Source organism: Eretmochelys imbricata, chromosome 8 (assembly GCF_965152235.1).
Source record: "Eretmochelys imbricata isolate rEreImb1 chromosome 8, rEreImb1.hap1, whole genome shotgun sequence".
NCBI classification, from domain to species: domain Eukaryota; kingdom Metazoa; phylum Chordata; order Testudines; family Cheloniidae; genus Eretmochelys; species Eretmochelys imbricata.
In genome coordinates, this window is record NC_135579.1 from 41349096 (window position 1) to 41925811 (window position 576716).

Sequence of the window (576716 nt, forward strand, 5' to 3'; positions counted from 1 at the left end):
ACTTGGTTCCTGTGTGGTTTTCTGAAGCCCATTACACAACAGAGGAAGCATGTGCCCTGTAGGCTCTAGCCTCTGCCCTGCTGGCTGCATGCCCTAGCCAGCTTCAATCAGCCAGCACTCCAGGGAGAGCCACACAGGTGGCTCTAGCTGCTCCCACTGAGGACAGTAACTGCCAGAGAGAGGTAAACAGAGCATGCTTATGTGCCCCCTTCCCAACACTGCTACCACTGAGTAGTGGCTCAGGGGTACTAGTGGGGTGGCCTGTGCTTCCTCTTTCTCCCCGGACAGCACCTGTGTGGCTCTCCCTGGAGTGCTGGCTGATTGAAGCTGGCTAGGGCATGCAGCCAGCAGGGCAGAGGCTAGAGCCTACAGGGCACATGCTTCCTCTGTTGTGTAATGGGCTTCAGAAAACCACACAGGAACCAAGTCACCCTGACAGTCACTCTTTTGGCACAAGGCCACAGAAGACAAGCCGGGGCAGCCTTTCCCTGAGCCCTTTGTTCTCCCATCACTTTTGCCCTTTGGGGACGAGCTGAAACTCATTGATGTTGGAATAATCTAACTCCCTCCGTTCCTCAGTGCAATGCACAGAACTGGCCACCATGTGTTGGGAAGGTCACTCTGGCGACAGCTGCACTCCAGATTTTCAGCTGGGCAAGGTGTGGGGCCACAACACCCTGCCCAGGGCAGTAAGAAGGAACTGCAGGAATCCTGTGGCCGATGCGGTAATGTCCTGTGGATTGTACCTTGCTGCACTTACTAGCCCCTTGCGAGTGCTTGTTGCTGTCTGCAGCTTAGGTGCTAACAGCTGGGGCAGGACTCCACCTCTGCACTGCACACCAAGGCCACTGGGAGCACGGTGCAGGACAGGCTGTTCCCTGGTGCAGCACGTCCTTCAGTGCTATGGAGCCAAAGGGCTCTGCCCTTTTCCAGGGTCATTCTTCACCCTCCCTGGCTTGTGCAGCTCAGGTCAGACACATGTTGTGGGAGGGATCTCAAACGCAAATGCTGACATCTGACATCAGCATGCACGAGTAATAATGGCTTGCAGGTCTGTGCCTCCCTCCCGTCAGCACTGCCCGCGGAGGTAGGGGAGCATCGCCCACATTCTATGGGCAGGGAAATGGAGGTGAAGTGACTTCCACAAGATCACACAGCAGGTTAGGGGCAGACCCAGGAGCAGAACCCAGCATGCATCTATCCAGATGTGAGTGTGCTGCAATATGACAGCAGGGGCGGTGTGCCAGCTCAGAGCAGAGCTGAATTAGGCCCTGTGTCCATAACTGCACAGATGTCGGCCTTCTTCTGGTTGGCTGACTGCATGTGTGTGTGAGCTCCGGTAATGATCATTCAGGCCAGTACTAAAGAATGACCCCCTACATTTCAATAGCCCTAAACTTGGCCTTACAATCCTTGAGCCTGTGTGTACATAGTTCTCTGAATGGCCAGTGAAATGAAACGGTCAGATCTATATCGGATCGCTTCAGCACGGATAGCCTCTGTTTATCAACTACCTGAAGGGGGTTCCAAAGAGGATGGAGCTAGGTTGTTCTCAGTGGTGGCAGATGACAGAACAAGGAGCAATGGTCTCAGGTTGCAGTGGGGGAGGTCCAGGTTGGATATTAGGAAAAACTATTTCACTAGGAGGGTGGTGAAGCACTGTATTGGGTTACCGAGGTGGTGGAATCTCCATCCTTAGCGGTTTTTAAGGCCCCGCTTGACAAAGCCCTGGCTGGGGTTGGGGTTGATCCTGCTCTGAGCAGGGAGTTGGACTAGACGACCTCCTGAAGTCTCTTCCAACCCTAATCTTCTGTGATTCTTGTTAGAATGAGCAGGAGGACCCAGAGGCAGATTGGGTAAACAGGCTTCTTTATCGCGGTACTTGTTCCCCTCAACCCAATTGTCGAGTAAGCCCTGAGTTAATCACATCACACTCTTTTATCTAAGTTAATGTGGAAATACCCACATTTACTACAACACCCTCAAAACCCTTATTTGATAATATGAACACCCACATAATTAATATGAATAGCTATATACTGAATATAATGTAACTAATTTCCCCCTACTGTTACTCACACCTTCTTGTCAACTGTTTGAAATGGGCCACCCTCGTTACCACCACAAAAGTGATTTTTCCACCCTTGGTATTCTACTGTTAATTGCATTGTCTCATTAGATTGACCTCCCATTTGGTAAGGCAACTCCCATCTTTTCATGTACTATGTATATAGATACCTGCTACTGTATTTTCCATTCCATGCATCTGGTGAAGTGGGGTCTAGCCCACAAAATAAATTTGTTAGTCTCTACGGTGCCACAAGGACTTCTCGTTGTTTTAGCTGTAGAACTGTCACTCTGCTGACCTCTGCAGCTATAGCAGCATCTCCCAGTAAAATGGGCTGAGCAGCGGAGCTGAAGGAAGGGATTTGACAGTCGACTAATGACAGCTCCGCTCCACCCATTCATCCGGCAAAGAAGCATATCCCAGTTCCTGTCTTCAGCCAGGTGCCAGTCATCTCCCACTGTCCCCACTCCACCCCACTGCTGTTCACTAAGAGTACACTGCCCGGCACCCGGGCAGATCAAGCAGAGTGCAGTGGGAAGTGCCCCTTTGAACCTGTGCAGGAAGGTGAAGGCTGCAGTGGCAAAGCCATTTCCAGTTGAGCAAGTCACATGAGTTATTGCCTCCCGGTGGATTGCTCAATCCTGCCAGCTCCACCCTCCTTTCACTAGAAGACACATGTTGTGCTTTTCTGAGGCCCTTTCCTCCTCAGAGCTGCCCCTGAAACCCAGCTCCCAGGGCTCTTTATGTTCAGGTCAGCATGCCTCAGGGAGGGAGACTTTGCCAGCCACAGCCACGGAGCCAGACTCTTTGGCTAACCAGTAGCAGCACATGGAGGTCCCTGGTTTAACCCCAGGAGCTGGCCAAGATGGTAGCAGCTGGCCCGTTTTCCCGGCACTGGAGTGTCTCCAGCGTGCTGCTTGCTCAGCTCTGGGCACCTTGATGGTGCTAACGGCTGGGCTGCTCTCTGGCTGTTCTCCAGCCTGGGGGCAGGGAAGGGCTGGGATTTCCCAAGGGCGTTGGGCAGTTGGCTCCTGTGAAGATTTGCTGGGTTTGGGCACCTTGCTGGGCTGCTGGGGGATCCCCAGCCCTGCTGCGTTTGATGTTTTACTAGGCTGGATTGAAAAAGCACTGTGGCTAAAGTCAGGGGAGCCTGTCCCTGCCCAGCTCAGAGACTGACACCAGCCCCTCTGCAAGGAGCACCCAAATCGGACAACGGGACACACGTTCTTGCGGTGAAATGGGGATGGATGGTCTGCTCTACTGCAGCCATTTTACCACTATGTGGCACAAGTGGGCTTCCAGCTGTCCAAAACAGGCAGAGGCCTCCCCTGTGCAGAGCTGGCATAGCACCCCCTATGCCAGATCCCCCCGCCCTACCTAGTATAGGGGGAGGAGAGGAACTGGGGGCATCCCAAGCGGGGAGTGGAGTTTAGAGTGGTGCATGAGTGTTGGCAGTGTCCCAGAAGAGACTTATGCTTGACTCTCCTCTGGCACTGGATCCAATGCCAGCGGCACAGGTGAAACTGGTTTTCTTGCAACGCTAACTTGTGCCAAGACTAGGTAGCTCAGGATCCTGGAGCTTTCTGACCGGTCCTCCCTCCCTCACTGCATCTTCAGATGCAGTCAAGAGTCTGGCCCTGGGAGCCAGATATTTGCAGATCAGGCTTCCAGCTTAATTTCAAATGCTGGTTCTTGGTAGATTCAAAGATCCCAAGGCCAGAAGGGACCATTGTAATCATTTAGTCTGACCTCCAGTAGCACACAGGCCAGAGACTGCCCCACTATAATTCCTACAGCAGATCTGTTAGGAAAACATCCAATCTTGATTTTAAAATTGTCAGTGATGGAGAATCCACCACGACTTTTGGTAGATTGGTCCCAAGATTAATTACCCTCTTGTAAAAAATGTACTGTTAAAAATGTACACCTTATTTCCAAGTCTGAATTTGTCTAGCTTCAGCTGGCAGCCATTGGATCATGTTCTACCTTCCTCTGCTAGTCTGCAGAGCCCATTATTAAATATTTGTTCCCCAGGTAGTTATAGACTGTGATCAAGTCACCTCTTAATCTTTTTGTCCAGCTAAACAGATTGAGCTCCTGGAGTCTCTCCTTATGAGACAGGTTTTCCAATCATTGGATCATTCTGGTGGTTCTGAACCCTCTCCAATTTATCAGCATCCTTCTGGGCACCAGAACTGGACACAGGATTCCAGCAGCGGTTGCACCAGCGGTTGCACCATATACAGAGGCAAAATCACCTGTTGAGAACATGCCTCCGGTAGCCCTCAGAACATCAGTGCTGATGGCTGCTCACCGTGCGGTTCTGGAATGGACAGGCGCGTTGCTGAAGCCAGAAGCCTAAGGATACTACGGTTCCAGCACCAGCCATGCCTCAGCTGTCTCGCTGCACTCCCTACCTTTTGCTCTCAGGGAAGTGGTAGCCAGTCCTGGAAGGCAGACTGTCACACTGATTGTCCTGTTAAGGACTGCACCTTCAAGGGCTGAGCTTCCCAGTCTGGGCGGAGCCATGTGCAGCTCTTGTTCTTAGGCACAGACAGTTGGAACCGGACACAGAATAGAGCAGAGCTCTTGCAAAGTCCTTAAGCACTGAGTGATCACCAAAAATCTGATGGCCTCTGTGAAGGTGGAACCCCTTTTGGAAAGCTGCTCTTGGGACAGGACACCAATGAGATAAGTCCCTCCCTTCACTGGACAAAGGGATGCAGGCCTGGTACATGGTCAAGCAGCACCTTCAGGGCTCCTCTCCCGCTCTGGTTCCCAGGGTAGCCCTTATTCCAGAAGCCCTCTCAGCAGGAACATCCAGAACAGGACTCAATAGACAAGCTCCCTCCAAAACCCGTTCACTGCTCGTCTGTCCAAGGACACGGGGGCGAGACTGATCCGCTTCCTGACCCCAGGGGTCATTGCTACTTTGGACAGATGGATAATGGCAGCTGTGGGCCAAACCATTCCTGAAATTCCCTCACAAAGATTTCTACCTTCCCTGTCCACAACCAGCATCTTCCAGATGGCCTATTCCTTGCCTAAACCAAACAGCCTGGGCCTAGGACTATTGCTGGGGATGTTGTAGACACAGGTTTGAATTGTTGCTCTGGATCTGGATCAGGGCCAGGGCCCAGGGCCTGGGCTAGTGGCTATTCTGGGATGAGTAGCTCTCCTGCTGCGACTGTTCACTTGGCATAAAATGCTTGAATAGTGACTGGGTAAAGGGAGCAATAATGACTCTACAGCCCATTTCTTAGGGCACTCACCTGGGACGCGGAAGACCCCACTTCTACACCTTATTCCAGAGTTGCAATTTGAACCCGGGTCTCTCATATCAGAGAGCAGTAGTCCTAAACAGAGGGCTAAAGGTTACAAGGGAGGCGCCGCCTCCTCTGCCAGTCTGTGACTTTAGCTCTTCAAAAATGCTCAAAAATTAAATGATTTGGGTCAAAATGGAGGTTTTTGATTTGCCAAAAATTCTGAAAAATTTTGGATTCGTTCTACCGAAACTTCCCTGCCCCCCTCCCAAAATGGCTGCCAAACTGAAAAGTCAGTTATTCACCCAGCTCCACCTATGACACCGGACAGGCGGCACTTAAAGGCAAGTCTCCTCTATGCTGCCTACTGACAGCATTGTTAGGGGGCTTATTCCTTCACCCGCTTACTTCCCTGGTCCTTCTCGCATGAACAGAGAGCAACAATACCCGAAGTCAAAGGTGCAAACAATTCGATGTTTATTAGGGTGAACTTCCAGCAAGCATGATTTCAGTTTCCTTCCGTAGTGTCCCCTTTCCCAGCTCTGACACCACAGAACCTTACACCTGTGTCCCTGTTCCCATTCCCCCCCCTTAGCAAAACATGATTCCAATTTCCCCACCCCCATTCCGTTCCCATTCCCTCCCTTAGCAAAACATGATTCCAATTCCCCACCCCCATTCCCTGTTTCCATTTCCCCCTTACTTCCTGACTGACTGCAGACTATATAGTAAAACTTGAGTTCTGCTTAGCTATACAGTGACACTTCTAGCAGCACAACCGACTTGTGCCCAGTCACTCTCTCCTTTGACTGCCCTGAGCCAGGCACTATTTACACTATTTACTATTTGCCTCATTTATTGGGAAGTCAGAGAGTCTGATGTGTGGAAACTTCCTTCAAGTATAGCCCTGACTGTGTGATCGTCAGCTTTGTTTTCTTTGACTCACAGAATCATAGAAGAATCATAGAAGATTAGGGTTGGAAGAGACCTCAGGAGATCATCTAGTCAAAGCAGGACCAACACCAACTAAATCATGCCAGCCAGGGCTTTCACAAGTTGGGCCTTAAAAACCTCGAAGGATGGAGATTCCACCACCTCCGAATCCACCACGACATTACCCTTGTAGCTCACACTTCTAAACTTAATCCAGAGATTCTCAGGTTTTTCTGCAGTTTCATACCGGAGCTCTGTCCAAATTTCCACTTCTTGTAAGCTTCCTTTTTGAGTTTAAGATCACTGAAGATTTCACTGTTAAATCAAGCTGGTTACCTGCCATATTTGCTATTCTTTCTGCACACAGAAAACTACCTGAACAACTGCCAAGTTGGCTTTGTGGACTGCCAAACAATACTTGCATTTCTTTCCTTCTTTTAATCCCACACTCCCTATGCATTTGATGCCACCAAATTACTGGGAATTAACACAGCCTCTCAGGCCGGCCCCATTGGTGTATATTTACTCCACTAAAATATACAATTCTACCTAAAACATTTTGCAAAGGGAAGATAACCATCTGGCACGCAACTCTAGGTTTGATTTACATTGGCCAAGTGCCTCTTAGTTTTTACTGGACTGCACTGCAGGTTCCTCCTTTTGTCTGGTATTCATTCTTCTGGAGCCAAGGGCAATTCTTTGGAATCAGAAATGTGTGTAGCTAAGGGTGTTCTTATTTTGCTTTTGGTTGGAAGTGGGCAGAGTAATTCCTGGCAAAAAAAAAAATCCCTCCAGGGCTATTTCACCTGGAAGCAGGACAGAACAAAAGACTCCAACAGAGTACAGAGCAATCCTAGATGAGACAGAGACAATGGGACCTAGTTTTGAAGGTTTAATGAGAGATAAAAGAGGAAATTGGAAAACTTGAGGAAATGTATTCACTGTCCTACCATGAACCCTTCATTCTAATGGCTGTGGGAAGGGGGAGAAAAGGACACCCACATATCCCATTCCTCTCAAGTACAAGACAATAGTTATCTAACCCATCCTAAAAATGAACACCCTGTAATTAGCACAATATCAGACAATGCTTTCCATTCTGGGAGACTGCTCTGTTAAGTCAGCATCTGATTAGGCTCCAGTCTCCTAGAGTAATAACACCTGGCTCTTATACAGTGTTTTCCACCAGATAATCTCCAGGAGCTGTGCAAAGGAGCTCAGTGTCCTTATTCCTATTTTACAGATTCAGCAGCTGAAGCACTGGGAGAGGAAGGGACTGTTAGAGCACTTTCCCTTCACCCGTTTTCCGAGTTCTTGTCACACAGACAGAAAGCAGAAGACCAGAAGTCCGAAGTGCAGGCAATGTGATGTTTATTGGGGTTAGTTCCAAGCAAACATATCCATAGCTCTATACACCAACAGAGTCTCTTCCCCAGTGTTCAGTTCCCAGCTCTGATGCCGCAGAGCATTTACCCCAGGTCCCCTTTCCCAGCTCTGATGCTGCAGAATGTTTACCCCATGTCCCCCTTCCCAGCTCTGATGCTGGAGAAGCTTGCCTGTATCCCCATTCCCTATTCCCATTTCCCATCCCCCACCTCTTCCTCATTAGCAGGCCCAAATATACCTGCAATGCATGCCCTCGGCCCCACCCCTTATTACTTATGGTCATGTTCCGTTTCGGAGAGTTGTGAGTCTAGGGTCTTCGTCCCACCTCTTTTGTATCCCATGGGAGGGGGGAGGAGTGAGGTTGTGCTCTGGCCAAGGCTAGGCATTTCTTTGGCCTTTTAGTGTTTCTTATGCCTCCCACCCCCATCCCTCCTTGCCCCTCCTAACTGGTTGCTTGACCTTGGCTTGAGAAAGGAGCCAGGCAGCCTTTCAGTGTATGTTCATATATTACACTCCCACTATGCCCCATAACACTTTAGCTCCATCATTTATCTTTTCTCATTGTACTAAAAGCCCCATCTGGTTGTGGGAAATGCAATACACAGTGTCTTTGTTCATTGTTCTTCACACATATTAGATATAAGAGTATCAAAAAGTCAAACCCAAACTTCTATCTCAGGCTGACAAACAAACCTATATACTAACAGGGACTTGCCCAAGATCCCTCTGCAGCCTAGCCCAGGTCTCCTGAGTCCAGTCCTATGCTCTGTCCACTAGACCAGCTCAGACATATTTCATTTTGTCCATTCAATTTAACGTATCGCAGCCAGTGTGCCAGGGATAGCTGTTGTGGGTCTGCTTAAGCATTTCTAGTCTTGCCCCACTGTGCTCTGGCTTGGTGCTTTCTCTCACTCCCACCTTCTGGGACGATGTTTTTAGCCTGTCAACAAGACTGAGGAAGCTGGGTCCCAATGCCAAAAGTGACTGACACACTGGGAGCCTGGGTCTGCTCTGGGTCCCCATGGACATCAGTGACTAAGGTGCTAAGTCACTCAGGTGAGCCGGGCACAGTCCTTCATCTGGTAGGGTTCTGGGAGAACGGGGCTGGATGACTGTGATCCTGGCATGGATGGGTGGGCCCATGATGGACTGGAAGGGGCAGCCTGTATTCTGAAGGGACTTGAGAGACTCTATTTCTGGGGCCAAGAGGCTACTTCACCCCATCTCAAGGTGTCACTTAGTCTAGGCAGGTTCTTATACTGCACTCATCTCGGAAGCATCCATGCAGCATCCAGTTGGGAATTAAGGACTGGGACTGACATCTGTCATGTGGTGTTTGTTCTCTCATGCTCTCCATGTGGCAAAAGCGTGTGGAGGGCGTGTCTTGTTTTGGTAAGGTTTTATACGTAGATAGTTACACGCACTGCTCTGTGTTTCCAGTAGAGAAAGCAAGTCCAACCCAGGCTCCTGGTCCTTGCACCGGGAATGGGGACATTTGGGATGGGTCTGAGTTTTGTGGGGAGCTCGTTCCACTGTCTGGGGCCAGCCGCTGAGTAAATTCTGTCTCTTGCACAGCTGATGAGCTTTACCCTGGTGACAGAGAGAGTCCACTGGGCCAGAGCAGCAGAGCTGTCACCCACGGTCTCATCCCTGGGCCCAGGCCATGGAGCGCCTTGAAGATAAGGGCTGAGTTTCCACCCAGCCTGTCCTACTGGCTGGCACTTGGGGTCCTAGCCATAGATCCTCCCACTCCCTGCCCCATTGCACGTAGAGAGGGAGAATCAGAAATGCAGCCCCTCTTCTCCACTTGTGCCGGGACCTGCACACTCTAGATGGCTGTGCAGGGGCTGGCCTTCCCCCCCCACCCCACCCCGCTCCCACATCCCACTGTATAGAGGCCTTGGGACTAGGGACTCACAAAGGTAATTAGATGCTGTGACACTCAGGCCTCTTGGCAAAGGGGCCCTTGTTCTTTGCAAACAACTTTCATCTCAGACCTGACAAACTCACTATACCAATCATGTATTGCAGAGTATTTATCCATAAGGGGTAACATGTAAGGTATCTACAGAAAGCTCGTAACTTGTCAAGGCTCAGAATCATTGTGAGATGTGGGTAAGGTAATATTTAAGGAATAATGTAACTATATTGACAGTTTGCTTGGCCTCAGAGTAAAAGTTAGTCCCCAAGGGGGTAATGTGCCTTAGTGATGGCTGTCACCTCTCCCTGGTTAGCTGGTGATGTAATGCCAGGCTAAGTTGTATAGTCTTGCTCCATCCCAAGACTTTCAATGGCAAACCCTCAGAGACAACTGCAAACAATCAAAACCACTTGGAAGTAAAAAAGGAACATTACAACAGACAAGGGATTGCCCTGCCTGGGAATAGAGACAAAAGACTTTTCAGTATAACATTGAAGGGGAGAGGTCCCCTGAATCCATTCATTGAGGAGACATCTTGCTGAATGGGGGTGTTTCATGAACGTTTGGATCCTGGTTCCTGTGACACTAGCCAATTCTGCAACAGACTGCACTGTTGCGGGGGGGGGGTGGTATTTTGCCAGCTAGGAAAGAGAACTATTGATAAGTGTGGCCCTAGCTTGCATTTTATGGTTTGGTTTTGTATTGTAACCACTGGTTTCAACTGCTCTCTTGTTTCTAGTGGAATTCCCTCTTAAATAAACCTTCTCTTGTTTCACTACAAGTGCTGTGTGGTTTACAGGAGCAATGATTTAAGGTGAAACTGGTAAAGTGGGATATGTTGTTCCTTTGGAGACAGAGGATCTGGGCTTTCTGGGAGTAGCCAGAATCAGGGGCTGGATATCACAGGGGAATGATTCAAAGGGACTGGGGGGTACCTGTGAGGCAGACAGGGCTGGCCTAACCCATAGGAGAGTGCTTGAGTGGCTGATGGGCTGGTGGGATTAGGGAGCTGACCCCAGCCACCACAGCAAGGCTTCCTCTGGCTAGAGGGTGACTCACAGTCCTGGGTACCCCAAGAATATCACAGGCACCTAAACCCCAGACTTCGGCGCCTAGGTCTGGGGTTTAGGTGCCTAAGTCTCACTTTAAGGCTTCACTGAGATCCACAAAACTCCCACTGGCCCATATAGGCACCTAAACTCATTTGGCACGTATGTTTTCAGGGAAAAGTTCCCTCCACACCTAAGTTTGTGCCTCGAGGCATGTGCCCTGCTGCCTCCCTCTAGGCACCTGGGTACTTAGCTCCTGCCTAAACCCCAGTGCGATCTGTGAATCAGGAGAAGACAGGCCCCATCTGACTTGCATGCAGGGCGCGATCCAGTATGCATGCTCAAAGGCCACCTACTGGAGCAGGTCCCATCAGAGTCTGGCTGCCAGAGAAGGAGGTGACGGTGTCCACCACATGGCTTCTAGCCCACGGGTTAGCACACTCAGCTGGCCTGTGGGAACCCCAGGTTAATTCCCCCATTTGCTTGCAGTGGAGAAAGGATTTGCACAGGGGTCTCCCACCTCTCAGGAGAGGTTTCCTAACCACTGGGCTAAGGGCTATTCTGATGGAGGATCCCTCAGTTTCAGCTGTTGTATTCTGGATCAATACCAAATCATTGGAGCAGGGGGACTGGGCCCTGGATTTCCCACCTCCCAGGTCAGTCCCTACCCACCAGGCTTCACAGTCACTCTCTTTCTGGCCCAATGACTCTTGAAGCTGTGACTCAATGTGGGGGGAGGAATAGGAAAGGGATGAGGTTCTGCACACGTGAAAGGAAGTGCTGCAACACACAGCTAAGCAGAGGGACGGCTTAAGTCGTCTCCGGTCCAAGGATTGAGCGAGAGGGGAGGAGAGTGGAGGCTGGCAGGTCGGCACTGGAGATGGTAGGTCTAGCACTTTCTTCTACCTGGGGACATGGTTGGCTTCACCTGTGCAGTGTTTAGGAAAGAGTGAGGCAGGCAGAGGAGCTGCTGCTCACAAGGGAGAGCTACAAGCTGGCTCCTTAGCAACAGCCCTCACCCTCTGCCCCAGACACCTCTGAGTGTGGGTACAGGGGACAGTGCCAGGAACAGAGACCCCAAATGGCCCCCAGAGCAAGACCCTGCATGGGCAACAGGGACGATGCCCTGACAGTGCCTCACAGACCTGTGCAGAAGGAAACTCCAGGTGGTGAGGAGGGTTGAGTTATCTCCTATGCTCAACTTTCCAATATTAATTTAAATGAGACCACCCAGCTTCAACCAGCAGAGCCCCGCTGCCCAGCCCTGAGCTGTCGGAGAGTCCCCCATCGCTGCCCAGCCCTGACATACCCAGAGGAGCGCCCCCTCCAGCTCTGAGTGAGCAGAGGATCCCCGGCCCCCACTGCCCAGCCCTGAGCTGCCAAGGAGAGCCCCCCCACACCCCCACCCAGCCCTGGTCTGCCAGGGGAGCCCCCAACACCCAGCCCTGAGTAGCCAGAGAGAGCCCCCCCCCAGCCCTGCTGCCCGGCCCTGAGCAGCCATGGGAGCTCCCCCGCCCCAGCTCTGAGCTGCCAGGGGAGCCCCCGCTCCATTGCCCAGCCCTAAGCTGACAAGGAGAGCCCCACCCCCACCCACCCACACTGAGCCCTGAGCTGCCAGGGGAGCCCCCACCATCCAGCACTGAATGGCCAGGGAGAGAACCTCCCCTGCACTGCCCAGCCCTGAGTGGCCAGGGAGAGGCCCCCACAGCCCAGTCCTGAGCTGATAAGGAGAGCCCCCATCCCCATTGCTGTGCAACTGGGATTTCACTCAGTCACCTGAGCTGGGCTGCTCTCTCTCCCCCAGCAAATCCATGAATATCCCCTGCACATCAGCTGGAGATCCCAACCTTGGAAGCAGAGCTAAAGGTTAAAAACCGCATGGGGGGCACTCTTCCCCTGCTTTTCCCTTCCCTTCCTTTCTGCCGTCCCTCTAGAACTCCTACATTAATGACTTCACTGAATGCTAGCCAATGGCTCCCTGTGCCCCCCAATTCCAGCCAGGTGGCTGGTACAGCCGGGCTTTGTGGGCATCACTGGGAAGAGCTGGTACACAGACGGTGGAATAGCAGCAACCCCAGCATGAGGATTGGTTGGGAAAGTGGTGATGGGCTACCATAGACGGCCTCATTCAAAGGCTCCTTGCCAGCCAAAAGACAACATGGAGCCTCTCAGGCCTGGGAGGCTGCTTGGGGAGCCAGCCAGCCAACCCCGGGAAGCTGAGACCTGGATCAGAGGAGCAGCCAACACTACAACCCTTGCCACACCACCACCCTAACTTAACTGGCTCAGACCACACCCCTCCTTTCCCCCAGATCTCTGGGCAAGGCTGGGTTCAGCCCCTGTTGGTAAGATGCCAGAGGGTACATCTGCACTGTGTTTTAAATACACAGCAGTGCGTTTCACAGCCCAGGTCTACAGACTCAGGTTCGCAGAGCTCACACTATGGCCCTACACACAGCTGTGTAGACATTCGGGCTGATGCTGGATCCCATCCTCTGAAGCCCAGGGAGAGGAGGGTCATGATGATGCAGCTTGCAGCATTTCAGGTTTAGACCCATGGGTGGTTACCATTTTTTCTAATTCTAATATAACTCTATTACACCTGAATATTGCTCTGATTGACTGAGATGCTCAGCTGTTTATCTAATTTATGGACAAAAACTGCCTCCATCCTCTGAGCTGAACTCATGACTCTGACCAACAACATCTCACACTCATAGTCACGTTCTCCAGGACGTACATTAACAACCTGTTGTGGAGATGATGTTGCTGAATCAAATCACTTGCCTAAAATTCCAGCTGTTCCTTCTTCCCCTGTGGAGGCTGGCAGCTCTTGCCCTTTGACATTTTGCATTTTATCTGCATTGTGAATATGATCTAATCAGAGATTGTGTCTGTGTCAGCCAGGTGTGTCCAACAGTATCTGTTTCAGCTCAGTGTGTCAAATATGCCTGGACCTGCCTGCTGTGAAGTACTGAGGGGTTTATGGACATGTTTTTCTGACCCCCAGGGCAGCGCTGTAGGACTCTGCTCCAGTCCAAGGGCTTGGGGATGTGACTGGAATATCGCCCGACTCCTGTGCTTTGCTGCCATTAGCTGGGGTAAGCCTTCCTGCAGCTCTCTGATGGCCTGCCGCTGACCTTGCCAGGGGAGAATTCACAGACGTATCCCTGGGAAAGCCCTGGGAGGGAAGTGGTATTGTTTTGGCACCAACAGTCACACCTGCTCTGCACAGGGACATTTCACTGGCAGGCACATTGAAACAATTTCATTTGGGCCAGAATTCCCATCCTGAAGTGATTATTTAGGGACCTAAATCCTATTCCTCTTAATCCCTTCTTTTGGCCCCTCCTGTATCCCAGAAACCAGTAGAGTCCCTAGAAATTATCTGAGAAACACAGCCCCCTGAGTCTGAGGGAGCCAGGCACTTCCACCCTAGTTACGTTGGAGAGGCCTTCTCGGCCTCCCAAGGCAGCTCACAGTTCCCCAGCCAGGCAAGGTGCCGATGAACTCCTCTGCAGAGGCATGGTCCAGGCCAGCTCTCTCCTCTGACTGCATTTAGAATGTCTGGACCCCATTTCCGGCACCGGCACCAGCAGCAGTGCGAGTGTTGGGGCAGACAGAGTGCAAGGGGTTGGCACCTGTCGTGAATTAGAGGGTCTGGTCCAGGGGGGTAACCCCTTTAGTGTGCCAGACTTCCAAGGACACGCCACGTGACTATTACTGCAGGCCTGGGCCTTCAGATTCCAGCACCCCTATTTCTCACTGTGGCTATCTGCAGCAAATCCAGCTGAGTTTAGACACCTGAGAGAGCTTGTCCCATTTTAGGGAGCAATGCACCCATCAGATTATTTGGCAGCCTTTTCAAAACTAGGTAGCTTTGATTAATTACCTGGAATGCAGCATCAGTGAGTCCTCAGTCAGCATGAGACAGCCAAGCTTCAGAGTCCATATCAGGAGGAGCAATTGTTTTGCCATGCCCTGATTCTCCAGGGTCCTTCTTCACTCTCTCTGACCCTGTCTGTGTGAGTCCATCTGCTCATCGCAGCAACCTCTACAGACAGCCACTTGCCACCTCATCCATTTGTCTCCACATATAGCCTTTTCACTCTGATTCCCTGCAGAAGTTTGGAGGAAGTTAAGAATTAATGGCCCAATACTTGGCTCTTCCATTATCAATTCAGGGTCTCCAATTCCTGTGTGTAGATTCCAGCCAGTTCTTGCTAAGATGTCTGGTTCCAAGGAGAAAAACCCTTTCTGCCCAGTGGGTAACAATACAAAGTGGAGACACCCCGAGGTTTATAACAATTGTACAAAAAGTCCCCACATTTCTCATAGCACGTCTCAGAAAAACTGCTTGACACTGTGACTGTATACAATTGTCTCCTTCCAAGTAGCCCCTCCAGTCATGCCATCTCCGGCTGGCACCCAGAACCCAGTTCAGGCAGCAGCTCCCTGGTGCACAAGATGATTGCTCCACACCTGGCCAGCTTGTGCTTGGAAAGCCCAGCTATCACATCTCCTCCAAGAACAGGCTGCTACTCGCCTCTCCTGTATGGATCCTTCCCTACCTGTTGCAGAGAGAGGAGAGCCCTTCCACTCTCAGCTCTGCTCTCAGGTACACAGGCGCAATCCGCATCAACTGAGTTGCACCTGTGAATTGGAGGCTAGACCTCAGCCCACAGCTCTCCTAGTGGCATTTCCAATGAGGAGATTAGCTGTGAAACATGGCACATGCTGTTGAAACATGGATGTGCTGTGTACATATCCGGGGCCAGTGGCATTAATTTCAATGGAGCAGTGCTGGTTTACACCAGGCACGGAGCTGTCCCAGAGTGGTATCTACAACGCAAGAAACAGGGCAAGGAAGAGAACATTGTTCTTGGGTGAGTTCCTTGGCGCAGGCTGGTCTGTGCTGGGTATCACTTTTGTCTTCTGCCTACTGCCTTGTCATCATTCAGACTGAAAAGTCTTTGATGTCTTTGATGTCTGTTCAGACCTGAGCATAGGGCCTGAGGAACTACTCTGCCTGGACCTCTGCACAAAGCTGACCCCGATCCCAGGCCATTCAGCAGATTTGAAAATGTTCTGTTCACTTTTTAAATAACTGTTCATTCTTGCACTGCCAGGCTTGAGATCAGCACCAGTGCTATCATATCATGAGCAGGGCTAGGGGAAGCTGTGCCCCAGGGGAATCCGTCCCCTGGGGCACAGCTTCCCCTAGCCCTGTGCATTATTTCCAGGGGTGTCAGAGGAAGATCAGAGTGTCACATTGCTGGTTGCTTATCTGAGCCCTTTGTTAGCTCCAAAATAGAAATGGGCACCCACTGCAGAATGGGGGGCCAGGTGTCCTGTGCCCCAGTGCTCCATGGAAATGGGAGTCTTGAGCTCTGGTTCACCCTATTATAGAGAAGAGAGAGGGGGAGGAGTTTGATTTTGGAGGGTTGTTTGGGCTTATCTTTACTGTAAAGCATTTGAGGTGCATCCTTCATAACATGGGTGTAATGTTCACCATGCACAACGGGAGTGAAAAGCAGAGCTTGGTGGGTTGGGGAGGCCTCAAACGGCATGAAGATTTTCATCAGATAAACACCAGATCCCAAACCGAATCCTCAGGACATCTTGTGTCAGCAACACTGTGCTTTAAATCTCCAGGGAGGAGTTCCCTTGTGAGATTTTGAGTCCTTCTTATTCCAACCAGGCCAGAAATACCACAAGAACAGCGCTGAGTACCATGATCTTTGGCACTTCCACTTTCAGGCCCATCACTAGCAGATATGCAGAGGGACTCAAGCACCACATGAAAAGTAATAGGAGGGGACAGCTTGCCAAGCTTCCTGAACTCCCAAAGGGCCCTGGCTTTGGCTCTTGTGCAAATAAACCAATCCATCATGTCAGCACTCCCATGGATTCTTATAAAACTTTAATCACAAGTCTGGCTCTTTTTGGCTCATCTAAATGGATGCCAAAGTGCTGGTGGTTTCTGGGAAATCTTTACGCCGCATGAGGCAATGTTAAAAGTGGAGCTAGTTGGGAAGTTTCCATCAAAATGTTTTGTTAAAGGAAAATGCAGATTCAGCAAAATCAAAATTTTCTACAGGAAAATTTTGATTTTGCTGAATTTTTTTGATTTTCCATTGGGGAAAATCTAAATCAAATCTTTTTGTTTCAGGTCAATTCAACACATATCAAAATATTTCAGTTTGTTGAACTGAACTGTAACATTTCTTTTCAAAAAAAGAAAAGGAGTACTTGTGGCACCTTAGAGACTAACAAATTTATTTGAGCATAAGCTTTTGTGAGCTACAGCTCACATGCAAGTCAGTTTGCTATTAACCTGCATCTATCTTTGGTGACACGCTGTCTCATGGGAGTTGTAGTTTGGGTGTTTCATGTGCCCATTTTATCCAAAAGTCCAGGCTCCTTGGCCAGACTATATCCCCCATGATCCACTGTTGTCTTCCCTCTGATGGGACACATGGCTGCAGTTGTATCCTGGGAGATACAGACTAGCCAGGGATCCTGAGCCAGAACTGCAGAGAAGAGAGGCTGTCTCTCCTAGGCTCTCAATGACCATCCTCTGAGCTCAAGCAGCGCGGAGCAGGAAGCTGCCTTATTTGAAGGCAGAGAGGCAAGAGCCAGACCTGCAGTGAGTGGGGATGGCAGGGAGTGTAGATTGGGAAAAGGAGTCCAGGGGGAAGACTGGGACTGGAGGTTTGCATCAGAGAGAAAAAAACTGGGATTGGGAATTGAGGAGAGGAAAGACTGGAACTGGCTGGGCAAGGAGACTGGGACTGGGATCCAGGGGAGACTGAGATTGCCTCTTCCCCAGAGCAAGTCACTTAAACCAAACATTTCCCAGGTGGCCACTGAATGTGTGTTCCTCACTTTCTTGGTGCTCAAATTGAGACCCTATGGTCTGATTTGCAGAAGTGCTGAGCACTCACTGCTGTAACTGAAGTCAATGGGAACAGTGGTCTGAACATAGAAAGTGCTTTATAATGCTAAATACTCCAGAAAATCAGGTCCTAGGGGTCTCAAATGTAGAGCCCAGCGTGGATACACAATTTATATCTGCAGATGTGAATATCTGTCCATTTAAAGCGAATAGCCACAGATTTGCAGGACTCTAGTCACAACAAGTGAGACCAGCAGGGCCATAGCCAATGACAGGGCAAGGAACCGCAGCAACGAAAGAAGCAGCATGTTGGACTGCCACTTGCAGGAGCCAGCACCCGGCCCTGGCAGCTCCTCCGGCATGGCTGTACCTCCTCCAGCACCCGCCCCCACTGGGGCAGGCACTAGACTCACTGGCAGCTGTCTCTGGTCACACTAGTGTGTGCAAGCAGCATCTCCTGACCCGGAACATGTGAGCCTGTCTCACTCGTTGTCACTAGAGCCCTGCAAGTCTGCGGATATCTGCTTTATATCCATGGATATCCGTATCTGTGAATATAAATTGTGTATCTGCGCAGGGCTCTACTCAAATGGGACACCCAAAATTACTTTCTGCCTTGATCTCTCTGGTCCAGCTCCTCAAAGATATTTAGGCACCTAACTTGCCATAAAATCAATGGCAGTTAGGTGCGTAAATTCCTTTGAGAACCAGTGCCTATATGCCTTTGTTCCCATCTGTGAAATGGGAATAATACCACACTCTCATCTCCCAGGACTGTTGTGAGTATAAACTCATTGATGTTTGTGAAGCACTCAGATACTGCAATGATGAACGCTATAGAAAAGCCTTTGGGGAAATGAATAATTCTGTCTTCAGAGCAGGGTTTGTACAGTAAATAAGGCTGGGGCGGTGGGGCAGCCACACATTGACCAGCGAGGAGAAAACAAACTATGGAATAGCTGCTCATTCAGTGAGCACCATCCATCCTCTGCACGGAGTGAGGCAGAGGACCTATGGAAAAATAGTATGTTATCATGCCATTAAAGACTATACCATCATGTATACGCACAAGGGGGCTGAACTCAGTTACATGGGCAACCTTAATTGTGGCATTTCCTAACATTTGAGCGCTTGACTTTGCAACCTAAATAATGTTCTTTTAATGGAGTTCTTTTGTGTGTGATATAAGATATAGTCTGGTGTCACCCATAGATAATCAACCCATAGCTCTGTCACTGACTGTAACACAAGTTTGCCTGTTTTTACCCTTTCCAACAGTGCTCATGACTCAGATGGAGGTGGGAGCCTGGACCTACCATTATGGTGACAAATCTGATTACTCATGGGAGGTGGCCAGAAACTTTTGCAGGTCATTCTACACTGACCTCGTAGCAATCCAGAACCAGAGGGAAATTGCTTATCTCAACAGTGTCTTACCTCACCATAGCACATACTACTGGATTGGGATACGAAAGATAAACAAGGTCTGGACCTGGGTTGGTACCAGCAAGGCCTTGACGAAGGAAGCTGAGAACTGGGCGAGCAGGGAACCCAACAATAAAGGGAGGAACCAAGACTGTGTGGAGATGTACATAAAGCGGAAAGAGGATGCTGGAAAATGGAACGATGAGCGCTGCCAAAAGAAAAAGAGGGCGCTGTGTTACCAAGGTAATCACCCCACCGCTGTCATTCTCTGTGTAAGTGTGTGTGTCTGTCTAACATGTGTAGGACTGGGGAGAGTTGCTGGATTGACAGCTCTGGAGAATTACGTCCCTAATTGTTCACAGAAGAGTGTCAATGGGCTGGCCACCTCCCATGCCCCTCGTGGTCTGAGCTTGCTCCGCAAGCCACTCTTGCCTCGCTTGGCTGGAGTCTTTCCTTACTTCTTGGAGTCTGTTCTCCCTGGCTCTCAGCCTTCTTCAGCCCTTTGGCTCGGGCTTCCTTCCAAGCCCAAACCCTGCCCCCAGTGAAGGGTTTCCTACAGAAGCCTCCTGGCTTGTCTCTCCCTGAGCATCCCCCTTCTCTGAAGGTTCCTGCCACTTGTCCAGGGACATCAGCTGACCCCCGCTCAGCTGTGCCTACCTAGTAACTAGGGTTGGCTGGCCCCAGGCCTCTAGCCCTTAAAAGGCCAGACACACTGTTACAAAGAGGCACTGTCTGGGCAGAGGAACTTAACCCACCCACCCAGCTAGAGTGCCTCAATCCTGATCTGCAGGGTCAGTCGATCTCCATAGCCCACTGAGTTCTGACTTCTCTATGGAGACAGCTACCAAGGGCCTGGTTAGTGCTAGCTGGTGTTAGGCATTAGTGATATTGTCCCATGGCCAGCAGCACAGGCCTGCACCCGCTTTGCATGTTAGCTGCTGTGAGCAACACCTGTGCCTGGGAGCACTCACTGCTGTGGTGCTCTCTGTGTCTCGCTGGTTCCTTTGGTTAGGAAGTTAAAGTCCTGCCTTCCAAGTTCTCCCCCACAAATGGTCCACACAGACGGGAGCCGAACCTGTGTTCTGAATGAGTCTTGCTTTGATCCCTACATTCTTCTCATCACAAAGTCCCATTGTAAATTGACATGCCAGACACTTAGCCCCATGAGCACCTCTTCTGAGCTTTTGGGAGATGCAGTGCAGCCTCCTTGCCAAAGAGTTACTACCCTCTTCAGAGTGCAATCAGTGTGGGGGGAGGCAGGGAGGTTAAAGCACTGCCTGATAGCTAAACATGGCATATGCTGGCCTCTGATCAATGCATGAGTGTTTCCCCTGCAGGACCAGCATGCAACACTCCATCTCAATCCAGAGGGCAGCCTACCCATCCAGGTCAGCGCTGTCCACAGGCAGCACCTCTAGGTCCAAAAGCAGTGTGACAATCTGTGCAAAGCAGCCACTGCCTCCAAGCTTCTGGCAAGGTGCCAATGCCACCTGGCTGGGCAAAGCTTGGGTGTCTTGGATGTTATCTAGGCCCCACGTGCTCTTGCAGGTCCTGAGCCAAGGCCTTTGAAGACAGGGGTTTTTTTCCATGGCTTTAACAGGCTCTGAAAGAATCCCGCAATGAAGAAATGCAGCAGGGATGGAGTGCAGGATCCAGGCAGTGGGGTGGGTTATTTGTCTCTAAGGAGTTGTTAGGGTAGAGTCTAACCCAGCTGTATCTCTGCAGCGTCTTGCCAGAGTTCCTCCTGCAGCCAGCGTGGTGATTGCGTAGAGACCATCGGGGACTATACCTGTGATTGCTACCCTGGTTTCTACGGGCCTGAGTGTGAACACGGTGAGGACAGTCGAACAGGGACATTAGGGGAGGGAGCTCTGCTGCAGGGACTGCTACTGTCACTGCATTTACTTTCTGGAGGGTCTCCCCAGAGACGTCCTCTGGGATGATGGGCTGGACACCCATCAGTGCTGCTCCTAGATTCACCAAAGAGGGGAGCTAGCCCAGCCGGAGGAAAGGCCTTTGCTATTGCTCCAGAGTGGGGTGGGGTTGTAGCCTCCCAAGGGCCTGACTGCTTGAAATCCCACCCCCCCTGCCTCCCAGTTGCTCATGCTGCTGTATGTCCTTTTAGTTGTGAGGTGCAAAAACCTTGACCCTGGGCCTGACTGCAGTCATCCCCTGGGGGAATATAGCTACAACTCCACATGCAAGTTCCAGTGCCAGGAGGGGTTTGAACTGCAAGGGCTGGACATGCTGCAGTGCTTGGAGTCGGGGACCTGGACAGCAGAGGCTCCGGAGTGTGCAGGTGGGTGCCAGCAGCTGCTCCTGCCTCCTCCCCACTGATTGTACAAGGGGTTCTCAGAGCCTATGTGGGGAGCAACCCAGATCCACTGATGCTGATTGGAAGTTGGGCACCTCGCCCCTTTGAACAGCCCCAGCCTTAGCATTTAATACCTTTGGCTTCTCATGCGGTGTTTGCAACCAGTGGTTGGCCTGGAGCCCTCACTAATCTTTCTGTCTCTCTGGGGTCTATACCACACTCATCTCCATGTTATCTGTGCCTTTACCAGCTCTACATGTACAAGTATCATCTCTGGCTGGTTTCCCCATCTTTCCATGGTGGTTTGTTTTTAACTGTAAAATGTAGTCGAGCTCCAGCTGAATGTAACTGGTTTGATGTATTCAGCTTGGGAAGCTCAACAACAATCACAGGGACCACCTGAGTTTGCAGGCTGGATGAGGGTTGTCCACCGCCACACCTGTCAAACTTCAACAGTGTTTCCAAAGAGTCCCATACAGATATTGTAGGGCAGGGTGCATGGACTGGCCATTGGAGGGGGATCTCATACTCGAGTGATGTGGAGGAGAAATCCACTCTTCGTTGCATTATACCATGTTAGGGATACTCAACATGCATGAAGTCACAGGGCTTAGAGATGGGGGGAGACCAGCCAGCCCATCACGCTCATCCCCTGGCTGGAGGCATTGCAGCAGGAGTGAAGGAGTGACACAGGCTTCCATTAGTGGTGTCACCTGTGCTGTGTTTAGAGGCAAAATCCTTCTCTGCTTGCACTTGATATTCCCCTGTATCTGCTCAGATCAATTCTGGGCAGGGGCAGCAGGTCTGTATAATTTTTGGTGGTGCCCAGAGCAGGTCCAAGTCCTGCACCCCCACACCTGCCTTGTAAGCTGATATATATTTTTTAAAATAATGTAAAAATGCGAGGGCTCTTGGGTGGCGCTGGGGATGAGGGGTGTGGGGTGTGGGAGGGGCTCAGGCAGAGGGTTGGGGTGCAGGGGTGAGGGCTGTGGGGTGGGGCTGGGAATGAGGGGTTCATGAGGCAGGAGGGGGCTCAAGTCTAGGACAGAAGGTTAGGGTGCAGGGGGATGAGGGCTCTGGCTGGGGCTGGGGATGACAGGTTTGAGGTGTGGGAGGGGCTCAGGGCTAGGGCAGAGGGTTGGGGTGCAGGGGGGGTGAGGGCTCTGGCTGGGAGTGCGGGCTCTGAGGTGGGGCGGGGCTGGGGAGTTTGGGGTGCAGGCAGGCTGCCCTGGGGCTGGGGCCAGAGAGGAGGACTCCCCCCCAGCCCTCTCCCTGCCAGCAGCAGTGAGCTCCAGGGCAGGGGCCCCCTGGCAGCACACTTACCTTGCACCACTGTCACTGCACGTGCTCCTAGGGCCCCTCTCAGGTCCAGGAAGCCCCCTTGGCTCCCCTGTGGTGTGTGCCAGAGGGGAGCTGCCATCACATGTGTACCTCCTCCCCTTCTGCCCTTCACTGTAGCCTCACTGGGGGTGGGGGATGGGACTGCCCTTTGCCCAGCATGGGGCAGGAGTGGTGACTGCGGATGGGGGGGCCCCCTAAGCTGGTGGAGAGGCCTCCCAGAAAAGGGAAGGGTCCGAGGCAGAAGGGCAGGGTCGGGGTCAGTCTGCCCTGGCACTAGTGGATGGGGGCACTAGGACCCTGCAGCAGCAGCTGATGCCAGGAGCCAGCAGAGCAGAGCACAGCATGGAGCTGCAGGGGGCAGCCACTGGCTTGAGGCAGGGATGTTCTGGGGCCAGACCCAGCCCCAAACATTGGTGGATCCAGGCCCCCAGGCCCTGAATATCACTGGAGTCAGGGCACCATGGGCTCATATAACTGGCCGCCCCTGGTTCTGGGAGGGCATTCTACGCAAAGGGGTGATTCAGAAGAAAGCATGAAGATGCTTGTGGGAGCCAGCTAACCAGAGGCAGAGGCTGGCAGCGTGGGTAGAGCAGAGGGCCTGAGGGTGGAAACATGATAAAAACCAAGATCAGATAAGTAGGGAGAGGCAGAGTTGTGCAGGAACAGATATGTTTGGGGTGTAACCAGCTAACCCTCCCTCACATCCTCAGCTAGCCCTGTGCATAGCAGTTTGAGCATGGTAAACAACAGTCCCTTACAACTGGGGCTAGCAAAAATTGTTTTGCAGGGCTACTCAAATGCTAAGGCTGGCTTTGAAGTGCAGCTGTCAAAGAAATACTAGCAGATGCCACACATAGCCAGTCTGACTTAGAGGACTAGGAACTGACCGAGGAGTGACTACAGACCTCAGCCTTGACAAGCTTAATTCTAGTAGTGAATGGTCTGCAGCAGATATCCCCACACACTGGAACTGCACTGTGCATTTCCTAGACCGTGCCCATGACTGTGGCCTCTGAAGCATGTTCTAACTGCTTGAAACCTCCCCTGCTCTAGAGTGAGTCCAGCAAGAGTCATGGGCTTTGTGAAGGTATCAGTAAGAACAGGAGCGGTCCAAAGCCTTAAGCCAAAGAGTCTGATGGATGATTTGCAACCAGAAAGGCCCCTCTGAACCCCTGTGTTTCCTGGGTTTCTGCTGCTGCAGACATTCACAATAGTCATAGTGTTTGGATTTAAAAGTACAAGCCATCATTGATGGGGCAGCCAGCTTTTCCAGGGGAGAAAGCAGCACCCTTGAGCTGGTAGGAGGGTTCCTACTGGCAGGCGGGGAACCTAGTGGGACATGGGCAGGTAATGGAGGATTTGGTAACCGTGAGGTTATGGATGTGTATCTTATCCCACCCACCTCATTCGTGGAACTGAATGAGCTGCCCCTGCTGGCTACCTGGAACGCTACAATAGTTTGTCATGTTCCTTGGTGCTGTCATTAAGTAGCCCTTTCTATGCACTTTGTTTCTTTAATGTGACAGTAGAGTAATTCCTACCTCTGAAAGACTGGCAGGGTAACAGACAGACTATTGCTAGGTCCAGAACATTTCATCAGACCAAAACAAGTCATGCTAGGAAAGGAGCAGGTCTCTGACACAGGAGTGGGATGTCTATAAACAGAGCCCTAATAGGAAAGAGTAAATAATTTTATTGACTAAATAATCACATTTGATAAGACACATTTTGGCCCCGATCATGAAGAGCTCTCAACTGTGGGCAATTGGAATAAGTGAGCCCTGAATGTGTCTTGTTCAACCTGATCATTTAAATGATAATAAACACCTACTTCTGGTCTTCCCATCAGTAGCTCTCAAAGCTCTTTACAAAGCAGGTCAGTATCAATATCCCCATTCTACAGATGGGGGAAACAGAAAGAGAGTGGAAATGGCTCACCTAAGGTCACCCTCTGGGCCAGCAGCAGAACCCAAGTCTCTCCTGCAGAAGTAGGCCACACTGTCCCTTTTCTAAGGGGGATCTTGAATATTTTATAGCTACATCTGTCCACAGCTGAATTCTTCTTTTTCTCTAGCTTGGCTTAAATGTTATATTTTGCATGGATTAAATTTATTCATTAATTGCACCCCTTGAAGTTTCTAACGATGCAGCTCCTTTAGGTGTTGCAGTTCAGTACTTTTACTCCAAGAATGCAATAAAAGATCATATCAAATGATTGCAAGTTACAGGGTGCATTGTGTAAGATGCACAGTGACTGACACCTGGGCTCAGCGGCAGGACACTATGCATTACTTTCTGCAGGATTGGATGGCGGGTAGTCAGCATGGCAAGGGCACTGCAGGAACACATCTTTCACCCTGCATCTTACATTGAAATTATGTTCATGGACTCCATATACAGAGCAATACATGATGCTAAAAGATGCTCTGAGTGTCTAGCTAAGACCGTGATATTATTATTGTTTTATAAGAAAAGCAGTATGTGATCACATAACTGAAAACTGTACTGCAATATACAATCAAAAAGGAGCCGACTTGTCTAAGTTGTGCTTGCAGGTGTAACATCAGCATTTCTTGACTTCTGAGCACCCAGTGGTGCAAATTCAGTGTCCCGATAGCATCATTTTGGGGATGGAATTTCCCAAGTTGTTGTTTTAAAGAACAAAGTAATTGCACAGTCTGGAACTCTTTGGCTGGTACCTACAGGAAGCCCTGCACTGTGCACCATTCATGCTCAGTGAGACGACACCTCCTGAGGAGTCTTGCATTGCCGAATGAGCACTCAACTCGATGAGACAAGAACCTGCCTTGCTGAGTGTGCCCTTTGATGAAGTGGGGATTTTCCCTTGTTATGTTGTATGTGAGCCTATGTGAGTCTTACTGTTGAGCCTATGTGAGTTTTACTGTTTTGCATGAATACGGTGTGTGCCTCAGTTTCCCTGTGTGCTGCACCAATACCTCAGTGGTGGGAATAGGAGTGTGTGACTTTGGCTGAGATCCTCTGGGGCAGTTGAGGCTCCTCCAGCTGTCTGCACGTATGCTATGTCCGGTCCCCTTTGTAACCTTAGACCCAGGAGGGGGATGCGACCAGGTGATGACCAGGTGACTCTTTGCCTTGGAAGCGAGACAAAGACGGGGAAGAGAAGCAAAGGGGGTGTCTGAGGTCAGGTCACTGGAAGCTGGCAGTCTGCTTGGAGGGATTGGAAGAAGGGAAATCCAGGGCATCTGGCCTAGGACTCCCCAAGTTGGACTTGGCTGAAAGTCACTGTTTTCTGTCCTAACAAGTTCTGTTCCATGCTGTGTTCCTGTCAATTAATAAACCTTCTGTTTTAATGGCTGACTGAGAGTGGACTTGGGGTGCAGGGCCCTTTGGCTTCCCCAGGAGCCCTGCCAAGGTGGACTCGCTGCAGGAAGCATGCGGTAAGGAAGGGGATGCTGAATGTTCCGAGGTCAGACCCAGGAAGGTCAAAGCTGTGTAAGCTTCTTGCCCTGGTGACAGTATGTCAGAGAGAGGAGGCATGCTCCCCCAGACTTCTGACCGGCCTCATATGGAGTAGTTCCAGAGCATGGCCCAGTGACTCTGTGACATGCCCCGACCCCTGTTAGAGCTCCTCATTCAACATGGCACTGAATTTTTGTTTTATACTGGGAAAAATGTATTTCTTCACATGTCTCATAATCAAAACTTAGTTTTGGCTTAATCTTTCCCAAAAATTTCACCTTTGCACAGATAAGCAATAACCCAGTAAGCAAAAATGTTGGAAAAGTTGAGCAACTGAAAAACCAGGGGTTAGAATGGAAACATTTAGGCATCGTTAATTGTAGGTATCCCTGTTATGACTATTATCAGTTTGCCTCCCAGTCAGGCCTAAAGGCTCCAGTTGGGACTCTGTCACGTTGGACACTTGTAGAATAGAAGATGGCCCCTCCCCTGAAAAGCTGACAATCAGAAAGACACAGTGATACAGGCAAACTAGAAATAAGCACATATCAAAAGAGCAGAGGGGGTGAGGAGTAGGAACTTCCTGTGCATGAAGCAGGTACTACAGCTGAGTGACTGAGTGCAGCTCCCAGCAGTGTTGGGACTGTGAGGCCGTTGCCCTGGGTGTGGGTGACATCATTGTCCATGCGGCTGCTGATGCATCAGGATTAGCTCAGGGTTCATGGCAACTGTGACAAGCATGGGGCTAACCCAGAATGCTTCAGGCTCCACGCATAGAACTGGGCGCAAGCTCCTGGGGTGGGATTGAAAGAATGAAGGCAGTGAGTTTATCCCTGTGACCCCCGTTGCCAATGCTTGGAAGCCAGGAGCCAGCACTTATCCAATCAGAGGGAACGGTTGGTTACCATGGTCCAAGTGGGTGGCAATGGAAGCCAGGCCTGCAAAGGGGTTGGTGGCAGGCCACTCTACTGGTAATTTAGGGAAACATTATTATAACTGCTCCCCACTATCGTGGCTTTACCTAGTGGTTGCCCTCACAGGTAACTGAGCCTCTCCGATTGTCTGTGACAGGTGACATTGGGGAGGAGGGCTGGAGCGCTGGACTCTTGCAATTCCAGAGAGTTACACAGCTCTGCAAAAGCAACTCAATCCTGATCCACATCCTGCCTCACTCCCTGCTATTCTGCTCTTGGGTATCTCCCAATTCCAGCTCTGCTAACACATCTCAGTCCAACTTGTGCATCATCTCCCACTAGTCAAGCTGTGTGGCCATACAGTGTTCTGTAGCAACTACTGGTATTCAAGGCTCAGGCCTTGACATAGAATCACAGAATTTACATCAACCACTGGTATTCCTGTCCTCCCCCCCACCCCCCCGAACTGTGCCAATACGGCTCCCACAAAACAAACAGCTCTCATGAAGTTGGCTCAATTACGGTCCCTCTTTTGACCCCCACCATGACACCATCCCTGAACCTGGCTCTTCCACTTCCATGGGGGTGGGGGGAGGAAAGAGAAGGGGCTGCTGCGAGGGCTGAGAACTGGGTGCAGAGGACCCCACCAAGAGCGAGAGGGGGTGCTTACACTGATTGTCCTTACTTTGCTTGTATTCTGACTGTCTGCAGCTGTCAAGTGCCCAGCGCTGGCCACGCCAGGCAGGGGCAGATTAAACTGCACTCACTGGCATGGAGACTTCACATATAACTCCACCTGTGCCTTCTCCTGTGAGATGGGGTTTGTGCGGAATGGATCGGAGACGCTGGAGTGCACGGCCCTGGGACAATGGACAGGGCGTCCCCCGCACTGTGAAGGTAGAGACACACTGTTAACTGTGGGGTGTCCAGAGAATACACGCTGGAGCTGCTGTGATACAAGATGTCCTTTCCATCTTGTATCACAGGAGCCCAGATCTCTGCCCATTCTGGGGAGGAGAGCTATTGTGTATGATGGCTTGGGAGCCAGGGGACTAGATCCTTTGATATGGGGCACACATGCAATGCAACGCTGTACAGAGAGAAAGTTATGTAACAGGGAAAAAATGGACCTTGGTCGCCATTGCCCTGCCCCTTGGGCAGCCATTTACACCTGTGCCAAGTGGATGCCCCACAACCCCTGGCACTACTGTCCCATGGCTCCTCTTCTTGTCACCTTCCCCCAAACACAACCAGACACCTGCCTCCTGGCACCCACCAACCTGGCTATTCAGTAACTATCAGTCCCTGCCGCTGGCACCCCCCATCCAGACAGCTTGCCCCTCTAGCACTACGCCCCCGGCATCTAGCCATTCAACTCATGATGACACCTCATCCCCCTGGGGCATTAACACTCCAGCAACCTCATTCCGAACAGCATTGTTCCACCCAGTGACAAGACACGCCATCCCCAGGATCTGAAACCCGCAGCAATGCATCACTTAACACAAAGCAACGTAGGGCTGGAAGGGACCTCAAAAGGTCTTCAAGTCCAGCCCCCTACACTGAGCCAGGACCTAGTAAACCTAGACCACGCCAACAGGTGTTTGTCCAACCTATTCTTTAAAACCTCCAGTGACGGGGATTCCACAAACTCCCTTGGTAACCTGTTTCAGAGTTTAACTATCCTTATTGTTACAAATTTTTTCCTAATATCTGACCTAAATTGCTATTGCTGCAGATTAAGCCCATTACTTCTTTTCCTATCTTCAGTGGACATGGAGAACAATTGATCACCGTCTTCTTTATAACAACCCTTAAACACACTTGAAGACCATTATCAGATACCCCCTCTTCTTTTCTCAAGACTAAATATGCACAGGTTTTTTTTAATCCTTTCTCAGAGGCCAGATTTTCTAAACATTTGATCATTTTTATTGCTTTTCTCTGGACTCTCTCCAGCTGGTCCACATCTTTCTTAAAGTGTGGCACCCAGAAATGGACACAGTACTCCTGCTGAGGCCCCACCAGTGCAGAGTAGAGCGGGACAATTACCTCCCATGTCTTATATAAAACACACCTGTTAGTACACCCCAGAATGATATTAGCCTTTTTTGCAACTGTATCACATTGTTGGTTCATATTCAATTTGTGATCCACTAAAACCCCTATTCAGCAGTGCTACCACCTGGCCAGTTATTCCCCATTTTGTAGTTATGCATTTCAGTTTTCTTTCCTAAGTGAAGTACTTTGCTCTTGTCTTTATTGAATTTCATCTTGTTGATTTCAGACCAGTTCTCCAATTTGACAAGGTAGTTTTGAATGCTCATTCTGTCCTCCAAAGTGCTTACACCCCCTCCCAGCTTGGTGTCATCTGCAAATTTTATAAGCATCGTCTCCACGCTATTCTCTGTCATTAATGAAAATACTGAATAGTACTGGACCCAGGACTGACCCCTGCGACACTCCACTAGATACGCCCTCCCAGTTTGACACAAACCATTGTAACTATGCTCTGAGGATGGTTTTTCAAGAAGTTGTGCACCCACCTTCTAGAAATTCAATCTAGACTACATTTCCCTGGTTTGCTTATGGGAACGTCATGTGGAGCATGATGCCTCTGGCATCACATCCCCCAGCACCCTCTGCCCCCAATACCTAACCTCATGTACCCATGCTCCCATGGCACTTCACACATACACCCATTAGCTAATTCTCCTGGCACTTCACCCCACAGCAACAAAGGACCACCCCCTGCCACCTCCAGATTTTTTCTTATACAGTGCTGCTCTGCTATTCCAGCCATCAAGTGCCCCGTGCTGGAGTCCCTGAGCAGAGGCCAATTAAACTGCTCTCACTGGCATGGAGACTTCATGTATAACTCCACCTGCGCCTTCTCCTGCGAGACGGGGTTTGTGCGGATTGGATCGGAGACACTGGAGTGTACGGCCTTGGGACAATGGACAGGGAGTCCCCCACTCTGTGAAGGTACAGTACAGGCTACATACTGCAGGACTGGCTTGGGAAGCTGCTTCTGCTCACATGGTAGGAAGCACTACAGCCTTCGAATGTCTGAACTTACAGAACTGAAAAACAAATCAAGGAAATGTTAAACCCAGGATTTAGAGCCTCTCTGAACACTGACAGGAAACTATGTAGCTGCTGTGATAATGTAATCTAAGGCCAAGATTTCCAGTGCTGTGGGCTGTTCAGACCTTGTGGAGCAATCAGTACAGACTAATGGAGGTCTTCAACATACCTCTACCAACCCATCTCTAGCAAGTACAGTAGCAACGTTAATATCTTATCAGCCATAGTAGCTACTGAGACAAGACCCTACAAAAATAGGAAACAGTGTCTTGCCTACTAGGTCGGGAACTGAGACTGCACACCATTTTAGCCTAAAGGCCAAAAGCAAATTTGCTTTAGTGTCTCAATGAGTCAAAAAGGGGGATATTTGTCGTGGCTAACTGCCATTTGGGAGAATAAATTCATTAGGAGTTCATTAGTTTGGTGGAGACGCCTTTTGTTTGCTGATTTTAACATGTAACCTCAGTAAATAAACCTGAGTCATGTTATTGTAACCCAAGGATGTGAAATGGGATTACATGTTATATTGGATTCTTCTGGAATTATTTCCTTACTGTCCTTATCATTTAAACTGATCAATTTATTCCTGGGTATAATGTCCATTAATATTCCAACTGTCAAGTGCCCAGTGCTGGCTGTGAGTGGGTGTGGGGGAAGGGGCTGCTGTGAGGGCTGAGAGCTGGGTGCAAAGGGCCCCACCAAGAGCAAGAGGGGGTCCTTACATTGACTGTCCTTACTTTGCTTGTATTCTGACTGTCTGCAGCTGTCAAGTGCCCAGTACTGGCCACCCCGAGCAGGGGCCAATTAAACTGCACTCATTGGCATGGAGACTTCACATATAACTCCACCTGTGCCTTTTCCTGTGAGACGGGATTTGTGCGGAATGGATCTGAGATGCTGGAGTGCACGGCTCTGGGACAATGGACAGGGCATCCCCCGCACTGTGAAGGTAGAGGAACAGCGTTAACTGTGGGGGGGTGTGGAATGTACATTGCTGAGCTGGTGTGATCCCAGGTGACTTTCCATAGGAGCCCATTTCTTTGCCAGGTCTAGGGAATACAGCTATTGTATGTGGAGGTTTGGGAGCCAGGATTGGACTTTTTGATCTGGGGCAGCTGTGCAATATAAAGCTTCATTGAGAGAAAGTTGTGTAAAAGAGAGACAATGGGCCTGATTTGCTACTGTCCTGCTCCTTGAGCAGCCTTTTACACCAGTGCCAAGTGAATGCCCCCCCACCCCTAGCACTACTGTCCCCTGGCTCCTCTTCCTGTCACCTACCCCCAGACACAACCAACCACTTGCCTCCTGGCACCTCACTAACCTGGCAATTCAATAACCATCAGTCCCTGTCCCTGGTACCCACACTCCAGACAGCTCACCCCTCGGGCACCACACCTCTGGCATCTAGCCATTGAATTCATGATGGCATCTCATCCACCGAAGGTCTTACACCCCAGCTCCTCCTTCCACATAGCATTTCACCACCCAGTTCCCTTGGCACACCACACCAAGGGTCTGAAATCCCCAGCATTGCCCCACCCAGCACATGATGCCTCTGACAGCACATCGCCCAAAACGCAGCACTCACCCTCATACATGGACACGCCCATGGCACTTTCACCCCCTCATTGGCTGATTCCGTTGGCACTTCACCCTCCGGCACCAATGGACCTATCCCCTTATGCAGTTCTGCTTTGCAATTCCAGCTGTCAAGTGCCCAGTGCTGGATTCCCCAGACAGGGGCCAATTAAACTGCACTCATCGGCATGGAGACTTCACATATAACTCTACCTGTGCCTTTTCCTGTGAGACGGGGTTTGTACGGAATGGATCTGAGACGCTGGAGTGCACGGCCCTGGGACAATGGACAGGGCGTCCCCCGCGCTGTGAAGGTAGAGGAACAGTGTTAACTGTGGGGGTGTGTGGAATGTACATTGCTGAGCTGGCGTGATCCCAGGTGACTTTCCATAGGAGCCCATTTCTTTGCCAGGTCTAGGGAATACAGCTATAGTATGTGGAGGTTTGGGAGCCAGGACTGGACTTTTTGATCTGGGGCAGCTGTGCAATATAAAGCTTCATTGAGAGAAAGTTGTGTAAAAGAGAGACAATGGGCCTGATTTGCTACTGTCCTGCTCCTTGAGCAGCCTTTTACACCAGTGCCAAGTGAATGCCCCCCCACTCCTAGCACTACTGTCCCCTGGCTCCTCTTCCTGTCACCTACCCCCAGACACAACCAACCACTTGCCTCCTGGCACCCCACTAACCTGGCAATTCAATAACCATCAGTCCCTGTCCCTGGTACCCACCCTCCAGACAGCTCACCCCTCGGGCACCACACCTCTGGCATCTAGCCATTGAACTCATGATGGCATCTCATCCACCGAAGGTCTTACACCCCAGCTCCTCCTTCCACATAGCATTTCACCACCCAGTTCCCTTGGCACACCACACCAAGGGTCTGAAATCCCCAGCATTGCCCCACCCAGCACATGATGCCTCTGACAGCACATCGCCCAAAACGCAGCACTCACCCTCATACATGGACACGCCCATGGCACTTTCACCCCCTCATTGGCTGATTCCGTTGGCACTTCACCCTCCGGCACCAATGGACCTATCCCCTTATGCAGTTCTGCTTTGCAATTCCAGCTGTCAAGTGCCCAGTGCTGGATTCCCCAGACAGGGGCCAATTAAACTGCACTCATCGGCATGGAGACTTCACATATAACTCTACCTGTGCCTTTTCCTGTGAGACGGGGTTTGTACGGAATGGATCTGAGACGCTGGAGTGCACGGCCCTGGGACAATGGACAGGGCGTCCCCCGCGCTGTGAAGGTAGAGGAACAGCGTTAACTGTGGGGGTGTGTGGAATGTACATTGCTGAGCTGGCGTGATCCCAGGTGACTTTCCATAGGAGCCCATTTCTTTGCCAGATCTAGGGAATACAGCTATTGTATACCGTGGTTTGGGAGCCGGGACTGGACCTTTTGATCTGGGGCAGCTGTGCAATATAAAGCTTCATTGAGAGAAAGTTGTGTAAAAGAGAGACAATGGGCCTGATTTGCTATTGTCCTTCTCCTTTGGCAGCCTTTTACACCAGTGCCAAGTGAATGCCCCCCAACCCCTAGCACTACTGTCCCCTGGCTCCTCTTCCTGTCACCTACCCCCAGATACAACCAGCCACCTGCCTCCTGGCACCCCACTAACCTGGCAATTCAATAACCATCAGTCCCTGTCCCTGGTTCCTCGCCTCCAGACATCTCACCCCTCTGGCACTTAGGCATTGAACTCGTGATTGTATCTAATCCCTCAGAGGTGCTAACATGCCAGCACCTCATTCCACATAGCATTTCACCCCCAGCACCCAGTTCCCTTGGCACGCTGCGCCAATTGTCTGAAATCCCCAGCACTACACCACCCAGTACATGATGCCTCTGGCACCACATCACCCAGAACTCCATACTCCCAGCACTCACCCTCATCCACTGACACACCCATGGCACTTTCACGCCCTCACTGGCTGATTCTCTTGGCACTTCACCCTCCAGCACCAATGGACTTAACCCCTTATACAGTTCTGCTTTGCTATTCCATAGAGCAGGTCCTCAAGGAATCAATTCTGAAGCACTTAGAGGCGAGGAAAGTGATCAGGAACAGTCAGCATGGATTCACCAAGGGCAAGTCTTGCCTGACTAATCTAATTGCCTTCTATGACAAGATAACTGGCTCTGTGGATGAGGGGAAAGCAGTCAACGTGTTATCCTTGACTTTAGGAAAGCTTTTGATATGGTCTCCCACGGTATTCTTGTCAGCAAGTTAAAGAAGTATGGGATGGATGAGTGGACTATAAGGTGGATAGAAAGCTGGCTAGATCGTTGGGTTCAGTGGGTAGTGATCAATGGCTCCAAGTCTAGTTGGCAGCCGGTATCAAACGGAGTGTCCCAAGGGTCGGTCCTGGGGCCAGTTTTGTTCAATATCTTCATTAATGATCTGGAGGATGGCGTGAATTGTACCCTCAGCAAGTTTGCAGATGACACTAAACTTGGAGGAGTGGTATATAGCTCAGTGGTTTGAGCATTGGCCTGCTAAACCCAGGGTTCTAAGATCAATCCTTGAGGGGGCCATTTAGAGATCTGGGGCAAAAATTGGGGATTGGTCCTGCTTTGAACAGGGGGTTGGACTAGATGACCTCCTGAGGTCCCTTCCAACCCTGATAGTGTATGAAATGATATGCTGGAGGGTAGGGATAGGATACAGAGGGATCTAGACAAATTAGAGGATTGGGCCAAAAGAAATCTGATGAGGTTCAACAAGGACAAGTGCAGAGTCCTGCACTTAGGATGGAAGAATCCCATGCACCGCTACAGACTAGGGACCGAATGGCTAGGCAGCTGTTCTGCAGAAAAGGACCTAGGGGTTACAGTGGACGAGAAGCTGGATATGAGTCAACAGCGTGCCCTTATTGCCAAGAAGGCTAACAGCATTTTGGGCTGTATAAGTAGGGGCATTGCCAGCAGATCGAGGGACGTGATCATTCCCCTCTATTCGACATTGGTGAGGCCTCATCTGGAGTACTGTGTCCAGTTTTGGGTACCACACGACAAGAAGGATGTGGAAAAATTGGAAAGAGTCCAGCAGAGGGCAACAAAAATTATTAGGGGACTGAAGCACATGAGTTATGAGGAGAGGCTGAGGGAACTGGGATTGTTTAGTCTGCAGAAGAGAAGAATGAGGGGGGATTTGATAGCTGCTTTCAACTATCTGAAAGGGGGTTCCAAAGAGGATGACTCTAGACTGTTCTCAGTGGTAGCAGATGACAGAACAAGGAGTAATGGTCTCAAGTTACAGTGCAGGAGGTTTAGGTTGGATATTAGGAAAGACTTTTTCACTAGGAGAGTGGTGAAGCACTGGAATGCGTTACCTAGGGAGGTGGTGGAATCTCCTTCCTTTGAAGTTTTTAAGGTCAGGCTTGACAAAGCCCTGGCTGGGATGATTTAGTTGGGGTTGGTCCTGCTTTTAGCAGGGGGTTGGACTAGATGACCTCCTGAGGTTCCTTCCAACCCTGATATTCTATGATTCCAGCCGTCAAGTGCCCAGTGCTGGATTCTCCGGGCAGGGGCCAATTAAACTGCACTCATTGGCATGGAGACTTCACATATAACTCCACCTGTACCTTCTCCTGTGAGACGGGGTTTGTGCGGAATGGATCGGAGCTGCTGGAATGCACAGCCCTGGGACAATGGTCAGATCGTCCCCCGCGCTGTGGAGGTAAGGTACAGGCTATATGCTTCAGGACGGTCTTGGGAAGCTGCTTCTGCTCACCTGGTAGGAAGCTCTGGGGCAAATTATACTGAGTTGACCTTAGAAAGTCTGAACTTACAGAACTGGAAAGCAAATTAAGGAAATCTTAAACCCAGGATTTAGAGCCTGTCAGGGTTCCCTCCCCACTCTGAACTCTAGGGTACATATGTGGGGACCCGCATGAAAGACCTCCAAAGCTTATTTCTACCAACTTAGGCTAAAACTTCCCCACGGCACAAATTCTTTGCCCTTGGAGGGTACGCTGCCACCAGCAAGTGATTTAACAAAGAATCAGGGAAAGGACCACTTGGAGTTCCTATTCCCCCAAAATATCTCCCTCTAGCCCTCACACCCCCTTTCCTGGGGAGGCTTGAGAATAATATCCTAACCAATTGGTTACAAAGTGATCACAGACCCAAACCCCTGGGTCTTAGGACAATAGAGAATTCAGTCAGGTTCTTAAAAGAAGGATTTTATTTTAAAAAAGGTAAAAATCACCTCTGTAAAATCAGGATGGAAAATAACTTTACAGGGTAACAAAAGATTCAAAAACACAGCAGAACTTCTCTAGGCTTGGTTTCAAAGTTACAAAGAATAGGAATAAACCTCCCTCCAGCAAAGGAAAAATTCACAAGCAGAACAACAGATAATCTAACATGCCTTGCCTGGCTTTTACTTACAATTTTTGTAATATGAGAGACTTTTAGGATGGTTTATAGGAGAAGGAGTTTGCTGACCTGATGCTTCTCTGCTTCCCAAGAGAACACACACAACAAAGCCCCCCCCCCAAGATTTGAAAGTATCTTTTTTCCCCATTGGTCCTTTGGGTCAGGTGCCAACCAGGTTATTTGAGCTTCTTAACCCCTTACAGGTAAGGAGGAATTCTAGGCTATCTTTAGCTGTATGGTTAGGACAGAGCCTCTTTGAACACTAACAGGAAACTCTGTAACTGCTGTGATTATGTAAGCTAAGGCCAGGATTTCCAGTGCTGTGGGCTGCTGCAGATCTCGTGGAGCAATCAGTACTATTCTGCTTTGCTATTTCAGCTGTCATGTGCCCAGGTTTGGCCGCCCCTGGCAGAGGCCGATTAAACTGCACTCACTGGCATGGAGACTTTGCATATAACTCTACCTGCGCCTTCTCCTGTGAAACGGGGTTTGTGCAGAATGGATCGGAGACAGTGGAGTGCACAGCCCTGGGACAATGGACAGGGAGTCCCCCACTCTGTGAAGGTAGAGGCCCAGCGATAACTGTGTGGTGTGTGTGGAATATACATTGCTGAGCTGGTGTGATCCCAGGTGACTTTCCATAGGAGCCCATTTCTTTGCCAGGTCTAGGGAAGAGAGCTATTGTGTACAATAGTTTGGGAGCCAGGGGACTGGACCTTTTGATCTGGGGCAGCTGTGCCATGTAAAGCTTCATTGGGAGAAAGTTGTAATAGGGAGACAATGGTTCTGGGTCACCATTGCCCCGCGCCTTGTTCAGCCATTTAAAGCAGTGCAAAGTTAGAAGATGGATGTTACACTCCCTAGCAAACACCTCTCCTAACTTATCCCCGTAGCACCTTACTTTTTAGCACACGCATGGCACCTTCCTCCTGACACTGCACAACTCATCAGCCCATATTCCTGGCATCCCACCTACCAGCACCATCTCTCCTATAGACCGCACTACTCCAGCTCAACTGCCATGGAGTGGGGCAAAAGGGGCAGTTTTCCCCAGGCCCTCCATTTGAAAGGGCCCCCAAACCAAATGGTCTTGCAACCTGGTGGATGGGGTAGCAGTGCCACTCAACTCTGGTGCTGCAACCCTGTGTGGTCACAATACCGAGAGCAGGAAGCCAGGCCCAGCTCTGGGAGAAAAGCCACCGCTGGGTGTGAGCTTGCTTGATCTTCACTGCTGTCAGCCTCCCTCCATCCCCACCCCATTGGCCTCCAGTCAGTCAGTGTTTTTCACCCTTGGATTTTTTGGAAGGGGTGGTCTCAGTTGCAGATTTTTCCCTTGGCCCCCAAAAACCTCTCTGTGACCCTGCCCTCTGGCACCATAACACTTAACCAGTCCACGCACAGTATCACTCACTCCCATGTCACCCACTCCCCACAAGCCCCCAGCAACCCAGCCCTGCAGCAACACCCCAGTAACCATTCCCTGGTTCCCACCCTCCAGCACCCCCCGTCCTGCTGTGCCACTTCACCTGGCACCCCATCACCCTCTCATTTCACCACTCAGTACTTTACTCCTGACTCCACTTCTCCTGGAATTCCATATTTGAAGCACCCCCACAACCCTCCCTGCACCCACACACCCTTGACACTTCCCTACCCATCAGCCCATTCCCCTGGATCTTCACCCACCAGCACCTACCCCTCACGCATCTAGGCTTCTGCCTTAAGACTTGTGTTTTGTTATTCCAGCTGTCAAGTGCCCAGCACTGGACACCCCGGGCAGGGGCCAATTAAACTGTTCTAACTGGCATGGAAATTTTGCATATAATTCTACCTGTACCTTCTCCTGCGAGACAGGGTTTGTGCAAATTGCACGGCCCTGGGAGAATGGACAAGGTGCCCCCCACACTGTGAAGGTAGAGGCACAACATTAACTTTGGTTGTTTAGTGAGGATGTGGTGGAGCTGGTGTGATATGAGATGTCCTTTCCATAGAAGCCCAGATCTCAATAGGAGAGCTATTGTGTAGAATGGTTTGGGAGCCAGGGGAGAGGATCCTTTGATATGGGGCAGCCATGAAATTAAAACCTTTACAAAGAGAAAGTTGTGTAATAGGGAGACAAAGGCCTGGATCATCATAGCTCTGCCCCTTGTTCAGCCTTTTACACCAGTGCCAAGTGAATGCCCTACAATCCCTGGCACTACTGTCCCCTGGCTCTTCTTTCCATCACCTTCCCCCAGACACAATCAGCCACCTGCCTCCTGGCACCCCACTAACCTGGCAATTCAATAACCATCTGTCCCTGTTCCTGATACCCCCCCCTCCAGACAGCTTGCCCCTCTGGCACCACACCTCTGGCACCTAGCCATGGAACTCATGATGGCATCTCATCCCCCAGAGGTGCTAACACATCAGCACTTCATTCCACATAGCATTTCACCCCCAGCACCCAGTTCCCTCGTCATGCCGCGCCAATGGTCTGAAATCCCCAGCATTGCATCACCCAGTACATGATGCTTCTGGCATCACATCACCCAGAACTCCATACCTACAGCACTCACCCTCATACACTGACACACCCATGGCACTTTCACCCCCTCATTGGCTGATTCCCTTGGCACTTCACTCTCCAGCACCAATGGACCTATCCGCTCATGCAGTTCTGCTTTGCTATTCCAGCAATCAAGTGCCCAGTGCTGGATTCCCCAGACAGGGGCCAATTAAACTGCACTCATTGGCATGGAGACTTCACGTATAACTCCACCTGTGCCTTCTCCTGTGAGACGGGGTTTGTGCGGAATGGATCGGAGATTCTGGAATGCACGGCCCTGGGACAATGGACAGGGCGTCCCCCACGCTGTGAAGGTACGGTACAAGCTATATGTTTCAGGACTGTCTTGGGAAGCTGCTTCTGCTCACCTGGTGGGAAGCTCTGGGGCGAATTACTCTGAGTTGACCTTAGAAAGTCTGAACTTACAGAACTGAAAAGCAAATCAAGGAAATCTTAAACCCAGGATTTAGAGCCTCTGTGAACACTAACAGGAAACTCTGTAGCCGCTGTGATTATGTAAGCCAGGATTTCCAGTGCTGTGGGTTGCTGCAGACCTCCTGGAGCAATCAGTACCGTTCTGCTTTGCTATTTCAGCTGTCCCGTGCCCAGGTTTGGCCACCCCTGGCAGAGGCCAATTAAACTGAACTCAGCCTTTGTCTCCAGGCCTGGACTAAATGAGGCCCACTAGCTCTTTCCCATCTCCCAGGCATGCATGCATTTATGTATTCACTCATTGTCTGGTATTATGTACAGCTTGGTGTTTTACCCAACATTGGGGGTCCTTGGCAGAGGTCTCTTTGCTGTCAGTTTTCCTTCTCATTTTTAAGTGAATATCTGTGAATTCCATGTTTTTCCTAGCTATTGGGTGTCAACTTCACATGTCTATTACCTGACTAAAAGTCCTATTTCTGGTTGAAACACAGATTGAAAGCTTTCAGAGAGGGAGCAAGTTCTTTCTTTTTTCCCTTCAAACTGAAAATAAAATCAAGCTTATTATTTTTAAGGCACTAGAACTATCCAAAATCCTGGCCCATTTTGGTGTCAGATGCTGCTCAGAACCTGCACCATGGTGTTCCTGAGCAATCTTATAGATGCATAGATTCCAAGGCTAGAGGGGACCACTGCAATCATCTAGTCTGACCTCCTGTATAGCACAGGCCAGAGAACTGCCCCAAATAATTCCTACAGCAGATCTTTTAGAAAAATATCCAGTCTTGATTTAAAAATTTTCAGTGTTGGACAATCCACCACAACCCTTGGTAAATTGTTCCAGTGGTTAATTACTTTCATTATTAAAAATGTATGCCTTATTTCCCATCAGAATTTGTCTAGCTTCAACTTTCAGCCATTGGATTGTATTAGACCTTTCTCTGCTAGATTGAAGATCACACTATCAAACAGCTGTTGCTGTCATCGGGGGCAGAGGGGTCATGCAGGGCCTCCTGCCTAATGGCTACTTTTCAGATATGGCGGCAGTCCCGCCTAAGGGCTAAAGTTCAAGTATGGTGGGAGTCTTGCCCAATAGCAATAGTTCAAATGTGGCAGTAGTCCAACCAAGTGGCAACAGTCAATGGCAATGGCGCAGATGTGGCAGAAGTCCTGCCTACTGGTCACTGCTCGAGTGGGAGTAGGGGAACCCAGGCCCACTGTACTCCACTGGGTTCCAACCCAGGACCTTGAGAGACTGGTTCAGCTGCTCACCTTTCTCCCTTTGGTGTCAGCCTCCAGTCAGCTTCCCTGGCCACTTCCTACTCCAATCTACATCCCATCCAGTTGCCGCCCGTCTCTGGTAGACTTCTCCTTCCGGGCTTCCAGCCCTCATCATGGCCACTGGGTGCTATGGCTCCCCTGCTCGATGCTGGGTCAGCTCCGGTCCTGCCTGGGAGCTCCCAGGGCACAGCCCCAGACTGAGTTGCCTGGCTGGCTTTTAAACCATGCCTCCAGGCTGAACATGCTCGGCAACGGCATGGGGCAAGGCTTCCTTAGCCCTTAACTCTTACTTAACCCCCTCCTGGCCAGTGAGGGGTTTATACCTCCCATCAGAGTTGCCCATATGGGTACTTATAGACTGTGATCAAACCACTTCTTAACCTTCTCCCTGTTAAGATAAATAGATTGAGCTCTTTGAATCTGTCACTATAAGGCAGGTTTTCTAATCCTTTAATCATTCTCATGGCTCTTCTCTGAACCTTCTCCAATTTATCAACATCCTTCTTGAATTATGGACTCTAGAACTTGACACAGGATTCCAGCAATGGTCACACTAGTGCCAAAACCCGAGGTAAAATAACCTCTCTGCTCCTCCTCAGGATTCCCCTTTTTGTGCATCCAAGGATCACACTAGCTCTTCTGGCCACAGTGTTACACTGGGTGCTCATATTCAGCTGATTATCCCCATGACCCCCCAATCCTTGTCAGAGTCACTGCTTCCCAGGATAGAGTCCCCCATCCTGTAAGTATGATTTGTTTCTGGATGTATTAGATTAGTTTAAATCTCAGGAAAAACTTCCTAACCGTCAGAACAGTCGGACACTGGAATAGACTGCCTTGGGAAGTTGTGGAAGCTTCTTCACTGGAGGTTTTCAAAAGGAGGCCAGATAGCCATCCATCTTGGATGGTTTAGCCACAACAAATCCTGCATCTTGGCAGGAGGTTAGACTGGATGACCCTTGTGGTCCCTTCTAACCCTGTGATTCTATGGTTCTATGATTCTCCATTTAGTTGTTTTCAATTACACATTGTTTTCTTGCACCCAACTGACCAACAGATCCAGATCGCTCTGTGTCAATGACCTGTCCTCATCATTATTTACCACTCCCCCCATTGTTGTGTCATCTGAAAAATTTATCAGTGATGATTTTATGTTGGGCCAAAAACGAATCCCTGAAGGACCCCACTAGAAACACCCACTCAATGAGGAATCCTATTTACAATTACATTTTGAGACCTATCAATTGGCCATCTTTTAATCTGTTTAATGTGTGCCATAATTTTATATTGTTCTAGTTTTTTAACCAAAATGTCGTGCGGTACCAAGACAAACATCTTACAGTGTATTACAGAGTATGTGTATTACAGTGTATATGTATTACATCAACACTATTGCCTTTGTCAACCAAACCTTTAATCTCATCAAACAAAGATATTGTTAGTTTGATCTATTTTCCATAAACCCATGTTAATTAGCATTAATTATATTACCTTCTTTTAATTCTTTATTAATCGAGCCCTGTATCAGCTGCTCCATTATGTTTCCTAGTATCAGTGTCAGATTGACAGGTCTATAATTTTCCAGGTCATCTTGTAACACAGCTCTGAACAGGCCTCAGGCATGGCTGTTAATGTGTGCCTGCAAAGCAGCTGTCAGTGCCAAATGGAGCTATCATAGGAAAAATGGGGTTGGTATGAATTGTATTAAAAGGTTCCAAATTCTGTGTCGTAATCCACAGACTTCCATACCACAGGCTCTTCAGTCTCACCTATTGAACTAGAGGCTCAAGGCAAGGCTCCCCTTTCCCCATTATTATGATTTAGGCTCTCTAGGCCCCATGACAGTTGCACTTGCTTTCTGTAACGAGGGCTAGCACAGCTGTCCGAGCTGCTCCCTGGAGAGGAAGCACACTGCTCGTGTAGCTGCAGGCTGGTGTTCAACACCAGCGATGTTCCACACAAAGAGTATGTTTGCATTGCAGTCAGAGGTGGGATTGCAACATGTGTAGACATACCTGAGCTGGGAATGTTTACACAGCAACTAGATACCTGCACCTGGCCTGTGTCATCAACTTGGGCTCGCAGAGCTCAGGCTACAGGGTTATTTGATTGCTGTGTAGATTTCCAGGCTTGGGCTGGAGCCTGATCTACGTATGCTCCAGTCACGCTTCTGATTCTGGTGCAGACAGACCTTAAGAGGTGCTTAGCCAATGTCTCTAGTTACAGTTTCCTAGCAGGAGGTATACACTGCATGCTCCCAGTTACATTGTGAGAGCTATCAGTGACCCACTTCCTCTGAGCTCTTTATCCATCCATCCCTGCTGCATTCCATGCTCCACTGGGGTGTACTGAGGTCAGGGTGTCTTCCCAGGTTGGCAATGGCTGCATTGTGTACTGTAATATTTAAGGCTGAACTTTGCAAGATGGGTCTGAACTAGGGCTGTCAAGCGATTAAAAAAAATAATCACTATTAATCACGATTAAAAAATTCATTGCAATTAATAGCTTGATTAATCGCGCTGTTAAACAATAATAGAATATTATTTAAATATTTTTGGATGTTTTGCACATTTTCAAATACATTGATTTCAATTTCAACACAGAATACAAAGTGCACAGTACTCGCTTTATATTTATTTTTTATTATAAATAGTTGCACTGTAAAAATAAAAGAAATAGTATTTTTCAGTTCACTTAATACAAGTACTGGAGTGCAATCTCTTAATCATGAAAGTTGAACTTACAAATGTAGAATTATGCACAAAAAATAATTGCATTCAAAAATAAAAGAATGTCAAACTTTAGAGCCTAAAGTCCACTCAGTCCTACTTCTCGTTCAGCCAATCACTCAGACAAACAAGTTTGTGTACATATGCAGGAGATAATGCTGCCCGTTTCTTGTTTACAATGTCATCTGAAAGTGAGAACAGGCATTTGCATGACATTGTTGTAGCCGGTGTTCCAAAATATTTACATGCCAAATGCGCTAAGGATTTATATGTCATATGTCCCTTCATGCATCCATGCTGATGATGGGTTCTGCTTGATAACGATCTGAAGCAGTGCAGACCGACGCACGTTCATTTTCATCATCTGAGTCAGGTGCCACCAGGAGAAGGTTGGTTTTCTTTTTTGGCGGTTCAGGTTCTATAGTTTCTGAATCAGCGTGTTGCTCTTTTAAGACTTCTGAAAGCATGCTCCACACATCGTCCCTCTCAGATTTTGGAAGGCACTTCATATTCTAAAACCTTGGGTCAAATGCTGTACCTATCTTTAGAAATCTCACATTGGTACCTTCTTTGCGTTTTTTTAAATCTGCTGTGAAAGTGTTCTTAAAACAAACAACATGTGCTGGGACACCATCCAAGATGGCTATAACATGAAATATATGGCAGAATGCGGGTAAAACACAGAGCAGGAGGCATACAACTCTCCCCCAAGGAGTTCAGTCACAAATTTAATTAATGCATTGTTTTTTAATGAGTGTCATCAGCATGGAAGCATGTCCTCTGGAACGGTGGCTGAAGCATGAAGGGGCATACGAATGTTCAGCATATCTGGAATGTAAATACGTTGCAAAGCCTGCTACAAAAGTGCCATGGGAACGCCTGTTCTCACCTTCAGGTCACATTGTAAATAAGAAGCGGGCAGCTTTATCTCCCTTAAATGTAAACAAACATCTGATGAAGTGGGCTGTAGCCCATGAAAGCTTATGCTCAAATAAATTTGTTAGTTTCTAAGGTGCCACAAGTACTCCTGTTTTTTTTGTTTGTCTGAGTGATTGGCTGAACAAGAAATAGGACTGAGTGGACTTGTAAGCTCTAAAGTTTTACATTGTTTTGTTTTTGAATGCAGTTATATAACAAACAAAAATCTACACTTATAAGTTACACTTTCACAACAAAGAGATTGCATTATGGTACTTGTATGAGGTGAACTGAAAAATATTATTTCTTTTGTTTATCATTTTTACTGTGCAAATATCTGTAATAAAAAAATCATAATATAAAGTGAGCACTGTACACTCTATATTCTGTGTTGTAATTGAAATCAATATATTTGAAAATGTAGAAAAACACCCAAAATATTTAATAAATTTCAATTGGTATTCTATTGTTTAACAGAGCAATTAAGATTGCGATTAATCACAATTAATTTTTTTTAGTTAATCACTTGAGTTAACTACAATTAATCAACAGCCCTAGTCTGAACATTTCATCATTTGTTTTCTTTATTCCAGTCATGAGATGCCCCAAGCTGAGGGGCCTAGAGCCAATTCTTATGAATTGCTCCCACCCTCTGGGATCCTTCAGCTATGGGTCAGTGTGTCGCTTCCACTGCACTCAGGGCTACTTCCTCAATGGGACGAGCAGGGTGCGGTGCCAGCCTGATGCGCACTGGTCAGACAAGATGCCTACCTGCCAAGGTACGTTGTTTTGCCATGTTCTAACTTCCACGTGGAGCAGTGCTTTTCCCTTGCAAGCTCTTTGCCAGAGAGAGACAAGAGGGTGAACGTGGAGATGCTCAGGTGGGGACTGAGCATTCCCAAGGTGGGGAAGGAGATGTAGGGGCTGCCAAATGAGGCTGGGCTCGGTGACAGGAAGAGCAGGGCCCTTTGAGGTATATACTAATAATTACATCCCTTTGCAAAGCTTCATACTTGGGTGAAACCAGCAAGCACTAGAGAGTGGAACACAAGGGTGGCCAGTGGGCAGCAGACATTATGTCCATGTAGCTCAGCCCAGTATCCTGTCTCTGGCAGGAGCCAGCACCAGATGCTGCTGGGGAAGGTGCAAGAAGCCCCACAGCAGGCAGATGTGGGATGATTTGCTCCACTAGTTAGCGGTTGACTCAAGCAAGAGGGTGTCTGTCCCTCCAAGACTCTGTATTTAGTGTTTTCTGTTACAACTCCAGATCCTCTTGTGATCTGTATAAACAGCAAATGCCTTGCTGGGCCTTGAGAAGCTCCTGCCCTGGTATCTGTGAGAGTACCACCAGCACATTGGTGCACTATGTGATCATGTATCGGATTTGAATTTGCCACCTTTCGTTTTCACTGAATGTCCCATTATGCTATGAGACTGGGAGAACACTCTCCAGTACCTTCTCCAGGTCACTTTTATCAGGTCCTCATTTATCCATCCCCTCTCTATGGCAACAATCCCAGTCTCTCTCCTTGTCTCTCTAAAAGAAAAGGAGTACTTGTGGCACCTTAGAGACTAACCAATTTATTTGAGCATGAGCTTTCGTGAGCTACAGCTCACTTCATCGGATGTAGTGAGCTGTAGCTCACGAAAGCTCATGCTCAAATAAATTGGTTAGTCTCTAAGGTGCCACAAGTACTCCTTTTCTTTTTGCGAATACAGACTAACACGGCTGTTACTCTGAAACTTGTCTCTCTAGCCACCCTGCTCTGATCCTGCGATGTCACTTTTGAGGGGGGTGAGCAGCACTTCACATAGCATCCCATGCAAGGGCATCCCATTCCTTTCTATAATGCTGCTCTATATTTTCCATATTATGCTCCATCCAGTTTCATTTGCACCCTAACAATTTGTTTGGTTTGTTGACCGCCACTGCACATAAAGCAGAACAGCACTCTCCATTGAATTGTCCCTAGTGATGCCCAAGTCTATTTCCTTAGGTCACACAGCTTATTTATAACTCAGTATGATGGATGGGGTAGATGGATGGATGGATGGATGGATTTATTCCCTCCAGCCAAGGGTGCCAGAACCGGCTATATCCACCCACTTTTTACATGGACGTAGTTGTGGGGGCAGGGGGCCACGTTGTATCCCCAAACTGCAAGCCCAGGCAGGCACAGAGTGGCGGAGGTAGGGGCTGCGTTTCACAGTGAGCAGCTGATGATCAGTTCCCCAACTGCAAAGCTCAGCCCCTGCCCACAGCACCAGCCTCTTCCCAGTGGGGGACTGAGGTGGGCCTTAGCTCCCCCTCACCACTAGTCCTGGCCACTCTCCATGGCCCCGCCCCCTGCTCCTCCTTTTCCCCCCAAGGCCCTGCTAGAAGCCTGAGCTGGGCCGTGGTAAGTAGGGTGACCAGATAGCAAGTGTGAAAAATCAGGACAGGGTTTGGGGGGTAATACGCGCTAATATAAGAAAAAGCCCCGAATATCAGGACTGTCCCTATAAAATCAGGACAACTGGTCACGTAGTGATAAGAGCCATCCAAGGAGCACGCCCACTGTGGAGAGCCCCGGACCCTCCACCACAGGGGAGGCGGGGCCGTGGGGGAAGAGGAAGGCAGGGGTGAGGCCATGGAGGAAGCAAGGCCTTGCAGGCCCCCCACTTCTACCTAGGTTCCAGCACTCCTCCGTCCAGAATGTATTACTTTGCATTTATCAACTCTTAATTTCATCTGATTTAGGAGCAGGGGTCCCAGTAACTTTCAATGGGATTCAAGAGTCTAAAGCTCAGTTTTTTAAAGGTATTTACGTGTTGCTTCATTCAGCATTGCAAGGTCTAAGTGACTTAGACAGCTAAGTCCTATTAAGTGCCTACGTCACTTTTGAAAAGTGACCTAGCTATCCAAGTCACTTAGGGCCAGATTTTTAAAAGTATCGAGGCACCTAAAGACACAGACAAGGTCCTAGTGGGAATGTCAGAGGCATACAACTCCCAGAGTTCAGCACCTCACCTTCTTAGGTGCTTTTGTCAATCCCACTAGGTCCTGTTTGTCTCACTAGGGACCTAAATACCTTTGAAAATCTGGCCCTAAGACGCTTAGGTTCTTTTGAAAATTTTACACCCAGTGATCTGAATCCTAACACGTTGGCCTGGGAATTTATTTCAGAAGAGGCAGCTCCCTATTTCAAGCAAGTCCTGCTTTACATGGGTGGTGGAGCTGTGGCCCTTGTGGCCCTATTGCTGACAGGAATGCTCATAGCTCTGCTAATCAAGCGTCTCAGTGACAAAGGTAAGAAATACATGGCTTTTTTTGTGCCTTTGGTCATTACTGCTGTGGGCATTTGCCTGGAAACAGGTGATTTATCCCTTGAAGAAGTGCAGTTAAGGTCAGAAAAATGATTCAAGATGGCCCCTTATTAGTCCATGTGGTTCATCCCTGCGTGCCTATTTATGGACAAAAGTACACCCTCTCCTCAGCTCTGCAGACCCAGCATAGCTGAGGTAGGAGCTGGATTCTATTCTGCCTCACATGGCTGAGGGCAGCAGCATCTTTGTCCCTGATGAGGCTTGGTGAGATGAAGGGGCTGAGCCAACCCCCACCGAAGTCAACAGAACCAGTGTGGCTGCTGCCACTATTTTCAGGGAGGTCCAAAGGTCTGAAATACAGAAGGCTGGCATGCTGGAACCCTTTCTGAGGGTAACCAATGCCGTTCCTTTTCCTCAGGAGGTAAACAAAGCCCCAACAGAGAGATAGGAGCCCTGTCAGCTGCACCTTGCTCTGCTGGGCCCGCCTAATAATAATCTCACCTGTCCCAGAGGCCTTGTATCCATGCCCCTTAGCTCAGATCGCATCATTAAGGTGGTCCCAGTTCTCTTCCCTCTGCTCAGGCATGGAGTCTAGCCATGTGGGGTGTGACTTCCCTTGGTGTTATCTGGACCGGTGATCTGCTAGGTCACTCCAATCCTTACCCTGCTCTGCTGTGGGAACCCCACACCCTGGTTGTTCCCGCACAGCCTCTGGCACTTAAGCTGCTCCCAGCTATGTGAGTGAGTACTTTTGGCCAGCCGCTGCTTTGATTGTGCAACCGAATGACGCTAGCCAATATCTAGGCGGTGAGTCAGTTATGCCCCTGGATGCTGCAAGTTTATATGAGTTCATCAATTTAACAAAGAAATTGATACGTACCAGGCTTATCCCAAGGGGAGTCTCTGACACGCTTCAAACTAAATGCACTACTTCAGGTAGAATAAACAAAGAAATGCATTAACTACTGTAACGATGAGGCCTCTGGCGCGACACAACTGAGAGTGTCAATTCAGGACAAATTGCTTAGAGCAGGGCAGTTACAGCCTAAGACTGGGTTTTCTCCACTTCTAAGGCACATCAAACCAACCAAGCAGAGAAGACTTTGGTCTCACCCCACTGGCTAACCAAAAGTCATACAAGCAATTCCCTTAGACACTCCAGTTTCCCAATATCACCACCAGCAGCCACTCCTTATGGGGATAAAGGGTTATGAAAACCAATACCCCAGTAAAAGAAAAAAGGTTCTCCTGATCCCAAAAGACCAAGCCCCAGACCCAGGTCAATACACAGGTCAGATCTTACCCACAAATCACGCTGTTGCCAGTCCTTTAGAATCTAAAATCTAAAGGCTTATTCGTAAAAGAAAGAAATATAGATGAGAGTTAAAATTGGTTAAACGGAATCAATTACATACAGTAATGGCAAAGTTCTTGGTTCAGGTTTATAGCAGTGCTGGAATAAACTGCAAGTTCAAATGAAATCTCTGGAGTACATCCACAGCTGGGATGGGTCATTCAGTCCTTTGTTCAGAGCTTCAGTTTGTAGCAAGATTCCTCCAGAAGTAAGAAGCAGGATTGAAGACAAAATGGAGGGGTATCCAGGGCCTTTTCCGTTCTTTCCCTTATGGGTGGAAACTCGTTTGTTCTCCAGTGCAAAATCACAGCAACAAGATGGAGTTTGTAGCCACCTGGGCAAGTCACATGTTCATGCATGACTCAGTTTGCAGGCAGCAGCCATTGCTCACATGCTATCTTGAATGTCCCAGAAGACTTCTCATTTATTGATTGCTGTTTCCCAAGTTCCATTGTCAGTTAAGTATTTTTTGACTGGGCACTTAATCTGCAAATTCTTCTCAAGAAGCTGACCAAATGCTTTACTAATGTTACTTAGAATCAAACACATTGAGATACAAGTACATAGCCAATATTCATAACTTCAACTCGACATGACAAACTTTGGATACCACGCAATCATATTATAAGGATGAACATGGGGGTATAGGGTGTTCCCCCGAGATATATAACGTTACATGGGGGGCATATGTACCTGAGCACAGTTTATCTCCACTAACCATCTCAGAATTTGCTCTCGGAAGCCAAGGTGAGAAGTTAGTCTGTCAGAGACTGCTTTATCCCACATGCTTACCATACCCTTCACTGATGAGATCTGTTTTGTTGTTGTTGTTTCTGCACCATCCCATGGATGTTTCAACTCCATCATCAGAGGAAGAAAAAACACTGCTGAATCCCACCAGGTAAGACAATGTGCTTTGTGTGCTGATCACTCTAACTTGTACCATGGCTTTCATGAGCATTGCAGCTACCATGGAGCTTGCCAGTCCCCTGTTTTTCCTCACCAAGCCCTTCCAAAAATTTTAGGCTTTTGGAGTGAAACATTCGTGCCCAACCCCAAAAGTGAATTTTTTTGAAAGTCTGAACAGGAATGGTTTATGGTATCAAGCACGAGGTGCGTAGGGCACTTTCCCTCATCATAAAACGTCATATAGTCCTTACATCAATAACTGTAGTGCTGAACCAGCTGAGGCTAGAAAGCTGAAGTCTAGCAGGGACATAGACACCTTCTCAACATGGGCTTTGAGATTTACAATGAAAACTGGTTTTGATTAGACCAAATGATGAGCCTTTGGCATGATAGGTGCATTTTTAACAATGATTTGCCAGTGTTCCAAACAAAGGCAGGGTGCACTGTTTTGCATGTGTTGCTAATGGGACTGCATACACGGTATTACATGCATTCCACGGTATGCATCCGATGAAGTGAGCTGTAGCTCACGAAAGCTCATGCTCAAATAAATTGGTTAGTCTCTAAGGTGCGACAAGTACTCCTTTTCTTTTTGCATACACATTGTAAACAACTAGTCAGTAAATGCCAACAGAATGAGCTAGGGCTCTATAGGAGTCCTGTCCTGGTCAATGGGATTGTCTTGCCTGTTACATATACCATGATTTTTTATTACTAAATTCCAGTATTTAAAATAATAACACAGAGAGCCATTTCTTTCATTGGGTCCTTTAAAAATTGCAGTTTTAACAGGGGTCTCTGTTATAATCCACGCTGTGAGAATTTAAAGTGTGTTCCACCATGAAGCCAAAAACATCGTGGCATGGAGTCCCTGAGGATGACCCACGTATTGTGTTGTTTTGTTAGACCCTGTCTTTCTGTGAAGTGCAGGCTTAGGCCTGGAAGGGCAGTAAAGGTTTTGTAAACAATAGACATGAGAATGGCTCACAAGATGGGGGCATTAAGTTCATTGCTGTTTACTTGTAATATGGATCCATATGAACACAGGTACAAAATTTATGTGCAATCATGACTGGTTACAGCACCACATTCAGGGGATAAAGAGACTCTGATAACACATCCTCCCAGACACAGATGGAGTGGCTCATTCAGGAAAATGTGTGAGTCTTCAGGAGCTGCCACATCTGTGCCCCAATTCTTACTTTGCCTAGGGTGAAAGAACTAGCTCCTTAAGAGAGAAAAGGGCTTTTTTGACCTATGGTGGAGTTCTCTCATTTCCTATCACTCCAGGTTTATACCAGTGTGTTTCTGTTGTTGTCTAGTGACCTGGGAGTAACTGGTGTCTTTACAAATGCAACGTTTGACTCCAACTTGTAAGGTAAACTGTCAGAGAAATCAATCTCGAAATGCTTATTTATTTCTATGAGACAGAGTGGGTAAGGTAATATCTTTTATTGGACCAACTTCTGTTGGTGAGAGAGACAAGATTTCGAGCACACAGAGCTCTTCTTCAGGTCTGGGAAATATACTCCAAGCCTCTAAATGCAAGATGGAACAGATTGTTTAGCATAAGTAGTTAGCACATATTCTAAGGGACCATTCAAGGTAAAGTGGCCCATTAACACATATGCAGTCATAGGACAAAAAGAGGGGGTTAGTGGGTAGTAGATTGTTGTAATGAGCCATAAATCTAGTGTCTCTGTTCAGTCCATGATTTTTAGTGTCTAGCAGAGTTATGAATTTAAGCTGCCAGGCTCATCTTTTGAAAGTGTTGTGTAGGTTTCTTTTGAGGATGAGGACTGATAGGTCAGATATAGCGATCACTTTGTGAAAAGTGTTCACCCACACATGATGTGATATTTTTGTCTTTCATCATTTTACTGTGTGACTCATTCAAGAGCTTAGTGACTGTCTGGTTTCACCCCATAGTTTTTATTGGGGCATTTAGTACACTGGATGAGGTATACCACCTATTATGATAGGCATGAGTAGGATCCATGGATCTTGAAAGGTGTGTTGTGAGGGCGTTGATCATTTTAGCTGTGGATTTATGTCTACAAGTTTTGTATCTGTTGTTCTGGCAGGGGCTGGTGCCATTTTCAGTTGGTGTCTCTTGTCTGCGGGGAGCTTGCTTCCAATGATGCACTTGGAGAGGTTGGGCCTTGACTGAAGGCCAGAAGAGGGAGTTCAGAAAAAGTTTATTTCAGGATGGGGACCCCATCAATTATGGGTTGTATTTGTTTGATGATACCCCATATGGGTTCCAGTGTGGGGTAGTAGGTGACAACCAGGCATGTGCAGTCGGAGGGGGTTATATTTCTGTATTGATGCAGGTTTTCTTCGGGTATTTGGGTGGTGCATGATGCAATCTATTTCTCTGGTGGAGCTCCTTGTTTGATGAAGTCACTTTTGAATGTGTTAAGTTGTATATCCCAGTCTTTCTCCTCGGAGCATATTCTGTGGTATCTGAATGTGTAGGGGTAGATAACAGATTTTTGGGTGTGTTTGGGGGGGGTTACTGGATCTGTGAAGGTAGGAGTGGTGATTAATGGATTTCTTATATTTAGCTCTGGTCTACACTGAAGGCGGGGCGGGGAGGCGGTATATACAACTTCAGCTATGCAAATAGTGTAGCTGAAGTCGGCGTATCTTAGGTTGACTTACCTGGCCGTGAAGATGGCGGCGAATCTATCGCTGCCACTCCCCTGTTGACTCTGCTTCCGCCTCTCGCGAGCTGGAGTTCCGGAGTTGACGGGGAGCACGTTCAAGGATCGAGTTATCTGCAGGTAGTGAAGACCTGCCCACAGTTGTCTGTAGGGTTCCACTGTTAAAGCTGATTGTGGTGTCCACCAAGTTGATATTAGTGTGGGAGTGTTCCAGAGAGAGTTTAATGGAAGGTGTTTTTAGGTCACTCCAACTTGAATGGTCCCTTAAAATACGTGCTAACTATTTATGCTAAACAGTCTGTTCCATCTTGCATTTAGTTGTGAGTCTTCAACTACCTTTTCCAGACCTGAAGAGCTCTGTGTGGCTCAAAATCTTGTCTCTCTCACCAACAGAAGTTGGTCCAATAAAAGATATTACCTCACCCTACTTGTCTCTCTAATATCCTGGGACTGCCACAGCTGCAACACTGCATATATGTATTTCTGTGGTATATACAAAGCCCTGCTCCTGCCTCTGTTAAAACAATCTCACATTGGAATGAAATTTATGTGACTGGAATACACTAGCCAAGTGGGTTTTTGTCTTCTCTTGTGGCTGGGGTTCATGTTTGTGAATATGAGTCTGTGACTGCTAGAGAAGTTAGTCCTTTAGCTCAGATGGGAGAAGCTCATGCTTTTGGTGCTGGTTTTAATCCCCAGGGACAACTCAAGGTGAGGGAACATGGGCTAAAGGAGTCCAGTTAGCTGGTGGCAGCAGCTTACCTTCTGTTACAGCCCTGGCTAAGTTTCCACTCTGGATAGTCATTAGTCTGCTGTATGGGACTCAGCCTTTGGTTTCCTTCGTGGGCACTACAGTTTTTAATTTAGCTCTTTAGGGACCACATGACAATTAAATCAAGGAACACAGAGTCTTTGCAAAGGAACTTTATAAATACACACACTTTACTTTTAGACAGCACAAGAGTTACAGATCTAAGCCAAAACAAGAAACATTTGCATGCAATTCTCTCCCTCCAAGTCCTCATCACTCCTTTGAGTCCTCTGGTGTTTTCATCAGGGTCCTGGTGGGAAGACAAGCCCCTCCTGCGCACTCCTCCAGCATGTCTTCTTTTTCTGGCAGTGGTCTGGAGCCCTTGTGCAGCCAGTATGTCTCTGTCAGGTGGTCAGCTGGAGGAAAATAGCAGTTCAACCAGGGAGGGAATTCCAGCATCTCCCCTCCCCACACAGGTTTCTGTGGCCTGGTCTATACCTAAAAGTTGATCTAAGCCCTGGTGTAGACACCAATATGTCAATAGAAGAATTCTTCAATTGGCCAAGTTACCGCCTTTCAAGGGGGTGGATTAATCACAGTGATAGAAAAACCCACGTGTCTACACTAGCAAGTGTCTACACTACAGAGCAATAAGCAGCACAGCTGCCATGCCATACCTATGCCCCCATCACACCTTTCCAGACACAATCTGTTCACTAAATGCCAGGATTCTGTTAGCAAACAGCTGAGCTCATTCACAGTGACTGTTATAATTACATATGATATTGCACATAGCAAAATGGAATTTTTAAATTAACCCAGACATAGTTGCCAAATGGTCATATGTGAACTGGCCACTAGAGGCAGACAAAGACACTCTTCTACAGCTTGTTACATGAAAATCCAACATGGTTCAATGTGTGTTTGTTTTACTGTCTAAACAACATGCACTACTGCAAAGGTTCTCAACCTGTGCATCATGGCCACCCCCCTTTCTCTTAGGGTAGATGGGAGGAGTATCATGAAACACTTTTCTATTGTGACATGGGGTCATGACATGGAAAAGGGTGAGCACCCCTGTGCTAGAGGAGCTGTTTTGGATACATGCACAAGCTCTACAAGTTGGTACACCATGCAAAATGTAGTAGAAAGTCCTAGCCTAGTCCTAAAAAGGTGTCTGGAAACTCTTCAGTAAATGAGAACAACTCCCCTCCCCATCCCCCATTCACCCCACCAGCATGTCAATAACTCAGAAATGAATAAAATGAACTTTACCAAACTCTGAAAGAAATTTTCCTTTGGGTGATTTCTTATTTATATTCATTATAGCTAAAGCAGAAGATGCCCCCAGGAGAGAAGATCACTGGAAGTGAAAGGACCTGAAGATGGTACTCATGCCTCAATCCTTTTAGAAGCTGTTTTTATACCTTACTCCTCAGCTCAGCTCTGCCATCATCCAGCCCAAGAACTCACAGTCAGGGATTAAACTAACTCTGGTGCACACATCCCGGCCTGATCTGAAATCCTGGCTTGTTTTTTCTCTGACACTGGGCTTTGGTTCACAATCCAGTTATATCATGTAAAGGTCCCCAAGCATGGGTGGCAGGTGAATCATTGGCTCGGGGAGGTTAGCCCACCTGTCCCGACCCTTCTACCTGAAACCCTGCACCTTCCACGCCCGCCAGAGCCCAGAGACCCCCCACAGTGGCCGCTGGCCCCTGCCCCAGGCTAGCACCCCCAGCTGCCACCCCTCAGCCCCAGAGCACAGGGAGGCCAGGCAGCGTGGCAACCGCCCCACCCCGCATCAGCCCCAGAGTGCTGGGAGGCCAAGCAATGTGGCCCCAGCCCCAGCCCCACCCCCGGCACACCAGAAGGCCCAGCAGCATGACCCCAGCTCCCCACCCCCAGGCCCAGAATGCCGGAAGCCAGGCAGCACAGTCCCCCCACCCCCCAGCCCTGGATCACCAGGAGGCCCTGCAGCGTGGCCCCAGCCTCCCCGGCCTTGGCGTGTCAGGTGGCCCAGCAGTGTGGCCCCAGCTTCCCTAGCCCCCAGAGCACCAGAAGGGTGGGCAGCACGACCCCAGCACCAACCCCAGCTGGGGCCATGATGGCACAGGGGAAGAGTCGCTCACAGAGTGGGAAGCAGGAGGGGACTGGGGACAGAGTGTGGTTGGGGCCACACCTGGCTGTTTGGGGAGGCTCAGCCTCCCCCAGCCTATCATACCTGCTGCCCATGTCCCCAAGCCACTTGTTCCTTCATCCATCTGCCTATTGGATGCTTGAAAAGGTCCTCCAGACCTGGGCCCTAGTGTCTACACCCTCAATCACTTTCTAGTCCAGGGGTGGGCAAACTTTTTGGCCTGGGGGCCACATCTGGGAATAGAAATTGTATGGTGGGCCATGAATGCTCACAAAATTGGGGTTGGGGTGCGGGAGGGGTTGAGGGCTCTGGTTGGGGGTGTGGGCTCTGGGGTGGGGCTGGGGATAAGGAGTTTGGGGTGTAGGAGGGTGCTCTGGTCAGGCAAGATTTTTTCTTTTTAAAAATGAAAGGGTTTTTTTTGGGCAGGTGAAGTATTTCACTTCTGGGTTTTCACCCTGTAGGGTTTATCCTCCTCCACCCCGCTCCCCCAGTAACCCCCCCACACCCCCCCAAAAGCCCGGTCTACCTTCTGATTTCTCTCAATGTGTTGTGCAACAAATAATAAAGAACGGTTTTTAAACAATTGTGACTTTATTTCCTTTCATATATATAGGGGGCGGGTAACTTCAAGAGAAATAAAACACAACTGTCACACCATACCCTGGCCAGTCATAAAACTGCTTTCAAAGCTTCTCTGATGCGCAGCGCACCCTGCTGCGCTCCTCTACTGTTTTCTGGCTGTGCGAAATTGGCCTCCAGGCGAGTTGCCTCAACCTCCCACTCATAGGCGTCCGTATGGGGTGTGTCGGGTGTGCCCAAGCACACCCCAGTGAAGGAGTGGGCAAGCTCGTCCTGCCCGGCCCACCTGAGCTCCCAGCCAGGGAGGCTCCCCCCCACCCCCCCGCAGCCCCGTCCCCGCCTTCCCCCAGTCCCCGGCGTCTCAGAGCGCCGCGTCCAGGACTGGTCCTGCCAGAGCCACACCGCTGCAGCGCTGTCCAGGGCCGCTCCTGGACGTGGCATGCTGAGGCTCTGGAGGAGGGGGAGGCCGGGGTAAACAGCATGGTAAGGGGGCTGGGGCCAGGTGTGGGGGTTGGATAAGGGGCAGGGAGTCCTGGGGACAGTCAGGGGACAGGGAGGGGGGGGTTGGATGGGGCAGAGGTTCGGGGGGGGGTCAGGGGACAGAGAACGGGGGGTTGGATCGTGGGAGTTCCAGGGATCTGTCAGGAGGTGGGGGTGTGTGTGTGGATAGGGGTTGGGGCACTCAGGGGACAGGGAGCAGGTGGGGTTGGTGAGGGGTGGGGTCCCGGGGTGGTGGTTGAGGGGGGGTCTTTGGGGGGGTGTCTGGGGACAAGGAGCAGGATGGGTCGGGGATTCTGAGGTGGGCAGTCAGGGGGCAGGAAGTGGGTGGGGGTTGGATAGAGGGCAGGGCCAGGCTGTTTGGGGAGGCACAGCCTTCCCTACCTGGCCCTTCATACAATTTTGGAACTTTGATGTGGCCCTCAGGCCAAAAAGTTTGCCCATGCCTGCCCTAATGTCTCAAAAAAAAAAAAAAGTGGCTTTGCGTTTTAATTTAATCGCATGATACACTCTATATAGAAAGCCTGCATTTGCTCGCAGCATGCATCCCCACTACTGCGGCGCTGCGTTACCATTGGTCCTCCCCTCCCCTCCAACTACTATTCTAGAAAATTCTTTTATCTATGTAAGCGGCAGCATCAGGCATGCCCAGCGCAGTGTCTGCAATGTTTGTAATCTTTGTTGCGTGTACGCTACTGAAATAGCATAACAAGCCCGTGGCTTTACGTTTTAATTCAATCGCATGATACCCCCTTTTAATTTTAAAATATGGATCAGCTCATTGTTAAGATAAGAAAAGGAGCAGACAAGCTGTTCATGTGAAAGAGCCTTTTCGAAACTAGCACATGTAAAAAACAAACTAAGAAGGACAATGTCCCAACAGCGCGTCGACTCACTCATGATTTTGTACACTGAACGAGAATTGGCTTCGTCAGTTAATTACAATGATGTGATTGAGGAATTTAAGTCCACAACACCTGGTGAGCGATATCTCATTCTCTAGGACAGAAAGATGAAGAAAGCTTAATCTGTTTTGGTCAATTTGGGTTAGCTCATTATCTGGTTAAAGATAAAGATCATGAAAATTGACTGTATCTTTGTATACGCCTGGTTATCACTTTCAGCAAAAATTTGGTATTTTGTGTCTCATTTTTTAAGTAAAGTTTAGTTGTTAATTTTAAAAAAAATAAGTTTAGTTAAGTTTTAGTTTCTTTAGTTAGTTTGATGAATAAAAATGTCCTTTATGATTGAGTATTCAATAAATGTTTGCCTTTAAAAAAAAAATTCCCTGGGTGCACACCCTAATGAAATGTGCTGCACACGCCTATGCTCCCACCCCACCATAAACGTCTCCCCCTTACTCTCACACATATTGTGGAGCACACAACAAGCAGCAATTACAATTGGAATATTGGTTGTGCTGAGATCTAACCTAGTCAGCAAACAGAGCCAGAGAGCTTTTAAAAGTCCAAAAGCACATTCTACCACCATTCTGCACTTGCTCAGCCTATAGTTGAACTGCTCCTTACTATTGTCCAGGGTGCCTGTGTCTGGCTTCATGAGCCATGGCATTAAGGGGTAGGCTGGGTCCCCGAGGATAACTATAGGCATTTCAACATCCCCAACAGTAATTTTCTGGTCTGGGAATAAAGTCCCTTCCTGCAGCTTTTGAAACAGACCAGAGTTCCTGAAGATGCGAGCGTCATGTACCCTTCCCGGCCATCCCACGTTGATGTCGGTGAAATGTCCCTTGTGATCCACCAATGCTTGCAGCACCATGGAAAAGTACCCCTTGCAGTTTACGCCCTGCAGTTTACACCAGAACGCCCTGGTGTTCCGGGGCCAAGTTAGGGATATGCGTTCCGTCTATCGCCCCGCCGCAGTTAGGGAACCCCAGCGCATTAAAGCCATCCACAATGGTCTGCACATATCCCAAAGTCACTACCCTTGATAGCAGCTGGTCAATGATTGCGTTGGCTACTTGCAGCACAGCAGCCCCCACAGTAGATTTGCCCACTCCAAACTGATTCCTGACTGACCAGTAGCTGTCAGGTGTTGCAAGCTTCCACAGGGCTATGACCACTCACTTCTCAACTGTGAGGGCTGCTCTCATTTTGGTGTCTTTGTGCTTCAGGGCAGGGGACAGCAAGTCACAAAGTTCCATGAAAGTGGCCCTACACATATGAAAGTTTTGCAGCCACTGGGAATCATCCCACACTGGCAACACTATGCGGTCCCACCAGTCTGTACTTGTTTCCCAGGCCCAGAATCGGCATTCCACGGCATGAACCTGGCCCAATGCCACCATGATCTCCCAAACGCCACATGCCATGCTTCTAGGGAACGTCTGTGTCCATGTCCTCATCAGTATAATAATCGCACTGTCGTGGCTTCCTCGCCCGGTTTTGCAGGTATTGCACATACTGCTGGATAATGTGTGAGATATTTACAATGGTCAAAACTGCAGTGGAGATCTGAGCAGGCTCCATGCTTGCTGCGCTATGGTGCCTGCATGGGTAATCCTGGAAAAAGGGTGTGAAACGTAGGAGAGCAGAGTGGCAGCGGAAGAGGCGCTGTTTGGTTCACGACAGCTGAAAAAAGGTGGGAAATGGTTGTCTTCTGTAGCTTTCACGGAAGCGGGAGCCCAGGACAGACAACATGGAGAAGCTCAGTAGCGTGGCAAGAGTGGGAGAGCAGAGTTGGTGTTGGAAGTGGTCGATGAGGAAGAGAAAGAGTAGATACTTACAGAGATTACATAGAAAGACAAGAGGAAATGCGAGGTGGATTCATAGTACCAGGAGAGAAGCGGAGCACCATACTGCACCATCTGCTGAAAGCAGTATGGCATCTACACACCAAAAAGGTGTAAAACGATTGTCTGCCGTAGCTTTCATGGCGGGAGGAGCAACTGACGACACACACCCAGAAACACCTGCGAGAATGTTTTTGCCCCATCATGCACTGGGAGCTTAACCCAGAATTCCAATGGGCGGCGGGGACCGTGGGAACTGTGGGATAGCTACCCACAGTGCACCTCTCCGAGATTCGATGCTAGCCTCAGTACTGTGGATGCACTCCGCCGAATTCACGCACTTTTGTGGGGACACACAAGACCGAATGTATAAAATAGCTTCTGAAAATTCGAATAGAATAATTTCGAAATAATTTCGTACTGTAGATGTACACAGTGTTTGATGACTTCTCCATATTTGCCTTTCTCCTCCAAAGTTTCCTGGCAAGACTGTCCCAACTCCCGCCTCCTCCCCCAAACCTCCACTTTTTTGCACAAAATATTTGGAGGAGAACTGAACCCAATTTACAACAGTCTATGAATGTTGAATAATAACTTTGTAGAATGCCAGGCTTGCTGCCCACCCTTGCTCCTTCTGAAGCTACTATGCAGACATGGTGAGGAATCTCTTGTATTGCCAATGCCACCCTAGTACTTCCTCAATAATCAGTAAGGGAGACGGAAAAATATAAATATGGACATGGAGCATTAGTACTTTATTGGCTATCTTGTAATTTACTTTTTTTTGTCTTTCAGAAGTGGGTCCAATAAAGTAGAATTCAATAACAAAAGTGTGAATGTGAAACCTGGTTTTTGCTCATCTTACTTTTGAGCACTATGGAAGAAGCAAGGCAAAATCAATACCTTGAATTAAATAGCAGATAAAACAGGCCTTCAAATGGGATTCAAATGATCATCTACTCTGAGATATTTGCATAAAAAAAGCCAAAGAATACACCAACTGATTCCTGCCTATTTCTAGCCATTAACTAGTTGAACAAGAGTATATCTTTAAGAAACGTAACCAGTCCTGATTTAAAGATTTAAAATGGAGAATTTATCACATTCCTTTGTAATCTGTTGCAATGCTTAATTACCCTCAGTGTGAATTTAGCTGACTTCAATTTCATGGTACAAGGGACCATTAGAACATATTGCAAGCCATGTTAGATGGTTGAAATCTTGATTATTTTACATATGCTACAGCTCATTTCCACATTAGTGCTGAAGCTCTTGAACTCTAGTGATGTATTTAGCAAATAATATTGTGCACTGAATCACAAAGCACCTACTTAGGGTGACCAGATGTCCCGATTTTATAGGGACAGTCCCGATATTTGGGGCTTTGTTTTATATGGGGGCCTATTAGACCCAACCCCCATCCCGATTTTTCACAGTTGCTATCCGGTCACCCTACACCTACTTCACTTTCCTTAACAAAACAAATAACCTTTATTAGACATAAAGAGAAAAGATTCCAAAGCGCATTAGACATAACAACACCCCTAATTATTGCCAGTGTTATCTGTGATTATATGTTCGGCTGCATGTGTTCTCCCTGTGTGCTGCCCCAGCTGTACGCAGACAGCTGACACAGCAGACCTCGAGTGAACTGCCCAATGACCACAAGATCTGTTAACGTACAAAGGTGTCAGGACAGGTTTATTGTTGACAAAGCACGGTAATAGCACCTGGCAGACTCTACGAGGATACTATGACATGTATGCCAGTGACAATGGACAAGCTCAGTGAATGGCAGGACTTTCCCATTCACCTCTCGGCTGGACAAAGATACTCTCTCTTAGATACATCTTTATACCCTGATATAAACAAGTTACTTTACCTGTGAAAAAAAACACAGAAATTGGGCTTGTTTTTGTCTTAATTGGCTTGTGAGTTGCTTGATGGCTAGTTTTTGGCTTGTAGCTTGTTGCTTCTTTTTTTTTTTTATCAGCTCCTATCAAGCAGGGGCAAGAAGGGGGGAAGAGTCAAGGGTACACAGCAGGCCCACCACAGTCCTAGACTGCACACCAGGGGGATCTAGTCACATAGAGTGTTGGGGTTCTTGGGGATTGGCTTGTTTTGGCCTTGTTTTGAAATGGGATTAGCTTGATTTTTGGCTTATTGTGAAAGTCGGGGTGCTTATTTACTGTGTGAAAGTTGGCAACTGTGCCCTAGAGCCCAAGGCAGGTGCAGTATAAACTCAAGGGGCCTTGCCCTAATAGGATGTTTCCAAAAGTTAAATGATCTAGTCCAAGGTTGATGAACTGCAAAAAAGTGATAGAAAGTAATCCAGATTTTTCTACAATTGTTTCAATTTTTGTATTCAAGAGTTAGTAACAAAGTAAGAATATACATTAAACTTTTAAACTTAACCAGTGTCTCTTAAGTGAATTGACACAAGATGGCAGAACATGTTAGCAATTCAGACCCATCTCGCAAAGCTCAGCCTTAAATATTACAGTACACAATGCAGCCATTACCAACCTGGGAAGACACCCTGTCCTCAGTATGCCCCTGTGGGGCATGAAATGCAGCAGGGATGGATGGATGAAGAGCTCAGAGGAAGTGGGTCACTGATAGCTCTCAACATAACTGGGGAATCATCACTGGGAGCATGCAGTGTATACCTCCCACTAGGAAACAGTAACTAAGGTCTGTCTGCACTGCAATCAGAAGTGTGACTGGAGCATGCATAGATTGGGCTCCAGCCCAAGCCTGGACGTCTACACAGCAATCAAACAATCCTGCAGCCTGAGCTCCAGGAGCCCAAGTTGACTGACATGGGCCAGGTGCAGGTATCTAGTTGCTGTGTAAACATTCCCATTGAGCTCAATCAATGCCAGCTGAGGTATGTCTGTCTACACATGTTGCAATCCCACCTCTAACTGATGTGTAGATATATTCTTTGTGTGGAACATTGCTGGTTTTGAACACAAGCCTGCAGCTACAGGAGCAGTGTGCTTCCTCTCTGGGGAGCAGCTCAGACAGCTGTGCTACCCCTGGTTACAGAAAGCAAGTGCAATTGTCACGAGGCCTAGAAAGCCCTAGACTAAATCATAATAATGGGGAAAAGGGAGCCTTGCCTTGAGCCTCTAGCTCAATAGGTGAGACTGAAGAGCCTGTGGTATGGAAGTCTGTGGATTATGACACAGAGTTTGGAACCTTTTAATACAATTCCATACCAACCCCATTTTTCCTATGATAACTCCAGCCAAAAATATTTATATAAATGGTATTCTCTTATTGTTTAATAGCGCAATTAAGTTTTTTATAGCTTGACAGTCCTAGTTAGTATTAGAGCTTGTAACTTTTTCCTTGTTTGAGGAAGCATGACATGTAAGAGGCATAGACTTGACTTGGCAGTGGTGAGAGATATAGCAGTAGTGTTATGGTAGTAGTATGTTCCAGAGTGTGAATGCATTGAAAGTTGTGAATGTGCTCAAGCTTCTCCTGGTGGTGCTACTGCTGAGTGGAGACTCTTACAGTGGAGGGGTCTACCAGGTGATCACCAATTGCTGGTGGGATTGTTAAGATTTTTAGTAGCAGTCTGTCATAGGCATGAATTGCAGCATTTACTTTCACACCAGGATAATGAACCCAAACAAATATAGCATTTGATTGGTTAATTTCAGTTCTTGACGTTTGGAAATTTTTGTGTTTGCCAGTGTTCTAACACATATGTCCCTCAAGGAAAGCTGCTTCAGATTGCTTTTGGTCCGCTTGGTTGATCTGGCTGCTGTGGAATAGTGTTATCGGTGGTGGTGTTGGATCTGTGCTGTAAGGTGTTACCTTGTTATCTGACCCTGCACAGGATTGTGCATGTAGGGGAGAATATTTGCCAATTGGTGTTAAGATGTTTAATTGCTAATTGGCCAAACAGTGAGGCCCAACACTCAACTTACTGGCATTTTCTTGCCTACAAGTCAGGAATGAGGTGCTTTGTCAGAGTTGGAGGTCTGGGGGTTCAGGACTGGAATAGAGGGAGCTGCTTCAAACCATGACTATACAGCCTGAGCTGCCATGAGGCTGAAGAGTCTCCCTGTGCCTCCCTCTGGTGAAATCATTATCTTTGCCCAGTGAAAAATGTAGTTGTGGTGCTGCAGGCAGAGAGGCCTCCTGTATCAAATGGGCACTGTCAAAGGGGGAGTGACCAAGGCAGGGAGCCGGGTTAGGGTTAGTGGAGGGAATGAATGACTGCTGGCTGAGTTCAGGGCTAAACTGCATTGCTGCCCCTCCCACTGCCTGCCACTTGGCCTGCAAAAGCAATGAAGAGTGTGACCCTCTGTTAACTGGCTAATTGGGGGGCAGATGGTATCTGACATGCGGAACTGAGGCACTGAGAAATATGATCATAAATGCTCTTCCCCAGTATGAACCTGCAATGAGTGTGAGTATGATCAATTTTCTATATCTAAGGGCAACAAAAATGATTAGAGGTATGGAAAAGCTTCAATATGAGAAGAGATTAAGAAGACTAGGACTTTTCAGCTTGGAAAAGAGATGACTAAGGAGGGAGATATGATCGAGGTCTATAAAATCATGACTGGTGTGGAGAAAGTAAACAAGGAAATCTTATTCAAAAAAGAACTAGATAAGTTCATGGAGGATAGGTCCATCAGTGGCTATTAGCCAGGATGGGCAGGGGTGGTGTCCCTAGCTTCTGTCTGCCAGAAGCTAGGAATGGGCGACAGGTGATGGATCACTCTATGCTTACCTGTTCTGTTCATTCCCTCTGGGGCACCTGCCACTGGCCACTGTCAGAAAATAGAAAAGGAGTACTTGTGGCACCTTAGAGACTAACCAATTTATTTGAGCATGAGCTTTCGTGAGCTACAGCTCACTTCATCGGATGCATACCGTGGAAACTGCAGTAGACATTATATACACACAGAGACCATGAAACAATACCCCCTCCCACCCCGCTGTCCTGCTGGTAATAGCTTATCTAAAGTGATCATCAAGTTGGGCCATTTCCAGCACAAATCCAGGTTTTCTCACCCTCCGCGCCCCCCCCCCCAACTCACTCTCCTGCTGGTAATAGCCCGTCCAAAGTGACCACTCTCTTCACAATGTGTATGATAATCAAGGTGGGTCATTTCCAGCACAAATCCAGGTTCTCTCACTCCCTCACCCCCCTCCAAAAACCACACACACAAACTCACTCTCCTGCTGGTAATAGCTTATCAAAAGTCACCACTCTCCCTACAATGTGCATGATAATCAAGGTGGGCCATTTCCAGCACAGACAGACTAACAGGGCTGTTACTCTGAAACCTGTCAGAAAATAGGATACTGGGCTAGATGGACCTTTGGTCTGACCAGTAGGGCCATTTGTAGCTTTTAAGATGAGTGGGTTTAATATTTATTCAATTTTCTTTCTTTATGTAGGAATTAGAAATTATTAGCTGACAGGAGCACTGTATCTAAGTTATCTGCAAAAAGATAAAAATTTTTAGGTGCCCAAGTAGCCTTTGGAATCAGGGTTAAAATTGCCCCCCCCCGCCCCCTCGAAATGGCACTCCTGCTGAACCCGGACCCCGTGCGAGCTCCCACCCCATTGGGGAGCTGAACCCGGACCCACGAGAGCCCCCGCCTCGTTGGGCACATGCAGAGTTGCCCGCCCTCGGGGTGTTTGTCCCCAGCCACCTGAGGCGCGCCGGTCTCTGAGCGCTCCTGCGGGTGACTCTGTCCCAGCCGGCTCAGAGACAAGGCGCTGGCCCCACGCCGCCCGGCCCCCTGTCCTCTCCCGGCCACCGTAGCACGGCGGCGCGTTGCGCTGAGCTGGGAGACGTGTGTTTAAGGGGACCCGGAAGGGAGATGGCAGCCGGGGAGGTTGATCGGGGCGCCGCAGAGCCGGGGCTGCGGCCAGCCGGGGTCGGACCCGACTGGGGTGAGCCGGGCCCGGAGGCGCGGAGCGTGTTCCTGGGCGGGTGGGGCGGGAGATGTGAGGGGCATTGGCGGGGAGGGGCAAAAGCCCAGCGGTGTCCCCGCTGCCGGGTCTGGCTGCTCCAGCCCAGGGGCGTGGGGCAGGCAGCGCGGACTCCTGGCGAGAGGCCTGGCTGGCTCTTGTTCCCGGCGCGGCCGCTGGGCCTCTCGGGCCAGTCTCCGAGCCTGGGCTAGCTGGGCGCTGACAGGGCCGCGTGGCTAGTCGTGCGGCCTGGGGTTGGGATCCGGTTGGATTGGTGTGGACCTGTGGGGTGTTTTAGACATGTGGACTCCTTGTGAGATCCTATGAACTCCTGTCCCAGTCCTGCAAACACTCCTGCGTGTGATACTGATGGAGCTGCCTGGGCGAGTAAGCTTACTCACTGACGTGTTTGCTGAATTGGGGCCTTAATATCCACAGAGCCTGCATGAGTGAGGTTTACAACATGAACATCTGATCTGCCACTCTCCTGTGGCTGGTACAGTACTGTAGTACAAATACTGTCTTAGACTGGAATTTTCAGCTTAAAACTTTAGGATAACCTTGACTGCCATTGAATTTCCCCCTTCAGCTTCTTTGAAACTCCCATCTTTAACTTTTAGGATATGTTGATGTACAACTTCGTTTGCTTTGCCTTTAGAGTCTGCCCTCTTTGATGAGCTCAGTGACTTGGTTGACACAGGTGAAGTACAGCTGGATGTGGATAATGAGATTTATGTGAGTAGCTTTTAGTATGTGCATTTGGTTGTCTAATAATTTGTTGCCTAAACAGATTCCTGCTCTGCTCCTGGGGCTAACAGCCCCTTTTAGGTACAGAACAGTACATTAAGTTTGCAAAGTGAAGCACTCAAAAGTTAGAAGATGCCAAAGTGAATGGCACCTGTGTCCCTTTGTGTGAATGCACTGCTATGCAGTTTTTAATTGCGTGGTAGACTATTCTTATTTTCACAGGCCCCTTGTTTCACTCAGTGTGCAGACTGGATGATAGAAAACAAAAGAGGCACTTGTTTAATGTTTATTTTTATCCTCAATATTCTGTGTGTATTATAATGTTAACATTCTTTTAACATAGTTTTTTGTATAGAATGTGCTAAGGTATCTTTTTAACAAGAAAAAAAGACATATGAAATAGAACAATTTGATAAACAGCAGTAGAAAATGGCTCATATATATAAAAATTGTTAAAATATTTATTTTAAAGGTCCAGTAGCAAGTACAGAGGTACAGAATATATGGATAGTGGAAAATAATAGCACAAATTATATTTGATTTAATAAATCTTGGAATACTGGGAAAGTTCCAGATGACTGGAAGAAAGCTAGTGTTTCATTAATAGTCAAAATCTGTAAAGAAGATGGTAATTGTATGCCTGCTAGCCTGACACTGGTCCTGGATGAATTTATGAAATGACGGATGCTTGACTTTTTCTCTACAGAACCTGAAGGATGGTAGTATAGTTCATGCCAGCCAGCATGGTTATATGGAAAATAATTCCTGTCAAATGAACTTGACACTATTTTCTGAGATTACAAGTCCGGTCAGCAAGGGTAACTGTGACCTAATATGATGTGACCTCTGTAAATCATTTGACTTAAGTACTTTGAAGAGGAAATTAGTATCATACAAGATCAATAAACCACATATTAAAAGGATTAAAAAGTGTCTAAATGAGATCTCAAAACATAATTGTTTAATAAGGAATCATCATCAAATGCATGTGTTTCTACAGAGTCCCACAGAGATTGGTTCCTGACACAATGCAATTTAATGTTTTATGTCAGTGACTTGGAAGATATTAAATCATTGCTGATAGTCTGAAGATTTTAAAGATAGGAAGGGTGGTTGGTAATGACACCAGGTCACTCATCCTGAGCCATCTGAATTACCCGATAAGTCTTTAGTAGGATTCCCATCCTGTCTTAAAGAGACAGAGTTAGTTTCCACAAGTACATCAAGAACAGCATTTTGCAAAAGTGGGGCCTGGATTGGGGTAGCCTCTGTCACCCCTCTCTCTGTCTGCAAGAGGTCAGTTGTATCACTGCTCCCTTCCTGGAGGTCAGTTACACAGTTCCCTCTTAAAACCGGAGCCGCAGGTTGGGTGCCTGGGAGCATAGACACCAACCCAGCAAATCTGTCCTGGGCAAACCCTCCCCTGTAATCAATGAGGAGACATTCCTGTGCTTCCCCAAATTCCTTCTCAGCTTCCTTCTCTGGGCGCCCTTCTTAGGCTTTGTCTATACTACGAAGTTTTGTTGACAGAAACTGCCTTTTGTCAACCAAATAGTGAATGCGTACACACTGTGATGTGACTTTTGTTGGAAAAAATGCCCAGTTTTGGTGACAAAATACAGCCACCCCAACGAGAGATGTACGTCTTTTCTCTCTAAATTTTTCTTGACAAAGTGCCAGTGCAGACACCACGCTTGATTTCGTCACTTTAATTGGCTTCCAGGAGGTGTCTCACTATGCCCATCGCTGCTGGTCTGCTCTGGTCTGCAGTTTGAATTCCGCTACTCTGCAGCCATGTAAACAACCATCCGCCCTCCCCCTTAGAAGCCCCAGGAATTTTTGAAATTCAGTTTCCTGCTGGCTCGGCATGGAGAGGTCTCATCGCATTTTCCCAGGTGACCATGGTGGGTTATTGCACCAAACACTCTCCCACTTGGACCACTGTGGAGCTGTTGGATCTGATCAGTATATGTGGAGAGGAGGCTGTGCAGTCACTGCTTCGCTTGAGCTGTAGGAATTGGGATACCTACGGGCATATTTCTCAAGGCTTGTGCAAAAAGGGCTATGATCGGGACATGCTGCAGTGCAGAATGAAGATAAAGGAGTTGAGTTAGGCGTACCATAAGGCGAGGGAGGCAAACTGTCACTCTGGTGCTTCACCTAAGACCTGCCGGTTCTATAAGGAGCTGGACACCATCCTCAGTGATGACCCCACCTCTACCATCAAGAGCCCCATGGATACTTCGGCGGGTCTGGAGGCGATGGAAAGAGGGCCTGACCTGGAGGATGAAGATATTGATGAAGAGGTGGAGTTAGACGATGATGTGCAACTCCCAGTGGGGTCTCCCGGTGGGGCAGGCAGCCAGGAACTGTTCTCCACTCCAGAGGTGTCTAGTCAGTCTCAGCAGTTGCTCTCCGGCGAGCAAGAAGCAGGAGAGGAGACGCCTGTTAAATGGTTGTGGTTTGTGTAGTGCGGAGGTGGGTTTGGCGTATAGAAATGTGGAAGGCTGGCTGTTTCTGTGAACTGGACATTTTCCTGTGTAGCTAATTGGTACAGCGGAACAGGGTGTTGATGCATGCAAAGATCTCATGGGAATCCTCCAGAGAGATCTCCAGGAAAGTTTCCTAGAGGTACTCTGTAGTCCTCTGCCAAAGATTCAGTGGCAGAGCAACTTTGTTCCTTCCCACATTGTAGGAAACTTTCCCACACCATTTGGCAATCAGTTGTGCAGGGACCAAAGTGTCACATAGGTGAGCAGCATAGGGAGCAGGGTGGAAGCCACAAGCATGGAGCAGATGTGCCCTTGTTTCCCTGCTTACCCTTAGCAGTGAGATATCTGCCAGAATGACCCTCGCCTATGGAAAAGTATGGGAGAATTTTAGAATTTTTTCTCTAGCATGCTGCACCACGAACCTTGCAGAGTGTGTGCTCTTTTCCCCATGTGAAGCACCCCCACCCACCAACGCTCACCATGCTTTGGGTGTTTGAAGAGAGATATGTGCCTGCCAAGAGTCAGTGAGAAAGTGATTGTTATGTTTCAAAAGTTGTATTTAACTAAAATGTTTCAATACTGTGAGTGAATTTAAAAATCCCGCATCTGTGCATTGTCCTTTGTGCTTCGGAAGATGTGCTCTTCAAGAATACTCCACATGCCCCAGCCGAGTGTCTCCGCCAGATAAGAAAGCGCCCAAGATGCAGCAAAGAAGACATGTTCCAGGAGGTACCGCACTGCTCCCATGCAGAGAAAAGGGAATGCAAGGAGTTCTGGGAAGCCGAACGGCAGGACAGAAAAAAGAATCAGGAGTTTGTTAAGGGTGCAGCTAAGCAGATGATTAAAGTAATAGACGGGTTTCAGAGTAACAGCCGTGTTAGTCTGTATTCGCAAAAAGAAAAGGAGTACTTGTGGCACCTTAGAGACTAACCAATTTATTTGAGCATGAGCTTTCGTGAGCTACAGCTCACTTCATCGGATGCATACTGTGGAAAGTGTAGAAGATCTTTTATACACACAAAGCATGAAACAATACCTCCCCCCACCCCACTCTCCTGCTGGTAATAGCTTATCTAAAGTGACCACTCTCCTTACAATGTGTATGATAATCAAGTTGGGCCATTTCCAGCACAAATCCAGGTTTTCTCACCCTCCCCCCCCCCACCCCCAACACACACACAAACCCACTCTCCTGCTGGTAATAGCTTATCTAAAGTGACCACTCTCCTTACAATGTGTATGATAATCAAGTTGGGCCATTTCCAGCACAAATCCAGGTTTTCTCACCCTCCCCCCCCCCACCCCCAACACACACACAAACCCGCTCTCCTGCTGGTAATAGCTTATCTAAAGTGACCACTCTCCTTACAATGTGTATGATAATCAAGTTGGGCCATTTCCAGCACAAATCCAGGTTTTCTCACCCTCCCCCCCCGCGCCCAACACACACACAAACCCGCTCTCCTGCTGGTAATAGCTTATCTAAAGTGACCACTTTCCTTACAATGTGTATGATAATCAAGGTGGGCCATTTCCAGCACAAATCCAGGGTTTAACAAGAACGTCTGGGGGCGGGGGGGTGTTAGGAAAAAAACAAGAGGAAATAGGTTACCTTGCATAATGACTTAGCCACTCCCAGTCTGTATTCAAGCCTAAGTTAATTGTATCCAATTTGCAAATGAATTCCAATTCAGCAGTTTCTCGCTGGAGTCTGGATTTGAAGTTTTTTTGTTGAAGAATTGTAACTTTCATGTCTGTAATCGCGTGACCAGAGAGATTGAAGTGTTCTCCGACTGGTTTATGAATGTTATAATTCTTGATATCTGATTTGTGTCCATTTATTCTTTTACGTAGAGACTGTCCAGTTTGACCAATGTACATGGCAAAGGGGCATTGCTGGCACATGATGGCATATATCACATTGGTGGATGTGCAGGTGAACGAGCCTCTGATAGTGTGGCTGATGTTATTAGGCCCTGTGATGGTGTCCCCTGAATAGATATGTGGGCACGGTTGGCAGCGGGCTTTGTTGCAAGAATTGGTTCCGGGGTTAGTGGTTCTGTTGTGTGGTATGTGGTTGCTGGTGAGTATTTGCTTCAGGTTGGGGGGCTGTCTGTAGGCAAGGACTGGCCTGTCTCCCAGGATTTGTGAGAGTGTTGGGTCATCCTTCAGGATAGGTTGTAGATCCTTAATAATGCGTTGGAGGGGTTTTAGTTGGGGGCTGAAGGTGACGGCTAGTGGCGTTCTGTTATTTTCTTTGTTAGGCCTGTCCTGTAGTAGGTGACTTCTGGGAACTCTTCTGGCTCTATCAATCTGTTTCTTCACTTCCGCAGGTGGGTATTGTAGTTGTAAGAATGCTTGATAGAGATCTTGTAGGTGTTTGTCTCTGTCTGAGGGGTTGGAGCAAATGCGGTTGTATCGCAGAGCTTGGCTGTAGACGATGGATCGTGTGGTGTGGTCAGGGTGAAAACTGGAGGCATGTAGGTAGGAATAGTGGTCAGTAGGTTTCCGGTATAGGGTGGTGTTTATGTTACCATCGTTTATTAGCACTGTAGTGTCCAGGAAGTGGATCTCTTGTGTGGACTGGACCAGGCTGAGGTTGATGGTGGGATGGAAATTGTTGAAATCATGGTGGAATTCCTCAAGGGCTTCTTTTCCATGGGTCCAGATGATGAAGATGTCATCAGTGTAGTGCAAGTAGAGTAGGGGCGTTAGGGGACGAGAGCTGAGGAAGCGTTGTTCTAAGTCAGCCATAAAAATGTTGGCATACTGTGGGGCCATGTGGGTACCCATAGCAGTGCCGCTGATCTGAAGGTATACATTGTCCCCAAATGTGAAATAATTATGGGTAAGGACAAAGTCACAAAGTTCAGCCACCAGGTTAGCCGTGACATTATCGGGGATAGTGTTCTTGAGGGCTTGTAGTCCATCTTTGTGTGGAATGTTGGTGTAGAGGGCTTCTACATCCGTAGTGGCCAGGATGGTGTTATCAGGAAGATCACCGATGGATTGTAGTTTCCTCAGGAAGTCAGTGGTGTCTCGAAGGTAGCTGAGAGTGCTGGTAGCGTAGGGCCTGAGGAGGGAGTCTATATAGCCAGACAATCCTGCTGTCAGGGTGCCAATGCCTGAGATGATGGGGTGCCCAGGATTTCCAGGTTTATGGATCTTGGGTAGTAGATAGAATATCCCAAGTCGGGGTTCCAGGGGTGTGTCTGTGCGGATTTGATCTTGTGCTTTTTCAGGGAGTTTCCAACTGTGCCCACATATCTATTCAGGGGACACCATCACAGGGCCTATTAACATCAACCACACTATCAGGGGCTCGTTTACCTGCACATCCACCAATGTGATATATGCCATCATGTGCCAGCAATGCCCCTTTGCCATGTACATTGGTCAAACTGGACAGTCTCTACGTAAAAGAATAAATGGACACAAATCAGATATCAAGAATTATAACATTCATAAACCAGTCGGAGAACACTTCAATCTCTCTGGTCACGCGATTACAGACATGAAAGTTGCAATTCTTCAACAAAAAAACTTCAAATCCAGACTCTAGCGAGAAACTGCTGAATTGGAATTCATTTGCAAATTGGATACAATTAACTTAGGCTTGAATACAGACTGGGAGTGGCTAAGTCATTATGCAAGGTAACCTATTTCCCCTTGTTTTTTCCTAACCACCCCCCTCCCCCCCAAGACGTTCTTGTTAAACCCTGGATTTGTGCTGGAAATGGCCCACCTTGATTATCATACACATTGTAAGGAGAAAAGGAGTACTTGTGGCACCTTAGAGACAATTTATTTGAGCATAAGCTTTCGTGAGCTACAGCTCACTTCATCCGATGAAGTGAGCTGTAGCTCACGAAAGCTCATGCTCAAATAAATTGGTTAGTCTCTAAAGTTCCACAAGTACTCCTTTTCTTTTTGCGAATACAGACTAACACGGCCGTGTCAAGGTTCCTCCCCCACTCTGAACTCTAGGGTACAGATGTGGGGACCTGCATGAAAAACCTCCTAAGCTTATCTTTACCAGCTTAGGTCAAAAACTTCCCCAAGGTACAAAATATTCCCCCCCGTTGTCCTTGGACTGGCCGCTACCACCACCAAACTAATACTGGTTACTGGGGAAGAGCTGTTTGGACGCGTCTTTCCCCCCAAAATACTTCCCAAAACCCTGCACCCCACTTCCTGGACAAGGTTTGGTAAAAAGCCTCACCAATTTGCCTAGGTGACTACAGACCCAGACCCTTGGATCTTAAGAACAATGAACAATCCTCCCAACACTTGCACCCCCCCTTTCCTGGGAAATGTTGGATAAAAAGCCTCACCAATTTGCATAGGTGACCACAGACCCAAACCCTTGGATCTGAGAACAATGAAAAAGCATTCAGTTTTTTACAAGAAGACTTTTAATAGAAAATAGAAGTAAATAGAAATAAAGAAATCCCCCCTGTAAAATCAGGATGGTAGATATCTTACAGGGTAATTAGATAAAAAAACATAGAGAACCCCTCTAGGCAAAACCTTAAGTTACAAAAAAGATACACAGACAGAAATAGTTATTCTATTCAGCACAATTCTTTTCTCAGCCATTTAAAGAAATCATAATCTAACACATACCTAGCTAGATTACTTACTAAAAGTTCTAAGACTCCATTCCTGGTCTATCCCTGGCAAAGACCCAGCATACAGACAGACACAGACCCTTTGTTTCTCTCCCTCCTCCCAGGTTTTGAAAGTATCTTGTCTCCTCATTGGTCATTTTGGTCAGGTGCCAGCGAGGTTACCTTTAGCTTCTTAACCCTTTACAGGTGAGAGGAGCTTTCCCCTGGCCAGGAGGGATTTCAAAGGGGTTTACCCTTCCCTTCATATTTATGACAGGCCGTTACTCTGAAACCTGTCATTGTAAGGAGAGTGGTCACTTTAGATAAGCTATTACCAGCAGCAGAGTGGGTTTGTGTGTGTGTTGGGGGCGGGGGGTGAGAAAACCTGGATTTATGCTGGAAATGGCCCAACTTGATTATCATACACATTGTAAGGAGAGTGATCACTTTTAGATAAGCTATTGCCAGCAGGAGAGTGGGGTGGGGGGAGGTATTTTTTCATGCTTTGTGTGTATAAAAGATCTTCTACACTTTCCACAGTATGCATCCGATGAAGTGAGCAGTAGCTCACGAAAGCTTATCCTCAGATAAATTGATTAGTCTCTAAGGTGCCACAAGTCCTCCTTTTCTTTTTTTTTAAAGTAATGGAGGAGCAAATGCAGATGCTGAAGTCCTTAATAATGCTGCAGACTGAGCAGATGTATGCCTGCCCTCCCCTGCAGCACATTCAGAACTCTTTTCCATGACCCCCCCAAACTCCACCCACACATTCCTTTCCACTTTCTGGGACTTCTAGGTTTCCACTTCACTACCCCCCCTCGGACAACTTTCACAATGATAGCAGAACCTGTACACAGCTGTTAAAGTCTGCCCTTCCCTGGTTCCTCCTTTCCCACCAAGCATCTTCGTGTGTGTTGTTGCTTTTTGAAGGATAACTCATCTTTATTTGTTTTCTACAGATTGAGATTGCAGGCACTACCAATACGTACACAGGCATTTAAACCATTTGCTTACTGGAATATAAGGCTCCAAATGTCACCATTGCTTCCTAGGAAAGCTACGTGTAATGTAACACTGAAGCACCAATTACAGAGATGTACATTAATGGTTCTCATTTTCAAAGTGTTGCCTCAAAGCCTCCCTGATTCGAATTGTCTGCTCTGTGCTCCTCTGATACCTTGGTATTTGGCTACTCAAAATCGGTAGTCCACTTAGCTTCACAAAGGTGATGCAACATACAGCATGCGGCTATGACCATGGGAATATTATCCTCATTAAGGGCTAACCTGCCATAAAAGCATCCCCAGCATGCCTTTAATATTCCAAAGGTACGTTCAGCTGTCACCTAGCACCTACTCAACCTCTTGTTGAACCACTCCTTACTGTTGTTAAGGTGTCCTGTGTAAGGTTTCATGAGCCATGGCTGTAAGGGGTATGCCAGGTCTCCCAGGATCGCTATGGGCATTTCAACAACCCCCACTGTAATCTGGTTTGGAAAGAAAGTCTCTGCTTGTAGCTTTCTGTACAGGCTGGTGTTCCTGAAGATGTGTGCATCATGCATGTTCTCAGACCACCCCGCGTTGATGTTCGTGAAATGCCCACGGTGATCCACAAGCGTCTGCAACACTGTGGAGAAGTACCCCTTCCTATTGACTTACTCTGTTGCAAGGTGGTCTGGTGCCAAAATTGCTTCTCCACAGTTAGGGAAACCCATTTCTGCAAAGCTGTCCACTATTTCACGCACATTTCCCAGAGTCACGGTCCTTCGTAACAGGATGTGATTTATTGCCCTGCACAGTTGCATTAACGCAGCCCCACCGGTCGACTTCCCGACTCAAAATTGATTAGTGACCGACCAGTAGCAGTTTGGAGTCACCAGCTTCCACACAGAGATTGCCACATGTTTCTCTACCGATAGGGCAGCTCTCATTCTGGTGTTCTTGTGCCACAGTGCTGATGTGAGCTCCACACACAGTTCCAGGAAGGTGACTTTCAACATGTGAAAGTTCTGGGCAGCCACTGCTCTTCATCCCACACCTGTATGACGATACGATCCCACCATTCTGTGCTTGTTTCCCAAGCTCAAAAGCGATGATCTACGCTATGCAGCTGTTCTGTGAATGCCAAAAGCAATCTAAACTTGCTCCTATCCATATCACGCAGCATGTCAGGTGCCTGTGAGTCTTCTTCATTTAGGAAGCTCACAATTAACTGCACTGCTGTCCGCAATGTCTTCATGACAGTTAACAGCATAGGAGAGCAGTGTGGGATCCATCCTTTCTCTCACAGGTGGACAGCAAAGAAGGGCTGTTGCAAAAATGCCATGAAAGAAAGCCAGAAGCCCATGGAGTGCTGGGACAGAAAGCAATGCATCATGGGACATTGGGCTCAGTCCCAAGATGCACCACGATCCGATCCGCCTTCCCTCAACACCTAATGACAGAAGGCGTCGAGCTGGACTGCATTGCTCACAGTGTTGATGATAGTGCCCCCGCTGTGGACATGCTCTGCCAACAGAGGGAACGAGTGTGAACATGACATTCCAATTGTTGTTATGTTGATTTTTGAGTGTCGACATCAGTTTTGTCGACAAAACTTTGTCGTATAGACAAGGCCTAAGACACACCTCTGTGCTCTCTAGAGTGGGATCTATCCCCTCTTCAGATGTGAAGGGCTCACAGCTAACAGTTAGAACAGTCCTTTCTCTGGCAAGCACTACATTCTCCTCCCTCTTTGAATTGGGTTTGCCTCCAGCTACAGAGTCCATGGAACTCTCACCCACTTCAGTGGTCTCTAGGATTCCATCACCCTTCTCTGGGCTTCCCTCTAGGACTCATCTTCCTATGCACCCGAGAGTGAGGTCTTCCCCTTGCCTAGCTGCATCCTGCTGGCAGCCAGCAACCTGGACAGTTTTCTCACTGACAGGCAATATGCTTCCCTCACATTGAGAGAAGGAGCGAATGTCCTGAGTTTATGCTGTACAGTTCCTTGTACAGCTCAAGACCGTATAATTTTGGGTTTACACTCCGGGGGGGGGGGGGGGGGGGAGGTGTGCCTGAGTAGCTGGCGCCTTCCAATGCAGTAGCTGGTCAAAGCGTCTGTATGTATCTGCTGCTAGGTGTGTCCCTACCTGTATGTGTGCTGGTGAAAGTGTAGGCTGGAGCCTGGAGAGAGCTTAGCAGCTTGTCACAGAAGTACAGTGTAAACAGGAGCCCAGGCTGGTGGGACAGGGGGGCTCAGTGGTACCCCAGTTCCAGATGGCATCCCAGGGGGAACCCATCACAGTGGTGCAGCGAGCAGGGTCATATGCACAGCTTGTTACTCTGAGTGAGATTGGCATTTGGTACACTGGTGGTGATTTTAAATGAGATTTAAGTGTCTTGGCTAGAGATCAGTCAAAGAGGTTACCAGTTTGTTATTTTCTCTTTCCTTATTCTGGGCAAGGGAAGTAAGGACAGGAAAGCAGGAAAATGAGTGAAAGTAAAACTAGTAAAAAGCTGGACCTATGCAGATTGCAGGCAGACAAGAAGGAGAAAGAACACAAAAGACAGATGAAATTAAAACAAATGGAGATTAACGCGCAAGAAGCTGAACACCAAAGAACCATAGAAGCAGACAATGCCAGGCAAGAAGCTGCACACTGAAGGGCTCTGGAACTGGAAGCCAAAGAAATGGAGATTCTTGTGATTGCAGAGCCATTGGCCATTATTTTTGACAACTCATGGCGATCGGGGAGAGGAAGCATCAATTGAATTTGATAGAGAAGCAGAACCAGAACCCCCAGGCACCAACGAGCCTCACCTCTTCAAAATCCACAAATGGGAATGGTTGTGTCCTGCATGCAGCAAAACAGGGGACATTGTTGAATATTTCATCACCTTTGGGAAGCTGTGTGTACTCCATGAAATTTCTGAAGACCAAAAGATGCCCACTTTGGTTGCAAAGTTGTCTGGGAGAGCTCTGGATATATTCAATAAGATGCCAATTAAAGATGCCACTGGGCAGCAGGAGATGGTCTAAACCACACCCACCCCTGGTAGCATACTGTTTTCCACTGCTGCAGAGAAATTAAAAAGACCCTCCCCCATTCCTTTAGCAGTTTCTGGGATTTTATCTTTCTTCTCTGGGGTTTCAGCACAGTATTCCTCCTTGCTGCAGACAGCCCGAGCTACATTGAAAAAGTCATTCCCCAGTAACAATTGTGATGGGTTAGTAGGTGTTGCTGCCACAGTCAATTCAGCTTTCAAATCCTCAGTTTCTATGTGCACTTTAGCCAAAGGCACAAGGATTTTGTGACCTCCTATTACCAAAAGCTTTGCCATCTGTCCTGGCAGTATGTCTTTCCTGAACAATGCTTCTCCTGACCACAGACATTTCTGCACCTATGTCCCTCCACCAAAGGTGTTCCTTGCCATTAATTTTGACAGCCTTTATGTGGTTACTGCCTGGCTGGGCAGAGGCCATTTTTACAAACCTTGTATGGTAAGTGACATTTGGGACAAGGACTAGAGGAATGGATTTCATAGAATATCAGGGTTGGAAGGGACCGCAGACTAAACAATCCCAGTTTCCTCAGCCTCTCCTCATGAGTCATGTGCTCCAGTCCCCTAATCATTTTTGTTGCCCTCCACTGGACGGTTTCCATTTTTTTCACATCCTTCTTGTAGTGTGGGGCCCAAAACTGGACACAGTACTCCAGATGAGTCCTCACTAATGTAGAATAGAGGGGAACGGTCACATCCGTCAATCTGCTGGCAGTGCCTCTACTTATACATCCCAAAATGCCATTGGCCTTCTTGGCAACAAGGGCACACTGTTGACTCATAACCAGCTTCTCGTCCACTGTAACCCCTAGGTCCTTTTCCGCAGAACTGCTGCCTAGCCATTCAGTCCCTAGTCTGTAGCGGTGCATGGGATTCTTCCGTCCTAAGTGCAGGACTCTGCACTTGTCCTTGTTGAACCTCATCAGATTTCTTTTGGCCCAATCCTCTAATTTGTCTAGGTCCTTCTGTATCCTATCGCTACCCTCCAGTGTATCTACGTCTCCTCCCAGTTTAGTGTCATCTGCAAACTTGCTGAGGGTGCAATCCACGCCATCCTCCAGATCGTTTATGAAGATATTGAACAAAACCGGCCCCAGGACCGACCCTTGGGGCACTCAGCTTGATACCGGCTGCCAACTAGACGTGGAGCCATTGATCACTACCCATTGAGCCCGACAACCTAGCCAGCTTTCTATCCACCTTATCATCTGTTCATCCAGCCCATACTTCTTTAACTTACTGGCAAGAATACTGTGGGAGACAGTGTCAAAAGCTTTGCTAAAGTCAAGGAATAACACTCCCACTGCTTTCCCCTCATGCATAGAGCAAGTTATCTCTTCATAGAAGGCAATTAGATTAGTCAGGCAAGACTTGCCCTTGGTGAATCCGTGCTGACTGTTCCTGATCTCTTTCCTCTCCTCTAAGTGCTTCAGAATTGATTCCTTGAGGACCTGTTCCATGATTTTTCCAGGGACTGAGGTGAGGCTGTCTGTAGTTCCCCGGATCCTCCTTTTTCCCTTTAAAGATGGGCACTACATTAGCCTTTTTCCAGTCGTCTGGGACCTCCCCCGATCGCCATGAGTTTTCAAAAATAATGGCCAATGGCTCTGCAATCACATCCACCAACTCCGTTAGCACTCGCGGATACAGCGCATCCGGCCCCATGGACTTGTGCTTGTCCAGTTTTTCTAAATAGTCCCGAACCACTTCTTTCTCCACAGAGGGCTGGTCACCTCCTCCCCATGCTGTGCTGCCCAGTGCAGTAGTCTGGGAGCTGACCTTGTTCGTCAAAACAGAGGCAAAAAAAGCATTGAGTCCATTAGCTTTTTCCACATCCTCTGTCACTAGGTTGCCTCCCTCATTCAGTAAGGGGCCCACACTTTCCTTGACTTTCTTCTTGTTGGTAACATACCTGAAGAAACCCTTCTTGTTACTCTTAACATCTCTTGCTAGCTGCAACTCCAGGTGTGATTTGGCCTTCCTGATTTCACTCCTGCATGCCTGAGCAATGTTTTTATACTCCTCCCTGGTCATTTGTCCAGTCTTCCACTTCTTGTAAGCTTCTGTTTTGTGTTTAAGATCAGCAAGGATTTCACTGTTAAGCCAAGCTGGTTGTCTGCCATATTTACTATTCTTTCTACACATCGGGATGGTTTGTCCCTGTAACCTCAATAAGGATTCTTTAAAATACAGCCAGCTCTCCTGGACTCCTTTCCCCTTCATGTTATTCTGCCAGGGGATCCTGCCCATCAAAAGTTCCCTGAGGGAGTCAAAGTCTGCTTTTCTTAAGTCCAGGGTCCGTATTCTGCTGCTCTCCTTTCTTCCTTGTGTCAGGATGCTGAACTCGGCCATCTCATGGTTACTGCCTCCCAGGTTCCCATCCACTTTCGCTTCCCCTACTAATTCTACCCGGTTTGTGAGCAGCAGGTCAAGAAGAGCTCTGGGGAGGTGAGCGTCCAGCCACCCATCCACCCTCCTTCTTCCCAGGGGTAACCTTCCCCCCCAGGTTTTAACCTCTCTGCCTGTGATTTATTTCTAATAGACGCCTGTGTCTGCTCAAATTCATCAGCCAGAGTAGCAAGTTCATCAACAATTTTCATCCTTTTTATCCTATAAACACTGTTTTACATCATCACTTCATATACTCAGGAAATGTTCCTGAGCAAGAAGATCACACATTTCTTCAGAGCTTATCTTTTCCCCTTGTCATTAGATATTTGGCTACATGTCTGTGTTCTCTCTGCGTGCTGTACTGACTCTGGCCAGATAGCCCATACATCAGGCTCCGATCGAACTGCCCAATAAATCCACAGACTCAGTTCGTAGCGAAGGCACTTGGTCAGGTTTATTGTCAATGAAGCACGGTCCTAATGTCTCGGCTCAATGGTTATAGGTACACTAACACATGTATGTCCGTTGCAATCGACTAGCTCAGTTAGTGGTAGGACTTTCCACTATCCCCTAGGCCAGACAGAGAGACTCCCTCTGAGATACATCTTTATACACAGATACAAACAAGTTATGCGTTATCCCTGAAGTATCTAGGTGCCACCCTCTGATGTATTTGTGTGCCACCCATTACCTTGTACATGTTGGTTCGATTAAAACATCTTTATCCATCATGCTGTCATCCTGACCTCATCTTTAGGATGGGTCAGTGTGTCTCTGTTATCTTTGGGGAATATGTTTGGTAGCGAGGTGTTCTGGTACCACCTTAAACCCTAAAATGTTTTTGTGTATATATTCTTTTGCCTAGCACTACTTAGGAATGTGTGTTTCTGCAATATCAGTCCTGTTTTTGCCAGATTCTGTGAGCAGGCCCTGCCTCTTGCTCACAACTTAACTTTGCTTTATATCAGCAAAGTTTTGACTACCTTAGCTCAGGCTTCAGGCCTCATACCAAGCCTCTGATACATGGGCTTATGTTTCAGGCCCTCTTCCTACTACATCCTGACCCACTTATCCATCAAATCTTTCATCTGGTTTACATATGCCACATTACTCATCTCAGCCCCCCTGCTAAGGCTTCTAAATTTTATTCTATATGTTTCGGGTATAATCTGAAACTGTTTTAAAACCATATCTTCGAATTTACTATAATCTGAAACATCTCTAATTGGCATCTTATTGAATATATCCAGAGCTCTCCCAGACAACTTTGCAACCAAAGTGGGCATCTTTTGGTCTTCAGAAATTTCATGGAGTACACACAGCTTCCCAAAGGTGATGAAATATTCAACAATGTCCCCTGTTTTGCTGCATGCAGGACACAACCATTCCCATTTGTGGATTTTGAAGAGGTGAGGCTCGTTGGTGCCTGGGGGTTCTGGTTCTGCTTCTCTATCAAATTCAATTGATGCTTCCTCTCCCCGATCGCCATGAGTTGTCAAAAATAATGGCCAATGGCTCTGCAATCACAAGAATCTCCATTTCTTTGGCTTCCAGTTCCAGAGCCCTTCAGTGTGCAGCTTCTTGCCTGGCATTGTCTGCTTCTATGGTTCTTTGGTGTTCAGCTTCTTGCGCGTTAATCTCCATTTGTTTTAATTCCATGTCTTTTGTGTTCTTTCTCCTTCTTGTCTGCCTGCAATCTGCATAGGTCCAGCTTTTTACTAGTTTTACTTTCACTCATTTTCCTGCTTTCCTGTCCTTACTCCCCTTGCCCAGAATAAGGAAAGAGAAAATAACAAACTGGTAACCTCTTTGACTGATCTCTAGCCAAGACACTTAAATCTCATTTAAAATCACCACCAGTGTACCAAGTGCCAATCTCACTCAGAGTAACAAGCTGTGCATATGACCCTGCTCGCTGCACCACTGTGATGGGTTCCCCCTGGGATGCCATCTGGAACTGGGGTACCACTGAGCCCCCCTGTCCCACCAGCCTGGGCTCCTGTTTACACTGTACTTCTGTGACAAGCTGCTAAGCTCTCTCCAGGCTCCAGCCTACACTTTCACCAGCACACATACAGGTAGGGACACACCCAGCAGCAGATACATACAGACGCTTTGACCAGCTACTGCACTGGAAGGCGCCAGCTACTCAGGCACACCTCCTCCCCCCCCCCCCCCCCCCCGGAGTGTAAACCCAAAATTATACGGTCTTGCGCTGTACAGGGAACTATACAGCATAAACTCAGGACATTCGCTCCTTCTCTCAATGTGGAGAGGAATATACAACAGCTTTCTGCCCCGAGTTATGACTCCCACACATGGCAAAAACAAGTTTATTAACTACAAAAGATAGATTTTAAGTGATTGTAAGGGATAGCAAACATATCCAAGCAGATTACCTAGCAAATAAACAGGAAACGCAAACTGAATATATTACATAGATCAGCTATCAATAGAAAATTGTCACCCAAAGAGATGATACAAGCTGGCTGCAGATTCTTAAGGGGCAAACTGTATTTGCTTACAGCTTAGAATCTCCAGGTGTTCCATTCACTGGGTAAAAATCCCTTTAGCCTGGGTTCAGCACTTCCCGCAGTTCAGTCTTTGTTCCTCAGGTGTTTTCAAGAGTCTCTTTGGGTGGGGAGTCAGTGAAGAACCAAGATGATGTCACTCCCCTGCCTTATATAGCTTTTGCATATGGCGGGAACCCTTTGTTTCAAAGCTTGGTTCCCATGCCAGTCAGTGGAAAAATACTGATATCCCAAGATGGAGTCCAGCACCAGGTGACCTGGTCACATGATCCTGTAGTATCACAGCAGCCATTTGTAGGAGGCTGTTTGTAGCATCCTCAGGAAGGCCCCCATGTGGGAAATAAGCTTCTTTTAAGGCCTGTTGTTTTTCTAATGGCCCTTCCCCACCCATCTACTCAGAATGAAAGCATCTTGTTTAGTTAAATGTGCCAGCAGAAACTTTTCAACAAAAGACGCTCACAATGTATTGCACAGCCTCAGAGCAGCTGAACTGAATTAATCTTCCTTTGTTTGGAAGGGGAGATGGAGACTCTTTCTTAGAATTGAAGAGATCAATTTACTGTAAAGATGAAATAAAATGCAACCCCTCCATAGTGACAGCTTACAAAAAATAATTAAAAAGGAGTTATTTGTTACATGTTTGTACAGCACTGAGTGCAGTGCCTAGGCCCTCTAGACACTACTGCAATACAAATAATTACTAATAAGGCATTACTGGAGTACAAATAATTGTAGTAATGATAATTACTCTCACTTCCCTATACTCAGGTCAGGTTTTAGGTTTGAACTAAAGCCACAAATAACTCCCCAGCTCAAGTCTGTTTAGTTGGAAACCCTGTCTTGTGAAATCTGAGAGCTCTCTTCTTTCAAGGCTTCTCATGTGTATTTGTGGCCTTGCTATGCCACCTGAAACATGCAAATTGAGGTGACTAAATCCTTTTGCCTCCTTAAGAGCTGTAGTGCTTGGTGGCTGCGATATTTAGTACTTTCTGTTTTGCATCTCTAACTTATTTTTGCTAAATTTATCATCTACAGGAAAACAGTCTTTATAACCTTGGCTTTGATTTGGACTTGATGTCTTGGGATTCAGGCCCTTGGGATGTGACAAGCCATACTTATATAGGTAATTACATGCAAATGTTTCAGCTATGATTATCTTAGAAGAGTGACTACTAGGGATATTGACTTCAGTGGTACTGCTTGCTGGAGTAGGCTTTTTTGTGTACTTCATTGATTTTCCTGGGATGGGACATGGCTACTGTTTTGGTCTCCCCTACAAGTCTCAGACTGATTAGTTGCTGTAGTCTTACTACAATCACTTGTGTGGTTTACTCCAGAAATTAATGTTTGGAATACAACAGCATGTTTCTTGCATGAGCTAAACTCCTACTGTTAGAAGATTTTACAGTGTGAAAGCCTACTTACCACTCTCTCGCAGATGAAAACTTGAAGGAAGACCCTCAGTCGCCAGCTACTTCAATTTGTTCTGTCCCTTCACCATTATCAGACTCTTCAGTGCAGCATGTGCCTGTAAGTAGTAAAGTCTTGGTGCCTCACGTGTGTGCAGTTATGTTGCATGAACTGACTTATGGTTCATATAGAAAATACAAATGAAAGGAGCAATCTCATCTTAAATTCTGTTCAATTTCACAGTATAAATGAAAGAGAAAATTTGTTATACCTACATCTGAAACACTGACTTTTCTTCTGACATTCTCCTGTATAAAGTGTTTTCTTTCCTTGCCACTGTGGGTGACCCAAATAAACAGGGGCATATATGTACACAGCATGGGGTATGGAAGCATGTACAAGCGTCCTATTGTTGCGCACATTCTAGGGCATCCACCTTTATCCAGTTCCTAGGGCTCAAGGGGTAACCCAGTTTATTTAGGCACCCCCACCCTTTCTCAGTTCCTAAGGCTCTGGGCGAAAGGCACATACTCTTACCCAGTTTCTAGGGCTCCGGGCCATCCTTACCCAGTTCGTAGGGCTCAAGGCATAATCTTCTGCAGGTTTGCAGGACCTTTTACCAGTGAAAGGGCCTTACATGGTAATATCCTTATCCTCTATTTATTAACAATTACCAAGCAGAATACACTCACTAAGCATACAATGCTGTGCTCACCGATCCTGATCATGCAGGTGAACTTTCCCTGTTGGCCAGGCAAGGTCGGTCTCGTCTGGGTTGTGGTTGCTGCACGTCACGGTCGTGCAGAGGATTCTTAGCAGCTCTGATCTTAGGCTTTGTCTTAGAGGTGAGTTCTTCTTCCAGGTCTTTCCTTATTCTTATTCTTTTCCCAGCTGGACTCTTTCTTGGACCTGTGTTTATAGTGAAACTTGAGTCCTGCTTAGCTATACCATAACCAATCATTTTACTAAAATATTACAAAATAACTCTTTGACTAATCCTAACATATTGTGAAACAATTCTTTAACCAATCATACCCCAGCACCTTAGCTGATATAAATCTTACAAAATTAGTTATGCAAGAGACAGAAACAATCAAAGAACCAGATGGAGACCATACACATAAACAATAGAGAAGTAGGGACCATAAAGACAAAACAGTAGAAATATAGATTTTACAATCACAACTGTTGATAAGTGATTCCTTGTCAGACAGAATGCCATCAAGCAAAGTTTTCTTTAAACATCTCAAGAGATACCTTGCTTATTTGGTGATTGTGGGTACTATTGGGAGGGGTGCCTTCTTAACAGTCCGATATTACATTGTTTTGATATCATGTAGAAGAAATGCGAGGCTGTCACTTTCTGTTTCTTGGCTCATTGCTGCTGCTCTCCTAATATGACTGCAGCAAAAGGCCTCAGATCTTACACTATGCTGTGCACATGTACAGCTGCCTGTTTTGAAATCGACAGCACTCACTATAGGCCTGCCCCTCCAACAGCTGCTGCCTCCTTTCTCCCCAGTCCGACAGATGGAAGGACAGGTGCTCTCGTTTCTAAACAGCATTTAGTACCACTTTATTTAAGTGCAACACAAAAAGGACTGAACAGCATCACCACTGAGGTCAGTGTGCAGACTTTCCGGGCCCCAAGAGTGTTGTCTGTGTCTGATAATCTGGGTCTATCCAGTAGCATCATGCTAATGTGAATAGTTACTGAAGGACATTGTTTTTTGTTTGTTTGTGTTTTAAATCATTCAAACTCATGCCCTGCGTGTCCTTGCAACAACTATAATTTATTTTAAAATTAAAAAAATCCATATAAATGTCACAGCAGACTGCTTTTCCCTCTGTGTACAAACATCCTGAGTCCACATAAAACTTCCCAGCCCATAAATCACCTTCTGGGCATTTGGGAAGGAGGGAGATGAGCCTTCACATTAAAGGCAAGGTTAAATCCAGGGCCTGACAAACTGAAGGGAGTTGAGAGACCTTTATGCAGTACTCCTGCCAACTGCTTCCTTTCACTTAATGATGGAGCTGCAGCTTGGGTGGCTCTGCTGATTGCAACTGTACCAGCATGACATGAGGAGAAGGGCAGTCTCTCAAGTAATTAGACCTCAGATCATTTAGGGCTTTCAAGATTACAAGCAACTGTCTGAACTCCATCCAGGAACTTGCAGGCAGTCAGTGCAACACAGGGGTAATGTAGTGGATAAAGTGGTCTTTGAGGTAGCTAGGTCCTAATCCTTTAAACAAGTGTGTACCATAAGGACAGGACGATGAGCTATGTTCTGAAGTGTTGGGCGCCTGTGGCATCTGAAGAGCATCAGTGTGAATTATTTGCTTTGCTTCCAATGAGTAAGGCTGCAAATATGCCATGGAAGTCACAAATTCTGTGACCTCCATGACTTCTGCAGTGGCCGGTGTGGCTGACCCTGGAGCCGCCCCCCAAGGCCAGCCACACTGTCTGCTTCTGGGGCAGCCCTGGGCCAACCCCCTGCTTGGTCCCCCCGAGCTACAGTAACTGTGGTCCTGGGCCATCCCCCTCCCCCCTACCTGTAGTAGCATCATCCCAGAGGCCCCCCTCCAGAGCAGCGGTGCCTCCGGAGCCCTCCAGAACAACAAGATTTAGTCCGAGGTATTTATAGTAGAAGTCATGGACAGGTCAGGAGCTGCAAATTTTTGTTTACTGTCTGTGACCTATCCATGACTTGTACTAAAAACACCCATGACTAAATCTTAGCCTTACCAATGAGGCATGCTGGCTGCATGCTGTGCCAGTATGTGCCTCATTTGAGAGGTTGTGTTCAGCCCCAGAGGATGTTAGGAGCATAGTGTTTTGTTTGGTCTTTTTTTAAAGCAGCTATGCATTGTGATTTGGTTTCTTCGGTAATGAGAAACAGCTTTTCAGATCAACTTAGTTCAGGCCCAGCTTGAATGACTCTTTGTTTCAATTATCAGTTGAATATTATTCATCATCTGTAGGGAGACTAAATGCTGTCTTAACAAGGAGAGGGACTCACTGATCTTTTGATCTCTAGATTCTATCATTCTGACTCCTGTGTTCTGCTCTCTCTACATGGGAGCTCTGTACTTTGGAGTGCTGTATTGGGCCTGCACCCATTGAAGTCACAGGGGCCCGCAGGGAAATCTGTACTTGGGAGTACTACATATGGTCTAGTGGCCTTGGACTGGGACTCAGGAGACCTGGATTCTGTTCCTGATCACTGAGATGCTGGGTGACTTGGGCAAGTCTCTTCACCGCTCTCTATTTCATCCATCATCTGTCTTAGCCTTCAGAATCCACAGGAATATCTCATGTATATATAGAACCCCTAGCACAGGGATGGGCAAACTATCATCCGCGGGCCACATCCAGCCTGCAGGACCGTCCTGCCCAGCCCCTGAGCTCCCGGCTGGGGAGGCTAGCCCCCGGCCGTTCCCCCACTGTCCCCCCTCCCCTGCAGCAACGCTCACCTCCCAGGCTTTCAGATAAGCCTGTCCTGCCACTCTGAGCGGCATGGTAAAGGTAAGGGGTGGGGGTGTGTGTGGTGGGATAAGGGGCAGGGGGCAGTCAGGGGACAGGGGGCAGTTTGATGGGGCAGAGGTTTGGGGGTTGGAGGCGGTCAGGAGACAGGGAACAGTGGGGGTTGGATAGGGGGTGGGGTCCTTGGGGGTCGGGGGGACGGAGCAGGAGGGGTTTGATATAGGGGTGGAGTCCAGGGGAGGTTGGATAGGGGGTGGGGTCCTGGGGGGCAGTTAGGGATGGAGGTACCGGGGGGCAGTCAGGGGACAGGGAGCAGGGGGGGCTGGATAGCGGTTGGGTCCTGGGGGGGTAGTTAGGGGCGGGGGGGGGGCAGTCAGGGAGTGGGAAGTGGGAGGGGGCGGATAGGGGGCGGGGGCCAGGCTGTTTGGGGAGGCACAGCCTTCCCTACCCGGCCCTCCATACCGTTTCGCAACCCCGATGTGGCCCTTGGGCCAAAAAGTTTGCCCACCCCTGCCCGAGCATAATGGGGCTAGATCTTGATTGGGGCCTTTGCACACTACTGGAGTACAAATAATTAATAGAGGAACAGTGGAATACTAGGTTTGTGGTCAGTAGCACAGATCTGAAAGTAGAATCCGGACAGCATTTGAATGCTTTTATAAGCACATTCTTCTGTTCTAAGAAGGATTTGTCATTTGTTTTATATATTCTTTGTCAATAGGAAGACTTAGACTTCAGCACCTGCTCCCAGATGTTTCCTCTCTCTCTGTACAGCAAGAGATCTGGAAGTCAGAAAGATAAAAAGCTCACTTCCAGTGCTGCACATCAGTCTGGTAAGAGTGATCTGCTTACTTTGACCACACAGTTGGCACATATATCATTACCTGTTGTATTAATTTAGATGGAATATACGAGGTAAAGGTGTTAACATAACCAAGTCACTGTCCAGTATTAAACAGTGTTAAACAAGGTTCAGGATTCAGAGTAATTCTGGATAGTTTTCTGAAGACATCTGGTCAGTGTTCCACAACCATAAAAAAACGCGAACAATGTTAGGAAAGGGATAGATAATAAGACAGAAAATATCGTAATACACTATATAAATCCCTGTTACATCCACACCTTGAATACTGCATGCAGTTCTGGTCACCCCATCTCAAAAAGGATATATGTGAATTCAAAAAAGTACAGAGGAAGGCAGCAAAAATGAATAGGAGTATGGAACAGCATCCATCTGAGGAGAGACTAAAAAGAGTGGGACTGTTCAGCTTAGAAAAGAGATGTCCGAGGGTCTATAAAATCATGAATGGTGTGGTGAAAGTGAATAAGGAAGTGCTATTTATCCCTTCACATAACACAAGAACCAGGGGATACCTGATGAAATTAATAGGCAGCAGGTTTAAAACGTAGTGAACTACTTCTTCACACAAGCATAGTCAACCTGTGGAACTAGTTGCCAGGGGATGTTGTGAAGACCAAAAGTATGGGTTCAAAAAAGAATGAGAGAAGTTCATGGAGGATACATCCATTAGTGGCTATTACCCAAGATGATCAGGGACATGTTCTGGGTGTCCCTAAATCTTTGACTGCCAGATGCTGGAACTGGACGGCAGGGGATGGATCACTTAATAAATTGTGTTCTGTTTGCTCCCTCTGAAGCATCTGGCACTGTCTATTGTCCGAAGACAGGCTATTGGACTAGATGGACTATTGTTTTGTCCCAGTGTGGCCATGCTTATGTATACAGAGAGCTCAGCATGCTTAGTAGTGTGGCAAACATACCACTTAAAGTCCTTTTGACCTTTAATTAAAGATAAAAGAAGAAAAAACAATTAAAGCGTTTGAAATGTAAAAGTATTAAGTAAGGCTTTTGTTTTAATATCTCTTGCTCCTTTTTCCTTTGGCTGGAGAGAGCTTTAGAAGGAAAAAAATCCCTTGTTGGACAGTCTCTTACGCGGGATCAAAGTCTAGGAACTGTCCTTTTGGGGAAAAGAGACGTTAGTTGAGATTGGCTAGAGCTGTTGTTACAGTCTGATCCTGTTTCATCTTAGGTGGTGGTTGGGATTAAGCTGGAGCTGATAGAGGAGGTGATGTCATCTGGGTCCCCCTCTCTGGCCTGGTCTGGTCAGGACATCTCTCAGGATTAGGATTAAGTCCTGGGATCCCAGGAGATGGTGAGGCTGGCAGCCATGATGATGCAGCTCGTGCAAGTAGCCGATTTTTCTCCCCAAAAGTCTCTCTTTTTAGGGACCACAAAGGGGAATTATCAGTGGAACAGTCCATCCCCTCATTGGTGGACAAACTAATTAGGCCTATTATCCAACACACCAGTTTTGTTTTTTTAATTTCCAGTCCCACACTTGTTGTGTACCAAGCATGGTATTAACACAGTCCTTGAGTTCATTTTATGAACTTTCACATACTCTTTACAGTTGAGCTCACAATTAGGGTAAATTTGCAGGCCCAATTATCACATGCTTTGTACGAGAAAATGTTGACTGAAAGGTGTCAGCAGTCCAGTTCTAGCAGGCAGCCCTTTTATTTCTGATAGATTAATCCATTTGTGTATAAGAGGCATCTTTTAATAAATAGATGGACAAAGAAAGACTTCAGTAACCCTCACGCAGTGCTGTATAGAATTTTTATTTTTAGATCTCGTGGTTCAACTCAGATTTTTTCTTTCCCCAGCAAACAGCTCTGTGAAGACACCAAAAAGGTCTAGTCAGACAACATCCAAACCGTCAATTCAACCCAAGCCTCTCTTGCTGCCTGCAGTACCTGAAGTTCAGGCCAGCCTTGGCATTCAGGCTAAAGCCATCATTATTCGGGCTTTTCCAACGCTTTTGCCACTGACAAAGCAGCAGCCAGTTGTTAGTATCCAGCCAGCCCCTCCTAAAGGTACGTGACTAGTTGTGGTTGAGCAGGGCTTGAGATGGATTCTTTTTTTCTTTCAAGGTACACAGGAAAATGCCATATTCTGAGGCAAGTAAAGCGAGTGAAGTTTGCTTTGACATCTGAAACAGAGGACCCAGAAAGGGGGGGGGAGGGTAAGAGCTTTACTGACATGCAAAGATATAAACAGGTTTCAGAGTAGCAGCCGTGTTAGTCTGTATTCGCAAAAAGAAAAGGAGTACTTGTGGCACCTTAGAGACTAACAAATTTATTTGAGCATAAGCTTTCGTGAGCTACAGCTCACTTCATCGGATGCATTCAGCCACGAAAGCTTATGCTCAAATAAATTTGTTAGTCTCTAAGGTGCCACAAGTACTCCTTTTCTTTTTGCAAGATATAAATACTCTCCAAAATGCTATCAAGACTACCGCATACTGACAAAGAAGCAGGAGAGGAGTTGGGACACTCAGAGTTTCCTAAGATCTATTAAAAATAAAAATCGTAGGATTATGTGAAGAGGTGGGTTTTGAGGAGAGGGTGGCTGCATGGCAAACAGGTTTAGAGAGGCAGTTTCACGCGAGGAAGCAGTACATGAGAAGGGAGGAAAGAGCATGTGGAGGGAATCAGAGTTGATGGGTCTGCCAGCTTTGCTTGTGATAACAAATGGTCTAGGCAAGGTTAACAGAGTGCTTTTGTTTATCCTTTCTCATAATAAAAGACCAAGAGGACATTCCACAGAATTGATTGAAGTGATTAAATGACACTTAAAAGAGAAAAAAGAAAATGCTGTTCTACCCACTGCATAATGACCACATGTCAAGGTTGAATCCCCACTCTGTCACTCAGAGTGCAGAAGTGGGGGCCTGCAAGGATGTTAAAAATTAATACTTGCCACTTCAGGCTTGTATTAAACTCCCAAGCTTCTCTCTGACCTTGACTTGGTAAACACTGCCACCACCCAAATGCAAAAAACCCCCTTTGAACTCAAGAAGGAGCACTTGGGAATTTCTCCCTGTGGGATACCCTCAACCCTTTCACCCCACCCTCCGGGGAAGAGCTGAGAAAAGAAACAAAGGAAATTAGCTGTGACTATCAGCTAATCAAACAACATGCACAAACCTCTTAGGACACCAAAAATCCAATCCTGTTATTAAAAGTAAATTTTATTAAAAACAAAAAGGAAAACAATACATCTGGAATTTAGGCTTTTGGCTAGATCTTAAAAGGAACAATTACAAAAATTAAGCACCCAAAATAGCTTTCTTGGGGGTTCAGCTTAAAGGTTACAAGCAAACAAAAGCATCTGGAATTAGCACAGAGGAGATCCACAAGCCTTAAAAAATAAACAGAAATAAAGCTGATCGCATCTAGCTAAACAGTCTGATCTACTTACACATTTGGAGTTCAGATAAGTATTTCTAGGTATGACCTGATGATTTATGATCATACCTGGCTTAAAGCTGCTTACAGCATTGCTGCCCTGTCCCTCCAGCCCAAAGAACAACAGACAAAAGGGAAACTCTCTTTCCCAAATTTAAAAGTTCTAGCCTTCCCACTGGTTCTTTTGGTCAGGTGCCCACTCCTTTTCTTTTACCTGTGGGCTTGTTAACGCTTTACAGGTAAAGCAAACAGAGAACAGACCAAGAGGGATTTTATAGCGAACTGGCTGGCTGGGTGTCCATAAAAGGGAGCTCCCCCCACTTTATTTATCACACCATGTGTAACTCATTACCCCAGAAATCAGAGCCCAAGAATTTAGTAGCATCCAGAAAATAAGAGACATTTGTATGAATAATGAAAATATCCACAGTTAGGTTAGGGTTACAAACCTCCTTCAAAAACAGTGAGGAGTCCTTGTGGCACCTTAGAGACTAACAAATTTTTTGGGCATAAGCTTTCATGGTCTATAATCCACTTCATCAGATGCATGGAGTGAAAAAAAAGTAGGCAGTTATAAATATACAGCACATGAAAAGATGGGAGTTGCCTTATCAAGTGGGCAGGTCAGTGTTAACGAGGCCAATTCAATTAGGGTGGATGTGGCCCATTCCCAACAGTTGGCAAGAAGGGGTGAATATCAACAGAGGGATAACACACTACAAAAGACATTTTCCCTCAAGAATTCATAACGTGAAACTATTATTAATTTTAATTTTGGTGCATGTTTTGATAATGAAAGCTTCTTACTAGCAAAAGAACTGGTACTATTATTTCAGTTCAGATAGGCCACCAAAGAGGTATCAGAGGTTGCTGACTGGTCACACCCAGCCCTGTGCCAGCTTTGAACTAGGGAACTAGAGAGGAAAGGTTCCTTATCTCATTAACAGTCCCCTAAGCTCTGTATTCTTGGGTTTGGCTGCCATACTTGCTCTGTTATTTGCTGAAGTGGGCTCAGTCTTCATTGACAATCTCAGAGCTGTATTTTATCCTCTTGCAAATTCAGAACAGACATTGTATGGAATGGCCACTGATTCTCTGAAACTGTCTCATGTAGTTGCATATTTTGACCAGCAGATGGCGAAAAATACTTGCAGTTCAGCAGCTGTTTGAACTAAAAATGCTTTGAATGCAAGTACCGGGAAATGTGAAAACTTGTTTTGTGTGTGTGTGTGTAAATGCTTTGGTAGAGATCTAAGGAAATATGTCTTCACTATTGATTGCTTTTCCACTAGGAGTTAGGCTAAAGCCAGAGAGACTGGCAGAAAGTTTTTGTCAGGTGTGATTTGCCTAATTTATCAGGCTGCCTGAACTACAATTTCTCTTTCTAGTTGGGGTAATACAGCCCTTAATCCTTTCGAAGTACTTGTCCAATGAGATGCAATGCATTTCAGTAGTATCTGGAATAAAATGGTGAAAAGATCCCTTTCTGTAAGAGTGGAAATATGACAGTGGTGAGAAGGGGTACTACTTGGCCCTTGTGAACAAGTTTTAACATAAGATCAGCTTCCCCCTTCCCTGGCATAGGTGGTATGAATGTGGCTTGGGGAGGGCATGTGGGGAGGGAATATCATTTGGGAGGTCAGGATCCACACCCAGGGCTCCTGCCGAAATTTTCTGTTTTGCTTTCTGATTGTAAACTTTGTCATAAACTCTTGAGGAAGAAAACTCTTCTGTGGAGCAGTTCCCCCAGCTTACAGGGTGTCCTTAGCCAAAATTCCACCTAAGTGGTTTTAAGTGGGCAATTGTTGGTTGGTGTTCTCCATCTCTGGGGTGGCTGAATTTCAGTACTGCAAAGCACTAGGATCTTGAGATTAAAGGTGCTAAAGAAATCAGGAAGCAACCGGAAGAACTGACTAGTTAGATCAGATTTGCTAACTTATGGTAAGCAGCCTGTGTTTGTAAATTAGAGTTGTTTAGACCCTGGGCTGCTTCTTGAGTCACAAATAGGAGCTCAGGTGAAGAGAGGTTTTTCCTTCTGCATTTGGTGTAGTGAGTATGACCTTTTGATTTTGGTTACAGATCTTCTTAATCTAATTAGTATTACAGCAGTGCTTAGAGGCTAGGGCCCATTTTGCCAGGCACTGTACAAATATATAATGTGTGGACCTTTATATTGTCATTTGTTTTACCATAGTGCCTAGTCACCTTTGTCATGGCCTGGGACCCCATTGTGCTAGGTGCTGTACAAGGCACAACAGACAGACAGACGGAGTGATTACAGTGAGATTGGTCAGCATTATGGGCAGTGGTCTGAGGACACCAGTGGCTTAACTGTTGTCAAGATGTTTGTAGATATCACAGCAAAGTAGTTTTAGGGAGAGATTTGAAGGAGGATAGTGAGGTGGCTTTATGGACATTTACGGGGAGCTCCTCCCAAGCATGAGCAGCAGCGTAGTAGAAAGCACGGGGATGCTTACTTGAAAATTTAACAAGAGGGCAATGGAAGATGGGATCATGGGCCAATTGGAGGTATGAGTCAACATCTTAATAGTGAGTGACACAATAAATGTGGGGAGGGAAGAGAGGATATGACATTCTGGAGTGCATTCCAGGCCAGTGAGAAGCTGTGTCACTCTTGCCCTGCAACCTGCGGTTCCTCATCATGCTTTGCTGCTGTAGCTTCCAACCTGGTGTCTGTGCATAGCTGCAGCTTTCCAGCATATTCCAGTCACACTGTAGTTTGCACCAGCCTTGATTACCACTTGCAGGGTAACTCCACTGCTGTGTTTAAACTGAATTGTGTGGGTAACTCCATTTAAAGTAGCAAACTGTTGATATTGATCCTCTTAGAGGGGAAATGGACTTAAAATACCGTATCTGAACTATCCAGGAGAGGGCTGGACTGTGCAGAAACAAGTTTTGCAGACTAGGAGTGAAGGAGGCTGCTGTCTGTACGAGCCCTCCCCCATTAGTTGCAGGAGTTGGAAGGTGTGTAGCGAATGAGACAGCGGGTTGCAGAAAGAGAAGGGATGGTCTCAGGGTTAAGGCAGTTGAATGCAGCCCTGGAGAATTGGATTCTATTCCTGCCTCTGCCCCAGAGTTCCTGTGTAATAATATCAGTCAAGTCACTTAAACCAAATTTTTCCCAGGTGGTCACTAATTTGGGCAGCCAGAAAGTGCGGCACCCACTAGTTCAGGGTCTGATTTGCAGACATGCTGAGAACTCACACTTGCAACTGAGTTCAGTAGGAGCTTGAACATATGAAGTGCTGTATGTGCTAAGTTCTCTGAAAAACCAGTCTTAGGTGTCTCAAATGGGGCACCTGAAGTTAGTGGATACTTTTTACATTAACGAATTCATGAATTTCCTTATCTGTATTTCCTTAATGCCTCAGTTCCCCATCTGTACAATGGGGATAATACTCCCTTCTCTCATAGGGGCGTATTAATATTTGTGAAGCACTTGGATACTGTAATAATCACCATAGAAAACCCCATGAGGAAATGAATAGTTCTGTCTTCAGAGCAGTGGCTGGCCGTACATTAAAACAAAATATTGAACAGCTGATCATTATTTCAGCAGTGTTCGTCCCATGCACTGAATGACATAGGGGTCCTCTTTACTACTGACCAGATTTCACACACCACAGTACATTTATTTAGGAAAAAAGCAATACAGTGAAAACATATCCTAAAACAGTAAGTCTTCACACATGCTAAGTGCATCAGGTGTGACCTATCTTCCACATCTAAACCTGGGCAGTTCCAGTCCTTCCAATCCTTCTAGTGGGGTTTTGCCCACTTGGTTACAATCTCATGTCACTTTTTGGATCAGAATGAGGGACTCTGAGGCAGTTCAGGCTGTTCCTCTATGCCCTTTCTTTGCCTCCTGGGTGGGAGGGATAGCTCAGTGGTTTGAGCATTGGCCTGCTAAACCCAGGATTGTGAGTTCAATCCTTGAGGTTGCCATTTAGGTATCTAGGGCAAAAACTGGGGATTGGTCCTGCTTTGAGCAGGGGGTTGGACTAGATGACCTGCTGAGGTCCCTTCCAACCCTGATATTCTATGATTCTGAACCTGTATGTTCAATTTCCCCCAAGGGATGGTACTTCTTTGGAATTGTCTTGGGATCTGCAGTAAATACCAATCTTCCCCCTTCCTTTTCCTCCCCCTGCACCAATTTTAGTTCCTGGAGGAAGCTTAGTAACCTCCCCCATCAAAGCTGAACATTGTATTCTAGCTCCAAAGATGCATAAACTTTAGTTATCTATAAATGTTATACACCTCTACCCCGATATAACGCGACCCGATATAACGCAGGTTCGCGTACAACGCGGTAAAGCTCTGACATTCTGCTCTGAGCAGCACGTTAAAGGTGGTGGGCCAGGGCCGAAGGGTTGGATAAGGGGCAGAGGGTCTCGGGGGTGGTCAGGGGCTCCCTCACCAGGGTTTGGGAGGCAGGAGCTGAGGGGGGGGGCACTTTTTTGGGGGCCCGCAGTCCCAGAGTGGCCCAGGGGATTAGCGGGGGGCCAGGAGCAGCCTGCTTCGGTGCCCCAGCCGTGTCACTTAGAGGAGGGGGCTTGTGGGAAGGGATCCCCCCCGCACTCACCGGCAGCGGTGGAAGTGGAGCGGCCTGGCCCCAGCCCGCTCCACTCCGCCAGCTCCCAGCCGTGGCGCTTCGCTTCCCGCTGCTGGTGAGTGCGGGACCTTTCCCCAATCCCCCCCCAGTGACACGGCTGGGGCCGGGCAAGGAAAGCAGAGCGGGCTGGGGCTGCGTCAATCTGCTTCCCGCCGCCAGGGAGTGCGGAGGGTGTCCTTTCCTCAACCTCCCCGCACTCACCGGCGTTGGGAAGCGGAGTAGCCCAGCCCCAGCCTGCTCCACTCCGCCAGTTCCCAGGTGCAGCGCTCCGCTTCCTGCCGCAGGAGAGTGTGGGGGGCGTCTTTTCCCCAACCTCCCCGCACTCACCGGCGGTGGGAAGCAGAGTGCCGCAGCTGGGAGGTGGTGAAGTGAAGTGGATTGGGGCTGTGTTGCTCCTCTTCCTGCCGCTGCTGGTGAGTGCCTGTTAGGGGGCGGGGTGTGTGGATGGGGGTCGGGGCAGCCGGGACAAGAAGCAGGGGAGTTGGGTAGGGGGTGGGGTCCTGGGGGTGATTAGGGACGGGGGTCACTGGAGGGGGCGGTCAGGGAACAAGGAGCAGGGGGGCCCAAGGCAAGTTTGATATAACGCGGTCTTACCTATAATGCGGTGAGATTTTTTTGTCTCCCGAGGACCGCGTTATATTGGGGTAGAGGTGTATCAATATTCCTTAGCCAATAGCATTGGGCAATCTCAGCAGTCTTCTGAAGTTTCCACACTTCTAAGGTTTCAAGTGGTGCAGTGACTGATTTGAATTAAATCAGTTTTTCTACCGATTTAAATTGGTTGAAAAACTGCTTGCAAACTGTCCTTTATGCTATTTTAATGGAGGCCTAGATTTTGGAGAGCAAGACGATAGCATGAAGCAGTGTTGCTTGATCATGTGTTAATTTGCATTCTGTGGTTTGGCAGGGTTCTGTCTTGTGACCAGTCCCAGAAATATTAACAGTTATTACGGGGCTTCCAGTGCGCACAAAGGAGAAAGCTACGTTTAGGAATGGTGTTCTGTCCCTGTAATGTTTTTTTAGTGCAGTTGGCAAAATCACAAACACTCCAGCCCAGCAAAATAGATGAATAATATAAGATGGTCAGAATGTCTCATGTCTGAGCATCCATATACTTTCACCATCTCTTGCAGAAAAAGCCCATCATCACCCCCAGCATCATCACCTGGGGTTGTCATTCTGCCATCTCCCAGGGCACACAGGCTGGGATGCAGCTTTTATATTGTGTTATGCTGACTCCCACTATGCATATTCAGTAGAGGTTTCAGCCCCTTTTCCTTATTTGTATTTCCTTACCGTACGAATGTTGGGGTGCCCTTCTCCCGTAGGTTACTAGTCCTTTTACCTCAAGCTTATTAGCTTGTATGTCAATTAGTTACCATGGCATTCTTATGGTCTGACATCTCCTGCTGCTCCAAACTTCGCATAGCTCAATCTGATATTAACTGGCATCTTGTGGTTACCTGTCTGCACTTCAGTCATACTTGTTTATTACAGCATTCCATCTTGTGTTACACCTCTACCCCATATAACGCGGTCCTCGGCAGACAAAAAATCTCACCATGTTATAGGTGAGACTGCATTATATTGAACTTGCTTTGGCCCCCCTTGTTCCCTGACTGCCCCCTCCAGAGACCCCCGTCCCTATTCATCCCCAGGACCCCACCCCCTACCCCTGCTCTCTGTCCCCTGACTGCCCCGACCCTGATCCACACCCCGTGTCCCCTGACAGGCACTCACCGGCAGCAGTGGGAAGTGGAGCATTGCGGCCCCAGCCTGCTCCACTCTGCCACCTCCCAGCTGCGGCGTTGCGCTTCCCACCACCGGTGAGTGTGGGGAGGTTGGGGAAAGGACGCCTCCCCATAGTCACCTGTGGCGGGAAGCGGAGCGCTGCAGCTGGGAGCTCGCAGAGCGGAGTGGGCTGGGGCCGGGCTGCTCCACTTCCCGCCGCCGGTGAGTGCGGGGAGGTTGAGGAAAGGACACCCTTTGCACTCACCGGAGGCGGGAAGCGGAGCGACGCCTCTCCAGCCTGCTCCGCTTTCCTTTCCTCAGCCCCAGCTGTGTCGCTGTGGGGGGATTGGGGAAAGGTCCCACACTCACCGGCTGCGGAGTGCCGCGGCTGGGAGCTGGCAGAGTGGAGCGGGCTGGGGCCAGGCTACTCCACTTCCGCCGCTGCTGGTGAATGCAGGGGGGATCCCTTCCCCCAAGCTCCCTCCCCCGAGTGACACGACTGGGGCTGGGGAAGTGAAGCGGGCTGCTCCTGGCCCCCCGCTAATCCCCCGGGCCACTCTGGGACTGCGGGCCCCCAAAAAAATGCCCCCCCCCCAGCTCCTGCCTCCCAGACTCTGGTGGGGGAGCCCCTGACCACCCCCGAGACCCTTTGCTCCTTATCCAACCCCTTGGTCCTGGCCCGGCACCCTTAACACGCTGCTCAGAGCAGCGTGTTGGAGCATTACCGTGTTGTATGCAAACTCGCATTATATCGGGTCACGTTATATCGGAGTAGAGGTTTATCTTGTGATCTAGGATTACTCCTGGTTATCTGTTTATGCTTTTTGGGCCTTATGCTTTGATTAGTTTAGCTAAGCTATTGTACAGTAACTCCTCTCTTAAAGTTGTAGTTATGTTCCTGAAAAATGCGACTTTATGCAAAATGATGTTAAGTGAATCCAATTTCCCCATAAGAATTAATGTTAATAGTGGGGGTTAGGTTCCAGGGACATTTTTTTCACCAGACAAAAGACATTATGTACATATACAGTATAAGTTTTAAACAGTTTTAAACAAAACAGTTTAATATTGTACACAGCAATGAATGATTATAAAGCTTGGTTGAGGTGGTGGAGTAAGAGGGTGGAATATTTTCCAGGGAATGCCTTTCTGCTAAATGATGAGCTAGCACTCGGCTGAGCCTGCAAGGGTTAATACACTGTTGTTAATGTAGCGTCACACTCTACAAGGCAGCACTTTAGCTGTATGTCCCCCCACTGCCGTGCTTCTCCTGGCCTGCCCTCAGGAGGGAGGAAACTCAATAGATGCAGGGCAGTAGCTGCAAACACTTCCCTGCAAAAACTGAACATGATGATGAACCCACGCTATCCAGCTGGAGCACACCACTCCCTCCTCCTGACAGCACATGCATGGCTGCACAGGTGCTGACTTTCCAAAGTGCTGGGGAGTGCATGCATGAGTGAGAGAGAGAGAGAGAGACGTGCATTGCCCCTTTAAGTATGCTGACCCCACTTCAAGTACGTTGCCCTTTTAAACAGATCAGCCTGTTCAGACAGGAAGCAACAGCTTCCTGCAAGCTCCCCCCCATTCTGTCCCCAGCCATGTGACTGTCCCCTCCTATGCTTTGTGGAGAGGAGGTACGGAGCGGGGATGGGGGGAGCAGGAACAGGGTAAGCTAAACTGCTGCAGCTGCCGAGCTGGGAATTTTGTGGAGCTGATGCGGGGGGGCTACCCCCCCCCCCCAGTTCTAATCCCAACGAGGAGGGGCTGCTCTTCCAGAGAATCCTGCAAGCAGTAGACAAAGCAGGCAGCTGCCAAACAAGTTATAAGGGAGCATTGCGCAACTTTAAACGAGCATGTTCCCTAGTTGATCAGCAATGTAACAACGAAACATTGTTAACCAGGATGACTTTAAGTGAGGAGTTACTGTAGTACAGGCCTTGAGGTTTGTAGGCTGTATGCATTCCCGCCTTAACTTATACCAGTGCCTGTATCTATAGGCTGCAGCCTGTGCCAATGTGCTGTGCCACTGAGTACCGGCTCAGTTTGAGCCATGTCCTTGAGGAGGCAAGGATTTACCCTGTTCTCAGACACAATGGCATTGACTTTATGTGGATGCATAACCAGAACTAGTAAAAGGGACCATTAAGTGGCCCTTGGAGAAGAAACACCTAACTCTAACAATAATGCACTACAGAATCCCCAGTGCTTACATAACTGAGTATTCTTAACTTAATCACCCAACTCTTCCCCCCGCACCCCGCTGTTTGTAGTAGCTGATGCTTCGGTGCAATGCAAGCTCAGGGTGGTGAATGCTGGTCCTTGCTGTGTCTCCAGCTGTCTGTTTCTGAGATTGCTGTGCTAGTAGGATTTCCTTCACAGGTCTGAGCTGCTCGTACAACCACAGCCAGGCTGAAAACCTCTCTTGCTCCCTGGGCCATCTCCTTACTCGGGGTTCAGGCTTCATTTGGCCCTGTTCCCTTCAGCAGCAGTAATATGTGCTCCTTGTTCAAACTTGTACAACCTTCTACCAGCACTGCCCTGTGCCAGTCAGTTGGCCCACCGCTGTCCCCACATAGGCAGGGTTTTGGACACCACTAAAACCCTGTGGCAGATGCCGGCATCCTTGCCACCTACTGCCAAACGCAACGAATGGTGGTATTTTGTGCTCTCCAGAGGGTTCAAGCATCCTTACTCCCACCTGCCTCCTGACTCCCTGGTGGTTGATGCAGCTAACCAGTGGGAGAGACAGGGCTTCCAGGGTTCCTCCCCAAAGAATAGGGATGCTAAATGCCTTGATCTTGTGGGTAGAAAGGTCTACTCAACCAGTGGTTTGCAATTCTATATTGCTAACTAACAGGCCATTGTGAGCAGGTACTCTTATAACACCTGTGCAGCAATGGCTAAGTTCAGGGAGCTTGTCCCTTCGGATTCCTGGTTGGAGTTCACTGCCTTGGTGGAAGAAGGGAAACTGGTCTCCTGGACCTCCTTGCAGGCACTATTAGACGCTGCAGACTCCACCACCAGAGTGATAGTGACGGGGGTGGCTATGTGACATGGGGCTTGGCTACAAGTTTCGGGGTTACCCTATGAGGTCCAGCAAATGATTCAGGACCTCCCGTTTGAGGGTGAGTCTCTGTTTTCAGAGAAGACAGACAAACGGCTCCACAGCCTAAAAGACTCCTGGGTCACCCTCAGATCCTTGGGCCTGCACACCCCCACAATGCAGCAGAGACACTTCCACCCACAACCTCCTCAAAGGTTCTAGGAACAGAACCGCCAGGACGGTTCTTGGAGGAGGAACAGGAGCGGCAGGAGGAGGCAACACCCCTCCGCTTGTCAAAGCTCAGGCCAGCCCAAACCGCCCCCTGGCCCTAAGCCAGCCTTTTGAAGGTGCGATCGAGGATTGCGTTCCGGATCAGAGACTGGATCTACCCCGCCTTACCTTTTCCTCCTGACTATCCCACTTCTACCATGCATGGTCCCATATCTCTTCGGACTGCTGGGTGCTCCGCATGGTAGAGAGGGGATACTCCATCCAGTTCTGTGCCCTCCCGCTCTTCCACCCCCCTTCCCCATCCCTCTTCAGGGACCTTTCTCACGAGCAGCTTCTCATTCAGGAGGTGCAGTCGCTTCTAGCGCTAGGGGCGTTGGAGGAGGTTTCTCTGGAACACAGGGAAGAGGGATTCTGTTCCCACTATTTCCTAATACCGAAAGCCAATGGCGGCCTTAGGCCTATCCTGAACCTGCACGACCTCACAGAGTTCGTGAGGAAACTCGGGTTCCGCATGGTCTCCCTGGCCTCCATCCCTTCACTGGATCCAGTAGACTGGTATGCTACCCTTGTTTTGAAGGATGCATATTTTCACATTGCAATCACACACAACCACAGAAACTTCCTCCGGTTTGTGGTCAATGGGTCCCATTACCAATTTACTGTCCTCCTGTTCAGCCTGTGAACAGCACCTTGCGTATTCACGAAGTGCATGGCAATCGTCGCTGCCTTTCTGTGGAGACATCAGGTACAGCTGTTTCTGTACCTTGACGACTGGCTGATCAAAGGCCACTCCAGGGCACACGTGGAAGCTCAGGTTGTGTTTATCAGAGCCACCTTCAAGAACCTGGGTCTGCTCCTGAACGAAGCAAAATTGACTCTGTCCCCAGTCCAGAGGATAGAGTTCATAGGGATGGTACTGGACGCAACCCAAGCTAGGGCATTCCTCCTGCAGGCGAGATTTCAGGCCCTCAACAGCATGATTGAGGGACTTGTTCAGTTCCCCACCACCGTGAGAAATTGCCTGAAACTTCTTGGGCATATGGCAACCTGTACATATGTGGTACGACATGCCAGGCTCAGGCTTCAGCTGCTTCAGTCGTGGCTTGCGTCAGTATGCCGACCTGCCCGAGACAACTTGGACAGGACCATGACCCTGCCTTGCCCTATCCTCGACTCGCTCCAGTGGTGGACAGATGTTCAGCAGGTGTGCTCAGGAGTTCCCTTCGCTGCCCCACAGCCATCCCTGGTGATGGACGCATCAGTTTTGGGATGGGCCTCTGGTCACAAGCAGATCTCCGACTCCATATCAATGTCAGAGAGTTCAGAGGGGTGCGCCTAGTGTGCCAGACATTCCACCCCTATCTAACCGGACAATGCGTATCGGTCATGATGGACAATACGACTGCGATGTTCTATATCAACAAATGGGGTTGCATGCTCCTCTTCCCTGTTCCAGGAAGCCCTCATGCTATGTGACTTCTGTGTAGAACATTCAGTCGACCTGCAGGCATCGTACCTCCCTGGGGTTCAGAATGAGCTGTTGGACCACCTCAGCAGATCGTTCCGCAGTCACGAGTGGTCCCTTCGCCTGGATGTCGCATGTTCAGTCTTCCAGAGGTGGGGATGTCCCCTGATCGATCTCTTTGCCACGTGACGCAACAGGAAGTGTCAGCAGTTCTGCTCCTTCCAGAATCACAGCCCGGGTTCCACAGTGGACATGTTCCTCCTCCATTGGGGGGGCCTTCTATACGCCTTCTATACGTGCTCGGGTCATTCTCATAGCACCGGCCTGGCCCCGTCAGCACTGGTGCACGTCTCTCCTAGACATGTTCGTGGGAGCCCCGATTACCTTACCGCTCTTCCTGGACCTTCTCACACAGGACCACGGATGTCTCCAACACCTGAATCTGCAGTCGCTCCATCTCACAGCATGGAAGCTCCATGGTTGACCCTTTGGAACTTTCCTGTTCAGACCAGGTCAGACAAGTCTTCCTTGGCAGTAGGAAGCCCTCGACGAGGGCCACGTACTTTACCAAGTGGAAGAGATTTTCAGTCTGATTGGCCCAGCGCGACTCGCCCCTGATGCGAGCCTCAGTGCCCCACATTTTGGGCTATCTTTTACACCTGAAGCAGGAGGGCCTCTCATTGCCTTCTATAAGAGTGCACTTGGCTGCCATCTCGGCTTTCCATCTAGGGGCACAGGGCAGCTCAGTTTTTGCTAACCCTATGGTCAGCCGCTTCCTGAAGGGGCTTGACAGATTGTACCTGCACGTCCCCCGACCGGTTCCTGCCTGGGACCTCAACTTGGTCCTCTCTCGACACATGGGGCATCCCTTTGAGCCTCTAGCGACATGCTCCCTGCTCTACCTCTCTTACAAGGTCGTGTTCCTGGTGGCAGTAACCTCAGCCCGGATGGTGTCTGAGCTCAGGGCTGTTAGAGGGCTTATTCCTTCAGCCGCTCACTTCCCTGGTCTTTTTTGCATGAACAGAGAGCAACAATACCTGAAATCCAAAGGTGCAAACAATTCGATGTTTATTGGGATGAACTTCCAGCAAGCAATGATTCCAATTTCCTTCCTTAGTGCCCCCTTCCCAGCTCTGACACCACAGAGCCTTACCTGTGTCCCTGTTCCCATTCCCTGTTTCTATTCCCCCCCTTAGCGAAACATAATTCCAATTCCCCCACTCCCATTCCCTGTTCCCATTCCCCCCCTTAATTCCTGTTTGACCACAGACTATATAGTAAAACTTGAGTTCTGCTTAGCTATACCTTAACCAATCATTTTCCTGAAATTTAACTAACCAATCCTAACATATTGTAACATGATTATCTAACCAATTATATCCCATCACCTTAATTAGGTTTACACCCAGCAAAATTAATTATACAGCAGACAGAAAAATCACAGAACCAGACAGAGATTATACAGAAAACAACAGGGAAGTGAGGAGTACTTGTGGCACCTTACAGACTAACAAATTTATTTGGGCACGAAAGCTTATGCCCAAATAAATTTGTTAGTCTCTAAGGTGCCACAAATACTCGTCATTCTTTTTGCTGATACAGACTAACATGGCTACCACTCTGAAATAGGAAAATGGGGACTACAGAGACAACAAAGAAATGAGGATTTCACATCCCAGCTATTGATAAATGAGTTCTTCCCAGACAGGATGCAATCAAACTAAGTTTCCTTTTACATTTTCTAGGCTCTTCCCTTTCTCTGGAGGTGATAGGAATACAATCCTGTCCTGATAATGCCTAACAGCCCAGTAGCACCTTATGTCAGTGTGACTGGTGAGGAAGTGACCATTTGCTTCCCAGCTTCCCAGCTGCTTAGCCAAAGGCCTTAGCCTAAGAACAGGGCCTCAGACTGTCACAGTAAGAGAATGCTCTTACACTGGCAGACAGTGATGTTGATTCTTTCTTTTATACCTCTATAACTAGCTAAGTGATAAAAATACACCTAAATTCCTAAAGTATAGGCTTTTGCAGACAGGCCTGAATATCTATACCATAGAGTCATAGAATATCAGAGTTGGAAGGGACCTCAGGAGGTCACCTAGTCCAACCCCCGCTTAAAGCAGGACCAGTCCCCAACTAAATCATCCCAGCCACGGCTTTGTCATTTGCCTGACCTTGAAAACTCCTAAGAAAGGAGATTCGACCACCTCCCGAGGTAACCCATTCCACTGCTTCAACACCCTCCTAGTGAAAAGGTTTTTCCTAACATGCAACCTCAACCTCCCCCACTGTAACTTGAGACCATTACTCCTTGTTCTGTCATCTGCTATCACCGAGAACAGTCTAGATCCATCCTCTTTGGAACCCCGCTTCAGGTAGTTGAAAGCAGCTATCAAATCCCCCCTCATTCTTCTCTTCTGCAGACTAAACAATCCCAGTTCCCTCAGCCTATCCTCATAAGTCATGTGCTCCAGCCCCCTAATAATTTTTGTTGCCCTCTGCTGGACGCTTTCCAATTTTTCCACATCCTTCTTGTCGTGTGGGGCCCAAAATTGGACACAGTATTCCAGATGAGGCCTCACCAATGTCGAATAGAGGGGAACGATCAAGTCCCTCGATCTGCTGGCAATGCCCCTACTTATACATCCCAAAATGCCATTAGCCTTCTTGGCAACAAGGCACACTGTTGACTCATATCCAGCTTCTCGTCCGCTGTAACCACTAGATCCTTTTCTGCAGAACTGCTGCCTAGCCATTCGGTCCCTAGTCTGTAGCGGTGCATGAGATTCTTCCATCCTAAGTGCAGGACTCTGCACTTGTCCTTGTTGAACCTCATCAGATTTCTTTTGGCCCAATCCTCTAATTTGTCTAGGTTCCTCTGTATCCTATCCCTACCCTCCAGCGTATCTACCTCTCCTCCCAGTTTAGTGTCATCTGCAAACTTGCTGAGGGTGCAGTCCACGCCATCCTCCAGATCATTTATGAAGATATTGAGCAAAACCGGCCCCAGAACCGACCCTTGGGGCACTCTGCTTGATACTGGCTGCCAACTAGACATGGAGCCATTGATTACTACCCGTTGAGCCCGACGATCTAGCCAGTTTTCTATCCACCTTATATTCCATTCATCCAGCCCATACTTCTTTAACTTGCTGGCAAGAATACTGTGGGAGACCGTATCAAAAGCTTTGCTAAAGTCAAGGAATAACATGTCCACTGCTTTCCCCTCATCCACAGAGCCAGTTTTGTCGTCATAGAAGGCAATTAGGTTAGTCAGGCAAGACTTGCCCTTGGTGAATCCATGCTGACTGTTCCTGATCACTTTCCTCTCCTCCAAGTGCTTCAGAATGGATTCCTTGAGGACCTGCTCCATGATTTTGCCGGGGACTGAAGTGAGGCTAACCAGTCTGTAGTTCCCCGGATCCTCCTCCTTCCCTTTTTTAAAGATGGGCACTACATTAGCCTTTTTCCAGTCTTCCAGGACCTCCCCCGATCACCATGAATCATAGAATATCAGGTTTGGAAGGGACCTCAGGAAGTCATCTAGTCCAACCCTCTGCTCAAAGCAGGACCAATCCCCGATTTTTGCCCCAGATCCCTAAATGGTCCCCGCAAGGATTGAACTCACAGCGTTGGGTTTAGCAGACCAATGCTCAAACCACTGAGCTATCCCTCCCGCCATTGGCTCTATAATAATGGACAATGACTCTGCAATCACATCCGCCAGCTCCTTTAGCACCCTCGGATGCAGTGCATCCGGCCCCATGGACTGGTGCTCGTCTAGCTTTTTAAAATAGTCCCGAACCACTTCTTTCCCTACAGAGGGATGGTCACCTCCTTCTCATGCTGTGCTGCCCAGTGCAGTAGTTTGGGAGCTGACCTTGTTCGTGAAGACAGAGGCAAAAAAAGCATTGTGTACATTAGCTTTTTCCACATCCTCTGTCACTCGGTTGCCTCCCTCATTCAGTAAAGGGCCCACACTTTCCTTGACTTTCTTCTTGTTGCTAACATACCTGTAGAAACCCTTCTTGTTACTCTTAACATCTCTTGCTAGCTGCAACTCCAAGTCTGATTTGACCTTCCTTATTTCACTCCTGCATGCCTGAGCGATATTTTATTCTCCTCCCTGGTCATTTGTCCTATCTTCCACTTCCTGTAAGCTTCTTTTTTGTGTTTAAGATCAGCAAGGATTTCACTGTTTAGCCAAGCTGTTCACCTGCCATATTTACTATTCTTTCTACACATCGGGATGGTTTGTTCCTGCAACCTCAATAAGGATTCTTTAAAATACAGCCAGCTCTCCTGGACTGCTTTCCCCCTCATGTTATTCTCCCAGGAGATCCTGCCCATCAGTTCCCGGAGGAAGTCAAAGTCTGCTTTTCTGAAGTCCAGGGTCCGTATTCTGCTCCTCTCCTTTCTTCCTTGTGTCAGGGTGCTGAACTTGACCATCTCATGGTCACTGCCTCCCAGGTTCCCATCCACTTTTGCTTCCCCTACTAATTCTTCCCGGTTTGTGAGCAGCAGATCAAGAAGAGCTCTGCCCCTAGTTGGTTCCTCCAGCACTTGCACCAGGAAATTGTTCCCTCGCTTTCCAAAAACTTCCTGGATTGTCTGTGCACTGCTGTATTGCTCTTCCAGCAAATATCAGGGTGATTGAAGTCTCCCATGAGAACCAGGTCCTGCCATCTAGTAACTTCTGTTAGTTGCCGGAAGAAAGCCCCTTCCACCTCATCCCCCTGGTCTGGTGGTCTGTAGCAGATTCCCACCACGACATCACCCTTGTTGCTCACACTTCTAAACTTAATCTGGAGACTCTCAGGTTTTTCTCAAAAAGAACAGGAGTACTTGTGGCACCTTAGAGACTAACAAATTTTTTTGAGAATAAGCTTTCATGGGCTACATGCGTGCAGTGGAAAATAGAATAGGATGATTTTATATACACAGAGAACATGAAACAATGGGTGTTACCATGCAGACTATATAGAGAGTGATCAGTTAAGATGAGCTGTTACCAGCAGGAGAAAAAAAAACCGTTTTGCAGTGATAATCAAGATGGGCCATTTCCAGCAGTTGACAAGAACGTGTGAGGAACAGTAGGGGGGAAACATAAACTTGTGTAAATAGTTTATTTTGGCCTCTATACCAACATTCCACACAAAGATGGACTACAAGTCATCAGGAACAGTATCCCGATAAGTCACGGCAAACCTGGTGGCTGAACTTTGTGACTTTGTCCTCACCCATAACTATTTCACATTTGGGGATAATGTATACCTTCAAATCAGTGGCACTGCTATGGGTACCTGCATGGCCCCACAGTATGCCAACATTTTTGTGGGTGACTTAGAACAACGCTTCCTCAGCTCTCATCCCCTAATGCACCTACTCTACTTGCGCTACACTGATGACATCTTCATCATCTGGACCCATGGAAAAGAAGCCCTTGTTGAATTCCACCATGATTTCAACAATTTCCATCCCACCATCAACCTCAGCCTGGACCAGTCTACACAAGAGATCCACTTCCTGGACACTACGGTGCTAATAAGCGATGGTCACATAAACACCACCCTATACCAGAAACTTACTGACTGCTATACTTACCTACATGCCTCCAGCTTTCATCCAGACCACACCACATGATCCATTGTCTACAGCCAAGCTGTACGATACAACCACATTTGCTCCAACGCCTCAGACAGAGACAAATACCAACAAGATCTCTATCAAGCATTCTTACAACTACACCTGCTGAAGTGAAGAAACATATTGACAGAACCAGAAGAGTACGCAGAAGTCACCTACTACAGGACAGGCCAAACAGAGAAAGTAACAGAATTCCACTAGCTGTCACCTTCAGCCCCCAACTAAAACCTCTCCAACGCATCATCAAGCATCTACAACCTATCCTGAAGGATGACCCATCACTCTCACAGATCTTGGGAGACAGGCCAGTCCTTGCTTACAGACAGCCCCCCAACCTGAATCAAATACTCACCAGCAACCACACAACAAAACCACTAACCCAGGAACCTATCCTTGCAACAAAGCCCGTTGCCAACTGTGTCCACATATCTGTTCAGGGGACACCATCATAGGGCCTAATCACATTAGCCACACTGTCAGAGGCTCGTTCACCTGCACATCTACCAATGTGATATATGTCATCATGTGCCAGCAATGCCCCTCTGCCATGTACATTGGCCAGACTGTACAGTCTCTACGTAAAAGAATAAATGGACACAAATCAGACGTCAAGAATTATAACATTCAAAAACCAGTTGGAGAACACTTCCATCTCTCTGGTCACTCGATTACAGACCTAAAAGTGGCAATACTTCAACAAAAGCTTCAAAAACAGACTCCAACGAGAGACTGCTGAATTGGAATTAATTTGGAAACTGGACACCATTAATTTAGGCTTGAATAAAGACTGGGAGTGGATGTGTCATTACACAAAGTAGAACTATTTCCCCATGTTTACTTTTCCCCCCTACTGTTCCTCACATGTTCTTGTCAACTGCTGGAAATGGCCCACCTTGATTATCACTATAAAAGGTTTTTTTTCTCTCCTGCTAGTAATAGGTCACCTTAACTGATCACTCTCGTTATAGTGTGCATGGTAACACCCACTGTTTCATGTTCTCTTTGTATATAAAATCGTCTTACTGTATTTGCCACTGTATGCATCCGATGAAGTGGGCTGTAGCCCACGAAAGCTTATGCTCAAATAAATTTGTTAGTCTTTAAGGTGCACAAGTACTCCTGTTCTTTTTGCGGATACAGACTAACACGGCTGCTACTCTGAAACCTTCGGTTTTTCTGCAGTTTCATACCGGAGCTCTGAGCGGTCATACTGCTCTCTTACATACAATGCAACTCCCCCACCTTTTCTGCCCTGCCTGTCCTTCCTGAACAGTTTGTCCATCCATGACAGTACTCCAGTCATGTGAGTTATCCCACCAAGTCTCTGTTATTCCAATCACATCATAATTCCTTGACTGTGCCAGGGGTTCCAGTTCTCCCTGCTTGTTTCCCAGGCTTCTTACATTTGTGTATAGGCACTTAAGATAACTCGCTGATCGTCCCGCTTTCTCAGTATGAGGTAGGAGTCCTCCCTTCTTGCGCTCTCCTGCTCGTGCTTCCTCCCGATATCCCAGTTCCCCACTTACCTCAGGGCTTTGGTCTCCTTCCCCAGTGAATCTAGTTTAAAGCCCTCCTCATTAGGTTTGTGAGCCTGCTTGTGAAGCCAGCCTGCTTCCCTCTCTTCGTTAGGTGGAGCCCGTGTCTGCCTAGCACTCCTCCTTCTTGGAACACCATCCCATGGTCAAAGAATTCAAAGCCTTCTCTCCGATACTCCACCCCTTATCCTTACACTCCACCCCTTTTTTTTCTTTTGGGATCCTCCTGCCCAGGTATCCCTGGAAAAGCATAGGACGTATGGCGACACATTTCCTGACAGGGCCAGGGATCAAGGTGGAAGGTGTCAATATTCCATTTTTACACCGTATTTTTTAAGGACAAGGTTCAGCTCAGACCCCATCTGGCTTTCCTCCTGAAGGTTGTGTCGCAGTTCCACATCAACCAGAATATTTTCCTTCCAGTTTTCTACCCTAAACCTTATTCAAGCAGCCAGGGAGCAGAGGCTCCACAGTCTGGACATCCTCAGAGTGCTGGCTTTTTACATCGAGAGGATGAAACCATTCACGAAGTCAGTCCAGCTCTTCTTTGCAGTGGCAGACAGGATGAAGGGTCAGCCAGTTGCAGCCCAGCGAATTTCACCATGGATTGTGGCCTGTATTAGTGAATGCTACAGTCTAGCAGGGGTTCCCATGCCGCAGATAACAGCACATTCTACCAGGGTGCAGGCTTCATCGATGGCGTTCCTGGCTCAAGTTCCCACCCAGGAAATCTGCAGAGCGGCAGCGTGGTCATCCATACACACTTTCGCCATGCAGCATGCAATCACTTGTCAGGCCAGAGACGATGCTGCCTTTGGAAGAGTGGTACTCCAATCAGTGGACAGCTTTGACCCCACCTTCTAAATTTGGCTTAGGAGTCATCTGATTGGAATGGACATAAACAAGCACTCGAAGAAGAAAAAACAGTTACTCACTTCTCGTAACTGTTGTTCTTCAAGATGTGTTGTTCATGTCCATTCCAATACCCACCCTCCTACCTCTCTGCCCAGGCCGACCCGACGGATGCTGCTAAGGGAAAAATCTTCCAGCCAACGTGCACGTGCGTGCGTACACACCTGATTGGATTTTTTCTTTTTTGAACCATGTTATGGTCTTGGCCTTCACAACATCCTCTGGCAAGGAGTTCCACAGGTTGATTGTGCATTGTGTGAAGAAATACTTCCTTTTATTTGTTTTAAACCTGCTGCCTATTAATTTCATTTGCTGACCCCTAGTTCTTGTGTTATGAGAAGTAGTAAACAACACTTCCTTATCTACTTTTTCTACGCCTGTCATGATTTTATAGACCTCAATCATATCTCCCCTTAGCCGACTCTTTTCCAAGCTGAAAAGTCCCAGTCTTATTAATCTCTCCTCATATGGAAGCCGTGTGATACCCCTAATAATTTTTGTTGCCATTTTCTGATCCTTTTCCAATTCCAATATATCTTTTTTGAGATGGGGCGACCACATCTGCACACAGTATTCAAGATGTAGGCGAACCATGGATTTATATAGAGGCAACATGATATTTTCTGTCTTATTATCTATCCCTTTCTTAATTATTCTCAGGTTTCAGAGTAGCAGCTGTGTTAGTCTGTATCCACAAAAAAGAAAAGGAGTATTGTGGCACCTTAGAGACTAACAAATTTATTTGAGCATAAGCTTTCATGAGCTACAGCTCACTTCATCAGATGCACCCGATGAGGTGAGTTGTAGCTCACGAAAGCTTATGCTCAAATAAATTTGTTAGTCTCTAAGGTGCCACAAGTACTCCTTTCTTTTTAATTATTCTCAGCATTCTGTTCGCTTTTTTCACTGCCGCTGCACATTGAGTGGATGTTTTCAGAGAAATATCCAGAATGATTCCAAGATCTCTTTCTTGAGTGGTAACAGCTAATTTAGACCCCATCGTTTTATATGTATAGTTGGGATTATGTTTTTCAGTGTGCTTTACTTTGCATTTATCAAGTTTTATTTTCATCTTCCATTTTGTTGCCCAGTCACCCAGTTTTGAGAGATCCTTTTGTAGGTCTTCGCAGTCTTCCTGGGTCTTAACTATCTTTAGTAATTTTGTATCGTCTGCAAATTTTGCCACCTCACTGTTTACCCATTTTTGTAGAACGTTTATGAACATGTTGAATAGGACTCGTCCCAGAACAGACCCCTGGGGAACACCACTATTTACCTCTCTCCATTCTGAAAACTGACTATTTATACCTACCCTTTGTTTCCTATCTTTTAACCAGTTACCAATCCATAAGAGCACCTTCCCTCTTATCCCGGGGCAGCTTACTGTGCATAAGAGCCTTTGGTGAGGGACCTTGTCAAAGGCTTTCTGAAAATCTAAGTACACTATATCCACTGGATCCCCTTGGTCCATATGCTTGTTGACCCCTTCAAAGAATACTAGTAGATTGGTAAGGCATGATTTCCCTTTACTAACACCATGCTGACCTCTTCCTCAACAAATTATGTTCATCTCTATGTCTGACAATTCTGTTCTTTATTACAGTTTCAATCAATTTGCCCGGTACTGAAGTCAAGCTTACAGGCCTGTAATTGCCAGGATCGCCTCTGGAGCCCTTTTTAAAAATTGGTGTCACATTAGCTATCCTCCAGTCATCTGGTACAGAAGCTGATTTAAACGATAGGTTACAGACTACAGTTAGTAGTACTGCAATTTCACATTTGAGTTCCTTCAGAACTCTTGGGTGAATACCATCTGGTCCCGGTGACTTATTGCTGTTTAATGTATCAGTTTGTTCCAAAACCTCGTATAATGATACCTCAATCTGGGACAGTTCCTCAGATTTGTCACCTAAAAAGAATGGCTCAGGTTTGGGAATCTCCCTCACATCCTCAGCAGTGAAAACCGATGCAAAGAATTAACTTAGTTTCTCCGCAGTGGCCTTATCGTCCTTGAGTGTTCCTTTAGCACCTCGATCGTTCAATGGCCCCACTAGTTGTTTAGTGGGTTTTCTGCTTCTGTTGTACTTAAAAAAAAATTTGCTATTACTTTTTGAGTCTTTGGCTAACTGTTCCTCAAATTTTTTTTGACTTTCCTAATTGTATTTTTACACTTCATTTGCCAGTATTTATACTCCTTTCTATTTTCCTCACTAGGATTTAACTTCCACTTTTTAAAGGATGCCTTTTTGCCTCTCACTGCTTCTTTTACTTTGTTGTTTAGCTACGGAGGCTCTTTTTTGGTTCTCTTACTATGTTTTTTAATTTGGGGTATATATTTAAGTTGACCCTCTATTATGGTGTCTTTAAAAAGTTTCCACGCTGCTTGCAGAGATTTCACTTTCACTGTACCCTTTAATTTCTGTTTAAGTAACCACCTCATTTTTGTGTAGTTCCCCTTTCTGAAATTAAATGCTACAGTGTTGGGCTTCTGTGGTGTTTTTCCTGCCACAGGGATATTAAATTTAATTATATTATGGTCACTATTACCAAGCAGTCCAGCTATATTCACCTCTTGGAGCAGATCCTGTGCTGCACTTGAGACTAAATCAGGAATTGCCTCTCCTCTGGTGGGTTCCAGGACCAGCTGCTCCAAGAAGCAGTTATTTAAGGTGTCAAGAAACTGTATCTCTGCATCCCATCCTGAAGTGACATGTACCCAGTCAATATGAAATCCCCCATTGTTATTATTGAGTTTTTTATTTTAATAGCTTCTCTAATCTGCCTGACCATTTCACAGTTACTATCCCCATCCTGGTCAGGTGGTCAGTAATATATCCCTACTGCTATATTCTTCTTATTAGAGCATGGAATTTCTATCCATAGAGATTCTAGGGTACAGTTTGATTCATTTGCGATTTTTACTTCATTTGATTCTAGGCCTTCTTTCACATATAATGCCACTCCCCCACCAGCATGACCTGTTCTGTCCTTCCGATATATTTTGTACCTTGGTATTATTGTATCCCATTGATTAGCCTCATTCCACCAAGTTTCTGTGATGACTTTTATATCACTATCCTCATTTAATACAAGGCACTCTAGTTCACCCATTTTATTATGTAGACTTCTAGCATTGGTGTATAAGCACTTTAAAAATGTGTCTCCTTTTAGCTGTCTGCAATTACATGGTGTAACTGAATGGGACTCTTTTTTTATTTGACTGTTTCTGATCAGACCCTGCCTGTATTTTATCATTTTCCATCCTCTCGTCCTCACTAGGACATAGAGATTCTCTATTAATAGATCCACCCCTAAGGGATGTCCAAACCATGTGCTCCTCCATACCCGTTGGCATTCCCCCAGCCCTTAGTTTAAAAACTGCTCTACAACCTTTTTAATGTTAAGTGCCAGCTATCTGGTTCCATTTTGGTTTGGGTGGAGCCCATCCTTCCTGTATAGGCTCCCCCTTTCCCAAAAGTTTCCCCAGTTCCTAATAAATCTAAACCCCTCCTCCCTACACCATTGTCTCATCCACGCATTGAGACTCTGCAATTTTGCCTGTCTAACTGGCCCTGTGCATGGAACTGGGAGCATCTCAGAGAATGCTATCATGGAGGTCCTGGACTTCAGTCTCTTACCTAGCAGCCTAAATTTGGCCTCCAGGACCTCTCTCCTATCCTTCCCTATGTCGTTGGTACCTACATGTACACGACCACCCGCTGCTCTCCAGCATTACACATAAGTCTATCTAGATGTCTTGAGAGATCCGCAACCTTCGCACCAGGCAGGCAAGTTACCATGCGGTTCTCCCGGTCATTGCAAACCCAGCTATCTATGTTTCCAATGATCGAATCGCCCATTACTAATACCTGTCTCTTTCTAATAGCTGGAGTTCCCTCTTCTGGAGAGGTATCCTCAGTGCAAGAGGATACCACAACATCATCTTGAAGGAGGGTCCCAACTATGGGATTGTTTCCCTCTGCTCCAGTTAGATGTTCTCCTTCCCTGGGACTTTCATCCTCCTCAACAGCATAGGGGCTGTCAGAGGTGGGACCGTTCTACTGTGTCCTGGAAAGTCTCATCAACATACCTCTCTGTCTCCCTCAGCTCCTCCAGTTCAGTCACTCTGGTGTCCAAAGCTTGTACATGGTCTCTGAAGGCCAGGAGCTCCTTGCTCCGAATGCACACATACACCAACTGCCCATAGGGCAGGTAATCATACATGCTGCATTGGGTGCAATAAACTGGGTAGCCCCCACTCTGTTGCTGGACTTCTGCCTGTATTCTCTTTTTCCTCCTGCAGCTGGTTTCTTTGTTGTTGTTTTGTTTATATCAAGGGTGTGTTTTGGGCTTTTAAGTTTAAAGAAAGTTGAGTTCTAGCCCCTGCTCACACTACCCCTGTAAACTCCCTCGCGAAACTCCCGTTAGCCGCTCCTCTGGTGACTTAGGAGCAGGCTTTTTAAAGCCTTGGTCTCCCTGAGGAGCCCTGAGGAGCCCCGCCCCCTGGTTAAGGGTTGATGGGTGCTAAAAGGCTTAGGGATCACAGCCTTGTTAAGGCTGTTACACTTGTCGTAGTGACACCAACAGGTGTTTACTCTTGTGAGCCCGGAGGAGCCAGCACAATTCTGAGAGGGTGATCTGAACTCTATTCTGCTTTGTGTATTATTAGCAAAAGTGCCAGCTAAATTCTCAGTGCAAAATCTGATTACCAGTTATAGTGTAAGAAGCAGAAAAAGTCTAGATGAATTATCTGATCCCAGATTAAATTTGTGGTGTGGCAGATGGAAGAGCTGTGTTTTGGTTTATCAACTGATATGCAATTGGGGGAATAAATACAGAACCCTGCAGACTTGTTTTGTTTAACTGAGTTTTATTTGAGAGTATATTGATGCTTAAGAACTGAATCCAAAGGGAGCAGTGCCAGGTGCTTTTGGGAGTGAAGCCTCCCTACCCATCAAAACCACCCCCCACAAATTGATAGTATAAAAACATATTCCCCATTCCCCACTGAACACTCAGTGACCATTGTCTTTCTGTCTCCATTCTAGGTCAGCCACTGGTGCTTTCTCAGTCCACTGTGGTACAGCTCCAGAGTCCTGCAGTTCACCCTGCATCACAGCCGGTCATTGCTGTCACTGGAGGGGTCACGCAGCTGCCCAGTCACACTGTGAACGTAGCACCAGCTACAGGAAGCAGTTCAGTGAGTGGTAAAATAGCACTGGCTAAACCCCTCCTCCAAGCCACCACGCAAACAGTCATAGAATCATAGAATATCAGAGTTGGAAGAGACCTCAGGAGGTCATCTAGTCCAACCCCCTGCTCAAAGCAGGACCAATCCCCAACTAAATCATCCCAGCCAGGGCTCTGTCAAGCCTGACCTTGAAAACCTCAAAGGAAGGAGATTCCACCACCTCCCTAGGTAATGCATTCCAGTGCTTCACCATCTTCCTAGTGAAAAAGTTTTTCCTAATATCCAACCTAAACCTCCCCCACTGCAACTTGAGACCAATACTCCTTGTTCTGTCATCTGCTACCACTGAGAACAGTCTAGATCCATCCTCTTTGGAACCCCCTATCAGGTAGTTGAAAGCAGCTATCAAATCCCCCCTCATTCTTCTCTTCTGCAGACGAAAGAATCCCAGTTCCCTCAGCCTCTCCTCATAAGTCATGTGCTTCAGTCCCCTAATAATTTTTGTTGCCCTCTGCTGGACACTTTCCAATTTTTCCACATCCTTCTTGTCGTGTGGTACCCAAAACTGGACACAGTACTCCAGATGAGGCCTCACCAATGTCGAATAGAGGGGAATGATCAAGTCCCTCGATCTGCTGGCAATGCCCCTACTTATACATCCCAAAATGCCATTGGCCTTCTTGGCAACAAGGGCACACTGTTGACTCATATCCAGCTTCTCGTCCACTGTAACCCCTAGGTCCTTTTCTGCAGAACTGCTGCCTAGCCATTTGGTCCCTAGTCTGTAGCGGTGCATGGGATTCTTCCATCCTAAGTGCAGGACTCTGCACTTGTCCTTGTTGAACCTCATCAGATTTTTTTTGGCCCAATCCTCTAATTTGTCTAGATCCCTCTGTATCCTATCCCTACCCTCCAGCGTATCTACCTCTCCTCCCAGCTTAGTGTCATCTGCAAACTTGCTGAGGGTGCAGTCCACGCCATCCTGCAGATCATTTATGAAGATATTGAACAAAACCGGCCCCAAGACCGACCCTTGGGGCACTCCGCTTGATACTGGCTGCCAACTAGACATGGAGACATTGGTCACTACCAGTTGAGCTCGACAATCTAGCCAGCTTTCTATCCACCTTATAGTCCATTCATCTAGGCCATACTTCTTTAACATGCTGGCAAGAATACTGTGGGAGACCGTATCAAAAGCTTTGCTAAAGTTAAGGAATAACATGACCACTGCTTTTCCCTCATCCACAGAGCTTGTTATCTTGTCATAGAAGGCAATTAGATTAGTCAGGCATGACTTGCCCTTGGTAAATGCATGCTGACTGTTCCTGATCACTTTCCTCTCCTCTAAGTGCTTCAGAATTGATTCCTTGAGGACCTGCTCCATGATTTTTCCAGGGACTGAGGTGAGGCTGACTGGCCTGTAGTTCCCAGGATCCTCCTTCTTCCCTTTTTTAAAGATGGGCACTACATTAGCCTTTTTCCAGTTGTCCGGGACCTCCCACGATCACCATGAGTTTTCAAAGATAATGGCCAATGTCTCTGCAATCACAACTGCCAACTCCTTTAGAAAAAAAGAAAAGGAGTACTTGTGGCACCTTAGAGACTAACAAATTTATTTTAGCATAAGCTTTCGTGAGCTACAGCTCACTTCATTGGATGTAGCTCACAAAAGCTTATGCTCAAATAAATTTGTTAGTCTCTAAGGCAGTGGTCTCCAAACTGGGGTGTGTGAGATGATCCCAGGGGGTGCGCGGCACCAGGAGCACTGCCGGACGGCACTCTGCCGTTTTTTTCTTTGTTGGCAGCTCTACAGGTCCACAGCTGGTGTTCCCCTTCGGTGGCCCACCTGCAGTAAGTCTTCCGTTCTTCTTCCATTGGCAGCGCACCTGCGGCTGGTCTTCTGGTCGTCTTCCTTTGGTGATGCATCTGTGGCAGGTCTTCCGGTCTTCAGCATGCGGGTACGTGAGCCAAAAAGTTTGGAGACCACTACTTTAAGGTGCCACAAGTATTCCTTTTCTTTTTGCGGATACAGACTAACACAGCTGCTACTCTGAAACAACTCCTTTAGCACTCTCGGATGTAGCGCATCTGACCCCATGGACTTGTGCTCGTCCAGCTTTTCTAAATAGTCCCGAACCACTTCTTTCTCCACAGAGGGCTGGTCACCTCCTCCCCATGCTGTGCTGCCCAGTGCAGTAGTCTGGGAGCTGACCTTGTTCGTCAAGACAGAGGCAAAAAAAGCATTGAGTACATTAAGCTTTTTCCACATTCTCTGTCACTAGGTTGCCTCCCCCATTCAGTAAGGGGCCCACACTTTTCTTGACTTCCTTCTTGTTGCTAACATACCTGAAGAAACCCTTCTCGTTACTCTTAACATCTATTGCTAGCTGCAACTCCAAGTATGATTTGGCCTTCCTGATTTCACTCCTGCATGCGTGAGCAATATTTTTATACTCCTCCCTGGTCATTTGTCCAATCTTCCACTTCTTGTAAGCTTCTTTTTTGTGTTTAAGATCAGCAAGGATTTCACTGTGAAGCCAAGCTGGTTGTCTGCCATATTTACTATTCTTTCTACACATCGGGATGGTTGTAAGGCATGGATGTAAGTTCCAGCTCTTTTATGGTAGTTATTTTTGGGTTGAAACCACCTGTCCCCCTCAGCTGCTGGAACACAGCCCACAGCTTGTGGGCTGTGCATCCTTAGGAAGAAGGTGTCTTGGTTCTGCTGGATGGAGCTCTGAAATGATAGGTGCTTTCACACCACTGGTGTCTGGGGCTCAGAAGCCTCACTTGGCAAACAGTTCCATTGTCTAACTATCCAGGACGAAATATTTTCCTAATGTCTAACCAGGAAAGAGGGTGTGTCATTTTGCTGGATACCTTTTATTTTTTTTAAGACAGTCCAGTGGTTCTCAAACTGTGGGTCGGAACCCCAGAGTGGGTCACGACCGCATTTTAATGGGGTCACCAGGGCTGGCGTTAGATTTCTGGGGCTCAGGGCCAAAGTCAAAGCCGGAGCCCCACCGCCTGGGGCCGAAGCTGAAGCCCAAGGGCTTCAGCCTTGAGTAGCGAGGCTCAGGTTACAGGCCCCCTTCCTCGGGCTGAAGCCCTTGGGCTTTGGCTTTGGCCCCTCTACCCAGGACCGTGGGGTTCAGGCTTCTGTCCCCTCTCCTGGAGTCGTGTAGTAATTTTTGTTGTCAGAAGGGGGTCGCGGTGCAATGAAGTTTGAGAACCTTTGCGTGTGTGTGTCTGTCTGTCTGTCTGTCATTGGTAAATCATTGAATGGGTAAATCATTGAATTTGACACCCCAGCCCCACATTTGTGGGCCTTCGCCCATCTCTAGGACCAAACCCATGCTATTTTAGAAAGTTCTGAAGTGTTTGGATGAAGATTTTACTGATGGTCTTTATTTCTGTGTACTCTGGGCCTGAAACTGGAAGTGCCCACATATCCCAGATGAGGAGGGCTGGCCCTGAAGTTAGGGCACTGGACTGGGATTTGGGAGATTTGAGCTCTGCTACAGATTAATTGGGTAACCCTGGGCAAGACACTTAACCTCTTTGTTCCTCATTCCTCCAGTTGTAAAATAGGAAAGTATATTATCCTCTTCTTCCACCTTTTACTGTTACTAAATATTTGTATTATAATAGCACTAGTTGGGCTGGGTGATGTACAAACACAGCAGAGACGTGATCCCTTCGGACAAACAGACAAAGGGTAGAGGATGGGGATACAACATACAGGCAAATGAGGGGGTGAAGAATTGGCCCAGTGTTATGTGGACGTTGGTATTTTTATTTCATTGTGGTTAGAGGATAGGAAGAAGAGAGTAGGGAAAGGAAAGGAGAAAGAATAGGCACAGCTTGTCACCTCTCTAGCCTTTATCAGCAGGCTGGATGTCATGACAGAGGTGAGTCTTGGGTTTTTGCCTTTGTCTGTCTTGTCTACTTAGACTGTTAGCTCTCCAGGGGCTCTCACTGTGTGTACATAGGGAGTAGTGCAGCAGGGTCTTGCCATGGTTTGGGGTCTCTAGGCAGTACTATAATTCACAGAATAAAAATGCTCTCATGGAAGCAAAAGATTCAAGCTGTTAGGATAGTATTTAATCCCAACCTTTAGAAGTTCACCCTTGGGTTTAAAAAGCTGTCAGGTAGCAATCTATCCTTTTCCACAAGAGGGTCATGTGAGAACAGGAAATATAGTTTTGCTGGCAGAATTCTGTTTTTATTTTTTGCAGTTTTGTTGATTAACTTATGTGTTTATTTTTTAATTTTTAACAATTTTTATTTTTATAGCTGCGGGAAATTAAAAAAGGAAGATGGGAAGGGTTGAGGTTAGGGTTAGCTGTGGCACTGGTAACGAGACTTCAGGGGCTCCCTTTATGGCTGAGGCGCCCAAGACACTGGGGCACAAGGTTCAGGGGAATCCTGCGGTCCTGGTCTGGTGGAGCACACCGCCACAACCAGGGCTGCAAGGACAAGCCCCCGGCCGCAGGTGAGGCCACCCTGCTACTGAACAGCTCCGGCCTGAGGATGGCTACTTTACTCCTGGCTGGTGAGTGAGGCTGTGGCAGCAGGGCTTCAGGGGTGTGTGGGGGAGGCTGCACTTCCACCCACTCCCCAGTGGATATGTTTTTTGTCGATTTCAGTGTGTCAGCTGAAATTAACATTTACTGACATCAGTGCATTTAAATCGAATCCTGCCAAGCTTAAATATAGTGCAGGACCTGCATCGTTTTTAGAATTAGCTACAAATGAGCCTTAGCAAGAGGCAAATTTATCCAGGTACTTTTGTGAGGTGGCTTCTGTTGTTCAGCAGATACTGTTCCTGGGAAGACACTGGAAGTGGCAGCAATGATCTGGCTGTTACATCTTTGGAAATGATACAGATGGTCTTCTGAAGGTTAAAACATTTTTAGCAAGGAAATAACTTGGAATCTGCTTTTAAATTAACAAAGATCAGAAAGACAGGTTTAGAAAAGTAGTGACCTGCTTGAATTGGATTGCTTTGCTGGATGATTAATGGCACATAGCAACACAAAGTTATTTTGTTTAAGTTATGTTAAGCATTGCTGACTTTTTTAGAGCATGCAGTGATGAATGAAAGTGCGAGGAGTGCATGCTTTCATGCACAAAATAAACATTTACAAAGTACACTAGAAACAGTATATGGGAAAATGTTTTCTTAGAGTGAATTTTGTTGGACAGACTGGCCTCTGTGTATTTATGTTGCACAGAACATACAATTTCGGATGTGTAATGTATCTTTCGAAAGATGTCAGGGTAAGCTCCCTGGCTTCAGCTCCTTTCAGCCAAGGATTTCAAGGCATTTTGCAAACCCTTACTGATTCTTGCAGTATGTCTGGGAGGTTGTGTTGACCCTTATCAGTTTTGGGAGGTTGATTGGGAACTCACCCCCTCATACCGGAGATGTTTTGTCGAGCATCACCCACAAGTATGTGATCCCAACCTGATGGGTTTTGCCCACATGCTCAGGGTCTAACTGATCACCAAATGTGGGTTCGGGAAGGAATTTTCCCCTAAGTCAGATTGGCAGAGGCCTGGGGGGTTTTTGCCTTCCTCTGCAGCATGGGGCATGGGTCACTTGCAGGTTTAAACTCCTGTAAATGGCAGATTCTTTGTAACTTGAAGCCTTTAAACCATGATTTGAGGACTTCAGTAACTAAGCCAGAGGTTAGGGGTCTATTACAGGAGTGGGTGGTTAAGGTTCTGTGGCCTGCGATATGCAGGAGGTCAGACTAGATGATCATGATGGTCCCCTCTTGGCCTTAAAGTCTATGAGACTAAGTCTTGTTATTTCCTTGGCTATTTTGGCTTATTGAGAGACTGAGGGGCTGACAAACCTACTTAGGCTGTTCTGGGGACCCCAAAAAGGCTTGGGTAGTGGCTATTAGGATGCCAACTAGCCTTTCCTAGGGCCAACTGGCGCCTGGGCCTGGAGTCTCGTAGGACTTGCCCTGGAGCTTCCTAATGAGAGGGATATTAGGGTCCTCAATGAGCTTCCCAAGGGACTTTGATTGTCAGGTGACTGAAGAACCTTCCAAGGTTGTGTGGGAGGGAATTTTCACTTTCTGGACCCCCTCAACAGAGACTGGGGGCAGGAGGAAGCAACCCAGTGGAGCAGGGAAAGGGTTCATCTTTCACTGTACTTCCCTCAGTGTGGTGGAGGCAGCTTCTCCCACCCCCCACTTCTGCTGACTCCCAAGCCTCTTGCCAGCTGACCTTTCCAGTTGAGCCTCAGTCCTGCAGACAGTATGAAGCCAATAGAAGGGGAGCTGCACTACTGTGCAACTCAGGGTCTGTGTGATAGGACCTATAGAAGTTCACAAGAGTGGGCCCCTATTTGTGGGCCATTGGAGGTCTGCAGCATGAGGGCTCTTCTCCATGGAATGATGGGTAGGAGACACAGTTAGCAGGAGACTTGGTAGCTAACAGACCAAGGGAGCATTTCCATTCATTGCTGTGGAACACTTAAAGTCTGCTGAATTGGTGCTTCCCTCTTGTGGGCATCTCAGGGTCTGCAGGAACAGAGCTCCTCTCTAGCAAACCTTTAGATCTCTTAAGAAAATAAAGACAGGTTTCAGAGTAACAGCCGTGTTAGTCTGTATTCGCAAAAAGAAAAGGAGTCCTTGTGGCACCTTAGAGACTAACCAATTTATTTGAGCATGAGCTTTCGTGAGCTACAGCTCACTTCATCAGATGCATACCGTGGAAACTGCAGCAGACTTTATATATACACAGAGAATATGAAACAATACCTCCTCCCACCCCACTGTCCTGCTGGTAATAACTTATCTAAAGTGAGCAACAGGTTAGGCCATTTCCAGCACAAATCCAGGTTTTAAAACCTGGATTTGTGCTGGAAATGGCCTAACCTGTTGCTCACTTTAGATAAGCTATTACCAGCAGGACAGTGGGGTGGGAGGAGGTATTGTTTCATATTCTCTGTGTATATATAAAGTCTGCTGCAGTTTCCACGGTATGCATCTGATGAAGTGAGCTGTAGCTCACGAAAGCTCATGCTCAAATAAATTGGTTAGTCTCTAAGGTGCCACAAGGACTCCTTTTCTTTTTAAGAAAATAAAGTAATTCCTTAAACAAAAAATTGACAAACATCAGTACTATGAGGGAACATTACCTCAAGAGCATTAGGGTTTAGAGAAAAGCTTGAAGCCTAGGAAACCCACAGGTAAGGTTACAATTCCATAACAAGTCATAGTCAAAGAGCACCATGTCTTTATTGGGGCAAAATTAAGGTTAACAGTGTGGAAAAACATACTTGGGTCTGGGGTGAGAGGACAGCATTCTGTTACATTAACAGTCCACCTGGAAGCATGCGTAAAAGGTCTGTGGTTCTACAGTAGAAGCTGGACTCCATGCAGAGAAGCCCTAATTAATGGACTTCACAAAGCATTCCGTCAGAGATTCACTTTTCATATGCACATCCCAAATGCTAGGTTTCTATGTTCAATTGTTTTATGCAACTGAAAAGTTTTCTGCTCCTTTTTTTGAGAGAAGTTCAAAGGTGAATACTGTTCCTTCTTAATGAACAAATTCTATACAATTGCCTGCAGAAGAAACTGCTAAAGGAATGTTTGAGATTGCAAAAATCAAGGATTCAGAAGATAGGTAATCTTAATTCTGGCATTACCTATGCAACCTTGTTCATGTATGTTTTTGATAGCCTTTCATGACATGATCACATACTATTTTTTCCTTAGGTCATCTTGTGCATGAGTCAGGGGAATGGCGCACTGAATGAGCAGCTCTTCCCCCCCCCCCCAATTTTCATCGAGTGTACATCCCCAGACCTTATTTAGTTGGGTGCTTGGCATTTTGGTTTCTGTCTGCCTGCTCTGCTGGGATCTGCCTGCAGCTGCCTCTTGCTCTGTTGCTTTCCTCACAAGGGGCAGTGAGTTGGGTAAGAGTGCATGCTTCGTGCACTGTCTTGTGAGTCTGGCAGCAGGGAGCCAGAGCTGGAGTCCATGGAGCCGGGAGGAGGAAAAGGTCTCTGGAAAACATCCGCTCAATGTGCAGTGGCAGTCAAAAGCTAACAGACTGTTAGGAACCATTAGGAAACAGGTAGATAATAACACAGAAAATATGCCACTGTTTAAATCCCTGGTACACCCGCACCTTGAATGCTGCATGCAGTTTTGAATACCCAATCTCAGAAGAGATGTATTAGAACTGGAAAGAGTATAGAGAAGGGCAAAAAAATCTGAGTATGGAACAGCATTCATCCTGAGGAGAGGGGAGGAAAAAAAAAAAAAAGAGAGCAGGACTGTTCTGCTTAAGAAAGAGATGACTAAAGCCATGGTGGGATATGATAGAGGTCTATAAAATCATGACTAGTGTGGAGAAAGTGAATAAGTGTTATTTACCCCTTTACATAAACACAAGAACCAGGGGACACCTGATGAAATTTATAGGCAGTAGGTTTAAAACTTAAGGAAGTACTTCTTCACACAATGCACATAGGGTCATCCCTAGCTATTTTGGGGCCCTACACAGCCCCCCTGCAGGGGGTGTGTGTGTGTGGGGCCTGGGCCTCCGGTTGGGTTGCTGCACTTCCCACCACCAGTGAGTGCAGGCCCAGCCCTGCTGCAGTCCTTAGGGGAGTGGGGGCAGGGCTGGCAAGAGGCTTTGGAGAAGGGGTGGAGTGGGGGCAGAGCAGGGGCGGGGGTCATGGGGAAGAGGCGGGGCAGGGGCTGGAGCAGCATGCAGCTGCGCAGGGCACCAGGAAAATGTGATGCTCCAAATTTCCTGATGCCCTACGCAGCTGCGTACTTTGCTCATGGGTAGGAATGACCCTGAATGCCCAGCCAACCTGTGGAACTCATTGCTGGGGATGTTGTGAAGGCGAAAAGTATAAGGATTCAAGAAAGAATGAGAAGTTGATGGAGGATAGGTCCATCAATGGCTATTAGCCAAGATGGTCAGGGATTCAATGCCATGCTCTCAGTCATATTCCCTAAATATTTGACTGGCAGATGCTGGAACTGGACAGCAGGGGATGAATCACTTAATAAATTGTTCTGTCCTGTTCACTCCCTTTGAAGTATCTGGCACTGTCCATTGTCCAAAGAGAATATTGTTCTAGATGGACCATTGGTCTGACCCAGTTACTGAAACTGGATACAGTCTCCTCTTTGCCTTTCTCACTTGCTGCCTGGATAACATTGCAGGATCTGAGGCATGGGGAGTGAATCTGGGCGGGCTACAGAACAGAATAAAAAAACCTATTCTTAGAAATAATCATGGTTGAAAATAATCATTGACTAATCCTAATCATGAGCCATAGCTGTGTGATTTTTGTAGTTGTAGGAGGATGGGAATGAAGGGTTTCATCTTTCTAGAGATGGTGTCAATAGGTATGCACACCCTGTCCCCCTTTTGGGGTGGGGTTGTGATACCACTGCTGTTACAGTCTCCCCGACAGCCTCTAGGCCAGTGGTCTTCAACCTTTTTACACCTCGCTCCTTCCCCGAGGCCCTGCCCCACTCACTCCATCCTCCCCTCTCTCTATCGCTCACTCTCCCACACCCTAACTCACTTTCACTGGGCTGGGGTAGGGGGTTGGGTGTGGTGCGGGCTCTGGGTTGGGGCTGAGGGGTTCACAGTGTGGGAGGGGGCTCTGGGCTGAGCCCGAAGCAGGGCGTAGGGATGCAGGAGTGGGCGAGGGGTGCAAGCTCTAGGAGGGAGTTTGGGTGCAAGAGGCAGACTGTCGAGTCTCTGTGCTGGGGCAGACTGTTGAGTGCAAGGTGTGGGCACGAAGTGCTGGCTCTGGGATGAGGGTCAGGGCTGGGGCAGAGTGTTGGGTTGCAGGAGGTGGTATGAAGTGCTGGCTCCAGGAGGGAGCTTGGGGTGCAGGAGGAGGCTTGGGGTGCTGGCTCCCACCAGGCAGCACTTACCTCTGGCAGCTCCTGGTCAGTGGCAGACGCAGCGAGGCAAGACAGGCTCCCCACACCACCCCCAGAAGGTGGCAAAGCGCCCCTGTAGGCTGCGGGGAACACGTGGCTCTGGCCCTCTCTGCAAGCACCGCTCCCGCGGTTCTCCTGGCCAATGGGAGCTGTGCAGGCAGGAGCAGCACGCAGAGGGAGACCGCTGTCTCCCTACCCTCAGGGCCGCACTGCCCACTTCCAGGAGTGGCGCAGGGCCAGGGAGTCTGCTTTAGCAGTGCACCGCCAGAGATCGCTATCAACTGGGAGATCATGATCAACTGGTTGGTGACTACTGCTCTAGGCAGAAAGTGGCTAGAGTCAGTTCTGTCAGCCCTTGCGTTCGGGGCAAGAGTCAATATAACCGCCTTCAGGCACAGGACAATGGCCAGTATCTAAGGAAAAGGAAAAAGCCGCCACCAGGGGGGTGGTGGCCCAGGTAGGGAAGCCCAGGCCCATCCAACTCTACCAGGCCTCGACCCAGGGCCCTGACAGTGGCAGAATGGTCTGCCACTGGGTCAGCAGGGACTCCCACTGAAACACACTGACCTTACTTGGGTGGGAGGTACCACTCACACACCCTGCCTAGGTCACTTCCTACTGCGTTTCCAGGCACTGTAAGTCCATTGAGCACTGGGGTTCCCAGGCTCCTCAGCACAGGTGAGTCCCTGCAGCTCCATTGGCCGCAGCCCTCCAATCTGGCTCTCAGGCTCTCCAGTTTCTACAATCAAAGGCTGTGATGGTGCTTCAGCTGGAGCCTCCACTGAAGGTCCTTCCTCTTCAGCAGTCAGCCTAGAATAAGCTGGGCTACTTCCTTTTATACTGAGCCAGTAGTTGGAGCATGCCCAGCACGGTCTGAGGGGCAGGACTTCTGCCACCCATAGCGTGGGGTTAACCCCCCCTTGTCCAGAGCAGGGTATGCACACCCTGTCACAGATGGAATACAGTGATATTGCTGCACAACTATAAGGGTGCTTGCTGCAGAATTTTTCCCATTCTGCTGTGGAGTACCTGGCTCCTTGATGATAGCTTTATCTCTACCCTGAAGGTGTGTTAACACATGTTCTAATACAATGTAATTTTGCAGTATAGACAAGACCTTTGTAACTGTTGTCATGTGGAACCTTGAATCTGAGTGTCCTGGCGTTCTTTTTGTATATTATGTATATGAATGAAAGGTGATGTACACTCCGTACACTATAATGTGCTATGTGTTGTGCTTATAGTCAGTTGATTCGAAGCAGAAATTGGCAGTGGACCCAGACACAGGTGTTGTACCTTGAAACTACTTTTAGGGTTTTTTAAGTGGCTAGACTTCAAATTGTTAGTGTCTCTTTAACAAGCAATTTTAGTGCAGAAATGAAGGCCATCATATGGCTTTCTCTACTGTAGCTGTTCACAGAATTTCCCTTCCTTTATGGCATTGCTCGCCACCCTGCTCAAGCTTCCCTGTCGCCTTTCACATCCATTTAAAAGGGTACAAAAGAGAGAAAGGCAGAGGAAGTGATGTGGGGCTGGGGGGTGATGAACAGTACTATAAATTTAGGCCTAGTAAAACTAATTTAGTTAAATTGTTGCAACTCTCCAGTATGGACACAGTTGTACCGGTATTCATGTAGCTAAAGTTCAGTGGTTCCCAAACTGTGGGGCATACCTCCATGGGGGGGTGTGGAGAAATGTTTGGGGGGGGGCATGTGGCATAGCCTAAGCCAGTCCTCATGGGGGATGGGGAGGAAGCGCCACCTAGCCCTGCTCTGGCCCCAGCCATAGGTCCATTCCAGCCACAGCTCAACTCCACCCCCTGCTCCGCTCCGCTCCCAACCCAGCTCTGCCTTCATTCCCTCTCCACTTCCAGGCCAGCTCTACCTCTATCCCCAGCTCCTCCTCCACCCCCAGTTCAGCCCCCAGCCCAAGCTTCTCTGCTGAGCAACTGTGTAGTAATGGAGGTGAGGGGTGGACAGATTCCATTGGGGGGGTGGGGGTGGGCGCAACAGAAAGAGTTTGGGCATCACTGCTATAGTTTATTTCTATAAATAGTGGATGGTAAATACTTTTATACTGGTGTGGCTGTATCCTTACAGGGAGGCTAAATTGGGGTTTGTACCAATGTCAGAGCCGGATTAATCTTTTGTGGGCCCCGGCACTGGTACCATGGCCCCTGCTCTGCCTGTGCTCTGCCCTGAGGCCCCATCCCCACTCGACCTCTTCCTCCCCCAGGCCCCACCAGATGATCACACGGGGTGGAGGCTGCGGAGAGGAGCAAGTGGGATCTCAGGGAGAAGAGACTGAGTGGGGACGGGGCCTCTGGGTGGAGTGGGGGAGAGGGACAATGGTTCGGGTGCTGGGGCCTCTTCTGAGTGTGGGCCTGGCACCATTGTAAACCTGGTATTGACCAATGTAACTAAATGGGTAGGAAAAAGTGATGTAGGTCTTGTAGTGTGGGTGCTGTTAGCTCTCCATTTAGTGGAGAAACCCTTAGAACCACTGTGAAGAGCTGTAGTGGAAAAAGCCATGTGATGGGATCAGTCCCTCTGTGATTATGGCTGATTAGACCAGAATGCTATGCTTTGTGGAGATATGATTTCCCAGACTCTAAAATTAAAAAAAATTTCAATATCTTTATTGGTCAAATGAAAGCAACTTTTTGCTGAGATTAAGACATTGTCCTACAATATTTGGCTCAAAATGTTATTGTTGTGCTAATGCATGAACGCTGGAAAATTGAGCTGATTAGAAACTGCCTTGTGTGTTTGAGTGTTGCATGGTGAATGAAGTGAAAGAGCAATCAGAATGTATTAAGCAAATATATTAGACTTCAAAAATTCACTCAGTATTTTGAGGTGGTAATAAGAAATAGGTTAAAAAGAATTGTATTTCAAATGATTTTTAGCCAAACACCATTTAGTTCCCTTATGCTCCATGATGAAGAAAAATTACACAATTAGGGAAAGGCATAGTGCTGCAATTTCTGGTTATATTTTTGAGTGTGTGGGTGGGGGAAAGGGAAATACTGTATTGAAAAGCAGATTCCACTATTTCATCTCCAGTGCAAACAGTGTTAAACTGGGGGCTCTGTGAGGAATCTGACTGTATAAGCAGACAGCTCTGGTATCACTTTCAGATGGATTTTGCAGTGAGGTCCTTCTGCCAAGTTAGCTGGGCATCAGGCATTTAACTACACAGCACTGTTGGCAACATTTTAGCTTTGAGTTCTGGCTGCGTGTTTCTGTAGTGCTCTTAGATGAAGGTAAGGTGATTAAATAACTTTCTTTCTCATTAGCTGACCTGGCTGTTGCTTTCTGAAAGAAACAACTGTGTTTAAAAAAAAAAAGTTAAAACAAATCAGTTCAAGCCTCCTAGAAGAAACATTTCAAGCCTCCTAGAAGAAACCCGGGAATGGGAGGCTTGATAAAACATTGTTCTCCAAGAAATGGCCAACGGACAAATAATGGTGAAAAAGGGCTGTAGAGAAAATGCAGTGACTGAACTTTTAACAGGATGTGATGTGAAATAAGCATCTAAGCTACATCCTTCATTGATGCAAATGGGCATAGTGCCACTGATTTCAGTGAAGCAGCACTGGTTGACACCTGCTGAAGACCTGACTTTTTATGTTGAACAGGAAAAAGATGTTAGTGAATGGCTGTGTAGGTGCTGGGTGACTTTCTGGTATGCTGATCTCCCTTCAGTAGTGCTGAGACCTTCCCCATCACCTCTTCTTTTTTGTATGGATATTTTCCATCCTTATTGGCTGGGTTCAGTTTTTCTGGCACGTAGAGAGAGACAAACCGCTCCTAGTGTTCATTCCAGTTTCTATTATGAAGCCATCTTCCTATTTTAAACAAATTATTTTCCCATTCTTCCTGTCTGTTGATGGTAAAGCCATTTTGGTTTAACTTCTTTAAAAACCTCACATAATATTTTAAAAGCCATAAGACTATATATTGGCTCCAGACCTGCTGGAAAAAGTGAATGCAGCCTTTCTCCTGTTGTGGAATTTCTCTTTGGGGGTTTCTTAGGGAACGAGTGAACCTTCTACTACAAAGCATTCTTGCTGCAAAGCACGCCCATCTCAGAATGAAATGATACTATGTATTAACAGACACATCAGCCCTGTGAGTTGAGCCAAAGCACAATTAAAGACAGCACACATTTAAGAAATAAGCCTCAGAATTTTCAAAGTGCCCTAAGAGCTTAATTTAAACTCCCAAAAGGAAGAGAGTTCAGAGCCAATGTTGAGTCTCTTCTCTTGGCACTGCGCCGTGGGGTTAAAACTCTCTTCTCACTGATGAAAGAGATGAGACAGTGAAAGGGGTGTGGGGTTTCTCTCCTCCCTCCATTCCCTTCCTGATTACTGTTTAACTCCACAAGCGTCCACATCACCCAGTTTTCTACAAATTTGGCGTCACTTTTGACTCTGCTCTCTTTCTTCGTATCCCCTCCCATGCCCACATCCAGGCTGCTGCCAGCCTTTATTAGCTCCTCCATTCTGCTGTCTCTAAAGCCTGCTCTGTACTTTCTGTTCTGACTGCCAGAATTTTGGTCCGTACCTTGATACTGTCCTGCCTTGGGTCCTGATTCATAGATTACAAGGTCAGGAGGGACGAGCTGACCTCCTGCGTAACAGAGGCCATAGGACTGCCCTGAATCAATTCCTCTTTGAACTAGAGCAGATCTTATAGAAAAACATCCAGTCTTAATTTAAAAATTGGCAGTGATGGAGACTCCATCACAACCTGTTCCAATGCTTAATTACCCACATTGTTTAAAAAAAATTGCCTTTCCAGCTTGTCTAGCTTCAGATTCCAGCCTCTGGATCTTGCTTAGACTGAAGAGCCCAAAGGACTTAAGCATGTGTTTAACCAGAGTCAGTGGGAGTTAAGTCTATATTTAACTTTAAGTGCTATCCTGGATCAGAGTGCATTTTAAACACGTTTATATGTTTTGCTGTACTGGAGCCTTAATTACTGCAAATTCATCCCTTTTTCTTCCCCTCTCCCTGTTTGCAGTTTATCCAGAATGCCATTGCTAAAACAACCTTCCTTTCCTGCCACTTGACTCCTGCTCTCTCTGAACCCTTTAATTGTATTGTACTTACTTTCTACATCAAATTGTACTCACGTTGTAGATGTGTGCAGCTCTGCGCCAGCTTACATTACTCTTCTCTTCCTATACTTTCCCTTCCCCTCACTATCTGTGCTCCCCTCAAACTTCCCGATTAGTTACTCCCCTTGTTTCCTTGCCCCACTCTCCTTCCTTGCATTTTTCCATACCATTCCTTTCTGCTTGGAATAGGCAAAGCTTAATGAATTTCTTGAACATTTGAGGAGCATTCCAACTGCTTATAGAAATGTAATTCGTAACCGTTACATAACATTTGAGAATCATTAGCGTCTAGTTTGATATTAGCATTTGCTAACCACTTCTAAGCATGTGTATGAACCAAATTATTTAAATGAAGACTTGCTTTAGAACAGTTCAGTCACTGCTTAATGAGGAATTGAGCCTTCCTTTGCTTGCCTATACATCCAGGCCTCTCAGCTGAAGGACCAACTGGTTGTTTGGTGTTATCTTAGAAAAAAACCCACCTGCTTTAATATCAGTGATTTCAGAAACATGTAATAAAAAGCTAGTTCTTTGGAGCAATAGATAAATTTGCAACTCCCTCTTCTCAGAGTCCTGTGCTCCTGTTAGAATATGAACACTGTGTAATATGTCCTGTTGTTAGTGTTGCTGATGTTGCAGCATTATTCATGCTGCTAGTGTTGCTCTTCTTGGAGCTCCGGTGTCAACTGCACTAGCAGAAGTGCACAGTGTGGGTTCAGCAGACCTCAGTGTTGTTCATAAGAAAGACCATGGGCTTGGTTCCGTGGCGAAGGCACTCGGTCAGGTTTATTGTCGGCAAAGCACGGTCCTAGTGCACCATAGGAGCTCCAGATACACTAACCCATGTATGCCCGCAACAAGGTATCAACTCAATCAACATAACATGATGCTGTTCCTTAGGCTTGCACAAAGATGTGCCTCCTATGACTTCTCCTTTTATACATTGATACAGACAAGTTCCACATTACACTCTAGATGTTGTATGCAATGTTGTTGTAGCTTTGTTGGCCCCAGAATGGTCCATTGAAATGTGTTAACTACTTACGCTAAGCCATCTGTTCAAACCTCGTATTTAACAGTGACACTTTGAGTTAGTTTCCCAGATCTGAAGAAGAATTTGGTGTAAGCTTGAAAGCTTGTCTCTCTTACCAACAGAAGTTGGTCCAATAACAGATAATTACCTCACCCATCTTGTCGCTCCAGATGTTGTTAGTTACCTCCCTTATACCTTGTACCTGCTAGTTAAGAGAAAACATGTATAAGTAGGGGCATAGCGAGCAGATCGAGGGACGTGATCGTCCCCCTCTATTCGACATTGGTGAGGCCTCATCTGGAGTACTGTGTCCAGTTTTGGGCCCCACACTAAAAGAAGGATGTGGATAAATTGGAGAGAGTCCAGCGAAGGGGAACAAAAATGATTAGGGGTCTGGAACACATGAGTTATGAGGAGAGGCTGAGGGAACTGGGATTGTTTAGTCTGCAGAAGAGAAGAATGAGGGGGGATTTGATAGCTGCTTTCAACTACCTGAGAGGTGGTTCCAGAGAGGATGGTTCTAGACTATTCTCAGTGGTAGAAGAGGATAGGACAAAGAGTAATGGTCTCAAGTTGCAGTGAGGGAGGTTTAGGTTGGATATTAGGAAACATTTTTTCACTAGTAGGGTGGTGAAACACTGGAATGCGTTACCTAGGGAGGTGGTAGAATCTCCTTCCTTAGAAGTTTTTAAGGTCAGGCTTGACAAAGCCCTGTCTGGGATGATTTAATTGGGGATTGGTCCTGCTTTGAGCAGGGGGTTGGAGTAGATGACCTCCTGAGGTCCCTTCCAACCCTGATATTCTATGATTCTATGATCCTCATCCATTATCTGGTAATCTCCTCCTTATTGTTTTGAGGAGTTGGTGTGTTTTTGTACCATCTCTTAGGCGTGTGTTTATGTAGTTACTGGAGAGATCTGTGTGTTTTTGTACCATTCTTTCCAGTCTGGAATGTGCTTACTTGGTTAGCAGATACCTGGTGTATTAATATTCTAACCTACTCTTGTTCATACTTTTAGTTATGTCTGTGGCTCTAGCAAGGCCTACAGTCCTAACAGTACATTATATGTCTAGCAGTGCAGCTTCTCACTGCTAAAGTATATGCTTCTGAGCCCTTTATCAAGGATGTTTTGCTAAAATATATGTTATAGAATTGGGGAAGGGGGAAGTTCTATGGCCTGTATTATACAGGAGGTCACACTAGATCAGGTGTCCCCAACGCGCTGCCTGTGGGCACAATAGCGCCCACTGGGGCAGTTGTGTATGCCCGCAGGACACCGGGCCGCCGAAATGCCGCCGGAGAACCACGGCTGCCAGAGAACCGCCCACCAAAATGTCGCCGGGAAGCATTGCCGTTTCTCGGCGGCATTTCAGCAGCGACGCTTCTTGCCACTGCCGCTTCTAGGCAGCGTGGTGTCTGGCGCCCACCACACTCTTCTGGGGATAGGAATATGCTATTCCCACAAAAAGGTTGGGGACCACTGGACTAGATGATCACAAGGGTCCCTTCTGGCCTTGGATGCTGTGAATCTATATAGTTATTCCTAACTTTATCCAGCATACCCTAGTCCATCTGTGTATACAAAACTGTTGCAGATTTGGAACCAAATTAATGACTGGCTCAGCAGATGACAGTCCATTTTAGGTGGGTTTTTTTGCCTGTTTCCACCAGGAAAAAATCTGCAATTCTTGGTGTTGAAGTAGAGTGAGGTGCTAATCTGATAGGTAGCAATCTGAAGAAATGGTATGAGAGGTCAGACCCACGACACTTGTGTGTGTTTAATGAGGAAATGGACCTTTACTGGTACATAAATGTTAAATAGTATTATTTTCTTATTGCTAATGTTTCAGGAGTTTTGCCCTGGGGGAACGCTACCAGTACCAATAAATCGGCACTAAAAGGGTTACATGTTTTTTGTGACTGTAGCATGGACCAGATGTGATGGTTACAGCTGCACAGATGTAGCTCTCGTAAGAACATTCTAACAGATTTCTTTGTTTGCTCGTCTAAGCAGATGTCACAGGATGAGGAAAGCATTGCAGGACTTCTTCTTTTATACTCTAGCACAGTGTTGCCCAAACTTGGGACGTCACTTGTTTAGGGAAAGCCCTTGGCGGGCTGGGCCGGTTTGTTTACCTGCCGCGTCTGCAGGTTTGGCTGATCGCGGCTCCCACTGGCCACGGTTCGCCACTGCAGGCCAATGGCGGCTGCGGGAAGCGGTGCGGGCCAAGGGACATACTGGCTGCCACTTCCCGCAGCCCCCATTGGCCTGCAGCGGCTAACCGTCGCCAGGGGGAGCCACGATTGGCCAAACCTGCGGACGCGGCAGATAAACAAACTGGCCCGGCCCGCCAGGGGCTTTCCCTGAACAAACGGTGTCCCAAATTTGGGAAACACTACTGTAGCAACATAAACTGTTAACAAATTAATACTCAGCTTTTCGGATGAATTGGATTGGAATAAGATCAGCAGGTAGTAAGGTGAATGTGAGAAGGCAGAATAATGTGCTTCTCATCTCCCAGGCTTTAGTAATAAAGCTCACCAACAGTAAGAAAGTGGCAGCCTTTGAGTGCAATCAAACAAGAAGAGTCAATCTTTCGGACAACAACATATTTAATTCCAGCAGAGAAATGGGGAAGAGGTTTGAAAAACAGCCATACCTATTGCATTTAGATGTTATAATGATCTAACCAAACAGTCGGTACATGAGGGAATACAACATTCATGTGTTCCCACAGGGCCTTGTGGTTAGTATTCTGAACTGCCATGTGAAAGACAGGGCCTCAGTTCTACCGCCCAGCCTTTAGTCTTTAAAAAATGCAAGCAATTGTCCATCACCTAAAACAGGTACAACAGAGGTCTCTTATTACAGAATCTTAGGCTCTGGGCTATGTTCATACATTTCAGTGAAAAATAAAATTCCTCTTGGGGAAGCTATACATTACTGCTGAGTTACATAGATAAGTAGATGAGAGAGTATGTTTGACTTGGGTGGAAAAAGCAATGTTTATACAGCTTTGTACTTATCCAGCTTAGAGGCAACTCCAAAAGTGTCAGATTCTTCATAAACCAGCACCGAAAGCCAGCGCACGTAAAGTTGGATGGTCTTGTCTTTTAATGTGCGCATTATCTTTTCCATTATGAGGGCCTAAAACTGTGCGTGGGGGTTTCTTTCTCTTCTGTTATGTGACTAGTACATGTCTTGCTAATGCTTACAAATGAGTAATTGTTGTCTCATTTTTTCATGGGATAACTCCCATCAGATGGTAAACCCAGCATTATCCAAAGTAATTCCATAGGTAGCTTAGTTCCAGTTATGTGAAAAGTTAGTTCTTCTTTGAGTGCTTGCTCATGTCGATTCCATTCTAGGTGTGTGTGCACCCACATGTGTGGTCATCTGAGATTTTTGCTTTAGCGGTGTCTGTAGGGCTGGCTGTGGCACCCCCTTAAGTGTCACGCTCATGCGCTGGTATATCAGGTGCCACCGGTTTTACGTCCTCTCAGTTCCTTTTTACCGCCCCTGATGGTTAGTCGGAGTGCCTTTCTTGCTTTGCAAGGGCTAACCATTTTTCGTCTTTGGACTTCGTGCCGTAGGGCCTTGTATATAGTTGATTCTTCAGTATTTAGCGTTAAGTACCTGTTAAGTGATCTTAGTAGTTAGAGTCGCATTGGGGACTTTGCCCGAGTCTCTGGGGTTCAAGCCCTGCACCGATTGTAACAGGCCTATACCTGTTAGTGACCCCCACAGGAGCTGTCTCAAGTGCTTGGAGGAGACATAGGTAAAAGACAAGTGCCGTATCTGTAAAAACTTTTGGCTCCGCATACAGAAAGAGTGGGATATTTGACTTCCGGCTCTCCTCACGGAGTCCGCCCTCTGTTCGACCTCCAAACCATCTCGACAGGATTTGCCGAGCATCTTGGCATCAGTGCGAAGTGCACGCCTGGCACTGAGCTCTGCCCAGCACATTCCCCATCGCGCCATCTCCACTGTCTCCACCTCTGTGATGCCGATCACCGGAGCCACTGCCGAGATAGTCTGGGACTCACCATTGATTGCTGGCACCAAGATCGCGGTCCCCGTCATCTTAATGTGGATTGCCTAGAGGGAGGTGCCAGTCCCCTTACTACTGGTACTGATCACCTTCCCGCTGGTCGCCATCTCGATGTTGATCCAGGTCGCCTACCCCATGGGAGCATTCTCTGTCCCACCTCCAGTCCCCCTGACACTGGTCTCCTAGTCACCGGTCCCCTCGTACCGGGCACCATTATCTGTGGTCTCTAGGCAGATCCAGGTATCCATGGCCCCTCTGTGGTCTCCGGAAGGCGGTTCCTCTGGCACTGAAGGACAGTTTAGCCTCTTGCCTAGACCTCAACGGCGTGACTGGATGACCAAGACCACAGTGCCAGGTCAGTGGCAGCCAGGTCAGTGACCCATGCACTGGCCTTGTTGGAATGCAGGGGGAATTCCGGTCATGGCATGGGATGCAGCGGACTCAGCTGCCAGGTTGGTAGTGTCCATCCAAGACCTCCCATTCTATGGGAATGGTCTATTCTCTGATCAAACAGATGTGAGGCTGCATGGGGTGAAAGAAACCAGAGCCACCCTTTCTTGCTGAGCATGCACACACCGTAGTCAATGCTTAAGCAGTTCTGGCTGCCTCCGCCACTGAGGCCATGGCAGCCTCGTCTGGGGTCTCCTAGAAGAAGGGACACAGATACTGGATTTAGTCGTCACCACCGTTCTATCTTTGAAAACTCGTGGCGAACCGGGGAAGTCCCGGATGACTGGAAAAAGGCTAATGTAGTGCCAATCTTTAAAAAAGGGAAGAAGGAGGACCTTGGAACTACAGGCCAGTCAGCCTCACCTCAGTCCCTGGAAAAATCATGGAGCAGGTCCTCAAAGAATCAATCCTGAAGCACTTGCATGAGAGGAAAGTGATCAGGAACAGCCAGCATGGATTCACCAAGGGAAGGTCATGCCTGACTAATCTAATCGCCTTTTATGATGAGATTACTGGTTCTGTGGATGAAGGGAAAGCAGTGGATGTATTGTTTCTTGACTTTAGCAAAGCTTTTGACACGGTCTCCCACAGTATTCTCGTCAGTAAGTTAAGGAAGTATGGGCTGGATTAATGCAGTATAAGGTGGGTAGAAAGCTGGCTAGATTGTCGGGCTCAACGGGTAGTGATCAATGGCTCCACGTCTAGTTGGCAGCCAGTGTCAAGTGGAGTGCCCCAGGGGTCGGTCCTGGGGCCGGTTTTGTTCAATATCTTCATAAATGATCTGGAGGATGGTGTGGATTGCACTCTCAGCAAATTTGCGGATGATACTAAACTGGGAGGAGTGGTAGATACGCTGGAGGGGAGGAATAGGATACAGAAGGACCTAGACAAATTGGAGGATTGGGCCAAAAGAAATCTGATGAGGTTCAATAAGGATAAGTGCAGGGTCCTGCACTTAGGATGGAAGAATCCAATGCACCGCTACAGACTAGGGACCGAATGGCTAGGCAGCAGTTCTGCAGAAAAGGACCTAGGGGTTACAGTGGACGAGAAGCTGGATATGAGTCAGCAGTGTGCCCTTGTTGCCAAGAAGGCCAATGGCATTTTGGGATGTATAAGTAGGGGCATAGCGAGCAGATCGAGGGATGTGATCGTTCCCCTCTATTCGACATTGGTGAGGCCTCATCTGGAGTACTGTGTCCAGTTTTGGGCCCCACACTACAAGAAGGATGTGGATAAATTGGAGAGAGTCCAGCGAAGGGCAACAAAAATGGTTAGGGGTCTAGAACACATGACTTATGAGGAGAGGCTGAGGGAGCTGGGATTGTTTAGCCTGCAGAAGAGAAGAATGAGGGGAGATTTGATAGCTGCTTTCAACTACCTGAAAGAGGGTTCCAAAGAGGATGGCTCTAGACTGTTCTCAATGGTAGCAGATGACAGAACGAGGAGTAATGGTCTCAAGTTGCAGTGGGGGAGGTTTAGATTGGATATTAGGAAAAACTTTTTCACTAAGAGGGTGGTGAAACACTGCAATGCGTTACCTAGGGAGGTGGTAGAATCTCCTTCCTTAGAGGTTTTTAAGGTCAGGCTTGACAAAGCCCTGGCTGGGATGATTTAACTGGGAATTGGTCCTGCTTCGAGCAGGGGGTTGGACTAGATGACCTTCAGGGGTCCCTTCCAACCCTGATATTCTATGATTCTACCTCCCGCTCACCTGTGCAGCCTGGCCTGGCAAAACAATCAGGAGGCCAGAAGCACTCATTATGATGGCACGCTTGAGAGTGATGCCCCAGCCAAATCCCTGGATCTGCAGATCCTTTTCCTCAACCGCTTTCACCCCTACTGTTCGGACTGGTTGCAGGTCACCTCAGACCGCTGGGTACTGTACATAGTACCTTGGGGCTATACCCTGCAATTTTCAGCCACCCCTCCTTCTCACCCCCCCCCCCTTTCCCTCTTCAGGGACCCTTCTTGTGAGCAATTCCTTGTTCAGGAAGTTTGAAAACCTTTTGCACCTGGGGGCAGTAGAAGAGGTCCCTTGGGATATGAATGGAAAGGGGTTCTACTCCTGGTACTTCCTAATTCTGAAAGCAAAAGGAGGCCTCAGACCCATCCTAGAACTGCATCGCATCAACCAGTCTCTCAAGAAGTTGAAGTTTTGCATGATTTCCCTGGCTTCCATCATCCCCTCCCTGGATCCATGAGACTGGTACGCCGCTCTCGATTTACGGGATGCTTATTTCTACATTTCCGTATTCCTGGGTCACAGGTGTTTCCTCTGCTTCATAGTGGGCAGGCGCCATTTTTAATTCATGGCACTGCCCTTTGGCCTGTTTTCGTCCCCAAGGGTGTTCACAAAATGCATGGTGCTAGTGGCGGCTTACTTGAGACATTGAGGGGTCCAGATTTTCTGGTATTTCAACCACTGGCTCATCAAGGGCAGGTCTCGGGAGCAGGTGCAGAGGATCCTCCATCTGGTGTGTTCCACCTGCCAGGATCCAGGCCTGTTAATAAACATAAAAAAGTCCACATTGATGCCAAACCAGCACATAGAATTCATCGGGGCGGTCCCTGACTCCACGCGAGCCAGAGCCTTCCTTCTGGAAGCGTATTTTCAGGCCATGTCAGACTTGATCTCCCCTTTAAAGAAGCACCTGCTCACTACGGCCCACACCTGCGTACGTCTGATGGGCCATGTGGTAATGTGCATATATGTGGTCACCCATGCTCGACTCCATCTATGGCCTCTGCAAGCATGGCTGGCCTTGGTCTATATTCCCAGCAGACATGGGCTGGACCGGGTGGTCAGGGTGCTGAACCACATCCTATGATCCCTGCATTGGTGGTTGGACCCCAAGTCGGTGCTGCAGGGAGTTCACTTCGTGACCCCATCCCCGTCGTTGACCCTGGTTTCCGAAGATTCAGATCTGGGCTGGGGAGCTGACCTGGGTGAGGTGAGCACCCTGGGCCGCTGCCTGCGGGATGATCTCGCCCTCCATATCAACATCAGCAAGCTAAGGGTGGTTCACTTGGCCTGCTGGGAATTCTTGCCTCACCTGGAAGGCAAGGGGGTGCAGGTCCTAACGGACAATACCGCTGCAATGTATTACATCAATGGACAAGGTGGTGCCAGGTCCTCGGCCCTTTGTCAGGAGGTGCTCAGTGTTCGGGACTTTTGTGTCCAGCATGCCATTCATCTGGTCGCAGATCACCTCAGCAGGTCCTTCTTGTCTTGCCATGAATGGTTGTTCCATCTGGAGGTGGTCAACATAATCTTCCAGAGGTGGGGGACTCTTCAGGTGGACCTATTTGCGTCCAGGCAGAACAGAAAGCGTCATGTATTCTGTTCTATTCAGTGTCTGGACAGAGGTTCCCTTGCGGACACCTTCCTCATTCCATGGTCAGGAGTGCTGATGTATGCCTTCCTGCCAGTGCTGTTAATTCACATGGTCCTCATGAAAGTCAAGCAGGACAGAGCGATGATTATCCTAGTAGCTCCCGCATGGCCCTGTCCTGTCAGCACTGGTTCAGCATGTTGCTGAGCCTTTCGGCAGCCACCCCTCTTCTACTGCCTCTTTGGTCGGATCTGCTGTCCCAGAACCACGGCAATCTCCAGCACCCGAACCTGGCAGCGCTGCACTTGACGGCTTGGCTACTGCATGGCTAAGCGCAGATGAGCGGGCATGCTCGACCCATGTTCAGCAGGTCTTGCTGTGGCAGGAACCCCTCTACCAGGGCAACCTACCTGGCTAAATGGAAGAGTTTTGTGTGCTGGGTCTTGGAGCAGCCTCTTTGGGCCGAGTAGGCCTCGCTGCAGGATATATTGGATTATCTGCTGCACCTCAAACTTGAAGGGTTGTCCCTCTCTTTGATCAAAGTCCATCTGGCCACCATTTCAGCATTGCATTCTCCATTCCAAGGCAGGTCTCTCTTCGCAGATCCTATGACAGTGTGGTTTTTGAAGGGTCTGGAGCTCCTCTATTTACACATCTGGGGCCCGGTTCCCCCCGGGACCTGAATCTTGTGCTGTCAAAGCTATGAGGTCTCCCTTTGAGTCTCTGGCTTCCTGCTCCCTCCTGCTTCTCTCCTGAAAGGTTTTGTTCCTGGTTGCAACAACACTGGCCCGCAGGATGTCTGAGATCAGGGCGCTCACCTCGGAGCCACCCTATACAGTCTTCTACAAGGACAATGTCCAGCTGCACCTGCATCCAGCATTTCTGCCCAAGTTTGTTTCTCAGTTTCATACTTGTCAGTCTTCTGTCCAAATCCCCATGCGTTGGATGAGGAACGCAGGCTTCACACCCTGGACATCAGGAGGGTGCTGGCATTCTACATAAATAGAACGAAGCCATTCCATAAGTCAATGCAGTTGTTCTTTGCTGTGGCAGACAGGATGAAATGTCGCCCAGTGTCTGCTCAGAGGATTTCACCCTGGATCACAGCCTGCATCTTCTACTGTTATAAGCTGGCGAAGGTGCCTCAGCTGGTGATTGTGACGGCACACTCAACTAGGGCACAGGCATCAATCGGCAGCCTTCCTGGAACAGGTACTGATCCAAGAGATCTGTTGGGCCGCTACCTGGTCGTCATCCACACGTTTGCATCGCATTACACGCTGACCCAGCAGGCTTGAGACGACGCTGACTTTGGCAGAGCAGTGCTGCAAGACTGTGAACTCCGAGTCCACCTCCATTGATGCTGCTTGTGAGTCACCTAGAATGGAATTGACATGAGCAAGCACTTGAAGAAGAAAAAATGGTAACCCACCTTTCGTAACTATTGTTCTTCGAGATGTGTTGCTCATGTCCATTCCATTACCCACCCTCCTGCTCCTCTGTCGGAGCTGTTGGCAAGAAGGAACTGAGACAGCATAGGGCCGGCGGCGCCTGAAATACCAGCACGTGAGTGCGGCACTCAAGGTGGCACCTTCCCGGCCCTATGCCTGTTGCTAAGGCAAAAATCTCCAATGACCGCACACATGGGCGTGCACACACCAAGAATGGAATGGACATGAGCAATACATCTTGAAGAACAACAGTGACAAAAGGTGGCCAACCATTTTTTCCATAACTTGTTAGCAGAATAATTGTCCTGTGGGACATTCCTACCACATTATGTGGAGTGTTAGTGAGCACATGGTTAAGGCAGTGCCAGATGTCACGTGTTAGGGGCTTAAAGTTTGCTCAGAACAGTATTATTTGTAGGACTAATTTGAAATGGCAACTTCAGTTTGTAAAGTGCTTGAATTTTGTAGGTAACTTTGAAGATGAGAGGACAATATGAGCCTAGTTATTAGTGTTGTAAAAAAACACTATTTAGGGGGAAAACTTTCCCATACTTATTTTGGATTTCTTTTTAAAAGAAAATATACAAGACATATGACATTATATGTAGCTCTTTAATATGTGGTTGAGCAGTTAATTCTAGTGTTTAAGTTTTGGCATGTTCTGAATGTCTGCTATGAGTCAAAAAATTACTGTATAGTTCAGCATATTCATAAACGATCTGGAATGTGGGCTGTTGTGAGTTAACAAAATTTGCAGACTATGTAAAATTAATTAAGATAGTTAAGTCCAAAGCCGACTGAGAAGAGTTACCAAGGTGGTGGGGAGATAGCTCAGTGGTTTGAGCATTGGCCTGCTAAACCCACGGTTGTGAGTTCAATCGTTGAGGGGGCCATTTAGGGATCTGGGACAAAAATTGGGGATTGGTCCTGCTTTGAGCAGGGGGTTGGACTAGATGACCTCTTGAGGTCCCTTCCAATCCTGATATTCTATGATTCTATGAATTGGGTGACTGGGCAACAAAATGGCAGATGAAATTCAGTGTTGATAAATGCAAACATTGGAAAAAATAGTGCCAGTTATACGTACAAAAAGAATGGCTATACTGGGTCAGACCATTGCTCCATCCAGCACAGTATTCTCTCTTTTGACAGTGAATGGTGCCATGTGCTTCCAAGGGAATGAATAGAACACACCAACTTATTGAGTGATCCATACCCTGTCATCCAGTCCCAGCTTCTGGCAGTCAGAGATTTAGGGAAACCCAGAGCATGAGGTTGCATCCCTAACCATCTTGGCTGATTACCATTGATGGATCTATCGTTCATCAACTACTGTGTGAATGTGGAATATGTTGATGATCTTACATTTCCAATATAATACTGATTATCTGGACTCTGGGTAGTTGAAGCGCTCTCAGCCTCCAGACTATATCATATCCAAATGCCTTGCTTATCTAAAACCCTGTTTTCTTAAAAGGCTTTATGTGCTTGTAAGATCTAATGTGTTTTGCAGTTTCTGAAAAGAGTCAGCAGTGACCAGAAAAGTGTTTGTGCACAAAGCTCAATGCTTACAGAGAACATTAAAAAAATACCCCCCCCCAAGAAGTTGGAATAAGTACACACAGCTTAATTTTCACAGGATTGTGTCAGTGGCAGCAGACTATCCATATTATAAATGATCTTTACAGAACGCAATTAGATCAGCAGGGAGAGAAGCCAAAACCTTAGTGCATTGTAGCTTGTTTTCTTGGTCTCTGTAACCCTGCTGTAATATCATGAAGAAGAATAGTGAAATGTGAGCCACGTGGCTTCTTCAGAATGATAGAATGACTGTCAGTGTCTGCAAGGAAAATTAGCTGCAAATGCTGCACAGTAAAATACTGTAGTTATGAGACAGTTATCTGCAAGAAGGAAACTTAAAGTGGCCACAAATAACCTTAACTTTGTCTCTTGTATTTGCCTCAACCAAAGCTTTCTGGCTTGCAGAGTTTACGGACTCTGCTATTCTTTTATCATTCTACTGATTTTCACAAACCCCTACTCCCAAAATTATTCAAATTCTGTTCCTTTTTAATAAATTATGTGCCTTTTTAATACTCTAACAGTTGTAAGCCACTAGTGTGTCCATTATTAGGCTATTGGAGTACTCTTCAGGTGGATGAAAACAATTAGCTTTCAGTCTTGTGTGTCTCCACTGCACTCCAGGCCGATACAAATGTAACAACAATACAGACCCTGTTGTGGTTTATTGGAAGTTGTTCCTTATCTTTAACTATGCGTCTCCATGATAAAGCAAGAACACAGTTCCCATTCCTAGCCTATGCAGAAAAGAAACTCAGTGGAAGATTTGTTAAGGCAAACTAACTCCAGATAATGCTAGTGTGGACCATGACCGTTCTTGTCTTTAACAGGGTGCTTTCAGGTCAGCTTAGGTGTCAAATTTATATTTTTATTAAATTGATCAATGGAAATGTTTCTGTGCTTGGTTTTATTCCAGTTGAAGCAGTGTCTAGTGTCAGGTTGGGATGTTGAGAGAGAAGGTGCTGGAACAAACTGCTAAATTAAAGAGCAGCAAGGCCTCCATTCTCATCCTCCTTGACCTTTGACATGGTCAACCACTCTGTACTTTTTAAAATCCTGTCCTCTGTTGGCTTTTCCTGCTTCTCTTCCTGCCTGTTCAGTCCCTCCGTTGGCAACTCATTTAGTTCAGTAAATGGGACTTAGTGTAAATGAGAATCAGGCCCAGAGTTTGGAAGGATAAATTCTTAGGCTTTAGGTTATAAACGAAAATTTAAGGCAATAGAAAGAAACTTCCCCTGCAATGCAGTGCAGGGTTGTTGCCTGCAAACGCAAGAGTTTATTTACCAGTGCCTTGTTCAGTCCAGTTTTAAATAGCCCCTGAAATAGTATCCCAAGGGGACTGGTAGAAATCTCATAATTTGAGTTAAAGTCACTATTTAAAAATTTCCTGACATTGAGGCTACATTTTCTTTAATTTCATTCTGTTGCTCTTCATCCTCCCAATACCACCGTGCGCAATCCTGTCTGTTTGATGCTCATACCTGTTGGTTACAGTATGCTGTAAGGCATATAATCACTATAGTTTTTGACTGTGTCCCCTCTTAGTCAAGATTTTTACAAGCTGTGCATGTTAAGTTCTTTACCTTTCCTCATAAATTGGTCCCTAAAAATCATTTGCTGCACAAGCACAGCAGTTGTTCTGCACTCCTGTATATGGTGGGAACCAGTTTGTGCCAAGGAAATATGAAAGTACAGGTCAGAGAAGAGAAGAAATTGGGACATAATCCTTTCATTCCCTTTGTGAGCTAATTCTTGGGGGTGTAACCTGATAAGAAACTAGATGCTGCAATGATGAACACATTAGGAACTTTTGGAGAGAGGTGCTCAGTTGGCTGAAAAAGTGGCAGAGCAGAAATTGTGTATGAGATGACCAATGTGCATGTAGGTTAGGGTTCCCCATTTTAACCGGACTGCTTGGTCCCCATCTAGAGTAACCTCCTGAGAAGACAGCAGCGCATGATCAAAAACCGGGAGTCAGCCTGCCAGTCACGCAGGAAGAAGAAGGAATACATGTTGGGGCTGGAGGCCAGGCTGAAGGCTGCCTTGCTGGAGAATGAGCAGCTCAAGAGAGAGAATGGTTCACTGAAGAGGCAGCTGGATGAATTGGTGTTAGAGGTAAGAAGTGTTTGTGGAAGGACGAAATCCATGCGGTGATTTGTTTAGAACAGCATGGTAATGAACTTGTGTTGTTACAGGCATCATAATGGCATGTGCCAACAACTGGGGGCAATAGGGATGGCTGTTACGGACCTCTGTCTGCTATTAGTTTAAAATAATGCACATGTTCGTCATTTTCCCCCTTCCTTTTCCCTCACCCGCTGGTCTGGAGCCAGAGTCCCCATGTCAGCATGCTGTCTAGATGCACTGCTAGATGCATCATTTCTGAATTACGTTTGTTTACTTACACAGCTAATTACCATTGTTAATTAAATTGGTATTTGAATGAAACTCCACACTAAATTAAGTGATGTGCTTCTCACATGCAGTTATGCTCCCTCCATGCCCTCATTCAGAATTGTTGGCATAGAAGCCTAGAGTGATGCTAGAAGGGGCCACTGTGACCATCTGGTCTATCCTATAGGACTTAGGCCATAGGACTTAGTCCTAGAGCATATCTTTTTAGAAAAACACCCAATCTTGATTTAAAAATTGTCACTCCATCCCTATGCTGCTCTTTGTTCTTCTTTCCCCACATGATTGGGAGGGTGTTTCTGCTTCTCAAGCAATAACTGCAGCAGAAGGAAACCAAGTGACAGTCCTAGTCAGTTTCCCTTTATTCTCCTGCTTGGACATGCTGTGTGCAGGAGCAGCACTGGTAGGAGCCTCTGCTTTCGCTGGTATGGAAGAAGGGAGAAACGATCTGCAGGACAATTTCAGGATTGCAGATTTCTGTGCGATAGCTTCCAAATGTTAACCCTGTTACATAATTCCCATTATAATTCACTTCAGTTTCCTTTAGCAACTGTCTGCGGAAAAGAGATTATTCTGGAGACTTCCTTAAACACCTCATGCTCCAGCAAGGTGTCTTTATTTCAGATCAAACCCATTAAAGGTGACTGAAAGAGGGGCTGAAAAAGCAAGTGTTAGACTGGCCTTTGTAGTATCTAAATGTGTGAAGAAGGCCTGGAAAGGTCTCCCTTTCCTCAATTTTGTCTACACTACACAGCTTTTAGTGACATGGCTGTTTCGCTACAGCCATGCCGCTAGAAGTCATGCAGCGTAGCCGCTGTTTGTTGGCTCTCCTGCTGACATAAAACTTCCACCCCCAACAAGTGGCATTCATGCTGTTCACTCTGGTGCTCATCATGGAAAAATTGTGGGGGTTTTTTTTGGCAGTGGGTGGGGGAGGTTAACACCTCTGAAAGACAAAAGGTTTGTCGTTCAACTGCCAATGTAGACATACCTTAGGAGAAATGGGTTCATTCCCGTCTCTGCCACAGACTCCCTGATGGCTTTGGGGAAGTCACTCTGGACCTCATCTTTCCATCTGTACAATGGGGATAATAGGACTGCCCTGTTTCAAGGGGGTGGGGAGGGGGAAAGGATTAATATATTACAGACTGTGAGGTGTTGATACTATGGTGATAGGAGGCAGATAGCCTTAGTTTTAATTCCTTGTTGTAAATCTGTTGGTTCTTCAGTTGTCCATAGAAAATTTGGTAGATGGGACTTGAATGGAATGTAAAAAAGGACTAGATATATTTTTAAATAGGTCTGACTGCACTCATACATCTTTATGAAAAAGGGGAAGCTCATTTTTACCTCTGAAGTTTTACGCTTTGCAAGTCATCCTTAATATAAAAGGCAACAACAGGAGTTAGAATGTCTGAAATGCATTTGTGTTTTTAAACCCTCACTTACACTGTATGTGCGCTCTGTCTCCCTGTTTAGAACCAGAATCTTAAAATCCCTTCTCCAAAGAGAAGAGCTGTGTGTGTGATGGTGATATTGGCCTTTGTAATGTTGAACTATGGCCCACTTAGGTAAGTTGCCTTCCTCCATCCTCTCCCCACAACAATAGAATTAATTATTGATTTAACTCCATCGTCTTGATTATCTCCTCCCCACCACCAGTTAATTTCTACCTGGATCTTTAATACTGTCTGTCTGGTGGTGGGAGGCCATGGACTCACAGCATAGTTTTTTGCTATCTTTCACGCTAAGAGAGCTTCTCAGTAGTTGACTTGTTACCACGTAATGTAACAGTGAATGATACTGGGGTGGGGTGGGGGTGTATTCCAATTCCCCCCCCCCCTTTTCTTTCTCCACTCTCAATTTTTGAAAGTTGGAGAAGCTTTGAAAAGTAATAGTTGAAAAAGGGATGGGGAGGATCTCTTGATATAATTTACTCTCTTGCATTCAGTGATAAAAAGGAGAGAAAATAAATCCCAAGTTTCAAAATGATTTTGGTTTTCAAAAACAAGTGAAAATCTCAATTCAAAACAATTTAAAAAAAAATCAAATGATAAGTTCTCACACACAAAAAAAACCCCCTTAGTTTTTGTGAAACCCCATTTCCCCCTCTTTTTTGGGGGGAAAAAAATCCCGTTGTCTCTTGCTCCTTGACTTTGATACAGTCAGTCTTAAAATTTGGCTCTTGTGTCAGCATCCCTTTCAGCTGAGCAGCTGGAGTTAGTTTAGAAACAAAATAATTACTCCTGAGGACATTCTGTGCCAAAAAAATTAAAAATTCTGCACACAATATTTTAAAATTCTGCAAATTTTATTTGTCAAATAAATGTGGAGGTTCCAGTATGACACTGGGGAGCACAGGCCACTGGCTGCACAGAAGTGGGAGATCACTGTGCAGGTCCCACCCCTCTTTCCCCCAGTACACGGACTCAGCAGTGAGGCTGCACACAACCCTGACACAGGGCAAGGACTGTGCCTGCCCCAGAAACACGCCAGGGTTCTTCCCCTCTTTGCCAGGTGCACCAGCTGTGGGCAGACAGACTGAGCAAGGCAGGATCCGAGTGTGGAGGTGCTTAGTGTGGGGTATCCAGATGTGGGTTGAGAGGGTTCTGTGCGGAGCAATCTGTGTGGGCAGCTCAGTGGGGGATCTGGATGCACAGGGGCTTGTTGAGGGGTTCTTGGTGCAATAGTAATGGGACTCTGCAGGGGGGTCCAGGTGAAGGTGGTTGGGGCTAAGCAAGAGGGGGGGGGTTGGGGGGGATAGAGCTTGGCAGGGGGTCTGGATGTTGGGGCTTAGTGGGGGGTCCAGATGCTGGGGGAGTGGGACTCCGCATGCAGCTGGTTGGGGCTTGGTGGGGTGGGGTCTGTGTGTGGGTGGCTTGTTGGGGTGGTCCAGGTGAAGTGGGGCTCATCAGGGGGTTCTGAGTGCGGGGGAGGTAAGGCTCGGCAGGAGGGTCTGGGTATGAGGGGGTCTGCATGCATAGGGGAGCAGCTCCCTGTACAGCTGAAGAGCAATGGGTGCAGGAAGCAGGGCGGGGGAGGAGAGAGAGAAGAGGCAGTTTGCAGAGTTTCCTGCAGCTGGGAGAAGAAACCTAGGGGTGGGTCTGACCCGGCTCTGGATGCCATGCCGGGAGAGAGGAAGTCCCGTCCTCCCCAGCCCAGCCAGGACTAGCAGCTGAGCCCACAGGGTAGGAGCCACCAGCTGGGTCTTCCCCAGCCCCCTGCCCCAGAGGCCCCTACCTCTCTGCCACCTGCCCTGGGCACCCAAAACATACTGCTGGGGAGGAGCACATGACCGCTCTTGTGGCTTCCCTTTGCTTCCCCATGAGGAAGTCATTTTTCTGCAGGGAAGCAAAGAAATCTTCAGGGGATATACATTCTGTGCATGCACAGTAGCGCAGAATCCTCCCATGAGCATATACTAATGTATTTGTTCTATTATCATGGAACTTTTGTCTGGCTCTTGGGTGCTTCCCCATAAAGAGTCACAGTAGGCATGGCTTAAACTTGTGAGTTCCTCTTGTTTTCCTTCTCCGTCATGGGCACATTCCTCATTACAGGAGGGCCAGGCTTCTGGATGTGTAAGTTATAGTCCAAACTGTTTAGTCTTTTCTGATAATCTAATGTACAAAATTCCCATCATAACAAGAAAGCAATGCTGCAGAGAGAATGTTGTGAATTCCCTTTGATTCACTAGTTGCCTGTGGACCAAACAATGTCCAGTTGAACATAAAGCATATGCGCTATTGCTTTTTAAGCTGGGAATTTAAATTAATGTAGATAGCCAAGGGAGCAAGTGAAGGTCTTTTGGTAGAACACCCAGTGGTCACAGAGTGAGGGATCGGGAAAGAACTCCACTCCCTCCCAGGTCTGTTATAAATAAGTCTTTAGCATAATGGAGAAAAAAACAAAGCTGGTTTTTGGGGGGAGAGGGGGACGGATTCTGGTACTTACATCCCTGTTCACTAAACCTGGCTTTGGAAAGTAGGGCTCTGTCCTTTGTGGAACTCCTTCCTGCTCCCCAGATGGAGCATTACAGTAGACCTCCAGTTGCTGTATACTGTGTATGTTCCTGTTCAGTACATGAAAAATCCCTCTTAATGTAAGAGAGATAGATTAGAAAAATCTGGATTTTCTTAAAAGGATACTGCCAAGATGATCCTATATTTGAAAACAAAATGTTTACTGACACCAGCAAGATTGTTAAAACTGAAAGGGCTTTAAACTCTAAATGACTTGCCAGTATTGATGCTATCTGTCTTCGCCTTCACTTCCCTCAGTGTCGGCAGTGAAACTGGACAGGACAGTTTTGCTTATTTCTGATATTAAGCCCAGTTTGCTGCACATCAGTTATATTTGTGATTCAGACACTGCAGAGAAAGGTTTAAAACCTGTATTGATCTTCAAACCACCTCATTTACACTGATTTTTAAAACTCTGAAAATACACATTTTCCACTGGTACATAAAATTTGGACCTACACTACTTGTTTTTGTGCCTTGAATGTTTGACCAAATGAAGGTAGTTCTTTTGTGACTGTGAGTGTGAGTATATGCCATGGAAATGCTCATGGGCTTTATTTTATAAACACAGAACAATTGGTGGATTTTCTGGCTTTTGTGGAACTTTATAGATGTCTTACATAGAGCCCACTATGTGGATTTCTGCAATTTTGTATTAATTTAAACTACACTTTTCACCCAGCAACTGAAAATACAATGAATGGATTTATTATAACCTAGTCTACATAAAACCCAGGCGGGTTATAGAGAAGTAAAACAAGTCCTTTAAAATTCTTAAGTCCTGCCTCTTCAGACAGTGATTCTTTCAGATATTACAAGATAAGCACTGGGGCTAATGAGTGCAGGAATGGGAGATATCCAAAGAAAGTATAGGTACTTTGGGAAGCAATGGGTTGTGATATAGGAGATCACACCATTACTGCATAAAGCTGAGCTCCTGACCACTTGTGATTGAAGAGCCCATGGCATTGTCTATAGCAGTAGGGAAGCTAATTCAGGTGCCCTGACAACACTTCCAGTTTGGCTAATTACTTTCTGCCTCCTTAAATCTCAGTGTAGTTTCAGTTGCACAGGGTTTTCTACTTCCTCTCCTAAATTGGCATGTGGAGTTGCTATGTGCCGTTTAGCATGGAACACAGCAGCTGTTAGCCATGAATTAGGTAATGGTTGCATAGTTTATAAATTGCTTTTGGATCTTTCAGGGTGAAATGCGCTATAGAACTGGAAAAATAATGGTTACAAGACAAGGTACTGCTCTCTTCTGAGAGTTTAAAAGTTCTAAGAACAAATGTTTTTGTGGGACTGAAGTAATTGCTGCCTTTGTGCTATGAGGGTTTGGGAATAATTCTGGCTGTGTCTCTAAGTTTGAATGTCAGTTTGGGGTGTTTGGATGGCTTTTTTTGGTGGGTTTGTTTTTTAATTACCCCAAAAATCTCCACCCTGGAGAGAGAATGCACATAAAAATATTCTTCTGCTTGGAAGGTGTAACAGGGTTGCACTCATCTCTCACAAGTGTCCCCTGGCCAAGTGCGTGTGCCTGCACTCTCTCTCTGTTTGTAGTGGGTCTTTGGTGACTCAGCCCTCTGGGAAACTCATACACAGCCTGTGCGATAAAAGCAACACAAACCCCTTTCAGGATACAAGTCCCACAGGGGCCTCTCTCAGTGCCTTCTGTGATGTCTCTCAGTTTGTCCCTGCTCTGCAACAGAGCAGTACCTCAGGGCTCCTTCGCTGCAGGCAGTGTCTTCGCCCTCCCGGGGCCTTTCTGGCCCCAGCTCTTAAGCTAGGCCACTACAGTTCAGTTCTCCTTCTGGGGTGCCTCAAAATCTAGGCCATTTTACCAGTGGCTGGGTACCCAGGCCCACCCTCTACTCCAGGTCCTTGCCCTGGGACCCTATACATAGCGGCCATCCACAATGTCCTTTTAAATTGCACCCTCAAATTAAATTAATGGCACCCTCAGCAAGTTTGCAGATGACACTAAGCTGCGGGGAGAGGTAGATACGCTGGAGGGTAGTGATAGGGTCCAGAGTGACCTAGACAAATTGGAGGATTGGGCCAAAAGAAATCTGATGAGGTTCAACAAGGACAAGTGCAGAGTCCTGCACTTAGGAAGGAGGAATCCCATGCACCACTACAGGCTGGGGACCAACTGGTTAAGCAGCAGTTCTGCAGAAAAGGACCTGAGGATTACAGTGGACGAGAAGCTGGATATGAGTCAGCAGTGTGCCCATCTTGCCAAGAAGGCCAATGGCATATTGGGCTGTATTAGTAGGAGCATTGTCAGCAGATCGAGGGAAGTGATTATTCCTCTCTATTCGGCACTGTGAGGCCACACCTGTAGTATTGTGTCCAGTTTTGCGCCCCCCCTCCCCCCCCACTACAGAAGGGATGTGGGCAAATTGGAGAGAGTCCAGCAGAGGGCAGCAACAATGATTAGGGGGCTGTGGCACATGACTTACGAGGAGAGGCTGAGGGAACTGGGCTTATTTAGTCTGCAGAAGAGAAGTGAAGGGGGGGATCTGATAGCCTTCAACTACCTGAAGCGGGGTTCCAGAGAGGATGGAGCTAGGCTGTTCTCAGTGGTGGTAGATGACAGAACAAGAAGCAATGGTCTCAAGTTGCAGTGGGGGAGGTTTAGGTTGGATATTAGGCTTGGTCTACAGTACGCGGTTATTTTTGAATTAGCCGAGTTACCTCGAAATAAAACTGGTTCCGTCCACACGACCAAACTATTTTTTTCGATTTAAAGGGCTCTTTACTCCGATTTCTGTACTCCATCTCGGAAGTGGAGTCGCGCTAAAATCGAGATCGCAGTTCTGAGTTACAGGTACTGTGGATGCAATTCGACGATATTGGCCTCCGGGAGCTATCCCAGAATGTTCCCTTGTGACCGCTCTGGACAACACTCTGAACTCTGATGCACTTGCCAGGTAGGCAGTAAAAGCCCCGGGAACTTTTGAATTTCCTGTTTGGTCACCATCAGCACAGGTAACCCTCAGCGCAGTCCACCATCACAGGCGACCGTGCAGAGTCCACCATTTCAAGAGACCACGCAGTCCCGGATTCGTAGACGAGCTCCAGCATGGTCCGAACAGGAGGTACTGAATCTCATTGCATGTTGGGGAGACGAATCTGTTATGGCAGAACTACGTTCCAAAAAAAGGAACGCAAATACATATGCTGAAGTCTCCAGGGCTATGACAGAAAGCAGCTACTCCAGGGACACAGAACAGTGTCGTACATAAATCAAGGAGCTCAGGCAAGCGTACCAAAATGCCAGGGAGGCGAATGGGCGCTCTGGGTCACAGCCCCATACATGCCGCTTCTACCGTGAGCTGCATGCAATTATGGGGGATGACGCCACCACTACCCCACCACTGTCTGTGGACACCTGCAAGGGGGGAGTAGCAAGGAGCGAGGAGGATGAGTTTTTGGAGGACGAAGAGGAGGAGGAGGAGGACAGTGCACAGGTGGCAAGTGGGGAATCCGTTTTCCCTCCTAGCCAGGAACTATTCTTAATGCTGGAGCCAATAGCTTCCTCCTACTTCCAAAGCATGCTCCCAGACCATGACCCTGGAGAAAGCACTTCTGGTGAGTGAGAGCTTGATCGGAGCCATGCAGTGAGGGGTGGGGGGAAACCCAGCCGTGCTGGGCTGTTCGTGTTTAGTTTCAAGGGCTCATCCCTGCTCAGAGCCTCATCGGAGCCCCGCGGTGTGTGTGTGTGTGTGTGGAGGGGGTGGGGGGGGCGTTGTGTGAAGCGATCATCCCAGAGAGCCCTCAGGCTGCCTGCAAGCTGAATTCTGTTGCCTGGGCGCATGTGATGGCTTACTCACACCAAAGTGGCAGGCATTTCAGTATCGGAGGCAAAATGCGACCTTGTACAGAAAGAGCATGTGCTGTGTACTATGAATTACCTGTTTCGCTGAGAAAGAGTGTCCCCTTTATTCTCTAAAATGTATCTTTTAAAATACTACCCTCCCTTTTTCTCCTCCCTCAGCAGGTGCAAATGTTTCAATGCAGCCCCTATCTACTCTGTCCCAGAGGCTGGTCCAGATTAGAAGGCGGAAAAAACGAACTCGGGATGAGATGTTTGCCGAGCTCATGCAGTCCTTCCGCACTGATAGGGCCCAGTTGAATGTGTGGAGGCAAACAATTGCGGAGTCGCATAAAGCGTTACATGAATACGAAGAGGGAGGGACACACACAATGAGAGCAGGCAGGATGCTATGGTCAAGCTCATGGGGGAGCAAACTGACATGCTCCACTGTATGGTGGATCTAATGCGGGAAAGGCAGCAAGACCACAGGCTGCCGCTGCAGCCCCTGTAGAACCGCCGTCCCTCCTCCCCAAGTTCCATAGCCTCCTCACCCAGACACCCAAGAACACGGGGGCGGAGGCTACGGGGACCCACACACTCAACCCCAGAGGATTGCACAAGCAGCAGAAAGCTGGCATATCCTAAATTTTGATTTGGTTTCTGGCTTTGTCCTTCCCTCCTCCTCCTCCATCCCCCTAACCCAATACTTCCCTTCCCCCATCTAGCTTCTGATTTCTCTTAATGTTTTGTGCAACAAGTAGTAAAGAACGGTTTTTAAACAATTGTGACTTTATTTCCTTATATATATAACTTTAAGAGAAACAAACACAACTCTCACACTGTACCCTGGCCAGTCATGAAACTGGCTTTCAAAGCTTCTCTGATGTGCAGCGCGCCCTGCTGCGCTCTTCTAATCGCCCTGTTGTCTGGCTGTGTGAAACTGGCCACCAGGCGAGTTGCCTCAACCTCCCATCCCACCATAAACATCTCCCCTTTACTCTCACAGATAATTTGGAGCGCACAACAAGCAGCAATTACAATTGGAATATTGGTTGTGCTGAGATCTAACCGAGTTAGTAAACTGCGTCAGCGCGTTTTCAAACATCCCAACGCACATTCTACTACCATTCTGCACTTGCTCAGCCTGTAGTTGAACTGCTCCTTACTACTGTCCAGGGTGCCTGTGTACAGCTTCATGAGCCATGGCATTAAGGGTTAGGCTGGGTCCCCGAGGATAACTATAGGCATTTCAACATCCCCAACAGTAATTTTCTGGTCTGGGAAGTAAATTCCTTCCTTCAGCTGTTCAAACAGACCAGAGTTCCTGAAGATGCGAGCGTCATGCACCTTTCCCAGCCATCCCACTTTGATGTCGGTGAAACGTCCCTTGGGATCCACCAGTGCTTGCAGCACCATGGAAAAGTACCCCTTGCGGTTTACGTACTGGCAGCCCCGGTGTTCTGGGGCCAAGATAGGGATATGCGTTCCGTCTATCGCCCCACCGCAGTTAGGGAACCCCAGCGCATTAAAGCCATCCACAATGGTCTACACGTTTCCCAAAGTCACTACCCTTGATAGCAGCTGGTCAATGATTGCGTTGGCTACTTGCAGCACAGCAGCCCCCACAGTAGATTTGCCCACTCCAAACTGATTCCTGACTGACCGGTAGCTGTCGGGCATTGCAAGCTTCCACAGGGCTATGACCACTCGCTTCTCAACTGTGAGGGCTGCTCTCATCTTGGTATCTTTGTGCTTCTGGGCAGGGGACAGCAAGTCACAAAGTTCCATGAAAGTGGCCCTACGAATGTGAAAGTTTCGCAGCCCCTGGGAATCATCCCATACTGGCAACACTATGCGGTCCCACCAGTCTGTGCTTGTTTCCGGGGCCCAGCATTCCACGGCATGAACCTGGCCCAAAGCCACCATGATCTCCCAATCGCCACATGCCGTGCCGTCTGTGTGCATGTCCTCATCAATATAGTAATCGCACTGTTGTCGCTTCCTCGCCCGGTTTTGCCGTTTTGCACATACTGCTGGGTAATGCGCGAGGTATTTACAATGGTCAAAACTGCAGCGGAGATCTGATCGGGCTCCATGGTATGGCACCTGCATGGGTAATCCTAGAAATAGGGTGCGAAATGTAGGAGAGCAGAGTTGGCGGCGGAAGCTGTGCCGTTCGGTTCACGGTAGCCGAACAACGGCGGAAAACGGTTGTCTTCTGTGGCTTTCACGGAGGTGGGAGCCCAGGACAGAGAACATGGAGAAGCTCGGAAGCATGGCAATGGCAGGAGAGCAGAGTTGGTGGCGGAAGCTGTGCTTCTCGGTTCACAATGGCTGAGCAGAGTGGAGTTGGAGAGGTGGATTCATAGTAGCAGGAGATCAGTGTTGCACCGTCTGCTGAAAGCAGTGTGGCATTTGCACGCCAAAAAGGCGCGAAACGATTTTCTGCTGTAACTTTCTGATGACACACACCCAGAAAGACCCGCGAGAATGTTTTTGCCCCATCATGCACTGGGAGCTTAACCCAGTGGGCGGCGGGGACTGCGGGAACTGAGGGATAGCAACCCACAGTGCACCACTCTGACATTCGATGCTAGCCTTGGTACTGTGGATGCAGTCTGCCGAATTCACGTGCTTTAGTGGGGGGACACAAGACCGAATGTATAAAATAGCTTCTGAAAATTCGAATAGAATAATTTTGAAATAATTTCGTACTGCAGACGTACCCTTAGGAAACACTATTTCATTAGGAGGGTGGTGAAGCACTGGAATGGGTTACCTAGGTAGATGGTGAAATCTCCATCCTTAAAGGTTTTTAAGGTCCAGCTTGACAAAGCCTTGGCTGCGATAATTTAGTTGGTGTTGGTTGTGCTTTGAGCAGGGGATTGGACTAGATGACCTCCTGAGGTCTCTTCCAACCCTAATATTCTATGATTCTGTGAAATAAAGTGCATTGCTGCTATAATTCCCTGGGCCACTTCCATGTGGCTCCTGCACATTCTTCATCCTTACCTCAGAGCCTTGTTCTTGTGGAGTCCCAGCAGCAAGCCTGGAGCACCATCCACTCTACTTCAGCTCTAGGAAGGAACTGAACTTATTCACGTGCTGCAGCTTATCTTATACTGACCTGCTGGGCCCCGATTGGCTGCTTGCTACACAGCTGCTCTCGGCAACTTGGAGGACCTCTCTACTGCCCTTTTCTGAGGTGGGGTGTGGCAGGGCCACAAAGCCTCCAGCTGGGGCCTCAGGGCCTTGTCCACCAGGATTCTACAGGATTGAGAGAGAGCCCCTTTACTTAAAATGAGGAATGCTGGCAGAACCAGTAATATCTCTCAGTCTGGTAGAAATTTTTCAAGTGCATCCACTTTTGGTAGAAAGACATTAAAAAGAAAATATGAAGGACCAGGAAGAGGGAATGCATAAGACCTGCTCCTGTTCGAGGAGCAAAAAACAGAATGGAAGGGTTGTCCCTACCCCCGTGCTTCCTCTCCCCCACCCCCATCACTGCAAATGATCTCTCACCCTAGGGACTGTGCTGAATTTGACAGTAAAAGTTGCTGTCAATGTAGTGTCTGTGGTCTGTGTGTGTTCGAATAACAATAAAAATTGACAACTACACAAACATAACTTATTTTTTTAACCTGTTTGATGTTCAGTAGAAAGATAAAGTGGAAGGGAATTCCTGGGTGTCTAGCCATTCCTGGCACTCATTGTAATAGGTCAGCCTGCACTGGGTGGCCTGCATCAATATTGATTTTAGACAGTGGGAGCCGAAGCTAGTGCCTTGGTTGGGGATGGGGATGTGGCCAGAGCAGATTGGGGGCAGAGCGGGGCTGGGTGGTGCTCCCTCCCGCCCCGTGTGGAGGCCGGCCCAGATTCTGTCGTCCCACCCAACGTTCCTCTGCGCCTCCTAAGGAGGCGCACCCCACAGTTCAGAGACCACTGCAGTAGTGAATAGTATATCTGCTACCGTGAATTAGCAGGAAATTGTTTTTTCTTCTTCGAGTGATGGTCCCACTGTGTATTCCACACGTGTATGCATGCGCACCAAGCACCTGAGTCTGGAGATTTTTAGTAAGCAGTGTGTATTGGATCACGCATGGGCAGTTGCTCTCGTGCTCTGACCGACACCTCTCCAATTCCTTCTTACCACTGCATGGTCTGAGTCGGAATCTTTTGTGACCATGGATGCTGGTTGAACTACATCATTCTGTAAATATATTGTCAATAGCTTTTCAGTATTTGTATCTTTTAGACTTATTATGAAGTAGTATTAGTTGTTTTTCCCCCACCCCAGGGAGATCCCCCTAGGAAAGCTGGAATTATGCCCAGAGTCCTGGGGTTCAAGAACTTTGTTTCCTGACCCCACTCATTTTCTATGAGTGAGGAACACCAGTGCTGTCTCTACTGCCTAGGCAGGGCTCACATCTCAGCCAAGTGCAGCATTTAGGCTATGTCTATGCTACCACTTATATTGGCAAAACTTATGTCTCTCTGGGGTGTGAATATTCCACTCCCCTGAGCGACAAAAGTTACACTGACATAAGCGCTGGTAACATATTGGAGGGAGAGCTGCTCCCAATGACATCGCTTATGCCGCTTGTGAAGGTGTTTTTTTTTTATGCTGACGGGAGAGCTGTGTCCTGTCAGCAGAGAGTGTCTTCACCACACACACGGCAAGCAGCGCAGCTGTATCAATACAGCTGTCATGCTGCAGTGCTGTTTGTGTAGACATGGCCTAAGACTCAGAGAGTTTAAGATCAGAAGGGACCATCATGATCATCTAGTCTGACCTACTGCACATCACAGGCCACACAACCTCAACTGCCCACTCCCATAATATGCCCGTAACCTCTGGCTGAATTCCTGAAGTACTCAAATCTTGATTTAAAGACTTCAAGTTACAGAGAATCCACCATTTACTCTAGTTCAAACTGGCAAGAGACCCATTCACCGTGCTGCAGAGGAACGTGAAAAACTCTCAGAGTCTCTGCCAATCTGACTGGAGGGAAAATTCCTTCTTGACTCAAAATATGGCAGTCAGTTAGACCCTGAGCATGTGGGCAACACCCACCAGCCAGATACTTTGGAAAGAATTCTCTGAAGTAATTTAGAGCCCTCCCCTTCTAGTGTCCCATCTCTTGCTGTTGGAGATATGTGCTAAAAGCAGTCATGGATGGGCCATATGCCATTTTGAGCACTCTCATCATGCTATCTCCTCCATAAACTTATTAACCTCAGTCTTGAAACAAGCTAGGATTTTTTGCCCCGACTACTCCCTTTCAAAAGCTGTTCCAGAACTTCACTCCTCTGATGGTTAGAAACTTTTGTCTAATTTCAAGCCTAAACTTATTGATTGCCAGCTTATATCTATTTGTTCTTGTGACAACATTGGCCTTTAAATAAAGGAGAGGTTATTTAAGTTACCACACTCCCACTCCCAGAGTTGTGAGGGTCAGGAGCTAAGACTTAAAAAGACCCTAGTCAGATCTAGGCTGTGGGGAAAAACTCCTCTGTACATCAGCCTCATCTAGCAGGCAGCACCCCTCTGAGCACGCATTTAGGAATGGAAGGTAAGACTTGCAAATCTCAGGATAAAGCTTCTCAGAAGAGCAGGGAACACTCTCATAAACATAGAAGCAAACTACCTTTGTTCATGCCTGCCCTGAAGAGAAAAGTTCCCTCTCTGACCCCTTCAAAGTGCCCTCACAAACAAGTCCTAAAGATTTAGGTCCAAGTAAAGCTCCTTGGCAAGAGAAAATGTTGTGAAGGGTCACAGATCTGTCAGTTCTGATATCAGTTCCAACATCTAAAACACAGGACAAACTTCCACTGAAGCTCCCTTTGACATCCAGACTTGGTGCTAATAGTGTTGCGGTCCCGGAGGGATCCAGCTTCCACTGTGATTAGGAAAGCACCAGATTTGATGGCTCCGCCAGTGGACTCACTGCATCCCAGGGCGATCAGAGACCTGCTTCCCCTAGAGAACATTATTATTCTCCTGTAGGTTCACTCACCCCACCTCTTGGGTCCATCCTTATTCAGAGACATAGTTACTTTTGAAGAGGAAGCTGGTTTGAGGATGCAGAGCTGCTCTGCTCTCCTGTCTGCAGGCCTGAGTACTGTCGGTTCTACTGGTGGTTTGGGACCCAGCTTTTTCTCCTGAGTTTCCAACAACGCAGGAGTCTCTGTCTTACCAAACAAAGATGGCTTGGGATAGGAGCCCTAGGAGATCAAGGTTCTGTCCTTGGACCAGACATGACTTGTCAAGAGACAGGTGATACCCAGTGCCCTGGGGTCCTCCCCTACCAATTGATCCCTTGTACTGGTACTACTGGGGCACTTGGGATCCCTACCCTAAGCACGTGGGATCGGTGCATGTGCCTCATTTACCATCTCCTGGCCAACTGCAACCGGTCGTGTCAGAATATTCAGTGGATGAAGGTAAACCAGATCCAACAGTTCTGGAAGCAATTTCATCATCTTCTCTGGATGAGAAGGCAATATCAGGAACTGCTGCACAGGGTGGCATCCAAGCTGCAGATACAGCTTGTCATGGAGTCACCAGGCGATGGTCTGGAACTACTCCCTACGAAGCCAGTCAGGACTCTGCGGGAGCATGCCTCCTCTCTCTGAGCATACTGTCTCCAGGGCAAGAAGCTTACACAGCTTCGACCTTCCTTGGTCTGACCTTGGAGCATTCAGCATCCTCTTCCACACTGTGCGCTTCCCGCAGTGAGTCTGCCCGGGCAGGTCTCCTGGGGAAGCCAGAGGGCCCTGCACCCCAACTCCACAGTCAGACGTGACTCTCAGCCAGCCATTAAAACAGAACAATAAAACATTTATTAGACAACAGGAACACAGTCTTAACCAGAGCTTGTAGGTACAGAAAACAGGACCCCTCAGTAGGTCCATCTTGGGGGTGGGGAGCCCAGACCTAGGTTCTGGGCCTCCCTCGGTCTCCCCAGCCAGTTCCAAACTGAAACTCCCTCCAGCCCCTCCTCTGGCCTTTGTCTCTTTCCCGGGCCAGGAGGCCACCTGATCTTTTTGTTCTCTAACACCTTCAGTTGTCACCTTGCAGGGGAGGGGCCTAGGCCATCAGTTGCCAGGAGACAGGGTGTTGGCCATTCTCTGTGCAGACAGCCTCACACTGGGCCTCTAGGGCTCTGCAGCAATCATACACCCTTATCCCACCACCTAGATATTTAAGAAATGCATAGGGGAAACTGAGGCACTCACACAGTAGTCAATATTCAGAGAAAACATTAAGAACAGTCCTACTTCGTCACCCAGCTTGAAGAAGTTCAGGCGCCTCAGCACAGATTGCTGGACATTTTGCAGCCCTCTGGTCCCAGTTGAGAGGCCCTCCCAATCAATGAGGCCATCATGAATCCAATACAAATAGTGTGGCGCACTGCTGCTTCTTGTGCTCCCACCACAGAGAGCGCCGAGAAGCACTGCTTTGTTCCATCCAGGGGGGGAAGAGTTTCTAGTCTTGCACCCCGTGCCTAACTCCTTGGTGGTACAAGTGGTTATTGAGAGATCCAGGCTGCAACATCCAACAACTACTCCCTCAGACAAGGGTGCCAAATGGCTCAATCCCCAAGGAGCAAAGGACTTCTCCTCCACCTCTCTCCAATTCAGGATTTCAAATTACCAGGCTTTTTGAGCTAAATATGATTTCACCATTTATACAAAGTTTTTAGAATTCAAAGACAAGCTATCTCAGGAAAATGGAGCCCACTTCCAGTCCTTAATTGATGAGGGCAAACTAGTGGCTAAGAATTCCTTCCAAGCTGCAGAAGATGTTGCAGACACTGCATCCAGAGGGATGGCTACAGTCATTCTTATGAGGAGAGATTCCTGGTTACAGTCCTCGGGTTTCTCTAGGGAGGTGCAGAATACCATGCGGGGTCTGCCCTTCAGTACAGTTAATCTGTTCCATAAGAAGACGGCTGAGTCTGTCCACCGCCTCAAATACTTGAGTACAACTCTTTGCTCACTATACATGTATACTCCTGCCCCTAAGAGAAAGCATCACAGGCAGGGATACAGAGCAAGACCACCTCCTCAGCCTTTTTACCACCAATGTCTCTGTAAATAACAGAGGGTGCACAAGCCCAGACACACAGCACCTGTGACATCCATTTCCACACCTCACTGTAACCCTCAATCAAAGAATTTCTTTTGATGGGCTGTTCAGAATTGTGTCCCTTTACTGATGCCACATCATTCCTTCCCTGCCCACACACACACACTCTTCAGTTTTTTGGAGGCTGCCTTACCCAGTTTGCCTGGAACTGGAGGGCCCTAACAGTTGACAAATGGGGACTGGAAATTATTCATTGCGGCTATCTGATCAAGTTTCTGTCAACTCCTACCCACAAACCCCCTTCTTGGTTCCTTTTAGGTGACCAATCTCACAAGGAAATTGTCTGTCAAGAAGTGGACTCCATCTCCCCATCAGGGAAAAGGATTCTACTCCCCATAATTCTTAATTCCCAGACAGAATGGGGTATGGAGGCCCATTCTGGACCTACAGCAACTAAATATGTTCATCCAAAAATTAAAATTCCACATGATTATATTTGCATCAATAATTCCCTCCCTACAGGAGGGCACATGGTTTGCAGCTCTCCACATGAAAGACATATACTTTCACATAAACATTTACCCATACCACAAGTAGATGCTTATGGGCAGACGAGCTGAGAGCTTCAGTAGATCCGTGAATCAGAACCGGCTTGGCCAGCTGGGCATAATAAGGATGACTCAAGCTCTGTCATGATAGATTTTCCATAGAACCTGTGGTATTAATGGGATTGGAGAGAAGGCGTATCAGTTCCTCAGGTTCCTCTTCGGTCAAGACCATTGCCAATTCAGGGTCCTTCCATTAAGGCTAGCTACAGCACCCAGAATGTTTACAAAAGCTTTTTTCAGTGGTGGCAGCTTGGATGAGAAGAAATGGGTTCACCGTCTTCCCATACCTCGACAACAGGCTCCTAACGGGCGTATCATACGAGCAAGTCCATTTGGCAACCTGTTTCCTTCTTTGCTTGCTTCCTTCTCTAGGAATTTGTTTCAATCACGAGAAGTCCTTGTTGATCCCCACAAGGTCCACATTCTTCATATGAGTGACCTTGGACTTGACCACAGCACACAGCTTATCTATCTCTCGAGAGATTCCATGCTATGCGTGGTCTCATAAACCAGGTCACCCTCAGGCCCCAGACTTCAGTCAGATCATGCCTGCCTCCCCTCAGCCATGTGGCCTCATACACACATCTGATGCCATTTGCCAGGCTCCATCTCCATTGTCAGGAAACTTGGCTTGTCTATCTATTCACCAGAAAGGGCAACATCAGTGCCAAAGTGACAATTCCATCCAAGGGTCTGGACTCTTATCTGGTGGACAAAACTGGAGAACTTTTGCATGGGGATCCCTCCCGAGGCAACCATCATTACCAATGCTTTTCTCTCAGGTTGGGGTGCTCATATGGATGATCATGCTGCACAAGGCATCTGGACCCCTTAAGAGTCCAGGATGCATATTTACTAGAACTGAGAGCATTCCTTCGGCCCTGCAAAGCCTTCCTCCCGCTCATCCGTATCCAAATAGTGTTGGACCAGTGGATAACTGTCTTCTATATGGTGATAGTGACTGTGAAATGCTCAGGGAGATTAGAGAGGCTATAAAAATTAAAAAACTTAAGTATAATGGGAGATTTCAACTATCCCCACATTGACTGGGTACATGTCACCTCAGGATGGGATGCAGAGATAAAGTTTCTTGACACCTTAAATGACTGCTTCTTGGAGCAGTTAGTCCTGGAACCCACAAGGGGAGAGACAATTCTTGATTTAGTCCTAAGTGGAGCACAGGATCTGGTCCAAGAGGTGAATATAGTTGGACCACGTGGTAATAGTGACCATAATATAATTAAATTTAACATCCCTGTAGTGGGGAAAACACCACAGAAGCCCAATACTGTAGCATTTAATTTCAGAAAGGGGGACTACACAAAAATGAGGAAGTTAGTTAAATAGAAATCAAAAGGTACAGTGCAAAAAATGAAATCCTTGCAAGCTGCATGGAAAATTTTTAAAGACACCTGTGACAGGGTCGGGCCGGATGGCTATAGGAGAGTAATAGAAGGCAGATATATTAGCCCCAGGTTAAGTAGGTCCCTTTTCCATGGGTAAGGTAACAGGGAAGGTTCCAGAACAATCAGGAACCTTCTGGAGACAAGACAGACAGGCTGATTAGAACACCTGCAACCAATCAAGAAGCTGCTAGAAGCAATTAAGGCAGGCTAATCAGGGCACCTGGGTTTAAAAAGGAGCTCACTTCAGTTTGTGGTGTGCGTGTAAGGAGCTGGGAGCAAGAGGTGCTGGGAGCTGAGAGTGAGAATGCATACTGTTAGAGGACTGAGGAGTACAAGCATTATCAGACACCAGGAGGAAGGTCCTATGGTGAGGATAAAGAAAGTGTTGGGAGGAGGCCATGAGGAGTTGTAGCTGTCGCACAGCTGTTCCAGGAGACACTCTAGACAGCTGCTTTCCACAGGGCCCTGGGCTGGAACCCGGAGTAGAGGGCGGGCCCGGGTTCCCGCCAAACCTCCCAACTCCTGGTCAGACACAGGAGGAGTTGACCTGGACTGTGGGTTCACGAAAACGGCCAAACTGAGGGCTGCCGTGAAGCTCTAAGGCGAGCAAATCCGCCAATAAGCGCAAGACCCACCAAGGTAGAGGAGGAACTTTGTCACACACCATAATAGAAGCTCAACTTAAATGTATACCCCAAATTAAAAAACATAGAGAATAAAAAAAGTGCCACCGTGGCTAAACAACAAAGTAGAAGCACTGAGAGACAAAAAGGCATCCTTTAAAAAGTGGAAGTTAAATCCTAGTGAGGAAAATAGAAAGGAGCATAAACTTTGGCAAGTGTAATGTAAAAATATAATTAGGGAGGCCAAAAAAGAATTTGAAGAACAGCTACCCAAAGACTCAAAAGTAATAGCAGATTTTTTTTTAAGTACATCAGAAGCAGGAAGCCTGCTAAATAACTAGTGGGGCCACTGGATGATTGAGATGCTAAAGGAACACTCAAGGACGTTAAGGCCATTGTGGAGAAACTAAATTAATTCTTTGCATCAGTCTTCATGGTTGTGGATGTGAGGGAAATTCCCAACTTGAGCCATTCTTTTTAGGTGACAAATCTGAGGAACTGTCCCAGATTGAGGTATCATTATATGAGGTTGTGGAACAAACTGATAAATTAAACAGCAATAAGTCACCAGGACCAGATGGTATTCATGCAACAGTTCTGAAGGAACTCAAATGTGAAATTGCAGTACTACTAACTGTAGTCTGTAACCTATCATTTAAATCAGCTTCTGTACCAGATGACTGGAGGATAGCTAATGTGACACCAATTTTTAAAAAGGGCTCCAGAGGCGATCCTGGCAATTACAGGCCTGTAAGCTTGACTTCAGTACCGGGCAAATTGATTGAAACTATAATAAAGAACAGAATTGTCAGACATAGAGATGAACATAATTTGTTGAGGAAGAGTCAGCATGGTGTTAGTAAAGGGAAATCATGCCTCACCAATCTACTAGTATTCTTTGAAGGGGTCAACAAGCATATGGACCAAGGGGATCCAGTGGATATAGTGTACTTAGATTTTCAGAAAGCCTTTGACAAGGTCCCTCACCAAAGGCTCTTGAGCAAAGTAAGCGGTCATAGGATAAGAGTGAAGATGCTCTTATGGATTGGTAACTGGTTAAAAGATAGGAAACAAAGGGTAGGAATAAATGGTCCGTTTTCAGAATAGAGAGAGGTAAATAGTGGTGTCCTCCAGGGGTCTGTACTGGGACCAGTCCTATTCAATGTATTCATAAATGATCTGGAAAAGGGGGTAAACAGTGAGGTGGCAAAATTTGCAGATGACACAAAACTACTCAAGATAGTTAAGTCCCAAGCAGAAAGCAAAAAGTTACAGAAGGATCTCACAACACTGGGTGACTGGGCGACAAAAGGACAGATGAAATTCAATGTTGATAAATGCAGAGTAAAGCACACTGGAAAACATAATCCCAACTATACATTTAAAATGATGGGATCTAAATTAGCTGTTACCACTCAAGAAAGAGATCTTGGAGTCATTATGGCTAGTTCTCTGAAAACATCCACTCAATGTGCAGTGACAGTCAAAAAATCAAACAATGTAAAAGGTTCAGAAAAGTGCAACAAAAATGATAAGGGGTATGGAACAGCTTCCATACGAGGAGAGATTAATAAGACTGGGACTTTTCAGCTTGGAAAAGAGACAGCGAAGGGGGGAGTATGATAGAGGTCTATAAAATCATGGCTGGTGTGGAGAAAGTAAATAAGGAAGTGTTATTTACTCCTCATACCACAAGAACTAGGGATCACCAAATGAAATTAATAGGCAGCAGGTTTAAAACAAACAAAGGGGAGTATATTTTCACACAGTGCACAGTCAACCTGTGGAACTCCTTGCCAGAGGATTTTGTGAAGGCCAAGACTATAACAGGGATAAAAAAAAAAAAAGAACTAGGTAACTTCACTGAGGATAGGTCCATGATGGGCAGGGATGGTGTCCATACCCTCTGTTTGCCAGAAGCTGGAATGGGCGACGGGATGGATCACTTGACGATTACCTGTTCTGTTCAGTCCCTCTGGAGCACCTGGCATTGGCCACTGTTGGAAGACAGGATATTTGGCTAGATGGACCTTTGGTCTGACCCCGTATGGCCGTTCTTATGTTCTTATATAAACATGTGGGGGATGGGGGAGGTGGGGATGACATCGCTCCCTCTTTGTGTAGTCATTCAACCTTTGGAATTGGTGTGTCAGCTATCACATAACCCTTTCAGCAACATATTTACCAGGTGTGCAGACCTCACTAGCTGATAGTCTCAGCAGGCATTTTTCTGTGGACCATGAATGGGAGATTCACAATTCAGTGATTCAGAATGCTGTCTTTGGACCTTTTCACCTCAGAGGTGAACAGGAAACTTCCTTGTACTGCTCCAGAGTAGCTGTAGACAAGGGTTCAAAGGGAGCCTATCTGTATTCCTGTATCCCTATCTATATTCCACTGCCTGCCCTCCTTTCCCTCTGCTTCAGATTCTCTGTGGATTTGCGGTAAGAGAAGGAACTGGAGAGGTGTTGATCTACACTGCTCTTTATACGCTTGGATCAGAGCACATGGCAAGCCACTGTGCATGCTAAAAATCTCTGAACTCGGTGCGCATGCATACTCATGGGTGGAATACAGATAGGGACCAAACATCTTGAAGAACCTCCAGTGAAAGATAAGTAAACCTCTGCTTTGCTACAGCAGAGTGAGTGTTTAGGTTGTAGATGAAAGTAAACGCCACTGTGCAAATACTCCATAGTGGTTGGGAGTCTCCATATGTGGGCTCCACGTCATTTTGTATTGCACAAAGCACTGCTTCATATATAATTCATGTCGTCACTTATGCATTTTGTCCCTATTACGGAGGTGTAAGTTGCAGCTCCAGTGTTAAGTCTGTACAAGTAATAGACTCCGTTATATGTGTTTTCCACTCCCTCTAGCTTTTGATTGGAGTAGGCAGTTTCTCTGAAAACTTCAGTGCTCACTGTAGTTCGGCAGAAGAATTATGTTAGAAAGAGAAGGTGGGTGAGGAAAAAGAAAATATCTTTTAATATTTTCTGAAATGTTCACAGTTGTAGGATACCTCTTTCTCAGTGTGAGTCAGTTTGAGGTCACTCCTGATTTGAAATTTCACAGCAGTGTTTTTCTCAACGCAGCCAATAGCTTTATTGTTCAGAATTCACACGCATACAGCTGTGTGGTGACATTCAAGCACAGGATAATGTTTTGAACTATGTGCATTGTACTAAAGTTTAAAAGTGAATGCAGATTCACTGAATAATGATCATTAGGTACCCAGCATGCAAAGATGCTGAAAAGATGCTGTCATCTGAAAGAAGGTATACAGTAGGACTTATGCTCTTGAAAAATCTTATCCCTTACCTCTACTGAGGTATCAGCCTTTAGAAATATGAGCACTGGTGCTCTTTGCATACTTGGGGAAATTCAGAGGAAAGGGTAAGGAAAGAGTATATGAGTCTACCTTCACTCTTCCCTCCGCAGCCTTGGAGAGGCTACTAGGCAGCTGGAGTGGTAGGCAGCAGAGCTGGTAGTCCTGGGAGCCCATTGCCGTGCTGTCTCACTGCCTCTGTGCCCCTGTTGTGGACCCTTTGCAGCCTACAGGAGCGGATTCCCATTCCTGAGGTTCATGTGAGTGGGGACCATTCCTGCATACCTTCAGAGAACTGCAAGAGTAGTCTTGTGAAAGGAAGAATGGAGGGGTTGGTGGCATTGGGGAAGCCAAGAGACAGTGTGGGGTGAGGGGCTGGCTGGGGGCAGTATGTTCTTCCAGTGACCAGACCTGAGAGTTGGTAGAAGAGAGCCCATTGAGCCTTGAGGCGCATGAGAGTGGGTTTCTCTTGCAGAACACTGAAGTACTGCAGGTGGTGGTGGAAAGAATATGGGCTGGAGGAAAGAGGGGTCAGGGAGCTGCACCATGTAGAGGCATGAGAGGCAACCTGGCTGAGTGTGAACCGTGTGTTCTGGAGGAGCCTGAGAACACTATTCTCTGTTCCAGATGTGTCTTTTGAAAATGAATGCCCATAAAACATTAAACGTATGAAACTGGGCCTAGGTGTGGGATTCAGGGGGTGGAAGTGCAGGATAGGAAGGGTCCCATAAGAAATGGAGGAAGGGGAAGTGGTGACATGGTGCCCTTTATGTCCCCTCAATCCCTCTGTCCCAAATGCCCCCATGTTCTGCCCCATCCTCTTTATGCCTCTCTAACGTGGTGTGCAGTGGTTTGTAAACGGACATGAAGAAGTGAGAGGTTTGTCATGTATAAAATGTTAAGGGTGAACCAGGCATTTAAGATGGTGTATCTGTTTTACTGTCCTTTTTAATCATATAAAACTCTTGGTAATTTCTGAGGTATTAGTAAACGATATGAATCGTTATTTGACCATCTATAGGCCTCTTTGTCAACAAGATCTTATTAAAGAAAAAGAAAAAATTCTTTAACTGATAGTTGAGGTTGCTAAGTGCAATTCATTCCAAACAAGACACCATTATACACACAATTAAAGCCTATTGAAATCACAAACTGCACTAAGGCATCATCAGTTCTGACACCAAGCTCAACAGTTTACTGAAAACCCTTGAAACTTCTGTCTGAACAACATTCATGAACCATACCTCTTCCCTTCTCCCTGTTACATGCTTTATTGAGTAGTGAGTGTAGTGTATAATGTTTTGAGGTGAAGTAACAAAGAAATTTACAGACAATTGGGGGTTGTATTAATAAAGTGTGTTGCATCAAGGCTCAATTTTTACACAAGGAAGGTTGTTTTCTGATCTTGAGTCAAAGTTATTAATGGGATATGTCAGTGAGAGTTGTTTTAAATTTTAATAGGCTTGCAAGAAAATTCTCATCCTTAGCCTGTGATAAACTCGATGTCCTAGGAATAGGTGTGTTGCATGCAGAAAGGGGCAGATGAGGGAGTTTGTTTTGTTTTTCCCATTTAGACATGTTCTTGTAAGCCCGCCTGCTAGGGTGACCAGTTGTCCGGTTTTCGACTGGAAAGCCCGGTCAAAAAGGGACCCTGGTGGCTCCGATCAGCACTGCCAACCAGGCCGTTAACAGTCCAGTCAGCGGTTCTGCGGAGCTAAGGTAGGTTAGTCCCTACCTGTCCTGGCTCCGTGCTGTGCCCGGGAAGCAGCCAGCAGGTCTGGCTCCTAGGCGGGGGTAGGGGTGGGGTGTGCCACGGGGCTCTGCGCGTTGCCCCCGCCCCAAGAACTGGCTCCGCACTCCCATTGGCTGGGAACCGTGGCCAATGGGAGCTGTGGCGGTGGTGTCTGCAGGCGAGAGCAACGCGTAGAGCCACCTGCTGCACCTTCTCCTAGGAGGTGGACCTGCATACAGCATGGAGTCAGGACCGGCAGGAAGCCTGCCTTCCCTTCCCCCCCCCGCCCCGCTGTGGCGCTGACTGGGAGCCGCCAACCCCGAGCCCCAAACCCCTGTTCCAGCACTGAGCCTCCCCCAAACCTGGAGCCTCCTCCTGCACCCCAAACCCCTCATCCCTGGGCCTACCCCAGAGACCGCACCCCCAGCCCAGAGCCCATACCCCCTCCCACACCACACATCCCTGCCCCAGCCCAGAGCCCCCTCCTACACCCTGAACCCCTCATTCCTGGCCCCACCCCAGAGCCCTCACCCTCAGCCGGAGCTCTCACCACCCCTGCACTCCAACCCCCTGCCCCACCCTAGAGCCCCCTCCCACACGCTGAACCCCTCTGCCCCACCCCCCAGCCTGGAGCCCCCTCCTGCAACCCAAACCTCTCATCCCTGGCCCCACCCCAGAGCCCACACCCCCAGCCAGAGCCCTCACCCTCCCCGCACTCCAACCCCCAGCCCAGAGCCCCCTCCTGCACCCTTAACCCCTCATTTCTGGCCCCACCCCGGAGTCCGCAACCCCAGTGAGAGCCCTCACCTCCTCGCGCACCCCATCCCAGTGAAAATGAGTAAGGGTGCGGGAGAGCGAGCCACTGAGGGAGGGGGAATGTAGTGAACAGGGGACAGGGCCACGGGGAAGGGGTGGGGCAGGGTGCGTGGCCTTGGGAAAGGGGAAGGGTTAGGGTGTTCAGTTTTGTGCGATTAGAAATTTGGCAACCCTACCACCAACCCAGCGAGGTGGCTCCCCTGGACAAACAAATTGAGCAGGAAATGTTTTTCTGCTGGAAGTTATTAATCTCTCTGAGCATACAAACAGCGCAGCACAATGTTGAGCGTGTAAAATCTGAAGTGAGTGGCAGGGCTGCAGCCTTGTCGGGCAATCTCAGCATATCGTCCCCAGGAATTTGTATAAAATACTTATGTGCTAGTCCAGTCTCATCCATTTCAGTGACAAGGATGTTGCTCTTCAGAACCTCCCTTATTGGCATGGAAATTACACGAGCCTCTCTTTGTTTGGTAAGAGAATGTGAACAGAGAGCCCTTTCCATCACCTCAGTGGGATATATTAATAATGTTCGTTGGTCTCTACTATGATTTGTAGAATTGGGGTGAATGGAACTGTTCGTCACTTTATGTGTTAATATAGTACTGTACTGCTAAATGATATTGGTAGTGGATATCTGTGCAGAAAACAGGAGTTTTCAGATGTACTGGATGCACAAATAAATAAATTCACCTAGGAGAGGGAATTGTGAGGAATATCTATTAGCGTCCATTTCTAATTGGTAGACTGTATTGCTAGTCTCATTTAATTGTTTTTGAGTATTGTGTAGAAATTTCTTGTGTGGCTCTGTGAATTAACTGTGTATTAATTTTGGTATATTATTACAGGTTGGACTTAGCAACCTTATCTGTAAGCTTAATGAAGTCTTTTATATTTGGGAATTATCAGTGAGGTTCAGAGGCGGGATAAGGATCTCCTTTGAAATACTTCTGAATCAGACACTCCCTAATGTATTAGCAACCCTCCAATAATCTGTGTGCACCTGCTGCACAGTTACAAGTAACCTGTTGTGAAGATCAGATAATCTTTAGCATGTTATCATTTTAAGTTATCCTACATGTAGGGCCCTACAAAATTAACGGCCATGAAAAATGTGTCACAGACCGTGAAATCTGATCTCCCCTGTGAAATCTGGCTATTGTAGGGGAGGAGCAGGGCTGGGGGTCGGAGCAGCACTGTGCATCGGGCTCCAGCTGCTAGTCCTGGCCCGGGCTGGGGAGGGATGTGTGACAGGTTGGATCACAGGAACCCCCTGGGGGCTGGCACTTGATGTGCCAAGTCTACTTCTGCTCCTGCTTTCCTGCCCGGTCAGCTTAGGACTTCAGTGCCCTGCCTGGTTTGAGCCAGACCCGCTAGCCTGCTGCAAACCCAGACCCAGGTCTGAATCACATCCCCTAACCGCTGTGGGCTTAACTAAAAGCAGCTTACAGAAGTATTCCTGTCTTGAACACTCAGATGCCCAACTCCCAATGGGGTCCAAACCCTAAATAAATCTGTTTTACCCTGTGTAAAGCTTATACAGGGTAAACTTATAAATTGTTTGCCCTCTATAACACTGATAGAGAGATATGCACAGCTGTTTGCCCCCCCCCGCCAAAGTATTAATACATACTCTGGGTTAATTAATAAGTAAAAGGTGATTTTATTAAATACAGAAAGTAGGATTTAAGTGGTTCCAAGTAGTAACAGACAGAACAAAGTGAATTACCAAGCAAAACAAAATAAAACCTGCAAATCTATGCTAATATAGTAAGAAGCTGAATACAGATAAAATCTCACCCTCAGAGGTGTTCCACTAAGCCTCTTTTACAGACTAGCCTCCTTCTAGTCTGGGTCCAGCAAGCATTCAAACTCCCTGTAGTTACTGTCCTAAGTTCCAGTTTCTTTCAGGTATCTTTGGGGGGTGAAGAGGCTATTTCCTTAGCCAGCTGAAGACCAAATGGAGGGGTCTCCCAGGGGTTTAAATAGACTCTCTCTTGTGGGTGGAGACCCCCTCCTCACTCCTATGCACAGTCCAGCTGCAAAATGGAGTTTTGGAGTCACCTGGGCAAGTCATATGTCCATGCATGACTGAGTTCCCTACCAGCCAAGCCACATTCCTGGGAAAGCCCAGATGTGGATTGGCATCTCCAAATTCATTGTTGGTTTAAGGGCTCATTGATTGGGCACTTATTGAGAATAGTCTTTTCTCAGGAAGCTGACCAACTGCTTCACTAAAACCTACTCAGAATCAAACAAGTATGCAGCCAATATTCATAAATTCAAATACAAAAATGATATACATGCATACAACTAGGATTAATAGATTCAGTAGATCATAACCTTTACAGAGATACGTTACATGGCATATGTAGCATAAACCACCTTCTAGTTATGTCATATATATATTCCTAAGTATATTTCCATAAAGCCTTATGGGGGGCACCGTCACAGGATGGGACTTCCAATTCCCGTGCTGGGGCAACTCCCAGAGCCGGGTCAGACCCACCTCCAGGAATCTCCCTGGGCTGCAGGAAGCTCCGCAGCTACTGGCTGGGAGCCCAGCTCTGAAGGCAGCACAGAAGTGAGGGTAGCTGTCAGCCCCCTAACCAGGTGAGAGGCTGCGGCTCCAGCTGTCACTCACTCCTCCCATGCGGGGAGGCTGTGGCCCCAGCTGTCAGCTCCCGACCTGGTCGGGGAGGCTGCAGCCACAGCTTGTTTAGTCTGATGCTTGGGAACCATATATTCTTCGAGTGATTGTTCACATCAGTTCCAATTAGATGTGCGCGCTCTGCGTGCACAGTCATAGGAAACTTTTCCCCTTAGCAGCTCCCGTTGGGTCAGCCAGGGAGCCCCCAGGAGTGGCGCCCTCATGGCGCTCCATATATGACTCTGCCCACCCAACCCCCCTTCAGTTCCTTCTTACCGTCCATGGCGGCACTGGAACTGCATTAGCTTGCTTGCCTGCAGACATTTTTAGCATAGCTTGGCCCAGCTGTCAGCCCCTGATCTGGGTGGGGAGGCTGCGGCCTCAGCTTGTTCAGCCTGATGCTTGGGAACCATATAATCTGCTGAGAGCTCAGACCAGCCAGGCATAAGGGACTCTAGCCCAAGTAGCTGGGAGGAGTGATTTGTCTTTGCTTCACACTGTTTCTCTTTTAGAATTGTTGCTGTGTAAAATCTTATAAAGAAGCAGTGGGTCTAGGCCTTGAGATAGAGATCCATGGCGGGTCTTATGCTTTTGTTTGGTTTCTTGTGCTGCCATCCTAAAATAAACATGCTGCTCCAGGGGTGGGGGGAAAGGGAGGATTGGGAAGGGGAGGGGAGGATTTTTCTTTGTTACTAATGAGAGTCTGGCATATCTGTTACTTGGGGGGAGTCTCAACTCCTTTACAGCTGCCCAGTGGTCTTCAGAAACAGGATGTCCAAAAGGCGTGGCAATCTTACTCCATCAAAACTGCCCACTCAGACAGCTCATACATGGATTGTTCCTTTAATCATAATGTTCTGTTTTGATGCACAAACAACCATGTAACCATTGCACCAGCAGCTCACCTAATCAACAGTTCTTTTAGTTCAGACAAACTTTTGATAGAATATAAATAAATAATATAAATTTTGTAAACAAAATGTTGCATTGCCTTTTGGTAGGTTAAATGACCTTCCTATGAGCTTTCACCTATTTTGAACAATCCGTGAGTCTCCAGTGTCTGCCTTAGATTCTGCCAGTGTTTGACAGAAACAGCAAAATATGCCACACCTGTGTTCTGTTGTGTATTGTACCATAAGCAACAGTTCCTAATGTTTTGAAAGTAAACCCTTTTTGGAGTCTTTAACCAATTAATGATGCACGGAGATTTGGTTAGAGATTGCAGATTTTTTTCTACACAGGTGTATAGTCATACTCTGTTGTAATCTGTTGCTTATGGCATAACATGCAGCAAAACACAGGTTTTCCCCTTTTTAGCCATGTGTGGCTCTGGTAGGAGGGCCCTGCCTAGTCTACTGAGAGGCTTAGCAGGTGCTAACCTCCTGCTGCAGAGGTGCAGCAGAGCATAAAGCCCAAACTGGCTGGGGTGCAGGATGTACTGCACAGTGTGGTGCAGCGAAGAGGGCTGGAGCATGCTAAGAGCTCGAGTGCATGTAGGGTTTAGTGTAACAACCATCATTAACAAACCTGAGTGCATAGACCTAGTGCTTGCAAGCAACTCTGCAATAACTTTTTAATTTTGAATCAGATAACCATTGAACTGAATTAGCTGATTAAACTAAAATGAAGAAAATATCCTTTCTGCACATGCAAAAGAAGCTACTGCTGTCAAAAGCTGGTTTAGCACTTCAACAAATTCTGCTTCCAGGTGCTTAGCCAGTGACTTTCACCAGCTCAATTGACTTTCTTTTAAACTTCAGCAGCAAATATGTAAAGCTTAATATTATTCAATTTAATTTAAATCATTTAAATAATTATAGTAAGTTTAGGCCTTAATATAGGTTGTCATAATTTCAAATTTAGTTTTAAATGGGTTTATTTAAAAAACCCTACAGTTAATTTAGGGTTAAATACAAAATCAGTTTTTAAAATCACTAATTTAGCATTTGGAACCTCTCCTTCCAGCTCACTGGTCTGCTGCGCCATGACCAGAAGTCACTTCCATCTGATGCCCATGTGAAATGGATTGTAATTTCAGGGTAGTTCCTAGGAAGAAAGTACACACATCATAAAGCCACTGCCTCAGCTGGCCACCTCAGCAGACAGTCCAAGAGTTTAGTGGACAAATTGTGAGTGGAGCTCCCATCACTGTCCCATCAGGACAGGGATGAAGCATACTGTTGGGACAGTGGTGATTGAAGCTTGGTCTGGCATGCCATTGTATCAGGTACCTTCTCTGATTTCTAGAGGTGGGCACCCAGAAACCCAACCAAGCAGGTTAACCAAGATAATGCAAACCATGGCTTCTGAGACAGAAAAGACTGCAAATTAGTTCAGTCCTAGGCATGATTAACCACTGCCCTTGTTACAGTGTTTCTACACACACATACACCAGTTTACTGGCAAACTTGGTGTCAGAGGTGCTTAGTCCATGGCATAGGCATCTTTTTGTATGCATAAATTGAAATAAATAAGTTAACCAATGAAATGTTAGATTTAGGCAGCTCTGAAGAGGTAGTATGTGTTTGGTCTAGTCCCCCTCCATGTATCGTCCTCTAATGTGTCAGACTAGTGTTTCCAGGGGGAATTTTTTTAGGTTCATGGGATAATTATTTGAAGAGACTAATGTTTGCCATGAAAACTCAGAGAAAAGATGGATAGTAAATTAAATCACTTAACTATTCAGGTCTCAACCCTGCAAACAAAGGAATAACTTTGCTCATACAAGTTAGTCCCATTGACTTCAAGTTACTCAACTGTTTGTTTACAAGATCTGATCTGAAATTTAAAACTATGGATAATGCTGTCAAACTATTGCAAAGAATGTAAATACAGAATTTGAAAGTGTATTCAAGCTGCCTGGAGTGGCTCATGACCATGAGTGCCAAACTTAGGGCAGACTGTCAAGAAGCGGGGCACAAACCCCCAAGTGGTTGTGTGTTCTATAATTAGATTTCACCAGCCAAGTATCAAGTATGAACTCCTCAAGCCTTATAACAGCCTTAACATGGACTCATGGGGGACCTCGGGCACTCCTCTATCTTGCCACTCAGGCAAGCCTACCATTGTGATAGATCATCCCTTGCACCAAAAATCCCACTCCCAAAGGACTCATCACTTACCCCAGGTCAATTGTACCTTCCATCTCTCACCAAAGACAGCGCTTGTAGCCAATCCTAACTAAAGGCTTATTAACTAGGAAAAAGAAACGAGAGTTCTTTGAATAGGTCTGTGGGCGCTGTAGAGGTGTGGCACTCATGCCTCATGGCTGTTACCCCTCCCCTGGCTATATGAGGCAGCGCTGCCCTAACCTCCCTCAGTTCCTTCTCACCACCCGTGGCTGGAGTCAGAGCTCTGTGTGGTTGTAGCCTCACAACCTTGCCTTTCATCTTAGCCTAGTTTATTGAATATAGTTAGATAGTGTTAGTTGATAGTTAAGTTTTCCCTCGTGATGCCCTAACTGGGATTTAAATACTGTCCTTCGTGTGGAGGGGTGATTGCCAACAACAGTCCCCACCCTCGGTGAGGCTCACCTTAAAGAGCACTGTTTGATTTGTAAATTGTTCAAGAAGCGGACTCAGGTTGCATGGGACCTTCACCTCAAGCAGCACCTGTTTCAACAGGCCATGCAGCCTGATTCAGTACCAAGGCCAGGCTCGGTCTGAAGATCGCCCTTGGAGAGTGCTGCTGCCTCTTGTTCTGGAGCAGGTGCCTCACTGAAGATGTGGAGAAGCCATTCTCTGTCATCAGCGCCAAGGAAGAGGTCTCGTAGGACCAATTGGGACCGCTCCAAGTCGCAGGGCAACTCCTCTTCCTCCCCTAGGAAAACAAGTACTGTGAGGACAAGCACAGTGCTGGTTCTGGTGCATGAGTTGGTGCAGGTACCTCTGACCCTTCCCTGGTACTGAGTGGGAAGGGAAGAAACCCCATACCATTGATTCCAGTTCTGGTCTCTGGCATCCACTGACTCCGGTGGTGACGAGGGAGATGCTGGTACTGACTGTCCCTATGTCATCTGTGTACCATGCTGCCACAGACCTGCTCTTCCTTTTGGTCCTGACCTCATCGTTGGCCCAGGACTTTCCCAGGGCTGCACCACCTATGGCTCCTCTGATGGAGTGAGCTGATGAGCCGCCATGTCTGTCGGCACTGCACTCAGATGCTTCCCTTTCCATGGTGGGGATAGGGCAAGTGCTGGAATTAGTGCAGGGGACCTTGACCTTGGAATCCTCTTTGGCACTGCCGCATTCAATGCTGCAAGTGCTCCCATGGTAGCTCTCACCACCTTTGATGGTGCATTCAGGCATTCCGGTACCGCTCTTTCCATCAGAACCGACGCTGCTTATGGCACCAGCAGTACCACCGTCATCGGGGGGCACTGATTCATGTTTCGTATTGGGAGACGAATGAATCAGATGGCCTGTTGGCTCTCTTGGGCGTCGCTCCGCCCATGTCACTGAGGTCCCAGGTCAAAGTCAGAGTCATTATCCTCCTGCTCTGCATCACCCAATGAACTCAGGACTGCCAATGGACCAGTATGGCTCCCAGAGTTGGCATATGCCCCAAGGCTGCAGCAGAGGTCCCTGGCCTAGCCCCTACTGGCTACCAATGCCCTACCTGTATCAGTGGCTTTGTACTCTTTGGGATGCTCCTCGTTCACAGAGATCCCGCTCTTCATCGAGCTAAAAGCCAAAGTCACCTGCATGGTCAATGGTTGTGGCTTTGGATCAGCCTCAGGCCCAGGCACCGGTGGTCTTCCTCCCCACAGAACCGCTGGAGTGCTCCCTTCCAGGAAGGTGTACCAGTTCTAGCTCAGACCAGACCTATGTCCTTGTTGCTGGATGATGCTGTACTGCCTGGGTCATCCACCCTTCTCTCCCGGAGGATTTTAAGGAATACCAGGACCTTTTACACCACATAGCCACATCTGTGGGCATCCAGGCAGAGTTCCTTCAATAGAACAAGCGTAAACGGATGGGTATTTTACAGCCCGCCATCCCCAGGACAATTGGTCTCCTGATCAATTATGTGTTCCTCAAGATGGCGAGAGCTCTGCGGGGTACACCAACCTCAATATCGCTGGTGTTGAAATGCATGGAAAAGCACTACTTTTGTTTCCATAAAGGGATTTGAGGGGTTTTAGTCCCACCTGGCCCCAAACTCCCTGGTAGTAACGGTGGTAAATGACTGGGCCAGCAGAGTAGGTTCAGGTCTGTCCCCAAGGACAGAGACTTCAAATGTTTGGATTTTCTGGGTAGGAAGATCTATACCTCATTATCCCTACAGATGAGGATCTCTAATCAACAAGCTTTTCTGACCAAGTATGATTTCCTCAGTTGGTCAGCCATGGCTAAATTCCAGTAGCAGTTGCCCGAGGCCTCGCATGAAGAATTCTGGCCATTTGTTGCAGAAGGCTGTGTCAGGGTTCCCTCCCCACTCTGAACTCTGGGGTACAGATGTGGAGACCTGCAAGAAAGCTTATTTCTACCAGCTTAGGTTAAAAACTTCCCCAAGGCACAAATCCTTTTCTTGTCCTTGGACGGTATTGCTGCCACCAGACAAAGATTCAGGAAAAGTACCACTTGGAGTTCCTATTTCCCCAAAATATCCCCCCAAACCCTTTCACCCCCTTTCCTGGGGAGGCTTGAGAATAATATATCAACCAATAGGTAAACCAAGTGAGCACAGACCAGACCCTTGGGTTTTTAGGACACTAAAAACCAATCAGGTTCTTAAAAGAAGAACTTTATTATAAAGTAAAAGAAGCACCTCTGTAAAATCAGGATGGAAGGTAATTTTACAGGGTAATAAGATTTAAAACACAGAGGATTCCCCTCTAGGCTCAACTTCAAAGTTACAGAAGACAGGAATAAACCCCCCTCTTAGCATAGGAAAAATTCACAAGCTAAAACAAAAGATAATCTAACACATTTCCTTGCTATAACTTACAATTTTTGTAATCTTAGATGGTTATTTCAGGTAGGGTTTTAGGAGATTTTTTTTCCTGCCCTGGTCCCTCTCTGTCCAAGAGAGAACAACAAAGAGAGCACAAACAAAAACCTCCCCCCACAGATTTGAAAGGATCTTCTTCCTTTATTGGTCCTTTTGGTCAGGTGCCAACCCGGTTATTTGAGTTTCTTAACCCCTTACAGGTGAAGGAGGGATTTTATGCTACCCGTAGCTGTATGTTTATGACAGGCTGCTTGGTGGCTAAAATGATATTGTGGACACTGTGGCCAGGGTAATGGCCTTGGCAGTAACTCTTAGGAGGGCTTCCTGGTTGAAAAACTCTGGGATCACTCTAAACATCCAGCAAGCCATCAAGGACTTGCCCTTTAATGGCAGAGTCTTGTTCTTGGACAAGATGGATGATACCTTGCACTCCTTCAAGGATTCCAGGGCTACTTTGAGGTCCTTGGGAGTGTACATGCCCTTTGCACAAAGACGCCACTATGGGGTTCAGCAGCAGCAACAATAATGCTCACAACATTCCTTTGTATAACCTTTCCCCCCCAAAACAGCAAGACTACCCTAGAAAGAGGGATAGATCCCACCAGAGACAGTGGTTGGGCTCAGGCTTTGGACAGTCTGCACGCCCTACCTTGGTGCAGGCCAACACCCATTTAACTGCTTTGTTCATAGCACTGGTCCAGTCATTCCTCTGCCCCCCCCCGTCCCTCCCTCATCCCTTTGGGGACAGGCTGGCCTGCTTTTACAGTACTTGAGACTCGATAACCTCTGACAGCTGGGTCCTAGAAACTGTCAGATCGGGCTAAGCCATTCAGTTCCTTTCCACCCCCCCATTTCCCTGTCCCTCTTCAGGGACTCATCTCATGAGACACTGCTCACCCCACCACCACCGCTGCCCCCTCCACTACCCCCACTGGCTGTTTACCATCTGCCTCAGCTCCTTCCTCTGGACTCAGCTGCTTGCTTGGCTTGCCACTCCCTATTTCCACCATTTGGGCCTGAAGTAGCAGCCAGCCCACAATGACTTTGTGCAAGCGCACATGGGTGCATGTGCCCCCCCCCCCCCCCCGGACTGCCCACCCCACAGCTTTTCCCCTTGCTAACTGCCCATTTTCCCCTTGTAACGTTTTGCCCCTCCCCTTTGCCCCAGCCCCCTTACTAACTCCAGTCTGTTTGCCTGCCCTCCCCATTTCCCTCTGCAGCCTTGTTTGATTGGCCCGCCCCAGCCTCCGAGGCTAGCCCCTTGGTTTCCCTGTCATACCTCCAGCCCGCTTAGCCCCTTGCTCCATGCGCCCATGCCACCTCCCATGTGCTTGTGCCACTCCCCATTTTAGTTTGAACCCCCTTCACTGCACCCCCCAATGCTGTTGTATCCCCCCCTCCCCTAGTGCAGCTAGAGGAGCCAGAATCCCACCTTGTGTCAGTGATTGACCCCCTAGCCGCTGATTTGCCCCCCTGGTCCAGCCCACCCCTTTTGGCGCTCTCCTCCCCTGCCTGCAGCCTAGCGGAGAGGAGTGGTCAACCTGCTTCCCCTTTCCCCTCCTCTTCGGTGTTTTTTTCCCCTTTCCTCCCTGTTCGTGATGACGGGGGATAAGGTGGGTGGGACCTCTCCAGAAGACCCTGCCGCCCCTCCCCCACCTGCTGCCCCATTGCCCCCCTGAGCGTCTACCTCTGCTGCTGCAGTTGAACCACCTGCTACTGCCCCTGCTGGGGCACCGGCAGTGGTGGACACCGGGATGACCTCCACTGTTGCCACGTCTCCCCCGCACACCACCTCTGCTAGCATCTATAGCGGCGGGCACCCCTTCCCGACTTTGACCAGGAGGCATGGCATCCGTTGACTCCTGGTGCCCGCCTCGCCCCATGTAGAGACCTACATGCGGGCGTTGGCGAGGGTGGTGGTGCCCATGGCCATTGTGGTGGCCTCCAAAATGTATTGCAGGGTCGTCTTCTTCCTAGTATCGGAGGCCACCGCCCAGGGGCGGAGAAGAAGGGCCTAGCAGTTTGGGGGGGGTGTTCGTCCCCCTAGAGCCGCTTGAGGACCTGGGAGTCCACCTGGTCCTGACCTCCGTCCCTCCCTTCCTGCCCAATGCCACCCTGTTAGCTGCTCTCTCCACCTTGGGGAAGCCCATTTCTGTTGTCAGCCCTCTTTCGTTGGGCTGCAAAGACCCTGCCCTCCGTCATGTCCTTTCGTTCCGCCGGAGAGGTGCTCGAGGGGTCATTCCTGGTCCCATACTGGGGGGCCCGGTACTGGGTGCATTATTCAACGGGGGAGGCCTGGTGCTACCTCTGCCGGGCAATTGGCCCGGCAAGGAGGAGCATCAGGGACCCCTGAGTCCCGGCAGGGCGCCAGCCCCGTCATTGCCGGCGCCCGAAGCCACCCCTCCTCCTTCCCAGCCCACCGCTGCTCCCTCTCGGGCTCAAGGGGCACCTCCCCCACTATGTCCAGATGAGCGGGAGAGCCCCACCTCCACTGCTTGCATCTGGCGGGGCCTGTGGAGGAGGGTGTGGCGGGATACCACCGGGGATGGGAGAGGGCCCGTCCCAGGGGCAATCTTCCCTCCCTCGTGTTGCCCTACCGTTACCCCCCCAAGTCCCTGAACCATCGCCTCTGCCCCCTGACCAGAAAGGGGTCACCGATGCCGAGCCTTCCGCTTTGCCCATGGGTGTATTCCATCCACCGGTGCCAGCTGGGGAAGACGTGGCAGCACCGGAGGAGCATATCACCCCTCCACGGAAGTCCCTCCCCTCTGAGCCCCCAATGGAGCCCCTCCTGCCCCGGTATCATCTGAAGCCCCTGTGAGCCCCGAGGCGACCGTCACTTCGGGTGGCGGCAGGGAGAACTCCGAGGTGGTGGAAGGCAATCTCCCCTCCATATATGAGGAGATGGAGGCCCTGGGTCTGACCCCAGTCACCCAGTGGGAGGACGACCCTTTGCCAGTGGGCCTCAATCTGGGCGACCTCACTCCACCCCCCATTTCCCCATGCTCCCTCCCTCCTTCCCGCCTCCAAGGAGCCCCTGGACTCCTCCATCAAACCAGCCGCAGAAGGCACCCCGCTGACAGCCGCCGAGCCTGTTGAGGCGATGGCCAGTGCCACACGGCCAGGACCCGAGCCACCAGGGGCACCCCTCTTTGGTGTGGAGCAATCTACCTCCCTCCCGGGCAGGGGCCCTACAGAAGATAGTCCACCTCCTGATGCCATGGCTGCCAAACCTACCATAGAGCCCGGCATTGGTGAGAACCCCCTCCCCACCTCACGAACCCTTGAGCCTGACCAGGAAGTGCCACCGCCCAGTTGCTTGGCTTCTGGAGCCCAGAATCTCACCTCTGCCCCTGCCCCTGATGCCGACCCTGTCCCTCTCTCCTCCACCTCCCGTGATGTTATTGCCGCCCCTGGGGCTGTCTCCTTCCCCTTTCCAGTAGATAACCCCCAGGGAGCGGCCTTTCTGTTTCCCTGTCCCGCTTCTACGACCTGGAGAAAAGGAGGGGGGCCAAGAAGCATGTCACCTGCCTTCTGGCAGAGGATGGCAGCCCCCTCACAGATCCGGTGGAGATGTGCGGGAGGGCAAGAACCTTCTATGCAAACCTTTTCTCCCCAGATCCGACCGATCCTAACGCTTGCAGAGTGCTCTGGGAAGAGCTTCCTACAGTCAGCGCGGGCGACCGAGACCGGCTAGAGCTGCCTGTCACTCTGGCCAAGTTCTCAGAAGCTCTCTGTCGTATGCCCACCAATAAATCTCCGGGCATGGACAGGCTGACCGTGGAGTTCTACCGCATGTTCTGGGACGTCCTTGGCCAAGACCTAGTCACCGTCTGGGCCGAGTTTGCAGAGTGGGGTCCTCCCTCTTTCGTGCAGGTGAGCTGTGCTCGCCTTATTGCCGAAGAAAGGGGTCCTCCGCAATTTACAAAATAGGCGTCCCGTCTCGCTCCTCAGCATGGACTACAAATTCGTAGCAAAAGCCATCTCGCTGTGACTAGGGTCCCTGCTGGCGGACGTGGTCCACCCAGACCAGACCTACACCATCCCGGGCCGCAGCATCCTTGACAAGCTGTGTCTGGTCCGGGAACTCTTGGGACTCAGGAGTAGGGATGGTCTATCGTTCATCCTCCTGTCCTTGGCGTTCAACAGGGTGGACCATGGGTATCTCCTGAGCACTGCGAGCGTTTGGCTTCAGACCCCAGTTTGTGGGTTTTCTACAGGTGCTGTACGCCTCTGCAGAGTGTCTGGTGAGGCTCAATTGGATCCTGACCCTGAATGAACCGGTCAGCTTCGGGCGAGGAGTACGGCAGGGGAGCCCCCTCTCGGGCCAGCTGTATGCTCTGGAGATTGAGCCCTTCCTCTGTCTCCTCCGTAGGAGGTTGACGGGGTTGGTGCTGCAGGAGCCGGAGCTGCGGCTGGTCCTGTCGGTGTATGCCGACGACGTGCTCCTCGTGGTCCAGGACCCGGGCGACTTGGCGCTGGTGGAGGCTTGCCAGGCCATCTATTCATCAGCCTCCTCCTCCCGGGTCAACTGGATCAAGAGCTCTGGCCTGGTGGTCGGGGATGGCTGGCAGGCGAGCTCCCTCCCACCTGCGCTTCAGGCCATCTGGTGGAGCGCGGGTCTGCTGCTCTATCTTGGCGTTTACCTTTCTGCCATGCATCCCTCTCTGCTGGAGAACTGGCACGATTTAGAGGGCAGGGTGGTAGAGCGGCTCCAGAAATGGACAGGACTACTCCGGTGCCTCTTCCTTCGAGGGAGAGCACTGGTGCTTAATCAGCTAGTCCTGTCCATGCTCTGGTACCGGCTCAACTGCCTGGTCCCAGCCCCAGGTTTCCTGGCCAACCTCCGGACCTCGATTCTGGAGTTCTTTTGGTCAGGACTGAACTGGATCTCTGCAGGGATTCTCCATCTACTCCTGGAGCAGGGAGGGAAGGGCCTGAAGTGTCTGCACACTCAGGTCCATGTCTTCCGCCTCCAGGCCCTGCAAAGGCTCCTTTATGGTTCAGGTAGTCCGGCGTGGAGTATACTGGCGCACGCCTTCCTGCGCCACTTCCGAGGGCTCCAATATGACCAGCAGCTCCTTTATCTCCATCTGAGAGGTCTTCCACGAGACCTCTCCGGGCTGCCAGTCTTCTACCAGGACCTCCTCCGGACCTGAAAACTGCTTTCAATGACCAGGTCCATGGCGGCCACCGAGGGGGCAGATCTCCTCGTGGAGCCCCTGCTACACAACTCCCAGCTCCGTGTGCAGGTGGCGGAGTCCCCCCCCCGGTGTGCCAGAGGTTGGTCCTGGCAGAAGTCAAAAGAGTCCGAGACCTCCTGGACTACGACCAGAGAGACTGGCTGGATCCTCTGATGCTCGCTCAGCGCATGGGGCTCTTCAGACCTTGTACTCCCCGGCACATACTTCAGGAGGTGAGGGCCACTTTGCCGCCCGCTGCTTGGGTTTACCTCGACCGGGTCCTGCACCCGCCTACCCTCCACCCCAGGCCCTCCGGACCTTTTCATCGAGCTCCTTCCCCGTGGACCCAACCGACTCCGCTGCCCCTTCACCACAAGCCGGCTGCACAAACTGCAGCCTGTCTGCTTCCAGACCACGCCAAGGAAACTTCTATACACGCTGGTGCTCCACAACCTCCTCCTGGCTAAAGTGGCCATCTATAAAACCAGGGAGATGAGGTTGGCAGATGGCCACTGTGACTGTGGGGCCTATTTTCGATCCTCCGTCTGTTCATGCCTCGGGGCAGAGTTCCTCTGGGCTGCGTCCACTTACTCCCTTGACGCCTTTGAGGAGCAGTGGGCGCTGTCCGTGGTTCTCTGCTTGGCATCCCCATCTGGTTCCCTTCGTTTGACCCGTTGACCACACTCCTGTCCCTGTTATTTCATTAGTTGTCCCCCGTAATTATTTGGATTTCCAGGTCTTGTGGACCCCCCTCTTCCTGGATCCCAATAAGGGCTACTTTGCTGTATCCAACTGGCCTGGGTCTATCACAATTTGTTTAACTGTTTATCTTAACCAGCCAGTTTGCCCAAAGTGTTTGGTAATGGTGCTTGCTCAGATTTGCAAAGGCTGGTGTATATCCACTTTCCATTGATTAAGTGATGAACCAATTAATATATTCCCTGAGGTTCAGTGCTGGGAGCTGGGTGGATTTGGCTGGTGCCTTTTTCTGTGTAATTCTTTAGTGACTCTGGGAGCTATCATACAATCTAGCTGGGTGTGGGGCTCCACATGCAGTTGTGCTGAGTGATCACAGCACCTGGAGGGGTTTGCTGCTGGTCACTAGCAAGGCATTGTGAGAGACAGCCCAGGCTGGAGAGAGATAAGGGAGCACAATGGTTCCGCAGTCCCAGGCTGCACCCCCTGGGATCCCGTCATAGTGGCATGTTTTTTCAAACCGCGACCGACAAAAGTTTTGCTGACAAAAGTGGTAGTGTAGTCATAGCCTTAGTACCTTTCCCAGACCTGAGGAAGCTTATAAGCTTGTATAACTTGAAAGCTTCTCTCTCTCTCCAACAGAAGTTATAAAATATACAACCTCACCCACTTTGTCTCTCTCATATCCTGGGATCTATAAGGCTACAATTTTTATTTAGCATGTGCATAGTCGTCTAGCCAAGTGATGGCATCTTCAGTGGTGTGATGCAGTTCTTCTAGGCCACCGCTGAACCTAGTCACCAGGCATTAATCGACAGTGTGCGTCATCGTCTGTGTTGCGCTGCAGCTGCACAAAGGGCTGTCAGAAAGGCCACAGTGATACTGGTTGACTGCACAGAGACCTTGCCGGTTCGGAACCTGTTCAACAGGGACCACTGGCGACGGGGCAGGTCAAAACTAGGCAGGCAAATTATGGGGTCGGCAACGAGGGACTGGTTGGGAATTTATAAAAAATATCCATTCCTCTCGCCAGAGTGTTTCCACCCTCACATCCTGGCATGGCGGATGAGACCATAATGCGTGACGTGATGGCAGATGTGCAGCTGGTGGTTTAAAAAGGTCGTTGTGCAGTGGCTGGCTTGGGTTGGCGCGTACTTTCTCCAGTAACTTGCCAGTGGCAACCTCTTGTCTGATTGAGGAAGAGGAATATTGCTCAGAACTGGAAGCCATGGGAGTGGAGTCAGACGCAGGGTGCCAGAGATGATACGCATGGCAGCATGTAACTGTGTATCCACCAGTTTGATGTGTGATGATCGACTCCAAACTGGTGCACAGTACTCCACCACTGAATACAAAGTGGCAAGAGCTGATGTCCGCAAAGTTGAAGCACGAGCACCCCATGACGAACCTGCCAGTTTGCTAACAAGATTTTTGCATGTCTTAACTTTAGCTGTTGTCTTCTTTAGGTGGGCATGGTAACTCAGTGTGCGGTCTAAGGTCACACCTAGATAGACCGGTTCTACTTCATGCTTCACCTTCTGACCATTCAGATAAACCTTAAGTTCTTGGGTTGTGCTTGCATGATGAAGATGGAACAAACTGGAGACTGTTTTTATGATGCTTGGCTGGAGGCACCAAGTCTTTCAGTAATCAGCTAACTTTATCATGTCCCGGTTTAAGGTGGCATCAAGCTTGTCGAAGGCTACAATAACACTGCATAAGATAACAATGGGTAGGATAAGCCTGACATTTAAGATAAAGTAATGAGTAAGTTGTGCATGCACAGTGTGTGAACCTTGCATGCTGTACAGGGACTGGTTCCTACCAAAGTGACCAAGCTATCCCCAAGACGTGAAATGCAATGTATAGTGAATGCAATGTAACATGTAAGTGTATATAAAAGAAGTTTGCTGTGTAACTTTGGACAACTGATATGTCCTGTACCCACCCCCTACTCTTCAGCCTGAACAACTGAAGTGTAGTTTGATTGTATGCCAATAAAGAAATCTCAGTGATGAGTTTGGAGTTGAGCTGAGTTCTTGGGAACTGTGTGAATAAGGTCTCAGAGGCTACGGAGTGATTAAGGTCTGAGAAGCCACTCCAGTAATGGGAAGGCAATTAAATACCCCAGACTCCTCCTCTGACATTTAAACTGAAGCTGATACTGCTCACAGTAAGGTTACCCAAACTTGACGCTAAGGGTCATATATAGTTTGCAAATAATCACACCTGATTTTTAAAAGCAAAAATTAATGCACAATACTTGCATCTTCCTTGACTGACTTAATAGAAACTTCTTGTGGTTTGAGTTCACTAGCAAATAACTCCTGCAGTTGACATTTTTTTTTTCTCACCCTGCAGTTGTAGGGGAGAGAAGCTGGACTCCACTGACCACTTTGGATAGTATTTTGGGCGCTTCTTCTAGGAGAGGGTCTGAATCTCTGCTGATGTTGCTCTGAAGTGGCCCAGCAGATGGTGCCCTCATCAGGATAGTAATAAGGAGGAGGTGGGTAGAGAGAGCTCTTGGCATTGAGGAAGATTTGTCCGGAATTTGTTGGGAAGGAAACAACTTTGTTCTGGTATTTCCAGGCATTGTCAACTGGTCATTTATCCTGTTAGGAAAAAAACCCCAGCTCATATTCAGAGATTATCCCATCCCCAAAAAGCTTTTATAACTGAACACGTTTGTTGGTATGATATCACTGTTGGCTTGAGTGTACAAGTTACTGTACAACTTAAATGTCAGTGTTCAAAAATCTAAGTGCACAGGATTTGTTGAGCCAGATTTACAAATCAAATCCAGTTAAAGTTCTTGGCAAGAATGGCTTTCCACATTTATCAAACTGACATACAAACCGGAGAAATAAAATATTGCTAAATACCAGGTGCTGTAGAATGCCTGGAGAACTAGAATCTTTTCAGAGACAAGGGCACTGCTGTACATGCCCCCCCCCCCCCCCCCCGTTGTCTAATTTATCCATGTTTCTAAACAAATGTCTGTACAAGGTAATTGGTTCTCCTTTCTTTGTTCCTTTGGATTTATTTCCATATTTTAAATGATGGCCCATAGATCAGCCAGCTCAGTGCCCAAATGCAGCCTATGGTTGCTCTCCCCATGTAACTGCAGAGGGAGGACAGAGATGATCAGCTACTGTCTTTCTTGTTGGTGTACTCAGCCAGTAATCCGTTTCTAGATCATCTCTTCCTGCAAATATTGGAAGCCACTCAGGCCTTGTCTACACTACAGAGTTAGGTCGACCTACGTATGGCAGCTCCAGCGGTCAGCCTGGGGTGGCAGGGATACGGTGGTCAGCCCCGTATGCAGCTGACAGCAACGGCAGTCAGCCCAGGATAGCGGGACTCTGGCGATCTGCCCAGGGCAATGAGGCTCCGCCACTCAACCGCAGAGTTCAGCCCCGGGTTTGCAGTGGGGCTCGGGGCGTTGTGCTCGTGGTGTCAGCCCTGGTACAGCGCTAGTCAGCCCCAGCCGTCAGCCCCGGGGCGGTGGGGCTTGGAGTCCCACCCATCAGCTCAGGGGCAATAAGATATTCTCCATCTTATTCTCTATCCCCTTTTTAATGATTCCTAACATCCTGTTTGCTTTTTTGACTGCTGCTCCACACTGTGTGAACATCTTCAGAGAACCACGATGACTCCAAGATCTGTTTCCTGATTAGTTGTAGCTAAATTAGCCCCCATCATATTGTATGCACAGTTGGGGTTATTTTTTCCAATGTTCATTACTTTACATTTATCCACATTAAATTTCATTTGCCATTTTGTTACCCGATCACTTAGTTTTGTGAGATCTTTGTGAAGTTCTTCACAGTCTGCTTTGATCTTAACTATTTTGAGCAGATTAGTATCATTGCAAACTTTGCCACCTCACTGTTTACCCCTTTCTCCAGATCATTTGTGAATAAGTTGAATAGGATTGGTTCTAGGACTGACCCTTGGGGAACACCACTAGTTACCCCTCTCCATTCTGAAAATTTACCATTTATTCCCACCCTTTCTTTCCTGTCTTTTAACCAGTTCTCAGTCCATGAAAGGATCTTCCCTCTTATCCCATGACAACTTAATTTATGTAAGAGCCTTTGGTGAGGGACCTTGTAAACGTCTTTCTGGAAATCTAAGTACACTATGTCCACTGGATCCCTCTTGTCCACATGTTTGTTGACCCCCTCAAAGAACTCTAATAGATTAGTAAGACATGATCTCCCTTTACAGAAGCCATGCTGACTTTTGTGCAACAATTTATGTTCTTCTATGTGTCTGACAATTTTATTCTTTACTATTGTTTAAATTAATTTGCCTGGTACTGATGTTAGACTTACTGGTCTGCAATTGCCAGGATCACGTCTAGAGCCCTTTTTAAATATTGGCATTACATTATCTATCTTTCAGTCGTTGGGTACAGAAGCTGATTTAAAGGACAGGTTACAAATCATAATTAATAGTTCCGCAATTTCACATTTGAGTTCTTTCAGAACTCTTGGGTGAATGCCGTCTGGTCCCGGTGACTTGTTACTGTTAAGTTTATCAATTAATTCCAGTTGATACCAAACTTGGAGGGGTTTCATGCTCTTTAGAGGGCAGGATTAGAATTCAGAATGATCTTGACAAACTGGAGAAGTGGTCTGACTTAAATAGGATTAAATTCAATTAAGACAAATGCAAAGAACTCCACTTGGGAAGGAATAATCCGTTGCGCAAATACAAAATGGGAAATAACTGCCTAGGAAGGTTTCAGAGTAACAGCCGTGTTAGTCTGTATTCGCAAAAAGAAAAGGAGTACTTGTGACACCTAGGAGACTAACCAATTTATTTGAGCATAAGCTTTCGTGAGCTATAGCTCACTTCATCGGATGCGATGAAGTGAGCTGTAGCTCATGAAAGCTTATGCTCAAATAAATTGGTTAGTCTCTAAGGTGCCACAAGTACTCCTTTTCTTTTTGCCTAGGAAGGAGAACTGCAGAAAAGGATCTGGGCTTTATAGTGGATCACAAATGAAATATGAGTCAACGATGTAATACTGTTAGAAAAAAGGGAACTTCATTCTGTGGTGTATTAGCAGGAGTGTTGTAAACAAGATACAAGATGTAATTCTTCCACTGTACTCAGCGCTGATAAGGCCTCGACTGAAGTACTGTGTGCAGTTCTGGGTCCCTCACTTGGGAGAAGATGTGGACAAATGGGAGAAAGTCCAGAGGAGAGCAACAAAAATGATTAAAGGTGTAGAAAACATGACCTATGAGGAAAGATTGAAAAAACTGGGTTTGTTTAGTTTGGAAAAGAGAAGACAGAGAGGCGCATAACAGTTTTCAAGTACGTAAAAGATTGTTATAATGAAGAGGGTGATACATTGTTCTCCTTAACCACTGAGGACAAGATAAGTAGTAAAGCAGATTTAGGTTATACATTAGGAAAAACTTCCTAACTGTCGGGTCGTTAAGCACTGGAATAAATTACCTAGGGAGGCTGTGCAATCTCTATCATTGGAGGCTTTTAAGAACAGGTTAGTCAAACACCTGTAAGGGATGTTTTAGATAATACTTAGTCCTGCATCAGTGCATGGGACTGGATTAGATGACCTATTGAGGTCCCTTCCAATCCTACATTTTATGGTTCTATTATAAAAGTTTCAGTGAAAAGATTTAGTGAGAGGAGAATAAAGAGAGACATATTTCCTTTATTAAAGCAATTGTTAACTGTTTTTAAAGCTGCTGGAGAGCCAAAACAACTGACATATGAAAATTGAAACAGGCCTGGAAATAGCCTCATTGTGGAGCACTGCACACCCTTCTGAATCTGAATCCTTCCTGAACTGTCAAAAGTTGCATAGTGCATGAAACAAGACTTTCACCATCTTCGCCTATCCCAGGATGCTCTCTGCATATCTTCTTTGGTCAGTCTGTTTTGACAGAGGCATTCTCTTGGTCAGCCCTTTTCGCATGTTCCTCTGGCTGCCCAGTGGCACAACTGCCATAGCAGATGCCCTGACTTAATTTTTAACACCTGTCCCAGATATTTCTGTCTTCTTTTCTGAGTCACTTTAGAGATATGAAGTTGTTGAACTCTCTGACAAATGTCTGCATTTGTTATAAACTCATTCCATTCACACCCTTATTCTAGAAGAAATTGGTTTGGATTTGACTGAGTTATAGTTTTATTGTTTTGGGGAAGCATAAAGGTGAGAAAACAGTGTGCTGCACATGGATGCTTCACTTAGCTACACACACATTCAGTGCCTTAATTGTCATTAGAGTTTTAAACTAACTGTGCTATGAAATTAGCTGAGCCAGCGTTAGCTTTTATAGCCTCCAGCTTCAGCCATCTTGCTTGCTTCCCCTACACCTTTGGACCTTGGGACTACTAGAGATGGGGAGCATGATTCTGCAGTGTGGAGCTCCTATGGCACGTGAGGGGTTCTTTCCTGTGTCCCTCCAAACTTGTGTGAGAGCTGATAGTGTCTACCAAATATTTCCAGGTTATGGAGTTTACACACATTGTTTTGTACAATAACTGCCTCTCAGGTCTTTTAGTAAAATGTTTTCGCATCCTCTTATGAAAGGAATGCAGAGTGCTGCCGTATTTTATTATGAAAAGGGTGTATTGGGGGCGTATTTTAATATGTACTCTGTTCCCAGTTACTCTGGCCCCTTTGATAGTAAATTAGAAGATCTCATAGAAGCTGGACTGGAACACTTTAATTGTTTCTCAATCCTGTGGAGTACTTATAAATACAACAGTGACCTGTCTGCAAGCAAGTCTGTAGCATTGATGTCCAGTCTTCCACTGATTTACAGCCTCTCTTCCTGGAGGATCCAGTTGGAGGCCAGGTGCTATCGGCTGCAGTAATGCTTTAGTTCTGGTGTCAGGTGCTGATTTGTTTCATCACAAGTGCGGTTTTTTTGCCTTCTAATCTTCGCTAGCCTCTGGGAAGGAGAAGCATATCCAGCTGTTGGAGGGAAAAGAAAGGGAGAGTGGAAGTTAAAAAGACACATTTTATAGAAAAATGGGTACACCCTTTCATGGTAAACCTTGCTGTTAACATTACATAGCACATGTGCTTTTATTACAAGGTCGCATTTTGCCTGTCATTGGGGGTATGCCGGTTTGGTGTGAGAGATTACTCACGCAGGGCCGGGCAGCAGAATTTGGCTTGCAGGCAGCCATGGTAAGCCACAGTCTTTTGGCTTCTTTAACCTTCATAACATGTGGGAATGGCTTCAAACAGCAACGCCCTCATTTCCCATACGAAGTAGCTGTTGGGTTGCCCATTAAAAATGGATTGGCAGTTTAAAAGGAGGGGCTGCTTTTTCCAGGTTCATGTGCAGCAGAAACCCAACTAATACCCCCCCCTCCATACACATACACACACCCAATTCTCTGGGATGATTGCTTCACCCCTCCCCCCACCGCGTGGCTAAAAGCGGGGAAGATTTCTGTGCAGCCACAGGCAAACAGCCCAGCAGGAACGGGCAACTCTGAATGTCCAGTTACTAAAACTACCCTATTTCAACGAAGTGACCATGAATGATATCACTCTCCTGAGGGTAACACAGAAAGATAAAGAACGGGACCATAAGCTGCAATACTTTTTTCCGCAATGATTCCCGACTACGTGCTACTGGCCTGGCATGGTAAAGTGTCCTACCATGGAGGGCGGAATAAGGCTGCCCTCCCCAGAAACCTTTTGCAAAGGCTTTGGGAGTACATCCAGGAGAGCTTAATGGAGATGTCCCTGGAGGATTTCCGCTCCATCCCCAGACACGTTAACAGACTTTTCCAGTAGCTGTACTGGCCGCGAATGCCAGGGCAAATTAATCATTAAACACGCTTGCTGGAAGTTCATCCCAATAAACATTGAATTGTTTGCATCTTTGGACTTCGGGTATTGTTGCTCTCTGTTCATGCGAGAAGGACCAGGGAAGTAAGCGGGTGAAGGAATAAGCCCCCTAACAGTGACTATTAAAATTACCTGCATAGATGCATGGAATAGGAGGAGTGCTAGGTAGCGCTGGTTTTGGCCATCTTGTTCTAGGGACTTTATAGAGTTTGGTAATGTGGAGCTCCCCTACTTTGACAGCTGTGGTAAATGTGGTCTCCTATTTGGTTGATGGAATAGTATTAAAATCTGTGTTAGTGTCCTTTATGTATATTGCCAAGCCATATTTAGAATGATAATGGCTAATTGTTAGGGTGTATCCATAGATACGGTATCGCCTAGCCTGTTGTTCGTTGCCAACATAGGTCTCTTGCAACATGAGGCTATTGATGTTGTAAGTCTTCAGCAAGTTTCCAAGGTACTCACATTTTGACCGTGAGAGTCCTTCAACATTAAGTTGCAGGATTCTTATTCCAGGGCCTATTTGGCACATTGTATGGCCCTGAGGAGGAACTTTAGGATTTGTTGAGCTGCTGTTCTGATGACCAGGAGATCATTGAGTGATGTTCAGTCGCTGAGTTGATGGCATTCATTGTGAATTCTCATTTAACAGAGTGGGCCCCGTGAAGGCTTCCATCTTCCATTCTTCCTTTAGTGCTACTGTGAAGCGATGGCAATTAAATATATAAGTGAACAATTTCTGTCCATGGGCATGGGATTTGGTGATACATATCTTACCATGTGGGACAACAAATATGAAAAGCCATTAGTTATCCAGTTAGAGTATTTAGTACCATGTGGCAGTGAGTTCCACATCGTATATATCTGTTCTGTTCCTCTTGTTATAGTTATGGGTATGTATTTTTTAATTTCAGTGTATTTGAAAGGGATCCCAATGGAGCTGAACTCAGCGGGAGCCTTGCCCACCGCAGCAGAAATCTGCTGGAGTTCTCAGCCAGCCAGAAGCTCAACACTGCTCAACAAATGCCTAACATCATCTCCCAGAATAAGGAGAGGTGAGGTGAATATATTTAAAATTTAAAAGTACTCGTTATCCATAATGCTTTTATGCTTTGCCCTGTTGCCTTCCATTTCCCTGTGCATCATGAAGCATAGTTATTAAGTGAGCATTGTTAGGGCAGCTAAGCCTAAAAATTGAGTGCCATGAAAGCTGATTCCTCTTGTACTGTAGTTACAGGATCTTCCTGACAAGATTCCTCTTTAAGGCCCAACCTTGATGCACTGAAATATAAAAACTAACCAACCCCTGAATCAGACAAACCAGTGCATGCATTCCATGGTGAGAGAGCAAGCTGTGTGAGCACTCTTGCCTCAGCAAAGCAGGAGCAAGCAGGTATGGTGTCATGCTTTTGATGTGCAGTTCCATCAGGCCATGCCTGGCCTCGTTCTGGTGCTGAGCAAGTCCTGTGACAGTCCCTGACACTGCACTTGCATACAACTCAAAGAGCAGCTCCCTGTCTCTTCCAGCATAGTAGGCAAGAAGTTGCTGCCAGCTTTCCATGTGTGGGGCTCTGATGGGGTGTGCAACACCCACACTGCAGAGCAAGGGGTTAAGGAGGAGCTCTGGGCCCAGGTGGCCCCACCCAGTCGCACTTGCAGGGCCTGCACAAGCTGGAGGCAGGGCTTTAAGAAGGGGAACAGAGCAGCTCAGAGCAGGCAGGCAGTGGAAGGGCGCAGGCAGCGGCTGTGAAAGGAGAGCAGTGTCCTGGAGCTCCTTGCTTGAGGTCTGACCACACAGACCAGTGGAAATGTACAAAGGAGAGTTAAGTGGCTGAGCATGCAGGCAAGAGGCTTGGTGGAACTGACTCACTTCATGAAGCTAACGGGGATAGAGAGGTGGCCCAGGGGGTGGGGGGCAGAATCTTAGCACCCCAAGGTGTCGAAGGTAGCTGCCTACCACTAGGCTCTGGAGCATAGCCCAATGTAGAGCGTAGGCCCGGGCTCCCCTCTCAACCCCCAGAGGACATTACAACAACAGGGGCCTTCACCAAAGGTGAGAGTCGCACAGGAATAGACCTTGACTGGCCAAGAGCCTAGCCCTCAAATTACCTGGGCTGAAGGAGACGACAGGTAACCCTTGGGGCAGGATGGTGATCTGTCAATCCTGCCTGACCTCCAGGCAGCACTGTGGGCGGTTGTGCACCTCCTACAGAGCCAAATGTTACTATCATAGACTTGCATCAGCACAGGTATAACAATACGGCCTCTGGAGGGACACAACTGAGAGTATTAATTCAGGACGAATTGCTTAGAGCAGGGCAGTTACAGTCCAAGGCACACCAAACCAGCCAAACAGAGAAGACTTCGGTTTTACCCCACTGTCTATCCAGAAGTTATACAAGCAATTCCCTTAGACACTCCAGTTTCCCAGTATCACCACCAGCAGCCACTTTTTATGGGGATGAATGGGTATGAAAACCAATACCCAGTAAAAGAAAAAGGGTTCTCCCGATCCCAAAGGACCAAGCCCCAGACCCAGGTCAATATACAAATCAGATCTTACCCACAAATCATGCTGTTGCCAATCCTTTAGAATCTAAAAGTTTATTCGTAAAAAGAAAGAAATATAGATGAAAGTTAAAATTGTTTAAATGGAATCAAATACATACAGTAATGGCAAAGTTCTTGGTTCAGGCTTGTACCAGTGATGGAATAAACTGCAGGTTCAAATCAAATATCTGGAGTACATTCACAGCTTGGATGGGTCATTCGGTCCTTTGTTTAGAATTTCAGTTTGTAGCAAAGTTCCTCTAGAGCAGTGGTTCTTAACCTGGGGTGCACGCACCCCCTGGGGGTGCAAGATGCCCTTTCTGAGGGTGCAAGACATGCCAGATTTTTTTAGAAGGTAAATCATCAAAAACACAAATTAAACACAGGCATGTAAGTACAGCTACTTTGTTTCATCAAACCTATGTATTTATTAATATTATACATTTTTTAACAATTACTCTAATATACAAACAAAAAAATATATCTAGGTTTAAAGAACTGACCTACTTCAACGATTTTTGAGAAGGGGTGCAAGAAAATATTTTGAGAACCAAAGGGGTGCAGGCTGCAGTAAAGGTTAAGAACCATTGCTCTAAAGGTAAGAAGCAGGATTGAAGACAAAATGGAGGGGTTTCCAGGGCCTTTTATATTCTTTCTCCTGTGGGCAGGAACCCCTTTGTTCTCCTATGAAAAGTCACAGCAACAAGATGGAGTTTGTAGCCACCTGGTCAAGTCACATGTCCATACATGACTGAGTTCACTTCTGCTGAAAAGGACCTAGGGGTGACAGTGGACGAGAAGCTGGATATGAGTCAGCAGTGTACCCTTGTTGCCAAGAAGGCCAATGGCATTTTGGGCTGTATAAGTAGGGGCATAGCGAGCAGATCGAGGGACGTGATCGTCCCCCTCTATTCGACATTAGTGAGGCCTCATCTGGAGTACTGTGTCCAGTTTTGGGCCCCGTACTACAAGAAGGATGTGGATAAATTGAAGAAAGTCCAGCGAAGGGCAACAAAAATGATTAGGGGTCTGGAACACATGACTTATGAGGAGAGGCTGAGGGAACTGGAATTGTTTATTCTGCAGAAGAGAAGAATGGAGGGGGGGGGGTTTGATAGCTGCTTTCAACTACCTGAGCGGTGGTTCCAGAGAGGATGGTTCTAGACTATTCTCAGTGGTAGAAGAGGACAGGACAAGGAGTAATGGTCTCAAGTTGCAGTGGGGGAGGTTTAGGTTAGATGTTAGGAAAACTTTTTCACTAGGAAGGTGGTGAAACATTGGAATGCGTTACCTAGGGAGGTGGTAGAATCTCCTTCTTTAGAAGTTTTTAAGGTCAGGCTTGACAAAGCCCTGTCTGGGATGATTTAATTGGGGATTGGTCCTGCTTTGAGCAGGGGGTTGGACTAGATGACCTCCTGAGGTACCTTCCAACCCTGATATTCTATGATTCTATGATTCAGTTTGCAGGCAGCGGCCATTGCTCACATGCTACCTTGAACGTCCCAGGAAGACTTCTCATATGTGGATTGGAGTCTCCCAAGGTCCATTGTCAGTTAACTGTTTCTTGATTGGGCACTTAATCTGCAAATTCCTTTCTCAAGAAGCTGAACAAATGCTTCACTAATGTGACTTAGACTCAAACACATTGAGATACAAGTACATAGCCAATATTCGTAATTTCAAGTACAAAAATGATACACACATACAGATATCATAATCGTAACCAGCAAATCATAACCTTTTCATAGACACCTAACACGATAACCTTTGTACAATATTTGCTGCAAATATATAAGTGGTTGCAACAATGATCTATATGGTCACAGTTTATGTTAATAATGTCACAACAGGCAACAATTGCACAGATCTCTGCAATTCCTTCAGAAGGGCTTAGAAAGATCAAGCACTTGATTTGGCTCAGGGAACTTAATGTTGAGACACTACCATGTCCTCTATAGCTGTGCTGAAGGATCCTTCACAGTGTCAGACCCATATACCTACGGATTGTTGCCAACTCTTGGGATTTTGCCACAGGTCTTGAAATAGTGTTTTTCTTGAAGACCCAGCTGGTAGTGTCAAGAGATCAGAAGAGAATCACAATTTTTATTTGAAAAAAAAAAAATTAGTTTGTAGCTCTCATGGTTGCAGAGAAAAGCTTGAAAACATGAAGCAGGTGTACCCTACAGGCTCAGAAACCAGCAGGCAAAGAAAAAACTCAACATTTATGATTAAAACTAATGTTTAAGACAATCTCATGATTTGGGGGCCTGATTCACAATTTTTGAACACTTGAGGTTGGCCATACAATCTATGCACCTTAAAGGAGTTTTGACTCAAGACTTTGGGAATCCGACCCAGGCCCTTCCTGGCTTGTGAAAGAGAGTCATTGGCGATTAGTGCCACTTCTGACCGAAATAACCAACACCTCATTCAGAGAAGGAATCTTTTCTTCCTCCTTGAAAAATACAGTAGTGTTGTGTTGCCCTGCATGGCTATGAATGTTAATATTTGTCATGTTACTCAGCCTTTCTTAAAATTCAAGCTATGATATTTGTTTTCTTAATCACTCAAAATGTGTTCAGCAAAGTTCAAGATACTTACAGAGGAAAGGACTGGATCCTAAACTCTGTGAGCAGTCTGCTTTGTTAGAAACCTCATGAATGCTTGTGTAAGCCATTATTCCTGGAGATCTACAGAAATGCACCTCACGAGTGTATGGTTACAGTCGGCTCCAGAGGCTGCCTACCAAGTATTCCCAAAGAATAATTTTTATTTTATCCATTAATATCTTTATTCGTCATTTACAGGGGTGTATTCAATTGACATAAAGTCTAGATCTCCAGCAGGCAGTGGATGCGTATGTTCTGGATTGTGTCCAGATTGAAGGTTGGCTTATTCAGACTGTGTTTTTCCCCTTCACAGAGTTTGTCCTATCAGATCTGTCTTTTCCAATAAAATATTTTTTGGCTAGCTGAATAGAGACAGCCGCAAATGTGCTGAAAGCACTAATAGATTTTTGCCATGTGGAAAGAAGGCAATCAATCAGGAATACTCTAATGACTTGGTATATGTGGCTATGATGAAGGGCCTGTGTCCTATGTGGCACATTTTAAACTATGAATTATGTGATGAGGTAGCAGAGATGCTCACTCAGGAAGGTATGTCAGAGCCAACACCTCCTCTTTCCCTCCAGTCTCTTTCACCTTGTTGCTTGGTAAGTGTGGAACCCTCTTCTTTTTCTCCTCTCTAGCTGTGCTAGAAGCAGAGACCAGAAGAGGGACAAGGCAGGAAGGTGGAAAGAAGGATAAAGGAAAAAAAAATGAGTATCATTTTCAAAAGGAATCTGGGCATTTAAGTGCCTGAGTCTCACTGAAAGTCGCTGGGACTTCAGCTCCTAAGTCATTTAAGTGCTTTAACATTTTTTACCCAAGGATTATCATAAAGAATGTGGAGCTAACTGCCTGAATTTAAGAGCCAAGCCAAGACTTCTGCCTTGCTTCTGGCCTCCTCCCCAATTCTCCTCTGGGCAGGCCCAAGGATTTCCCAGACTGCCAGCAGCTTCTCAGGCAAGGACTCCTTCACGGACAAACTTTTCCTCTGCTACTCCACATATGAAAAAGATGGTCTGGCTTTTCGTATGCCTTCCCCTCTCAAAACTGGAACAAGGGGAGTCCCTGTGGTTCTTTAGGGACTCTGGGAAAGGGAGGGCTAGTTCCTTCCTGTCCTCACTGTTATGGCTGAGATCCCAGCTGGGATTGAGATTGGGATTTCTCTTCTGTCTTTCTCCAAGTCCCTGCTGCCCTGTGAGCCTCTGTGCCTCAGGCTCTTCTTTCCCCAGACTTCTCCCATTTGGAAGAGCTGTTGATCTACTAGCAGCTACTGTGTAGCAGGCTCAGCTGCAACCCCTCTCCCAGGCCCTCTCAGGCTGCAAAATGGCTATGCCTATGTCTGTGAGAAGTCAGAAAGGCAATTCTGAGTGCTATCCTGTGGCTACTGCCAGAACAACCCCTTACCATGGACATATAGGCAGCTCTTTGCTGCCTGTTCTGCCACTTTTAGTCCCTGCTGGCTCTGTTGGCCTCTCCAGCTGCCCTCAATTCTGGATCCCCTCCCCGCAAGCAGCTGGCAGTGTTGTCTTGCTCTTTTGGCTTGCCCCCCTACTGCCCACCTTAGCTCCCCTCACAAAAAATATAAATTGAAGGACGAGCACATAGGGTGGCTCCTTTCTTGGAGAAGGACCAGCTGTATCCAAAGTGGACCCTTGGGGAGTAATTGCCTTCACCTCCGTACCTGATCAGGCAGAAGCCCATACAGTCAGAACTCTGTCCATCCTGGGGTGGAAATGCAATCTGCTGTTACTGTGAAGGATGTTTCTAGCCACCTCAGCTTGGGAAATGCTGCTCAGGGGATTTCCTGTTCTAGAATGGTGCAGCAAGCATACAGGATTGTGCTACATCAGCAGGGCACTGGGAGCTCCATCTTACTGTTAAACTGAGCCTTTTTCAGTGGGAGGAAACTACTCTGGCTTTATTTCCAGGATGAACACAATGTCCTGGTGGATTGGCTCATCAAGGCATACATTTTTTAACAGTGAGGGTCATTAACCACTGGAACAATTTACCAAGGGTCATGGTGGAGTCTCCATCACTTACGATTTTTAATTCAAGATTGGATGTTTGTCTAGGACAGTGTTTCCCAAACTTGGGACGCTGCTTGTTCAGAGAAAGCCCCTGATGGGCTGGGCTGGTTTGTTTACCTGCCGCGTCAGCAGGTGAGGCTGATCGTGGCTCCCACTGGCCGCGGTTCGCTGCTGCAGGCCAATGGGGGCTGCAGGAAACGGCGCGGGCTGAGGGACGTACTGGCCGCCACTTCCCGCAGCCCCCATTGGCCTGCAGCAGCGAACCGTGGCCAGTGGGAGCCGTGATCGGCCGAACCTGCAGATGCGGCAGGTAAACAAACCGGCCCGGCCCACCAGGGGTTTTCCCTGAACAAGCGGCGTCCCAAGTTTGGGAAACACTGGTCTAAAAGATTTGGTCTGGGAATTGTTTTGGGGAAATCTTATAGCCTGTATTGTACAGGGGGTCAGACTAGATGATCACAATGATCCCTTCTGGCCTTGGAATCTACAAATCAAGAAGGAACTGATCCCAGGGGAATGGAGCTTGAACTTGGAAGCTTTCCAGTCCATTTGTCAATATTGAGGCTGTCCGGCTGACCACTAGTTTGCCAACAAAAATGCTGCAAGTCTATCCAGGTTTTGCTCTCAGCTGTTTGACCAGTTGACCATGGTGTCAGATGCTGTTTTGATTAATTGGGGTGCAGAGATGGCTGCATCTTTCCATCTTTTCTTCTGTTTCTCCAAATCCTCTGCAAGATCAAACCAGTCAAAGTGGAAGTAATTTTTCTCTGCCTTGGTGGCCAGACAGTTGGGTACTGTTAGAATGTATCAGTGAGAAGAACCAATTTTCTCCTCCAAGAGCCAGCTCACTTTGTGCATCCAGGAAGTTGGAGAGTGAATGCATACCAGTGGCTTCTGGGATGGGGTATGTACCAGATGCTGGGCGATTGTCAAAGTGTTACAAGGATTCCTAAACCAGGACGTAGAAATGAAGCTGGTGTGGTGTTTAACTAACGGCTTCTCCTGTGATGATTGCACCACCCACCAGGTCATTACAGGTTTAGAGTAGCAGCCGTGTTAGTCTGTATCCACAGAAAGAAAAGGAGTACTTGTGGCACCTTAGGGACTAACAAATTTATTAGACCATAAGCTTTCGTGGGCTACAGTCTACTTCATCGGATGCATAGAATGGAATATATAGTAAGAAGATATATATATATATATATATATATTCCCGCGTTTCCTGGTGGATTTCGCTAGCCTCAGAGGCTCACTGTGACCCTCCACGTAACCTTTCTCTCTCTAGAAACAAGGGTCATAGTCTACTGAGCCATTTTCATCCTAAGCCAGCGAGGGAGATGCGGAGAAGTTATCCTTCCTTGCACAGTCTCTGTTGTCTCCCAGTCTCAGTGATTAATCAGGGGGCAAGCGGGGGAGCCCGGGCCCACCCTCTACTCTGGGCTCCAGCCCAGGGACCCTAATAGTATCAGCTATGGTAGCTGTCCTTTTAGAAACATGACATGTCCAATTCCCTGGGCTACTTCCCCCACAGCAGCCCTCACTTCCTCAAGCTCCACTTCACCCTTACCTCAGGGCCTCCTTCCTTGTGCCTGATATGGTGTGAACTGCTCAGTCTCTCCAACAGTGCAACTTCCTCCCACAGCTCCTGACATGCACACCCACCTGACTGACTGGGAGGCTTTTAACTAGTTTCAGCCAGCCCCTGATTGGCTTCAGGTGTCCCAATCAACCTAGCATTCTCCCTACCTTCTGGAAAGTTGTTAATTGGCCCCAGGTGTCTTAATTGACCTGGAGCAGCTGCCATTTCACTTATCCTGGTACCAGGGATTTGTTTAGCCTGGAGCTAATATATCCATCTCCCACTACTTTTCTATAGCCATGCGGCCTTGCCCCGTCACAATACATACAGAGAAGGTGGAAGTTGCCATACAAACTGTAAGAGGTTAATTAATTAAGATGAGCTATTAGCCTCTTACAGTTTATATGGCAACTTCCACCTTCTCTGTATGTGTGTGTGTATATATATATATATATAATCTTCTTACTATATGTTCCATTCTATGCATCCGATGAAGTGGGCTGTAGCCCACGAAAGCTTATGGTCTAATAAATTTGTTAGTCTCTAAGGTGCCACAAGTACTCCTGTTCTTTTTGCAGGTTACTACAGTTTGTTCCTCAGGGTTTTAAAAGTGGAAGATTAAGACCAAAGAAGTCCATACATCTGCTACTTCCACGGCCAGGGGCTGGCCTGCGCTCTCCATTTGTTAGATTCCTAACAGTTCAGTGTGAAGCTTTCAAACCCACTTCCCCCAGTGCAATGTATTAGTCTTCAGGTGTACGTGCTACAGCCGTTTGAACCAGATGGGAAAATGTCCCTCTGCCAATTTTGGATGAAAGCGACTACTTTGGTTGTCATCACTTCTGCCAGGAAGACTGATGAGAATAGCTTTGATTATTGATTCACTCCATTCTTGTGTTCCTGAGGTTAACCTGAGGTTTCATATTAACCAGCCAATTGTATTGCCATTTTTTTAAGTCTGCACTTTTCACAGAGGCAGAAGAGGCTTTGGATGCTGTAGAATTATTGGGTTAAATTTGGATCTCCTTAAAAGTTTCAGAGCTGACACATAGCTGTTGGTGTGTTCCAAGGGCCCTAAAAAGGAAAGAGGCTTCCAAGACTACAGTGGGTAGGTGGCTTCAGGTTTGTATCTGCCTAGAGTATGAGTTGGCAGGTCCTATCTCACCAGAGCAAAGAGCAGGCCAGAGGAGGCTCTGTCTTTGGGTAGGAAATCTATAGAGCTGCTGTTTGGTCCGTGTCCCTTACATTTGTGTCACTTTATAAAACTTTAAATCAATTAAAAGTATGGTTACAATATGCATGCAAATGAGATGATGTCTTTGAGCTCCTGCCAATTGGCCAGAATGGCCTGTGGTGCAGATTTAGGTTACCCCTGCTTCAGTATTTTCCACTTCTTCATGGCTAGGGCTCTTTCTCCCCCAGCCATGCAGAGCGTCACCTTGTGGAGCCTGTACAGTGGAGTCAAGGTTCACCCAGGTTCACTAGTCCACGTACAAGCGCAGTGCTGTAGGAGCAAAACAATTGCTGTGGGCAGAAGGCTTGTTTTGAACTGTTGATCTAGAGATGAACTTATTACAAGTGATTAGTGACATCTGCAAATCTAATCTGAACGAGTATCATTTTAGTTGTATCAACTTAGCAGTTCGGAACCCTAGTCATGGACCATGACCCCATTGTCCTGGGCACAGAACAAAAACAACAGTCCCTGCTCCATGGAACTAACAGTCTAAATAAAATTTACAATGAAACTGCTAACTTCTTTGGCTCGTTTGTGTGAGCACTAAGATTTTTGGCGTAAGAGGCAAATTTTGTTTCCAGCTCCCATACTGCTGTTGTGTTTCTCTGCATTGGGTTCTACAAAAATCCTGAGGGAAGAGAGAGCAAAATGCTGGGTTACTAGGCACAAATTGTCATCTCTTCTAGAAGAAGAATCTGTTGGAGCAACAGTAATCTGTTCATTGGCTCTCTCATTGGCTCTTGGTGATTCATGTTCTTTGGGGGAGGCTGAAGGAACTTTGAAAGAAATTTGAAGGGATTTTTTGGTGTCTTTATTTCTAGGTATGAACATTCTGTTTCTGATAACAAAGCCTTAATGGTAGTAACAGAAGATCCACTATTGTATATTTCTCCACCACCGTGTCAGCCACTGATCAACCGGACTGAGTCTCTCAGGTTAGCAAACTGATTTCCAAGTGTATTTCCAAGTTTGTAATTATTGTGTGAATTCTCTGTAGGGTGCCTGGCATTTCTTTGTTTATATCCATACTAGATACGTTGTCGTCAGTGGCAACACAAGCTTCCCCTCTGTTCTACAGGTGTGTTTGAATTTTGGTTTAGCTGGCATCTGTAAGTTACAGATGTGGGAAACCCAGTATAAACTGGGTTGCTTTAAATGGATCTTAGTGTGTTAAACCAGTGTAACTTTGTGTGCGGACACTCTAATATCCATTTACACCAACCTGACCTATATCAGGTTACAGATACCTGTAACTTATAAGTGCAAGCCAAACCAATAGAAGCCATGTTTAAACCAATGTTAGAGTGGCCACACACAATGGTGCACTGGTTTAATTAACTTGGTTTAACTTTTCACCTTTAGTTAAACCAGTGCACTGTTTTGTACCAGGATGTAGACAGTCTGACCTAGTGGTCAGAGCAGGAGTCAGGTTTAGTGGACGGGACTGGCATCCAGATAGGGGAACCAAGCCAAGGGGTCAGCACCAGAGTCAATTGCCAGTTATCAGAGCCAGGAGTTAAGCTAGAGTCAGATCCAGGAAAGAAAGCTGTGGGTCAGAACCAAGGTCAGATACAAAATGCCAGAGCCAAGGGTCAAGCTGGAATCAGGGTCGAAGTCAGAGGCTGGGGTCGGAGCCAGGACTGGTCACTGATGATTGAAGGTGAGGTGTAAGGGCAGGAACTGCAGGAGAGGCACAGAGCAGGAGCATGGTGGGAACAGGGGCGAGGCAGGAGCATAGCAGGAATCAGGAACAGGGTTGGGTGCGGGGGCAGGCACCAGCAGGGTCCAATGCAGCCACAATAGGAGAACACCTTGTGGCTCGAATAAATTTCCTGTGCCACCTTCTGGCTTAAATAGCATGGATGGGCCAATTGGTGGAGCTGGGCAATCCTCCAGTCAGGGCTCCCTTGGCAGCAATAGCATTTAGCAGAAGACTCCAATACCCCAGCCAGCACTAGTAGAAGCATTCAGGTGACTGCCATCCTACCTTGCTATACTGCCCAAGAGATCCCAGAGTGCTACATACACACACTTTCCTCAGGGGCCCCTGCCAACAGCTCCCTGGGGTTTTAGAGAGACGTCTAGGGAAATAGAATCCTGGGATTGTTTCCAACAGAAAGCAGCTACTTCTCCTTCCTGGCAATTCAGCAGTCCCCACTCTTAGTAGGAGCACTGGGCTTGAGGTTTCATCCTCCACTGAATTGAGAACAGCTGAGAGATAGCTGCATGGAGAGGATGTAGAGCCATGTGCTAGGAAAGTGGAGCAGCCAGCAGGGAGCTGGGAATGGACTACTGAGCACTGGAGACTATTGGCCTTCATAGAATCATAGAATATCAGGGTTGGAAGGGACCTCAGGAGGTCATCTAGTCCAACCCCCTGCTCAAAGCAGGATCAATCCCCAGTTTTTGTCCCAGATCCCTAAATGGCCCCCTCAAGGATTGAGTCAACAGTGTGCCCTTGTTGCCAAGAAGGCCAATGGCATTTTGGGATGTATAAGTAGGGGCATTGCCAGCAGATCGAGGGACATGATCGTTCCCCTCTATTCGACACTGGTGAGGCCTCATCTGGAGTACTGTGTCCAGTTTTGGGCCCCACACTACAAGAAGGACGTGGAAAAATTGGAAAATGTCCAGCGGAGGGCAATAAAATTGATTAGGGGACTGGAACACATGAGTTATGAGGAGAAGCTGAGGGAACTGGGATTGTTTAGTCTGCGGAAGAGAAGAATGAGGGGGGATTTGATAGCTGCTTTCAGCTACCTGAAAGGGGCTTCCAAGGAGGATGGCTCTAGACTGTTCTCAGTGGTAGCAGATGACAGAACAAGGAGTAGTGGTCTCAAGTTGCAGTGAGGGAGATTTAGGTTGGATATTAGGAAAAACTTTTTCACTAGGAGGGTGGTGAAAGACTGGACTGCGTTACCTAGGGAGGTGGTGGAATCTTCTTCCTTAGATATTTTTAAGGTCAGGCTTGACAAAGCCCTGGCTGGGATGATTTAATTGGGGATCGGTCCTGCTTTGAGCAGAGGGTTGGACTAGATGATCTCCTGAGGTTCCTTCCAACTCTGATATTCTATGATTCACAACCCTGGGTTTAGCAGGCCAGTGCTCAAACCACTGAGTTATCCCTCCCTCCTTCACGCATACACATTCCTGGTGCGGGAGGGAGAGGGGATTATCTGTGGAGTTTAGGGTAGGAAAGGTGGGGAAAGCATTCATGTGGAGCAAGAAGAGCCATTGGGAGTAAAGAGAGAGGGGTGGCAAAGAGAAGAGGGAGCAATGGGAAGAAGGAGCAATTTTTCCAATTGCCCAGAAAGTCCAGTGTATTTCTCTGCAGGATGGGGAACTCTAGGAGACCTATTTTTCTTTTTTCTCTGTTATATAAGAAAAGCAGTTCCCCCCTGTCGTAAGATAATCAGAGACTCCCAATTCCCCTGGAGGTACTGGACCCTCCATTCTGATGCTGTCGGGTGGGGTAATGACTTTCACTCACTGTCAGCCTTCGCTCACTTGGAACCAGCAGCCTAGCCCGCTCACTGCTAGAGACTAGTAACAATCATAAAATATCATAACAATTCTCTGAGCCATCCAGTCCATCACAAATCTGCCTGTGTGCAAGTGTCCAAAGCTTTTTCATTAATCAAATTATGTAGTTGGAAAAATGATTATAAAATGGATTTAGAAGCCAGTTAAAGACAGAGATACACAGGTCATGACTTTTTCCCTTCAGCATCATAAAGTAAACAAAGATATATTTGAAGTAGTGAATACTTTCTTTGCCTTGATGGAAGAACTGGAATTGTGTGGTTTCTAAAGACATGAGTTCATCACTGCATGTTTTTTCTTTTCTTCTTTTTTTCCCCTTTACTCTGTTAAATTTAATTTTTGAGGAATTCACCAAATTTTATTCTTGAGTTGGTAGCCTTATGATTTAAATTCTTAATATTCCCCATTTACTTTCAGGATTTGTGTTGTTTAATTATATATAGGAACCACTGTAGGTGGAAAAATCCAGTCCAATATTAACACATGGCAGATATTTAGCTATGAATTCTCTTTGAACTTGTGACTAACATTCATGCCCCAGTGTTAAAAGGAACACAATATAAAATGTTAAGATGAATAAAACCCTAATGTTAAATCACAATAATTTTCAAGTGGATTGTTAAAATGCTGCTCAAAACCCAAGACTTTTTGACTCCTTTTTTAAAGACATGCCTAATTTAATGTTACATTTTACAGATTAAATCATGAACTTCGAGGGTGGGTTCATAGGCATGAAGTGGAAAGGACAAGATCTAGAAGGATGTCAGATAACCAACAGCAGAAAACAAGAGTTGTCCAGGTAGGTTTGTACTGTTGAATCATTAGCAACACAAATTAACTGCTGGCAACATGACCAGCTTTCCTGAGATACGGCTCATTCCACAAGGCTTTTGTGTGTAGTGAAACTGATCGAAGATTAAACATGAAAGAAAGCTGCAGTTTGGTAGAGCAAAGGGTTAACGCATTAGTTATTTCTGGAGTCCCTGGTTCATAGAATCATAGAAGATTAAGGTTGAAAGAGACCTCAGGAGGTCATCTAGTCCAACCCCCTGCTCAAAGTGGGACCAACCTCAACTAAATCATCCCAGCCAGGGCTTTGTCAGACTGGGCCTTAAAAACCGCTAAGGATGGAGATTCCACCATCTCCTTTAGTAACCCAGTGCTTCACTACCCTCCTAGTGAAATAGTTTTTCCTAATATCCAACCTAGACCTCCCCCACTACTACTTGAGACCATTGCTTCTTGTCCTGTCATCTGTCACCACTGAAAACAGCCTAGCTCCATCTTCTTTGGAACCCCCCCTGAGGTAGTTGAAGGCTGCTATCAAATCCCCCTTCACTCCTCTCTTCTGCAGACTAAATAAGCCCAGGTCCCTTGGCCTCTCCTCATAAATCATGTGCCCCACCCCCTAATAATTTTCATTGCCCTCCGCTGGATTCTCTCCAATTTGTCCACATCCTTTCTGTAGTAGAGGGCCCAAAACTGGACACAGTACTCCAGATGTGGGCTCATGAGTGCCGAATAGAGGGGAATAATCACGTTCCTCGATCTGCTGACAATGCTCTTACTGATGCAGCCCAATATGCCGTTAGTCTTCTTGGCAACAAGGGCACATTGTTGACTCATATCCAGCTTCTCGTCCACTGTAATCCCCAGGTCCTTTTCTGCAGAACTGCTGCTTAGCCAGTCAGTCCCCAGCCTGTAGCGGTGCATGGGATTCTTTCTTCCTAAGTGGAGGACTCTGCACTTGTCCTTGTTGAACCTCATCAGATTTCTTTTGGCCCAATCCTCCAATTTGTCTAGGTCACTCCGGACCCTATCCCTATCCTCCAGCATATCTACCTCTCCCCCCATCTTATTGTCATCCGCGAACTTGCTGAGGGTGCAGTCCATCCCATCCTCCAGATCATTAATGAAGATGTTGAACAAAACCGGCCCCAGGACTGACCCCTGGGGCACTCCGCTTGATCATCTCAAAAAATGGTCTCACCTTAAATTCGTGGCAGATATTCGTCCACATCACAGAACTGCCACAGAGTTTGGCATGGTTGTAAGCCTCTGTTCAAGGAATGTTAGGACTGGCATAGCAGTGGATTTGGCAGATAAGGATTGAGTGGTGTTACAAGAGCTGTGAAGGAAAGCTGTAGATACCTCCTCTACTCTATGCCTTGCTTGAGTCTTGTCTTTTGTGAATAGTAAAATCAATATAAATAAAGTTTCAAGAAAGAGACCCAAAAGAGAGTGTTGAGACTGTAAATCTTTTTTTTACTTAACCTAATACATGTGGTTATCTCTGTATCTGCAATGATTCCTTTTATTTCTCTATGCTTGGTGTTATAGGCTGAGCTGGCAGCAATGTCTATAGTTAAGATTGCCTGACTCTTTCCAGCATAAGTCACTGTTTTCAGATGATTTTTACTTTGCCAGATTTTAAGTATTCAAGCTGAATTTTTCCATGCTTGAACTCTGCTTCAGGCTGAATTTAAAAAAAAAAAATATCAAAATTGGTTCAGCCATTTGAAAGAACAAGATTATGCAAAACAACCTTTTCCCCTGTTTTAAGAAAATATTTCCTGCCATTTAACTGAAAAGTTTTAGCATCTGTATACTTTGGAGCAGGAATTTGAAATTTGGTGAGGAGAATGGTCCAAGGGCCAGGGAGGTGCTTTTGGCTGATTTCATGAAAATCCATCCAGCATTGGCAGAGTTATAGGCTTCTGAAAATTGTCATATGCCCAGGCCCAATAAAGCTTTTTAGAGGCCTGCTGCAAAAATCTCTCAAGAGTCCATCTGCACTAAACATATTTCCAGCTCTGCTGACCTTGATCTGCACCAAGGGTGCTGCCAGGGCCCACTCAGCTTCCTACATGGTAGGCCCAGGCCCAGAGCTAGAGCTCCAGAGAGGATGAATGTGCAGCAGCAGCAATGTGCCCCTCGTTCACGCTTGGTGTAGGAGCCAGGGGGAAACCTTCCACTAATGGGTAGTGTGAATTCTGTGCACTGAACAGTCCTTATTATCAATGTACTTTACCGTAGGAGGCAGGGTGAACATCATTCTCACCAGTTTACAGATTTTGCACAGAAATAGAATCATAGAATATCAGGGTTGGAAGGGACCTCAGAAGGTCATCTACTCCAACCTCCTGCTCAAAGCAGGACCGATCCCCAATTAAATCATCCCAGCCAGGGCTTTGTCAAGCCTGACCTTAAAAACTTGTAAGGAAGGAGATTCCACTACCTCTCTAAGTAACGCATTCCAGTGTTTCACAACCCTCCTAGTGAAAAAGTTTTTCCTAATATCCAACCTAAATCTCCCCCACTGCTACTTGAGACCACTACTCCTTGTTCTGTCATCTGCTACCACTGAGAACAGTCTAGAGCCAACCTCTTTGGAACCCCCTTTCAGGTAGTTGAAAGCAGCTATCAAATCCCCCCTCATTCTTCTCTTCCGCAGACTAAACAATCCCAGTTCCCTCAGCCTCTCCTCATAAGTCATGTGTTCCAGTCCCCTAATCATTTTTGTTGCCCGCCGCTGGACATTTTCCAATTTTTCCACGTACTTTTTGTAGTGTGGGGCCCAAAACTGGACACAGTACTCCAGATGAGGCCTCACCAATGTCGAATAGAGGGGAATGATCATGTCCCTCGATCTGCTGGCAATGCCCCTACTTATACATCCCAAAATGCCATTGGCCTTCTTGGCAACAAGGGCACACTGTTGACTCAGATCCAGCTTCTCGTCCACTGTAACCCCTAGGTCCTTTTCTGCAGAACTGCTGCCTAGCCATTCGGTCCCTAATCTGTAGTGGTGCATTGGATTCTTCCATCCTAAGTGCAGGACTCTGCACTTGTCCTTGTTGAACCTCATCAGATTTCTTTTGGCCCAATCCTCCAATTTCTCTAGGGCCCTCTGTATCCTATCCCTACCCTCCAACGTATTTACCTCTCCTCCCAGTTTAGTGTCATCTGCAAACTTGCTGAGGGTGCAATCCACACCATCCTCCAGCTCATTAATGAAGATATTGAACAAAACTGGCTGCAGGACTGACCCTTGGAGCACTCCACTTGGTACCGGCTGCCAACTAGACATGGAGCCATTGATCACTACCCGTTGAGCTCGACAATCTAGCCAGCTTTTTATCCACCTTATAGTCCATTCATCCAGCCCATACTTCTTTAACTTGCTAGCAAGAATACTGTGGGAGACCGTGTCAAAAGCTTTGCTAAAGTCAAGAAACAACACATCCACTGCTTTCCCTTCATCCACAGAACCAGTTATTTCATCATAGAAGGCAATTAGATTAGTCAGGCATGACTTGCCCTTGGTGAATCCATGCTGACTGTTCCTGATCACTTTCCTCTCCTCTAAGTGCTTCAGAATTGATTCCTTGAAGACCTGCTCCATGATTTTTCTAGGGACTGAGGTGAGGCTGACTGGCCTGTAGTTCCCAGGATCCTTCTTCTTCCCTTTTTAAATAGTGCAGAGTCACTTCTGGGAGAGCTGGGAATGGACTCCTGTCTCTAATATCACAGATCCAAGTCTCATCCAAAGGCTCACTGTGCCAAACCTATGTGCTTGGCTGTGCTATTTATAACCCTAGACCACACTCCTCTTCAGAGCCAGAAGTTTCATAGATTCGTGGATTCCCAGGCCAGAAGAGACCACAATGATTATCTAGTCTGATCTCTTGCATAACACAGGCCACAGAACTTCCCTGAAATAATTTGTGTTGGAACTAGAGCAGATCTCTTAGAAAAATATCCAATCTTAATTTAAAAATTGCCAGTGATGGTAAATCCTTGGTAAATTGTTCCAGTGATTAATTACCTTCAGGGCTAAAGCCTTATTTCCAGTCTGAAATAGAAGCTAGGAATTCTGACTGAATCCCAACAGTCCTCTGCTGTTTAGCAAATAATTGTGCAAGTCACTGAATTCTCTCTTGCTAGTGGCTTGTCCATGCAGAGAATAGCAGCCTGCTACTGTAACTAGTTACTCCTTTAGTTCAAGCAGTAGAGGTTTGTGCTGTGCTCTGGAGATTAGGAGGTTCAAATCCTGTTGATGATCCATGAAGGTCGTGATGTTTCCATTTGATAGAATTTCTGTGGTTTTCAGTTTCCTTGTTTTAACAAAATACCTACGAAATTACATTTTAAAACTATGTTTGCAAAGCCAAGTACTCAAAAGTTAAAAGAATTAATGTAGCCTGTAAAAGCTAATTCATCCCTTTATGCATATGCATTATGATACAGCCTAATTATATGATCATTTACTGTTTTTTGTGCTGCAATACTCTGACTCATTCAGTGCACAAGTTGGACAGAGAATGAGGCAGAGGGTTGAAAACAGTGAGATGGCATTGAGGATGCATGTGTGACACTCTGTATCTCAGGGGAACACCCTACACCCCCACGTTCATCTTTATAAAATATGTGGTATCCAGTGTAAAGTTTGCCATGTTGGGTGTCTTTGGAAGGCTCATAATGCACTGAGCATGGTTGTTATAGTGATGTTATAGTAACTGCATCCAATGAAGTGAGCTGTAGCTCACGAAAGCTTATGCTCAAATAAATGTGTTTAGTCTCTAAGGTGCCACAAGTCCTCCTTTTCTTGTTACAGTAAGGTTATAGTAAGGTTATAGGCTATAATTTCATGTATATAGTTATGAGACTGAAAATGTATCCTCATGGCGTAAAGCAAGCCTATGCAAAAATTCTCCAAGAACAGAGAGGCAGTTCACACTTTGTCAGGGCATGGATGGGACAAACCCAGCTCAGCCTCACAGGAACAATGGACACTGGCTTCGGCAGCAACAAAAGAATCTGTTAGACCCTCAAGGGAGTCACCCCCTTCCTTTGGGCAGTTTGGGACTGCGATGAGGTAATGCTCACCTGACTCTGAAGGGGAGGAGGGGCAAAGCCAGGAGGAAAGAAAGGACATAATAAAAGGGAGAGACATTTTGCCATGCTCTCTCTCTTCCACCTACATCTACTGACACCACCACCATCAAGTGACTGAAACGCTGATCAAAGGAGAGAGCCTGACTGAAAAGTAACCAGCCAGCCTGTGGTGAGAAGCATCTAAGTTTGTAAGGACATTGCAAGTGTTAAGATCAGCTTAGAGTGCGTTTTGCTTTTATTTAATTTGACCAAACCTGACTTGTTATGCTTTGACTTATAATCAATTAAAATCTATCTTTATAGCTAATAAATCTGTTTATTCTATCTAAAGCAGTACGTTTGGTTTGAAGTGTGTCAGAGGCTCCCCTTGGGATAACAAGCCTGGCACATATCAATTTCTTTGTTAAATTGACGAACTTATATAAGCTTGCAGCGTCCAGTGGACACTGCAAGACGGAGGTTCCTAGGGTTGTGTATGGGACTGGAGCTATTGGTTAGTGTCATTTGCTTGCAAGTAGCTGGGAGCAGCTTACATGCCAGAGGCTGTGCATGAACAGCCCAGGAGTGCGGGTTCTCACAGCAGAGCAGGGTAAGGCTGGCTCCCAGAGTCAAGGATTGGAGAGGCCTAGCAGATCACCAGTCCAGACAACACCAGAGGGGAACGTCACAGCATGAGGGGTCCAAATTATAGCTGCATGGGCAACCTTAATTCAGGCATTTCCTAACTGAGTGTTTGATTTTGCATGCTGAATGTTTTTTTTAGTGACGTTTTTACATGCAGTAGGAAATACTTTGAATACTACAAATATTGAGATTTAGTAAATAGCAAATCTTATATAATTTTAAGAACAAGATTTCTAAAAAAAGTTTCCGTGTTCAATAAGAATTTCCAGCTGTTAAATTTCAATAAGTTAAAACACATTAAATGGTTTACTTTTAATATGTGTGTAGTTTCCACAGGGATGTTATGGGATCATGAATGGGATGGGAGGTAGTTCACAAGGTACACTTATGTTCAAATAAGATGCACACATTGAGCTCTCAAAGCTGGAGACTCATAAAAAACAACCTTCCACGCAAACTTCCTCATGGCTGGACTTTACAAAAACTAGACAAGCCATTTACAACGCACATTTTGCTTCTCTACAGAGGAAAAAGGACACTAAACTATCTAAACTCCTCCATGCCACAAGGGGCCACAACAGTGGTTCCCTTAACTCACCCAACAATATTGTTAATCTATCCAGCTATACCCTTAGCCTGGCAGAAGAGTCTATCCTATCTCGGGGCCTCTCCTTCTGCCCCACCACCCCGACGAACACGATACAGTTGTGCGGTGACCTAGAATCCTACTCTTGATGTCTCTGATTCAAGGAATATTTCCAACACACCACTGAACAGCACGCTAACCCACAGAAACCTCCCTACGAACACAACCAAAAGAAGGATTCTGGGTGGACTCCTCCTGAAGGTCGAAACAACCGACTGGACTTCTATATAGAGTGCTTCCGCTGACGTGCACGGGCTGAAATTGTGGAGAAGCAGCATCACTTGCCCCATAACCTTAGCCATGCAGAACATACCATCCACAGCCTCAGAAACAACTCTGACATCATAAGCAAAAAGGCTGATAAAGGAGGTGCTGTTGTCATCATGAACAGATCGGAACATGAACGAGAGGCTGCTAGACAACTCTCTGACACCACATTCTACAGTCCATTACCCTCTGATCCCACTGAGGATTACCAAAAGAAACAACACCATCTGCTCAAGAAACTCCCTGAAGAAGGACAGGAATGCCCCCGGTAGGGGCTATTCTATCTGCTTCCCAAGATCCATAAACCTGGGAATCCTGGATGCCCCATCATCTCAGGCATTGGCACCCTGACAGCAGGATTGTGGCTATGTAGACTCCCTCCTCAGTGCTACCAGCGCTCCCAGCTATCTTTGAGACACCACTGGCTTCCTGAGGAAACTACAATCCTTTGATGATCTTCCAGAAAACACCATCCTAGCCACTATGGATGTAGACGCTCTCTACACCAACATTCCACACAAAGATGGACTACAAGCCATCAGGAACAGTATCCCCGATAATGTCACGGCAAACCTGGCAGCTGAACTTTGTGACTTTGTCCTCACCCACAACTATTTCAGATTTGGGGACAATTTATACCTTCAAGTCAGCGGGACTGCTATGGGTACCCGCATGGCCCCACAGTATGCCAGCATTTTTATGGCTGAGGTAGGACAATGCTTCCTCAGCTCTCTTCCCCTAATGCCCCTCCTCTACTTGTGCTACATTGTTGACGTCTTCATCATCTGGAGCCCTGGGAAGGAGGCCCATGAGGAATTCCACCAAGATTTCAACAATTTCCACCCCATCATCAATCTCAGCCTGGACAAGTCCACACAAGAGATCCACTTCCTAGACGTTACAGTGCTAATAAACAATGGTCACATAAACACCACCCTAAAGCGGAAAGCTACTGGCCGCTGTACTTACCTACATGCCTCCAGCTTTCATCCAGACCACATCTCACGATCCATTGTGTACAGCCAAGCTCTACAATACAACCGCATTTGCTCCAATCCCTCAGACAGAGAGAAACACTTACAGGATCTCTATCAACCATTCTTAAAACTACAATACCCACCTGGTGAAGTGAAGAAATAAATTGGCAGAGCCATAAGGGTACCCAGAAGTCATCTGCTACAAGACAGGCCCAACAAAGAAAGTAACAGAACACCACTAGCCGTCACCTACAGCCCCCAACTAAAACCTCTCCTGCGCATCATCGAGGATCTATAACCTATCCTGAAGGACGATCCCTCACTTTCACAAACCTTGGAAGACAGGCCAGTCCTCACTTACAGACAGCCCCCCAATCTGAAACAAATACTCACCAGCAACTGCACACTATGCAACGAAAACACTAACCCAGGATCCAAACCCTACAACAAACCCTGGTGCCAACTGTGTCCACATATCTATTCAAGGGTCACCGTCATAGTACCTAACCACATCAGCCACACCATCAGGAGCTCGTTCACCTGCACATCTACCAATGTGATATATGCCATCATGTGCTAGAAATGCCTCTCTGCCATGTACATTGGCCAAACCAGACAGTCTCTACGCAAAAGAATAAATGGACACAAATCTGACATCAGGAATTATAACATTCAAAAACCAGTAGGATAACACCAGTAGGAGAAAAACCTGGTCACTCAATAACAGATTTAAAAGTGGCAGTTCTTCAACAAAAAAAACTTCAAAAACAGACTCCAACGAGAAACTGCAGAACTGGCATTAATTTGCAAACTGGTCACCATCAAATTAGGCCTGAATAGAGACTGGGAGTGGATGGTCACTACAGAAACTAAATCAATTTGTTAGTCTCTAAGGTGCCACAAGTACTCCTCATTGTTTTTACAAAAACTAATTTCACCTTGCTAAATACTCACACCTTCTTGTCGACTGTTTGAAATGGGCCACGTCATTTACATTGGCCTTATTAACACTACAAAAGTGATTTCCACTCCTTCTTGTCAACTGTTAAGAATTGCCTGCTTCCAATTTAAATCGAATTGGCTCGTTAGCACTGACCCCCCACTTGGTAAGGCAACTCCTATCTTTTCATATGCTGTGTATTTATACCTCCCTGCTGTATGTTCCACTCCATGCATCTGATGAAGTGGGTTTTAGCCCATAAAAGCTTATGCCCAGATACATTTGTTAGTCTCTAAAGTGCCACGAGGACTCCTTGTTTTTTTAAAAGAATTAATCTCACTTATAACAATAGAATACCAATTGAAATTTATTAAATATTTTTGGATGTTTTCCTACATTTTCAAAATTGATTTCAATTACAACACAGAACACAATGTGCACAGTGCTCATTTTATATTATTATTTTTATTACAAATAAATGCACTACAAAAATGATAAAAGAAATAGTATTTTTCAGTTCACCTCAGACAAGTACTGAAGTGCAATCTCTTTATCGTGAAAGTGTAACTTACAAGTGCAGATTTTTTTGAGCTAACAACCCTGGGTTTAGCAGGCCAATGCTCAAACCACTGAGCTATCCCTCCCCCCCATAACTGCACTCAAAAACAAAACAGTGTAAAACTTTAGAGCCTACAAGTCCACTTAGTCCTACTTCTTATTCTGCCAGTTGCTAAGACAAACAAGTTTGTTTACATTGACGGGAAGTACTGCTGCCTCCTTGTTATTTACATCACCTGAAAGTGAGAACAGGCGTTTGCATGGCATTTTTGTAGCCAGTGTTGCAAGGTATTTATGTGCCAGATATGCTAGACATTCGCATGCCCCTTCATGCTTCAGCCACCATTCCAGAGGACAAATATAGATTTTTTTTGTTACTGTGATAGACCCAGGCCAGTTGGATACAGCAGAGTAGTAGAAGGCAGTAGAAGGCCACTGGATAAGCAGTTTTCTGTTCCCTGACTGACCAGAGCAGGGGCTGCTCCAGGCTAGGGTGGACACATGACTCCAATTAGCATGCAAAGAATCAGTTGAAGCCATTAGGCTAATGAGAACACCTGACTCCAGTTAACCTGCAAAGAGTCAGGTGAGGCCGTTAAGCTAATGTGAACACCTGACTCTAATTAAGGCCCCTCTGATTCTATAAAAGGGCTCACTCCGGTCAGGCCGAAGAGAGCCGGGGAACCAGAGGAGAGGAAGTGTGGCTGAAGGGCTGGGTAATGAAGAGACCCTCAAGCCACTGGAAGGGGAGCCCTAAGGTAAGGGTGAAGAAGAGAGAAGCAGGAGAGCTGTGGGGAAGTGGCCCAGGGAAATGTAGCAACTCTGGCAGTGAAAGTTCGGCTGCCAACAGCTGCTGCCATTAGGGTCCCTGGGCCGGAACCTGGAGTAGAGAGCGGGCCTTGGGTTCCCCCCAACCCGCCACTATAGAAACAGCTCCTGGGAAGGGAATACAGACCCCTGTCAGGACGGGAGGCTAAACTGTTCTGGAATAAGCCCATAGGGACAACAGAGACTGTGGGAGTTCTGTCACCAACCTCCTTGCTGGCTTATGATGAAAAGGGCTCAGTAGATTGTAACCCTGGCCCTAGAGAGAGAAGGGCTACATGGAGGGTTGCAGTGAGCCCCTGAGGCTAGCATAAACTGCCTGGAAGCATGGGACCCACGGGGAGAAGGTCGGAGCTCTGCCACATTACATAACTGCATTCAAAAACAAAACAATGTAAAACTTCAGAGCCTACAAGTCCACTCAGTCCTACTTTTTGTTCAGCCAATCGCTAAGACAAACAAGATTGTTACATTTACAGGAGATAATGCTGCCCTCTTCTTATTTACAATGTCACCAGAAAGTGAAAACAGGCGTTCTAATGGCACTGTTGAGGCCGGCGTCACAAGATATTTAGTGCCAGATGCGCTAAAGATTCATAGGTGCCTTCATGCTTCAACCACCATTCCAGAGGACATGCGTCCATGCTGATGACGGGTTCTGCTTGATAACAATCCAAAGCAGTTCGGATCAATGCATGTTCATTTTCATCATCTGAGTCAGATGCCTCCAGCAGACGGCTGATTTTCTTTTTTTGTGGTTTGGGTTCTGTAGTTTCTGCACCGGAGTGTTGCTCTTTTAAGACTTCTGAAAGCATGCTCCACACATAATTTGTAAGTACAACTTTCATTATAAAGAGATTGCACTACAGCACTTTTATTAGGTGAGTTGAAAAATACTATTTATTTTGTCTTTTTACAGTGCAAACATTTGTAATTAAAAAAATTAGAAAGTGAGCACTGTACACTTTGTATTCTGTGTTGTAATTGAAATAAATATATTTGAAAATGTAGAAAACATCCAAAAATATTTAAATAAATGGTGTCCTATTTTTGTTTAACTGTGCTATTAATCGTGATTAATTTTTTTAATCACGCGATTAATCGCAATTGATTTTTTTAATCACTTGGCAGCCCTAGTTGAAATCTACTGATTGGAATTTTCCCCTCTTGTACTTATGAAAGTACAAGAGAAATTGAAAATTTCCATTTTTATAAACTCTATTGGATAGCTAGTTCTGTAGACTATGCAAATGCATACAATTGGTTTGCGCAGCTAAACATATACTACAGCAAACCTTTTAGGTTTAGTGTTATGAGTCACAACTTAACATTTTTGTACAGGGATTGCTGTTCATGTTTTAAAACACTGCCAAATGGATAAGTTGTTGGCAATAATGCAGGCTCAGAATTAATGAGGTCTGTGTTTATGGTTCAGATTTTTAACATCATCTTCATTGTCAGTAGGCTGAGTTTCTGTGAACTTTCCAAACATCTCATTTAATAAAGAGATCTTAATGCAGCATTTAAAAGGACTGAACTGAAGCATCCTGGGCAATGGGACATACACTGTGGGAAATATTTATTAAGTATTAAATCTCAGTTTCCTCTTGTTGTTTTCCCCTGGGAAGTGGTACAACCCCATGGCTCAGAACCTTTGGCAAGCACTAGAAATGTCGTGAAGGGAACAATCTGACATTGGAAGGTAGATGGAGTGGATGTGATCTAATAGGATTTTTCTATTACTGACTTCTGTGATTCCAAGAGATTGTGCCCCATATTGTCCAGCTGTGCCCATCACGTGTGATACTGGGTAGAATGTCTGTAGTGAATTTGGGGATGTGAAGATTTTCCAAGAGGCAGAAGCCCTCAGGGAAAGCATATGAACTGAAGCAGGGTTGATTTTCATCTTGGGTCTCTTGGAAACATGACTTTTCTTTAGAGTCTGTTCAGTTTAATTCTGAACCCTTTGCTGTAACTAAAGCAGGTGAGCTGAAATTCAATTACTATTTATAGATTCCAAGGCCAGAAGGGACCATTGTGATCATGTAGTCTGACCTCCTGTATGACACAGGCCAGAGAACTGCCCCACAATAATTCCTAGAGCAGATCTTTTAGAAAATCATCCAGTCTTAATTTAAAAATTGTTAGTGATAGAGAATCCACCACAACCCCTGATTAGTTATTCCAATGATTAATTACTCTCACTGTTAAAAATGTATGCCTTATTCCCAGTCTGAATTTGTCTAGCTTCAACTTCCAAATGTATTATACTTTCCTCTGCTAGATTGAAGATCCCATCATTAAATATTTGTTCTCCATACAGGTACTTAAAGACTGTGATCCAGACACTCCTTAACCTTCTCTTTCTTAAGCTAAATAGTTTGAGTTGCTTGAATCTATCACTATAAGGGGCAGGTTTCTTCTTTGAGTGATTGCTTATGTGCATTCCACAATAGGTGTGCGTGCTCACGACATGCACCAGTGCCGGATGTTTTTCCCTTAGCAGTACCCATAGGGGAGTGCCGCCATAGCACGGTATAAGGATCCCTGCACCCTCAGTTCCTTCTTGCTGCCAGTGAAGGTGCCTTGGAACTGCTCTGCTCCAGCTCTGCTGTAGCTTTCCCTCTTTGGACTTCTTTGTTCATAGTTAGTTAGTACCTGTAGTTACCAAAACAAAAAAGAAGAAGAAGAAGAAGAAGAAAGAAGTTAGAATAGTTCAGCGCCTGGGTTGGGGCATGCTCCGTGCCCCAGGCTTTAAGTCATGCAAAACTTGTAAAAGACCTATGCCCATGAGTGATCTGCACACAGACTGTTTATGCTGTCTGGGGGAAACCCATAGAATCATAGAATATCAGGGTTGGAAGGGACCTCAGGAGGTCATCTAGTACAACCCCCTGCTCAAAGCAGGACCAATCCCCAACTAAATCATCCCAGACAGGACTTTGTCAAGCCTGACCTTAAAAATATATAAGGAAGGAGATTCCACCACCTCCCTAGGTAACGCATTCCAGTCTTTCACCACCCTCCTAGTGAAAAAGTTTTTTCTAATATCCAACCTAAACCTCCCCCACTGCAACTTGAGACCATTACTCCTTGTTCTGTCATCAGCTACCACTGAGAACAGTCTAGATCCATCCTCTTTGGAACCCCCTTTCAGGTAGTTGAAAGCAGCTATCAAATCCACCCCCCCCATTCTTCTCTTCCACAGACTAAACAATCCCAGTTCCCTCAGCCTCTCCTCATAAGTCATGTGTTCCAGTCCCCTAATCATTTTTGTTGCCCGCCGCTGGATGTTTTCCAATTTTTCCACGTACTTTTGTAGTGTGGGGCCCAAAACTGGACACAGTACTCCAGATGAGGCCTCACCAATGTTGAATAGAGGGGAATGATCACGTCCCTCGATCTACTGGCAATGCCCCTACTTATACATCCCAAAATGCCATTGGCCTTCTTGGCAACAAGGGCACACTGTTGACTCAGATCCAGCTTCTCGTCCACTGTAACCCCTAGGTCCTTTTCTGCAGAACTGCTGCCTAGCCATTCGGTCCCTAGTCTGTAGCAGTGCATTGGATTCTTCCATCCTAAGTGCAGGACTCTGCACTTGTCCTTGTTGAACCTCATCAGATTTCTTTTGGCCCAATCCTCTAATTTGTCTAGGTCCCTCTGTATCCTATCCCTACCCTCCAGCGTATTTACCTCTCCTCCCAGTTTAGTGTCATCTGCAAACTTGCTGAGGGTGCAATCCACACCATCCTCCAGATCGTTAATGAAGATATTGAACAGAACCGGCCCCAGGACCGACCCTTGGGGCACTCCACTTGGTACCGGCTGCCAACTAGACATGGAGCCATTGATCACTACCCACTGAGCCCAACAATCTAGCCAACTTTCTATCCACCTTATAGTCCATTCATCCAGCCCATACTTCTTTAACTTGCTAGCAAGAATACTGTGGGAGACCGTGTCAAAAGCTTTGCTAAAGTCAAGGAACAACACATCCACCACTTTCCCCTCATCCACAGAGCCAGTTATCTCGTCATAGAAGGCAATTAGATTAGCCAGGCATGACTTGCCCTTGGTGAATCCATGCTGACTGTTCCTGATCACTTTTCTCTCCTCTAAGTGCTTCAGAATTGATTCCTTGAGGACCTTCTCCATGACTTTTCCAGGGACTGAGGTGAGGCTGACTGGCCTGTAGTTCCCAGGATACTACTTCTTCCCTTCTTCTCAGCGACCGCTGCAAAATTTGCAGATCCTTTAAGCCTTGGACCTAGAAGAAGCAGGACATACAGCTCCGAGCCATTTTGATGGAGTTGGCCCTGACCCCGACACCGCTGCATCGGTCCAAGTTGGCACCGAGCACCGCAGCATCGGTGCACAGCGACCCAACGGTGCCTTTCACTAGTCGACACTCTAAAAAGGCGAAGAAGAGGGCAAGGCTGCCAGAGAGACTAGACCTGCGTTGGGCAGCTCTCGATCCCCATCGACCTCGCGACCTACTCAAGTCGAGCGGAGTAGACCGGCCACCTCCGAGCTGACCTCCCCGGGCACCAGTGGCCACATTCGGGTGTCCTCCACACTGGAGGCCCTGCAGGGGGCTCGAGACGTTATGTCTCTAACAGTACTGGTTGCACTGACGCCAGTGACTCCCCGGTCCAGAGGTAAGCCAGCACTCGACCTCCACAGTTGCCGCCTGGATGGTACCGCTCACGGTCGAGAGAAGGTTTCCGATGCCGTTCTCCATACAGTGACCGTTCTGCGTGCAGCCTGCACCAGTCCCTATCGACCCCCACCAGGTTGCCTGGCTGGGTGCTGAGCAGCAGGGGTTCCAGGCATCGCTCTGCCTCGAGGGAACGTAGACCCCACGATCAGAGCATGCCCCGCCGGGACTGGGACAGATGGCACCGGAGATCGCTGACTCCGAGAAGCTATCGTAGTGCCTCGTGATATGGACATCGATGCTGCTCCTGCTTTTCGTCCCGCTCGAGGTCCCTGCCATGAAACCGCTCTCGCAGGCCCAGGCGTAGATCACCGGCATCCGGCTGCCACTGATCCACCCGTCGGAGTCATTCACGGAGCCGTTTGTGGAGCAGCCACTACAGACAGTACTCCCGCTCCTCCATGCCGGGATCACGGTCTCCAGCTTGGCACTACTCGTGACACCGTCACTCATCCCCATCCCGGGATAGCGGTAGATCGTATGCCAGCCTGGTCTCCCTTCGAAGTCGACTGTTGGTGAGCCAGGCGAGTCAGGCAGGACAGTCCGCTCCGTCGGTGCTAGAGCAGGTGCAGTGGCACTGGGCTCCCTGGCCACAGCCATGGTTCCAGTGGGCCCTGTGGGCCCCGATGCAGCCCCCGGTGGTGACTTGCTCGGTGGCCGGAGCCTTGGAAAGGTCGTTGGCATCCATCTCTCAGCCCCTCAGAAAGGGGTCAGTGGAGCGCTCCTCCCCAGTTCCACGCTCAGAAGGGGACCAAGTGGTGGGACCTGCAGCACTGGTGGGGACGCAGAGCCACCCACATCCTCATCCTCCCCTGATGAGGCAATCACGGCCCCTCCTCCTCCTGTCCCGCAGGAGGACACAAAAGCCCACCAGGAACTTTTGAAAAAGGTGGTATCAAGCCTCAACTTACAACCTGAGGAGTTGGAGGAGCCCTCGGACTCCCTCTTCGATGTCGTCTCAGCTACAGCGCCGGCCAGGGTGGCTCTCCCACTCCATGAAGGGGTTGCAAAGATCTCAAATGCCCTGTGGCAAACCTCAGCTTCCTTGCCCCCCATCTCTAAGAGGGCAGAGTGAAAGTATTTCATGCCCACCAAAGGGCACGAGTACCTGTATACCCACCCCTCTCCCAACTCTCTAGTGGTCGAGGTCGTCAACCATAAGGAGCGCCAGGGTCAACCCGCTCTTATCCCTAAGAATAAGGACTCAAGGAGACTAGATTTATTCGGTAGAAAGATTTATTCGTTCTGAAGTTTCCAGCCGAGGGTGGCAAACCACCAAGCCCTGCTGGACAGATATGACTTCAACTTGTGGGGCTCAATGCCCAAGTTTGTGGACTCCCTCCAGGAGCATGCTAAGAAGGAGTTTAAGGCTCTGGTCAGGGAAGGCACAGATGCTGCCAGGGCGGCCCTTCAGGCAGCCTCGGACGCTGCAGTTACGGCTGCAAGATCTATGGCCTCCGCGGTGTCCATGAGGAGAGTGTCATGGCTCCTGTTGTCGGGGTTGTCCAGCAAGACACAGAACTCCTTGCAGGACCTCCCTTTTGACGGCAAGGCCCTGTTTGTGGAACAAACAGACATGAAGTTGCACAGTCTTAAGGACTCCCGCGTGACACTAAAGACTCTTGGGCTCTGTGTCCCAGCCCCGGCCAGGACCAAATTCAAACCGCAGTAGGCCCCCAGTCAGGCCACCCACTCCAGATATGAGCCCCCCTACAAAAAAATCAAGGGACTATAAAAAGCACCCACAACCGCAATCTCGACCTGTGCCCCAGCCTGGGCCCTCCAAGGGCAAGTAGGTGGGTAAGCGCCAGTTTTGATGGGATGCCCGGGAACGACTTAGCAGTTTGTACCGGGGATCCACTCGATCTCTTCTCCAACCGCCTATGTACTTTCCTCCCAGAGTGGTCGTGACTGACCTCAGACCGATGGGTCCTCAACACCATCTCCCAGGTCTATACCCTCCGGTTTCTTCCTACCCCACCCACCCACCCTCCCTCCCCGTCCCTCTTCAGGGACCCCTCTCATGAGAGCTTACTCAAGCAAGAGGTGAGGCAGCTTCTTCACTTAGGAGCGGTGGAGGTGGTGCCGGCAGAGTTCAGATACAAGTGGTACTACTCCCACTATTTCCTTATCCCGAAGGTGAAAGGGGGGCTCAGGCTCATCCTGGACCTGCGAGGCCTGAACCAGTACATGGTAAAGCTCAAGTTTTGCATGGTCTCTCTGGCCTCCATCATCCCCTCCCTGGATCACGGAGACTGATATGCTGCCCTCAATCCACAGGATGCGTACTTCCGCATTCACATATTCGAGGGCCACAGGCGTTTTCTCCATTTCACAGTAGGGCAGGAACACTACTAGTTCACTGTCCTTCTGTTTGGCCTATCAATGTCTCCCAGTCTTCACAAAGTGTATCTGTGGTAGCAGCCTACCTCAGGTGTCGGGGGTCCAGATTTTTCCCTACCTTGACGACTGGCTGGTCAAAGGCAGTTCCAGATAATAAGTACAGGATCACGTAACACTCCTCCTGTCCACGTGTACCACACTGGGGCTTCTGGTAAACAGCACCAAATCCACATTGGTACCGGTGCAATGGATAGAGTTCATTGGCACGATTCTGGATGCGACATCGGCCAGAGCCTCCCTCCCACCAGACAGATTAGAAACCCTGAGGGACCTCATCAGGATGGTCACGAGGTTTGCCATGACGACCGCCAGAGTGTATCTCCAGCTCCTTGGTCATATGTCGGCATGCACATACGTGGTTCATCACACCAGACTCAGGATGCAGCCCCTTCAGCTATGGCTGGCCTCGGCATTCTCCCAGTCCAGAGACAGGACAGAAAACATCCTCACTGTGCCCAAACCTGTGCTAGCCTCCCTCCGCTGGTGATCCACCCCGGGAAACATGCTCCAAGGGGTCCCGTTCACGGGCCAGCCCCCAACTGTGGAGTTGGTGTCCAATGCGTTGGACTTGGGGTGGGGAGCCCATGTGGGAAACCTCCAGACCCAAGGTCTGTGGTCCGCGCAGGAACTAGCCCTGCACATAAATGTCAAGGAGCTCAGGGTGGTCCGTCTAGCCTGTGTGGCCTTTCATTCATGCCTAGCAGGTAGAGTGTTCAGAGTTCTCACGGACAACATGGCCTCGATGTTCTATATCAACAAGCAGGGTGGTGCCCGCTCTTCAGCCCTCTGCCTGGAAGCCCTCAGGCTGTGGGACTTCTGTATAGCCCATGATATCAACTTGGCAGCCCACCACTTACCAGACATCTGAAACTCTCGGGTGGATCAGCTGAGCCGGGACTTCTCCTCTCAGCACGAATGGTCACTGCACCTGGAGATGGTGCACAGGATTTTCCGAACGTGGGGCACTCCCCAAGTGGACATCTGTGTGACGAGACAGATCCACCGGTATCCCCGTTTCTGCTCGGGGGGGAAGGATGGAGGGTGGGCATGGGTGCGATCTCCGAAGCCTTCCTTCTGTCCTGGTCAGGTCAGCTTTTGTATGCCTTCCCCCCGATTCCACTGGTCGGCAAGGTCTTGGAAAAGATCAAGATGGACAGGGCTCACGTCTTTCTGATCGCCCCGGCATGGTCCAGACAGCACTGGTACAGGACTCTCACGAGCTTGGCAGTTGCCCTGCCGTGGCCGTTGCCAACCCGCCTGGACCTTCTCTCCCAGGACCAAGGTCGCCTCCTCCACCCCAACCTAGCAGCCCTCCACCTCACGCTGTGGTTGCTCAGTGGTTAGGCCAGGAGGAGAGGACTTGCTCGGAAGGAGTCCAGCGCGTCCTCCTGGAGAGCAGGAGGCCCTCCATGCATCAGACCTACCTGGCAAAATGGTCTTGGTTTTCCCAGTGGACTCGCCAGGGGCTGCCCCCGTCCAGCTCATAGTGGATTACCTCCTTCATCTCAGGGCCCAGGGCCTAAAACGCTCATCTGTCAAGGTGCATCTGGTAGCCATATTGGTTTTTCACTCGCCAGTACAGGGCCACATGATATTCTCTCATGCCATGACCAGTAGATTCCTTAAGGGCTTGGATCACCTCTTTCCCTATGTTAGACCCCCGCTCCTTCAGTGAGACCTGAACTTGGTGCTGGCCAGTCTAACAGGACCTCCATTTGAGCCATTTGCTACATGCTCCTGGTCCCACCTGTCATGGAAAGTAGCCTTTCTTGTGGCGATCATGTCTACTAGGCGGGTCTCCGAGCTCTAGGCCCTGACTTCCAAACCCCACGCATCCAGTGGGGAGCACCACCTTCACATAGAATCATGCTCGGTCCTTAGTCTGTCCAAATGCTGGATGTGGGACGGGCTCTGGCTTTTTACCTAGAGCATACAAACCAGTTCAGGAAGTCTTTGCAGCTGTTCATCGCCACGGCCAAGTGCATGAAAGGGTCAGCCAATCTCCACTCAGCAGCTCTCCAATTGGATCACTTCATGTATCTGTACTTGTTAGGACTTGGCAGGAGTTCCCCCACCGCTGATTGTGAGGGTGCACTTGACTAGGGCGCAAGCCTCTTCGGCTGCCTTTCTGGCTCACGTCCCTATTCAGGAAATTTGTAGGGCTGCCACAAGGTCATCAGTCCACAAGTTCACCTCGCATTATGCGATCGTCTCCCAGACTAGGGAGGACTCTGGGTTTGGCAGGGCAGTGCTCCGTCCCGTGCCTGTGAACTTCTACCCACCTCCAACAGATATAGCTTGGAATCACCTGTTGTGGAATGCACATGAGCAGTCACTCACAGAAGAAAAGACAGTTACCTTTTCTGTAACTGGTGTTCTTTGAAATGTGTTGCTCACGTCTATTCCACATCCTGCCCTGCTTCCTGTCTGTTGGAGTTGTCTAGCAAGAAGGAACTGAGGGTGGGAGGAGCGTGCAGCGTCCCTTATACTGTGCCATGGCGATGCCTCTCCAGGGGTCGCTGGGGCGCTCCTCTACGGGTACTGCTAAGGGAAAAAGTTCCAGCACCGATGTACGTGGCGAGCATGCACACCTATTGTGGAATGGACATGAGCAACACATCTCGAAGAACACCAGTTACGGAAAAGGTAACTGTCTTTTTCTAACCTTTTAGTCATTCTTGAGGCTTTTCTCTAAACCCTCTCCAACTTATGAACAACCTTCTTGAATTGTGGGCACCAGAATTATTCCACATGTTCCTTCACACATTATTCCAGCAGCAGTTGCACCAGTCCCAAGTATAGAGGTAAAATAACCTCTCTACTCCTACTGCGATTCCCTCATTTATACATTAGCCCTTTTAGCCACAGAGTGACTCTGGGAACTCATGTTCAGCTGAATATCCACCCCCACCCTCCCAGTCTATTTCAGAGTTACTTCTTCCCTGGATAGAGTCCCCCATCTTGTAAGTGTGGTTTACATTGTGTGTTCCTAGATGTATACATTTACATTTAGCCTTATTAAAATCACAGCTGCCAAGGTCTGTGCTGTATCATGAGTGACGTTTCTTCGTGGAGAGCAAAAGTCCCAGGTCTCCCCTCACGTGCCCTCATCCCTACTAAACAGTGGGAGGAGGACAAACCACTAGCTTGTAGCCAGACAGCCAGTAGTGGCAAGGCTTGGGGGAGTTCTGGGTTTCTCAAAATGTAAAGAAGGTTGTGGGACCTCATCTGGAAGGAGCAGTGGTGGCTACAAGAGGCGAGGAAGCGCCAGAACTCCTCTTACCAGCCAGAAGAAGAAACAGAGGGTGTTAGGGTCGCTGAGCTCTTCCTCTCACCTCTGTCCACTTGTTAGGGTTTCTTCCCCACTCTGAAATTTAGGGTACAGATGTGGGGACCTGCATGAAAGACCCCCTAAGCTTATTTCTACCAGCTTAGGTTAAAAACTTCCCCAAGGCACAAATCCTTCCTTGTCCTTGGATGGGTACTGCTGCCACCACCAAGTGAGTTAGACAAAGATTTAGGAAAAGGACCACTTGGAGTTCCTGTTCCCTAAAATATCGCCCCAAGCCCCTTGACCCCCTTTCCTGGGGAGGCTTGAGAATAATATACCAACCAATAGGTAAACCAGATTCTTAAAAAACAGAACTTCATAATAAAGAAAAAAAAGTAAAAGAAGCACCTTTGTAAAATTAGGATGGAAGGTAACTTTACAGGGTAATTAGATTTAAAACACAGAGGATTCCCCTCTAGGTAAAACTTTAAAGTTACAAAAAACAGGGATAAACCTCACTCTTAGCACAGGGAAAATTCACAAGCTAAAAACAGAAAGATAATTTAACGTGCCTTGCCTTATTTACTTACTCTTTTTGCAATATTGAGACTTATTTTAGAATGATTTTAGAAGAAGGAGTTTTCTGAGCTGATGCTTCTCTGCTTTCCAAGAGAACACAAAAACAAAGAGCACAAACAAAGGCCCCCCCACATTTGAAAGTTTTTTTTTTTCCCATTTTTTTTCTGGTCAGGTGCCAACTGGGTTATTTGAGCTTCTTAACCCCTTACAGGTAAGGAGGAATTTTAGGCTACCCTTAGCTGTATGGTTATGACACGCCCCCCCAAATCACAGATGATGCTGGACAGCCTGTACCACGCTGACTGTGATTTCTTCCTGGAGCTCTAGGAGAAAACAGAGTTAATAAGACACATGCACCTCTAGATATACTACTGATTATATAAAAACTAACAATATATTTCACATTTTAAGGACGATTTTAACCAGTTGATTTTGGGAAACTTTCACAGGAGAGTGCATCAGCCACTTTGTTAGAAGTTCCTGGAATGCTTTGTATTTTAAAATTAAAATCTTGGAGAGTTAAACTCCACCGAAGAAGTTTGTTGTTGTTTTTCTTGATGGTATGAAGCCACTTCAGTGCAGCATGGTTGGTTTGCAGGTGGAAACGCCCTCCCCAAACGTATGGGTATAGCTTTTTTAGAGCGTACACAATGGCGAAACATTTCTTTTTGGGGATTGACAAGTGGCTTTCCCTCTTAGAGAGTTTTTTGCTTAGTTTTTTGCTACACAACAGGATGCAATTTTTGATTTGGACCTTTTTGCATTAAAACTGCTTTCACACCACACTTGGATGCATTTGTGGTTACTAGGAAAGGTTTGTTAAAGTTTGGGGCCCTGAGCACAGGGTTAGACATGAGTGTCGCTTTAAGCTGGTTAAAGGCCTTTTGACACTCATCAGTTCACTGAACTGTATTTGGCTGGGTTTTTTTGGTTAGGTTGGTCAGTGGGGAGGCAATTTGGCTGTAGTGCGGTACAAATCGCCTGTAATATTTGGCCAAGCCTAAGAACGACTGGACCTGTTTTTTTGACTTTGGGATAGGTCACCTTTGGATAGCATTTACTTTGGCGTCTAGGGGATTGATAGTTTTTTGACCCACCTGGTGTTTAAGGTAAGTTACTTTGTGTAGGCCTATTTGACACTTTTTAGCCTTAACAGTTACTTTTGACTTTTGTATGCGCTTGAAGAGCTTTCGGAGATGCTTTAGGTGTTTTGCCCATGAGTTAGAAAATATGGCCACATTGTCAAGATAGGCAACTGCAGATTTTTTAAATTTTGCTAGGAGACTATTTACAAGTTTTTGGAAGGTGGCAGGTGCATTTTGCAGCCCAAAAGGGAGCACATAAAATTTATACAGCCCTACATAGGTTTTTTGGCGGATTTTTTTTTTGGCGGATTTATTTAGCGGTACTTGCCAGTACCCCTTGGTTAAGTTTAAGGTAGAGATGAACTGGACACGTTTCAGTTTTTTTAATAGCTTATTTGTGCGAGGCATTGGATAGTTGTTTGGGCAAGTTACAGCATTTAGCTTATGGTAGTTCACGCAAAAGCGTATTTTTTTTATTTGGTTTGGGAACTAGAACCACTGGAGATGCCCACACACTGTTAGAGGGGGATTACATCCGTTTGTAGCATGTTTTGGATTTTTTGTTTTATAGCAGTTTTGGCTTCAGGAGCCACCCGGTAGGGTTGGGCTTTAATTGAGCGAGCATTACCTGTGTTAATGGAGTGGTATGCCCGTTTGGTTAGTTTTGGGGCGGCTGAGAGCATCGGTGGGAATTTAGTGCACAGCTCCTTGATCTGCTGGCGCTGCATATGTTTGAGGGTTATTGAGAGATTCACCTCTTTGACGCCACCATTACTTTTTTTTTGTAGTAGACACCTTTAGGCCACTCAGCGTTATTTTCTTCATGGGCTATATACTGACAAACCTTTAATTTTTTGGAATAAAAGGGCTTTAGAAAATTACCATGGTACAACTTAGGCTTTAGGTTTGAGGTGGGGAATGCTATGAGATAGTTAACAGCTCCCAGGCACTCTTTGACCGTAAATGGCCCTTTTTATGATGCTTTTATTTTATGGGCCTGAAGCGCCTTTAAGACCATGACCTGGTCCCTTACTTTGAAGGAACACCCTCTGGCATGTTTATTATACCAGGCCTTGCTCTTTTTGAGCATTTTCTAGTTTTTTTTTAGCAAGGGCTAAAGAGGTTTGGAGGGTGTTTTGCAGGTTGTTTACAAAGTCCAGAATGTTAGTTCCTGGAGAAGGCGTAAACCCCTCCCATTGCTGCTTTCCAGCTGCAGTGGCCCCTTAACCTTGCGGCCATACAGAAGTTTAAATGGTGAAAATCCTAAACTGGGATGTGGTACAGCCCTGTAGGCAAAGAGGAACTGCTGTAACACTAGGTTGCAATTGTTGGAGTGCTTATTTACGAATTTACATATTATGGTCCCCAAAGTTTTATTAAACTTTTTCACCAGACCATTTGTTTGACGGTGGTAAGGGGTAGCAAGCAAGTGGTTTACCCCATGAGCTTTATACAGGCTCTTTATGGTTCCTGCCAGGAAATTAGTTTCTGAATCCGTAAGGATGTCAGAGGGCGAACCTACCCTGGCAAAAATGTTTAAGGTCAGGCACACACTTTTAGCCCTGGTGTTGCTTAGAGCTACTGCTTTTGGTCATTGGGTGGCAAAATCCATGAAAGTCAGTATGTACTGCTTTCTTTTGGGTGTTTTTTTGGGGAAAGGACCCAGAATACTTACAGCTACTTGCTGAAAGGGAACCTTACTTATGGGGAGTGTCTGGAGAGGGGCTTTGACCTGGTCTGGGTTTTTTTTTACTTTTTAGCACACCTTACAAGACCAGACATAAGTAGAAACATTTTTGCCCATTTTCTTCCAGTGGAAGGACTTCCCCAAACGGTTTTTGGTCCTGTTTACCCCAGCATGACTACTAGGATGATTGTGGGCTAAGCTTAAAAGTTGTACCCGGTACTTAGTTGGAACTACCAACTGTTTTTGCGGATGCCAGTTTTTCTGGTGCCCACCAGAAAGAGGTTTTTTTGTATAAAAGGGTTTTTTTTTACAGCAAACTGGGATTGATTAGAAGAGCTGAGCGGTGATGGGTTTTTTGTGTCACCGTCCAAGCTCCCTGGAAGCTTTCATTTGCTTTTTGCTTGGCCTGGAACTGTTTTTTTGATGCTGGAGACATTTGTTTGTTATTGGATTGTGGCCTTGGGCTTGGTTCCTTTGTAAGCGATGTAGTGGATGGGGCTGTTTTTGTTGACTGTGAACCGCTTTTTTCTGGTGCACTATGTTGGGGTTTAGGCTTCAGCTGAGCCTCTTGCGTAGGTTTATTTGCTGCTGCCAGGGCGGGCTCGCTGGTGCCCTTTGGCGCTGGGGTTGCAGATGGGGTTGCAAGCGCTGGATTCAGTGCTGGCAGTGGTTTTGGTACTGGTTGCTTTCCCAGTTCCAGTTTTGGACCTGGCTTTGGCTGGGTTTTTGCGACTGGATTTACTATTGCTGTTGCAGACATTGGCATGGGGTTTGGTTTTACCACCTTAGTCTGGGTTTTTGGTAACACAGAGTGGGCCCTTGTAGAAGGCTTAGGGACAGAGCTAGGTGTGAAGGCTTGCTTAGCCTGGCTGCAGGTGACCATTCCCACCCTTTTGGCTAGCTTTACATGGTTGGCCAAGTTTTTTCCCAGCACCATGGGAATGGGATAATTATTATAGACTGCAAAAGTTAACATTTCTGACCAGCCATTGTACTGGACAGGCAACTTGGCTGTAGGCAAGTCAAAAGAGTTTGAATTGAAGGGTTGAATTGTTACTTGGACCTTTGGGTTGATTAAATTGGGGTTTACTAAGGATTGGTGGATAGCTGAGACTTGTGCTTCAGTGTCCCTTTACGCGATAACCCTTTTTTTGCCCACACTTACAAGGGTTTTTTTGCTTTGAGGGTATTTGGGAGGCATTTGGGCCTGAGGACCTTTGGTGTGACCCTGGTGCAATGAACTGTAATTTATTGGGGTTTTGGGGGCAGTTGGCCTTTACACGCTCCAGCTTGTTACATTTAAAACATCGCCCAGCTGACTAGTCACTTGGGCGGGGTGGGTTGCTGGAGAATGGTGTGGTGGGACGACAAGGTGTTTGGGGGTTTTGGGGGGGTATAGTTGGGGCCTTGGGTTGCCCCCAGTGGTAGGGTGTGGTTTTGGGGTGTTCCTTTTGGTATTCGCCCAAACTGCGACCAGAGTTGGGTTTTTTTGCTACCTTTACCCGTTTTGTTTTGATTTGCCCTGCCTTTTTGATGGTCTGGGACTGCTTGTATTGATTAGCATAAGAAGCAAGACTTTTTTCTGAGTTTATTTTTTTTATTTTATAAACAATGTTTTGCATTATTATTGGTTATAGTTAGGAACTGCATTTGGACAACCAAATTACACATTTTTTTAAAGCTAGTTACATTTCTGCCTTTGACCCATTTATTTAACAGATTTTTTATTTGGTTTACATAAGCCACATTACTTAGTTCAGCCCCTATTTAAGGGCTTTAAATTTTACTTTGTAAATTTTAGGTGTAATCTGAAATTGTTTTAAAACCGAAATTTTAAATTTACCATAGTTAGAAGCATTTTAATAGGCATTTTGTTAAATACCTTTAGAGCTTTTTTAGTTAATTTTGCTACCAATGTGGTTATTTTATGATCGTCAGGAATTGCATCCTGTTGTGTTTCTGAGCAAAAAACTGTCTAAGAGGGAAAGCCACTGGTCAATCCCCGAAAAGTAATGTTTCGCCATTGTGTATGCTCTGAAAAAGCTAACACGCATACATTTGGGGATGGCGTTTCCACCTGCAAACCGACCATGCTGCGCTGAAGTGGCTTTATACCGTCAAGAAAAATAACAAAAAACTTCTTCGGTGGAGTTTAGCTCTCCTTTTAAATCGGGGGGGGGGGGAGGGGGGGCAGGGGGAAGGCTTTGTTTGTGCTTTTGGTTCAAAATGATCCCACCTGTACCACCATGTCAGGGTTCCCTCCCCACTCTGAACTCTAGGGTACAGATACGGGGATCTGCATGAAAGACTCCCTAAGCTTATTTCTACCAGCTTAGGTTAAAAACTTCCCCAAGGCACAAATCCTTCCTTGTCCTTGGATGGGTACTGCAGCCATCACAAAGTGAGTTAGACAAAGATTTAGGAAAAGGACCACTTGGAGTTCCTGTTCCCTAAAATATCGCCCCAAGCCCCTTGACCCCCTTTCCTGGGGAGGCTTGAGAATAATATACCAACCAAATAGGTAAACCAGATTCTTAAAAAACAGAACTTTATAATAAAGAAAAAAAAAAGTAAAAGAAGCACCTATGTAAAATCAGGATGGAAGGTAACTTTACAGGGTAATCAGATTCAAAACACAGAGGATTCCCCTCTAGGTAAAACTTTAAAGTTACATAAAACAGGGATAAACCTCCCTCTTAGCACAGGGAAAATTCACAAGCTAAAAACAAAAGATAATTTAACGCGCCTTGCCTTATTTACTTACTCTTTTTGCAATATTGAGACTCATTTTAGGATGATTTTAGAAGGAGTTTTCTGAGCTGATGCTTCTCTGCTTCCCAAGAGAACACAAAAACAAAGAGCACAAACAAAGCCTCCTCCCCTCCAACCTGATTTGAAAGTATCTTCTTTGCCCATTGGTTCTTTTGGTCACGTGCCAACTGGGTTATTTGAGCTTCTTAACCCCTTACAGGTAAGGAGGAATTTTAGGCTACCCTTAGCTGTATGGTTATAACACCACTTTCTTAGGAGGAGCCACAGAAGAAGGAGGAGGACGTCTAGGGAGGCACTAGGCATTGGTGCTGCAGGACAAGGAGCAGATTAGCAGAGTCTCAAGGCAGCACTTCTTTGAGCAGCCATCGGGAGGGAGAGCAATGAGCAGCCTTTGCAAAGGCACGGCTTCCCACTGCTCGTGGCCAGTGGACAGAGAGGTACTCAGCATCTCCTCCCTCCCAAGCCAGAGGTGTGGGGAGGGCTCAGACCTTCTAAGGCTGTGGGCAGAGTTGGTATGGGGGAAGGGGCTCAGGATTCAGTTGGTTGCCATCAGACTTCATAACCCTTCCCAGAATCACTGCTTTCTAGGACAGAGTCCCCCATTCTGTGGGTGTGACCTCTGTTCTTCTTTGGGTGCTTGCTCATGTCCATTCCATTGTAGGTGTGTGTGTGTGCTCACCACGTGTGCCAATGCCGGAAGTTTTTCTCTCAGTGGTATCCATAGGGGACTGGCTCGGCACCCTCTGGAGTGGTGCATGTATGCACCGGTATAAGGGGCGCTGCTAGGGCCCCCCCTGCCCCTTCAGTTCCTTTTTACCACCAACGATGGTGCTGAAATGTTCCCTTGCCTTGGCAAGCTTTACCTTTTTCCAGTGTTCACTATTTTGATTCTACTGCCCCTAAGAATTTCCAGCGAATTGGCATCTGGAAAAAGACCCATCGGATGCCCAAAATTGCGTTTCAAGAATGTGTTCAAGTGAGACCTCAAAGAAATGGACATGGATATGGACAACTGGGAAGATCACACTGAAGACCGCAGCCTTTGGAAACAAGAGCTTAACAAAGGTCTCCGGAGTTATGAGAGCAATGCAGTCCAGCTTAGCAGAGGAGAAAAGAGCTCACAGAAAGCAGAACCCAAAGGGTCGAAACATTACCTTTAAATGTGACAGTTGCGGCAGAGATTGTCTCTCTTGAGTGGGTCTCTTCCGCCACAGCCGCAGCTGCCATAAAATCAACTGAGTAAATTCTTTACTCTTCTAATAGGAAGAGAGCCTGAGACATAGAGGCCTCGTATGAGGCAGGACCTGCTAACAGAATCTGGCAAGAACAGGGCTGATATTGCAGAAATACGCATTCCTAAGAAGCGCAAGGCACAAAGTACTCACACAAACACATCCCGATATCAAGTGGTACCAGAACATCCCGATATCAAGAATGGTACAAAAACATTCCCCAAGGATAACAAGAACACACTGACCCCTCCTAAAAGATACGGTCAGAATGACAGTACATAATAAAGTTGTTTTGATCAAACAAACATGTACAAAGTGATGGGTGATAACTAGCCATGTCAGGGAGCAGTAACTAACTATGTCAGAGGTAGTACATAACTTTTTTGTATCGGGGTATAAAGATGCATCTCAGGGGGAGTATCTTTGTCCAGCCAAGGGGGGAATGGAAAGCCCTGCCATTCACTGAGCTGCATCCATTGTCACAGGCATACATGTCTTAGTATCCTCATAGAGTCTTCCAGGTGCTATTACCATGCTTTGTCAACAATAAACCTGGCCTGGTGCCTTCGTACCTTAACAGATCTTGTGGTCGTTGGGCAGTCCGCTCAAGGTCTGCTGTGCCGGCTGTCTGTGCAGACCTGGGGCAGCACAGACGGAGAACACACACATGCGGCCAAACATCTAACCACACCTCTCAGGGGCGCATACCCATGGTCTCTCGAGACTGAAGGATGCCTACTACTGTATATAGTTGTAGAGTGTTTTTCTATATAGTTTAACAGTTCCCTTAGTGTTTAGTGTGGAAGTAGTTTGTTAGTCCCCTACGGGACTTAGCCCAGGCTTTAAGCCTTGTGATTGCTGCAAAAAAACTATGCCTGTCAGTGATCCCCACCAAATCTGTCTGTGGTGCTTGGGGAAAACCCACATGAGCGACAAGTGTCGCATCTGTAAAATTTTCAAGCTGAACATCAAAAAGGTGAGGGATATTTGGTTTCGAGAGGTCCTTATGGAGTTGGCCCTTGCAGCGGCCTCAAGACAGCCAGATCAGACTCTGCCCTGAGCACTGCCGCTTTGGTGCGGAGCGCACTGCTGGCACCAGCCTTGGACTGGTGCCAATCCTGGTCCCTAGTGCTCGCTAAGAAGCAAAAAAAGCCTGGGAGAGGGTGGTCTTCTACATCATGTAAGGGGAAGGAGAGAGTCGGAGGTGGGAAAAGATCCATGCAGGGCAGCTCATCTCCTCCGGACCACAGCCAGGCTCCAGCATCCAAGGAGCTGTCGAGCCCCCTCCGAGACCCGCCTGCCACCCCAGGAAGTGGCAGAAGCATCTAGCAGTGCCTTCCACACCGGAGGCATACCAGGCCACTAAGGGCATATTGTCCCTTCCACACTGGCCAATGAGACTGTTCATTTTAGGGGCAAACCCGCCTACGGACTCTTTCAGGTGTCCCCGTCTTTACAACACCACTCCCCACTGCAGGCTGCATCCTGCCAATGCTCTCCAGAGCAGCACCATCGGCCCTCCGATAGGAGTTGGCTTACCTGCCAGAGTTCCGGCTCTGCTCCCTGGACTTTAGGTATTGCTCTCCAGGATCCCCACATTGATCACCAACTGTCTAGCGCAGACCCACAGAGGTGCATCGCCAGTCCCCAAAGGCCTGGCACCGGTACGTTGAGCGTTTGTGTTGCTCTCTGGACTTGCGGCACTGATCCCTTGAGTCACAGCGTTGGTCTCTGGAGTCTCATCACCAATCTGCGGATCATCGATACAGGTCTCCAGAGGCCCATCGCCAGTCTCCGGAGTCAAGACTCATGTCTCCCTGCTCCTGTTCCCATTCCAGGTCAACGGAGTGGCACTGCTGTCAGAGCGTGAGGCGTCAATCGCCAGGTTATCGTCGCTGTCGCTGAAGACACGGCACTGAGCGCCGACATCCTGGCACCAGTCCCCAAAAGAGGAACATGGGGACAGCCAGCATGGAACAGGCAGGCTGGCGGCAGCTGTACTGCTCGGGTCCCTGAAACAAGTTTCTTCCTCAAGCTCGGACAGCGAGGAAGGCGCATTTCCTGCGGGCCAAGGTCACCCACCAGGAGCATCGGGATTACGACTGGCACTGCCAGTGAGTGCAAGGCCTCAGAGCCAGTGGCTGGCTCTGTGGCACCTCTCTGGGGGTTTTCTCAGATGTTGGAGCATGTGCACCCATCAGTCTCAGGGACATCTCAGCAGCAGTCGGCAACAGTCTCTTGCTCGCCCCCTGACTCAGAGGAGGAATCAGAGTAGGGTCCCCAAGAGCAGCCAGCCTCAGCCGAGGCTCCCCTGGCGAGGGAAACGGAGTTGACTGACTTGCCTGAGCCTGCCTTCTCATCCTCTACACCTGATGAGGCGGCAGCGGGGCCTTCCTTCACTGTTCCCCAGGATGATATAAAAGCTCACCAAGAGCTACTTAAAAGGGTTGCCGCGAACCTGGGACTAGAGGCTGAAGAATTGTTGGAACCCTCTGACACCATGTTTCACATGTTGAGTGCGGCCGCCCATGTGCCTCCCCATACAGCCAGGAGTGGCCCCACCCATGCACTGCCCCCAGACTCCCCCTCTGTGGCTCCCCTTGTGTGGTGCTTTGGCTTGGGCTGGGGCCACGCAGCCTGCCCTCCCACCGCTCCGAGGCTGAGGCCACGCCGCCCACCCTCCTGGTGCTCTGGGGCTAGGGGCGGGGAGAGAGGAGGGGCTGGGGCTATACAGCCCACCCTCCTGGCGCTCTGGGGTTGTGGGGGAGGGCAAGCCTGGGGCAGGGGCTGGCAGCCATGGTGGGAGACCCAGGTTTGAAATCCTCATTCAGAATCAGAGAGAGAGACAAGGTGGGTGAGGTAATATCTTTTACTGGATCAATTTCTATTGGTGAAAGAGACAAGCTTTCAAGCTCAACACAGCTCTTCTTCAGCTCACCTTGTCCTCGCACCAATGGAAGTTGGTTCAGTAAGAGATATTATCTTACTCACCTTGCCTCTCTCATGTCCTATGACCAACATGGCTACAACAACACTGCAAATAATTCAGAATCAGAAACTTGAACACTGGGTCCCCCACATCCTAGATGAGCGCTCTAACCACTGGACTACACTGAGGCTCTGGGCTCTGGCAGGGAGCGGAAGAAGCAGGGCCTCATGCGGAAGGGGTGGGGCTGGGGGCTAGCCTCCCCCAGCTGGTGGTTCACATGCTGCCCATGCGGCCGCCCCATCTAAGGCAGCCTTGCCCATCCATGAGGGAGTGGTGAAACTGATCAAGGCCTTGTGGCAAACTCCCTTCTCCAAGCAGGTGGAGAAGAAGTGTTATGTCCTGGCCACAGGCTTTGAATATCTTAAGACCCACCCTTCCCCGAGCTCGCTGGTCATATTCGCGGCCAATGAGCACGACAGACAGGGGCAGATGGGCTTGACCCCCTAAGAACAAAGAGGTGAAGAGGCTTGATCTCTTTGGCAGAAAAATTTATTCAACTGCCAGCCTCCAACTGAGAGTGGCCAATCACCAGGCCATACTTGGCTGCTATGACTTATAACATCTCGCAGTCTAAGGCCAGATTTGTGGATTTGCTGCCTGGCTTTTCTTGTTCCTGGCTCTTCTTGAAGAGGGCAAGACAGTGGCGAGGGCAGCCCTCCAAGTAGCCTTGGATACGGTGGACTCCACAGTCAGGACCATGGCTTTGGCCATTTCCATGAGGAGAGAGTCTTGGCTGCAATCATCTGGGCTGTTGGTGGAGTTTCAGCAGTTGATCCAGGACCTCCCCTTTGACGGCCTGGCACTATTTTCAGAGTAAACAGACAACAGATTACCTGTCCTGAAAGATTCTTGGGATACTTTGCGCTCCCTGAACCTTTACATGCCAGCGCCCACAAGGAAGCGGTTCAAACCGCAGCAGACCCAGATTCATGAGCCAATCCCAATCAGAGCCCTTCCGCAAAAAGGGCAAGGGCTATAAGCTCCGAAAGGGCCAACTGCCGGCCTCCTCGGCTCACTTGAGCTCTACCCGCCACCAGCCGGGTAACAAACAGGCATTTTGAAGGGTGCACTCGAAGGTGACCTCCCAGTCTGTATCCTGGATCCAACACCCCTTTTGTTTTCCAACAGTTTTGTCAAGGTTCCTTCCCCACTCTGAACTCTAGGGTACAGATGTGGGGACCTGCATGAAAACCTCCTAGGCTTACTTTTACCAGCTTAGGTTAAAACTTCCCCAAGGTACAAATTATTTTACCCTTTGCCCTTGGATTTCCACTGCCACCACCAAACTTTATCTGGGTTCCTGAAAAAACAGAGTTTGGACATGTCTTTCCCCCCAAAATCCTCCCAACCCTTGCACCCCACTTCCTGGGGAAGGTTTGGTAAAAATCCTCACCAATTTGCATAGGTGACCACAGACCCAAACCCTTGGATCTTAGAACAATGAAAAAGCATTCAGTTTCCTTACAAGAAGACTTTTAATAGAAGTAAAAAGAAAGGAATCATCTCTGTAAAATCAGGATGGTGAATACCTTACAGGGTAATTAGATTCAAAACATAGAGAATCCCTCTAGGCAAAACCTTAAGTTACAAAAAAGACACACAGACAGGAATATTCATTCTATTCAGCACAGCTATTTTCTCAGCCATTTAAAGAAATCATAATCTAACACATACCTAGCTAGATTACTTACTAAATTCTAATTCCTCCATTCCTATTCTGTCCCCAGCAAAAGCATCATACAGACAGACCCAGACCCTTTGTTTTTCTGCCTCCTCCCAGCTTTTGAAAGTATCTTGTCTCCTCATTGGTCATTTTGGTCAGGTGCCAGTGAGGTTACCTTTAGCTTCTTAACCCTTTACAGGTGAGAGGATTTTTCCTCTGTCCAGGAGGGATTTTAAAAGGGTTTACCCTTCCCTTCATATTTATGACAGGTTTATTGCCCCACCTCACTGCTTGGGCTTCTTTAACATCAGACCAATGGGTGGTCAGCACTGTGGCAGGGGGGGTATACCCTGCATTTCCTTTTTATACCTTGTCAAGGTTCCTCCCCCACTCTGAACTCTAGGGTACAGATGTGGGGACCTGCATGAAAAACCTCCTAAGCTTATCTTTACCAGCTTAGGTCAAAACTTCCCCAAGGTACAAAATATTCCACCCTTTGTCCTTGGATTGGCCGCTACCACCACCAAACTAATACTGGTTACTGGGGAAGAGCTGTTTGGACGCGTCTTTCCACCCAAAATACTTCCCAAAACCTTGCACCCCACTTCCTGGACAAGGTTTGGTAAAAAGCCTCACCAATTTGCCTAGGTGACTACAGACCCAGACCCTTGGATCTTAAGAACAATGAATAATCCTCCCAACACTTGCACCCCCCCCCTTTCCTGGGAAATGTTGGATGAAAAGCCTCACCAATTTGCATAAGTGACCACAGACCCAAACCCTTGGATCTGAGAACAATGAAAAAGCATTCAGTTTTCTTACAAGAAGACTTTTAATAAAAACAGAAGTAAATAGAAATAAAGAAATCCCCCCCTGTAAAATCAGGATGGTGGATACCTTACAGGGTAATTAGATTCAAAACATAGAGAACCCCTCTAGGCAAAACCTTAAGTTACAAAAAAGATGCACAGACAGAAATAGTTATTCTATTCAGCACAGTTCTTTTCTCAGCCATTTAAAGAAATCATAATCTAACACGTACCTAGCTAGATTACTTACTAAAAGTTCTAAGACTCCATTCCTGGTCTATCCCCGGCAAAGACAGAATATAGACAGACACACAGACCCTTTTTTTCTCTCCCTCCTCCCAGCTTTTGAAAGTATCTTGTCTCCTCATTGGTCATTTTGGTCAGGTGCCAGCGAGGTTACCTTTAGCTTCTTAACCCTTTACAGGTGAGAGGAGCTTTCCCCTGGCCAGGAGGGATTTCAAAGGGGTTTACCCTTCCCTTTATATTTATGACATACCTCCCTCCCACCTCCCCTCCCCATCCCTCTTCAGGGACCCTTCTCATGAGCATCTGCTTGCTCAGGAGGTGCAAGGTCTTCTGTGGGTGGGAACCGTGGAGGAAGTTCCACAGCATTTGTGACTAGTTCTGCTCTCTGCAAGGTCTCGACAATGGTTCACTGTCGAATGTCTTCCTCCTATCATGGTCAGGCAACTTGATGTATGCCTTCCCTCTAGTCCCACTGATCCCACTATTTTTTTATTCGAAAGGCCAAGTGGGGGCCTACGCCCCATCCTTCATCTGTGAAACCTCAACAAGTATCTCAAGAAATTGAAGTTCCACGTGGTCTCCCTGGTCTCCATCATTCTCTCCCTGGATCTGGGAAAGTGCTTCGCCGTCCTCGATCTGAAAGTTGCTTACTTTCATATTTCAATATTTCACTGCCACAGAAGGTTCTGACGATTCGTAGTTGGGAACACCCACTACCAATTCACATTGCTCCTATTTGGCCTAGCTATGGCACCAAGGGTATTTACGAAGTGCATGGTGGTAGTCGCAGCCTACCTCAGATGTCGGGGTATCCAGATCTACCTGTTCCTCAACAACTGGCTCATCAAGGGTTGCTCAAGGGACCATGTCCAACGCCGAGTCACAATGCTGCGAGCCACCTGTCAAGCACTGGGCCTGTTGATAAACGAACAGAAATCAACATTGGTACCAATGCAGAGGACAGAATTTATCGGAACAGTACTCGACTCTAGCTGAGCCAGAGCATTCCTGCCAGAGGCCTGGTTCAGGGCAATGTCAGATCTGATAACCCAGGTCACTGCCCACCCACTTACCACAGCCCGAGACTGCCTCAGGCTACTAGGGCACATGGTTGCATACACTTACATTGTCCAGCACGTGAGACTTCACCTCCGACCTCTCCAGATGTGGCTGGCATCGGTCTACTCCCCGGCCAGACATCACCTGGACAAACTTCTCATGATCCCGCCACAGGTACTCATCTCCCTGTGGTGGTGGTCCAACCCGAATCCGGTGTTGGAAGGTGTGCTGTTTGTGAATCCATGGCCCACAATGTCCCTGATTTTGGATACCTCTGACCTTGGTTGAGGAGTGCACCTTGGTACACTCAAAACTCAGGGGCTATGGTCTCGAGAGGAGCTGTCACTGCGCATAAACGTCAGAGAGCTCAGGCCCATCCGCCTGGCTTGTGAAGTGTTCCTTCCCCATCTGTCCAGTTGTGTGGTGCAGGTGTTGACAGACAACACAGCCTCCATGTTCTATGTCAGCAGACAGGGAAGAGCTCAATCATTGGCCCTTTGTCTGGAAGCCCATCGGCTGTGGGACTTCTATCCCACATGCTATCCGCCTGGAAGTCTCACACCTCCCCGGCATCAGGAACATGCTGGCGGATTGCCTCAGCAGGTCCTTTTTCTCTCACCATGAGTGGTCCCTCCACTCGGAGGTTGTTAGGATGCTCTTCCAGAAGTGGGGAACTCCCGCAGTGGACCTGTTCGCCACCAGACAAAACAGAAAATGTCACCAGTTATGCTCTCTGCAAGGTCTTGACAATGGCTTACTATCCAATGCCTTCGTCCTGTTGTGGTCAGGCAACCTGATGTATGCCTTCCCACTAGTCCCACTGAAGATCAAGAGGGACAAGGCACAAGTCATTATGATCGCAGTTTGGCTGCACCAGCATTGGTTCAGCATGCTCATGGATTTAGCAGTGGGAGCCCTGTAGACACTTCCCAGCTGCCTGGACCTGCTCTCTCAGGATCACGGACAATTACCCAAACCTCGCCTCTCTCTACCTCACAGTGTGGTTGCTGAGTGGCTGACGCCCGAGGAACAAGCCTGCTCTAGTCAGGTGCAGCAGGTCCTCTTGGAGAGCTGAAAGCCCTCTACCAGGGCGATGTACCTGGCAAAGTGGAAGCGCTTCTCCTGATGGGCATTGGAGCGGAATATCTCCGATCCAGTCGTCTCTACAATCCATCCTAGATTACCTGCTTCACTTAAAGCACCAGGGCCTTTTATGTTCATTGATCAAGGCCATATCAGCCTTAGCAGCCATATCAGCCTTCCACCCTCATGTCCCGGGATAGAGCTATATTCTCACACAAGGTAATGTTCAGTTCCTGAAAGGCCTTGAAAGACTTTTTCCGCTGATTTGGGACCCAGTTCCCCAGTGGGATCTCAACCTAGTCCTCTCCAGACTCACTGGCCCTCCCTTCAAACTTCTCGCTTCTGCTCCCTTTCACACCTGTCATGGAAAGTTGCATTCCTTCTAGCTACTACCATGGTGAGGTGAGTCTCTGAGATTAAAGCCCTCATGTCAGAGCCCCTGTACACGGTGTTCTATAAGGATAAGGTCCAACTGCATCCCCATCCGGCCTTCCTGCCGCAAGTGGTGTTGCAATTCCATGTCAACCAGGATATCTTCCTCTCTGTGTTCTGTCCAAAGCCTCACACATCCAACGAGGAGAGGCGTCTGTACACCCTAGACGTCAGGCATGCCATGGCTTTCTACCTGGAGCGCACCAAGCCCTTCCACAGATCTACTCAACTCTTCATTGCAGCGGCTGACAGGATGAAGGACCTCCCAGTGTCTTCTTAGAGGATTTTGGCTTGGATCACCATCTTCATCCGTACTTGTTACAAGATAGTGAAGGCTCATTCCCCAAGGGCTATCCAGGACATCTGTAGAGCCATGACGTGGTCACTGGTACACACGTTCACGACGCACTATGCCAGGGGTGGCCAACCTGTGGATCCGGAGCCCCATGCGGCTCTTCAGAAGTTAATATGCAGCTCCTTGTTTAGGCACTGACTCCAGAGCTGGAGCTACAGGTGCCAACTTTCCAATATGCCGGGAGGTGCTCACTGCTCAACTCCTGGCTCTACCATGGGCCCTGCCCCCACTCCACCCCTTCCCATGCCCTCCCCTGAGCCTGCCGTGCCATTGCTCCTCCCCCTCCCCCCCAGAACCTCCTGCATGCCACGAAACAGTTGACTGGGAGGTGTGGGGATGGAGCGGGAGGTGCTGATCACCAGGGCTGCTGGTGGGTGGGAGGTACTGGCAGTGGGGGGGAGTGGGGAAGCTGATAGGGGTCTGCTGACATATTACTGTGGCTCTTTGGCAATGTACATTGGTAAATTCTGGCTCCTTTTCAGGCTCAGGTTGGCCACCCCTGCACTATGCCATCACCCAGCAGGCCCAAGATGATGCTGGCTTTGGCAGAGCCGTGTCCATGAACTCCTACCTGCCTCCGTAGGTACTGCTTGGGAGTCACCTACAATGGAATGGACATGAGCAAGCACTTGAAGAAGAAAAGTCGGCTACCTTTCATAACTGTTGTTCTTCGAGATGTGTTGCTCATGTCCACTCCATGACCCACCCTCCTTCCCCTCTGTCAGAGTTCCGTCAAGAAGGAACTGAAGAGGAGGGGGCTGGCAGTGCCCCTTATACCAGCACATATGTGCGCCACTCCAGAGGGTGCCAGAGCTGGTCCCCTATGGATACCACTGAGGGAAAAACTTCTGGTTCTGGTGCATGTGGCGAGCACACACGCCTACAATGGAACGTAGATGAGCAACACATCTTGAACAACAGTTACGAAAGGTTACCGTCTTTTCCTCGTTCCTACGTGTGTGACCTTGCATTTGGCTGTGGCAAAACATGTTTTGTTTGATTGGGCCTGGCTTACCAAGCAATCAAGGTCACACTCTCTCAGTGACCTGTTGCTGTCATTATTTATCACCTCACCAAGCTTTGTGTCATCTGCGAACTTTATCAGCAATAAGTTTATTCTTTATTCCAGAGTATTGATAAGAATATTGAGCAGCATAGGGTTGAGAACCAATTCAAACAGGACCCCTCTGGAAACACCCCAACTCACTGATGTTTCCATAGTAATAATGAAGGGCCAGATCCTAAGGTGGTGATAATTGGCATAGCTCCGTTTAAGACAATGTGTCCACATCAGTTTACACCAGCTTGTAGTGGCTTAGCGGCGGGGTTCCTCCCTCTCCGGGTCCATGGGAGGCCACGCTGCCTCACTATGTCTCAGTGTGTCACCTACCATGGGGAATTAGTGGGGCAACAAGAATCTATAGCTTCGGTCTATGTTCAGGGGGGTGAGCAACAGACACAGTCAGGGTAGCCCAGGCCCTTAGTCAGGACAGGGAAATGAGTCTATAGCTTCGGCCTGTGGTCAGGGCTGAGCAACTGCAGTTAGGTAGCCCTGCGCCCTCAGTCAGGGTGGGGCAATGCAGGTCTATGACTCAGGCCTGTGTTCAGGGCCGAGCAGCTATGGGTTCAGGCAGTCTGTCTCTTGTGGATGGCCGACAAGCTCTGGCCTCTTGCCCGAGAGAGGGGGAGACTACCACCCCAGAGTTAGGGGTGGCAGGGGGGACGCAGGCACACCCACTCCACTGCGTCCTTGCCCAGGGCCCTGATATTGGAAGAGTGGCCTGCCACGGGGTCAGCGGGGATTCTGACCACAACATGCTGACATAAGCTCAGGTGGTGCTGCAGCCAGACTAGGGTCGGCTGTCCCTGGGCCACTTCCCAACTCCCCCTCGGGTTGTACCTGGGTCTGTAAAGGGCTCTCCCCAAGTTGTCAGGGTAGAAGGCCTGGCAACTTTTCTGTGGGCTGGGCAGCATATGGCTCCGGCGGCCCTGAGCTCTATCAGTTAGTAGTATTTGATCCATTTAATAGGGACCATATTGACTTTTGTATAGTGTTATTTTCAATTAGAATGTTGTGTTGGCTATTTTTGCAGCAGTTAAACCATTCTGCAGTGGAAACGTTTTTGGCTCCTATACAGGGTCTTTCATTCTTGAGGCATCTAATTAGATACTGCTAATGGAGTAGCTGCTAGGGAACACTGCAGCGATCATGTGTTCACAGTAGCTTGCACACAGACCTTCAACATTAGTATCTGTTTTATGAGGCGAGGGAACGTTAGTCAGGGTGTCATGCTTTATTCACTATATTTGTTAAAATTCCTTTGAGCTTTACATTTTACCGTGGATAGCCACCTGCGACTGACAGAAAGCAGTGGGCTTACCAACTGTTCTTCCCAAAATGGCTCTTAAATTGAAACAGCCATTTTCCTCCCCTTCCTCCTAAGTAATTTATAGCCTTATTGTCAGACTTGGACATAAACCCTGCTGTTGGACTTGAATCTGTGATCACCTGTCTCAGATTTATGCTGCAAGGTAATCTATACTCACCATTTGTTGGTGACCTGGTTTCATGTACAGTGTAGTTTTGAATTCAGTGAGCCTGTTTGTTGATTTCCCTTTTGTGTGATATGATTTATTTTTCCCTTTTCAGAGCTCTACAGGGGAGAAAGCAGATTCTCAGCTGATGGCCATGCCAAACACAGACCCAAGCATCAGGTAAGGTGGGACAAATCCTGTCCATCTGGATTAGTGGTGTTTAGATATTCTGTTTGGTTATTACCTTACACTTACCTGTTCTCTCACCCACCTCTGAATACCCCATCTGGCTCTCATAATTTGCCTCAGACTCTCTCTACATCTATTGGCAAAACTACTGACCCTTATTAAACTAGTGTATTTGAATCTTTCTGTTCACTCTCTGGGGCGTTTAAGTTGGAGAGACCCTCATGTTATGGCTCTACTTTCTCCTTTTCCTCTAGAGTTTCTATCAATGACTCTGAGTTCTCCTCTTGCTCCACTGAGTCCCCTCCTAAGAATAGAGAACCTTCAGAAAAAAGCATAGGGCCGGTCTCGGTGAGAAGTCCATTCATCAATCCAGGCCCTAAGCTAGGAAGATGCCTGGAGGGCTCTCCGAGAATATTCAAGTGCTCAAGAAGGCTACAAAGTGTAGTAGCTCCAGTAAGGGAAGAGTTTCTTCTCCTTGAGAGCATTCAAGGGACTCTCAACACAAGAGAGAAGGCTTCTATGCTAGGGCCAAAAAAACCTAAAACAGACAAATAGCTCTGTTATCTCCTATTGATCTTCCCTGCCCACTCGCCTTTGGAAGAAGGGGAGTTTTCAATGTCTTCTCCTTTACAGGATCCAAACAGTGAGACCAAAACCAAACTGACAAAAAGAAAACGTGTTTTATTGGACCAAAAAGATAGTATCTCACCCACCTTGTCTCTCTAATATCCTGGGACCAATACGGCTACAACACTGCAAAAAAAAAAAAAGAAAATGTGTCCTTTTTAACAGGTTTCAGAGTAACAGCTGTGTTAGTCTGTATTCGCAAAAAGAAAAGGAGTACTTGTGTCACCTTAGAGACTAACCAATTTATTTGAGCATGAGCTTTCGTGAGCTACCGATGAAGTGAGCTGTAGCTCACGAAAGCTCGTGCTCAAATAAATTGGTTAGTCTCTAAGGTGACACAAGTACTCCTTTTCTTTTTGTCCTTTTTAAGAAGGCCTCCAAACCAAATCCAGCCAGCGGAGTTTCTGATTGTAGGAAGCAGGCAGGCTTTCTCCCTTTTCCTTAGGTCAGGGAAGGAGCAGCTTCACCCAATTAATAAGGCCCTTATCTCAGAGCCTTGAGTCTGAGCAGGCAAAGTCTCTAGAACTCATATCAGGCTTATTGATTAAAAGTATAGCCAATTGACCGACTACACCTGTGTTTTGTTATGAAAAATGTTCAAGAGGCCAAATAAGCAAACTTAGCCAATTTTGTTGCTAAAAGCAAACAACAGTGCACTATAGGAAAGAAAGGGTTACTATATTACCGATCCTTCTGGGCAGGTGTTTCTCACAGTTCACCTTACACAGAAGGTGTGGTCCCTAAATAGGCCCCCAAACTACCTATGTTTACAATAGACCTGATTACAAGTTAAAAGCACCCAAGTCTAATCTTCACCAATCAGCTTGTTAGCTTCTTTTTCTGGTACCATGGCACATGGAAAGTGTAGGGGACAATTTCCTGGTGCAAGTGCTGGAGGAACCAACTGGGGGCAGAGCTCTTCTTGACCTGCTGCTCACAAACCGGGAAGAATTAGTAGGGGAAGCAAAAGTGGACAGGAACCTGGGAGGCAGTGATCATGAGATGGTCGAGTTCAGAATCCTGACACAGAGAAGAAAGGAGAGCAGCAGAATACAGACCCTGGACTTCAGAAAAGCAGACTTTGACAACCTCAGGGAACTGATGGGCAGGATCCCCTGGAAGAATAACATGAGAGGGAAAGGAGTCCAGGAGAGCTGGCTGTATTTTAAAGAATCCTTATTGAGGTTACAGGGACAAACCATCCCGATGTGTAGAAAGAATAGTAAATATGGCAGGCTTGGCTTAACAGTGAAATTCTTGCTGATCCTAAACACAAAAAAGAAGCTTACAAGAAGTGGAAGATTGGACAAATGACCAGGGAAGAGTATAAAAATATTGCTCTGGCCTGCAGGAGTGAAATCAGGAAGGCCAAATCCCACCTGGAGGTGCAGCTAGCAAGAGATGTTAAGAGTAACAAGAAGGGTTTCTTCAGGTATGTTAGCAACAAGAAGAAAGTCAAGGAAAGTGTGGGCCCCTTGCTGAATGAGGGAGGCAACCTAGTGACAGAGGATGTGGGAAAAGCTAATGTACTCAATGGTTTTTTTGCCTCTGTCTTCACGAACAAGGTCAGCTCCCAGACTGCTGCACTGGGCAGCGCAGCATGGGGAGGAGGTGACCAGCCATCTGTGCAGAAAGAAGTGGTTCAGGACTATTTAGAAAAGCTGGACGAGCACAAGTCCATGGGGCCGGATGCGCTGCATCCGAGAGTGCTAAAGTAGCTGGCGGATGTGATTGCAGAGCCATTGGCCATTATCTTTGAAAACTCCTGGCGATCAGGGGAGGTCCCGGATGACTGGAAAAAGGCTAATGTCGTGCCCATCTTTTAAAAAGGGAAGAAGGAGGATCCGGCGAACTACAGTCCAGTCAGCCTCACCGCAGTGCCTGGAAAAATCATGGAGCAGGTCCTCAAGGAATCAATTCTGAAGCACTTAGAGGAGAGGAAAGTGATCAGGAACAGTCAGCCTGGATTCACCAAGGGCAAGTCATGCCTGACTAATCTAATTGCCTTCTATGACGAGATAACTGGCTCTGTGGATGAGGGGAAAGCAGTGAACGTGTTGTTCCTTGACTTTAGCAAAGCTTTTGACACGGTCTCCCACAGTATTCTTGCCAGCAAGTTAAAGAAGTATGTGCTGGATGAACGGACGATAAGGTGGATAGAAAGCTGGCTAGATTGTCAGGCTCAATGGCTCCATGTCTAGTTGGCAGCCAGTATCAAGCGGAGTGCCCCACGGGTAAGTCCTGAGGCCAGTTTTGTTCAATATCTTCATTAATGATCTGGAGGATGGTGTGAATTGCACCGTCAGCAAGTTTGCAGATGACACTAAACTGGGAGGAGAGGTAGATACGCTGGAGGGTAGGGATAGGATACAGAGGGCCCTAAACAAATTAGAGGATTGAGCCAAAAGAGATCTGATGAGGTTCAAGAAGGACAAGTGCAGAGTCCTGCACTTAGGACGGAAGAATCCCATGCACCGCTACAGACTAGGGACCGAATGGCTAGGCAGCAGTTCTGCAGAAAAGGACCTAGGAGTTACAGTGGACGAGAAGCTGGATATGAGTCAACGGTGTGCCGTTGTTGCCAAGAAGGCCAGTGGCATTTTGGGCTGTATAAGTAGGGGCATTGCCAGCAGATCGAGGGATGTGATCGTTCCCCTCTATTGGACATTGGTGAGGCCTCATCTGGAGTACTGTGTCCAGTTTTTGGCCCCACACTACAAAACAGAAGTGGAAAAATTGGAAAGAGTCCAGTGGAGGGCAACGAAAATGATTAGGGGACTGGAACACATGAGTTATGAGGAGAGGCTGAGGGAACTGGGGATGTTTAGTCTGCAGAAGAGAAGAATGAGGGGGTTTTTGATAGCTGCTTTCAACTACCTGAAAGGGGGTCACAAAGAGGATGGTTCTAGACTGTTGTCAGTGGTAGCAGATGATAGAACGAGGAGTAATGGTCTCAAGTTGCAGTGGGGGAGATTTAGGTTGGATATTAGGAAAAACGTTTTCACTAGAAAGGTGGTGAAACACTGGAATGTGTTACCTAGGGAGGTGGTGGAATCTCCTTCCTTAGAAGTTTTTAAGGTCAGGCTTGACAAAGCCCTGTCTGGGATGATTTAGTTGAGGGATTGGTCCTGCTTTGAGCAGGGGGTTGGACTAGATGGCCTACTGAGGTCCCTTCCAACCCTAATATTCTATGATTCTATGATACCCCTTTTCTCTTGTTTTTGAATACAGCATTCCAAACCAGTTGGGCCATGAAGGCATTCCTTACCAGTACCAGGTAGAACATAAGAACTGCCAGTACGAGGTCAGACCAATGGTACATTTAGCCCAGTCTCCTGTCTTCCAACGGTGGCCCATACCAGGTGCTTCATAGGAGCTGAACGGAACAGGCAATCATCGAGTGATTCATCCTCTTGTTGTCCACCCCCAGCTTCTTGAAGTCAGAAGCTAGGGAAACCCAGGAATGAGGTTGCATCCCTGACCATCTTGGCTAATAGCCTTCATGAGCTTATCTAATTTTTTTTTTAAACCCGTTGTGCTTTTGGCTTTCACAACATCCCCAGGCAATGAGTACCACAGATTGTTGTGTGAAGAAGTACTTCCTTATGTTTGTTTAAAATCTGCTGGCTACTAAATTCATTGGGTGACCCCTGGTTCTTGTTATGTGACAGAGTAAATAAAACTTCCTTATTCAGTTTTTTTCCAAAGTCTCAATCTGAGAGAGTTCCTCAGATGTGTCTGTCACCTAAAAAGAATGGCTCAGGTGTGGGAATCTCCCTCACATCCTCTGCAGTAAAGACCGATGCAAAGAATTCATTTAGCTTCTCTGCAATGGCCTTCTTTTCCTTGAGTGCTCCTTTAGCACCTCGATCATCCAGTGACCCACTGATTGTTTGGCAGGCTTCCTGCTTCTTACATACTTAAATTTCTTTGCTATTAGTTTTTGAGTCTTTGGCTAGCTGCTCTTCAAATTCTTTCTTGGCCTGCCTTCTATTTTCTATTTTAAGTGGGATTTAACTTCCAATTTTTAAAGGTGCCTTTTTGCCTCTACCGTCTTCTTTTTGCCTCTACCCGCTAACTTTTTAACTAACTTTCTCATTTTTGTGTAGTTCCCATTTCTGAAGGAAATACTCATGTATCTTGATTTTGACAGGGTTTATATTTGCTACTGCCAAATGCTGTGTTTAGCTTTGGAAGATATTATGGGAAGTATCACTGTAGATATAAGTGGGCAAGAGTGAACTTAACTTTGTGATAACTTTAATATATAATAATATGAGTGTAATACTGTGATGAAGTGGGATTTTTCTGTAATATATTTGACACCCTATGTGTGCCTCAGTTTCACAAATATACAATATAAATATATTTTGTATTGCTACCCAGTGCGGGAAAGAGAACTAAGTTTAAAACTGCCTGAAGTCATTTGCATAGGAAGAAGGAGGTGGCATTTCCACCTCATCAGGCAAGAAGGAAGATATATTAATTGGTATTACTTCCTCATCTACTCACCTTTCTCAAATGATGCTGCCCCAAAGCTGGGGGTGTAGTCCTCATGCTGTGAATCTATGACAGTTGATGGGAGAAGTGAGATGCTGAATCAACCCATAGTATTTTTCAATAAGTGACTTGCAGCAGTAGAAACAAGGTTAGTCAAAGGAAACATCAAGAAAATGGTGTATAATAACCACTGTGAGAAGGTCATCAGAAACCCGTGCAAGGAGGGAGGGTTAAGTGTTGGGAAGTTCAACAAGGCGCAGCTTATTGCACAGCTGGAGAAGGATCAGACCAAGAAGAAGTTTCCAGGCACAGGCAGGGTTCCCAGAGAATCGGAGAGTGACACAGGCAGCAGCAGGGCATCCTCAAGACCCGATTCCCCAACTAGTATGGTATCATCACAACGCAGTTGCCTTTGAATAGATTAGAAGTAGTGGGAGTTGGAGCTAAGAGCAAACGAACTAGCAGATTGTGAGAGGCAGCAAAAACATGAAGAATGGTGAAAACATCAGGCAAAGTAATGAAAGCATGACCTGGAGGTGGAGAAGCTGAGGAGCAAGGGGTCCCATAGAGGGGTAAGTGGTGAAAGACCCCAGGATGCCAGTTCTTCAGGGAGTCTAGACACCAAATTGTTGCCGCAGTTTGAGGAGGCAGGCGGAGATATAGATAAGAACACAAGAATGGCCATACTGGGTCAGACCAAAGGTCCATCCAGCCCAGTATCCTGTCTACCGACAGTGGCCAATGCCAGGTGCCCCAGAGGGAGAGAACCTAACAGGTAATGATCAAATAATCTCTTTCCTGCCAGCCATCTCCACTCTCTGACAAACAGAGGCTAAAGACACCATTCCTTACCCATCCTGGCTAATAGCCATTAATAGGTTAAAACTTAACCTCCAGGAATTTATCCAGTTCTCTTTTAAAGCCTGTTATAGTCCTAGCCTTCACAACCTCCTCAGGCAAGGAGTTCCACAGGTTGACTGTGCGCTGAGTGAAGAAGAACTTCCTTTTATTTGTTTTAAACCTGCTACCCATTAATTGCATTTGGTAGCCCCTAGTTCTTATATTATAGGAACAAGTGAATTACTTTTCCTTATTCACTTTCTCCACACCACTCATGATTTTATATACCTCTATCATATCCCCCCTTAGTCTCCTCTTTTCCAAGCTGAAAAGTCCAAGCCTCTTTAATCTCTCCTCATATGGGACCCGTTCCAACCCCCTAATCATTTTAGTTGCCCTTTTCTGAACCTTTTCTAATGCCAGTATATCTTTTTTGAGATGAGGGGACCACATCTGTACTCAGTATTCAAGATGCGAGCGTACGATGGATTTATATAAGGATTTATATATTCTCTGTCTTATTCTCTATCCCTTTTTTAATGATTCCTAACATCCCGTTTGCTTTTTTGACTGCCGCTGCACACTTTGAGAAGGCTTACAACCTGGTTGACTCCCTTACTTAGTCCCAAAGCTATAGAGGCATACAGCCAGATAGGCAGAGTTGATGGAGACTATGAACAGTTCAAAAAGGTGTTACTGCTTAAGTTTGCATTAACACCTGATGGTTATAAGAAAGTGTTTCAGGGTGTGCAAAGGACTTACTGTGTGACATATATGGAAACCACCATGCTGATGGGAGTATATCTTCACAAATGGGATAAGGGTGCAGGTGGAGGATTTGTATAAATCCTTGACAAAACCCTGGCTAGGATTATTTAGTTGGAGTTGGTCCTGCTTTGAGCAGGTGGTTGGACTAGATGACCTCCTGAGGTCTCTTCTATGATTTTATGATTCAATGCTGGTGAGGTTGGAAAACTCTCAGATGTGTTCCCATGAGCTTAAAATGTAGTTAGTGGACAGGAAGCCTAAGGAGCTATGTAATACAAGCTGGTTGGCAGATGGACAGTTGGTCTGAGTATGAAAAGAGACCCAATGGGGACTGGTCTAAGCATCTGTCCTGGGATAGGGAACCAGTAGAGGTACCTGAGAAGTAGGATTCAGGTACACCCACAGTGGGGGGAGCAGCTGACCCCAGTAGCCACTGCTAAGGGATTGTAAAGACCTGAGATGCAACATTTGTCGAAAACAGGGCATAATGCCTAAGAATTGATGAAGTAAGGTTTGGCCGGGATAGAGAGACAGACACATACTCTGTGCAGCCAAGAAAGCAGCCAGCAGTTCAGGCTCAGAGAGCGAATTATGTGACAGAATTTTTGAAAGGGAAGATATGAAACTGCTCTGAACGATGTATTGGAAACAGTAAGTTTGACTGATTAGAAACTTGCTGTAAGAATCATGAAAGTGCCTGGTAGAACAGCTACCAAGGTGATGAGAAATATGCTGGGTCATCTGTGGATAACAATTGTGGGTTTGAACTTCCTCAGGTCACTGGGTAAAGTGACCCTCCTCGGTTTGCTGTCGAAGGAGCAAAAGATATGACAAAGTGGGAATTTTCTGTAATATTTTTATGAAGTCTGTGTGTGCCTCGGTTTCGCTGATATTTTGCATGACTACCCAGTGGGGAAAAAGGAATAAGCTTGCTCTCAGGGCAGGCTGAGAGATATACATGCATGTGTGTCACCTTGGTGTCTGAGCCAAAATGGGTCATTAAAAAGGACCGACCGAGGCCATTCTGAGAAGACAGTGGAAAACCCAATCACCAGGACATTGACACCTAGCAACCGGTGACCCAGTGAGGAAGGGATTTTTCCCACCTCTCAGCAGGGAAGCTGAGCATAGACCCCAGCTTGAGAACAAAGGACTGGAAGGTGTGAGGTGGGGGATAAGTGTTGGATTCTGGAGGAAGCTGGAGGGGCTCCCACTTGGGAACTAAGACGATGATATGAAGAGAAACACACACAAAGCCTGAACATGAGTTCACTACAGTGTGGCTGGGCTCTGAGCTGACCAGAATGGACTATGCTTTAGCCTTCATTTCTCTGTGCTAACCAATGGGCATCCTGTGCTGTGTTCTAGTGGACTAATACAGGCTACTGTTTGACAGTGTTGTTTGAGTCACTGCGAATACTTGCTGAGGTGCATTAATTCCTGAAGAGTGGACAAGTCTCAAGAAGGAGTCTGTCTTAGTGGACTTGCTGAACAGAGCTCATGGGTGAAGCAGGAGGGCTGAAGCTCAGAGGTTCAGTCAAGGAGGCGGTGAGGCCACTGTTGTGTTAACAGGCTAGCGATCTGGAGTCCAAGGTGTTCTGCAACCCATAGCAGCCAGCATGACTTCAGGTCCCTTTTCTCCCTCACTCAGCTTCCATGTTCTGTTCATATAGCCTAGCCCCAGAGAGGGCTCCTTGATTGCACCCAACCTATTTTGGCTGTAAGCACCAGACTGTCCCTTAAAGGGGCACCCCACCATAACTCCCAAGGAAGAGATGGAGGAATGAGACCCAGTAGACTAGTCCCTCTTGAATTCTTGGAGGTGATGTTTAAAAGGGTCTCTGTTACACAGGGACTCCAAGCCCAGCAGACGAAGGAGAACAAGAAAGGTCAGAATGGAGGATGGACCTTTTGGGGGGGGAGGCTCAAAATGAGACTAAGAAAGCTATGTTCTTTCCTTTGCATTCCTTGTTTGAAATCAGGATCAATCTGAATGGGAAGAACCAGCTACAGACAGATATTCTGAAAAACAGGCTCCCAAGTTCTGTCGTTTCCCTGAAGATAAATAAGACTCTCCAAATTCCTTACACAGTAGACACAGGCCTACTATTTTCCTGAACACCAAACCAATAGGCGTATTTAGGCATCCCTCAAAAAATGTATGAAGCTTTAACTATCGTCCTTCAAGTATACATCTTTTCCGAGACCCTCAGAAGGCGTCTGGCTTAGACAAATGATGAGAATGAACCTAATAATGAGTCAAGTCTGTACTGCATAAGATCACCCTGGCAGCCTCTTATATATTGGAGCTTCCTTGGATGCTCTAAGATCCTCATCCAGGAGTGTTGTTCAGGAGGCAGCTCTGCCTTTGTGCGTGGTAGTGAGTGGACCAAAGAAATCCATGCCTTTTCTGTGGAGACCTTGACTAGGTGTAGACACTGCCAAGCTGCCCTTTACCTTGGTCCTAACCCCTCCAGGAGATGTCCGGGGAAGGAGAAGTGTCTGTGTCCTGGAATTGATAAGATCCCAAAGAGCAGGTTTCTTTTCTCTCCCAAGCCTCCAACAACTGGATGCACTAAGTCATAGTGAAATAAAGCATGTGTTCCAGACAGGACAATAAGAGAGAAGATGAGAGATTTCCCTTGCTCTGCTCTATTGTATTTGTATTGCCCAGGAGGCACAGCCTGTGGGGAACTGTAGTATATCTAAAATCTCTCTACAGATGCATGGAAAATCCTGGGTACTCCTGGCATGGAACCATGGAAGCCTTGTATGTGGGATGGCCATATGGCTTCCCTGCCTATCCAGATCAGGAACTTTCATTGCAGGTTCCTTCGTGTCTGCTATCAGGGGTAATGCTGGTCTCTGTCACTCTCAGTCATGGGAATGGCTGCCCTCTACTCCAAAGGAATTCATATGGAAAGCAGTGACTGAAAAGGACCGTACAGTCTGGGAACTATGTGAATGTGAGCTCTCCCTGTGATGCTGTGGCTGAAATGACTAACATGATCAAAGGATGCATGGCCGAGGGAATATCAAGCAGGAGAAAGCAATGATTTATACTTCTGTATAGAACACTGGTGAGATGAGTAGTGGCATACTCTGTTCCCACTTTAAAAAGGAAGTTGCCAAATTGGAAGGGATTCAGAGAAGAGCCACAATGATGATTCCAAGTCTGGAAAACTTGTCTTACAGTGAGAGACTGAAAAAACTCAGTCTTTTCAGCTTGTTCAAGAGAAGGTTAAGAGGTGACTTGATGAGGATCTATAAGCACATACACAGGGGAAAGGATATCAGATAATAAAGGGCTTTATGGATTTTCCCCCTCTTCCTCTACTACATGCTAGTAAAAGGTGTATTTGTGCAGTCAGTACATACACCAATGTATCAGAGTCCTCATCCCTTCATGGCATGGATTTATCATAAATATAATCACCTTCTATAGTGGTGGTGGCCTGTGATAACTGAGCACATTTTAGACATTAAAAAGAAATGCTGCTTTCCTTTCAATGTAAGGCCTGATTCAGTAAAAGTAATGTGCAGGTTCTGAAAATTCCAAGGTGCTTGGCATTTGGATATACAATGTAATAAGGTGCTTTTCAGTAATATGGTAATCTATTACTATAGCAATGGGTAGTGTTGCCTCAGTCTCCAGACTTCTTTTGACTTTCCTTTGCTCTTGTTCAGCAGCCCTCACTGTGCACACTTAAATGCTGAAAGGCAGGGGGTTAATCCACTGGGGTTACTTAGAATCTGACATCTGTACTAGCATGGTTCCATGGAAAACCTCTACCAGCAGAGCATTGGAAAGGTCCCACGGATTCTACTGGGTTTTGGATCAGAGGCTAATGAAGAGCTTGGTCCAGAGTCTGAAGAGTGTTTATTCTATTTCTGATCTAGATATAGTATGTTTTGTGAGGAACTGCTGAACCTGTTTCTTTTGAGGAATATATTTTCTCTTTTCAATATGTTTTATTGTATAATATGTTTGTGATGTCTTTTATATGGTAAGACTGATACTATGTCTCAGTGTTAGTGTCATGGTCCTATTGTGCCTGCTGCTCATTGCTATTTGATATTAATTATTATTATTTGCTTACACCTTCATTCCGATTGAAAGGGGGGACCACCCACTTTATACTTTAAAATGCTGCCACTTCTTGCTCCTAGCTCCTGTGCCAGCCCATCGTTCCCCCACTATCAAAAATAATATTTCTAGAGGTTTGTTTAAAAAAACCAACATACCCTGCCTGGGAAATGAACCTCCACACCATGGATTTAATATGTTAAGGCCACAGCACTTTCTTATCTCCGAATCTTCAGCCAGCCCTCTGACAGGCTGGGATCCTGCTGGGCTAGCAGTTGTAGTGCTGCCACCGCAGCAACAGTACTAGCCCTTGCTAGCAGCAGGAGGTGGTGCCACATAGTATCGCAGCAGAGAGGTGACTTTGTCATGTGGCTGTGCCCTGAGCTGCATAAGTAGTACCCTTCAGAAATATAAAACCAGACTAACCCATTGCTTCCACTGCATTTTAAACTGGGTCAGTAAAAGCAAGGCCATCATCTGAAAATCCAAGACAATGGTATCTGCTGATAGAGTGCAGTACTGCTTTGTGCCAATATGCTATGGTATTACCACAGCAAATACTGCAAGCAGATGGTATGCCACTAAAGTAGAACTTCTTGAAAGTTAAATTACGCTGAAATCCAATGAATTGTATAAATCAGTCCCTCAAATTAGAGAACATATTTACTTCTTAAAATACCTATTAGGGAAAAATTTTGGTAGCAACATGTCATGGGAATTTCTCACTGTCCTACGAGAGCAGTGAGGCAATTCTGTGAGAGTCAGGCAAGCAGGTATTTTTGCCCAGAATATTTTAAACATGCTGAAGAGAACTCTTATCCCCAGACCCGTGATAATATGTATATCTAGACTTGCAGAAGAGTAGTAGCTAGGATTCCTAAATTCTGTTCTTATTCCTGCCTCTGGTTTACTCTTACCTAATGTTCATATAAATGTTCTTAATGCCAGATTTTCAAAAGAGATTGGCATCCAGCAGCCCTTATTATATGCCCATGTGTTCATAATCTGTATCACACAAGAACCAGAAGACAATTGGAGCTGCTGCATGCTGAGCTCTTTGAAAATCTGGCCCTTAAAGATGGTATCTCACTTAAGGTTCTTAACTCCCCTCTCTATTTCAGCAGGAACTCAGGGAATGAGTTGCAGGTGTATTATGCCTCTCCGAGAAATTACCAAGACTTCTTTGAAGCTATTCACAGAAGGAGGGATACATTCTACGTGGTATCTTTTCGTAGGGTAAGTGCAACACACATTCATTATTGAACTGGTAAATGGGGTGGTGGTAAAGGTCATGATGGTTCAGCGTTTGGTCCTTGAGTTAGGGGAGGAGTGCTAGTCCACAGTTGAAGTTGAAGCTAGTTTACCTTTTTAAGTCTGATTTTTTTCAAAAATCCCTTGTTTTACTGGGAAAAAAACCAATCTACCAGAAATTGTATATGCCACAATTCATTCCAGGGTAGAAGTTGTCTGGAAAGTCTGGGATGAATCACACAAGGAGTTTCAAAGATACAAAGCTTGTTTTTTTTCCTGGTTACTCCCTTCTTTACAGATGTTTTCTAAACTGTTTTGGTTACTCTAGCTCCTAATTCATGTGGAAGCTTCACTTAATCTCCAAGTGTCATTACTGAATGGAAGTGTCTTTCATGGGATTTGAGGCGATGTGTGTAGCAATTATGGAGTGGTCACTAATGAGATGAACCTATGTGATGGATGGATATGGTTGTTTCACAGCTTCTAGTTGTTCTCAAGGTGTCATACTCGGGGTACAGCTAGTCTTGCGTGGCTGAAATGATGGTGTATTTCCATAGTTTAGACCTTTTCAGGAAGGTTGTAGGGTGGCACACTCATTTGGAACCCCAAGCTTTCTATGGGTCTTGTGAAAACTGCAGCATTGTTTTAGTGGTTTTTGGATAAAGCAAATGATGGATTTTTTTTTCTGTCTTAAATATTGGCTACAATTTTTTTTTTTGTCTATGACTATTACTGAATAAATCTTGGTTGCAAACTTAGCCCAAAGGATAAGGTTTTCTCTCTTTTGATGACTACCAGTAAACCCATGGAATGTAGTTTAAATCCGGAGTGCACTAGAACAGGATTGCACCATGGCTAAACGTTGATCCAGCCCCTGACTCACGCTGGGATCAGTTTACTTAAGCATCAGTCTTTCTTAAAAAGCCATACATTTGTGAGCAGACTGATTGCTCTGTATTCCAGCTGGTGATGGACGTTATCAGGTGGTAGGGGAATAACTACTCTTGTAAGTAAACTCAAAAGATACCATTTCTGAGTTTCTAATGGGGCTATTGTTACTGAAAGGCCAGTAACTGATCAGTGTTGTTAAAAATCAGATTGCAGATTCATTTATAGTAACCACTAGTTCAAGGCTTCCCAGCTAGAGATCCATATCCCTCAAGGAGTAGGTAAAGCAACAATGGCAGTCCTTAGTATTTACTCAGGTTTCGGTAAAAGCTTTTCACACAGTTCTCATCGGGCTGAATATGACCTTTGCTACTTCACAGGCTTTCTGGGGGACAGCTGTGCTCTTCTGTGGATATGGGGAAACTGGTGGATGTGATATATCTTGACTTTAGCAAAGCTTTTAATATGGTCTCCCACAGTATTCTTGACCGCAAGTTAAAAAAGTATGGATTGGATGAATGGACTATAAGGTGGATAGAAAACTGGCTAGATTGTCGGGCTCAACAGGTAGTGATCAACGGTTCGATGTCTAGTTGGCAGCCAGTATCAAGTAGAGTGCCCCAGGGATCGGTCCTGGGGCCGGTTTTGTTTAACATCTTTATTCAAGCCCTCGGATCGCTACCCCTTCCTGCTTCTCCACGTGGGCACCAATGATACTGCCAAGAATGACCTTGAGTGGATCACTGCAGACTACGAGGCTCTGGGAAGAAGGATAAAGGAGTTTGAGGCACAAGTGGTGTTCTTGTGCATCCTCCCCGTGGAAGGAAAAGGCCTGGGTAGAGACCATCGAATCGTGGAAGTCAACGAATGGCTACGTAGGTGGTGTCAGAGAGAAGGCTTTAGATTCTTTGACCATGGGATGGTGTTCCAAGAAGGAGGAGTGCTAGGCAGAGACGGGCTCCACCTAACAAAGGAGGGAAGAGTATCTTCACAAGCAGGCTGGCTAACCTAGTGAGGAGGGCTTTAAACTAGGTTCACCGGGGGAAGGAGGCCAAAGCCCTGAGGTAAGTGGGGACGTGGGATACCGGGAGGAAGCACGAGGAGAACACAAAAAGGGAGGGCTCCTGCCTCATACTAAGAAAGCAGGACAAAAAACATGCTATCTCAAGTACCTGTACACAAATGCAAGAAGCCTGGGAAACAAGCAGGGAGAACTGGAAGTCTTGGCACAGTCAAGGAATTATGATGTGATTGGAATAACAGAGACTTGGTGGGATAACTCACATCACTGGAGCACTGTCATGGGTGGATATAAACTGTTCAGGAAGAACAGGCAGGGCAGAAAAGGTGGGGGAGTTGCATTGTATGTAAGAGAGCAGTATGACTGCTCAGAGCTCCACTATGAAACTGCAGAAAAACCTGAGTGTCTCTGGATTAAGTTTAGAAGCGTGAGCAACAAGGGTGATGTCGTGGTGGGAATCTGCTCCAGATCACCGGACCAGGGGGGTGAGGTGGATGAGGCTTTTTTCCAGCAACTAATGTAAGTTACTAGATCACGGGCCCTGGTTCTCATGGAAGACTTCAATCACCCTGATATCTGCTGGGAGAGCAATACAGCGGTGCACAGACAATCCAGGAAGTTTTTGGAAAGTGTAGGGGACAATTTCCTGGTGCAAGTACTGGAGGAACCAACTAGGGGCAGAGCTCTTCTTGACCTGCTGGTCACAATCCGGGAAGAATTAGTAGGGGAAACAAAAGTGGATGGGAACCTGGGAGGCAGTGAACATGAGGTGGTAGAGTTCAGGATCCTGACACAGGGTAGAAAGGAGAGCAGCAGAATACGGACCCTGGACTTCAGAAAAGCAGACTTTGACAACCTCAGGGAACTGATGGGCAGGATCCCCTGGGAGAATAACATGAGAGGGAAAGGAGTCCAGAAGAGCTGGCTGTATTTTAAAGAATCCTTATTGAGGTTACAGGGACAAACCATCCCGATGTGTAGAAAGAATAGTAAATATGGCAGGCGACCAGCTTGGCTTAACAGTGAAATTCTTGCTGATCCTAAACACAAAAAAGAAGCTTACAAGAAGTGGAATATTGGACAAATGACCAATAAGAAGTGTATAAAAATATTGCTCTGGCCTGCAGGAGTGAAATCAGGAAGGCCAAATCACACCTGGAGGTGCAGCTAGCAAGAGATGTTAAGAGTAACAAGAAGGGTTTCTTCAGGTATGTTAGCAACAAGAAGAAAGTCAAGGAAAGTGAGGGCCCCTTACTGAATGAGGGAGGCAACCTAGTGACAGAGGATGTGGAAAAAGCTAATGTACTCAATGGTTTTTTTGCCTCTGTCTTCACGAACAAGGTCAGCTCCCAGACTGCTGCACTGGGCAGCGCAGCATGGGGAGGAGGTGACCAGCCATCTGTGAAGAAAGAAGTGGTTCGGGACTATTTAGAAAATCTGGATGAGCACAAGTCCATGGGGTCGGATGCACTGCATCTGAGAGTGCTAAAGGAGTTGGCAGATGTGATTGCAGAGCCATTGGCCATTATCTTGAAATCTCATGGCGATCGGGGGAGGTCCCGGATGACTGGAAAAAGGCTAATGTAGTGCCCATCTTTAAAAAAGCGAAGGAGGAGGATCTGGGGAACTACAGTCCAGTCAGCCTCACCTTAGTCCCTGGAAAAATCATGGAGTAGGTCCTCAAGGAATCAATTCTGAAGCACTTAGAGGAGAGGAAAGTGATCAGGAACAGTCAGCCTGGATTCACCAAGGGCAAGTCATGCCTGACTAATCTAATTGCCTTCTATGACGAGATAACTGGCTCTGTGGATGAGGGGAAAGCAGTGGATGTGTTATTCCTTCACTTTAGCAAAGCTTTTGACACGGTCTCCCACAGTATTCTTGCCAGCAAGTTAAAGAAGTATGGGCTGGATGAATGGACTATAAGGTGGATAGAAAGCTGGCTAGATTGTCGGGCTCAACGGGTAGTGATCAATGGCTTCATGTCTAGTTGGCAGCCGGTATTAAGTGGAGTGTCCCAAGGGTGGGTCCTGGGGCAGGTTTTGTTCAATATCTTCATTAATGATCTGGAAGATGGCGTGGATTGCGCCCTCAGCAAGTTTGCAGATGACACTAAACTGGGAGGAGACGTAGATACGCTGGAGGGTAGGGATAGGATACAGAGGGCCCTAAACAAATTAGAGGATTGGGCCAAAAGAAATCTGATGAGGTTCAACAAGGACAAGTGCAGAGTCCTGCACTTAGGACAGGAGAATCCCATGCACTGCTACAGACTAGGGACAGAGTGGCGAAACAGCAGTTCTGCAGAAAAGAACCTTGAGGTTACAGTGGATGAGAAGCTGGATATGAGTCAACAGTGTGCCCTTGTTGCCAAGAAGGCTAATGGCATATTGGGCTGTATAAGTAGGAGCACTGCCAGCAGATTGAGTGACGTGATCATTCCCCTCTTTGGCATTGATGAGGCCTCATCTGGAGTACTGTGTCCTGTTTTGGGCCCCACACTGTAAGAAGGATGTGGAAAAATTGGAAAGAGTCCAGCGGAGGGCAATAAAATGATTAGGGGGCTGGAGCACATGACTTATGAGGAGAGGCTGAGGGAACTAGGATTATTTAGTCTGCAGAAGAGAAGAATGAGGGGGGATTTGATAGCTGCTTTCAACTACCTAAAAGGGGGTTCCAAAGAGGATGGATCTAGACTGTTCTCAGTGGTGGCAGATGACAGAACAAGGAGCAATGGTCTCAAGTTTCAGTGGGGGAGGTCTAGGTTGGATATTAGGAAACACTATTTCACTAGGAGGGTGGTGAAACACTGCAATGCGTTACCTAGGGAGGTGGTGGAATCTCCTTCCTTAGAAGTTTTTAAGGTCAGGCTTGACAAAGCCCTGTCTGGGATGATTTAGTTGGGGATTGGTCCTGCTTTGAGCAGGGGGTTGGACTAGATGACCTCCTGAGGTCCCTTCCAACCCTGATATTCTGTGTTTCTATGATAGCCAAACACATGTAACATTAAATTAGAAGACGTGTGCTAAAAGTATGTAGAAAGCATATGTAGCACACATCTATACCGAGGCTATTATTAAGGGCATCCAGGAGTGTCTATATTGTTCGTGCACCTCATTGCACTAAACCTTACAAGTGCTTTGGATGCTCTCCTGAAGTCCCTTCCAACCCTGATATTCTATGATAGCCAAACACAGGTAACATTAAACATGAAGACGTGAGCTAAAAGTATGTAGAAAGCATATGTAGCACACATCTGTACCGAGGCTATTATTAAAGGCACCCAGGAGTGTCTATATTGTCCATGCACCTCATTGCACTAAACCCTACAAGTGCTTTGGAATGGTGTGAACAAGCAACTGGTTTGTTTACCTGCCGCGTCTGGAGGTGCAGCCAATCATGGCTCCCACTGGCGCGGTTCGCCGCTCTGGGCCAATGGGGGCTGCGGGAAGCAGTGCGGGCCAAGGGACATGCTGGCCACCCTTCCCGCAGCCCCCATTGGCCTGGAGCAGTGAACCACGGCCAGTGGGAGCCGCGATCGGCCGAACCTGCGGACGTGGCAGGTAAACAAACCGGTCCGGCACGCCAGGGGCTTTCCCTGAACAAGCGGCAGACCGGCATTGAGAACCACTGGATTAGAGGATCCATAAGGACTCGCTACTGCAAATCATTGAGCACTTGGTCCTGACACCAAATATTCAGCCTTTCCTAAAAAGGCTCTTTAAAGAGATACATTATCAAAAGACATGTTGGGTAACTGATTATTTTTAAAACCTTATTTTTCCCAGCCTCAAAAATTCCTCTTCACTGTATGTCCATGAGAATGTGTGATTGATCTCTGAATACATCCCTTACTTCACTGGGCCTCTCTACAGTACTTTCGGTTAACGTGTGAAGTGTTGTGTCTGTAAAAATCTCAGGCACAATCAAATAGTGACACTCTTACTGGAATTGAGGGGTTTATGTTGAATAATGCTTAGTTTCTAGGCTTGTGTCACAAGGTTGGAATTTTGTTATTAAATGCTTGGCAAATGAGTCTGTTCTTTCAGCAGTCCCTAATACCACAAATATAGTTAGAATGAGACTTGAAATAGCTTTGTGTGGGGTGGTTAATTATGAAACTTTCCCAAGCAACTTCATAACAAAGAGCAAAATTGTATTTGTCAGGCTCTTCATCTTCTGCAGTTGCTTGTCATGGGCCTACCTGAATACACTAGCCAGTTCATGTATTCTGTTTAGATTGTACAGACTGGCAGATAATGATTAGAAAGAATCACTGACTTCCATTCTGACAGCACTATGTCGGCGGGAGTTGCTCTCCCACCAATATAGCTATCACCTCGTTGAAGTTGGTTTAATTATGTTGACGGGAGAGCTCTCTCCTGTCACTATAGAGTGGCTACATGAGCAACCTTATAGTAGTGCATCTGCATTGGTACAGCTGTGCCGCTGTAAGCTTGCTAATGTAGCTGTTTTGTGCATCTCCCATTTATTGCTTTTTTAGGGTAAACCTGAACTGGTGAAATTATTTCCCCAGAGGCAAACTCTTTGCCACTTAGATGAACTACACAGATCCCTTTGTAAATGAAAAGGAAAAATTCCTACACATGCCCTGGGGTGTAGTTACCAGGAACTCAGCCTGGGAAGTGTCCTTTCCCTTCTTCATTAGGGATCACTGTCCCACACTCCTTCTCAGCGAGGTTTCACATTTCATTGTGTATTAGGTATTGGAAAAATATTTTTTTCTGAAACTATTCCCTCTGGAGGATCAGTACACTTCTCTTCATTAAGTCATCAGTAAGGGATATGATTTTGTCATAGAAGTCACAGATTCCGTGACTTTCAGAGACCTCATTGACATTTTCCCTTCCCTGGGGTGGCAGGGCTGGAGCTGTCAGTCAGTGGGAGGCCCCGGAGCTCCAAGCCACCAGGCAATGGGGCTCTAAGCTTGTCACATTGTCTTTGGTTGAGAGTAGCTTGGACGCTTGTCTCTGAGGAGGCCAGTTGAATCACAAAGGGCAGAGTCAGGATAAGGCAGGGCAGGAGCACTAGCCAAACCTTGTTTCAAGGTGGCCAGGGCAGTCTGTTGGTCTGGTCCCCATTCCCAAATCCTGTTTTTCTTTAATAATTGGTACAGAGGCTTGGCTTTGTCAGAGAACATTTCAATGAACTCTGTGGAGAAATTAAAATTATAACTCATGGGGAGTGTGTGTCGGTGGGAAAAATAGATGCTGAAGTTTTGATTGAGGGAAAAGATCCCCCTCCTCAAAGGTAATATAAATTGCAGCAGAGGAAAGCATTAAAAATACTATAGATTGTCTCTTGGAACAAGGGGTGCTTGTGCCTATGCAAAGTATCAGCAAATTCACCTGTATGGCCAGTCCTTAAGGCGGACAGGGTCACTTACAGAATGACAATAGATTTCCATGCATTAAATGCGGCCAGATTCTGAGGGATGCCATACCATACTGTCAATAGGGATCAACTGACAAAGATGGTGCACTTCATTCCCTGTGCACATCTTCCTGCTACCAAGGATAGTTCTTGTCTCTTCATCACACACATTTTCTGCCTCCATGGCCTCCCAGACCACATCACCTTACAGCGGGGTTCCCAGTTCATGTCTTGGTTTTGACATGTGGTGTTCTGCCTACTATAGATGTGTCTCCATGCATCAGCTACATCCCATCCACAAACTGACATCCAATCATAAAGTGTAAACCAAGTATTAGAACAATACTTGTGATGCTTCACAAACTATCACCAAAATGACTGGGCCTCACTGATTCCACGTGTGGAATTCACTTACAACAAGACCATGCCTCTACCAACATAAGCCTGTTTTTCTTTGCAAATTCTGGTTTCCATGGCTATTTCCACCCCAAACTGCCTACAGTTCCCACAGTCTCAGATCTGCTTCATCAAATCTATCAAACACAGGAAGAGTTCAAACAAAACCTAGATGGGGCTAAGATGGCATACAAACATCATGTTGACCATCACCAGCAGGAGGGCCCTACATTGGTGTAGGACAAAAGATGGCTGTTGGCCAAAAATCTCAAGACAGGCAGACCCATACGTAACCTGGACCACCTATTCCTAAGACCGTATGAGATTCACAGGCAAATCATCCCAGTAACTTTCAAACTTCAACTTCCCCCCTCCTTTAAGATGAGCCCTGTGTTCCATGTCTCCTCCCTTAAACTCTTCTCTGACAATCCCTTTTCCAAATGAAACCAACCTCCTGTCTTGATCCTAGACAGGAAGAGGAAGATATGGTACCTCATCAACTGGGAAGGGTACAGGCCAGAGGAGCTGTCCTGGGAACGAGCCCAGTATGTGCACACTCCTGAAAAAGTCAGGACCTTCCACAGGGCCTGCCCAGATAAGCTCAGTCCCAAGGGAGGAGGTACTGTCAGGACTCCAATATTGAACCCAACCCTTCTGGGTCCCTAGATGGCATCCTTAGTCTCCATGCCACACTGAATCACCCCCTAACCAACAGAAGTAGTGCTAAAGGCCTATAGCCACACCGCAGTCATGCCACAGACCCGTAATTGGCTGGACAGCATTCTCATTGAGTACCTGGACTCTATAAAGACCCCAACAGGAAGAGGAAGTTGTCTGAGCAACAGGCCATTGCCTACTGCCCTACCTGACCATGTCCCTCTGCCCCACGATGGCCTATGTGGCCCCGCCCGACACTGCCTCATCTGCCCCTGCCCCGCTACCCCACCCAGCATGCCTGACCCCGCTTCGCCACTCCACCCCACCACACCCTGCCCCATCTGACCCTGCTTCTCCCAACCCTGCCCCATTGCCCTGCCTCACCCTACCTTGCCAACCTTGTCTCCCTAATCCGCTGACCTGGCCCCATTGAATCATCCAGCTACTGACCCCTGCAAGAGCTCAGACCATTGTCCTGGAGGCCTCTGATATCAATTGAAACCCCCAGCTACCTGACCACACATGCACATGTGGACTCTAGCCTGCCTCTTAGTCGGCATCAGCCACAGCATTACAATGTGCCAGGGCCCTGAGAAGTGTTTGCTTCAATCTAGGCGGTTTCGTAGTGACAGTGGCTAATGGGAAAAAGCACTATTAGTATAATACAGTATTAGTAGAGTATTACAGAACAACCTAGGGTATGTCTAACCAGCAATTAAACACCCACAGCAGGCCGGAGTCAGCTGACTCAGGCTCGTGGGGCTGTTTAATTGCAGTGTAGACTTTGCAGTCCAAAATTGCAGTTTGGGCTCAGGCTGCAGCCCAAGCTCTGGTACCCTCCCACCTCAGGATCCAGCCCGAGCCCAAACATCTACACCACAGTTGTACAGCCTGAGCCGCACAAGCCAGTCAGCTCACCTCGGCCAGCCACAGGTGTTCAATAGCCAATGTAGACAAACCGCTAGAGGCCCCAACTGAGATCCAAGCCCCATTGTTCCAAGCAGTGCACAGACAGAGTATAAGACTGTCCCTATGCCAAGGAGCTTACAGTTGAAATAGACAAGGCAGACAAAGCATGGAAGGGGAAACAAAGGAATCAAGAGACAATGTAATGTGCCCAAGCCAGTGATATAGCTGGGAATAGACCCCAGAAGCCCTGACTCCCACACAGTCTTGCTCATATTTTTTATTGGTGCTCATACACGTTCGGTTCAAATGTCACTGCTGTCTGGGGTACATCATGGTTAGTATTTGGAGCCTGGCTTGCAAAGAACTCCTTTGAATATGTAATAAATAGGAATCAGTGCAGTGCTGCTTATTTCTGCATCTACAAGTGCCCTGAAATGATGGCTGTTAGAGGTTTGAACTGTGAAGCCCAACAATGCTGATGTCAATATCATTGCTGATTGTTTCTTAAGAAATACTCCATTAACTCATTCATTTTATTCTATTTTGAATTTTTGAGACTCCTATCCTCAGCTGTAGGTATCTCATATAATAATAATCCTGATGAGAATAACCATCCAGCAGCATAACAAAGCCTACACACAGTGGCCTTTTCCCAGTGCCCTTTACACCAGTGCCCTTCACATACTCACCCCGGTGCCCTTCACACCCAAACCCATGCTGTCATCTCCCCAGATGCTGACATAGAGTCTAGGTCTTTGCAGCATGCCTGAAAGCTCAGAAGAGTTCAGCTACTGTGGACCAAGTTAGGGAGCAAGTTCAGAAACAAGGGTTCCTTGCAGAGTGCTTTGCCAACAGCTGCCATGTTTCTCTGCCAAGGGAGAGCCAGCCTGAGGTGTGCTGCTGGCTGTGGCCATAACAGGCTGGTATGGGGAGAGTGGCCTTGCTTGGGTAATCTGGTTCTAAGCAACACCTTAAAATACTTACAGTTGGATGCAGTAGCAGAAAGCCAGTTCCTGGGGTAGAGAAGTAGGAATTCTTCGAGTGATTCCAATTGGGTGTGCGCATGCCGCGTGCACAGTCATCAGAAAGTTTTTCCCCTAGCAGCACCCATCAGGTCAGCTGTGGAGCCCCCTGCCTGGAGTGGCGCCTTCATGGCGCTCAATATATGACCATGCCGACCCAGCGCCTCCTCAGTTCCTTCTTACCAGCAGTGACAGTCGTTGGAACTGTGGCGTCTTGCTCAGCAAGTTCTGCCACGTTTCCCTAGCTTCGTTTGTTTGTTGTTCTCTGTACTTATTAGTTAGTTAGCAGTTGGGCTGGGGGGTTTACCCTCTATCCCAACCGCTTTTCCTTGGGAGGGCTTACATGCCCAAGTCGCACGGGTTCAAGCCCTGCAAGTCCTGCAGCAAGCCCATGCCAATGGGTGACCCCCACGACACTTGTCTAAAGTGTCTGGGGGAGGCTCACCAAGCCAACAGGTACAGGATTTGTAAGGGGTTTCGCCCCAGCACTAAAAAGGAGCGAGACTTTCACCTCAAGCAGCTCCTTATGGAGGTGGCACTAAGATCACAGCCTCCAGCAGCACGGCAAGACCTGGCGCCGGTGACAGTGGTGGAAGCGGCACAGCGGAAGGACTCTGGCAGAAACTCACGGCGCCGCAACTCCCCAGCACCGAAACCGTCAGGATCGACCTGGCTGTGCTCCCGCTCCACAGTGCAGAAGCAGCATCGGAAGCAAGGGAGGAGCAGCTCTCCATCCCAGAGGCCCACCCCTCTGGAGCTAGCCATGACAGTGCCAAGGTCACCCACTCTTCGCAGCAAGCCTCTGGTACCACACCAAGTGGGACTGTCTCGAAGCAAACCGGCGATGCTCCATCCCTCTGCACCGCTGATAGAATCACGACCCCTCTCACGCAATCACAGCACCGGTCCGACTTGCGGCACTGCTCCAGGTCACACCAGAGCTCCCGCTCGTGACGCCGATCTGTGTGTCGATCCCTGTCATGCAGCAGGTCCCAGTCCTGGCACCGGTCCCGGTGCTGCTCAGTGACCCCACGCAGCTCCAGATAGTGGCCCCGATCCAGGTCATGGCACCACTCTCCAGCCTCGCGGCACCACTCTCCAACATCGCGACACTGCTCCTCAGTGGCACCGCTCTCACCATTGCAGTCCCGATCCCGATCTTCGGACTCAGAGACAGGATCGAGATACTCCGAGTGGGGTCGGCACCAGTCGGGCCGTGGACGCTCTGCGGTGGGGGCAGGTTCTGCCTTCGCAGTGACAGCCATTCTGGACCCCCTGGGCATACCACCGAGCACAGGGCACCCAGTCTAAAGGCTCCCGATCGGCCACCTCTAAACTGCGAGTGCTGGAGGCTTCCGCCAGTTTTCCCACTCCAGGGGTGCTGAGGAGGTGCCATGCCCACGCCCCTCCATGGAACCAACTCCAACTCCAGTTCTTGAGCAGGACACTGGTCTACCTGGTCCACCCAGCGAGACAGGACAGGAGGTCCCTGAAGTGCAGGAGGGACAGGAGGACCCTGTCCCCCTATTAGCCTCCTCATCCTCCTCCCCAGATGACGCCATTGCAGGCACTTCTGTCTCCGGACTGCCCCCCATAGACAGCCACGCCCACCAGGATCTCCTTCGCAGGGTGGCGCACAACGTGGTTCTGCAGGCCAAGGAGGTGGTGGAATCGGAGGACCTGATGGTCAACATCTTGGCCCCGGAAGGTCCTTCGAGGGTGGCTCTGCCCCTCATCAATACCATATAGGCCAATGCCAAGACTATCTGGCAGACCCCAGCCTCCATCCCTCCCACCGCCAAGGGCGTTGAGAGGAAATACTTCATCCCATCGAAGGGGTACGAATACCTCTTCACGCACCCCTGCCTTGTTCATTGGTGGTTGTGGCAGTGAACGAGAAGGAGAGGCAGAGGCAACAAGCCCCAGCGCCAAGTGCCTGGACTTGTTTCGGCACAAGGTGTACTCGGCGGGGGGGCTGCAACTCAGGATTGCCAATCAGCAGGCAATTCTGAGCCGGTATAGCTTCAACTGTTGGAACTCAATGCTCAAGTTCAAGGAGCTGGTGCCAACGGAGTCCAGGGAGGACTTTGTAGCGATAGTGGAGGAGGGCAAGGCGGTGGCACGGACCTCTTTACAGGCCTCACTGGATACTGTGGACTCGGCAGCACACACTTTGTCCTCTGGTATCGCCATGAGGCATAGCTCATGGTTGCAGGCCTCAGGCCTTCTGCCCGAGGTTCAACAGATGATGCAGGACCTGCCTTTTGATGGGGCAGGCCTGTTCATGGGGCAGACTGACTCATAGCTGCATAGCCTAAAGGCTCAAGGGCTACTATGAAATCCTTGGATATGAACACCCTGGCAACCCAACAGAAACATTTCAAGCCCCAGCAGCAGCAGCAGCAGAGCTCCTACCCTCCTTGGCCAAGGCAGGACTTCTATAGGAGAAGGAGAAGGAAGCCTTCCAACTCCCCTTCTGGGCAGGGCCAGGGCCCGACTAAACCCTCATAGGGTTCCAAGCAGGCCTTTTGAAGGGGCACCCTAGTACGGTGCACCAGCCTTGCTTCTGGATCCTTCCCCATCTTTTTTTAATCGTCTGTCCCACTTCTAGCATGCTTGGTCCCAAATAACTTCGGACTGCTGGGTCCTCCATACGGTGGAAGTGGGATATCCTCTCCAGTTCTGCTCCCACCCTCCCCCCAACCCCCCTTCCCCGTCCCTCTTCAGGGACCCCTCTCACGAGCAACTCCTCATGCAGGAGGTGCACGCACTCCTTGCCATGTGATCGGTGGAGGAGGCTCCTCAGGAGCTATGGGGCAAGGGATTCTACTCCCGATACCTCCTAATCCCCAAGGCCAAGGGGGGTCTCAGACCCATTCTAGATCTGTGTGGACTCAACAAATTCATGGTAAAGTTGAAGTTCCGCATGGTCTCCCTGGGCACCATTATTCCCTCCCTGGATCCCAGAAACCCTCAAGCAGTGTACTAAGGAGTCCCCTTCCACAAACCTCAGCCTTCCTTGTCCCTGGTTACAGACGCATCAGCGGTGAAGTACATAGCGACCTGTAATATCACTATAACTTGCATGTTTAGGATTTGATCTGCTTGTGCTGTTGATTCCTCATTGGAAGTCATTTATAAGTCTCTCTTTGACATCACTGAGCTGTTGTGAAGATGATAGTGAAGTAAGGCTAATTATGATATCTCTCTCTTGCACACATAGAGCTATTGCTAATTAGGAACCTAAGGTAAAAAATACAGAAAACAGAATCTAGGTGCAGAATGGTTTCTAAAGAGACTCTCCTACGTTTTCCAAGAGGAGTCAGCTGCTCTTTAAACCGTGGATAACTGACTTGCTTTGAAAGGTAGTTAAAGTAAACTATTTGAGAAAAAAAAGGAGTACTTGTGACACCTTAGAGACTAACAAATGTATTTGAACATAAGCTTTCGTGAGCTACAGCTCACTTCATCGATGAAGTAGCTCACAAAAGCTTATGCTCAAATAAATTTGTTAGTCTCTAAGGTGCCACAAGTACTCCTTTTCTTTTTGTGAATACAGACTAACACAGCTGCTACTCTGAAACCTGTATTTGAGAAAGCAAATTCATTCAAATTCATTTTCACCTCCCTTTTCCCCTCCCCCCTCATATATGTGGTTAGAAGAAAAAAAATTGATCTATTCCACTCTAATTCCGATATTCAAGCAGCATCCTACTCCTATAAGATTTTGTTAAAGACCATTGACGACTTCACAAAAGGCTATTAATTATGATGACATCTCTTCAGGGTGAGAAACAATTGCTGTAATTAGGGAAAGCAGATGATTTAAAGTCTGATTCATTTAAGGAGTTTAAAAAGACAGTAGCATACCAAGTCACCACTTTTTCCATTCCTTTTCAAAGCTCAGATGCTTCCCAATATCACAATTTAGGATTTCGACAACTAACTGCATTTAATACTATGATCTGTGCAATGTCTTAGAATGTATTTTAGGGTCAGTATAAAATATATATTGATTAAACCTATGCAAGTTTGGCTCTGGTTACTCTCCATCTTGACAATGGATGAAATCCTAGGCCCACTGAAGTCAGGCCAAGCTACCATTGATTTCAGTGTAGCCAGGGTTTCATCCAGTCTCTGCAGACCCTCTGTGGTGCCATGTAATGAGCCATTGGAACACGTTACAGTAGTGAATCATTAGGGGTTTGCATTTTTATCCCTAGGATCCAGCATTCTGCAACAGGAGGCTGAGGGGTTTTCCATGGTCTAGACACAAACTTGTGTTGAAACGGACCATTTGTGACCCAGTAACTGGGCAGAGATTACCGGTACCAGTGAGAATTCGGAAACCAATGTATTTAATGCACAGTCATTTATTTGAGAGAAAATTACACAAGCAGTTAAGGTTACATGGGACACATCTTTTCCTATAAGCCTTAGTTCCCCAAGCATAAGGCCTTAGTAACTATGTTAGCTCTATACTGTATCCTGATTGGCAAACAAAGCAGGCATATCTACCAATTCTGGATGAATACTTCTTTTCTTCTCTTCTTTCCGCTATCAGGTATTTGAACTGTCAGTGTTCCCCCGAAGCAGAGTCTTGATAACTCTGAGCCCTCTGGTTCGAGGATCCCGCAAAGGTCCCTCGGTGTGGAGCCTAGGTCACTCCGAGCCCTCTGTCTCACAGCATCACGATCCTCTTCAGATGTTAACTGAGGAAATTAGTCTGACTAATTTACTTTGCTTAGCATTTATACCTTTTGTTCTCAAAGGAGTCACATGTCCCAGAAATATGCCTTGTGGGCATTTATTACTGGTATACTCTAATTAATACTTTGGAAGGGATTGCAAAGTGAACACAAACAGGCCAAAGCTCAATCATCGTTTACCCTCTCATAAATCATTCACATAAGCTCTCAGCGTGCTGCCATCTGAACTGGTCATTTTGATCCAGGTCAGCTTGTGCCAAGCCCACCAATCACATGATACTACATTTTCTTTACTTCGTGAGCTGGTCCCTGCTGATATTCCAAAGTTCGGAATTGAAACATACATGCCCATCGAGCCGTTATTAACCATTCCAGTGCAGTTTCAGCACCTCCAGTAATTTTCCACTTCATTTATCTAATGCTAAGAGAATCCTGCTCCCAGAATCCTCTAGCAAGTTCAGACATACCAAGCCATACCAACTTCAGGCTTGCCATATTTATTCATATCAATCACAGCAATTCAGAATAATTTGGCACCGTCTCAACAACTTGTACTGAAATAACTAAACCAGATTTAATTCACACTCTTTTTCAGTGGAAGTCTGGTGTGGACACTTGTACTTGGGAATGAAAGTGTCCTATTTCAGTTTTGTTTAGAATCATAGAAGAATTGGTAATTGAATTTACCAATAGAAGAATTTAAATTGGTAAAAACCTATCAGTTGTATCAGCAGTCACATCTCTGGGATGATGCAGTGCCTGTTAGCAGCACTGGGCTAAAGCTCCTTTCCCATGTAAAGACTTTAGGATGACTCTTGGGAAGAGATGTCCTATGCTCCCTGTGGCAGGGGCTCTTTAATAGTAACCCCTAGCTCTTCTCAGCAGATCTTACAGCCCTTTACAATGGAGGTACCGTATCATTAGCCCCATTTTACTGAAAAGGAAACTGAGGTGCCCAAGGTCACCTAGTAGCACAGCTGGGAATAGATCCCAGGTCCCAGTCTAGTGCTTTGGCTATTAGACCACACTGCCTCTCCCTCTCTACATGACCTTCCTCTACCTGCTTCTGCTTGTGATCTAGTCTTTAAGCCTGGCACCAGCAGAGGGAAATCAATGACAGTGGGAGTTCAAGTCTGAGATCAAAAGGCACTGACAGCAGTGGAGCAGCAGAGCAGGTTGGTAAGGAGAAGCTGTTGGCCCACATGGATGGGGTGTTCCAGGGATTGCTGCTGGGGAGTAAGGCGAGGCTTTGTCTTGTACAAGGAGAGGGAAGAAACTGAATGTATGCATTTGTGTTTAGAGGAGTCACACCTTTGTTTTTAAATGTAAATATAAATATTTCCAATAGATTATTTGTGTTGCTTTTGATGGCCAAAGGAAGTGCCTCTGGAGTTCAGCGGCTATGGATAGATGCCACTTGCTGTGCCCAGTTAGAAAACATTTCTAAACTATCCACGTGGAAGTCAGTGGGAAGGGCCATGGTCAAACAGTGGCTGCCCCAGGCAGTTGCAGGAAACAGATCTTATATATGGACACAAATCTAACATCAGGAATCATAACATTCAAAAACCAGTAGGAGAACACTTCAACCTCTCTGGTCACTCAGTAACAGATTTAAAGGTGACAATTTTGCAACAGAAAAGCTTTAAAAACAGAGTCCAGTGAGGAACTGCTAAGCTTGAATTAATACGCAAACTAGATAACATTAACTTGGGTTTGAATAGAGACTGGGAGTGGCTGGGTCATTACACATATTGAATCTGTATAAGTATCCTCACACCTTCTTGTCAACTGTCTAAATGATCCATCTTGATTATCACTACAAAAGTTTTTTTTCTCCTGCTCATAATAGCTCACCTTAATTATTTAGCCTCTTACTTCACCTTTTCCTGTTCTCTGTATGTATGTGTATATATATATATATCTTCTTACTATATGTTCCATTCTATGCATTCGATGAAGTGGGCTGTAGCCCACGAAAGCTTATGCTCAAATAAATTTGTTAGTCTCTAAGGTGCCACAAGTACTCCTATTCTTTTTACCTAACCCCAGTTCTCCACTATTCCCACTTGCTGGTTCCTTTGCTGTTTTGGGACATGTGCGACCTTTCATTTGCTGAAAGGTGTTACTTGGCTGGTAGCTTCAGACTTGTTGCATTTAATGTCACTCATGTGGTGGCAACAATTACTCATGAGTTTATTTTGGAAGAGAGTGAATGGTTCTGATACAGGTGATTAGCTTTGTCATTGCATTGAACCCTCTGTGCCTTGTATATCATGTAACCCAAACTGCTCTGTGAAAGTTGCTTCAAATGTTCCATAGCAGGAAAGTCAACCCCCAAACATATACTTTTCTCTCATTTTGCTATGCTTTACACTGGGTATTTCATTATTAAACTTGGCATTTCCTTCCATGGACTTTGCCCTTGGTTTCTGTGGGCTGGGACATATAATTTGACCACTCACTCAGATATAGCACAATGTTGCTGGCTGGTGTTGTATTAATGTGAAAGACATGGTAGCTAACTGTGTATATGGCTATGATAGATTATATGGTTTTCCAGTTACTGGTAGTTAAACTGTAGATTTTCAAAGGCTTCTATGAACACCCCTTGTCCTCAATGAAACTGGTCCATGCATGGGGGAGGAGAGCATGCCTTTATCTTGGGATCCCTACGTACTAGAGTTATATACAGCTTCTGGATGCAATGTATGCTGAAGGGATTGGATGCAAGGTGGCTGAGTTAAGAGGATTTGCTCATGAGCTGCCCAGATGATGCCAGGATGAAGCTTGCAGTGGTCGGGCAGTGTCAAGATCCCTGGTAAGGAAAGAAATAATCACAGTCTACTCAAGATGGATTGAGTTAAAACCAAGCATGGCCCACATTATCATTTCCAAAAAAATGTTCTTCCCGTGATACCGCTTTCATAGTGAAATTCATCTTCAAAATTTTGGCTGTTTATTTTGTTTTGAAAGTTGCTATCCAAGACACTAGGAGCTTGTACCAAGACTAAACTAGTCATAGAACCAGAAGCTTAGAAGGGACTGCAAGTGGCCAGTCCAGAGTCTGTTTATCCACAATAAAAAGATGTACCAGCTCTCATCAAGACCAGTAAAAGCTTACAAAACAGAGGTCACCCTTTCACCTATCTATCCTCCCTCCACCTGCTACTTCAGGAAAAACCTGAGAATGTGGGCTCTTTCAGACCAAGCCAGGGATTGAGTTCCAAGGTCAAGGACCCTTCATGGAAAATCCCTTGCCACCATCCCCCAACACTCCTCTCCCGCCCTTCCCCGCACGCCCTCTGTCAATAAAAGAACTCCATGCTGCTGCAGTGCTTATGACAATTTTCCTTTTCACAGTGCAGACTGTCTCCTCCCTCCACAAAAAAAAGAAATCCCCCTCCCCAGTCTCACTCTGCACCATGACACAACATAACACAATTTAGTTCTAGCCCTCATACCACATTCAAAAGCGACAGTCCCCACTACTGGCTGCAGAGTGTCTCTCGTGAAGCGGAGCAGGGGAGGAAATCTTAACTCCTTGGTTCTTCTCCACAAAGCTCATAAAGCAGGAGGAAGTAACTGGTGTCCAGATGGGAGACTCTTCACTTCCTGAGTCTCCTGCCTTTGAACTCTCTTCTGGAGCAATGTCTGCAGGAGCAGGACTCCTTGCTCAAGGGCCTTAGGGCCATTAAAACAAAAATCCAGAAATCTCCAGAGAATCATTGTTAACCTGGAGTTAAGACGAAAAGAACCTATTGGGGACTGGTGCACTCATGGCATGGGAGTTATCAGAATACAAGGGAACTAAGACATTCAAATATTAGGTTACAACAAACCCAAAAAATCTTGGCTGTTTTGCAAAATAAAAAACAATTTCAGAAAGAAGAGGGCAGTGTATGCGCTGTGGCACTTTCCAGTTGAATCGCAAGTTCTCCCTTCTTCCTCTGCTTTTGGTGCAATGTTTGGAAGCTGTGTCCCAGCGGAGCATATGCCTTCTCCTCAGCAGTAAAGAAGGGAAGAGACATCGCTGATCCTTATGCACTAAAAGTGATAGAGGAACAGCTGCCAGCTGCACAATGCCCACTTCGGGGCTTCAACTGCTTGGCTCAGCCAGACTTAAAGGGCAGTTAGCAGGGACTGTAGTCTCATCCATGAAATGGTCCTGGGAAAGAAACTACTTTGTTTTTGTGCCTGTTGTAGTTGTATCACATCCAGTGTTAATTGTCATATTTGTATAAACTCTAGAGTCCAATAGGTGGCTCCAGGAAGATGTTTGAAAATACAAAGTGTGGATAATTCAAATGAAGAAAACTCTCTAAGACTTAGCTCCTTGGAAACAGAACTGCTGTTTAAAAAAGTCCCTGAATAAAACCAGGAATGAAGTACTGCACTGAAGCTTGCTGTGTCTGTTTCAAGTGTATACGTGTAAAGTAAGAAGAGCAGAAGTTACTTGAAGGCCGTAGTGTGGGAGACAGATTGCAGTCCATTTTCTTTATTACTTGCTCCTGATTCTATTGTCTTCTGTACAGTTTACTGGAACTTCATGAGTCAGAAATTAATCCTATGACTGAGCTTCCTTCAGCATCAAATGTCCCAGTTCTCAGATCTAACCAATACTGCATTATTTTTTAACTAGCATTTGGAAGGACAACATACACTGTAGATAATTATGATGAATATAGAACAGCTTGCAAAAGATGTCGCCAGAACAAAAAAACAGTGTGGTTGCAGACAGATGTGACCAGTAATATATATGTATATAAAATGTGTGCTGCAGATTTGGCAGACAAAGAATTGTGGACAAGAAATAGATTGAGACAGTATGGTTTTGCAGAGTTTTCATGAAAGACCTACTCTTCATGATAATGGCCGGGAAAAATAACCAGGAAGTGAGAGCGGGAGAAAGCGTTTGGATGTGATCAGAAGGCAAATGAGGCCTCAGCAGAGAGAATAAAAACTGGATTTCATAACTAGAGAAGTGTCATTTACCAAACAATGTGTGCTGTTTTGCACAATAGAAAGATAGTTGTACTCAGACAAGCAGACACATTTATTTATCCTTAAGCAAATAATAAGCCAAAGTACTTCAAGTGCAAGGAGATAATGGAAATATGACTGCGAAAGAACTCCTTTTTCTCCTACCCATGAAAGTGATAACCCAAGCCTTAACTCATTAGCGGGATGCTAGATATGGTACCTTTTTGAGATAGCATTCATCAAACTTAGGATGGCTCCTTGCACCTCTCTTTTCTGGAGAATGGGGGAAAGAATCTCATCTTTTACAAGTGGGGTCTAACAGATGTGTGTGTTTGGGCCCCGGAGACCATCCGTTCGGCTTATACTACCCAATCTAATCCATAAATGGTACACGGTGAGAATGTGATCATAGGGCAACTTTCACCATACCCATGTATGCTAGGCACAGCAGGAGCAAATAGCAGCACAAAATTGTCTTCAGTCACTCTGCCCAAGTAGGTCCTAGACAGGGATGATGAACTCTTGCTCTTGCTCATCATCCTCAAGAGCACTCCAGTGTGGAGTCATGCCAGGGTCACTTCTGTACACTAGAAGGTTGCATACTTTGTAATCTGTACTTCAAAGGTGAACTCTTTGCACCCTTCCACTCCATCCTATAAGCTCTCTGAGTGCCAATCTTCCATCCCTTTCTATTTCAGGGACTTCCTGCAGCTCCTCCAATCTCCTTCCTGCCGGAGGCTCTGTGGGCTCCCCGCTCCCTCATTCTGTGTCCCTCATTCTTCCCTCCACCCATACCAGGGCCCCCCATTTATCTAGGGATAAATTGCCCTAGGGAGGTGGTGGAATCTCCTTCCTTGGAAGTTTTTAAGGTCAGGCTTGACAAAGCCCTGGCTGGGATGATTTAACTGGGAATTGGTCCTGCTTCGAGCAGGGGGTTGGACTAGATGACCTTCAGGGGTCCCTTCCAACCCTGATATTCTATGATTCTATGATTCTATGATCTTCCCCATGCCAGTGGCTCTGTTTTCACCCTCTGTCCCACTTTCCCTTTCAGGGGCTCTGTGTGCCCCTCCTCCCCACAGAAGGGTCCTCCATTTTCACCCCTCTTTCCTTCATGCCAGGGGCTCTGTTTGCCCCATTCCCACCTTCCCCTCCATGCTAGAGGCTCTGTGTGCCCCCCATACCAGGGTCCCCTGGTTTCCCACCACCACCAGGGATTTCATGTGGCTGTCTTCTCCCATACCAAAATCTCCCATTTTCTCCCTGCCATGTTAGAATTGTGTGCACTCCCCAATTCTCCCTGTCCCCCAGTACCATTATTTGTTTGGGAGGTAAGTCATTTAGAGTGTCAGAATGTCAACATGTTAAACTCTGTAGAGAGGATGAGCAGAAATGTGTTGGGGGTGGTGTTATGCTTGAAGGTGTTAATGGGTGCAATGAACCAGTTGTTTTCTGTAGACAGTTGCAAAGATGCTTGAACTGTGGCTGTGCAAACAGATATCAGAGACTCGAAGTGTCCCATATTTTCCCCCTTTTGGTTTTCTGATTTTCCCCAAGATCAGTAGAGTTCTGCCCATTGTTGTCGACAACATCTCCTGGAATTTTGGAATTGCTCAGATGTGGAGTTCAAAAGTTACCGCTTTACAGACAGACAGACAAAGTTGAGTGAATGGCATAACAGCCACCTGAGGCAAGTCCTGCAATGAAGCAGACTCAGGGCATGTCTAAACTGGCAAAGTTACAGCGCCTCTCAGAGTGCAGAAGGAAAACCGCTATTGTATGTTCATACTGACAGCTGCCTGAGCAATAGCCTGTTCACACTTGCGATGTTATTTGGAACGGTGCACTCTGGGCAGCTATCCCACAGAGCACATCTTTCTCTTTTGCTGCTAAGACTTGTGGGAAGGCGGAAGGGGTCGCGGGGCATCTCAGCAATCCCTGTGCTTCCATCTGCATTTGGCGCCATCTTTCAATGTTTTGTGTACTTTGCGCCCTGCCTCTTTCAAGCTGCAGGAATGTATCCCAAACTACTGACCAGTATGCTGCTCACTCTGACCAACACATCACGAGTGGCAGTGGAGTTATTCCTTAAACTACAAAGGCAAGAGGAGTGTGACATTTATCTCGCCATGCAAAGTAGCTACAACATGAGATTGCTTGTGGAATGCCACTTTTGGGCTCAGGAAACAAGCACTGAGTGGTGGGATCACATTGTGATGCACGCCTGGGATGACGAGCAGTGGCTTCAGAACTTTTGCATGAGGAAACCCACATTCATGGGACTGTGTGATGAGCTCACCCCAGCCCTGTGGTGCAAGGACACGAGAATGAGAGAACAATTATTTTATTAAAAGACAACACACGGAGGAGAGAGTCAAATGAAAAAATTCATCAGCGGCGAGAGGGAGGAGGGATGGGGGAAGGGAAGGTCTCAAGAGGAGGAGGGGTTCCGGGACGACTACAGATTTGTGTATGTCCAGGGATCATACCCAACCTTCTCTTTTGGAGTACAATGCAGTGGGTGCTGTACTTCAGCAGTGCCAAACTGCAGACAGGAAGGGAATTTTAAAATTTGCAAAGGAATGTACGGGGTGGGGATGATGGTTGGTCACCTGAGGGCAGGGCAGTAGAGTTCAAACCAATGACCTCTCTGGCATTGTGGGACACCTCCCGGAGGCCAATCACAGCTGTAATCACCATGGTGTCTACACTGGCACCGCAGCACTATATCGCTGGCGCAGAAAGCTGTACGCCTCTCGTCAGAGTGGTTTTTTTAGAGTGCTACAACTGCGCCGTTTCTGCACATTGTGTGGCTTGGCAGTGTATACCTCTTGGGAGTTACAGTGCAGAAAGCTGCTTTACTGCACAGAAACTTGCCAGTGTAGACAAGGCCTCAGATACTGCCCATGTGCAGACAATACCCAGCTGTACAATTCCTCCTTCGCTGAGTTGACCATTGCCTATAAGAGAACTGCCCCTGCATGAAAAAGGAACATTTTGAGTATACTTGTATTGGACAATAGTCAGCATTCTCCTAGAGCATGTTGGAGGGCACACACTGACACCCTTAGGGCATGTCTATACTTACCAGTAGATCAGCACTGCTGCAATCGATGCAGCGAGTGTCGATTTAGTGGGTCTGGTGAAGACACGTTAAATCGATGAGAGAGCACTCTCCCATCGATTTGTGTACTCCACCTCCCCAAGAAGCATAAGGGAAGTCGACAGGAGACGCTCTCCCGTTGACACAGCGCGGTATAGCCACCACAGTAAGTGGATCTAACTACATCGACTTCAGTCACATTATTCACGTAACTGAAGTTACGTAAATTAGATCGATTTACTGCAGTAGTGTAGACTAGTGTACATTAACTTTCTGCTTTCACTGCTTCCAGGCACAGTTTTCTCTTTGGCTGTTTCCAACTGCGTTATATCTGGCAGCCCTGCATGTGGTTTGTGATTATATAACTAAAAGATTCATTGTAAGTAGCCTAGGCGCTCTTGGCTGTTTTAAGTAGAGTTTGGTACGGGAGATTTGTCATATACAATAGAAATTCCACCAGCTACCAAATTGGTCATTATTCTTGGTTATAAAGTTAACATTTTTAAATGTGCAGGAAAAATGAATTTGGCTTTTAATAGATTAAACCCATTTTAACAGTTAATTCTGGTCAGATGAAGCCATCTGATTTCTGTGTGAATTCACTCTTTTGCCAGGTTTTTAATTGCTAAAATGTAAAGCCTAATATTTTATAAATAAGAGTCCAGGTGCTGTTATGAGCAGATAACTGTGTGCAGGCTTCATCACTGCCCAGTGGACAGAAGAGAACTAGGCAGCCCAAACATTTATATTTAAGGCTTTCAGTCTTTATATTTAAACCAGAGAATTCCCAGGAAAAGAAATACGCTGAAATTAATATAGAGACTTGTTAAATATGGGTTTAAGCTGAGAAATTACAAACTGTTTCCATTTTCTGCCATTGTTTTAGGCTGTTTCTAGGCAGTCTAATGCTAGGGTGATTAACATGGGACCATGGAGCACAAAAAAATATAAATGGCCAATATGTAGGGCTTTAAAACAAAATATTTATCAGCTCAGATATATGTTTTAATGAATTTACTTAATTTAAATACTAAAAAGCAGAAGATCCAGTTCTCCATACTGCAGTCTCTTTTCTCCTTTGCATTTTGTCAATGGGTCTAAATGGTTTTAAATTCAAAAGTCATATGGTATGAATAAAAATTCTCGTAGGGATTTCTGTATAAATACCCCTCTGTCTTTTATTGTCAGCAGTGTTTTTTCATTAAGTAGAACTCTCTAGGAAACTACACGCTACCGCCATAGGAGTTGCTATGTAGGAGAAACTTCTGAACACGAAGTTATTTCAAGAAGATAGACCTATTTCATGACAGTTTCTCTCCCAAGTACAGTAATTCTTCGCTTAACTTTGTAGTTATGTTCCTGAAAAATGCGACTTTATGCGAAACAATCTTAAGCAAATCCAATTTCCCCATACGAATTAATGTAAATCGGGGGGTTAAGTTCCAGGGAATTTTTTTTCGCCAGACAAAAGACATTATGTACATATACAGTATAAGTTTTAAACAATTTTAAACAAACAGTTTAATATTGTACACAGCAATGAATGATTGTAAAGCTTGGTTGAGGTGGTGGAGTAAGAGGGTGGAATATTTCCCAGGAATGCCTTTCCACTAAATGATGAACTAGCACTCGGCTGAGCCCGCAAGGGTTAATATGCTGTTGTTAATGAAGCCTCACACTCTACAAGGCAGCATGGACTGAGGCAGGAGGGAGGAAACACAATAGATGCAGGGCAGTAGCTGCAAACACTTCCCTGCGAAAACTGAACATGATGATAAACCCATGCTATTCAGCTGAAGAGCACCATTCCCTCCTCCTGACAGCACATGCACAGCTGCATAGGTGCTGACTTTCCAGAGTGCTGGGGGGTGCATGCATGAGTGAGAGAGAGAGATGTGCAATGCCCCTTTAAGTACTCTGATGCCACTTCAGGTATGTTGCCCTTTTAAGCAGATCAGCCAGGAAGCAGCAGCTTCCTGCAAGCTCCCCCCGATTCTGTCTCCAGCCCTGTGACTGTCCCCTCCTCCGCTTTGTGGAGAGGGGGTACTGAGCGGGGGGGTGGGGGCAGGAACAGGGGGACATCCTGATATCAGCACCCCTCTCCCCCACTTCCTCAGCAAGCAGAAACTCCCGAGAGCAGCTGCAAGATAGAGGGCAGGTCAGGAGCAGCATGGCAATGCGGGGAGAGCCACCTGAACTGAGGCTGGGCAGTTGCCGAGCCACATACCTTACAGGAAATTTTGTGGAGCTGATGGGGGGGTGGCTGCCGGCCCCCCCTGGTTCTAATCCCCACGAGGAGGGGCTGCTCTTCCAGAGAATCCTGCAAGCAGTGGCCAAAGCAGGCAGCTGCCAAACAACGTTATAAGGGAGCATTGCGCAACTTTAACGAGCATGTTCCCTAATTGATCAGTAATGTAACAACGAAACAATGTTAACCGGGACGACGTTAAGTGAGGAGTTACTGTATTATGTATGGTTTGCTCTTCGCCATCATGCCTGGGCAGTATGATCCAAGCAGCTTAGGAAGATTTTGTCAGAGTGATGATGAAATTTAGGCAATGTCACCACAGCCAAAAGAAAATGTGCACTTTTGCCCACTGCTTGTAGCAACTGCTCTTCAGCAAAGCCTCTTGGTTCACTGGTCCTATGGCAAGCAGCAGAATGTGCCTATAAATTTTCGTAACAGAAAACACTTCACAGCAACAGAAGACAGAACTAAGCAAGAGGGACATGTAAACAATTTCAATAGCATATGTACTGCACCAGGAAAATGATTCTGTAAGAGAAATAAACCCTGCCAGCCCTACACTAAAAATGTCTCATCACATCACATATCGGATCACCTGGCCAGTGCATTAGGAGAGCATTTAGCAAAGGCTCCAAGAAATAGCCCATGTGTTCAAAAATAAAAGTTGCCCTTGGGTTCCTGTGTGGGCTGAAGCAACCTCTGAGCTAGGGTTCAAGTGTAAAATATTTCAACAGAGGGAGGTGATTAGTGATGTAGGGAGTGTAGGTACACAGAATATATATGGAATGGAAACATCGCAGACTTCTCTCCTAGATGTCTTGATGCCATCTGTTTAGTGCTTCCTTTGTAAGAGGCTAACTGTAAAAGTTTAATAGGTTGTCTCCCATTGGTACAGTCTCCCTGGCCTATCCTTAAGTAACCTGTTTTTCCAGGTTGGGGGGCTGTGATTCAAACCGACTCCTATATGATCTGATGAGGACTCTTTTGAGTAATATATCTCTGGGGATTCCCAATTGTGTGTTGCCCTTAGGTACAATGCATTTTTTAAATCTACTTATAAGGCCAATAACATACAACACAGGAAAGATGAGATAAAAGTTAGAAAGAAATGGCATGACAAATATCCAGTATGTGATATTAGAGAGCTGCTCAAATATGGAGTCCGGGCACATTAAAATTGCTCTTGTGTACAATGTTTATTGGCAGGGAGTTTTAAGGCTCCAGGACTGAGGTAAAAAGGACAAATACGCATGCATACAGATTTCTCTGAGGCCTGAGCTGAACACAGAGGTTGTACCAGTTTAACTAAAGGTGCAGTGTTAAACCATTTCAGTTAAATTGCTGTAGCTTTGTGCATGAATGCTCTGATCTCAGTTTAAAGCTGGCTTGTACGTGTTTCGTTTGTTCCTAGAAGGTACACGCAGTGTTGCAATGGTTTTACTCAGACTATGTCTACACTGTACGCCTTACAACAGCGCGGCTGTGCCGCTGCAGCCACACCATTGTAAGATGTGCTGTCTAGCCACTCTTTGTCACCATGTTAGAGCTCTTCTGGAGACAAAATAAAACCTCCTCCAATGAGGGGCAGTAGCTTCATTGCTGGGAGTGCAGTTCCCACCGCCAAAGTGCTATCCACACTGGCACTTTTCGTCATTAAAACTTTTGTCGTTCGGAGGAGTGTTTCTTCACACACCGAGAGACAAAAGTTTTAACGTCGAAAGTGCCAGAGTAGACAAAGCCTCAATCTGTTTAACCAGTGTAACTTTGTCTGTCAGCCAGGGGAGCCAGACTATGCATTTTGGAGATGAAAGAAGGATCACATGGGAATCTCTACATTCTTTTGTGTTCATGAGGAGCTGTCATTTAATCAAGCAAGTCATGTTTCCTCCTTTGTTCCCAGAGCAGTTGCAATTATCACCTCCCATTATCCCAAAATAGATACAGGCCTGTGAAACTCAGGACCTCTTCATACAGTTTGAAGTTGGCAGCTCTTAGGAGTCTTTTTTAATTAGAGTTTACCCCTGCTCTAGAAGGAAAAAGGGAAATATCATCTCTTGACAACCAACATTTGTCCCATTCCACAGCAAAATCACTGTAGCTGACAAGAGCATCCTTGGTGTAATGGCATTGGCTTCAGTGGAGTTACACCAGGGATGAATTTGATCCATTAGTCTTGAAATGAACCATTTTGTTGTACATTTTTCATGCTTATCTCCTAAAAACATGGGGGGGGGGTAGGATGAAGTGAGCTGTAGCTCACGAAAGCTTATGCTCAAATAAATTGGTTAGCCTCTAAGGTGCCACAAGTACTCCTTTTCTCTTTACACTAGAAAAAGTGGTCTAAGATTTGTTTTCTAGTATTCTCTATTTGGACATTCTGATCAGTTGGACGCAAACTCTTCTGAGGCTGTTAGGAGGTGAAAGTCATGCTCCATGTCACTGGAAAGATAACTTCCTTTAGATGTCATTAATGTCTTGGATTTGGCCTGTGAATACATTGCCATTAGACACAGCAAATTCTGCATCTTGTCAGGGGGTTAGACTAGATTAGATAATTCCTGAGGTCCTTTCTAATCCTGTGCTGCTATGATTCTCTGATCTTCATGGAGCTTCAGCATGCACATATTTGGTTAATTCAGAAAGATAAAGTCATTTGCAGAACGTACTCATTTTTACATTCATGTTTATACTGACTCTCCACTGTTCTCCTACTTATATTAGTTTTTTGCCTTTATGTGTCATTATACAAATCTAAAACAAAATTATTTTTCCAGTAATCTTTAAACTCCCTAGGAAGTCTAGGAAGAGTTAAAGTCTGGCTGACCACATGATCCAAATAGCTGTCCAAACAGCGGACTCTAGAAAAAAGCTCTGTTATTCCTTCTCTCCAATATGCTATATAGAAATTGGAGGATTGGGCCAAAAGAAATCTGATGAGGTTTGTCACAAATATAAAGGGAAGGGTAAACCCCTTTAAAAATCCCTCCTGGCCAGAGGAAAAATCCTCTCATCTGTAAAGGGTTAAGAAGCTAAAGGTAACCTCGCTGGCACCTGACCAAAATGACCAATGAGGAGACAAGATACTTTCAAAAGCTGGGAGGAGGGAGAGAAACAAAGGGTCTCTGTCTATCTATATGTTTGTTTTGTTTTTTGTTTTTTTTGCCGGGGGTAGACCAGGAATGGAGTCTTAGAACTTTAGTAAGTAATCTAGCTAGGTATGTGTTAGATTATGATTTCTTTAAATGGCTGAGAAAAGAATTGTGCTGAATAGAATGACTATTTCTGTCTGTGTGCCTTTTTTGTAACTTAAGGTTTTGCCTAGAGGGATTCTCTATGTTTTGAATCTAATTACCCTGTAAGGTATCTACCATCCTGATTTTACAGAGGTGAATTCTTTACTTTATTAAAAGTCTTCTTGTAAGAAAACTGAATGCTTTTTCATTGTTCTCAGATCCAAGGGTTTGGGTCTGTGGTCACCTATGCAAATTGGTGAGGACTTTTACCAAACCTTTCCCAGGAAGTGGGGTGCAAGGGTTGGGAGGATTTTTGGGGGAAAGACGTGTCCAAACTACGTTTCCCAGTACACCCAGTTAGAGTTTGGTGGTGGCAGTGGATATTCCAAGGACAAAGGATAAAATTAATTTGTACCTTGGGGAAGTTTTAAGCTAAGCTGGTAAAAGTAAGTTGAGGAGGTTTTCATGCAGGTCCCCACATCTGTACCCTAGAGTTCAGAGTGGGGGAGGAACCTTGACAAGGTTCTACAAGGACAAGTGCAGAGTCCTGCACTTAGGACGGAAGAATCCCAAGCACTGCTACAGGCTGGGGACCAACTGGCTAAGCGGCAGTTGTGCAAAAAAGGACCTGGGGATTACAATGGACAAGAAGCTGGATATGAGTCAACAATGTGCCCTTGTTGCCAAGAAGGCTAACAGCATATCGGGCTGCATTAGTAGGAGCATTGCCAGCAGATCAAGGGAAGTGATTATTCCCCTCTATTCGGCACTGGTGAGGCCACATCTGGAGTATTGTGACCAGTTTTGGGCCCCCCACTACAGTGAGGACATGGACAAATTGGAAAGAGTCCAGCGGAGGGCAACGAAAATGATTAGGGGGCTGGGGCACATGACTTATGAGGATAGGTTGAGGGAACTGGGCTTATTTAGTCTGCAGAAGAGAAGAATGAGGTGGGGATTTGATAGCAGCCTTCAACTACCTGAAGGGGGGTTCCAAAGAGGATGGAGCTAGGCTGTTCTCAGTGGTGGCAGATGACAGAACAAGGAGCAATGGTCTCAAGTTGCAGTGGGGGAGGTCTAGGTTTGATATTAGGAAAACCTATTTCACTAGGAGGGTGGTGAAGCACTGGAATGGGTTACCTAGGGAGGTGGTAGAATCTCCATCCTTAGAGGTTTTTAAGGCCTGGCTTGACAAAGCCCTGGCTAGGATGATTTAGTTGGTGTTGGTCCTGCTTTGAGCAGGGGGTTGGACTAGATGACCTTCTGAGGTCTCTTCCAACCCTAATGATTCTATGCTCGGCCCTCTTGTACTGATCATCCTAGACTCTCATTGGAATCAGTGTGAGCCAAAGGTGCTTATCGTCTGCCAGATGAGGTTTTATATGCTAGAATGTCACAAATGGTGTCATGGAGAAGTATGATCCAGATAATAAATAAAACAAATGGATCTGTCACCTTGGAAATGTCTTCGCTAGTACCCCTTACCTACCTACCGAATCTATCAGTTTGCTGTATCTAGCATACATCGTCACAGCATCTTAAGTGCTTCCCAGGTAAATTAAATCCACATAGAAAGGTCCCTAATAAACTTCATGGAGTTGTCTTCCCTTCTCCCATTTCTGATTAGAACCAAAGTAGGGCTGTGATAGTATCTTGTGTTTTTAAGCATTATTGAAAGTTGGAAATCCCAGCAAATTTTCAAAGTGCTATGAATACATTATTTTATTTTTTGTAAACCACATCTTTGTAAATGGTTTCTGTGGCTGCTTGACATGATTGCATCACATTCTGCTGGAAGTTTACAGAAGTAGTTCAGATTGGTTTAATACTTTTGAATCCATGATAATGTGTGCATAACTGGCCTTGAAAATTCATAATGGAAAACATGAGGCAGATTTATAGATTTTAAGTCCAGAAGGGGCCATAGTCTCGGTGTGACCTGATGCATAACACAAGCTAAAGAATTCCAGTGAATGATTTCAGTAACATGTCCCTGGCACCAGGTCCCTTATTTATTTAAAAAAAAAAAAATTCATAAGAGATGCTGAAACTCTGGTATTCTCTTTCCTTGGGATGTAAAAGGAATCCCGTCAAATCCATTGGGCTAGATTGTGGCTTTTAAGACATAGGGGGCAGTGTGGAGTTGCTCTACCCCAGAAAAACTCTGGACACGTCATACCTCAGAGAGTTTCATTCTCTCCTGAGGAGGTCCTTTGTGCGTAAGAGAAACGTAATCTGTTCCATCCAGCCTGGGCCAGCACAAAGGGGAATGCTTAGGTACCACAGTGATGTGTGCAGTATGAGAACACAAACAGACCAGAGACGTGGCATTCTAAGTGCTCTCCAGCTGTGCCTGACTGGATATGAGGCGATAAAAGGCTTCTCTTCATATGAACCTTTGTTTTTAAAACATGTGCCTAAAAACTGGCCTGGGAAGGTGGAACAAATGTACAGCTTTTCAGTAGGAACAATAACAATGAGAGCTGTGGGCCTAGCTTGAAAAGCTGTGGACTGATGTTTCTGTCAATGACAAGGACGGGAGCTTGTCTCTGTGTACTTATGCCTTTCAAGAGCTTCCTTCTTGCTTTTTTCAATGTAATTTGGTGTTTATGATCTGGGAGAGTATTGAGCCTGCTGCTTAGATTCACGGAATTGGCAGGCAACTGGCCATGCATGCACATGTGATGGACAAATTATGGAAGGCTCCAAAGCCCCATTATGGACCCAGTTATCAGGGGCCACCTTCTTATCATTGTAGAATGAACTGTTCTCCATAGACCGTGTCCATCAACCTTTACCTGTTCTTTTTTCCCCTGTCACGCTGCAAACTGGGGTCCAGATAAATTGTTGCTGGCACCTGGGAATGCCTTTTGCAAAGGAAACATCCAGCATTAGTGATGAAACATGTACAATGCTCATTTATTTGCCTCCCTCTCTGACACTATAGTTAGAGTCGAATCAGTGCTAGCTGATTACTGACAGCTCAGTGCATTGTCCTGTGCTAGAATATGCGTACTGCATAATGTTATGCCTGCATCAATGATTTTCCTCACTCCTTACCCAAAAAATTACCCTCTGACTTGTTTCTCCTCCCTGGTTAGTGTGAGCTGTTTTCAAATTCTAAGTCTTCTAGAGAGGACCACGTGCCAGTGTATTGGAGTATTGCATTCATTGTTACCCCTGAAGATAAAGGGACATATACAGGTAGTTTAAACTAAACAATTAGGGGAAGAAATCTCAGAGGCAGCTAGGCATCCAGCTCCCAGTGCCACTCAATGGAGTTAGGCACCTAGCTGATACTTGTGCCTGTGAAAATCTCCCTTATCTGTTTTATTGGTGAAACAACCGATGAATTGCAATCTGTTTCTTGGAGTGATTTATCCCTTCCTCTGCAGCATTGGAAATCCAGCAGGAACAAACCTTTTGTTAAAAAAACTGCACAGAAGTGAGACTTAGCTAGAAACAGTATGGTCTGGGAGAAATGCAGAAAAGGAAGCAAACATCACAAATGATTAAATGAAACCTGCTTCTCAAAATTTTAATCATGAAAGCTGTTACTGTTAACACAGGTAAAGATTTGTTTTACCATGATTCCTTTGGCTACTTTTTTAATGAGAAGAGACAGTAATCAATTTTTTAGCTTTTTGAATATCCTCCAGGACCTTCATTCTCCCAATGAGCACTTGTAATGCAGCGCACATTACACAGTTCAAAGCACGTCCATCAGGGATGGATTTGGTCTACTGTAACTTTAACTAAAGCTTTGGGGTTTTTTTAACTAACATTTTGGGAAGAAGAAAAAAAAGGGTGGGGGCGTGAATGTTCGCCCCACTCATGCTGCCAGACCACCACGTAGACATTAGGCTGCCTAGGAGCTTTGTCTGGCCTTGCTGCCAAGATGTACAGAGACCCACCCAGCCCTGAATTAAAATCACTGGTTAGATCTGGGGGTTTAATGCTAAAACCCAGTCTGGCTGCTGATTGGGAACAGCATTTGTTTCCTGTTGTTCTGTTACATGGGTATGGGGGCTTTTTTGCAGCACTCATTTTGTCACATTTTTGCAGTCCTGTCGGTGGGGTTTACACTGATTGGGAGGTAGAGTGCATGCAGATATTTGAGTTAAAATATATAAATAAAGAAATGTATTGAATAGCAAATATGGCTGGCGACCAGCTTGGCTTAACAGTGAAATCTTCGGTGAGCTTAAATTCAAAAAGGAAGCTTACAAGAAGTTAAAATTTGGACAGATGACTAGGGAGGAGTATAAAAATATTGCTAGAGCATTCAGGGGTGTAATCAGGAAGGCCAAGGCACGATTGGAGTTGCAGCTAGCAAGGGATGTGAAGGGTAACAAGAAGGGTTTCTACAGGTATGTTAGCAGCAAGAAGAAGGTCAGGGAAAGTGTGGGCCCCTTACTGAATGGGGGAGGCAACATAGTGATAGATGATGTGGAAAAAGCTGAAGTACTCAATCCTTTTTTTGCTTCAGCCTTCACAAACAAGGTCAGCTCCCAGACTGTGCACCAGGCAACAGAACATGGGAAGGAGGTGAGCAGCCCTCAGTGGTGAAAAACAGGTTAAGGACTATTTAGAAAAGCTGGACATACACAAGTCCATGGATCCAAATCTAATGCATCCAAGGGTGCTGAGGGAGTTGCCTGGTGTGATTGCAGAGCCATTGGCCATTATCTTTGAAAATTTATGGCGCTCGGGGGAGGTTCTGGATAATTGGAAAAAGGCAAAGATGGTGCCCATATTTCAAAAAGGGAAAAAAGAGAACCTGGGGAAGTGCAGACCAGTCAGCATCACTTCAGTCCCCGGCAAAATCATGGAGCAGGTCCTCAAGGAATCCATTTCGAAGCACTTGAAGGAGAGGAAGGTGATCAGGAACAGTCAACATGGATTCACCAAGGGCAAGTCATGCCTGACCAAACTGACTGCCTTCTATGATGAGATAACTGGCTCTGTGGATATGGGGAAAGCAGTGGATGTGATATATCTTGACTTTAGCAAAGCTTTTGATACGGTCTCCCACAGTATTCTTGCCAGCAAGTTAAAAAAGTATGGATTGGATGAATGGACTATAAGGTGGATAGAAAGCTGGCTAGATTGTCGGGCTCAACAGGTAGTGATCAATGGCTCGATGTCTAGTTGGCAGCCGGTATCAAGCGGAGTGCCCCAGGGGTCGGTCCTGGGGCCGGTTTTGTTCAATATCTTATTAATGATCTGGATGATGAGATTAATTGCACCCTCAGCAAGTTCGCAGATGTTACTAAACTGGGGGGAGAGGTAGATACGCTGGAGGGTAGGGATAGGATCCAGAGTGAGCTAGACAAATTGGAGGATTGGGCCAAAAGAAATCTGATGAGGTTCAACAAGGTCAAGAGCAGAGTCCTGCACTAAGGAAGGAAGAATCCCATGCACCGCTACAGGCTGGGAACCGACTGGCTAAGCAGCAGTTGCGCAGAAAAGGACCTGGGGATTACATTGGATAAGAAGATGGATATGAGTCAGCAGTGTGCCCCTGTTGCCAGGAAGGCCAATGGCATATTGAGCTGTATTAGTAGGAACATTGCCAGCAGATAGAGGGAAGTGATTATTCGCCTCTATTTGGCACTGGTGAGGCCACACCTGGAGTATTGTGTCCAGTTTTGGTTCCCCCACTACAGAAGGGATGTGGACAAATTGGATTGAGTCCAGCGGAGGGCAACGAAAATGATTAGGGGGCTGTGGCACATGAGGAGAGGCTGAGGGAACTGGGGTTATTTAGTATGCAGAAGAGAAGAGCAAAGGGGGATTTGATAGCAGCCTTCAATTACCTGAAGGAGGGTTCCAAAGAGGATGGATCTAGACTGTTCTCAGTGGTGGCAGATGACAGAACAAGAAGCAATGGTCTCAAGTTGTAGTGAAGGAGGTCTAGGTTGGATATTAGGAAACACTATTTCACTGGAGGGTGGTGAAGCACTGGAATGGGTTACCTAGGGAGGTGGTGGAATCTCCATCCTTAGAGGTTTTTAAGGCCCAGCTTGACAAAGCCTTGGCTGGGATGATTTAGTTGGTGTTGGTCCTGCTTTGAGCAGGGGGTTGGACTAGATGACTTCCTGAGATCTCTTCCAATCCTAATATTCTATGATTCTGTGAACTCTGGTCAGAGCACTGGGCAGAATTGACAGAGCATCTCCTTTCCCTGTGTCTGCTCACACCCTTCCCCTCCCACAGTGTGGAACGCAGAGCACCCCTTCCATAAGATAAATATTTAGGCTCTAATTCTCCTTGACACTAAGGCCCCTTTGCACTCTGGCAATGTACAAGGGCCTTACAGCAGGCATAAATTACCAGTCCCAGAGTGCGGGAAAGGGGATCAGTGTCAATGAAAACAAGACCTTTAATACTCAAACCCAGTTCAAAAGGCTTTTTGCTCAAAGTTGTAACTGTGTATATGTGTATAACTACCCTTTTCCTCTAAGGACCTCAAAGCATTTCCCAAGCATTACTGCCCTGACCCCTGCAAGGAAGTAATATCCCCATTCTACAGAAGTGGAAATGGAGGCATAAAGAGATGAAGGGACATAGTGAAACATTGGCAAGGTCACGAATAGTGTTCTTAACTCCCAAGTCCATCATTTTCACCAAAACTTTTCACAGTAAGAAATACTTCTTACCTAGATAAGTTCAAATCTCTGCAATATTTGTATGGCTGAATTATCTTCTGCAATTGGGTGAAGTCATTGCCGTTAGTTTTCTCATTTCCCTGTGCCACTAGCTTAGCAGGAATATTTCTCTGTAAACAGATTAAAACACACACACACAAAAGAGTCTCCTCCAGGACTTTCCCAGCAAGGAGAGTCGAGTGCATTTCTGGGGTTTGGGATTCATTATAGGCTGGCACCTCCACAGAATACAAGTGTAGTGTGCAGAAATGAAGTGCTTACTGGTGATCTCTACAGTGCACCCAAATAACAATGATGTGGGCCAAGAGATGGCCTGTTCCTGTATTCCTTTCATTCACTCTTCTTCCACCCCCGCCCCCATTCTCCCTTCTCAGATCCTTTGTTTTAGCTCCTTCTCTTTTCCTCATTACCACCTTGCTGCTTTTGTCACTACCACCTGCTTTCTTCCACTCTTCCTCTTCCCTCCCCCATTTCTCCACATACATGTGCTAACCTATCCTTATCTGTATTTTGCTAGCCAATTGGTAGGAGTCCAAAACCTGCCATCAAATGAGGTTGTTAAAGGAAGAGAGGAGAAGGGACTTTAAACAGCTGGGTGTGAGCGTTGAGCTAATGCTTTGAGCGTATTTCTCAAAAATCAGATTCAGAACCAATTCTGGCTCTCCTATACTGTTCACAAACGAGCTGCAAAGGATATGCTCGGTCTGCTGCATAGACTGTATCCTAAGACAGGTTCCATGTTAGGTAGATGGTGCAAGAGATGTGATGCTGCCAGTGGGTATTTGTTGGGTTGAATCATTTTGCTGGCCTCTTTGTACAATATGAGGGGATTAGTATATGTGCTTTAGAATAATTTGTAGCTGTGGCTGGATGAAACGTTGCAGTGGAATCACTGGAGTTCTGTTTTTACTTTAGAAAAACAAAGTCTTTTATACCATTTTGAATAAACTACAGGGAAAACTCTTGAATTCTCTCCAAGCAAAGACAGGCTAGTTTAATTAGCCATTGTTCAGCTTTCACTTGGATGTATAGTACCCATTCACCAGAACGTGGACCCTCATGCACATGTCCTTGTCAGCAGGCATGTCTCTGCCTCCTTTGCTTTAATAAGTCACAGATCGTAGCCAAAAGAGGAAAAACACTTTCCTTTTTCCTTGTGTGGCATTCCAGTTTTGCTCTTGTTAGCTGAGAAAAATTCCAGCGGTGGGAACAGTCTAGATCCATCCTCATTCTACCGCTGAGAACAGTCTAGATCCATCCTCTTTGGAACCCCCTTTCAGGCAGTTGAAAGCAGCTATCAAATCCTCCCTCATTCTTCTCTTCCGCAGACTAAATCCCAGTTCCCTCAGCCTCTCCTCATAAGTCATGTGTTCCAGTCCCCTAATCATTTTTGTTGCCCTCCGCTGGACTCTTTCCAATTTTTCCACATCCTTCTTGGAGTGTGGGGCCCAAAACTGGACACAGTACTCCAGATGAGGCCTCACCAATGTCGAATAGAGGGGAGCGATCACGTTCCTGTTGGAAGCCACTATTTGCATTAAGGAAAGCTTCTTTCCTGTTTGGTGAGTTACAATGTTTGGTGAGTTATAATGGTTTGCAATGAAAATATTTGCTATTGTTTTGTAACTTGGGGTACAGATCAGTGACACTAATACATGCAGCATCCTCCAAGCTATTCATAGGGTCTGAACACCAAACACATTCTTACTACTCTAATATCTATCTGAACAATACTGACACACAGGTGAGTGTCACCGTTCTTCAGTGGGTTATAGCTGAGGATACCAGATTCAGGACAAACTGCTGAGAAATAGGGCAGACTGACTCCAGACTGATGGTGATTCTATCATTGGCTATACCAAGCCAGTAACAAAAGTAAACTTCTGTCTCACCACACTCGTTAACAAGAAGTCAGAAATGCAGTGTCCTTAGGCATGCAAGCCCTTATTTCACCACCCAGACACTTGACTTTATGATGAGTGGTTACTGAAAACCAGTTTCATCAAACAAGGGTTCTTCTGATCTCAAGAGATCAGCCACATCACCTGATCAATATATAACTCAGATCTTACCCAGTAATTACACTGTTTCTAATTCTTTAGTAGCTAAAATCTAAAGGTTTATTTATAAGAGAAAAGAAGAAGAGAGTTAAAATGGTTAATTTCAGGTTTCAGAGTAACAGCCGTGTTAGTCTGTATTCGCAAAAAGAAAAGGAGTACTTGTGACACCTTAGAGACTAACCAATTTATTTGAGCATGAGCTTTCGTGAGCTACAGCTCACTTCATCGGATGCATACTGTGGAAACTACAGAAGACATTATATACACAGAGACCATGAAACAATACCTCCTCCCACCCCACTCTCCTGCTGGTAATAGCTTATCTAAAGTGATCATCAAGTTTGGCCATTTGCAGCACAAATCCAGGTTTTTAAATGGTTAATAGGTCATATACATACAATCATTGCAAAGTTCTTATATCAGGTTTGTAGCAGTGATGTTACACATTGCTGGCTTGTAAAGTCTCTGGTAACTTCCAAAAAATTGGAAGGTCCACAGTCCATAGTCAATATGCTCTTTTCAGTTGTAAATCCACAAGTCCAGAGTGTCAGGGCAGGAAAGAGGCAACATGGAGATGATTCAAGGGAGTCCAGGGTCACATGAGCATGTCACATGCCCTTACATGGGTTGCTAACTCACAGGGACAGCCATTGGCCACTTGGAGGCTAAGACATCCACAGGAAGACTTGCTGGACAGTATGAGTTTCTTGTATGGCGCATTGTGAGAGTTAATTGTCTTTAAGGGGACATCAACACAAAGCTGTTTGGCTTCAATGTAGATTTTACCTGATGGGTGTTACCCCAGGAACAAACACTTCTTCGAGTGCTGTCCCTGTGTGTGCTCCACTTTAGGTGTTTGTGCACCCCTGCACTCGTAATCGGAGATTTTTGGTAGTAGTACCCGGTTGGGTCGCACATGCGCGGTCCCTGTCTCGCTCCCCCTTGGGTGGTTACCTGGCACTGTGCGACCCACCTCTCCCTCCCTCCCCCTCCCCACAGTTCCTTCTCTACCTCCCTTGGCTCCAAGTCAGAGCACTTAGCAGTGCCTTTCTACTTAGTTCTTTTAGCCTATTTACTACCGTTATTAGTTTAGATAGGTGATTTGTTTTTTCTTTGTCCCTGTCACCTCTTCTAAAATATATATATATTTATTATAGTTTAAAGTTAGGTTTCAGTTTGCCCTTTAGGATAGTCAGTCTCTCTGAGGGCAAACGCCTCCACGGACAGGAATGCCTCGTTCCCCGGGTTTTAAATGTTGCCTCACCTGCAGGCTTTCAGAACCTGTTTCAGACGGGCATGCTCAGAGTGTTCGCTGCCTAGGCAAAACTCATATAACACGGAAGTGTCCTCATTGCCGCAAATTAACTGTGGGAGCAAAAAAGGCTAGTGACTTGCAACTCAAACTCTCTCATGGAGAAGTCTCTTAGATCTGCATCAGAGCCTGAAGCCCAGACCCCACTTGGACAAGCCTCGTCAACCACAGTTTCTGACAAGGGTCCCTCCTCCACCCAAACTTCTGATCAACCCACTAAAAAAGTGTCTAAAAAGTGGGTAACTACATCCCCAACGTAGGAATCGTCCAAGAAGTGCTGTTCCGCAAACAGGCAAACAGCATCAGCACCAATCGCACTGTCAGTGCCTGGAGCTGAGATAGCGGGACCGTCCGGCTAAGGACTCTAAAAGAGCCAGCTCGGACAAAGGCGCTAAGGGGAAATCAAACCCCATGCCTAGGCACCGACTCAGCCAAAGCCGCAATCAACACACGGCAGCACAGCACCGGTGCAGACTGTGGCTCGCTCCTGGAACCCCAATGCATGCTCGATGCGCACACCAGCACAGCCTACAGTGCCGGCAAATACGCTGCGGATCACATAGCCCACGGTGCAGATCATGCAAACACCACAACAATTCCTACAGCACAAAGGTCTCTTAGTCAGATCTATGCCTGACTCTCCCGTCCTTGGCACCGAGATGACCGTATCACATTCGGTACTTGCGACTCCACCATGCTCTACCCCACCCTTTTTGAGCGATGATGAGGACAGCGAGGAAGGGCAAAGAGGTTCTCCTCCACAATCTTCTGCCCACCATGAGCCGCCCAAATCAGGACCCCCTCAGGGGGCATATTATATTGCTCCCAGACATCTACAGTGATATGGCCAACCCTGGGGTCCACCTATGCCTCTCCCACCCCAGTGGGCATACTGGAACCCGTGGGCAACTTACCCTGCACAACAGGGACTGCCCACCACTTCTAGACTCAGCACGCAGCAATCGCCTGCACCTTCAGTACCTGGATCTTCAGAACTGGAAGGGGAAGGAGAGGAAGAGGAGGAAGAACCCACAGACCAGAAAGGGTCACCACCTACCCACCTGTCATAAAATCATAGAATATCAGGGTTGGAAGGGACCTCAAGAGGTCATCTAGTCCAACCCCCTGCTCAAAGTAGGACCAATCCCCAACTAAATCATACCAGACAGGGCTTTGTCAAGCCTGACCTTAAAAACTTCTAAGGAAGGAGATTCCACCACCTCCCTAGGTAACGCATTCCAGTGTTTCACCAACCTCCTAGTGAAAAAGTTTTTCCTAATATCCAGCCTAAACCTCCCCCACTGCAACTTGAGACCATTAGTCCTCATTCTGTCATCCTCTACCACTGAGAACAGTCTAGATCCATCCTCTTTGGAACCCCCTTTTCAGGCAGTTGAAAGCAGCTATCAAATCCCCCCTCATTCTTCTCTTCTGCAGACTAAACAATCCCAGTTCCCTCAGCCTCTCCTCATAAGTTATGTGTTCCAGTCCCCTAATCAATTTTGTTGCCCTCCGCTGGACATTTTCCAATTTTTCCACGTGCTTCTTGTAGTGTGGGGCCCAAAACTGGACACAGTACTCCAGATGAGGCCTCACCAATGTCGAATAGTGGGGAATGATCACGTTCCCTCAATCTGCTGGCAATGCCCCTACTTATACATCTGAAAATGCCATTGGCCTTCTTGGCAACAACGGCACACTGTTGACTCATATCCAGCTTCTCGTCCACCGTAACCCCTAGGTCCTTTTCTGCAGAACTGCTGCCTAGCCATTCAGTCCCTAGTCTGTAGCGGTGCATGGGATTCTTCCGTCCTAAGTGCAGGACTCTGTTGAACCTCATCAGATTTCTTTTGGCCCAATCCTCTCATTTGTCTAGGTCCCTCTGTATCCTATCCCTATCCTCCAGCATATCTACCTCTCACCCCAGTTTAATGTCATCTGCAAACTTGCTGAGGGTGCAGTCCACACCATCCACCGACCCTTGGGGCACTCCGCTTGATACCGGCTGCCAACTAGGCATGGAGCCATTGATCACTACCTGTTGAGCCCGACAATCAAGCCAGCTTTCTATCCACTTTATCATCCATTCATCCAGCCCATACTTCTTTAACTTGCTGGCAAGAATACTGTGGGAGACCATGTCAAAAGCTTTGCTAAAGTCAAGGAACAACACGTCCACTGCTTTCCCCTCATCCACAGAGCCAGTTATCTCATCATAGAAAGCAATTAGATTAGTCAGGCATGACTTGCCCTTGGTGAATCAATGCTGACTGTTCCTGATCACTTTCCTCTCCTCTAAGTGCTTCAGAATTGATTCCTTGAGGACCTGCTCCATGATTTTTCCAGGGACTTTGGTGAGGCTGACTGGCCTGTAGTCACACTAGGCACCATAATCCCAGCATTAGAAGGAGAGCTGACTGGCCTGTAGTTCCCAGGATCCTCCTCCTTCCCTTTTTTAAAGATGGGCACTACATTAGCTAGCTCTCAACCTCCAGGATGCATATTTTCATATAACAATCCATCCTTCCCATTGGAGGTTTCTCCGATTTACTGTTGGCCAGGAACATTTCCAATAAAGGTTCTTCCTTTCAGTCTATCCATTGCCCCTCAGGTTTTTTCAAAGGTACTAGCAGTGGTTGCGGCCTACCTCCACAGAAACGGAACCATGATATTCCCGTACTTGGACGACTGCCTGCTGAAAGCACCAACACGACAAGCAGTGTTACAAGCCACCGAACAGATGGTGACCCTCTTCAAGAGAGTAGGTCTCCAAATAAATGCATAAAAGTCCACTCTAATGCCAGTGCAAGAGTTGGAGTTCATTGGGTCCCATCTCAATTCTCCCGAGGCCATCGCCCCTCTACGAAGGCAGTGCTTTCTCACTCTAACCAACCTCATATCCACGACACGAAGAGGTCCCCAGGTGTCTGTTAGGACTTGCCTACAACTTCTTGGTCACATGGCTGCCATGACTTTCAGCATCAGACACCCAAGATTACACATGTGTTGCCTGCCAGGGTGGCTCCATATAAATTATGTCCCACACAAACACAGCATAAACAAATGCCTCACAATGCCGGACAAAATAAAAGACTCTCTACTCTGGTGGACACAACTAGACAACATCTGCACGGGGGTGCCCTTCCTTCCACCAACACTAACTGTCGCCACTGATGCTTTGCTCTTGGGATGAGAGGCACACCTGCATCCTCATTCTGTCCAAGGCCACTGGTCCCCTGCAGAATCCCTTCTCCGTATAAATCTGTTAGAACTACAAGCCATCCGCAATGCTTGCTCCCACTTCCTAGCACTCATCAAAGGCAAGGCCATTCAGATCCTTATGGACAACATAGCTTGTATGTTTTACATAAACAGACAAGGGGAAGCACAATCACACTCCGTATGCGTGGAAGCCATGAGACTCTAGCAATGGTGCATCAGACACAATATCCACATCTTGGCTTCATACTTACCTTGATGCCAGAACACCATGGCAGCTGCGCTAAGCAGGCACTTTTCTCAGGACCATGAGTGGGAGCTTCACAACCGCTTACTCCAACACATATTCCAACAGTGGGGGTTGCCAATGATAGACCTCTTTGCAACCGCACAAAATACCAAATGCCCCCGTTTTTGCTCCAGGGTAGGTCTTGGCATACATTCCTTAGGCGACGTCTTTCTCATCAAGTGGAACACTCTCCTCCTATATGCCTTCTCTTCCATCCCCCTCCTGACCCAAGTGATCCACGAGATCAGGCAGAACAGGGCCACAGTAATCCTAATAACCCCTGCATGGTCCCAACAAATCTGGTATCCTTACCTTCTCAGGATGGTGGTGTGTCCACCACTCACCCTCCCGCTTCTGCCTCACCTGCCTTTGGATCCACAAATACTCCCATCTCAGAGCGTGGCTCCTTGATGGCTCAAGGGATCTGAGATGACCTGCTCGGAAGATGTACAAAACATATTATTGAATAGTCGCAGAGCAAGTACCCGCCACGGGTATATACTCAAGTGGCAGAGATTTGATGCCTAGTGCCAGCAAAAACAGATGGCATCCATTTCAGCCTTCTTACCCTCAATATTAGATTACCTCTTAGAACTTAAAAGGTCAGGCCTCTCCATGAGTTCAATAAGAGTTCACCTCTCCGCTGTCACAACTTTTCACCACAGAGTGGATCAACATTCTGTCTTTGCTCACCCACTCACCAAATGTTTCCTCAAAGGCCTCACCAATGTCTACCCAGAACTATGCAATCCTACTACACCATGGGACCTCAACCTAGTCCTTCAGGCCCTCACTGGTTCCCCATTTGAATCCATGGCTACATGCTCATTCCTACACCTTTCCATGATGGTGGCATTTCTAGTGTCCATTTCATCTGCCAGACATTTAGGAGAGGTGGGTGCTCTCATGGCAGACCCCCCCATACCCTATCTTTTTTAAAGATAAAGTATCCCTGAGACCACACCCCAAGTTTTTACCTAAAGTCATCTTAGCCTTCCACTTAATCAACCCATTTACTTACCGACATTCAGCCCCAAGCCCCACAAGGATAGAAGGCAAACCACACTTCATACTCTCAATGTATGGAGGGCATTGGCCTTTTATATAGTGTGACAAGATGGCCGATGTTCGTATGGTGGCCCAGGAAGGTGATAGAGGAGGGAAGTGGGGGAGGGGTCTGGGTTTGCTCCTTGCTCTGAGTCTCAGCCCCTCTTATCCCCTGCAGGTTTCTTACCCTCATCCCATTTAGGAGGGGTTACCTTGGTCCTTAGACGCTAGGGGGAGGGAGTCTCGCTGTCCTGCTGGGGCAGAGTCTCCCTTACTTACTTCTCTTCTCTTCTCTTCTCTTCTCTTCTCTTCTCTTCCAAATCTCACAACACACCTCCAAGCTCCAGTCCTCTCTTCTTCCTCCTCCTCCTACCATGACTGTCTGAAGCAGGGGGTTTTACTAGGTTCCTGACAGGGCCTTAATTGACAACAGGTGCTCCAATTAACCTGCAGCAACCCTCCCTAGTCTACAGGGAACCACGCCTTAATTAGCCTAGGGCTTATATATTTCCCCTCTAACACTCTACCACTGCTCCCTGGCCCTCCTGTATCACAATAGGCAGAACAAGAACATTTCATTAATTACCCAGACTATTCGTCTCCATCACTGAACGCTCCAAAGGGAGTGCCATAGCCAAACATAGGATCTCTGATTGCATAAAACTATGCTACCATCAGTTGACCGCCACCCCCCTATGGGAAGTTTAGACTTGAAATTAGATGAAGGTTTCTAACCATCAGAGGAGTGAAGTTTTGGAATAGCCTTCCAAGGGAAGCAGTGGGGGCAAAAGACCTATCTGGCTTTAAGATTAGACTGGATAAGTTTATGGAGGAGATGGTATGATGGGATAACATGATTTTGGTAATTAATTGATCTTTAAATATTCATGGTAAATAGGCCCAATGGCCTGTGATGGGATGTTAGATGGGGTGGGATCTGAGTTACTACAGAAAATTCTTTCCTGGGTATCTGGCTGGTGAATCTTGCCCATATGCTCAGGGTTTAGCTGATCGCCATATTTGGGATCGGGAAGGAATTTTCCTCTAGGGCAGATTGGAAGAGGCCCTGGAGGTTTTTCGCCTTCCTCTGTAGCATGGGGCCTGGGTCACTTGCTGGAGGATTCTCTGCTCCTTGAAGTCTTTAAACCACAATTTGAGGACTTCAATAGCTCAGATATAAGTGAGAGTTTTTTCGCAGGAGTGGATGGGTGTGATTCTGTGGCCTGCATTGTGCAGGAAGTTGGACTAGATGATCATAATGGTCCCTTCTGACCTTTTTTCAGAGTAACAGCCGTGTTAGTCTGTATTCGCAAAAAGAAAAGGAGTACTTGTGGCACCTTAGAGACTAACCAATTTATTTGAGCATGAGCTTTCGTGAGCTACAGCTCACTTCATCGGATGCATACCGTGGAAACTGCAGCAGACTTTATATATACACAGAGAATATGAAACAATACCTCCTCCCACCCCACTGTCCTGCTGGTAATAGCTTATCTAAAGTGATCATCAGGTTAGGCCATTTCCAGCACAAATCCAGGTTTTCTCACCCTCCACCCCCCCACACAAATTCACTCTCCTGCTGGTGATAGCCCATCCAAAGTGACAACTCTTTACACAATGTGCATGATAATCAAGTTAGGCCATTTCCTGCACAAATCCAGGTTCTCTCACTCCCTCACCCCCCTCCAAAAACCCACCCCCATACACACACAAACTCACTCTCCTGCTGGTAATAGCTCATCCAAACTGACCACTCTCCAAGTTTAAATCCAAGTTAAACCAGAACATCTGGGGGGGGGGGGTAGGAAAAAACAAGAGGAAATAGGCTACCTTGCATAATGACTTAGCCACTCCCAGTCTCTATTTAAGCCTAAATTAATAGTATCCAATTTGCAAATGAATTCCAATTCAGCAGTTTCTCGCTGGAGTCTGGATTTGAAGTTTTTTTGTTTTAAGATAGCGACCTTCATGTCTGTGATTGCGTGACCAGAGAGATTGAAGTGTTCTCCGACTGGTTTATGAATGTTATAATTCTTGACATCTGATTTGTGTCCATTTATTCTTTTACGTAGAGACTGTCCAGTTTGACCAATGTACATGACCTTGATATCTATGAATCTATGGGGATTCACACACATTCCACCAGAGACCTATCAACCTCTGTTGCTTTACTTAACAACGTGCCCATCACGGATATCTGTAGGGCTGTAACCTGGGGCTCAGTCCAGACCTTTACACAGCATTATGCATTACAACAGCAGGCACGTCCAATGTCTCTTTTGGACTCACTGTACTGTCTTCTCTTACAACTTCAACTCTGAAGCCCTCTCTTCCAGCGGAGGGCATTGCTCTGAAGTCACCTAAAGTGGAGCACCCACAGGGACAGTACTCGAAGAAGAGAAAGTTACTCACCCTGTGCAGTAACGTAGGTTCTTCGAGATGTGTGTTCCTGATGGGTGCTCCACTACCCTCCCACCTCCCCTCTACTTTGGAGTTTAATACTTGGTCTCTGCAGTAGAGAAGGAACAGAGGGGGGGTTGGTTGCACTGCACCAGTTAACCGCCTGAGGCAGCGAAAGACGGGGACTGCGCGGGTGCAACCTAACCGGGCACAACTACCAAAAATCTCCAATTACAAGCACAAGGGCGCATGAATACCTAAAGTGGAGCACCCACAGGGACACACATCTCAAAGAACCTACGTTACTGCACAGAGTGAGTAACCTTCTCATTTGGGATACAGATCTATATAGCCAATATTCATAACTTCAGATACAGTGATGATACATGAATTTAAAATGGATAATCATCTTTAGAGAATCATAACTTTTCCATTGACACTTTACATGATATACTTTGTACATGTTTTGTCACAGTTGTCTAACAGTGGCAATATCAATGATATACATGGTCATATTTCAATCATGCAGCATCATAGTGAGCCAGACTGGTTTCCAGCTATGCATTTGTCACTGTTTAGTGAGGCCTGGGGCTTTGACATGAGTTGACACCGAATCTGCCAGTGTTGCATTCCCAACACAAAACTCAACAGGGTGACCGACGTCCCGACAATAAGGGCTTTGTCTCATGTATGCAACTAACCCCACCCCCACACCCCCGAAAAAGAAAGTGTCCTGATTTTTCACACTTGCTACCTGGTCACCCTATGTAGGAAGGGGCATCGCTAATGCTCCTGAACATGCTGGAGGGTCCCCCTCTTTGTGTTAAGGCATCTGCCAGTACAATTTCTTTCCCCTTGTTATGGGTTATATCCATGTCATACTCCTGCAGAGCTAGGCTCCAGTGTAATCGTCTGGAATTTGTCCCTTTATCTCAATGCAACCATATTAGCGGAGAGTGGTCTGTTAAATGGATTATTACACAAAGAAGGCTTAAGTTGCTTACCAACACCAATAGCATAGCTTAGCATAGCATTCCCTCTCAAGGACAGCATAGTTCTGTTCAGTGGGGGTCTGTTTTTTACTCAAGAAGGCAATAGGGTACCTCTTGTCCCCCACTGCATCCTACATTAGCACTGCACCTAACCCAGTGTTAGAAGCATCAGTGCACATCATAAAGCAGAGGTCCCCAAACTTTTTATGTTGCACTCCGCCCCTTACCCATAATAGAATCTATTCTCCCCCCCCACACACACCCGGAACCATGGGCGGCAGCTAGGGTGGGGAGCGGAGTTGTGACTGGGGCTGGGGCCTTGGCCAGGAGTGGACCTGTGGCCAGGGCCAGGAGTGGAGCTGTGCTGCAGTCGGAGCCAGGAGTTGGGGGCCATGGCCAGAGCTGCAGCTGGGGGCAGGGCTGGGTGGTGCTCCCTCCCTGCCCCCGCAAGGACTGGCCCGGGCCCTACCATGTACGCTGAATGTTCCTCCAAGCCCACACACACACACACACACACACACACAGTTTGGGGACCACTGGCAAAAAGGGTTTGCTGAAATCAGGGTTGGCTATAACTGGCTCTTTGGACAAAGCCTCTTTTATGCTCTGGAAGCCTTTTTCCCAGACCCAGAACTCCATCTGGCTTCCCCTTTTTTGGTGAGGTCCAGTATGGTGGGCCACAATGTCACTAAACCCCTTTACAAACTATTCGGTAGTAGCTGGCCACACCAATAAAGGATTCTCCCTGCTCTCTTTGTTTGTGAGGCAGTCCAACTTTATATGACAGGTTTCAGAGTAACAGCCGTGTTAGTCTGTATTCGCAATATTAGTCTATTACCAGCAGGATAGTGAGTTTGTGTGTGTGGTTTTTGGAGGGGGGTGAGGGGGTGAGAGAACCTGGATTTGTGCAGGAAATGGCCCACCTTGATTATCATGCACATTGTGTGGAGAGTTGTCACTTTGGATGGGCTATTACCAGCAGGAGAGTGAGTTTTTGTGTGTGGGGGGTGGAGGGTGAGAAAACCTGGATTTGAGCTGGAAATGGCCCAACTTGATGATCACTTTAGATAAGCTATTACCAGCAGGACAGTGGGGTGGGAGGAGGTATTGTTTCATGATCTCTTTGTGTATATAAAGTCTCCTGCAGTTTCCACGGTATGCATCCGATGAAGTGAGCTGTAGCTCACGAAAGCTCATGCTCAAATAAATTGGTTAGTCTCTAAGGTGCCACAAGTACTCCTTTTCAACTTTATATGGCTTCTGTTTTTAAAGGTTCAGGGTGAACAAACTCACTGTTCACCTTGTGTCCCAAATAAGATACCTCTGTGGCCCACATCTTGCATTTGGAGACCTTGACCGTGAAGTTGGTATCTTTAAGCCTCTGCAATACAATTCCCACATGGTTCAAGTGGTCTTGCCAGGAGTCACTAAAAATAGCCAAGTTGTCTACATAGGCCCTGGCAAAGGTCTGTAATTTCTGTAGCACCTCATTGACAGGCCTCTGAAAGGTAGCCCCTTCATTAATTAATCGAAAAGGCATAACGTTAAACTCACATAGGTCAGATTCCGCTATAAAAGCTGACTTTTTCCTGGACGTCGGCGTCTAAGGGCATCCAATAGGTCCTCTATCTGGGGTGCAGGGCATGGGTAAATTTGGGTGACAGCATTTAACCTTCTAAAATCCACACAAAACCTCAGGGTTTTATCTCTTCTAGGTACCATCACAATAGGAGATGTGCAGGGACTTTTTGGCTTAGTAATCACCCCCATATCCACCATGCCCTTTCCACTTCCACCTGAATATGTTTCTGCATTTCTCCTTTGGCTCTGCTGGGAGCAAGGCAGAGCCCTGTAGTGTCAATAGAATGCACAACCATGTCAGTTAAACCTGGCTGAATGGAAAATACCTGTCTGTGGTGGTGCAAAAGGTCTAACAACTCCTGCTTTTGGGTGGGGTTCAATCCCTCTGTGACGTTATGGACATGAATTGTGACCGTATAGATCATTGTTGCAATCAAGGTCCTATAGTTGCACCAAATCTTGTAAAAAGGAGGTCTAGTAAGGTGTCTGTGAAAAGGTTCTAATTTGCTGGTTATGATTATAGCGATCTGTATGTGTGTATGTACTTGTATCTCAATGTGTTTGATTCTAAATAGCGTCAGTGAAGCATTTGGTCAGCTTCTTGAGAAAGGACTATTCTGAGTAAGTGCCCAATCAAGAAACACTTAACTGACAATGGACCTTGGGAGACTCCAGTCCACATCCAAGGGTCTTCCTGGGAACGTTTAAGGTAACGTGAGCAATGGCTGCCGCCTGCAAACTGAGTCATGCATGGACATGTGACTTGCCCTTGTGACTCCAAACTCCATCTTGCTGCTGTGATTTTTCACAGTAAGAACAAAGGGGTTTCCTTCCACATGGCAGAGGATATAAAAGGCCCTGGAAACCCCTCCATTTTGTCTTCAATCCTGCTTCTGAGGAGGAACTGTGGAACTAGAGGAACTGTGCTTGAAACTGAAGCTCTGAACAAAGGACTGAACAACCCATCCAAACTGGGATGTTTGTACTCCAGAGACTTAATTTGTTTAAATCAGCAGTAATCCCATCAAGCCTGAACCAAACCTGAACTAAGAACTTTTAACTCTCATCTATATTTCTTCCTTTTTATGAATAAACCTTTAGATTTGAGATTCTAAAGGATTGGCAACAGCGTGATTTGTGGGTAAGATCTAAATGGCATATTGACCTGGGTCTGGGACTTGGTCCTTTGGGATCAGGAGAACTCTTTTTCTTTTACTGGGGTATTGGTTTTCATTGGTTTTATAACCATTGATCCCCATAAGGAGTGGCGCTAGTGGTGATACTGGGAAACTGGAGTGTCTGACAGTATTGTTCGTATGGTTTATGGGCAGCCAGTGGGGTAAAACCGAAGTCCTCTCTGTTTGGCTGGTTTGGTGTGCCTCAGTAGTGAAGGACCCCTAGCCTAGGGCTGTAACTGCCCTGCTCTAAGCAATTTGTCCTGAATTGATACTCTCAGTAGTGTCCTATCAAAGGCCACATTGTTACACCCTCCCACATCTCAGTGCTCTCCAGAGGAATATGTTCCTTGTTCGCTGGCCATGCACCTTTCCTGAGCTCTCTCCTGAGCCTTCTTGTTGGCTCTGACTGCTGTCTCAATCTCACTGATCCACAGTTCTACCATCATTCTATGTTGCTCATGTTTTCCTGGGCAGCCAGGTACTGCAGTTGGGCCATTTCCCCTGCAATGTTTTCTGGGGCGGTAGGGTGCTTGGATGCCTGGTCAAAGCTTATGAGCAAAGCTCTCAGTTCCTCAGCTGGAGTTTTCTTTTCCTGGGATATTCCCCTCTCCTTACATAACTTTTCAAGGTCTTTTGTCTCAAGCCCAGTATGATGTTGGTTTCACCCATTGTGACTTATCTTTAATCTTTAAAACTCTCATTATCAAGTTCGAACTTTTAACAGCACTGGGTTATGATCCAATTGACCTGTGGCATGTGAATCCTGCCAAGACTATGCCAAATGTCATGCTGTCTGCCGTGGCTCACTAACGTGGGTGCCAGCCTCAGGGCTGACTGTCAGGAAATACAGCACAAATCCCAAACTGGTTCTGTGTTCTGTAATTAGATTTCACCAACCAAGTAACAAATGTGAACACCTCAAGCATTGTAACAGCCTTAACATGGAGTCCCAGAGAGTCCCCTGGGCTCTCCAGTCTATCCTGCCACCCAGGCAAGCCTGCCTCTGTAATAGATGGTTCCTTATACCAAAAATCACAACACTATTCAGGTTACTCCCAATCCCAAAGGACCAGTCGCTTACCCCAGGTCAATTGTACCTTAGATCTCTCACCAAAGCCAGTGCTTTTAACCAGTCCTGTAGTAAATTAACTAAAGATGTATTAACCAAAAAAAGAAATGAGAGTTATTTTTGAGGTTAAAGCAGGTCATGTACACACACAAATGATTTAGATTCCAAGAGATAATAGAAACTTCAATAATAAGCAAACTCCATATGTCCTTTAGGGCTAACCCAGGCAAAACAGTGAGGGTATTTTACTTTTGTTTTGTGATTCTTGCCCCTTTAGAGTCCAAGCAGCAAAAAGATACAAGTTTCTCCTTGTCAGGGATTTTTATCTGCTTGTTCCCACAGTCAAAACTGATGGAATGAGTTTGAGCACAGGTCTCCTCTTCTGGAAGGGAGGGAGGAGCACAATTAACTAAGTCCTTGTTCTTTTGATGTCTCACAATGACTCATGTGGTTTCAAAGGCCCCTTGTTGGAAGCCAGTATTTGCATTAAGGAAGACTTCTTTCCTGTTTGATGAGTTACACAGTTTTGTAACATGGGGTACAGATAAGTGAGACTAATACATGCAGCATCCTCCAAGCTATTCATTAGGTCTGAACACCAATCACATTCTTATTACTTTAATATCTATCTGAACAGTACTGACATACAAGTGAGCCAGACTGGTTTCCAGCTATGCATTTGTCAGTGTTCAGTGAGGCCTAGGGCCTTGGCATGAGCTGGCATTGGGTCTGCCAGCCTCACACTCCTTTTGGGCCTAAATATGGTGCTTGGACCAATCAGGAATGATAAGCAAAGCTGTCAGGCTGGTCTTCCAAGGCAGTACTTCCTGTGGTATTTATCTCCACAGGGTCTATGTGGTAATGCATGCAGCCCTACCATGGGTTCCCTGTACCAGCACGAGGCAGAGGTCATCCTACAGAACCTTACACTTCCTGACCTTATTAAACTGTTTATTTGTGATAGATCCTTGCAAGTTTGAAATACCTCAAATGTAACTGAATTTTTGCATTGGTTAGAAGGATCCAAGGAGCATGCACATATGCCACTTAACAGCTTTACTGTTATGGCTGGTTCTCTGGCTCACAGGGCAAGGATGCCATTCATACAGGGTGACTCTGTAAAGGCAATACATTTGAAGAATAGTGACTAATAAATAACCTTCTTTGCTACAGTTTGCACTCTGCCTGTTCTTGTTGGGCTCCCTCTGTAGTGGTGTAGTAGTGCTGAGGAGTCGTCAGCATTTGCTTGTGTGTCCAGTGTAGATGGCCTGATCTCTTGGAACGGCTTTTAGGAACTCTTGGTTAGCATTTTGTCAGAGAAGTAGAGAATCTGGATTATATCCTTTTTGATTTTCCTGGATCTCACTCACATGCTTTCCATAAATTACACGTTATTGCAATTATAGTTTACAGTCACAAAACTAATAGTCTCCAGCTGTAATATGGAACAGAACTTCGCTGAGGTGGAGGTGAAGGGGGGCTCAAATGGAAAATAGCAGGTTATAGACAAAGAGCATGGGTATGTCTGCATGTATGCAACTGATAGGCAGATGGACACAAAGGGGTTTCCCAGTAACTTAGATCACGAAAGCTCATGCTCAAATAAATTGGTTAGTCTCTAAGGTGCCACAAGTACTCCTTTTCTTTTTAGATCAGATAGTATTTTAAAAAAAATCTAACTCTTGTTAGTTTTATTGAAGGAGCTGATAGAAGGAAAGTTGATCCCTAACCTGATCTCATTACCAAATGTCACATGAACTCTGCAGCCAAAACTGGGTGATCTTTTCTTCATGGTAGCACAGAACTGCAATCAGCACACATTCAGGATATTTTTTTTTCACTTCACATCAAGTTCCGAAAATCATGGAAATGATTATCAAAGCTCTTTAAAGACTTTAAAACTCCTATGTGATTTTAACCAAAAATATTTACTTAAACCTAGAATTTTGTTCCTCACAAGCTGTTACTTAGGTTTTTAAATTTAAAAAAATCCTGCCACCTACTAATCCCCTCCATTGCAGGAAGGCTGAATTTCTGATGTCTCATCATGTTCCTATTCAAGGCACTTATAAGGCAAATAGGACTGATTTCTTCTGGTGTCTGTTTGCGATTTGTTTAGCTTTGCACTGTACCTGGAGCAACTGTACTGCATGCAGAGGAATGCCGGTGATATATAATGTTCCTGAGTTAGGGTGCTTTGTAAGTCAAAGGTGGAATACAAAAGGGTTACAGATGGAAGTGAATCTCATTTGACCTAGGCAGCTGTACTAATGGCAGGGTTACGGAGGACCTGTAAGACTAGAAACAGCTTATCATATCCAGGCAGCCTGAAGCTATTCAGGAGCAGTTGATCTCTTTTTATTGACAGGATTAGAAGACACATTTCTGTGAGGCAGAAAGCTGGCATGCCCATCAACCTATGAAAATCTGTTTGAGTTCAGCTTCCTTTGGGGAAGTTAGAGTTCTCTGAGGATTGTTTAGCTATTTGAGCTGTGTTTACACTAATCCATTATCTAATTTTTTTACTTCTAAAAAGAAATTTGAATGGAAAATAAGCTTTAATGTAGTGTATATTGCATCCAACAACTGTGTGGTCTAGTGGCTTTCAGTAGGGAGTGGGAATCGGAACTTTTGAATTCTCTTCTACCACTGTCTGACTGTGAAGCCTTGAACAAGTAAGTCATTTAACTTGTTTGCCCTACAGTGGTAGTTTCCTACATACTTCATTGGAATGTTGTGAGGATTTGAGATGGATGGAGCTATATAACCGCAATAAATGCTTTTAAGGGGGTCAGATGTGAATGCAATAAAACAGTCAGAATGTGTTTAAAATAGATAAGTTGTATCCCTCCATAAACTTAGTTACTAATGACACATACTCATTTGCTGTTCTGCATTAAAGAAATCAAAAATATGATGAGCCAATAATGCCAAAAGTCCAAGAGTTAAACAAAAGGGGAAAATTCAAAGGATATTGCGGAGTGGCTTTGAATATCGAGTCCTACTGCAGGAGTCATCTGTCCCTTGAGAACATTTGTTGACTATTAAAACAAAAACGTTTGACCTAAAATCTACTTTCCAAAATGCCACGTTCATGGTATTTCAATGTAAAATGCAGGCTAGATTGTCTTTTTCCTGGTGAGTCCCAATATTTGAATGCTATCATTTGACCAGCAAGTGCCTCACTAGTAACAAATTTCAAGTATTATCTCAAGTGTTGGAATAATTTCTCCTCTAGGCACTGGAAGTTAAGTAAGGGAAATATAAAGAAGTAGACCAGTAGGGAGAGAATTTTATGGTCATCTCCTCTGTCCCCATGTGGCAGCTGGTCTACAGCTGTATTTTAATGTGAGAGAGGAATTAATAATTTGCATTGTATCCCACTGCTTGCCAGTTAACGTCATGTTAAGATCTTTTAAAAGAAACATGCCTAGTCTTGTCAGAGCTTTGAAACATCCCTATTCCCCAGGCATCTTTATTTTCCTCAATCTCTGTGTTATAGCCGTTATCTTTCTAGTTTAAAAGGACTGGAGCATTGTCCATGAGCCCATTGCTCTTTAAGAAACCACAAGGGTTGCTGTTGAGCAGAGTGAGATCTCTGTTACTCTCAACCTCCAGATGCTGAATGCACTGCTTTAGAAGGCTTCCACAGCTGGTCTGTGGAGTGAGAGGAACCAAAAGATCTGGTCCATCAATCAGGTCCAGTATCCTGTCCCTGGCAGTGCCTAGTGCCTACTACTTCAGAGCAGGATGAAAAATCTCCATCATACAACCAACCCACTGCATAGTAATTCCTTCCTTCTTTCTGCAAGTGATCAGTTTTGACTGTAAAGCCTGAGATTTAATTATCCAGCTGTACTGTCCAAAATTCAGGGTCCTACCATGAAGCGTACCACATTGTTTTAACCTACTGAGACGGGTTGACCCCCTCCTTCCGGGGTGCCACCTGTTTTTATTGGGGTACCACAGAGCCCATCAGTTCCACCACTCTGGGTTCCCTTACACTGCCCTGCAGAGACAGGCCCTCAAGCCTCCTCCAGCACACATGCAGGTAGGGCCACACCCAGCTGCAGAAAGACACAGAAACTGGGATCAGCTCTGCATGGGGAAGATTCAGCTCAGGAATTACCCAGCACTCAAGTGCACACCCCCTCTGGAGTGTAAACCCAAAATTTTATTGTCTTGCGCTGCACAGAAAACTGTATAGTGTAAGCTTGTTATGCTTATAAGAAGCACACAAAATCTTTTAAAGGGGATAAGGCAATACGCCGCATTTATTGAGAGTACAATATAAGCATTAAAATGAGCATGCTTCCGAACACACACACCAAAAGGTTCTGCAGATGGATTTTATAGTTACCAATCCTTAGTGTTGCTCGGTCAGTTGCAGTGGCCAGCTGAAACTGTACACGAGGGAGTAGAGCTGGGCCGCTGTCGAACGCGTTCGACGCTCCAAAGTTGATGAGAATGAACCCAAAGACCCATGGCAATACACCCTTCTTTTATAGTAATAAGTTCCCATACATGTCTCTGGACCTCCCTGTGTCACACTGGAGCTGTTAATCACGAGGTAGTCAAGGTTGCTCCAATTAGCATTATTTGGGTTATTACTGGGCGTTATCCGCAGCTGTTTCTTATGTCGTCCCTCTGGCTCCACTCTTTATCTTGTCCTGAGGGTTTATGCCTTTGCTTCATTAGGCTTTTGCTTACATTGTCCCCCTTTTGACCCTTTAATATCAATATATTAAATGGGTCACATCTGGTGTAATTGCTTTAAGGCAATGTATTGCAAAGCAATTTGGGCTTGTGGTTTTAATTTAAGGTACATTCTCTTCATCCAACAGCACGTAAAACACATTATTACAAACATTCCAATTAGTAGAAAGAAAACAATTATGGGATGAATCATAATATTTAAAACTGATATCCACGACGGGGACCAGCCTCTAAAAATGTTATATCAATGGTGCCCCATCGTTTGTTGAGCTTGTGTGGTTACCTTTAGAATTTCAGTTCCTTGGTGCAGAATAGCCAGACTAAGTGTTAGTAGTTTTGTCCGGGGTGCTGCAGTCAATTGACTAATTTGCCTATTCCCTGCTAGCCAGTGGTATGAGGTGGTCCAATTAACCCCCAAAGAAAAGTTAAAACTCGAAGCATTATTGGCATCTACTTGGTTAACATCCTTGTTTTCCTGAATCGAAAAATAGTAAGTCATGGTGGGGTTCGCAATATTGTTACATTACACATACATTGTTGTACAAGTGGCCTTTGACTATACTTTTCCTGCTGCACAATTTTTTTCAATCCAATAAGACAAACACAATTATTTCCATCATAGTATACTTTGGTGGTGCTATTATCCAATTCATCCCAGTAGCATATTGCTAAATTTTTGTTTTGCACTGAGCAAGGCTCCTCTAAAATCAGCAAGGTGGGGAATACCCATTGTTGGGTAGTCCATTTTTCACACCCACGGTGATCAATGATGTCTCCTTTCTCATTGAGATACATTCCTGCCAATCGTGGGGCGCAAACATGCCTTCCCTGTAGGGTTGGGAGTGGTAGGAAAGACCATAGGGTGTTCAGGTGCCTGGTAGGGCAAACCCATATCACCTGGATAGAGATGTATCCTGTTAAGGTGTTTGTGTATACGTATGATTTCATAGGCTTATACCATTCTGGAACATAAGGGAAGAAAAGATTATTTCTATATCTGCTGAGAAGGAGGGGGTTAAGGCAGACATATCGTTGGCTCGAATCCAGTCCATCTCTCTTTCTATTAAAACAATAACTAACTGCTGTTACATAGAACACCATAAGGTTATAGCTGTTTTGTCAGCTATGTCTTGCATAGTGGCATAGTAAGCCCAAAATGTATGATTGATGTGGTCCCAAGTGTGCCACTGTAGATTTAATGTATCCACCCCCGTCTGTACCAACTCAGTGATCTGCTGTTCTTGCCTTTATACTATTGTGTGGTGCAAAGCTTCTACTGCATTGGCCTTAGTTTTTAATTTAGATCCACTGAATTTAATATTCCTGTTTCGGCGCCTATGCCTCCCAGTATAGAACTGGCTAGATCACTCTTCCCACAAAGGGGAGAATGTTTTTGTTTCAAGGAGGCGTACCAAGCATTGAATAAGGGAGTGTTGTATGGTGCACATTTGGGCCGTGTGGTGGTTAAATTATTCTTTGTGCAATTAACTGTGATGTGTAGCGTTGTTATCATGGGTACCACATATGCCTTAACAGGCGGTTGTTTTTTTAAGTAAATGTGTCTTTCCATTATTGGAAGATCATTTAACAGTAGCACTGTTATGTTGCCTACAAAAATTGTTTTGTTCACCCACACTGTAATCGTGTGCACCTCTAATGGTCCTGGCGTGAATGGTGGAAAGATGTGTGAACCAGGTTTACTGGGTACACAAAAAGGATTAAAATCCATAATTGGCTCCTTAGGGGTTGTCGTCTCAATCATAGAATCATAGAATATCAGGGTTGGAAGGGACCCCTGAAGGTCATCTAGTCCAACCCCCTGCTCGAAGCAGGACCAATTCCCAGTTAAATCATCCCAGCCAGGGCTTTGTCAAGCCTGACCTTAAAAACTTCTAAGGAAGGAGATTCTACCACCTCCTTAGGTAACGCATTCCAGTGTTTCACCACCCTCTTAGTGAAAAAGCTTTTCCTAATATCCAATCTAAACCTCCCCCACTGCAACTTGAGACCATTACTCCTCGTTCTGTCATCTGCTACCATTGAGAACAGTCTAGAGCCATCCTCTTTGGAACCCCCTTTCAGGTAGTTGAAAGCAGCTATCAAATCCCCCCTCATTCTTCTCTTCTGCAGGCTAAACAATCCCAGCTCCCTCAGCCTCTCCTCATAAGTCATGTGTTCTAGACCCCTAATCATTTTTGTTGCCCTTCGCTGGACTCTCTCCAATTTATCCACATCCTTCTTGTAGTGTGGAGCCCAAAACTGGACACAGTACTCCAGATGAGGCCTCACCAATGTCGAATAGAGGGGAACGATCACGTCCCTCGATCTGCTCGCTATGCCCCTACTTATACATCCCAAAATGCCATTGGCCTTCTTGGCAACAAGGGCACACTGCTGACTCATATCCAGCTTCTCGTCCACTGTCACCCCTAGGTCCTTTTCCGCAGAACTGCTGCCTAGCCATTCGGTCCCTAGTCTGTAGTGGTGCATTGGATTCTTCCATCCTAAGTGCAGGACCCTGCACTTATCCTTATTGAACCTCATCAGATTTCTTTTGGCCCAATCCTCCAATTTGTCTAGGTCCTTCTGTATCCTATCCCTCCCCTCCAGCGTATCTACCACTCCTCCCAGTTTAGTATCATCCGCAAATTTGCTGAGAGTGCAATCCACACCATCCTCCAGATCATTTATGAAGATATTGAACAAAACCGGCCCCAGGACCGACCCTTGGGGCACTCCACTTGATACCGGCTGCCAACTAGACATGGAGCCATTGATCACTACCCATTGAGCCCGACAATCTAGCCAGCTTTCTACCCACCTTATAGTGCATTCATCCAGCCCATACTTCCTTAACTTGCTGACAAGAATACTGTGGGAGACCGTGTCAAAAGCTTTGCTAAAGTCAAGAAACAATACATCCACTGGTTTCCCTTCATCCACAGAACCAGTAATCTCATCATAAAAGGCGATTAGATTAGTCAGGCATGACCTTCCCTTGGTGAATCCATGTTGGCTGTTCCTGATCACTTTCCTCTCATGCAAGTGCTTCAGGATTGATTGTTTGAGGACCTGCTCCATGATTTTTCCAGGGACTGAGGTGAGGCTGACTGGCCTGTAGTTCCCAGGATCCTCCTTCTTCCCTTTTTTAAAGATTGGCACTACATTAGCTTTTTTCCAGTCATCCGGGACTTCCCCGGTTCGCCACGAGTTTTCAAAGATAATGGCCAATGGCTCTGCAATCACAGCCGCCAATTCCTTCAGCACTCTCGGATGCAACTCGTCCGGCCCCATGGACTTGTGCACGTCCAGCTTTTCTAAATAGTCCCTTAACCACCTCTATCTCCACAGAGGGCTGGCCATCTCTTCCCCATTTTGTGATGCCCAGCGCAGCAGTCTGGGAGCTGACCTTGTTAGTGAAAACAGAGGCAAAAAAAGCATTGAGTACATTAGCTTTTTCCACATCCTCTGTCACTAGGTTGCCTCCCTCATTCAGTAAGGGGCCCACACTTTCCTTGGCTTTCTTCTTGTTGCCAACATACCTGAAAAAACCCTTCTTGTTACTCTTGACATCGTGCAGTCACGATCCTCACTGGTTATATTAACCCAGGCTTGTAATGTAATTTGTGTGAAGGGCTGTCAGGGTTCCCGCCCCACTCTGAACTCTACGGTTCAGATGTGGGGACCCGCATGGAAGACCCCGTAAGCTTATTTTTACCAGCTTAGGTTAAAAACTTTCCCAAGGCACAAATTTCGCCTTGTCCTTGAAGAGTATGCTGCCACCACCAAGTGATTTTATAGCACTGTATACAGAAAGGTGGTTATCCTTCCCTTTATATTCATGACAAGGGCCCATACAGGGTATTGTTATGCATGGGTTATTTCCTGAGTCCTGTTCCACTCTGTCCAGTTAAACCATTGTATCCCCCAACGTGTGTATGTTATCCCTCTACCCCAAAAGCTTATGAATATCTCCCAAAACAACATCTTGCCCTTAGCAAGTTTCTGGCTTCAGGCAGGACTCCCTTAGGATCCAGTAGTATGTGAGGGAATCTCTTTCAGGAGGAATTCACGTGATTATTGGCAGGTATATACTTCTAGTCCATATTCAATACCTATAATAATTAAACACAAACCAATTAGGAAAACAATTTTATCTGTGACACATGAACCCATTTAAGTTTGCCGTCTTTCTCAGTACGGTACACTAGTGGGCTAAGACAGTCAACTAGAATCCTGGCCACTTAGAATCCTGGGTGTGATCCTTTTTCCCTAACTTTAAATACATTACCTGGTCACCGGCTTCCCATAGATCAGAATCGGTGGCTTTTTGTTTGTACAGTTTTGTTTTCATTTGTTCAATGGCTTGATTCACCCTGTATTATAAGATAGCTTTGTCTTCTTGCAATTGTTTAAGCCACTGAAAGTAGTCATGCTGGGTTGCTGTAGGGTGTTCTTCAGTGAGGCATTCAGGATTAATCATTAACCGCATTGGCTGCCCAAACGGGATTTGGTACAGCTGGATTTTTGTCCTCAGCCTGTCACTGCTGCAAATGGCAGCTAGGATTAGAGGCAGCTTTTCAGGCCATTTCTTACCGGTGCGGTCCACCACGTTCCGCAGTGCTTAATGGTGCGATGTATTCTCTCCACCTGTCCTGAAGATTGGGGTCGGTATGGGATGTGAAACTTTTGCTTAATTTTCAAGGCATGCATCATTATAGTAAAGATTTCCCCCACAAATGTACCCCAATGTCTGCATCTATAAGCTTGGGGGTCCCCATACCTGCATACTACTTCTTTATCCTTTTCATCAGCTGTTTTCCACCCATTTCTTTGCCAGTCATACATCCAGTACTGTATCCCTTTCACACCAGACCACTGTTGGCATAGATATACACAGTTCTGTAGGGGAACCTTCATACTGTTTTAAAACTTGGTATATAGCGTGAAGTTCAGCATGCTGTGCTGACCCATAGGCCAAATGTCCCTGAGTTTCCTTCTCTTCTAGCTTAATAGCAATATATTTAATCCATCTTTTCCCTTTGATTACCATTGAACTCCCATCAGTAAACCAAACGTGTTTTTCCTGGCCTACAGTGTCCAATTCTTCAAGAGGGGGTGCTTGCACTAAAGCAATCCCCTGTTCCAGAGTGATCTTTGGGCACTCATGTTTATTTCCTTTTTCAATTAAGGCATGCGTCAGCATGTCTGGTTTGGACACTGTTTCAGTAGTGACTCTTCTGTTAACTAGAATGAGGTCCACTGGGCCATGTGGGTATTAAAAACCTTACCTCCAATCAGTTTGCCTGAGAAAATATATTTAAGGGGAGTGAGGGTACTTCGAGTAGTAATGGGTGCTGTGTCTGTGAGTGATTCAAAGAATTGTACTGCCCAGACAGCTGCTAGGCATTCGTGTTCACAGGGATTAAAATTTAATTCTGTGCCTTGCGGTTTCCTTGATTCATAAGCTACTGACACAGTTTTCTTTCTTCATTATTTTGCAGTAGAGTACCTGCTAGTGCTTCATCATTAGCAGCCAGACAAATAACAAATGGCCTTGACTCATCGGAAAAGTGTAAAGCTGGAGCTGCGGCTGCTTTTTGTTTTAAAGTACTTAGGGCGGAATCCTGTTCTAGCCCCGATTCCTATTGAGTCTTTTTCTTTAACAGTTTCCATAAACAAAGTGTAATCTCAGCATATTTGTAAATACGTGGCCGTAGGAAATTAAATCCACCCAACAAGACTCGTAAGAAGAGTACATCTGTGGGGGCTGGCATTTCTAGCAGTGCCTTTTCACTGGTCAACTTGCCTGCCCTCTCTCCCGATTACTATACCCAGGTACACTTAGCTGGGCTTGGAGGCTGGAAGTTAATTAAGATTTGCCAATTATTATTGATTTTTTTAAAATATTTTTTTAGCAACCAATGATTTTACATACCATTCTTTTCCTTGGTAATTTTATTTTGTGCTTAAAATTTATGTTCATTTTTTTTTCTAATGCAGTATTCTCTCTTTTTAAAAAAAAACACAATACACAACAATGCTAGCAACAAGACAAACAACACAAAACATAATTTTTGTCGCGACAGTAGATCCATGGTATTCTAAGTTGTTCCTCAGCTGGTACCATTTTTTTTCTGAAGTTCTACCCAGGGGTGGGAGGGGGAAGAAATATTCCTTAAAATACTTCTTTTTTTTCACAAATTTCCTTGCTGACTGCAGGCAAAACAGAGGAATTGCCCCCATACTTTCCTGTGTTTTTGTTTTATGGGTAGGCCATGTTTTAATGGCTTCTACGAAGTTCTCCCTTTTAAGGTTTAGGATGAATTATATCTCTGTGCAGTTATGAGGTGATGTACCTCAGTTTTCCTTTTTATACAGAAGACCAGGTTTGTAATAGTTTTTCTGCTGTGCTAAGCTTTAAGTTTCTTTACCAGTATTTACTATAATGCGTTTTTTTTTGGTGCTCACAGAGTTTTCATGTACTTTTATTAAAATGACAGTGACAGTCAGATTACTTAGAGCCACCTTAAGGCTCAGTGTTTCTAACCTTGATTCTTTGTGCACCTTACCCCTGCTGTCGCTCCAGAGGGCACTGTCTTTTTATTTATATATATAATATATATATATATATTTTAACTGCAGCTCTTGGCTGCCTCTTATTACATCTATGACTTTGGTCTTTATTTAAAAAGATATTAAACTTTATAAAGCATTGTGGTACCTTAAGGGCTAAATGCTAAATACCAAAGCCAAACAACACTAATTACCTGTGTCTGGCCAAAAGTGTCTGTCAGTTTTGCAACTTTGAATGAAAGATTCAAATGGATTTTTAGTGGCATTATTTCAAAACAAAACAAAACCAATTCATCATAAACCTACAAAACAGGGTTTTACAAACCAGCAGTATTGGTTTAGGTTCTTAAAATTTTACATTTTTACATAATATATTTCCACACACAGAGATACATACATACATTCTTTTTTTTTTAACATCCCTTGAGCTGTTTTAATTTTTACACAGCTGTACATAGATTACATTCCCTTTATACTTTTGGGGGCAGTTAAATTCCAATAGAAAACCCTTATGTTCTTTAGTAAATTTGATTAAATTGTTCATAGTCAAATGATTTAAATCAGATTGTTTCTTAGCCTCTAACGTTTTTAGAACATTCAACTGCTTCATTCCCTCCAGCGTCTGCCCAGTTAACTTTTTTTTTCTTAAATCACTTGCTTATCTCCCAAAATGACACCTTCATCAGCTCAGATATTACCATTTCAAGTATTGTCCCAGGGATTTGAATTCCCCATGCCTGTACTTATTGCTTCCCTTACTCCTGCCACTGTGCCCCTCAGGGCTCCCAGCAAGTTTTCCAATCTCTTTATCTGTTGCCTGCCTGCCTGCCTGCTTGTCTGGGCCCGATCCTGCTTTTCCAGAACCGTCCCTTTTCATGAACACAGGCTTTGTTCCACTACCAATTTAGCAAGGACGGTGGGCTCCTCAACTAGCCCCCACACCTCCTGGTCCCTTTTCATAAACATTTCTCTCAAATATTGTGAAAACACAACAATATCACTTAAAAAAAAAAAAACTACACTGCCCAAATTGCTATATCCTTGGTTTAACACTGCAAGATCTGTTTAAAAGGAGTAATCTCTTGAACAAAAGGTAGTGATTCTTGTCTTCCTCCCTTGGAGGTATCGTCTTTGGATTGCTTCCTTTTAAACATTTTTACACAGGTGCTACCACTATTTGCCCACACTCCGATACCCTTCAGAGTGAGGTTTTACAGAAAACTACTGCTTATTTGCCCACACTCCTATATCCTTCAGAGCTAGGTCTTACAAAAAGTATTTTCCAAAAACTCCTATATCCTTCAGAGTTGAGTGTCACATAGAAAATACAGCCTGACATTCCTATATCCTTCAGAGTTCAGGGTTAGCGTGAGAAACTCCTCTTGTTTTACTCGGCTCCTACGACCGAGGGTGAAAGTTGGCACCTCTGGACTCCTCCACTTCCTTCTTGACCATCTGGCCTAGCTGTCCTTTCTCAGTTAATTACCATATATTCTTCACTCACACCAAACAGTAAATAAGGCAATTACAGCCATAAAGCTTCTATCCTTCTAAGAACAATCATTAATACAATCAGTAAAGAATAAACTCAGAACAATTTCTTCTTATTGATTCAAGGCTACAATTTCTTTTTAGAGTAGCAGCCATGTTAGTCTGTATCCACAAAAAGAAAAGGAGTACTTGTGGCACCTTAGGGTCTAACAAATTTATTTGAGCATAAGCTTTCCTGAGCTACAGCTCACTTCATCGGATGCATGCAGTGGAAAATAAAGTGGGGAGATTTTATATACACAGAGAACATGAAACAGTGGGTATTACCATACACACTGTAACGAGAGTGATCAGGTAAGGTGAGCTATTACCAGCAGGAGAGAGAGAGGAAAAAATGCAAACAGATGGACATCATACCAAAAGGACTGAAGGTAAAAAATCCATTACAATCTACATACCACATAGACTATGCTGACAGATGGTGCCACACACTCTCAAAGAAACTGTGGAACCACCTGATCAACATCCTATACAGCAAACAGGAAAGATTAAGACTGAGGTCTCAAAACTGGATACTCTCATAAAAAAACAACCTTCCACACAAACTTCCTCGTGGCTGGACTTTACAAAAACTAGACAAGCCATTTACAACACACACTTTGCTTTTCTACAAAAGAAAAAGGACACTAAACTATCTAAACTACTACATGCCACAAGGGGCCACAACAGTGGTTCCCTTAACCCACCCAGCAATATTGTTAATCTGTCCAGCTATACTCTTAGCCCAGCAGAAGAGTCTGTCCTATCTCGGGGCCTCTCCTTCTGCCCCTCCACCCGCACGAACATGATACAGTTCTGTGGTGACCTAGAATCTTATTTTCGACATCTCCGACTCAAGGAATATTTCCACCACACCTCTGAACAACATAGTAACCCATAGTAACAACATAATAACCCACAGAGACCTTCCTACTAACACTACAAAAAGGATTCTGGTGGACTCCTCCTAAAGGTCGAAACAACAGACTGGACTTCTACATAGAGTGCTTCCGCCAACGTGCACGGGCACAAATTGTGGAAAAGCAGCATCATTTGCCCCATAACTTCAGCCGTACAGAACGCAATGCCATCCACAGCCTCAGAAACAACTCTGACATCATAATCAAAAAGGCTGACAAAGGAGGTGCTGTCGTCATCATGAATAGGTTGGAATATGAACAAGAGGCTGCTAGGCAGCTCTCTAACACCACATTCTACAAGCCATTACCCTCTGATTCCACTGGGGGTTACCAAAAGAAACTACACCATCTGCTCAAGAAACTCCCTGAAAAACACAAGAACAAATCCGCACAGACACACTCCTAGAACTCCGACCAGGGGTATTCTATCTGCTACCCAAGATCCATAAACCTGGAAATCCTGGATGCCCCATCATCTCAGGCATTGGCACCCAGATAGCAGGATTGTCTGGCTATGTAGACTCCCTCCTCAGGCTCTACGCTACCAGCACTCCCAGCTATCTCTGAGACACCACTGTTTTCGTGAGGAAACTACAATCCATCAGTGATCTTCCTGAAAACACCATCCTAGCCACTATGGATGTAGAAGCCCTCTAAACCAACATTCCACACAAAGATGGACTACAAGCTATCAGGAACAGTATCCCCGATAATGTCATGGCAAGCCTGGTGGCTGAACTTTGTGACTTTGTCTTCACCCATAACTATTTCACTATTAGACAATGTATATCTTCAAATCAGCGGCACTGCTATGGATACCCGCATGGCCCCACAATATGCCAACATTTTTATGGGCTGACTTAGAATGCTTCCTCAGCTCTTATCCCCTAATGCCCCTACTCTACTTGCGCTATATTGATGACATCTTAATCATCTGGACCCATGGAAAAGAAGCCCTTGCGGAATTCCACCATGATTTCAACAATTTCCATCCCACCATCAACCTCAGCCTGGACCAGGCCACACAAGAGATCCACTTCCTGGACACTACAGTGCTAATAAGCAATGGTCACATAGACACCACCCTATACCGGAAACCTATTGACCGCTATTCGTACCTGCATGCCTCCAGCTTTCACCCAGATCACACCACACGATCCATTGTCTACAGCCAAGCTCTACGATACAACCGCATTTGCTCCAACCCCTCAGACAGAGACAAACACCTACAAGATCTCTATCAAGCGTTCTTACAACTACAGTACCCACCTGCTGAAGTGAAGAAACAGATTGACAGAGCTAGAAGAGTACCCAGAAGTTACCTACTACAGGACAGGCCCAACAAAGAAAATAACAGAACGCCACTAGCCATCACCTTCAACCCCCAACTAAAACCTCTCCAATGCATCATCAAGGATGTACAACCTATCCTGAAGGACAACCCATCATTCTCACAGATTTTGGGAGACAGGCCTTGCTTACAGACAGCCCCCCAACCTGAAGCAAAGACTCACCAGCAACCACACAACAAAAACACTAACCCAGGAACCTATCTTTGCAACAAAGGCTGTTGCCAGCTGTGTCCACATATCTATTCAGGGGACACCACCATAGGGCCTAATCATATCAGCCACACTATCAGAGGTTCGTTCACCTGCACATCTACCAATGTGATATATGCCATCATGTGCCAGCAATGTCCCTCTGCCATGTACATTAGCCGAACTGGACAGTCTCTACGTAAAAGAATAAATGGACACAAATCAGATGTCAAGAATTATAACATTTAAAAGCCAGTCGGAGAACACCTCAATCTCTCTGGTCACTCGATGACAGACCTAAAAGCAGCCATTCTTCAATAAAAAAACTTCAAAAACACTCCAATGAGAGACTGCTGAATTGGAATTAATTTGCAAACTGGACACCATTAATTTAGGCTTGCATAAAGACTGGGAGTGGATGTGTCATTACACAAAGTAAAACTATCCCCCCCCCCACACACACACACTGTTCCTCACACATTCTTGTCAACTGCTGGAAATGGCCCACCTTGATTATCACTACAAAAGGGGGCTTGTTTTTTTGTTTTTCCCCCCTCTCTCTCTCCTGCTGGTAATAGCTCACCCTACCTGATCACTCTCATTACAGTGTGTATGGTTACACCCATTGTTTCATGTTCTCTGTGTATTTTAAATCTCCCCACTGTATTTTCCACTGCATGCATCCGATGAAGTGAGCTGTAGCTCAGGAAAGCTTATGCTCAAATAAATTTGTTAGTCTCTAAGGTGCCACAATTTCTTTTTACTAATTCAAAGCTAGCAAAATGGAGTATAAAGCAAAATAAGCAAAATAGAGTACAATTTTACTTGAGACAATTTCTTCCCATTAGGCTTTTGCTTACAAGCTCATGAAATTCACCCCGTCGATGTGGAGGATCATATGCACAGCTTTTTGGCCCCCAACCCCAGTTATGGATTCCACAAACTGAGTTTTAGAATAAACAGAAATAATTTTATTAACTACTAAAGATAGATTTTAGGTGATTGTAAGGGATAGCAAACAAATCAAAACAAATTACTGAGCAAATAAAGTAAACACGCAAATTAAGCTTAATACACTAAAGAAACTAGCTACAAGTAGTAATTTCTCACCCTAAATGTTGTTTTAAGCAGGTTGCAGAGATTCTTGAAGATAAACTGTTCCTGCTTGCATCTTAGAACTCCAGATATTCCCTTCATAGGCCAGACACCATCTAACCTGGTTCCAGTCCTCTTTTCCCCAGATCAGTCTTAAGTGTTTTCATCTTGGGCAGGGATTCAGTGAAGAACTGATCCTGATTAACTCATTTCCCTGCCTTAAATAGGATTTACATATGGCAGGAATCCTTTGTTTCCCAGTTTGATCCCCACCCCCTATTTGTGGAAAAATACTAGCAGTCCAAGATGGAGTCCAGTAACAGGAGACATGATCTCATGACCATGCAGTGTCAAAGCAGCATCCCAGGAAGCTTCTCAGCAAGGTGGGAGATTAGCATCTTCAAAGACCTATCTTTCTCTCTAATGGCCCATCCAGACTGATTGCATTATGTCTGGTGGGCGTACCCCAGATGTAAATCCACTTGTAATTGTTACATAGTCAATATTCCTAATTTTAGATACAAAAATGATACATGCATACAAATAGGATAATCATATTCAGTAAATCATGACCTTTCCAGTGATACCTTGCATGCTCCATCTTGCATAAAACAAATCTTAGTTATGCCATATTCATATAATAACAATATCTCTATGAAGAATATGGGGCATAGTGTCACACCTACATTTATTGTGAAACCATGACTGTGTGTTGCTGGAAGAGGCATTGCTAGAAGAGCTAATCTGATGTATAGTGATCATTCCAAGATATATTGTTCAGGAAGGACAGGCAGGGCAGAAAAGGTGGGGGAGTTGCATTGTATGTAAGAGAGCAGTATGACTGCTCAGAGCTCCACTATGAAACTGCAGAAAAACCTGAGAGTCTCTGGATTAAGTTTACAAGTGTGAGTCACAAGGTTGATGTCGTGGTGGGAGTCTGTTATAGACCACCGGACCAGGGGGATGAGGTGGATGAGGCTTTCTTCCGCAACTATCGGAAATTACTAGATCACAGCCCCTAGTTCTCAAGGGAAACTTCAATCACCCTGATATCTGCTGGGAGAGCAATACAGCGGTGCACAGACAATCCAGGAAGTTTTTGGAAAGTGTAGGGGACAATTTCCTGGTGCAAGTGCTGGAGGAACCAACTAGGGGCAGAGCTCTTCTTGACCTGCTGCTCACAAACTGAGTAGAATTAGTAGGGGAAGCAAATTAGGATGGGAACCTGGGAGACAGTGACCATGAGATGATCGAGTTCAAGATCCTGACACAAGGAAGAAAGGAGAGCAGCAGAGTACGGACCCTGGACTTCAGAAAAGCAGACTTTGACTCCCTCCGGGAACTGATGGGCAGGATCCCCTGGGAGAATAACATGAGGGGGAAAGGAGTCCAGGAGAGCTGGCTGTATTTTAAAGAATCCTTATTGAGGTTACAGGGCCAAACCATCCCGATGTGTAAAAAGAATAGTAAATATGGCAGGCGTCCAGCTTGGCTTAACAGTGAAATCCTTGCTAATCTTAAACACAAAAAAGAAGTTTACAAGAAGCGGAAGGTTGGATAAATGACCAGGGAGGAGTATAAAAATATTGCTCAGGCATGCAGGAGAGAAATCAGGAAGGCCAAATCGCACTTGAAGTTGCAGCTAGCAAGAGATGTTAAGAGTAACAAGAAGGGTTTCTTCAGGTATGTTAGCAACAAGAAGAAAGTCAAGGAAAGTGTGGGTCCCTTACTGAATGAGGGAGGCAACTGAGTGACAGAGGATATGGAAAAAGCTAATGTACTCGATGCTTTTTTGCCTCTGTCTTCACAAACAAGGTCAGCTCCCAGACTACTGCACTGGGCAGCACAGCATGGGGAGGAGGTGACCAGCCCCCTGTGGAGAAAGAAGTGGTTCAGGACTATTTAGAAAAGCTGGACGAACACAAGTCCATGGGGCCGGATGGGCTGCATCCGAGAGTGCTAAAGGAGTTGGCGGATTTGATTGCAGAGCCATTGGTCATTATCTTTGAAAACTCATGGCGATCGGGGGAAGTCCCGGACAACTGGAAAAAGGCTAATGTCGTGCCCATCTTTAAAAAAGGGAAGAAGGACGATCTGGGAAACTATAGGCCAGTCAGCCTCACCTCAGTCCCTGGAAAAATCATGGAGTAGGTCCTCAAGGAATCAATTCTGAAGCACTTAGAGGAGAGGAAAGTGATCAGGAACAGTCAGCATGGATTCACCAAGGGCAAGTCCTGTCTGACTAATCTAATTGCCTTCTATGATGAGATAACTGGCTCTGTGGATGAGGGGAAATCAGTGAACGTGTTGTTCCTTGACTTTAGCAAAGCTTTTGACACGGTCTCCCACAGTATTCTTGCTAGCAAGTTAAAGAAGTATGGGCTGGATGAATGGGCTAAAAAGTGGATAGAAAGCTGGCTAGATTGTCGGGCTCAACGGGTAGTGATCAATGGCTCCATGTCTAGTTGGCAGCCAGTATCAAGCGGAGTGCCCCAAGGGTCGGTCCTGGGGCCGGTTTTGTTCAATATCTTCATTAATGACGTGGAGGATGGTGTGGACTGCACCCTCAGCAAGTGTGCAGGTGACACTAAACTGGGAGGAGAGGTAAATACGCTGGAGGGTAGGGATAGGATACAGAGAGCCCTAGACAAATTGAGGATTGGGCCAAAAGAAATCTGATGAGGTTCAAGAAGGACAAGTGCAGAGTCCTGCACTTAGGACGGAAGAATCCTATGCACCGCTACAGACTAGGGACCGAATGGCTCGGCAGCAGTTCTGCAGAAAAGGACCTAGGGGTTACAGTGGACGAGAAGCTGGATATGAGTCAACAGTGTGCCGTTGTTGCCAAGAAGGTCAAAGGCATTTTGGGCTGTATAAGTAGGGGCTTTGCCAGCAGATCGAGGGACGTGATCGTTCCCCTCTATTCGACATTGGTGAGGCCTCATCTGAAGTACTGTGTTCTGTTTTGGGCCCCACACTACAAGAAGGATATGAAAAAATTGGAAAGCGTCCAGCGGAGGGCAACAAAAATGATTAGGGGACAGGAACACATGACTTATGAGGAGAGGCTGAGGGAACTGGGATTGTTTAGTCTGCGGAAGAGAAGAATGAGGGGGGATTTGATATCTACTTTCAACTACCTGAAAGGGGGTTCCAAAGAGGATGGATCTAGACTGTTCTCAGTGGTAGCGGGTGACAGAACGAGGAGTAATGCAGTGGAGGAGGTTTATGCTGGATATCAGGAAATACTTTTTCACTAGGAGGTTGGTGAAGCACTGGAATGCGTTACCTAGGGAGGTGGTAGAATCTCCTTCCTTTAAAGTTTTTAAGATCAGGCTTGACAAAGCCCTGTCTGGGATGATTTAGTTGAGGATTGGTCCTGCTTTGAGCAGGGGGTTGGACTAGATGACCTCCTGATGTCCCTTCCAACCCTGATATTCTATGATTCTCTGATTTTGTATTCTGAGTATGGATCAAAGGCCAGCTTATCAAAGAGAGCAGGGAATGAAGTTTGAACAGACACCTTCCAGCTTTCTGGTGGTATTTTGGTGAACATGCATTTTTGTGTCCAGTGGTGATCTGTAACTCACTTATCACTGTAAGGCTTTTTTTCTAATCCTTTACTCATTCTCCTGGCTCTTCTCTGAACCCGCACAGCCCATTAGGTTGTGATGACTCAAGCCAGCTTTTACTGTAGCAACCACACCCTAGAAAACATTTCAAAAATTGTATTAAACATGAAAGAAAAACAAAACAGGAACTTTGAAATACTGGAAATTCTGACATTAAAATTTTATTCAGGTTCCACTTTCTTTTTACATTCAGTCCAGCCTTTCAGAGAGAAAATGTTGATTAAAAAGCTGCTGGTAGCAAAATTCTGTTTTGTGGAAAAGTAGTCAATCCATTGTTGGATTTTGATGGAGCAGTTACTGTTAAGATTGGTATTGCTCTTTAAGCAAACATGACAAACACACAAAAGGGGAAGCGAAGGAATAAAATGGAAAGCGCTCCTATCTCACAGATGCTTGTTTATCTATCATGAGCTGCAGTGAGGATACAGCACACACAGGTCAGCACCACATTGTCCTGTCTGCTGTAGCCTCTGGATCCTGTTGAGTTAAATTCGAAGGAATAAATGAACTCAGACAGTCAAAAGTGTTAACATGACCCAGTCACTGTACAACAATAAACAAAGGTTGGGGGTTTGACTGCAGAGACCTTGGCCTGCTTAGTCTTATGACAAACCCACCATTAAAAATCTTTGTAACATTTTATTAAAGATATAGAAAAGATGGAAAGCATTTGAAATTTCAAGAAATAGAACTTTTTTTCATTTGATTAATACAGTATTCCTTATTCTCTTTCCCTTTAGTTATCGAAAGTTTTTAAAAGGAAACGCACCTGTCTGACAGTGTCATACATGGTATTAAAGAAGATAATAACTGTCCTTTTTGGGGAAAAGAGACAAAGGTTGTTGAGATGGGCTGGAGGTGCTGCTGTTGTTATTGTTGAAGTCCCATCCCATTTCCTTTAAGATCATATAGGAAAAACACACACCAAATGGGAGAGAAAAGAACAGCAAAGGCTGAAAATGCAGCTGCTTCTCTGGTGCTGACTCTCACTTGCAGCCTCACTGCAGGAGAAACATGGGATCAGTATATACTCTTATCTATCACTCTGAGAGTTGGCAATCTTGTACCACCATCGAGCTGTTCAGGGCATGGCTTTTAGCTGCCCCTTTGATCACAGGCTCACAGCAGTCTTGACTAGGTAAGCCAGACTTCTTTATACTGAAGGCAAAAGGAGAGAGAGAGAAGAGAAGAAATAATGTGGGGAAGGAAAATGACACATGAAGGAAGAGATAAGAGCAGGAACCCAAGTCTCACACTCCAGGTAGTATTTGGGATTTAGCTGGATTTTGATGGAGCGGTTACTGTTAAGATTGGTATTGCTCTTTAAACAAACATGACAGACACACAAAAGGGGAAGCGAAGGAATAAAATGGAAAGCGCTCCAATCTCACTGATGCTTTCTTATCTATCATGAGCTGCAGTGAGGATGCAGTGAGATAGGAGGTGAAGTCATCTACATCTATCTCTAGCCTGGTCTGGTCAGGGTGTCTCTAAAAATCAGGACTATGAAGGCTCAATGGCATCACGATGGATCCTGTGGTCTCAGGAGATGGTGGGTGTGACAGCAGCAGCCATGATATTAGCACCCACTCCTTTCAGTCCACCCATTCTCTAGCTATTTTAATTCTCCCTCCAAAGTACCTTTTATAAGAACCCCAGAAGGGAACAGTGGGCAGAATACCCATTCCTTCATTATTTCGAGTCCTAATTAGGCCTAATTTCTGACACTTTAATTTTGGTCCACCAATTTCCAATTCCATTCTCTTCTGTTTGCCCCTTTTAATCTTAGCACAGAGGCTGTGTGGTGTCAGAAGACCTTTTTGTTTGGACTAATCCCATTTTCTTCTTCCTTTTCATACCCATTCTATCAACATTAATTGTTACAAGTTATTGTAATAGTTTGTGAGCTTCCATCCACTTTCCAATAACTGAGCTCACTTTTGGGGTAGGCTTGCTAGACCTCAATCACGACAAGAGTCTCCACTCACATCCTCATCTGGAGTGACATCTGTCCAGCAAGCTCTGGTCTCCTCCCAGGACTGGGCCTCCTGCCCTGGGGATTAGCTTAGTATTGTTCTGTAGGGCAAAGTCTGCTCTCAGGCACATGCAGCAATACTGCTATAGAAACCAATGGCAGAAATTGTTCAGAAGAGAAAGTTCCACCTATTGAATTGCCCACCTCATCTCTTACAGGATGCTGAGTTTTTCACGAGTGCCTCCTATGCAATAGTGACAAAGCCTGTCCTGTTTAACTTGTGAGCTCTGGCTGGATGACATCTGGGGTAGTGCAGCTGATGATAATTGGCATCAAAGACTTTTCTATAAAGTCAGGTCCATACAGGAACTAAAATGAATAACAAAATTCCATTTTGCCATGATAAAGTGGTCAGAGGCTGCTCTGGAGTAGTGGTTAGCTGTTCTTTATAAAATCTTCTCTGGAAATGTCAGAAAGGGGTAAGCTGAGAATCAGTTTCACAAGGCAATGAGTGTATTGCAGACACTTTTTTTTGCTTATTGGAAAGGCCTCTTTCCATTTGCCTGTCCAAACAGACATACTTATGGTACTGCTGAAGTCTGATTATGGTGGAATTGAGAGTGAACAACATTCACCTGCTACAGCCTGATGAGGAGCTGCTTACATACTGTAATAAATTACATTCTGTGGACAAGTCAGTGGCAGAAGGGTCAGGGAGGTGTCATCTGATTCGTAAACATCTACAGACTCATAATTTCAGTGGTGTCATTCTCTGTGGTGTGGCAGAGGAGGGGGGACTCACTGCCCCCGACCAACCTCCCCACTCACCCCCAGCTCCGAGCTCCAGGTCCTCCAGTTGGTGGATATTTTGGCAACCCAGTTTCATCATTTTGATGCAACACATTACATACATTCTTGGTGTAGCACTCAATGTTGTATGTGTGGGCATCTGTTGGGTCAATGCACCCACTTAACTCTACTTTCCATGCAACATTCTCACTAACAGTGACTGCTCCATACAGTTTCTCACCTGTCTTGTGTCAAAATTGTGCTTAATGGATGCCTAAAGACTTACAGCTTACCTCAGAAGAATCAGGTGTTCTTCTCAAAATGTATGCTATAGGACCTAGTATAAGGCAGATCTCGCCCATAGCTGGCACTTGTTCCTGGCATCTTCAACTTTTTCATGGTGCTTTATGTACTTCCTCTCCAACCTTGCCAAATTCAGTTTATGGGTGCATGTCTTATAACATGTAAGGGGCCACAGAGCATTGTGTCCTCCACAGTGATTTTCTCCAAAGACTCGTCTACTAGTCAGTACTCTTCATCTCCCCATTGATGCCTAAGATGATCAATACCAAAGAAAAACAAGGATTTTGTAAATAATTTTTTGGGATTGTAATTAATTATGTTGTCTAATGTATGTTATGTAACTATGTCCATACCAGTTGAGGTAATTTCTAGCTGGGTGCTGGCATCCTAACCAGTGCCTCATTACAACTCTTTTGGCATAATAAACAAAGCTTATAATCAATACCACTGAAACATCCTTTTTTGCAGATGACGGCAGATCAGCTAGAAGCACTCTTTCCATTTATAGTAATCTATAATATTAAAAAAAGTAATCTGGTATCCTGTTCGGAGCATTAACTGATAACACAGCACTCTCAGTCGAGGGTCACAGTTTAACTTTATGAGAGCTGCACACTTGGTATGCATGTGTTAAAGTATAATTTTAAAAAGTTGATTTTGATAACACAGCACTCTCAGTCGAGGGCCACAGTTTAACTTTATGAGAGCTGCACGCTTGGTATGCATGTGTTAAAGTATAATTTTAAAAAGTTGATTTTTTTAAAATGTTGTCTCAGATGTCAGGTTTCAGAGTAACAGCCGTGTTAGTCTGTATTCGCAAAAAGAAAAGGAGTACTTGTGGCACCTTAGAGACTAACCAATTTATTTGAGCATGAGCTTTCGTGAGCTACAGCTCACTTCATCGGATGCATACCGTGAAAACTGCAGCAGACTTTATATACACACAGAGAATATGAAACAATACCTCTTCCCACCCCACTGTCCTGCTGGTAATAGCTTATCTAAAGTGATCGTCAAGTTGGGCCATTTTCAGCACAAATCCAGGTTTTCTTACCCTCCACCCCCCACACACAAATTCACTCTCCTGCTGGTAATAGCCCATCCAAAGTGACAACTCTCTACACAATGTGCATGATAATCAAGTTGGGCCATTTCCTGCACAAATCCAGGTTCTCTCACCCCCTCACCCCCCTCCAAAAAACACACACACAAACTCACTATCCTGCTGGTAATAGCTCATCCAAAGTGACCACTCTCCCTACAATGTGCATGATAATCAAGGTGGGCCATTTCCAGCACAAATTCAGGTTTTCTCACCCCCCCACCCCCATACACACACAAACTCACTCTCCTGCTGGTAATAGCTCATCCAAAGTTTCTGTGTGTTTTTTGGAGGGGGATGAGGGGGTGAGAGAACCTGGATTTGATTTTACATCATACTAAGCTGGTTAAAGGCCTTCTGACACTTTTCGGTCCACTGAACGGCATTTGGCTGTTTCTTTTTGGTTAGGTCTGTCAGTGGGGTGGCGACTTGGCTGTATTGCGGTACAAATAGTCTGTAATAACCGGCCAAGCCTAAGCAGGATTGAACCTGTTTCTTTGACTTTGGGACAGGCCTTTTGGATAGCATCCACTTTGGCCTATAGGAGGTTGATAGTTCCTTGACCCACCTGGTGTCCAAGGTAAGTCACTCTGTTTAGGCCTATTTGACACTTCTTAGCCTTAACAGTTAGTCCTGCATCCCTTATGCGCTCAAGGACTTTTTGTAGATGTTCCAGGTATTCTGCCCAGGAATCCGAAAATATGGCCACATCGTCAAGGTATGTGACTGCATATTCTCCTAATCCCGCTAGGAGACCATCTAAAGTCTTTGGAAGGTGGCGGGTGCATTTCGCAGCCCGAAAGGGAGTATGTTAAATTCATACAGACCAAGATGTGTGGTGAAGGCTGATCTTTCCTTGGCGGATTCATCTAGCGGTACTTGCCAGTACCCCTTGGTTAAGTCCAAGGTAGAGATGAACTGGGCCCGTCCCAGTTTCTCTAATTAGTTGTCTGGGCTAGTTACAGCATTTAGTTTACGGTAGTCCACGCAAAAACGTATCTTCCCATCTGGTTTGGGAACTAGAACCACTGGAGATGCCCATGCACTTCCAGAAGGGCGGATTACACCCATCTGTAACATATCCTGGATCTCCCGGTCTATAGCAGTTTTAGCTTGAGGAGACACCCGGTATTGGTGGACTTTAATTGGGTGAGCATTACCTGTGTCAATGGAGTGGTATGCCCATTCAGTCAGTCCTGGGGTGGCTGAGAACGTTGGCGCGTAGCTAGTGCACAGCTCCTGGATCTGCTGTCGCTGCATATGCCCAAGGGTCATGGAGAGGTTCACCTCTTCCACGCCATCAGCACTTTTCCCTTCGTAGTAGACACCTTCAGGCCACTCAGCGTCATCTCCTCCCTGGGCTGTAAACTGACAAACCTTTAATTCTCTGGAATAAAAGGGCTTTAGAGAATTAATATGGTACACCTTAGGTTTTCAGTTGGAGGTGGGGAATGCTATGAGATAATTAACAGTTCCCAGGCGCTCCTGGACCGTGAATGGCCCTTCCCACGAGGCTTCCATTTTATGGGCCTGGAGTGCCTTTAAGACCATGACCTGGTCCCCTACTTTGAAGGAACACTCTCTGGTATGTTTATCATACCAGGCTTTTTGCTCTTTTTGAGCATCCTGTAAGTTTTATTTAGCAAGGGCTAAAGAGGTTCGGAGGGTGTTTTGTAGGTTGGTTACAAAGTCCAGAATGTTAGTTCCTGGAGAAGGTGTAAATCCCTCCCATTGCTGCTTCACCAACTGTAATGGCCCCTTAACCTCACAGCCATATACAAGTTCAAATGGGGAAAACCCTAAACTGGGATGTGGTACAGCTCTGTAGGCAAAGAGCAACTGCTGCAACACTAGATCCCAATCATTGGAGTGCTCATTTACGAATTTACGTATCATGGCCCCCAAAGTTCCATTAAACTTCTCCACCATGTCATTTGTTTGATGGTGGTAAGGAGTGGCAATCAAGTGATTTACCCCATGAGCTTCCCAAAGGTTTTCCATAGTTCCTGCCAGAAAATTAGTCCCTGCATCTGTGAGGATGTCGGAGGGCCAACCTACCCTGGCAAAAATGTCTGCTAGTGCCTGGCACGCACTTCTAGCCCTGGTGTTGCTTAGAGCTACTGCTTCCGGCCATCGGGTGGCAAAATCTATGAAAGTCAGTATGTACTGCTTTCCTCTGGGTGTCTTTTTCGGAAAAGGACCCAGAATATCCACAGCTACTCGCTGAAATGGAACTTCAATGATGGGGAGTGGCTGGAGAGGGGCTTTGACCTGGTCTTGGGGTTTTCCCACTCTTTGGCATACTTCACAAGACCTAGGTAGAAACATCCTTGCCCATTCCCTCCCAGTGGAATGACCCCCCCAAAATGGTCTTTGGTCCTGTTCACCCCAGCATGGCCACTAGGGTGATCGTGGGCTAAGCTCAAGAGCTTGGCCCGGTATTTAGTTGGAACTACCAACTGTCTCTGAGGATGCCAGTCTTCCTGGTGTCCACCAGAAAGAGTTTCCTTGTATAAAAGTCCTCTTTCTACAACAAACCTGGATCGATTAGAAGAGCTGAGAGGTGGTGGGTTGCTCCGTGCCGCCGTCCAAGCTTTCTGGACGCTTTCATCTGCTTCCTGTTCAGTCTGGAACTGTTCCCTTGATGCTGGAGACATCAGTTCCTCATTGGATTGTGGACCTATGCTTGGTCCCTCTGGAAGTGATGTAGGGGATGGGGCTGTTTCTGTTGACTGTGAACCGCTCTCCGCTGGGACACTATGTTGGGGCTCAGGCTCCAGCTGAGCCTCTTGTGTAGGGTTATGGGCTGCTGCCGGTTCAGGTTCGGTGCGGCCCTCTGGTGTTGAGGTTGCAAGTACTGGATTCAGTGCTGGCAATGGGTCTGGTGCTGGTTGTTCCGCTGGTTCCGGTTCTGGGACTGGTTCTGTCTGGGTCTCTGGGACTGGATCCACTACTGCTGTTGCAGACATTGGCCTGGGGTCCAGGTCCATCACCTCTCCTGATAGAAGTTTCCGGAACAGAGCTAGGCCTCACGGCTGGTTTAGCCTGGCTGCGGGTGACCATTCCCACCCTCTTGGCCCGCTTCACATGATTGGCCAAGTCTTCCCCCAACAGCATGGGGATGGGATAATCATCATAGACTGCAAAAGTCCACGTTCCTGACCAGCCCTGGTACTGGACAGGCAACTTGGCTGTAGGTAGATCGAAAGAGTTGGACTTGAAGGGTTGAATCGTCACTTGGATCTCTGGGTTGATTAAATTGAGGTCCACTAAGGAAGCATGGATAGCTGACACTTGTGCTCCGGTGTCCCTCCACGCGGTGACCTTCTTCCCGCCCACACTCACAGTTTCCCTCTGCTCCAAGGGTATCTGGGAGGTATCTGGGCCTGCGGACCTCTGGTGTGATTCCAGTGCAATGAACTGTAATCTGTTGGGGTTCTTGGGGCAGTTGGCCTTTACATGCCCCAGCTCGTTACATTTAAAACATCGTCCAGCTGACGGGTCACTGGGGCGAGGTGGGTTGCTGGAGAATGGGGTGGTGGGACAACAAGGTGTCTGGAGGGTTCTTTGGGAGGTAGGTGGGGCCTTGGGCGGCCCCCGCTAATAGGGTGTGGTCTGGGGTTGTCCCTTCTGGTCTCCGCTCCAACTGCGACCAGTTTTCTTCTTCTCCACCACCTCCACTCATCTGGCTCCAATCTCTCCTGCCTCGATTACAGTTTTGGGCTTCCCATCTAGGATGTATCTTTCTATTGCCTGAGGAACACCCTCTAAGAATTGTTCCATTTGCATTAGGAAGGGCAAATTTACTGGAGATTCAACACTTGCTCCCGAGATCCAGGCATCCCAGTGTTTCACAATGTGGTAGGCATGTCAGGTAAATGACATGTCTGGTTTCCACCTTAGGGCTCTGAACCTCCGACAAGACTGCTCGGGTGTTATCCCCATTCTGACTCTCGCCTTGGATTTAAACAGTTCATACTCGTTCATGTGTTCTTTAGGCATTTCAGCCGCCACCTCAGCTAAGGGTCCACTGAGCTGCGGCCTCAGCTCTACCATGTATTGGTCAGTAGAGATGCTGTACCCAAGGCAGACCCTTTTGAAGTTTTCTAAGGAGGCCTCCGTATCATCACCTGCCTTGTAGGTGGGAAACTTTCTGGGATGGGAAGTGGTACCTGGAGAAGGGTTGCTAGGGTTTGTTGGTATATTCTGCTGAGCCTTTATCTTCTCCATCTCCTCCACATACTTCCTCTCTTTTTCCTTCTCCTCCAGTTCTTTGGCCCTTGCCTCCATTTCCCTCCTGTGGGCAGCCTCCTGTACCTCCTTCTCCAGCTGCATGAGTTCTATTGGTCTTTCATGTTCCTTTTGTTTTTCCTCAGCCTGAAATATGGCTAATTCGAGCTTTTGTTGAGCCGTGGATTCTGTCATCCTAACCTCTCTGTTTTTAACTAACTTTACACCCAAGGTTTAGAAATAAACAAACAAAACTTGGCTGTAAAATTTTGCTGTGCTGGAATAGGATACCTATTCTCTGATAGTGATTGTCAGCCTACAGAAAAAGACAATTCCCTTTGTCTCTGCTCTGGCCCCAAATCAAAGCAAAAAACCTCCAACGACTTGGAAATCTTCCTACCAGCAGCCCAAAGGAAAGAAAATCCTTTCAAACCTGTGCTCCTTGTAAAAAAAAAAAAAAAAAATCAAAATCCTAAAAAAAAAAAACCCCTACCACTTTTGTCTCCAGGGAAATGGGTAGAACGGCCCCCCTGTTTACTTTTAGGGAAAAAAAAAAAACTTCTGGTTTGCAAAGGCTGTGAATTTCCCTGCAGGAGGTTAAGTACCCTGCCTCCAGGCAAAGAAAACCTGCAATTCACAAAAATAATCCCCTTTTGTCTCTGCTCTGGACCCAAAGCAGAGAAAAAACTAGCTGCTTTCAGTTGCACCTCCTTTCCAGCAGCCCCGAAGAAAAAAAACATATTTCCTTTCTAAAATCTGTTTTTCTGGTTCAAAAAAATCTCAAATTGATCTCAAAAGGAGTTCAGGTTAATCCCACCACGCTGCTACCATGTCAAGGTTCCTTCCCCACTCTGAACTCTAGGGTACAGATGTGGGGACCTGCATGAAAACCTCCTAAGCTTACTTTTACCAGCTTAGGTTAAAACTTCCCCAAGGTACAAATTAATTTTACCCTTTGCCCTTGGAATTTCCACTGCCATCACCAAACTTTAACTGGGTTTACTGGGAAACGTAGTTTGGACACGTCTTTCCCCTCAAAATCCTCCCAAACCTTGCACCCCACTTTCTGGGGCAGGTTTGCTAAAAATCCTCACCAATTTGCATAGGTGACCACAGACCCAAACCCTTGGATCTGAGAACAATGAAAAAGCATTCAGTTTTCTTACTAGAAGACTTTTAATAGAAGTAAAGGAATCACTTCTGTAAAATCAGGATGGTAGATGCCTTACAGGGTAATTAGATTCAAAACATAGAGAATCCTTCTAGGGAAAACCTTAAGTTACAAAAAAGACACACAGACAGGGATCGTCATTCTATTCAGCACAGTTCTTTTCTCAGCCATTTAAAGAAATCATAATCTAATACATACTTAGCTAGATTACTTACTAAAATTTCTAAGACTCCATTCCTGTTCTGTCCCTGGCAAAAGCAGCATACAGACAGACACAGACCTTTTGTTTCTCTCCCTCCTCCCAGCTTTTGAAAGTATCTTGTCTCCTCATTGGTCATTTTGGTCAGGTGCCAGTGAGGTTACCTTTAGCTTCTTAACCCTTTACAGGTGAGAGGATTTTTCCTCTGGCCAGGAGGGATTTTAAAGGGGTTTAACCTTCCCTTTATATTTATGACACTGTGAAAGAAGAAAATCAGGCTGTTTTGGCATAATTTGTTCTTAGTATATTAGTGGATCACAACATAAATATGAGTCACTGTTGCAAAAAGCAAATATCATTCTGAGATGTATCAGCAGGAGTATAGTAAGCAAGACAGAAGAAGTAGTTCTCCCGTGCTACTCCCCGCTGATAAGGACTCAACTGGAGTACTTTGTCCAGTTTTAGGTAACACGCTTGGGGAAGGATGTGAACAAATGGGAGAAGGTCAAAAGGAGAGCAATAAAAATGACCAAATGTCTAGAAAACATTATCTGTGAGGGGAGATTGAAAAAACTGGGTTTATTTAGTCAGGAGAAGAGAAGACTGGGTTGGGACATGATAACAGTTTTCAAATACATAAAAGGTTGTTCTAAGTAGGAGGGAGAAAAATTGATCTCCTTAACCTCCGAGGATAGGACAAAAAGCAAAAGGCTTGAATAGCAACAAGGGAAGTTTAGGTTGGACATTAGGAAAAACTTCAGATCTGTCAGGGTAGTTAAGGACTGGAACAAGTTGCCTAGGGTGGTTTATGGAATCTTCATTATTGGAGGTTTTTAAAAACAGGTTAGACAAACACTTGTCAGGAATGGTCTAGTTATTACTTGGTCCTGCCTTGAATGCAGGGGACCGGACTAGATGACCTATTGAGGTCCCTTCCAGTCCTACACTTCTATGATTCTATAGAGAAGATTATAGTATAGCTCAAGTAAGAGTCATCACCATATTTAACAGATCAGCACACAAACTTCACATCTCTGACAACAGCCAAGCAGTATGAATCAATTAAGCTGAAAGCCTCAAAGAATATTAAACTCGTGGCAGATGAAAACAAAGCTAACTCATTTGGCTGGCCACAAATTGGGGAGGGATAGCTCAGTGGTTTGAGCATTGGCTTGCTAAACCCAGGGTTATGAGCTCAATCTTTGAGGGGGCCATTTAGGGATCTGGGGCAAAAATTGGGGATTGGTCCTGCTTTGAGCAGGGGGTTGGACTAGATGACCTCCTAAGGTCCCTTCCAACCCTGATATTCTATGAAATTGGTGTCTCCCAGCAACCTCTTTATCTACTCTGAATTTTAAAATGTTCAGCTCCTTAGAGAGTTTGCAGGCTGCTTTTTCTGAAGCTGCAAGCAAGTTTCCTGCTCTCTGAAAAGATAGAGCTTTCTTTCCACTGACCCATGCTTCATGTGGTCAGAAACCCAGCCTGAAAAGAGAGAAAGAGAAGGAAAGGTCAGGAATGAGATTAGCACCAAAGAAGAGAAGAAAACAAAAAAAGAAGAAAACCAAAAGAAGGGCCCTGATGCTAAGTGGAGATTTGGGGCAGCTCAGCAAGTGACTGGAACAGAAAAAATGCTAGTGGAAAAGGTCCAGTGGCTCCCAAGTTTTTCATTGCAGTTATCACATTACATTACTCTTCCTGTTTTGTAACTGGGAAGCAAGGTCAGAGGGAATCCTTTGGGTTTGAAATATTTTTATTTACCCTGTAAAGTTATCTTCCATCCTGATTTTGCAGGTGTGCTTCTTTTACTTTTTTTTTATACTAAAGTTCTTCTTTTTTTATCCTGATTGGTTTTTAGTGTCCTAAAAACCCAAGGGTCTGGTCTGTGCTCACCTTGTTAACCTATTGGCTGGTATATTATTCTCAAGCCTCCCCAGGAAAGGGAGTGAAGGGTTTTGGGGGGATATTTGGGGGGGATAGAGCTCCAAGTGGCCAATCCCTGAATGTTTGTTTAAATCACTTGGTGGTGACAGCAATACCATCCAAGGACAAGGAAAGGAATTTGTGCTTTGGGGAAGTTTTTAACCTAAGCTGATGGAATATAAGCTTAGGGGGTCTTTCATGTGCGTCCCCACATCTGTACCCCAGAGTTCAGAGTGTGGAGGGAATCCTGACACTAAAATAGGTAAAGAACAAGTTAAGAAATACAGTTGGTCAACACTAGGAAATTAGGTTGTTACAACTAATTAAAATCCACACCCCACAGCAATGCAGTGGAACTGACCTAGCCCCCGGTGTAGACAGCACTTGATCAATGGGAGAATTCTCTGATTGACCTAGCTGCCTCTTCTTCCTATTCCACCAGGAGAAGCACTTCCATTGGTGTTTGTTCATTTTCAGTGAAGCCCTACAGAAGCACGGCTGCAGCATTTTAAGTGTAGATAAACCCTCACTTAGACAAATTAGAAGTCTTCAAGTTGGCAGGCCATAATTAAATACATCCTAGAATACTTAAGGAACTGGCAGAAGAGATCTCTGAACCGTTAGTGATTATCTGAGAATTCTTGGAGGAGGAGAGAGATAACAGAGTACTAGAAAATGGCAAATATAGTATCTTTCTATGAAAAGAGTAATAAGTAGGGATGTCAAGCGATTAAAAAATTAATTGTGATTAATTGCGCTGTTAAACAATAATAGAATACCATTTATTTAAATATTTTTGGATGTTTTCTACATTTTCAAATATCTTGATTTCAATATATTTGAAAATGTATATATAATACAATGTGTACAGTGCTCACTTTATATTTATTTTTATTACAAATATTTGCACTGTAAAAAACATAAGAAATAGTATTTTTCAATTCACCTAATACAAGTACTATAGAGCAGTCTCTTTATCATGAAAGTTGAACTTACAACTGTAGGATTATATACAAAAAATAACTTAATTCAAAAATAAAACAGTGTAAAACTTCAGAGCCTACAAGTCCACTCAGTCCTACTTCCTGTTCAGCCAATCGCTCAAACAAACAATATTATATAACAAAAAAAATCTACATTTGTAAGTTGCACTTTGACAACAAAGAGATTGCATTATGATACTTGTATGAGGTGAATTGAAAAATACTATTTCTTTTGTTTATCATTTTTACAATGCAAATATTTGTTATCAAAAATAATATACACTTTGATTTCAATTACAACACAGAATACAATATATATGAAAATGTAGAAAAACATCCAAAATATTCTTAAACTTTCAATTGGTCATCTGTTGTTTAACAGTGCAATTGAAACTGCAATTAATCACAATTCATTTTTTTAATTGCTGTGATAAATGAAGGGATGGGGGATAGCTCCCTTTGATGGACATTCAGCCAGCCAGTTAGCTGTAAAATCCCTCTTGGTAGCTGTTCTCTACTTGCTTTACCTGTAAATGGTTAAAAGGTCCCCCGGATAAAGGGGTAAAAAAGTGGGCACCTGACCAAAAGAGTCAATGGGAAGGTAGAACTTTTTAAAATTGGGAAAGAAACTTTCCCTTTGTCTGTTGTTCTCTGGAGAAGGAGACACGGAGCAGCAATGCTATAAGCAGGAAAACTGTGTAAGACTTGAACCAGGTATAAAAATTCATCTTCCATACCTAGAAGTCATTGGATAGGGCATATTTAAATAGACGCAATTAGGTTTATTTCTTTATTTTGGCTTCTGGATCTCCTCTGTGCTAACCCCAGATGCTTTTGTTTGCTTGTAACCTTTAAGCTAACCCCCCAAAAAAGCTATTTTGGATGCTTAATTTTTGGAATTGCTCTTTTAAAATCTAGCAAAAGCCTAAGTTCCAGATGTATTTTCTTCCTTTTTGTTTTTTATAAAATTTACCTTTTTTAAGAACAGGATTGGATTTTTGGTGTCATAGAATATCAGGGTTGGAAGGGACCTCAGGAGGTCATCTAGTCCAACCCCCTGCTCAAAGCAGGACTAGTCCCCAGTTATTGCCCCAGATCCCTAAATGGCCCCCTCAAGGATTGAACTCACAGCCCTGGGTTTAGCAGTCCAATGCTTAAACCACCGAGCAATCCCTCCCCCCTATGAGGTTTGTGCATGTTGTTTGAATAGCTGGTAGCCACATCTAATTTCCTTTGTTTTCTTTCTCAGCTCTTCCCTGGAGGGGTGCGTGTGAAAGGGCTTGAGGGTACGCAACAGGGAGGAATTCCCAAGTGCTCCTTCCTGGGTTCAAGGGGGATTTTTGCATGGGTGGTGGCAGCGTTTGCCAAGCCAAGGTCAGAAAAAAGCTGTAACTTCGGGAGTCAGAAACAAGCCTGCAGTGGCAAGTATTAGTTTTTAAAATCCTTGCAGGTCCCCACCTTCTGTACTCAAAGTGACAGAGTGGGGATTCAGCCTTGAAAATCTCAATAAATTTTATTGAGTTAGGGCATGGCTACACTTGCGGATGTAGAGCGCTTTGAGTTAAACCAGCCTTTGTAGAGCGCAGTAGGGAAAGCGCTGCAGTCTGTCCACACTGACAGCTTCAAACGCACTGGCGTGGCCACATTTGCAGCACTTGAAGCAGCATTGGGAGCAGTGCATTATGGGCAGCTATCCCAGCATGCAAGTGGCTTCAACATGCTTTTCAAATGGGGGGAGTGTGACAGGGACTGTGTTGTGTGTATGTGAGGGGGAGAGAGTGGGTTTTTGGGGGGCTGAGAGCATGTCAGCATGCTGTCTTGTAAGTTCAGACAGCAGCAGACCCTCCTCGCCGCCCCCCCCCGCGCCCCTCTCTCTCACACACAACATTCCACACTAATGGCTTTCTTTGTCTCGGAGCAGATAAACAGCTGGCTGTCAGAAACGGAGCTTTCAAAGGGCATTTCCGCATTCCTACAGCCGATTCCAAACAATGACAAGAGTGGCCACTTGACTTAAGGGGATTATGGGACGTTTCCGGAGGCTGATCAGAGCGCAGTAAAGCAACACCTCGTTCACACTGGTGCCACGGCACTCCAGCGAGGGTGCAGCAAACGTTATTCCACTCGCCGAGGTGGAGTCCCAGCAGCACTGTAGCCGCGGAGTCAGAGCACTCTACGTGCCATGTCAGTGTGGACGGGTAGTGAGCTAGTGCGCTCAGGGCTCCTTTATTGCGCTGTAACTCATAAGTGTAGCCAAACCCTTAATCACGTTAGTCAACTGCGATTAATTGACAGCCCTAATTTCAACTGATTCTAGTTAATTGAAACCAATTCTCTGTACTTGCACCTTTTGCCCATTTAATCTATTTTGTTATGTACCCTGAAACCATTCGCATTCCTACTAGGGCTGTCAAGCAATTTAAAAAATTAATCGCGATTAATCGTGTGATTAAAAAAATTAATCGTGTGATTAATCGTGCAATTAAAAAAATTAATTGTGTGATTAATCGCGCTGTTAACAATAGAATACCATTTATTTTAAATATTTTGGGATGTTTACTACGTTTTCAAATATATTAATTTCAATTACAACACAGAATACAAAGTGTACAGTACTCACTTTCTATTTATTTTTATTACAAATATTTGCCCTGTAAAAAACAAACAAAAAAAATTTTCAATTCACCTCATACAAATACTTTAGTGCAATCTCTTTATCATGAAAGTTGAACTTACAAATGTAGAATTATGTACAAAAGAAAACTGCATTCAAAAATAAAACAATGTAAAACTTTAGTGCCTACAAGTCCACTCAATTCTACTTTTTGGTCAGCCAATCACTCAGACAAACAAGGTTGGTTACAATTTGCAGGAGATAATGCTGCCTGCTTCTTGTTTACAGTGTTACCTAAAAGTGAGAACAGGCATTCGCATGGTATTGGTGTAGTTGGCATTACAAGATATTTACATGCCAGATGTGCTAAAAATTCGTATGTCCCTTCATACTTCAACCACCATTCCAGAGGACATGCTCAATAACGATCCAAAGCAGTGCAGACCGACACATGTTCATTTTCATCATCTGAGTCAGATGCCACCAACAGAAGGTTGATTTTTTTTTTTTTGGTGGTTTGGGTTCTGTAATTTCCGCATCAGAGTGTTGCTCTTTTAAGACTTCTGAAAGCATACTCCACAGCTCGTCCCTCTAAGATTTTGGAAGGCACTTCCAATTCTTAAACCTTGGGTCAAGTGCTGTAGCTATCTTTAGAAATCTCACACTGGTACCTTCTTTGCATTTTGTCAAATCTCCAGTGAAAGTGTTCTTAAAACGAATATGTGCTGGGTCTTCATCCGAGACTGATATAACATGAAATAAATGGCAGAACGCGGGTATAACAGAGCAGGAGACATACAGTTCTCCCCCATGGACTTCAGTCACAAATTTATGAATGTATTATTTTTTTAATGCGCATGGAAGCATGTCCTCTGGAATGGTGGCCGAAGCATGAAGGGGCATATGAATGTTTACCATATCTGGCACTAGCTTGCAATGACAGCTACAAAAGTACCATGTGAATGTCTGTTCTCACTTTCAGGTGACATGGTAAATAAGAAGCGGGCAGCATTATCTCCTGTAAATGTAAACAAACTTGTTTGTCTTAGCGATAGGCTGAACAAGAAGTAGGACTGAGTGGACTAGTAGGCTCTAAAGTTTTACGTTATTTTGTTTTTGAGTGCATTTATTTAACAAAAAAAATCTACATTTGTAAGTTGCACTTTCACGGTAGAGGTTGCACTACAGGGTTGTGTGAGGTGTGTTGAAAAATACTATTTCTTTTATTATTTTACAGTGCAAATATTTTAATCAAAATAATAATATAAAGTAAGCACTGTACACTTTGTATTTTATGTTGTAATTGAAATCAATATATTTGAAAATGTAGAAAAACATCCAAAAATATTTAATAAATTCCAATTGGTATTATATTGTTTAACAGTGTGATTAAAACTGTGATTAATTTTTTTCTAATTGTGATTAATTTTTTGAGTTAATCACGTGAGTAAACTGTGATTAATTGACAGCCCTAGTAATAAGGACAACCCAGGAAATCATAGACACTCTGCTTGACTTTGATCCCCAGAAAGATAATGGATCAAATAATCAAACAATCAATTTGTAAGCACCTGGAAGATAATAAGGTAACAGTCAATGGATAGACAGTGCACTTATAAAGAGAGTGGACAATATCAAGCTGGGAGAGGTTGCAAGCACTTTGGAGGAAAGGATTAGAATTCAAAATGATCTTGACAAACTAGAGAAATGGTCTGAATTAAATAGGATGAAATTCTATAAGGACAAATGCAAAATACTCCACTTAGGAAGGAACAATCAGTTGCACACATACAAAATGGGAAATGACTGCCTAGGAAGCAGTATTGTGGAAAGGGATCTGAGGGTCATAGTGGATCACAAACTAAATGTGAGTCAACAGTGTAACACTGTTACAAAAAAAGCAAACATCATTCTGTGATGTATTAGCAATACTTTTGTAAGCAAGACACTAGAAGTAATTCTTCCACTTAAGCAGCATTTGTAAGGCCTCAACTGGAGTACTGCGTGCAGTTCTGGGCACCACACTTGGAGAAAGATGTGGACAAATTGGAGAAAGGCCAGAGGAGAGCAACAAAAATAAAAGTCTAGAAAATGTGAACTATGAGGAAAGATTCAAAAATTGGTTTTTTTTAGTGTGGAGAAGAGAAGACTGAAGCGGGACATGATAACAATCTTCAAGTATGTCAAAGGTTGTTATAAAGAGGAGGGTGATAAATTGTCCTCCTTATCAACGGAGGACAGGCAAAGACAAAATGGGCTTAAATTGCAGAAATGGAGATTTAGGTTGGACATTAGGAAAAACTTCCTAACTGTCAGCGTAGTTAAGCACTGGAACAAATTACTTAGGGAGGATGTGGAATGTCCATCATTGGAGGTTTTGAGAACAGGCTAGACAAAAACCTGTTAGGGATAGTCTAGATAATACTTAGTCCTGCCTCAGTGCAGGGAACTGGACTAGATGACCTATTGAGGTCCCTTCCAGTCCTAAATTTCTGTGATTCTGTGAATTTGTTTTATATGTAACCATTTGTTTCCAATATACTTACTTTCCATCACTTGAATCTCTTTTCTTTGATAAACTTATTCTTATTTTTGCTGTATATCGAAGTGATGTGTGTTAGGTAAAATGGTGGTCCTGTATTAGTCTTGCAAGCTGGTGTGTACTATTCCTTCGGGAGTGGCAAATCTAAGAGTACTGTGAGTGTTCAGTAGAACAGAGACTGAGCACTCAAGAAGAACACTCGGAGGACTTGGAGGTTGGTGTATGTGCCTGTTACTAATCTGTACAGAGAGAGCGAGGCCTGGCAGGCAGTGCTTGTGTTGCCATTGGCTGGCAGTTTCAGGGAGCTGATCCACAGCAGGGGCTGACAAGACTCCCTTGTGACGTTGCACTCCATAATGTTTTATGGAAATATGCCTATGAATGTAAATATGATGTAACTGGAATATGCTTTATGCAAAAGGTCTCTTGTAAGGTATCATTACAAAGCTTATAAGCTACTGTGTGTGTTCATCCTATTTGTTTCCATGTGTTATTTTTATGTCTGAAGTTAGGAGAATAAGATATAAACTTGTATTACTGATGTAAGCACATTAAGTGGAAGCCATTAAGGGTGCTTCAGAATCAATGAACTGTGAATGGGTTTGTTTACCTGCAAGCCTTCCTGTGTAGGTGTCGGCCAGCTCCTATGTAATGAAGAAGGAGGTCTTACAGTGACATGTGATCATGTCACCTGAACTGGAATCCATCTTAAACCTGGTGCTTTTCCATTGAGAGGGAGGGGTGGGAACCAGAGGGACAAAGGATTCCCGCCTTATGCAAAAGATATATAAGTGGGTGGAACAGAACAAATGGCGCAGCTATCATGAGAAATCCCCTAGCTACCACCTGAGCTGGAACAACGGCTGTACCAGGAGAAAGGATTGTGCCCAGACTAGATGGCCCTCCTTCCCACCCTCAGCTCTGTGGCTGCTGTGGTGGGGGAGAGACCCCCCCTCTCCTTGCCCCAGCTCGAGGGCTGCAGACCTAGAGCTGGGGAAAGTTGCCTCTTTCTCTGGCCGCCACAGCCCTGCATGTCCCAAATTCCTCCCATACCCTCTTCTCACCCCACTGCCCCCTCCCACCTCCCCGCTATTCCCCCCAAGGTCACCACCTCGCCTTACATGTGCATCTTCTCCAGTGTCCAGGCACCTAATTAGTGGAGCCACGCCTGCGCGGCTCCACTAATTAGGTGGGCGCCCAGGTGTGCACCTTAGAGGGAACTATCCGCAGACCACCTGCATGGAGCTCACAGACCACTGGTGGTCCACAGACCACAGTGTGAGACCCTCTGGTCTAAAGCAAAGAAAATCAGGCTGTGCCAATCCCTGCACACCCACCCATTCAAGGTCAAATATTCTCTGATCGCTTCGCAAAGCACACGCAAATCAGTGCTACAGGCTTAGCATTGGTACACTATTTTAACTTTTTTTATAATAAATGTAAGGTGATCGCAAAAACCTGTTACTTTAAATAAAGAGTTGCCAACTTGTGAAGCTTGAGAAGTAGTGAGACAAGTTCTTAGGACGTTTTAACAAAGGAATATTGAGTTGTAGTAGGGAGGTGGTATTACCTCTGTCTACAGCATTGGTGAGAACATTACTGAATACTGTGTCCAGTTGTAGTATCACACTTCAAAAGGACGTTGAAAAATTGGAGCGCTCTTAAAGAATGGCCAAAGAATAATTCTAGGTCTGGAAAACCTAATTACAGTAAGAGACTTAAGGAGCTAAACCTAGCTTTTTGAAGAGAACGGAACGAACAGTAAGAGGTGACTGGCTAGAAGCTGACACTGGACAACTGGGGATGGATCACGTGGTGTATTGCCCTGTTCTGTTCATTCCCTCTGAAGCCTCTGGCACCAGCCACTATCAGAAGACAGGATACTGAGCTAAATGGACCGTTGTAAGAAGAGTAGGACAATGGAACAGACTGCCTAGGGAGGTTGTGGAAGCTCCTTTGCTAGAGGTTTTCAAAAGGAGGCTGGAGAACCACCTGTCTTAAATGGTTTAGACACAACAAATCCTGTAGTTGACGGGGTTAGACTGGATGATCTTTCTGGTCCCTTCTAACCCTATCATTCTATGACCCAGTATGGCCATTCCTATGTCCTTATGACTTGATCATGGTCTGCAAGTACGTACGCAGGTGGAAGATTTCTGGTAGCAGAGGGCTCTAAAGTAGCAGAAAAGGCAGAACAAGATCCAATGGCTGGAAGCTGTAGCTGGGCAAATTCAGATTGGGAATAATGTGCAAATTTTTAACAGTGAGAATAAACAGTGGGACTCTCTGCCCTGTGCTATACAGGAGGTCAGACCCTAGATGGTCAGAATGGTCCTTTCTGGTCTTAAAATCTATTGATCTGTTATATGACTGAGCCATTTATCTATACTATTGCTGTCCAGGTGTGGCTCACAGGCTTAGGTGAGAATATTTCGTGCCATATAAAGTACATGCTAGGCACAATAGATGTAAATCAGCGTAGGAACACATATAGTAACTGCTTCACTTTAGAAAAGTACCTTGTTGTCTAGACCTGCTATAGGCTCATGCGTCTTGTCAGAAAGGGTATGCGTAATGTGTTCTTCTGTGTTTCCTCCAGTAGAAATGAAGTCTGTCTTTAGTGACCAGAAATAGTATTTGTGCACAACTCATTCCTCTGCAAGGACAAGCAACTACAGTTTGAGTGGCTTTGAACAATTCTGCCCTCCCCTCCACTACCTGTGTTATCTTGCGGCCTTTGCCTTGTGTGTTTGTTGTTTTGTATGTGAGAAGCCTCAAGAGGCATCTTGGCCACTTATGGAGATGAATGAATTTTTGCACCACTCTAATAGCTGTCTAAAATTGTCCAACAGCTCTCGTCCATACCAGTGTTCTTCAAAGGTTTTTTTTTTGTGTGTGGCTCTGGCTCTGGCTCTTATCCCCCAATTTTGGGGAGGAGCCATGCCAATTCCAATCTACTGTACATGTGGATTTCCACCCCTTTGGGTGGGATCGGAAAAATAACCTGGCTGCCTACATGCCATGGTTTTGACCATACAATAAGCACACAAAGTTCTGAATAGCCTGCCTTTTGTGATTCTGCTTTCACAATAACATATTAGGAGAAAAGAACCACAGTTTTTTTCAAGAGAACCAGCCTGATTCATTTTGTATATTCATTTATATCTCTTTCATATCACTTTTCTGGAAGCACCTTCTCACATCAGCCGTAGAATTTTGCTAGGGATGTTATAGACTGCCCATTCTTTGGAGTCTTTAATTCAAGACTGGAATCTCTGGGTCTGAGGAGGAGCTCTGTGTGGCTCAAGAGCTTGAAGTTGATCCAATAAAAGATATTACCTCACCCACCTTGTCACTCTAAACTTACTTAAACAAATGTAAGCCAGTGAAACCAATATTTATTAAAATATTTTATTAATTATAATGATACATTAAATCTGTTATAATTATTTTTCATTCTGTAACTTTATTATTCAGAAGGTTGTTAAAAGAACTTTCAAATGTACTGTCCATACATAAATATGACAACTACCCTGTTAAGGAAAATACAGGGGAGGATGGTCTTGTTAGGTAAGGAGTATATAGGGGAAAGAAGAAGGATGAGCTTGTTCTTAAGAAGAAAAGGAGTACTTGTGGCACCTTAGAGACTAACAAATTTATTTGAGCATAAGCTTTTGTGAGCTACAGCTCACGTCATCGGTTGCATTTGAGCTGTAGCTCATGAAAGCTTATGCTCAAATAAATTTGTTAGTCTCTAAGGTGCCACAAGTACTCCTTTTCTTTTTGCAGATACAGACTAACACGGCTGCTACTCTGAAACTTGTTCTTAAGGTGCATGACCTAATTTTGAAAATCTGTCCCTTAGGCCTGTATGGCTCTGATGGCTTGTCTACACTCGGAATTGTTCCAGAAGAGCTATTTTTTGAAGGTAGATTAATCTAAACAGGAACAAGGCAGTCTTATTCCAGAATAAGAGTGCCCACATAGGGAGGTATTCAAAAAGAGTTATTGTGCTGAAAATTCACACCCTACCTTCATCCAATTCATTTTCAAGTGTAGACAGTCCCTTAGGTACTTTTCAAAACTCTCTCTTGTTGGTTTTCCCAAAAGGGATCATAATATTTCCCTGTGTTACAGGTGCAGTGACAATAACCTAGTCAGTGTTTTGCAGCATTCCAGGGCTTTGATGATGAGTATCATAGAAATGCCTAAAAATAAATTGAAAAGGAGTACTTGTGGCACCTTAGAGACTAACCAATTTATTTGAGCATGAGCTTTTGTGAGCTACAGCTCACTTCCACATTTCCACTGAAGTGAGCTGTAGCTCACGAAAGCTCATGCTCAGATAAATTGGTTAGTCTCTAAGGTGCCAAAAGTACTCCTTTTCTTTTTGCAAAGACAGACTAACACAGCTGTTACTCTGAAACCTATAAATAAATTGCATTTCATCCACCACTAAAATGCGTCTATGGCAGGGGTGAAACATGATAGCTATTTAACAGGGCATAGCAAAACCAGAGAATAGCAGCAATGACAACCCCAAGCATTCAAACACCATGATTCAGGTCCCTAAATCATTATTTTAAAAAGAATATATTTTAGGAACTTTTTATTTACTTTCTAGTTTTTGGACCCTTACAGTATGTCTAACAGCAATTAGAACACCCGCAGCCCCATGCCAGCTGACTCGGGCTCCCAGAGCTTGGGCTGTGGGTCTGTTTCATTGCTGTGTAAACATTTGGGCTTGGACTGGAGCCCAGGCTCTGGGACCCTGCAAGAAGGGAGGGTCCCAGAGCTTGGGCTCGAGCCTGAGCCCAGAAGTCTACACTGCAATGAAACAGCCCCGCAGCCAGAGCCCTGTAAGCACAAGTTGTCTGACACAGGCCAGCCGCAGGTGTCTACTTACTGTGTAGACAGACTCTGAGGGTAGAGTCAGGTCACGTTTTCAAGCTTTGCTCTGTAGCTTTGAGGGCTAGAAATTTACTTTTTTAAAACAAAAGCTGAGATTCTCACACATTATCACATATTCTCACATAACTTCAGAAGCTGGAGTTTTAAGAAACACCCCAAATATCACAAAACTTAGACTAAAACAGCAGGAGCTGGCAACATGGAAATATCCTAGCACAGTGAAAAAGAGTTCCATTTCCTTTTGAAACTACAGGGGATATTTAGAGATACAGAGTATAACTACCAGAATTGGAGCAATTTACCTTTGATCTTACATCCTTAGATTTTTTAATGACCACATTCACTTTCCTGCACCATGCTCGGGAATCGCATTGTTGAACACTTGTAGTGTCCCCTAGGGCTGTGTCTGGAAGCAGGTGGCAGACACTAGAGTGGCTTAAAGAGTAGCAGGATCTGATTAGACATTCCATTTTATAGGGAAAATAGCTTGTAAATGTTTCATGATGTTGTGTGTCGTATGCTGATTTACAGGCAGCAATTAATTATATTCTAACTGTGCAGGACTCTGACTGTTTTGTGAGGTCAGTGGCTTGATAAATATGAGTATTACAGGGAGAGTAATAAGTAACAGTTAACATCTTTTAGCCCCAGAAAATCCTGAATTACTGTATTTCGAACTTATTAAAGAAAGATATTGTCTGTATGGATGGATTTTTGAATATTTAGGTCATCTGGCTTTTCTATCACCAAGCTGGAGAGGTGATTGTTAACAAAAGGAGAATGCTGGAGCCAGGGTCTCACTTGGAAATCTTGTCTTTCCAGGCTGTTATTTTTCCAATGGTCGTGCCAGCTCTGTCAGCTTTGCATCGTCTATTGAAATTGTCATTTCATCCAAGTGTATATCTTGGCCTGAGCCAGAGCCATCTGTTGTAGGCTAATGTCATTTATTCTGCTTCTGGCTGACACTTTCAGGAACGAAGCAGATGCTGGCTTTTAGAATTTGTTTTTACTGCTTTTCAGTTTTATCTCATGTATTAGTATCACAAATAACTAGGCTTGGAAGGATTTGATTTAAATCATTAGTCCACTAAACATCAATTTCACGTTGCACAGAAATTGGCTGGGGGAAAAAAACATTGATGGCAGTCAGCAAGGCAGCCTTCCCAGCACCTTTCACCCATAGAGATTCATTATCCTGGGCCCTTAGCCACACAGGGAGCCCTCTGCGGGTAGCCCCTATGTCACAGCCCTGCTCACTCTCTCACCAGCTGCAAGTGCTGGAGCCATCCCTGGGCTGGAGCTGCTCAGCAGTGAGAAGGCCTTCCCTGCCCCCATGGGTTCTCCTCCCAGTGTGGCATTGGCTGGGGTCTCTGTTCTGGTGGGGCAGGACTGCAACCTCTCCAGAACTTTGTGCCCAGATGTCTCAGGCCCCTCAGCCATGCAGGGATCTTTCCTGCAGCCCCACTGTCAACATCTACTGTCATTAAATAATTATTGTCTATCACAGACCCTTAATTTCCTGCAACTGTGAAAATTCAAATTGAAAAAAATCAGGGAAAAATGCTTTAAAATAAAAATTGATACTATCCATTGAAATTACAAAAAAAAAATGAATTTTGCCAAGCCTACAAATAACATTTTGATTTTAGATATACATATCTACAGTGTTAAAATCAGAGGTGAATAATTGTTTCTTTTTTCCCTTCTGGTGTGAAATTAAAAATGCTTTAGGAGTTTAGCAGAATAATGTCTTTGCCCAATGTATCACATGCTACACAGAGATACTTTTACGAATTTTTCTAAATGTCTCATTTCTTTCTAATCACTTATCTTTACATTGATTTTTTGCATGGGTAGGTGTTTGTGTCTTACACTTCAAATAATGATGCCTAGGGCTGCAGCAAGGGTTATGGAGACAGAGCCAACAGCTTCTTGTACGTAAGAGGCTGAACAGAGAAAATTGTCTTACTGTCTGTTGAGGAGCATCTTAAAGAGAGTGCTGTCTGTGCCATCCTTCTCCATGGATGCTCTTGAGACTGTGTTGACATCTTTGTGAGTTTGTCCAAGACTGCAGAAAACATCAGCAATATCTGGGCACGTAATGTTTAGCAGCCCTAAGGGGGGCAGAATGTAAAGCTAGGGAAACTGGAGGTCCTCAAGGCACCAGAGCAGATAAGGATATCCACCAATCCCCAAATATAAAATATAGACCTAATTTTACTGTAAGACATCTAGAGCATAGAGAGGGGGTTTGCTCTAGTGGCTGGAGTATGGGACTCAGAATCAGGGCAGCTAAATTTTAATTGTAGCTCTGCCACTGACTCCTTCTGTAGCCTGGGGCAAGTAACTTTACCCCACTCTTGAGGTTCCCCATCTCCACAATGGGGATAATAAATAATATTTACCTCTCCCACAGGAACATTGTGAGGACTGATTAAAGTTGATGCTGGCAAAGTGGCTTGAAGATTAAAATTGATAGGTTGCTATTATACCTCAGAAGGGAGGAGTCTGTTTTCCTCTTGATCTTTAACAACTCCAGATTTCCAATCGGATGACTAACATCATAGGTAGCCAGTATAGACCAAAGGCCAAAGATAGGCCACAGGGTCTATCTGTTGCTACCCTCACCTTCAATACAGGGCTCTCTCTTTGGATCAAGATAGACCATGGCAAATCCAACACATCTCCTTGTCAAAGATAAAGATGCTTACAAATTGGGTGAAATCCACTGGCTCCTGGCAAGTTGCAAAACACTCCTGAATTTGGGCAAAATTTGGGCTGTCCCCAACTTTCAACTGATTGGTGCAACTGCAGAATTAGCACTGGCCAAGACTTTGGGCTTTGGACATAATAGCCTTTCACACACCTTTCTTCTTCAAAGTCCCCATGGGAGTGCTGTGGAGTTGTATGAAAACTCCAAATCCTGTTTGAATGTGAGAATGCAAGTCACATGACTTTTCTCACACTGTCATGACATTGAGAGTCTCTTTTTTTTTCTTTGCTATGTTGTTTGGACTGTAATGATCTAAACAGCACTAGCATGTTTGTTGGTGTATTCGTGCCCAACCAGACACTGGGCACTCTGTTCTCTTCCTCTTTGTTCTTCTTGGACAGAAGAGCAGGATTCTGTATAATTTTTTTGCAAGAGATTTGCATCTGGTAGAGACTTCATAGAAGAGGTGTGTTTTACACCTTGATCTGAACATCAGGTTTGGACATAATCTGTTCTCTTCTGGCAAGTAGTTCCTTAGCCAGGGTCCCACTTGTATTCTCTGTGGCTGATAGATAGAGCCAGGGTCTGTCCAGCTGCATCAGCACTGTGTAATGTAGCTTTCCTGGAGAATCGTGGAAGGTAACTCCTCTCTGAGTTAGCTAGATTCCAATCCATTGTACTTCTAGATTAGAGTCAAGATTTAGAACTCAGCTGTGACGTAATGGAGCTAGTGGAATTTGTACAGATCACATGTGAGATGTCTGCACTGGCTTCAGTTGCTGATTAGGGGTGGTTGTAACATAAACTGGCACGGGCACTGCCTGTTGTATATCTGCTCAGGGTACTGAAAGAGGTGTTTGCTGTAACCTTTCAATCCAGCATCTTTCATCAGCACTGAGGACAACTGAGGAAGTACATACTGTTGTGGGCAATGTACAGGGATTTTGCTTTACTTCTATGTTGATTTGTATGATTATTGTATGATTATTTGCAATGGGGCTGCTAAATATTTCTAAATATTTATCCAGCAGTCCTAGAACTATCAGATAGGGGTCTCCTCTCATTTTATTATTCAAAATCAATAAAGAGTACTATTGACAACTGGTCTGTGCCTGAGGCTCCTAGGATGCTACAATAATACCGACAAAAATAAAACCAAATTAAAGTGTGAATGTTTCATCAACCTTGAAATTCTTTAGCAAAAAGATAACTAGGATTCACTGAGTTAAATCTGCTAATCAATTACTTATGTCCTCCAAGAAGCAGCTCAGGTATTCAGTAAATAATATTCAGTTTTATAACTTTCCAGGAACAATTCCTTTTGAAAATAAAAATAAAAATCAAGGGCATGAGATTCAAGCACTAGTGTTTAAAAACAATCTTCAGATTATGACACAAACACTGCCAGGAAGTTTAGACCTAACACTGAGATTATAATGAAGTCATTCCCAGGAGACATATTCTGTGTTGATTTTCACAATAGCCTTTACTGTTGAGTTGTTGGCCTTTGCTGAGTTTTGTCACTACTTCAGCAATACTTGATTATGGGGTTTTAGTATTTAGTGCCAGAATTGACTGTTGTAGATTGAGAGCCATGGTTATTTTTAAATAGAGTTCTTTATTGAGTTGGTTTTTTTTACTGGCAAGGACAGTAATCTGTTTTTCTTTTTCTTTGTGGTATCTTGCAAAATACTTCACCAATGTAAGATACATCTAAGACTTAGCTTAGAACTCCCTAGGACCACCCTGAAACTCACACCGAACAATTTCACATTTGTTTAAAACAAAAATTAAGTGAATATTGTTATCATGAAATCGAGGGGCTGATAGTGCTTCCTTGAGCATTACCGGTTCTGGGCATCGCGGTGTTCATTTTCCCAATCAGTAAACCCAGCACAGTTCATCAAAAAGAGGGAAGAAAGACTTCCCTTTTCAATTAGATGACAGATTTAACAGGATGACATAAACGAAACAGCATGGGCAGTGAAGGCTCCAGTTCAGTAAAGTACTTAACCACATGCTTAAATCTGACTCAACAAGTTAAATAAACTGAATCACAAATTTAAGGGCTCTACTGAACAGGGGCCTAAGAGTAGTTCCCATCCCCTTCCACATGAGGATCAAGGTGCTTTCTGATGTTGCCGTACCTGATAGAGATTTTTTCTGGTTACACAATATGGGCAATGGCTGTGACTTTTGTTAGCAATATGAAATCACCAAACCTTCATAAATCGATTTACCTGGAATGCAAGTGGCACAGAATGGAGAGGCATTTCTACAACTCAGTGCTTCAATACAAATGTAACACATTTTTTCATATTTTCCAGGATCACTTGTTGTTGCCTGCTACCACCCATAGTAAGACCAGACGGCCCAAGATGTCTATTGTGTTGCCAGCAATAAACGTCAGTGGTAAGTCCAAACCTTGATTTAGGACAAATACTTTTTAAAAGATATGGCTGGATTGGTCATGGAAGCCAAAATGTAATGTAAGTTTCATAAATCAAACTGCTTTCCTGGTGCAGAAGCGATATCATATCTTTACATACTCCTAATGTAGGAATCACATGGCTGCCAGAACAGGGTTCTAAGGTCCCATTATTGGGGGAACAAATGGCTATTTGGAGGCCCTGGATGTCACTAGTTAATAAACAAGATTCCAGGATAGACCCGTGGAAAATCTTGGATTTTAAGAGTTTAAAAAAATAGTTTGGCTACCATGTCAGTATTTTGTTATGATTTACAATTTATATGAAGGTTGAGGACTCTCCAATCTGCTGCTTTAACACTGGATAACTGTACATATTTTGGCCTTTCTGACAATAATTTGGGGCCCCTGGAAGATAGTTGTAGGGGTGGAGGGGAATGTCCCATTTTCATCCCAGTAGTGCCGGGCTTGCCTGCCACAGTAGGCACAGAACCTTTTTCAAAGAAGTTATCTAATACAAGCACACATGTGTTTTTGATCCAGTATCTGAGAACCAAGTTCAGCGGAACCCTCCTCCACTAACCACTTCCGGTTCCATGCTTTCTCCTGGTCACAGAACTCAAAATGCTGTCTCTGTGTGGGTCATTGTTCCGGTCTGATAAACACTTTTTAACAGAAAAAAAATCCAGTTTTAGTGTGTTCCATAGTTGTTAGGATAGAATATGTGATCATAAGAGGTTTTATCTGCTACAGTCTGCTCCGCGAGTGGTGCAGTTCAGACAAGTGCAATAAAATCTTCCCACCACACTATGACATCCTATATGTGCCACATGTTAGAGAAAGACTATTTTACAAAGGTATAGCGTCAACATTTGGAGTTTGATTCACCCTGCAATACTTCTGTTTCATACCAATGTCACTTCACTGAAACCCGTGGATTAACCTGGCACAAAACAAGAGGAGCACAATGGTGAATCATGCCCTTCATTGGAACCTTTTTTCCAGATCCCTCCACCTGTAACCCATATCTCCAGACTGTACCCCTCTGCTGTAGTTAACTTTAAAGCTGGTCAGAGAAACTTCTTTCAAATCTAACCACATCTGAACTCAGATTGATTTCACCGGAATTTTATTTTAAAAGAAAACCAGAGAAAAGTTCAGACAGTGTAAAAACTGCCTGTTTCAGTGTTCTCAGAACGAAGCATTTTGGTTTTCATTTTGAAATAACTTTTTGTTTCTACATTTTTTTTAATAACAGTTGAAATAAAAACAAAACATTTAATTTTGTTGAAACAAAATACTGTGATGGATCCAAAATAGAATTTTTCTTCATTGAGAATTCAGAAATTCAGTGTTTGTTCCAATTCGGAATACAGCCAGATTTGAAATATCGAAATCTCTCACAAAATGAACCTTCCATATCCCACACAGGTCTAGTTAACTCTGTAGAGTCCATTAATGCCTCTAAAAATAGCTTTAAATGGTATAATTTTAAAGTCCAGTATCTCAGTCCTGCTATGATTGGAAGAAAAGGTGGTGTTCCATTAACAAGCTGGGAATTTCCCTTTCTGATGGTGAAAAGGTCATGTTTCTAGCTCTGTAGGGTCACCAGATATCTCACTGTAACCCTATCTTCTGAAGAACTGAATAATTCCCAACACAGGCTTTGGGCAGGAATAATTTTTTATGGGAATTGCATGCTTGTTATTGTCTCTTAGTCCACTTCCCAACTCACTTTGCCAGTGCACCTCAACCTTACCCACCCCCTCTTTTTCCAGTCCCAGCAGATATGGCTAATGATGTGAGGTTTTGTGCAGAACTGAGAGGTCAGGGGAAGGGTGCTCAGTCTTGGTTTAACTGAGCTGATAGTACCATGGATCAGGATTGAAAGACATTGGCAGAGCTGTACGAGGGCCTACAGTGTGAATAGCAAGGGCTGCTTGAGATGTGAGGGTTAGGAATGGAACAGCCATTGTTTTCTCTTCAGCCTTTGCATAGAATCAATCATAGAATTGCAGGACTGGAAGGGACCTTGAGAGGTCATCTAGACCAGTCCCCTGCACTCATAGCAGGACTAAGTAATATCTAAATATCTAGGCGTTCATCTAACCTGCTCTTAAAACTCTCCAATGATGGAGATTCCAAACCTTCCCTAGGCAATTTACTCCAGTGCTTAACCATCCTGTTAGGAAGCTTTCCTAATGTCCAGCCTAAACCACCCTTGCGGAAATTTAAGCCCATTGCTTCTTGTCTTATCCTCTCTTAAGGAGAACCATTTTTCTCCCTCCTCAGTCTTCTCTTCTCCAGACTAAACAAACCCATTTTTTTCAATCATCCCTCATATGTCATGTTTTCTAGACCTTTATTCATTTTTGTTGCTCTTCTCTGGACTTTCTCCAGTTCGTCCACATCTTTCCTGAAATGTGGTGCCCAGAACTGGACGCAATACTCCAGCTGAGGCCTAATCAGCGTGGAGTAGAGCGGAAGAATTAGCTCTTGTGTCTCGCTTACAACACTTCTGCTAATACATCCCAGAATGATGTTTGCTTTTTTTGCAACATTGTTGCACTGTTGATGCATATTTAGCTTGTGATCCACTATGACCCCGAGACCGCTTTCTGCAGTAAGGAATTTCTAAGCAGTCATTTTCCATTGTGTATGTGTGCAATTGATTGTTCCTTCCTAAGTGGAGTACTTTGCATTTGTCCTTATTGAATTCCATCCTATTTACTTCAGACCATTGCTCCAGTTTGTCCATACTAGCAACACTATAGCACAGCTTTTAGAAGTGGAAGTGAAGAATCACTTATGCAGTTGAAATTGAAAATGGATTTAAGAAAGTGCATTGAAATACTCCATGGGCTGTGCCTTCACCTCCCCCATCAAACCCAGCCTTCATGTCTTTAACTTTAAGCCCCTTCACAATTTAGTCCCACCCTACCCAGCTGATGTTGGCTTGCTCTGCACACAGCAATTTGCACAAGTTTAAGTAAAATAATTTCTTAAAACCCATTTAATTTAAACCAGTGCAGCCCCCTTTGTGGACGCTCTTATATTGCGTTTACAACTGGTTTTAGCTGGCATGGGTAATTATAGTGACCTATAATATCATCAGCTGCTGCCTTCGCTTGTCCCAGTGCTCCAAGCCTTTACTTCCCACCAATCAGCTTCTTCCTTATGCATCTCCTCTCTTTCTACCATTATGCATGGAAAAATCTGCCTGCTCTAAGCCATACAGCTACTGCCAGACCCTTCTTCAATCTCACCTCTGCCATAAGGCCATTCAACAATAGCCAGACCCTTCTTCAGGTTCACACCAGGTGCTCACCACAACCAAGCAGGTGATCTGTGACTGACCCTTTTCCTACCCTCTTGTTTTTATGAACTCCCATTCTTTTACTAATCCCCTCCCACCTCTGCTGCCACCATTCTTGCCACTCCTCACCCCTCATCTGCTCCCAGCTGAAAAACAAACAACAAACCCATAATTCACAACACTAGGCCAATTCCACACCACATGGATTTGATGACATCTGACATCCCATTCCCTCCCCTCCCCTCCTTCAAGTGTGTGTGTTGTTCAGGCTGTACGTCCTCCGGAGCAGGGATTGTCTCTTATCTGTGCTATGTATAGCACCCAGCACCCTGGAGCTCTTCCCAATCAGGGCCCTTGGGCACTAGCATGTTTAATAATAATACACTGGACTTAGATCAGCTCTCTGGGGATAACAACCCAATTTTGCATAAAATGCACAGGCTCATTAATGACTATCAGTGATCAGGAGACTCATTTTGAGTCGTACCCAAAAGACTGAACAGATACAACGTGAACATGTACAGTAGTTAATTCCCAAAGGGAGGAAGCTGTATGCCAAGCGAAGACACACATGGTACACAGGGTCTCTGTAGTAGCCGTCTGAACAGGAATACACTCTGTACCCCAGAAAAGGTTAGTTAAACTTTCCATCAGATAATCTATACAAAATCATGCCTTATTATGCACTTTACAGTGCACATGAACCATAAACCCAAATGTTTTTGTTACATTTAAGCACACTGAAAACATTGTCAGATGCAGAATTTCCATAAACTGAATGAATTAGCTTCAAGCTTCCAAAATTTTTGCTGGTTCTGTTTTCCCATGCAGTTTGGTAAGACAAATGTGGTAATATATAGTCAACCATATTGCAGAGGAGACATTTTCATTAGATGTTTCATAATTATTTTTTGCACTTATCTGCCTGAAAATTCATATTTGTGTCCATATTACAAGAATCCTTCCCTGGCTGAGCTGGATTATCACACACACACATAATTTCATCATCTGGAGACTAAGTTATATTTCTGATGATTTGGAAAGTATTTGAAAATGTTACTCAATCTGATCACAATATGAGCAGTTTTTAAAAGAAACTGGACTGAATAATGCTTTCAAACAATGTGAGAAATAGACTTCAGAATGAGGAAACAGTGTAAAATTGTTGTTTTAAATGGAAACACCAACATTAACTGGGGGTTATCAGAGGCCAAGGGATTTGGGCAGAGACACTGAAACCAATAAGACATAAATGCAGTTTCAGAACAAACATACAGCAAACCCTGCCCTGTGTGTCAGTCAAATTGGCCAGTAGGTGCGGGAAATACCAGAGCATCTGTGAGAGACCCTGGGAGACTCTGCTTCATTTTTAACCTATTAATTCCAGTTCACTTTGGGGGAGATTATGCCCCTGAGAGCCTTGTGTGGGGGAGGAGCTCCTCCCCTTCACAGTTCTGTCCCTCATTCCTGCAGACACTGCACACTCTGGCATGGGGACTGGGCATATCCAGGGGCAGCTGCCAGGAATGTGGAGGTTAGTAGGCAATGGAGCCATGGTAAAGGCTTCTCCAGGTGGCGGCTGCTTCCGAAAGAAGCCACCTTTCAAAGACTTGCCCCAATAGGGAGAGGACAGCGCTTTCTGAGAGGAGTCAGCAGGGCTGGTGGGAGCTGAACATGTGCCCCTCTGGCCCCTGCTCCCACTGTCCATCCTCTTCTCCAGCTACACCCCTGAGGGAGGAGGAGATATCATTGCCATTGAGGTGACTTCCTCTTGCTGCCATGGCCCTTTTGAGTGCAGATCAGGGGAGTGTGATTGGACCATCCTTCAGTGTTCCCTCTAATTTTTGACAGGCCATGTGCACAAAAAATTTCTTCTGTGCAAATGTTTGTGCACGTGGTGTTTCGCCGTGTGCACAGTGTTTAGGGTCTGTGTGCACGCGCACACGCACACAGCTTAGAGGGAACAGTGCCCTCCTTAATTTTGAAATGATGCCCAGAATACCGTCAATTGCTTCCTTCTACACTGGCCCTGATTCTGAACACAAAAACAATATGCAGTTCAATAGAAAGTGGTTTGGGAGTCTCAGGTAATCTCTTCCCAGGCAGGATTCTCATCCCTTTCTGAATGGCCCCAGGATCTCTCATCTGAATTGCTGATCTCTATTCTTATATTCTGCCCTCATCCTCTTTGTGGGACTCCCAGTGACAGCAGAAGGGTTCATGCAGAGAATAGGTACAAGCTAGAATTAGAGAGAAGAAATGAATGGCCTCTCACTGTGTGGACCTGTGTAGGGTTTTGAGTGGAGGGTAAAGGACAATTGCAAGAGGGAGATTAGAGGTCAGTGTGTTTTGCTGTTTCTGTAAACAAGTTTCAAACTATTGGGAAGTAAAATGGGCTTAGAAACTTCTGTATATCAGCCGGTTTGTTTGTTTTTCCCCTTTCACATCATCATTTAGATATTTCACGTGTAGGTTCCACAGTCCTTTAAGACACTTGAAGGAGTGAGATGCAAACAATTTCCTCCTTTCCGTCTCATGGAGTTCTTGATGCTGTCATTACAGGTGAATTTAAACCCTTTTTCTCAAACTGTTCCAGTTAGGACTTAGGCCTGGTCTACACTACAGAGTTAGCTTGATGTAACGCAGTTTACATCAACCTAACTCTGTCAGTGTCTACGCTACAATGGTGTTCCCGCCGATGCAAGTTGCCCACTATACTGACTTAATAACTTCACCTCCACAAGAGGCGTAGCAGTTAGGTCAATGTAGTTAGGGCAATGCAGTGTCCATGTAGATAGCTTTACTTATATCACCTGTTGGCTGTCAGCCGGGCACCGGGCTCACAGCTGAAGCCCCACCCAGGAGCTGACAGGTCAAGCTGTAGCTCAGTTTCACAGCAGGGAGGTACCAGCAGTGAAATTGACATTCCTGTCAGTTTTATGGCTGCTATTATTTCACATTTCGTCTCCGGCTCCTGCTGTCAGCCTGTGGTGGGGGGCCTTACCTGTGAGCCCTGCGTGGCTGTCGGTGCCCCACAATGCCCCACTTCAGTCAGTGCAAATGCTCCTGGTGAGGACACACTCCACTGGCAGAAGGAGGGCAATATGGACACCAACAGCTGATTTAATTGCTGCAGTGACTGTAGGTTGACCTAACTTAAGTCAACCTAATTTTGTAGTGTAGACAAGCCCAAAGTGTCCTTCATGCTGTGAGTCTCCACAGAGAGTCCAAGGCTTGGATCAGCCATGGAAACTGAGTTACCCTCTATCTCAAAATATGGTTCCTTCAGATCAGGGCTGAAGTACATGGGGAATGCACACAACTGCTAGTGATGTACGTCTTCTCTGGATAAAGAAAGGACTTCTGTCTCCTGGGCTGCCAGTCCAGCATCTTTCACCAATGTTAATTACACTCACATGCAGACTTACTTCAAAGTGTGGGTACATCTGCACTGCAAACAAAAAAAATCTTGTGGCAGCAAGTCTCAGAGCCTGGATCAACTAACTCAGGCTCACAGGGCTGATGCTACAAGGCTAAAAATATCAGTGTAGATGTTACCATTTGGGCTGGAGCCAGGGCTCTGAGACCCATCCTCCCTGTCAGGTTTCAGAGCCTTGGTTCAACTTGAGCCCGAAGGTCTACACTGCTATTTTTAGCCTCACAGCATGAGCCCAAGTCAGCTGTCATGGTATAAGACTCACTGTCATGGGGGTTTGTTTGTTTGTTTGTTTATTTGCTTGCAGTGTAGTGGTATCCTTTGGTTCTGGGAGGCTAGAGACCCCCATATTAATCATGGCACATCAACTGTTTGCCCTCATGTTAAGGAGAATGCTACATGCTGAATGTTATTAGTCACCTTGTTATCCAGGAAGATCTATTCTTTACTGGGCTTCATCTTGTAATTTACAGCAGTGTAACCAAGGAAAATCCAGCCATTAGTTGATAAAGTGTTGGACATCCTTTGTGGAGGAAAAGTGCTACACAAACATAAACTGGGGTGTTCAAACCAGTCTAGGGATTTAGCCACAGGTCTTCCATCCAGACTAATGGAAGGTAAATGGCTAAATCCTCTAGACTTCTTGAAAATCTCAGCTGAAAGTCCTTATCCTCACTCTCATTACTGTGTGTGGGAGACAGCTGATCCAGAGGATGGCCAAGCCTAGGTCCTATCACAATGGCGTGTCTTGCTGATCTCTGTCTGAAGGCACCATTTGGCATTCATGTTAGTGAGGTGTATATTGTCAGTAGAGATCTTGCTGGGTTTTCCCAGCACTCTGTTGAGGGCTCTCATGTGAAGGGAAGCCAACTATAATTAAAATTTAAACACAAGCTTTTATTTTTAAGCAAATCATGTTTGTTATGGGTATGCAATGAGTATTATTTTAGAAATCTAACTATCCCCCAGAGACTAGTTAAGATTTCAGTTGATTTCATTCCTAAAAAACCTTTGTTTGCAGTTCAGAGTCTCACTGGCTGTATGGCAGTGATTCAGAATTGACACACTGGAGGTGCTGTTCTTACAGTTTAAATAAAAACATCTGCCATTAGTCTCCTATTTACCTAACTGCTGTCAAGATTGTATTCATCTTTACATCACAATTATCATCGGCAATGTGCTGGACAGCTAAGCTATTCTTCCTGCTTTGGTGCATGGGTTGTTTCATATTGTGTAAGCTCTCTGTTACCCTTCATGGGGTAAACAGTATTGCTCTTACTAAAAACACTGGCAATTCTCTCCCTAAAAACAACATACAGTGAGAATTGCTTTGAAGCAACTCATTGCAGTGGATAGTAGTAGAAGTTTGGCCAAAGCAACATTCATTACAACATTTCTCAGTAGTATGAACCACCTCTGACTTTATTACCATATCTTTATCATGTGTGTGAAGTTGAGGGTTTTCATAAGAATGGTGTTTTCTTGCTGTCAACATCAAGTTAATTTCACAGGTAGCTCAGAAGCAATCATGTTTAGTACTGGCTGTGTAAAGACCAGTCAGTGAGTGCTGAGGAACTCTCTAGTCCAGGTTGGCAGTGAGAGAGGTGGTGATTAGTTACCCTTTGCTCAATTAAGTTCAGCTGATCCTATTTTGGAGGTTAGCTACTAGAAACAAAACTGGCAGAAAACTCAGGTAGCAAAAAGGCAGGTTTGAAACCCCTCTCAGTGTTAAACCCTGCTGGTTGCACACTGCTTCTGGCTCCTGGCATGACGTGTGCTGTTTCTGTTGGGCGTGTGTGTGAGGTTTTGCACACTCTTCCTCAAGCGATGGTCCCTACTGTATTCCACTGAGGGTTTCTCCATGCTTCCGGACCCAGAGATTTTGAAAGTATTAGAGGCCGTTGGATCACGCATGCGCCCTTGGCTTGCCTTATGGTTTCGTCTGAGGTGATAAAGGGCAGGGCAGACAGACTGTGTCTCCATTTCCTTCTCACCGCCGCATGGTCTGAGTCAGAACTATTAGTGTCCTGTAGAGTGTGAAGCACTTTAAAAATATGTAGTTGTACATAGTTAGCTTTAGAGCATTTTACTGTTTTTACTGTTCATATAATAATTTTAGTAGTTTGCTAGTTTTGGGAGTAGAGTTGGGGCTTTTCGGAGGGGTTGGGGGGGTGTTCTGTTCTGAACCACACCATCCCTTGCCTCCGCACCCATGTGTGAGTACTGAACTATGCCGAAGACTCTAGGCTTTAAAATCCACACTTCCTGCCCACGTTCCTTCTCAGTCAGCAATGAACATCAACTCTGCCTCTGCTGCCTGTCCACATTTCATCCAAGTGCAATATCTATCAATCCTTCCCCAGCCAGACCTGAGGCAGCTGGGTTCTCCACCTCTGGAAGCACTTCATGGAACTTTCATGAGACCTCACTCAGACCCTGGCCAGGCAACCCCTCCCCCGTACATTGACCCGAGGCTGCTAGGAGTGCACCTCCAGCTACAGCAGTACCAGCGCTGGGGCCTAGTCAAGAGGTAAGGAAGTAAGTACATAAGCATGGCAGTAAGTCTTCCACTAAACCTAAGAAAGCAGAGACTCCTTCCATGAGTTCCAATCATAGACAAGGAGCATGCTGTAAAGCGCATAAGCGTGATAAGAGTCCACATAAATCGACGGATCTGCCGGTACCACACACACCATCAAGGTTGGCATCCCTCAGATCTACAGAGCCATCTGCGCTGGGGAATACCATTGCTCCCATGACAGTTTTGGGGACTGACAGAGTACCCTTGACTCCAGGGAGGCTGGGAAAAGCACCAGAGCCCCAGGAAGTGTTTGCCCTGGGAGAGCTGAGATCGACATGCCTTCTGGGACCCTTTACTTCGAAGGAGACTGTGTCTCAGCACAGGACATGCCACATCTGAGGCACTCCTCACCGCTCACTCCGGCAGTTTACACGCTTCCGCCAGCTCTGACGGTACCAACAATGGAACTGATCTCCAAATTTTCATCTTCGGAGGAATCAGATGAGGGATAGGGACTTTCCATCCCTTCCCGCAACTACAAATACCAACGAGGCCTTCTACATCATGGCAGTATCCTACTCTCCAATCACCCCGGAGTCATTGGTTCCCTGCTCCGTGGAGCCCTCCACAACTCCCTCCTGATCCATCATGCTGGCTCTATTGGGGATCCTGGCCCCAATACCCACCCTTGGAACTCGTCAGTTCTGTTAGGGAGACTTCATCTATTTCACTGTCTCTGGTGCCTTCAAGTAGACATTCAGAACCTATAATGGAAGAGGAGCCACTCAATCTGGTTCCTGTGGTACCACCGGGTCAGGAGAGATTCCCATCATCCTCACGTGATGCAGTGGTGGCTTTGGCATCCCTCCATCCTGTGATGACTACCACCAATTCCAGGATCTCCTGCCTAGAGTAGCAGGAGAGCTGCATATTCCCCTGGAGGAGATCCAAGACACTCAGCATAAACTGCTGGACATACTTCACTCATCAGTGCCAGATAGATGATACCATCCTTGAGCTAGCTAGAACAGTTTGGCATACACCAGCCACATGTACCCATACCCCAAGGGGGCAGAAAAATGATACTATGTGTGATGGGTTGGATCACAGAAACCCCCTTGGGACTGCCACCTGATGTACCAAGACTACTTCTGCTTCTGCTTCCCTGTCCTGTCAGCTTAGGACTTCAGTGCCCTGCCTGGTGTGAGCCAGACCAGCTAGCCTGCTGCAAACCCAGACCCAGGTCTGAACCACGCCCCATAACAGCTGTAGGTTTAATTGAATGAAACTTAAGAAGTATTCCTGCCTTTAAAACCCAGATGCCCAACTCCCAATGGGGTCCAAACCCTAAATTAATCCGTTTTACCCTGTATAAAGCTTAACACTGATAGAGAGATATGCACAGCTTTTGCCTCTCTCCCCCAGGTATTAATACAAACTCTGGGTTAATTAATAAGTAAAAAGTGATTTTATTAAATACAGAAAGTAGGATTTAAGTGGTTCCAAGTAGTAACAGACAGAACAAAGTGAATTACCAAGCAAAATATAATAAAACACGCAAGTCTAAGTCTAGTACAGTAATAAAACAGAATACAGATAAAAACTTCACCAGTTCCAGTAAGTTTTCTTTTACAGACTAGTCTTCTTCTAGTCTGGGTCCAGCAATCACTCACACCCCCTCTAGTTACTGTCCTTTGTTCCAGTTTCTTTCAGGTATCCTTTGGGGGTGAAGAGGCTATCTCTTGAGCCAGCTGAAGATAAAATGGAGGGGTCTCCCAGGGGTGTAAATAGACCTTCTCTTGTGGGCGGACACCCCTCTCTCCCCCTGTAGAGACAGGACATGTGACTTGCCCCGCTGACTCCAAAACTCCCTCTTGTAGAACCCCAGCTACAAGAGGGAGTTTTGGAGTCACCGGGGCAAGTCACATGTCCATGCATGACTCAGAACTTACAGGTAGAAGCCGTGGTTCACATGCTACCTCGAACATTCTCAAGTAGACTTCTTATGTGGATTGGAGCCTTCCAAGATCCATTGTCCGTTAAGTGTTTCTTGATCGGGCACTTAACTTCCACATTCCTTTCTCAAGAAGCTGACCAAATGCTTTACTAACGCTACTTAAAATCAAGCAAGTCCACAGCCAATATTCATAACTTCGAATACAAAAATGATACATGCATACAATTAGGAGGAATAGATTCAGTAGATCATAACCTCTACAGAGATATGTTACATGGCATATGTAGCATAAAAAATATTCCAGCTATGTCATATATACATTCATAAGCATATTTCCATAAAGCCTTATGGGGTGTAACGTCACACATCCATTCTTATCATGTCGGACAACACCACCACTGTTTACTACATCAACAAACAAGGGGCACAAAGTCAACCTCTCTGTGTACTAAGGTGGTCAACATCTGGAATTGATGCATCACCCACCAGATCCTGTTATCTCCCATGGACTCAGAACGTGATTGCAGATTCTCTCAGCAGACGGTTTGTGATTGATCATGAGTGGGAACTCCACAACTCTGTAGTACATGACATCTTCAACCAATGGAGGACTCTGACCAGGGACCTTTTTGCCTCCCTCACCAGCAACAAATGCAGCACATATTGCTCTGGGGGGATATTGATCCCCACTCTCAAAACAGTGCTCTCATACTCAGTTGGTCAGACTAGATCAACTACACCTTCTCCCCTCTGCCACTCCTGCCATGAATACTCCACAAGATCAGACAGGAGAGAGCAATGGTCATCTTGATCTCCCCAGACTGGCCCAGACAATTCTGGTTTCCCAACCTCCTCTGCATGTCAGCCTGTCCCCTAATTCCCATCCCCACTTTCCCTGAGCTACTGACGCAGCATAATGGCAGGATCCCGATCTGCAAATGCTTCCCCTCAGAGTGTGGTATTTGGTTGGGCATCTTCTCTAGAACGGGCGTGTTCATCAGAAGTGCAAAATATCCCCTCCAGCAGCAGGAAAGAGTCCACTAGGCATTCCTACCAGACCAAGTGGAAACATGTCACCTCCTGGGCCCAGAAGAGGTGGAGATTCCCCTCCTCTTGGATTACGTCCGGTCCTTGAAGTCATCAGGTCTCACTGTCATCTCTCTTAAGGAACACCTGGTGACAATTAGTGTCTTTCAACCCCCTCCTCCCCCCATGGAAAGAGGCTCTGTCTTTATGCACCCACTGACTACTAGATTCTGGAAAGGACTTGTCAGAACCTTCCCACTCGTACAACCCATTGGTCCCCATTGGGACCTCAACCTATTTCTATCAACACTAATGAAACAAACCTTTGAGTCACTGGCTTCGTGCTCTGTATCCCCCCTTTCCATGAAAGTTGTCTTCCTTATGGCTATCACTTGGGCAAGAAAGGTAGGTGAACGTGGGGCCATGATGGCGGACCCTCCTTTTTCACTACTTTCCATAAGGATAATGTCTCCCTGCCCCTGCATCCCAAGATTCTGCCAAAGGTCCTATTCTAGTTTCATCTCAACCAACCCATTCACTTACGTGCTTTGTTTCTGAAGCTGCACACCTTGGAAGAGGAATGATGACTCCAATCCCTTGCTGTCTTCTACCTGCAGAGGCCAAGACCAATCAGGAAATCTCCTAGATTGTTTATCACAATAACTGAGAGAGTTAAGGGTCAAGCAATTTCCACACAGAAAATCTCCGAGTGGATTACACTCTGCTATCAGTTGTCGGGACTGCCTCCACTCCCCAGGGTGAGGGCCTATTCCACGAGAGCCCAGGTTTTGACAATGGCCACCATCCACAATGTGCCACTTTGGGACATATGTAGAGTGGCCATGTGAAGTTTAGTACATATCTTTGCCACACATTACACCTGGGTGCAGGACTCAGCAACAGATACCTCCTTTGGCACAGCTGTCCCTCGCTCAACCATTCCATCCTCATCCTTGCACCCTCCTCCAACTTAGGTAGTCCTTGTTAATCACCCTCAGTGGAATACAATAGGGCCCATCACTTGAAGAAGAAGAGGAGTTTATTGACCTGTAACTGGAGATTCTTTGATACATGTGGTCCCTATCTGTATTCCAATACCTGCCTTCCATCCCCTCTGCTGTGGATCTCTTGGATTTGCGGTGGAGAAGGAATGGGAGATGTAGTCAATCCATCCCACCCATTATCATCTCAGACGCTACAGCTTTCAAAATCTCTGGCTTCAGATGCATGGTGCACATGCATAGACCCTCAGTGGAATACAGACAAGGACTTGCACATCCCGTTACAGGTAAGTAACCTCCTTTTCTTTATGAGTTCTGGTAGCCCAGGTTCTTCCTTGAGTGCTTGCTCATGTCCATTCCATGCTAGGTGTGTGCATGCCACATGCACAGTTGCTGGAGATTTTTCTCTTAGTGGTATCCAAAGGACCGGCTCTGGCGCCCCCTGGAGTCACGCGTATATGCTGTCGTATAAGGGGTGCCACCAGCTCTGCAACCTCTCAATTTCTTCTTTCCACCCGTGACAGTTGCTTGGAACGATTCATCTTGCTCTTACAAGGCTTCTTTCCTAGTGGTTTAGACTTTGTTGTATATTGTATATTTTTTTGTAGTCAGTGTATATAGTTCTTTGTTAGTGTATATAGGGTGGATAGTGGTCCCTGCCATCAAGGGACTTTCGTCCCAGAGGCTGGGCATGCCCCAGTCCCCGGGCTTCAAGCTGTGTGCCGCCTGCAGCAAGCCCATGCCACTGAGTGATCCGCACTCTAGCTATCTAAAGTGCCTCGGGGAGACTCACATTAAGGAGAAGGGCTAGATCTGCAGGGTCTTCAGACCGCACACTCAGAAAGATAGAGACATTTGTCTGAAGGCCTTACTCATGGTGGCAACCTTCAGACTGGCCTCGGAGCTGAGCCGCTCCGAATCGGTGCCAAGAACTTTGGTTTCCCTGTGAAGTGCTCCACAAACACTGTGCTCTTCCCGGCACCTTTCTCCATCCCCATGCTGAGGAAGAAGCATAAAAAACAATGCACCGAGAGAGGGCGCTCCCCGGTGCTGAAGAGGAACAAGCGGGGAGTAACTAGCACAGTAAGACCCATGCCAGGCCACTTGTCCTCCCCAGAGCCACTGTTGGCTCCAGCAACTTTGCCTAGAGTGCCAAGTCCAGTCTGGGACACACCTCCGACTCCCGGGAGCAAACAAACTTGGGGCTGGAAGCTGAGAAGCTGAAGAAATCTGCGCACAGTTTAGTTGATATCCCGGCTGCAGCGGCTCTCTCCAGAATGGCCCTGCCAGTTAATGAGGCGGTGTTGGGACCTGTCAGGGGGCTATGGAAGACCTCTTCATCTCTGCCCCCTTCCTCAAAAAGGGTGGAGAAGAAGTACAATGTACCAGCCAGTGCGTTTGAGTACCTGTACTCACATCTCCCTCCCCCCGCCCTGAGTCCCTGGTGGTGTCGGTTGCAAACGAGCAGGGCAGACAAGGGCAGTCAATCGCTACCACCAAAAATAAAGAGGCTAAGAGGCTGGACCTGTTCAGATGCAAGGTTTATTCAACAGGCAGCCTCCAGTTATGTATCTCTAACCAGCAGGCTCTGTTGGGGAGGTCTGATTTTAATTGTTGGGACTCTGTGGTCAAGTTTAAGGACTCCCTGCTGCAGGAGTCGAGGCAGGAGTTCATGGCCATCCTGGGGGAATGCAAGACAGTGGCCAGGACCTCCCTCCAGGCAGTTCTGGTTCAACAAGGTTCAACAAATCTTGCTAGGTAGAAAAAAGCCTTCCACCAGGGCTACCTTGGCTAAGTGGAAGTGTTTCACTTGTTGGGCCTCTGAACCGAATCTTTCTCCACCTCAGTATTCTCTGCAGTCTATCTTGGACTATCTGCTCCACCTAAAACATCAGGGTCTGGCTCTCTCATCTATTAAGGTTCACTAGGCAGCCATCTCAGCCTTCCACTTTCCAGTGCAGGGCAGATCAGTGTTCTCCCACGAGATGACAGTCAAATTTCTCAAAGGCTTGGAAAGACTACCCTCAAGTTCGCTACCCAGTTCCCTCATGGGACTTAAACATGGTCTTGTCGAAGCTCACGGGGCCTCCCTTCGAGCCGTTAGCATCTAGTTCCTTACTGTTCCTCTCTTGGAAGGTTGCCTTCCTGGTGGCGATCACCTCGGCCAGAAGGGTTTCAGAGATCAAAGCCCTGACATCAGAACTCCCTTATACAGTGTTCTTAAAGGACAAGGTCCAACTGCACCGCCATCCGGCCTTCCTGCCAAAGGTGATGTCGCAATTCCACAACAACCAGGACATTTTTCTGCCTGTCTTCTTTCTAAAACCTCACAAGACAGCTGAGGAACGTCGGCTCCATATATTAGATGTTAGGTGGGCCCTGGCCTTCTATATCAAGAGGACTATGCCCTTCTGTAAGTCTACGCAACTCTTTCTAGCAGTATCGGAAAGGATGAAAGGACTACCAGTGTCATCCCAAAGAATCTCGTCCTAGATAACCACCTGTATCTGGGCTTGCTGTGAGCAGGAGCAGGTTCCACCTCCAGCCATCATGACTGCTTGCTTCCACGAGAGCTCAGGCTTCGTCAGCAACATTCCTCACGCAAATACCAGTCCAGGACATCTGCATCATCGTCCGTTCATACCTTCACATCCCTTTATGCCATCACCAACAGAAAATGATGATGCCAGTTTCAGAAGAGTGGTATTGCAGTACAGCACATCCATAAACTCTGAGCCCACCTGCATGGAATGGACATGAGTAAGCACTCAAAGAAATAAAAACAGTTACTAACCTTTCATAACTGTTCTTTGAGATGCGTTGCTCATGTCCGTTCCATGACCTGCCCTCCTACCTGTTGGAGTTATCAGCAAGAAGGAACTGAGAGGGCGCGGCACCCCTTATACTGGCACGTGTGCACGGAGCTCCAGGGGGTGCGAGGGCCAGTCCTACGGATACCACTAAGGGAAAAATCTCCGGCAACTGTGCATGCAGCATGCACACACATAGCGTGGGATGAACATGAGCAACACATCTTGAAGAACAACAGTTACAAACCACTTTTTTTTCCTGTGACTGTCAGGACAGCCTGGGCACAAGCAAAGCCAGCAACCAGGGGATCACAATTTAAAAGATGTTACAGCATGTCAGTCCTATGGACTCATATGGAGCATTGCCAGAATGGAAGAGGGTGGTTATGCCTTTCAGGTTTGTCAGTTAGGTATGAGTTGGCTAGGACGGGGCTGTACTCTTTAGCAGATTTATCACCCATCTGATCCGAGGGCACGCTGCCATTTAGCAGGATGCTATCGCTGCTGAGTCTGTTCTTTTTCCCAGGATTATTCACAACTTTTCATCGCTGTTCTTTGATGTAAAGTTTTTGATTATTTCCAGTGATCTCTGTCTTCATTCTGATGCATTAGCCATGAATCCGTGCTCTCTTGATTTGGATGGTACTTTGTGTCTCCCAGTTTCCCCAGATTCCCCCTTTGGTACCAGTCTGCCTTAGCTTTGCACACATCACTGTGCTGAGGTATCTGCTACAGCAACAGTCCTGTGCAGGGATCTGAAGCAATCCAGCTGGTTGCTGTTTTATTTGTTTTTTCTACCACCTCTCATATTGATGTTTCAGGTGTTGGCCTGTTACCTAGGGGTGTGTTGGATTCTGCAGAAGTCTTTAAATCAAGACTAGATGTCTTTCTAAAATTTATGCTGTAGCTCAACAGAAGTTATGGGCTTCATGGGTGAGATTCTCTGGCCTCTGCTATCACAATGGTGTCTTCTCTGATTTTAAAATCTGTGAATCTGTCGACTTGAGCATTTTGTGTTTTGGGTGACGTTGTTGCTCTGCTGGTCAGGAAATGAGGATTGTTGAGCTGGGGACTGGTGATAATATGAAGGAGTGGATCGTGCTTTCCTTTGGCTTTAATTTTTGATCCTCTGATGCCTACATTGAAGGGCATGTTTTCTGCTTTTTTCAGTTCATCACCAGAAACTGCATGTTCTTTTCTGTGTGACGATTGTGACCATCTCACTTCTGCTGTGCAGCCCGTATTTCTGGAGTTCCTGTGTACATGTAGAAGAACAGAGGGAGGGCTTCTCTTTGGGAGTTTCTCCCATATCGATGCAGTGACACTAGAAGGAGAGGCTTGGGACTCCAGCACCCTGTCTTGTTGAGCCAGACACGGCAGTCTGCTCCAGCACAGACCCAGGGTCTGAACCACATGCCCCAAAGCTGCAGACTTAACTGAAAGCAGCTTAAGAAGTGTTGCTGTCTTTAACACTCACATGCCAAACTCCCAATGGGGTCCAATCCCCAAATAAATCCACTTTATCCTGTATAAAGCTTATACAGGGTAAACTCATAAATTGTTCACCCTCTATAACACTCATAGAGAGATATGCACAGCTGTTTGCCCTCCCCCCCCACCCCCCCGGTATTAATACATACTCTGGGTTAATCAATAAGTAAAAAGTGATTTTATTAAATACAGAAAGTAGGATTTAAGTGGTTCCAAGTAGTAGCAGACAGAACAAAGTGAATTACCAAGCAAAATAAAATAAAGCACGCAAGTCTAAGTCTAGTACAGTGATAAAACCAAATACAGATAAAATCTCAGAGATGTTTCAATAAGTTTCTTTCACAAACTGGACACCTTCCTAGTCTGGGCACAATCCTTTCCCCTGGTACAGCCCTTGTTCCAGCTCAGGTGGTAGCTAGGGGATTTCTCATGATGGCAGCCCCTTTTGTTCTGTTCCACCCACTTACATATCTTTTGCATAAGGTGGGAATCCTTTGTCACTCTGGGTTCCCAACCCTCCTTCTCAATGGAAAAGCACCAGGTTAAAGATGGATTCCAATTCAGGTGACATGATCACATGTCACTGTAAGACTTCATTACCCACTTGCCAGCCCACAGGTATACAGGAAGACTTACAAGTAAAACAGAGCTATCTACAGGTAATTGTCCTGGTTAATGGGAGCCATTAAGATTCCAAACCACCATTAATGGCCCACACTTTGCATTAACTACAATAGGACCTCAGAGTTATATTTCTAGTTTCAAGTACAAGAGTGATACATTTATACAAATAGGATGACCACACTCAGTAGATTATAAGCTTTGTAATGATACCTTACAAGAGACCTTTTGCATGTAGCATATTCAAGTTACATTATATTCACACTCATTAGCATATTTTTATAAAATCATATAGAGTGCAACATCACACCCCTCCCCATCCCTTCCAGCAGCCTGAAGTTCCACACTTCCTTGTGACCACACAAGTAAAAGCTGGCCCCACCGATACTATGGGCTTCCCATCCCTACCTGATTATGAGCATTTTTGAGGGGGCCCTAGGGCACCATGTTGGCTCCTGTCCCATTCAGGTATGTGCATGCTACCTCAAAATGGAGCAGACTGGAATACAGAGAAACCCATAGTCCATGTAGGTTAGAGCGTGCCAATCGAGTGGGAGGCAGCAGACTCGGGATAGTACAATCAAAGTGTTACCCTTACTTGGAAAGGTTTGAACTGAGTGGTGTGTCCTTGTCAACACCCAGTTCTCTGTTTCGGGGACAGTATAACAGCAGCATTCCATTTCAACACCAACGTTGTCCTTAGTTTCATTCCCACTCTAGTAGGATTAAAATAATGTCTCCTAGGAATCGCACATACCGGTGGGTAGAAAGATTGATGGCAACTTTCAGGAGGCTCCTATTTATCCAGGCCCCTTGATGTACCAAATTTTCACAAGAACCCTTCAAAGAGTTAAGAGATCTGTCACCAGTGAGTAACATCTCTGAATCTCTCAGATCTGATTTTCCCAGAAATTACTAGCAAAGTTGCTAGAGCAACAGATACCAGCAGAGTATCACTTGCCTCTAGCTACGGCCCTTCCCAAGAGCATTAGGGTGGCCTAGGAGGCTATTTGATCCTTCTGCTTAGCATCCAGGGTCCCTGCATTCTGCAGCCACTGAATCCACAACTTGGCCCAGAACTGTGCTCCAGAAACCAAACATTTAGCTTTTAAAAGAATTAGCAGGTAGATGTATAGTGATTAACTGAGTGGCCCTGCGTCAGTCACAGTGTGGGGAAGAGGGCCCAGGATCCTACACTCCCCGTTGTTGAGCAAGTGAGTAGAACTGTTGGTGGCTCTAACCTCTACAAAGGAGGCAAGATAAGAGCAGGGTCCTGTCCCCATCACCACATCCTCCCCATGCTAGCCAGTGGAACACAGCTGGCACACAGTAGTGCTCATTGCACCCTCGCAGAGAATGACTGAGCTGCTCCAGTGTGATTTCTGGCGATGGAGCTTGGCTGAGCTATCTGACATGACTCTAGAGACTGCTGTTCTGAGCAATACCTCCACATTTTCCACTCAGCCATGGCCACTGGCCTAAAACCAGTAGGTAGGCCCCGCATACAAGAGAAGGAACGTTGCTGGTAGGTGTATGTAGTACTGGTGATAAGTATTTGCTTGGCAGTCCTGGAGATGGAAGGGTTTTCCACTCAGAACAGGTACAGTAAAGGCAGCCATATGCAAGCGTCACTGCCCTGCCAGTGTGCCTCAGTGCTGATCTGGAGTGAGCATGCCTAGAGGCGAGTGGAGGTGGGATGTCATGCTCTCTTCAGTCCTTGGCATCACTGCTGATTATCAGTTAAGGGGTGCCATTAGTGTCAGATATGATGGCAGATTGTTATATGGACACCAGCCCAGGAGAGACTGCACACTTCCAAGTCATTTCCCATGAAGGTGCCATATAGACTTCAGATGATAGTGTCTGTTGGTCCTCAATGATCATTGAGGTGAAAAGTTATATCTTATTGTCAGGCCCCTCAGCCATCCAGTACCCCAAACCAAAGCAGGTTGTATTACCTCCTCTTATCTCTTCTCTCCCACCCCCCACCCCCAAAAAACCAAAATCCTGCATAAGAAAAGAGGAAAGATGTACATTTTGGAAATTAGTGATACGCGATATTTATATGGGAGCTGATTCACACAGCTCAGTGCAAATACCAGTAACAGAGTCACAGCATATCAATGGATCCAAGAAGCTCCTGGAAGGAGAGTGTAAACGGAGAGGATGACAGTAGGAGGAGGAGAAGAGCAAGGGGCACATGGAGTGAGCAAAGGACAGAACAGGTCATCAGATGCCCATAAGATTTCCCATCTTTTTTCCTAGGGATTGGCATGTATGGTGCTATGGAGTTAGAGTGGCCACACGTCATACTGGACCATACTCGATATGTCCATGTTCTACTGCTACACAATGGGATTTGTCTTCACTCTGCCTTTGAAATGCTTCTCGGAGCAGCTGTGCTCTTGTTTGTTATCTGTCGTTTCATGAGTACCACTTGCAATGGGATGCAAAACCGTCTCAGCCTCACAACCAGATGGGCTGCTGAGAGTATGGCTGTTCTGTGAACTTGATGAAAACAAACTATCTTATACAGGCCATCTGATTGATTGTGCCGAGCAGCCTCCAATCCTGATTCCTTCTACCCTTTCTTGTCAGCATTCTTTATCAGAGTGGTATGATGCATAGTTTGAAAACGTTCTTAAATCTTTAAAAATGCCAATTAAAACAGTGAATAACCAATAACGAGTAACTAGTAGCAAGGACTGTGGTGGTGACTGAATTAGACTGTGGGTTCTGAATGTCCTTTCAACTTAGATCCATTTGCTAATGCCACTTCCATATTTTAGGCTCTAGACTGTGGGTGAATGGTCTGTCAGCCAAAAAGACCCACACAAATGACAAAGAAAAACAAAAACCTCCTCCCAGAGTTCCCTTGTCTCAGGGTTAAGTAAATAAAGTCTCCATCTCTCTCTGCCTTCAGGGTCAAGCAAACAAAGTCATCCAATTATTTCCAACCTTCAGGAGTGAGACAGAGCTCCCAAACAGGCTCCACAGTTCTCTTCTTCTCAGTTTTGAAGCAGCATGTCGTTCTAGGAGCAGCTGATTTTCTTCACAGTGCCTCTTGGCAGTTCAGCTATTCCCAGCAGCTAGTGCCTCTTTCTTTTAATCTGCTGCAGGCTGGTTTCCTAGGAGGCTAATAGGCCCCACCTACTTTTAGGCCCTGGCAATTAATCTTTCCCTCTCCACACAGAACCCTAGTCTGTATCCCCCAGGACTCCTTGGCACAGCTACCCACCTGGGCCCCAGACTGGAAGGTCTGTGCCTTCTAGCGTGTGTCTGGGACTCACTTTGCAAACAGAAATTATGGAAGGCTTTCCTCTATATTTTCTGTTTCCAACTGTGGATTCAATAGCAGGCTCATACGATGCTGAGCAGTGCTCAGGACAGGCTGGCAAGCTAACGCAGGAATATCAGGAGGCCTATGGGCTCTGGAGAAAGCAGAGGAACTAGGGCCTTATGGGAGATGGGCTGGAGGGGTAGCAATGGTTTTGGGCCATGAGGTGTGCGGAACACTGAGAAAGCTATCGTCCTTGAAGAGATGTGAGGAGTGGGGTTTAGAGACACCATGGGGTAAGAGGTGTTGATGGAGAACTGAAACCATATGGGGTTTGGAGGAGCCAGCTAGGAGGAAGCATGGGAAGATGGAAATCTAGGTGAGCTTGGGGCATGGGTGGTAGAGGTGGATGGGGCTGGGGACATGTGCGAGGGCCAGAAGGAAAGGCCCAGGGTGGTAGGAGGGAGCAGTGTTGGAGTCTGGGATTTGAGGAAGCCAATGTGTGTGGATGGGGGGCTAAGGACCTGAGGAGACAGTGGGATGTGGGGGTGGGCATGGGAGAGCTAGGGGTAAAAGTCCCTGTGGCTCACCGTGCCTGCAGAGCTGCCCCAGCCCTTCTAGCTCCCACCAAGACTCCCGGGATGGGATTTCCAAAAGCCCATAAGTGATTTAGGAGCACAACTCTCAGTGACTTTCAGTGGGATATGTGCTCCGAAGACACTTAGTGGCTTTAAAACTCCTTTAAGCTGTACAGACTGCCCACTGGGAGACAGAAGGGCTTTGGAGAGGAGTCAGAACCATGCTTTCCTAGCTGTCGGTGATATTTCACTACAGCCTTGGCTGAGAAGAGGAGAGAGATTGCCATTTTCTTTATTCACTGATAGCCTAGCAGTGTGTGCATTAGTACGGTCCTACTGTAACCTAGTGGTTCTGTTCAGTCCATATATGTATCCCAACAGTCATATGCTTATCCAAAGCCCTGATCTAGCAGTAGGGATGGAAATTGCAAAAGAACGGGCTTTCTTATGGAATTTCCCATGCAGGTTCTGGTCACACTGTGAAAGAGCCTCAGGAGTTTCTAGTTCCACTTTCCATCTTTTCACTAAACAAAGATGTGCAAAAGGCATAACTGACAAAAAAACTGTAGCAGTTTCCTGCATTACCTCAATCAAAATAGATCCTGGATTGGATTCACCTTTGACTGGAGCTTCCAGACAGATTGTATTCTCTTCAAACCATTTGCTTATCCTAGGCATTTGCTGGTATTGTGTATGGTATTTTATGGGAAAGGAGAAGATTAATAAGAAAAAGCCTGAAAAAAGTGGTTCAGGTATTTTGTGCACAAAAGTAACTGATCTGTGTCACTTGAGTTCATATGTAGCTAGAAAGGAAATAATAGAGAAATGAGATCATAAAGGCCAATTCCCCAACAATATTTCATAATGCGTTGGTTTCCTAAATTGCTAAATAAGCAATCCATTGTCATGTATTCAGAGAGAACTGCTGTGCGTCCCGCCCCTTTGTTAATACAAAAGAGAATATATTATGGTTTTTACTGTAGTTTGACAAGCAAGTTTTGGTGCTGTTAGTTTTCCCTATACAGGGATGGAATTTACTTAGGAACATACCATACACAAAGGGGGTAAAAAGTGAGTCATGAATTAATTGAACTGCAGAGTTAGTGTTTCAGATGCAAATCTAGGATTATTACACAAGTTTGTTTTTCCATTTGATGGATAAGGACACTATAAAATCCCTTAAATAGATTAAAAAAAATTCCATGATATTGACTGTAAATATGGATATAATTCCATATGAAGCCAAATTCTGCTCTCAGAACTGCAAAGCAGATCTTTTTATCAATATTCTGTTCTCTAGGCACATTCTCTAGGCACTTTAACCCTAAGTGCCAGTGTGACACTCCCAATGGTAATACAAGAGCACAAGTACCAACGTCAAGACAAACTGATAAACACCAGGCACAAATCACAAATTGGTTGTGAGTCCTAAACTTGGATTTCACCAACCACCTGCACTAAGTGAAAACTCCTCAGGCACTTTAACAGCTTTAGCGCAGAATCACAGTCCCCTTGGGTACTCCAGTCTGTTTGCCACCCAAGTGAGCATATCTCTGTGATAGATGGCCCATATACCAAGAATCACAGCAATATTCAGGTTACTCCTAATCCCAAAAGACCTGTCACTTACCCAGGTCAGTTGTGCTTTAGGTCGCACAGACAAAGACAAAGCTTATAGCCAATCCAATAGTAAACTATATGAAGATTTAATAAATAGGAAAAGGAAATTAAAGAGTTATTTATAAGGTTAAAGAAAGAAATCATAGACACCCAAATGAATTACAGTCTTAGGTTTCAAAAAGTAATATAGACTTCTATAATCAACAAGCTCTATTCGTCCTTTAGCTGGGGATCTCTTGCTTATGCCTAGAAACTCCTTGCCTACCCAGAGACCAAGCAGCACAGAGGTCCTTAGTTCCTTTGGTTTCGGGTTTTTATCCCCCTTCTGCAATGTCCTCTGAGCTGCAAACTCAGCTGGTGGGAGGAGTCCACTTGTATGACTCATCTTCATGAGGAGGAGAGCAGAACAAGAGCCTTTAGTCCTTTTGTTGATCGTTTCTCAATAGAGATGTAGGGAGTTTCTAGAGCCGATCTGGTATCAATGGGTCTGCTATTTTGTGAGGGACATAGCAATTTTTATAGAAGAGCAGCTCTTCACACTAATTTATGTCCCTCTCCTCTATGGTGGTTCATACAGTCAGAGAGGCTCACGCTTCACCCACTCAGGTATTACATTACAATATGGAATACAGATAGTACAAGTAAGCTTAAGGCAGTCAGCAACTCACAAGCATTCAACAGAGTCCAAACACTACACACTTTCCTATAATTCAAATACCTGATCTATGAATATTAACCCACAAGTGAACCAGACAGATTCCATCTATGCATCTGTCAGTGTTCAGTTGAGACATGGGGACCTTGGCATGAACTGGCACCTGGTCTGCCAGCATCACAACACAGCCAGTACTACATTGTACTCTCCCTTCATGCATGCCATTCCATGCACATCAGTGGTACAGAATATCGTGCTCAGGTCTGTTCTACAGATCAAAGAGCAAAGTTTTGTCCTAACTTTCTGAAATTGCCTTCGCCATCTCTGTAACATCAAATTCTGGTTGTGCCATGCATTCTTATTCTAAGTTTGAGTCCAACTAACCTGTCTGAATATATTTGCAAATGTTCTAAATTGAAGATTACATAATTCCTACTATTATTAAATTCTAGGTGGCAAATACATTTTTACAGTTGTTTTGTGGTTTGCAGCCCATTGTTAGTAGCGGTGATAGGTTTTTATTTCTGTAGTGAAATGAAGCATAATTCCATAACGAGGTCACGCTGTTAAATAGCACAAAAAATAAATGGACTGTGGAGCAAATGAGGAGGTTTGGACATGAGTTTTCTGCCTTGAGAAAACTGTTGGAGACAATTCTCAAGATTAAGACAAACATGATGGTGAAAAAGTATAACAGCCTTTTTCAGTCTTTGGATTCCAGCCCCTCAGGCACTGCCATTGGTTGGCTGAGACCACTGGTCCTACACCCTGGCTCTAGTCTTTCTCTAAAGCAGATTTCTGCCACTACTTCGACCAAGTCCTCCCTGCCCATGACTTGGATTCTAGCACTTCCTGCTATGAACCTCCAAAGGATCTCCTGCAGAAGACTCCAAGGCACATCCAAGGAGGGCCAGTTGGGAGTCATTGCATGTCAGTGCCACAGTATGAAAGGAATTAGAACTAAACATATATCCCCATGGTCAGATGCCATGTCCCAGGTATTTAAAGAAGAGCTTTCCAGATTCCACCAACCATCCTCACTACAGTGTGAAATATTCCCAGGTCTCCTCCACCCCACTCTGGCTGCTGGGATCTGACTGTCAGACTGTAATAAGCCTCAGAAATCTAGTCAGTGTGCCAGGGCTAACACCCTTAGTGGTAGGTCCTCAGCTTTCACCTGAAACACAACCTGGCATTAGGAGTCACTGTGCTGTTACAGGTGCCAGCTCAGTGGGAAAGGGCACTTACTTACTCCTCGCACAGCTCCCCAGGGCTTCTCACAGGTCTCCCACCTGAGGCTGCAAAATCTGGCAGGATATGCCACAACAGGATTGCCTGGCCCTACGAATCCTTTAAAGGACCATTATTATTGTGACGAATGCCACGGTGTAATCTCTGCCTTCCACCACAATGCTGGCATCTTAAATAACAGAACCTCCTGTGAAATGTTCCCTCTCCCACGTCCATGTCCCCTGTGACAGGCTGCATCTCGGAAGAGCATGAGAAGCTTGCTGAAGTTCAGGGGGCGATAGAATCCCTTATTCTCATGGTCCATGTGCTATAACCCCAAGAGGGAATCTCTGGGAATTTGGCTTCCCAGTTGTTCTCATGTAACATCTCATTCCTGGAAGGGGTGGGGGTGAATCTGAGCCTGCGGGCTTAGCCTTTGTTTGCATTTCCCGGGCAGCTGTACTGGAGAGTGGAGTGCCGCCTTTGCTCAAGTTCAGCATTCTTTAGCCAGCAGATTTTTTTCTCACTGAACAACTGTTAAAAACATGTTTATTTGGGGGCAGGGCAGCTGGGGTGAAGGACTGTGCTCTCTACCAGGACTCTGGCGTTGGAGGACTCTCCAGGGCCCAGCTGCCTCTGTGCACTGGGAAGCAGACAACTGTGCCAGGAGTGCCCTTCTAGCACTGATGTCTTGGGCCTAGAGACACAATCCTCTTCCCATCTGCAATACAGAACCCATCCCCTACGGCAACAACCCTACTACCCCTCCCCATCCCTGCTAAAGCCCCCTTCACATGACTGTTCATTGCCCCCTGCAGCCCTATGCACTGTCTCCCCCCAAACTGCTGCAGCTCTGAAAACATCACTGCTGAACTGTTCACAGCAGGAGTTCACAGAAATGCAACCATGGCCTAGCTACATGCACTACACACAGGAGGGTCTCTGCACCCTTGGAGGACCTCAAAAGGAGTTACTGTGCTCTTAGGACTCTACCCAACTTTTCCAGGGCAGCTAAAGTCACGGGAGACTGCAATTCCCAACCTTTGACCCTTCCCTGCCTCACCATTTTGATTACGACACCAGTTTATTAGACTAGGAACCAAAAACTACAGTTTTTAAAAACCCTCAAACCAAACAAAAAATCTAGCCTGAATAAAGGGTTTGATTAAAAATGTAACTGGGTAGTTTTGCATCTAAACTTCCTCCTCGCTCATTTAGTCAGTTCACTAGCTGTTCGTGAGGCTCTGGCACAGTGCTGGTGGGTGGGAAGGGGCTGTGGCCAGCTCATGAGTGCTATGGTCGTGATCACCAGCTAGCAATGCAGTACCTAGGAGACCCTTGCAGCCAGTGTGCTGGGGGCCAGGGTTTGGGGGGAGGAAAGGTGGCAGCCCCAAGCCCTGTGCTGAACACATCTTAATCAGACCCAGCAATCTGGCCCATTGTTTGTTTTCTTAGCAATGGCGTTCAGTGGGAGACACACAAGGAGACCTGGGAAGGAACACTACCTTTACTTGAATACTCCAAGGGTCCATTTTAATTCATCTTGGTGTCTGATGGATAGTTAAGCTTTACTACTTAGGTAAGGCCATTGAAAGTAATTTTTCTAGAAATGGGCTCAAAAGCATCCTGCTTTTTAAAAGAAAGGTGATTTGGCTCAAAAAGCAAATAATACTTTCTCCATTGCCTCAAGCAATACAGCATAGAAGACAAATCTGTCCCATTTGTAAACATTTTGGAACCACTGATATGTTCTTGGGATGAGTGTACTTTTAGTCTCCATAGCTCTTACAGTAGCACTGCTATAGTTAAGACTTATTTGGTAGTGCATAGCAACTCTTCCGATGGAAACATTGTCTAGACTACTGAGCATAGTATGAATGAGAATATTTGCAGAAATTTAAACAGAAAATGGGCTGCAAGTGAGCTACATTTGGGGAGAACTGTACTGGTTCAACAGACAGACACCTAAGCTGTGAGAAGCCAGAGCCCTCACCTTCAGTGGAGCTTGCATTGCTCCAAACTCCAGTCCAGTCTGGGAATATAAACCCCACTGTGGTTTTATAGATTGTAAAGTTAGGAGTATTGTGTGATGTGATCATCTAGTGTGGCCTGTATAACACAGACTATAGCACTTAATCATAGAATCATAGATTAGGGTTGGAAGAGACCTAAGGAGGTCATCTAGTCCAACCCCTTGCTCAAAGCAGGACCAATCCCCAACTAAATCATCCCAGTCAGGGCTTTGTCAAGCCGGGCCTTAAAAACCTCTAAGGAAGGAGATTCCACCACTTCCATAGGCAACCCATTTCAGTGTTTCACCACCCTGCTAGTGAAATAGTTTTTCCTAATTAATATCCAACTTAGACCTCCCCCACTGCAACTTGAGACCATTGCTTCTTGTTCTGTCATCTGCCACCACTGAGAACAGCCTAGCTCCATCCTCTTTGGAACTCAAGTAGTTGAAGGCTGCTATCAAATCCCCCATCACTCTTCTCTTCTACAGACTAAATTAGCCCAGTTCCCTCAGCCTCTCCTCATAAGTGATGTGCCCCAGCCCCCTAATCATTTTTGTTGCCTTCCACTGGACTCTCTCCAATTTGTCCACATTCTTTCTGTACTGGGGGGCCCAAAACTGGACGCAGTACTCCAGATTGCTGAATAGAAGGGAATAATCACTTCCCTCGATTTGCTGGCAATGCCCCTACTAATGCAGCCCAATATGCCATTAACCTTCTTGGCAACAAGGGCACACCGTTAACTCATATCCAGCTTCTCGTCCACTGTAAACCCCAGATCCTTTTCTGCAGAACTGCTGCTTAGCCAGTCTGTCCCCAGCCTGTAGCAGTGCATGGGATTCTTCTGTCCTAAGTACAGGATTCTGCACTTGTCCTTGTTGAACCTCATCAGATTTCTTTTGGCCCAATCCTCCAATTTGTCTAGGTCACTCTATGCTAGTGGGTAGCGATAGGGTCCATCTACCTCTCCTCCCAGTTTAGTGTCACCTGCAAACTTGCTGGAGGTGCAATCGATCCCATCATCCAAGTTATTAATAAAGATGTTGAACAAAACTGGCCCCAGGACCGACTCCTGGGGCACTCTGCTTGATACTGGCTGCCAACTAGACATCGAGCTATTGATCACTACCCATTGAGCGTGACGATCTAGCCAGCTTTCTATCCACCTTATAGTTCATTCATCCAATCCATACTGCTTTAACTTGCTGGCTTCTTAACTTCCTTGAATTAATTCCTGTTTGAAGTAGAGAAGCTCTTTTAGACAAACATCCAAACTTGATTTAAAAAGTCCCTTGATGGAGAATCCACCATGACCCATGGTAAATTGTTCCAGTGGTTAATTCCCCTGACTGTTATTTCTAGTCTGAATTTGTCTAGCTTCTACTTCCAGCCACTGGATTGTGTTAGACCTCTCTCTGCTAAATTAGTATGTGAGAGACAAGGTGGGCGAGGTAATATCTTTTATTGGACCAGCTTTTATTGGACCACCAGTAGATGGAAGAGACAAGCTTTCGAGCTACACAGAGCTTTTCTTCAGTCTGGAAAAGGTAACCAGAGTGTCACAGCTAACCACAATGTGGGACAGCTTGTCAAGCGTAAGTGGTGAACCCATGTTTCCGAACCCCACTTAGAGTGAAGTTGACAATTAACCTCACTGCAGTCATAAGTCAAAGAAGGGTTAATAGGTTACAAATTGTTGTAATGAGCCATAAAACCAGTGTCTTTTTCATTTGAGGATAAGGACTGAGGTCAAATATGGAGTGATCGTTCTGTGAAAGGCGTTCGCCCACGGGTAATATAGTGTCTTTACACTATTCTGTGTGAGTTCATTCGAGATCGTAGTGATTGTATGGTTTCACCCACATAGTTGTTATTGGGATATTTGATGCAGTTAATACCAGGCAGCCGGGATCTCATTTTTTCAGGAAGTTACAGTGAATGCCATCTTTTTCTGGGATCTGGTTTTGGTCTTAGTCAGTGGTCATTACTCCTCTGTGAAGAAAGAAGTGGACGAGCACAGGTACATGGGGCCGGATGCGCTGCATCCGAGAGTGCTAAAGGAGTTGGCGGATGTGATTGCAGAGCCATTGGCCATTATCTTTGAAAACTCATGGCGATCGGGGGAGGTCCCAGATGACTGGAAAAAGGCTAATGCAGTCCCATCTTTAAAAAAGGGAAGAAGGAGGATCCTGGGAACTACAGGCCAGTCAGCCTCACCTCAGTCCCTGGAAAAATCATGGAGCAGGTCCTCAAGGAATCAATTCTGAAGCACTTAGAGGAGAGGAAAGTGATCAGGAACAGTCAGCATGGATTCACCAAGGGCAAGTCATGCCTGACTAATCTAATTGCCTTCTATAACGAGATAACTGGCTCTGTGGATGAGGGGAAAGCAGTGGACGTGTTGTTCCTTGACTTTAGCAAAGCTTTTGACACTGTCTCCCTCAGCATTCTTGCCAGTAAGTTAAAGACGTATGGGCTGGATGAACGGACGATAAGGTGGATAGAAAGCTGGCTAGATTGTCGGGCTCAACGGGTAGTGATCAATGGCTCCATGTCTAGTAGGCAGCCAGTATCAAGCGGAGTGCCCCAAGGGTGGGTCCTGCAGCCAGTTTTGTTCAATATCTTCATTAATGATCTGGAGGATGGTGTGAATTGCATCCTCAGCAAGTTTGCAGATGACACTAAACTGGGAGGAGAGGTAGATACGCTGGAGCGTAGGCATAGGATACAGAGGGCCCTAGACAAATTGAGGATTGGGCCAAAAGAAATCTGATAAGGTTCAACAAGGACAAGTGCAGAAGCCTGCACTTAGGACGGAAGAATCCCATGCACCGCTACAGAGTAGGGACCGAATAGCTAGGCAGCAGTTCTGCAGAAAAGGACCTAGGGGTTACAGTGGACGAGAAGCTGGATATGAGTCAACAGTGTGCCCTTGTTGCCAAGAAGGCCAATGGCATTTTGGGATGTATAAGTAGGGGAATTGCCAGCAGATCGAGAGATGTGATCGTTCCCCTCTATTCGACATTGGTGAGGCCTCATCTGGAGTACTGTGTCCAGTTTTGGGCCCCACACTGCAAGAAGGATGTGGAAAAATTGGAAAGAGTCCAGCGGAGGGCAACAAAAATGATTAGGGGGCTGGAACACATGACTTATGAGGAGAGGCTGAGGGAACTGGGGATGTTTAGTCTACGGAAGAGAAGAATGAGGGGGGATTTGATAGCTGCTTTCAACTACCTGAAAGGGGGTTCCAAAGAGGATGGCACTAGACTGTTCTCAGTGGTAGCAGATGACAGAACAAGGAGTAATGGTCTCAAGTTGCAGTGGGGGAGATTTGGGTTGGATATTAGGAAAAACTTTTTCACTAGGAGAGTGGTGAAACACTGGAATGCGTTACCTAGGGAGATGGTGGAATTTTCTTCTTTAGAAGTTTTTAAGGTCAGGCTTGACAAAGCCCTGTCTGGGATGATTTAGTTGGGGGATTGGTCCTGCTTTGAGCAGGGGGTTGGACTAGATGACCTCCTGAGGTCCCTTCCAACCCTGATATTCTATGATTCTATGATTGTAAGCTAAAGTGGCAGTTAAGCATAAAAACAAAGTACGGCTTTTTTAACAAACCCAACATGTTCTGGAGTTTTGTCCTGAGGTGGCATAGCACACAGGGCTGTATGTTATGAAGTGTAAAAAGGAGCAGTAAATCTATTTATAAATACAAATTCCTTTACACTGACCTGTTTTACTTACATAACCCTGCAAAACTATCAGTCACAAGTAACTCAAGGCAGTAAACATTAGAAGCAACTTGGCCCCTCTATGTTTCTGAACATTATGCAAGTGAAAAGCAGCTAAGTTTAATGCAGACTGGAAAGTGTAAACATTCCAGTAAATTAACTGTGAGGCTACGGATAGGAACAATATTGGGTCCTGGGGCTTTCAATCCCAGCCGATTCTTGGCCAGCCTGCCAGGCTCTCCACCTCGCTGATTGAGGCAATAGAGGGTTTCTGGGCACAGGCCTCAGGGGTACATGGCTGAGCTGACTGGGAGTTGGAGAGGAAGAATTGGGTTAAGCACGTTAGGCTACTACAGAGAAGGGAGACTGGATGGCACCAAGGATTAGAAATGCACAGTGCAGAGACCCATGAGGGAGACCCACAAAAGGCTATGGTGGATTCTCCATCAGTTGGCATCTGTAGATCAAGATTGGGGGAGTCTCCTTCTGAAAGATCTGCTCTGACTCAACCAGAGCTGGATGCAGGAGTCACTGGGTGAGTCACTGGGTGAGGCTCTCGGGCCTGTGTTATTGAGGAGCTCAGACCGGAAGATCATAATGGTCCCTTCTGGCCTTAAAATCTGTGAACGTACACAGCATCAGGAGTGAGGGACCTAAGCCAGCTTTTAACTTTTTCAGCTGCAAGTATAGGCCACAACCATGGCTACAATCTGCAGTAGAGCATTTCATCAAATAATTGCCACCCACAGCATTGTTGGTTCAGCTGTACTGGCATTAGCAATGCCTTCCAGCATTTGTACCAGCCTGTTTGAGTGTAATTTTAAACCTTCCTTTCAGACTCTAAAGCAGAGGGGGACAAAACTACGGCCCGCAGACCACACCCTTCCCTCTGGCCCCCAAGCTCCTGCCAGGAGCAGGCTTGCAGAGGAGCCAGCCCAACTCCCCCGGCAGCACGGTGAGTGGGGCAGAGGCTAGCCCCTGGCCCCTCTTCTCCCTCCCTGCCTGCCTCGCAGTCACAGTTCCCCCAGCGCTTGGGCAGGGTGGCTGCAGCTCCTGCCAGGCAGCGTGGCTAAAGCACCACCAGACTTGGTGCTCCAGGGCGTCATGGTCAGGGGGCGGGGAGCAGGGGAAGTTCCGGGGGGGGAGGGCGAGGAGTGGGGCATCAAGGAGCCTGGGCCCTGCTGCCGGGGACAGGGGCAGAGCAAGCCAGGGCTCCCCTCCACCCCCAGCATGTTTGGCCCCTGTCCTCAGCAAGCAAGCCCAGACAGGGAGCAAGCCCTGCCCAACTGCCAGGGAGAGTAGCCAAACGAGCAGGGGAAATGCACAGGAAAAGGACTGAGCCCCTCTTTCCCCCGTCCCACAGTTAACATGGGGCGGGAAGAGTAGGGAAGGTTGGATGGGCAGGTGGCGTATGTGTGCATTTGGTGCAAGGAGCTCCTGGCCCTCAGAGACCGTGTATGGGCTTTGGAGGCCAGGGTGGTGGAACTGGAGGAGCTAAGGGAGGCAGAGAGGTAAGTTGATGAGGCTTTCCAGGACACTGTAGATTTGTCCCACCTCCGGTCAGACAGCCCTGCACTGTTAAGGAGGATGAAAGGCCCAGAGAAGGAGAGCAGTCAACGGGAACAGAGGGAAACCTTCCCATAGTTGAGACCCTCCTTCCAGATGATGTTGGGGTATCCTCTCAAACTGAGGTTGCCTCTCCGGGGGAGGGAACTCCAGTCATTAGGAAAAGGCAGGTGTTAGTAATGGGAGATTCGATCATTAGAAACATAGATAGCTGGGTTTGTGATGACCGGGAGAACCATATCGTGACTTGCCTGCCTGGTCGAAGGTTGTGGATCTCTCGAGGCATCTAGATAGACTTCTGTGTAGTGCTGGGGAGGAGCCGGTGGTCATGGTACATGTAGGTACCAATGACATAGGGAAGGGTAGGAGAGACGTCCTGGAGGCCAAATTTAGGCTGCTAGGAAAGAGACTGAAATCCAGGACCTCTATGGTGGCATTCTCAGATATACTTCCAGTTCCCCATGCAGGGCCAGGTAGGCAGGCAGAGCTTCAGAGTCTCAATGCATGGATGAGACGATGGTGTAGAGAGGAGGGGTTTAGATTTATTAGGAACTGCGGAAACTTTTGGGAGGGGAAGCCTATACAGGAAGGATGGGCTCCACCTAAACCAAAGTGGATCCAGACAGCTGGCACTTAACATTTAAAAGGTTGCAGAGCAGTTTTTAAACTAAAGAGATGGGGGAAAGCCGACTGCTGCAGAGGTGCATGTGGATCGGACAGAGACTTCTCTTAGAGGAGAGTCTATTGATAGAGATTCTCTAGGTTTTAGTCAGGAGGAGAGGATGGAAGAGGATAAAGTATGGGCCAGATCAGACGAGAAACATTCACAAAGAATCTGACATCAGAAAAGGGCAGACAAATAAACAGTGACAAGTTTTTAAAGTGCTTGTACACAAACGCTAGTAGTCTAAATAATAAGATGGATGAACTAGAGTCCCTTGTGTTAAAGGAGGATATTGATATAATAGGCATCACAGAAACCTGGTGGAGTGAGGACAATCAATGGGACACAATCATTCCAGGGTACAAAATATATAGGAAGGACAGAACAGGTCGTGTGGGGGGGGGGAGTGGGTCTATATATGAAAGAAAATGTAGAATCAAATGAAATAAAAATCTTAAATGAATCCACATGCTCCATAGAATCTCTATGAATAGTAATTCCATGATCTAATAAGAATATAACAGTAGGGAACTATTATCGACCACCTGACCAGGACAGTAACAGTGACGATGAAATGCTAAGGGAGATTAGAGAGACTATCAAAATAAAGAACTCAGTAATAGTGCAGGATTTCAATTATCCCCATATTGACTGGGTACTTGTCACCTCAGGACGAAATGCAGAGACATCATTTCTTGATACTTTAAATGACTGCTTCTTGGAGCAGCTGGTACAGGAACCCACAAGAGGAGAGGCTACTCTCAATCTAGTCCTGAGTGGAGTGCAGGATCTGGTCCAAGAGGTAACTATAACAGGACCACTTGGAAATAGTGACCATAATATAATAACATTTAACATTCCTGTGGTGGGAAGAACAGCTCTACAGCCCAACACTGTGGCATTTAATATCAGAAAGGGGAACTGTGCAAAAATGAGGAGGTAAGTTAAACAGAAATTAAAAGGTACAGTGACTAGAGTGAAATCCCTGCAAACTGCATGGACGCTTTTCAAAGACACCTCAGTCCCTGGAAAAATCATGGAGCAGGTCGTCAAGGAATCAATTCTGAAGCACTTAGAGGAGAGGAAAGTGATCAGGAACAGTCAGCATGGATTCACCAAGGGCAAGTCATGCCTGACTAATCTAATTGCCTTCTATGACGAGATAACTGGCTCTGTGAATGAGGGGAAAGCGGTGAACGTGTTGTTCCTTGGCTTTAGCAAAGCTTTTGACACAGTCTCCCACAGTATTCTTGCCAGCAAGTTAAAGAAGTATGGGCTGGATGAGTGGACTATACGGTGGATAGAAAGTTGGCTAGGTTGTCGGGCTCAACGGGTAGTGATCAATGGCTCCATGTCTAGTTGTCAGCTGGTATCAAGTGGAGTGCCCCAAGGGTCGGTCCTGGGGCCAGTTTTATTCAATATCTTCATAAATGATCTGGAGGATGGTGTGGATTGCACCCTCAGCAAGTTTGCAGATGACACTAAACTGGGAGAAGAGGTAGATATGCTGGAGGGTAGGGATAGGATACAGAGGGCCCTAGACAAATTAGAGGATTGGGCCAAAAGAAATCTGATGAGGTTCAACAAGGACAAGTGCAGAGTCCTGCACTTAGGACGGAAGAATCCCATGCACCGCTACAGAGTAGGGACCGAATGGCTCGGCAGCAGTTCTGCAGAAAAGGATCTAGCGGTTACAGTGGACAAGAAGCTGGATATGAGTCAACAGTGTGCCCTTGTTGCCAAGAAGGCCAATGGCATTTTGGGATGTATAAGTAGGGGCATTGCCAGCAGATCGAGGGACGTGATCGTTCCTCTCTATTCGACATTGGTGAGGCCTCATCTGGAGTACTGTGTCCAGTTTTGGGCCCCACACTACAAGAAGGATGTGGAAAAATTGGAAAGAGTCCAGCGGAGGGCAACAAAAATGATTAGGGGGCTGGAACACATGAGTTATGAGAAGAGGCTGAGGGAACTGGGGATGTTTAGTCTACGGAAGAGAAGAATGAGGGGGGATTTGATAGCTGCTTTCAACTACCTGAAAGGGGGTTCCAAAGAGGATGGATCTAGACTGTTGTCAGTGGTAGCAGATGACAGAACAAGGAGTAATGGTCTCAAGTTGCAGTGGGGGAGGTTTAAGTTGGATATTAGGAAAAACTTTTTCACTAGGAGGGTGGTGAAAGACTGGACTGCGTTACCTAGGGAGGTGGTGGAATCTCCTTCCTTAGATATTTTTAAGGCCAGGCTTGACAAAGCCCTGTCTGGGAGGATTTAGTTGGGGATTGGTCCTACTTTGAGCAGGGGGTTGGACTAGATGACCTCCTGAGGTCCCTTCTAACCCTGATATTCTATGATTCTGTGATTCTAGGAGAGATTAAAGAGGCTAGGACTTTTCAACTTGGAAAAGAGGAGACTAAGGGGGGATATGATAGAGGTATATAAAATCATGAGTGGTGTGGAGAAAGTGAATAAGGAAAAGTTATTTACTTGTTCCCATAATATAAGAACAAGGGACCACCAAATGAAATGAATGGGTAGCAGGTTTAAAACAAATAAAAGGAAGTTCTTCACTCAGCACACAGTCAACGTGTGGAACTCCTTGGCTGAGGAGGTTGTGAAGGCTAGGACTATAACACGGTTTAAAAGAGAACTGGATAAATTCATGGAGGTTAAGTCCATTAATGGCTATTAGCCAGGATGGGCAAGGAATGGTGTCCCTCTGTTTGTCAGAGAGTGGAGATGGATGGCAGGAGAGAGATCCCTTGATCATTACCTGTGTCAAGGTTCCCTCCCCACGCTGAACTCTGGGGTACGGATGTGGGAACCTGCATGAAAGACCCCCTAAGCTTATTTCTACCAGCTTAGATTAAAACTTCCCCAAGGCACAAAGTCTTTGCCCTTGGATTAGGTAAAGTGCTGCCACCACCAAGTGTTTTAGACAAAGAACAGGGAAAGGACCACTTGGAGTTCCTATTTCCCCAAAATATTGGCCAAACCCTTACACCCCCTTTCCTGGGGAGGCTTGAGAATAAACAAGATTAGCACAAACCCCTTGGATTTTTGAGACCCAAAAATCCCAATCAGATTCTTAAAAATCAGAACTTTATTAGAAGATAAGAGAACAACTCTGTAAGATCAGAATGGAAGATTATCTTACAGGCAGTCAGCTTCAAAACATAAAGAATCCCTCTAGGCAAAACCTTGTTACAAAAAGACACAAAAACAGGAATACACATTTCCTCCAGCACAGCGAATTTACAAGCCAAAAAACAAAGAAAATCTAATGCATTTTCTAGCTAGATTACTTACTAACTTTACAGGAGTTGGAGAGCTTGCATCCTTGATCTGTTCCTGGCAAAGGTATCACACAGACAGACACACAAAAAACTCCACTCCTCCCCCCCACCTATTTGAAAGTATCTTGTCCCCTCATTGGTCATTTTGGGTCAGGTGCCAGTGAGGTTACCTTAGCTTCTTAACCCTTTACAGGTGAAAGGATTTTGCCTCTGGCCAGAAGGGATTTTATAGCACTGTATACAGAAAGGTGGTTACCCTTCCCTTTATATTTATGACAACCTGTTAGGTTCACTCACTCTAGGGCACCTGGCATTGGCCACTGTCGGTAGACAGGATACTGGGCTGGATGGACCTTTGATCTGACCCAGTATGGCCATTCTTGTGTTCTTATGTTCTTATGTCCAGTGTTTGAAGTAGCAGCCTGAGCTCCCAGCAGCCTGGCAGTCACAGATAGCTCTGGCTCTGCTCACAGGGCGGCACACCCAGAATGCAAGGGAAATCAAGCATTTCCATTTCCCTCTCTGGCCGTCAGCCCCTTAGACTTAGCCTCCTGTTTTTCATTACTGCACCAGACATATTTGATGTAATGACTGCTGCAGGTGGCATGAGGCATGGTGCAGCCCTGATTGTGAGCCATCAGCCAGAATCAAAGTTAATTCAGGAAAGCAGTAAAATTGGTAATGTGTATTTCATGCCTCTGATCCGAACATTTTCCATTGCACAATCTTCCATCTTGAGCCACAGAAAGCAAACTCAGCTGACTACTTTAGAGCACCTAGCTCCAAAGTCAAAAACCTAAGAGATCCCCAGAGACACTGGCTTTGTTTTCAATGACTCAGATGTGCTTTCCCCCCCTCCTACCTCCATCTTTAAACTCTGGACAGTAAACACCCCACGGATTTTATTCCCCAGCCAGCTCAGAGCCTAGCCCCTCTCTGCAAACAGACAGGCTCTGTAGACAGTGGAAGTGCCATGGGTCCAGAGCCTGGCAGGGTGATTGACTACAAGTTTGATGCAGGGCAGAGGATTGTAATCCCATCTGAAATGGTGACTTGTTCTCTCCTCCTGTCCCTGAGTTTTATGCTAAAACATTTTTCAAGTAATGCTATTGTCTCCAAAGGCAAATGAGCGTGTGTAGCAGATATCCAGCTGTAGCCCTGCCCAAACCTTAGAGATGGACCCTGGGCGCAGGCCCCACAAGGCCCGGGCTTTGGGTCTGGTCCCTCTCTCTATAATGGGCCAACCCAAAAGGCCAGACAGGAATGCCCAAACTTTCCATCTCTGTTAAAGACCATGAGTGAACAGTGTTGTGATATAGGATTGGCTGGCTGCAGAGCTGGGGGTTTCTCAGCCATGAGGATCCCTAGGTCCTGTGACCATTCAGATAATTATGAGCCCTAATTATCTGAGCTCCTTTCTATTCTGCTTGGTCATGGAAATGCCCATGACATGTTTTGTTTGCAGTGCTGTTGTAGCCATGTCGGTCTCAGGATATTGGTGAGACAAGGTGGGGGAGGGAATATCTTTGATTGGACCAACTTTCTATGGCATTTTTGTAAGAAGAGTGGTTATGCCCTAATGTCACTGGCCAAAATTTCCCCTCGTTACCATGTCACCGACATGCAGTGTGCTGAGTGACTGATGCCCCAACCCTGTCAGGATCCTGACAAGGGCAGTCAGAGCAGGATCAGACTGGAGGCTGAGACTAGCAGAGGAGTTCTTAGTCAGGTTCCAGGCCGGGCTCGATACCAAGGATCAGAGTCTGAGTCAGGGATCAGGAGGCAAAGTCCAAATCAAGCCAAGATCAAAGCCAGAAGGTCATGGGAGCTACAAGAGATCCCCACTGTTGCCGGGACACGTCCTGGAATCCCCTTGGGCTTGTGTACGGCAGGGAGCCAATCAAGAGCCACAGAGCTGTGGTCTGTTGGACCCCTTGAGGCAGGACTTCCTGGTCTGTGTCCACAGCAGGTTGTAGGTAGTGGAGCATGAGCGGGTTATAGCTGCTGCTGGAGGGTAGCATGGAGGTGTCTGTTGCCTGACAGCTCTGCAGGCCCAGATTCAAGACTCCCCAGGCCTTACACACCCCAGAGCTGGCTGCATGCACATGGTTTATGAAAACTCTTTGGGTCCAAAGGCCTTAGAAAGTATCTTTATATCCTGGTTTCAAAGGGTTTTCCCAAACTTCAGGCCAACATAACAGAAAGGAGATGCTGCTGAGGTGCTAACGCTGCCCTTTCCTTTTGCAGAGAATGTCATAAATGGGCAGGACTACGAGGTGATGATGCAGATAGACTGTGAAGTGATGGACACCAGGATTCTGCATATTAAAAGCTCCTCCATACCCCGGTACCTTCGAGAACAGCAATGGAATCAGACCAACCCCTTCTATAGTGCTGCTCGCACCGTCCCTGAGACAGCCCACCCTATGAGAGCACTCATGGAATCACTGCAGTAGCTCCCAGAAGCCTCACAGCTGCAGTCCCTGAGCCCCAGCAAGGAGGCAGAAATGTTTGGTGATACAAATGCAGCCTTCACCACTATCACTATTACTAGCTAAACAGCTGGGGATCCCAGCTCCAGCACTAGGCCCTACCACTTGCAGTTAACCTGGCCTTTCCAGGACTCCTAGAACGGCAGAGGGCTCAGCATTGATACGCCTCCTCAAATGGAACGCTTTATCAGAACCCTGTGATACTGCCCTGCTCATTGCCTTCCCAGCCTTCCTGGTGCACCCTCCCAGCCTCTTCCCCTGTCTGATACATCCCATGATGGCCCAGGGCAGTGTTTGACGACAGCCTGGGAATAACGGCGAGTGAACAGCCATCCTGCAGGGACAGGGCAGGCAGGTGAAGGAAGCTGGGCAGAAGGGTGGTGATGTCTGGGAGTGGCAGTATGGCCTGGTGGCCAGCAAGCAGGGTTGGGGCCAGGAGGACAGGGCCTTACCTGCTGTATGATCTGGAATAACTTCCTTGACCTCTGTATTTCAGTTTCCCCATTTGCAAATTGGGGCTAACCCCTGCCCTACCTCACAGAGGAGGGGGTGCCGAGGTTTGATTAGCTGCTGTTTATGGAGACCTGGGGATTCTGTGGAAGGAGGCTCTGCTAGACTTCTGCTAGAGGACTTCTGCTAGAAGTCCAGAGTCGCAGTATTTATTTATTTACACTCAAGCATGTTAGCAAACAGGGCAGGAGAAGAAAGGGCAAGTTTAACTGTGGAGGGGGCAGCGAGACATGGGGTGCCCTAGAACCGACACGTCCTGTATCTGTGCAGAGGTAGGGCTGCAGCTTTTGTCTGGAACTGTGCACAGTGAACCATTCTGCTCACAGTCTGCTCTGTACTTTATGCCAGGATGGGAGAAAGGAACAGCTGGCCTGGCCTCTGTGGTTCCCCCTACAGGCAAGAAGAAGGGTGACTCCATGCAGGAAGTGCTGCAAAGCTGAGTTCTGCACTGTCCAGAGCAGGCACACGCTGCACGGCCCCCTGGAATCCTCCCCCACAGAGCCAAACCAGCTTTGCTGTTTGCAGAGCCGCTGCCCTCATGGAAAAGAATAGGAATTGGATTTGGGCTAGATTTTAAGACTAAAGTGACCGTTGGGATTCCCCCAGTCTAACTTCCTGTAGCGCACAGGACGTGGCGGGGATTATTCCAGTCTAATAGTTGTCACCACTACAAACTCTCTCTGGCTGCTCAGTCTGAATGTATTGCCCTGGAATCCCATGCCACATATGATCGTCTGTTTCTGACCACACTAAGCAGCTCCTCACTCTCCAGGCGAACGCACTCTTCTCACCAGTAGAAGGGAATTCCTGCCATTTGATTCCTTGCTAGGGAAATTTGTGCTAGCTCCTTGTGGGAAGTGAATACCATTTTTCAAACACTCTCATGATTGAGAAAAGCTTCATCCCCTTGGCATGCTGAGTCCCCTTCCTAGCGCAGCAGCCAGCATTATCCTTGGATCATTTGGTCCCTGGAGAAAGCCAAGCTATGTGCAATTTAATATCTGTGGAAAAAAACACCAAACGCTTCCTTAAAAGGGAGATTTGGGGAAAAATACACAAAATGTTTTAACAACAAACCTTCCTTTGTGCCCTGTGTGAGCAGAGCATGTTGGTTCACAGTGGCTTTTTAAAGAGCCAGCGCACTTCCTCACCTGCACCTTGTGGTGCACCTTTGACTTGCCAGAGAGTGACTGCCGCATCATCTGTCATGGTATGAATCATGAGATCAGACATGAATGGCCCTAGCTCCCCATGGAAAGGTCCTGTCTGTCACCTAGCTGCTGCTACAACATGGGGCTTGTCTAGAACAGAACTGGATGGGGCTCCCATGGAGCAGACATGCCAAACCCATGAAAAAAAAAACACAGAAATTGCGCTTGTTTTTGACTTAATTGGCTTGTGAGTTGCTTGTTCGCTAGTTTTTGGCTAGTAGCTTTTTGCTTGTTTGGCTTGTAACTTGCTGCTTGTTATAGCTTGTTGCTTCTTTTTTTTTGATCAGCTCCCAGCAAGCAGGGGCAAGGGGGGGAGAGAGTCAGGGATGCACAGCGGGCTCACCACAGTCCCAGACTGCATGCCGGGGGATCTAGTCACATAGAGTGTTGGGGTTCTTAGGGATTGGCTTGTTTTGGCCTGGTTTTGAAATGGGATTAGCTTGATTTTTGTCTTATTGTGAAAGTCGGGGTGCTTATTTACCACGTGAAAGTTGGCAACTGTACTATGGAGGCAGTATCCCTGCCAGCTCCTGTGTGTGTTTAGAGTCACTACAATGTATTTTAGGCAATAGGAGATTTTTATTTTTTAAATGCCATGTCTGAGCAGCTTGGCTCTGATCCAAGTTAGGCAAATCTAGCAAGAAGAAATCAGCTGAGCTATTTCTTGTACTTTCTGTTATGGAATGTTCATTTTATGCTAGTGGTTCTCCAATCTCATGGGGTCCTTTCACTTGTCTGTCCCCTAGTTTGTGATGGAGCATGGGACCAATGCCTTTGAGTAGCCCAAGCTGCATTGCTGCATTGCTGCATTTGGGGGGAAGGATAGCTCAGTGGTTTGAGCATTGACCTGCTAAACCCAGGGTTGTGAGTTCAATCCTTGAGGGGGCCATTTGGGGCAAAAAAAAAAAATTGCGGATTAGTCCTGCTTTGAGCAGGGGGTTGGACTAGATGACCTCCTGAGGTCCCTTCCAACCCTGATATTCTGTGATTCTAAGTTACAGGCCAGACAGCTGAATGAGAACAGGGCAGAGAAATGCCCCTCTAAAAATTGGTGGGGAGCTGGGCACCAGCTACAAAAAACAGAGCTACCAGCAGAGGTGAATACCTCCACAGCAGGGAACCACTCTCTTTGGCTACACAGTGGCCATTTTCCCAGTGCTCCAGAGTAATTCCTGCAGGCAGTGGGAGTCCATTGTAGGGTGACCAGACATCCTGATTTTTAGTTCTTTATCCCGTGTCCCGACCAAAGCCCATTTGTCCCAATATTGAGGCTTTGGTTGCTCCGGCAGTTTGGTTTTTTTGGTTTTTTGCTTCGGTAACTCACTCCGGACGCCTTTTTTTTTTTTTTTGCTTCCCCCATGTGTCCCAATATTTTGTCCGTTTCATCTGATCACCCTAGTCCATTGATTTACAAATAAGAGTACCTGGAATGTTAGTGACTGTAAGATGTGGCTTACACTAGCCGTTAGACCTTGTACCCGCTGGCTGTTTGAGCTCTGGCAGGAGAGCCAAGGTGGTAGCCTACAGGCACACTAACTAATGGGATATGACAGGAGACAGGGCAGTGGGGTGGGGCAGGGGTTACTTTTACAAAGTAGGATTTTGCAAGTTTGCTGTGGCTTTCTGTGAGTGCTTGAGAGAGCACATTCAAACTTCCCAGCTGATGGCACTGTACATTTTAGGACTAATGGTGCTGACTTTCAGGGATACGTTTTCTGCACAGGTTGAAGGGGATTTAGCCACAAGATTCCTGTAACTGCTCAGTAAAACCACTCAGTGACATCCCCTTCAAGGACAGTGGCTGCCAATGTTTACCTTCTGAGAGGGGAAGGGGCACAGACACCTCGTTCCAGTCCTTGTACTCATGTATTTTGCTCCAGTGCTTACAATGGTGTCTGCAGATGTACCAGCTGAGGGTGGATGCTGTAACAATCCATGAGGAACATCTGGTTAAAAGCATTTACTTTGCAGTTATATTAACCTTCCTTTACCAGCATTCTTACACCGCAGATCGTTGAAGGGATCCGGCCCTTGGCAAGTGTGATGAAACCTGTGATTAAAGATGTGTGAGTTTCGAAGGATTGTACTAGACTCTGGTGATATTTAAGTATTTTAACCATTAAATTTTCTGTTAAGCTCATCTGCATGGCTTCCACACTTGGACTGCAAATCTCATTGTGAAAATAAGTGGTGCTAGAGCAGACAGCAAGAACACTGGAAGCCAATCTAGAGTCCTTAAGGGTTGATTGCACAGGTTAAATTGCAGAGGTCAACTCATTAATTTAGGCACCTCAATCTTGAGTAGTTTGTTTCTATTTGAAGGGACAGCCCAGATAAGAATAGCATCATCTTGCTTAAGAACACACCTTCCCTGGGTTACTGATACCTCGGATTATTAAAGTGAACTTCCTTTAATCATCCTTTTCATCCTGATGCTCTGTTTTTCTATTTTCCCTTCACTCACTTTAGATGGTGAAAGCAAATCTATTCAGGTTCTTATTTATATAGCCCTCATCACTGTTTTGAATCCTGCTGTTCACTTTCATATCCGTGTCACTTTCTGGCTCCCATTTCCAGCGCAGTGCTGATGTCTGTATTTCTGTCATAGCAGGGAAATATTTAAATCACCCTAAGAACTGTTTTACTTGATGTGTTGTTTTAATTTCAATTACATTTTGCAAAACACTTTTAAACTGTGGGAAGCATGTATTCGAATGAGAGCTGCAGAAGTCCTAGTCCCCATGGACTAGAGCCAGCTGGGAGCATCAGGGACTCCGTTTGTGTATCCCTTGCTGACCAGGGAGCAGGCCACACCATAGTAAAAATGCGTGTGCCTTGTCTAAAGTAGTGCTGCCCCCTTGCTAGCTCTGGTAGAGCTGCTTTGTGCCGACTCACCCCATGACACCCTAGCACCATCCCCAACAGTGACCAGATTTGGGACTCTCTATCTTGGAAAGGCAGTAATTAAGACATGAGCCTGATACAGCAGGCTCTTCACACGCTGAGCTCCCATGCACTTCCTAAAGCTTCAAATCCAGCCCTAGATTCATAGACCCAGTCCTGCAATTGACTCCCCAGAAAGACCTCAGCACTCAGGGGGCCTGACTGAAGCCAGCAAAGGCGGCCCAGCAGGTCACAGACTGTGAAGCACATCCTGGAAAGTTTGTAAAATGGATGCAGCAGGGTTATTCTTACCAGATTATGTTTGGACCCTCAGAATAAAATCCTGTTTGGGGGATAGGGAATGAGGCTGCTCTGATTTTGCCTTTAAATGATATGTGGGATCACCGTATGCAAAACAAAAAAACTTTATTTCAGGCTCATAAATGAGTCCATCTGTGTTTGTAACAAGAGGAAATAAAATCATTTTTAACTTTGTTTTTATATCTATTTCCATTTCTGAAATGAGAGAATGAAAAGCAGAGAAATTCTCCACTGATGGAGCAAGGAAAGCAGTTGAATTCTGGTCTCCTCCAGGACTTGAATGAAGCTTTAGCACTTAGGTTCTACTCTCTACTCTGAATAGGCCAAATCTTTCCAATGGAATTCTCTCCTCTGAGGCAGGACTGGAGAGTACCCGAACGGCCACAGCAGAGGAGACCAACTGGCATGTCTAGTTCTTACCAGTTTGAAAACCCAGGACTTGATGCTGCAGAAGAAGGGGGAAAACCCAAGTTTTGTATCTCTGTGTAATACTAGCTGGGGGAAGGAAGGGAGAGTAGCTAGGGTTATGCCCTGAAGGTTTGATTGCTACTAATGTGTCTGTAAGTAATCTACCACTAGTTTCAATGGCTGTGGTTAGAGGGTTGGGGGAGGGGGTCACCTTTTTTCAGTAGATAGGGACTACAAATTCCCTACATTGTAATGTCCACACAGTTGGAACCGGGAACCAGCCTGACTTGCCAGTAAAACAACACAAGAAACTCTGTTGAGCTTTTTTTTTACCCACTATTGCTGCTATATTTGATTGTCAGCCTCCTGCAGCAGCACATCCTGTTGGGTTATAGTACCTAGAGCAGCAGTTCTCAAACTGGGTCACAACCCCGTTTTAATGGGGTCTCCAGGGCTAGTGTTAGACTTGCTGGGGCCTGGGCCTGAAGCCAAAGTCTGGGAGCCAAAGACTTGCTTCAGCCCTGGGTGGCGGGGCTCAGGCTTTGGCTTCAGCCCTAGGCAGTTGGGCTCAGGTTACAGTCCCCCGAAGCCCTCAAGCTTCAGCTTTGTCTCCCAACCACCCACCCACCCCCACCCCCTCTCGGGGTGGCGGGGCTTTGGCTCTCTCCCCCTGTCCCCCGCCTGGGGCAGTGCTGCTCAGGCTTTGGTTCCCCTTCCCAGAGTCATGTAGTAATTTTTATTGTCAGAAGGGGGTCGCAGTGCAATGAAGTTTGAGAAACCCTGACCCTAGAGCATGGAGTCCTTTTCAGGACAGGATGCAAATTCCTCATGCGGGCCTTCCCTTTGGCAAGGTCTCTCCTCAGCTAGCGTGATCCTCCTGTTGTGTCAGGGCTGTCTATACAGATTCTGCTGTGCACTCTTACAGTTGTGCTCTTAAATCCATGAGCATTTTGCCTTCTCCTTGGTGTGAAACAGGCACTCAGCCCCCCTCTGTCTGACTCCAGATGTGCCAGCCAGTTCTCTTGCTGCAAGGATCTGAACTTTGCCCTTTTGCAAAGCTCCATGGTTCTTTCTCATGGGCCTCGGGAAGCCATGATACTTCACCCCCTATTTTAAGTGAGATCTGCCCTTCCAGAGGGACAGAGCTCCCGTTATTCTGGCCCCAGCAGTATCACCCTGGAACAGTCTAGGGGCCTCTGAGAAATGTGACTACACGTGGGAGAGGCTCGGCTGGTTCTGGGCTAGCTCAGAAATGGCTATTGTCAGTTTTCTTTAGGTTCCTTGTGGCACCTGAATGCACAGCCCAACTCCTTTCTGCTGGTTTGACCCTCTGCTAAAAAACTGCCTGTGTGAATGGACAGTGCACCTGTGTCTCACATGGGACTCAACTGGGGAAGCGTGCACACTTAGTGCAAGTGTCCAGCATTACCAGTATGTCACCCCGAGCTAGCTGAGGCCCTCCCAATCCTTTTTCCAACACCCAACCACAGCTCCAATTCCCAGCAGTCACTAGATGTTCCACAGGTCCATATTCCATTTGTGTAGTAGGTATTTGCAGTGCCTGTGGGAAGTCCTGGGTCTTATGTGCCATGGTGAACCCAGGTGATTGGGCTGTAGGATTCGTGATCAGGTCTTGATTCTTGAACCTGCTATTTGCCCACAGCCTCTGCCACTTGTCTTTTGGTGACAATCCCAAGGTTTTAAGAGCTAATCAGAAGGGGCTTAAGGTGTACTTAAGAAGTACTTAAGGTGGCATTTTCATAGATGGGTAAGTCCAGGTTATCATATGTCAGGGTTCCCTCCCCACTCTGAACTCTAGAGTACAGATGTGGGACCCGCTTTAAAGACCCCCTAAGCTTATTTCTACCAGCTTAGGTTAAAACTTCCCCAAGGCAAAAATTCCTTTTGTCCTTGTAGGGTATGCTACCACCACCAACTGATTTAACAAAGGATCAGGGAAAGGAACAGTTGGAGTTCCTATTCCCCTAAAATATCGCCCCCAATCCCTTACACCCCCTTTCCTTGAGAGGCTTGAGAATAATATCCTAAGCAATTGGTTACAAAGTGATCACAGACCCAAACCCCTGGGTCTTAGGACAATAGAGAAATCAGTCGGGTTCTTAAAAGAAGGATTTTATTTTTAAAAAAAGGTAAAAATCACCTCTGTAAAATCAGGATGGAAAATAACTTTACAGGGTAACAAAAGATTCAAAAACACAGCAGAACTTCCTCTAGGCTTGGTTTCAAAGTTACAAAGAATAGGAATAAACTTCCCTCCAGCAAAGGAAAAATTCACAAGCAGAACAACAGATAATCTAACACGACTTGCCTGGCTTTTACTTACAATTTTTGTAATATGAGAGACTTTTAGGATGGTTTATAGAAGAAGGAGTTTTCTGACCTGATGCTTCTCTGCTTCCCAAGAGAACACACAAAAACAAAGCCTTCCCTCCACCCCTCCCCCAAGATTTGAAAGTATCTTCTTTTCCCATTGGTCCTTTTGGTCAGGTGCCAACCAGGTTATTTGAGCTTCTTAACCCCTTACAGGTAAGGAGGAATTCTAGGCTACCCTTAGCTGTGTGGTTATGACATCATACGGTCATATTCTCATATTATTGCTGCTTGTCTTCGGAGGGATGGTGGTAAAGTATTTAGTCTGCAGAAGAGAAGAATGAGGGGGGATTTGATAGCTGCTTTCAACTACCTGAAAGGGGGTTCCAAAGAGGATGGATCTAGGCTGTTCTCAGTAGTAGCAGATGACAGAACAAGGAGTAATAGTCTCAAGTTGCAGTGCGAGAGATTTAGGTTGGATATTAGGAAAAACTTTTTCACTAGGAGGGTGGTGAAGCACAGGAATGAGTTATCTAGGGAGGTGGTGGAGTCTCCTTCCTTAGAGGTTTTTAAGGTCAGGCTTGACAAAGCCCTGGCTGGGATGATTTAGTCAGGGATTGGTCCTGCTTTGAGCAGGGGTTTGGACTAGATGGCCTCCTGAGGTCCCTTCCAACCCTGATATTCTATGTTTCTATGAAAGTATGCACAAGGTGGGGAGCCAGACTGTAGGTGCTGACTTCATCACTCCTGTGACAATTCTCAGAGCAGTGCTCAAGTGCCCATCAACAAGTGTCATATGTGTGCTTCCTGACCCTACTGGTGCTCTGAGAAGATAAGGACCAAGGTGGCTGTCTGAAAGGTATGAGCATTCAGGTCAAGTCCAGGAATAAGAATGAGCGTCTCTCAGCCCAAAGGATCCCAATGTACTTTTCAAGCTCAGCTACAAACAAGGATCACTTGACCTGCTGCTGAGCTGAAGCCACCTCCGGTTTGGAGGACAGCAACATTAACAGCAATGCAACGTAAGAATTTAGGACAGGTGAACAAGTGCCATAGAGAATTTAGAGAGACAAGCTGGAGTTACCCAGCTGGAATTGGGTCAGGCACCAGGACTTTAGCTGTTACAAAAAAAATGTCTTGGGATCATCAGATGGCCACGAAAGGTCATGGCTTACACTTCATTTAGGACATGGCACGTCCAGGAGCACCAGCCTCCCATGGTCAGGCACTGGCTCAGTACAAACTTACTGACCAACCCTGCCAGCTTCCTTTACCACAGAGCACGACACTGCATATTTGCATCAATATGGATAGTGTGATGGGCACAAGCTGCCAGAAGCCCGTGGCTCCCCCTTTTACAGTTGTGTTAGAGCAAAACCCAGGTGTGGGGAGCTTGCTCTCAGAGCTGTGTGTAAGGGCAACACAAAGAACTGCCAAGCCACATTGCCAGGAGTCCCTCCCTTTTTAAGTGGCCTGGGTGGGGCCAGATTCTCAGCTGAGCCCAACATGTTCTGGGTGAGGAGGAGGCCCAAAAGGGAAATCTGCTGTTCCCCAGTCCGCCCTGCTTCCTGAGCACCCAAGGGGGAATGGCAGCTGGGGCAGGATGTGGTGTGGGACTCAGTAGCTGCTCCTGCCTGTGACCTGGCCAGGCTGAGGGAACAGGCAGCTCCTGCGGGTGGAGAGTCGTGTGCTCAGCTGGGACAGGCTGCTTTGAGAACCTTTGTAATTCCTTGTCAAGGTTCCTTCCCCACTCTGAACTCTAGGGTACAGATGTGGGGACCTGCATGAAAGACCCCCTAAACTTATTCTTACCAGCTTAGGTTAAAAACTTTCCCAAGGTACAAACTTTGCCTTGTCCTTGAACCCTATGCTACCACCTCCAAGCGTTTCAACAAAGAACAGTGAAAGAGCCCACTTGGAGACGTCTTTCCCCAAAATATCCCCCCAAGCCCTACACCCCTTTTCCTGGGGAAGGCTTGATAAAAATCCTCACCAATTTGCATAGGTGAACACAGACCCAAACCCTTGGATCTTAAGAACAATGAAAAAGCAATCAGGTTCTTAAAAGAAGAATTTTAATTAAAGAAAAAGTAAAAGAATCACCTCTGTAAAATCAGGATGGGAAATACCTTACAGGGTAATCAGGGTAACCAAAACATAGAGAATCCCTCTAGGCAAAACCTTAAGTTACAAAAAAACACAAAAACAGGAATATACATTCCATTCAGCACAGCTATTTTACCAGCCATTAAACAAAAGGAAATCTAACACATTTCTAGCTAGATTACTTACTAACTTAAGGAGTTACGAAGAGCATTCCTGATCTGTTCCCAGCAAAAGCATCACACAGACCGACCCTTTGTCCCTTCCAGCTTTGAAAGTATCTTGTCTCCTCATTGGTCATTTTGGTCAGGTGCCAGCGAGGTTATCTTAGCTTCTTAACCCTTTACAGGTGAAAGGGTTCTGCCTCTGGCCAGGAGGGATTTTATAGCACTGTACACAGAAAGGTGGTTACCCTTCCCTTTATATTTATGACATTCCTAGTCCCCCTTGAGTGCTTCCCCCTGGCCACAACAGCAGCTGTCTCCCTCACCCAGGCCTGACTCTTGGCTCCACCCTCAGCTCCCATAGCAGGAGGGGGGGGCTCAGGGAGCCCATGAGCTGGGCGGGGAAGAGTGTCAGCGGCCAGCCCTGTCTGCCACGCACGCAGCATGGGAGGTAGTGTTGCCAGGTGTGCGGTTTTCGAAACACTGATCAGACACCCAAAGTCCAGTTGCCGCCTGCAGGGGGCTGAAACAGTTGGGGCCAAGGAGGTGAGCAGGGAGGCACTGCGAGGGGATTGCAGCAGAAAGACAGCAGTGGGGGGGGCAGCAAGCAGCCATCCCCCCCCCCCCCCCAGCGCATGCCCACATCTCACGCGCTGCCTCATCCAGTGACAGTAGCAGTGCTGGGGATGGACAGTAAGAGTGTGCCCAGGAGCAGCCCGGGCTCCACCGCTGCCTCTGCTGCTCCTGCCCTTCTGCCACCCCCGGTCAGTGCCCCCACCAGCTCCTGCCTTGCACAGTGAGTAGTGGGGGCAGAGCACCCCCCACTCAGCCCCAGCAGGAGAATCCCTGCTCCTCTGAGCGGAGAGGCTCCACCTGCCCCTTGGCACAGGGGGAGGCTGCAAGCAGCGTTTCACCTTGTTGGCAAACACACACACCCTCCCTGCTTCCCAATTGGGCCACCTTGGCTTTGAGCCTCACCCCCCCCTTCCCTGGGCCTGCACCCTGCCCACACAAATGCCCCCGCCCACCCCCACAGGACCTAAAGCCGGCTCCCCTCCCACTTTGTCTCCAGGAGAAACAGGGACCACAGTGCCCCACCCCAAGCCCAACACCCTGGAATTAATATATGCTGCATCCTCTCCTCTGGTGTGTATGTGTATGGCGGGGAAGAGGTGTCAGTATTGGAGCTTATTTTAAAGTCTTTAACTTTTGGGGGTTTAGCTCAGTAGAGTCAGTATCTCCCCTTATTCTTCCCTCCCTTTCCAGCCTCCCTCAATGAGGTGTCTTAAAGAGGGTCCCAAATACCAGCTGCCTTGTTGGGGTTATTACGGGTTATTATCACTTAGTTGAGCCATGGACCCTTTCTCTGTACAGCACAGAGAGGAACGCGTCACTTGATCTCAGTGTGATTTTGGTGAAGGTGGGGCTCGGGCTGCTGCCATGGGCTGGCTCAGTCTCATTTAGTGCAGGGTGGCCCCAGGGACACATGCATGCTGTGGGACTGCCTGGGCAGCCGGCATAGGACTGGCAGGGGTTACTTCCTTTGAGACACAGCCTAATAACTGGTGCTCCTGGGTGGGCAGATGGCAGTAGCCACCAAGAGACCTTTCCTGCCCTGGGAGGTGCCCGATTTCCTGCCACTGCCCACGTAAAGGGTGGCTGTCAGTGTCATTGCCTGTTCGTGTGTGTTCCCCAGTCTCACGGCCATGCTGTGTGTGGTCCTGTGCACCTCTTCTCCCGCTCCTTGTTCTGTGGCCCTGGGATGGGCTCAGGCTCTGCTGAAGGACACAAGAGGATGCTGCAGGTGCTCTGTTCAGCAGCCACTGCCTGTTCATAGCTGGCTTCAGTGCTGGTCTAAGGATGTTGGCAGAGCGACTGGCTTTGGAGCACACCTGCTAGCGCTGAGCCTGGCAGCTTGAGGGGCAGCATAGTTGTGTCTCCAGGGGCCCCATGCCCAGCAGTGCTTCTTTGCAGGACCTTTTTCCTGGGCTCAGGATATAGACCCTGACAATGGGCAGCAAGCATAACAGTCCATCTGCCCTGGCTTTATGTGCCCAGCCCTGAGGTGGGGGCTGGACTCTCAGGCCCTGCACCCATAGTGCTGTTCAGAAATGACAGGGCTGCCTGTGGCAGCATGGAGAAAAGTGCCTGGCCCTGAAAGACACAAATATTTGGAAACCCTACACCTGAATCTCAGTGGAAATTGTGCCGGGGTGAAATCATCGGAGGGCACCAGTAAAGCCCAGGCCTGGAGCATCTGACTGGGGGCCTGTTCCCAGGGACTCGTGTACCTGCTTATCCCAAGAAAGTGAATTTTCAAGTAAGCAAACAGAAGGGCCTAGAGCGGTCTCTGTGACATTAGCCAGGCCCTGGCCTGATGCTCCCCTCTTCCTTTGCACACCCCAATATCTGGCAGGGCCATAACTGTCAGCCACTGCTGGCCTGGAGGTGAAAGGATGCTCAGCATCTGTTCCCAGCTCCCTTGGCCAGCCCATCGCCGACCAGCACCTGGGAAGCATTTTCTGTTTATTTTTTTGCCACCTGAGAATAAAACAAACCCCAAAAATGTCCCCAACAATTGCAAAGGTACAAGAATGTTTATTACTGGATGTGTATAAATACAACAAGCTGCTGGCAGAGCTGTGAGCGCGTTTGACAGGCTGTAAATGTGCCACAAAAGCTGAGTGGCAGCAGTAGGGGGTGGGGGGATGGGCCATATAAATAGGGAACCACAGGCCAGGAGCAAACCTGAGGCCCAAGCTACTCTGCTAGGATGGAGCATTAGTGCAGGTCTCCATAAAGCAGCCATGAGAGCTGTGGGGCTGTGCTGCTCTCAGGCCAGGCTCTCACATGCACGGCACTCCCTGGAAGTGCAGGCAGACGACCACACTGAGCATCTCCAGGAAAATGTGACCAAATGGCAAAGCTGAGTCACTGCCCAGGGAGATACAAGTAAAAGCAAATATTGCGGGGGGGGGTCTCATCTGGGTGACAGAATCAGCTATATTTCTTTACAAAATGACAGGGCATCCCACCCATTTCTGGCAGGGTAGCTGCCAGCGTGCCTCCCAGCATGGCAGCATCTGGTCATGTAGGCGCTCTCCATAGCAGGACAGACGTGTGAGAGCTTGTGCCAAGGCAGCTCTGGTCTGCATGTGTGGGCACATCGTATGAGCAAGGGGCAGAGCTACAGCATCAGCTTATGGCAGCAAAGGCAAATAACAGCACCGCCAGCTCCCAGGATGCCATTCACACGAAGGAGGCTGCAGAGCAAAAAACTGATGCCCCAGCTTTCAAATGACTGTCGAATTAACACGTGTGGCTGTTCGCAGGCCAGTGGGACTGTCATAAACCTGACTCAGTGCAGACAGAACAAACTGAGCACCCCCGAAGGACAGGCCTCGCCACCACTGCATGCAAGATGTTTTTGCTGAGCAAGAAGTCTGCTTTGATTGCTTTTTTATTATTTATTGGTTAGCAAAAAAGCAACTAGCTGTATTTGTATTGTCCCTTTGCCTTGATAATGCCCAGCAGCCACCCCACTGCAGATGGACTCATGAAGCAATACCCTGCCCATCCTTCCCGCTCGGCGTGGGAGGCAGCAGTGTCAGTATAAAAGAGAAGGAAGGTTACACCAAAAATAAAGAGTTTGATTCTGGCCTGTGGACTGATCTACAATCCACTTTAAAAACAGCATTTCCTCTTGGATTTGTACAAAATAATAATAAAAGGTGCTGGTGGCCCTTTCAGTGTCCTGTGGCCAGGGTCTCAGTAAGCAAAGATCACGTGGTATGTGACCTGGTGCCCATTGTCCCAGGCATAGAGCAGGCGGTCCTTGGGGTTATAGTCTATCTGAGTGATGTAGGAATACTCGTTCTCGAAGAGCAGCCGCGGGATGATCTGCGTGTTGGTGTGGGTGTCAAAGGCATATGAGATGTTGGCATTCTTATGGTTGTAGCTGTCCACAGCGTAGAGCACACCGCAGATGACGAAGCAGTTCCCGTAGAAGTTCCGGCGCAGGCCTGTCCGCCACGTGGTCTCCTTCTGGGTGCTCAAGTCAGCGGCATTGAGCTTACTCAGGACAATGACCTCCTGGCTGAAGCCTTCGTAGTTGATGGCCGGGTAAATGACCCACAGGCCATTCTCGTCCACAGCGAAGTCCACATCGGAGTGGCCCTGCCACTGCCATGGTGTCACCTCCTCATAGGCCACATCATGCAGCATGGCCCAGGCAGCTACGTACCTCTGCTTCAGGTCATATTTAATGATGTTGCGTGTGAAGGCCCGGTTGTAGTAGAGGGAGCCATTGTAGACAGCATGTCCTGTCCCGATCCAGCTGTAGGGGAGTTTGTAGGAGTTGCTCCAACGCCCTGGACAGCAGAGACCTTGCACAAATTAAACCCTTGGCTCACTCTCCAGGTTCACCGCTCCCCTGCCCCCACCTGTCACTCAGCGCCCTCCTTCCCTTAGCTCTTGGTGGTCCCTTTGCCCCATCACAGGTCACCTGCATCCTCTCCACTTCAGGTCATGCTCTGCTGAACCAGCTGGCGGAGCCAGTTTCTCTGTTCCAGGCAGGTGACCCATTGCTCCCCCACCCCTTACCTTCCCCACCCAAGCTGGCACAGAGTTTGCTGGAGTAAGTGGCACCAGCCCAGCGACGACACCCAGACCACGTTCTCCAACCCACACTGTTCTAGTGCCTTCAGGTGCGTGCATGGCCCCCATCTCCATGGCATATGGGCACCATATTGCTCCTCAAGCACCCACAGGTAGGGCCAGGCTCTTTCACAGAGGGGGACTGAGGCCCAGCTTCTCCCCATTGGCTTTGGTGGAGTTAGGCACCTAAATACCTTTGATGCTCTGGGCCCCACTTGCACAGGGCACCTGGCCCAGCAGGGCACTGAACCCAGGTCTCCCGAGTGCCAAGCTAGTGCCCTAATCGCAGGCCCTTCCTTCCTCTCCATCCTTCTCTAGCCCCTGCTCCCTCCCACACTCCCCTCCCTACTTCCATCACGGAGCTAATCTGGGCTATGAACCGAGGCTCCTCCGCACTGGACCTATGATGCATGCTGCCTCCATCCTACTGCCCTGCATGTCTCCACCACCAGCCCTGCTACACCTTTCCCAGGCTCTCTCAGGGCAGCAGCTATCACCTTCCCCCACACCCTGGTGACTTTCATCCCTCTATCTCAGTGACCCCAAACATGGCCCTACTGGCTAACTCCAGCTAAGCTTCTGACCCTTCTTGGGACCAAACCATCCCTTTCCCAGGTGGCTCCCGATCTACAGCTTGGCTCTGATCACAGGCTTGCTCACCCACAGCAGGGAAATCTTAGTGCTTCCTGGCTAGGAGCCAGGGCAGTTGGGCTGGGCCTCCTGCCCCTGTCTGGAGCTCACAGGAGTCCTGTCATTACCAGCAACAGCAACACAGGAACAAGCAGAGAGATGGATCTGTGCCACAAGCCATGGCTTATTATTATTGGGTGTATTGCTGTAACACTTAGGAGCCCAGTCATAGAATCATAGAATATCAGGGTTGGAAGGGACCTCAGGAGGTCATCTAGTCCAACCCCCTGCTCAAAGCAGGACCAGTCCCCAATTTTTGCCCCAGATCCCTAAATGGCCCCCTCAAGGACTGAACTCACAACCCTGGGTTTAGCAAGCCAATGCTCAAACCACTGAGCTATCCCTCCCCCCCGTGCCCAGATCCTGTTGGGCAAGGCACTGTACAAAGAGACAACCCTCGTGCTTTGTCCAGCAGCCGGGACACAGACTGGGGACTAGGCAGACTGGTCCATGCCCCACACGCACCGCTGGGAGAAGTACGTTGGTTTGTGCAGAGATGCTCAGTGACATGGTTCCAGCACAAGTATGGAGACTGGGGAGGACCGGGTGAGCAGCTGGAGAGCGTACCTTGTTTGAAGTTCTCCAGGTTTCGGAATTCCACCAGCGTGTTTCCATAGTAGTAGTTTGTGACGTAGATCCGTTCATCTTTGGCTAGTGGATCCTTCATCCAAGCACCTTCGTTCCGCCCGTAGGTGTTCTGGGTGGTGGGGCCTGAGATGGTGGAGAGCGTATCTTTGCAGCGTCCTAGGGCAGCGGAAAGGAGCAATCACTCACTCTGCAGTTACTGGGGATGCAGGGTCTACGCTGAGACTCTTCTCTAGTCACAGACTGAGGCATCAGCCCACTTCACACAGCTGAACAAGTGCCATTTCCCACCCACCCCAGCTGCTTCAGAAATCAGGGCCTCCAATTGTTCCTCATTGTCAGCCCCATGAGGCCAATGGATGTCCTGCCATGCCATGCTTCATAGGCACTAGCAGCCCTGCGCCTGGGGCCTGCAGGGTCCTCTATCAGACAGCCCTACTGCATTGAGCAAAGCCAACTCCCTTTGGTAAATTATCCCTGTCTGCTCCTGGATGAGACCAGCCCATTCCCCTGGAGCAGGGATGGCAAATGTGCCCAATGCCATTGCAGCATCCAGCAGGTGCTGGCACAGGAGCCAAACTCAGGGCCAGCGTCACTGCACAAGCTGCTGAAGTTCACAATGCTTTCAGGGGAACCTTGGCCATGTCACTTGCCATCGAAGCATAGAGAAATTTGCAGTTTCTTGGGGTTCTCCAAAAATTGCTGAAATTCAAAGGGTTTGACTCTTAAATCCCTGCAGCACCAAGGCTGGAGCATGAGCAGAGCAACATTCACTCTGTCTCAGCCATGGACACAAAAGGATGTCTGCCTGCTAAATGCTGACAGGCATTTGTGCAGCTGAGCCCATGGCCTGGACTAGCGAGACTGGCTCAGGACCAGAGTGGTAGAAGGTGTTGCAGACCAGGATCCAGGGGCGACATTCACAAAGGCATTTGGGTCCCTAACTGCCTCTTTAGGCATGTAAGTCCAGCCTGTAGGCACCACTGATGCTCTCAAACGCACAATCAGCTGCCATCCAGCCCTGCAGGCACTTCAGTGTCCCCCCAGAGACTGGTGCTAAGGCCTGACATGAGTTAAGGTGATACATCTACCTACTCACTGGGGCCTGGCGCCCCCCGCTGGGCTGCAGTCATGCTCCGTGGACTGCTTGCTCCTAGGCCAATGAATGTTTATGGAGCGGCACGTCTCCACTAGGAGAGATTGATGGGGAAGGACACTCACCTCGGAGGGGGAAACCTGGGTTCAAGTTTTTGCCCCAAGGCAGCTACAGCAATGATGGCATCTGGGGCTTCCACATCTCAGTGGAGCTGACCACTGGGCTGTCGAGATAGTGAGGGGTCTTTGACCTGGCTCAGGTGTCCAACTCCCAGGAGAGGGTCACAGTTGAGAATCCTGTGCAGAGGGAGGTGCCTAGCAGCCCAGCTCCCTGGGAGTTAAGGTGATTAAAGACCTTTGTGGATCTGCGCCCTAAGCCCTGCTACTTGCCTCTGTGGTCACTCCTGCCTAGCTTAAGCAGCTCCCTGCTCGGCTTATGGCTTCGGAGGATCCCATTCATCGGCACCTGACTCTTCCCATACAATGAATGGGAGCCTGGGCACCTAACTTGGGGCAGAGGATTCCACTGGATGGTAATGGAGGGTGGTATTATAGTGCCTAAACCCTGTTGTGAACCTCATCCCAGGGCTTTGGCAGAGCTGGAGGAGGAGGCTACCCAGCACCTGGCTATCCTGCTATCTCCTTCTCTTTCAAAGAGCTTGTGACGTGGTGTATTGGCCCCTTTGAAGGCCCCCTGCTGGAGGCCTTGAAGTCCTACCACACCCTACCCCAGAAAAGAAGCAGTGAAGGTGAGTCCTCCAGGCCTGCCTAGAGAGGCTACAGGGAAGCAGCCAATCAGAGCGCAGCAGTTCCAGTTAAAAGGCACTGCAGGGCCTGAGCAGGGTAGTTGTTGGCTGGGCCAAGAAGAGTGAGGAAGGAGTGGAATTGAGATCTTCAGTCCTGAGGTGAGGGAGAAGACGAAGGACCCACATGGGAAGTGGCCCAGGGAATAGCAGCAGCAGTTATTAAATGAAGCAGCATGTGGCTGTTATTTGTAGGATCCCTGGGTCGGGACCTAGAGTAGTGGGTGGGCCCATGTCCCTCCCCCACTGGCAGGATGGCCTGAGTCCTGAGAAGGGGATAGGGCTTTCTTAGAGGCCCAAGTGAAAGGCAGGGCTTAAAGAGTCTCCAGGAAGGAAGCCTTGCAGCACTGCTCTATACCAGGGCAAATATGGACTTAGAACTAGGACAGAGACAGGACTACAAGGTAACAAGGGCACAGAGGCAGGCCCTGTTGGACCTCCTTCCTGTGTTTAGACAGTGTGTGACTCAGCCGGATGTCTGAGCCACTCAAAACCCACCTAATGAGGGCAACAACTGACAGGGGGCACCACAAGCAGTGAGTGCAGGTTCTCACCCAGCTGACAAGAGGCACTAACGAGAGGTGAGCATGCCCTGTCACAACTTGGTATCAGAAGGGGGATCTTTACAGATCAGCCCTTGAAACAGGGGGACAATGGAGGAGGTGATCTGCTGCTGTCCTGCCACTCACAGGCAGAACAGGACCCAGAGGTGAGCGACAAAGCTGATCAAAGGGATGGAATGCAAGCCATATGAGCAAAGGCTGAAGGAACTGGCTATCTTTAGTTTGGAAAAGAGGAGATTAAGGGGTGATAGGAAAGCAGTCTTCAGATACTTGAAAGGCTGCCATAAAAAAGATGGAGAAAAGTTGTTCTCTCTTGACACAGAGGGTAGGACATGAGGCAATGGGTTCATGCTACAGCACAACAGATTTAGATTAAAACTCAGGAAAAACTTCCTAACTGTAAGAGCAGCAGGACAATGGAACATACTGGCTAGGGATTGTGGAAACTCCTTCACTGGAGGTTTTCAAAAAGAGGCTGGATAGCCATTTGTCTTGGATAGTTTAGCCACAACAAATCCTGCATCTTGGCAAGGGGTTAGACTAGATGACCCTTGCAGTTCCTTATATTCCTCTGGTTCTGTGAACTATGGGGTATAGTACCAACAGGAGCCAGCAGAGACCAGGTCTTCATGGGAAAGGATTGTAGGGAGCAAGAACTGATCTGCCTCAAAGTTGAAAAGGAGGCTGGGGAACAGCAGTGCTTTCTGCTGCAAAAGGAGCTGACTAAGCTCCAGAACTTGCTCAAGGCCCAGCCAGGGTCAAAGCCCACCTTGGCTAAGATCTGGGAAGTCTCGAGGCTGAAGTGGCCTCCCTAGAAAAAGAGCTGGAATTGTGTGGACTGAGGTCATTACAGAAGGAAGATGGCTTGGACAAGTACATCCATCCACCTGCTGAAGAAGAGAGCTACCCAATTGTGTGTCTAAACCCCCAGGATCCTGATATAGTGGCAGAGCAAGGCCACAAGCAGGAAAGGGCCTATCTTGAGGAAGGAGAAGGACCCATATTGTTCTACGGCCCAGAACATCAGCCACAACATACTTTGGATCCAGCAGGAGAAGTGGGTGCGGATGAGTGAAGCATTGAGATGTTTTGGGAATAGGATGCCATCCTTAAAGTTCGGAAGACCTGGACAGAGGTTGGATGTGCATAAAGACATTTTTAATTCTGAGGGCTGTGCCTGTGTTTGCATCCAGGGAGTCTCCTCTCTGAGACCAGGCAGCAGCCTTAAGTCAGTTCACCCTTGGTGAAATCATGGTGTTGACTACATCAGAAGTTGCTGGGAGCCAGATATTCACAGGGTGCAGCATGTGGTGAAGAATGACATGACCCAAGATATGAAGCAATATACCCACCATATGAAGCATTTGAGCCCAAGTCCTGGTCATGTCAGATGATGTAACTGAGAAGAACAAGCACATTACCAAGAAGTTAGTAGATTTCCTGACTGCTGCTAATCAGGAAGTTCCCCCTTGGCTGCAGGACTTGGCCAAGTGTCGGCCATCGTAGAGCCCACCTATGGGTACGGTTTGGCTCTGCAGCAGAAGGTGTCACAGGGCTAATTAAGGAAGGAACCTGAACTGTAAAAGCCCTCCAAGGTAGAGAAGAAGACCCTGAGAAGTCAGGGCAGATTGTGAAAAGCTCTCCAGACCGAGGGCTGAGACAGAGAACCCTAAGGAGAGCAACAACTGTGAATAGCTTTCCAGGCAGAGAGGTCTGACAGGGGAAGCCCTGACTAACTGGGGCCTACAGGCTCTCCAGGCAAAGAGGCCTGGGTGAGACCCTGAGAAACCAGAATGCGGACTGTAAAACCTTTCTAGGCAAAGAGGCCTGAGGGAGAAGATCCTGACCAAAGCAGGGCAGAAACTGGAAGAGCTCTTCAGGCAGAAAGGCCTCAGAGAGAGGTGTCTGAGCAGCCAGGACAGAAAGTGAAAAGCTATCCAGACAGAGGCGGGGGGCACCTGACTAACCAGGGTGGAGACTGGAAACAGAGTGAGAACCCTGATGAGTGGAGCAAAGTTGGTAAAAGCTCTCCAGACAGAGGTCTGGGAGAGAAGACACTAAGAAATGCAAAGCCTGGATAGGAGGGGACATTACCCTCCATAGTACCCCCCACCCCAATCCTTTCTGCATGTGGGAGATATGTGATGGGTTGTATCAAGCCCTTTGAGGGCTCCCTGCTGGATGCCTTGCAGTTCTACCATACCCTGCCCCAGAAAAGAAGCAGTGAAGGTGAGTTAAACGAAGCAGCATGTGGCTGCTATTTGTAGTGTCCCTGGGTCGGGACCTGGAGTAGTGGGTACCTAATGAGGGCAGCAGACGGGGCAGGGAGACCAGAATGCAGGTTCCCACCCAGCTGACAGGAGGCACTAATGAGAGGGGAGTGCGCCCCATCACAGAGCCCCATTTCACTGAATATGCACAATTCTTCAAAGAGCTGCCTCAGTTAGTCCCTGACAGCCCCATCTGGGAGTGGGTGTGGGGCAGAGCAGTTGCTCTGGCTGAGTGATGGGGGATCGCCCAGGGGCATGATTGGCCAGTCTCATTTCCTGACCATTCAGCGCAGTGCTTCAGCACACACTTCCCAAGGGCTGCTGTGCTCTGCAGCTTGGGCACCAGGAGACACTGCATCACTGTCTGGTGTCTGCAACTCCTCTGTTGCCCCTCAGAGCCCAGGCACTCGTCCACACACAGATCAGACACCCACTCAGCCTGTGCTGTCCCCACGCAATGGAGCCCACTCTAGCCACCTGCTGGAGTCACACATCCAGCCAGCGTCCACAAGCCAGCCCTATTCTAGTCTAGCTACGTTTTTATACCATGCTCATCACCGGAGCACCTTCCAGTCATGCTTTAAGCAATGTAACCACACATGTGTCACGTGGTGTTTGTTCTCTCATCCTCGCCCAGGGGCAGAAGTGTGTGCAATGGAGTGTCTTGTTTAGGTAGTGTATTTATTTAATAAATAAATAACACCAGTTGCTATGTGTTTATACTAGAGAAGGAAGGTCAAAGCACTGCACCTGGCCCTTGCAGCAGACGGTGGAGAAGTTTGGGATGGTCCTTGGTTCCCAGGAGAGTTCATTCCACAGTCTCTGATTACCCTGGAGAAAGTTCTGTCTCCCGTACAGACAAGCTTTACCCTTATTGCTGAGAGTTCTGTTATGCTGACTGTGGTCTGTGCTGGAGCTTTAGATGGTCTTTTAGGTATCCTGGGCCCATGCCATGGAGCACCTTGACAATAAGGGCTAAGATCTGGAACTTGATTGGATATTCTATGGGAAGCCAGTGTAGAGAGTGGAGGACAGGTTTGATATTCACATTGCCTGTTTTACTGAGGAGACTTACTGAATCATTCTGTACTTGCTGGAGTTTCCTAAGTGCTGAAGGATGCACGTCCAGGTATATCACATTGTTGTCCAGCCACAAGGTGCTGAAGGCATGAATAACTGAGGGCAGGTTTTCACCCACCAGGATAGGATGGAGACCCCTAGTCAAGAAGAGATGGTAGAAAGTGTTACCCTTGGCCTTTTCAATGTGATAGCTCAGCATCAGCAAGGAATCCAAGAGAACTCCTAGACCACAGACTGAACTGACCAACTGTGGATGTGAACCTGCAATCAAAGGAGACTGCAGCATGGCTGCGAGCTCTTCAGAACAGCTTCCTGTGCCCACCAGATCACCTCTGCCTTGCTCAGGTTCAGCTTCAGTCAGCTGTCCTTCATCCATAAGCTTATCTAAATCTGTGGGGAGGTAGTTGTATATGGTGAAAAAGAGGTAGAGCTGTATGTCATCTGCATACTGCTAGCACTTGGCTCAGACCTTGCTCAGGAATGGGAGGTTTGGTGCAGGGCAATAGGTGGCTAGAACTGAAGTATTCAGGTGGATTTCTTCAGTATTGGTTGGACCAGTGTGTGCGGGAAGGAGGAGGGGAAGATTCCTTCCCTGCGTGAGGTGCTGGCTGTTTTGGTCAGGAGGGGCGCCAGTTGCACACACCACTTTCTCAAGCCAGGAAGTACCTGGGTTGCTTTCACAAGTTTAGTCAAGGCTCCTTTAGGGTGTCCAGGACTTCTTGAGGAGTGAACATGCTGAACAAGTCATTGCCTTCTATGATGAGATAACTGGCTCTGTGGATATGCGGAAAGCGGTGGATGTGATCTTGACTTTGGCAAAGCTTTTGATACAGTATCCCACAGTATTCTTGCCAGCAAGTTAAAAAAATATGGATTGGATGAATGGACTATAAGGTGGATAGAAAGATGGCTAGATTGTCAGGCTCAGTGGGTAGTGATCAATGGCTTGATACCTAGTTGGCAACCAGTATCAAGCAGAGTGCCCCAGGGGTTGATCCTGGGGCCAGTTTTGTTCAACATCTTTATCAATGATCTGGATGATGGGATTAATTGCACCTTCAGCAAGTTCGCAGATGACACTAAGCTGGGAGGAGAGGTAGATACGCTGGAGGGTAGGGATAGGGTCCAGAGTGACCTAGACAAATTGGAGGATTGGGTCAAAAGAAATCTGAGGTTCAACAAGGACAAGTGCAGAGTCCTGCACTTAGGACAGAAGAATCCCATTCACTGCTACAGACTAGGGACCGAGTGGCTAGGCAGCAGTTCTGCAGAAAAGGACCCAGGGGTTACAGTGGATGAGAAGCTGGATATAAGTCAGCAGTGTGCCCTCGTTGCGAAAAAGGCCAACGGCATATTGGGCTGTATAAGTAGGGGCATTGCCAGCAGATCGAGGGATGTGATCGTTCCCCTCTATTCGACATTGGTGAGGCCTCATCTGAAGTACTGTGTCCAGTTTTGGTCCCCCCACTACAGAAGGGATGAGGACAAATTGGAGAGAGTCCAGCAGAGGGCAGTGAAAATGATTAATGGGCTGGGGCACATGACTTATGAGGAGAGGCTGAGGCTTATTTAGTCTGCAGAAAAGAAGAGTGAGGGGGGATTTGATAGCAGTCTTCAACTACCTGAAGGGGGGTTCCAAAGAGGATGGAGTTAGGTTGTTCTCAGTGGTGGCAGATGACAGAACAAGAAGCAATGGTCTCAAGTTGCAGTGGGGGAGGTCTAGGTTGGATATCAGGAAACACTATTTCACTAGGAGGGTGGTGAAGGACTCGAATGGGTTACCTAGGGAGGTGGTGGAATCTCCATCCTTAGAGGTTTTTGAGGCCTGTCTTGAGAGCTCTGGCTGGGATGATTTAAGTTGGTGTTGGCCCTGCTTTGAGCAGGGGATTGGACTAGATGACCTCCTGAGGTCTCTTCCAACCCTAATATTCTATGAACTCTGGGAGTGCGGGTGGGCTGCTGTTGGTGGGTGCAGACAGGTGAAGCCATGCTGTTTGAGAAGGCCTCTCGAATGTGCATGATCCATCAGTGACCTGGGCAGTGCTTGGTGCTCAGCTCTGAGGCAAGCTGTAGGCACTAAGGGTTGATGATGTGATTTACTCCTCTGGACAGCTCCATAGGGTGAGATTTGGCAGCCTCGATGGAGGCTGGTAGGAAGGTTCTCTTAGCCTGTGATACAGCCTCACCATAGACGATTGCCGCCACTTGCCCTGCCACCCTCTCCTCCATGGGCCCTGGTCTGTTACCCAACACAGCAGTGGGCCCGCTCGTTCATCTGGGCACACCGGTGGGGCCTCCCCCCGGGACCCGAGTGGAGTTGACAACGGTCACAGATGGAGGAGGGGTGACCCCAGGGACCAGGCGATCAGGGCCACCAGCAATGATCAGGCTGACGCCCTGCCAGGTATTGGGGGTCCCAGGTGTCCCTCCAAGCTTGGCCAGGGGGCAGTCCCTCTGGACATGCCCCGCCACCCGGCGGAGAAAGCAATGGGCCTCCCCCGAAGAATAGTAAACCCTGTACTGGGCCCCTTGGTGGGGCACCAGAAAGGACCCCTCCAGAGCCTCCCTGTCATGTGCTGCCGGGGGCACTTGAATCTGCACCTGCCGGCAGAACGATAAAATGTGGCAGAGGGCGCGGTCCTTGCAGCCCAATGAAAGGGGGCTGAGGACAGACAGGGTCTTCCCCAGGGTAGAGAGGAATGGCAAAAGGGTGGCATTGGGGAGGAACAGAGGAGAACACAACCCATATGTCCAGGTCCTCCAAAGGCTCGAGGGGGACATGAATGCCCCCCACCACCAAGCCCCTCTCCACCGCCTTCTGGGCAGCAGCCTCCAATGCCAGGAAAAACACCATTTTCCCTAACATCTTAAAGGCTGCCACCATGGCCGCGGGCCTTACCACCCGCTCCATCATCCACATGTAGGCTTCCACATAAGGCAAGGCAGACACCAAGAGGCAGTACACCCTGTGCCCCCTGGTGAGGGTGGGAAAGGGTCCCCATCCACCGGGAATGGTATTCTGGGAGTCGGCTGGAGCAGAAGCCAAAGCGGCGAGCAGAGGGGTGGTAGCCACCTGGGCATATGCCTGGGGGGCCAAGGGAGCAGCACCACCAGGGCTGGTAGAGGGAACAATGGGTCAGGGTAAAAGGGAGGCTGTGGAACTCCTCCCACTTCTCCCGGCATACTCCACGGAGGGATGGACCCTCGGGGCTGGCGGCCAGACTCTCCAGCTCTAAGACCTCCTGTTCCAACTGCTCTATTGCCACATCCCTCTGCCAGCTGGCACCCCGGGTGTAGTTGTGGCAGAAGAGCTGGGTGCGCACCTTCCCCACGTCCCACCACCGCTGTGCCGACGGAAAGGCACACTGCTACCCTCACCAGGCAAGCCAGAACTCCCAGAAGGACACCACGAAGCCCACATCCTCCAGCAAGCTGTTATTAAAATACCAATGGGCCAGCCCTGGCCTCTCCACCTGAGAGGCCGTCACAGTCACCAGATGGTGATCTGAGAATGGGGCCAGCCGGATGTTGGAGGAGTGGGCCCGTGAAAGGTGATAATGTGGTATGTAAATGCAGTCCAACTAGGAGTAGTGCGACCAACGGGCCTCCACCCGGACAAAGGTGAACGTCGATACATCATCCGGGTGGTGGTCACGTCAGACGTCCACCAGGGAGTGACAGTCGACAATCTCCCGGAGGACATCCGTGGCAGCTGGACAGCGCTTGGCCCCTTGAGCAGTCCCGCTCATCAAGGGTGGTGTTAAAGTCCCTGCCCAGGAGCAGGCACTCGTGAGGATCCAAAGAGCCGAGGAAGGCGGACGCCTGCTGAAAAAAATTGCAGCTGCTCCAGGCCCGATTGACCATCAGCCCCTCCATGCGGACCTGGAGGTGCAGCAGGCAACCCTCAACACCTCGGGCCGTAGGTCAGGGGAGAACAGGGTTGCCACTCCAGCCGTACAAGCTGTGAGATGGCTAAACTAAACACTGTCCGTCCACTCCAGCCACCAACTGGCTTTGGCGGCTGGATCCATATGGGTCTCCTGCAGGAAGACTACAGAGTACCCTCCCTCCTGAAGGAAGGAGAGCACCTGGTATCTGTGGAGACCCACCCTGCAGCCCTGGGTGTTTAGTGCGGCAAAGGTGGTGGGTGCCATAGGGAGGGCTGGGGGGGGGATCCTTGCTGGCAGGGATGCTCGCAGCCACCATTGGACCATGCAGCAATCTTTGACCAACCCCATAAGTAAGCAGGGAGTCATGGAAGCAGTGGGTCTGCTGGTAGGCCAAAGCGCCAAGCCTCCTGGTCCCTCTACCCTCCCCCAAAATGGCCCTCAAGGCCCAGAGGATTTCATGGAAGTCCTCCCAGAGCTGGAGTGCAACCTGCCCCTTGTTCTGGGACCCACGGGCATCCTGGAGAAGCTCTCACACCTTTTCTCACAGCCTATCGGGGGGTGGGGTCGCTGGCCCCTGGCCGTCCTCCGGCGGAGCCCCTGTCAAAGCCCTGTGGCCTACTGAGCCGGGCAGGCAGGGGGCAGACCCCCAGAGTGGTGCCCGCTGTGCTGGCACCACACAACCCACCTCAGCCCCCGGCTCAGTGGGGAGGTGGCAGAGGGAAAATAGCAGCCCCTAAGCGGTTGGGACAGGGAAACATGAAGGCTGCTCCCTTGGGGGTCATCCTCCAGGGAGGGGAATGAGACGGCCCCAGAAGCAGCAATAGCAGCACGGGAAGGGGAGGGGGTCAGGAGCAGGGTCAGTGAGAGGGGCAAAGTTGGAATCACAGGCCCCAGCAGCTGAGCCACTGGGGGGGTGACACCTCTCGGCCAGGCTCGGGGGTCTGGGAAGTGGGAAGGGGGTCCTTCGTGATTCCAGGCTCTTGCTCCATGGCAGGTGATGTGGCCACGGCATCAATAGGTGGGGAATCAGCAGTAGGGCCCCCACCTGGGAAGGAGGTCAGCTGTCCAGCAGCAGTGAGGGATACTCCTGGTAACTCAGATCCCATCCGTGTGGCACTGGCTGTCACCTCGATTAATTTGGCGGCCGTTAGCGAGGTGCCATCTGTGGCCGGGTTGGTGGAAGAGTCCAGGGGTTCCTCGGAGATGGGAGCGGAAGCAGCGGTGAGGGGGAGGGAGCATGGGGAAAGGGAGGCTGGGGTAAGGTCGCCCAGATCGAGGCCTGCTGGCAGAGGGTCATCCTCCCCACTGGGTGACTGGGGTCAGACCCAGGCCCTTCATCTCCTCGAAGATGGAGGGGAGATCACCACCTCAGGGACCTCTCCACTGGCACCCAAAGCAACGCTCACCTCAGGGCTTGCAGGGGCATTAGGTGGAAGGAGGGGCTCCATCAGGGCCCCCCCAGAGGGAGGACTCCAGAGGAGGGACAGTGCTACCCTTCATTGCTGCCATGCCTGCCCCAGCCGGCACAGGTGGATGGAACTCACCAAGGGGCAAGGCAGAAGGCTCGGTGTCGGTGGCCTCCTTCCTGGTCTTTCGGCCGGGGCGGGGGGGTGGGTCTTCGCGTCAGGTGGGAGGAGCAGAGCTCAAGCCTTCCACTTGCGCTGTTTGCCCCGCTTCCCCTGTACATGGACCCAGCCCTCCATGGTGTCATCTGTGGGCTGGCTAACAGGAGTTGGGCCAGGGGGCAGGGGCAGGGGCAGTGGCGTGGGAACTCAGGGAGGTAATGGTGAGGTGGCACGAGGGAGGAAAAACTCCCCCCCCCGGGGCACGCCTTCTCCATGCCCAGCGGTAATCCCGCCACACCCTCCTCCAAAGGCCCTGCCAGACTGCACGCAGCAGAAGCGGGGCTCTTCCGCTCATCTGGGTGCACTGGGGTAGATGCCCCTGGGGCCCAAGCGGGAGCAGCGGTGGGTCGGGGAGGCGGAGAGGTGGCGTCAGGCAGCCAGGGGCACCAGCGATGATGGGTCCGGTGCCCTGCCGGGGCTCAGGGGTCCCGGACACTCATCCATGCCTGGCCAAGGAGCAGTCCCTCCAGACATGCCCCATCACCTGGCAGAGGTAGCACCAGGCCTCCCCCGTAAAGTAATGCACCCTGCAGCGGGCCCCCTAGTAGGGGACCAGAAAGGACCCCTTGAGCGCCTGTCCATCATGTGCCGCCAGCAGCAGTTGAAGCTGTACCTGCCAGCAGAACGAGAGGACATGACGGAGGGCGGGGTCTTTGCAGTCCAGGGAGAGAGGGCTGACTATGGAGAGGGGTTTCCCCAGGGTAGAGAGGCAAGGTGGCAGGGCGGCATTAGGAAGGAACGGGGGGGACAGAGGTCAGGACCAATCAGACGCCCAGGTCCTCCAGCAGCTCCAGGGGGATGAGCACGCCCCCTACCGCCAAGCCCTTCTCCACTGCCTCCTGGGCGGTGGCTTCTGTTGCCAGGAAGAAGATGACCTTCCCGTACATTTTGGAGGCCGCCACTATGGCTGTGGGCCCCACCACCCTCGCACATAGTTCTCCACGTGGGGTGAGGCAGGCAGCAGGAGACAATGGACGCCATGCTTCCTGGTCAAGGTGGGGAAGGGGTCCCGGCTGCCAGAGATGGTAGCAGAGACGATGGCCGGGAGAGATAATGTAGCAGCAGGCAGGGGAGCTGCTGCCACATGGGTGTACGCCCTGGGGGCCAGCAGAGGGGCACCCGCGGAGGTGGTAGAGGGAGCAATGGAGAGGGATGCCGCGGCCAGTGGTGGGGCCACGGCAGAGGGGGCAACCCCTACCATGGAGGGCCTAGCCTGTTTGGCAGGGCCTTTGCCCTTCTTTTTCCCTTGGCCTTTTCCACCAGCTGGGGGTCCCCCTCCCGGAATCAGAGCGGGCAAGGGACATGGCAGCCGTGGAGTCCACCCCTTTGCCCACCTCCACCGGTGTCCCAGCGGGGGCAGTAGCAAGTAGTTTGGCAGCACTAGTTGAGGTGGGAGCCACAGGGGATGACGGGGGGAGCAGGTGGAGGAGGGGCAGTGGGGGCTGCTCAAGGGGTCCCACCCATCTTGTCCCCCGCCATAGTGAGCAGGGAGGGAGGCCCAACACTGGTGGGGCGAGAAGGGGAAATGGGGAACAGGTCAACCACTCCTCCCTGCTAGGCTGCAGGCAGGGGAGGAGGGTGCCAGAAGGAGAGGGCTGGATGCGTGGAGGGGCTACGAAGGCAAGGACTGGGATGGGGTTCAGTCACTAACACAGGATGGGATTCTGGCTCCTTTAGCTGCACTAGGGGAGGGGAAAGTTATAATAGCAGTGGATGGGGGGTGCAGTGATACCAGGGTTCAAACTGAAACAGGGGAGGGGCACAAGTGCATGGGAGGAGGCATGAACACACAGACCAAGGGGCTAATCAGGGCAGAAGGGACCATGGTGGTGGGGGGCGGGGGAGAACAACCAGGCAGGAGACAGGACAGGGAAACCAAGGTGCTAGCCTCAGAGGCTGGAGCAGGACAAACAAGCAAACAAAACTGCGGAGGGAAAAGGGCGGGGCAGGCAAACAAACTAAAGCTGCTGAGGGGCTGGGGCAAAGTGGGGGAGCAAAGGCTGGAAGGGGCAGGCAGTAAGGGGAAAATCTGGGGGTCTGCTGTGGGGGGGTATCAGTCCAGGGAGGGGGCACGTGCACCGATGTGCGCTTGCAAAAAGTCAGTGTGGGCTGGCTGCTGCTTCAGGCCCAAATGGCAGCGAAAGGGCGTGGCAAGCTAGACAAGCAGGTGAGTTCTTGAGGCAGGAGATGAGGCAGATGGTAAGCGGTCAGTGGGGGTAGGGTGGAGGGAAGGCAGGGACACAGATGGACCAGGCTCCACACCACACCTCCTATGTCCCCACAAACACAATCAAGACCCCCACCACAAGAGCACAGTTTGAAAGTTACTCAGTCCTTGAAGGCCCCCTTCACAGTGATCTGCAGAGTCTCTGCATGCTGTCTCAGCAGCAGATGGTCCCCTTCTTCCTCCTCCTCGAGGCTCTAGCAGTTTCCAGGCAGCAAACACAGAAGCAGCTCCAGCAGCCAGGCAGGAAGGACTCCTCTCAAGTGGTGATGGTGTCCACAGCAGCAGCTGGGGTCCCTCACTCCCCTCCTCTGGGGAGTGGGCCAGCAGGCCCTCCAAGGGGCTGCAGCAGGAGCAGGAGCAACTGGGGGGGGGGGCACCAGCCAGCTAGGAAGCAGAGAAGGGGGTGGGGGGTCTGGTCCAGTCAAGGGAGGAGCTGGAGCAGCAGCAAGAGCCCAGGACCTAACAGTAGCCCCCTACCGCCCTCCAGGCCAGAGGCCTTATTGGGCTCCAGGAAGTCCCTCTGCTAAAGGATCGCCCCCCAGCCTAAGAGGGGGGTCCACAGGACCTGGAAAACCAAATAATTACGGGGGACAACTAATGAACAACAGGGTCAAATGAAGGGAACTGGATGGGGACACCGAGCAGAGAACCCTGTACACCGCCCACTGCTCCTCGAAGGCATCAAGGTAGTCAGTGGATGCCGCCCAGAGGAACTCTGCCTAGAGGTGTGAATGGACGGAGGATCGGAAATAGGCCCCACAGTCACAGCAGACTCCCTCGGCCAACCTCCTCACCCTGGTTTTATAGATGGCCACTTTAGCCAGGGCCAGGAGGAGGTTGACCAGGAGGTCCCGTGACTTTGTGGGGCCAAGGATATGGAGTGTATAGATAAGGAGGTGAGGGGGAAAGTGCAACCAAAATCTTAACAAAATATTTGTGAGGAGCCGGAATAGGGGCTGCAGCCTGGTGCACTCCAGGTATACGTGTGCCAGGGTTTCCCTCATGCTGCAAAAGGGGCAGGTGTCTGGGATTGGGGTAAACGGCACCAAGTACACGCCCGTGCTCACAGCTCCGGGAAGGAACTGCCAACTAATATCCCTGGTGGGCCTCAGGACCAGGGTAGAATATAGGCCGGCCCACCCTCTAAAGGTGGCAGGAAGTCCGCCACTTCATGTCGGGGCGGGGCACGAGGATGAGGAGGTGAAGGGTGTGGAGCACGAGCGTGTATAGATGTTTCCTTGGTGTGGTCTGGAAACGGACCGGCTGCAGCTCGTGTAGCTGGCTCACAGTAAAGAGGCGGGGTGGGGGGGGTCGGTCGGGTCCACGGGCAGGAGCCTAATGAAAAGGGCCGGAGGGCCTGGAGTGGAGGGTGGGTGGGGCGCGCCCTCTCTTAGGACCCGGTCGAGGTAAACCCGAGCAGTTTCCTGTGCCGCTACGCTCCACGCCGGACTACTTGCACCATAAAGGAGCCTCTGCAGGGCCTGGAGGCAGAAGACATGGACCTGAGTGTGGAGACACTTCAGGCCTTGCCCTCCCTCCTCCAGGGGTAGATGGAGAACCCCTGCAGAGACCCAGTGTAGTAATGACCAGAGGAACTCCAGAATCGATGTCCGGAGGTTGGCCAGGAAACCCGGGGCTGGAACTAGGGTGTTGAGCCGGTACCAGAGCATGGACAGGACTAGTTGATTCAGCACCACTGCCCTCCCTCGAAGGGAGAGGCACTGGAGTAGTCCTGTCCATCTCCGGAGCCGCTCTACCACCCTGCTCTCTAAACCATGCCAGTTCTCCCGTGGAGACGGATGCGTGGCAGAAAGGTAAACCCTGAAATAGAGCAGCGGACCTGCGCTCCACCAGATGGCCTGAAGCGCGGGTGGGACGGAGCTCGCCTGCCACCAGTCCCCTACCACCAAGCCAGAGCTCTTGACCCAGTTGACCCGGGCGGAGGAGGCTGCCAAATAGATGGCCTGGCAAGCCTCCACCCGTGCCAAGTCGCTTGGGTCCTGGGCCACGAGGAGCACATCATCGGTGTACGCCGACAGGACCAGCCACAGCTCCGGCTCCCACAGCACCAACCCCATCAACCTCCTGCGGAGGAGACAGAGGAAGGGCTCAATCGCCAGAGTGTACAGCTGTCCCAAGAGGGGGCACCCCTGCTGTACTCCTCACCCGAAGCTGACCAGTTCAGTCAGGGTCCAGTTGAGCCTGACCTGACACTCTGCAGAGGCATACAGCACCCGGAGAAAACCCACAAACGGGTCCGAAGCCAAACGCTCGCAGGGTGCTCAGGAGATACCCGTGGTCCACCCTGTCGAATGCCTTCTCCTGATCCAGGGACAGGAGGGCGAATGACAGACCGTCCCTACACCTGAATTTCAAGAGGTCCCAGACCAGATACAGGTTGTCAAAGATGGTGCGGCCCGGGACGGTGTAGGTCTGGTCTGGGTGGATCACATCCGCCAGCATGGACCCTAGCCACAGCGAGATGGCTTTCACTATGACCTTGTAGTCCATGCTGAGGAGCAAGACGGGACGCCAATTTCATAAAATGCGGAGGTCCCCCTTCTTCGGCAATAAGGTGAGCACGGCTCGCCTGCACGAAAGAGGAAGGACCCCACTCTGCAAAGACTCAGCCCAGACAGTGACTAGGTCTGGGCCTAGGACGTCCCAGAACACGCAGTAGAACTCCATGGTCAGCCCGTCTATGCCTGGAGATTTATTGGTGGGCATGCGGCAGAGGGCTCCCAAGAACTCGGCCAAAGTGAGAGGCAGCTCTAGCCGGTCTCAGTCGCCCGCACTGACCATTGGGAGTTCATCCCAGAGCACTCTGCAAGCATTAGGATCGGTCGTATCCAGGGAGAAAGGCCTGCGTAGAAGGCCCTGGCCCTCCCGCACATCTCCGCTGTATCTGGGGGGGGGCATCCTCTCCTCTCGCAGCATATGGGGGGCCGGAATCACTAGCCCCCGGCTTTCCTCCAGGGGTGACCACTGACACAGTTCCGTGGCCCACCGAGACAGGCAGTCAAGGGGCGGACTCCCAATGTGGCACCCCATGGGCTGGCACCACGCGGTCCCCCTCAAACCCCAGCTCAACTGGGGGTGGCGGAGGGAAGATAGCAGCCCCTGGTGAGCTCCCTGGGGGCTATCCTCTGGGAGTGAGGAGATGACGGCCCCAGGGGCGGCAATGGTATCACGGGAGGTGGAAGGGACAGGGATGGGGCTGGCATCAGGGGCAGGGCAGGAATTCAGAGTAGGAGCAGGGCAGGGGTCAGGAGCAGAGTTAGGGAGAGGGGCAAAGGCACGATCCTGGGCCCCAGTAGCCAGGCCGCTGGGAAATGGCCCCTCTCGGGCAAGCTCAGGAATCTGGGGGGTTTGGAAGGGGGCCCTCCGTGATGGCGCCAGCCGTCACCTCAGTAGGCTCGGCGGCTGTCAGCAGGGTGCCACCCGCGGCGGGGCAGATGGAGGAGCCCAGGGAACCCTCAGAGGCGGGAGTGGAAGCAGCGGTTAGGGGGAGGGATCATGGAGAAGGGGGGGCCGGGGTGAGGTCGCTCAGTTTGAGGCCTGCTGGCAGAGGGTCCTCCTCCCCCTGTGTGATTGGGGTCAGACCCAGGGCCTCGATCTCCTCGTAGATGGAAGGGAGCTCTCCTTCCACCACCCTGGAGTTCTCCCCGCCAGTACCTGAAGCGACGCTCGCCCCGGGGCTCACAGGGGCTCCAGATGGTAACGGGGCAGGAGGGGCTCCATCGGGGGCCTTGGAGGGAAGGGACTCCAATGGAGGTGTGGTACTGCCCTCACATGCTGCCACATCTTCCCCGGCCGGTACCGGGGGATGGACCGCACCCACAGGCAAGGCAAAAGGCTCGGTATCGGTGCCCCCCTTTCTTGCCTTCTGGGGGGCTTCCGCATTGGCAGAAAGGAGTGGAGTTCGAGCCTTCCGCTTACCCCGCTTCCCCTGGACTAGGACCCAGCGCTCCATGGCATCATCCGGGGGCCAGCTAACAGGGGTCGGGGCGGGGGGCAGGGGCGATGGCTCAGGGACTGTGGGAGGCAGTGGTGGGGGTGGCATGAGGGAGGGAAGATTCCCCCAGGGCGGGCCCTCTCCCATGCTTTGTGGTATCCCTGCCGCACCCTGCTCAGGGGGCCCCGCCAGATGGCAGGCAGCAGAGGCGGGGCTCTCCCGCTCATCTGGGTGCACTGGGGGAAGCACCCCTTGGGCCCGAGTGGGAGCACTGGTGGACTGAGTACGAGGAGGGGTGGCTCCAGGCACTGGGCAGCCAGGGGTGCCGGCGATGACGGAGCCGGTGCCCTGCCGGGGGTCCCGGATGCCCCTCCTTGCCGGGCCAAGGGGCAGTCCCTCCGGACATGCCCCATCGCCCGGCAGAGGTAGCACCAGGCCTCCCCCGTGGAATAATGCACCCAATAATGGGCCCCCTGGTAGGGGACCAAGAATTATCCCTCAAGCGCCTCTCCATCATGCGCCACTGGTGGCAGTTGAAGCTGCACTTGCCGGCGGAACGAGAGGACGTGACGGAGGGCGGGGTCTTTGCAGCCCAGTGAGAGAGGGCTCATGACAGAAATGGGCTTCCCCAGGGTGGAGAGGGCGGCATGGGGAAGGAAGGAAGGGAGGGACGGAGGTCAGGACCAGGTGGACGCCCAGGTCCTCTAGTGGCTCCAGGGGGGCGAACACTCCCACCACTGCCAGGCCCTTCTTCACCGCCTCCTGGGCGGTGGCCTCCCATGCTAAGAAGACGATCTTGCCATACATTTTGGAGGCCACCACGATGGCCATGGGCCCCACCACCCTCGCCAACGCCCACACATACGTCTCCTCGTGGGGCGAGGCGGGCACCAGGAGGCAACGGACGCCGTGCTTCCTGGTCATGGTGGGAAAGGGGCCCCGGCTACTATAGATGGTAGCGGAGGCGGTGGGTGGGAGAGATGACATAGCGGCAGGTGGGGGGGCTGCCGCCACCTGGGCATATGCCCTGGGGGCCGGGCACCCACAGAGCTGGTGGAGGGAGCAGTGGGGAGGGACGCTGCGGCCGGTGGCAGGGCCGCGGCAGTGGGGGCAGCCCCTGCCATGGAGGGCCTGGTCTTTTTAGCGGGGCCCTTCCCCTTCTTCTTACCCGGGCCCTTCCCACCGGTTGGGGGGGCTCCCCCCAAATCTGAGGGGGCAAGGGACGTGGCAGCAGCAGAGGTCACCCCTGTGCCTGCTGCTGCTGGCACCCCGGCGGTGGCAGGTGGTTTGGCAGCGGCAGCAGAGGTAGAGGCTTGGGGGGGGTGATGGAGGGGCAGGCAGGGGAGGGGCAGCTGGGGCTGCTGGAGGGGCCCCACCCACCATAATGAGCAGGGAGGGAGGGGAAAACACCAGAGAGAGAAGGGGAAAGGGGAGGCAGGTCGACCACTCCTCCCCGCTAGGCTGCAGGCAGGGGAGGAAGGCACCAAAAGGGATGGGCTGGACAAGGGGGCTATCAAGGGCTTGTGGGGGACAGTCACTGACTCAGGACAGGAATCCGGCTCCTCTAGCTGCACTAAGGGAAGGGGGTCATAACAACGTTAGAGGGGTGCAGTGAGATGGGGCAAATTCAAACAGGGGAAAGGTACAAGCGCATGGGAGGGGCAGGGGCGTACTGAGCAAAGGGCCAATCAGGGCAGGGGTACCACGTGGGGAGGGGGGAGAACCAGGCTGGAGGTAGGACAGGGAACCAAGGAGCTAGCTTCAGAGGCCGGGGCAGGGCAAACAAACAAAAGCTGCGGAGGGAAAAGGGCAGGGCAGGCAAACAAACTGAAGCTAGCAAGGTGCTGGGGTAAAAGGGAGGGCAAAAAGGCTGCAAGGGGCAAATAGCAAGGGACAAAGCTGGGGGCTTGCTGAAGGGGGTCAGTCCAGGGGGAGGGGGTATGTGTGCCTGCAAAGAGTCAGTGCAGGCTGGCTGCTGCTTCTGGCCCAAAAGGTGGTGAAAGGTGCAGCAAGCCAAGCAAGCAGCGGAGTCCCAGAGGCAGGAGCTTGAGGGGGCAGCGACCACAGTGGTGGTGGGAATTGAGGGGGACACACAGATGGACTGGGGTCAGGCTCCATGCCACACCCCGTGTCCCCACAAACACAGTCAAAACCCCCACCACAAAAGCACAGTTCAAAAGTTACTTAGTCTTAAGGCCCCCTCCACAGTGGTCTCCAGAGTCCCTGTGCACTCCCCCAGCAGCAGATGGCCTCATCCCCTCCTCCTTTGGGGTCTAGCAAGAGCTCCAAGCAGCAAAGGCAGCAGCAGCTCCAGGCAGCAGCCTAATGGCCAGGCAGGCAAAAAGGACCCCTCACAGGTGGTGGTGGTGTCCTCAGCAGCAGTAGCAATGGCTGGGGCAGGCGTCTCTTACTTCCCCCCTCTGGGGAGCAGGCCAGCCGCCCCCCCCCCAGGGGCTGTAGTTGGAGCAGTAGCAGCACCCAAGGGTGGGGGGGTGTCCAGCAGCTAGCCAGCAACCAGGTAGCAGAGAAGGGGGGTGGGTGGTGTCCAGCCCAGTCAGGGGGGCAGCTGGAGTGGTAGCAGCAGCAGCAGCAAGAGCCCAAGGCCCAGGAGCAGCAGTCTCCCTCCTCCTCCTCCTCCCCTCCCTCCAGGCCAGTTGGGTTCAGCAGAGGAGCCAAAAGTGGGTCTACTGGCCACTGGATGAACAGGTTTCTATTCCCTGACTGACCAGAGCAGGGACTGCTCTCTAGGCCAGAGGGGAAAGCAGGGAGGTCAGCCTGTGGAGGAGCGGATCCCTGTTCCCCAGTTAGCCAAACAAAGGCTACTCCAGGCCAATTAAGACTCCTGATGCCAATTAATGCCTAGGCTAATGGAGACAGCTGGAACCAATCAAGGTTCGACTTATACTGTTTGAAAGCACTCCTTCCAGTTCCCTTAGGTAAGCCAAGGTGGAAGGAGTTGGAGGAGAGGAAGTATTGCTGAAGCCTGAGGTTAGGGTGAAGTTAGAAAAGGGGATCATGGGGAAGTGGCCCAGGGAGTCAGAGCAGCTCCAGTGGTGAAGGGGAAGCTACCAACAGCTGCTACTATAGGGTCCCTGAGCTGGAACCCAGAGTAGTGGGTGGGCCTAGGTTTCTTCTCCCCCCCCCCAAAAAAAAACAAAAAACAAACCACCCCTTGAGAGGGGAAGCAGGACTTGTTCCAGGTGGGATGTTGAACTGTGTCTATTAAGCTCAATGGAGTGACAGAGACTGTGGGGTATTCCCTTTTCCATACTGGCCTGTGATGACAATAGCTAGGTAGGCTGTAACTCTTCCTGTCTCACTAAGAAAGGGAGGTCACATTAAGGGCCTTCGTGGGTTTCTGAGGCCATTAAATCCACCTGGAAGTGCAGGACCCACCTATACAGGCTTGGGACTTTGTCACAGGAGCCAGTGTGTCAATGGCTGAGGCTAGTGGCACAAGCTAGTGATTCAGCAGACACTCAGCTCCTTGTCCTGTGGTGGGGTGCTGTTATCCTTGAGCAGGCTTTGGAATTTGTGAGAGTCTGAGACTTCGTACTCAAATCAAGATCATTGGTCTGACTTGTCTGCATACTGGATGAGCTTGCACCATTGCCTAATAGGGGACGGTGTGTCTAAGCCAGTGGCTAGTGGTCCTGACCTCTGTCTTGATGCCTCGGTCAAAGCTAAAGGACAGGGTGTGACCGGCTGGACAAGAGCTGACCTGTGAAAGTCCAGGGAGACATATGAGGAGAGTTTTGGGGGTTTTGCACTTGCAGCCTTGGCCTGGTGAAATCTCCCAGGATGACACATAAGAATGGCCCTACTGGGTCAGACTAAAGTAGCCGGTGCCAGGTGCCCTAGAGTGAATGAACGGAACAGGTAATCATCAAGTGATCCATCCCCTGTTGCTTATTCCCATCTTCTGGCTAGGGACACCATTCCTGCCCAGGAGCGCCTCTAGGAATCCTGTACTCAGTGGTGGTCTGTAAATGAGCATAAAATCCACGTCTGCTTTGGCTCTGGTTTCTACTGGCAGGTGAAAGGATTCAAACGAAGCTGTTTTACCTGAGTCGCCTCTCTCCCATTTGCCGTGCCAGATGCCTTCTTGCCCCATTGAGATCTGTGAGGTACTGAGCACCTTGGGCGGGCAAGGTGGACTGGCACAGAGCTTGTGGTGTCATCCAGTCAGATACAGTGATGAGTGCTTCATCACTGATAAGAATGTGTGTTGTTCATTAGCGACCAGTCCTCAGCTAGGCTGCACCAGCCAGTCCCAGCCAATGCCCAGTCAGGTAGAATCAGGGAGCCCTGGCCATGCCCAGCCAGGATAGCAGAGGGTGTTTGTGAGTGTGTCTGTTGAGGGACAGTGGGGTGTGTGTGTGTATGTGTGTGTGTGTGTGAAGGGGACAAAGGGGAGGTGTTGGGTCGCGCTGGTGTGTGTGTGTTGAGAACAGCAGGGTGTGTGTATCAGGGGAGATGGCAGGTGAGATGATAGGTGTGTGAGAGGGCCAGCAGGGGGTGTGTGTGTCGGGGGAGATGGCAGACAGCAGGTGTGAGCGTCAGACACATAGCAGGGGGCATGTGTGAGTGTGTCTGGGGGACAGCAGGGTGTGAGTGAGTCTGGGGGTCAGGGGGTAGGTGTAAGTGCCAGAAGGGTGGGTGGGGGTGTATCAGGGGGACAGTAGGGGCGTGTATGAGTATGTCAGGGGCAATGGCAGGTGTGAGTGTGTCAGGTGGGACAGCAGAGGGTGGGTGTGTGTGTCAGGTGGGACAGCAGGAGGTGGGTGTGCATCAGAGGGATAGCAGGAAGCATGTGTGTGTGCATCCGAGGGACAGCAGGGGGTGTGAGTGAATGCATCTGGGGGTCAGCAGGGGGTGTATGTGAGTGGGGTGGACAGAAGGGGGCAGGTGCGAGTGTCAGAAGGCCAGCAAGGTAGGGTGGGTGTGTGTGTGTGTGTCAGGGGGACAGCAGGGACATGTATGTATGTGTGGGCGGCGGCAGGTGTGTGTGTGTGGGCGGCAGGGGGTGTGAGTGAGTGTCAAAGGGACAGCAGGGAGTATGTGTGTCGGGGACAGCAGTGGGCAGGTGTGAGTGTGTGCAGGGGGACAGCAGGGGATGTGTGGGGGTGGCAGGCGGCACATGTGTATATCAAGGGAGGGAACAGGATGGCAGAAAGGAGGGCAAGGGGCATGTCAGTGTGTCTCCCACCCCATAGAGGTCACAATGTCCTGGTTTCCCTGCCCCCCATGCTTTGTGCAGGAGTCGCACTGCCCCGGGCTTGACTAGTCACTGGGGACAAGGGCAGCATGAGGCATGCTGTAGCCCAGTGGTCAGGGCACTCGTGGGAGACCTGGATTCAAGTCTCAGTGGGAGACTCAAATGTGGCTTTCCCCCAGTGGGGGTGAGTGCTCTGGGCACTAGGTGTAAGGGAGCGCCTCTGCCTTGGTTATCTGGGAGGAAGACTGCCCTTGATTGGTGCCTGGCAATGGGCGAGGCTTCACAGAGAGGGGCCTCTCTTCTGTACTGAGGGGCCTAAGTCCCTTTTCTGGGCAGGGCTGGGGCCGCACCCTCTCCCAGCATTTCCTGCTGGCTCCTTTAGGCAGCTCCCTGTTCAGCGTGCAGACTACTGTGAATTTTTTTATTTTAGGCCCCTCGCTTTCCCCATGCACCATACGGGAGCCTGGGCAGCAGGGCCCCTAAAGCCAGGCACCGCAACACTCAGCCTGTGTCCCAGGTCACGCAGGGCAATGCTGGCAGAGTGGGGAACTGAACATAGGTGGACCAAATGCCAGCCCAGTATCCTAACCACTGAGCCACCCTTCCTCTGAGTCCTTAACTCCAGCTGCTGTTGGCATCCTGCTGTGCCAAAATATTGCTGTTCATGCTTCTTTAGGCCCTGTGTTCCAAGCTATTTTTGCAATGAGCCCTCCTCAACCTTTGGCACACCTCCTCTTCCACACACTGGTCCACAACAAACTTACCTGGAGACCAAGACCCAAGAGGAGTGGAGGAGGACTGACTCACCAATGATGCTTCTCAGATCTTCCTCGTCAAGGTTCTGTCTGGGCGTGGCAGGAAGTGTAGGGCTGGCTGTTGTCGGAGGGGCAGTAGCAGCTGACTCCTCACTTCTGGAGGCAGCCACGCTTGTCCCAGTTGTTGTCGAGGTGTGGACCGTGGTGGCTGCCATAGCAATTGTAGCTTTGCGGAGGTTGGCTGTGGGTAGGATTGATGCAGTTGTGGGTGCCTGTGTACCTGTCTGTGTCACAGTTGCTGGTGTCCATGTGGCTGGCTCATCTACTGACGCACCCGTGGTGATGGCTCCAGGTGCAGTGGTGGTCTCCAGCGTGGCTGGGAGCTGATCTACAATGGTGGTGGGAGCTGTAGGGGTAAGTGCTGGTGTCAGCTCATTGGAGAGGGATGGGGCAGCAGAGGACAATGGTGGAGACCTGGTGGCAGTTTCTGCTACTGGGGACCCAGCAATGGCAAGGGCAGCTTGTGAGATGTACTCCATGGTGGGGGCGATGTTTCGGAGTGTCAGAGGCCCTTCCACTGGAGCTGGTGTCCTCGTGGTGCTGCTCCGCTCATGGCTGGTGTGCCTCAACAGCTGATCTTCAATCAACAAATCGACTGTGTGATCACCGCTGAAAGACTCATCCTCTGCCAAGCAAGCAAAACATGCATCACTGGGAGGTGCACGGCAGCCCCCGCCATGGTGGGACTAGAGCTGCGCAAGGGGAGCCTGGACTAGCCTGTCATGGTTCGAGAGCGCTCCAGAGTCAGGCTTGTCAGAGGACACAGCACAAAGCCCCTGTCTCCATTGCTTACTGAGCTGCCCCAATATTTACTCTGGGGGCACCTTGGGGGTGCGCTGAGCTGCTCAAAAGGAAATCCCCAGGCATCAGCAGTGGATAATTGGGGCCCACTGTGCAGTGCTGCTAACTCTCACAAATAACATGATATGGGCTCCTGTTGAAGGCAGTATTGCAATACATTCCAGCCTTCCTGTGACTTTTGGGGCACTCCTCTCTACAATGCCATGTAGCCCAGTGGAAGGTGTGCAACCACACAAGGCCCAGAGTTGAAGTCTCAGCTCTTTCATTTGGTGGTGGTAATATTTGGCCATTACTATGGCCAAAGTTCATATCCATGGGGGGTAACTGTTCACCAATTTCAGAGATAAGGTAGCTGAGATCTTGCATATGGTCACTGTGGACAGAGCTGGAAACAGAATTCCAGTCTCTTCCACCTTGTCCATCTGCCTTTCAGAAGGAACATGTCATATTAGGTACTTCTGTAATTCTCCACAACACAGCGTGGCACTGGGGCACTCTTTAGCAGCTTGATCTCATATAAAGGTTTGTGACTCTGCTACTGCTTGCCTGCTAAGAGATCTGGGTTTTAACTCAAGCATTAGAAGCCTCTGCTTTTTTACATCCAGAGGTCCAAGATTTAGTCCCCAGAGAGGACCCAAACACAGGTGCTATTATATAAGCTCTGCTGCCTGTGACCACCAGACCAAAACCTTCTCCCAGAGCCAGAATCCAGATGCCCAGTGCCCCACTGCAGTATCCCAGCTACTGGTGTAACCCACTGGCCTCATGGGCGCTGTATCTCCTTGTGTGGGCTGGGCTGGTGGAAGAACACAGCATGCTTCCTCCCCTTATAGCTGACGAGGAAGCAGTCTGTGCTGTGGATTTGAAGGCTACAGGTTCAAAGGCTGCTAATAACACATGTAGGAGAGAGGGGAAAAGTCACATCTTTGTAAGAAAATTAGTGTAGGAAGTTCAGAGTAATTATTGCAATGCCTCTGTATTCATTTAGCTATGAATGTGGATGTTGTGTTAATATTTGTTTTACTGTTGCATGTTTATTATTTGTATTTTGGTAAGGGGGGGCTGTCCCTTTAAGAGAAGGGTGCAGTTGCCAGTGGATTTGAGACTGAGAAGCATGGATTGGAGGGATATTTTGCCATTTCCAGTGTGCAGAGAGGGGAGCTCCCTGATGGTGGAACTGCTACACAGAGCAGAGGTTGCTCAAGACAATCTGCTGTCTTAGGCAGGACATCTGTATTCTTCCCCTGCCCTGCTCAGCCTCTAGGACAGAGGTTCTCCACACAGGGGTACATCAGACTTTCAGGAAGGGAGTGGGGGCATGGTGAGTGGTTATGGTAGAAGTGAGGGAGGCCAACTCTTGCAGGTTGCAGCACCACTCACTCAGGTTTGGCCTGGTCACCCTAGGCAGAATCTACCTCCCTAGGCAGGTGTTTAGTTTGCCTATAGCTAACTCCCATCATCCCCTTCCCCACTGCAAATCCCCTTCCTCCCAGGCAGCTCAGGGGAAGGATCAGTGCCAGGATCTGTTGTGAAGCTGTATGAACACCAGATTCCCTAGGAACTGCATGCGAAGCCATGTGTGGCATAGGCTGTGACTGCTGGACAGTGCAGCTGGGCACAGGACATATGGCATCACTTTGCTCTACACTGGCCAGTCAGCTCTTCAGGGCAGGCAATGGCTCTTGCTCAGTTTGTCCAGTGCCTAGGACAAAGCATCTCCAAGCTGAGATAAGCTCCTGCAGTAGGGGCAAAAACTGCTGGACTCGATGTACGTTTGTGAGGGCTGGGGATGGCGGGGAAGGGCAAAAAACAAAAAATGTGACTTAAACTTTAAAACCACCAGAACACCCAAGCCCCTGATTTTTGGGTAAGACTTGTGATTTCTGACTGTTTGGGGCTGGCAATACTGGGCGCGGGCTTTCAGCAGCTTGGGTTTTTTAAGCCCTATGGGGAATCAGCAGGCCACTTGTTTGTGTTTGCTATTGAGCAATTACTAGGCTGCGTTCCTGGAGATTTCAAAACTAACAAATAGGAACCTTTGTTCAGTTCAAAGGCCCCTCCTAGCCTTTGCCATTTTCTCTCTGGGAGGTAATGACCCAGGATTGGCTCTTTAGAGTATGCTCTCTTGAAGCAAATATGTGCATCATACTGGGAGCCAGTATCAGGTACCGGGTCGGGCATGGATGTAGAGCTCAGAAACCTGTGTTCTAGTCCTGGCTCTGTCAGTGGCCTGCTGGGTGACCGTGGACCCCTTCTCTGTGCTTCAGTTTTGGGAATAAAGATGCTGACCACCTCTGTAACCCGCTGTAAGAGCTGTGTATGAACCTGCTATATTATATCATCACAAGGAACTGTCTGAGTGTGTTTCCCAGTCTAGTCCCTCGCCCTCCACATATCGTTTTCAGTTCCTAGATAACTGCTAGGCACTTTCTTTCAGTGCTGCTGGAAAAATCAGTCCTACTCCTTCAGGTAAGTGTTTCCCTAACTAATTGCTTCCCCAAATAGCCAGTATGGTGTCAGTTTGGGACTTAGCCCTGCATGGACGGCAGGTGAACCTCCCCTTTGGCGAGGCTACCCCTCTGACTGCACCCCTTTCACCTGAAGTCCCACCCCCTTCAGCCAGAGGAGCCCTGAGTTGCACCTGTGGCCAGAGGAGCCCTGAGTTGCACCTGTGGCCAGAGGAGCTCTGGGCCGCCCACCCCAGCCAACTTCCCAGAGCTGGGCTGGCCCCAGCACTACCCCAGGCTGCTGGCCCGACCCCCTTGGCCAGCCTGAGTGCTGCCGTGGGTGCCAGCAGGCCCAAGCTCCAGGCTGCCGGCTGGAGCTGAGCCCCCGCCCACTTAAGGGTAGAGGGGAGGCCTCAGGGTAGAACATGGGCAGGGCCACAGCCTGGGTCAGTGGAGGCTTAGTCTGCCCTGGCCTTTGATATCCATCGCAAATGTAGCCCTGTCCTTTCTTTGGCTGATCACTGTAAATCCATCTATTTCAGCTTATACGAAAAACCACTCCCTACCCAAGAGAGGTCCTATTCATCAGTGTATTCAATCTGAAATTCTGTGAATTTGGAAAGCGTGCTAGATATCACACACAGGAGGTTCATAGTCATCAATATGGCAGTTAGGTGGTGGTCTGTTTACTGCTCTGCTAATGTGTTCATATAGATTTGTAAATTCAACATCATACACTCGATTCATGGGGGTGTTAAACACATAGATTGTTTTCCAGAAGTCTATAGTAAGTGCCTTAATGGTTTTTTTCTCATACTCCTCTATGTGGGATTTAAGACAACGCATCCATTGCCAGCATCTGCTTTTCAGTATGGAATTGGTTTCCTTCTTCCCTGTTTGGGGATCTCAGTGTGAATGCAACTGGCTGCCCTTCCTGCAGAAGGCCTGCACCTGGGCCTTCAGAAAATGCCTCTAGTTGACAGCACAAATGGCTGAATAACAGAGTACCTGAAAACTGGTGAATGGAGACCAGACCCAAATAGCCATCGAATACTGATTTCCCAGGGACAGGAAAGGTCATTTCCCACCAATTTCCTTCCAAGTTTATGATCCACAGATAGTTTGGGCATTAATTTTTCCAATTAGTTTACTAACCTCCTAAACCTCTGCAAACCCACTTTCAATTCTGAAGCAAGCATTTCAACTCTTGCTTTTATTGTGCTTGGGTCAGCAGTCAAGACACCCTTGCTCATTTTATGTCCAATAGAGAAAATTTCTATTACACCAATTTATAACATTTTAAGGCTTCCTCTTGCTTCCTACAGAATTTTGCATTGTGCTCTGTAAGATGTTCAGCCCAAATTCAAACACTATCCATTATCATTTAAACTTTTAATCCCCTCAGGTAGCTGTGCAAATGCTCTTCAGAATGCCTTGGGGCAGTATTAATTACTGGGACACATTGGTGGTTCAGCAGCTCTTGTCTGGCCTGACATACTCACTACACCTAACACTGGTGTCATAATCTGTATCTAAAAGGTGGCATGGAGGACACTGGAAAACTAATAACTCACTGATCATTAATATTCTTGCATGATGTACATACAGGCTCTGTACAAAGAGTTCATAGAATTGTAGAATATTAGGGTTGGAAGAGACTTCAGGAGGTCATCTAGTCCAATCCCCTGCTCAAAGCAGGACCAACACCAACTAAATCATCCCAGCCAAGGCTTTGTCAAGCCAGGCCTTAAAAACCTCTAAGGATGGAGATTCCACCACCTCCCTAGGTAACCCATTCCAATGCTTCACCACCCTCCTAGTGAAATAGTGTTTCCTAATATCCAACAGAGACCTCCCCCACTGCAACTTGAGACCATTGCTCCTTGTTCTGTCATCTGCCACCACTGAGAACAGCCGAGCTCCATCCTCTTTGGAACCGCCCTTTAGGTATTGAAGGCTGCTATCAAATCCTGCCTCTTTTCTCTTCTGCAGATTAAATAACCCCAGTTCCCTCAGCCTCTCCTCGCAAGCCATGTGCCCCAGCCCCCTAATCATTTTCGTTGCCCTCCACTGGACTCTCTCCAATTTCTCCACATCCCTTCTGTAGTGGGGGGATCAAAACTGGATGCAATACTCCAGGTGTGGCCTCACCAGTGCCAAATAGAGGGGAATAATCACTTCCCTTGATCTTCTGGCAATGTTCCTACTAATACAGCCCAATATGCCGTTGGCCTTCTTGGCAACATGGGCACACTGCTGACTCATATCCAGCTTCTCGTCCACTGTAATCCCCAGGTCCTTTTCTGCAGAATTTATGGACATAGGCTAGAATTATATTCTTAAAATGTGTTTGGCAAGCAATGCATAAACACAGCATGCCCTAGACAAAGGAATAAGCAGTTTTCTGATCATTCTGGTCCTCAGGTAAGGATAATGAAGGTCTATTTACATATGTAAAAGGGTAAACAACTCTATCAAGCTAACAAGTGGGGGACGAGACAGCATGGTATTTATACCCCAGCAGGAAAAAGAAGCGTGGTCTGCGATTTACTTTTCAGAGCATACATTGCAAAGGTTTACTGGTCTGTAAAGATGGGGGAGCTGGATCTCTACTGATAAATAATTACATCATCTGATTATAGGCAATATTACTGTACTATCAAAGTGTATCAGGAAAGGGCTTGTCTGAAAACTTATGACACTAGTAATTAGTATCATTGTGAAGTGTTTGTATTAGCGCAATAGGAGGAAATACGGATATTCACTGATATGATGCTTTAAAAGTCTGTGACCAAACACAGGGAGAAATAGGTTCCCAACCAGACCAGAGGAAAGGCAGCTATCTACCTGTCTCCAATGAGATTAAGCAAGGTGTGACCAAAACCAATGAAAGCTCCATTGACATATGAATCATGGCAGGGGGCTGGGCAGGCCACAGGAAGGGAAGAACAGTTCACAAACACAGAGTTTGGGAAGCTGTATGGAGGGAAAAGAAGCCATCTTGGCATCCATCACTGGACAGACGCCAGGGTCCAGAGGTCTTGCAAGGTAAGAAAGCTGGGTCCTTCAGCCAGGGAGGCTGAAATCTCTAGGAATGAAGGTTGGCAAAAGACTGTAGCTTGTTAATTTAGGTCTTTGCCGTTAGAAAGCATATTTTTACTTTTGATGGTTTACAATCCTAACTTTATTCCTTCTACTTGGTATCCCCTAACCTATGTCCTTTTGTTAATAAACATGTTTTATTTTTCAAATAAACAAATTTAGTCCTATACTTAGGGAAGGGTGTATTTCCCCCAGCTAAGCTAATAAGCAGTGATGTGCTTTTGTCTCCTTACAGGGGTGAATACACAGTATTATTCCTCTGAGTGCCTCAGGAGAGGGCTGGACACTTCAGGGCAGATGGTTTGGGGGACATTTGGGATTGATGTGTGTGTTGGGGTCACTTTGCCAGGTGAATCAGAGTGTGGCTGGGGGTGCCAACCCAGCTGCTGGAATCAGAGCTGTTTAACCCACAGACACTCGGTGCAGGCTTATCTGCTGGCTGGGCACATCCAGACAAGAGAAGCACAGCAGCAGAGCCTTTGGGGCACGTAGGTTCCAGGGCAGGCAGTGACACAACACCTCATTGGTCTAGCTCAGCAATTTGCAGCCCAATTAGCACACAGCTGCAGCCCAGCTCAGCTGTGTGCTAAAGGGCAGCCTGCAGGCCAGGGATTGCAGCAGCCACATGGTGAGGGTCTGTGGCAGCCATGTAGTGGGAGTCTGGGGCTGCCGACCAGCCACGTAGGGTTTGGGGCAGCTGCGTGGTGAGGGTCGGGTGGGCAGCTGGCCGGCCTTGTGGAGCGGGGGTCCAGTGTCAGGGTCCGGGCTGCCCGTTGCCTTGCCACCCGGCCCCTGCAGCCCAGGAAACACACTGTGGGCTGCAAATGTGGCTCACAATGTGTAATAAGTTGAGAACCACTGGCCTAGCTTGCACTCCAGAATATAACAGCCAACTGGCATTTGCTTAAACATGTAATTCAGAGGATATTTTGGCTTCTGAGAGCTTAGCAGCCTCCTTGTCAACAGTTAGACAATGCCACATAATGTAAACTCACCCTTATCAATGCACATCTGCACTTTAACTGCCTTTTCAATTCCACCCATGTCATTTACCCAGGTCTTTTACACTTTCAATCGCTCCCAGCTTTTTATATTTTCAAACTCTGTTTTTATTTCCTCCATTAAGATCAATGGAATTTCTCTCATTGAATGCATCACTGTAGTTGTTTTGTGATTTTCAGTCTCCTTCCAGATACGACAGCCCTTGGGAGACAGATGGAATTCTATGTACTGTCTGTTGCCTCTGGTTCATAGTGAGCCATTTTCAGTAAATGTGTGTTTACCTAATTTCCTGGCTTGGCTGGTTTTCTGTCCTAACACAGGTGATGAATTTGCATTTATTGTATTGAGTTTTAAAGAAAACGATGAGTTTCAGAGTAGCAGCCGTGTTAGTCTGGAGTCGCAAAAAGAAAAGGAGTACTTGTGGCACCTTGGAGACTAACTAATTTATTTGAGCATAAGCTTACGCTCAAATAAATTAGTCTCTAAGGTGCCACAAGTACTCCTTTTCTTTTTGGTAAGAGTTCCATATCCCCTTAGCTACTGCACAGTAACACCGTATTACTCTCCAGTGTGACAGTTTAAAGAGTGCAATTCTGACAATACTGATTAGTCACATTTGTGCAACTGTCATTGTGCCCACCAAATAATCTAGGTTATTGCTTTGCTGTTCTCCCAGTGAACAGACGCTTTGGGCTCTAACTCTGTGACACACTGTAGCAAAATGTTTTTTCTGTTCCATGTTCTCAGCCACATCTAGTGCAGATGGGTCTTTGCCTGTCAGAAACACTTCTATTTCCATGTTGTTTTGGTTTCCTTCATTTCTAGCTCTCCCTTTTAGAGAAGGGCATGTGCTATAGACCACTGGATCAAAAGGATGAGGTAGATGAAGCTTTCTTCAGACAACTAACTGAAGTTTCCAGATCACAGGCCCTGGTTCTCATGGGGGACTTTAATCACCTTGACATCTCCTGGGAGAGGAATATAGCAATGCACAGACAATCCTGGAAGTTTTTGGAGAGTGTTGGGGATAACTTCCTGGTACAAGTGCTGGAGGAATCAAGTAGGGGCCATGCTCCTCTTGACCTGCTGCTTACAAACAGGGAAGAATTGGTAGGGGAAGTAGAAGTGGGTGGCAACCTAGGCAGCAGTGACCATGAGATGGTTGAGGTCAGGATCCTGACAAAAGGAAGAAAGGAGAGTAGCAAAATATGGACCCTGGACTTCAGAAAAGCAGACTTTGACTCCCTCAGGGAACTGATGGGCAGGATCCCCTGGGAGGCTGATATGAGGGGCAAAGGAGGCCAGGAGAGCTGGCTATATTTTAAAGAAGCCTTATTGAGGACACAGGAACAGACAATCCTGATGTGCAGAAAGAATAGCAAAGATGGCAGGCGACCAGTTTGCCTTAACAGTGAAATCTTTGAGTTTAAACTCAAAAAGGAAGCTTACAAGAAGTAGAAATTGGGACAAATGACTAGGGAGGAGTATAAAAATATTGCTAGAGCATGCAGGGGTGTAATCAGGAAGGCCAAGGCTCGATTGGAGTTGCAGCTAGTAAGGGTTGTGAAGGGTAACAAGAAGGGTTTCTACAGGTATGTTAGCAACAAGAAGGTGGTCAGGGAAAGTGTGGGACCCTTACTGAAGGGGGGAGGCAACATAGTGAGAGATGATGTGGAAAAAGCTGAAGTATTCAATGCTTTTTTTTTTTTTTTTTTTGCCTCGGTCTTCACAGACAAGGTCAGCTCCCAGACTGCTGCACTGGGCAACACCGTATGGGGAGGAGGTGAGCAGCCCTCAGTGGTGAAAGAACAGGTTAAGGACTATTTAGAAAAGCTGGAGATGCACAAGTCCATAGGTCCAGATCTAATGCATCCGAGGGTGCTGAGGGAGTTGGCTGATGTGATTGCAGAGCCATTGGCCATTATCTTTGAAAATTCGTGGCGATGGGGGGAGGTCCTGGACAATTGGAAAAAGGCAAATATAGTGCCCATATTTAAAAAAGAGAAGAAAGAGAATCCGGGGAACTACAGACCGGTCAGCATCACTTCAGTCCCCAGCAAAATCCAAGTCCTCAAGAAATCCATTTTGAAGCACTTAGAGGAGAGGAAAGTGATCAGGAACAGTCAACATGGATTCACCAAGGGCAAGTCATGCCTGACCAAACTGATTGCCTTCTATGATGAGATAACTGGCTCTGTGGATATGGGGAAAGCAGTGGATGTGATCTATCTTGACTTTAGTAAAGCTTTTGATAGGGTCTCCCGCAGTATTCTTGCCAGCGAGTTAAAGTAGTATGGATTGTATGAATCCATCCATCCAATAAGGTGGATAGAAAGCCATCCAGATTGTCGGGCTCAACAGGTAGTGATGACACTAAGCAAGTTCACAGATGACACTAAACTGAGGGGAGAGGTAGATATGCTGGAGGGTAGGGATAGGGTCCAAGGTCTAGACAAACTGGAGGATTGGAATAAAAGAAATCTGATGAGGTTCAACAAGGACAAGTGCAGAGTCCTACACTTAGGAAGGAAGACTCCCATGCACCACTACAGGCTGGGGACCGACTGGCTAAGCAGCAGTTCTGCAGAAAAGGACCTGGGGATTACAGTGGATGAGAAGCTGGATATGCATCAGCAGTGTGCCCTTGTTGTCAAGAAGGCCAACGGCATATTGGACTGTATTAGGAGAATTGCCAGCAGATCAAGGGAAGCGATTATTCCCCTCTGTTTGGCACTGGTGAGGCCAGACCTGGAGTATTGTGTTCAGTTTTGGTCCCCCCTCTCCCCCCCGCCACTACAGAAGGGATGTGGACAAATTGGAGAGAGTCCAGCAGAGGGCAATAAAAATGATTAGGGGGCTAGGGCACATGACTTACCAGGAGAGGCTGAGGGAACTGGGGTTATTTAGTCTGCAGAAGAGAAGAGTTGGGGGGGATTTGATAGCAGCCTTCGACTACCTGAAGGGAGTGCTCTAAATACGATGGAGCTTGACTGTTCTCAGTGGCGGCAGATGACAGAACAAGAAGCAATGGTCTCAAGTTGCAGTGGGGGAGGTCTAGGTTGGATATTAGGAAACACTTTCACTAGGAGGGTGATGAAGCACCGGAATGGGTTACCTAGGGAGGTGATGGAATCTCCATCCTTTGAGGTTTTTAAGTCCTGGCTGGGATGATTTAGTTGGTGTTGGCCCTGCTTTGAGCAGGGGATTGGACTAGATAACCTCCTGAGGTCTCTTCCAACCCTAATATTCTATGATTCTAAGGTGGCACATGGACTAGCTGCTTCCTCTGTCCCAGGTCACTTAGAGTACATCTATGCAGCCCACAGTAGCAAGTCTCGCAGCCTGGATCAATAGACTGGGGCTTGCAGGGCTCATGCTAGTGCTCTAACAATAGCTATGTAGACTATGCTAAGATTATCTCTGCAGCCCATCACTTTGAGCACCTCATCCATCCTTTTCAATCCCTTCCCTGCTCCTTTCAGTGTCTCGTACTCACTCATCTTCACACATCTGCTCCTCCACACTTCTCTCTTGTTTTTCATTGTCCCTGCCTCCTCTGCTTTGCCAGTGATGCCAGCCCTAAATGCCCATTTGGCTGCTTCTCCCACAAATGTGTGGTGCTTTCTTCCACACTGCTCCATATACATGCCAAGCCGCGTGCTCCTTCAAATCCCTCCTCACACTTTCTGCAGAGGTGCCCGTAAGATGTCAGAGAGCCAGTGGTGGGGGTAGGCTGAATGGCTTGCAGGGAATGCAGATATCATTAGAATGAAAGGCCTGGTGATGCAGAACCTAACTGGTCCATGGAACCCAGGACCCCAGCTTCTCCATCACACATTCACTTATGACTATTCTCTCACAGGGTCACATTTTGAAAAGGTACAATCTTGTACGCAGCTTGGACAGCCAGGCTGCTGAGTGGGGAAGAGGCTGATTGGCTACAGACTTTACCCACCCCATTGCTAAGAGGCCCAGATGTCCAATTCCATGAAGCCAGCCATGGCTGCAAACACAACTCACGTTCCTCTAGGTCATTTTCTGACTCCGTGAACTTGGCCTTGTAATAGGTGATGCCTCGAATGATGGTGGGCTTGGAAGGAAGCCGGCTCCGCACATGCATCTTCCTCTGCAAGGGCTGTTTTGGTTTCATTGCCTCTGGAGCGGGAAGCAGCTGCTGCAGGGACTCGACAGAGTTGATTTGCTGAGAAACCATCTCATCTTGCAGGAATCTCTCTTCGTATTTTTCCTTTATGAGATAAAAGGAGATGTTACATGATGGCCAAAATACACAGCCGCATTGCTGAGTGTGTTTAGCTGGGAAATGGAAGAGTGGATCTATACCATAGTTGGTCTGACTTGTTGCCCTTTAAGCAGCACACCTTGTCCTTGTTTAATTTGTCAAGGTCATCAGTACTTCATTTTTTGCTAGCGGAAAGACTGTTGTGAATAGTAGGGATAAGCAGTGCTATGGGCTTATGTTGCGTATGAGGTACAGTATGGGATGTACAGTATGGGATGGGAACATACAGTTCCTATGATCTTTTCTAAATTATATGTTGCACATACCAGGATGTTGATAGTATATGTTGTTAGGGTGTTTGCAGGGGCTGGTGCTTAGTGTTAGTGTAATACATGGACTTAGTATTTGTGATCGTGTCTCCATCTAATGGCTCATACCACCTCACAGCTAAAGGAAACCACCTTTTAGCTCAAGAGGCAATGCCTGTGTTCCAGGTGCTGAGAAGCTAGGGTTCGATCCCCCAAGATGGCTGTAACATCTGTATGTGTATGAGGCTATGGTTGGTTACGCTGGTATGTGCCTGTGGTGGGAGGAGTGGAGGGACAGGCATGCTAGGTGGCTTAGCTCTTTATTGCCTTTTGTGGGCTTCTGTCAGGCACATTGTGTGCGTTACACCCTGCACTGCTTGACAGCCATTTCTGTGTATTAAATTCCTTGGCATTTGCAATGCTTAGCGAAGGTGGGGCTGGTGAGGAGAGTGAGGGATGGACCTCATGGGGGTAGAAGTGCTACTTCTGATGAAAAATATTTTATACATCAGCAGCTGTGCTTGAACCCTTCTCTGCTGTATGGTAAAATTGGAAAGAGAAGGTTTTATGTACATCCAGCCCCATCAGTCAGCCTCGTACGTGTCTGGTCCCGATCAACCAGTTACACTTGTGTGCACCAATATGAACCCTGACCCATAGGGCACCTGCTCCTAAGCCCACTGAGTACACCACTCATGATGGAGTCACTGTCGGCCCCGCCCCAATGCTCAGGGACAGCTTCCCTGCTTCACCTCTAAATCTACCTCCCCAGATCACAAAGTGCACAGCAGAGTCTGCAGCTGAGCACCAAGCTGGGCATCACCAAAACACTCAGAGCAAAATCATCCACCTCTGGAGGCCATGATTGTGGGGCCCATGATCCTGGGGCCGAGGCTGCCTTAGTCACGGACTACAGCCTGAGCATACTACGTGGTGTGAACATCATACACAAGTGCCACAGCGCTTTGCCATGCTGGGCCTTCCTCAGCAGGGAGACATGGCTGCTCATTGGTGAAGTCCCCCAGCAATTCAGCCTCCTCGAGCAGCTCAGTTTGGTCCATTCCTTGGAGCTAGAGCTCAGAGCCTCTACTAGGCCTTGTGGGGCTGCTCCCTGCCCCCTTGTCCCACGAGACCCCTCCCCCCACTCTGCCAGCAGCACCGTTACAGAAAGGGGGAGTTTCAGAGCCACACTGTTGGTTCTGGGACAGTGCACAGCATGGATCAGGCTGGGAATGCTAAATCAGGCTGGTTCCTTGCCGCCTGAGTTAGAACAGCATGAGGCTGCTCTAAATTACACCACCTGCCAATGGCCCAAAGGGGCCATGACAGCAACTAGAAATTGCACTGGGAAGCCCCAGTCATGCCCCTTTCTTCCCATGCCCCCTATGACTACTACTGAGAGGGATGGGGTAGGAACTGCTGTACCAATTCTGAACTGCCCCCTATGCTGAGCAGACCACACCAGCTTTGGGTGTGGCACCTGCCAGACAGGGAGAACTTGGTGCCCCCATCTGTTCCCTTTGAAATGAGTAAAATCAAACTGCAGTTTTTCTTAGAAACCCTAACAGCTGAAGCTGTGCTCTGTGCCCGCTCAGCTGGGCAGCAGGGCTGTACACAGAACAGGAGATGGCAGTAGAGCCTGGTAGTAGCTGGCAGGGGAGGATCGTTTCTCTGGATTGCACAGTGGCACGCTGTCCACACACTGCGCCCCCACGCCCAGTAATCATTGGCTCTACCTCACTGCAGCACAGACATTCCCAGAGAATTCCACCCACCTCAAATTGCTGCTCCATGCTGCAAAGTGACATCATGATTTCCAGGCACCAACCCTCCCATCCATCTCTGACCTCAAACCAGCACCCCTTGGGAGGGGCACAGAACAGGCTGGTCCTGCTCCAGCCTACACTCTGGGTTTGCTGGATTGTGCTGACTTCAGCAGGATGGAGTCTGAGGAGCGGAAATCAGGTTTGCTAAGCAAGGAGAAAAAGCATTTTGAACTAGTTTGTCTCATTGGGGTGGCTACGTGCCCAAGGGAAATGCCCTCATGAAGCCACTACAGGTCCATTGACCCCCACCCTGCTGATGTCTGAACCCCCACAGACCCAGACTCCACTCTTAGTGGAAACGGGATGGAGCAGAAATTCTCTGACAAAGGTCAAACCCTGGAAGTGACTGCTCTCTGGAACGTCAGCAGCCACACCAGGACAGGCTGGATGGCCCGTGGGCACACGGAGTGGGGCAGGTAAGCAGGTGCCGGAGGGGTTATGTATGGAGCACTAAAGGAGCAGGAAGCAGGCGCTAGAAGAGTTGTATGGGGAGCTGGAAGGGGCAGGAGGCAGGCACTGGAGCGACTGTGCAGGCAGCGAGGAGGGGGAAGGAAGCAGGTGCTGGAGGGGTTATGCTGGGAGGAGAGACCAGGTCAGAAGCAGGCACTGGAGGGTTTGTGTGTGGAGGGGGCAGGAAAGAGGCGCTGGAGGGTTTGTGTGGGGAGCATGGAGGGACAGGAAGGAGACGTTGGAGGAGTTCTGAGGGGAACAGGGAGGGGCAGCAAGCATGAGCTGGAGAGGTTCTGTGGCGAGCAGGGACGGGATGGGAAGCCCACACTGGAGGGGTTGTGTGGGGAGCAGGGATGGGGTGGGAAGGAGGCGCTGGAGCGGTGGGGTGGGGAGCAGGGAGGGACAGGAAGCAGGTGCTGGAGGGGTTTTGTGGGGAGCAGAGAGGGGCAGGAAGGAGGTGCTGGAGGGGTTTTGTGGGGAGCAGGGAGGGACAGGAAGCAGGGGCTTGAAGGGTTGTGTGGGGAACAGAGAGGGGCAGGAATCAGGTGCTGGAGGGGTTCTGTGGGGAGTGGGGAGGGACAGGAAGCAGGCGTTGGAGGGGTTGTATGGGGAGCGGTGAGGGGGCAGGAAGCAGGCGCTAGAGGGGTTGTGTTGTGAGGGGAGAAGGGGTCAGAAGCAGGCACTGGAGAGGTTCTGTGGGGAGGGGGTAGGAAAGAGGCGCTGGAGGGGTTTTGTGGGGAGCAGGGACGGCGTGGGAAGCAGGCACTGGAGTGTATGTGTGGGAACAGGTATTGGGCAGCATAGTGGGAGTAAGGCTGCATCCTGCCCACCCTCACTCCGCAAAACTCCCGGAAGCAGCCGGCACATCCTTGCAACCCCAGAGGGGGTGTGTCTCCGCACGCTACCCCCGCCCCGAGTGCCGACTCCGTAGCTCCCATTGGCCAGGAACTGTGGCCAATGGCAGCTGTGGGGGCAGTGCCTGTGGGCAGCAATGAGCGGAGACCCCCGCGCCTCCCACCTAAGGGCAGCTGCCAGAGTGGTGTGCAGGTTGCTTTCAGGAGCCACCCAAGATAAGCACCACACCCTGCACCCTCTCCCGCACCCCAACCCCCTGTCCCAGCCCAGATCCCGCACCCAGTACCCAAGCGCCCTCCAGAGTCTTAGGCAGCTGTGGGGGATGGGAGCGGGACTTGGACCAGTTCTGAGCACCACCAGAAATTACACAGAACAGGGCTGGGGCAGGAATCAGGTGCTGGAGGGGGTTTTGTTGAGAGGAGTAAGGGGCAGGAAGCAGGTGCTGGAAGGGTTGTGTGGGGAGGGCACAGGAAGGAGGCGCTGGAGGGGCTGTGTGGGGAGGGGGAAGGAATCAGGCACTGGAGGGGTCATGTGGGGAGCAGGGAGGGACAGGAAGCTGGTGCTGGAGGGCTTGTGTGGGGAGCAGGGAGGGGCAGGAATTAGGCGCTCGAGGGGTTGTGTGGGGAGCTGCGAGGGGCAGGAAGCAGGCGCTGGAGGGGTTATGTGGGGAGCTGGGAGGGGGCAGGAATCAGACACTGGACAGCTTGGGTGGGGAGCAGGGAGGGGCAGGAAGCAGGCACTGGAGGGTTTGTGTTGGGACCTGGGAGGGAACAGGAAGCAGGCGCTGGAAAGGTTGGGATGGGAGCAGAGAGGGTCAGGAAGCCGGCACTGCAGGGGTTGTGTGGGGAGCTGGGTGGGGGTGGGAAACAGGTGCTGGAGTGGTTGTATGGGGAGCTGAGTGGGGATGGGAAGCCGACACTGGAGATTTTCTGTGGGGCTGCAGGCTGAGCTGGGAGCAAGGCAGGCATGGGAGCAGCTGCGGGCAGAGCAGGCTGTAAGCAGCAGCCCTTCAGCAGGACGCTGCTGCTTGCAGAACTGAGACAGAGCCGAGAGGGCCTGCAGCCAGAGAGCTGAGCAAGAGGGGCCTGCAGGGGATTATCCCCAACACAGAGCCAGCAGCTGGCTCAGGCTCTTGGACCCCCAGGATCCAGAAGAAAGCTAAAGCACTGGGGGTCAGCCTGGCAAGGGGGCAGTCTCCTTTGCCTGCGGCTGAACCAATGGTATGTAGCCAGGGACGACTGCGGGCCTTTTGGGACAATTGGTCTATAACTTTTGCCTGCTTAGGAATTTACCATGGAAAGTAGGTCAAGTTATTTTCAATAAAGAATGTTCTAAACTGGTGCAAGAGAACCAGACAGAGACACTACATTAGTCTGATGCAAAAGGCCATGTTGATATAAGCCAAGGACAGAAGAAGTTATGCTTGTTAAAAACATCAAAATTGGTATGTCTGATATTAGGACTCAGTGGTGGACAAAATAATGAGGCTGTTCCACCCGCCACCCCCTTTGGGGTTCCTTACAGAAAGGGGGGCAAAAACCAGAGAGACGCTACTGGAGCAAGCTTCACCGTCATGGCTGCCACCCCCACCATCTCCTGGGCCCAGACCTGGTTTAACACTGGAGAGGGATTGGCGTGCAGTAACACCTTTGGCCCATATATTCCATCTCAATTATACACCAAGCCGAGTAGTCTAATGGTTGCTGTGGTTGGAGCAGCCACTAGCAGCAACTGTGCAGGAAGTGCTGTTGTAACTAGAGGGGCCCCGATGAGAAATGCCATGGGCCGATCCTGGGCGAGGTATCTGCAAGTTCCCTGATTGCCTGTCCTAAAGGACGAGATTGGAGCAGGCACCCCAGGCACAAGAGAGCCTGAACCCTCGGCTGGGTGCCCACAGGGCCAAGCCGCGAATTCTACTGTTTTACCTTGAATTGTAACAGCTGAAGCCATGGTGTTTTCAACCCTTCCCTTTCCTGCCAGCCCTAGTAAAATACCACTCCCCTCAGCCATGGCTCTGGGTGTTTATGTGACCTAGCAGCTGAAGCACCTTCAGTGCGTGCCTCCAAGTCATGGGCCCGTGGCACTTCCAAGTGCCTTACGGGTCTGATCCCACAGCTCTGAGCAGCTGCACCAGTTACAGTCATGATGAGGGTGAGTGGGAGAACAGCTCTGCAGGGAAGAGAAGGGAGGGATGGAGCCAGCCCTGCCAGCCAGCCTGTCCGTGCTAACCCACCATAGACCAGCAGGGACCAGCTGGAGGCTGTTTGGTGCCCATGTTAAAATCAGACATTTTTTGCCAATGAGGCCCCATCAGCTCCTCTCAGTGGAGCCTGTCTAAGCAGTCTGAGCAGAGGTCGAGCACGCAATGAGTCATGGAGGTCGAACCCCACTGTCCTCAGGTCAGAGCTCAGGTTCACATGCAGGGGAAGCCTGCAGTGCTGCCTGTATTGCTCTATGACAGTAAGTCTCCAGAGCCACCAAGCCTGCTCCTCTCCCCAGGGCCTAAAGCCACAAGAACAAGTCTGGCTGCAACAGGGACAATTTCAGTGCAGGGTGTAGCTGCTGGTGACTCCCTCACTGCCTGTAAGGGACACACTGCATGGCAGAGTGGGGGCCGACCACCCGGAGAGACCTGAGCGTGAGACGCAAAGGTCGAGGAACCCGAGCCTGGACAACAAGATGTGCCCAATCCAAAGCCATGCCTGGCGTGTGGTGGCAAAGGAGGAGGTCTCAGTGGGAAAGCAGCTGTTCTGTCCTGCCACCTACAGGCATCAGGATAACAAGGGGATGCAACTCCCATCACATATTGCCATGTGAGGATGCCTAAGTCCACCAACTTCCAACCCTGATGTTCAGATTTCAGAGTAACAGCTGTGTTAGTGTGTATTCGCAAAAAGAAAAGGAGTACTTGTTGCACCTTAGAGACTAACCAATTTGTTTGAGCATAAGCTTTCGTGAGCTACAGCTCACTTCATCGGATGCATACTGTGGAAAGTACAGAAGATCTTTTTATACACACAAACCATGAAAAAATGGGTGTTTACCACTACAAAAGGTTTTCTCTCCCCCCACCCCACTCTCCTGCTGGTAATAGCTTATCTAAAGTGATCACTCTCCTTACAATGTGTATGATAATCAAGTTGGGCCATTTCCAGCACAAATCTAGGTTTTCTCCTGTAATATAAAGTTGCGATATTACAACAGAAAAACTTCAAAACCAGACTCCAGCGAGAGACTGTTGAATTGGAATTCATTTGCAAATAGGATTCAATTAACTTAGGCTTGAATAGAGACTGGGAGTGGCTAAGTCATTATGCAAGGTAACCTATTTCCCCTTGTTTTTTCCTACCCCCCCCCCCAAGACGTTCTTGTTAAACCCTGGATTTGTGCTGGAAATGGCCCACCTTGATTATCATACACATTGTAAGGAGAGTGATCACTTTAGATAAGCTATTACCAACAGGAGAGTGGGGTGGGGGGAGAGAAAACCTTTTGTAGTGGTAAACACCCATTTTTTCATGGCTTGTGTGTATAAAAAGATCTTCTGTACTTTCCACAGTATGCATCCGATGAGGTGAACTGTAGCTCACGAAAGCTTATGTTCAAATAAATTGGTTAGTCTCTAAGGTGCCACAAGTACTCCTTTTCTTTTTGCTGATGTTCAGAGTTAGCCCTACAGCTCCAGTACATTTCTCCCTCAACACCTTTCACCAGTCCTACTGCTGAGCATTGCCTGCACCGGCGGCACTGAGTGCTCTTGGACTGGAACGGGGTTCCTGGGACTTGGCTGCACAAGAGCTCCACGGGCAGCCAGGAGAAGGCAGCTTGCCATACCTCAGTGTGGGTGTACGCAGCTGCAGCATCCCTCTGCAGGGAGCTCTGGATGTCAGGGAGGCTGTTAGAGATACTGCTGGAACAGTTTTCCTTGTCCCTTGTGTTTGGCTCACTCCAAATTGCATCCATGTTCCCTGTGAATGGCTTGTTCTCTCTGGTGAGGTTTCTGGACACTTCCTAGGAAATTGAGAGAGAAAGAGAGAGCTGTGATTTTACTGCCACTGGCATTTTCCAAATTCAGGCCCTTGGTCACAATGTGCTTAGAGCTTGCATTATTGCTAGCCTGAATGGCACGCCTTGACAGTTAGAAATGCCTTCACTAGACAGAGATCTGCTGCCTAACTATTCTTCAGGACCCCTTTCTGGGGTGAGACAAGGGGGCTTCCTAATGTTGTTCTTAACTAGCTGCCACATAGAGAGAACAAGAAGCCACAGACAAAACAAGCCACTTTCATCTCAAGTCTCTCCAGGAGACCACTCCCTTGGGTGGCAGGTACCATAGGCTGCGGGAGGCTATGCCTCCCCAAACAGCCAGGCATGGTCCCACCCATGCTCCGCCCCCAGGCCTCCTGCTTCCACTCTGCTGCCTGGCTCCAGGGGCTGGTAGGGCCATGCTGCCTGCCTTCTCTCCCGACGCTCCAGGGCTGGGGGTGCTACCCTGGGGCAGGGTCCAGTGGCCACGGGGGAGGGAGGGTGGAAGGGGCAGGGCTGGGGGGCTACCTTCCCCCAGCCAGCGGTTCATGAGCCATCTATGACCACTCCCCTTTCTGGAACTTTTAATACAGCACAGAGACATCTAGTGCTAGAGCATATCATTATAGGCAGGCCTCTGACCCATCCTGCAGCACCACCGGGCCAGGTGATGTTCCACAGAGTGGACATGGAGAGAGCCTGAGACTTGCCCTCAAAGTGCCCTTTGACTTAGAGCAGTAGTTTTCAACCTTTTTTCATTTGCTGACCCCTAAGAAATTTTGAATGGAGGTGCTTTGGAAATCTTAGACATAGTCTGTGGTCCTGCAGGGGTCCATAGAACTCAGGTGGAAAACCACTGTCTTAGGGGAAAGGGCCCTGGGCTGGGAACCAGGAGGCCATAAGTTCTAAACTCTGTTCTTCCAGTGTCCACATTGCTACCCACTTGAAGCCCTTACTACCAAATATGGCCATAGACTCTAGATCACTGGCAAGTATCATTTCCCCTATTGTACAAATGAGTTGACTGAGCAGTTGCACAAGGTCGCTGCAGGGAGAAGAATCCCATTCTCTAATATGGCAGGCCAAGTCTCATCCGCTTAGGTACAATGTCTTCCAGAATGAACATGCAGGATCTAAGATGGCTATCCTGACTGTAACCACAGCTCTAACCATTGGACACACTCCCCTTCCCAAGCCAGAATACAACCCAGAACTCCTGATCTCTAACGTCCCACTGCTATCTAGCAGACAGCTGTGTCACGAATGTGTCACGTCCCCTGCTAGTGGCTGGGCCACACACAGGATAACACTCACTCCTTTGGCTCAAGTGGCACAGGTTTGTGTTGAGGAGCTGAAGGTCCCTGGCCTGAGCCCTGTTGCTGACGCATTGGGGGGTGGGGTGGGGGGTCCCTGTGGTTACATGTGATAGAATTTCTGGTTTCCAGGATTTATACTGCCACTTTCATCTCACTGCATTGTACAGTCTATGGGTAAAATCCTGCATTCACAAGTCCCTACTCAGGCAAAATGCTCATTGAAATCAATGGAGGTTTTGCCCTGTAAACCCAGCCTGGCCTTTCATCCTGTGCACACTGAAAACGGTGGCTCCCTGCTGGCACTTTGCACACATTGATGTGCATGTGTACAACCAATGTTTCCTTAGGTTGTTAACTTTGGAGTCTGACACAGCACTGCCTCTCATGTCAGGTGCAAGGCAGACACGGAGCTCCCAGCTCTGACGATGCTGGATACACAGCAGACTACACTGCTCTGAAGCCCTTTTTGAGTACTGTGTGAGTTCCTTAAAATTGCCAAGTGTGTTGACTAGAACTCCAAGATTGTACTAGATTGCCTTAATGCTATGACTGTCATGCACCAGCTCTGCCGCTTCCATGCCTCTGTCACCATATATGCTCCCATGTTCAGAAGTACCCTGCTTGGGGCATAGATCCTGCCACAGAACTGAGCTGCTTCATTATCTAATTACATTTTCTCAGCTATGAAACTGGCAGAAAACAGGACACATCATCCTCCACTGCCCCGAGCACAGATTGGTAGATCTTGGGCCATAGTTCCTCTATTACTTTACAAGAGTTGGCGCTGTTCATTGATATTAATGGCAGAAGGGTTTATAATGACCACCCAGTCTGACCTCCCACTGTGACGAAGTGGGAATTTTCTGTAATTTGTTTAATGAATGATGTGTATGGTGTGATCTACTTGATACGCACGTGCGACTTGACTAGGGATTGCTAGTAGGTGCAAAAGGGTTAAATGCTCCCTGGGCAGAGCAGGAGACATCAGGTGTGCATGTCTTAGATCTGTCAGGGATGGTATAAATGGATCAACAAAGGTTTGGCTGAGACAGACCAAAATCAATGGAGCACCCAAAAAGACAATGGGAGCCCAAAGACTGTGCAACTGACCCCTACCATAGGAAACTGGCAGGAGAATCATGTGAACATTAGCAGGAGCATTGCCAGCAGATCGAGGGAAGTGATTATTCCCCTCTATTCGTTACTGGTGAGGCCGCATCTGGAGTATTGCGTCCAGGTTTGGGGCCCTCACTACAGAAAGGATGTTGACAAAGTGGAGGGCAATGAAAATTATCAGGGGGTTGGGGCACATGACTTACGAGGAGAGGCTGAGGGAACTGGGCTTGTTTAGTCTGCAGAAGAGAAGAGTGAGGGGGGATTTGATAGCAGCCTTCAACTACCTGAAGGGGGGTTCCAAAGAGGATGGAGCTCGGCTGTTCCGAGTGGTGGCAGATGACAGAACAAGGAGTAAAGGTCTCAAGTTGTGGTGAGGGCGGTCTAGGTTGGATATTAGGAAACACTATTTCACTAGGAGGATGGTGAAGCACTGGAATGGCTTACCTAGGGAGGTGGTGGAAACCTCCATTCTTAGAGGTTTTTAAGGCCGGGCTTGACAAAGCCCTGGCTGGGATGATTTAGTTGGAGTTGGTCTTGCTTTGAGCAGGGGGTTGGACTAGATGGCCTCCTGAAGTCTCTTCCAACCCTAATCTTCTATGATTCTATGAACTCAGCATGAGTCTGCAGGAGGATGAGACTGGACCAAAAGGTGTCAGGTACCTGGGATAAACACTGGCTTTCGGAGAGAATCAACAGCTCTCACTTGGGTCTGACAAAGAAACAGACGGAGAGGGACAGATATGGATTCCACAGCAGCCTGGCTGGCTGGAGCGTTAGCTTGAGCGGGATGGACTGTGTCTTAATGGTTGGTTTCAGAGTAACAGCCGTGTTAGTCTGTATTCGCAAAAAGAAAAGGAGTACTTGTGGCACCTTAGAGACTAACCAATTTATTTGAGCATAAGCTTTCGTGAGCTACAGCTCACTTCATTGGATGCATACTGTGGAAAGTTTAGAAGATCTTATTATATACACACAAAGCATGAAAAAATACCTCCTCCCACTCCACTCTCCTGCTGGTAATAGCTTATCTAAAGTGATCACTCTCCTTACAATGTGTATGATAATCAAGGTGGGCCATTTCCAGCACAAATCCAGGGTTTAACAAGAACATCGGGGTTGGGGGGGGGTAGGAAAAAACAAGGGGAAATAGGCTACCTTGCATAATGACTAAGCCACTCCCAGTCTCTATTCAAGCCTAAGTTAATTGTATCCAATTTGCAAATGAATTCCAATTCAGCAGTTTCTTGCTGGAGTCTGGATTTGAAGTTTTTTTGTTGTAAAATAGCAACTTTCATGTCTGTAATCGCGTGACCAGAGAGATTGAAGTGTTCTCCAACTGGTTTATGAATGTTATAATTCTTGACATCTGATTTGTGTCCATTTACTCTTTTACGTAGAGACTGTCCAGTTTGACCAATGTACATGGCAGAGGGGCATTGCTGGCACATGATGGCATATATCACATTGGTGGATGTGCAGGTGAACGAGCCTCTGACAGTGTGGCTGATGTTATTAGGCCCTGTGATGGTGTCCCCTGAATAGATATGTGGGCACAGTTGGCAACGGGCTTTGTTGCAAGGATAGGTTCCGGGGTTAGTGGTTCTGTTGTGTGGTATGTGGTTGCTGGTGAGTATTTGCTTCAGGTTGGGGGGCTGTCTGTAGGCAAGGACTGGCCTGTCTCCCAAGATTTGTGAGAGTGTTGGGTCATCCTTCAAGATAGGTTGTAGATCCTTAATAATGCGTTGGAGGGGTTTTAGTTGGGGGCTGAAGGTGACGGCTAGTGGCGTTCTGTTATTTTCTTTGTTAGGCCTGTCCTGTAGTAGGTGACTTCTGAGAACTCTTCTGGCTCTATCAATCTGTTTCTTCACTTCTGCAGTTGGGTACTGTAGTTGTAAGAATGCTTGATAGAGATCTTGTAGGTGTCTGTCTCTGTTTGAGGGGTTGGAGCAAATGCGGTTGTATCGCAGAGCTTGGCTGTAGACGATGGATCGTGTGGTGTGGTCAGGGTGAAAGCTGGAGGCATGTAGGTAGGAATAGTGGTCAGTAGGTTTCCGGTATAGGGTGGTATTTATGTGATCATCGTTTATTAGCACTGTAGTGTCCAGGAAGTGGATCTCTTGTGTGGACTGGACCAGGCTGAGGTTGATGGTGGGATGGAAATTGTTGAAATCATGGTGGAATTCCTCAAGGGCTTCTTTTCCATGGGTCCAGATGATGAAGATGTCATCAATATAGCGCAAGTAGAGTAGGGGCGTTAGGGGATGAGAGCTGAGGAAGCGTTGTTCTAAATCAGCCATAAAAATGTTGGCATACTGTGGGGCCATGCGCGTACCCATAGCAGTGCCACAGATCTGAAGGTATACGTTGTCCCCAAATGTAAAATAGTTATGAGTAAGGACAAAGTCACAAAGTTCAGCCACGAGGTTAGCCGTGACATTATCGGGGATAGTATTCTTGACGGCTTGTAGTCCATCTTTGTGAGGAATGTTGGTGTAGAGGGCTTCTACATCCATAGTGGCCAGGATGGTGTTATCAGGAAGATCACCGATGGATTGTAGTTTCCTCAGGAAGTCAGTGGTGTCTCAAAGGTAGCTGGGAGTGCTGGTAGCATAGGGCCTGAGGAGGGAGTCTACATAGCCAGACAATCCTGCTGTCAGGGTGCCAATGCCTGAGATGACGGGGCGCCCAGGATTTCCAGGTTTGTGGATCTTGGGTAGTAGATAGAATATCCCAGGTCGGGGTTCCAGGGGTGTGTCTGTGCGGATTTGATCTTGTGCTTTTTCAGGGAGTTTCTTGAGCAAATGCTGTAGTTTCTTTTGGTAACTCTCAGTGGGATCAGAGGGTAATGGCTTGTAGAAAGTGGTGTTGGAGAGCTGCCGAGCAGCCTCTTGTTCATATTCCGACCTATTCATGATGACAACAGCACCTCCTTTGTCAGCCTTTTTGATTACGATGTCAGAGTTGTTTCTGAGGCTGTGGATGGCATTGTGTTCCGCACGGCTGAGGTTATGGGGCAAGTGATGCTGCTTTTCCACAATTTCAGCCCGTGCACGTCGGTGGAAGCACTCTGAATTGGAATTCATTTGCAAATTGGATACAATTAACTTAGGCTTGAATAGAGACTGGGAGTGGCTTAGTCATTATGCAAGGTAGCCTATTTCCCCTTGTTTTTTCCTACCACCCCCCCCCCGACGTTCTTGTTAAACCCTGGATTTGTGCTGGAAATGGCCCACCTTGATTATCATACACAATGTAAGGAGAGTGGTCACTTTGGATAAGCTATTACCAGCAGGAGAGTGAGTTTGTGGGGGGGGGAGGAGAAAACCTGGATTTGTGTTGGAAATGGCCCACCTTGATTATCAGACACATTGTAAGGAGAGTGGTCACTTTAGATAAAGTATTACCAGCAGGAGAGTGAGTTTGGGGGGGGGGGGGAAGTTGAGAAAACCTAGATTTGTGCTGGAAATGGCCCAACTTGATTATCATACACATTGTAAGGAGAGTGATCACTTTAGATAAGCTATTGCCAGCAGGAGAGTGGGGTGGGAGGAGGTATTTTTTCATGCTTTGTGTGTATATAATAAGATCTTCTAAACTTTCCACAGTATGCATCCGATGAAGTGAGCTGTAGCTCACGAAAGCTTATGCTCAAATAAATTGGTTAGTCTCTAAGGTGCCACAAGTACTCCTTTTCTTTTTGTCTTAATGGTTGTCTCTCTCTGCTAACACGAGGACTTTCTGAGGTTATATCCAGTTGACTAATAAAAACGACTCTGTGTTTGAAAAGGCTTCCGAGTGTCACTGCAAATGCTTGCTGAGATGCATGGGTCCCTGAACAGTCTACACATCTCTGACCAGGAGTGTAGCTCAGTGGGACTCGCTGGGCAGCACTCCCAGTGTGAAATGAGTGCTTGAGCCTAGAGGCTCAGTCCTGCCGTGGTTGAGGCTGTGTGTAAGGAAGAGTTGGGCCCCTTGGGGGGGGGTCTGGTACACTGAAGGGGTTCCTCCAGGGACTGTTAAGGTGGGGCATAGCACAGATCCTGTGGATCCATGACACTCATACATAACCCATGCCAGAGTATCTCATCCAATGATTCCTGCACCGAGCCCAAAAGCTAGTGATTAAACTAGTCTTGGTCAGAGTTGTAGAAAGAGCCATCCAAACTTGATTTAAATCATCATCAAGTGATGGACAAGCCCCCGATTTGTAATCTGTTCCCATGGTTAATTATCCTCACTGTTCAAAATTTACACCTTATTTCCTTTTTGAAATTGGCTGGCTTCAGTGTCCAGCCACTGAAATGTATTATGCCTTTGGCTGCTAGATTAAAAAGCCTTCCGGTATTTCCTCTGTGTGTTGGTACTTACAGATCATAAGCAAGTCACCTCTTGACCTTCTCTTTGTTACTTCTTTAGTAAGAGCTCCTCACAGCAGGACTGCAAGGCAGGTTCCAGTCCTGGATTCATTTTTGGAGCCCTTCTCTGAACGTCTTTCAATTTTTCAAAATCCTTTTTGAAGTGTGGACCCCAGAAATGGACACAGGATCCAGAAATGGTCTCACACCTCCACATTTATTTAATGTAATCTTCCTGCTCTTACTGGCTAGCTGTTTGCTTATATGTCTAAGTACCGTGTTAGTGTTTCTTGCTGCAGCATCACCCTGGGAGTCTGCATTCAGTTGGTTATTTAATTATTAGATTTATCAAAATGCTGAAGGGACCCTATCCATGCTACATCCTAGCTGTCAAATCCCACTCCCCACTGCCATTTCTCACCCTTGCAATACCCCCTCCTCGTAAATTTTCAAATTCCTGGGATAGACAGTGGGCCTTGCAAAGCATCTTGTAGATCCAAACTGTGGCTACTTCAGATCAGGGAGGGGCTAAATTCCTGAGTTGCAGCTTTCCCAGAGAACACACTGCCAGCATCCCACTCGTCTCTACCAACGGGACTCCAACTCAAGCACTTCTGCTGGTCCCAGCTGTGGCCATATGGTTCAGAGAGTGAGGCGGTTCTCAGCTAGGCATCCTTTTTAGGCACTATGAGTTTATGTTCAGCTGATTTCCATCATGCCCCCTATGTCCTTCCCAGGACACAGTCCCCCATTTCGTAGGTATGGCCTGCATTCTTTGTCTCTTGATGTATGTATGTATGACCTTGCATTTGGCTGTATTAAAACACATGTGGCAGAATAGGCTTTGTTTGACTGCACACACATAGCAAAGCAATCCAGCTCACTGTGTATCTGTGACTTGGACTCATCGTTATTCACTGACTCCAACAAGCTTTCTGTCAGCTGCAAATCTTACAAGCAGCAATTTTATGCTTTCTTGTTTATATAGTGAGTTTTTCATCAGAATGTTGTGTGGTACTAAATCAAACGCCCGACAGAAGCCAAAGTATATTATGTCAGCAGATTTTCCATTTTTAAACAAGACCTGTGATCTTGTCAAAGCATGATATTATGTTTATTTGACAAGCCCCATTTGATTGGTATTAATGGTAAAGAGGTAAAAGGCGGAAATGTAAAGACCTGTATCAGCTGTTCCATCATTTTACCCAGGATTGATGTCATGCTGGTTGGTATGAGTAGCATTAACAGACTGGGGTGTGCGTGCCTTTGGAGAAGGAATTCAGCTGGGAAGTACTGCAATGACAGGGATGCATGGTGGATGGGCAGCTGGCTTGTGGCATGTGTACAGTGGTATCATGCAGCTGGTATGTGCTGTTGGGGGCACCTGGAGGGGGCAAGGGATGTACATTGGCATGGAGGGGCAGTGTACAGCAGGGGATCAGCAGCACAGTAAGCAGACTTGGTAACAATTACAGAGGCAACTCTCTACAGGACCAGCCTTTGGTCAGTGACATACAGCAGGTACCAAGGTGTACCTGACTTTCAGTACATGGAACAGTGAAAACTATAAATACTTTGCAAATTGCTATATAAATGCTAACACTGCAGTGGCTTCTAGGGCTTCTGGGGCAGGAAGATCCTCAGATGCTTCGTCAAAACTTATGAGCAAAGCTCTCAGTTCCTGATCTGGGGTTTTCCTTTAAAAGGATATTCCCCTCTGCAAGCATAGCTGTTCGAGGTCTTTTGTCTGAAACCCATCATATGACATCTAAACTCTCAATGGCAAGTTTAAACTTTTAACAGCATTGGGTTATGATTGATCAATCCAGTTGACCCGTGGCATGTAAATCCTGCCATGACTACTCCAGTGTCAGGCTGTCTGCAGTGGCTCATGAACATGGGTGCCAACCTCAGAGCAGACCTTCACAAACCAGGGCACAAACCCCAAAGTGGTTGTGTGTTCTATACTTAGATTTCATCCACCGAGTATCAAGTGTGAATTCCTCCAGCACTATAACAGCCTTAACATGGAGTCACAGACAGGACCCTCTTCTTTGTTACTTGTCTGTCCAAAATGAAGCCCTCATCCTCGACTGGAGATCCCAACTGCTATCTAAATACAAAAAACCCACATAATACCTTGCTTTTCTACAGTGCTTTTCATCTAGAAGGTTCCTACAGCATTTTACAACCTATGGACTCAATTATGCCACCTTTGTTCACCTTGGGTACAACCTTATTATACACACAGGCCCAGTTAAAGCAATGGGAAAGCCAGTAGAGTAAGGCATTATTCAGGATGGGTAAGAGTGGCAGAATAGGCTTAGTGCCTTTCCCTTGCATGCCTACTGCAGAAGTAGACAGAATGTGAGCCTAACTACACACACATACACACACACGCCCAGAATGAAGATTGCTAGTGTGCATTTTCTATTATCAACGTAATCATAAAACTCCAGGAACTTGCCAAGGAATTTCAAGACTGGATACTCTTGAAAGGGACCTTGGGTCACATGTCCTCCACTGAAACTTAACACCCACAGACTCTTCACCGCCAAAACAAATTTCCTTCCCCTTCCCACGTACAGCCATCAACAATGAACATATCTAACTCCCCTAATATCACACCCAACTGCACAGGACTAACTCTGACTTCATGGAAGTGAGACATTTTGCAGTCAGACACACTCTTACTGTTGCAACCTAAAAAGTCAACCATTGCTGAGTCAATGACGCCATAACTGAGTGGGCTGGATCAGGAAGTTCAGGTTCTGTGCGTGTAGGTTCTGCAAAGATTTTTCTGGAGTTCCTCCCTCCAGAGAAGATCATCCCGTAAACTACCAACCAGGGTAAGCAATGTTCAAGTTAAGTCCAAAGCAGACTGTAAAGAGCTACAAAGGGATCTCACCAAACTGAGTGACTGGGCAACAAAATGGCACAAGAAATTCAGTGTTGCTAAACACAAAGTAACGCACACTAGAAAACATAATCCCAACTATATATACAAAATGATGGGGTGTAAATTAGCTGTTACCACTCAAGAAAGAGATCTTGGAGTCATTGTGGATACTTCTCTGAAAACATCCACTCAATGTGCAGTGGCAGTCAAAAAAGCTAACAGAATATTGGGAATCATTAAGAAAGAGATAAATAATAAGACAGAAAATATCATATTGCCTCAATATAAATTCATGCTATGCCCACCTCTTGAATACTGCATGCAGATGTGGTCATCCCATCCCAAAAAAGATATATTGGAATTCGAAAAGAAACAGAAAAGCGCAACAAAAATGATTAGAGGCATGCAATGGCTGCCGTACGGAGAGAGATTAATAAAATGGGGACTTTTCAGCTGGAAAAAGAGATGACTAAGGGGGGATATGATGGAGGTCTATAAAATCATGACTGCTATGGAGAAAGTAAATAAGGAAGTGTTATTTACTCCTTCTCATAACACAAGAATTAGGGGTCACCAAATGAAATTAATAGGCAGCTGATTTAAAGCAAACAAAAGGAAGTATTTCTTCACACAACGCACAAGTCAATCTGTGGAACTCTTTGCCAGGGATGTTGTGAAGGCCAGGACAATAACAGAGTTCAAAAAAGAACTAGATAAATTCATGGAGGATAGGTTCACCAATGGCTATTAGCCAGGATGGGCAGGGATGGTGTCCTTAGCTTCTGTTTGCCAGAAGCTGGGAATGGGTAACAGGGGATGGATCACTTGATGATTACTATTCTGTTCATTCACTCTGGAGTACCTGGTATAGGGCCGGATACTGGGCTAGATGGACCTTTGGTCTGACCCAGTATGGCTGTTCTTATGTTCTTAAGCCGCCAGACTCTGTGAACTACAGCCTCCTACGGGGGGCTTAGGTACCCACGAAGTAGTGTAGACAAGACCTAATACTATTGTGAATTTCCAGTTAGAAACATCACCATTGTCAGGATAACAGGAATCTGGGCAGCTTTTGACAAGGCTACCCTAGGATTTAGAAGCCTCACTGCATCCTCTAGCCTGCCGGGAGTGCTTTTCCTTGGTTGGGTAGCTATTTCAACACATAGTGATCAATGGCTCCATGTCTAGATGGCAGCCGGTATCAAGCGGAGTGCCCCAAAGTTTGGTCCTGGGTCCGGTTTTGTTCAATATCTTCATTAATGATCTGGAGGATGGTGTGGACTGCACCCTCAGCAAGTTTGCAGATGACACTGAACGGAGTGGTAGATATGCTGGAGGGTAGGGATAGGATACAGAGGGCCCTAGACAAATTAGAGGATTGGGCCAAAAGAAATCTGATGAGGTTCAACAAGGACAAGTGCAGAGTCCTGCACTTAGGAGGGAAGAATCCCATGCACTGCTACAGACTAGGGCCTGAATGGCTATGTAGCAGTTCTGCAGAAAAGGACCTAGGTGTCACAGTGGATGACAAGCTGGATATGAGTCTACAGTGTGCCCTTGTTGCCAAGAAGGCTAACAGCATTTTGGGCTGTATAAGTAAGGGCATTGCCAGCAGATCGAAGGACATGATCATTCCCCTCTATTCGACATTGGTAAGATCTCACCTGGAGTACTGTGTCCAGTTTTGGGCCCCACACTACAAGGAGGATGTGGAAAAAATGGAAAGAGTCCAGCGGAGGGCAACGAAAATTATTAGGGGGCTAGAGCACATGACTTATGAGGAGAAGCTGAGGGAATTGGGATTGTTTAGTCTGCAGAAGAGAAGAATGAGGGGAGATTTGATAACTGCTTTTAACTACCTGAAAGGGGGTTCCAAAGAGGATGGATCGAGACTGTTCTCAGTGGTACCAGATGACAGAACGAGGAGTAATGGTCTCAAGTTGCAGTGAGGGAGGTTTAGGTTGGATGTTAGGAAAAACTTTTTCACTAGGAGGGTGGTGAAGCACTGGAATGGGTTACCTACGGAGGTGCTAGAATCTCCTTCCTTAGATGTTTTTAAGGTCAGGCTTGATAAAGCCCTGGCTGGGATGATTTAGTTGGTGTTGGTCCTGCTTTGAGCAGGGGGTTGGACCACATGACCTCCTGAGGTCCCTTCCAACCCTGATTCAATGCCCAATATCACCTGCAAACGACGCTTGGTCTGTGACCCACTCAGGGAAAATTCATCTCCCTCCTGACTAATAGGTCTCCAGCAAAGAGCTTGCACATAATCATTTTTCCATCAGTTAGCTACTTCAATGTGTTGCTACAGCTGGCTCAGTGCATGCCTGTGAGGCTTTAAATTAAAGGCTTACATTTTTATGCAACACCAGTCTCTGGTTCATGTTCTTAGGCATTCAGAAAATCAGACCTAGTGGCTTATCCAATGTGGAATCTGCCTTCCTTCACCAGTAATTCACCCGTTAAGCCACTTACAAACTGGCTTTTCACACAGGGTCCCTTCATTGATTCTGGGCATAGACACCTGTCTGTATCACTGCTTCAAGATTCAGTGCAGCAAGTTCTGTTTTCATCCAGTCCCTTAAGTGGACTTGGAAAAGCTCTGTCTAAAGCACACACCTCCAATTCTGCCATTCCTTCCAATCTCCTAATGGCACATACAATTTTAGCTGACTATGGCATGAGCATGCAGTAACACTTTCAGGTATTGTTAATAGACAGCAGGTGTAAAACAAACAAAAGGAACTATTTCTTCACACAACACACAGTCAACCTGTGGAATCCTTTGCCAGAGGATGTTGTGAAGGCCAACACTATAATGGGGTTCAGAAAAGAACTAGATAAGTTCCTGGAGGATAGGTCCATCAATGGCTATTAGCCAGGATGGGCAGGGATGGTGTCCCTAGCCTCCGACTGCCAGAAGCTGGGAATGGGCGACAGGGGATGGATCACTCTATGGTTACCTGTTCTGTTCATTCCCTCTGGGACACCTGGCATTGGCCACTGTCAGAAGACAGGATACTGGGCTAGATGGACCATTGGTCTGACCCAGTATGGCTGTTCTTATGTTCTTCTAAGAGACTCAAGATTCAAATTCTGTTAAATCCTTCTGAAATCCACAGTTAGTGACATGGCCAGTATAATTTCTTCTCCTACAAAAGAACAGCCTGAAACCACTGCCTGAAATCACTTCCACCACTTGCTTATTTTGGGAAATTGTGTTAAATGATATACCACATGTCACTGCAACACACAAAGACTGATCAAACAAGCTACCAGCTGGAACCTCCTCTTTCTAGACCAACAATAAGGCAGCCAGTCAAGACAAAAAAAGTACTTAATTAAAAGTGTGGTGACACCTATTGTTGGAAGAGAGGTTTGCAAGTAATTAATAGTTAACTTTATCATTACTAAAAAGCTTTAACCTCTCATTTATTTACATTTTCCTGCACAGCCTCTGCTGTACTTCCCTCTGAAGCCATCAGTACATGAGACTAGTACCTTGGTACACCATTCATCAGTACATGAGACCTTTAAAGGGAAATATTTGTGTTTTCCTTGTTAAAAGATTACCTCACTCTCTGATCTGGACTTCTGTATAGTTCTGCTGTAACCCGTTTAAAAGCTACTGCATCTGACCAAGAAGTGGATGTGCTTCAGTGATGAGTTGTCTTCCCTGTATGTGCTGTGCAAATTTCTCTACTCTGATTCACAGTGCAGATGTCTATTGTGTATGTCGAACTGGTTGTATTGATGTCAGTGAAAACTGCAGACACAGAAGGAGTGCAGAGAAGAAAATAGGCATAGGCACTGTGGTCAGAGAAGAGAATTTTTCCCATAGTGTGCACAGCTATTTGTACATTTGTCAAGTACTTTGGGGTGTTTGGATGAAAGGTTCTATGTACATTTCTGTTCATATTATACCGGGAGATAATACTTTTTTTTTCAGTTGAGTAACTACCCTGGTGTTTCTAACTTATGATCTGGGGTGAGAAGGTGTAAGGAGTTGGGAATTATGAGACAAATTCAGCAGGGTTGCATGCATGTAACTGAGAGCAGAATTTGGTCATATAATTTCCCCCAAACTAAAAAACTCCATACTCCTCTTGGGCCAAATTCTGAATTCAAATTTACACTGGGGAAAACAGACAGTAGAATCTGGCCTTTTGTATCTACTGGTGGTGCCCTCTCCTAGGGCAAAGTTCTGCTCTATCTATCCACATATAGATCATGTTCCAATATTCTGTTCTCTCAGCAACAGATTCAGAGATATTGCGAAAGCAGAACATTGTAGTGGAGAGACGCAGTGGTGATCTGCAAAAAGAAAAGGAGTACTTGTGGCACCTTAGAGACTAACAAATAAATAAAAAAATCTGCGAATACAGACTAACACGGCTGCTACTTTGAAACCAGTGGTGACCTGAGAACACAATTCTGCCCTTATTCAGTCAAGCCATTTCTGCCTTTTTAAATATTGACGATTCAGCAGGAAATTCATATGACCCAACTAGAGAATAAGTCAAACCAGATTAAGAGGGAGGGATCTCAAATAAAAATAGAAACATCCATATCCCTTACCCTCCTTTGTAGATCACCATATGTGGTCAGTTCAGCAACCCAATATATCACATTCACATGCACCATTTTCAGATGCCTCTTTTTTGACCTCTTGGCTGAGTTGTGTAGTGCTCTCCCAAAATGTTTTGCATGTGGAATTTTGGCTTTGTGAATCTACTGCAGTTGGCTCATGTTTGAAGTCTATTGGGATGGGTCTGCATTTAAAAGAATGTGGAATTACTCTCCCAGATACAGAGGGAGGGAAAAAGCTCCAGTATTTGAGCTGACAACCTGCTGCAAGGCACAATTTATTGGCCAAAACAATATTACACTGCATGAAAGAGAAAATGATTTATGGGGAAATATACTTTAAAAAAAATGAAAGATTTTAGGTTATCTTTTAATATAGGATTTTCACACTTAGGTGTTGTACTCTGAATTCAAGACATAGTGTACCTTCCTTGCCATTATTTGACCCTCTCAAGCACGAGTAATAGAGGCTAGCATGCCCTACCAGCTGACCCTACCTTACCCAAGCACATCTCAACCACTTCCTGGATCTTGTGGGAAGCAAGAGCTCCTAATAAAAGGCAATTAGAAATAACAAAAATAAACTGTTTTGGCAAAACACCATTGCAAGGAAACTACAAAACCAGAGAAAGCAGAGAAGTGACATCCTCCCAGAGCAGGAGGAGAGGTCAGTGGTGGTTCTCAGACTGTCAGATAGCCTGGATCAGCAGTGTTAGAGCCACAGCACAGACCTTAACCCTTTGAGGTAAGAGTTGTAACCCAAACACCAGAGGGGATGTGACACTCACTTTCCCAGTGGGTTACACAATCAGCTGTTAACCAGCAGAAGACTGTTGTGAACCAGGATTCTATTCCTGGGTTTGGAGGGGCGTGTGGGCTAGTGGTTACTGACAACACAGCCAAGTGGATGGATTAGGCACATTGATTCCAAGAGGCCATGTGGCTGGCGGGATGAACTTTAGACCTGTCACATTAAAGACTTGGGTTCTATTGTCAGCTCTGCTGGAAGTGACCTTGTGTAGCCCCGTCTGTCAACTGGAGAGAATGATGCTTGCTTCTTAGGGTAGCATAGAATTACGAACACCAGATAGCAGAAGGACATAGAGCAGAGCCTCTCCTGGCTCCCCTCATCCCAGCACATCTTTCCTTAGGTCCAGGGCTGCTGTTTAGCCTGTGTACCATCCACTGCCAAGGAGGTGGCCCTGTGGGGCTGGAGGTGGGAACATGCTCACTGAAGATGGCATTTTCCAAGATTTCAGCAGCAAGTTTCCAACAAGCTCTACTGAGCATGTACAAATGTTGATTTTTCAGAGGCTTTTAACTCTGCCAAGTGTGAGTGGATTTTCATAAGGACAGCAAAAGACATCTCTCTGATCCCAGAGCTATGTCAGTGTCAAATTTCCTGTGCCAAAGTGTAAAGACATTAGAGCTCTTCAAAGAAAGAGTTGTAAGAATTTATCTTGAACAAAATTACCAATTTTTCTCTTTCTTGGAAACAGCTGAACCATTTTTGCTGAACTTTACTAAGAGAATTGAGCCTGAAGCAAAGAGTAAGCATGGAAAATTTTACCCCCTATAGTTGAAGTCTGGAAAAGTAACAAGCTACTGAAAAGAGGGGCTTACAATGGAAACTGTTAGGCAATCTTAACTATAGGTTAAGCTGTCCAGAGGTAAGGTTAAGATTTAGTCATGGGTATTTTTAGTAAAAGTCATGGACAGTGTGACGGGTTCGGTCACAGAGACCCCCCTTGGGACTGTCACCTGACATGCTGGAATTACCTCTGAACCCATTTTCCCTGCCAGCTTGGGACTTCCAGAACCCTGCCTTGTTGAGCCAGATAAGCTAGCCTGCTGCAACACAGACCCAGGGGCCAGGCCACACCCCCAAAGCTGCAGATTTAACTGAAAACAGTTTAGCAGGTTACCTGCCTCCAGCACCCAGATACCCAGTTCCCAATGGGATCCAAACCCTAAATAAATCCATTTTACTCTGTATAAGGCGTATACAGGATAAACTCATAAATTGTCTGCCCTCTATAACATTGATAGAAAGATATGCATAACTATTTGCTCCCTCACGTATTAATCACTTACTTTGGGTTTACTAATAAACAAAAGTGATTTTATTAAGTATAAAATGTAGGATTTAAGTGGTTTCAAGTAATAACAGACAGAACAAAATAAGTCACCAAGCAAAATAAAGCAAAAACACGCAAGTCTAAGCAATACATAAAGAAACTGATTACAGGTAATATCTCACCCTCAGAGATGTTCCAATAAACTTCTTTCACAGACTGGACTCCTTCCTAGTCTAGGCCCAATCCTCTCCCCTGGTACAGTCCTTGTTAGCTCCAGCAGACATCTTAGGTGGAATCAGGGGCTCTCTCATGACTGGCAGCCCCCTCTGTCCTGCTCCTTTTATAGCTTTGGCACAAGGCGAGAATCTTTTGTCTCTCTGGGTCCCCACCCCTCCTTCTAAATGGAAAAGTACCAGATTTAAGATGGATTTCACTATCAGGTGACATGGTCAAGCGTCCCTGTGAGACCTCATTCTTCATTAGCCCTGGGCTGGCCCACATATACACAGAAAGGCTTTCAGGTAAATAAACCATTTACAACCAATTGTCCTAGTCAATGGGAGCCATCAAGATTCTAAACCACCATTAATGGACCACACCTTGCATAATTACAATAGGACCTCAGAGTTATACTTCATATTTCTAGCTTCAGATACAAGAATGATACATGCATACAAATAGGATGAACACACTCAGTAGATTATAAGCTGTGTAATGATACCTTACAAGAGACCTTTTGCATAAAGCATATTCCAGTTACATCATATTCACATTCATAAGCATATTTTCATGAAGCATATGGAGTGCAACGTAACACCCTCCTCCTGAACTTACTGCCAGAGACTTGGACACTGTCCATAGCAGAGGTAGTACATTTAAACTTCCGGTTCAGCTCTGGTCATACCCCCATCCATCGTTATTAAACACTATAATGCTATTCACAGGGGTTCTTGCAAAGTTCTGGGTTCCTGGTCCCCAGGTGCCCGAAAACATGTTGGGGTGTAGCATTGTTAACAGAATGCAGACAGCAATATCTGTTAAAGTGTAGGAGTCTTGGCATTTAGCCACCAATGCCATGAGGCAGTGTGCCTCAGTTTCCCCTTCCACACAGCAGTGTAGGCCTGTTATGCTTTTGCTGCTGTGCTGAGCTTCCAGCCTGTTTACAGGTATAAGCTGAAAACAACCTGCTTGTGGGACTGTCTTGTCACCACCCCTAGCATGTACAAAAGTTTTTTCCAGAGATCAGGTATATCACACATCTTCAAAGTGTTTACCATTAGTATTAACTCCTTTGTCTTGACCCATAGGTGAAGTAGCCAAAGACATAAGATAAGCAGCAAATCTACAGCGGACAGGCTCTGTTTACACAGTTTAGCTCATTCAGGGTCTATTGCATTTTCCAATCCCTTTGTGGTAGGGGTTTAGACACAGAGTCTCCTCTCTCTTTGATGAAGGCTTCAATTCAGGTATGTGTTTGAGGTTTTGGCAAGGAAAGGGTGCACTGCAACCATGCCTGCCCTCGGCTCCTCCCTCTGGAATCTCTTTGTGTTGGGCCCCACCAGCTTGTGAAGCTTCCCAAATGCAAACTTTTTCCTTCTCCTGCCTTGAAGAGACAATGTTAGTTTCTACAAGCATAGCAGAAACAACATCTTTTAATGGAGTGCTTTGGATTGGTAAGATCCCCTCAGTCATCCCATTCTCTGTTCCCAAAAGGTCAGCTGGGTGGATTCTCCCCTCCAGGAGATTTGACCCCAGGTCTTCCCTTAATACCTGATCCACAGGTGAGGGGTCTGGCATTTCAGATGCAGATCCTTCAAACTTCACTGGAGAAATACCTTCCTACAAAAGGTGGGAAGACACTCCTGTTCCCCCTCACCTTCCGTCTGGACTTCCCTCTCTGGGTTCCCCCCTGAGGCAGACACCCCAGTGTTCTCCAAAAGGGAAGGTAACCCTGATCCATCTATGGGCTCACAACTACCAGCTATGACAGACACTTCACTGGCCACCAAAATCCCCCACTTTCACTCAGGTTGGGCTTGCTTCCAGCTACAGAGCCCTTGGGGTCTGTTCCCACAGCAGCGGTTGTCAGGACCCCAACTTCCATCTCCGGGATAGATGTCCCTGTGCACCCTGTGGCAGGGCCTGTCCCCTGCTGACCTGCAACTTATTATACAATCATAGAATATTAGGATTGGAAGAGACCTCAGGAGCTCATCTAGTCCAATCCCCTGCTCAAAGCAGGACCAACACCAACTAAATCATCCCAGCCAAGGCTTTGCCAAGCCTGGCCTTAAAAACCTCTAATGATGGAGAGTCCACCACCTCCCTACGTAACACATCCCAGTGCTTCACCACCCTCCTAGTGAAATAGTGTTACCTAATATCCAACCTAAACCTCCCCCACTGCAACTTGAGACCACTGCTTCTTGTTCTGTCATCTGCCACCACTCGGAACAGACGAGCTCCATCCTCTTTGAAACCCCCCTTCAGGTAGTTGAAGGCTGCTATCAAATCCCCCCTCACTCTTCTCTTCTGCAGACTAAATAACCCCAGGTCCCTCAGCCTCTCCTCGTAAGTCATGTGCCCCAGCCCCCTAATCATTTTTGTTACCCTCCGTTGGACTCTCTCTAATTTGTCCACATCCCTTCTATAGTAGGGGGACCAAAATTGGACACAATACTCCAGGTGTGGCCACACCAGTGCCAAATAGAGGGGAATAATCACTTCCCTTGATCTTCTGGCAATGCTCCTACTAATGCAGCCCAATATGCCATTAGCCTTCTTGGCAACAAGGGCACACTGCTGACTCATATCCAGCTTCTCGTCCACTGTAATCCCCAGGTTCTTTTCTGCAGAACTGCTGCTTAGCCAGTCGGTCCCCAGCCTGTAGCAGTGCATGGGATTCTTCCGTCCTAAGTGCAGGACTCTGCACTTGTCCTTGCCGAACCTTATCAGATTTCTTTTGGCCCATTCCTCCAATTTATCTAGATCACTCTGGACCCTATCCCTACCCTCCAGTGTATCTACCTCTCCCTGCAGCTTAGTGTCATTGGCAAACTTGCTGAGAGTGCAATTCATCCCATCATCCAGATCATTAATAAAGATGTTGAACAAAACCGGCCCCAGGACCAACCCTTGGGGCACTCCGCTTGATACCGCCGGCCAACTAGACATCGAGCCGTTGATCACTACCCATTGATCCTGGAAGTCAGCAGCTGTCAGCAGCAGTCAGGGAGATGATCATGGGACAGGAGCTGGCTCTATCCACCCAATCCCACAGGGACCTGTCTTAAACCCCAGGGCTACAGGAACTGGTCTTGACCATCCCTGCCCGCAATGGCCCATCTTCCCCTGCTCCAGAGGAAATAAAGAGACACTCTCCCTTTTCCCCAGCAGCCCCTGTGACATCACCCTCCCCTCTGGGGCTTTCAGCACAAGATTCCTTCTTGCTGCTAACAAACCCTGGGACAGATTCTGCCACATCAGTAGAAATGGTGCAAAATTGTGTGCCACTGCTGTGACAGTCAGTTCAGCCTGCAAATCACCAGTGTCCATGTGTACCTTAGCTAAAGGTGCAAGGACTTTATCACCTCCCACCAATTCTAATTCTGCCATTTTTCCTGGTAACAAATCCTTCTCATAGATCAGGTCCTTCCTGACCACAGAAATCTCTGCACCAGTATCCCTCCCACCTTGGAGCGCTTTCCCATTAAGCTGAACAGCATGCATATGCTCACTGCTTGGTTGTGTAGAAGCAACCTTTACAAACCCTGTGTGGAAAGAGGGAGTAGCCTGGGATACCCCTGTGCTCTAAGAAGCAGCAGCTTCATGTGTTACCTGGTGTCTGTTCCCACTCAGCCAAGGACATTTATTCCTCAGGTGCTCGGTGGACTTACAAGGAGAGCACCTTCTGGGCTCCTCTCCTTGTACAGGAGATGGGGGACAAGAAACAGGGGAATGGGGAGGTGAACTCCTAGCCTCCTTTTCCCCAGGGGTAAAATGGTGAATCTGCTTTCCCCCAACCCTGTCCCTCACGGCCAGTGGTTTGTGTTTAATTGCAGCTTGTGACTGCTCAGAAGAGTCTGCAAACCCAGCTAATCCACTCACTGCATTCACCTTTTTGTCCCACAAATACTGTTTTACATCATAGAATCATAGAATATCAGGGTTGGAAGGGACCTCAGGAGGTCATCTACTCCAACCCCCTGCTCAAAGCAGGACCAATCCCCAATTAAATCATCCCAGCCAGGGCTTTGTCAAGCCTGACCTTAAAAACTTCTAAGGAAGGAGATTCCACCATCTCCCTAGGTAACGCATTCCAGTGTTTCACCACCCTCCTAGTGAAAAAGTTTTTCCTAATATCCAACCTAAATCTCCCCCACTGCAACTTGAGACCATTACTCCTTGTTCTGTCATCAGCTACCACTGAGAACAGTCTAGAGCCATCCCCTTTGGAACCCCCTTTCAGGTAGTTGAAAGCAGCTATCAAATCCCCCCTCATTCTTCTCTTCCGTAGACTAAACAATCCTAGTTCCCCCAGCCTCTCCTCATAACTCATGTGTTCCAGTCCCCTAATCATTCTTGTTGCCCTCCGCTGGACTCTTTCCAATTTTTCCACATCCTTCTTGTAGTGTGGGGCCCAAAACCGGACACAGTACTCCAGATGAGGCCTCACCAGTGTCGAATAGAGGGGAACGATCACGTCCCTCGATCTGCTGGCAATGCCCCTACTTATACATCCCAAAATGCCATTGGCCTTCTTGGCAACAAGGGCACACTGTTGACTCATATCCAGCTTCTCGTCCACTGTAACCCCTAGGTCCTTTTCTGCAGAACTGCTGCCGACCCATTCGGTCCCTAGTCTGTAGCGGTGCATTGGATTCTTCCGTCCTAAGTGCAGGACTCTGCACTTGTCCTTGTTGAACCTCATCAGATTTCTTTTGGCCCAATCCTCCAATTTCTCTAGGTCCCTCTGTATTCTATCCCTACCCTCCAGCATATCTACCTCTCCTCCCAGTTTAGTGTCATCTGCAAACTTGCTGAGGGTGCAGTCCACACCATCCTCCAGATCATTTATGAAGATATTGAACAAAACCGGCCCCAGGACCCACCCTTGGGGCACTCCACTTGATACTGGCTGCCAACTAGACATGGAGCCATTGATCACTACCCATTGAGCCCGACAATCTAGCCAGCTTTCTATCCACCTTATAGTCCATTCATCCAGCCCATACTTCTGTAACGTGCTGGAAAGAATACTGTGGGAGACCGTGTCAAAAGCTTTGCTAAAGTCAAGGAACAACATGTCCACTGCTTTCCCTTCATCCACAGAACCAGTTATCTCGTCATAGAAGGCAAGTAGATTAGTCAGGCATGATTTGCCCTTGGTGAATCCAGGCTGACTGTTCCTGATCACTTTCCTCTCCTCTAAGTGCTTCAGAATTGATTCCTTGAGGACCTTCTCCATTATTTTTCCAGGGACTGAGGTGAGGCTGACTGGCCTGTAGTTCCCAGGATCCTCCTTCTTCCCTTTTTTAAAGATGGGCATACATCATCCCTGCACATATTCAGGAACTGTTCCTGAGTAACTAAATCACACATTTCTTCCAAACTTGTAATGCCTTTTCCCCTCACCCACTTGTCTAACAAATCTCTCATTTCATTTACATAGGCCACATTACTCAATCCAGTTCCCCTCTTAAGGCTCCTGAATTTAACCCTGTAGGTTTCAGGTGTAATCTGAAACTGTTTCAAAACCAATTCCTTAAATATACCATAGTTTGAAGCATCAGCAATAGGCATCTTATTGAATATGTCCAGAGCTCTCCCAGTCAATTTTGCAACCAAAGTAGTCATCTTTTGATCCTCAGGAATCGCATGGAGAGTGCACAGTCTCTCAAAGGTGATGAAATACTCTGCAATATCACTGGATTCATCATATGGTGGACATAACCTCTCCCATTTATGAATTCTGGGGGAAGTGGAGCCAGCTGCTGAAGGGTTTTGTCTCTTCCACTCCATTACAGCCAGTTCATGCTTCTGGGTCTCAATTTGGGCTTCTCTCTGGGCCTCAATTTCTTTGTTTCTCAGCTCCAGGGCTTGCTGCCTCTCTCTTTCCTTCTCCTCCTTAGCAGCTTGCTGTACTAACCTTTGGGCTTCCATGGCTCTTTCATGAGCAGCTTTTTCCCTGGACCAATTGTGCATTAATCTCCATTTTTCTTAATTCCATCTGTCTTTTATGTTCATTTTCCTTCTCAGCAATCTGCAACCTGTGGCGTTCTATCTTCTTGTGAGTCTCACTCTCACTCATTTTGCTGATTTTCTTGCCTCTATTTTCCTTACCCGAAATAAGCAAACAGAAAATAACAAACCAGTAATCATTTTGTCTATTCTCTGACCACAACACTTAAAACTCACTTAAAATCACTACCAGTGCCTCAAAGCAATCAACTGTGCACAGATCGTGTTCGACTATACCACTGTGACAGGTTTGGGCACAGAGACCCCCTTGGGACTGTCATCTAACGTGCTGGAATTACCTCTGAGCCTGTTTTCCCTGCCAGCTTGGGACTTCCAGAACCCTGCCTTGTTGAGCCAGACATGCTAGCCTGCTGCAATGCAGTCCCAGGGTCCGGGCCACGCCCCCAAAACTGCAGACTCAACTGAAAACAGCTTAGCAGGTTACCTGCCTCCAGCACCCAGACACCCAGTTCCCAATGGGATCCAAACCCCAAATAAATCCGTTTTACTCTATATAAAGCTTATACAGGGTAAACTCATAATTTGTCCACCCTCTATACCATTGATAGAGAGATATGAAGAGCTGTTTTCACTTAAAATCCTGCAGTTTTGGGGGCGTGGCCCGGATCCTGGGTCCGTGTTGCAGAAGGCTAGTGTGTCTGGCTCAACAAGGCAGGGTTCTGGATGTCCCAAGCTGGCAGGGAAAATAGGCTCAGAGGTAATTGCACCATGTCAGGTAACAGTCCCAAGGGGATCTCTGTGACCAAACCCGTCACAGACAGGTCATGGACAATAAACAAAAATTCATGGTCCCTGACCTGTCCATGACTTTTACTATAAATACCCCAGACTAAATCTTAGCTGAGGGGCCCTGAGGTGCTGCTGCTGCTCTGTTCCAGTGGCCCCTGGGGCCAGCCACACCAGCCGCTGCAACTGCAGAAGTCATGGTATTCATGACCTCCGTGACTGACTCGCAACCTTATCCATAGGTCACTGCCTGCTCTCCTTCCCACAAAGCTGTGTGGGTCTGTAAGTTTATTCTCCTGGTCATGGTGATTCTCATGCTGCCTTGGCCCTGACACAGGCTAGGGCTGCTCTAACTTCAAGGACTGTACACTAGCTGAGAGCTGCTGACAGCTCCACCCCATCCCTCACACATACCACTCCCCCCGCCTCTACACTGGGGTGGGAGAGGAATGCAGGAACTGGGGCTGAGAGCCTGGCCTTTTTATTCCCGTCCATTCTTTTATATTGTGCACTCTCCACTCGCTTTTGCATCTCTAGATCCATCCTAGGCATTACCAGAAAACAATTATAATAAACAGCAACAGGGAGGGTACAAAAAGAGGCCAATGCCCAATACACAACAGGAATGTATTGTTGCCTCTTCTTTCAGCACCAGTGTCCCATTCTGATACCAGTATCATACCTCTGTTGAGGGACAGCAGACGTTCACGGGCTTGCAGGTTGGCTTCCCAATGAAGGTAAAATCAGTGACACAGTGTCACATTCCAGTGTGCAGTCCAGACCAGTGAGGTGTTGTACCACTGCCTGCCCTGCAACTTGGGGTGCCTTACAATGCTTTGCTGCTGTAGCTTCCAACCAGGCCACTCACAAACAGCTACCAGCGTGCAGATCCCCACCCCACAACGAGTGTCTGCGTATACCTGCAGCCTACTAGTCACACTGGCTTCCACCAGCCTTGATTACCACTTGCAGAGTAACCCCAACACACTCCCAGACCCGGATTTTCCCCAGAAATATGTGTTCTGCTCTTTCCAGCCCTTTTCTGTAAGGGGTCAATATGCAACAGTTTGTTACCTTAACTGGAGTTACCCAAACAGTTCAGTTCAAACACAACACTGTCTTAGTTTTAATTAAATAATAAAACATGGTTATTTAACTACAAAGGGATGGGTTTTAAGTGAGTACAAGCGTAAGGCATTAAAGTCAGAAACAGTTACAAAAGAAATAAAAATAAAACACTTTCTAGGAACTTGGTTAGACTTGGTTCAAGGTAAAATCCTCACCACATGTTCCCAGCAATAGGACCAACCAAATTCTCCAGCCAGAATATAAATAAACAAGATGGCGGTGCCATGCACTGGAGAGTCTGAGAGGTTTCTAGGCATCAGAGGATGGGGACAGAGATGCCCCATTACAACCAGCTTGAACATGAGCACACGGCTCATTAGCACAGCTCCAGTTTGATTAAACCCAAGACAGTATTCACTGCTAAAGGGAGCACTGTGTCATCCATTTCTCAGGCACTTCGAGTCAAGATGGAGGCAGCAGCTAGGGTTGCCAACCTTCTAATCGCACAAAACTGAACACCCCTGCCCCTCTCCCTGACCTGCCCCTCTCCCAAGGCCACGCCCCTTCTCTGAGGCCCCGCACCTGCTTGCTCCATCCCCCCTCCCTCCGTCACTCACTCTCCCCCACCCTCACTCACTTTCACCAGGCTGGGGCAGTGGGTTGTGGTGCGGGAGGGGGGTGAGTGCTCCGGGGGGGGTCGGGGATGAGAGGTTTGGGGTGCAGGAGGGGGCTCAGAGCTGGGGCAGGGTGTTGTGGGTGTGCAGGGTGCGGGCTCCAAGAGGGAGTTTGGGTGTGAGAAGGGACTCCAGGCTGGGGCAGGGAATTGGGGTGCGGGAGCGGGTGTGGGGTCCCGGCGGCGCTTACCACTGCTCCCAGAAAGCAGCTGCCAGGTCCCTACAGCCCCCAGGCACATGCATGGCCAGGGAGGTTCTACATACTGTGCTTGTGCCTGCAGGTGCTACCCCTGCAGCTCCCATTTGTTGTGGTTCCCAACCAATGGGAGCTGTGGAGCCAGCACTCAGGGCGGTGAGAGCGTGTGCAGTCTCCCTGGCAGCCCATGCACCCGGGAGCCGCAAGGAACTGGTGGCCGCTTCTGGGAGTCATGCAGAGCTAGGGCAGGCAGGGAGCCTGCTACGCTGCCAAACAGACTTTTAACGGCCTGGTCAGCCATGCCATCCAGAGCCGCCAGGGTCCCTTTTCGACCAGGCGTTCTGGTTAAAAACTGGACGCCTGGCAACCCTAGCAGCAGCTCACACTGGCTCCAGTTTAGATAATTAACTCTTTTTTTGCTGGACTAAACATTAAACACTACATACAGGACATGAGTCACAGGGTTCATAAATGCAGCATCGCCCTCCCACCCCGCATCCTCTTCTGAGAGACCCCTCTCATTGACCTGCCTTGACTAAGTTGCAAGATGTCATACATGTTTGTGTCTGGCTAAAATGTGAGCTTCCGCCACACATATGGATTACTACAAACAGGCTCAGCATGGCCAATCCCCAGTATTCTAAAACCACGAGTCAAGCCCCAAGAAATCATGAAGCTCTTCAAAAATAAAACATTTGAAGTTCTTATTGTTTAATCTTTAAAACTTTAGGTTACCCACTCAGGTCACATTTCCAAGCTTTTCTTCATAACCACGAGGTCTTACTCTTCTTTGAATTGAAAGCTGAGATCCTCACAAAAATCACATGACTCCAGGAACTGGGGCTTTAAGAAGAGTATGAAATATCTCAAGACTTGTGAAAATTGACAACACTGGTCAGGTAAAATTTTCAAAAGCACCTAAATGATTTGGGAACCTAAGTCCCATTTTCAAAAGTGACTTAGGCATTTAGGAATCTAAGCCTCAGTGAAAGACAGTGGAACTTAGGCAGCTACAGACCACATGTTCAAAGACCTTTTGGCATCTAAAGATGCAGCTAGGCATCAAGTAGGATTTCCAAAATTTCCTAGGCACCTATCTGCATTTTTAGGTGCCTAAAGATCTTTGAATATCTAAGTCACTTCTGAAAATGTTACCCCTTGATCTCTTTTCTCCAAGTGTCCAGTCATAGATCATGATGACAGTGGCCACAAAGTTAAATGAAATGGTGGCTAATTACCAGTTCTCCCACAAGGAATGGAACACCATGATTTGGCTCCAGATGCCAAACCATTAGGTGCCATTTCATTTTGCATGATGTTGTCTCTAACAAAACAACCCAAAGAAAAAGAAATGGATCTTATCTTACCTCCTCTAGTTTCTCCACTCGGTCCACCAATTTTGTTGTGACTGAGTGTAACTTTAGAAGGTCTAAGCCATAGAAAGCACTTTCTAGCATCTCTATGATTGAGGATAGCTGTAAAACATAGCAAAACTGGTTAAGCACAGACAACTGTTCAGAGCAATACAACAAACCAACATTGTTATAAACTGGACTTGTAAGATGATACAATTTCTGCTGTTCTTCCATTGCTTTTTTGACTTGGAGCTTAAGTCCAGCAGTTTCTTTTTGCAGCTGATGAACCCTCTCCTCAGCAGCCAGCAGTTCCATACACCCCCTGGATGCTTCTTTTCCCAGTGGGGCCAAAGCTTGTAGGTGTGTATCATTTTGTAGTTGAAGTTATGAATATTGGCTATGTAGAATCATAGAAGATTAGGGTTGGAAGAAACCTCAGTAGGTCATCTAGTCCAATCCCCTGTTCAAAGCAGGACCAATACAAATGAAATAAAAATCTTAAATGAATCCACTTGTTCCATAGAATCTCTATGGATAGTAATTCCATGATCTAATAAGAATATAACAGTAGGGATCTACTATCGACCACCTGACCAGGACAGTGATAGTGATGATGAAATGCTAAGGGAGATTAGAGAGACTATCAAAATAAAGAACTCAATAATAGTGCAGGATTTCAATTATCCCCATATTGACTGGGTACATGTCACCTCAGGACGAAATGCAGAGACAAAATTTCTCGATACTTTAAATGTCTGCTTCTTTGAGCAGCTGGTACAGGAACCCACAAGGGGAGAGGCAACTCTCGATCTAGCCCTGAGTGGAGCGCAGGATCTGGTCCAAGAGGTAACCATAACAAGACCACTTGGAAATAGTGACCATAATATAATAACATTTAACATTCCTGTGGTGGGAAGAAACCAACACTGTGGCATTTAATTTCAGAAAGGGGAACTATGCAAAAATGAGGAGGTTAGTTAAACAGAAATTAAAAGATACAGTGACTAGAGTGAAATCCCTGCAAGCTGCATGGACACTTCAAAGACACTATAATAGAGGCTCAACTTCAATGTATACCCCAAATTAAAAAACACAGTAAAAGAACTCAAAAAGAGCCACGTGGCTTAACAACCATGTAAAAGAAGCAGTGAGAGATAAAAAGGCATCTTTTAGAAAGTGGAAGTCAAATCCTAGTGAGGTAACCAGAAAGGAGCATAAACACTCCTGAATTAAATGTAAAAATGTAATAAGAAAAGCCAAAAAAGAGTTTGAAGAACAGCTAGCCAAAAACTCAAAAGGTAATAACAAAATGTTTTTTAAGTACATCAGAAGCAGGAAGCCTGCTAAACAACCAGTGGGGCCCCTGGACGATCGAGATACAAAAGGAGCACTTAAAGACGATAAAGTACTTAGATTTCCAGAAAGCCTTTGACAAGGTCCCTCACCAAAGGCTCTTACGTAAATTAAGTTGTCATGGGATAAGAGAGAAGATCTTTTCATGGATTGAGAACTGGTTAAAAGACAGGGAACAAAGGGTAGGAATAAATGGTAAATTTTCAGAACAGAGAGGGGTAACTAGTGGTGTTCCCCAAGGGTCAGTCCAACGAACTGTCCTATTCAACATATTCATAAATGATCTGGAGAAAGGAGTAAACAGTGAGGTGGCAAAGTTTGCAAATGATACTAAACTGCTTAAGTAAGACCAAAGAAGACTGTGAAGAACTTCAAAAAGATCTCATAAAACTAAGTGATTGGGCAACAAAATGGCAAATGAAATTTAATGTGTATAAATGTAAAATAATGCACACTGGAAAAAATAACCCCAACTATACATACAATATGATGGAGGCTAATTTAGCTACAACTAATCAGGAGAAAGATCTTGGGAGTCATCAGGGATAGTTCTTTGAAGACGTCCACGCAGTGTGCAGCGGCAGTCAAAAAAGCAGACGGGATGTTAGAAATCATTAAAAAAGGGATAGAGAATAAGACAGAGAATATCTTATTGCCCTTATATAAATCCATCGTACGCCCACATCTTGAATACAGTGTACAGATGTGGTCCCCTCATCTCAAAAAAGATATACTGGCATTAGAAAGGGTTCAGAGAAGGGCAACTAAAATGATTAGGGGTTTGGAACAGGACCCATATGAGGAGAGATTAAAGAGGCTAGGACTTTTCAGCCTGGAAAATAGGAGACTAAGGGGGGATATGATAGAGGTATATAAAATCATGAGTGGTGTGGAGAAAGTGAATAAGGAAAAGTGATTTACTTGTTCCCATAATATAAGAACTAGGGGCCACCAAATGAAATTAATGGGCAGCAGGTTTAAAACAAATAAAAAAAAGTTCTTCTTCACTCAGCGAACAGTCAACGTGTGGAACTTCTTGCCTGAGGAGGTTGTGAAGGCTAGGACTATAACACGGTTTAAAAGAGAACTGGATAAATTCATGGAGGTTAAATCCATTAATGGCTATTAGCCAGGATGGGTAAGGAATGGTGTCCCTAGCCTCTGTTTGTCAGAGGGTGGAGATGGATGGCAGGAGAGAGATTACTTGATCATTACCTGTTAGCTTCACTCCCTCTGGGGGACCTGGCATTGGCCACTGTCAGTAGACAGGATACTGGGCTGGATGGGCCTTTGGTCTGACCCAGTATCGCCAGTCTTATGTTCTTATGTTGTATCTCAATGTGTTTTGATTCTAAGTAGCCTCAGTGAAGCATTTGGTCAGCTTCTTGAGAAAGGCCTATTCTCAGTACCTATTCTCAGTGTTTTTCCAATCAAAAAACACTTAACTGACAATGAACTTTGGGAGACTCCAATCAACATCTGAGCTTCCCTGGGAACGTTCAAACTAACATGTAAACAATGGCCTCGGCCTGCAAACTCAGTCATGCTTGGACATGTGCCTTGCCCATGTGACTCCAACCTCTATCTGCTTCTGTGATTTTCCACAGTAAGAACAAAGGGGTGTCCTTTCACAGGGCAGAGAATATAAAAGGCCCTGGAAACCCCTCCATTTTGTCTTCAATCCTGCTTCTTACTTCCAGAGGAACCTTGCTACAAACCGAAGCTCTGAACAAAGGACTGAATGACCCATCCCAGCTGTGGATGTTCTCCAGAGACTTGATTTGAACCTGCAATTTATTCCATAACTGCTACAAGCCTGAACCAAGGACTTTGCCATTACTCTATGTAATTGATTCCATTTAACCAATTCTAGTTCTCATCTTTATCTTTTTCCTTTTATGAATAAACCTTTAGATTTTAGATCCTAAAGGACTGGCAACAGCATGATTTGTGGGTAAGATCTGATTTGTGTATTGACCTGGGTCTGGGGCTTGGTTCTTTGGGATCAGGAGAGCCTGTTTTCTTTTACTGGGGTATTGGTTTTCATAACCATTCGTCCCCATAACAAGTTGCACTGGTGGTGATACTGGGAAACTGGAGTGTCTAAGGGAATTGCTTGTATGACTTATGGTTAACCAGTGGGGTAAAACCAAAGTCCTCTCTGTCTGGCTGGTTTGGTGTGCCTTAGAAGTGGAGAAACCCCAGCCTTGGGCTGTAACTGCCCTGCTCTAAGCAATTTGTCCTGAACTGATACTCTTAGAAGTGTCCCACCAAAGGCAGCATCGTTACAGCCTGCTCCCTCCAGCTCCGCATCCCGACATTTCTAATGCACCGGCTCCCTCTGGCTCCTTGCACCGACATCTCTCACACATGCCAACTCTCTCCAACTCCGTGCCCCAATGTCTCTCATATGCCAGCTCCCACTGGCCCCGCACCCGAGGTCTCTTGCACACACCTACTCCCTCCAGCTCCACGCCTTGACAACTCTCACATGCCTGTTCCTCCTGTTCTGCGCCCCGAGGTCTCTTGCATGCACCTGCTCTCTCCTGACCCACGCCCCAACGTCTATCACAGGCCTGCTCCCTCTGGCCCCGTGCCCTGATGTGTCTCACATGCCTGCTCCCTCCAGCCCAGCGACCTGATGGCTCTCACACACACCTGTTCCCTCCGGCCCCACAGTTTGACGTCTCTCACATGCCTGCTTCCTCCAGCCCCATGCCCCAAAGTCTCTCACATGCCTGTCCCCTCCAGCTCCTTGACCTGAGGTTCCTCAAGTGCCTGCTCCCTCCAAATCCACGCCATGACATCTCACACTTGCCGGCTCCCTCCAGTCCCGAGTCCTGACATCTCTCGTGCACCTGCTCCCTCCAGCTCCACATCTCGTCATCCCTCACACACCTGATACCTCCAGCTCCACACATTGATGTCTCTCATGCGCTTGCTCCCTCCAGCCCCGTGCCGTGACATTTCACATGCACCTGCTCCCTTTGGCCCCAGGCCCTGATGTCTCTCACGAACCTGCTGCTCCGGATCTGGGTGAGAAGTCTCTCACGTGCTTGCTTCCTACAGCTCCACACCCCGACATCTCTCACACACCTGATCCCTCCAGCCCCACGCCCCAACATCTCTCACATGCCTTCTCCCTCCAGTCCAGATCCCCGACGTCTCTCACATGCTGGCTTCCACCAACCCTGTGCCCAATGTCTCTCTCATGCCTGCTCCCTCCAGCCCCATGCCCTGACATTTCTCATGTGCCTACTCCCTCCAGTCCCACGTCCAATGTCTCTCACATGCCTGCTCCCTCCGGCCCCGAAGTCTCTCACGCACATGCTGCCTCCGGCTCCTTCCCCCAAGGTTTTTTACACGCCTGCTGCCTCCAGCCCCGTGCTCTGATGTCTCTCACATGCCTGCTCCCTCCAGCCCCAAGCCTCGACGTCTCTCACGGGCGCCAACTCTCTGGCACTGGAAGCCAACCTCTCTTACACATCTGCTCCCTCTGGCCCCAATCCCCGACATCTCTCATGCACTTACTCCCTCCAGCTCCGTGCCCTGACATCTCTCACATACCAGTTCCTCCTGCCCCATGCCCCAAGGTCTCTTGCATGCACCTGCTCCCTCCTGCCCCATGCCCCAACGTCTCTCACACGCCTTCTCCCTCCGGCCCCGCGCCCTGATGTGTCTCACATGCCTGCTCCCTCCAAATATGTGCTGTGACATCTCACATGTGCCTGCTCTCTCAGCTCTGAGCCCTGACATTTCTCATGCCCCTGCTTCCTCCAGCCCCGCACCTCGACATGTCTCACACACCCGATCCCTCCAGCCCCGTGTCCCGACATCTCTCACATGCCTGCTTCCTACAGCCCTGTGCCCAATGTCTCTCTCATGCCTGCTCCCTCTGGCCCCGCACCCCAACGTCTCTCACACGCATGCTCCCTCCAGCTCCATGACCTGACATCTCTCATACACCTGCTTCCTCCAGCAACGCATCTTGATGTCTCTCACGTGCCTTCTTGCTCCAGCCCTGCACCCCAACGTCTCTCATGTGCCTGCTCCCTCCAGCTCCGTGCCGTGACATCTCACATGCGCCTGCTCCCTTTGGCCCCAAGCCCTGACATCTCTCACGAACCTGCTGCTCCAGATCTTGGCCCCGACGTCTCTCATGTGCTTGCTTCCTACAGCTCCGCACCCCAATATCTCTCACACACCTGATCACTTCAGCTCTGCGCCCTGACATCTCTCACACACCTGCTCCCTCCAAACCCGCACCCCAACATCCCTCATACGCCTGCTCCCTCCAGCCCAGACCCCAGAAGTCTCTCACATGCTTCCTTCCTCCAGCCCTGTGCCCAATGCCTGCTCCCTCTGGCCCCGCACTCCGATGTCTCTCACGTACCTATTCCCTCTAGCTTCACGTCCCGACATCTCTCACATGCCTGCTCCCTCTGGGCCCAAGCCCCGAGGTCTCTCATGTGCCTGCTTCCTCCCACCCTGTGCCCTGACATCTCTCAAACGCCTGCTCTGTCGGACCCACACCCAGAAGTCTCACATGTGCCTGCTCCCTTCAGCTCCGCGTCCCAACATTTCTAATGCACGAGCTCCACTCCCGTCCTTCTGTGACATTATCGACATAAACTGTAACTGTATAGATCATTGTTGCAACCAAGGTGTTATAGCTGCACCAAATCTTGTACAAAGGAGGTTCAGTAAGGTGTCTATTAAAAGGTTATGATTTGCTGGTTCTGATTATGCTCTCTGTATGTGTGTATCGTTTTTGTATTTAAAGTTATAAGTATTGGTTCTATACTGTCTGTATTTCAAACTTGTGCTATACTTCTGCTTGACACTCCAGACAGTTTGGCATCAGCACTGCCTAGCCTGCTTGATGGCCCATTAAGGACCATCAGCTATATGTAATGGGACTGTTGCCCCCTTACTAACATTCAGTGGGGGTGTTTTAGTTGCTAGCTCCCAGTACTAGAAAGGGGGAAGGGTCAATGGGGAATTAGGACTCTGAGACTGACAGTCCCCAGGAACAATGGGGAGAGGCCAGTGCTCCAGGTCAGCCTGAATGACAGGGTGGGTGGGCTACTCAGGGAGTCAGGAGGTCAGGGAGGTCCCGTTGTCCATGTGAGCTGGATTTGCCTGGGTCAGACAGAGGGGGGCCGAGCTAAGGAGAAAGCAGGGGTGGGGCACAAGCTGAGCTGGAGAGCAGAGCTGTGCCAGATCCAGAGAGAGCAGATCCTGTCCTGGGAGCAGAGCTGCAGCCCCAAAGCCAGAGGCACTGCCCAGAGAGAGCAGACTTGCCCTGGGAGGACAGGTGCAGCAACCAAAGCCAGAGGGGCCAGAAAAGCCACCCAGGAAGCAGGTCAGTGCTGGGAGCAGAGTCACAGAAGCAGCCTGCAGAGCAGACCTGTCCTGGGAGCAGAGCTGTAGCAACCAGAGGCAGAGGGGCCAAAGAAGCAGCCCAGGGAGCTGGAGGCAGAGCAGCAGCAGCAGCAGTGCTGAGACAGCGTGGTGGAGGTGGGGCTGGAACAGTCCGGAGCTGGGTGCGGTGAGCAGCTGCGGAGAGCGAGGGGGACCCTGGGCAGCGGGCCCAGCACAGGGAGACACCTCAGCCAAGAGACTCTGCAGGCCAGGCTTGGATCATAACCCCAACAGGGCGGAGGCGAGACTGGGCAGAAGGGTCCTACCACTTAGAGCCTGAGAGCGTGTGGCCACCACCAGAGCAAGTGTCCAACCCACAGCATCCCTGCAGCACAGCCAGGGCCTGAGCAGGAGGCCTGGGACTTACAAGGAACAGACTGTGAACTGCCCTGACATTCCAGAGACACTGTTTGTGATGTTCCCTGCCACAGAGCGGGTTGATGTGTTTCCTTTAACCTTTCCCATTTTTCCTTATTCTTTTTAAAATTAATTGTTGATTAAATAACTTGAATTTGCTTTAAATTGTATGTAATGATCAGTGGGTCAGAGAAGTGCCCAGTGCAGAGAGAGTACCCCAGAGTGGGGACACCCTAGCCTCTGTCCTAGATGATCACAGCAGGGTTGGGGGTTGAGCCCCCCAGGAATCCTGGGCCCAGCCTTGTTGGGATTACAAGGACTCTGCCAGACAGGAGAGTGGAAGGGGCAGGGAGACCACTGGGTAAAGGAAGTGGGAAATAGGACTCAGATCCTTTCGCTAGCCCACTTCACCGGGGTAGTGCAGAAACCAGGAAAGTTCCCCACAATAGCGGGACTATTCTCCCGCTTACATATAAAATTGACCCATTGAGAGACAGCAGATACACCTTATGACTCAGCAAGGCATGCAGGGGCATGCCTACGGAGAGGACTCTAAGGCTTTCAAGCCATGTGCTGGGCAGCTTGAGTTTGGCTGGGCAGGCCACATGGTAAGAGACTATAAAAGGCAGCTGCATCTTCTCCATTTGATCTTGATTCCTCCTTCTTGTCTATGGAGGAACTTTACTACAAACTAAAGCTCTGAAAAATGGACTGAATGACCCATCCCAGCTGTGGATGCACTCCAGAGACTTGATTTGAACCTGCAGTTTATTCCATCACTGCTAGAAGCCTGAATCAAGAACTTTGCCATTACTGTATGTAATTGATCCATTTTACCAATTTTAACTCTCATCCATATTTCTTTCTTTTTATGAATAAACCTTTATATTTTAGATTATAAACGATTGGCAACAGTGTGATTTGTGGATAAGATCTAACTTGTATATTGACCTGGGCCTGGGGCTTGGTCCTTTAGGATCGGGAAAAAATAACCTTTTTTCTTTTACTGGGGTATTGGTTTTCATAACCCATCATCCTCATAAGGAGTGGTGCTGGTGGCGATACTGGGAAACTGGAGTGTCTAAGGGAATTGCTTGTATGACTTCTGGTTAGCCAGTGGGGTAAAACTGGAGTCCTTTCTGTTTGGCTGGTTTGGTGTGCAAAGGACGTCAGCCTTGCGCTGTAACTGCCCTGCTCTATGCAATTTGTCCCGAATTGATACTCTCAGTAGTGTCCCGCCAAAGGCCACTTTGTTACACACTCACCCCGACAACGCTCACACATGCCAGCTCTCTCCTGCTCCGTGCCCCGAAATCTCTCATGTGCCTGCTCCCTCCAACCTTGCATCCCGACATCTCTCACACACCTACTCTCTCTGGTCCAGCACCCCAACGTCTCTCACACGCCTGCTCCTTCCAACTCTACACCCCAACATCTCTCACGCACCTGCTCCCTCCGGTCCTGCGCCTGTTGTCTCGCACACGGCTGCTCTCTCAAGCTCCATGACCCAACGTCTCTCACATGCCTCCTCCCTCCGGCCCTGCACCCCGACGTCTCTCATGCGCCTGCTCCCTCTGGTCTTGCACCCCGATGTCTCTCACATGCCTGCTCCCTCTGGCCCTGTGTCCTGATGTCTCTCACATGCCTGCTCCCTCCGGCCCCATGCCCTGATGTCTCTCACACACCTGCTCCCTCCAGCTCCACGTCCCGATGTCTCTCACATGCCTGATCCCTCTGGCCCTGCGTTCCGACATCTCTCACAGGGTCCTGCTCCCTCCGGCCCCGAGCCGTGACGTCTCTCACGTGCTTGCTCCCTCCAGTCCCTCACCACAACATCTCTCACATGCTTGCTCCCTTTGGCCCCGAGCCCCGACCTCTCTCATGCACCTCCTCCCTCCAGCCCTGTGCCCCGACATCTCTCACATGCCTGCTCCCTCCAGCCTTGCGCCCCGACATCTCTCACCTGCCTACTCCCTCCGGCCCCAAGCCCTGACGTCTCTCACACATGCCCCTTCTGGCCCTGCATACCAAAGTCTCTCACACACCTGCTCCCTCCGGCCCTCCGCCCCGTCTCTCACACGCCTCCTCCCTCCAGCCACAGGTAGACGTTCCCCCCATCAGCTTTGGCTCAGGGTGAAATGAATTGGTATTTTCATAGAATATCAGGGTTGGAAGGGACCTCAGGAGGTCATCTAGTCCACCCCCCTGCTCAAAGCAGGACCGATCCCCAATTAAATCATCCCAGCCAGGGCTTTGTCAAGCCTGACCTTAAAAACTTCTAAGGAAGGAGATTCCACCACCTCCCTAGGTAACGCATTCCAGTGTTTCACCACCCTCCTAGTGAAAAAGTTTTTCCTAATATCCAACCTAAATCTCCCCCACTGCAACTTGAGACCATTACTGCTTGTTCTGTCATCTGGTACCACTGAGAACTGTCTAGATCCATCCTCTTTGGAACCCCCTTTCAGGTAGTTGAAAGCAGCTATCAAATCCCCCCTCATTCTTCTCTTCCGTAGACTAAACATCCCCAGTTCCCTCAGCCTCTCCTCATAACTCATGTGTTCCAGTCCCCTAATCATTTTTGTTGCCCTCCGCTGGACTCTTTCCAATTTTTCCACATCCTTCTTGTAGTGTGGGGCTCAAAACTGGACACAGTACTCCAGATGAGGCCTCACCAGTGTCGAATAGAGGGGAACGATCACGTCCCTCGATCTGCTGGCAATGCCCCTACTTATACATCCCAAAATGCCATTGGCCTTCTTGGCAACAAGGGCACACTGTTGACTCATATCCAGCTTCTCGTCCACTGTAACCGCTAGATCCTTTTCTGCAGAACTGCTGTCGAGCCATTCGGTCTCTAGCCTGTAACGGTGCATTGGATTCTTCCGTCGTAAGTGCAGGATTCTGCACTTGTCCTTATTGAACCTCATCAGATTTCTTTTGGCCCAATCCTCCAATTTCTCTAGGGTCCTCTGTATCCTATCCCTACCCTCCAGTGTATTTACCTCTCCCCCCAGTTTAGTGTCATCTGCAAACTTGCTGAGGGTGCAATCCACACCATCCTCCAGATCATTTATGAAGATATTGAACAAAACCGGCCCCAGGACCCACCCTTGGGGCACTCCACTTGATACCAGCTGACAACTAGACATGGAGCCATTGATCACTACCCATTGAGCCCGATAATCTAGCCAGCTTTCTATCCACCTTATAATCCAGTCATCCAGCCCATACTTCTTTAACTTGCCGGCAAGAATACTGTGGGAGACCGTGTCAAAAGCTTTGCTAAAGTCAAGGAACAACACGTCCACTGCTTTCCCTTCATCCACAGAACCAGTTATCTCGTCATAGAAGGCAAGTAGATTAGTCAGGCATGATTTGCCCTTGGTGAATCCAGGCTGACTGTTCCTGATCACTTTCCTCTCCTCTAAGTGCTTCAGAATTGATTCCTTGAGGACCTGCTCCATGACTTTTCCAGGGACTGAGGTGAGGCTGACTGGCCTGTAGTTCCCAGGATCCTCCTTCTTCCCGTTTTTAAAGATGGGCACTACATTAGCCTTTTTCCAGTCGTCCGGGACCTCCCCCAATCGCCATGAGTTTTCAAAGATAATGGCCAATGGCTCTGCAATCACATCCGCCAACTCCTTTAGCACTCTCGGATGCAACGCATCCGGTCCCATGGACTTGTGCTCATCCAGCTTTTCTAAATAGTCCCGAACCACTTCTTTCTCCGCAGAGGGCTGGTCACCTCCTCCCCATGCTGTGCTGCCCAGTGCAGTAGTCTGGGAGCTGACCTTGTTCGTGAAGACAGAGGCAAAAAAAGCATTGAGTACGTTAGCTTTTTCCACATCCTCTGACACTAGGTTGCCTCCCTCATTTAGTAACGGGCCCACACTTTCCTTGACTTTCTTCTTGTTGCTAACATACCTGAAGAAACCCTTCAATACATGTCTTAATGGACAAGTATCCACATAATAAACATATTACTGAAATCACAGCTACAGTCTAGGTGCAGCTGGAGAGTGCAGAAGCCACAATGGTTTGTAGGAACTTCCTCTTTGATTCCAATTCCCACTGATCCACACTCCTCAAACTTTGCTTTGAGTTTTTAATTGAAATGGTCCTAAAAACCCACAGTAAAACTCAGCAACAACTGCTGTGTTTCACCCATTTCATGTAGGAATCATACACTGCCCAGAGTCCCTCAAAAGATTCATGCACTACAGAAATTTGTTTCATATAATTTAGGCTGAGTTTTGAGTTTGTAACAAAAACGCCAAGTCAGACGAGTTTTGCATGGTCTGGGAGTCTGTAATACAAGATTCTAACAGTTCTGTTCACATTCTGGCAGGAGGACGTTTACATCCCTCTGCAAAACTGCTCCCTTTGAATTGGGAAAAAATCATGAAAACATCCATTCCTGGGAGGAAGATCTTCTGGTTAAAGCTCTGACAATGATTCCTTCCATGAGCTTGGGCGAATCACTTGGCTGTGCCTCAATTTCCTCCCCTGGAAAACATGATTTCAAATCTTATTGTGTGGAGATTCACTATGTCACTGTGAGGTGAGGAGGGAGGGAGGTTTATAGTATTTGTCTGATGCTACAGAAATGCAAAATTTTATCGTCTTAGCTTCTGAAAAAAGTTTTCTCCCCACGCCCCTGTATTTTGGGAGTCAGGTGCTCAGCAGACACCCTTGAGCATGGCATTTAATACAGGCAGCTCTCTGCAAGCTTCCGTCAGGCACATCTGATCGGTACCCAGTGTCTTTCCAGTCCAGGCTCTGTGGCTACTCTGCTAAGCCTGCCAGCAGGGGAGACTTTGTGTTAAATAACATGGCAGCTTTTTGTGACACAGTCTGCTTTGTGGATATGCATTTACTCTCCACTGGGAACTAGACTGAGACCATCAACAGAGTTTACATAAGCTACCAAACAGCCATCAGATAGTCACATTGTTAATAGTGGCTGGATATGTACCACTGACCTAGCAAAGAAAAGTTGTAGAGTCCATTAAAAGTCCTCCAAGCCATCCAGTCATGCACGACCATACATCTGAGAGCAAAGAATGCAGGCCATAACTACAGGAGGACGGCCTGTATCCTGGCAAGCAATCTGGGAAGATTTAGGAGTCATAGTGGATGAGCAACTAAAAATGAGCTCTCAGCCTGGCACTGTGGGATAAACGGCTAATGTGATACTTGGACGTATAAACAGGAGAGTAGCAGTAGGGAGGTGATTTTACCTCTGTATACGGCCTTGATGAGACTGATCCTGGATTATGCATCCAGTTCTGGTGTCCAAATCTTAAAAAGGATGTTGAAAAATTGGAAAAGGTGCAAAAAAGAACCACTAAAATTATTTGAGGGCTTGAGAAAATGCCTGATAATGAAAGACTTAAAGAGCTCCATCTCTTCAGTTTAATAAAAAAATCAAGAGGTGACTTGATTATGGTGTACCAATACCTCCACAGGGAGAAAATAATGAATACTAAAGGTCTCTTTGACCTAGCAGAGAAAGGCAAAATAAGAATCAATGGCTGGAAGCTGAAGCCAGGCCAATCTCAATGAGAATAAGGACCACATTTCTAACAGGGACAGAATTTAGCCATTAGAACAAACTCTCCAGGCAAGTGGGGGATTTGGCAGTACCAGGGTAACTGGGTAAAATGTAATGGTCTGTGATATACAGGAGGTCAGCCTAGGTGATCCCTTCTGGACTTAAAATCTATGACTCAGTGATTCATTTCCCATGGCGAAAGTTTAAAAATCAGAAGTGCATGTCTTCCTCCTGCCTGGCTTTACAGTGCATGGCTTCCGCTCAGACAAGAAATGTCACAATAATAAGAGAAACACTGTGGCTATATATTGCTGGCCTGTCTGGCACTAGGAAGTGTTGCCCATTGTGAGAGAGAGCCTGTTCTCACAACTTCTGCAGCTTGATTTTTACAGCAAAAAAATGTTTGGCTAACTCTGTTGAGGGATCTTTCTGAACTGAGCTGGCGGGGTTCAGCCCATTCCAAGCTGACAAGTATCCACACCACAACTGGCTGTAAATACCTCCATGGGGGGAGTCTCAGCAGAGGCCAAGGACTGAACTAGCCATGGAGAATGAACTCCTCCTAGAGGCAGGCTCTCGGGCTGGGCTTGGGACAGGCTGCTGTGGATGCAGTGCGGGAAGCTCATTCTGCTGTTGCACATGTCTGTGGATAAAGAGAACTTCAATGTCTGGGTCTGTCACTTGAATCTCAAATTAACTCACAATAAACAAAGAGACCCTGTGTGGGTTTGCCTTTTATCATCATAATGATTCCATACTTCTCACTTTGTCTGAGCTGTGACTGCAAACATGGTAATGGAGCCATTACAGTGAACTGATTCACCATGTAAAACCAAACATAGAACTGTGCAAAAAGCTGGATAACATATAGCTTATCCATGCACTGGGTACTGTTCTAACTATGCACTGACACCATCCACAGTAACAGCTCCTCGGAGAGGGGTCCCCCTGGCCTATGCAGACAATGAATAGGAAGACTACTAAGTAAAGTTGTAGGTCCAGTGACATTGGCTGCAAAGTCTCACAGTTTCATAGACTTTAAGGCCAGAAGGGACCAACATGATCATCTAGTCTGACCTCCTGCACATCACAGGCCACAGAAACCCCCCTTCTCCTCCTGTAAAAGACCCCAACCTCTGGCTGAGTTACTGAAGTCCTCAAATCATGGTTTAAAGCAGGGTGGGAAAAAAATCAATGTTTTTTTTTTTAATTAAAAAAATCTGATTTTTTATTTAAATCAGATTTTTTGATAAAATGCTTTTTGAGGAAAAAACCTATCTCATCATGGAATAGTATTAGACAATATATTCATGTAATGTTTAAGAAAAGTTTTGTAAATGACTTCCAATAGTGCATGGATTAGGGACCCCAATTTTATGGGGTTCTAGGGGCTACTGCATAGATTATTTAGGTTAATCTTTCTATCTACCCAATGGGACTCAGTGCTCAGTCTAGTAGATACCATCAGAGATGCTTAGTTTTGCAGTTCTCAAACTGTGGATTTGTGTCTTCAGAGATAAACATGCTTGTTAACAGCAAAAATGTTTTTAAATAAATAAATAAATAAATAATATATAGAGGAGAGAAATAACAGATCTCAACCCTATTGTCCCTCTGCAAATTTGTGTACACAGAATCAATCCCTTACGTCTCTCTAAAAGTGCAAAGTTTCAAAAAGTTCAATGAACAGAAGATTGTTGGGGGCGGAATAGATCTGGACAAGGAGAAGAAGTCTGGAGATAAATGTGAGAAGGCAGTAGAAACAAAAGTGAAACTGTATGAGCAGCATATTCCAGAAGTCTTGAGGTCTTTCTGAGTGTAGCCTTCATTGATTTGAGATCTACCATACCACTCTCTCACTAGAAGGGAAAACCTATAATGGCAGCGGGCTGTAAAAGAGACCCAGTCTGGGAATATTTTAATGAAGTTCCTCTACCTGTGGGTAACAGGCATGCATGAAAAATGCAAACAGTGCAACAAAGAAATGCAAGGCCTGGTTGCCTGAATGAAACAACATCATGAGAAGTGTTCCTTCTCAGGAGGAAGCTGCACTGAAGATGATGAAAGGAACATGTCTAAACATTCAGGATCTTCAGGTTGGTAAACTTTTTTATTTCATACTTCTTTCTTAAAGGACTGTCTGTCTTCCTTCTGGACTATTCTTGAATTCTCATGTTTGAGCAAAAAATATACTTGTTACTCTATGGTACTATCATTTTAGATGCAGTTGTGATAAAAAATAAAGAGCTGAAATAGGCAGATCTTCCTTTTACAATTTCACCTTTAAAGTAGTACTTAGTGTCAGTCAATGCAATGAGTAATACTAAATGAGCAGTATGGTAATAATAATTAAATAAGTGCACTGACTTATTTTGTTTAGGAGAATACATCCTCAACATACAGGATTCTGAAGACTATCCACCTTCAAGATCACCATCATTTTCTATAGTTTCAGAGTTATCTGCCAATGATTGTGCTTCAGTCACATAATGTATGTCACATAGCTACAGTATATAACCTGGAGCAAAAAGAAAAAAAAATCTCCATCATCCAGAAACAACCATAGATATGTTTGTGATAAGAACCAGCAGATTACAAAAAGAAGTAATTGATGAAAAAATTTCCCCGTTTGTTTATGCAACAATCTCTCCTTTCTGTATGATTGAGACGTTGAACCCACATTTCATTAACATGGTTCAGTCATTAAGACCAGGATACAGTCCACCCAACAGAACAGATGTTGCAGGAAAATTGCTGGATAAAGAGTATCAAAGAGAACTTGAGCAGCGTGCAAAAGGTCTAGAGAGTGAAACTGTTAACCTGAGTCTTGATGGGTGGAGCAATGTCCACAATGATCCTGTTGTATGTGGTTGTGTGACAACAGAATAAGGGAATGTCTTCCTTACAGAAACAACTGATACATCAGGAAATGCACACTCAGCAGAATACTTACAAGAGGTAATAGTAAAAGCTATAACAAACCGTGAAAAAAAATTCAAATGTTTAGTACGCAACTTGGTCACAGACAATGTTGCAAATGTATCCAAGATGAGAAGAAATTTAGAAGAGAGTCCCAAGCTAACAACATACAGTTGCAGCGCTCATTTGATGTACCTCCTAGCCAAAGACTTCAGTATTCCAGAAATATAGGCTAATGTCGTTGAAATTGCAAAATACTTCCGTAACAACCACTTTGCAGCAGCTGCTCTGAAAAAAGTGGGAGGAACCAAACCAACTCTCCCACAAGACGTGCGATGGAACTCAGTAGGGGACTGTTTTGAGCACTATATCAAGAACTGGCCAAATCTGATGACACCTTGTGAACAAAATCATGAAAAAATAGATGGCACTGTCACAGCCAAAGTTCTCACTGTCGGGCTTAAGAGAAATGTTGAACCCATGCCGAGTACCCTGAAGCCTATTTCTGTAGCCTTGAACAAAATGCAGGGAAATCGCTGTTTTATTGCTGATGGTGTTGATATTTGGAAGGAACTGAGTGAGATCTTAAAAAGAGAAATGTGCAATGACAGAGTTAAATTACGAGCATTAAAAAAAAGAATGGGACAAGCACTATCTCCAGCTCATTTTCTTGCAAATATTCTCAATCCTCGGTACCAGGGTCAAACCTGAACTGCTGAAGAAGAGGAGTTGGCTAGGACGTGGACATCCAGCAATCATCCCTCCATAATGCCAACCATAATAAACTTCAGAGCTAAGGCTGAACCATTCAAGAAATATGTTTGCTGATGATGTTTTAAAGAAAGTCACATCGGTGAACTGGTGGAAGTCATTTAAGCACTTGGATTCAGAAACTGTTGAAGTGAAAATCTCAGTTTTAACAGCAGTAGCTTCTTCTGGTGGTGTAGAAAGAATATTTTCTTCCTTTGGACTAATTCATTCCAAACTGAGAAATCGTTTGAGACCTGAAAAAGCAGGAACGCTTATTTTTCTTTTCCAGATTATGAACAAACAGGAAAATGAAGGTGAAGACGACTGAGTTAGCTGCAGAAGCCAATATTTTAAGTTTCTCATGTTGACCTGGCTGACAGTGTCAATTTAATTTTTGTTTTGTTTTTTTAAAATATTTCATTTAACTATAAAAAACAATTTTAACAAAAGCAAACCTGATTTTAAAAAACTTGAATGTTTAACTAAATTCAAAAATTCATATGCTTGTTTTGTTAAAATATTATATGTTTGCTGTTGAAGAAAAAAATCTAGGATACATAATGTGGTTGTTTTAAATCAAATCCATCCTGGTTTAAAGGCTTCAAGTTACAGAGAATCCACAATTTACTCTAGTTTAAACCTCCAAGTGACCTGTGCCCCATGCTGCAGAGGAAGGTGAAAACTCCCAGGGTCTCTGCCAATCTGACCCAGAGGAAAATTCCTTCCTGACCCCAAATATAGTGATGAGTTAGACCCTGAGCATGTGGGGAAAACTCACCGGGGAGACACCCCGGAAAGAACTCTCTGTAGTAACTCAATGCCCCATCTCCAGCCATTGGAGATATTTGCTACTAGCAGTCACAGATCAGCTACATGCCATTGTAGGCAGTCTCATCATTACCATCCCCTCCAGACACTTCTCAAGCTCAGTCTTGAAGTCAGTTAGGTTTTTTGCCCCCACTGGGAGGCTGTTCCAGAACTACATTCCTCTGATGGGTAGAAACCTTCATGTTATTTCAAGCCTAAACTTGTCGATGGCCAGTTTATATCCATTTGTTCTTGTGTCAACATTGGATTTAACTTAAATAACTCCTCTCTCTCCCTGGTATTTATCCCTCTGATGTATATAGACAGAGCAATCATAGCTCCCCTCAGCCTTTGTTTGATTAGACTAATCAAGACAAGCTCTTTGAGTCTCCTCTCATAAAGTAGGTTTTCAGTTCCTCAGACCATCCTAGTAGCCCTTCTCTGCACCTGTCCCAGTCTGAATTCATTTTTCTTAAACATAGGAGACCAGAATTTCGCCCAGTATACCAGACGAGGTCTCACCAATGCCTTGTTCAATGGTAAGAACACTTCCCAATCTCAACTGGAAATATCTGTCCTGATACATCCTAGGAGGACTGCATTAGCCTTTTTCATGGCTGCATCTCATTGGCAGTTCATAGTCAATCTGTGAATGACCAGTACCCCCAGATCATTCTCCTCCTCTGTCACTTCCAACTGATAAATCCCAGACTTGTTCATAACTGTTCACTAAGAACATAAGAATGGCCACACTGGGTCAGACCAAAGATCCATCCAGCCCAGTATCCTTTTTACCGACAGTCGCCAATGCCAGGTGCCCCAGAGGGAGTGAAGCTAACAGGTAATGATCAAGTGATCTCTCTCCTGCCATCCATCTCCACCCTCTGACAAACAGAGGATAGGGACACCATTCCTTACCCATCCTGGCTAATAGCCATTAATGGACTTAACCTCCATGATTTATCCAGTTCTCTTTTAAACCATGTTATAGTCCTAGCCTTCACAACCTCCTCAGGCAAGGAGTTCCACACGTTGACTGTTCGCTGAGTGAAGAAGAACTTCCTTTTATTTGTTTTAAACCTGCTGCCCATTAATTTCATTTGGTGACCCCCAGTTCTTATATTATGGGAACAAGTAAATCACTTTTCCTTATTCACTTTCTCCACACCACTCATGATTTTATATACCTCTATCATATCCCCCCTTAGTCTCCTATTTTCCAGGCTGAAAAGTCCTAGCCTCTTTAATCTCTCCTCATATGGGTCCTGTTCCAAACCCCTAATCATTTTAGTTGCCCTTCTCTGAACCCTTTCTAATGCCAGTATATCTTTTTTGAGATGAGGGGACCACATCTGTACACTGTATTCAAGATGTGGGTGTACGATGGATTTATATAAGGGCAATAAGATATTCTCTGTCTTATTCTCTATCCCTTTTTTAATGATTTCTAACATCCCGTCTGCTTTTTTGACTGCCGCTGCACACTGCGTGGACGTCTTCAAAGAACTATCCATGATGACTCCCAAGATCTTTCTCCTGATTAGTTGTAGCTAAATTAGCCTCCATCATATTGTATGTATAGTTGGGGTTATTTTTTCCAATGTGCATTACTTTACATTTATACACATTAAATTTCATTTGCCATTTTGTTGCCCAACCACTTAGTTTTATGAGATCTTTTTGAAGTTCTTCACAGTCTGCTTTGGTCTTAACTATCTTGAGCAATTTAGTATCGTCCGCAAACTTTGCCACCTCACTGTTTACTCCTTTCTCCAGATCATTTATGAATATGTTGAATAGGACAGTTCGTTGGACTGACCCTTGGGGAACACCACTAGTTACCCCTCTCCGTTCTGAAAATTTACCATTTATTCCTACCCTTTGTTCCCTGTCTTTTAACCAGTTCTCAGTCCATGAAAGGATCTTCACTATGTCATTTGGAAAGGAAAGGGTTAATAAGTTACTGTAGAATCACAAAAATTTGAAATGGGAAAGACCTATTGACCTGTTAATTCACCTACTCCGTCCCCTACCAGTGCAAGATTGTTCACTGCAATATCAATCTTATATTTACATTGTAGTAACCTTCATCCCAAAGGAACCCAAAATGCCTTACAGACTGATCTGCCAGGGTCACACTCACCTCCAATGGAGTGAAATGGAGCAGCAGTTTAACAAAGTGATGTAACCCCATTCAGCATTTTATGACAAGTGACAAATATGCACGCCATCCTTGGCTCAGCTCATTCTGTGTCTCTGAATCCACAGAGCAGCAAATGAGAATTTCACATTGCAAGAGGTATAGCAATCAGAGAAAACAATGTGACTTAAGGATTGAGTGTCAACTTTAGGAGTAAAACCACTATGGTGTGTTCATTTAAAATCACTCGCTTATGGCTCATTTAAGCTAGATTTGTGTATAAAACATGCAGACACAAGAGCAGCCAAGAGATAACATTTGTAAAGAAGTATTAGGTAATTAAAGTGCAACAAGATCAGAAAAAGAGAGTTTTAAATTATACTACTGATGTTTTCAGAGTAACAGCCGTGTTAGTCTGTATTCGCAAAAAGAAAAGGAGTACTTGTGGCACCTTAGAGACTAACCAATTTATTTGAGCATAAGCTTTCGTGAGCTACAGCTCACTTCATCGGATGCATACTGTGGAAACTGCAGAAGACATTATATACACAGAGACCATGAAACAATACCTCCTCCCACCCCACTCTCCTGCTGGTAATAGCTTATCTAAAGTGATCACTCTCCTTACAATGTTTATGATAATCAAGTTGGGCCATTTCCAGCACAAATCCAGGTTTTCTCACCCTTTGCCCCCATGGAGGGTGAGAAAACCTGGATTTGTGCTGGAAATGGCCCAACTTGATTATCATACACATTGTAAGGAGAGTGATCACTTTAGATAAGCTATTACCAGCAGGAGAGTGGGGTGGGAGGAGGTATTGTTTCATGGTCTCTGTGTATATAATGTCTTCTACAGTTTCCACAGTATGCATCCAATGAAGTGAGCTGTAGCTCACGAAAGCTTATGCTCAAATAAATTGGTTAGTCTCTAAGGTGCCACAAGTACTCCTTTTCTTTTTACTACTGATGTTATGATGAGTTGGCAAAGTTTATAACCAGTTCTTTTTAACTGGATTTTATTTCAGACTGGAATAGGCAACATCTACTGTGGATGCTCTGTGCTTTCAGGGCAACATTCTCCTCTCCAATCCACTTGTTAATATCTTTACAACATTGCAGATTTCAGATATATTGCATGTTCTGTACTCTTCTGCATGCATGGGCAGCGCATGAGCCCTCCATTCAGGGAGGGTACCCCCCAGCTCTGCCCCTTCTGCCCAAGGACCCGTCTCTACCCCATCCCTTCCGTCCTCTCCCCTTCCAGTGGAGCCCTGAGCCCCCGCACTGTGGTCAGAGGAGCCCTGCCCCAGCTGTCCTGAGCCCCGGGCCACCGCCGGCTGGCCCACGCACCAGCCACTCTGGCCAGCCTGAGCGCCAGCCTGCCCACCCTAGCCCCAGCCGGCTTTGTGGGAGAGGCTGAGCAAGGGCGGGAAGAGGAGCAGTGTGGGCGGGGCCATGGGGGAAGTGCAGGAGCGGGGTCTCAGGGCAGAGCATGGGTGGGGTCTCCCCTGGCCTAAGATACCCACCGCTCATGTCTGCATGTGCGACTTCCACTGATGTCAGCAGTAGTTCTACACTGAACAAGTGAAAATCACTGCTGTGTGGATAGGAACTATGCTGTACATAGTGTTCAGGAAAATATTGCCTTTCTTTTGTCTGTGGATATTTTAACACTTGCTAGCTGGTGGCAACAATTTCCCTCGTGTAATTGAGGCTTCTTGCACATTATCACAGCCAAAACTTGGCACCAAAGTGTTAGCAGCAGCTTTTCCAGCTGAGGTAATCAATCTAGGTTTGTACACCTTATAACGGATCTTCCTCCGGAGCTGAACCTACAAAGGGCAAGCCAAGCCGCTTCAGCTGCACATGGTCTTCTGCAAACTTGCCCTCCCATTGAAAAGGAACTATACTGATACCTTTAAGTCACTGCTCTCTGCTTCCCGCAACTTCTTCAACCTGAAGTCCCCCTCACAAGGGTTCAGAGCAGAAGGTGGAGCCACGCAGGCACACTTGCAATCGGGCCCTGAAGAGATGGTTTCTACGGTGTAAAAATCCTCTGCTTTGGAAGTGCCTTCATTAATCCTTTGGCAGGCGCCTCGGCCCAGAGGTCTGACCAGACACTTACACTGACAGTTGGAGCCTTCAGACACTGCTTTCACCTTGTCATAGTCACCTAGCAACTAATCACAAGAAAATCACAATGCATCAGTTTGCTCCTAACATAAGATTTTACTTTTGGTTTGCTTTGTAAAGTTTTTGAGAATGGCTCAGACACTCTGAACCTTGCAGAAATAGGTCACTGCTTACACAAATAGGTCACTGCTTACACAAATTGCTGACTAACATTTCTTCGAGTGCTTGGTTTTTTGCTACTTAGCTATTTGGGAAAGAGGGATTTCTGGTGGGGTATTTCCTTTCACCGTTGGAAAAGAAATTGCTCAAGCCCAAACAGTCCTTATCTACAAAGGGTTTGGCAAAATTTAAATTTAAACAAAGGGACAGAGCCACTACATTTTATATTAAATACACTGATTCCATCAGAGTTAATCCACTGAATTCTTTGCAACTACATACAAGGTGCCCTACTTCGGTGGGTTTTAGGAGTTAAGAGGGTCAATGCGTGGTCTGGAATAATGCATAAACGTAACCCATATACTTCCTGGTAATATATCATTTTGAATAGTCTCCTACAATCCCACAGGTTTCCTTTATGGATATTCACAGAAATCAGTCTTGAAATTGAAGTATAAAAATAACTTGACAGTATGTTTTCAATATTCTTCTGTGTTAGACATTTCCAAGGACAGATAATACTGCACAGTACATCTGCCAAATCTAACAGAGAACACACCCTGAACTTTGCTGCTTTAATCCAGATGCACTATTCTTGAGACAAGGTGGGGGAGGTAAGATTTTTGATTGGACCTGGTGAGAGAGACACGCTTTGGAGCTTACATTTAACTCTTCCTCAGGTCTGATTTGTGTATAAAACATTCAGACACAGGAGCAGCCAGGAGGTCTGGTCTGAAGAAGAGCTCTGTGTTAGCTGGAAAGTTTGCCTCTCTCACCAACAGAATACAAGATATGACCTCACCCACCATGTCTGTCTAATATCCTAGGACCAACAGGCTCCAACAGTGCATACATGGAATATTCTTGATTTTCAATCGTTTCTCTATGATACAGAGAAGCTGTGAATTGATTTTCCAGTTCCCTATACAGCAGTTCATCTGTACACAGGGATCAGAGAACAGTTACTCTGCTGCAGTTGCAAATAAACAAAAGGATGAATGGAATGAACTATGCGAATTGGTAATTAACTATATGCAGCAATAATCAGAATAATAAACCTCTCCTGTTCTCAGCTCCCATAACTAATCCAGTTCCCAAAGCAGGAGGGCAAGACAGTTCGGATTAGTAAAGCCACAGGAATTTGGCTCTCCCTTAGCCACTCGCTGCCTTGCTGGGAGCCTCACCTTAGAGTAGTGGTTCTCAAACTTTTGTACTGATGACCCTTTTCACATAGCACGCCCCTGAGTGCGACCCCCCTTATAAATTAAAAACACTTTTTATATATTTAACACCTTTATAAAGGCTGGAGGCAAAGCGGGGTTTGTGGTGGAGGCTGACAGCTCGTGACCCCCCCCCCCCCATGTAATAACCTCGTGACCCCCTAAGGAGTCCGGACCCCCAGTTTTAGAACCCCTGCCTTCGAGCAAGCGGTGCTGGAGGGGTTAAAGCGCCAGCGTCCTTTAGGGAAACTTGGCACCAGAGGGCCAAGTCCCAGCGCCTTTGTGCAGAGCTGGGAGAGAGACACACACACTCGCAGCTCCCTGGCGAGGGATCCCCAAGCCCGGTTGGAGCCAGGGCAGTTCGGCTCTGCACACTGGGGGAGGTTACCTGAGATAAGATGTTCTCCTGGTTGTCCGCCTCGTTTTGCAGGGGCTCCTCCTCTGGGACCCCCTCCGGCTGCGAGGTGCGGGCCGGGCCGGGCCGGGCGGGGGTCGCAGTCGGGGGGGCGCCCCTGCCCGCAGCCACGAGTGCAGCGCAGCAACACAGCAGCACCAGGGGCTGAGCCATGGGGGCAGCGGGCAGGGCGGCCGCAGCGGAGATCCCGACTCCGACGGCTCCCTCGGGCTAGGTGCGCGGCAAGGGGCGCTGCCGGGGCGCGCCGCGCATGTCCCCCGGGGAGGGCGCAGGGCTCTGCTAGCGCAGCGAGTGTCGGCGGAGCGCGCCGGGCTGGCGGCTGACTGGGATCGGCTGCAGGGCAGGGGGCGGGAGGAGGAGCCTGGCTATTGTGTCTCCGCTCGGCCGGGGCAGGGGCAGAGGAGGAGCAGCCCGGGCCAGCGGCTGGCACCGGCGCCTGGAAGCTGGGGATCCCGCGCCCGCCCCAAGGGTCTGAGCCCCTTCGCCCAGTGGCCGACCGTTCACTCCGGGCAGGTGCCGTGCACCGGAGCCGGCAGTTCGGGGCAGCGTTCAGAGGGCGCTCAGCAGAGCCCAGGGCAGTGAGCCCATTCCCCCGCCTCCCCCGCTGGGGTGCCATCTCCCAGAGCCCTGTATCAAAGGGATGGGGGCGACCCGGGCACGGGGGCACTGACGGGCTGGGGCTGCCATCGCACCTCACTCCCATGGAAGCTCTGTCCAGCCAGGAACCCCTCCCTAGCCACCCACAGGCCAGTGGCAGCCGGTCCCCACACTAGCTGTGCCAGCCAGCTTGCCGTCACCAGGCAGGCCACAACGGAGGAGAGGGACTATATGGGTTAACGAAGGAGCGGGTGCGAGAGGCTGTGCCTGAGGCCCTGACCTCAAGCGTGGCACGTGGCTCCCCTGCACAGACACAGAGACAACAGGCACCAGGGGAAGGGAACAGAGAGGGGAGCCCTCGCCCATCCCTCTGGCAGAGACTTAGGAGGCACAACAGCATCCATGCAGGAGCCCCAGAAAACCTTTGCGACAAAGCATGGCTCCTGGTGAAGGAGCTCGGGGTGGCAGGCACTGTGCCGACTGCCACAGACGGATTAACTTTTTGTGGGCCCAGCGCCAAACATATTTGGGGAAATAGGGCATGTGATGGGGCGGCAGTCCACAGAGTGAGGGGCCAGTTGGGGGTAATGAGGCACAGTGCAGTGGGAGTGGCCCCACTCAGGCCAGCACGAGGACACTGTTTACAAACACACAACTGCTAGACACACACTGGCCCACCCATCCCTGTGCTGCCAGCGTGCCCCTTCCACAGAGACCTCCCCCACAGATCCCTATGCCCAGTGCCCCGGGACCCGCTATGCCCAGCACCCCCTGCCCAGAGACCCCTCCCGCTGACCTCCAACCACAACTACACAGCACCCTGCACACCATACCCCCTGCCCAGCTCCCCCACCCACAGATCCCCTAATGTCCAGCACCCCCTTCATGGTCCCACCATGACAGCTGTACAGCACCCCATATTCCTGAGGGAATTCTGCATCAAATTCTGTGCATAATATTTTAGAACACTGCAATTTTTTTTTTTTTTTACAATAAATAAATGTGGAAGCTCCACCCTGGCAGTAGGGAGCTCAGGCCACAAGCTGCATGGAGGTGGGAGAATACCCTGCAGCTTCCCCCGGACCCCTGGGACAGGGACTTGGCAGTGACACTGAACCTGACCCTGTGTCAGGGTTCCCTCCCCACTCTGAACTCTGGGGTACAGATGTGGGGACCCGCGTGAAAGACCCCCTAAGCTTATTTCTACCAGCTTAGATTAAAAACTTCCCCAAGGCACAAATCCTTTCCTGTCCTTGGATGAGTACTACTGCCAGCACCAAGTGAGTTAGACAAAGATTCAGGAAAAGGACCACTTGGAGTTCCTGTTTCCCCAAAATATTCCCACAAGCCCTTCACCCCCTTTCCTGAGGAGGCTTGAGAATAATCTACCAACCAGATACGTAAACCACATGAGCACAGACCAGACCCTTGGGTTTTTAGGACACTAAAAAACAATCAGATTCTTAAAAAAACAGAACTTTATTATAAAGGAAAAAAAGAAAAAGAAGCACCTCTGTAAAATCAGGATGGAAGGTAATTTTACAGGGTAATAAGATTTAAAACACAGAGGACTCCCCTCTAGGCAAAACTTCAAAGTTACAAAAAATAGGGATAAACCTCCCCCTTAGAACAGGGAAAATTCACAAGCTAAAACAAAAGATAAAGTAACGCATTCTCTTGCTATACTTACAATTTGTAATCTTAGAGCTTATTTCCGGTATGGTTTTAGGAGAGGGGCTTTTTTTCTGCCTGGTCCCTCTCTTTGTTCTGAGAGAATAACAAAGAAGCACAAAACAAAAAACCTCCCCCCACAGATTTGAAAGGATCTTCTTCTCTTATTGGTCCTTTTGGTCCGGTGCCAACCAGATTATTTGAGCTTCTTAACCCCTTACAGGAAAAGGAGGGATTTTATGCTACCCTTTAGCTGTATGGTTATGACACCCTGACACAGCACAAGGGTCATGCCTGCCACAGAAACACCCTGTGGGCAGGGAGGCTCAGCCTGGCAGCAGGATCCAAGTGCAGAGGGACTTAATGTGGGGGGATCCAGATGGGAGTAAGAGGGTTCTGTGTGGGGCAGTCTGGGTGCAGGCAGCTCAGTGGGGGATCTGGATGCCGAGGGAGGTTCCAGGTGCAGGGGCAATGGGAGTCTGCAGGGGGGACCAAGTGAAAGTGGTTGGAGATCTGTGGGGGGCAGGGTCTGGGTGCAGGGGAGGTGGGATTCATTTGGGTGGGCGTCTGAGGGGGGCCTCACCGGGGTGGTACAGATGGAGGGGAGTTGGGGCTTGTCAGGGTGAGGGTTTGATGGGCCTGCTTAACAGGGGAGCCAAGGGGATCCACATTCTGGGCCCCTGCTACCCCTATCCCCTTCTCTTCCCCATCCTATGCCCCTTCCCCACCACTCCATCTCCTCCCCAGGCTTGGGAGGGCAGGGGAGAACTGCCCCCCAGCACAAGCCAGCGGAGCGGAGTGGGTTGGGGCTGGGTCACTCCACTTCCTGCTGCCCGGTGATTGCAGGGCAGGCCCGACCCCACACTCATGAGGTGGTGGAAAGTGGAGTGACCCAGCCCGCTCTGCTCTGCTCCCCGGCTCCCAGCCTTGGGACTGCGGGGCAGGGGGAAACAACCCCCCAGCACTCACTGGCGGCATGGAGCAGGCTGGGACCAGGTCACTCCACTTTCTGCTGCCTGTTGAGTACAGGGCTTGCCTGACCCCTGCTGCAGTCCCCTGGGATGTTGCTCAGGGGAAGAGGTGGAGTGGGGGCGGGTCTGGGGCGGAGCAGGGGTGGGAAGAGGCAGGGCAGGGGCGGGGCAGATTTCCTGGCCAGCTCAGCCGGCTGGGGGATCGGGCTGAACAGGGCCCATTCTGACTCTGGGCCCAGCCCCATGGCACCATTGGTGCCAAGGTAAACCCGGTACTGTCAGCCGCCAGCAGAACGCATCCACACAGTTTAGGGTTCCGGTTGTGATTCTCCCCATCTCCAGGGGAGGTGAGGGAGGCAGCTAGAAGGGCTGCCTATGGCTGGAGGGAGGCAAGGACTGCTGGGTAGGTGAGATGCTGGACGGGTGCTGTATGCGTAGTGGGGGGACCAGGGTTTCTAGATGGCTGATGGAAGTAGCCAAGTGGTTGCTGGGGGTTAGCTGATTGGGGCTGGAGCTGTGTGTAGGAGCTGGGGTAGGTGGGCACAGACAAACCCCAGTCATCAGCAGGTGGGATCGAACCAGGGACCTCTGGAGCTAAATGCATGAGTCTGTACTGCATGAGCTAAAAGCCACATGGGCCCTTCGCTAAAGCTATAGAGCAGACTCATTAATCTCTAAGTGGTCTTAGTGCCACCAGAGGGGACACAGCAGCATACACAGAAGGTGTGTGGGTTACATCTGGCAGGGGGCGAGTGCTAAGTAGGTTAGTGCTGTGCCTGTCCCTGCCAGACTGAGGGGTAGCTGGTGAGGAGGTTTCTGGGGGTAGCTCTGGAGAGGTGCTGGTGAGGTTAATGCTGGATTAGTGGGGAGGGTGCTGGGGTCATTGCACTGCAGCATGTCAGGAGATAGTAGTATTAGAACTAACAGCACATAAAGGCCACCTGAGATCTGGTCCCCTTGTGCCAGGTGCTGCACAGATGCAAGATGAAAGGTGATCTCTGCCCCCACACGCTCACAGCCTGAATAGCTGAGGTAGACAATAAGCTGGGTTGAGGAAGGCTACAGCCCATGCAGAACAAACCAGCATCCTGTTGTGCCTGGGTTTGGGGGCGATGTTTGTTTTTCATGTATATTAATCAGTTGGGAAGGGCCAGAGACAAAGGAGGGATGCGGGCCCAGCCTTGGGGATGGGCCACCCAGGAAACCACACAGAGGTGCCATGGTCAAGGGGACACTCACGCAGCAGCGTACAGGTGTGTGCTGCTGGTGTAGTCAAAAACTGCTCACACCTGGCAGGGGAGTGCTATGTGGGGGAATGCCTAGATTTCTCCCTGATTCCTCCAGCAGAGGAACGTGGGGGAGGGGGCACCTCCTCCCAACTTTCCTCTGCCGCCCCCTAAGGCAGGGCTGGCCTTACCATGAGGCGAACTGAGGCATCCGCCAGGTGCCAGGCTGTGGGGGGCGCTACTAGGACCCAGAGTGTAGAAAATTGTATCTGCTGCTGGTGCGTATGTATTCTCTCTGCTCTAGATGCACAGAGACGGTGGAGTGCTGTGCTGGAGGAAGAAGGGTACAAGAGACATAACAGGCAGGCAGGAGAAAAGGTGAGAGGGAATAACAGAAAGCAGCAGGAGCTACAGGGAGAGAAAGGAGGAGGAGCCTCTTATGTACCTCTCTAGCACCCCCAGAAGCCTGGACTGATTAACACCAGCTTCTCAGGGAGCTTCCTGTTTCCTGCTGCTTCCCTGAACCCACTTGAGAACAGGCAGTCAACTGAAGTTATGCCCTTAAGACGCTGATATCTTCCCTCACTCAGGCCCTGCTACCAGCCTGCTTATTTGTCCCCTTCAATTGAGTGTTGAGAGCCACTATAGCTGGCACAGAACAGCATTCATGAGTGAAAGAAGAAAACAGCCCTCTGGGGCAGCATTCAGAAAAAGAAAGAAAGCAAATGAAGCTTTTCTATCTAAGCAGGAAGGCGCTCTCCTGAGATACATAGACACAAACAGAAAAGGAGTACTTGTAGCACCTTAGAGACTAACGCATGTATTTGAGCATAAGCTTTCATGAGCTGCTTCATTGGATTCATGCAGTGGAAAATACAGTAGGGGGATTTTATATACACAGAGAACATGAAACAATGGGCATTACCATACAAACTGTAACGAGAATGATCAGGTAAGGTGAACTATTACCAGCAGGAGAGGAAAAAAAAAATCCTTTTGTAGTGATAATCAAGGTGGGTCATTTCCAGCAGTTGACAAGAACGTGTGAGGAAGAGTAAGGGGGAAACATAAACATGGGGAAATAGTTTTACTTTGTGTAATGAACCATCCACTCCCAGTCTTTATTCAAGCCTCATTTAATGGTGTCCAGTTTCCAAATTAATTCCAATTCAGCAGTCTCTCGTTGGAGTCTGTTTTTGAAGTTTTTTTGTCGTAATATTTCCACTTTTAGGTCTGTAATCGAGTGACCAGAGAGATTGAAGTGTTCTCCGACTGGTTTCTGAATGTTATAATTCTTGACATCTGATTTGTGTCCATTTATTCTTTTATGTAGAGACTGTCCAGTTTGGCCAATGTACATGGCAGAGGGGCATTGCTAGCACATGATGTCATATATCACATTGGAAGATGTGCAGGTGAATGAGCCTCTGATAGTGTGGCTGATCCAACCCCTCAGACAGAGACAAACACCTACAAGATCTCTATCAAGCGTTCTTACAACTACAATACCACCTGCTGAAGTGAAGAAACAGACTGACAGAGCTAGAAGAATACCCAGAAGTTACTACTACAGGACAGGCCCAACAAAGAAAATAACAGAACGCCACTAGCCGTCACCTTAAGCCCCCAACTAAAACCTCTCGAGCGCATCATCAAGGATCTACAACCTATCCTGAAGGACGACCCATCACTCTCACAGATCTTGGGAGACAGGCCAGTCCTTGCTTACAGACAGCCCCCCAACCTGAAGCAAATAGTCACCAGCAACCACACACCATACAACAAAAACACTAACCCAAGAACCTATCCTTGCAACAGAGCCCGTTGCCAACTGTGTCCATATATCTATTCAGGGGACACGATCATAGGCCTAATCATATCAGCCACACAAATTTTGAAGCAACATCTGGGAACATCCTCTCTGACACTGAAACCACTAAGTGCCACATGATGGGAAAGTCGAGTGGAGGTGATAAAACCTATCAAACACCAAATTGGGAAGATAGATGATGCCATAGTTGCCATTATGGAGGATAATGCTATGACAGGAACTGTTTGTGGGAGAACAGTGGCAGAGGGAAATGGAATCACTAGAAACATACATAACTTCAAATTTCTGTGTGGCTTAGTGTTGAGGCATGACATACTGTTTGAAATAAATGTTGTAAGCAAGAGACTCCAAGATGTTGACCTTGATATATCTGGAGCAATGGAACAACTGGACAAAGCAAAGTCATACCTACAGTCTTACCAGTCAGATGAGGGATTTTAAAATGTTCTGAAGAGTGCACAGAAGTTGGCAGAGGAACTTCACACTGAAGTTATTTTCCCACCCATTCAAGAATACAAGAGTCACCGAAGAAGATGACATTTTGATTACGAGGCATGGGGTAATCCCATAAGAGACCCCAAACAACAATTCAAAGTTGACTTCTTTAACCAGGTGCTAGATTGTGCAATACAGCCAGTTGAAGAACATTTCATGCAGCTCTGTGGGGGGAGGGATAGCTCAGTGGTTTGAGCATTGGCCTGCTAAACCCAGGGTTCTGAGTTCAATCCTTGAGGGGGCCATTTGGGGCAAAAATTGGGGATTGGTCCTGCTTTGAGCAGGGGGTTGGACTAGATGACCTCCTGAGGTCCCTTCCAACCCTGATTTTCTATGATTCAAGGAACACAGCAGTATATTTGCGATGTGGTATGATACTCCAAAACTCCTCACTATACCTGAAGAAGACCTACACCGGCAATACAGGGCACTAGAGACAGCGTTGGCACATGATGACATGCGCAATATTGATGCGAGTGATTTAGGTGATGAACTGAAAGCCCTTTCAAGATACATTTCAGCAGGATCAACTCCAAAGGCTGTTCTGGAATATATGTGCACAAATAAGATGACCACCCTCTTTCCAAATGCTTTTGTTGCTCTGCACATTCTTCTAACACTTCCTGTAACAGTTGTCAGTGGAGAATGCAGCTTCTCCAAGCTGAAGTTAATAAAAACACATCTACGCTCCAAAATGACACAGGAGAGGCTGGTCGGCCTTGCAGCCATCTCAGTAGAGCATGAACTGGCTCGGACTGTGGACCTTCAGCAGGAAGCAGTTCAAATCTTTGCAACCAAGAAGGCACGGAAAGCACCACTTTGATTATTCAAACAGATAAAAATGCCCATGTTTACTATGCAGACAAGAAAAGTTACATTTGAAAGTTTGAAAGTTAAGTGTTACTTATAATTTTTGAACAAGGCATTTTAAGTTGTTAGTTCTTCTTTATTGGGGTAGGTAGCAGAGCAGTACCATGAAAGGAGAAGAACAGGAAGAAGGCAGAATTGAGACCTTTCAAAGTTTTGGCCCAAGCGAGGGGGCATGGGGGCGTCGAGCTCCCCGCCTCAGGTGCCAAAATGTTGTGGGCCGGCCCTGCCGTAGGGGGCTGTGAGCGGGGAGCAACACCAAGCATTCCATGCATCCAGGTCACTTTCCTCGCCTGGGCTGTTCTGTGAGGGGAGCATCAGGAGCTGCTGTTCTCCTGTCCTCTCCTTATGCAGACCAGGTAGCGAAAGTGACCTGGATGCAGAGAGTGCTGATGTTGTTTCTTGCTCCCCCTCAGAGCCCCCTAGAGGTGTACAGAGGAGCAGCATTCAAGGTGTGGAGTGGCCAGTCGCTTTGTACATCCAGGTCAGTTTCCCCACATGATCGCAGGAAGGGAATGCAGGGATTAGGGGGGGAAAAGGGGGAGAGGAGCCCACGGGGGCCAGGGACAATATGGGGAGCACAGCGCTCATGGGGGCCAGAGGCACCAAAATACAAGTTCACCCAGGGCACCATTTTCCCTAAGGCTGGCCCTGGAAGGAGGGGACCAGGCAGGGGGAGCAAGAGGGAGGGGAACATGTGGGGCAGCTGGAGCAGTTGGAGGCAGCAGCCAATCTGCGGGGGGGAGCAAATGTCCAAAGTGATCACTGCAGGCAGCACCCTTTACTAGTGCACCATGGATCGTCCCTGCTGCCCTGCACTGCCGGCTGAGTCTCTCCCTTCTCCCTCTCCCCCCAACACGTGGGGCTGGCTGGCTGGCAGCTGTAGCACTCAGAAGAGGGAGAGAGATCCTGTCTGCTGCCTGCAGAGCAGGCCCCAATAGCCCCAGAGACTGGGAGAATCAACTGCAAGCGATCCTGTGGGCATGCATGACAGGCAGTGAGTGTCACACAGAAGGCTGGACATGTGGTGTAGGCCCCACTGTGTGGTATTTCTTGTAGTTTTATCATGTCTTATGATTTTTGGTTTTTTAAGCCCCAGCTCTTGGAGTCATGGGAATACACTTGAATCCCACCTTTCATTTAAAAAAGTAATTTTCTAGTCCCCTTGGTTGCAGTATAATGCCTCAAAACACAGCCCCTAAAGGCTATGACACCAGAAGGCAAATAAACAGAACCTAGATGTTGTTTTTAAAAAATTCCTGTTTTTTAAGCAAAAAGAAAAGGAGTACTTGTGGCACCTTAGAGACTAACCAATTTATTTGAGCATGAGCTTTTGTGAGCTACAGCTCACTTCATCAGATGCATACCGTGGAAACTGCAGCAGACTTTATATATACACAGAGAATATGAAACAATACCTCCTCCCACCCCACTGTCCTGCTGGTAATAGCTTATCTAAAGTAATCGTCAGGTTAGGCCATTTCCAGCACAAATCCAGGTTTTCTCTTTAGTTTTCTGGAACCTGGCTCATGGCTTTTGAATGCTTCAGGTGGGCAACACCACAGCTCTAAAAGACATGCATTTGCTATACAGTATGGCAGAAAAAGGCAGTGCCATTTTTGGGTTGCATATGCAAAGGCATCACATCATAGAAAGGGGATTTACTCACCTTTTCTCTCTGTGCAGCTACACCTGGACTAGGGCATTTAATGTTAGGCTCCACCAGGAAGAGCTGACAAGTGGGAAGCAGTTCAGAGGAAAGCAACTACAGCCACAGTGTGGTGCAGGGACTGAGTGATGAGGACAGATTAAAATATGTGTAGTATGGCTAAGTGAAGACTCCAGTGGGGTGTGTAAGGGGGGTGATGGAAATGAAAGCACTCTGCAGATATTTGGCTGAAGAGCTATGGAGGGTGAAATATGAGGGCAATAGTTAAAGATCAGAATAAATGGGGGATTTTCCCAGTGTGGGAGGCTGTATGTCATCTTGGGCACTAGCACATGGTGAAGTGACACTCTGTCATATTGTGTGATGGGACACAACACAGGTAGGAGAACAGGGCCAATGGAATAACAGTATCTGAAAAGAGACCATGTCCCCAAGCAAGCCCATAGCTAGCCTTGCAAAAATGTGCATGGCACACACAGAGCAGAGAATACTGGCCCTTCAGAGCTGAGCAGGGAAGTCTCTGATGCTGTTCCGCCTTGTTCCAGAAGTCATACTGCAAAGACAGACCCATGGAACAAAAGACACAACCCTCGGGAGAGAGGAAGCAATCCCAGCATGACAGTTTGGTCTGAGAGACAGCTCAAACTCAGGCTTTAGGGTCAGGAACCTAGGTCTCGAAGTCAGGTGGAGCAAGGCTCCCCTCTCCACCACAAGGACTCCTTGGAAACGTAGTCCTTGGGGGGTCAGGGGTATGAAAAAAGACAGTTACCTTTTCCATAACTGGTGTTCTTCGAGATGTGTTGCTCATGTCTATTCCACAATAGGTGTGCGTGCTCGCCACATGCAGCGGTGCCAGAAGATTTTCCCCTAGCAGTACCCATAGGGGAGCACCCCTAGTGACCCCTGGAGTGGCGCCTCCATGGCGCGATATAAGGGGTGCTGCACACTCCCCCCACCCTCAGTTCCTTCTTGCCAGACAACTCCGACAGAGGGGAAGGAGGGTGGGATGTGGAATAGACGTGAGCAGCACATCTCAAAGAACACCAGTTACGGAAAAAGTAACTATCTTTTCTTCTTCAAGTGATTGCTCATGTGTATTCCATGATAGGTGATTCCAAGCTATATCTGTCGGAGGTGGGTAGGAGTTCACAAATTCTTGGGGTGGAGCACAGCCCTTCTGAACCCAACGTCTTCCCTGGTTTGGGAGATAATCGCATAATGCGAGGTAAACGTATGAACTGAAGACCATGTGGCAGCCCTGTAAATGTCCTCCTTAAAAGCAGCCAACGAGGCTTGCGCCCTAGTCGAGTGCAACCTCACAATTGACGGCGGAGGGATTCCCGCCAGGTCATCACAGGTACGGATGCACAAGGTGATCCAGTTGGAGAGCCGCTGAGTAGAGATCGGCCAACCCCTCATGCATTTGGCCGAGGCGATGAACAGCTGTGAAGACTTTCTGAATGGCTTAGTCCATTCCAGGTAAAAGGCCAGAGCCCATCTCACATCCAGAGCGTGGAGGCAGCGCTCCTCACTGGACGGATGTGGCTTGGGGCACAGGATCAGCAGGAAAATATCCTGACCTATGTGGTAGGCAGAGACCACCTTCGGGAGGGATGAAGGATGTGCGTGGAGCTGGACCTTATCTTTATGGAACACCGTGTACTGGGGCTCGGAGGTCAGGGCCCTGAGTTCCGAGACCCGTCTTGCTGACGTGATCACCACCAGGCAGACTAACTTCCATGAGAGGTGCGACCAGGAGCATGTAGCTAACAGCTCAAAGGGTGGACCCGTGAGCCGGGCCAGCACCAAGTTCAAGTCCCACTGCAGGACTGAGGGCCTAATGTATGGGAAGAGACAATCTAATCCCTTAAGGAATCGGCCAGTCATAGCATGGGAGAATACAGTGTGCCCTTACACCGGCAGGTGGAAGGCCGATATGTCCACCAAGTACACCTTGATGGATGAGGGTGCCAGGCCGTGGTCTCTAAGGTGAAGGAGATAGTCTAAAATGAGCTGGATCAGGGCAGCAATGGGGGAGACGCCCCGCTCAGCCGCCTACTGAGAAAACTGAGACCACTTCACCAAGTAGGCTCGGCACGTGGAGGGTTGCCTACTTTCCAAGAGGACGTGCTGAATCCTTTCCGAGCACGTCCTTTCCTCCCAGCCTAACCATTAGGCAGCCATGCCGAGAGGTGGAGCGCCGCTAGGCTAGGGTGGAGGAGGCAGCCCTGGTCCTGGGAGAGCAGGTCCAGGCGGGGCGGCAACGGCCATGGCGAAGCTACCGCCACGCTTGTGAGGGTCCCGTACCAATGTTGCCTGGGCCACACCATGGCAATCAGGAGGACCCGGGCCCTGTCCGTCTTTATCTTTACCAGGACCTTGCCGATCAGTGGAAATGGGGGGAAGGTATAGAAAAACTGGCCTGACTAGGATAGGAGGAAGGCATCGAAGATAGTGCCCGGTCCCAGCCCCACCCTGTAGGATTCATACAAGGTTCATGCACTTGACAACATTCAGGGCACACCCAGAGTGTTGTGTAGGAGCAGTGCACACACAGCTCCTCTCAAGGGCATGAACCTTGGAATCTCGCCCAGATGACATGAACCGTGGGAAGCCTCCCAGGACTGGGCTCAAGGCCCGAGAGCAAGGAATGCGGTAGATAGAAATTGGTAAATAAGAATGTTAAACAAAACCAGTGTATTCCTTTTATCTGTTGGAGAATGTAATGCGCGGGGGAGAGAAAGAATAAAGGAGAGGGTGGAAAGCTGACAGGACCAGTCCGTTGGCAGACCAGCCTGTTTGCTTGCTTAAAGCTTTGTGCTGTCTTGTATTTGAACCGCAACACCGCCCCCTGGAGCAGAACCGGGGACACCAACAGTTCTGCCGAGTCCTGAACAGGTCCACCTGGGGAGTTCCCCACTCTTGGAAAAGTCTGTGCACCACCTCTGGGTGAAGAGACCACTCGTGCTGAGAGGAGAAGTCCCGGCTCAGGCGATCCACCCGCGAATTCCGGATGCCCGGTAGGTGGTAGGCCTGTAGGCAAATGTCGTGGGCTACACAGAAGTCCCACAGCCTGAGGGCTTCCTGGCAAAGGATCGGGCCCCGCCTTGCCTGTTGATGTAAAACATCGAGGCCATGTTGTCCATGAGAACCCTGACCACCCTGCCCTCCAGGTGTGAGCGAAAGGCCACACACGCCAGCTGGACCGCCCTGAGTTCCTTGACGTTTATGTGGAGGGCCAGGTCCTGTGCAGACCACAGACGTTGGGTCTAAACATCCCTCACATGGGCTCCCCACCCCAGGTCCAATGTGTTGGACACCAGCTCCATCAACAAGGGTCTGCCTCTGAATGGGACCCCGCGGAGTATGTTCCCAGGGAAGACCACCATTGTAGGGAGGCAATCACCTGGCTCAGGCACAGTGAGGACCTTGTCCATCCTGTCTCTGGCCTGGGAGAACACCGAGGCCAACCAGAGCTGGAGGGGCCTCATCCTGAGTCTGGCATGGTGAACCACATATGTGCATGCCGACATGTGACCCAGGAGCTGGAGACACGCTCTGGCAGTTGTCACTGGAAACCTTGTGACTGTGTCAATGAGCCCTTTCAGGGTCTTGAACCTGTCCAGTGGGAGGGAGGCCCTGGCCGACGTAGCGTCCAGGACTGCCCCGATAAACTCTATGTGCTGTACTGGGACTAATGTGGACTTGGTGTCATTCACCAACAGGCCCAGAGTGGCACACGTGGACAGGAGGAGCACCATGTGATCCTGCACCTGCGACCGGGAGCTGCCCTTGACCAGCCAGTCGTCCAGATAGGGGAAGATCTGGACCCCATGATGTCTGAGGTAGACCGCCACCACAGACATACACTTTGTGAATACCCTGGGGGCAGTGGACAGGCCAAATGGGAGGACCGTAAATTGGTAGTGTTCTTGCCCAACTGTGAAACGGAGGAAGCGCCTGTGCCCCTCAAATATATGGATGTGGAAGTACGCGCCCTGCAGATCGAGGGTGGCATACCAGTCCCCGGGATCCAGGGAGGGGATGATGGAGGCCAGAGAAACCATGTGGAACTTGAGCTTCACCATGTACTGGTTCAGGCCTTGCAGGTCCAAGATGGGCCTGAGCCCCCCTTTGGCCTTCGGGATAAGGAAATAGCGGGAGTGGTACCCCTTGAGTTTGAACTCCACTGGCACCATTTCCACCGCTCCTAGGCCAAGGAGCTGCCCCACGTCCTGCTCGAGCAGAGCCTCGTGAGAGGGGTCCCTCCAGGAGGGACGGGGGTGGCGGGTGGTTGGGTGGGGAAGAGGTAAACTGGAGGGTGTAGCCCCGGGAGATGGTGCTGAGGACTCATCATTCCAAGGTCAGCCGCGACCGCTCTGGGAGAAAAGCACACAATAGGTTGGTCCAGGGAGGCTTTATTGTGGGTGGATCCCTGGTGCGTACTGGTAGATTTTCCCCCGGGCATTCCGTCAAAACTGCCGTTTCCCCACCTGTTTGCCCTTGGAGGATCCAGGCTGGGGGGCAGATCAGGACTGCCTCCATGGGCATTTCTTATAGTCCTGTGACTTTTTATAAGGGGGCTCATATTTAGAGTGGGTGGCCTGGGTGGGAGCCTACTGTGGCTTAAACTTAGGTCTAGCTGGAGCCGGAACATAGAGGCCAAGAGTCTTAAGTGTAGTGCGGGAGTCTTTCAGACCATGCAGTTTTATGTCCGTCTGTTCCCCAAACAGAGCCTTGCCATCAAACAGGAGCTCCTGCAGGGAGGTTTGCACCTCACTGCACAGCCCAGGCAGTAGAAGCCACGATGCCCTTCTCAGGGACACCATGGAGACCATGGACCGCGCAGCCCTGTCCGCTGCACTGACACTGCTTGCAGGGTTGCCCTGGCAGCCACTGTACCCTCCTCCACCAGAGCTTTGAACTCCTTCCTGTCACGCTCTTGGAGGGAGTCCTCAAATTTGGGCAGAGAGCCCCACACATTGGATTCATACCGACCCAGGAGAGCCTGATGGTTCGCCACCCGTAACTGGAAACTCGAAGACAAATAAATGTTCCTCCCAAACAAATCCAGCCTCCTTGAGTCTTTATTTTTTGGAGTAGGGGGCTGGTGGGCCCTGCTGCTCCCTGTGGTTGACCGACTTGACTACCAGGGAGTTAGGGGTAGGGTGGGTGTATAGATATTCATGCCCCTTGGCAGGCACAAGTACTTGTGTTCCACTCTCTTTGAGATGGGAGACAAGGAGGCCGGGGTTTGCCACAAGGCATTTGAAATTTTTGCCTCCCCTTCATGGAGTGGCAGGGCCACTCTGCCCGGTACCGAGGTGGATAGGACGTTGAAGAGGGAGTCCGAGGGCTCCTCCACCTCCTCTGCCTGAAGGTTGAGGCTTGATGCCACCCTTTTCAATAGTTCCTGGTGGGCTTTAGAGTCCTCCTGCAGGATGGACGGAGGAGGGTCCTCGCCTCATCAGGGGAGGGTGAGGAGGCAGGCACGGTACTTTGTGTGTCCACCGGCAATGGAGGATCCACCACTTGGTCGCTTTCCGAAGGTGCACGTCCCACCAACTGCTTCCTTGGAGGCTAGGAGAGGGAGACCGATGGCTATTCTGAGGCTGTGGCCACCAAGTGAGCCCGCACTGGGGGCTGTCTCGGGTGCCACAGAGCCCATTGGTACCACTGTGCCGGCCACGGGCACCGGTGGAGCAAGCTGTTCAGCCTGGCTGGCCTGTCCCATCGATCGACGACAACGAAGGGAGGCCGGACTGGCGTATGACCGGCCGCTGTCCCATGACCTGCCACTGTCCCTGGACTGGGAGGAGTGGCAGCACCGGGAGCGGTGCCAACCACGAGACATGGAGGAATCATACCGTTGGTCACAGCTACTCTGTAATCAGCTCCGGCAGGCAGATCCGCGACGGCGAGGCGATAGCGATTGACACCTCGGGCTGCGGGAGTGGTGCCGCAGCGGGGTCCTGGAGCGAGACGACGAACGGGAACGGCATCGAGGTTTGTGTCGCGACTGGCTACAATAGCTCCTTTGGTGGCATCTGCCACAGTCTCGACGGTGTCCGCTCCTCAAGGCGGAGCAGTGCCTGGAATCTCTGTCAGTCGGAACCCAGCCAGACAACCTGGTGGGGGTCGACGGTGACCTGCGTGGACTACACACGGGATGGTCACTGAGCGGCGAACAGCGTCGGGAACATTCCCTCGACTGTGTCCTGTACCGAGCCAGGGGCAACTGTGGAGATCCCAGCGGCGGCTTGCCTCTGGACTGCGGAGCCAGCGTTGGCAGTGCACCTGGTACTGGCATGGATATAACGTCCTGGGCCGCTTGCAGGGCCTCCGGCTTGGAAGGCATCCGGACATATGGGGAAGCCTGCTCCGAATGGGCCGGGCTACTCTGCTCGACCTGAGTTGGAGGCCAAGATGCCGATGGGGACTAAGGACTGCCCAACATGGGTCTAGCCTCTCTCCTGGTTTTGCTCCAGTGCCGCAGCGGAGAAGGCCTCTTCTTAGCCTTCTTGGCATGCCCCGCAGACAGGGATCGGTGCCGATCGGTAGATGGTGCTGTGGGGTCGCCATGCACCAACCCTGCGGTACCCGGTGCTGACTCGGAGTGGCGCGCCGGAGTTGGGGTCAACGCCGCCTCCATCAAGATGGCCTGGAGCTGAAGGTCTCTTTCTCTCTTGGTCCGAGGCTTGAACAACTTGCAAATCTTGCAGCGATTGCTGAGATGGGTTTCACCCAAACAGCGTAAACAGTCTGCGTGCGGATCACTCACTGGCATCGGTCGCCTATAAGCATTGCACGACTTAAAACCCGGGGTACGCCCCGGCCCGGGCGCACTAAACTAAATGAAAACTAATCAAACTACTTTAACTACAGGTACTACTACACTGAATGAACAAGAGTTCTGGAGGAGAGCTGCAAACAAGCTGGAGCAGAGCAGTTCCGAAGCACCTTCACTGACGGCAAGAAGGAACTGAGGGGGCAGGAAAGCGCACAGCACCCCTTATACCGCGCCATGGAGGCGCCACTCCAGGGGTTGCTAGGGGCGCTCCCCTATGGGTACTGCTAGGAGAAAAACTTCCAGCACTGGTGCACATGGCAAGCACGCACACCTATTGTGGAATACACATGAACAATCACTCGAAAAAGAAATGTAGGCCTCTACATTGCAAGGTTTGCTGGGAAAAAGAGCAAGACGTAAGCAGTGTCCTCCCTTGTCAGGAGAAGTGTAGAGGGAGCCAGAGCTGTTGGTGGTCTCTTCCACAGCCAGACAGAGCCCTATCTGCTTCACTGGCCTGAAATTTTGGACAGCCAGAATCCAGACAGCCAGTGGGAATGCGAGGTGGGAGAAACCTCAGAAAGGGCAATTCTGGGTTCTGTAAAAACTCCATGGGTTGGCCTTCTGCAGCCACTGGCCTGCAAGCGAGACCATCTTTTCTGCTTCCCCTCCAGATGTCCTCACACCCTGCCGTGGAGTGGCAAGAGAGGGTGCTGGTGGGAAGGCCTGGGTCCCAGAAAACTCCCCTGCCAAGCACCAATGCGGCCTGTTGCTCCCACTGCAGTTCCCCAAGCAGCCCATGAAGAGGCAGAAAGTGGGGGGTTAGGGAGAGCTGAGCTCTGAGCTCAAGTGAGGGCGAGGGGAGGAAACTCTCCCTCTGCTTTTAGTGGAAGACAGGGCCTGTGATCTCCAGCATTCCCACTTATTTTAACCATAGCTGAGCCAGGCTGAGCACTAATGACAGCGCCTGAGAGCAGCTCTTGGTTGCTGGGCTGATATCCAGCACAATCGTGCAAAGGAACATGCTTCTCTGAAGTATCCAGCTTTGCAGGTCTGGCTTGCTGGGCTGGTGTCAAGATACAAGCCCCTCCGAGTTTACTGCCTCAAGGCTCGGGCTCTGTGAAGTCACTGGCTTAGCACCTTCCTCTGGCTTGCTGGCCTGCTGTCCAGAGACTGGTCGGTGATGTCACTACCTCAGTGATTTCACCACTCTGGGCTGATGTCAAAGCTGGCTTTTGTGCAGGTGACCGGCTCACTCCTGTCAGTGTGAACCTTTCTTGGCTTCTTTCAAGACACAGGCTCTGTACGGTCACAGAATCAGCTCTGCGAGTTGGCTGGTCTGATATCAAGGGGTAACTTCATTGTATCAGCACCTGTAGTTTGCCATGCTTACACGAAGGCCCCGATTATTAGAACATCAGGCCGGCCAGCCAGAGGACTTCCTGTGGTTAATGGTTCAATGCCTCTAGCTTGTTGCTCTCAGGCCTTTGTAGAGCTGTTGGCTGAGCACATCGAGTTCTCTGGCCACTGTGAGATCCCTGGACAAGTACCTAGACTTGGATGTCATTGGTTCCTCACTCCTTGGTGGCCTGTTAGCTAGGGAGCTGTCCCCATTTAACAGATGGGGATCTGAGGCACAAGTGATGTGTGAAAGGATACACAGGGGTCTGTGGCTGACCCTGGGATTGAACTGGGTCTCCTGAGTCCCAGTACACCACCCTATCTCACCAGGCTGTGGGGAGGACACAAAGCCATTAATGGATGAGAGGGGCTCAGCTGCTGCATGACCAGGGCCAGATAACTGTGTAGAGAGAGGGGCTGGGCACAGGCCTTGTGTATGGTGCTAGTTCAGGAGTGATGATCCTGTCTGAGCCAATAAAGAGGAACAAGCTATAACTAAAGCCCTCGACTGGCCATGTAAATCCTAGTGCTTTGATTTAAAATAAACCAAGCCCCACAAAATACCACTTTGAGCAGGAGTGGGCAAACTTTTTGGCCCGAGGGCCATATTGGGGTTCCAAAACTGTGTGGAGGGCCGGGTATGGAAGGCTGTGCCTCCCCAAACAGCCCGCCCCCTATCCGCACCCTCCCACTTCCCATCCCCTGACTGCCCCCCTCAGAACTCTCAAGCCATCCAACCCTCCCTGCTCCTTGTCCCCTGACTGCCCCGACCCCTATCCACACCCCTGCCCCCTGACAGGCCCCCCAGAACCCCACCCCCTATTCAAACCCCCCGCTCACTGTCCCCTGACTGCCCCCCCGACCCCTATCCACTGCCCCCTGACAGCCCCCCGGATCCCCTGACCCAGCCCCCCCTGCTCCCCGGCCCCTTACCATGCTGCTCAGAGCAGCAGGAGCTCCCAGCCCCACCAGAGCCAGCCACGCCACCCACGCTGCCCGCGAGGAGCGGCGGGCCAGAGCGCTGACAGCGCGGTACGGTGGCGTCGCCGCGGGGAAAGGGCAGGTGTGGTGTCACAAAGTGCTCTCTCTAGTAATGTGCTACTGACGGTGTACTGAGCATGCTCAGTTTATTTGAGCATGCTCAGTACACCTGCTGAAGCCACTGCCCTTCACCCTGCCCTTATTATCCGGAAGATTCTGTGGACTGCTCTTGACAGGGGTTAAAAAGTGGCAAAGGGAGCGAATCGGAGCAGGGGGGTGGCCAGGGTCTGAGCAGGGGGCGGAAATTGACTGGTCAGGGGGCTCAAGCAGCTGGAGGCAGGATTAGGAGAGGGGTTAAAGGGCACAATCAGGGCGGGGGGAGGAGGCGGAGTTGAGCTCAGGGTGAGGCGCCGGCAGAGGGTGTCAGAGGACAAAACCTGGCACAGGCAGGGGCACAATGGGAAACAGTTACACCAGTGGGATTGAGACTCCGGTGTTTGTAAAAGTGGGGGGGGCAAAGGGGCTTTTTTTATTTCCCCTCTCACAAGACAGCACCTCTCAGCATCGGCTTCCCAGGGCTGGGGTCTTAAAGGCACAGACATCCCAATGCCTAGTCAATACAACTCCTCTTTGTCTGATTTAACCTACTGAGGCTATGTCTACACGACAAAGTTAAAAGTGCTGCTGCGGGTGCCAGTGCTCCTGGTAATCCACCTCGATGAGGGGATTAGCTCCGAGCACTGGGAGCCGATTCTGTCCACACTAGCACTTTAAAGCGCTCAAACTTGCTGCGCTCGGGGGGATGATTTTTCGCACCCCTGAGGCAGCACATTAAAGGGCTTTAACTTGCCAGTGTAGATAATCCCTGAGACTTAATTCAGTGAAACATTTTACATATATCCCCTCGGAAACATGTATCCCTTATCACTGTATCTGATTTCATAGCAGTTTCCCAAATTGTCTTATCTGCTGCTGGTATTCCTTGAATTCCCTGAATTTTTAAATTGAATTTTTTCTTCTCATTTTAGAGCTGACTGAATTTCCGGCCTAGGGTCAAAATTTTGTTTTGAGTCAGTCCACCAATGGGGATTGCATTTTTGCAATTGTTATTTTGCCACTCAGGCTAGCCCTTAGTGTTTTTCCGCATCCCATTGTGTACAACTTGATTCTCAAATATTCTTTAAAGGCAGTATACTATCTCCTATAATGTCTTTCTCCCTTGAAAAAAATCTATTCTAATTTTTGCAGAAAATTAGAACTGACGTCGTGGATCAGACCAATAGTCCGCCTAATCTAGTATCCTGACTGGTGACAGTGGCCAATGCCAGGTGCTTCTAAGGGAATGATCAGACCAGGCAATGACTCAGTGAACTCCCATTGTCCACTCCCAGCATCTGGCAGTCAAAGGACCGTTTAGGGACATGCAGAGTATGGGCCTGCATCCCTGATTATTTTGGCTAATAGCTAATGTACTTATCCTGAGGGACTGATCTAATTCTTTGTTCAACCTATTCATAGTTTTGCGTTTCAAAATATAATGAACAGACATCTACAACCCCAAGATACCTTTACAACCACAAGAATTCTAAAATCATGAGTTATACACTCTCGAGTCAAGAAATTTTAATAAATAAATGATATCTTTTTTTTTATGTGCCTCTTTGTTCCTAAGCCTGTAGGATGAGGAAGGCCAGTTCCAATGCCTTGAGCCTAAGCACCTGAATGACTCTTTGTCTAGCCTCATACTGTTCCTGTTACCTCTCCCAAACATTTAATATACCTAAGGCCATATCTACACTTTAAGTGTGGGTTAACTCAAGTTATGGCAGCACACAGTCACTATGGTTACTATGTCACTTGTGTGCATGCCTCCTGGATTCCTTGTCTCAGCAATCAGGGTACTCACCAGAAGCACTTGTATAGATTCAGAGTGAGGTGCATCATGACTCCACTGTATTTTGGGAAGCTTTGGTTTGGCAGTGTATGCTGGGTACCAAACAGGTCAGACAGGGGTGGTTGTGGCCATGGGATCCAACTGCTTACAATGCATTGTTAACCATCCGCTAATTTTATATGTATCCCATACATAAACATATACATAATGTTTACACCTTTTTTTCTAAACCCACAAGCCTGCCTGGCCCTCCTCACTGTCTGCCACCTCACACATAGTGGAAGCCGCCCCACCACAGACACAACTTTTTTTGTATAGTGATGTGCCCCGTGAGAGTTAATGTGTATACATTAGATTCCAGGGCCTTGTACCATCCAGAAACATATGCAGCAGTGAGGATCGTACTACCTGCAGCAGCGACAGGTCCTACTTTGCTAAAAAAGGCCATTTGGTGTAGCTAATTCAAGCAGTCTCACATGTAAAACTAAACTGATAGCTTTCTTTAACAGTAACAAGCCTTGTAGATGTGGGGAAGCGGTCAACATTGTCTATCTTGCCTTCAGTAAGGCTTTTGATACTGTCTCCCATGACCTTCTCATAAACAAACTATGGAAATGCAACCTAGATGGAGCTAAAATAAGATGGGTGCAAAACTAGTTGGAAAACAGTTCCGACAGTAGTTATCAGTGATTCACAGGCTGAAAGGGCTGAGTCAGGCTGAAAGGGCATAACGCGTGGGGTTCTGCAGGGATCAGTTCTGGATAAGTTTCTATTCAAAATCTTAATCAATGATTGAGATAATGGCATAAAGAGTACATTTATAAAGTTTGTGAATGATAACAAGCTGCACTCATACAAAATGGGAAATGACTTCCTAGGAAGGAGTACTGAGGAAAGGGATCTGGGGGGCATAGTGGACCACAAGCTGGCAGTATTGTGTCCAGGTGTCCAGTTCTGGGCACCACATTTCAGGAAAGATGTGGACAAATTGGAGAGAGTCCAGAGAAGAGAAAAAAAATTAAGGCCTAGAAAACATGACCTATGAGAGAAGTAGCATTTTTTTACAAAAGCTGTTTCTTACAATCTACATGTATAAATAACTGCCACGGATAGCACATTTCTACACATAGTAATTTCACATACACTAGTGCAGTGCAAGAAACTGCTACCTGTAGGCATTTGCTACATCAGATAGCAGTTTACTACAATAGCAGTTTCTTACAACCTCCCACGTATCAGTAACTGCTACCAGTAGCACATTCCTACAAGGAGCAGTTTAATACACTACCCCTGTGGCTAGCCTCCCTGGCAGGGAGCTCAGGGGCTGGGCAGGATGGTCCTGCAGGCCACATGTGGCCCACGGGCCATAGTTTGCCCACCTCTGAGTTAGAGGAAGGAAACTTTATGAAAGACAAGGTGGAGCCAGCAGGGGGCCCAGGGTATCCTGGAACTGGATGCAGTGCAACCACTACAGTTAGTCCCTTGCTGGGTGGCTGAGGGCAAGCGTTGTTCTTGCTGAACTAGTCAATATTTCCTCATGAATTAAAATTATAAACCACAGTCAGAGAATGAACCCCCACCTTCCTGGTACATTGCACAGAATCCGCCTGGACCCTCAGACCCCATGCAATCTAATAGGGAGAGTAACAAGTTTTTAACATTGTAGGAAAAAATATAACAGGGCCCTAATACTTCTGTCTGCACTGACCTGAGTGCCCTCTTGGTTTCCCACTTCCTTGCTTTTTGCAGTGGGGCAATGCAATATTTTCACATGGGAAATAGAAGCTATGCCAGGATCCAAACACTTCCTGTTGGACCCTAACAACACACTACTGTGTGCCATTCATCACTGGGGACCCATACATTGTCTACCATACTGCTTGATGGACCCAACAGCCCTGTGCTTTAGGGTTGGAGCTGATGCCATCTTAGGGTTGTGCTATAATTAGCATTAGGGGGCTGGAACAAAAATGTAGTTCAGGGATGAGTGACAGGATGAGATTAATGGATTAGTTCTAGATCAGAGGTGAGGGTCCACGTGAGTGGTTGGGATTATCAGGTTAGTGGTTCAGTATAGGGCAGGGTGAACATTACATACAGAAAAGTTATTTATAAGAGATCATAGCAATCGGAGGCCCAATATCCTGTGATAGCTCCCACAGAAATAAGAGGATACCCCCATTCACCCCCTCCTCTGAAGCTGGGGCACACCTTTCCCCAAGCTGTGCTTTGTGAGAGTTCTACAGCAGCCCCAGCTGGCAATAGGGGAGCATATTTTCAGGTCCTGGCTGTCACAGCCCATTGGACACAGGCCAAGGAGAGAGACTCCCCCTCTCCCACTTTGCAGCCTGGGTATCTTGTGCACTCACTGTGTCTCGGAGATTCCCAAGATGAGCGCACAGTGCCACTCAGTGGCAGCTACATGACTCTATTTTACTGACTACTGCCTGGCACCTGATTTTCTGGCTTTCTTCTAAGAGCATATACTGTGCCTGGCTGTAGATACAGTACCAGATTTCTTGGTGTGTTTGGAGTGGTTACTCGATCTATGAAGGTAGGTGTGGTGGTCCGTGGATTTCTTGTATATAGTTGTCTGTAGGGTTCTATTGCTGAAGTTGATAATGGTGTCCAGGAACTTAATGTTGGTGTAGGAGTGGTCTGAGTTTAATGAATGGGTGGTGATTGTTGAAGTTGTGGAAATCTGTGAGGGAGTTTGGATCATCTGGCCAGAGGATGAAAATATCATCAATGTAGCTCAAGCATATCATTGGTTTCGTGTTGCATTTGTCCAGAACTTCTTCTTCAAGGTGGCCCATGAAGAGGTTGGCACAGTGGGGAATCTTCCTAGTACCATGGCTGTTCCCATGGTTTGGACAAAGTGTTTGTTGAATGTAAAGTTGTTGTGGGTGAGGATGAGTTTGCCGATTGTTTGGGGTAGATATCTGAGGTTAGTGTCCATTATTTGGTAAATATTTGAGGCAAGCAGCTATGCCATCATTGTGAGGGATGCTGGCATATAAAAGGTGACATCCATGGTGGCAAAGATGGTGTAGGGAGGTTGCTAATGTTGCAGAGTTTCTGGAGGAAGTTGGTTGTGTCCTGGAGGAAGCTGCCCCTTTGTGTGGTGAGTGTTTTGAGGATGGTTTCTATGAGTCCCAATATTCCTTCTGTAAGAGGGCCATGGATCTGCCTGGGTTCCCTTATTTGGAAAGCATATACAAGGTCCATGGAGTGGGTTCATGGGGGGGTGAGGTTGTAGAGTTTCTCTTGGAGTTGTTTGGGGAAGGATTTGATGAGATCCTTAAATTCCTGGGTGAACTGTGGTCTTCTTTGAGTTCTTTATAGTAGGTGGGGTCAGAAAAGTGTTGATTGTCCTTGTTGCCATAGTCTTCATGGTTAAGGACTACAGGGGTGCCCGCTTTGTCTGCTGGTTTGATCACTATTTGGTGGTTGAATTTCAGGGACTGTATAACTATCCTCTCAGCAGTGGAGCGATTGTGGTGGATGTGAAGTTTGTTAAGGATTTCAGACATTTTTTTCCTGAGGCAGTTGATGTAATGATCAAGAGTGGGGTGTTCAGTCAGATAATTCTTTTTTCTTATGACTGTCAATTGGGACATGGTAGGTGTGGGTGATGAAGCCATTGTTATGAAAGAATTCTTTGAGGCAGAGTCAGCAGAAGAATTCTTCTAGTTCTCCACATGTTAGCATGGATTCAGGTTCTGTGGTGGAGCAGAAGTACAGATAATTGGAGAGTACAGATAATTCAGCTCCAGTTAGGGGTAGTCTTGATAAATTGGTGAGGTTGGGTTGTTGTATAGTGCCTGGCGCTATGGTTTCTCCTGGACGTGGTGTTTTGTGGGTTGTGGAATTGTTGTAGTTGGTTCCACTTTTTGTTTTTGGATTTGATGGCTGTCATCAGGTTTTTTGAATGGTTGTTTTGTGTTTCTTGCATGATTTCCAGGAAAGTTTCTTCCAGTATGTGGGAGCTTGTATTGATTTCTTGTTTGACATGATCCCTTCTGGAGTGTCTGAGGTGCAGCAAGTTGTTCCTCAGTTTTTCTCAAGGCCTTGTGCAGAGCTGTTCAGCATATTTGGACTTGTATGCAGTGGTCAGAGGGTTATAGATGACAGAAAAATGATAGACAAAAACACCATATCACCTGTGGGTGAGCCCGTCTCACAAAGCAATCACTCTACAGTTCTCATCCTCAAAGGAAACCTGCATGCCTTCAAAAGATGAGCCTGGGTGCATAAATTCATAATTTTGCTAGACACTAAAAATCATGGCCTGAACAGAGACACTGGATTTATGACTTATTACAACAAGCCATAACCCACTTAAACCACCTCCCCAGCTTTTTCCCCCCTTCCCCCCTAACACTGCAGAGGTGTCAATCAGTCACACCACCTTGAATGGTCTCTTGAAATATATGTTAATTAGGTCTACTAAACAGTCTGTTCCACCTTGTATGTAGCTGTGACAGTGAGTACATTTCCCAGCCCTGCAGAAGAACTCCATGTGGCTCGAAACCTTGTCTCTCTCACCAGCAGAAGATGGTCCGATAAAAGATATTCCCTCCCCCACTTTGTCCTGCTACTCTGGCCGTGGCCATTGTCTGAGGCACCTATAGCTGCACTGGAGAAAACCCTGTGGCTGGACGGGGAAAGGGCCAGTGGAGCTAATGGCCCTTTGCAGCATGTAGCTGCTTCCAGCATCTGTCCCTGGAACCCTGGCTGGCATGGTCTCATGGGAGACTTCAATCACCCTGATATCTGCTGGGAGAGCAATACAGCAGTGCACAGACAATCCAGGAAGTTTTTGGAAAATGTAGGAGACAATTTCCTGGTGCAAGTGCTGGAGGAACCAACTTGGGGCAGAGCTTTTCTTGACCTGCTGCTCACAAACCAGGAAGAATTAGTAGGGGAAGCAAAAGTGGATGGGAACCTGGGAGGCAGTGACCATGAGATGGTCAAGTTCAGGATCCTGACACAAGGAAGAAAGGAAAGCAGCAGAATACGGACCCTGGACTTCAGAAAAGCAGACTTTGACTCCCTCAGGGAACTGATGGGCAAGATCCCCTGGGAGAATAACATGAGGGGGAAAGGAGTCCAGGAGAGCTGGCTGTATTTTAAAGAAACCTCATTGAGGTTACAGAGACAAACCATCCCGATGTGTAGAAAGAATAGTAAATATGGCAGGCGACCAGCTTGGCTTAACAGAGAAATCCTTGCTGATCTTAAATACAAAAAAGAAGCTTACAAGACGTGGAAGTTTGGACAAATGACCAGGGATGAGTATAAAAATATTGCTCGGGTATGCAGGAGTGAAATCAGGAAGGCCAAATCACACCTGGAGTTGCAGCTAGCAAGAGATGTTAAGAGTAACAAGAAGGGTTTCTTCAGGTATGTTAGCAACAAGAAGAAAGTCAAGGAAAGTGTGGGCCCCTTACTGAATGAGGGAGGTAACCTAGTGACAGAGGATGTGGAAAAAGCTAACGGACTCAATGCTTTTTTGCCTCTGTCTTCACGAACAAGGTCAGCTCCCAGACTACTGCACTGGGCAGCACAGCAGGGGGAGGAGGTGGCCAGCCCTCTGTGGAGAAAGAAGTGGTTCGGGACTATTTAGAAAACCTGGACGAGCACAAGTCCATGGGGCCGGATGCGTTGCATCTGAGAGTGCTAAAGGAGTTGGCAGATGTGATTGCAGAGCCATTGGCCATTACCTTTGAAAACTCATGGCGACTAGGGGAAGTCCTGGATGACTGGAAAAAGGCTAATGTAGTGCTCATTTTTAAAAAAGGAAAGAAGGAGGATCCTGGGAACTACAGGCCAGTCAGCCTCACCTCAGTCCCTGGAAAAATCATTGAGCAGGTCCTCAAGGAATCGATTCTGAAGCACTTAGAGGAGAGGAAAGTGATCAGGAACAGTCAGCATGGATTCACCAAGGGCAATTCATGCCTGACTAATCTACTTGCCTTCTATGATGAGATAACTGGTTCTGTGGATGAAGGGAAAGCAGTCGACGTGTTCTTCCTTGACTTTAGCAAAACTTTTGACGTGGTCTCCCACAGTATTCTTGCCAGCAACTTAAAGAAGTATGGGCTGGATGAATGGACTATAAGGTGGATAGAAAGCTGGCTAGATTGTTGGGCTCAATGGGTAGTGATCAATGTCTCCATGTCTAGTTGGCAGCTGGTATCAAGTGGAGTGCCCCAAGGGTTGGTCCTGGGGCCGGTTTTGTTCAATATCTTCATAAATGATCTGGAGTATGGTGTGGATTGCACCCTCAGCAAGTTTGCAGATGACACTAAACTGGGAGGAGAGGTAGATATGCTGGAGGGTAGGGATAGAATACAGAGGGACCTAGACAAATTGGAGGATTGGGCCTAAAGAAATCTGATGAGGTTCAACAAGGATAAGTGCAGAGTCCTGCACTTAGGACGGAAGAATCCCATGCTCCGCTACAGACCAGGGACCGAATGGGTCGGCAGCAGTTCTGCAGAGAAGGACCTAGGGGTTACAGTGGATGAGAAGCTGGATATGAGTCAACAGTGTGCCCTTGTTGCCAAGAAGGCCAATGGCATTTTGGGATGTATAAGTAGGGGCATTGCCAGCAGATCAAGGGACGTGATCATTCCCCTCTATTCGACATTGGTGAGGCCTCATCTGGAGTACTGTGTCCAGTTTTGGGCCCCACACTCCAAGAAGGATGTGGAAAAATTGGAAAGAGTCCAGCGGAGGGCAACAAAAATGATTAGGGGACTGGAACACATGAGTTATGAGGAGAGGCTGAGGGAACTGGGGATGTTTAGTCTGCGGAAGAGAAGAATGAGGGGGGATTTGATAGCTGCTTTCAACTACCTGAAAGGGGGTTCCAAAGAGGATGGATCTAGACTGTTCTCAGTGGTACAAGATGATAGAACAAGGAGTAATGGTCTCAAGTTGCAGTGGGGGAGGTTTAGGTTGGATGTTAGGAAAAATTTTTTCACTAGGAGGGTGGTGAAACACTGGAATGCTTTACCTAGGGAGGTGAAAGAATTTCCTTCCTTAGAAGTTTTTAAGGTCAGACTTGACAAAGCTCTGGCTGGGATGATTTAATTGGGGATCGGTCCTGCTTTGAGCAGGGGGTTGGACTAGATGACCTCCTGAGGGCCTTTCCAACCCTGATATTCTATGATTTTAAAAGGAAATATTTTTTTCCCTTTGGGCTGCTGGAAAGCAGGTTTTAACCTGAAAGCAGTTAGAGGTTGTTTTTTTTTCTCTGCTTGTGGGCCAAAGCAGAGACAAAAGAGGATTGTCTTTTGTGAGCTGGAGTTTTCTCTACCTAAAGGAAGGGTAGTTAACCTCCTGCAGGGAAATTCATAAGTCTTCACAGACCTGAAGAAGTTTTTTTTCCCTAAGAGCAACTAGAGGGGTTTTCTGCCTATTTACATGGAGACAAAGGTGTTAAGTTTGTTTTTTTTTAAGGAGTTTTCTGTAGGCTGACAATCACTATCAGAGAACACAGGTATCCAGACAGCACAGCAAAATTTTACAAGCCAAGTTTTTTTTTTTCTTTCTAACTCTTGGGTGTAAAGTTAGTTAAAACAGAGAAGTTAGGATGACAGACTGCACTGTTCAACAGAAGCTGGAATTAGCCAGATTTGAGGCTGAGGAAAGACAAAAGGAACATGAAAGACGGGTAGAACTCAGACAGATGGAGAAGGAAAAAGAGAGGAAGCATGCACTGGAGATGGAGAAGGCAAAGTCTCAGCAGAATATACCAACAAACCCTAGCAATCCTTCTCCAGGTTCCACTTCCCAACCCAGAAGTTCCCCATCTGCAGGGCAGGCAATGATACCGAGGCCTTCTTAGAAAACTTCAAAAGGCCTGCCTTGGGTACAGCATCTCTACAGACCAATAAATGGTAGAGCTGAGGTTGCAGCTCAGTGAACCCTTAGCTGAGGTGGCGGCTGAAATGCCTAAGGAACATATGAACAAGTATGAACTGTTTAAAACCAAGGCGAGAGTCAGAATGGGGCTAACACCCGAGCATTCCCATTGGCGGTTCAGAGCCCTAAGGTGGAAACCAGACGTGTCATTTACCCGACATGCCTACCACATTATGAAACGTTGGGATGCCGGGATATCAGGAGCAAGTGTTAAATCTCCAGTAAATTTGCCCTTCCTAATGCAAATGGAGCAGTTCTTAGAGGGAGTTCCTGAGGAAATAAAAAGATATATCCTAGATGGGAAGCCCAAAACTGTAATCGAGGCAGGAGAGATTGGAGCCAAATGAGTGGAGGTGGCAGAAAAGAAAAAAACTGGTCGCAGTTGGAGCGGAGACCAGAAGGGACAACCCCAGACCACACCCTATTAGCGGGGGCAGCCCAAGGTCCCACCTACCCGCCAAGGAACCCTCCAGCCACCTTCTCGTCCCGCCACACCATTCTTCAGCAACCCACCTTGCCCCAGTGACCTGTCAGCTGGACGATGTTTTAAATGTAATGAGCAGGGGCATGTAAAGGCCAACTGCCCCAAGAACCCCAACAGATTACAGTTCATTGCACCGGAATCACACCAGAGGTCCTCAGGCCCAGATACCTCCCAGATACCCTCGGAGCAGAGGGAAACTGTAAGTGTGGGCGGGAAGAAGGTCACAGCGTGGAGGGACACCGGAGCACAAGTGTCGGCTATCCATGCTTCCTTAGTGGACCCCAATTTAATCAACCCAGAGATCCAAGTGACGATTCAACCCTTCAAGTCCAACTCTTTCAATTTGCCTACAGCCAAGTTGCCTGTCCAGTACAAGGGCTGGTCAGGAATGTGGACTTTTGCAGTCTATGATGATTATCCCATCCCCATGCTGTTGGGGAAAGACTTGGCAAATCGTGTGAAGCAGGCCAAGAGGGTGGGAACGGTCACCTGCAGCCAGACTAAACAAGCCATCATGCCTAGCTCTGTCCCGGAAACTTCTACCAGGACCGGGTCAGAGGTGATGGACCCGGACCCCAGGCCAATGTCTGCAACAGCAGTAGTGGATCCAGTCCCAGAGACCCAGACGGAGCCAATCCCAGAACCGGAACTGGCGGAACTAGCACCAGACCCATTGCCAGCACTGAACCCAGTACTTGCAACCCCAACACCAGAGGGCCCCACCAAACCTGAACCGGCAGCAGCTGATAACCCTACACAAGAGGCTCAGCTGGAGCCTGAACCCCAACATAGTGCACCAGTGGAGAGCGGTTCACAGTCAACGGAAACAGCCCCATTCCCTACATTGCTTCCAGAGGGACCAAGCATAGGTCCACAATCCACTGAGGAACTGATGTCTCCAGCATCAAGGGAACAGTTCCAGACCAAACAGGAAGCAGATGAAAGCCTCCAGAGAGCTTGGACGGTGGCACGGAGCACCCACCGCCTCACAGCTCTTCTAATTGATCCAGGTTTGTTGTAGAAAGAGGACTTTTATACAAGGAAACTCTTTCTGGTGGACACCAGGAAGACTGGCATCCTCAGAGACAGTTGGTATTTCCAACTAAGTACCGGGTCAAGCTCTTGAGCTTAGCCCATGATCATCCTAATGGCCATGCTGGGGTGAACAGGACCAAAGACCGTTTGGGGAGGTCATTCCACTGGGAGGGAATGGGCAAGGATGTTTCTACCTATGTCCGGTCTTGTGAAGTATGCCAAAGAGTGGGAAAACCCCAAGACCAGTTCAAAGCCCCTCTCCAGCCACTCCCCATCATTGAAGTTCCATTTCAGCGAGTAGCTGTGGATATTCTGGGTCCTTTTCCGAAAAAGACACCCAGAGGAAAGCAGTACATACTGACTTTCATGAATTTTGCCACCCGATGGCCGGAAGCAGTAGCTCTAAGCAACACCAGGGCTAAAAGTGTGTGCCAGGCACTAGCAGACATTTTTGCCAGGGTAGGTTGGCCCTCCGACATCCTCACAGATGCAGGAAATAATTTTCTGGCAGGAACTATGGAAAGCCTTTGGGAAGCTCATGGGGTAAATCACTTGATTGCCACTCCTTACCACCATCAAACAAATGGCATGGTGGAGAAGTTTAATGGAACTTTGGGGGCCATGATACGTAAATTCGTAAATGAGCACTCCAATGATTGGGACCTAGTGTTGCAGCAGTTGCTCATTGCCTACAGAGCTGTACCACATCCCAGTTTAGGGTTTTCCCCATTTGAACTTGTATATGGCTGTGAGGTTAAGGGGCCATTACAGTTGGTGAAGCAGCAATGGGAGGGATTTACACCTTCTCCAGGAACTAACATTCTGGACTTTGTAACCAACCTACAAAACACCTTCTGAACCTCTCTAGCCCTTGCTAAAGAAAACCTACAGGATGCTCAAAAAGAGCAAAAAGCCTGGTATGATAAACATGCCGGAGAGCATTCCTTCAAAGTAGGGGACCAGGTCATGGTCTTAAAGGCGCTCCAGGCCCATAAAATGGAAGCGTCGTGGGAAGGGCTATTCATGGTCCAGGAGCACCTGGGAGCTGTTAATTTTCTCATAGCATTCCCCACCTCCAACTGAAAGCCTAAGGTATTACCATATTAATTCTCTAAAGCCCTTTTATTCCAGAGAATTAAAGGTTTGTCAGTTTACAGCCCAAGGAGGAGATGACGCTGAGTGGCCTGAAGGTGTCTACTACGAAGGGAAAAGTGCTGGTGGCGTGGAAGAGGTGGACAAATGGCCATTGTAGTTTGGGTGCCTCATGCTCCCATTCTCCTCTATGAGCTGCGCTCCCTGGCCAGATTATGTCTCTCATCATACACCACATTCTCCCCTCTTGCTGAGTTGCCACTATGTGTCGTGGGAGATGTAGTCTGGCTGGGGAACCTGTCCCATAAAGCAAAATGGGGATATAAGGCAGCCAAACTAAAACTCCCGGGAAGCACAGCAGTGGTATTTCCAAATTGAACATTTTCAGTTTTCAACTAAAAACCAAAAACTTGTTGATGTTTGGATGTCCAGTTGTTCAACAAAAAGTCAAAATTTTCCATTGCGAACAGACACGTAGTGAAAAGTTGCATTTAATTGAAACTTTTCCATCAAAATACAGTTTTGATGGAAAACTTTCCACCAGCCCTACCCATACAGAAGCTTCTGAGCTCAGCTTATTTCAGTGAATAAAGTGGGCCATGCTAACATGGGCACTTCCTGTTGAAGAATTTTCCTAGCAAGCTGTATTATTCTCTGCACCAGGGTCAAATTCAGAATATAGAAAAAAAATGGAGCTAACCAGCCATGCCCATGTCCCTCTGGGCACCACATTTTAGGAAACATGTGGATAAGGTGGAGAGAGACAAAAATGATCAAATGCTTAGAAAAGCTGACCTCTGAGGAAAGTTTTTAAAAAGGGCATGTTTAGAAGACTGAGGGGGGATCTGATAGCAGCCATCAAATATGTTAAGGGTTGTTTTAAAGAGGATTGTCATCAATTGTTCTCCATGTCCACTGAAGGTCGGACAAAAAACAGTGGGTTTAATCTGCAGCACAGAGATTTACATTAGATATTAGAAAAAACTTTATTTCAATAAGGGCAGTTAAGCTCTGGAACGGGCTTCCAAGGGAGGTTGTGGAATCCCTGTCACTGGGGGGTTTTAATAACAGGGCTGGTCTAGCGTTACTTGGTCCTGTCTCAGTGCAGGGGGCTGGACTTGATGACATCTCGAGGTCCCTTCCAGCTCTACATTTCATTGATTCTTTGTGCCTTTTGTAGCTCACTGCCTCCCCACCCCCCTTCAGATATTTACACGGTAAGCTTGTCAGGCCAGGGGCTATGTCACAGTGTGTTTGTACACCTAGCACCATGGAGCCATGTCCTGGACTGGCTTCAGACACCACAAGGGGGAGCGGAATATTTTGTATTAGATCAACTTCTGCTGGTGAGAGAAAAAAGCTTTCGAGCCATACAGAGCTCTTCCTCAGGTCTGACTTGTGTATAAAACATGCAGCCACAGGAGCAGCCAAGAGATCTGGTCTGAGGAAGAGCTCTGTGTAAGCTGGAGAGCTTGTCTCTCTCACCAACAGAGGTAGGTCCAATCAAAGATACTACCTCAGCAACCTTGTCTCACTAATATCCTGGGACTGACAGGCTGCAACAACACTGTATAGATAATGTTAGTAATGGGGAGGAGGAGGAGAAGGCCCTGCCCACCACAGGAGAACGCTTGCTTTTCTCCTTAGCAAATAAGGAGAAAGGAATAACCTTGCTAAGCTCTTAGATACCCAGGGGACAGGTAACTTAGAAATACTCACAGCAGGGAGCTAAGCAGGCAGAGTGGGCTGAGGTGGTGGCTGAGCTGAGCTGCCTACGTTCTGGAGAAGCCCATGACACTCTGTTAGGGTTCCCTCCCCACTCTGAACTCTAGGGTACAGATGTGAGGACCCGCATGAAAGACCCCCTAAGCTTATTTCTACCAGCTTAGGGTAAAACTTCCCCAAGGCACAAACTCTTTGCCCTTGGAGGGTACACTGCCACCACCAAGTGATTTAACAAAGCATCAGGAAAAGGACCACTTGGAGTTCCTATTCCCCCAAAATATCACCCCAAGTCCTTACACCCCCTTTCCTGAGGAGGCTTGAGAATAATATCTTAACCAATTGGTTACAAAGTGATCACAGACCCAAACCCCTGGGTCTTAGCACAATAGATAAATCAGTCAGGCTCTTAAAAGAAACAAAACTTTATTAGAAAGAAAAAAGGTAAAAGATGCACCTCTGTAAAATTAGAAGGGAAGCTAATCTCACAGGGCAATCAGATTTAAAACACAGAGGATTTCCCTCTGGGCAAAAACTTTAAAGTTACAAAAAGAAAACCAGCATAGAGAAAATCACAAGCCAAAACAAAAGTAAACTAATGCATTTCCTTGCTAGTACTTATTAATTCTAATGTAGTTGGATTGCTTGCTTTCTTGATCGCTCTCTGGCAAGCACACAGAACAGACAGACAAAAGCCTTCCCCTCCCCACCAGATTTGAAAGTATCTTGTCCCCTTATTGGTCCCTTTGGTCAGGTGCCAGCCAGGTTACCTGAGCTTCTTAACCCTTTACAGGTAAAAGGATATTGTGCCTCTGGCCAGGAGGGATTTTATAGTACTGTATACAGGAAGGTTGTTACCCTTCCCTTTATGTTTATGACACACTCCAATAAGGGTGATGTATGCTGCTGCTGCCCTTGAGCCTCTGCACAGTGGAGCCTCTGTTACAAACTGGCAATGCCTTCTCAGCAATATAATACCTGGCAACAGTTTCATAGCTACAGGGAGGCTTTCACAGTGCCCTTGCGAAGAGGAGGGGCCCATGGCTGCGGACGCCAGGGTGGAATGTCTGCTTGGTAGAGTGTATGCAGAGCAGCGACAGGCAAAGCTCTCCTCAATTGAAAGCTGACCTGTCACTCAAGTGGCCCTGCTGCACCACGGCTGTAAGGTGGAGGCTGGGGAGGGATATGCTTATGGCAATCACACTATGAGCATGTCATGGGGTTTGTGCATTTAAACATCTCAACCTTCCCATTGCACAAGATGCTCCTCACCCGGAGTGGCCCACTGACACTGGGGCACCGGGGGCAGTACCAACATTCACTGAGCCAAGGGGGGACTCCGTAGGGTTAGCAATCCCAAATCAGCCCATCTTTGGGAGATGCCCCCCGTCAGGGGATTAAAGCACTGTCTGTGATATTAGGTAAGGAAAGATGGCCTGTGACACTGGTCTGTTGAGTGAGTCTTCTAACGGCTTTCTGCCTTGGCAAATTGAGGGTGGTGAGAATAGCTGTTTCAATGTGGTGAGGGTGAAGCCCGCCAGATCTGTAAAGTGCTTCAGGTCCTCTCGTGGGAGATGGAGACATTCTCTCATGGCAAAGTGCTCCTTAGCCTGCGGAGCTCTTCCTGTTTCGGGTCCTGTGATAAATGAAGGTGAGGCAGTGTGGGGGGTGGGGTGGGAGGGGTAGCTTCCTTTTATGGACACCCAGCCAGCCAGTAGCTATAAAATCCCTCTTGGTAGCTCTTCTCTACTTACTTTACCTATAAAGGGTTAAAAAGTCTGGCTGCGTGCATAGGTAAAAGGAAGTGAGTGGGCACCTGACCAAAAGAGCCAATGGGAAGGCTAGAACTTTTTAAAATTGAAACAAGGCTCCCTTTTGTCTGTGTGTGATTATTCTCCCAGAGAACAGGGACAGGGCTGGACTAGGCTGTAAGAGCTTGCGCCAGGTATGGAAAATCATTAAATCATACCTAGAAACTACTCATTTGAAATCCCAGATATGTAAGTAGATCAGGAAATGTCTAGGAAGACGTGATTAGGTTTATCCCTTTTATTTCTTTACGGCTTTTGGACTTCTCTGTGCTAACCCCCAAATGCTTTTGTTTTGCTTGTAACCATTAAGCTGGACCTCAAGAAAACCATTCTTGATGCTTAATTATTATATTTGCTCTTTTAAAAATCTAGCAATAGCCTAAGTTCCAGATGTATTTTCTTTCTTTCTGTTTTTAATAAAATTTACCTTTTTTAAGAACAGGATTAGGATTTTTGTGTCCTAAGAGGTTTGTGCACGTTGTTTAATTAGTTGGTGGCAACAGCTGATTTCCTTTGACTTCTTTCTCAGCTCTTCCCTGCAGGGGGGTGGTGAAAGGGCTTGAAGGTACCTGACAGGGAGGAATTCCCAAGTGCGCCTTCCTGGGTCTAAAAGGGTTTTCTTTTTTTTTTTGCACTTGGGTGGTGGCAGCATCTACCCATCCAGGGTCAGAGAGAAGCTGTAACCTTGGGAGTTTAATACAAGCCTGGAGTGGCCAGTATTAATTTTTAGAACCCTTGCAGGCCCCCACCTTCTGCACTCAAAGTGCCAGCATGGGGAATCAGCCTTGACAGGTCCCTTCCATGGTGCTGTGCTCTTATCTGGGGCTTTCCAGCCTACGAGGGGAGCAGCTGTCGGCATCATACATCAGTCGAAAACACCTATGGCAGAGGGAGACCCATCCAGGCACTGGGAGCTGGAGAGACAGGATGTCAAGCAGGTTGAAGCCCGGCTCAGCCATAGGCTGCAGGACTTAGAGGAAGCACGACCCTACCACATGAATTCAATGATCAAAGAGCAGAGGGAGATACAGAGACTGCAACAAGGTGAGGCTCCCTTCCCATCTCCTCCAAATAGAGCCCCCAGCCCAGCATGAATTACAAAGAAACCCTCCAAAATTAGACATGCAGTGAGGAGAGATCCTGCCCAGCAGCAAACTCAGCAATCCAAGCAGTGGGGGAAGTGCGAGTGAAGGAGAGAATCTGTGAGGCAACCCGCAGAAAGGGCCAGTTAAAGAGCCACTGGATATTTGGTATTGGTGTCTGTGCTGCGTAGCTGTACCGCACTTGCCTGTCTTCTATGCTGGAACTTGCCTGTGTCAATATCAATTCCATTCCTAAGTTAGGTTTCAGAGTAACAGCCGTGTTAGTCTGTATTCGCAAAAAGAAAAGGAGTACTTGTGGCACCTTAGAGACTAACCAATTTATTTGAGCATGAGCTTTCGTGAGCTACAGCTCACTTGTATCACACATGTATCTGATGAAGTGAGCTGTAGCTCACGAAAGCTCATGCTCAAATAAATTGGTTAGTCTCTAAGGTGCCACAAGTACTCCTATTCCTAAGTTAGGTGTACGAGCAGCTCACACAGCCTTTGCATTTCCACATTACGGCATTTTTGCAGCACTCTAAGCTGCTGAGGGGTGTAAGCGGAAAGAGGAGGCAATGTTTCTGGAAGATGTGGCTGTCAGTTAGGTTGTCGCCAGACCAAGTGAAGACAGGGACATGGTGGGTTGGTGGTGACAGTAAGTTTGCTAGATCTTTTATACTGTAGTTGGATTTATTTGGGAAGTTTGTTCATGACACCATTGGTGGCATACACGGTTGGCATAAGTGTCTGGGTTTAGTTATGAATTATCACTTGATTTCAAAATTGCTTCTGTGCATGCCTCTTTGCAAACATTGACTAAGCCAGTGCCCAAAGGCACTGTCAGACTGCCCAGGCAAACGATCAGGCCCAAGATGGAGAGGCTTGATGTTGAGAATGGGGAGGGCTAGGACTGCGTGAACAGCTGGGTTTTAAGGAGGAGAGAGCACTTTGCAGGGGAAAACTAGATGGCTGTGCCAAGTGGCTGGGGGAAGCATGGGAGAAAACACACAGCTGAGGGTGGGAGACACAGGTGAAAGGCCCAGTGACAAGAGAGGATTGCACACAGCGTGTGGAGGTAGCCAAAAGGAAGGGCGAAATGGATGGTAAGATTTCCAGCCAGCCAGCCTGGCCCTCAGCAGTGCCTTGGTAGCTGTGCATTTCTAGGGGTGGCCCCAGGCTCTCCTGCGCTGCTCCCCAGTGTTCTCCATGATTAGTGATCAGTGTTTGCTCATGTCTTATGCAATTCCCGGAAGAAGGCCCATGTCACTCTAGGGGACCTCTCCCAGGAGGTTGGTAAAAAGCCAGCTCTGCCCACGCTCCCCACTTCGTCAGGGCAGCAGCACAGCAACAGCCAAGCGGAGCAACTGAGGTAAGGATGTGTGTAATGTAACCTTCCTCTGCAGCCTGGCAACCAGAGTCACTCGCCACACACAAATGTCCATTAAACCTCAGCGCCCAACCAGGCAGGGGTGACGACTGTACTGAGTGCTGCAGGCATCTCCTGCCCCTGGGCAGGGTAAGCCTCAGGGTGGATGGGGATGGGTGACAAGAGGGAGTTAGATGGTTACAAACATGCTAAGCAGCCTATGGCTGGAGATGCCCATCACAGGACGGGGTAAAGGGAGCAGAGGGTAACTCTCAGACTGGACAAGGTTATCCCAGGCTGAGTGTCTTGTCCTGTGGGAGGTTAGCCACACATGAAACCAGCTTCTGATGGCACCTACTGACTAACAGAACTGGTCAGAACTTGGAAAAACATGTTGAAATGGTGACATTGTCCCTTTATCACAGGGTGTGAAATGGAACCATGGTTATTTTATATATTTTTTTAAATTTCATGACAGTTTTCAAAAATTTTTGAATTTTTAAAACTTCAAAATTTTGGATTTTTGACATTTCAAATTTGTGTTGCTCCCTTCCCCCCCCCCCCCCATTGCCATTGAATGCAATAACTGTAATAACGTGGAAAGAGCAGGGTGGAGGCATAGCCGCTTGTTACTCATTCCTGTAGCATTTTTCCTTTTACTGCTCGCTAATTTCAAAACTTCCCTGATTTTGGTAAGGGACAGAGCAGCAAAGGGCAAACTGAGCTCCTGCCAAAGCTTGAGAGTGTTTTGAAGTTACAGAGAGGAAAAAAGGAAAAGAGACAGCACAAAGTGACAAGAAACAAACCCTTGATGTTATTTAATCTGTCACACTCAGTGACAAGACAAAGGGAAATGGAGGGGAAAGGGGAGAAAGAGGAAAAACACTTACCACATTTCACACACCCCAGGTTTTCCATTTTTTGTTTCTTTTCTCATATTTGCCAGTGCAAAAAGTAATGAAGTGAAAAAATGTGCTATTTTCTCACTTTCTTTTCATTTTTAACCTGTTCCTCCTTTGTTTCAGTGAAAAAACGGCAGGGAGAGAGTAAAATATACTAAGTGGGCATTTTACAATAATTTTGAAACAAAAAATGTAGCAAATACCCCAAAATGTTGGTACTTTTTAAATACATTTTTCACTTCAATATTTTTCCAAACAATGAAAAATGTCACTGTACACAAACTCGCTTTGCAAAAACATGTGTGCTTGTTGCCTATAGGTTCCCATTTTTTGAAAGAATTTTTTTTACTGGAAAAATATGGCCTGTCTGGGCCAAAGAGAGCAATGCCCAGCCCATATATATGAGCACCAGGAATCATGGCTGGAGGAGTCCTGTTGGACTCACCTGGCAGAGCACCTATTGAAGTCCTGGAAAGGTGGTTGGGCACAAACCTGCCCACAGCTGAAGGTCCCTCCCAAAGCCTAAGGGGAGGAGCTACTGGATCCAGCACTCAAGTGAATGCGGGAGACAACTAATGAAAAACAAGGATGGGAGTGAGGGTCACAGGATCATAAGCAGGGAGCCAGAGAGGGACAGCGAGCAGAGAACCCTGGACAGCACCCACTGCTCCTCTAAGGCATTGAGGGAGCCAGCAGATGTGGCCCAGAGGAACTCTGCCCAGAGTTGTGACCTGAGGGAGGAATAGAAATATGCCCCACAGGTGCAGAGCACCTCCTCATCCAACAACCTCCTCCTGGTGCAATGGACGGCCACTGTGGCCAGCGCCAGGAGGTAGTGGCAAAGAGGTCTAGTGACTTTGTGGGGCCACGGATGGGGTGTGCATAGTGTAGGAGGTGCGGGGAGAAGTGCAGCCAGAACCTGAGGAGAAGGTTCTAGAGGAGCGGGAAAGGGGGCTGCAGCCTGGTGCACTAGGGTCTCCCTCTCGCTGCAGAAGGGGCAGGTGTGAGGGAGAGGAGTGACCCACGCCAGGTATACACTTGTGCTCATGGCTCTGTGAAGTAGCCTCACGTGGCAGAGCAGCTAAGCACGATGGGTGGGCAGAGCAGCTGGGCTCTGTCATGGGCACTGGGGTCAGGATGGCAAGCAAAGGGAGGTGATTAAGGGAGAGCCGCTGGTCAGTGACTGCACAGGTTTCCACCCCTCTCTCTTCCCTCCTTTATAGAGCACCGCGAAGTACTTTGCCCAAGATGGAGGGACCCACACGGGCAGCCCAATCACCCTTGCAGCATCAGACACACAACGGTGACATCCTGGATGATGCAGAACAGGAGTCCTCTGGAAGGCATGGATCGACTTCAACATGCACCCAGGCTAAAGCTGCAAGCTCCATCCCAGACATCAACCTGTCTGACCTCAGATATTCCATCGCCAGGCGGCTGAACATCTCTGCCAATCTGGCAGAGCAGGAAGAAACCAGCAGCCAAGGAGAGCTGGGTACAGGCCCCACAGTGCTTCCCCATGGACAGTCAGAGGCCAGCGATGTGGATGGCAGTGACACCATGCCCAAGCCCCCCAGCAGAAGCTAGCTGCACAGGGAGAAGGAAGCCTTCCCTTGGCCATGAGAAGCTAAGCTCTGATACAGATGCCTATGCCCCCGACAGCAGCCACCTCAGATCCATGCACAGCAGGCCTGGGTTTCTGGAGTTGTATGCTGAAGCCAGGAAGGCCCGGTTTATCCGGCACAAGGGCATTCCAGCCTCGGGGAAGGAACTCAGCCTGCAAGAGATCTTTGGGCATGTCAACAGCTTAGACCCCAGCCCCCCAGCAGAAGAACAGAAGCAGCACAACCCTAAATGATGGCTCCTTCCCCTAAGGGAGGCTTGTGAGGGTCAACCACAGGAAAAGGTGGTCTGCCCTGCTGTCTGGAACAGCCAGCTAGCCAGGATTATAGATTCATAGATTGTAAGGCCATTAGGGCATCTAGTCTGACCTGCTGTAGAAGACGTGCCATGGAATTTCATCCAGCTACTGCCTATAGCTTCTGCTTGACCTACAGCATAGCTTTTCGAAAGAAACACCACCTCCTGATGGAAAGATTTCATCTGAGGAAGAATCCACCACAGCCCTTGAGAAGGTGTTTTACCCTCACTGTAAATAAGTTGCCACTTTCTCCCAGTCTGAGTCTATCTAGCTTGATCTTCCTGCTCTTGGCTCTCATTTTGCCTGTGTCTGCTAGAATTAAGAGCCCTCTTTTCTCAGAAATCATCTGCCCATCAAGGTACTTGTTGTCCATAATCAAGTGGTTTCTTAACCTTCTTCTCTTTGATCAGCTAAAGAGATTGAGCTGAATTTCTCTCTCACTCACAGGCAGGATTGCCAGACCTCAGATCAGTCTCATGACTCTTCTCCGAATCCTTTCAGTTTCTCAGCAGCCTTGTAGAAGTGTGGGCCCCAGAAGGGACACAGTGTCTGGTAATGGTCTCACTGATGCAGTACACACAGTGTATGGCAACCCTGCAACGGCAGATCAGGGGAGTTCAGGCCCCCTGTAGATCTCATTCCTCTGGAATGAAGGGGAGCATCTCCTCACTGTTCCCAGTCACCCAAAACCACCCAGAATATCATCCAAGGTCTGGGGCTCTGCAAGTCCCAGGCCACATTCCATGCCCTCCTGGGTGCAGTGTGCCCCCATGTGGCGATGCCCATGCAGTGCTGCTCCTACTGGCCTGGACCCAGGCACAGGGCTCTGCAGGGACTCTCTCTGCTGGCAGCTGCAGGCATAGGCAGCAGTTGGAAGGAGCCTGTGGCCATGTTTAAAAACTTTTCTGAGGCTGGGGAGTTAAGTGACATGCTGAAGGTTACCCAGAGAATCAGACCAGCTCTCCTGAACCCCAAAGCTCTAACCACTAGGGAAGGCTTTCCCTCCACCCCTAACAATCTGTTTCTGGTGTCCAGAGGCAGGACTTGGGCATGTTCTTCTAAGGCAGCCTTGTTTGTATCTTGTGACGCTCTTTGGGGTAGGAATTGGCTGTTTGTGGCCTGTTTGTACAGTGCCTAGCAAAATGGGGTCCTTATCCATGACTAGGGTTTGTAGGTGCTATGAACATACAAATAATAAATGATGAAATAATTCCTGCCAGCTGAGAACAAGAGTAAGGGACATTCCTTTTCCAATCTGTGCCTTGAGTTTTCGCCTCCCTTGGCCCATCCAGGAGACTCAAAATATTAGGCTGGTTGTGAATTTGTCTTATAATACAACTTAAGTGCACCAAAGCAATCAGTGTTGCCCAGTTGGTCTGAGGGGGTTAACAATATCTGGGGCCTTGCAGAGTTGTTTGTGTTAGGCTGAGGACTGGCTGCTACAAGTCAGGGCTATTCCTGGTGTCAAAGAGTGGCCACACAATCCAGTGACCCTGAACACAGCAGAAACAAACAGCAGGCAGTTTCCTTGCTCACAAATCCTCACATCTGCCCCTGTACTGCCTCTCAGGGTCATGCTGACAACTCCTTCTCCAGGCTTTCTGTCCCTAGCACACACCACCTGCAACAGAGAGCCCAGCCCCTGCATCTGCACCCAGGGAAACCCTGGTTAATCTATCTCCATTACCTCTGGCCTGGCCACGTGCCTCAGTGTCTTGTGCGGGCACCCCCATTGGCTGCGTCTCATTTTACTACATAGACCGGCTTGGTTGCTCCGTTTACAGAGCATAATGATGTCTGTGATTGTCCTTGGGTCTGAGACCCACCTGATGGGATCTGCTAGCACCTTCCAGCATAACTACATCTATCTGAAAGGCCCTAGGACTGGAGCATGGAAACAAACTGCTGCCTTACTAATGGATGGCCTGAACCTGTGGTGAATTCTGTTCTCCTCGGCCTTTATAGTCTGTGAGTGTTGCTATGCTAGCTATGACAGAGTGGGAATGTTGTTAATGTCTTATCTGAATACTGTGTGCGTGCCTCAGTTTCCTCCTATGTGTTACTCAAGTATTCAGGTGGTGGGATGAGGGTGTGTGATCATTGCAGCCTCCCAAGAGGGTGTGTGACTCTCTGTAGCCTGGCAGTTGAGGGCTGGGCCCCCACCTCTGCAAGGATCAGCCGAAGGTGTTGCTGCAGACCAGGTGACCTGCTGGCCGGGAGAAAGAGACAAAGGAATGAGGAGGGGCAACAGGCGTGTCTGGGGCCAGGCAAGTGGAACTGGTCAGTCTCCTGTTTGGGACTCTGAGGGTGGTGTGGGGGGGGAGGAGTCCAGGGCACCAGGTCCGGGATTCCCCCAAGATGGGCTTGGCTGAAAGTCACTGATTTCTGTGCTAACAAGCTCTGCTCTATGCTATGTATCTGTCAACTAATAAACCTTCCATTTTACAACACTGGCTGAGAGTCACTGCTGACTGTGGAGTTGGGGCGCAGGACCCCTCCAGCTTCCCCAGAAGCTCTGCCCAGGCAGACCCCTCTGTGGGCAGTGCACAGTGTAATCTCACACCCACCAAAAGTGATCACTTTGGCAAAGCAGCTCCATCATGCTAAGCACTTAGGCAGAATAGGCATGTCTATGCAAATACGGTCTGTTCCTGAAGCCTTTTCCCCCAGTGTGTCACTAGATGTCAGGGGAGAGCTCATTCAGACCCTGCTTACACTGATTCTGTTTTTAAAGTGCGGGGGGGGGGGGGGGTCGGTCACATGATCCAGGTTTTCTCCACAACTGGGAGAGTGAGAAACCTACTTTTTAAAAGCCAAGTCAAAGTTCTTACGCAATCACCAGACTCCAGGAGATGTGAACAAGGGGTGATCAGCCTGGTAGCTGGTATACAGGGGCTTATGGCATTAAGGGGTGGGGAGGGGAGGAGGGAAGGACAAGGCCACACTACAAATCAAAATTTAGGATATGCCAGCCTTCTGCTGCTTGGGCAATCCTCTGGGGTGGAGTGGGTGGGTCCCCGGAATCTTCTTCCCTCCTCCCCCCGCCCCGTGTTCTTGGGCATCTGGGTGAGGAGGCTATTGAACTTGGGGAGGAGGGAGGGCGATTATACAGGGGCTGCAGCGGCCGTCTGTGCGCTTGCTGCCTTTCCCTCATAAGATCCACCAGACAGCAGAGCATGTCAGTTTGCTCCCCCATCAGCTTGAGCAGGGCATCCTGCCTGCTCTCATCAAGCGCCTCCCTCCTCTCATCCCGGTCATTGAACGCTTTCCAGGACTAGAATCATAGAATCATAGAATATCAGGATTGGAAGGGACCTCAGGAGGTCATCTAGTCCAACCCCCTGCTCAAAAGCAGGACCCATCCCCAATTAAATCATCCCAGCCAGGGCTTTGTCAAGCCTGACCTTAAAAACTTCTAAGGAAGGAGATTCCACCACCTCCCTAGGCAACGCATTCCAGTGTTTCACCACCCTCCTAGTGAAAAAGTTTTTCCTAATATCCAACCTAAACTTCCCCCACTGCAACTTGAGACCATTACTCCTTGTCCTGTCCTCTTCCACCACTGAGAATAGTCTAGAACCATCCTCTCTGGAACTACCTCTCAGGTAGTGGAAAGCAGCTATCAAATCCCCCCTCATTCTTCTCTTCCGCAGACTAAACAATCCCAGTTCCCTCAGCCTCTCCTCATAAGTCATGTGTTCCAGACCCCTAAACATTTTTGTTGCCCTTCGCTGGACTCTCTCCAATTTATCCACATCCTTCTTGTAGTGTGGGGCCCAAAACTGGACACAGTACTCCAGATGAGGCCTCACCAATGTCGAATAGAGGGGGACGATCACGTCCCTCGATTTGCTCGCTATGCCCCTACTTATACATCCCAAAATGCCATTGGCCTTCTTGGCAACAAGGCATTGACTCTGCCATTGTTTCCCTCCACGCATTCAGCTGTGCCCTATCTGTGCGGGAGGATTGCATAAGCTCTGCAAACATGTTGTCCCAGTGCATTTTTCCTGCCTTCTAATCTGGGCCAGCCTCTGCGACGGAGTTGATAGGGGGCGTGTTGAAACATTTGCACCTGCGGTAGGAGAAAAAGGGAGGGTAGAAGTTTAAAAGATACATTTTAGAGAACAAAGGGGAGCCTGTTTCTCAGTGAAACAAGCAATTCGTAGTACCTAGCACATGTTATTTCTGTACAAGGTCACATTTTGCCTTTTATACTGAGTGCCTGCCAGTTTGGTGTGACTGCATCACATGTGGCTGGGCAACAGCATTCAGCTTGCAGGCAGCCATGGTAAGCCCTAGGGGCACAAGGGGTTCTGCTCCTTCCACATTCATTACAATGCTTTCGAACTGCGGCGCCCTCCTTTCCCATGCCAAGCAATGCCTGGTGGATTGGCCATTTAAAAGGAGGGCCTGCAGTCTCTCTGGGATGATCGCTTCACACACACACACACACACACACACACACCACCCCGCGCCCTTTAGGCCAAATGCCAACAGGCCAGCATGGACGGGTTTCCACCTTGGGAGGGGGTGGAGGGTATTGGCTCCAGGGTGATGAACAGTTCCTGGCTGCCAGGGAGAACGGATTCACTGCTTGCTGCCTGTGCACTCTCCTTCTGCTCCTCTTCCTCCTCCAAAAATCCATCCTCCCTACTCCGTGAGAGTCTCCCCTTGCAGGTGTCCACAGACAGTGGTGGGGTAGTGGTGGCATGTCCCCCTCCCCCCGAGAATTGCATGCAGCTCATCATACAGGCGGCATGTATGGGGCTGTGACCCGGAGCACCCATTTGCCTCTCTAGTCTTTTGGTAGGCTTGGCTGAGCTCTTTGATTTTCACACGGCGTTGCTGTGTGTCCCTGGAGTAGCCTCTGTCCGTCATGCCCTGGGAGATTTTCGCAAATGTGTTTGTGTTCCTTTTTTTGGCCTTTTTTTGCTTTACTGATCACTCTCATTACAGTGTGTATGGTAACACCCATTGTTTCATGTTCTCGGTGTATATAAAATCGTCCTACTGTATTTTCCACTGCATGCATCTGATGAAGTGCGCTGTAGCCCATGAAAGCTTATCCTCAAATAAATTTGTTAGTCTCTAAGGTGCCACAAGTACTCCTGTTCTTTTTGCAGATACAGACTAACATGGCTGCTACTCTGAAATGAGTTATTCCTTATGATCCAAAGTGACAGTGAGGGTTCCGATGACGATATTGACTCGAGTAACACATATGACATGAGTTTGCTTGTGGCATTCACGGACATGCTCACCACCGTGGAATGCCGCTTTTGGCCTTGGGAAACAAGCACTGAGTGGTGGGATCACATCCTCATGCAAGTCTGGGATGACGAGCAGTGGCTGCAGAACTTTTGGATGAGAAAAGCCACTTTCACGGGAATGTGTGATGAGCTCACCCCCCTCCCACCCTGCGGTGCAAGAACACGAGCTGTCCTGATGGTGAAGAAGCGGGTGTATATTGCAATCTGGAAGCTGGCAACTCCAGACAGCTACCGATCGGTTGCTAATCAGTTTGGAGTGGGAAAGTCGACCGTTGGAATCGTGTTGATGCAAGTTTGCAGGGCCATTATTGCATCCTGCTCAGAAGAACCGTGATTCTGAGTAACGTGCAATGTCATTGTGGATGGCTTTGCACAAATGGCTTTCCCTAACTGCATAGGAGTGATAGAAGGCAAGCATATTCCAATTCTGGCACCAGCCCACCTAGCCTCCGAGTACATTAATTGGAAGGGGTATTTCTCTATGGTTCTCCAGGCGCTTGTGGATCACCGTGGGTGTTTCATTGACATTAACGCAGGCTGGCCTGGAAAAGTGCATGATGCATGCATCTTTCGGAACACTGGCCTGTTCAGGAAGCTGCAAGCTGGGACTTTTTCCCCAGACCAGAAGATCACTGTAGGGGAAGTCGAAATGCCAATTGTGATCCTTGGAGACCCAGCTTACCCTTTAATGCCGTGGCTCATGAAACCCTCCTCACGGAGCCTTGACAGCAGCAAGGAGCAGTTCAACAACAGGCTGAGCCAGTGCAGAATGACTGTGGAGTGTGTTTTTGGCTATTTAAAGGGCTGCTGGCGCTTTCTGTATGGGAAGCTGGACTTGGCCGATGACAGCATCCCCGCAGTTACATCTGTGTGCCGTACCCTCCATAACATTTGTGAAGGGAAAGGTGAATAATTCACTCAGGCATGAAACTTGGAGGTTTGGGGGGGGAGGGATAGCTCAGTGGTTTGAGCATTGGCCTGCTAAACCCAGGGTTGTAAGTTCAATCCTTGAGGGGGCCATTTAGGGATCTGGGGAAAAAATTGGGGATTGATCCTGCTTTGAGCAGGGGGTTGGACTAGATGACCTCCTGAGGTCCCTTCCAACTCTGATATTCTATGATTCTATGAACTCCTGGAGGCTGAGTTTGAACAGCCAGAGAACAGGGCTATTAGAGGGGCCCAGTGCAGGGCTGCAAGGATTAGGGATGCCTTGAGGGAGCAATTTGAGGCTGAAAGCCACCAGTAATGTCTGGTGCCCTGCACGGGAGTGAAGTGCAGTGGTTCCAATGTTTGTAGGAATCTGTGTTTGCTACTCTGATTTGCAGTGCCTGTTTCTTTCCTGGGCTAAGGTATCTGTTACTTTATGCAATAATAAAGAATGTTTTCAAAGCCAAAAAAATCCATTTATTGAAAAGAAAATTCATTTATTGAAAAGAAACACAACTGCTTGGGAACCAGAAAGGGCAAGGGGGTGGGGTGGGGAATGGTACAATCACAGATTTGCGTATGTCCTGTTATCATACTCAGCCTTCCTGTCTGGAGTGCTGTGCAATGAGTGCTGCACTTCAGGATGGCTATACTGCATGGTGATGGGGGTTGAGTGCAGTGGGTAAGGGTCGTAGTGTTCAGGGCTGGGTGGTGAAGCTACAGGTGTTGGAGGCAGCTGGTGGCAGTAAGAACCCGGATGTTGGGGGAAGTGGGTTGGAGGTGACATGGGGGCACAAGGGAAAGAGTTTTGGGACAAGGGCTGCAGCGGGGGGGGGGGGGGGGGGAGGGGGGAAGCAGGGGCGGTAGTGCTCCGCCTGCATGGCTACGAGCGCCTGGATAGAGTCCGCTTGGCGCTCCATTATGTTTATCAGCCGATCCGTGCTTTGCTGCCAGAGCACTGAGCTTTTGTGCTGGTGCTCCTCATTCTGCTGGCGGATCCTCCTTTCACTGTCCCGCCACTCCTGCACTTTTCAATTTTCATGACTTGAATGCTGCATTACTTCATGCAACATGTCTTCTTTGTTTCTACGTGGTCTCTTTCTGATTCTTTGGAATCTTTCGGCTGGTGATAACACGGCCGGCTGAGATCTCAAGGTTGCATCTATAAAGGCAAAATGCGACACTTAACAGAGGCAGCATTGTTCACAGCAGACAGAGCGATGATTCCCCTGTACTTAAGGGCAAGCACAGGCTACACAATAGCATAATTTGCCCATTCCAAAGCGAGCGCATACAACCCATGGAAGCCCCAAAATGGTGAGTAAGCACAGGGTCAAGCATGACTGATTGTTTCACGGCTGTATTGTCCTCTGGGTTTCTGTGCCTTGGGGAGAGCCAACAGTGGCAGGGGGCCCCTACACTGAAACACTGTCCCCACATTTTCCACAGGAGTTCATCCTGGAAGATATCTCGTTGCTGAGGGTGACCTGGGAAGCAAGGAAGGGTCTTCTACTGCAATGCGGCTTCTGCCCTGGCCCATATGCAGCTTGCCTGTGTGCAGCAATGGTATCCCTGCCCCTCATGGCACAGTGGCGTCGACAAGTTAGCCTTACTGGGACAAGGACCACAGTGGCTCTCCCGAGAAACCTGCGCAAGCACATTGCCCAAGTTCTGGATGAGACCTTTGACGAGATCACTGAGGCCGATTACCGTGGTGTGAGAGAGCACATCAACGCCCTATTCCGCATCTAGGCATGCATGCAGCCCTAACCCTCCTCACCCCAAGAGCCTGCACTGAATAACTTCCTTCCCAAAATAAAAGCCGCTTACTGGAAATCTCCTCTGGTGTTTGTCCTTCCCCAAGCACCGGCCGCCACTGGCTACCTTCCTCCTGGCTTGAGAACAGCTCCTGGCTGCATGCATCTAGGGATTCTGGAGTGTCTTCCTCTACCTCAGCACCCTCACTCCCGCTTTGCTCCTCCTCCTCCCGCCTTGTTGAACTGGGCTCTGAAGTGTCCATGGTGGTACTTGGAGTGGAGGTGGGGTCGCCCGCAGTATCGTGTCCAGCTCTTTGTAGAAACGGCAGGTTGCAGAGGCAGCACCGGAGCAACTGTTTGCCTTGCGGGCTTTGTGGTAGGCATTCCGCAGCTTCTTCACTTTAACCCTGCACTGCAGTGCACCCCGGTCATGGCCTCTTTCCATCATGTCCCCTGATGTCTGCCCGAAGGTATCGTAATTCCTACGGCTGGAGCGCAGCTGGGACTGGACAGCTTCCAGCACCCAAACACTGATGAGGTCCAGCACCTCGCCATTACTCCATACTGGGGATCGCCTGGCACATGGAAGCATGGTCACCTGGAAAGATTCGCTTAGTGAACTGGCTGAGCAAACAGGAAGGGGATTTTCAAAATTCCCAGCGAATTTAAAGTGCGTGTCTGATGGTTGGTCACCTGAGGGCAAGGCAGTAGATTTCAAAGTGATGACCAGAGTGGCTAGAACAAGCATTGTGGGACACCTTTGGAGGCCTATCACAGCGCACTAACAGACCAGGGTGTCCACACTGGCTCCACGGTGCTCCAGCAGGGGTGCACCAAATGTTATTCCACTCGCCGAGATTGAGTACCAGGAGCACTCTAGCCGTGGAGTCAGAGCGCTGTACGTGCCTTGCCAGTGTGGACGGGGAGCGAGCTAGTCCACCTGGGGCTCCTTTAATGTGCTCTAACTCGCAAGTGTAGCCATGCCCAAAGTCCCTCCAGAGGAATGAAACAGGATTGAAGACCAGATGGAGGAGCCGCAGCAGCTTTTTATATTCTCTTGCCATGTGGTCTTTCTTTGTCCCAAAGACAAGCTGTCCATCACATGGCATGGAAAAAACCTCAGAGTTCTGTCCATAGGCAGGTCCCTGCATGCCTTGCTGAGCCACAAGGTGTGTCTGCCTTCTCTCAGTGGGTCAACTGTATAGCTGATGGTCCTTAATGGGCCATCAAGCAGGCTAGGCAGAGCTGACACCAACTTGTCTGGGGTGTCACCCAGAAGCATAACATAAGAAATATAGACAGTATAGAGCCAATATTCATAACTTCAACTCCAAAAATGATACACATAGCATAACCATAACCAGCAAACCATAACCTTATCTTAGACACCTTATTTGACCCCCTTTATATAAGATTTGGTGCCACTACAGGACCTTGGTTGCAACAATGATCTATACGGTTCCAGTTCATGTCAATAACATCACAGGGGGGAAGGGAGGTCAGTAAGCTGGGAAGCAGGTGCAGGTGGAAGGTGGTCAGGGAGACTGGGAAACAGGTGTATGGCAAAGGGGGGTCATAATGCTGGGAATCAAGTGCAGGGGGAAGTGATACAGGAGATTGGGAAGAAGGTGTAGGGGGAAGTAGGGTCAGGAAATGATGCTCCCCAGCCCAGCATGGACAAATCCGTTACCAGGGTCAGAGTGGGCTGGGGAGGGTGGAACGGAACCTCAGCGCCTACCATGTCAGGGTCCAGCCACCAACATAGGGAATTGAGGGTATGCCCCGGAACGGTGAGCACCATGTCTAAACTGTCATGGCCTGGGCGGTACGCAGACACAAGCCACGCCTGCAGGGGCCTGAGTCGCAACCTGGCATGCTGCACCATGTCAGTGCAGGATGCCATGTGGCCCAGCAACTTGAGACACTGCCTCACCGTGGTGGTGGGAAAGCTGCAAAGACCGGTGATTTCAGGTATGTTGCAAAAGGTATGTTCCAAAAGGTATGTTGCAAAGGGTTTCTTCAGGTATGTTGGCAACAAGAAGAAAGTCAAGGAAAGTGTGGGCCCCATACTGAATGAGGGAGGCAACCTAGTGACATAGGATGTGGAAAAAGCTAATGTACTCAATGCTTTTTTTGCCTCTGTCTTCATGAACAAGGTCAGCTCCCAGACTATTGCACTGGGCAGCACAGCATAGGGAGGAGGTGGCCAGCCCTCTGTGCAGAAAGAAGTGGTTCGGGACTATTTAGAAAAGCTGGACGTGCACAAGTCTATGGGGCCGGATGCGTTGCATCTGAGAGTGCTAAAGGAATTGGTGGATGTGATTGCAGAGCCATTGGCCATTATCTTTGAAAACTCATGGCTATCAGGGGAAGTCCCAGACGACTGGAAAAAGGCTAATGTAGTGCCAATCTTTAAAAAAGGGAAGAAGGAGGATCCTGGGAACTACAGGCCAGTCAGCCTCACCTCAGTCCCTGGAAAAATCATGGAGCAGGTCCTCAAGGAATCAATTCTGAAGCACTTAGAGGAGAGGAAAGTGATCAGGAACAGTCAGCATGGATTCACTGAGGGAAAGTCATGCCTGACTAATCTAATTGCTTTCTATGATGAGATAACTGGTTCTGTGGATGAAGGGAAAGCAGTGGACGTGTTATTCCTTGACTTTAGCAAAGCTTTTGACACGGTTTCCCACAGTATTCTTGCCAGCAAGTTAAAGAAGTATGGGCTGGATGGATGCACTACAAGATGGGTAGAAAGGTGGCTAGATTGTCGGGCTCAACGGGTAGTGATCAATGGCTCCATGTCTAGTTGGCAGCCGGTATCTAGCGGAGTGCCCCAAGGGTTGGTCCTGGGGCCAGTTTTGTTCAATATCTTCATTAATGATGTGGAGGATGGTGTGGATTGCACTCTCAGCAAGTTTGCAGATGACACTAAACTGGGAGGAGTGGTAGATACGCTGGAGGGTAGGGATAGGATACAGAGGGACCTAGACAAATTAGAGGATTGGGCCAAAAGAAATCTGATGAGGTTCAACAAGGATAAGTGCAGAGTCCTGCACTTAGGACGGAAGAATCCCATGCACCGCTACAGACTAGGGACCGAATGGCTCGGCAGCAGTTCTGCAGAGAAGGACCTAGGGGTGACAGAGGACGAGAAGCTGGATATGAGTCAACAGTGTGCCCTTGTTGCCAAGAAGGCCAATAGCATTTTGGGGTGTATAAGTAGGGGCATTGCCAGCAGATCGAGGGATGTGATCGTTCCAAAATTGAAGAGAGTCCAGCGAAGGGCAACAAAAATGATTAGGGGTCTGGAACACATGACTTATGAGGAGAGGCTGAGGGAACTGGGATTGTTTAGTCTACGGAAGAGAAGAATGAAGGGGGATTTGATAGCTGCTTTTAACTACCTGAAGGGTGGATCCAAAGAGGATGGATCTAGACTATTCTCAGTGATAGCAGATGACAGGACAAGGAGTAATGGTCTCAAGTTGCAGTGGAGGAGATTTACGTTGGATATTAGGAAAATCTTTTTCACTAGGAGGGTGGTGAAACACTGGAATGAGTTACCTAGGGAGGTGGTGGAATCCCCTTCCTTAGAAGTTTTTAAGGTCAGGATGATTTAGTTGGGGATTGGTCCTGCTCTGGGCAGAGGGTTGGACTAGATGACCTCCAGAGGTCCCTTCCAACTCTGATATTCTATGATTCTATGATTCTATGATTATTCGTGCAAGGGCTAGACGTTGGGCCTCTGGGAGGAATGCTCTTGCTTGGTTCACATCCAGGACCGCCCGAATAAACTCTGTTGTTCGGGTTGGAGTGAGAACAGATTTGTTGACATTGAGAATGATGCCCAAGTGGTTGAACATGTCTCTGACCATCTGCACCTGTGATTCTATCTGCTGGTGAGACCGGCCTTGTAATTCCAGGCCTTAGAGAGAAGTCGTCCAGGTATGAGTAGACATGCATGTGATGATGGTGAAGAAAAGCTGCCATGACCACCATGCATTTGGTGAAGATGTGAGGAGTCGTGCACAGGCCAAATGGGAGGGATATGAACTGATAATGCAGCTTGTTCACCAGGAAGCAGAGAAACTATCTGTAAGATGGGGTGATTGAAATGTGAAAATAAGCATCATTCATAGATTGTGCTCAAGGAGACCATGCGGAACTTCAAGCTGATGATGTACTTGTTGAGTTCCCTAAGGTCCAGAATGGGCCGTAGGTCCCCTTTTGCCTTGGGGAAGAGGAAGTAGCGTGAGTAGAAACCCTTGCCTCTGAGCTCCTGAGGCACCTCCTCCACAGCTCCCAGAGTGAGGAGGGACTGGACCTCCTGGATAAGGAGTTGCTCGTGAAAGGGGTCCCTGAAGAGGGACGGGCAAGGGAGGTGGGAGGATGGGAAAAAGCAGAAGTGGATAGAATAGCCTGCCTCTACTGTGCAGAGGACACACTCGTCCAATGTAATAAGGGACCATGCACAGTAGAAGCAGGATAGACAGTTCAGAAAGGGATGATAGCTGGCTGGGTTCCCAGACACTGAAGACAAGAGTCATGGGGGTCGCCCATGGGCATAGGCTTGCCGCAGAAGCTACAAGGGCACTTGTTGAGGGGAAAGTCCCCCCAACTGCTAAAGACTATACTTAACAACTAAAGATAACAATTAACTAACAATGGGTAACTATATACAAAGATAAGTAGGATAGCTTGGGAGTAGTGGAGTTCTTGAGAACAAGAGACCACTGTTCCAACAATCGCCACTGGTGGTAAGAAGGAACGGAAGGGGGGTTGGGCCAGCAGGGTCATATATAGAGCGCCATATCGGCGCCACTCCAGGGGCCTCCACAGCCAACCCTACGGGTAGCTGCTAGGGAAAAGTTTCCGACATCCATGCACGCGGCACACACACACACACCTAACTGGAATTGATATGAGCAAGCACTCAAAGAAGTCCTATGGGACTTTCTTGTTATCACTTCTAGCCTGTATCAAAATTTCTTCCAAAAATCATGCAGGTTACATATTTTTAAAGCATTTGCCATTAGTACCAATTCTTTTCTTTTTAACCCATAGAGTGCATAGTAAGAGACATAAAATTACCAGCAAATTCATCACAGGGAGGTCCTTCCAAGTATGACTATCATACCACACCCTCTGTTAAACAGGCCAGTTTGTTCAGGCTTTATTGTATTCCTCATCCCCTCTGTAAAGGTTTCTACTTTAGTTATGTTGGCGACACTGGGCACTACTCTAGGTAAGTCGGGAGGGTGGAAGACCACGAGTGTCGATGAAACCCTCTTGCTCTAGGCCCAGGCAAACTGAAGCCCCTCTGCTCCTTGAACTTTCTGTGACCCTGCTTAACTATGAGGAAGCTAGCACACAAACAGACAGGTTTGCACACGGCTCGCCAGCCAAGGCCAGCTTCAGCCTGGGAAACGTATAGACAAGGCAGAAATGTTTAGCAAAAACCAGTAACAAATAGAACCAAATAAGGCAAGGCTCAGGCAATGCTACTGAGGAAAAACATTACTGGCTGCTTTAGCTGATTGGCTACGGTATTGTACAGGGCAACAGGTAATTGGTTGCAGAAGCTTGTGTAGTGAAGTAGGAAAAGGTATAAAATGTATACTGGAATCTGCATGCGGGGCTGCAGGCTTTGAGACAGTTCAGTCTCCCTGCGCCCTATCTGAAGCTTCAAATAAATCTCTCTGCTTCTCCACCCCGTTGTGGTCATTGGCGCAACACACACCAGGCAACGAACCCAACTGTTGCTTGTCTTGGGCACTCTGTGCCGGCAACAGTAATGTCTCTGGGGTTTTGGCCAGGAAAGGGTGTATGGGGATCTTGTATATTACACAGCCTCAGAAACAACCTTTCAGAAACAACCACTGGAGGAGAGCAGACTCCATGAGTCCTTTTCGTCAAATGTCCCTCTCCTTTGTAGTGCGAGGTTTGAATGCCTTGCAAATCTTGCACTTATCCGCCTGATGGGTCTCTCCCAGACACCGAAGACAGGAATCTGCAGACATGCACAGGCTGAAATTGTGAACAAACAGCATCACTTGCCCCATAACCTCAGCTGTACAGAATGCAACGCCATCCACAGCCTCAGAAACAACTCTGACATTATAATCAAAGGGACTGACAAAGGAGTTGTTGTAGTCATCATGAACAGGTCAGATTATAACAGGAGGCTGCCAGGCAACTCTCCAACACTACATTTCAACACCATGGGGGAGAGATAGCTCAGTGGTTTGAGCATTGGCCTGCTAAACCCAGGGTTGTGAGTTCAATCCTTGAGGGGGCCATTTAGGAATCTGGGGCAAAAATTGGGGATTGGTCCTACTTTGAGCAGGGGGTTGGACTAGATGATCTCCTGAGGTCCCTTCCAACCCTGATATTCTATGATACTGGAGCTCAAGTTCTACATTCTACAGGCCACTATCCTCCGATCCCACTGAGGAGTACCAAAAGAAACTGCACCATCTGCTCAAGAAACTCCCTGCTACAGCACAGGAACAAATCTACACAGACGAGCCCCGACCAGGGGTATTCTATCTGCTACCCAAGATCCATAAACCTGGAAATCCTGGGCGCCCCATCATCTCAGGCATTGGCACTCTTACAGCAGGTTTATCTGGCTATTTGGACTCTCTCCTCAGATCCTACGCTACCAGCATTCCTATCTCTCTTCGAGACACCGCCAACTTCCTGAGGAAACTACAATCCATTGGTGATCTTTCTGAAAACACCATCCTGGCCACCATGGATGTAGAAGCTCTTTACACCAATATTCCACAAGAGGATGGACTACAAGCTGTCAGGAACAGTATCCCTGAAGAGGCCCCGGCACACCTGGTGACTGAGCATTGTGACTTTGTCCTCTCCCGCAACCATTTCAGATTTGGGGACAACTTATACCTTCCAGTCAATGGCACTGCTATGGGTACCTGCATGGCCCTACAGTATGCCAACATTTTTATGGCTGACTTAGAACAGTGCTTCCTCAGCTCTCATCCCCTAGCGCCCCTCCTCTACTTATGCAACATTGATGACATCTTCATCATATGGACCCACAGGAAGGAGGCCCTTGAAGAATTCCACCTGGATTTCAACAATTTCCACCCCACCATTAACCTCAACCTGGACCAGTCCACACAAGAAATCCACTTTCTAGACACTACAGTGCAAATAAGTGATGGTCACATAAACACCACCCTATACTGGAAACGTACTGACCGCTATACTTACCTACATGCCTCCAGCTTCCATCCAGGACACATCACATGATCCATTGTCTACAGCCAAGTCCTAAAATACAACCGCATTTTCACTAATCCCTCCGACAGAGACAAACACCTATAAGATCTCTATCAAGCATTCTTAAAATTACAATACCAACCTGGGGAAGTGAGGAAACAGATTGACACAGTGAGACGACTACCCAGAACTCACCTACTGCAGGACAGGCCCAACAAGGAAAATAACAGAAAACCACTGGCCATCACATACAGCCCCCAGCTAAAACCTCTCCAGCACATCATCAATGATCTACAACCTATCCTTTAAAATGATCCCCCACTCAGGGAGCAGGCCAATCCTCACTTACAGACAGCCCCCCAACCTGAAGCAAATACTCACCAGCAACTACGCACCACACCACAGAAACACTAACCTGGGAACCAATCCCCATAACAAACCCCATTGCTTTCTCTGTCCCCATATCTACTCTCGATACACCATCATAGAACCCAACCACACCAGCCACACCATCAGGGCCTCATTCACCTGCACATCTACTAATGTGATATATGCCATCATGTGCCAGCAATGCCTTTCTGCCAGGTACATAGGCCAAACTAGACAGTCTCTACATAAAAAGATAAATGGGCACAAATCATAGAATCATAGAATATCAGGGTTGGAAGGGACCTCAGGAGGTCATCTAGTCCAACCCCCTGCTCAAAGCAGGACCAATCCCCAATTAAATCATCCCAGCCAGAGCTTTGTCAAGCCTGACCTTAAAAACTTCTAAGGAAGGAGTTTCTACCACCTCCCTAGGTAACACATTCCAGTGTTTCACCACCCTCCTAGTGAAAAAGTTTTTCCTAATATCCAACCTAAATCTCCCCCACTGCAACTTGAGACCATTACTCCTTGTCCTGTCCTCTTCTACCACTGAGAATAGTCTAGAACCATCCTCTTTGGAACCACCTCTCAGGTAGTTGAAAGCAGCTATCAAATCCCCCCTCATTCTTCTCTTCTGCAGACTAAACAATCCCAGTTCCCTCAGCCTCTCCTCATAAGTCATGTGTTCCAGACCCCTAATCATTTTTGTTGCCCTCCGCTGGACTCTTTCCAATTTTTCCACATCCTTCTTGTAGTGCGGGGCCCAAAACTGGACACAGTACTCCCAGATGAGGCCTCACCAATGTCAAATAGAGGGGAACGATCACGTCCCTCGATCTGCTGGCTATACCCCTACTTATACATCCCAAAATGCCATTGGCCTTCTTGGCAACAAGGGCACACTGTTGACTCATATCCAGCTTCTCGTCCACTGTAACCCCTAGGTCCTTTTCCGCAGAACTGCTGCCGAGCCATTTGGTCCCTAGTCTATAGCGGTGCATTGGGTTCTTGCGTCCTAAGTGCAGAACCCTGCACTTATCCTTGTTGAACCTCATCAGATTTCTTTTGGCCCAATCCTCCAATTTGTCTAGGTCCCTCTGTATCCTAAGCCTGCCCTCCAGCATATCTACCACTCCTAGTTTAGTATCATCCCCAAATTTGCTGAGAGTGCAATCCATACCATCCTCCAGATCATTTATGAAGATATTGAACAAAACTGGCCCAGGACTGACCCTTGGGGCACTCCACTTGATACCGACTGCCAACTAAACATGGAGCCATTGATCACTACCCGTTGAGCCCAACAATCTAGCCAACTTTCTACCCACCTTATAGTCAGAGATCAGAAATCAGAGATCAGGAATTATAACATACAAAAACCAGTAGGAGAACACTTCAATCTCCCTGGACATTCAATAACAGATTTAAAAGTAGCCATTCTTCAACAAAAACACTTCAGAAACAGACTTCAAAGAGAAACTGTAGAGCTACAATTCATTTGCAAACTTAACACCATCAGTTTGGGCATGAATAGGGACTGGGAGTGGCTGGCTCACTACAAAAGCAATTTTCCCTCTCTTGGTATTGACTCCTCCTCCTCAATTATTGGGAGTGGACCACATCCATCCTGACTGAATTGGCCTTTAGCACTGGTCCCAATATATGTTTATGCCTGCATGTAATTTTTCACTCCATGCATCTGAAACAGTGAGTTTTTACCCATGAAAGCTTATGCCCAAATAAATCTGTTAGTCTTTAAGGTGCCACCGGACTCCTCGTTATTTAGGAGGAAGAGACTTCAGTGAAACTCCAGGCTCCTGGAAGGAAGGATTGAGCAAAGACTTTTGTGCTTGAGAACATCTGCTTTCCTGGCTCTCCCTCCAGGGAGGACTTCCTGACTGACACTGACAAAGGAGAATTCACATTCTCCCAAGGATTCTGGCCAGGTGGCTCCTTTCACCAGGCTCTAGTGCACTGTTCCCATGGGGAGGTGGTTGCCCATGGGCTTTTTAGCTAGCTAATGACACTCTTCTCATGAAACCGCTCCCCGGTGACTCTTCAGGATTAAAATTGAAACTCAGCTTCAAGTATAAACCCAGGACAGCTACCCTGCCATAATTCACAACTGGCTGGTATAACTGCCTCCAAATGGGAGCCACACACCTATGGCAGTAGTAGATTTGAAGTACAGTAGATTCTACCTACGAGCAAACCTGATAATAGCAACTTCTGGATAACGGCAGCATATTGCCCGGAACCATTCCCTGCCCATTAACATCCATGCTGGCATGCTTATGCGCAACTTTGAAGGGGAGGGGTCTTAGCTGTAATCAGTTTCCTTGTCTGGGTGTGTGCAGCTGAGCCCTTCAGATGTGTGCCATGTCTTCCAAACCAGTGGGCCTGTCTCTTGCTGATGAATTTGGGTCCTGGAGGCCCTACCAAATTCACAGCTGTTATCAGCTCCCCCACAGCAAAGCACAGTCCCTGCCAGCACTACTCTGCACCTGCCCGAGGCTTGCAGTTTGGGGGGAGGGCAATACTGCCCCCCAAATTAAACCCATGTTAAAAAGTGGGAGGGCATGGCCCCTGGCCCCTTCAGTTCCGGTGCTAGTGACTGCCCCACTTCTACAATAGTTCTGGCACTCTTGCCCCCAAATCTGCCCCTCCCTGGCTCCAGACCCAGTGCTTGGGGGCTAAAAGGCCTTAGGCTGGCTGGGGGAGGGGAAGTGGAACCACAGCACCCCCCGACCATGGGACCCTGGCCAGCCACCCACCTGTAAGGCCAGCCCTGTGTCGTCGTACCCCCCCCCCCAAAAAAAAAAAAAAAGTGATGATCCTCCCTATACCATGCAACCCTCTTAGGTGGTTTGTGAGATTTTGCAACTGTATTCAAATTTTAGTCCTGGAAGCATGAATAGGGGTTAATGTTATGGATCTGCCCAGTTGCCAGTTAGAGTTTTAAAGCTGAAATCTAACAAACCAGAAGTGCCAATCTGATACGTGTTGTACACAACATTAGTAAGGATGCTAATAGAATTACCCCTTTTTACTGAATCCAGGGAGTGGTAATTTACTAATTCTATGCTTGTTTCTTTTCAAATCAACTTTTACCTTGAACAGTACTCCTTGAATCAGGACACTTGGTTATTTTTAACCAATCAGCAATGTTTTAATTCACTCAGAACCACATCAGCATACAGTCAACAGTTTGTTGATCTAATGTAGACACAATGAATGTACTAAATAACACCAGCTTTGCAAACAACTGTCATACACTAGGGCTGAGGCTCAGCAGTTATACCAAAGACCAATGCAAATCACAAAGATGTCTTATAATACTGGCTTATGAACATCTATCATCAGTTCTTTTGTACCCAGCTTTTATCACCCTTCCAGTATTTTGCCAATGAATAAGGATGCACTTGTCTTTAAGGCACTTTCAAGAGCGTGGTTCATGATATTTGAATGGTTTGGTTCTGAAAAAAGGACAAATTGAGAATATCAAAAGCAGCTGCTTAAAGTTATTGTTTTAAGTCTCTTAGGCCAGTTTGCTTGGACTTATAAAGGAGGGCATGTATATCACATTAGTAAGTTAACATCCAAAGTATGATGACTGGAGGTCTCACTAAACTCAACAAACTAACCTTCAGCTGTTTCTGTTAAAGAACAGAAGGGAAATACAATCTTGGCAATGAAATCTCACCACTTCTTCATACCCTCTTAACCCTGGAATAAGAGAGAGTCCTTGCCACAAGGCTGGTCTGGGCACTGTTCACACTTCTGGCTTCTGCAGTTTCTTCATGAGTTCATAGAATCACAGAATCATAGAATATTAGGGTTGGAAGAGACCTCAGGAGGTCATCTAGTCCAATCCCCTGCTCAAAGCAGGATCAATCCCCAACTAAATCATCGCAGCCAGGGCTTTGTCAAACCAGGCCTTAAAAGCCTTTAAGGATGGGGTCGGTTTTGTTCAATATCTTCATAAATGATCTGGAGGATGGTGTGGATTGCACTCTCAGCAAATTTGCGGATGATACTAAACTAGGAGGAGTGGTAGATACGCTGGAAGGCAGGCTTAGGATACAGAGGGACCTAGACAAATTGGAGGATTGGGCCAAAAGAAATCTGATGAGGTTCAATAAGAATAACTGCAGGGTCCTGCACTTAGGACGGAAGAACCCAATGCACCGCTACAGACTAGGGACTAAATGGCTCGGCAGCAGTTCTGCGGAAAAGGACCTAGGGGTGACAGTGGACGAGAAGCTGGATATGAGTCAGCAGTGTGCCCTTGTTGCCAAGAAGGCCAATGGCATTTTGGGATGTATAAGTAGGGGCATAGCGAGCAGATCGAGGGACGTGATCATTCCCCTCTATTCGACATTGGTGAGGCCTCATCTGGAGTACTGTGTCCAGTTTTGGGCCCCACGCTACAAGAAGGATGTGGATAAATTGGAGAGAGTCCAGCGAAGGGCAACAAAAATGATTAGGGGTCTGGAACACATGACTTATGAGGAGAGGCTGAGGGAACTGGGATTGTTTAGTCTGCAGAAGAGAAGAATGAGGGGGGATTTGATAGCTGCTTTCAACTACCTGAGAGGTGGTTCCAGAGAGGATGGTTCTAGACTATTCTCAGTGGTAGAAGAGGACAGGACAAGGAGTAATGGTCTCAAGTTGCAGTGGGGGAGGTTTAGGTTGGATATTAGGAAAAACTTTTTCGCTAGGAGGGTGGTGAAACACTGGAATGCGTTACCTAGGGAGGTGGTAGAATCTCCTTCCTTCGAAGTTTTTAAGGTCAGGCTTGACAAAGCCGTCTGGGATGATTTAATTGGGGATTGGTCCTGCTTTGAGCAGGGGGTTGGACTAGATGACCTCCTGAGGTCCCTTCCAACCCTGATATTCTATGATTTTATGATGGAGATTCCACTACCTCCCTAGGTAACGCATTCCAGTGCTTCACCACCCTCCTAGTGAACTAGTGTTTCCTAATATCCAACATAGACCTCCCCCACTGCAACTTGAGACCATTGCTCCTTGTTCTGTCATCTGCCACTACTGAGAACAGCCTAGCTCCATCCTCTTTGGAACTGTAGCTGAAGGCTGCTATCAAATCCCCCCTCACTCTTCTCTTCTCCAGACTAAATAACCCCAGATCCCTCAGTCTCTTCTCTTAAGTCATGTGCCCCAGACCCTTAATCATTTTTGTTACCCTCTGCTGGACTCTCTCCACTATGTCCACATCCCTTCTGTAGTGGGGGGACCAAAACTGGATGCAATACTCCAGGTGTGGCCTCACCAGTACCAAATATAGGGGAATAATCACTTCCCTCAATCTGCTGGCAATGCTCCTACTAATACAGCCCAATATGCCGTTGGCCTTCTTGGCAATGAGGGCACACTGCTTCTCATCCACTGTAATCCCCAGGTTCTTTTCTGCAGAACTGCTGCTTAGCCAGTTGGTCCCCAGCCTGTAGCAGTGCATGGGATTCTTCCTTCCTAAGTGCAGAACTCTGCATTTGTCCTTGTTGAACCTCATCAGATTTCTTTTGGCCCAATCCTACAATTTGTCTAGGTTACTCTGGACCTTATCCCTACCCTCTCGCGTATCTACCTCTCCCCCCAGCTTAGTGTCATCAGCAAAGTTGCTGAGGGTGCAATTAATCCCATCATCCAGATCACTGATAAAGATGCTGAACAAAACCGGCCCCAGGACTGACCCCTGGGGCACTCCGCTTGATACCTGCCGCCAACTAGATATCGAGCCATTGATTACTACCCATTGAGCCTGACAATCTAGCCAGCTTTCTATCCACCTTATAGTCCATTCATCCAATCCATACTTTTTTAACTTGCTGGCAAGAATACTGTGGGAGATTGTATCAAAAGCTTTGCTAAGTCAAGATATATCACATCCACTGCTTTCCTCATATCCACAGAGCCAGTTATCACATCATAGAAGGCAATCAGGTTGGTCAGGCATGACTTGCCTTTCGTGAATCCATGTTGACTGTTCCTGATCACCTTCCTCTCCTCCAAGTGCTCCGCCAAGTTCAGTCACTTCTTCTTAGTCCTGTGATCCTGGATCAGAGGAGAGTCTGTCTGGAAACTCTGTGGTCCCCATGGTAAGCTCAGGTTTACATACCGTTTGGGGCTCCTAGAAGAAGGGCAAGCCTCCTATTTCTACTGGCCATGGGCTAGACTGCTCTCAAGCTTTCAACTCTTAGTTTCTCTGCTGCTTCTATTGGGACCAGTAGATAGTGCTAGTGTATAACAAATGTCTTCAATGATCCCTTTAGTGGGAGGTTTAATTCATTTCATGGTTCATATTTCAGTATTAGCCCACATTATTGATTGGAACTCCCACTTTTTAAGCAACCTCTCTTAATATTCCAAAGTTATACCCTAGTTAGGTGTTATCTTTCAACATTCCTTTTCCCTTCGTGTGCTGTACAATTCCTATCACTTCTAGAATGCAATTCATTTACAAAGAAAACAAACAAAATCTCTCATACTTCTTGACAGGTTTCAGAGTGGTAGCCGTATTAGTATGTATCAGCAAAAAGAACGAGGAGTATTTGTGGCACCTTAGAGATTAACAAATTATTTGAGCATAAGCTTTTGTGGGCTAAAGCCCACTTCATACTTTTTGTAAGCCTAGTGGACCTGATCCATACATTCTTTGGTTATATTTAGTACTTTTCACTTCACATCTGTAACACGACAGATTATTCACAAGGAGATATTTTATCTGAATCACAAGGCACACAAACGTATAGTTTCTAAGATGGGACGGTATCATACAGTACACTCCCATTCTTTGAGATGTGTTGTACATGTCCATTCCAAGACCCACTCACCCACTGGTCCCGCTCTAGTCAGTAAAAAGAAACTGAGGAGCGCCAGCTCAGTGGGGCCCTTCAAACCAGTGCTATGCATGCATGGCACCAGGAGGCGCCAGAGCCAACCCGACAGATACCACTAGGGGAAAATGTTCCAAAAGCTGAGCTTGGGGCATGCACGCACCTAAATCAGAATGGACATGTGAACAACACAAAGAACAAGTTACAGAAAGGTGAGTAATCGTTTTTTCCTGGTACAGGGGACCTGTGATGCTCTCTGAGGCCTCAGGTCAGAGAGTTTTTTCAAGAAGCTTAGGGCTTTTACTATATTGTCTACCAGTTCTGGGCTCCTGTTCTTAGATCATTTGCCTGAGAAAGGACCAGGGAGTCAGGTGTCCTGGGTGCTGTTAATGCTGATAGCCTTGTTAAACTTGTCATTACATGACACTATTTCATAGCAACTTTCTGAATCTACATAGCATACAGTTGGGGGCTCCAAGATCTCCATCTTTCGCATCTCTAAGGGCAGGTCAACCCTACAGCAGGGATCAACGCTCTGAGATCGATCCACCGACGGTCGATCTAGCGGGTCTAGTAAAGACCTGCCAAATCAACTGCAGATCGCTCTCCAGTCTACCCCTGATGAGAAGAGTAAGGTAAGTCGAAGGGAGATTTTCTCCCATTGACCCTGCGTGGTAAAGACCCCGCAGTAACTTGACCTAAGGTACATCGACTCCAGCTACATTATTCACATAGCTGGAGTTGCGTAGCTTAGGTCAACTTACCGTAGTAGTGTAGATATAGCCTAAGATGCAGGACACCAGGCTTGGGCTGCAAACAAGCAGCCTCTGCCTAGAAACCCTGGAGTCTCTAATAATTCAGAGTGAGTGCACAGTTGCAGCAGCCATATTGCAAAGTCGATGCCCTATGATGGACAGCATGATCTGCTACAGGGGCTGCACAGGGCTAGCACCGTGTACCAGAACTGGAAAAACAGAACTAACATGACATACTAACATTGGCTATGTCTACAATGCCACTTGCCACATTTTACATCGTGGGCTTTTGCCCCACCTCCCCGTCAGCCACACTCAAAGCCCTCAACTGCATGTGTAGGTGTGTGTTGAAGCCAAGCTGGCATGCGTGTCTAGGGGTAGGGGTCAGAACATGTACTGAGCTGTGACCACCCACTACCTGCCCAACTTGCAGACAGCAGATAGCAGAGGTGCAGGCACCTGGCCTTGGCCCTAGTTTATGCACCATTGCCATTCCCATGATTCCCCGTTCCTGTATCCTTTGCCTATTCTGCCTACTCACTTCCCACTCACTCTCTATGCACCAGAAGCTACCCGCCAGTTCATATACCTTTGCCTGGCATTTAATCCTTCATTTTCCACATGGTTTGCTCCATTTTCTGAATCCAGTCCAGCCCAGCCCCACCATCCTACCTAGAAGCTGTCCATCCCCCAGTGTTTACCTTTGGTGTGAGTACACCCCAGCCCATGCACTCAGCAGGCACTCGAGAGCTCTCCACCTCCGTGAGAAAATCTCATAGAGGGGGCCGAGCAGGGCATCTGTCAGCTGTTGTGGAGTTCAGCGGAGTGGATCGAGCCCAGGAGATCCCTGTACCACCAAGGCAAGGATGTGCATGGATGTCTGGAGATGTGCATTCTACATGCCCCTGCCATGATGAGTGCAAGAGGATGCTTCCACCACCCACAGCACTGGGAGACCCAGATCAGAAGGTGCTGTTGGTTGGGCTATAGGAGATCCTTGAACCAATTGCTAAGGACCTGTTCAGGGCTGGCCCTAGACAACAGAGCATGGCACAGGGGACTGATCCACAGTCCAGTAAGAGCCACCTGCCATGTTTATTAGGGTCACATAGGAAAGCTTAGTTTTCTGAGGGAAAGATTTCCAGGTTCTGAGCTGTACAGTTATTATAGTGGAGACTGCTTGAGCTGTGTTTAGGGTGGTACACCACACATTCCCAGTCTTCCCTCCCACTGCCAGAGACCGCTCCCCTGACAGGTGTGATCCAAGGTGGATGCCAAGGGAAGAAAATACATGTAAACACACCACTGGAACTCTTTTGAACTACCTTTGCAACTATAGTTTGAAAAACAATTCAAGGCATAGGGGCCTAGCAGGTCTGAGTGGATTAACTTTGCAGGGACAGTTTTTCAGTAACTGATGTAATGATATGGATTCATACTTTGACTAGAAAATCATTCTCCCACCCAGCATGGATTATGAATTCATTGGGATGCAGCAAGAGATCAAGTTCTTTGTGGTGGTTATTAATTTTTGTTCTCTTGGCCTGCCCTTTTTTGTGACAATTCCTGGGATGTGGCAGAAGGGAGGGAGCCACCTTGAACCTATGCATCCATATTCATTTTAATGCTAATTTTCCTTCACTTTTGACAGTTGCCAATAGAAGATTGCTTATGCAAAAATACTGGATGGTCTGTCAGAATTGTGGGTGGTATGAATTTTCTTGCCCATCCCTAGTCGTTCATGAAACCTCTCCACTTGCTGACATGCTGTTCAGTCACAGGGTGTCTAAATATTTCCTTTGCATAGGTACATGGGATCCCACCAATGGCCTGCAAAGCTACTTCCTTCCTCCATGCTGGAATTTCCAAAATATTTACATCTTCCAGGGTGTCCCTAGCCTGAAACAAAGTGAGAGCCAGTTAGGGTGGCCAATCCTCCAGGACTGTCCTGGTGGCTCCAGGAATTAAAGCGTAATCTTTAATGAAAGATTATGTCACATGATGAAACGTCCAGGAATACATCCAACCAAAATTGGCAACCCTAGAAGCCAGTACTGGTAATAGGCCTCTCCCCACCCACCACAGCCTGGCCCAGTGTTTAAAAAAAAAAAAAATTAAATTAAATTGTTGGCTTTATACCCTTGCTTAGCATTTAATTAATACATCATTAATCCCATAGTGTGTCTCAACTATATCTCTGCTAGAATCTGGCACTTTTGAGCAGAATTCATAAAGGAGTCATTTGCGCATTCCACAATGATTAACGCTACAAACTGTGCTGATGTGGAAAGCAAAGGGTGAGGGATTCTTTCATTTTTTCCCTCATGGCAATACAATTACTAAGCTCTTCCTTTCATTGCCTTGACAGGCACTGCTCCAGGAGGTGGGCCGATCCCCTGGCCAGGATCCTGCCTGTCAGGACTGTCCAGCAGCGGGGTAAGCAAAAGAGGGCCATAGACAAGGTGTTCATAGTAGTGCATGCAGGAGTGAGGAGCACCTCAAGTGCATGAGGGCAAGGGAGGAGAGACTCCTGGACAAGTGTCTTGTGGAAGAGCAAAGGAACAGGGACCAGGCTCGAGGGATTGTTCATGGAGTGGCTGCCAATATGTGCGCCAGCAGGGGGTGCATCTTCCAGATCCAAAGCATGTTCTATGATTGCTGCAGGATCAACGCCAGTGCCGGCTACAGTGTGTGTGACTCTGTAGGTGTATCCACCAGTGCAAACTACCAGCAACTCTCCTCCATGGAGACACATGCTTCAGCTAGTACAGGCCTGAGAGAACATTGATGACTCCATTAGAGTGGACAGGGGCCATAAGGGCACTCTGGCCCCATGCCTTGTGCAAGGCAGGCAAGACATCCTGCCAGGGGGGAAGCAAACCAGGGCAGCATTCTGAACAGCTGATCTCAGGACCACTAACCATAGCTTTAGAAGAGCTTTGACATTTAGCTATTTTGCACTATCGGTGCCTTTTTGCACTGCGCTTCACCAAACACACTGGTTATATATTTTTTGTGTTCTTTCCCCCTGCCTTGGGTAAAAGTGTTGTTAAAATTGTTTGGTTGTGCACCGGGTTGTTGAGTGTATTCTTGCCAAGCAAAGCAGAGATAGGAAGTTGTGGACTGTAAGGGATATATATGTTACAACATGCCTTGAATATATTGTTAGCAGCCACTAGTTGCCTTCTGGCCCTTTAATCAAGAAGTGCTCACTCCGTTCCCTTATCAAGGATACAAAACAAGGTTATAAGTTGCCCCTTATTTTCCCCACCTGTGTTTGCCAAGAACAGATGAACCCTCCAAAGTTTAGAAACACGTTCTCTAAAGAATCTTCATTACTCCAGGAATAGGAACTGCAATATTTAAACAAAATCAAAGTATTGTCAGTCACTCTGCAAAACTCTCTCAGAATTACATCTGGATGGAACTTGTCTGTTCCACTCTCTAAGTGTTTACGAAATGCTAACAAACAAAGCAGCCTTGTGTTTGCTGGTACATGGGGCCCGTTGTGTTCTAGGAGTTAATGATGTTTTAGAGAGGAGCATAAAAACAAAATGTAGGTTTGTGAGTGAACAGCAGTTCCACTTATCTGAATGCCCTCGTCTACGAAACTTTTAGGTGTCCCCCAGGCCAGTTGGATAAACAGTTACAGAAAGGTGAGTACCTATTTTTTCTTCTGCGAGTGCTTGTACATGTCTAGTTCGATTTGGTACTTGCAAGCAGTTGTAGTGGAGGTGGGCTCGGAGTTCAAGGGCAAGCCAACAATAGCACCACTCAGCCAAATTACGCATCATCTCTTGCATATGTTTGCATATGGTATAATGAGTCAAAAACTTATATACTGAGCACCAGGTTGCCTTGCTACAAGTATTTTGAATAGGGATCTGAGCCAGAAAGGCCCCTGATGAGGCTTAGGACCTCGCTGAACGAGCGGTAAGATTCGGCAGAGGGGGAACACCTGTGAGGTTGTAACACACTCTGATACAAGATGTTCTCCATGACGAGATTGTCTGAGCAGAGATAGGGAGCCCCTTCATCCTTTCAGCTGTCGCTATGAAGAGCTGCAGAGACTTACAGAACAATTTGGTCCTTTCACCATAAAATGCCAGGACTCGTCTAATTCCAAGGAGTGCAGGCAGTGTTCCTCCCCATTTGCATGTGGCTTAGGGTAAAAACCTGGTAGAAAAATGGGTTAGTGTGAAACTGGGACACCATCTTGGGAAGAAAACTTGGGTGTGGGCATAACTGTCCTTAAAGAAGACGACTGTATCAGGAGGTTCCACAGTAAGGGCTTAGATCTCCCACACTCTCCTGGCCCACGTGATTGCCACTAGGAAAGCTACCTTCCAGAAAAAGGTGCAGCAGTAAGCATGTTGCTAGTGGCTCGAAGGGCAGTCCCATCAATTTCGAAAGGACAAGATTCAGATCCTATGGAGGGGATGAGTTTCCTTATCTGCGGGAATATCCTCTCCAGGCCTTTAAGGAAGATTACAGTCTCATGTGAGAAGACCAATCTATTGCCTATTTTTGGGTGGAATGCCGAGATGGCTGCCAGGTGGACCTTATTTGAGGAGAGGGCCAAGCCCTGCTCTTTCAGAGATGGGAGGTAGTCCAAGATGAGCTCTAACAAAGCCTCCAAAAGGAGGCATTCCGCGTTGGGAAGACCAGAGGGAGAAACGCCTCCACTTAGCTCAGTAAGTTGCTCTCGTGGAGGGTTTTCTGCTGCTCAGGAGGATTTTACAGACCTGCTCAGAACACGCTCACTCATCAGGGTTTAGATATGAAGATTCCATGTTTTCAGATGCAAGGAGCCGACACCTGTAGTCCTGGGACATCAGGTCTGGGTGAAGCAGGAGTCTGACCAGGGTCTCCACTGACAGTTGAACGAGTGTGTTGTACCAGTGCTGTCTGGGCCATGCTAGAGCTATTAGGATGACTCAGGCCTGGCCCTGCCTGATCTTTGTCAGCACCTTGTGAATCAGCGGGATGGGTGGAAAGACATAAAACAGATGGGACGACCACGTTTGCAGGAAGACATCCATGATGGACTCTGGGCTGTGGCCCATCAGTAGGGTGACCATATTTCCCAAAGGAAAAACAGGACACTTTGGGGCTAGCCCGAGCTCCCCCACCCCCAGCACAGGGCTGGCTTGAGCCACTCACCTGAGCCCCCCTCCACACACAACCGCTCGCCCAAGCCCTGCACTCCCCCTCACCCAACACATTCCTCCGCACCTCAAGTTGGCAAGAGCAAATGGTACAAATGCCCACTTTCGCCAAAAAAGTCAGGACAGCCAAGACAGGGCTTAAAAAAGGGAATGTCCTGGCCAAAATGGGATGTGTGATCACCCTATCCCTCAGGGAGCAAAACTGTTGACATTTCCTGTTCGAGCGAGTGCCAAACAGATCTATCTGGGGAACACCCCACCTGCGGAAGATGTCTAATGCGATATCTGGGTGAAGGGACCACTAGTGGTGAGTGAAAAAGAACCTGCTGAGGTGATCTGTAAGCTGGTTCTGTATTCTCGGTGGATAAGAAGCTTTTAGCTCAATTGCATGAGTGATGCAGAATTCCCAGATGAATTGCCTCCTGGCAAAGAGGGGATAAGCGGGCCCCACCTTGTCTGTTGATATAATACATGGCTGATGTATTGTCCATGAGAACCAAGACTCTCTTTTTTGCAATATGGGGCAGGAATGCCTGGCAAGCTAGGTGGACTGCTCTGAGTTCCCCGATATTGATACAGAGCAAGAGCTCCTCCCATGACCCAAGGTCTGTACCTTGTGTTCTGAGATGTCCTAGATGAGCTCCCCAACCTGGCACTGAGGCACTGGAGATCAGATGTTTGGATGGTCGGGGCCTCGTAAAGAGCACTCCCTCAGATACTATCCTGCAGTCCAACCACCACTAGAAGGAGTTGAGGACCTGAGTTGGCACCATGAGGACCCTGGAAGGGTAGTACATAATGCCCCGCCAGGCCTGGAGAGGTCCGAGTCTCAGCCTTGCATGTCGCACTACAACAGGAAGCCATGTGGCTGAGAAGGCTTAAGCACAGTCTGACAGTTGTGATTGGTTGCGACCGAAGGAAGCCTATTAACAACAAGATTGACTGAAAGCGTTCCTCCGGGAGATGGGCCTTTGCCAACGTTCAGTCGAGAACTATAGCGATGAACTCTGTTCTTTGAACAGGTGTTAGGGTCAACTTCTGTACATTTATCAGAAGACCCAGACCCCAGAAGGTTGATTGTATGAGGACGTCAGACTCCACTTGCGCCAGAGACCGGCCTTTGATGAGCCAGTCATCCAGATTCAGGAACAAGTGAACTCTTTTCCTCAGAAACACCGCTACCACTCCCATATGTTTGGTGAAAACTCAAAGGGAGGCTGAAAGGCCAAATGGCAGGGCAATGAATTGGTAATGCCTCTGGCTCACCACAAATCTGAGGAATCGTCTGTGGCCCTGGAATATCAAGATATGAAAATATGTGTTTTTCAAGTAGAGGGCAGTATACCAATCCCCTGGTTCCAGCGATGGGATGGATGCCAAAGAGACAATGCGGAACTTTAGCTTTTTGAGATAACGATTGAGCCAGGGCACATCTAGGATTGGTTTGAAACCTCCCTTGGCTTTGGGGAATCAGGAAGTAACCCCTTTCCTCTTAGCTGTAGTGGAAACTTTTCCACATCTCCCATCCAGAGAAGGGACTGCACTTCTTGCTCCAGCAGAAGCTCATGAGGATCCCTGAAGAGGGACAGGGAAGGTGGTGGTGGGGGGGAGATAAACTGGAGGATATACCCTGACTCGACTGTATTTAAAATCCAGTGGTTGTAAGTAATTTGTTCCCAGGCCTTGAGAAAGTGAGAAAGGCTGTTGGAGAAAATAGGGAATGGTATGCCATCCTCAAGCATCCCATCAAAACAAGCGTCTTGAGTTGCCTGAATGGTGTGAGCCCGATTAGGGAGGCCCTGTTGCAGAGGATGGTGGATGTGGCCTGCGCCCAAACCCCCTATTTCTTCTCCTCCTATGATCATGTCTAGGCTGTTAGGGGTAATAGCCCCCAAACAGCTGGGGCCTATATGGTCTTCTAGGCTGAAACAGATTATGCAGCCCTAGAGAGTTTAGTGTGACCCTAGAACACGAATGGGCAAACTACAGCCTGTGGGCCGAATCGGGCCTGCCAGCCGCTTTAATCCAGCCCTCAAACTCCCACTGGGGAGCAGGGTCTAGGGCTTGCCCCACTCCGGCGCTCTAGCTGGGGAGCAGGTTCAGGGGCAGCTCCACGTGGCTCCCAGGAGCAGCAACATGGCCCTCCTCCAGCTCCTACACATAGGGGCAACCAGGATACTGCTCCTGCCCCAAGCGCTGCCCCCAAAGCTCCCATTAGCTGGGAACTGTGGCCAATGGGAGCTGCAGGGGCGGTGCCTGCAGATGGGGCAGCATGCAGAGCTGCCTGGCCACACCTAGGTGTAGGAGCTGGAGAAGGGACATGCCACTGCTTCTGGGAGTCGCTTGAGCTAAGCGCCTACCCACCTCCTCCCTTGAGCCTCCCCCTGCACCCCAATCTCTTGCCTCAGCCCTGATCCCCCTCCCACCCTGCAAACCCCTCACTCCCAGCCTGGAGCACCCTCCTTCATCCCAAACTCCTCAGTCCCAGCCAGAGCCTTCACCCCTCCCACACCCCAACCCCAATTTTGTGAACATTCATGGCCCATCATACAATTTTTATTCCTGGATGTGGCCCTCGGACCAAAAAGTTTGCCCACCCCTGCCCTAGAATCTTTGAGGCGGTGAAGCCTAATGTCAGTTTGCTCTGAAAAGAGTAAGGGGCCTTCAAAGACCAAGTTCTGTAGGGTCTGCTGAACCTCCTGCGGGAACCCAGATGATTGCAACCAAGAGCTCCTTCTCAGGGTGACAGCTGTGACCACCAATCTGGCCACAGAATCAGCTACATCCAGGGCCACTTGCAGGGGGGTTCTGGCAACCATCTTGCCCTCATCCACCAGAGCTGAGAACTCCTGCTGTCTCTATATCTGTTCAACTCCCACACTTGCTGGGTCACTATGCAAAATTGGAGTCCTCCAGTTAAATATGCTTTCCTGCCGAGTAGGTCTAACTTTTTTGTTCTTTTGCTCTTGGTGCATGACCTGTCTGGCCCTGCCAGTACCTCTCAGTGGCAGCCACCACGAGAGATCCAGGTGGAGGGTGAGAAAATAAAAATTCACAGCCTTGAGCCAGCACAAAGTATTTCCACTACATTCTCTTGGCTGTGGGTGGGAGGGAGGGTGGTATCTGCCACAGGATATTGATAGGCTTCATAACTGCCTCATGCAGTGGCAGAGCAACTTATCCTCCATGAAGAGGCAAGAAAAACTATCCCTTCTTCAAGTGCCTCCTCTATCTGGAAGACCTGAGCATGCTAGTCGGTATCGATTTCAGTACCAGGTTGCACACTGGAGTCGGTACTGAGGACAGCTCCCGCAATGGTACCGATAGTCAGTTCCGGAGTCTCTCAGCATATTGCTGGTGGTGCCCCACTCTCCAACCAGACTGAGTAGGAATGCTGCAAGCTGGTGCACTGGCCCAGGGCTCCCATGGGTACCAGAATGGCCACTGCATGGGTTCAACCCACCAGGACCCATGGGCCAACTGTTCTGTGCCACCATAGCAGCTGTAGCTCCCGAGGCCATGGGAATAGTGTCTAATGCCAACAATCCTGTCAGTGCTTAGAACACTATCCTGAAGAGGAAGAGGCAGAGGAGCGGGGAGACCATGGCAGTGCCGACCCTCCCAGTGCCGGTGATCGGAGCTAAAGTGATGTTGGCAGGGAGGCGATCAGAGGAGGCTTCCTCCTAGGAAGGGGCCTTGGCACTGGTCTACAAAGAGTGGAGCCCTCCTTGTTTCTGGACAATGCTGGGGGTGCTGCTTCTTGGGCACCAGGTGAGCCCAGTAATGGCAAAGTCAAGAGGTCTTTGGCTGGTGCACACATCCCAGGCATCAAAGGGCCCATAGACAGATCAGTGCACTGACGGCTGAGATACTGGTCCTTTTGCAGAGTCTGTGGTATTGGCATGACTGCTGGTGTTGGCTGTCGCACACCTAATGGGAATGGATATGAGCAACCACTCGAAGAATAGGTTTTCTCTGACAGAGCAAGAAGCATGGGTTGATGATACTGTGCAACTATCTTTCTTCCTCATCTATTGCCCTCCTCCCCAGCTTCACTCTCACTGGTCATCCTGATTTACAGAGGAACTTCAGCCAAACAATTCAAGGAGATTGATAAACTGAGAAAAGGTTCACAGAAGAGCCACAAGAATGATTAATAGATTGTTAGACTCAAGGAGCTCAGAGACTGTCTAGCCTGTGCTGTATCACCCCTTGACATACCCGCATGGGAAACTATTTAATAATGAGCTCTTCAGTCTAGCAGACAAAGGTCTAACACAATCAAACAGGTGAAGCTGAAGCTAGACAAATTCAGACTGGAAATAAGTTGCAATTTTTTGACAGTGAGAGTAATTAACCAATTTACCAAGGGTTGTGGTAGATTTGCCATCACTAACAATTTTTCAATCAGGATTGGATGTTTTTCCTAAAGATCTGCTCTAGTTCAAACTAGAATTAGTGTAGGGAAGTTCTCTGGTCCGTGTCATACAAGAGGTGAGACTAGATGAGCACCATAGTCCCTTCTGACTTTGGCATTTAGGGAAGAGAGCTAGAGTGTCCCAGGTACCAATCATTTCTCACCCTATAGCTCCTACTAGGTTTGGGCACCTGTGTTTCCTCCCTTCAGTGTCCAGTGAGATTGACCAGCAGCCATCGTGAAACAATCCATGTTTGACAATTGAACAAAGCATCAGAGAGCTTCACACTAAAAAGCCAACGTGCCACTTTAGTCTCATCTAATCTTACAGCTCACTACAAGGTAAGTTAAATGGTCCTTTTTTATATATTATTATTATTACAGGAGCAGAACAGAACCAGCTTATCTTCTTTTAGGGAGCCAAGGAGCTTCTGGGACCCTACCTGGTCTCAGTTTTGTCTCCCAGAAACACTCTCTCCTCTCCCAGGTGATCAGTTGTTTCTTTACATCTTCCCACTCTCCCTCTATGTACCTGGTTCAATTACCAGATTGCTCATGGTGTCTTTGTCACAGGGTCCAGGAGTGAGTTCTTCCTTCTGCAGCAGGTTGGTTTTCCCCAATCACCCTGAGTCAGGCCATCTTGTAGAATATGGTAGTTGTTCCACTGCTTGGATAGCTAGACCTATTCCATCTCAGTGGCTTACAATCAGTGACCTTGTGATTGTGCACATCAGTTAGGAAAGCATTGAGCTGTCTGCTCCCCTCTGCCAGGTGAGCAGTAACTCAGAAGTTCAGAACATAAATCACACTCTAGGACATATAGCATTTGCTCACCACACATTCATCACACTGATTTTGTAAATCTTGCGCCATGGCTGTGGGGGATACCAAAATCAGGGTCTTTGCTACCCTCACCACACCCGGAAAGTCTCAGGTAGAATTGTTCTGGGTAGCAGTAAGCTAGCTTAATTCAGGCTGACTGTGCTTGGTGCTCACGCCTTTCTGCTGGGAAAAAGTTTTGTGTTACTGTTCAGAGAAACACATGCTAGGTCATCTTGGGTTGAGCTTTGACCAGTGTTGGTGTCTGGGGAAGTAGAATGTTGAAAATACTTTACTTCACAGCTAGTATCCTTACTGGCTGGTGAAGCCTGATGGAAAAGGTCTGGGTACATGGTAGGTGGTGACTGCAAACACTGCCCTAGGGCAGGCTGCTGACTTCGAAAGGAGAACCTGCTGCCATTTCTCAAAAAAACCCTAGTGAACACGGACCATCCAGCCACCAAGCAGCCCGAGTCTAATCCTCCATTTTTTGTGAAAAATTTAGAAGGCTGTGGTGGGAGGAGTCCGAGTATCTAGCTGCCTCTGCTCACCTGGACCCTTGGCACTCTGGGGCCATGGAGATGTCCCTGGTTCCTGTGGTAATAGCGAGATCTGCTTCTTATTTAATGCTCCATTAAGAGATCGGAGTGCTTTATAAAGG

The 576716-nt window shown here is 47.5% G+C and overlaps 4 protein-coding genes across 7 annotated transcripts; 3 read left to right on the plus strand and 1 right to left on the minus strand.

Moving 5' to 3' along the window:
* Positions 1-11435: 11435 nt before the first annotated feature.
* On the plus strand, positions 11436-55623 carry LOC144269025 (P-selectin-like). 4 transcript variants are annotated; one of them, XM_077824471.1, is made up of 18 exons: positions 11436-11503; positions 13631-13721; positions 18797-19186; positions 20669-20776; positions 21069-21242; positions 27665-27850; positions 29753-29938; positions 30804-30989; positions 31747-31932; positions 32690-32875; positions 35123-35308; positions 36388-36573; positions 38686-38871; positions 44508-44693; positions 47081-47203; positions 49445-49475; positions 50806-50861; positions 54230-55623. In XM_077824471.1, the coding sequence occupies exons 1-17, from the start codon at positions 11501-11503 to the stop codon at positions 50858-50860; spliced, it is 2649 nt and encodes an 882-aa protein (XP_077680597.1). In that variant the 5' UTR covers positions 11436-11500; the 3' UTR covers position 50861; positions 54230-55623. The 4 variants fall into 4 exon arrangements, with proteins under 4 accessions (XP_077680597.1, XP_077680598.1, XP_077680599.1 ...); XM_077824472.1 differs by having other exon boundaries at positions 36403-36573; XM_077824473.1 differs by lacking the exon at positions 50806-50861.
* Positions 55624-64679: 9056 nt separating this feature from the next.
* On the plus strand, positions 64680-399493 carry ATF6 (activating transcription factor 6). Its single transcript, XM_077823826.1, has 16 exons — positions 64680-64801; positions 65478-65554; positions 82669-82756; positions 83072-83163; positions 87252-87363; positions 89219-89428; positions 115056-115207; positions 144102-144287; positions 146064-146155; positions 192276-192416; positions 202188-202301; positions 205606-205708; positions 244680-244744; positions 256697-256811; positions 354997-355081; positions 394150-399493. Exons 1-16 carry the CDS (start codon positions 64729-64731, stop codon positions 394356-394358), a joined length of 1914 nt encoding a protein of 637 aa, XP_077679952.1. The 5' UTR covers positions 64680-64728; the 3' UTR covers positions 394359-399493.
* An 8600-nt stretch (positions 399494-408093) lies between these two features.
* Positions 408094-502872, minus strand: OLFML2B (olfactomedin like 2B). The gene is made up of 8 exons (XM_077824746.1): positions 502693-502872; positions 500709-500972; positions 479498-479605; positions 452663-452839; positions 445170-445395; positions 433790-434422; positions 410239-410415; positions 408094-408695 (listed from the first exon to the last, which is right to left on the minus strand). Exons 1-8 carry the CDS (start codon positions 502870-502872, stop codon positions 408094-408096), a joined length of 2367 nt encoding a protein of 788 aa, XP_077680872.1.
* Positions 502873-538069: 35197 nt separating this feature from the next.
* CCDC190 (coiled-coil domain containing 190) lies at positions 538070-542399 on the plus strand. Its single transcript, XM_077824780.1, is given in 4 exon segments — positions 538070-538232; positions 539513-539642; positions 541765-542113; positions 542115-542399. Coding segments are annotated over 4 exon segments (927 nt in total).
* The last annotated feature ends 34317 nt before the right edge of the window (positions 542400-576716 follow it).

Coding starts and splice junctions, on each gene's coding strand:
- LOC144269025 (XM_077824471.1), top strand. Junction 20,777..21,068: donor CGGGCCTGAGTGTGAACACG/GTGAGGACAGTC, acceptor ATGTCCTTTTAG/TTGTGAGGTGCAAAAACCTT. Junction 31,933..32,689: donor GCGTCCCCCGCGCTGTGAAG/GTAGAGGAACAG, acceptor TTGCAATTCCAG/CTGTCAAGTGCCCAGTGCTG.
- ATF6 (XM_077823826.1), top strand. CDS start 64,729: ATGGCAGCCGGGGAGGTTGATCGGGGCGCCGCAGAGCCGGGGCTGCGG. Junction 192,417..202,187: donor ATCTCCCAGAATAAGGAGAG/GTGAGGTGAATA, acceptor CTTTATTTCTAG/GTATGAACATTCTGTTTCTG. Junction 355,082..394,149: donor GCCAGCAATAAACGTCAGTG/GTAAGTCCAAAC, acceptor TTCCTTTTGCAG/AGAATGTCATAAATGGGCAG.
- OLFML2B (XM_077824746.1), bottom strand. CDS start 502,872: ATGGCTCAGCCCCTGGTGCTGCTGTGTTGCTGCGCTGCACTCGTGGCT. Junction 452,840..479,497: donor GAGTGGAGAAACTAGAGGAG/GTAAGATAAGAT, acceptor TCAATTTCCTAG/GAAGTGTCCAGAAACCTCAC. Junction 434,423..445,169: donor AGAAAATGACCTAGAGGAAC/GTGAGTTGTGTT, acceptor CTTGCTTGGCAG/AGGATGAGTCTTTCAGCGGT.